Below are 564,030 nucleotides of genomic sequence, written 5' to 3' on the forward strand. Positions count from 1 at the left end.
GGTTCCAAACACCTTGTCCCCAACTGGAGACACACAGTAAATTTTATGTACCTCTGAGGACAGTTCTGGAAGGATGACATTATGTTCCAAGCCTTACTGGCTACAGTCAACAGTCGGGGAGATGCCAGAGCCTTCTCACCAAGGAAGCTAAGAGAATATTTTATCTATTTTATTTATTTATTTATTTTATTTTATTATTTTTTTTCCAAGGTAGGTTCTCATTCTACCCAGACTGACCTGGAGCTGACCTGCTGAGATTATTTTAAATACTGAATGGCAGTACTTGCTACAAAGCACAGAATAGTTATAAAAACTATTTAAGAAAAAATTAACAGGAGGGCTGGAGAGATGGCTTAGCGGTTAAGTGCTTGCCTGTGAAGCCTAAGGACCCTGGTTCGAGGCTCAATTCCCCAGGACCCGTGTTAGCCAGATGCACAAGGGGGCACACATGTCTGGAATTTGTTTACAGTGGCTGGAGGCCCTGGCGCGCCCATTCTCTCTCTCTGTGTCACTCTCAAATAAATACATAAAAATGAACAAAAAATATTTAAAAAAAATTAACAGAAGCAAAAAGTCTTGAATGTAGCAAACTAAAGACACACACACAAGCAGGGTGTGGTGGCACATGCCTTTAATCCCAGCACGCAGGAGGCAGAGGTAGGGGGCTGGATCACTGTGAGGCAAGCCTGAGACTGCACAGTGAATTCCAGGTCAGCCTGGACTAGAGTGAGTCCTTACCTTGAAAAGAAACACAAACAAATAAGCAGGCAAACAAAAACCACACACACACACACACACACACACACACACACACACACACACAACTATAACAAGGGTATTGAAGAAATAGATTTACTATGTTGAAGGGATAATAATATTAGAAAGTCAACTTTTTTTTTTTTTTTTTTTTTTTAGCTTTCTGATGCAGGCTTTCACTCTAGCTCAGGCTGACCTGGAATTCACTATGTAGTCTCAGGGTGACTCCAACTCACAGTGATCCTCCTACCCCTGCCTCCCGAGTGCTGGGATTAAAGGCATGCGACACTATGCCTGGTTTAGAAAGTCAACTTTTTCTTTTCTAGTGCTGAGTATCATACCCAGGGCCTCTTGTATGTTAGGCAAGCACTCTGTCACTGAGCTATATCCCTAGTTCAAGAAAGTCAATTTTTTATAGGAAAATAATTCAATAGGTGGTTATTTATCAAAGACAATACTGTGCTTCCTCTTGGGAGTCGAGAAATCTTTCACCTTTTTTTTTTTTAAATTTTATTTATTTATTTATTTGAGAGCAACAGGCAGAAAGACAGATAGAGGGAGAGAGAGAATGGGCACGCCAGGGCCTCCAGCCTCTGCAAACGAACTCCAGACGCGTGCGCCCCCTTGTGCATCTGGCTAACGTGGGTCCTGGGGAATCGAGCCTTGACCCGGGGTCCTTAGACTTCACAGGCAAGCGCTTAACCGCTAAGCCATCTTTTCAGCCCATCTTTCACCTTTTTTTTAAACCTTTGTATCACCATTTTTATTGATAATGTTTTGTTTATTTGACTAGTGTTTCATTATATAGATTTGGTTTTATTTATTTATTTATTTATTTGAGAGAGTCAGAGAGAGAGAGAGAGACAGAGAGAATGGGTGCACCAGGGTCTTCAGCCACTGCAAACGAACTCTAGTCGCATGTGCCACCTTGTGCATGTAGCTAACATGGGACCTGGGGAATTGAACCTGGGTCCTTTGGCTTTGTAGGCAAATGCTTTAACTGCTAACCCATCCTTCCAACTCTCTTTCACTTTTTTACTTTACAGTAGGCTCACAGAACAATCCTATAAATAACAATCTCCCTCCCTCACTTTTGCCATCTTCCCTCCCTCCCTCCCTCTCTTTCTTCTTTCCTTCTCCATACACTCATTTATTGATTATTTGAGAGACGGTCTTGTCATGTAGCCTAGGCTGGCTTCAAATATCCTCACTGTCCTCCTGCCCAAGCCTCACACCCAGCTCAGCATGCATTTATTGAGTGCTTACTGTGTTCCATGCTCTGTGAGGGAAGCAATAGTGAGCATGGCGAACATCATTCCTCTCCTGTGGTCTCCCTTCACTGTGGTCTGGCTGAAGCAAAAAGCCTCCATCAGATCATTACACAACAGGGGAGCTACTAACAGAAGGAACTAGAAAGCAGAGTCCCATAGTGCTATGGAAATGAGGGCCTTCTTTCTACTCTGAGGCTCAGAGAAAGCTTTCCTGGAAGAAGTGATGTTCCAGATGGTGTGAGCACCAAGTGCATGTGCTACTGGCTCAGGACCAGGTAGGATGAACCAGCTGCTCCAGGAGGCTCCTCTGGCAGTTCCAGGAGACATGAAAGCCAACCTAGGGTGGAGGGCGCTGAGTCCTTCCAGGAAAGGAAGGGCAACTAGTGAAGCCAGAGGTCAGCTAGAGTTAGGGGGCAGCAAAGCCTTGGGGCTGTGGTGGCTTTAATTCTAATGTCATAGCATGAGAACATACCTCTCTTTTTCCTTTTCTGTTTTTTTTTTTTTTTTCTTTTCAAGGTTGCCTCAGGGGAATGGATTGATAGGATTGGAAGCAGAGACCCATCAGTAGGCAGTAGTGCTGGCCAGAAGAGAGATGCTAGTGGCTACAGGGACAAGCCAAGTGGAGAAGAGAGCTGACTCATCTAGGGCCCACTGGAGAGGGTGTGGCCCCCCAGATGAAGAAGTTCCACAGAGGAAGAGCTCTGGCTGGCCACCACCCACCCAGGCTAATTTGACAATTAAATTGAATTGCATTCATTGGTGAAATGGACAGCGTCATTCCCTGCTAGAATAACAAGGAGGGTCTGGAATATATATGATAAGAATCAAACACTTTCTGGTTGCTTTTTCTGCATGATAAAGTTTCAAGCCTCAACATAACCCTATACAAAAGCTATTAGGAGCTCCATTTCACATAGAAGCAAACAGATTTAGAGAGATGGTGGGTCATCATTAGGTAACTGGCAGAGTTAGGGTTAAAATAGGTCCTTTTTTTCCCTTCCTCTTCTTCCTTCTACTGCTGGTTGGCCTTGAACTTGCTAAGTAGTGAAAATGATCTTGAACTTCTGATTCTCCTGCCTGTGCCTTCCAAGGTCTGGGATTCCAGGCATGTGCCGCCAGCTTCACAAATGCTAGGAAGACTCTACCAACTGAACTACATTTGTAGCCCTGGACTCAGTCTTTGTGTCTAGAAGACTCCTCTCACAGTTCCCAGAAGTTAACGGTAGTCAGCTCACAATCTTCTCACTCACAATTGTTCAAAGCATAAATACAGTTCAGACCATAAACACATACTGGCCCCTGACTCTCCCAACCCCAGCCAGGGCTCTTCTATCCTGGGCAAAACCTGCCCTGTGGGTCAGAGGCAACATCTCTGGGCAGGAACAAGCCCGAGGGACTGACTTCTGTCCCAGAAAAATGTGTCTTATGTTTTCATAAAATTGGCCCTGGGGAGAGGGGAGGAGATGACAACACTCCCAGTAAAGGGTAACCTGTGGGGAAAGGCCCGAGGCCGAAGCCAGCGCTGTCGTTCCAGGATCTGTAGTCAACACAGGCGACAGGAAAGGACTCCATAGGCCAGGGATGTGGACAGAGCCTGGCCCAGCAGAGCTTTGATAGTCATGCTTTAGTATTTTCATTAATCTCAAAGCAAAGAAATCCCTGGCGGATCTTGGATTTTTTGTTTTGTTTTGTTTTGCCTTTTTTGTTTGGTTGTTTGGTTTGGTTTTGTTTTTATGATGTAGGGTCTCACTGTAGCCCAGGCGGACCTGGAATTCTGGAATTCACTATGTAGCCTCAGTGTGGCCTAGAATTTATGGTGATCCTCCCAAGTGCTGGGATTAAAGGGGTGTGCCACCACAACAGGCTCATGTTTCTGTATTATTTTTTTGGGGGGTGTCTTTTGAGGAAGGGTTTCACTCTAGCTCGGGTTGACCTGGAATTCACTCTGTAGTCTCAGGGTGGCCTCGAACTTGTGGCGATTCTCCTACCTCTGCCTCCCCTGTGCTGGGATTAAAGGCGTGTGCCACCACAACCAGCCTGATGTTTCTGTATTTTTGATGTAGGGTCTATCTATGTAGCTTAGACTGCCCTTAAAATCATGATCCTCCTACCTCCACCTCCTGAGGGCTGGGATTACAGATGCATATCACCATAATGGGTATTCCCTGGAGGATCTTAAACAGAGCTGATGGGATGTTGTTTTCAAAGCAGGAAGAGTTTTTTTTATGGCTTTCCTTAGTTAGTGATGCCCTGGCAATGTTAGCTTCTAGACTGATGACCCAATGATGCTGGCAGACTCAGAAAGAACATGATAGAGATGCTGGTGCCTTTAGAAAGCAGTCAGCAATCCAATGAGCATTGGGCCTAGAGACTCCTAGAGACTAGGAGGATGTGGAGGAACTCTGAGCTGTCACTTGGATTTTCGTTTCAAATGAAAACAGCTGTTAATTATATGAAAACATGTGTTTATATGCATAGGCACTTACCCTTGTTTGAAACCCACTGTATTTGTTTCCTATTGCTGATGTGACAAATCACCACAGACTTACTGGTTTACAGCAGCACAAACTTATTATTACCCTCCAGTTATGGAGGTCAGAAGTTTGAAATGGGTCTCACTGGGCTAATGGTAAAGTGATAGCAGGCTGGTTGACTCCGAAGGCTGTAAAGATAGAATCTGTTTCTTTGCCTTTTCGAGTTTCTAGAACCTTCCTTTCTTGGTTCATGGTTCATTCTTCTATCTTCAAAGCTGGCAGTGGGCTGTCTTCAAATCTTTCTGACCTCTATTTCTGTCTTCACACATCTTTCTCTCACTGTGACTTTCTTGCCTCCCTCTTTAAGGGCCCTTGTATCTTGAGTCCACTCAGATAATCTGTGAAAATCTTCCTCCACTGAGATCTTTTTTTTTTTTTTTTTTGAGGTAGGGTCTCACTCTAGCCCAGGCTGACCTAGAATTCATTATGGAGTCTCAGGGTGGCCTCAAACTCATGGCTATCCTCCTATCTCTGCCTCCTGAGTACTGGGATTAAAGGCATGCGCCACCACGCCTGGTCCCACTGAGATCTTTAACTTTATGTCACCTGTAAAATCTCTTTCTTTGAATTTGAAAAGTAGCTTACTCACAGAGTCTAGGGATTAGGACATGGACATCTTGCGAAGGGGTGTTATTCAGATTGCCATTTACTTTAATTAATAGAGAAAGTCTGGTAGCTGGGAGAAGCATGGACTGATGTAGGCAGGCTGATGTTAGGGGGTCTTGCAGGGTCAGCAAGAAAGATGCTGTGGGCAGTCTAGGATGGAAGGGCAAGAGTGGACACAAGACATGTTTCAGGGGGAGTAGAGCTGAGCTTGGGGACTATCTGGGCCAGGTGAAGAGCCATGTGTAGACATGGAGTAGATGGTAGTGATCCACACAGGGCCCAAGGGGAGGAACAGGTTTGTGGCAAGGACAAAGAAGGTAGGTAGGGATGTGTTGTATCGAAGGCACTTTTGGGACATCCAGGAAAGTGTTCTGGAGACAGGAAGGTCCAGGATCTAGAAGGCTGTGACTCTTGGGACCCTCTCCTTCCTGTAGACACATAACATAGGCCCATATTCCACTTTTTTTTTTTTTTTTTTCGAGGTACAGTCTCACTCTAGCCCAGGCTGACCTGTAATTCACTATGGAGTCTCAGGGTGGCCTCAAACTCACAGCAATCCTCCTACCTCTGCTTCCCGGGTGCTGGGATTAAAGGCCACCATGCCCGGCTCCATATTCCACTTTTATTTCTGGGTCACTATCTCCATTTGACTCTAAGTTTTCCATTTTCAGATAAAAACTGAGAAGTCATCTTGCACTTCTTTTTAAGCAAGTGCTCATCCACTGAGCTAAGCCCTCAACCCCTCACTAAGTTTTTTAAAAAGCTATTTATATTATGTGTGTGCTTGTGTGTGTATTGGTGTGCCAGGATCTCTTGTTGCTTGCAGACAAACTCCAGACCAGATGCATGTCCACCTTACATCTGGTTTTACGTGGGTGCTAAAGAACTGAACTTGGGCAGGCAGGCTTGTAAACAAGCACCATTAAGCCACTGAGTCATCTCTCTCACCCTGTCCCCCATTAAGTTTTATCCATTCAATTATAGAGAGGTCGTTAAGTCACTTGCATAAGAGCCCACAACCAGCATGTGACAGAACAGGAAGAGGGATTTCGCTCTTATTGCACACATGTGACTTACACATCTTAGACATGGGGAGGCTTTCTCTCCCAACTTGCCTGAGCACATAGCCCAACAGTGGTTCACCATTTTAGGGCCTTGGAGATATAGATGGAGAGGATAATAACAAAATACAAAGTATCTTCCTATCTCTGAAGAAAGCCTGAATTCGGGAGGACCCATTCTTCTGAAGAAAGCCTGAATTCGTGGGAGGACCCATTCTTCTTTTCTTTTCTTTGCTTTTCTTTGCTTTGCTTTGCTTTGCCCCGCTCCCCTCCCCTCCCCTCCCCTCCGCTCCCCTCCCCTCCCCTCCCCTCCCCTCCCCTCCCCTCCTCTCCGCTCCCCTCCCCTCCCCTCCCCTCCGCTCCCCTCCCCTCCCCTCCCCTCCCCTCCGCTCCCCTCCCCTCCCCTCCCCTCCGCTCCCCTCCCCTCCCCTCCCCTCCCCTCCCCTCCCCTCCTCTCCCCTCCCCTCCCCTCCCCTCCCCTCCCCTCCCCTCCCCTCCCCTCCCCTCCCCTCCCCTCCCCTCCTCTCTTCTCTTCTCTTCTCTTCTCTTCTCTTCTCTTCTTTTCTTTTCTTTTGAGAAAGGATCTTGCTCTAGCCCAGGCTGACCTGGAATTAGTCTCAGGCTGGCTTCAAACTCACAGTGCTCCTCCTATCTCAGCCTCCTGAGTGCTGGGATTAAAGGTGTGCATCACCATAGAAGGCTTTTGTTGTGGTTGTTGTTTGTTTTGCGATAGGGTCTCACTCTAGCCCAAGCTGACCTTGGAATTCACTCTGTAGTCTCAGGGTGGCCTTAAACTCACTGCAACCCTCCTACCTCTGCCTCCTGAATGCTGGGATTAAAGGTGTGCACCACCATGCCCAGATTTTTTTTTTCTAATTCTTAAGTTCTTGTAGAAATTTGTAATTCCTTCATTTTTATTTTCTTTTATTTGAGAGAGAGAAAGAGGGAGGGAGAGAAACAAACTCCAGACGCATACACCACCTTGTATACCTGACTTACATGGGTGCTGGCGAATTGAACCTATATCCTTAGGCTTTGCAGGCACGTCCCACCACACCTGGCGAGGTAGAGTCTCACTTTAGCCCAGGCTGACCTGGAATTCACTATGTAGTCTCAGGATGGTTTCTAACTCACAATGATCCTCCTACCTCTGCCTCCTGAGTGCTAGGATCAAAGGTGTGTGCCATTACAGCCGTCTTCTTCTCCTCCTCCTCCTCCTTTTCCTCTTCCTTCTCCTCTTCTTCTGCTGGGCGTGGTGGCATATGCCTTTATGAGTAAAACAGAAAGGCAGATAGAGAGGAAGAATGGGCATGCCAGGGCTTTCAGCCACTGCAAATGATACATGTGCCACCTTGTGCATCTGGCTTATGTGGATCCTGGAGAACTGAACCTGGGTCCTTTCTTTTCTTTTAAACATTTTATTTATTTATTTGAGACAGAGAAAGGGAGGGAGGGAGGGAGGGAGGGAGGGAGGGAGAGAGAGAGAGAGAGAGAGAGAGAGAGAGAGAGAGAGAGAGAGAATGGGCGTGCCAGGGCTTCCAGCCACTGCAATTGAACTCCAGACGCTTGTGCCAACTTGTGCATCTGGCTTACATGGGACCTAGAGAATCAAACCTGGGTCCTTAGACTTCGCAGGCATACACCTTAACCACTAAGCCATCTCTCCAGCCTCTGGTTCCTTTCTTAATGTTCCTAAGGAGAAGGGGAGAGGGGGTTTCCTAGGAGTCCAACTTAACAAGGGGATCCTCCCTGCAAGGAAATGGAAGAGAGACTGACATCTATCCACTGGCAGCTCCAGAAGAGGCCCACAGAGTCTAAATTTAAACATCCTTGTGGACTTGAGTGATGGCGTGTGGCCTCAATAACAGAGAGGACTTCTGACTTCTGATGGGAGTGTTTGTTAAAAAACATTTTTATTGACAACTTTTATAATTATAGACAATAACACATGGTCATTTCTCCCTTCCTCCACTTTCGCCTTTGAAACTCCACTCTCCATCAGCCTCTCTTTTATTTTGATTTCATCATCTTTTCCTCCTATTATGATGGTCTTGTGTAAGTAGTGTCAGGCACTGTGAGGTCATGGATATCCAGGCCATTTTGTACCTGGAGGAGCATGTTGTAAGGAGTCCCACCCTTTCTTTGGCTCTTACATTCTTCCCATCACCTCTTCTGCAATGGACCCTGAGCCTTGGAAGCTGTGATAGAGATGTTTCAGTGCTTAGCACTCCTGTGTCATTTCTTCTCAGCACTATGGTGCCTTCTGAGTCATACCAAGGTCACCGCTATCAGAAAAGAGAAGGTTTTCTAACCAAAAGTTAGAGTAGCATTAATATATGGGTATAACCATTAATCAAAGTGCTTACTGGACAGTTTGATGAGCATAATATATACATTTAGCCAGACACCAGCTGACATTACACCCTTATGGCTCATGACTACCCCGTCATAGGTTTTCAGTATCAGGCATGTATTCCCTCCTATGGAGTGGGCCTCCATTCCAATTAGAGAGCAGTTGGTTTTCCCCATTACAGACATGCTACTATTGCACCTGTTGGTTCATTTGGTCTGGGTGGACAAATTTAAGTCTTGCAGTGTCCACTGTTGAGAATCTGCATTGGTGATTTCTTCCTCTCCCATGGAACTGCATGCAGCATAGCTTTTTCCAGCTTTCTGTCAGCTGGACTACACAGAAGAGCTTTTCAGCTCAGCTCCAGCAGGATTTCTCAGTGACCTTGCAGCCCAAGTATGTGAAGTTTTCAGCAACAGGGTCTTATCATGTATACCTGGTGCCTTGGCAATGGAATTTTTTTTTTTTCTATAGCAGGTCTGAAATTCTCTGGAGTGACATGGTATGGAGAGGCCCAATGAAGACCAAGATTGAATTTCAAGTCATCCCACTGATGGGTTGATGGGATTGAAGGATTTATGTTTGATTTAAGGGCAATGAATACATGAGATATTTTGTTATATCTATATTAAGCTTTTATACTTGCATGTTTTATATCATGAGGTGCTTGAATTTCCACTTGTGTAGTGTATTTGTCTAGATCTGTCCCTCCCTGAACCTGTATTCGTCCCCCAGGGCAGTAATCTCTGGGTGTCCCCTATGGCATGCCTAATACCTAGCACACACTTCTTTTTTCTTTTCAAATTTTTTAATTAACAACTTCCATGATTATAAACAATATCACATGGTAATACCCTCCCTCCCCCCACTTTCCCCTTTGAAGCTCCACTCTCCATCATATCTCCTCCCCCTCTCAATCAGCCTCTCTTTTATTTTGATGTCATCATCTTTTCCTCCTATTATGATGGTCTTGTGTAGGTAGTGTCAGGCACTGTGAGGTCATGGATATCCAGGCCAGTTTGTGTCTGGACAGAGCATGTTGTAAGGAGTACTACCCTTCCTTTGGCTCTTACATTCTTTCTGCCACCTCTTCCGCAATGGACCCTAAGCCTTGGAAGGTGTGATAGAGATATTGCAGTGCCAAACACTCCTGTAACTTCTTCCTAGTACCATGATGCCTTCTGAGTCATCCCAAGGTCACTGCCATCTGAAAAGAGAAGATTCTCTACCAAAAGTGAGAGTAGCATTAATATAAGGGTATGAACATTATGAGAAGTGCTTACTGGGCAGCTTGATGAGCATAGTATATACATTTTGCCAGACAGCAGCAGATATTACACCCCTAGGGCTCATGACTACCCCTGTTTTAAGTTTTCAGTATCAGGGATGCATTCTCTCCCATGGAGTGGGCCTCCAGTCCAATTAGAGGGCAGTTGGTTTCCACCATGACAGACATGCCACTATTGTACCTGTTGCTCATTTGGTCTGGTTGGGCAAGTTTAAGGTTTGCAGTGTCCACTGTTGAGTATCTGCATTGGTGATTTCTCTTTCTCCCATTGAACTGCATGCAGCATAGCTTTTTCCAGCTTTCTGTCAGCTGGACTACACAGAAGAGATTTTCAGCTCAGCTACAGCAGGATTTCTCAGTGAGTTTGCAGCCCAAGTATGTGGAGTTTTCAGCAATAGGGTCTTACCATCTATTCCTGGTGCCTCGGTAATGGAATTTTTTGTTGTTGTTGTTCAGATAGGGTTTCATTCTACCCCAATCTGACTTGGAACGCACTCTGTAGTCCCAGTCTGGTCTCTAACTCACAGGGATTTCCTTACCTCTACCTCTAGAGTGCTGGGATTAAAGGCTTGCGCCACCATGCCTGGCTCCTAGCATACACTCCTACTAGACTGCAGGCATCCTTAATCCCAGCACACAGGTGATTTAGGCAGGAGGATTACGAGTTCGAGGCGGCCAGCCTGAGCTAAATAGAGACAGACCCTGTTTCAAGATTCACAAACAAATGAACAAAGAAGTGCAAGTTGATCAGGGTCTTCCTGAGAATGGTGATTTCAGGGGAGAAACGTGAGGAACGCCTTTGGGGCAACTGAGGATTTCGGCAAGACAAGTTTTGTACTGGAAAGCGAGGAGTGGGTTTTATCCAAAAAAGGTCAAAACAAAACAAGACAAAGCAAAAACAAAAACAAAAACGTGGAGAATAGGCAAGCTGAGGCGTCCTTGGCAAACCCCGCCCAGAATCAGGGTACCAACGCGAAGTGACGCAGCGCGGTTTGGCCGCTGTGGGGCGCCGTAGCCCGCGCTGTTGCCAGGGGAACAGACCCAGCGCGGGACCAGGCCCTGCGTGCCTCGGCGGGGCCAGGCCGCACAGCCACCGCGCCAAGCTGGAGTGGGCAGTTTCGGTGGCTTCAACCTCGGTCCAGCATGGAGCCCTGCTCCTGGTCGCGTCGCCTCCCGGATCTGGGGACTGACTCTTCAGGGATGGTCTGAAGCGCGGCCGCCCTGAGGAGAGAGGACGGGGCCGGGCGGGGCCGAGCCGCTGGCTGACCTTGGCAGGGTGGATCTGGTACGGCCACCGCCACGCACAGGTGAGGAGCCGCGCTGGCATTTCTCATCCCCGAGCCTGCTGCCTGGCCCGACTCTGGTCTCGCCTTGGCCTGCCGGCTTCCAGGGATCCCGCGGAGCGCCGAGCTTCCTTCTTAACCTTAACCGGGCTCATAGATCTACCGTGAGCTCTGGCTGGGTGCCCGGCTGGGTGCCAGGCTCGGGGCTTCAGAACATACGCCTTTGGCCTTCAGAACCCGCAGAAAATTAAAGAAGGGTTGAAGAGCAGGCGCCAGACTCATGACTAAAGTAGTTTTAGGTTGGGTTAAGTGTTCTGTTGATGAAATGTGGAGGGGTTGGCCTTAAAAGACTTTTAAGCTGAGACTTCGAAGTTGGAAGAGTGAGCAGTGTGAGCGGGGGTGGGGGGAAGGATGTTTCTGAAAGAGGGAAAAATAAACGTAAAGGTCTGGAGGCAGGAGAATACTAGTATGGAACAGAAAAGGCAAGCGAGGCCCTAAAGCTGGAGGTGTGTGTGGGGGGTCGGGTCCCAACTTTATCCTAGCAGGTGGAAAGAACCCCTGAAGAGTTTGAGTTTCAACTTTCGAAACGCTTACCTCCCTCTAGCTGTTGTACAGAAGTCCATTGACTTCCTAGTTCTATCAGGCTAACCGCGCCTCCTAGGATTTGCCATGTATCTTTGAGTCTCTGTGCTCTCACCTGTGCAAGGAAGATGGTATTGGCATGTTGCTTATGAGAGGAAGCAAAGGGGTCCAGATCCGAGACTAACTACTAGAGAGATCTTTGAGAACAGTTTGAAGAAATAGGACCCAGCCTGGCATGGTGGCTCACGCCTTTCATCCCAGCACCGGGAGGCTGAGGTAAGAGAATAAACGTGAATTTGAAACCAACCTGGGCTGCAGAGTGAGACCTTGCCTCAAGAAATCAAAAAGAGGGCTGGAGAGATGGTTCAGCACTTAAGCCACTTGCCTCCAGGGCCTAACAACCAAGGTTCAGTTCCCTAGTACCCGCAAAAAGCTGGATGCATAAAGACGTGCATACATCTGGAGTTCCTTTGCAGTGGCTAGAGGCCCTGGTGTGCCCATTCTCTCCACCTTCCCCTTGTCTCTCTATTGCAAATAAATAAATTTATAAAAAATCAAAAAGAGCCAAGGGTGGTGCTGCATGCCTTTAATCCCAGCACTTGGGAGACAGAGGTAGGAGGATCACCATGAGTTTGAGGCCACCCTGAGGCTACATAGTGAAATCCAGTGAGCTAGAGTGAGACCTTACCTTGAAAGGACCCCCCCAAAAAAAATCAAAAGAAAGCATAGTATCTATCCTAGAATATTGAATTAAATGACTTCTGTGGAAGCTTTTAAGCAGTTCCTGGCTTGGTGTAAGTGCTGCCCTCATTTATGCCAAAGATGACTGTCATTATCATGGAAAACATTAGGGGAGCAATGGTAGAGGCTTGGTTTAGAGCAATGACAGCAGAGATGGTAAGAAGTGACTTCACTTTCTGTACTGAAGGAGAGCTGAGGTGAATGATGAGTGCTCACTGCTTTTGTGGAACTGGTGCTTTGCTGTGGGAGTCTGACCTGTAAACAGATAATCACCATGAGATGCAATAAAAGCAACAGTCTTGCTTAATTAACCAGGTTTTAATTTATTTATTTACAGAGAGAAACGGGCGGTGGGGAGGAGAAGGGAGAATGAATGAGAATGGGTGGGCATGCCAGGGCCTCTGGCCACTGCAAATGAACTCCAGATGTATGCACCACTTTGTGCATGTGGCTTTATGTGGGGACTGGGGATTCGAACCTGGGTCATCAGGCTTTGCAGGAAAGTGGCTTAACCTGAGCCATCTCTCCAACCCAATTAGCCAGGGTTTCTTTTTTTTCTTTTGTTTTGTTTTTCTTTGTTATGTAACAGCTCTATTCTTTTTAAAATGTTTTTATTTATGAGAGAGACAGAGAGAATGGGCACACCAAGGCCTCTTGCTGCTAAACACAAATTCCAGACATGTGCTACAGTTTGTGAGTCTGGCTTTATGTTGCTACTGGGGAATTGAACTTGTCTGGCAGGCTTTGCAACCAAGTGCCTTTAATTGCTGGCCATCTTCTCAGCCTCTCAACTTTGTTCTTTTTGGCATGCTAGGGCCTCCAGCCACTGCAAAGGAATTCCAGGTGCCTCTGATTTTATGTGGGTACTAGAGAATCAAAGCCAGGTCATTAGGCTTTGCAGGTAAGCTCCTTAACTACTGAGCCATCTCTCTAGTCCATTTTATTTATTTATTTACTATTTATTTATTTATTTATTTATTTTTTCAAGGTAGGGTCTCACTGTAGCCCAGGCTGACCTGAAATTCACTATGGAGTCTCAGGGTGGCCTCAAACTCAAGGTGATCCTCCTACCTCTGCCTCCTGAGTGCTGGGATTAAAGGCATGCGCCACCATACCCGGCTTCATTTTTTTTCTCAATTTTTATTAACATTTTCCATGATTATAAAAAGTATCCCATGGTAATACCCTCCCTCCCCCCATTTTTTTTTTATTATGGACATACTCAGTATGTAAACAGCCCATGTTGGTACCATCCCTAACCCCTCCAAAGGGACCCTCCTTGTTGGGGATGCCAGTCATCCCTATGAGGATTGTGGGTTGTGCATTGTGGGGGTATCCATCAGTTATGGGGAAGAGAGAATGTCTCTGCGTAATGTCCCAACTTGTGGCTCTAACAATCTTTCCGCTCCCTCTTCCGTGAATTTCCCTGGTTCATTTTAGGTTCGCTTCAGTGATGGGCTCCTAGGAGCCTCTGGATCTCTGGTTTTGTAGGAGTTGGGTGTCCTCTTGTCTATCTCCTTCACCCTGTGCTGATATCAGGCTCACAGAGAAAGCAGTGCTCTTGCTTATTTCCCTAATTCCTCTATGGTTTCAGCTGGGGCCCTGGTGAAGCGCGACGGGCTGCTCCTCTCCTCAGCTCCTGCTTTCATCTGTTATTTCCCCTCAAGGTGAAGCATGGTTAGGTGAATAGCATCTTGACCGGAAGTCTCTCCAGCCCATTAATTTTTTTTTTTTAATTTGAGAGAGAGAGGGAAAAAAAAGGCAAATATATATATAGAGAGAGGTGTGGGGGCATACCAGGGCCTCTAGCCACTGCAAACGAACTACAGATGCATGTACCTTGTGCATCTGGCTGGAAAATCAAACCCAGGTCTTTATGCTTTGCAGGTAAGCACCTTAACTGCTGAGCCATTTTTCAGCCCCTCTCCCAGCCATTTAAAAAATATTTTTATTTATTTATTTATTTATTTATTTAGAGAGAGAAAGAGACAGACAGAATGAGTGAGTATGGGTGAGCAAGGGCCTCCTGCCACTGCAAACATACTACAGATGCATAAGCCACTTTGCATCTAAGTTTACATGGGTACTTAGGAACCGAATCCTGGCCTGCAAGCAAGTACCTTTAATAGCTGAGCTGTCTCCCCAGCACAACTTTGTTCTCAGTGACTTTGTTTTTTTGTTTTTCGAGGTAGTCTCCCTCTAGTCCAGGCTGACCTGAAATTTACTATGGAGTCTCAGGGTGGCCTTGAACTCACGGTGATCCTCCCACTTCTGCCTCCCGAGTGCTGGGATTAAAGGCGTGCGCCACCACACCCGGCTTTCTTAATGACTTTCTTGATGGGTGTTCCCAAATCTGGTTTTCCTACAATCTCTACTTGATTTCAGTTGCCTTTCATTGGCCTTATTTCTGCTCTCTGTTTGTTGTCCCCTTTTGTAGTGGTTTCTGTAGGAGGAGAATGGTACAAATGTGTTTGTACACCATGTCAACTCAGGAATGATTTCAGGGTTTCAAGTTTTTTTTTGCTATAGCAACTTACTTCAGCATAGTGTTTATGAGTGAAAGTAAGAGCCCAGCCACATTCAAGACCAAAGACTGGAGAGGTCTTTGAAAACAGCTGAAGTTCCAGTTTATTTTCTAGGAATTTTATGATATGCATCCCTTGGTTAAGCTGTAGCCATTTCTCAATTTTTTTTTTTTAGACCACATATTTTTCTGGCACCTGTGGGAATTGTAACACACACAGTGCTTTCCCCTAAAAGTCTTTTTTTTTTTTTTTTTTTTGGTTTTTCAAGGTAGGGTCTCACTCTGGCTCAGGCTGACCTGGAATTCACTATGTAGTCTCAGGGTGGCCTCGAACTCACGGCGATCCTCCTACCTCTGCCTCCCGAGTGCTGGGATTAAAGGCGTGCGCCACCACGCCCGGCTACCCCTAAAAGTCTTTATAATTGACTCTGCACTGTGAAACAATGTCCACCATGTTGCCTCTTCTCTCCAACTCTTCTTTATGTGGCTATGAGACATGTTAGACCTCAGTGAAAATTATCTCAAAGGCAGAAAAATTGTTTAGAAATACTCATAGAAAATTTCTTAGAAGGAAATTGCAAATTCTCAGGAGGACAGAAAGATGTTTAGGAGCAAAACTTTCTTGTGAAGCACATGTTCCCTGTTGTTCTGGGGCTATGGGACACTAACTTGCCTTTGGTCAAAGACTAGAACAGGGTCCTGCTCAGCAACTCTGTTGTGTTGTCTGATGTCAGATTCCAGTGTTGGCAAGACTAGGAAATTCTGTGGCTCTTCTCACAGCTCTGTAGCTGAGTGGCTCAGAATTACTTTCAAGGGTGAAACACTTAACCAAAACCAAGCCCTCTTGTCAGATGGTTGTTGGGCAGGAATTCCTGGTTTGTCTGGCCTGGTACAGATCTCTGGATCACATGAGTTCATTTGGTCCACATGGCAGCCCAGTGAAGCCAGAAAGGCAAGAGGTGACGTCCTCAGGTATTTTTTATTTGATATAAGTATTTATGTGTATTGATGGAGAGCAAACTCAGGGCTTCACTTCCATTGAACTGCCCCTCCCTTGCCTTTTAAGTAAATGCTCATGATAAAACAAAATTAAACAATACCAAGGAATACATAATAAAAGCAAATCCCTTTCCCACCCCCAGCCCTTGGGGTAGTAGATCTTCTCAAAGACTGCTTTGTGTTTTTTAGAGGGAATCTATATGAAGATGGCTGGGAGTAGTCATTGCCAAATTGCCTTCTAACGTTTCTTCTTGTTTGTTTGTTTGTTTTTCTTATTTTTTATTCTTACTTTTAAATTTTTAAGGATTAAAAATATTTTATTTATTTATTTGCAAGCAGAGAGAGAGAGAGAAATAAAAGGCAGAGACAGACAGAATGGGTGTGCCAGGGCCTCTAGCCACTGCAAATGAACTCCAGATGCAGGTGCCACTTTGTGCATCTGGCTGTACATGGGTACTGAGGAATTTAACCTTGGTCATTAGGTTTTGCAGGCAGGTGCTTTAGCTACTAAACCATCTCTCCAGCTCTGTTTTTTTTTTTTTTTTTTTTCAAAGTAAGGTTTCATTCTAGCTCAGGCTGACCTGGAATTCACTATGTAGTCTCAGGGTGGCCTTGAACTCATGGCGATCCTCCTACCTCTGCCTCCCAAGTGTTGGGATTAAGGGCATGCACTACCAAGTCTGGCTTTTCTGTTTTTTAAAAAATATTTTATTATTTATTTGGCAGGGGGTGGGGAGGAAAGAGGCAGATAGAGAGAAAGAGAGAGTGGGTGTGCCAGGGCCTCCAGCCACTGCAGATGCAGAAGAACTCCAGATGCATGTGCCCCTTTGTGCATCTGGCTGTACATGGGTACTGAGGAATTTAACCTTGGTCATTAGGTTTTGAAGGCAGGTGGGTCCTGGGGAATTGAATTGGGATCCTTAGGCTTTGCAGGCAAATGCCTTGACCACTAAGCAATTTCCTCAGCTCCTCTGTTTTTTTTTTTTTTTAAGTAGGTAGTTCGGTCTGACCTGGAACTCACTGTGTAACTCAGGCTGGCCTTGAACTCACAGTGATCCTCCTACCTCAGCTACTACCCCCACCATTGTTGGGATTAAAGGCATGTGCAACTACTGACTCTGGCTAACTGTTTTGAAAATTTATTTGTATGTGCCCATGCACACACACATACATGTGTGTGTGTGTGTGTGTGTGTGTGTGTGTACTTATCAGAGTTTCCTGTCATTGCAAATGAATGAATACCTGTTTGGTTTTATGTGTGGCAGGGGAACCTGAGCCGCCAGGCTTTGCCAGCAATTACCCTTAACCACTGAGTTATCTCCCCAGCCCCCTAGCTAATTTCTTAAAACATAAGTAAGAAAAAGACTCAAAGATGTAGATCTATGAAATTTGTCCCCAGGTTCCTTGATCTAATGCAAGAGCCAGGAGGAGGCTCTGTTGCCACGCCTCTTTTCCTTGATTCCAGCCTGCCTTTCCCTATGGGGGCTTAGGTCCCTACATGTGTTCCAAGCTTCACTTCAGCCCTGCCACATTTTTTTCTCACCCTAGCACCCACCTTTCCACTTTCCTGGCCTCTTCCAGCATCCCTTTTTAGTAGTTGAGTTGATTCTGAAGTCCTCAGACATCTGGTAGGAATCCAGGGCTGCCTACAGACCCTCAGAGCTGAGACTGCACCTTGGTCTGGTTCTTTTGGCAATGCCATGTATGAATTTCAAAACAACAGGGTATTTTGTGTGTGTGTGCGCACACACACACAAATTTTCAAGATAGTGTTTTAGTATTTTGCTTTGTTTTTCAAGCAGACTTTAAACTCTTGGGCTCAAGTGCTCCTACTTCCTCCGTTTCTTGGCTACCTATTTTTTTTAATTGGAGCAGAGGTGGGTAGGAAATGGATCAGTCATGTAACTATTCGACTATTCATAACAACTTGAGGTATTAAGATTTCCTTCCTTTAGCTTAAGCCTAAAAATAAAATAGCCTAATTTTATTTTGAAAGTGCTATTTAAAGCTTTTAGTAAGTGAATGTTAAATGGGACAGATTATTGTTATGAATAGCCTTCACCTTGAAGGGACAGGGAAGGATAGCTACAGAAGTCAAGGAGCCCTTAAGGTAGCAGCTGCCATTGTCTGCAACACTCCATAGGGTTTCTTGCCCCTGTCTTCTCTCCATCCCTGCCAGCCTCTCTCTGGTTTTCTTCTGGCCAGTCACTCTACCCTGAGCCATATCTCAGCCCTGGTTTGTCCATTGAAGGCAGAATGTACAGGAAGAATGTTTTACCAAGGTCCACTGCCACTCATCCCACTAAAGGTGTAGGTAGGGTACTGGGTGGGTGGCAGGGGGAGGGGGTGCCTCCTGTGGTGTCACCTCCTCTTATGCTTTCCCATCTTGCTCAGACTTCCCTCTCCACATGCCTAGAAATCTCCACAGCTGTGTGTCATCTCCTGCTTAGAAATTCCTTTGATTCCCTGTGGCATCTCAGCTGGTCTCCTAGGCCTGTGTAATTTCAGCCCTTGCAGCTACTTAGGGCTCATCTCTCATGAACGATCTGTCTAAAAGGCTGGCATTTACAAGCCCTGCCCGCATGTCCATGTAACCACTGCCCTAATGCCACTTTGTGTCTTTCTGGGCTTCCAGAAAGGAAAACTGCCCAGGCAGACACCTGGTTTCATCCATGTTTACATCCTCACTAAACATGAGGACCTGGACCCCAGTAGGCATTTGCTTGGCCAAGGGCTGAGTACATCAGCTAGCTATGTTGTTAGGGAGCAAGCCACACGTCTTTCAATTTGATCTCCCAGAGGAGTTCTTAGAAGGGAGGGACAGCTTGAGAAGTCCCCAGGTCTGATGACAGACAGTGCTGGGAGTTGGACCCAATCTTGGATTTGCTCCAACCACCCATTCTCTTAATTAAAGTCTTTTTTTGTGTGTTGAAAGAATTTGTGGCCACCATCTCAATGAGATAAAACATTACCAGTTTTTAGAGTTGGCTGTCCCAGGCTTTTGTGGCAGGCAGTGTGCTGCCTCCTGGCTGGCTTGCGTCTATTCCTGAGTGTTGCCATTGCTTAGAGGGAGTTCAACCCTATATCTAGAGTCTTAAACAAGTGATACCTCTGTGGCCAATGATATCCAGATATAATCTAAGCTGCCCCCAGGGCTGTTTGCAGCAAGCCTCTGTCCTCAAATGTGATTCCTTCTGTCTTGGGAATCTGGGATGCTTTAATACTGGTGGTACCTGCAGCCACTGCCGAGCAGTGGAGACACATGAGCCACATACCTGTTCTCACTTTGGAAAGTCATTCAAGATACAGGGCTGTATAAGTGAAAAGCCAGGTTTGGGATCAAAATTTATCTGTTCTATTCAAAGTGCTTGTCCTAGCTGGGGATTTAACCCAGTGATAGGGTGTTTTGCTTAATGTGAGGCCCTGGGTTCAATCCCCACTATCACAGAGTACTTGCCCTGGTGATGGAGAGCACCATGTGCAGTCTGTGGAGATTTACCTTGGAGCTCATCTGTATTTTCAGTTTTTTTGTTTCTACAAACCAAGGACAAAAGTTTGTTAATCTGGGTAATTCCAAAGAAATCTTGTCAGGTTTTGATCCATTCCATTTATCATTTTTTTTGTTTTGTTTTGCTTTTCAAGGTAGGGTCTTGCTCTAGCCCAGGCTGACCTTGAATTCACTATGTAGTCTCAGGGTGGCCTTGAACTCATGGCAGTCCTCCTACCTCTGTCTCCCTAGTGCTGGGATTAAAGGCATGTGCCACCACTCCTGGCCACTTCCTCAGTTTTTTAAAAAAATATTTTTATTTATTTGCAAGCAGAGAGGAGGCAGGGAGGGACAGAGAGAATGGGCATGTACCACTTTGTGCATCTGGCTTCTCATGGGTACTGGGGAATTGAACCCAGGCCTTCAGATTTTGAAGCAAGGGCCTTAACCACTGAGGAATCTTTTCAGCCCCCACTTCATAATTTTTAAATATTTTATTTTTATTTATTTATTTATTTGAGAGAGAGAGATAATGCATGCATCAGGGCCTTCAGCCACTGCAAACGAACCCAGATGCATGTGCCACCTTGTGTATCTGGCTTACTTGGATGCTGGGGAATCGAACCTGGGTCCTTTGGCTTTGTAGGCAAGTATCTTATCTACCAAGCCATATCTCTAGCCTACTTCATCTTTTTTTTTATTAGTTATGCACATACTCAGAATGCAAACAGCACTTGTTGGTACCATCCTAACCCTCATCCCTGCCCCGCCCCCAAAGGGTCCCTCCTCATTGGGGATGCTGGTTATCCCCATGGGGATTGTGGGTTGTGCATTATGGGGGTAGCCATAAGTTATGGGGAATAGGCAATGTCTCTGTGTGTAATGTCCCAACTTGTGGCTCTAAAAATCTTTCCTCCTCCTCTTCCACAAAATTCCCTGAGCCATGTTGGGTTTGTTTTAGGTCTGCTTCAGTGATGAGCTCCTAGGAGTCTCTGGATCTCTGATTTGGTAGGAGTTGAGTGTCCTCAGTGTCTATCTCCTTCACCCTTGTGCTGATAGAAGGTTCACAGAGAAAGCAGCACTCTTGCGCTCATTTCCCCATTGCTCTATGGTTTCAGCTGGGGCCCTGGTGAAGTATGATGGGGCTGCTTCTCTCCTCAGGTCCTGCTCCCATCTGAAAAAGAGAAGCAGATTCTCCAACAGAGAGTGAGGTCAGCACAGGTTAAATGGGATTACCATTATTAGTTTAGAGAGAATTTAATGGGTATAGACCCTCTTGTAGCCCAAGATTGGTGGGAACCTGATATTGGAGAGCAAACTCATTATCTGGATATGGTTCTGACTTGTTTCCCAGTTCCAGGTATAGGTTCATTTCCACTAAGTGGATCTGTTAGCTAATCCAAGAGCAATTGGTTACCCACCATGACTTGTGTGAGCATCACGTCAGGTTGTTTGCTTCTGAGTAGCTTAGACCTCGAGTTGCTTGGACACATGTTGGCCACTTTTCCCTAGTAGCTCATGTAGCACCTTCTAGCACTAGACGATCTGTCTGGGGACTGACTTTCTTCTACTTTCCAGCCAGGTCTCTACATGTTCCATACCAATAGTATATGGTGTCTTTAGCAGTAAGGTCTCACCATTAACCTCTGGTGGATAATCAAGTGCTATGATAGAAGCCTGTTTTCTTTTGGAAAACTTTGTAGGTCTGTGATCAACAGATCATTTTGGGTGTTAACCACATCCTGGTACTGGGAGTTACAGGCCAGCACCAAGGGAGAAGAAAGAAAAAAGATAAAGAAAATATAAAAAAGAAAGGAAAAAAGAAAAGAAAAGAAACAGGGAAAAAATTAAGGTTAGACTTCATCTCACCCTCTCCAGGACCCTTTGATTTAGGTGTTCCCTCTAAGGTCCTGATGAGGGTTCAACCTTTTAGTCTTTCTTCCAAGATATAGGATTTTATGGTACCAGTTCCATCTGGGTTCAGTTTTGTGTCACTCCCCCACGCTTACCCTCCCCTCCCGCCCCACCCTCCCTGTTGTCAGGTCCTCGAGATGCCTACTAGGTATGTCAGCATCTCGGGCTGGTCCAGGTTAGGAGCCAAGATGAGTGAGAGCATGTGACGATTGTCTTTCTGTGATTGGGTGAGTTCAGTGAGTATGATCTGTTCCAAGTTTGATCATTTTTCTACAAATTTCATTGTGTCATTTTTTTTTCTAACTGCTGAGTAGAATTCCATCGTGTAGATATACTACATCTTGGTTATCCGTTCATCCAATGATGGACATTTGGGTTGATTCAAGTTCTTAGCTATTGTGAATTGAGCAGCTATAAACATGGTTGGGCAAGTATCTCTGAATTGAGGCATGGAGCTTTTAGGTCCTAAATGCCTAGTAAGGGAATAACAGGATTTTTTGGTAACTCTGTAGCCAACTGTTTCAGTCAGGTTCACATTGCTGGTAGAAATCACCCAACCAAAAGCAGCTTGTGGGCAAAAAAAGAGGTTTATTTTGGATTACAGGTTGGAAGGGGAAGCTCCTTGATGGCAGGGAAAATGACTGCATGAGGGTGGACATTACCCCCTGGCCAATGTAAGGTGGACCATAGCAACAGGAGAGTGTGCCAAGCACTGGCATGGGGAAACTGGCTATAACACTTATAAGCCTGCCCCCAACAATACACTGCCTCCAGGAGGCTTTAATTTCCAATTGCTATCAGCTGGGGAACCTAGCATCCAGAACACCTAAGTTTAAGGGGGACACCTGAATCAAACCACCATACCAACCTTTTTAGGAGTCTCCATATTACTTTCTTTTTTTTTTTTTTTTTTTTTTGAGGAGTGTTAAAAGTTTATTTTACCTTAATGATGGTAAAACAGAGCAAGATTATTCATCAACCATAAAATTCTGTAAGAATATAACATAAACACCAAAGGAAGCTAAGCCTTATAGAAAGACACAATTACGTGAGTGAATAACCTTTCCAGAGAAACTTATTCTTATGATATAGAAACCATAACCAAAAACATAGACTTTCATATATAATTTTAATTACAGTAGCTACAAGAAAAACTAATTACAAATTAAAAGAGAATAGACAGTATTTTTCAATTTTACCTGGTTCTTTCATCTGAGATTTTTGTATCAGAACATCTCTTATTTTCTCCACCCATAGGTAAAGAATGCTCTCACCAATATTCTGTATATATATTTCCTCAAGACTGTTGGATAATTCTGCATGTTCTTGCCCTTTCAGCCATGGAGCATTCAATTGATAAATTGGTGGAGCTGTACCTGGGTATTCACTCGGTAGCATCACCTGCAAGCATAGTGTCCACTTGGGGTCATCTATATTGTCGCTAATTCTAATGCAAAATATTTTGGCACAGTCATCAATGACACACCACTCCTCGCCATAAATGGCTGCCATTGCTTCAGTTTCCTCATTCTGCCTCTGGTCACTCCCTGCGTCCCCCTCGGCCATGGGTCACTGGGAGTGGCCACGCGGCCACGACTACCATTGTCCTCGGATAGAGGACGTATCAGATATTAAACTGATAAGAACAGATACTACACTTGATCTTAGCCAAAAGGCCGAGAAGCGATTCCATATTACTTTCCATAGTGGTTGTACCAGCTTACATTCCCACCAACAGTGAATGAGGGTTCTTATTTCTCCACATCCTCAACAACATTTTTTTTTTTTTTTTTGAGGTAGGGTCTCACTCTAGCCCAGGCTGACCTGGAATTCACTATGTAGTCTCAGGGTGGCCTCAAACTCACAGCGATCCTCCTACCTCTGCCTCCTGAGTGCTGGGATTAAAGGCCTGTGCCATCACGCCTGGCTATTTGATTTTTTAAAAATGTTTTCTATCCTTACTGGAGTGAGGTGGAATCTCCTAGTTGTTTTAATTTGCATTTCCCTGATGGCCACTTCATCTTTTTTTGTTTTTGTTTTTCCGAGGTAGGGCCTCACTCTATCCCAGGCTGACCTGGAATTCACTATGTAGCCTCAGGATGGCCTTGAACTCACAGAGATCCTCCTACCTCTGCCTTCTCAGTGCTGGGATTAAAGACGTGCGCCACTACGCTTGGCTTACTTCATCATTTAAGAATTTTTTTTTTTCAATTTTCCGAGATAGGGTTTCTTTCTAGCTCAGGCTGACCTGGAATTCACAATGTAGTCTCAGGGTGGCCTTGAACTCACAGCAATCCTCCTACTTCTGCCTCCCAAGTGCTGGGATTAAAGTCATGCGCTGCCTGGCCATTTTTTAAAATTTTTATTATTTATTTGAGAGAGAGAAAGAGCGCACCACAGACACTGCAAACAAACTCCAGATGCATGCGCCACCTTGTGCATCTGGCATAGGTGGGTCCTGGGGAATCAAGCCTCGAATTGGGGTCCTTAGGCTTCACAGGCAAGTGCTTAACCACTAAGCCATCTCTCTAGCCCTTACTTCATTTTTTTTTTTTTTTAAGAGTCTAGGCTGCTTTATTGTCACAGCTACTTGAGGGGGATGAAACGGGAAGAGTGGGTGGTGCTGGTGCCTGGCCAGCCATGCTTCACTGGCTTGTAGGTGGTGGAGAACTCGCCCAGGTAGTAGCTTGGGCTTCATCTTGGGCTTGATCTCCACCTGGTTGAAGGTCTTGTCGTACACGCCCACCATGCTGCCCACCATCTCAGGCAGGGTGATCATGTGGTGCAGGTGTGTCTTCAGCACTTCAGCTTCTCCGTGGGAGGTGTCTCCTTCTTGGCCTTGCATAGGCGTTTGAGCAGCGAGTGCGGCTTCCTCCACAGGCCACATTCCGCCGCCACTGCTGCCCGGCGCTGTACAGCTGCATCAGCTGCTCATAGGACATGTCGAGGAGCTGGTCCAGGTCGACCCCGTGGTAGGTGAGCTTGCGAAAGGTCCTCTTCTTCTGTTCCACTTCCACCATGTTGTTGGTTCTTTGGAAAAGAAAGTCCTTACCATGCCTGCACAGTTATCCCAGGGCTCCCACTTCATCATTTTTAATTAGAGGTGACAGTGTTGGAATAACAATCCAAGTGGTGGTGGTGGTGCACACCTTACTGCAAGCACTTGAGTAGCAGAGGCAGGAGGATCATTGCAAGTTCAAGACCAACCTACTCTACAAAACAAATTGATATACATGGAACTAAATGATCCAACACCTTCAACTAAATTAAGAGGAAAAATAGAGACAGAGAACCTGTATATTAAAATATTTGGTGCCTGGCGTGGTGGTGCACACCTTTACTGCAAGCACTTGGGAAGCAAAGGTAGGAGGATCGCTGTGAGTTCAAGGCTACCCTGAGACTACATAGTGAATTGGTCAGTTATAGGAAAATCCTACCTCAAAAAAACAAAACAAAAACAAACAAAAAATCAAAAATGTTTGAGCTTCTGGGACCATTGCAGAAGAGGTGATAGAAAGAATGTAGAAGAGCTGGGCGTGGTGGCGCACGCCTTTAATCCCAGCACTCGGGAGGCAGAGGTAGGAGGATTGCCATGAGTTCAAGGTCACCCTGAGATGACAGAGTTAATTCCAGGTCAGCCTGGGCTAGAGTGAGACTCTACCTCAAAAAACCAAAAAAAAAAAAAAAAAAAAAAAGAATGTGGAAGCCAAAGGAAGGGAGGAGTACTTACAATACTGTCTTCCAGATACAAAGTGGCCTAGATGACCTCACAGTGGCTGATTCTACCTACACAAGACCTGCATAATGGGAGGAAAAAATAATGACATCAAAATAGAAGAGAGATTAGTTGGAAAGAGGTAGGATTCAGTGGAGGGGGATTTGGGAGGGGGGAAAGGGAAAGTGGTAGGAGGGAATTATGATCATGGTATATTCATATTTATAGAAGTTGTCAATAAAAAAGTCTAAAAAATATTTGAGCTGGACATGGTGGCTCACAGCTATAATTCCCAATACTCAGGAAGCTGAGGCAGGAAGATTGCCACATGTTCAAGGCCATTGGGCTATATACAGTGAGTTCCAAGCCAGCAAAGACTACAGAATGAGACCTTGTCTCAATACACCAAAATAAACTGGACATGGTGGCACATACCTTTAGTCTCCACACTTGGGAGGGAGAGGTAGATTGCCATGAGTTCAAGGTCACCCTGAGACTAATAGTGAATTCTAGGTCAGCTTGAGCCAGAGTGAGACCCTACCTCAAAAAACAAAACAAGACAAAGACCAGATGCCAAAATAAAATAAAATACAATTTAGAATGAGTATGTTTGTTCCTTGGGGCCACTCATCAAAGGAAGCAAAGACCTGTGTTCACAGCCAGGCTGCAGTTAGTCTGTAATGCCTAGCTCTCCAAGCTCAACCAGAGAAGAAGGGTAAGTAGGTCTCCATGGATGAACAAAGCAGACTGCCTGCAAATGGAAAGCTACCATTGTAAATTGTAAAGCACCCAGGAAACATTTGCCTACAAAAGTCATTCTCAAGAATGGACTCTCCTGGGCTAGAGAGATGGCTCAGCAGTTAAAGGCACATGTTTGTAAACCCTGACAACCTGGGTTCAGTTCCTCAATACTCATGTAAAACCAGGTGCACAATGTGGGGCATGAATCTGGAGTTTGTGTCCAGAGTCCCTGGAACACTATTCCCCTCTCATTCTCTCTCTCTCCTTTGCAAATAAATAAAATAAATAAATAAAAATATCACACACACACACACACACACACACATATATGTGTGTGTGTGTGTATGTATGTGTGTGTGTGTGTGTGTATATATATATATATATATATATATATATATATATTTATTTATTTATATTTATATATATATTACACCCTCTACTGGAAGTGTTAAAAAACTTCATTGTTAAAGGTCTGGCACTGTTACACTCAGTGAAATTAAATGATATCTCTGAACTATCCACCGAACTTGTTTTTTTCCCTCAACTTTTATTAACATTTTCCATTATTATAAAAAGTATCCCATGGTAATACCCTCCCTCCCCCACCCCCACTTTCCCCTTTGAAATTTCATTCTCCATCATATCCCCTCCCCATCTCAGTCTCTCTTTTATTTTGATGTCATGGTCTTTTCCTCCTCTTATGATGGTCTTGTGTAGGTAGTGTCAGGCACTGTGAGGTCATAGATATCCAGGCCATTTTATGCCTGGAGGGAGTACATTGTAAGAAGTCCTACCCTTCCTTTGGCTCTTATATTCTTTCTGCTACCTCTTCCGCATTAGACCCTGAGCCTTGGAAGGTGTGATCGAGATGTTACTCAGTACTCCAGCCACTTCTTTGCAGCTCTATGATACTTTCTGAGTCATCCCAAAGTCACTGCTATCTGAAAAGAGAAGATTCTCAACCCAAAGTGAGAGTAGCATTAATACAAGGATATAAATATTAAGAGAAGTGCTTACTGGGCAGCTTGATAAGCATACTATATACGTTTTTCCAGACATCAGCAGATGTTACACCCCTAGGGCTCATGACTACCCCTGTTTTAAGTTTTCAGCATCAGGGATGTGTTCCCCCCATGGAGTGGGCCTCCAGTCCAATTGGAGGGCAGTTGGTTTCCACCATGACATACATGCCACTATTGCACCCATTGGCTCATTTGGCCTGGCTGGCCAATTATAAGGCTTGCAGTGTCCCTGTTGAGTATCTTCACTGGTGGTATCTCTTTCTCCCATTGAACTACATGTAGAATGGCTTCTTCCAGCTTTCTGTCAGCTGGTAACATGGTGGAGATTATCAGCTCAGTTCCAGCAGGATTTCTCAGTGGCCTTACAGCCCAAGTATGTGAGGTCTTCAGCAATAGGGTCTTACCATCTATTCCTGGTGGGAAACCAAGGGCATCGGCAATGGCCTATAATATTTTGGGGGCATCAGGGACCTCCCTGGCCAACAACTCACTGGAGGTATCCCATCCCTGGCATTGAAATTTTTTTATTTATTTATTTTTTTTATTTTTTTTGAAATTTTTTAACAACGATCTATGGCTCCTGAGTGTTCCATTGCCCGAAACCAGAGGATTCCATATGATTTATTTGCGTACTCTTAGATTTTGATTAGCCCTCCCTCCACCTTTCCTTTACTCAATCTCTTCCCCTGACTTCACTTTGGGTCCACTCAACTTTTGACTCACAAGCTCCCCTTCCAGCTTCCAGTGTAAGCAATTGCTTTTAGCTAGGTGTAGTGGCATGCACCTATAATCTTACCACTTGGGAGGCTAAGGTAGGAGGATCACCATGAATTTGAGGCCAGCTGGGACTACAGAGTGAGTTCCAGGTTAGCCTGGGTAAAAGTGAGACCTTGCCTCAAAAAGCTTCATCTGGGGGGCTGGAGAGATGGCTGAACGGTTAAGGCTCTTGCCTGCGAAGCCTAAGACCCAGGTTCAATTCTTAAGGACCTATATAAGCCAGATGCACAGAGTGGCACATGCATCTGAAGTTCGTTTGCAGTGGCTGGACGCCCTGGCATGCCTATTCTCTCATTCTCTCTATTTCTCTCTCTCTCAAATAAGTAAATAAATAAAAATTAATTATAAAAGCTTCAGCTGGGTGTGGTGGAGCACACCTTTAATCCTATCACTCAGGAGGATCACTGTGAGATTGAAGCCAGCCTGAGACTACATAGTCAATTTCAGGTCATCAGGGCTAGAGGGAGACCCTACCTTGAAAAACAAAAACAAAAACAACAACAAAAAAAAAAAAAAAAAAAAGAAAAAGAAGAAAGCTCAAGGCTTCAAAGCAGATGATCTGTGCTCCTAGAGTGCTTTGCAGAAGGCAAGTGAGGTTTATCTAGTTGGCCTTTTGGAAGATACTAGCTTGTGTGCTGTCTATGCCAAACACATAACAGTTGTGTCAAGTAATATCCAGCTAGTAGTCTGCATATGTGGAGAATACACTTCAGAATCCACTATGATGGAAAATGTTTAATTCTCAACATTTTTTTCTCAGCTAGACATGGTGTTACATAACTGTAATCCCAGCACTCATAAGACAAGAGGCAAGAGAGCTCACTAGCTAGCTAGTCTAGCTAAATTGGTGAGCTCCAGGTCAGCAAAACCTTGTCTCAAAAAGAGGTAGACAAGCCAGGAGGTGGTGCATGCCTCTAATCCCAGCAGAGGTAGGTGGATCATTGTGAGATCAAGGACACCCAGAGACTACAGAATGAATTCCAGGTTAGCCTGGGCTATAGCGAGATCCTACCTCAAAAAAAAAAAAAAAAAAAAGAAAGAAAGAAAGATAGGCCCAGCATGGTGGTGCACACCTTTAATGTCAGCACTTGGGAATCTGAGGAGGAGGATTGCTGTAAGTATTAAGGCCAGCCTGAGCTAAGAGTGAGTTCTTCCAGGTCAGCCTGGTCTAGAAATGGACTTTGCTTAAACAAATAAACAAAAAGGGCTATAGACATGGTTTAGCAGTTAGGGTGCTTGCCTGCAAAGGCAAAGGACCCAAGTTCAATTCCCCAGTACCCACGTAAGCCAGATGCACAAGGTGGCACATGTGTCTCGAGTTTGCAGTGGCTGGAGGCCCTGGCATGCCCATTCTCTCCTCTCTGTCTCAAATAAATAAAAATAAGAAAGTTATTTGTTATAATAAAAGTGAAACATATTAAAATATTTATTGCCAGGCAGGAAACAAAAATAAATAAAAATAGGGCTGGGCATGGTGGCGCACGCCTTTAATCCCAGCACTAGGGAGGCAGAGGGAGGAGGATTGCCATGAGTTCTAGGCCACCTGAGACTACATAGTGAATTCTAGGTCAGCCTGAGCTAGAGTAAAACCCTTCTTCAAAAAACCAAAAAATTAAAAAATTAAAAAAAAATAAATAAAAATTTAAAAAGAGGTTGTGTTGCTGAGGTTGTCCTCTGGGCTCCATTTGCATATGCACCATACATGTATACATAAGAATACTCATGTACATACACATAAATAATTTTTTTCTTTCTATTACTGGTAGTTTTTCCGTCAATTGCTATACCTCCTCTTTAATGGCAGTTGAATTAGATTTTTTTCCCCATGGGATAATGATTAATATGTGATTGTGAAAGGTAAAATAAAGGGACAGAAATCAGGTTTTGGCAGTTTTCTCTTTTCACTTGTGTGTGAACTTTTTTTTTTTTGAGGTAGGGTCTCATTCTAGCCCAGGCTGACCTGGAATTCACTGTATAGTTTCAGGATGGGCTCAAACTTATGGTGATCCTCTTACCTTTGCCTTCCTTCCAAGTGCTGGGAATAAAGATGTGCACCACCACACTCAGTTAAATGTGTAGCCTAGGCTGGCCTTGAACTTTTGATCTTCCTGCCTCTGCCTCTTTAGCAATTTCCTACAGGAGCACAACACCACAACCAGTTTGTGAGTTTTTAATATAAACGTAGGGATGTAAAGTAAAATATTTCAGTAAACATGTTTCAGCAGTTTATAATTATTATAAATAAGCCTATTATACGTTTTTTCTGGAAAATGGTAGCATTTAGATTAAATAAATGATTTGAGGGCAACTAGATGCTGTTCGCAGCATTTTGGGTGGGGACTGAATCGAGGATCGTAGGTTAGGCAAGTATTTTACCACTGAGCAATATTACCAGCCTATAGCTTTTTTTTTTTTTTTTCAATTTTTCAATTTTTTTATTTTTTATTTTTTAGGTAGAGTCTCACTCTAGCTCAGGTTGACCCGGAATTCATTATGTAGTCTCAGGGTGGCCACAAACTCATGGCAGTCCCCCTACCTCTGCCTCCCGAGTGCTGGGATTAAAGGTGTGAGCCACCATGCCTGGCTTGCCTGTAGCATTTTTACTTTGTATCTATCTATTCACTGTACTTTTCTGGGTTGTACCACTTGCAAGGGTTTTTTTTTTTTTTTTTTTTTTTTTTTTTGTAGTACTAGGGATTGAACTAGGGCCTTGTGCATACTTGGTAAGTGCTGTATCACTGAGCCTGCAAGTATATTTTTGTTGTTGCTTTGAGGTAGGTCTGGCTCTAGCCAGGCTGACCTGGAGTTCACTCTGTATTCTCAGGGTGGCTTTGAACTCCCATCAGTCCTCCTACACCCAGTTCAGTACATATTTTTAATGTTGCCTGTCTCTGTGCTATTCCTGTTAAAAAAAAAAGGGTGGGGGGGGCTGGAGAGATAGCTTAGCTATTAAGGTGCATGCCTGTGAAGCCTAAGGACCCAGATTTGATTCTCCAGGTCCCATGTCAGCCAGATGCACATGGTGGCACATGTATCTGGGGTTTGTTTGCAGTGGCTAGAAGCCCTGGTGTGCCCATTCTCACTCTCTCTCTCCCTCTCTTGGTAATAAGTAAATAAAAATAAAATCTTTAAAAAGAAAAAAAGTAGCTTCAACTGGCAACCCCATCACTTTGAATATATACCTCGTAGACTGTCAGAGTAGCTGTATCCTAGGGACAGGAGAAACACCTGAGAACTATTTGTAGGTAATTATATTAGCTACCATGTAGTGAGCACTTACTTACCTGTCAGGGATTGCCTCCATTGTCACTGTTCCATACACCATGCTAGGTGATATCCCTGCCTTTTCAGATAAGGAAACTCAGGTCTGTAAGTAAGTGTAAAAACAGAAACTCAGGCCTGTCACTAAGTGTAAAAACAAAAGCCAGACCTAGATCTGTCTCTTCCAAAGCCAGGAAGCCAGGGCTCTTCCTTCCTTGGGTGCTTTAAAAAAAACAAACAAACACACATTTATTATTTATTTGGAGTGTATGTGAGAGAAAGAGGCCGGTAGAAAGAGAATGGGTGCACCAGCACCTCCAGTTGCTGCAAATGAACTCCAGACACATGTGCCACCTTGTACATCTTGTCTATGTGGGTTGTGGGGATTTGAACAGAGGCCTTTTGGCTTTTCAGGCAAGTACCCTGATCACTAAGCCATCTTTCTAGCCCAAATTTTATTTGTTTATTAGAGAGAGAGAGCAGTAGATAGAAAGAATGGGTGTGCCAGGACCTCTAGCCACTGCAGATGAACTCCAGATGCATGCACTACCTTGTGCATCTAGCTTACCTGGGTAGTAGGGAACCTGGGTCCTTAGGCTTTGCAGGCAAGTGCCTTGATCGCTCAGTCATCTTTCCAGTCCCTTTGCTTTGGGTGTTTTTTGTTTTTTGTTTTTTTTTAAATTGAAGACAAGATTAAGTGATCAGAGGACTCCATCTGAGACCCTGGAGAAACTAAGGTCACTCCATAAACTGAAATGAGACTGTTCAGAGATGACTTCAAATACTGCCAAGCTTGGCCTTGCAGAAGGCTCTGAGTCTTGGGTGGGCTGAAGGGATTGTGCCTACAAGTAAGTGTCCAGCAGTCATGGTGACAGCTAATCAGCAGAGAAAGTGAGGATGAAAACTGCACATTGAGTTAGTTATATCATGGCCATGTGAAAAGGGGCCTGGAGAAGGAGGATTGAAGGCAGAGTAGAATAGGCCAGGTGGCTTTGAGGGACAGGATTCCACATCATTTACCTTATCAATATATATATTTTTTCTGGTGTTTTCTATTTCAGATGTTTTCAAGCAGACATTCACTCAGCATCTACTATGTACAAGGTATGGCTCCTGGTATTTGGGGAGGAGAATTGGGGACAGAGGTGAATGAATCATAGCAAGCTTGCTGCCCTTAAGGGAAACATGAGGATGGACATGGGAATGGCAAAATTTTCCAAATGGCAAAGTAGCAGTCTGAGTAAAGACTGAGTACAAGGGCTCCCGACTCTACTTGACACATACGCCACTTTGTGCATCTGGCTTTATTTGGGTACTGGGTAATCGAACCCAGTCTGTTAGGCTTTGCAAGAAAGCACCCTTAACCGCTGAGCCATCTTTCATGTTTTTTGTTTGTTTGTTTTTCAAGTTAGGGTCTCACTTTAGCCCAGGCTGACCTGGAATTCACTATGTATTCCCAGAGTGGCCTTGAACTCACAGTGATCCTCTTACTTCTGCCTCTCAGAGTGCTGGGATTAAAGGTGTGTGTGTCACCAAGCCCAGCTGGAGACCTTTTTTACTTAGTATGTTACTTACTTTTGTATACCTGACAATACTTGAGAGAGACAACTTAAAGAAGGAAAGATTTATTTTGGCTCATATTTCAGACAAGAAGAGGCATAATGGAATACGCAGTTCATGGTGGCAGAAGCTGTTCACATCACAGCAGAGCAGAAGTACAGTGCATGGCAGGAAGTGAGCAGAAATAACATCCCCAAAAGACCACCTCCAGTGACCCATCTCCCTTAGTTAGGTCTGACCTCTCAGACTCTCTAGAATCATCCAAACAGCACTGCCAGCTGGTGATCAGACATTCAAAACATGAGCTTTTGGGTGGGAGACATATTAGATTCAAACCATGATAATCAGATTGCTGGTCCCTGGGCAGCAGATCCTGAAAGGAGTGTTCTTAGCTTCTGGCCTTCCTATCAAGAGCTCAGCTCAGAGCTGTCCTGTCTCCTCAAGTACAGTACTGCCTATCTGGGCAGTGGTCCCACTTGGGCCCAGAATTTACTGGTGGGTAGAGTGCTTCCTCCTATAAGAAGCCATTCTTGGCCATCTGTTGAGCTAAAGGGAGTCAGGGTAGGGTATGGGGTTACTGCCATCTGGTAGTCTGGCTCTGGCCAAGGCCTAGCCTTTCCTGGAGCTCCTTCAAATGAAATGACACTAGCCCATCTTTCTGGGTAAATCTGCACCAGACCCAGATTTACTTAGAGAAATGTAGTCATTTCTTGTTCTAGAAGGATGTGGAGAGGAATTCTCCCCTCTCTTGTTTGCTAGCTTGTCCCTAGCAGAAGCCTTAGACAGCCTTTCTGAAGCACAGGGGAGAAGTTCCAGGTCTCTGGTCCTAAAGGGATTATGTGTCTGTGGAGCAGTGAGGCCAGATCCCCTTTCTGCACATCCCCCCCACTCCTTGTTTTCTTTAGCAAAGGATAAGGGGGCCCTCTCTGACACTTGGATTTGGACCTCAGGACGGAGGTGACTAATCCTAACAGAATCAGCATGTGTTCTCATCACTCTGGCCCCAGCCTGATATTGTTACCAGATGAGAACATGTCTTATTGAGTTTCACTCAATGGTTGTGGAGACTGAGCACTTTGAGTAACAGACAGCCACACCATGTCCTAAATAACCCTGAACCCTCCTCCCTTGTCCTAGCCAGGCTGGGACCAGAGCCTGCTCTGGGGTTTTAGGATAGCACTTCATTACCGCTCACCCCCACTGCACATCTCTATTGGGTTAGGATGCCAGGGCCAGGTTCCCCTGTAAAGTAGTCTAGAGGTGGCCTCATGTCCCAGCTGCCCCCTGCTGCTAAATCCTGTCTCTGCCTGGGCCCTGGGCCCCCACAGGGAAGCTCCTTGGGCTTATACTATTTATTCTTCTCCCTCTGGAGATGAACATCTGCAACAAGCCCTCCAACAAGACAGCCCCTGAGAAGAACGTGTGGACGGCGCCTGCGCAGGCCATTGGACCATCCCCGGAGCTCCAGGGCCAGCGGTCTCGCAGGAATGGGTGGAGCTGGCCCCCACACCCGCTCCAGATTGTGGCCTGGCTGCTGTATCTATTCTTCGCAGTGATTGGCTTTGGGGTTCTTGTTCCCCTCCTGCCTCATCACTGGGTACCTGCTGGCTATGCTGTATCCTTGGGAATGGGTGGGGCTGGTACATGGAAGAGTAGGTAATGGACAGATAGCAGACAGAGGTCTAAGCTGGGCTCAAGGCTTCAGAGTTCACAGGGTGGTGCAGAGCAAGGTGGGCCCAGCGGATCCTCCTTCAGTCTTGAAGCCCCCAGTTGATTCCTCCTTTGGTAGGGTGAATGGACAGCTTAAAGATCCTTAGAGCATTGAAAATCCCATAAAGAGAGAATCTTACCAGCTTGGGTAAAAACAAAAACTGACAGTCTAAAACTTCTTGTCTGATTATACCTGAGCTAAAGAAATGTCATGTTAGGGGCTTGGAAATAGTTCTGTTGGAAGAATACTGCCTAGCATGTGCAAGGCCCGGGGTTCGGTCCTTACTAAAAATGGCAAGGTAGGGACTAATTATTGTTTCTTGTGAAAGAATTTTTCAGGGTACAATTCTTTCATATAGTAGGTTTCTTAGTACATTTAGTATGTGTGTGTATGTGTGGCTTTTCAAGATATGGTCTCTCTGTAGCTCAGGCTGGCCTGGAATTCACTATGTAGTCTCAGGGTAGCCTTAAACCCACAGTGATCTTCCTGCCTCTGACTCGCAAGGGCTGGGATTAAAGACGTGCACCATCATGCATGGCTAAAATGTGGTTTTATTTATAGACAAATTATACTAAACTCAGAACAATTTACAAGCTCACTGATTTTGTAAATCAGAACCTTTTAGGGTGAGAGTGAATATGCCAAGAAGTGACATAGAAATGTCCTGCAAGGGCTGGAGAGATAGCTTAATGGTTAAGCGCTTGCCTGTGAAGCCTAAGGACCCCAGTTCGAGGCTCAATTCCCCAGGACCCACGTTAGCCAGATGCACAAGGGGCACATGCGTCTAGAGTTTGTTTGCAGAGGCTGGAAGCCCTGGGGCGCGCTCATTCTCAATCTTACTTTCTCTATCTGCCTCTTTCTTTCTCTGTCACTCTCAAATAAATAAATAAAAATGAACAAAAAAATTAAAAAAAAAAAAAAAGAAATGTCCTGTAAGCTACTGGGAACAGTAACAAACATGGACTTGCCTAAGCCTAGAGCTGTGACTACCCTAGCCCTGGCCACACCCACAAAAGAAGAGGACATGGCTACTAGTCTGGGCATGTAATGTCATAGGCTTTTGTGTGCCCCTGTCCAGAGAGTGCAATGAGAGTGTCCTGGCATGGGCTTCATGAGGATTTTTTTTTTCTCAGGGAAAGAAGACAAGAGCAAGCTGGAGAGCCCAGGGCATAGTGTCAGCAGCCAGCTGAGTTTGGCTTCACTCAGGCTTTTCTTCTGTGCATATCAGAGCAGCTTTTCCAGCTCCTGGGTCTTACCCGCCGCTGTCTGCCAGGAAAGGTTCTGTTTTTGTCCAAGGGGTGGGTGGGATGGGGCACACGAGGAAGGATGTGAGTATTAGGGGGTGTACGCTATTAATATAAGCATGATTTCTTAGGAGATCTTAGAGCCTTGGGCTGGTGAGTGACAAGGTGAGTAGAGCGGGACTTCAGAGAAGACGAAGCTACCAGCAGTGTCATTCAAGGACTTACTAGTTCACTAGGGCCTAGGGCCTGATCATCAGCTCTGTGAGTGGACAAAGACTTCGCCTGAGGTGACCAATGAGTCTCAGTGTGAATAAGTGGGACACTTCATGTGACATTCTTCTGTGGCCTGGAATGGTTCCATCCCCCACTTGGAGTTACCTGGAGTTCTGCCATGACTATACCAAGGACACCAGGTGAATGAGCACATGGTTTGGAGTAAGGAGGATCAGAGCAGTAACAGTAGACGAAAGTAGCACTTAATGAGCACTTTTCATTTGATCCTTGTAATGCTCCCCATTTAACCAGTAAAGAAACTGGGGCTCAGAGAGGATAAATAACTCCTTGAGGCCACACAGCAGGTATCAGTAAAGCCAGAAGGGCTGTTCAGGAAGCCTGATTGAAGAAGTGGAATGGTTTTAGGGTTTGGAGTTCCACACTTTTGTTGTCCATTCACTTTGGGCCAGGTGGAAGCTCCCAAAGCCACCTAATCTGGCAGGCTGACTAGGGCTGTATGGTTCTGTCAACATCTCTTTCCACCAAATTCTTCCTTCTGTAGGCTCTCTCAGGGCTCCTGAAGAATGAAGTAGGGTAATGGTGAGTACCAAATTCATACTAGAGGCCTTGGGGGCATGCAAAGATGAGGTCTGGGTACTCGGGCTAGGTATACCCCATGCTGTGAGGTAGGGGCTCAGACAGTAGACCGTGAATCAGGAGGTATTTTCATAGCAGTCTCACCACATGCCCAGCAATACACCTGCTCTTTACACTTTCTTTTCTCCCAGCCATTCTCTCTCTCTCTCTCTCTCTCTCTCTCTCCCTTTTTTTCTTCCAAGCTAGGGTCTTACTGTAGCTCAGGCTGACCTGGAATTCACTATGTAGTCTTAGGGTAGCCTCGAACTCATGCCTCTGCCTCCCAAGTGCTGGGATTAATGGTGTGCACAACCACACCTGGTGTGCTTTCTCTCTCTTCTTTTTTCTTTTTTTGGTTTTTCAAGGTAGGGTTTCATTCTAGCCCAGGCTCACTGGAACTCACTTGGTAGTCTCAGGCTGGCCTCAAACTCACAGTGATTTTCCTGCCTCTACCTCCCAAGCTCTCTCTCTTTCTCTTTTCTTAAAGAAATAACTGATTTTGGGTGGGAGATATGGTTCCATAGTTAAGGTGTTTGCCTACAAAGCCTAATAACCCAGGTTTGATTCCCTAGTACCCACGTAAAGCCAGATATCCGAAGTGGCACATACATCTGGAGTTCCTTTGCAGCAGCCGTGGTGCACCCATTCTGTCTATCTCTCTTCTAACTCTCTTAGCTTGCAAATAAAGAAATAAAAATATTAAAAAAGAAAAATGCTGATTTAATCCTTTTGTGTTGATAAATATATCAGAACTTTACATTATACCCCATAAATACAATTTTTTGTTTATATTTATTTATTTGAGAGTGACAGACAGAGAGAGAATGAGGAGAGACAGAGAATGAGAGAGAGAGAGAGAGAGAGAGAATTAGTGGGTGCACCAGGGCCTCCAGCCACTACAAACGAACTCCAGTTGTGTGCACCCCCTTGTGCATCTGGCTTACGTGGGTCCTGGGGAATCGAGCCTTGAACTGGGGTCCTAATGCTTCACAGGCAAGCATTTAACCGCTAAGCCATCTCTCCAGCCTGCCATAAATACAATTTTAATTTCTCAATATAAAACATATTTATTTAAAAAACCAAAATGCAACATAAAATAAAAAATCTGTGGTAAAATTATGGGTGCTTTTTGTATAAGCTATCTTTGTTTTCATATTTCTTTTTTTCTAATTTTTTTTTTGTTGTTTTTTTTTGAGGTGGGATTTCACTCTAGTTCAGGATGACCTGGAATTCACTAAGTAGTCTCAGAGTGAGCTCAAACTTACAGTAATCTTCTTACCCTTGTCTTCCTAGTGCTGTGATCAAAGGCATGTGCCACCTTGCCCAGCTCCATCTAATTCTTGTGGGTAACCAAGAGGCAATAGCCTGTAATGTTTTGAGGACATCAGGGGTCTCCTTGGCCAACAACTCACTGGAAGGTATCCCACTGCAGGCATTGAAGTTTTTCTAATAACAATCTATATGGTTTCTGGGCATATTATCCACCTTTACTAGTGGATACTTCTGCCCAAACTCTTTTTGAAATTTATCTTATTGGTTTTCAAGGTAGGGTTTTGCTCTAGCACAGGCTGACCTGGAACTCACAGTGATCCTCTTACCTCTGCCAACCAATTGCTGGGATTAAAGGTGTGTGCCACCACGCCCAGATATTTATTTATTTATTTATTTGAGAAAGAGAAAGAGTCAGAGAGAGAGAGGGGGAGAGAATGAGAATGGGTGCACCAGGGTCTCTAGCCACTGCAAACAAACTCCAGACACATGCTTCCCCTTGTGCGTCTGGCTTACTTGGGTCCTGGAGAATAGAACCTGGGTCCTTTGGCTTTGTAGGCAAATGCCTTAACGGCTAAGCCATTTCTCCAGCCCTCTGTCTCTGCTTTTTTTAGGTAAGGTCTCACTGTAGCCCATATTGGCCAGGAATTCACTATGTAGTCTTAGGCTGGCCTAAGACTCATGGAGATCCTCCTACCTCTGTCTCCTAAGTGCTAGGGTTAAAAGCATGTACCACCATATCCAGCCCCCCCCCCCTTTTATCTCTGAGGTAGGGTCTTGTTCTTTATCCCAGGCTGATCTGAAATTCACTATGTATTCTCAGGGTGGTCTCCAACTCACAGTGATCCACCTACCTCTGCTTCCTGGAATTAAAGGTGTGTGCTACCATGCCCAACTCTTTTTTTTTTTTTTTTGAGGCAAGCCCAACAGACTGGCCTCTTTCTTTTTTCCTCTTTCTTTCTTTTTTAATGAGAGTTATTTGAGAGAGAGAGAGAAAGAAAGAGAGAGAGAGAGAGAGAGAGAGAGAGAGAGAGGGGGAAGGAGGGAGAGAAAGAGGCAGAGAGACAGTTTGATGCATGGGCCACCTTGTGCATCTGGCTTATGTGGGTACTGGGGAATTGAACCTGGGTCCTTAAGGCTTCATGGGCAAGTGCCTTAACCACTAAGCCACTCACAGGTAGGACTACCATGAGTTCAAGACCAGCCTGAGACTACATAGTGAATTCTAGGTAAGCCTGGGCTAGAACTAGATCCTATCTAGAAAAACAAAAACAAATAAACAAAAAACAACAACAACAAAAGAATTTGGCAACATAGCCTTAATTCTTTTTTAAAAAAATTTTTATTAACAACTTCCGTGATTATAAAAAATATCCCATGGTAATACCCTCCCTCCCTCCACTTTCCCCTTTGAAACTCCATTCTCCATCATATCCCCTCCCCATCTCAATTAGTCTTTTATTTTGATGTCATGATCTTTTCCTCCTCTTATGATAGTCTTGTGTAGGTAGTGTCAGGCACTGTGAGGTCATGGATATCTAAGCCATTTTGTGTCTGGAGGGAGCACATTGTAAGGAGTCCTAGCCTTCCTTTGGCTCTTACATTATTTCCGCCACCTCTTCTGCAATAGACCCTGAGTCTTGGAAGTTGTGATAGAGATATTGTAGTACTGAGCACTCCAGTCACTTCTTTCCAGCATCATGATACCTTCTGAGTCGTCCCAAGGTCACTGCCATCTGAAAAGAGAAGATTCTCTACCAAAAGTGAGAGTAGCATTAATATAAGGGTCTAAGCATTAAGAGAAGTGCTTACTGGGCAGTTTGATAAGCATGGTATATACATTTATCCAGACAGCAGCAGACGTTACACCCCTAGGGCTCATGACTACCCCTGTTTTAAGTTTTCAGTATCAGGGATGTATTCCCTTTCTAGAATCTGAAACAGAAACTGACCTGTGTCAGGCCTGAAATGCTAAGGTCAGGACCCTATGGCTAATCCCTCTGTGGTAGCAGCAAGCACTACTACTGTGTGTGGACCCCATTACCAGATGGTTGTTCTCTTCTGTTTGGGACCTAAGGGTCTGTTGAGGAGATTTGATGGCTTTGGGGGAGGCTGGGGGTTGGAGGAAAGAGTGGCTCAGGCAGAATCTCTGTATAGAGGGAGTTGACATTGATATGAGAAGTTCTCTGGTTATAGAAAGCAGGTGGGGCTCCTAGTCTGTGGAGTGAGTCTTTAACTTTCTGGGCCAGTGCATGGGCTCCATCTTTGTTTGCCATCTTGTGGTGCATCTAACTGCAGTCTCCATCGATCCAGCAGATGCCAATGTGCGGGACAAGAGCTATTCCGGGCCCCTGCCTATTTTCAACCGCAGTCAACATGCTCACGTCATTGAAGACTTGCACTGTAACCTGTGCGACGTGGATGTGTGAGTGCATGAGAGTGACTGAGTGTGCAGTATGTATGGATCAATGGGTGTGCTTGGGGTTATATCCAGGATGGAGAGGGGCATACCTTGGAACTCTTGTGTTTTACATACTGAAGAGTCCCACCACTTGAGAGGCTAAGGCAGGAGGATTACTGTGAAGCCAACTAGGGCTATGTGATAAGATCTTGTCTCAAAAACAAAACAACAACAGAAGTCCTGATAGAGTGACCTGAGAAGGTGAGGAGGTAATTGGAAAAAGATGAGAAGTAGCATTTGCAACAGTAAGAACAGGAAGCATTTGGCAGTGCCACAAACATTTCTGAATGACTAATTTGGCAGTGATATTCCCAGCCCCTCACAATTACCCAGATAGTGGTAGTAGGGGAGCTAAGGCTTGAATATTCTGTGTTAAAACCTGTACAAGCTGGGCATGGTGGAGCATGGCTTTAATCCCAGTACTCCGGAGGCAGAGGCAGGATCACTGTGAGTTTGAGGCCAGCCTGAGACTACAGAGTGAATCCCAGGTCAGCCTGGTCTAGAGTGAGACCCTACCTCAAAGAACAAACAGACAAACAAAAACCATGTACAATACCCCAGTCAAGTTGGGTAGCAGCTTCTCACTTCACAGAAGATAAATAGCTCACTGCTCAGAAAGCTGAGAGGTATTCCAGCTACTGAGCAGCAGGGTTAGGGTCCTAACCCCAGCTGCCTGGGCCCTGAGCAGATTCTCTCCCTTAGTTGTCCTTGAGGAGGCCGAGGCCAAATGAGGACAGGAGTTGATGTGGAGTATCCACGCTCCATTGGCTGGAGCCAGCACCTCTCTAGGACCTCTCCCTACACTTTTGGAGTTTTCAGTCTCCCAACATCAGGTGGGGTGGAGGTGGGGACAGAGTGTTGATCAAGGCCAGCTCCACATTTGGAATCTGTTGACCCAGGCAGCCAAGATTGAAGGGGTTTGTCACCTTACAAAAATCAGAAGGTAGCTAGGTGTGGTGGCGCACGCCTTTAATCCCAGCACTTGGGAGGCAGAGGTAGAAGGATCACTGTGAGTTCAAGGCCACCCTGAGACTACAGAGTGAATCCCAGGTCAGCCTGGTCTAGAGTGAGACCCTACCTCAAAGAACAAACAGACAAACAAAAACCATGTACAATACCCCAGTCAAGTTGGGTAGCAGCTTCTCACTTCACAGAAGATAAATAGCTCACTGCTCAGAAAGCTGAGAGGTATTCCAGCTACTGAGCAGCAGGGTTAGGGTCCTAACCCCAGCTGCCTGGGCCCTGAGCAGATTCTCTCCCTTAGTTGTCCTTGAGGAGGCCGAGGCCAAATGAGGACAGGAGTTGATGTGGAGTATCCACGCTCCATTGGCTGGAGCCAGCACCTCTCTAGGACCTCTCCCTACACTTTTGGAGTTTTCAGTCTCCCAACATCAGGTGGGGTGGAGGTGGGGACAGAGTGTTGATCAAGGCCAGCTCCACATTTGGAATCTGTTGACCCAGGCAGCCAAGATTGAAGGGGTTTGTCACCTTACAAAAATCAGAAGGTAGCTAGGTGTGGTGGCGCACGCCTTTAATCCCAGCACTTGGGAGGCAGAGGTAGAAGGATCACTGTGAGTTCAAGGCCACCCTGAGACTACATAGTAATTTATAGGTCAGCCTGGGCTAGAGTGAGACCCTACCTCGAAAAACAAAACAAAACAAAATCAGAAGGCCTGCAGCATTGGCTTGCTGAAAACTTGGCACCAAGTCATGCTGTCAAAATTGTCAGCACGTTTCTGTGTAGCTATGCTGGCAGTTGCTTTCCATTGGTGGAGCACTTCCCTGATGCTACCCGGAGATGGGAAATCCTATTTATGCCATAAGGGGGCCTCATCCCACTTGCCAACCTATGAATTCGCCTAAATGGCAGCTCTCTCTTCCTCCTCTTTTCCCTCTCCTTCTGTCCCCTCTCTTCCCCTCCTCTGTCTTCTTTTCTTCCTCTTCCTCTTCCTTTTTAAAAAATATTGTTTTTATTTATTTGACAGAGAAAGAGAGAGGGAGAGAGAGAGTAGGGATGCCAGTGGTCTCCAACCACTACAAACAAACTCCAGATGCATGCACCCCTTGTGCAGCTGGATAACGTGGGTCCTGGGGAATTGAGCCCGAGTCCTTTGGCTTTGCATGCAAACACCTTAACTGCTAAGACATCCCTCCAGTCCTCTCCTCTTCCTTTTGTTTTTGAGGTAGGCTCTCGCTGTAGCCCAGGGCTGACCTGGAATTCACTATGTAGTCTCAGGCTGGCCTCAAACTCACATCAATCCTCCTACCTCAGCCTCCTGAATGCTGGGATTAAAGGTGTGTGCCACCGTGCCTGGTTCCCTCTTCCTCTTTTGGCTTCTTTCAGATTAGCCCACACAGAAAGGTTTTCTGGAAGTAAAATTCCTCTAGAATGGCAAGGAAACTGACCCCAAGCCAGAGCTGTTAGAACATTGCAGGTCCTACTTCAGCATCTATGCTTTCTGCCTTGGCCCCACTCCTATATCATGTGTATAAAGTGGGTGCAGGGATCCTTTCTTGAAATGGAGGCCTTCCTTCTGTTTTATGTGACCATTTCATAGTGTCACAGTCTCAGAGCAGGACCCCACAACGCATCTGCCATCCATCTCTTTCCCAGTACCGCATTTTGGATGTGGCACCTTCTCCAGGGGGGTCTCACCCAGAGTTTCCGCCAGAGGGCGCGCAAGCTCCTCATCTCTGTTCAGACAGAGGCGCCTGGTGGGTAATTGGGCACTAGGCTACACTGGTTGCCAGAGGGCACAATGGGCTAGCCTACTGTGAGGTGCCTTCTGCCCCTAGGAGTGCACGCTCCAAGCACTGCAGCGCCTGCAACAAGTGCGTGTGCGGTTTCGACCATCACTGCAAGTGGCTCAACAACTGTGTGGGAGAAAGGAACTATCGGTGAGAGTGGGCTGGGCGCCTGGGTCCTGGGGATGTGCATATCTGAGTGCATCGGTCCCCGGGTCATTTGTAAGGTGGTGCAGGTGGGGGTGGGGGTGCTTGGAACATCTAGCCTCTGGTGTGCACCTGCCCGGAGAGGGTGATGAGCCTGATTTGCAGCCTGAGGTGAATGAAGGTGGATTTGGAGTCTTCCACCTTGTTGGTCCAAAGAAAGATGGGGAGCCTGATAAGTGGTTACCTATCTTCAGGCTCTATGACTTTGACTTCTGAGGAGTTGGGGCTTTGGGGTCAGGAACCTGGCTCCCCATCCCAGTCATGGGCCCTTCTGAGCTCCTGTCCCTTACCAAGCTGGAGCTCCTGAGTGCTGACAGCTGCCCATGGCTGGGCCAGGCTCTTTCTACACAGTGTGGCATCTGCTTTACTGGGTGTCCTGCTCTTGGTGCTCGTGGCCACTTATGTCTTCGTGGAGTTCTTTGTCAACCCCATGCGACTTCGCACAAATCAACACTTTGAAGGTCAGTGTGGGTTCCAGGCACGTTTCCTGCCATTCCCTAGGCCTGTCTGGTTACCACCCTCTCCTCTGGTCCTGGCTGAGTACAGTCTGCTTTGCAGTCCTGAAGAATCACACAGATGTTTGGTTTGTGTTCTTGCCTGCTGCCCCTGTGGAGACCCAGGCTCCTGCCATCCTGGCCCTGGCTGCCCTCCTCATCCTTCTTGGCCTGCTTTCTACAGCCCTTCTTGGCCACCTGCTCTGCTTCCACATCTATCTCAGTAAGTGTCTCCTCCACACCTGTCTGTAGACTGCAGAGGAGTACCATGTCAGGCTGTAGAACTCCGAAATCATGCCCTTACAGTGTTGGCTGGCTGTTTGTGGTAGGCTCCAGCTCACCCCACTGCACAGTACAAGCGTGGATAGTTTTGAACCTGGTGGATAGTTTGAACTGGTGCTGGCTGCTCTGTGGCCCCCTTTCCACTGCTGACCCTTCCCTTCTTACCTTTACCAGTGTGGCACAAACTCACCACCTATGAGTACATTGTGCAACACCGCCCAGCTCAGGAAGCAAAGGAATCCCACAAGGAGCTCCAATCCTGTCCCCCTAAGATGCGGCCCATTCAGGTATAGAGGTGGCTTACTGGGCTGAGGGGATGGGGATGGGCCTGGGTATGTGGGCCTGCGTGTGTGTGGGGGGAGAGGGCTGTGCAGTAAGGACCAATGAGGAGACTTCTCAAGGGAAGCAAGCGTGGAACAGCAGCTGGAGTAGGAGTGCTGGGATGGCAGAGCCAGACGGAGGATTGTTTCTGCAACCCTGTGTACATGTCCATCCATTCTTCACGTGTGTGCTGGAGGGAGCCAGTGACCAGACCAGATAATTGAGTGGATGGTCAGTTTGGAGCCATCAGTTCTCTTCTTGTGACCTTGGAACCTTATATCCATTATCTTGTTTGAGTTTAGAATTCAGAGAGCAGATACAGTTACCAACTCATGTTGGTGATGAGTATACTGATGTATAGAAAGAATAAATACAGAAGAGATGGCTCAGCAATTAAAGGTGCTTGCTTGTACAGCCTGCTGGCCCAGGTTCAGTTCCCCAGTACCCAGGTAAAGCTTGATGTGCAAAGAGTTCTTTTTTAGTGTTAAAATGCCCTGGTGCACCCATACACACATTCTCCCCCCGTCTCTCTCTGTCTCTCTCTCTCTCTCACACACACACACAAATAAGAAAAAGTAAACAGAAGCCATGTCTGGGAGGAGTTAAGATCTACATACACATAGTACACACACACACACACACACACACACACACACACACACAGTAGGTACCTTGTAGCCTAGGCTTTGTCCTGGCCAGACCAGCTGCTGACCAGCCTATCCCCATTCCCACGGCCCCTGGCTTCCTGAGGTCAGCAGCTGGGGGTGGAGGTAGTCCAGTCCTCAGAGCCCCTAGGGACCAGGAAGGCAGGGGGCCCAGGCAGGCTTTGGTGGGAAGCTTGAGACCTGCATCCCAAATCCTCATGGCAACTGGACACAAACATAAGCTGGAGGGCGGGTTGGAAAAGGGACCCCGCCTCTCTTTTTCTCATCAGTAGGGCTGGACCCTGCCTGTGGGCCAGGCTGGGGGAGTACTGGCAGTTGGTAAAGCACTCCCTTTTGTACCACCATATACTACCTGGTAAACACATTGGTAGCCATCCTAGGGTATGGGCTCATTCAGGCAAGGCTTGCCTTGGGATGTCTAGACTCTGGGGTCTGTGTCCTTGCCCTACTTAGACTTTGGGACCTGAAATTTTAATTTCTCTTCTGTCCATCTACAAATGACTTGAGGGAGGCTTACCCAGTAGGAGCTGAGTGCTTGTCCCCTTTTATAGAGGTGATAGCTGAAGCTGAGAAGAGCCAAGGTACCACCCAGGAATGGGCAAGTGTTTGAAGGTCTCTGAGGGAGGATCTTGAGGGAAAGTTTTGAAAGGAGGAGGGAGGTGTGAGTGGAAACACCTGGTGACAATTTTGTATTTTTCCAGCTGGCTAGGGCCTGGCTCCTATCCCACCTTGAAACCCAGGGGCACAAGGGTAGGCTTTGTCCCCCTCTTTAAAATTTTTTTTTCAAAGTAGAGTCTTGCTCTAGCCCAGGCTGACCTGGAATTTACTAGTCTAGAGTGGCCTTGAACTCATGGTGATCCTCTAACCTTCCAAGTGCTGGGATTAAAGGCATGTGTCACCATACCTGGCCACCTCTTTTGGGCCATAGAAGGTGCTGAGTTCACACTGAAGAAGAAGAGTGATGTGGTTAAGGTTCTAGTCCCTAGGGCTGTACTCTGACCTCTAAACCCTGGGCTGCTCTGCCTAGGCAGGTATTCCCCAAAGGGTCAGTCTGGGCAGAGGTTGGTCAGGAGCTTGCTGGGGGCTTTAGTCTTTGCACCTGTACAGCCTGCTGGCAGCTGGCTGGGCCTTTCCCTGGTCCCCAGAACTAACAGGGCCCCATCAGGCAGCCTCCCTACCCCCACCAAGCAGGAATGCGGGAGGGGCCCCTCTCTCTAGCCGTTGCCCCCAAACATAGGCTTGTTTTAGAGACGGCTTGCTGTTACAGTGTCTTTTCTGCATTAGTCAGGACGCCTTGGTCACCATGGAAACAGCTGTCTAGTTAGGCGACAGCTGTCCTGGTGCTCCCCTCTGCTCCCTGGCCACACCCCTCAGCCTCTGCTGCACACCCTTCCCATCTCTGGCTAGCTTTTCCTTGGCTTCTGTGCTTTCACGTGTAGTCGCCAGCAGAGCTGGAATGCACCTCCTGCATGCTGTGGTACTAGCCAGGTTACTGATAGCCCTTTCACTTTGGAGGCTTCATCTGTTGCCTGTGGAGACTGGTGTGGAATGGAGGCTGCAGTTCTGTTCCATCATCTGCAGCCTCCCCTTTTGTGGTGTGGGAGGTAGTGACCCTGCACAGCGCATGCACCTTTCCCAGCAGCCAGGACTCCACCCTGCTACAGTGCTCTCCCCTACCCCTGCTGCCATGGGCTCACAACTTCATTTGTACAAGCTGGTCTCCTCATCAGGAAGAGAATCAGCTCAGACTCTGGAGCTCTGAGAGGGGCCAGGAGCTGGAGAGGGCTGCACTGAGCACTCTTCCCTACCAACTCCTTGGCTGAACAGCCCTTGCCCAGACTATTTGACACAGGGGTTTGCAGCCTTACTGTAGCAGAGTAGGTAGTTTGAATAGAGGAAGTAAGGCCTGGTGATGGGGTAAGATCCAGAAACGGGTGCATGAAGCCTCACTCTGAAGAAGGCAAATCAAGGAAGACAGCCCCTGGCCCTGGAGTGAGGCCTGCCAGCTTCCAATGAGGCCAGTGAGAGTCTGCTGTTCCTGACTAGGTGGGCTCAGGGCTCATGGGCCCTGGATCCACTCCTGGCCTTCAGCTTCCTGACACTCACCTTCCCAGGAGATGGAGTTCTACATGAGGACCTTCAGCCATGTGCGCCCAGAGCCCCCTGGCCAGGCTAGGCCAGTGGCAGTGAATGCCAAGTGAGTATCACCTAAGGTGTCTCCCACTAGCATGGCAGGGCAGTGGGAGGTAGGAGAAAGGTGGGCGGGCCAAGGTGAAGGAAAGGGTCTCCCCAGCCCAGCATGGTCTTAGATGAATCAGTGCCTCCCTCTCTGACCTCTGCCAGGAAGGGGACCTCTAGCAGGGAGAGACTTGGGGAACAGAACTCAGAGCTTGCTCTCCTGCTTTCTCCTCAGTCCTTCCCAGTTTCTTGCCACCCAGGGACAAGTGGAGACACCGCGGCCCTCTTCCCCAGATACACTGGCTCTGCCTCCCCCAATCCAACACCAGGTAGGAAAGTCTGGGTTTGGCCCCGTGTCCACATGGAGGGAGAGGGAAAAGAAGCTTTTATCTGGTTCAGGCCTCTGTTTTTTTTTTTTTTTTTCAAAGTGGAGTCTGGGAAGCAGCTCTTATTTCCTCTGTCCTTGTTGCAGGAAAAGAGGAAGCGGCGCATGTATAGGTTTCTAAGGTCTGGGATCTTGGACATGGAGTCCCGGCTGCCCAGGCTAAGTGGTGAGTTCCTGGGCCTGGGCCTACTTGGTGAGTTGCAGGGAGGGGCTGGCAGTAAAATTCGAGGAACACCTTACAGTTTTATGTTCTCATCCACTGACAGGGACCCAAGCCCCCAGCGACAGCTTGACCTCTTCATCATCAGATTCCACCAGCGCCAGTCCCATGTATACTGCGGGTCCTGCAGGCGCCTACCATTCACCGTCAGCCGAGTCCATGGACGAGATTCCAGTGGCGCAGACGCATCTGGGCAGTGCTGCCTTGGGCGCTCCGGCTGGCAGGGCCCGAGAATCTGGGCTGAGGCTACAGGCTCGTGTGCCCGCCGTTTTTGTGAGCCCCAGCAGCGGCGAGCCAGGGGCGCCTGGCGGCCAGGAAGGTGGCCTGCCTTAGTTGGGCCTAGAGGCAGGAGGGCCAGAGGAGGATTGATGGCCCGACTCTATGCAACACCCCACCCTCGCCCCACCAACTGCACTTTAGGGGGCATGCTCCGGCGGCCGGCGGGATCGGCCTTCCTTGCCCAAGACTCAGCAATATCCGCCCCACCGGTCCTGATGCTCCAATAAATTTTTTTATGCTTTTGCTGACTTAGTGTTTGCTTTCCTTTTTATTTTTGTTTTCTTGTAGTATCTCACTCTAGCCCAGGCTGACCTGGAACTCTAGTTCCATGCTAGCCTTGAACTCTCCTCCTACCTGTCTCCCAAGTGCTGGGATCAAAGGTGTGCATGTGCGCTTCAGGCTCTGTTTACTTTCTTTTTCTTAAATTGTTTTTTTGAAGTAAGGTCTCACTCTAGCCCAGACTGACCTGGAATTCACTCTGTAGTCTCAGGGTGGCCTTGAACTCATGGCGATCATCCTATCTCTGCCTCCCAAAGTGCTGGGATTAAAGGCGTGTCCTCTGTTTACTGTTTTAAAGGCAAGGACCATGAATTTTCCCCTGTCTGGGGATAGAGTAGGTAGGGTGGGTCCCTGGGTGACTAGTTACATGGAGATACTTTCTCAGTGCTCAATACTGGTGGCTATGGGTCTGATGGTTTGGAAAGGTCCTCCCGCAAGGATGACTTTTTTTCACTTTTTTTTCCCTCCCCACTTTTTAAAAAATTTGTTTTTTCGAGGTAAAGTCTTGCTCTAGCCCAGGCTGACATTGAATGTGTCAGGCTGGCCTTGAACTCACAGTGATCCTCCTATTCCTCCTAAGTGCTGGGACTAAAGGCTGTACCTTGAATCCACCACTGGCTTTTTTTTTTTTCTTTTGAGGTAGGGTCTCACTCTAGCCCAGGGTGACCTGGAATTCACTATGTAGTCTCAGGTTGGCCTCAAACTCACAAGACCCTTCTACCTCTGCCTCCCTAGTGCTGTGATTAAAGGGGTACACCACCATATCCAGCCCCTCTTTTTTTAAAAAAAATTATTTATTTGAGAGGGAGAGATAAGCAAGCTAGGGCCTTCAGCCACTGCACACAACTCCAGATGCATGTGCTACCTTGTGCTTCTGGCTTACATGGGTCCTGGGGAATTGAATGTGGGTCCTTCGGCTTTGCAGACAAGTACCTTAACTGCTAAGCCATCTATCCCCTGCCCCTTTAAGTCTTTTCTTCAGAGCCCTGTGTGATGGCACACTCCTTTGGTTCCAGTACTGGGGAGGCAGGGTAGGACAATTGCTGTGAGTTTGAGGCTAGCCTGGGATTACAGAGTGAGTTTCAAGTCAGCCTGGGCTAAAGTGATAATATACCTTGAAAACAACAGAAATATTCTGGGTTGGACAAATGGCTTAGTGGTTAAGGTACTTGCCTGCAAAGCCAAGGGACCCAGTTTCAATTCCCCAGTACCCACATAAAGCCAGATGCACAAGGGGACACATGTTGAGTTCACTTGCAGTAGATGGAAGCCCTGGTGTGCCCATTCTCTGCCCCTTTCTCAAAAAATTAATTTTTTTTTCATTGCGGGGGTCAAACCCAGGATTTTGTGCATGCTAGGAAAGTACTACACCACTGGGTTAAATATCCCTCCCTTTTCTCTTTGTAGCCAAGGCCGCCCTCAAAATTTCAATACTGAAATTACAGGCACGGGCTACCACGCCCTGCAAGGTGATTTTTCTTGAAGATAGGATTTGCAGTTGGAGACTGAAGGACTGGGCTGCAGAGGCCGCAGGTAGCTGGCCGCGTTGCATTGCCCAGAGGTGGAATGAAAAGGAGGTCGCTGATCATCCCGAGGTTCAGGAGCTATTTCCTGGCGCTGATCTGTCAGAGCACCGGGATCCTAGGGGTAGGCAAACCTGATTGCCTTTTCTCCCCCCAGTGTGAGAACATGTAGCTGGAGAATGTCACACACTGGGTGGGAGCTGTAGCCCCTGTCACTGAGGAAAGGGATCTTCTTGCCCGCTCCAGCTCCTAACTACCTCGGAATGACGCCTTAAGAAGCTGTATTTCTCCTGAGGGTTGAGGGCCAGCTTGAACTTGGGGTGGGGGGGGCATCCGAGACCATCCAGAGCTGCGAGTGTGGCTCTTGCCGCCCCAGGACCGCGGAGCTGTGGGGGAGGGGCGCGATGAGACGTCTCCCGAGCTGTGCGGGCCCGGAGCACTGACAGCCGAGAGGGCGGGGTCTGATGGGCGGAGCAAGCGTGACCTTGGTCACTCTCCCGCCGAGACAGCCTGGGGGTGGGACTCGTTGTCTCTATGGTGACCAAGAAACAGGGGATAATACCGTGGAGCCGCCCGGGCTGCAGTCCCGCCCGGGAGCCGGCAGGGAGCGGAACTGCGGAGCCGCCTGGTCTCCCGCATCTGTTGGTTCATTCCTGTGTCCTGTCCATCTGAACGCAGGCTGCAGGAGCAGCCACAAGATAGAAGCCGGTAGGAGATCTGGATGATCACCCTGATCAATATCTTGCACGAGTGGTGGTGGTGGGGGGGTTCCAACCCCAGATGGTACCGATCTGAGGACACCAGCTTAGCGGCCCTGCCCTGGCACCAAGCGTTCCAACCCTCCAGCCCCCACTTCCTTGCCCTAGTGATTGATGACTCCAGCTGTCCCAGCGGGAGCGGAGGGATTAGGCTCAGTGCAGGAGCCTGGCCACTTCACCCAACGTCTGCAGACCCCAGGGCTGCTGCCAGACTCTGCACCACCTGAACAGCCCGAGAATACCAAGAATCTGTTTTCCACAGACAGGAGGAAACATGAGACATAGGGGCCTTTGTCCTTTGGGACAAGCATCCTGTAGCACCCAAGCTCCCTTGGGTCCTTGAACCAAGTGCAGGGCTTTGGGTCCCTGGTAGGAGTCTGCATCTTGGAAGAAGGAAAGCGTACTGCCTAGGCTTCTACAACGGTCTCTGAATGTGGGATCCCTGGGCACTCACTGTCTCAGAGGCAAATTTACGCATGGGTGGGTGGGTTGGTCACCAGAAAGGGACCTTCTGTGTTAAGACCACTGATGGTGGAAGAGGAGGAAGGGGTGAAGGAGTCCAGGTCATGGCCATGGAGGCTCTTGTTTAAGGCAGGGCTAAAGATGGTGGCTGAGACTAAGGGTGTGGTCAGGAGGTTGCAGTGGGTGTGGTGGGGTTGAGGGAAGACTGCTCAATATCATGCATGGGAGTATGTCAATGTCAGCTATTGTGGATTGTATGGTGGGGGCTGAGTGTGTCAGGGGCTGTCAGCATGTGGATAAAGGGGAGTGCTGAGGGTGTGGTCAAGGAACCTTTGATCAGGGCTGTGGGTGAGGAGTAAGGTGAGTGAGGGTGGCTGAGGGGTCTTCAGGGTGCGTATGAGGGATGTAGAGTGGGGCTTACAGGTGCGGTCAGGGAGACCTCAGTACAGGACTTGTTTTGTTATGGGAGTTTCAGAATAGGGCTGTGGGTGTGGTCAGGGGACTGTGGTGCAGGGCTGAGGGTGTGTGGTCAAGGGATTGCAGCGCAGAGCTATGGGCAGCTGGGACACTTTAGTGCAGAACTGAGCATATATTAAGAGGTTCTTAGGGTAGGCTTGTTGGTGTGTTTGTGTGCAGGTGGAAGCTGAGAAGAGGGTCAGGCCCAGAGCTGGTCAGTGTGGATGAACAAGGTGGAAGCGCAGTGCTGTGGGTGTGGTCAGGGGTACAAGGCTGAGGGTGTGAGACTCAACCAGGGATGAGTACCTCTGAGCTGTGGGAATGTGGACTGGTGTGGCCATGCTCAGGGTGTGGAAGGGACCCTAAATGGAAGGCTGAGGCACAGGCAAAGGGTTGTGTGCTTTAGTGGAGGATGGTAGCACCAAGATCATGGCCTTCGGACATGGAGGACTTCCGAGGGCTAGTCACTCTACAACCCCACCCAGCCTGCATTAAATCTCCTGCTTCTCCTAAACTCCACCGGCTTGGAGCTATGGCTCCGATTGGTGGCAAGAAGCCAGGAAGCCATGGTTGTGCCCTAGGCACAGGGAGTGCTGGCATGCCCCACCCGTGGGCCCCTGCTCCCTAGCCCAACCCAGCCCAGCCCAACAGCACTGAGAGCTTCTCCCTGAGCCACCCTGACACCATCCTGCCCTTAGCAACACTCTCCAAGCAGCACCACCCTCCCTTAGCAACTGTCTCCAGGCTTCACAAACTGTGGCCAGGCCAGCCCCAAGTTCCTGCTCCCCTCATGTTTTTGTTTAATAGCAAATAGTAACAAGGCCCGGGCTGGGCCAGCTGCACCCCTGCCTAGGGCAAGCACTGCCCTTGCTCCTGCTCCCTTGTCAGGGCTGGGCTGGGCTGGGCTGGGCCTTGCTGGATCTTCTTGAACCTTACAAAGACACTGCCCTCACTAAATGCTTGGCCTGGCACTGATCCAGCTTGGCATGAAGCTTCTTGAGAAAGGGGCTGCTCTACCATCCTTACTTCCACCCAAGAAGGCCTGTGCCAAAGTTGTGGCCCCAGCTGCTGCCCTCACAGTCTTTCTGGACAGTGCCACTTTGTTCTCAGCGTGGTGTGGGCATCCATGATTTCATCTTTTGAGCTCTACTGAGAGCCAGTGCTTAAGTATAGGACTTTCCTGCCCATAGCATTTCCTGGGGGTTTGGGGGTTCAGGCAGACACCAGGCAATCCAGATCTGACTCTGAGGGTCTGTAATAAAAATGCTACTCACACCTCGTGGCTTTTGAAATGGAGGTAAGTTTATTATGGTATAGGGGAGGAGTAGGCAACTTGGTTGGGAGGTGACCAAAGAGGTCTCCACAGGGTGGCATGGCAGCAAGCACTGATGTAGCTGGGCTGGAAGAGAGCTTCCGCAAGTTCGCCATCCATGGTGACCCCAAGGCCAGTGGACAAGAGATGAACGGCAAGAACTGGGCCAAGCTGTGTAAGGACTGCAAGGTGGCTGACGGAAAGGCTGTGACGGGGACTGATGTTGACATTGTCTTCTCCAAAGTCAAGTAAGCCTTGGGCAGCCCTCTACTTCTTATGTTCCCAAAAGATGGGGAGGGGGTTGAGGGAGGGACCTGGAGTCAAGGAGGACATCCAGAAGGTCTCATGGTACCCATGGTAACTGGCAGGGCAAAGTCTGCCCGAGTCATCAACTATGAGGAGTTCAAGAAGGCCCTGGAAGAACTGGCAGCCAAGCGGTTCAAGGGGAAGAGCAAGGAAGAGGCCTTTGATGCCATCTGCCAACTGGTGGCAGGCAAAGAACCAGCCAACATTGGTGTCACTGTAAGTGCCCCACTGGTCTCCAGTTACTGAGGAGGGTGTGGGCAATCTCTGCTGGGGGTGGGTCAGGGCCAGGCTCCCTCTCAGATGTCCTTGGGGGAACTCTGTCCAAACAGAAAGCCAAAACAGGGGGTGCCGTGGACCGGCTGACTGACACCAGTAAGTACACTGGTTCCCACAAAGAGCGTTTTGATGAGAGCGGCAAGGGCAAGGGGATTGCTGGACGGCAGGACATCCTGGACGACAGTGGCTATGTGAGTGCCTACAAGAATGCGGGCACCTATGATGCCAAGGTGAAGAAGTGAAGCCTGAAAAGGGGCCTCCCTCCGCCCTCCAGTGTGGCTGCCCCTGCTGGAGGCACAAGCCTGGGCTTAAGGAGCATGTGGAGCAAGAAAGCTTGGTCCCCTCCCTGCTGGACCTGCCAGAGCTTCCTGCCCAGTCCCATGGGGCCAGCTCACCAGACCTCTGGCCCAGACTGCTCTGTGTCCCTCTTTCCCTTCCTCTTGCCTCCCTGACTTCTGTCTGGGGACAGTCTGTAGCCTCACCATCCCAGCCTGGTCCCGGGCATGGCTGACTCCTGCCTGCTTGCCTCATATTTAAGCTGCTGCTCTGGCCAAGTGCCTAATTCTTACCCAGACCTCAATAAAGACACCTTTTGTACCAATGTGGCCTGATTGGGTATATGGTGATGAGGCCAGTGCCCCATTCAGTATCATCATCTCCCTTCATATACATCCTGCTGGGCTCCTTCTTCCCAGGAAAAAAGACACAAGTCCCTTCCATTAGTGCAGAGCCAGATGGGCTGAGATGGTCATTAGGGAAATGGAAAGCTTTTTACTGGGCCTGCAGCTAAGGCCTCAGTATGCAGACTTGGTCCTCAACATTTGCATAGCAGAAGGAGGGGTCAGATAGCTGACTTTGGCCTGGACCAAGCCTTGGCAGAGGCCCCAGTGCCAGGCCTTAGCTCTATGGCTGCCAACAGGGGGCTACTAGGGCAAGTCATTTTGGGACCTAGCCCAGAATCAGAAAATTCAAGGCCAGGAACCTGGGAGAGTAAATAGTTGACTCCCTTATTCAACAGAGGAAACTGAGGCCCAGAAAGGGAAAAGCTTTCTATAGATGAGGTCTGACTATACCTCTCTAGGCTAGGCCCCTTGTAGCATAGCAAGCCTCAAGACTGATTCTTGAAAGTGGGGCCTGATGGTCAGTGACTGATAGTCTGGTGTCCCACAGTAAGGGGGCTCTTGTGGATTCCCTCCCATCTGTTCACCACCCTGCTAGGGAGGGCAGGGTCTCTTTGCTCCCTTCCAGATCATCTGCTCACCAAGACCCTTGGAGCTGTTCACAGGCTTTGCGGTCAACTCCTTCCTTCCTGCAGTGAGAAGGAATCTGGTGGGACCTTCGGGCTTGTCCAGGAGGAGGAGATCTTAAGGCGCCACAGAAGACTTCAAAGGCACATGTTCACCAATACCCTCCTTACTGACCCAGACAGAAGCCAAACAATGCAATTGTGTATCCCCTCATCTCATATGCTGTTCTGGGATGTTCTGCCAAGACTGAGGATGGGAGGTACAAAGGAATGGCATGGCTTGGATAGGGACAAAGAACAGTCAGTTGGGAAGCAGAGGGCACAGGTTGGCACCTGCCTCGACAGAGTCTTGTCTCCCAGTTGCCAGAGGCTGACTCCTCACTGGGCTTTGTGGGGAGAGTTCCAGCTTCTCCCACCAGCAGATAGTAGTGAAATGATCCCTCCTTCTGTTTGAATTGAGAACTTTACCCCAGTGAGTCTAACGGGAAACCTAAACCCTTCTGGCTTCCACTTACTAAAAGATCTTCATAGTGAATAATGAGTTTGCCTGGGTCCAAACTGAGCCTCACTCCCACCTACTGAAGTGCGGGAGGAGGGTACCAGCCAACATGGAGGGGAGCAGCCATCTGTCCCTTCCTGTGACTAGCTGTGTGGTTTGGAAGAACCCCGAGAAAGAGCTGGATGAACTTCCCCCTTTTCTCCTTGAAAATTCATATAGAACCAGAAAAACTCAAGGCTCACTCGGGGGCCAGGAAGTCCCTGAGAGAACAAATGGGCCTAGTGGAATCTGGTATGTGGCAGTCACTGGTAAACAATGTCTCTGCTGCACCAACATCATGCTCCTTCTCAGGGTCAAAAGTTTTGGGCACCCTCCCTAGAGAGGCTAGGCTGGCAAGGAGGGGGGGTTAAGATCTGACAATGTAGCAGTAGACAACCCTTCATAAGGGCAGGGAAAGCCCAGGCCACTCAGGGTGGCCCTGCCCCTCCCCCTGGTCAGAGACCTGAGTGCCATCTGCACACCAGACTTGCTTTCTTTGTGGGCGAGGACTCTCTACTCATGTGCATTTGCTCCAGTGGTCTTCTGCCCTCTGCGCTGGGGCCAGTTAGCCCCACATAGTGACAGCTCTGGCCTTTCCCACACAGGAAAAATGCAGAATCTAAGATAAGTTTCCAGCAGCCCAAAGAGCCAGCCACTTTCTGTTACCAAGGGAAATGGCATGGAAGCGGCTTAGTCTGTTAGGCTCTTCGCCCCTTTGAGGGACTCTGAGCAACACTGGGGCTACCACTACTGCATGTTCACATCGGAGGCAGAAAGGGGTGGGGAGGTAGAAAGAAATACGGCTTCCCCCCCTGAGGCTTGCTCCATAGGTTGGCCTGTGAACCCCTGGGTTGGGTTCCTGAAATGTGACTCAGGGCTGCAAGGCCATTGGCTGACACTCCCTTTCTTAAGGCTTGGACTCTGTAGTCTCTCAGTGGAACACGGACAGGCGCAGGAAAGTGGGTCCCTAGGAGAAAGCGGATCAAAGTCTATGGATATAAAGAACTTCCAAGTGCGGGCTCTACGTGTCCTATGACTTGGTGCACAGTGTCGGTTGGAGTCAGGGCATCAATGAGTACTTATGCCTGTGCCTCCCCGCTTCCTGACATGACCCTGTACGGGAAGAGGAGTGGAGCCAGCAGAAGGCTAATCGCCTTTTGCTCTCTTGGCTAAAGCAGAAACAGATTTAGAACTCATTGCATTGTTTTCTCACTGAGGCTAAAAATGTCTGAGCAGTCACCATCAAAGAATAAGGTCCTCGTGTGTAAAATGGACATCAAGCCCAGAAGCTCAGAAGCTGCACCTCGGATGGGCTTGGCTCTTCTGTTTCTCTGCTGTCCAGATCCTCTGTGGCACCCTTCTCTCAATAGAGGAAGTCTCTCAGAGACAAGCCTCTACTGTCCTTCCCCTTAATGGAAAATCTGTAAGGAGCCATGCTGCCAAGCTCTTGCTACCTTCTCATCCTCTCCGTTCCGGAAGGGCCCACGCCACTCCCCTTTGTTGCCTGTACATTAGTGCTTCTTTCTGTAGCTTCTCCTAAATTCTTACCTTTGGCCCTACACTTTGCTAGTAACCTCCTGTTTGTTCTCAGGTGTCATTTGAACGTCCTCTGTGGACATTTCCTGGCATCGCATTTCTCAGGACGAATCTCCCATTACACAGTCTCAGGCACCATGTTCCACCTCTGTCCTTGCCCGGAAGTCCCTCTGGGGTCACTACTCTCTGCAGTCCTGGCTAGGGGGCCCTGCATCGTTCTTCCTGCTGCATCTTAATCTTAATCTGCCAGCACCACCCACATACCAAACCCCTGGAGTCTCTCCCTGTGGCTGTCTTTCTCAAATTTCTTCTCTTTAAAGCTTTTGTTTAAACCTGAAGACATGCATACTCAAAGCTTTGAGGTTCATTACATGAGCTTGTGCTTTTCCCCCAAACTGTGGGTTACTACTGACAGACACTAGATGCTGGCATCTTTTCATTATGGCAGGAGGAAACCCAAAACGTGTTTGGTGAACTAACATAGAATCTCTGAAATTTCTTCTCAAACAAAATACATAGAATAGATGTTCTTTTGGAATTTAACACATTCTCAAATGGCACTATGGAAAAGTGTCCACTATTTTTTCCTTTTTGACATTTTCAGTCAAATGTCTCTGTGTGATTCAATGCCTAGGACTAAGTGCCAACAATTTCTGTAGGCAGAAGGAAAGAATGACCAAATGGGAGGAGATAAATACAGAAATAAAAAAGAGGGACAATACAAAATAATCAGAATAAGTTTTTTCTTAATCTTTGGGGTAAACACCACCACACTGTGGCGATGGCACCAAGCACCCTCTTCGGGGGAGAGAGGGAGGTGGTAGTGGAGGTGTTCAGTGCTAGCTCCACAAACTAGGCTCTGGGGCAGCTTCTGAGACATTCTGAACTAGATACTGACCCGTGTCATGTACTGCTGGTGAGGAGGAAGACAGCGTGCTTTTCCCAAAGGGTGACGATCTCCCCAAATGATGACTCTTCTCAGGAGGCAGAAGCGATTTCCCGGAATGACCTTTCTGCTCTTTATCCAGCTGCTGCAGCAGATACTCATTAGTTACCACCAGGGACCTGAGGCCCGGGGAGGAGGGGAGAGACAGTCGTGAGATCACAAAAGCAAAGGAGATGCCATCTAAAATGTCTGCTCAAGACAAGTACGTAATGAAGTAACATCTTTCTGGTTTTAAAATTTTTATTTATCTATTTGCAAGGAAAGAGAGAATATGAATATGAGTGGGCACACCAGGACCTCTAGCTGCTATAAATAAACTCCAGATGTGTGCACCATTTTGTGCATCTGGTTTACTTGGGATCTGGGGAATCAAACCTGGCTCCTCAGGCTCTGCAGGCAAGCATCCTAACTGCTAAGACATCTCTCCAGCCCTGAAGTAACATCTTCAATAGAACTGTTCAGTTTATGCGTGGGTTATTTTAGAAGCAGACCTACAGTTTCTTCTTTACAACTTATTTGACTGTGTTCCAGAGCGACTAGAGCAATAATATAGCCACGTTTTATAGAGTGGCAGCTCCAATCTTACCAAAGCACTTTCATAATGAAGTATGCAGAAGCACCAGGACCCTGGCTTCTGCTCAGGTCTCTCCCATATCACAGCTTCTTCTCAATCTATCCTGCCTCTGGCACCAACTCATAGTGCAAGCAACAACTGCATTCTTGGACTCTGTATTACCACTTAATGTTAAAGCCACCCATGCCCTGGCAAAAAAAAATGATTTATTCACAATGCTACTAACAATGGTACTACTAAGTTGTTTACTTTTATTTTTATCTTTATTTATTTATTATCTATTCATTTATCTATTATTATTTATCTACTTATTAACTTTTATTTTTTTATGGATAACTTCCATAATTGTAAACAATATTCCATGGTAATTCCCTCCCTCCCCCTACTTTCCCCTTTGAAACTCCACTCTCCATCATATCCCCTCCCCCTCTCAATCAGTCTGTCTTTTATTTTGATATTTTAGAGAGACAGAAAAAAGCAGGCAGGGAGAGGGAGAGAGAGATTAAGTGAGCATGGGTGTGCCAGAGCCTCCAGCCATTGCAAACAAACTCCAGACACATGGGCCGGTTTGTGCATCTGGCTTCACATGGGTACTGGAGAACTGAACCTGGGCCACCCGGCTTTGCAACAAGGACCTTTGACCTCCCAGCCATCTCCCAACCCACTTATTTGTTTTCATGTGTATGTACATGCAGCTCGTATGTGTGCATGTGGAGGCTGACTTGGCTGTCATTCCTCAAGAACATTGTCCACCTTTCTGAAACAGTGTCTTTCAGTGGCTTGGAGCTCACCAATTAGGCTAAACTGGCTAGCCAGCAAGCCTCAGGGAACCTGCTGTCTCCACCTCATCAGTGATGGGATTACAAGCATGTGGCTCCATGCCTGGCATTTTTACATGGGATGCAGGGATTAAACCCAGGTCCTCATGCTCATGAAGCATATACTTTAGCAATTGAATTATCTTCCCAGCCTTGGTTTACTCTCTCTCTAATAAATATATTTTCTTAATGTGTTAAAGCAAAATTTTGCTTACTATTATTATTTTGAGGTAGGGCCTCACTCTAGCCCAGGCTTACCTGGAATTCACTATGTAGTCTCAAGCTGGCCTCAAACTCATGGTATTCCTCCTACCTCTGCCGCCTGAGTGCTGGGATTAAAGGTGTGTACCATGACGCCTAGCTTGTTTGCATATTTAAAACATTTACATGGTTCCAAAATCAAATTATAAAAATCTCACTCCTTTCATGTCTCTTCTATCCTATCCTTCCCTCCCAAGTTGCCTTCTATGGTGGGCATTAGTGGTGTGTATTTGTATTCCTCCTTTATTATTTAAGAATAAGCAAAATGGGGCTGGAGAGATGGCTTAGCGGTTAAGCGCTTGCCTGTGAAGCCTAAGGACCCTGGTTCGAGGCTCGGTTCCCCAGGTCCCACGTTAGCCAGATGCACAAGGGGGCGCACGCGTCTGGAGTTCGTTTGCAGAGGCTGGAAGCCCTGGCGCGCCCATTCTCTCTCTCTCCCTCTCTGTGTCTGTCGCTCTCAAATAAAAAAAATAAAAAAAAAACACAAATAAAGAATAAGCAAAATGGCCAAGCGTCATGGCACACACCTTTAATCCAAGCACTCAGGAAGCAGAGGTTAGAGGATTGCTGTGAATTCAAGGCCAGCCTGAGACTACATAGTGAATTCCAGGTCAGCCTGGACTAAAGTGAAACCTTACCTCAAAAAACCTAAATAAATAAATGCAAACAGGATAAACCCAAACAGGGCAGGAGAAATGGCTTAGCATTTAAGGCACTTGTTTGCAAAGCCTAAGGATCCAGGTTTGATTCCTCAGGACCCACATAAGCCAGATGCACAAGGTGGTGCATATGTCTAGTGTTCATTTGCAGTGGCTAGACTAGGCCCTGGTGTGCCCATTCTCTCTATCTCCCTCACTCTAAATAAATAAAGAATATTTCTAAATAAATAAATAAAGAAAGAAAGAATATTTTTAAAAAGATAAGCCAAAACATTTTCCTAATAATGAAAAGAAAGATGAAACAAATGAATTTGGATGCACAGTGAGTGGTTTAATAAAACTGAATTGTTTCAAGTTAATTTAAGATAAGATATTTTACTATTCATCCCTTAAGAGAGAGATTCTAGTGTTTACAGAGTGTACTCCCTAGACCAACATCAACAGCACCTGGAAATTTATCAGAAATTCACAACCTACAAGGGTAAGCAACAAATCCCTCATATAATTCAGATGTAGACCCAGGCTGAGAAGCATGACTTAATGCTATTCTCCTTATTTTTGTAATGGTTGAAGTAGTTGTCATGAAAAATATTTTTGAGACAGGGTCCAAGGTAGCCTCATTGGAGGAAGCAGCTTGAATTTGCTATCTAGCTGAGGATGATCTTGGACTGCTGATCCCTTACCTCCATCTCCTAAGTCATGGAATTACAGGCATGTACCTCCACACCTGGCTGCAACGTTTTTTTTTTAATCATTATTTTATTTTAGAGAGAGAGAGAGAGAGAGAGAATGGGTGCGCCAGGGCCTTTCAGCCACTGTGAATGAACTCCAGATGCGTGTGCCCCCTTGTGCACATGTGCAACGTTGCACACTTGCATCACTGTGTGTCCAGCTACATGGGACCTGGAGATTCAAACATAGGTTCTTAAGCTTTAACCACTAAGCCATCTAAGCCATCTCTCCAGCCCAAATTTTTGTGTTTTTAAAAATTTTTTTGTTCATTTTTATTTATTTAGTTGAGAGTGACAGAGACAGAAAGAGGGAGAGAGAGAGAGAGAGAATGGGCACGCCAGGGCCTCCAGCCACTGCAAACAAACTCCAGATGTGTGTGCCCCCTTGTGCATGTGGCTAACGTGGGTCCTGGGGAATCAAGCCTCGAACTGGGGTCCTTAGGCTTCACAGGCAAGTGCTTAACCACCAAGCCATCTCTCCAGCCCCCAAATATTTGGTTTTTAAAGCTACCTAGAAGAAGTGGTCTGTGATGGATCTTTTCCATGTGAAGCTGAAAATCTGTGGTGAAGTTTGGGTTTGAATGTTTCTAGATGGGTGTGGTGGATTGGCCAGTCAAAATTTCAAAGACTTCCCTAGAATTGCCAATGGTCTGAGGCCTTGAGGTCTCCCTGAGTCTCCCAGCCTGCATCCTGAGGGTACTCTTCTGTGAAAAGGCTGATGCTATGAACTGCCTCTGAAGTTCACGTACTTTGAATTCTTTCCCTATCACTCTCTACTGAGTGCTCTTGGTGAGACGTCTGTGACCAATAGTAGGCAGACTTTTTTTTCTCGAAGAGCCAGATGACTGATTTGAAGGGTACATAATGACCAAAAGAACTGGCCAATCCCAGGTCCTATTACAGCTAGTGAAAAACTAATTACTGAGTTGTAACCTGCAAATCCCCCTCTCCCCAATGCTAGTAAAGAATGTTGTCCTTGGTGTTTAAAGTAAGTCATTTGATTCCTGAGTTAATTGGTCAAGTATAGGAGGATACACACAGATTGCACTAATTTACCCAGGGCTGTACATACTAGTTTCCAAGCAAAGCAGAGGAGATAAAGGTAAGCAAATATAGGCTTCCAGAAACTGCTACACAGACCTTATCCTACCTCTGACTTTCCTGGAGAAGGACAACTGTCTCCTCCAGCTTCTTCAGCTGAGCGAGCTCTTGGTTCAGACAAGCCACCTGCATGGTCAGCTGTTGGTTTTTACGTAGAAGATCATCTACAAAGGGTACAGGAATTAGGGGTGATTAGGATTCCAAGCTTCTTATCTTTTGATAGAGCCTAAATACTCAGGTGGACATATGAAGAATTGGGGGCTCCTAACATTTATCTCCCCATGCCATTACTCATTATTTCCCTTGGAAAAATAAGTTATATGACACAAATATGGGATTGGACAACAAATCTGAATTAGAATTAAGTCCTATCATAATAATGATGCATGTTAGTTCACCATTCTAAGTTTCACCAAAGCTAATAACCCTGACCCATAGCACTACTGTGAGGATGCCGTACTTGTGTAGCCAAGAAGTAATAGGTCTCCTGTACTCACCAATTTGGTTGAACAATGTGTGCCCTTCTGTCCCTGCATAGTTTGTCAAAACATCGAGAAGTATGTCAGGTGTGTGGTAATAACTCAAGGACAGCTTGCAAAAATGAATGTTGTGGCCAAGACAGTTATATCTACCTCTCTAAATATGCCAACACTGCTTGAAGTAATGCAGTAGGTACAATCACAGCAGCTCTGGTCCTAAAGGAGCAGGTCTTCTAGATGCTTCTTAAGCATTAATGCCTACCAATCCCCTTGGGATGTTATTAAAAGTAGATTCTCCTCAGTAGGCCTGAGGAGAGCCCAATATTCTTCTTGTCTAACAAGCTCCCAGTTGATGCTAATGTGGATCACATTTTGAGTAGCAAGATTCTGGAAGGTGGAAATATAGAGTTGCAATACGAGTACCAATCACCAGTAAGCCAAAGTACAGAAATGAGCCTTATGGCAAATTGAAAGGATTATATTTAAAATAGGTAAGTGGGAAATGACATTTTGATTTTTTGGCCTTGTGAGTACTAGATGACATTGAGGTTTTTTTGTTTTGTTTCATTTTGTTTTCCAAGGTAGGGTCTTACTCTAGTCCAGGCTGACCTGGAATTCACTATGTAGTCTCAGGCTGGCCTTGAACTTACAGTGATCCTCCTACCTTGGCTTCTTGAATGCTAGGATTAAAGGTGTGTACCACCATGTCCACCAACACTGAGTTTTGACAATGGAAATTCAGTGTTTGCAAGTCAAGTTCCTCAGATTAATCTGAATGCCATATTTGCTTAGGGAAGCTGAACTGGAGGTTTAACATTGCAGGAAGATTTTTAAAATTCTAGGGCTGGAGAAATGGTTTAGCCATTAAGGTGCTTGCCAACAAAGACAAAGGACCCAGGTTCGATTCCCCAGAACCCACCTAAGCCAGAGGCACAGGGTGGCACATATGTCTGGAGTTCATTTGCAATGGCTGGAGAGCCTGGCACTCCCTTTCTCTGACTCTCTCTCTCTTTCTCATAAATAAATAAAAATTAAAGTAGTTTGGTCCTAAGGTGCTATGTGGTCTCTCCAAGCTCTTGCATTGGTCTGTCAGTTACTTAAAAAAAACAAATTCTAGCTGGGCGTGGTGGTGCACGCCTTTAATCCCAGCACTCAGGAGGCACAGGTAGGAGAATTGCCATGAGTTCGAGGACACCCTGAGATTACATAGTAAATGTCAGGTCAGCCTGAGCTAGAGTGAAACCCTACCTCAAAAAAACCAAAACAAAAGCTGGGCATGGTGGCATATGCCTTTAATTCCAACACTCAGGAGACAGAGGTAGGAGGATTGCCATGAGTTTGAGGCTACCCTGAGATTACATAGTGAATTAAATTCCAGATCAGTCTGGTCTAGAGTGAGACCCTACCTCAAAAAAATTTTTTTTTTGCCCTAACCTATGCTAATGAAGAAGTAGTACAAATCCAATCTTTTTTTTTTGTTTTTCGAGGTAGGGTCACTCTAGCCCAGGCTGTCCTGGAATTCACTACGTAGTTTCAGGGTGGCCTCAAATTCATGGTGATCCTCCTACCTCTGCCTCCAGAGTGCCGGGATTAAAGGTGTGAGCTACCATGCCCAGCTACAGATCCAATCTTAAATGTGTTATTTTTCACTAATTACAATGGAAAAATTAAAAAGAAATTACTCAGTATTCACAAAGGTAGAATGAAAAGGCATTTAAGTATACTGTTGGTGTGATTATATATCAAAACTGCCTTTCTAAGGAAGCATTTGGCAATGCGCAACAAAAGCTTCAAAAATCCACAGACCTTTAGGGAGCTAACACTGTCCTAAAAGGAGAGGTTATGTCCATCAGAAAATATTCCAAATGTGTATGTTTATCTACTTTGATCCATGCTGCTCTAACTCTTGGCTGGAGAACCTGTTTTTTACAGATTGTGGAGAATACCAGGGCGAATCAAGACCCAACAGTATTCAAAGAACAGAAAGCTGACTGCTTAGCACAAGATGAGTCCTCTCTATCACATCCTTCAGGGTCCAGGAAACATTACCGAGCAAGTGGCAGATTAAATGTGAGTGCTGCTTTCACTTTGATCAAGAACCTCTTCCAGGGAGATGGAAGTAGACACTGAGGAGAATCAAAACTCATCAGAGCAGAAAAATCAGAGGCTGCTGAGAGCTCAACACTAAATGAGACTTATAACAGCCCTCTAAGGTTCAGGGAACACTGTGGGAAAGGGGGAGGAAAGAATGTAAGAGCCACAGGGTGAGAAAGGGAAGCTTTGTCCCCCCTCTCCTGACAGAAACTGACATTCATGACCACACAGCCATTACCAATAATAATGGTAGCCAGGGAGAAGGAGCCTAAGAGTAGAACCCAGTGGGAATGTGACCAACTTGCACTGTTAATATATTAAAGTTTTAGCTAAAAAATGAAAAAAAAAAACTATTTAAAAATATAAAAAGAAATCCCTACCTGGGCTGGGGAGAAAGTGGGTAAAGTGCTGCTATGTAAGTGTGAACACCTGAGTTCAGATCCTAGCACCCACATAGAACGCTAAGCATGGTGGCAGGCTGCTGTAATCCCAGTGGAGGCAGGAGGATCCTCTGAAATTGCTGTCTAGCTAAGTCAATGAGTTCTGGGGTCAGTGAGAGATCCTTTCTCAAAAAAAAAACAAGATGGAAGAATTCTGATGTCATATGAGGCCTCTGCATGTGCATGTACACAAGATTGCACATGCACACACACAAACATATATGCACATACTACATATGGAAAAAATCCATATCCTGTGACCTACTAATTATATTGCTAGGAACATCTCCTAGCAAAACAGTCTGAAGTATACACAAAGTTTTGTGTATAGATAATGATAGCAGCCTTATTTATAATAGTATAAATATTTGGACTGTCAGCTACATCACAAGGGAAGAAAGATGACTTAGAAAGCATTTTCATTTTAGAATCACTTCTACATGAAGTCTTTCTTTTAAATATTGGAAACTTTTTAGAATTACTTATATTCTTTATTATTTTATTTAGTTATTTTTTATTTAAAAATATTTTATTTAGTATTCATGACCTAAAAATATCTGATACTACCTACTTAAGACTTGCATATTAGGAGGGAAAAATGCTATCAAAACAGAAAAGAGAGGCTCCTCCCAATTTCCTGGTCCTGAATCTGTTCTTTTTCAGAATGTAGCGAGACTCAAGGAGATAAACTACTCCTCACACTTCAGCCAAGCCACAGCTGAATCCACAGAGGAATGGGGAGACATGAGTGCTGCTTCCATGCTGAACCCGATAATCAGTGCCAGGGTGTAGGAGACAGACCCTGAGGATACTCAACACCTACCAAAGCAGAGATCCAGAGGCTCCTAAGTGCTCATCACTTAAAACTTACCCAGCATGGCTCAGGGAATTTTGTGGAAAGAGCAGAAAGACTGTAAGAACCACAGGATGAGACAGCGTATTCAGAGGCATTCCCTACTCCCCAAAATAACTGACTACTGCTTCCACAACGCATAAACTACAACCCCATGGGGAATACCTGCAACCCCACTGAGGAGCTTCCCCAATGGAATGGGGGCAGGGACAATGGCAAAGAGGGTACCAACACATGATATATCCATACGAAACATCTTGTTAATAATAATAATGATAAACATTAAAAGATTTAAAAATTAAAAAAAAAAACCAGAAGACAGACTAGTAGGAAAGTAGAAGGGATTCAGAGGAGAGGGATTTGGAAGGAGGAAATGGAGGGTGGTGGGAAGGGATCATGATCATGGTATATTGTTTATATGTATGAAGGTTGTCAATAAAAAGTTAAAAAAGATCCGGGTGTGGTGGTGCACGCCTTTAATCCCAGCACTCGGGAGGCAGAGGTAGGAGGATCACTGTGAGAGTACCCTGAGACTATATAGTAAATTCCAGGTCAGCCTGGGCTAGAGTGAAACCCTACCTTGAAAAAACCATAAAAAAAAGTTTAAAAAGCCGCTGGGAGTGATGGCACATGCCTTTAATTCCAGCACTTGGGAGGCAGAGATGATCGCAGTGAGTTTGAGGCCACCCTGAGGGTACACAGTGAATTCCAGGTCAGCCTGGGCTCGCTCTCTAGAATGAGAACCTACTTTGAAAAACAAAAACAAAAGTTAAAATTATTTGCTTATCTATTTGCATGTGTGTGTATGTATATGTCAGAGTCTCTTGTCACTGTAATGAATACCAGACACATACACATACCACTTTTCACACCCAGGTATAAATGGGTGCTAGGAATTGAACCCAGGCTGACAGGCTTTGAAAGCAAGTACCTTTAACCACTGAACCATCTACCCAGCCCTTTATCATATATTTATATAACCATTATTATAAATGATGACAGCTCTCTAATCATATTAGAAGCAACCACACAGAGGATTAGGTATATGCGCTACAGTTGCAACATTGTAAAAAATGTCTGTTCTGGAATAGAGGACCCATATGTAAGTCCAGGTAGCTATGGCCACCTGATCTTCAACAAAAATGCCAAGAATACTCATTGGAGAAACGACAGCCTCTTCAACAAATGGTGCTGGGAAAACTGGATATGAATCTGTAGAAGGATGAAAATAGATCCTTCTCTCTCTCCATGCACAAGAATTAAGTCCAAATGGATCAAAGACCTTAATATCAGACCTAAAACTCTGAAACTGCTAAAGGAAAAAGTAGGGGAAACCCTTCAACATATTGGCATAGGCAAAGACTTTCTGAATACAACCCCAAGTGCTCAGGGAATGAAACTACTCATCAACCACTGGGACCTCATGAAACTACAAAGCTTTTGTACAGCAAAGGACACTGTGAACAAAGCAAAGTGGCAACCTACAGAATGGGAGAAAATCTTTGCCAGCTATACATTTGACAGAGGATGAATATCCAGGATATACAAAGAACTCAAAAACTAAATAATAAGAAATCAAACAACACTATTAAAAATGGGCTATGGCAGATGCACAAGGGGGTGCACATGTCTGGAGTTCGTTTGCAGTGGCTGGAAGCCCTGGCATGCCCATTTCTCTCTCTCTCTCTCTCTCTCTCTCTCTCTCTCTCTCTCTGCCTCTTTCTCTGTCTGTCACTTTCAAATAAATTAAAATAAAAATTTAAAATGGGCTATGGAACTAAATAGAGAGTTCTCAAAAGAAGAAATACAGATGGCATATAAACATCTAAAAAAGTATTCTACATCCTTAGCCATCAGAGGAAAGCAGATTAAAACTACTTTGAGATTCCACCTCACTCCTGTCAGATTGGCTACCATCAAGAAAACAAATGACCATAAATGCTGGTGAGGATATGGAAAAAGAGGAACCCTTCTACACTGTTGGTGGGGATACAATCTGGTATAGCCATTGTGGAAATCAGTGTGGAGGTCCCTTAGGCAGCTAAAAATAGATCTACCATATGACCCAGCTATAGCACTCCTAAGCATATATCCTAAGGACTTGTCTCACTACCTTAGAGATACTTGCTCAACCATGTTTATTGCTGCTCAATTCACAATAGCTAGAAAATGGAACCAGCCTAGATGTCCGTTAACTGATGAGTGGATAATGAAGATGTGGCACATTTATACAATGGAGTTCTACTCAGCAGTAAAAATGAAATTATGAAATTTTCAGGGAAACAGATGGATCTGGAAAGGATTATATATAGTGAGATAACCCAGGCCCAGAAAGCCAAATGCCACATGTTCTCTCTCATATGTGGATCCTAGCTACAAATGATTGGACTTCTATGTCAGTTGGAATAAAAATTGCAGAGCCAGGTGTGGTGGCACACACCTTTAATTCAAGCATTTGGGAGGCACAGGGAAGAGGATCACCATGAGTTTGAGGCCACCCTGAGACTACACAGTGAATTCCAGGTCAGCTTGGGCTAGATCAAGACCTTGCCTTGAAAAACAACAACAACAACAAAAAACCTCAAAAATTAAAAAAAACAAAAAAACACCTCGGTAGCAAATGCCAGTAAGCTAGAAAAGGGATAAAAGGAATAGAAAGGGAGGGAGGATGGGGCAGGGGAGTTAAGAGGATAGTATTGTATATATGTAAGTACAAGAACAAAAAGGCCTAAGTGAGGTCAGGGGAAGAGCATAAGTAAAGGAAATATGGGGAGAGAGCTAATCAAAATCTAAGCAGGTATGAATAAGTCATATGGAAACCTACTTTGTTTTGGACAATGGCACATCCAGAATCCATAGATTGTTACTAGAAAATTTTCAGTGCCAGGGATTGGATACCTTCCAGTGAGTTGTTGGCCATGGAGGTCCCTGATGACCCCTGTGGTAGTTTGAATAGATGGCCCCCAATATATTCAGTGTTTTATTACTTTCTAGTTTGGACCTGCACCACCTGGAGGCGGTGTCACTGGGTGGATCTTAAGGTGTGGTGGTGGGTTTCAGATTTCAGTCTAAAGATATACAAAGTATGCCTAGCAGGAGTTCCTGAAGTGTGCTGTGTGGCTTTTGGCTTTTGGCTTGTGCTTCTCTCTCTCTCTGTTTGGCTCTGTGAAGGGTGGCCAGCTTCTTCTGCCATTTATGGAACTTCCCCCGGATCTGTAAGCTTCAATAAATATCCCTTCCTCCATAACGGTGCCTGGTCTGGAAGTTCATCTCAGTGAACCTGAAGCTGTCTGCTACAGAACTTGGTACTAAGGAGTGGACAGAGATGAACCTGACCATGTGGATGGTGATCTTTTGGAACCTTTGTTTTGCAGGAATAGGCATGGACTTGGTGCTTGCAACTGAAGATGTCTTCTGGAGTGGTACGCCAAGTTTTTTGGACTATTCTGATGAGAGTCTGAGAATGCTAAGTGCAGACAGCATTGAACTTTGAGGTTTGGCTTATGAGCTTTCTAAGGGGAAGGAAAGACTGCAGAGGACTTTGTTGGAACTGGGCTACTGGCATAAGGGCTGGCTGCGTCCTGCTGCCCAGGCCCAGAGAGTTTGATCAAGGTTAAACTTGTAATGGACTGATGTGCTTGGCTAGAGATATTAGACTGAGAGATTTAAGATTTTAAGCTGGAAAACTTTAAGCAAGTTAAATTTACTGGCACAGAGACTGGCTTTAGATTACTAAAGCTGCTATTGTCAAACACATTAGCAATCTTAATGGAAGATGGTCCAATTGCTTTACCATGGAAAGGATGCCTGAGGAAAGACTATCATAGAAATGCAAACACTTTCAGAAAGAGTTGACTGGAGAAGGAACCTGCTTTTCAAGGTTATTGTATATTTTGTCTGTGAATCAAGAATATGGCTGTATCCTGCATACCTGGTATTGGTTTAAGAGCCTTTGGAAAATGTGAGGAGTGGTCATGAATTGTACATGGTTCCAGGAGCTGCTGCTGAGATGTAGCATGAGGCAGGGCATGATGCCCTGATAGGCTAGAAGAGCCTTTAGAAGATGGACCGTGGTTTGCATGAAGACCTGAGGATGTTTTGGATATACCAGTACTATGCAAGGGCTACCATAGAGTGCACTGATGCCCTGGGATGGAAGTGTTCCCTGGCTACTCTGCCCAGCTGGAGGGGCAGAATTGGAAAATCTGGAGACTGTCAGTCTTTGGTTGTATTGGACTTGAACTGCAGAAGTTTGATGTTTGTTTGATGGTGGTTGAGTTTGCATTGTTTTAGTCTTTCCTTGCTATGCCTTATACCAGTTGAAAATGTTTCCTTTGTGCCTTTATAAAGAAATGTTTAACTTATTTGGTTTTACAGGTCTTAATATCTTAAATTGGTCAAGACTGTGGGGACCTTTGAAATTGAACTGAGTACAATTTACAATGTGTGATGGTTATAAATCTGTTGGTGGCCAGGGGCCGAATGTGGTAGTTTGAATAGATGGCCCCCAAAATATTCAGTGTTTTATTACTTTCTAGTTTGGACCTTACCACCTGGAGGCGGTGTCACTGGGTGGATCTTAAGGTGTGGTGGTGGGTTTCAGATTTCAGTCTAAAGATATACAAAGTGTGCCTAGCAGGAGTTCCTGAAGTGTGCTGTGTGGCTTTTGGCTTTTGGCTTGTGCTTCTCTCTCTCTCTCTGCTTGGCCCTGTAAAGGCAAGCCAGCTTCTTCTGCCACTTATGGAACTTCCCCTGGATCTGTAAGCTTCAATAAATATCCCTTCCTCCATAATGGTGCCTGGTCTGGAAGTTCATCTCAGTGAACCTCAAGCTGTCTGCTACAATCCTAAAACAATACAGGCCATTGCCGAGGCTCTTGGTTTCCCACCAGGAATAGATGGTAAGTCCCTATTGCTGAAGACTCCACATGTACTGCAAGGTCACTGAGAAATAAATCCTGTTGAAGCTGAGCTGAAAACCTCCTCCGTATAGACAAGCTGATAGAAAGCTAGGGAAAGCTATGCTGCATATACTTCCATTGGAGAAACAAAAATCATCAGTGGAGATAAACAACAGTGGACACTGTAGGCCTTAAATTTAGCCAGCCAGGCCAAATGAGCCAATGGGTGCTATAGTGGCATGCCTGTTATGGGAGAAACCAATCAGTCTCTAATTGGACTACAGGCCTGCTACATGGAAGGGAATATATCCCTGATACTGAAAACTTATGATGGGGGAAGTCATAAAGTCCAGGGGTGTAATGTCTGCTGGTATCTGGCTAAATGTATATACTATGCTCACCAAACTGTCCAGTAAGCACTTCTCTTAATGTTCATACCCATGTATTAATGCTACTTTCACTTTTGGTTAGAAAAGCTTCCCTTTTCAGATGGTGGTGATCTTGGGGTGACTCAGAAGGCATCATAGTGCTGAGATGGAGTGACAGAGGAGTGCTCAAGACTGAAATATTTCAATAACACCTTCCAAGGCTCAGTGTCCATTGTGGAAGAGGTGGCGGAAAGAAGGTAAGAGCCACAAAAAGGGTAGGACTCCTTACAATGTGCTCTTCCAGACACAAAATGTCCTGGATATCCATGACCTTACAGTACCTGATACTACCTATATAAGACCATCGTAATAGTAGGAAAAGATGATGCCATCAAAATAAAAGAGACTGGTTGAGAGGGGGAAGATGGAGATTGGAGTTTCAAAGGGAAAAGTTGGGGGAGGGAATTATCATGGTTTATTGTATATAATTATGGAAGTTGTCAATAAAAGTAAGTAAATAGTGAAAAATGTCTGTTCTGTTAAATTATTAACATTGCAGGCTGGGGAGATAGCTCAATAGATAAAGCACTTGCCTTACAAGCTTGAGGACCCGACTTTTAGCTCCAGTGCTCATGTAAATGCAGGTGTGGTGGCATGCACCTATAATCTCAGTGTTGAGGAGGTGGAGACAGGTAGATTCCTGAATCTCACTGGCCAGCTAGTCTAGTCTAATTAGGAAGCTCCAGGCTTAAAAAGAGTTGGACAGCGTGCAGAAGATGATACCCAAGGTTGTGCATGTGCGTATACATGTACTGGTACACACATGTATGCCCATATACAAACAAACATGTATGTATGTGTGTGTGTACCATACACACAAAGAATAATAAAAATAACTTAATAACATTAGGATGTATAAACTAGGTCTGTGGGCTAGAGAGATGACTTAGCAGTTAAGGCACTTGTCTGTGAAGCCAAAGGACCCAGGTTCAATTTCCTAGGGCCCATGTAAGCCAGATGCACAAGGTGGTGCATGCATCCGGAGTTTGTTTGCAGTGGCTAGAAGCCTTGGCATGTCCATTCTCTCTCCCTCTCTCTCTCTCTGCCTCTTTCTCTTTCCCTCTCTCTCTCAAATAAAAATAAATTTTTAAAAAATAAATGAGCCTTTAATCCCAGCACTTGGGAGGCAGAGGTAGGAGGATGGCTGAGTTTGAGGTCATCCTGAGACTACATAGTGAATTTCAGAAGAGCCTGAGCTACTGTGAGACCCTACCTCAGAAAACAAAACAAAACAAATAAACAACAAAAAAGAGATTCTGCCTCAATAAATAAATAAAATAAATACACTAGGTCTGTGATTGCCTTGGGTGCAATTCATGAGGGAATGTTCTGGAGTAATAGAAATGTTCTGCATTTTCTTTCTTTCTTTCTTTCTTTTTTTCTTTCTTTCTTTCTTTCTTTTTCCTTCCTTCCTTCCTTCCTTCCTTCCTTCCTTCCTTCCTTCCTTCCTTCCTTTCTTTCTTTCGTTCTTCTTTTCTTTCCTTCTTTCTTTTTTTCAGTTTCTTGAGGTTGGGCATGCTCTAGTCCAGGCTGATCTGGATTCACTATGTAGTCTCAGGGTGGCCTCAAACAGTGATCTTCCTACCCCCTGTCTTCCAAGTGCTGGGATTAAAGGCGTATACCTGGCCTGCATTTTCTTTTCTTTTCTGTTGTATTTTTTAATTTTTTTGTTTATTTATTTACTTGAGAGTGACAGACATAAGAGACAAAGAGGCAGATAGAGAGAGAATGGGAGTGCCAGGGCCTCTAGCCACTGCAAATGAACTCCAGATGCGTGCGCCCCCTTGTGCATCTGGTTAACGTGGGTCCTGGGGAACCGAGCCTTGAACCAGGGTCCTTAGGCTTCACAGGCAAGCACTTAACTGCTAAGCCATCTCTCCAACCCTTCTGTTGTATATTTTTTTCCTATATAGGGGGAGACAGACAGAGAGAGAGGGAGGGAGAGAATTGGCATGCCAGGGTCTCCAGTTATTGCAGTCAAACTCCAGATGTGTGTACCATCTTGTGCTCATATGTGACCTTGCGTCACCTTGTGCATCTGGCTTCCATGGGATCTGGAGAGTCAAACATGGTTCACAGGCAAGTGCCTTAACTGCTAAGCCATCTCTCTAGTCCTCCTTTTCTTTTGTTTGAGGCAGGGTCTCATTCTAGACCAGGCTGGCCTCAAACTTACATCTTCCTACCTCAAGCCTCCTGAATGCTGGGATTAAAGGTGTGAGCCTGTATTTTCATCAGGATCAAACTTAAGATGAGGTCATTTTGTTGTATCTAAATTATATTTTAAAAATCAGGACATCATTTTAAATTTCAAGTTGAATATTTATGAGATGGAAACAAATTTGAAAAAAAAATGGAAATACTAGTGGTAGTCATTGGTGGGTCATGGAGCTACACTTTTTCAAAAGTCCTATGGGGAACATTTCTATGAATATAATCATGAAAATCAGTGTCATTTTATGAATAACATTCAAACACGTTTTATGCTGACAACATGTGGTAGCTCAGTCATGGGCATTACACCTCTCTGAAGCAAGGCTGGGGATGTAGCTCAGTGGTAGAGCATTTGCCCAGCATGCACAAGACCTTGAGTTGGATCCCAGCACCATAAAAATGAATGGATGAGTGAACAAATGAATAATTCCCGGAAGCAATATTATCATTTCCATTAATTCCCAAGGGAAAATAATGGTCAAAGCAAGCCAAAGGCAGCACAAGAACTTTGGCTGGTGAGGTGGATTGAACAGGTCACTTCTAGACAAACAGTTACCTGGGAAAGTCCCACACAAGGATTCCCTAACTTACTGTGTGGGTGGGGTGGGTGCCCAGTCACATTTGAGGTGGCAGCACTTCCCTGCATCTGCTGGATTTTTTCTGATAAAATGAGGTTTTCCTCCAGCACTCTGACCAGTTTTTGCTTCAAATTTTCCTGTAGATCAGAAAACAGTACACCCACAAGTTAAGAACCTGAAATACCAAGGAATGCTTCAGAGGACTAAAAGAATCTTCTCTAGCGATAACTGAATGGAAGTCAGTAACTGTGATTTTCACTAGAGTTGTAATTCATGGGTCCACAGAGCTCACTGCAGCAAACAAGTTTACCGTACGAGTCTTAGTCTTTCTTATGGGTTATCCATGACTTTGGCTGAGCAGCAGTGCTTCTGACAAGTAGCTAGCATTGTGAGTCAGCTATCTAAAAGTTACTAGGACTGAACATAATATCTGAAAATTCTGTGATGTTAGGAAAAGACAGAATCACTTGCGCATGAGTTCCTTCTTCCTCTACTAGAGCCAGCAACCAGATGCTTAAACATGGTCCCTGGGTCTATGCACTCGGCTCCATCAGAAGCAAGGAAAGACTAACGCAGAGACATTTGCCTTCCCTCCCTTGACCACATCATATCATCTTCAACAATATGATCCTAAACATTTCCACTCTAGGTTTTGACTGTTTTTTTTTTCCCCCCTTCCCCTTCCAAGTATTTCTTTAGGATTTGTGGATTTGGGCTAGGAAGCAGTCAGCCCTGACAAACCTCCACACTGTTCTTATCCTAACAAGTTTTGTTCTTGATTTGTCCAGCCTGACCTTTTCATATTTTGTGTGGGAAGTATCTAAGGTGCTCGTGTTGGTGATAGTCTTTAGAACCCAGAGCTACTGCAGTTCTGCCCTGCACTTGTCTAGTAAAGAAAGAGAAATGGGGGAGGGGAGACAGGGACATACCACGTCATTAGGGACAGGCTGCCCAGCCTCCTTCAGTTCATTCTCCCTCCGGTGGAAGGCTTTTGCCCGGTCTTCAGGTTGTGAGGGACACCACTGCTGAGGAGGAGCAGGGACGACCAAAGACAGAAGCAAATCTCTGGCAGGACCTGCCAAAAATTCAAGTTGGGTGCAATCTTGAAAACGAAAGCACAGAATTCCAAGTCAACAGCTAGTAGTTCCATAACTTACCTGCCTCCTTTTGACATGAATTCAGTAAATGGCTCTAAGAAGTGCTTTATGGAGAAAATTATACCCCATATCCTTTGTGGAAAATCAGCCACAACCGTCCCTGCATGAATTAGTCTCAAGTCACTGCTTAGTGGTTGCAGGGGAAATTTTCTACAAATTGGAAGCAGGAGGTCAAAATGGGAAGGAAAATAATTTGGACATGATTTCTTCTCCTGTATTTCTTCCCTTAGATGCCTGCCCATCCCCCCCCCCCGCCCCCAAGGTAGGGTCCTGGCAACCTTTAGGCTTTTTTTTTTTTTGAGGTAGTGTCTCACTCCAGCCCAAGCTGACCTGGAATTCACTATGGTAGTCTCAGAGTGGCCTTGAACTCATGGCAATCCACCTACTTCTGCTTTTTAAGTGCTGGGATTAAAGGTATGCACCACCATGCTTGGCCCTTTAAAATTTTTTAAGTTTATTTATTAGAGAGAGAGAGAGAATAGGCATGCTAGGGCTCTAGCCACTGCAAACAAACTCCAGATGCATGTGCCACCTTATGTATCTGGCTTATGTGGGCTCTAGGGAATTGAACCTGGGTCCTGAGGCTTTGCAGACAAGCACCATAACTGCTAAGCCATCTCTCCAGCCCCCTTTAAATTTTTGTAATTAAAAATTATGTTTTGAGCCAGGCATGGTGGCACATGCCTTTAATCCCAGAACTTGGTAGGCAGAGGTGAGAAGATCTCTGTGAATTTGAGGCCACCCTGAGACTACATAGTGAATTCCAGGTCAGCCTGGGCTAGAGTGAGACCCTACCTCGACAAACAAAAAACAAAGCAAACAAAATTACTTTTGGTGGGCTGGAGAGATGACTCAAGAGGTTAAGGCACTTGCCTGAAAAGCTTAGTGACCTGGGTTCAATTACCCAGTACCCATGTAAAGTCAGATGCACAAGGAGGCGCATGTATCTGGAGTTCGTTTGTAATGGCCAGAGGTCCTGGCATACCCATTCTCTTTTTTCTGCTTGTGAATAAATAAATAAAATTGAAAAATTGGTCTGGTGTGGTGACCACATGCCTTTAATCCCAGTACTTTTTTTTTTTTTTTTTTTTAAATCATAGCACTCTTAAGGCAGAGGTAGGAGGATCACTGTGAGCTTGAGGTCACCCTGAGACTACATAGTGAATTCCATCCAGGTCAGCCTGGGCTAGAGCAAGACCTTACCTTGAAAAACCACAGAAAAAAAATTAAAAATTATTTTGGGGGCTTGAGAGATGGCTCAGAAGTTAAGGTGCTTGCCTGCAAAACCCAACAACAGGAGTTTGATTTCCTAGTACCCATATATAGCCAGGTGCACAAGGTGGTACATGCATCTTGAGTTTGTTTGCAGTGGCTATAGGCCTTGGCACACCCATTCTCTCTGTTTATCTCTATGTGCTTCTTTCTGTGTCTGAAATAAACAAATAAAATATTTAAAGCCTTTCTTTCTTTTTTTGAGGTAGGGTCTCACTCTAGCCCAGGCTGACCTGGAATTCACTATGGAGTCTCAGGGTGGCCTTAAACATGTGGTGATCATCCTACCTCTGCCTCCTGAGTGCTGGGATTAAAGACATGCACCACCATAACCAGCTAAAACACACACACACACACACACACACACACACACACACACACGCACACATATATATATTTTTTTTTTGAGGTAGGGTCTCACTCCAGCCCAGGTGGACCTGGAATTCACTATGGAGTCTCAGGGTGGCCTTCGAACTCACGGTGATCCGCCTACCTCTGCCTCCCGAGTGCTGGGATTAAAGGCATGCACCACCACACCAGGCTCTAAAACATATTTTTAAAATATTTATTTATTTTATTTATTTATCAGAGAGAGAGAGAGTGAGCAAGTGAGCCAGGAACTCTAGCTACTGCAAATGAACTCTAGATGCATGTGCCACCATGTACATCTGGTTTATGTGGGACCTGGAGAATCAAACCTGGATCCTTATCATAGGCAAGCACCTTAACCACTAAGCCGTCTCTCTGGCCCTAACACATATTTTTTTTAAAAAAAAATGAAAAAAAAATAGCCAGGCATGGTGGCGCATACCTTTAATCCAGCACTTGGGAGGCAGAGATAGGAGGGTTGCTGTGAGTTCAAAGCCACCCTGAGACTCCATAGTGAATTCCAGGTCAGCCTGGGCTACAGTGAGACCCTACCTCATAAAACAAAAGAAAAAAGAAAAAAAAATATTTTTGACCAGGCATGGTGATGCACAACCTTAACCCTAGCACTCGGGAGACAGAGGTAGGAGGATCGCCGTGAGTTCGAGGCCATCCTGAGACTCCATAGTGAATTCCAGGTCCGCCTGGGCTGGAGTGAGACTCTACCTTGAAAAAACAAAACAAAAAAAGCTTTTTTTGCAGTGCTAGAATGAATCCAGGGTAGTGTGCAAGCTAGGCAGGCATTCTACCACTGAACTATACCCTCAGCCTTTAATATTAAAAGTTTTTTTTAATTAACTATGGAATACTTAATATGGAAGCCTTTAATGTTTTTTATTTTTATTTATTTGTGTGTGTGAGAGAGAATGAATGCACCAGGGCCCATTCTCCCAGCTGGGCAGAGAGGGAGACTTACCAGAACATGGAGGTTTAGAAGTGATGAATGGAGGAGCCCAGAGTGGGCTTAATTTTTTTTTTTTGAGACAAGGTATCATGTAGTCCCAGTTGGCCTCAAACTCATTATGCAGCCTAGGATGACCTTGAACTCTTGATCATCCTGCCTCTACCTCACAAGTGCTGGGATTACAGGTTAGTGCCGCCACAACCTGTTTGTGTGGTGCTAGGAATTAAATACAGTGTCTCATACAGCTAGGCAAGCATGTGGCTCTACCAACTGAGCCACATCCTCAGCCCCAAGTTTCTAGTTTTCACTTAAAGTTTTACTAACAAGTAAAAGTTTTTTGAATTCTTCCTCCATTAAACAACAAACAACATATGGAGCCAATATCTGTTAAACTGTTTCTCTTCATGTTTCTAAAATAGAATCTCTTAAATGAGTCCAGGTCATTTATTCATTTGAGTTTTTCAAATCATCATAAAATTTCAGAGTTGTTTCAGAACTCAGCTTACCCAACTTAATTTCTGTTGTATTTATTACTATCACCTCTAAAAGATCACAAAGTCTTTTGTAATTATTAGCATAATTACTCTACTATACATATCTGACCGTTATATGTGCTACCTAAGACTCCCACATGCACACACACATAGGAGGAACAAAACAATTGGAAAAATTGCTTATTAAAAAAAAAGGTGCCAGACGAGGTGGTACATGCCTTTAATCCCAGCACTTGGGAGGCAGAGGTAGGAGGATCGTCATGAGTTCGAGGCCACCCTGAGACTACAGAGTGAATTCCAGGTCAGCCTGGGCTAGAGTGAGACCCACTACCTTGAAAAATCAACAACAACAACAACAAAAATCAGGGGCTACAGAGATGGCTCAGCAGTGAAGGTGCTTGCCCATAAAGCCTAAAGACCTGAGTTCTATTCTCCAGTATCCACATAAGAGCCAGACACACCAATTTTGTTTGCAGCAGCTAGAGACCCTGACCACCCATTCTCTCTCTCTCTCTCTTTCTCTCTTATCTCTCTGTGCCAGGCATGGTGGCACATATCTTCAATCCCAGTATTTGGGAGGCCAAAGTAGGAGGATTGCTGTGAGCTTGAGGCTAGCCCAAGACTACAGTGATTTCCAGGTCTAGCCTGGGCTACACCGAGACACTACCTTGAAAAACAAAAACAAAAACAAAACAATAACAAAAAGATGTTTATATTTATAGAAGTTGTCAATAAAAAAGTTTAAATAGCCAGGTGTGGTGGTACATACCTTCAATTATAGCACTTGAGAGGCAGAGGTAGGAGGATCACCATGAGTTTGAGGCCACCCTGAGACTACATAGTGAATTCCAGGTCAGCCTGAGTTAGAGGGAGACATTACCTCAGAAAACCAAAATAAATAAATAAATAAATAATAATAAAATTAATTAAATGGGAAGAAGGATGTGAGCAAATTGAAGATTTGCTAACTATGATGTTTCTGGGAAAATTTGATAAATGCTACACCAGTTTTTTTTGCTGAAGAGACTAGGCGGTGATTAGCAGAGTACCAGGCAGAAGCAAGTCCTAGCCCTCCCCCAAGCATACAGAATGCAGGTACTCACCAAGAAACTTCTTGTTGAAGAGGAGGGAGCCAGAGCCATTCCAATGTTTATCCACAAGCTCCAGCAGCTGTCTGAGGACAGTGGCCACATGGGGGGTTCTGGCAGAGATCGGAGGACTGTGGTTTCCTGGCAAACCATGCAAACTGCCCAAGTCACTAGAGAGAGGCTCAAGAAAAAAAAAGCCCCAACCATTTGTGTCATTCTTACACAATAAGGGAAGTAAGAGTCCAGACATTTAAAGCACCTATCATTTTTTCTCAGGGCAGGGTCTCGTTCTAACCCAGGCTGTCCTGGTACTCACTTTGCAGTCCCAGGTTGGCCTTGAACTCACAGCAATACTCTTACCTCTGCCTCCTGAACTTTCCTTTTTCTGGAAAGCACTACTTTTTTTTTGAGTAAGTTAAGTTTCATCTTTCAATTTAGAGCCAACACATAAGCTATTCAAGGATAATTTCATGTTTTGGCTTTCTTTTTTAAAAAAATTTTTTTTTCGTTTTTTTGAGGTAGGGTCTCACTCTAGGTCAGGCTGACCTGGAATTCACTATGTAGCCCTTAAACTCATGGTGATCCTCCTACCTCTGCCTCCCAAGTGCTGGGATTAACAGTGTATGCCACCATGCCAGGCATCTTTCTTTTTTTGATGGTGCTGGAGATCACGCCCAGGACTTTGTACATGCTAGCCAAGTGCTCTATCACTGAGCTATAACCCCAATCTCTCAAGGACAATTTCAAAAGTACAAGTAGCTTCTATAAAAATTTCCTTTTAAAAATTATTTATTTATTTGAGAGAGAGAGAAAGAAAGAGGCAGATAGAGATGAGAGACAGAATGGGGACACCAGGCCTTCTAGCCACTGCAGATGAACTCCAGATGCATGCTCTCCCTTGTGCATCCGTCTTACGTGGGTCCTGGGTAATTGAACTAGGGTCCTTATGCATTATAGGTAAATGTCTTAACCACTAAGCCATCTCTCTGGCCCTCTATCATAATTTTTTATAAAGGTTTTCAGAATATATTAGCAATAAAAATGTGTCCTTTAATACCAACCTGTATGATTTAATGTGTTATGTAATATGAAAAAGTTAAACTGCAGAATTTAAAAAGTGCTATATATGACAAAATTGGGAGTAATTTAATAAGGAATTATAATTCATATGCTTCTATTTAATATGTTATAGACATAAATATCCTATAACATTTTAACCACTATAGGTTATATAATATTGTTGGATTAAGTACTAAAGATAGTTTTAAAAAATATTTATTTATTTATTTATCTCACTCTAGCCCAGGCTGACCTGGAATTCACTATGTAGTCTCAGGGTGGCCTTGAACTCATGGCGATCCACCTACTTCTGCCTCCCAAGTGCTGGGATTAAAGGTGTGCACCACCACGCCAGGCTTTATTTATTTTATTTTATTTTTGGTGTTTCGAGGTAGGGTCTCACTCTGGTCCAAGCTGACCTGGAATTAACTATGTAGTCTCAGGGTGGCCTCGAACTCACAGCGATCCTCCTACCTCTGTGTCCAAGTGCTGGGATTAAAGACGTGTGCCACCATGCCTGGTACTTTGTTTTTTGAATGAGAAGCAGATAAGAGACAGAGAGAGAGAGAGAGAGAATAGACATGCCAGGGCCTCTAGTCACTGCAAATGAACTCCAGATGCATGCACCACCTTGTGTATCTGGCTTACGTGGGTGCTGGGGAATTGAACCTGGGTCCTTAGGCTTTGCAGGCAAGTGTCTTAACTGTTAAGCCATCTATCCAGCCTCATAAAGATATTTTTTATTTAATAAGAATGATATCTACCTACTGGGTGTGGTGACACATGCCTTTAATCCCAGCACTTGGGAAGCAGAGGTAGGACTACATAGTGAATTCCAGGCCAGGTTGGGCTAAATGGAGACCTTACCTTGAAAAACCAAAAAAAAAAAAAAAACAACAAAAAACAAAAAACTACCTATTTACAGATAGAGCTGTATATTAAAATTCACAATTGTTTTTATTCATTTAACCTGATATTTATAATTTATGTAATTGTATATTTTATTGTACAAATTTATCTACTACATTTTTTTTTTTTTGCTTTTTGAGGTAGGGCTTAGCTCTAGCCCAGTCTAACCTGGAATTTACTATGTAGTCTCATCCTGGCCTTGAACTCACAGTGATCCTCCTACCTCTGCCTCCCAAATGCTGGGATTAAAAGCATGTGCAACCACACCCAGCTTTTATTACTCTCTTCTATTGACTCTTGTAGGTTAAAGAAAAATACAGGCTGGGTATATAGTTTAGTGGTAGAGTGCTTGCTTAGCATATGCAAGTCTCTGGGTTCCATTCCTGGCATCACACACACACACATACACACACACACACACAAGATCTGATATAAATTAGAAACAGCCAAATTATTTCTCAATTTTTGGCGCTTCTAATGAAAAAAAAAAAAAAAACCTAGGGATGATTAATTAGCTAATGAAACACAATACCCAAGATAGTGACACTTATGAGTTAAGTCACATGTGTGGTCTATGATTGATAGGGAAAGGCATTACAAATGGGATAAACATTTATTCAATAAATCTGTACTATTGATCATATGTTCTGAGAATACTGAACAAGGACTATGGACCTATGAATACAATAGAATCCTTTAGGAAGTTAACCTGATTGGGGGTGAAGCTGTAGAAAAATCAGTCTGATCACACCACAAGTCTAATTTACAAAAATTTGTCAAAGATGAATATTCACTGTCATTAGTCTTCTTTCTTTAAAATTTTTTTTGTTCATTTTTTATTTGTTTATTTGAGAGTGACAGACAGAGCGAGAAAGGCAGATAGATAGAGAGAGAGAGAGAGAGAATGGGCATGCCAGGGCCTCCAGCCACTGCAAACGAACTCCAGATGCATGTACCCCCTTGTGCATCTGGCTAATGTGGGTCCTGGGTAATCGAGCCTCGAACTGGGGTCCTTAGGCTTCACAGGCAAACGCTTAACCGCTACGCCATCTCTCCAGCCCACATTCATTTTCTTTTTGATTACAGACATGTGCCGCCACCAGTTTAACATTGGTCTTCTATGGATTGTAAATTTTAAATATTTTATTTATTTATTTGAGAGAGAGGCAGATAGAATGGGCATGGCAGGGCTTCTAGCCACTGCAAACAAATGCCAGACACATGTGCCATCTTATGCATCCGGCTTTATGTGGGTACCAGGGAATTGAACCTGGGTCCTTTGGCTTTGCAGGCAAGTGCCTTAACTGCTAAGCTATCTTTCTAGCCCTGTGGATTGTGATTTTGTATGTATGTCATGGAGCATCTTGGAAACATATATATGCCCTTTATCACTTAGATTTATCACAGTCTGGGGAGAGTTAGAATAATTTTTTGTTGTTATTTTATTTATTTTAGAGCGACAGAGAAAGAGACAGAGAGAGAGAGAGAGAGAGAGAGAATGGGCGCGTCAGGGCCTCCAGCCACTGCAAACAAACTCCAGACGCATGCCCTCCCTTGTGCATCTGGCTAACGTGGGTCCTGGGGAATCGAGCCTCAAACCGGGGTCCTTCCTTAGGCTTCACAGGCAAGCGCTTAACCTCTAAGCCATCTCTCCAGCCCGAGTTAGAATAATTTTTATAAGCTTTCAGATAATTCTGTTATTTTTCATGTGTCTTTTTCTAGCAAATTATACTTTATGGCTGATTTAATACAATACCTGCATTAATTTTTACCATTTGCCTATGCCTCAAAAGTCAGTTAGTCAAAATAATTTTTTTTTTTCGAAGTAAGGTTTCACTTTAATCCAGGCTGACCTGGAATTCACTATGTAGTCTCAGGCTGGCCTTGAACTCATGGTGATCCTCCTGCCTCTGCCTCCCAAGGTTAAAGGTGTGCACCACCACATCCAGTGAAAAAAATAAATTTTTTAGGGAGGTGGAGAGATGGTTCAATGGTTAAGGTGCTTGTCTGCAAAGCCAATGACTGGGTCTTGACTCCCCAGTACCCACACAGAGCCAGAGGCACATGCACCTGGAGTTTGAATGCAGTGGCTAGAGGCCCTGGTATGCCCTCTCTCTCTCTCTGCTTGCAAATAAATAAAAAATAAATAAAAAAATAAATAAAATATGGCTTAGTGATTAAGGCGCTTTCCTGTGAAACCTAAGGACCTACGTTCCACTCTTCAGATCCTACTTGCCCACTTTGTGCCAGACGCACAAAGGTGAGGCAAGCACAAGGTCGACCATGCTGACTAGGTGGTGGAAGTGTCTGGAGTTTGATTTCAGTGACTGAGGTCCTGGCACCAATTCTCTCTGTCTGTCTCTAAAAATAAAAAAAAAATTTGAGTCGGGCATGGTGGCGCACGCCTTTAATCCCAGCACTTGGGAGGCAGAGAGGTAGGAGGATCGCCGTGAGTTCAAGGCCACCCTGAGACTGCATAGTGAATTCTAGGTCAGCCTGGGCTACAGTGAGACCCTACCTCAAACAAACAAACAAACAAACAAAAATAAATAAATAAAAATTAAAAAAATTGCCTAGTTTAATTTTGTGCATTGTAGGATTATTGTGGTTCTTTTTAATTTTTTTTTTTTTTTTTTGGTTTTTCGAGGTAGGGTCTCACTCTGGTCCAGGCTGACCTGGAATTAACTCCGTAGTCTCAGGGTGGTCTTGAACTCACGGTGATCCTCCTACCTCTGCCTCCCAAGCTTTTTAATTTTTAATTTAAAAAAAATTTTTTGTTGTTTTTTCGAGGTAGGGTCTCATTCTTGCCCAGGCTGACCTGGAATTCACTATGTAGTCTCAGGGTGGCCTTGAACTCATGGTGATTCCTCTACCTCTACCTCCTGAGTGCTGGGATTAAAGGCATGTACCACTATGCCCAGCTCATTATTATTATTATTATTATTATTATTATTATTATTTGGTTTTTCAAGGTAGGATCTCACTCTAGCTCAGGCTGACCTGGAATTTACTATGTAGTCTCAGGGTGGTCTTGAAATCATGGTGATCCTCCTACCTCTGCCGCCCAAGTGCTGGGATGAAAGGTGTTCACCACCATGCTTTTAAAACATTTTTTTATTGACAACTTCCATAATTATAGACAATAAACCATGATAATTACTTTCTCCCCACTTCCCCTTCACAAGATTGTGGTTTTTATTTATTTTATTTTTTTTTTATTTGAGAGAGAGAGAGGGCAGGGGGGGCAGGGGAGAGAGAACTGGCACGCCAGGGCCTCAGCCACTGCAATTGAATGTCAAATGAATGTGCCACCTAGTGGGCATGTGTGACTTTGCACTTGCTTCACCTTTGTGCGTCTGGCTTATGTGGCATCTGGAGAGTAAAACATGGGTCCTCAGGCTTCACAGGCAAGCACCTTTACTGCTAAACCATCTCTCTAGCCCAAGATTGTGGTTTTAAAAACTATTTTATTTATTTACTTATTTGACAGAGAGAATAAATGAGCATGGTCACGACCATCCAGGGCTTCTTGTGCTGCAAACAAACTCCAGACAAGTGTGTCACTTTGTGTATCTGGCTTCATATGGGTCCTGGGCAATTGAACCTGGGCTGGCTTTGCAAGCCATCATCTTTAACCACTGAGCAATCTCTTCAGCCCTACTGTGGTTTTAAAAAAATACATTTTTGGGCTGGAGAGATGGCTTAGCGGTTAAGCGCTTGCCTGTGATGCCTAAGGACCCCGGTTCGAGGCTCGGTTCCCCAGGTCCCACGTTAGCCAGATGCACAAGGGGGCGCACGCGTCTGGAGTTCGTTTGCAGAGGCTGGAAGCCCTGGCGCGCCCATTCCCTCTCTCTCCCTCTATCTGTCTTTCTCTCTGTGTCTGTCGCTCTCAAATAAATAAATAAGAATAAAAATTAAAAAAAAATACCTTTTTGCAGCCAGGCATGGTGGCACACACCTTTAATCCCAGCACTTGGGAGGCAGGAGTAGGAGGATCACCATGAGTTTGAGGCCACCCTGAGACTCCATAGTGAATTCAGGTCAGCCTGGGCTACAGTGAGATCCTACCTTGAAAAACCAATAAATAAATAAATAAATAATAAATAGTATTTTGAATTTTAATGATATTTCTGGCACACAGATTCAGAAACTCAACAGTATACTTTTGTGTTTGTTTGCTTGTTTTTCGAGGTAGGGTCTCACTCTAGCCCAGGCTGACCTGAATTCACTATGGAGTCTCAGGGTGGCCTTGAACTCATGGTGATCCTTCTACCTCTGCCTCCCGAGTGCTGGGATTAAAGGCGTGTGCCACCACACCTGGCTCTACTTCTTTTAAATTTATACTCAAGGGCTTGAGGAATATAGCTCAGTGGCAGGGCACATGCTTATCCCCAACACCCCTCCCCATCAAAGCAAGTAAAACAGTCTCTTTCTAAGTTAATATTCAAGCAGCCCATTAAAAGCTTTCCATATATAAAGGAAAACAATACCTAACAGGGAAAAAAGAAATGGGAGTTTTTAAAAACTGTTTTTTATTTTTATTTAATTAGAGAGACAGTGAGAAAAACAGGCAGAGAGAGAATGGGCACAGCAGAGCCTTCTCAGCCATTGCAAGCAAACTTCAGACACATGTGCTACCATGTGCAGCTTGGCTTATGTGGGTATTGGGAACTGAGCCTGGGTCCTTGGATTTCACAAGCAAGCACCTTAACCACTAAGGCATGTCTCTAGCCCCAAGAAATGGGAGGTTTTTTTTTTTTCTTTTTTTCCCTCTTTTGTTTGTATTTTTTTAGTGGGAGGGGGAGAGAGAGAGAATTGGAGTGCCTTCAGCCACTGCAATCAAACTCCAGACACATGTGCCACTTTGTGCACATATGAGACCTTGTAAGCTTGTGTCACCTTATGCATCTGGCTTACATGGGATCTGGAGTGTCGAACATGGGTCCTTAGACTTCGCAGGCAAGTGCCTTAACTGCTAAGCAATCTCTCTAGCCCAGAAATGGAAGTTTTAAAGATAGTTCAAAAGGTACATTGAGGGGCTGGAGAGATAGCTTAGTGGTTAAGCGCTTACCTGTGAAGCCTAAGGACCCTGACTCGAGACTCGATCCCCCAGGGCCCACGTAAGCCAGATGCACAAGGTGGTGCATGAATCTGAAGTATGTTTGCAGTGGCTGAAGGGCCTGGCACACCCATTCTCTCTCTCCCTCCCTCTCTCTCTCTCTCTGCCTCTTTCTGTCACTCAAATAAATAAATAAAATATATTTTAAATTTTTCAAAAGGGTACATTGAGATTTTAACAATAAAACATGAAATAGTTTCTTTTTAATTCTATTCTATTCATTGTGTGTGTTGTGTGTGTGTGTGTGTGTGAGAGTGAGAGAGAGAGAGGGAGGGAGGGAGAGGTATGCCAGAACCTCTTGCAAGCAAGTACATTTTTTTTTTTTTTTCTGAGATAGGGTCTCACTCTAGCCCAGGCTTACCTGGAATTCACTATGGAGTCTCAGGGTGGCCTCAAACTCACAGCAATCCTCCTGCCTCTGCCTCCCGAATGTTGGGATTAAAGGCGTGTGCCACCACACCTAACGGAAGCAGTACCTTTAACCACTGAACTATCTTTCCAGTCCCCAAAACATGGACTAGAAATGAACATTTTGGGCTGGAGAGATGGCTCAGCAGTTCAAGATGCTTGCTTACAACGCTTGAGAGCCCAGGTTTGATTTCCCAGTACCCATGTAAATCTAGAAAAGATGGTGCATGTGTTTGGAGTTTGTTTGCAGTGACAGGAGGCCCTGGTGCACCAATCCTTTTCCTCCCTCACTTCTCTTGCAAATAAATAAATTTTTAAAAGCCAGGGATGGTGGTGCACGTCTTTAATCCCAACACTTAGTGGGAAGAGGTAGGAGGATCACTGTGAGTTTGAGGCCACCCTGAGACTATATAGTAAATTCCAAGTCAGCCTGGCCTGGAGACCCTACCTCAAAAAAAAAAAAAAAAAAAAAAAAAAAAACCCCAAATAAATAAATTCTTAGAACATTTTAGTAATATAGTTTCCCAAATAGCCTAACTATTGCTGTGGCTTTATCCCAACACATGGTTTAAGGTTTTGTTTTTTTTTTTTAATAATCATTTATGGCTGAGAATGTTAAAACAGATCAAGTGCTAAAGTATTACAAGACTGCCCCCTTTGGTGCATAAAAATCATAGCCATCTTCAAACTTCCTCCTTTTTAGTTTTTCTATTCTTTCTTAAAAAAATTTAAATTTATTTGCAAGTAAAGAGAGAGAGAGAAAGACATAGAGAGAAGATAGACAGAGAGAGAGATAGAGAGAGAATGGGCAGGCAAGGCCTCTAGCCACTGCAAACAATCTCCAGATGTATGTGCCTCTATGCATCTGGCTTTATGTGGGTATCGAACCTGGGTCATTAGGCTTTGCAGGCAAGTGCTTTATCCATCTCTCTAGCCTGTCTTTCTTTTTCTCTCTATCTCTCTCTCTTTCTTTCTTTCTTTCTTTCTTTCTTTCTTTCTTTCTTTCTTTCTCTCTCTCTCTCTCTTTCTTTCTTTCTTTCTTCCCTTCCTTCCTTCCTTCCTTCCTTCTTCCCTCCCTCCCTCCCTCTGTCTCTTTCTTCTTCCTTCCTTCCTTTTTTTTGTTTGTTTTTTTGAGGTAGGATCTCACTCTAGCCCAGGCTGACCTGGAATTCACTATATAGTCTCAGGGTGACGTAGAATTCACAGCAATCCTCCTAATCCCCAGTGCCAGGATTAAAGGTGTGTACTACCTTGCTCAGCATTCCTTCTTTCTTCCCTCTTCCTCCCTCACTACCTTTCTCTCTCTATTTCTTTCATACTTGGTATTAAACCTAGAGTCTCACCCTATTTTAACATTGTAACAAGCAACCTACCACTAAGCTATATCTCCAAAACTCTGAAAACTAAATAGGAAGTATTCAAAGAATCAAAATCAACCAACCTACAAATAAAAAGTTTCTGTGAACTCATACCAACTTACAAAGAGGTTTCCAACATCTAAGAACATAAGTAACTAGAAATAGTTGTTTTGACCAAATACCCTACATCCTTAGAGGGCAATAAATGGTTGATGCATGATTTATAAAATGACTGATGCATGATTTATATATGACAAAGGATCATGGGCCAGAAGACTTCTGGTTCATCCAACTAAAGAAAAGGCTTCATAATGGCAGTTAGATCTGGAGAAAAACAATTAACATTCAGACAAGCATGGGAATGGAAGCATTCTCTCTGAGGAACATATCCAAAACCAAGGGCAAAACTTAGTAAGAGCTAAATAATATTTATGTTGAATGATACTATCATACTATGATTTTTTATAGGTGGCCTGGTGGGGGCTGGAGAGATGGCTTATCAGTTAAGGCACTTGTCTGTGAAGCCTAAGGACTCATGTTCGACTATCCAGGTCCCACATAAGCCAGACACACAGTGACACAAGCGCACAAGGTTGCACGTGCACATGAGGGGGTGCATGTGTCTGGAGTTCAGTTGCAACGGCTGGAGACCCTGGTATGCCAATTCTCTCTGTCATTCTTTTTTTTTTTTTTAAATATTTTATTTATTTATTTAGGACACAGAGAGAGAGACAGATAGAGAGAAAGAGAGAATGGGAGAGCCAGGGCCTTTAGCCACTGCAAAAAAATTCCAGATGCATGGTCTCCTTGTGCATCTGGCTTACCTGGGTCCTATGGAATTGTACCAGTGTCCTTAGGCTTCTCAGGAAAATACCTTAACCATTAAGCCATTTCACCAGCCCCTTACTCTGTCATTCTTGCATTAAAAAAAAGGCAGTCTGGGGCTGGAGAGATGGCTTAGCAGTTAAGCGCTTGCCTGTGAAGCCTAAGGACCCTGGCTCAAAGCTCGATTCCCCAGAACCCACATAAGCCAGGTGCACAAGGGGGCGCATGCATCTGGAGCTTGTTTGCAGTGGCTGGAGGCCCTGGCGCGCCCATTCTCTCTCTCTCTCTCTCTCTCTCTCTCTGCCTTTCTTTCCATGTCTGTTGCTCTCAAATAAATAAATAAATAATGAACCAAAAAAAATTTTAAAGGCAGTCTGGTGGGTTTGCCTTAAAAAACAAAAACAAAAATAAAAATAATGTGGCCCAGGGTTGGAGAGATGGCTCAGCAGTTAAAGTACTTGCCTGAAATACCTAAGGACCTGGGTTTGATTCCCCAGCACCCACATAAATCCAGATGCACAAGGTGGCACATGCAACTGGAGTTTGTTTGTAGTGGGTAGAAGCCCTGACATGCCCATTCTCTTTCTTTCTGCCTCCTTTTTGCTGTTTCTCTCTCAAATAAGTAAAAATAAACTTTAAAAAATGGCCCAGCCAGGGATGGGATACCTTCCAGTGAGGGTCCCCTGATGCCCCCAAAACATTATAGGACATTGCCAAGACTCTTGGTTTTCCACCAGGAATAGATGGTAAGACCCTATTGCTGGAGACTCCACATATTTGGGCTGCAAGGCCACTGAAAAATCCTGCTGGAACGAAGCTGATAACCTCCTCCATGTATACCAGCTCACAGAAAGCTGGAAGAAGCCATTCTGCATGCAGTTCAATGGGAAAGAGAGAGAGAAATCATCCATGATGATACTCAACAGTGGACACTGTAAGCCTTATATTTGGTCAGCCAGGCCAAATGAGCCAACGGGTACAATACTGGCATGTCTGTCATGGTGGAAACCAACTACCTTCTAGTTGAACTGGAGGCCCACTCCATGGGAGGGAATGCATCCTTGATACTGAAAACCTAAAACAGGGATAGTCATGAGCCCTAGGGGTATAACATCTGCTGCTGTCTGGCTATATGTATATACTATGCTCATCAAACTGCCCAGTAAGCACTTCTCTTAATATTCATACCTATATATTAATGCTACTCTCACTTTTGGTAGAGAATCTTCTCTTTTCAGGTGGCAGTGACCTTGGGATGACTCAGAAGGCATCATGGTGCTAGAAAGAAGTGACGTTGTGGAAAAGGTGGCGGAAAGAATGTAAGAGCCAAAGGAAGGGTAGGATTCCTTACAACGTGCTCTTCCAGACACAAAATGGCCTGGATATCCATGACCTCACAGTGCCTGATACTACCTACACAAGACCATCATAATAGGAGGAAAAGATGATGCCATCAAAATAAAAGAGAGACCGATTGAGAGGGGTAGGGGATATGATGGAGAATGGAGTTTCAAAGGGGTAAGTGGGGGGAAGGAGGGTATTACCATGGGATATTTTTATACTCATGGAAATTGTTAATTAAAAAATAATAAATTAAAAAAAGGAAAAAAATGGCCCAGTGTGGTGGTGCATGTCTTTAATCCCAGTATTCTGGAGGCTGAGGTAGAAGGATTACTCTGAGTTTGAGGCCAGCCTGAGACTACATAGTGAATTCCAGGTTAGCCTGGGCTAGAGTGAGATCCTACCTCAGAAAACCAAAAATAAATAAAAAATAATAAGTAATAAAAAATAAATTATATTGTGGGAATGGTTTTTTGAGGTAGGGTTTTTCTCTACCCAAGCTGACCTGGAATTTACTATGTAGTCTCAGTGTGAACAATGATTGTTTCGAAATTTACTTTTATTTATTTGAGAGACAGAAAAAGGCAAATAGAAAGACAGAGAGAGAGAGAATAGGCACACCAGGGCCTCTAGCCACTGCAGATGAATTCCAGATGCATGAACCACTATGTGCATCTGGCTTATGTGGGTACTGGGGAATCAAACCTGGGTCCTTAGGCTTCTCAGGCAAGTGCCTTAACTGCTAAGCCATCTCTCAGCCCAACAAAGATTTTTTTTTTTCTCTCTCTCTCTCCATATATATATATGTGTGTGTGTGTGTGTGTGTGTGTGTGTGTGTGTGTGTGTGTGTGTGTATATATATATATATATATATCTTTATTTATTTATTTATTTGAGAGAGCAAGAGAGAAAAGAGAGAAAGAGGAAGAGAGAGAGAGAGAATGGGCATGCCACGGCCTCCAGCCACTGCAAAGTCCAGACGCATGTGCCACCTTGTGCACCTGGCTTATGTGGGTCCTGGAGAATCGAACCGAGGTCCTTTGGCTTTATAGGCAAGTGCCTTAACCTCTAAGCAATCTCTCCAGCCCACAACAATGATTTTTTTTTCGAGGTAGGGTTTTTCTCTAGCCCAGGCTGACCTGGAATTCACTATGTAGTCTCAGGGTGGCCTTGAACTCACAGCTCTCTTCCTACCTCTGCCTCCTGAGTGCTGGGATTAAAGGCATGTGCCACCTCACCCAGCTCCAACAATGATTTTTATAAAAGCTACTTCAAGTAAGTTAGCCACCTGTGCCTAAAGAATATATAAGCATAATAAGACTACAAACATCCATGTCACAGAGATCTTAAGAGTCTAAGGCTCTTGCAACTTCTCTATTCCTTCCTGTGTGCAAACTCTTACAAACTATTAGTTAAAGTACTTCCCCATCATATTTATGCTCTGGACAGTTCTCTTATGATAGAATTGAAAAAATGGTGGTGGGAAAATAATTTTCTCAAAGGCAGAAGTATCATAGGCTTTAGCTAGTAATTTTGACCACAGCCCTCTGAAAATCCCCCAGAAATCCTAATACTATTGATGATAGCCAACACCATCCCCATCAAGACCACATTCTGATCTTGAGCATTTACATACAGACACACGCACAGACACACACACACACTACTTGCCTTGTTGCTTGTCACATCATGGAAACTATGCTTTGGATTCTGGTTGGCAAGAATATTGTCCTTCCGCTTGAATCCTCTCCTTGATGGGCTTATTGACCTCTTCGTCAATATGTCTCTGTTTTCTGAAGTCCCTGGAGGCAATAGCAGTGTCCGAAAAGAGTTTCCCACAACAGAGTTGTTTGGAAAAGGACCATGTGTTGGTGCTGAATCACCGAAGCTACTGGATAACTGTTGCTCTACATTGACCAGCAGAGTAGAGTCACTGTTGAAATGGGTTGTAGCATACAGATCTGTGGAGCAAAGAGGCTGGGAGGTGAACCTGCCCTCCAACTCTTATGGCTCACATCCATCAATCGCTATCTAGGATGGTGTCCAAGGGCCATGCTAACTTCTAGCACACATTTTTAACTCTCTGGACCCTTTCTCCCTCCACCTAAGAAGACCTCAACTCTAGTTAAATGCTCCCAGCCTACACCTGAGCAGCAGAACATGGCTAGAGAACAACACACACCTATGCTGACCTCCCTTACTTGAACTCATAGGCAAGCTTATCTAGACCCTTAGTACTACTCAGCTCTCCTCATACATTACTCTGGTCAGTTTATTTCCTCAGAGGGTTATTTCACATATTTTCACTTCAAACTTCTAATTCCATCTTGTTCCTCCTTCCTCTTGGGTGCTGATCTATCTTTCACCAAGAAAACAGAGACAATGAAAACATCCATGCTATTCCCACATTAAATCTATCAACTGTCTTGTATTGGTAAGCATAGATCCTCTGCCTCCTTGTTAAATACCTGTTTGTTGTTGTTCTTTTTTTTCCCCAAGGTAAGGTCTCGCTCTAGCCCAGGCAGACTTGGAATTCTGTATGTATTCTCAGGGTGGTCTTGAACTCATGGTGATTCTCCTACCTCTGCCTCCCGAGTGCTGGGATTAAAGGTGTGCACCACCACAGCTGGCTTCTTTCTCACTCCTGATGGTGGTTTCTCTTTATCAACTCAACTTCAGATTCTCAGGGGGCTAAGGATCAGTTCTTAGAGCTCTTTCCTGTCTATATTCACCCCTAGGTGAGAGTCTTATCCACTGTCATAGTTTTAGTATGATCCATAGATTATTATCCACAGATTTATATTTTTAGCTATACTTTCTTTCCTGAACCTTAAACTGTTATGTCCAATTATCAAGTTAGTATCTAAACGGCACCTCAAACTTAATATAAAATCCAAAATTTTGATATTTATTTTAAAACTTGTCCCTCCCCCCATTCTTATCATCTTAGTAAATGTTAACTCAAAATATCCAGCCATCCAAACTTGAAACCTTGGAATAATTGGCCCTCTTTCTCTCACACTTTGTCCATCAGCAAATCATAGAGTGCTGTCTTCATGAGATATTTGTAGGTTTGAATCTTCAGAACATATTTCCACCACCTCTATTGCTACCTCTCTAGCACAATCCACCAACTCTTATCTGGGCTCTAATCTCTTGAATAGCAGTTCTTATTTCCACTCATGCCCTCCTGGATTCCATTCTCAACCAGTACCCAGAGTAATCCTTAAGTAAGCTCATGTTACTCCCCTAAAAACCCTCCAACTACTTCTGATGTCACCTAGAATGAAAGTTTGGTACCCCCTTAAGTTCATATATATATATATACACACACACACATACATACATACATATATATACACTTCACGTACCTTATTCTGCTGCAGCCACACTAGATTCTCTGTTTTACTTGAACTCCACAGGCAATGCTCTAGCCTCAGGGATCTGCACTGATAATGTCCTCTATATTGAAAGCTCTCCCTTGACCACCAAGTCACCCACATGGCTTATACTCTCACTTGCTTCAAGTCTCAATGTTTGTGGTGCCTCATCAGAATAATTTTCCCTGGCCATTCAATCTAAAATATTGCCTTGTTACTCCCTATGCACTCGTGATATTTTCCATCACAGCTCTTATAACCAACATTTTACATGAAAACTTATTATCTGTCTTAATTTGTTAGAATGAAAGTAAAGACTTTTTAAAAAATCATGATAAAATAGACATGGAATTTGAATTTTTTTGCTACTTTATTCTAGTGTTAGATCAGTATCTGGCAAATAACAGATGCTCAAAAAGCTTAGTAAATGAATTAACAAATCATTTAAGAACAATCTCTATCATGTACTGTGAAGCTAGATTCTTCTAACTCTGAATAGTACTGACTGTGGCCAGGGAAGACTAGATGCTGCTGGAAATATATCCTGGGATGCTAATTAACTAAAATAATATTTAGTTGTGCAGTTCACATTTCTATAAAATTTCTCTACTGTATCTGTTATGTTAAACTTATACCCTCCAGACTTCTGAAGTTCCATGGACCACTGGTGACCCTGGCATACAATTTAAGAAATACTAATGCAACTTACAAAATATTAACTTCAAAACTCCCAGTTATACTTTCCATCTGCATGCCCATGCAAAAGGCCTGTAAAACTGACAGGAGGCTATTACCTGAGCTAAGCTTCAAAAGCCTTCCTGTGCTGGAATCCGGGTTTGACAAAGAAGTCAGTGAGTCTCCACAGGAATGGTATGAGGTGGCCTTTGTGTCATTAGAAGGCTTTATGTTATATTCTCGGCAGCTCTTGCTTTTCTGAGGCTTTTTGACAAGATTTCCAGGCAGGCATAGACTTTGAGAATAATGGCTATCGTAATTTTCCAGACCGACATCAGAAGGTAACTGATAGGGAAGGATCTGATTAGAATCACCCACATCCAGGCGTTTACTCAATGAGACATCATGGGTAAGTGGATACAAATCAGACTTTGGTATCAAGTCCTTTTCTGGAGAACTTGAGGTTTTAATATCTGAAAAAGATACTCGGTATCCATCTCTAGTCATCTTCTCTGGGGATCGAACTGTGGACTGACGAGGCAAGTAGTGTCTGAATTCTAATCAACAAGGTGGGGAAAAACAAAATGAGAATCTACTTGAGATACTTATGCTCACTAACCCAGAAAAGTTTCTAAGGAAGAGGTGATTTCTAATTTTGATATATGGTAGCAAAATGACAAAAGGACTTCTATATGAAATACAAAAACAACAAAACATGTGGAACATTCAAATAAATAAGTAAAGAATTTGTAACATTCAGGGAACAAATTTTATATGAATAGAATCCTTTAAGAAATTTAGAAATTTCCTCCTAAAATTGTACTTTCAGAATTGTTTAGTTCCCCAGAGATTCTTTTGTCTCTACCTCTCAAAGGATCAGGTTAGAAGTGTGTATGGTCATGCCCAGCTTTTTATGTGGGTGGTGGGAGTGAACTCGGGTCTTCTCAGGCTCTCAGATCCTCATACTCTTTACTCACTGAGCCATTTTTTGAGCTCCCTTTAGCTAGTAAATTTGCTTGTTTTGTTTCTTGAGGCAGGGTCTCTCTATATAGATCAAACTGGTCTAGAACTTGAAATCCTATTTCCTCTACTTCCCAAGTGCTAGATCATAGGTGTGGGCTACTATGAGTTGGTATACCTTCACATGATAATTATGATTTTGCGTATTGAGTTTATTGACAATAGTTGGCCTATGATTTCATAAACTCCTTGCCTGCTGCCGCTCCCAAACTCCAACCAAAAGCTCTAGGCTCACTCATTGGAAACTGCTCTCTTAAGCTGATTAATTGGCAGGGAATGCAAAACTCTAAAAATGAAACTCCCTGGGCTAGGCATTAACCCAGTTATAAAGCATTTCTTTCAGACAGCTGTTATCATCCAAAAGCCTCATAGCTGGGCAAAGTACCACAGCAGACAAAAGAGAAGGTTCTGTGCTCTTCCGTCCTTTCAGAGTTTCATATGCTGGGAGGGCTTCCCTAGCAAACAAAGTACTCTGTACGGGGTTAGCCATATTAACTCTTTTAACATAGATGCTCCTAAGGCCCTATAAGGTCACCAATGTTTTACCAAGCATCAGCGTATATAATGTGATAAAGGCTATGGAACAATATCTTTGGGTAACAGAAATACATTAAGAACTTCTGATTTAAGTAATGAAAAATTAGATAATTTGACTCTTTTCCTTTTGAAGGTGTATAAAAATGGGATGATAAGTATTTTTAAAATCAACAAGGGGCTGGAGAGATGCTCAGTGATTAAGACATTTGTCTACAAAGCCTAAGGATTGGGGTTCAGTTCCCCAGTACCTATGTAAAGCCTGATGCACAAGGTGATGCATGGGTCTAGAGTTTGTTTGCAGTGGCTAGAGGCCCTGTCACACCCATTCTTTCTTTATCTGCCTCTTTCTTTCTCCCCCTCTCTCTCATATAAGAATAAAGAACATAAAATAAATATTTAAAAGCAACAGGGGCTGGGACAATGGCTCAGCAGTTATGCGTACTTCTTTGTAAGGCCTGTCAGCCCAGGTTCAGTTCCCAAGTACCCATGTAAACTGGATGTCAAAAGTGGTACAAGCATCTGGTGCTTGTTGGCAGTGGCAAGAGACCCTGGAGTAACCCCCCCCCACACACACATATACATGCAATAAATAAATTCTTTTTAAAAAGAAACAAAGAGTTAGGAAGATAGTGAGGAATTTCTAGATTGAAATCTAGGAAACAACATATTTATCATAGAAAACTACTTTTACCTTTTTAGCCTTAAAGGTGAAAGGAACAAAAATACAAGTACAGGTTCTACCCAAGGCAAAGGAGGTGACCATCCCTCTCTACAACACACACAGACATACATACATATTAAGAGTAAACTCTGGGCAGGACACAATGTTCAGAATAGGAGTAAGATGTAAGTAAGTCAGTTTTGATAGTCATTGATAGTCCAGGTTTGCAATCTGGGTGGTTTAGGGAACCTTAAACTGGAATTAAAGTGATCCCAGACTGATAATGTTCTAAGTACTTGGCAGAAGCAAATTAAAGTCTGTTCTGCAAAAGAAAAACTCACTTAAGACTAATAATTGTTACTTCAAACAATTATTCAAATATAATAGCTAGCAATGATCCTAGACAATCAAATAAAAATAATAATATGAATAAAAACCGGCAGGGAAAAAAACCAAACAAAACAGCCAGGCGTCGTGGCATGCACCTTTAATCCCAGCACTTGGGAGGCAGAGGTAGGAGGATTGATGTGAGTTCCAGGCCAGCCAGGGCTAGATTGAGACCATACCTCAAGAAAACAGCAGGGAGTGGTGATAAATGCCTTTAATCCTAGCACTTGGGAGGCTGAGGGAGAATTGCTATGAGTTAGAGGCCACCCTGAAACTACCTAGTGAATTCCAAGTCAGCCTGAGCTAAAGCAAGACCCTACCTTGAAAAACCAACCAACCAACCAAACAAACAAACAAAAAACACAAAACGGGGCTGGAGAGATGGCTCAGTGGTTAAAGGCACTTGCCTGCAAAATCTTCAGGCCTGGATTCAATTCCCCAGTACCCACATAAAGCCAAATGCACAAAGTGTCACATGCATCTGGAGTTCATTTTCAGTGAAAAGAGGCCCGGGTGCACCATTCTCTCTCTCTCTTAAATAAAAAGCCCAGGAAATATCAGATATCATGAATAATATATACCATATAGTTACAAAACTAAGTTTAGTTGACCAAACACAGACCCAGAGCTATAACATCATTAGCTCCCAAACCTCATCACATCCAGATTTCTCTGTTAATGTGGGAGGAAATATTCAGTGAGGAAAATATTTACCATCTTCTGGGTGGTTGTCACTTGGTATCTCTCTTCTTGTTGCTTCCTGCATCTAAAATAAGTTGAAAGTTTAGAAAGAAGGGCTGGGCAAGGTAACTCATCCCTTTAATTCTAGTACTTGGGAGGCTGAGGTAGGATTGTTGTTGATTTCAAGCCAGCCAGCCTAGGCTACAAAACGAGTTTCTGGTAAGCATGGGCTAGAGTGAGACCTTGCCTCAATAAAACAAAAAATCAAAAGTAATCTCAGAGGTATGTTTTGATGTTTTTTTTTTCGATGGTTTTTAAAAGTAAGTTAGAAATGCTGTCGAACTTTATAAATTGGAATAGCCTTTGTCTCTATTTCCTTAAATCAGTATTAAGGGTTTAAATTTGTATTCATTTATTTGAAAGAGAGGGGTGGGGGTAGAGGCGGGGGGCGGGGGGGAGAAGAATGGCATGCCAGGGCCTCTTACTTCTGCAAAAGAACTCCAGATGCATGTGCCACTTTGTGCATCTGGCTTTACACGAGTACTGGGGAATCAAACCCAGGACAGCAGGTTTTACAAGCAAGTGCTTTAAACTGCTAAGTCATCTCACCAGCCCTTTAAAAATTAATTACTTAATTGATTAATTAATTTATATTGAGTGTTGTTTTTTTTTTGTAGTCTCTATGTAGTCTCAGGGTGTCCTTGAATTTACAGTGATACTCCTATCTCTGCTTCCTGAGTGCTGGGATTGAAGGCATGCATCACCATGTCTAGCTGTCTTGTTTTTTGAGGTAGGGTCTCACTCTAGCCCAGGCTGACCTGGAATTCACTATATAGTTTCAGGGTGGCCTTGAACTCATGGTGATCCTTCTACTTCTGCTTCCCAAGTGCGGGAATTAAAAGTGTGCAACACCATGCCTGTCTAACATTTTTTAAATAAAATATTTTATTTATTTATTTGCAAGCAGAGTGATAGAGAGACATATAGACAGAAAGAAGATGGGTATGCTAAGGCCCCCAGCTACTACAAACGAACTCCAGATGCATGGGCCACTTGGTGGGTACTGGGGAATTGAACCTAGGTCATTAGACTTTATAGACAAGTGCCTTAACTGCTGAGTCATCTCCTCAGCCCCAAGAGATTTTTTTGTTTTGTTTTTGTTTTTAATATTTACTTGCAAGCAGGGAGATACAGAGAAGAGAGACAGACAGAGACAATGGGCATGTCAGGACCTCCAGCCACTGCAAATGAACTCCAGAAGCATGTACTGCTTTGTGCATATGGCTTATGTGGGTACCAGGGAATTAATTGATCCTGGTCCTTAGGCTTCTCAGGCAAGCACCTTAACCACTAAGCCATCTCTCTAGCCCTCAAGAGTTTTTTTTGTTTTTGTTTTTTGGTTGTTCAAGGTAGAGTCTCACTGTAGTTCAGGCTGACCTGGAATTCACTATGTAGTCTCAGGGTAGCCTCGAACTCACAGCGATCCTCTTACCTCTGCCTCCCAAGTACTGGGATTAAAGGGATGTGTCACCACGCCCGCCTAAAGAGGTTTTTTTTTCCCAAACATTATATTTATTTGTTTGAGAGACAGCATTGGGATGCTTGGTCCAAGTTCTCTTCTATACCTTTTTTAAAAAAATTTTTATTTATTTATTTGAGAGCGACAGACACAGAGAGAAAGACAGAAGGAGAGGGAGAGAATGGGCACGCCAGGGCTTCCAGCCTCTGCAAACGAACTCCAGATGCGTGCGCCCCCTTGTGCATCTGGCTAACGTGGGACCTGGGGAACCGAGCCTCGAACCAGGGTCCTTAGGCTTCACAGGCAAGCGCTTAACTGCTAAGCCATCTCTCCAGCCCTAAAGAGGTTTTTTTAAATGGGACTATAGAGATGACTTAGCACCTAAATGCACTTTCTTTCAAAGCCTGCCAGGCCCAGGTTCAACTCCCCAGTATCCACATAAAGCCAGATACACAAAGTGGCACATGCATTTGGAGTTCATTTGCAATAGCAAGAGGCGTTGGCACACCCATTCATTCTCTCTCTCTCTCCATGCAAATAAATAAAAATATTCTTCCTCTATCTATTTTCTAGTTTCATTGCTTACAAATTTATAAGTTCTGCTCTTTGTATCATATTTGCTCACATAATGATTACACAACTTCTGCCATTTTTCAACAACTATTTGTTTTTTAAAAAATATTTTATTGTTTATTTGAGAGAGAGAGACCAAGAGAGACAATGGGCACACCAGGGCATCTAGCTACTGTAAACGAACTCCAGACACATGCACCACCTTGTGCATTTGGCTTTCATGGGTCCTGGGAATCAAACCTGGGTCCTTTGGCTTTGCAGGCAAATGCCTCAATTGCTAAGCCATTTCTCCAGTCCAGTATTTGTTATTTTTAATTTTCTCCAATTATTGTGTCATCTTGACCTTCCCATTATCCATTACTTCCGTACTATCTTACCCTTTAATTTTCTTCTGTCTGTTACACAGAAGAGGCAGCTTTTGGGCAAGTCACCTTGAAATGTAAGAGTTCCTTATTAAAAGGTAGAGGTAGGAAATTTAAGGAATCAGGGTACAGGAAATAGAGGGATCGAGTAAAGAAAAAAATTTTCTTTTTTAAAATTTTTTTATTTTTTATTTTGTTTTTCAAGGTAGGGTCTCACGCTAGCCCAGGTTGACCTAGAATTCACTATGTAGTCTCATGGTTGCCTCAAACTCATAGCAAACTCCTACCTGTGCCTCCCAAGTGCTAAGATTAAAGGCATGTGCCACCACACCCCGCAAGAAAAGAAATTTTATAACCAGCTCCAAATTGTTAACAGTTGCATCCCTATTTGAGGACCTGGCATAAAATGTACTAAGCTTACATGTACAGTAAGTATGACATTCACTTATTAGTATTGGCTAGTCAATAGATCAGCAGGACAGTGCATATATTACCTGTGTCCCCAGTGGGAAAATGTCTGATTTCTGACCTGATGTACCATTGTCTTGGATTGCAGGGTCACTGGTTACGGAATCCTTTATTTCCCGGTTGGAAAAGGGAATAAAAAGTCCTTTGTTTGAGTCTGTGTTAAAAGAAAAGGAATACAATGAAGCTCTGACCAGATTTCAAAGGCTGAATGTCTTATAGAAAGACACTGGAGGTGAAGTCACAAGAATGAATGCTAGTTCACGGTGTCATTTGGAAACCATGTGAACCTTGGGCAAATTCCTTCACTTTTTTGAATTCTGTTTTATTTTTTTGTAAAACAGTAATTTAAAAAAATTATGCTCACTTCTGCAGCACATATACTAAAATTGGAACAATACAGAGAAGATCAGCATGGCCCCTGCTCAAGGGTGACACACAAATTTATGAAGTGCTTCATATATTAAAAAAACCCTTTAAGCTGTATATCTTTCAGGATTGAATTGAGGCTAAAATAAGATAATGGATATGAGATGACTTCATAAATTATGAAGGACTCTATAAAAATTTGGAGGAAGGCAAATGGTATTTTGTATACTTCCTAAGTGAACAAATAATGAACTCTGACATTAATTCAACAATCTCCTGCTATAAGAGATGCTGGGAATAGACTTCTGGCACTCCACAAATCTCCAGGGCTCTAATCAGAGTTGGCACTGCTTCACAGTTTCAAACCAGCCTATTTCTGCATTTATTTCCTCACTTGTAAAAAGAGAACAAGTAATCAGGACCAGTTTCAAAGAGGAGAATGCTAAATCCTTTGGCCCCGTATTTTCTGCACATGACTAGATAAATAACTTTAAGAGGGAAACCAAAGACTATATTCTAATGGTAGTCACCCCGGATACTGATATCAAAATGATTCTATTCAAAAGTAGGGTGTGGTGGCACGTGCCTTTAATTCTAGCACTTAGGAGGCAGAGGTAGGAGGATTGCTGTGAGTTCAAGGCCAGCCTGGGACTACATAGTGAATTCCAGGTCAACCTGGGTTACAGTGAGACCCTACCTCAAAAGAACCCACTTAGAACCAGGCATGATGGTGTACAACTGCTATCCTAGCACTGGAGAATCAGAGAAAAGAGGATGCCAAGTTCAGGGCTAGCTTGCTCTTTATTTTCTAGGTTAGCCTAGGTTTTCTGGAGGAACTTGGCTAAAAATAATTGCATTTATTTAGGAAAGTTCAAGCAAAATTATATAAGAAATTATAATAGTTTCAAAACCTTGGGCCTTCTTCAAACAATGAACTCTTTTGCTCATTTCTTTCCACCATCTCTGGCAACAGAAAATTACCAAGAGCTGTTTTGAGTGAAAATACCAGGTGAAAGGCAGCCTCCTGAGAGTCAGCCCATCAGTCCACTGGGGCCTTTAAGATGCTTTTTATTTATGAGTTGCAAGCAGGGCTTGAAATGTTGTGCATAAGATACTTTTTCAATATTGAACTTGACAAAATTGCTTTTCTCAAAATAACATAAGCTCTGGGTCTTTATGTTCTCTGGTACCTATCACAGGAGTACGATAAACAAAATGAAGTGAAGCAGACAACATTGGCTGCAACCTGGTCCTTGGAGAAAAGGCAAATGGTCAGTATCCTCTGGTTTAAGCTCAGGGTCCTCTCACCCTCATCCTGAATAAAACATTCTCCCTCCAGCACAGGTTTTTTTCTTTTCCTCTAACTACTTTCTATTCAAATAAATTTTCCACAGGTCAAGTGCTTTGCAAAGTGCAATCATGCCTTCTGGGCTTCCACTGTAGACCACCATTTTTTTTTTTTTTTTTTTTTGAGGTAGGGTCTCAACCTAGCTCAGGCTGACCTGGAATTCACTCTGTATTCTCAGGGTGGCCTTGAACTCACGGCGATCTTCTTACCTCTGCCTCTGGAGTGCTGGAATTAAAGGCATGCACCACTACACCTGGCTCTAGACCAACATTTCTTAAACAGCCCCAAAGAGTTCCCCACAAAAACACAAGTATACAAAAGCAGTATTTTCTTTCCATATTTACTTATTTGTGTGTATGTGCATGTATATAGGCATACCAGTCCTTCTTGCCATTACAAACAAACCCCAGGTGCCTGTGACTCTTTTTGTACCTGGCTTTACATGATGTTGGGGAGTTGAGCCTGAGTTGGTGTTGCAGTCAGGCTCACATTGCTGGTAGAAATCACCCAACCAAGAACAGTTTATGGGGAAAAAAAGGTTTATTTTGCCTTACAGGTTTGAGGTGAAGCTCCATGATGGCAGGGGAAAACAATGGCATGAGCAGAGGGTGGATATCACCTCCTGGCCAACATAAGGTGGACCATAGCAACAGGAGAGTGTGCCAAACACTAGCATGGAGAAACTGGCTATAACACCTATAAGCCCGCCCCCAACAATACACTCCCTCCAGGAAGCATTAATTCCCAAATCTCCATCAGCTGGGAATCTAGCATTCAGAACACATAAGTTTATGGGGGACACCTCAATCAAACCACCACATTCCACCCCTGGCCCCCATAAACTGATAACCATACATGAAGTAAAATACAATGCATTCAGTCCAACTTAAAAGTCCCTATAGTCTTTATCAATTCCAATGATGTTCATATAGTTCCATAGTCCAAGATCTTTTAACTGAGCCATAATACCAAAAAATAACCTCAAAAAACCCATAATGACACAGAATAAACATTCACACTGCAAAATATAGTATTGGGCATAACAAAGAAACATTTAGTCAATACAAGGCTTAAAACTATCAAGACAAACATCAAACTCTGTAACTCCAAATCCAACAACTCTAGTCAGTGACAAATCTCCAAGTCTGATAAAATGTCGAAAAGAGAGGGTCATTGGATTTGCAATGCAGTTTGTTTTGTGGGAGCAAGTGCCTTTAACTATTGATCTATCTCACTAGCCCACAGAAAATGTGCTTTTTTTTTTTTTTTTCCTTTTTTTCAGAGTAAGGTCTGGCTCTAGCTCAGGCTGGCCTGGAATTTACTCAGTAGCCTTAGGTTGGCCTCAAACTCATGGTGATCCTCTTACATCAGCTGGGCTACCAAATTTGTTAATTCAGAGGGGAATAAAGCTGAGTTTGAAGAGCAGGACACTCCTTTAGCATTCAGGCCCTCAATTTTCAAAGTCAGCATTCCTTCTGCTATCCCAATGCAAAACAGATGGTCCAATCTTAATGGTTGTAATGTCTTAAACAATTACAGATGAATGGACACTGTTTCTAGCCTGAAACTTTCATTTCTTTCTGTGTCATATTCATTCATTCATACCACTCCATTTCTCTGCAACACAACATTGACAAGTTCTCAGAATATGGGAGGAATTCAATAAGCCTCTTATACAAACTATCTTTAGCCCAGTCAAGACAAAGCTCTTTCTTCCCCTCATAAACCAAAGCCTCAGAGTACAGTTCTTACTTCTTCAAGGTCTTTCATCTGTAACCAGAATGGTCCACCAAACTCTGCCTTCAGCAATGCAAACTATCTTTTTAGGCCAAGGTTTCAAATCCTTCCACAGTCTTCCAGCCAGTTTCACGGGCTTAATTTTTTTTTGGTGCAGGGGTGTCAGTTTCAAGGTAGGGATTTGCTCTAGTCCAGGCTGACCTGGAATTAGTCTCAGGCTGGCCTTAAACTGAAATCCTCCTATCTTAGCCTTCCAAGTGCTAGGATTAAAGTCTTGTGTCCCCACACCTGGCCAAATCAGTTTCGAAAGGCCAAAGCCACAGTCAAGTTTCAACTCCCCACTTCTTGGTACCAATTTTCTGTTGCAGTTACCTTCTTGTTGCTGGGACAAAGCACCCAACCAGAAGCAGCTTATGGGAGGAAATGGTTTATTTTGGCATACAGTCTTGAGGTGAAGCTCCATGATGGCAGAGGAAAACATGGCATGAGCAGAGACTAGACATCACCTCTGTCAAAATACATGGGATACCTCAGCATGAGAACAAGTCAAACACTGTCAAGGGGAAGTTGGCTATGATACCCACAAGCCTGCCCCAACAATGCATCTCCTCCAATAAGGCTCCAGTTCCCAAATTTCCACCAGCTGGTGACCTAGCATTCAGAACACCTGAGTTTATGGAGACACCTAATTCAAACCACCACAGTATAGTAATTACATCTCAATGAAAATAAAACTTTCCTACTCCCCTCAAGAAGAATAAGTCTATGATTTTTTGTTTGTTTGTTTTTTGAGGTAGGGTTCCACTGTAGCTCCGGCTGGCCTGGAATTCACTCTGTAGTCTCAGGGTGGCCTTGAACTCACAGAAATTCTCCTACCTCTGCCTCCTGAATGCTGGGATTAAAGGCATGCACCACCACTCCAGGTGAGTCTATGAATTTTGATAATGGATTGAGATTTCAAATCCAGGAACAAGTTTCTGTCTTGAAAGATTGGGTGAGGAGGAATGCCAATGCCAAGGCTAGTTAGGCACCAGCAGAAAGAGTCTTGAAAATGAAGATAGTGAATTTGGCTTAGAAAATACTGCTTTCAGGACTAGAGAGATGGATCAGTTGTTAAAGGCACTTATTTACTTGCAAAGCTTGCCAGCTGTGTTGGTTTGATTCAGGTGTCCCCCATAAACTTAGATGTTCTGAATGCTAGGTTCCCAGCTGATGGAGATTTGGGAATTAATGCCTCCTGGAAGGAGTGTATTGTTGGGGGCGGTCTTATGGGTGTTATAGCCGGTTTCCCCATGCCAGTGTTTGACACATTCTCCTGTTGCTGTGGTCCACCTTATGTTGGCCAGGGGGTGATGTCCACCCTCTGCTCATGCCATCGTTTTCTCTTGCCATCATGAAGCTTCCCCTCAAACCTGTAAGGCAAAATAAACCTTTTTTTCCCCATAAACTGCTCTTGGTCAGGTGTTTTCTACCAGCAATGTGAACCTGGCAACCTAAGAGATGCCTTGCAGTGCTGTAAATACAGCTTGATGGACTATTCTGGTCAGAGTTAAAAGACCTGAATGCAGTAAGAACTATGAACTGTGATGTTTGGCTTATGAGGGTGAGAAAGAGCTTTGCTTGGACTGGGCTAGTTTGTGTGAGAAGCTTGCTCTTATGCCCATGTCCTGAGAAGTTGTGCAGGGTTGCTTTGCATAGAAATGAGCTGGTATGAACAGAGGGATATGGCACAGAAAGAAAAATCTTTGGGTGAACTGCTGCCCATTCAGCTGCAATTGAGAGATTACAACCTTTGAGATTAGGCCAGCTGGCCTGTAATGGGGCAACAAAAGAATGTAGATTATTTTGAAGGGGCCTAAATGCTCAAGGAGTCCCGTTCTTCAAAGTCTGCTTTATTCCCCCTTGGATTAACAAATTGGCACCCTACCTGGTATTGTGGAGTATAAGAAATGCTGGAAAGAGAGTCATTGAGTTTGCAACATGGTCTTGTGTTTTGGAAATGGCCATGGGCAATGTGAAATAGGTTTGCTGGATGCCTGCATGGAGACCCCATGGGGCCATGAGGATGAACTGTGGATTGCTGGGACCATGTTCAACCTTCTAAAGAGTATAATTCACTGGGCGTGGTGGTGCATGCCCCAGCACTAGGGAGGCAGAGGTAGGAGGGTCACCGTGAGCTTGAGGCCACCTGAGACTATATACTGAATTTCAGGTCAGCCTGGGCTAGAGTGAGACCCTCCCTCTAAAAAAAAATGTGAAAGAAGAGTATAATTCAATGATTATAGTGTACATAGAAAATTATGCAATTACCACCATGATCTCATTCCAGAACATTTAATCACCCCTCAAAAATTTCCATAGCTGTCTATCATTGCCTTCTGCCCTCCCTGCCATCCCTTCATAACCACCAATACACTTTCAGTCTCTATAGTTTGCCCTTTCTAGATCTTCCATATAAATGAAGTCATGAAAATATGACCTTCTGTGTATAGGTTCTTTCACTTAGCATAACATTTTATTTTTTTATTAATTAGTTTTGTATTCAGCAAATACAGTCAGTTTGGTACCTTTATTAGGCTCATCTGTGACCTACCCCCTCCCCTTGGCCCCTCCTTGTTGAGGTATATGGGTCATGCATTGTGGAGTTAGCCCACAGTTATGGGTAAGATAAATGTCTCTGTATATCATAGCATAACATTTTAAATTACAATTTTCATGCATGTATATAAAGTACTTTGATCATAATCCTCTCTCATTCCTTTCTCTTTTTCTCTCCCAAATCCCCCTTACACTGAACCTCTGCTTTCCAACTAGTTACTCTTCCAGTTATGTGGTTCACCCAGTGTATCATCCCTCTGAAACAACTTTGCTACCCATTTTCAAGGGAGTAAAAACTAACATGATTAGTAAAGAGAGTCTTTACAATTTGACCTTGGCTCTAGCCATAGGCTGAGTCAATTTCCTGATCTATCATGCCTATATTTGCTGATGTGTCAGACCTGGATTTACCACTGTTTTTCTCTGTACATTTACTGTTCTTTCCTCTCAAGTATGCCCACTAAGTGCCCAACTCAAGTATCTCCCCTCTACTGAAGCCTTTTCTCAGGTCAACAGTCAGTACTAACTGCTATTGATTCCTTCTCACTGCTCTGTCTATATTACAGGATTTTTGTTTTTATTTTTTAAAAAAATATTTATTTATTTGACAGAGAAAGAAAGAAAGAGAGACAGAGAAAATGGGTGTGCCAGGGCCTCCAGCCACTGCAAATGAATTCCAGATGCTTGTGTCCCCGTGTGCATGTGACTAACGTGGGTCCTGGCGAATTGAACCTGGGTTCTTTGGCTTTGCAGGCAAATGCCTTAACTGCTAAGCCATCACTCCAGCCCTTTGTTTTTGTTTTTCAAAGTAAAGTCTCAGTCTAGCTCAGGCTAACCTGGATTTCACTATGTAGACTCAAGGGTGGCCTCGAACTCATGGTAATCCTTCTACCTCTGCCTCTCAAGTGCTGGGATTAGAGGCATGAGCCACCACACCCGACATATATTACAGTTTTTTTTAAGTTATTTCATTTATTTATTTATTGAGAGAAAAAGAGAAGGAGGAAGAAAGAAAGAGAAAGTGCACACCAGGGCCTTCTGTCACTACAAATTGAGTCCAGATGCATGTGCCTCTGTGCATCTGCCTTTACATGGGTATGGGAAATCAAACCCATGTCATCATGCTTTGTAAACAAGCATTTTTAACTGCTGAGCCATCTCTCCAGTCCTTTCTTTGCTTTTTAGAAGCAAGATATTAGGCTGGGAAGATAGCTCAACAGTTATAGGCACTAGCTTGCAAAGCCTACCAGTCCAGGTTTGATTACCTAATAACCACATAAAGCTAAATGCACAAAGTGGTACAAGTGTCTGAAATTTGCTTGCAGTGGCAAGAGACCCTGGAGTGTTCTTTCTCTCTCTCTTTTAAATAAACAAACAAAAAAAAATTTTTTAAGCAAGGGCTTGCCAGTCATGGTGTCGCATGTCTTTAATCCCAGCACTTGGGAGGCAGAGGTAGAAGAATTGCTGTGAGTTCCAGGCCATCTTAAGACTACATATTGAATTCCAAGTTAGTCTGGGCTAGAGGAAACCCTACCTCAAAAAAAGAAAAAAAAAAAAAAAGAAAGAAAAAAGAAGGGTTGGAAGGATGGCTTAGCGGTTAGCCATTAGCAGTTAAGGCATTTGGCGTGCAAAGTCAAAGGACCCAGGTTCAATTCTCCAAGACCCACATTAGCCAAATGCACAAGGGGGTGCACGTGTCTGGAGTTTGTTTGCAGTGGCTGGAGGCCATGACTCGCTCATTCCTCTTTCTCTCCTTTCTCTGTCAAATAAATAAATAAATAAAAATTAGAACATTTTAATTTTTTTGTTTTTTATTTATTTATTTGAGAGCAACAGGCACAGAGAGAAAGGCAGATAGAGACAGAGAATGTGTGCACCAGGGCCTCCAGCCACTACAAATGAACTCCAGATGTGTGTGCCCCCTTGTGCATCTAGCTAACTTGGGTCCTGGGGAATCGAGCCTCAAACCGGGGTCCTTAGGCTTCACAGGCAAGCGCTTAACCGCTAAGCCATCTCTCCAGCCCAATAAAACATTTTTTAAAAAGCAAGGTATAGGCCAGGCATGGTGGCATATTTCTTTAATCCCGGCACTCAGGAGGCACAGGTAGGAGGACTGACTTGAATTCAAGGCCACCCTGAGACTACATAGTGAATTCCAGGTCAGCCTGGCCTAGAGTAAGACGCTACCTCAAAAAAAAAAAAAAAAAAAAAAAAAAAAAAAAGAAGAAGAAGAGGAAGAAAAAAAGAAAAGGATTGGCTAGAAGAATGAGCAGAGTCTCTTTCAATTTAGGGTCCATGTGTACTATATGCATATACAAGATTGCTGTAAATTCTTCAGCAAGAGTGAGCCATAATAAACTGTTTTTTTTTAACCCCTTATTTTTTTGAGGCAAGCCCAACAGACTGACCTTTTTTTTTTTTTTTTTTAATGTGAATGAGTGAGAGCAAGAGAGAGAGAACTGGCATGTCAGGGCCTCCAGCCACTATATTCAAATTCCAGGCTTGTGTGCCACCTTGTGTATATGTATGACCTTGTGTGCTTGCATTACCTTGTGTGGCTGGCTTATGTGGGACCTAGAGAGTAGAACATTGATTCTTAGGCTTTGCAGGTAAGCTCCTTAACTGCTAAGGTTAAGCGCTTGCCTGTGAAGCCAGGACCCCGGTTCAAGGCTCGATTCCCCAATACCCATGTAAACCAGATGCACAAGGTGGCGCATGTATCTAGAGTACGTTTGCAGTAGCTGGAGGTCTTGATGTGCCCATTTTCTCTCTCTCTCTTTCTCTGCCTTCTTGTCTCTCTGTCTGTCACTCTCAAATAAATAAAACAACAACAACAAATTTGTTTTAATTTATTTTTCAGAGAAAGAGAGAGAGAGAATGAGAATGGGTGTTCCAGGGCCTCTAACCACTGCAAATGAACTCCAGGTGCATGTGCCTCCATATGAATCTGGCTTACGTGGGTACTGGGGAGTTGAACCTGGGTCCTTAGGCTTCATAGGCAATGCCTTAACCATTAAGCCACCTCTCCAGCCCAAACTGTGGGTTTTTAGTAGGTTCATCAGGTTATAATAAATATATCTTCTTACTGCAGTCTGTTGATAGGAGGATGCCAAGAAGTATGTGAAAGGTTACATGGAAACTCTGTACTCTGCTCAATTTTGTTATGAATCTAAAAGCTACAGAAAATAAGGCCAGGCTAGAGAGATGGTTTAGCGGTTAAGGTGCTTGCCTGCAAAGCCAAAAGGCCCAGGTTTGATTCCCCAGGACCCACGTAAAGCCAGATACACAAGGTGGTGCTTGTGTCTGGAGTTTGTTTGCAGTGGCCAGAGGCGCTGGCATGCCAAATCTCTCTCTCTCAAATAAATAAATAAATAAATATATTTTTAAATAAGGTCTATTCCTTTTGTTGTTGTTGTTTGTTTTTTTAAGGTAGGGTCTTGCTCTAGCCCAGCTGACCTGGATTTCACTATGTAGTCTCAGGGTAACCTCAAACTCACTATGATCCTTCTACCTCTGCCTCCCAAGTGTTGGGATTAAAAGCATGTGCCACCACTCCGGCTCTATTAAAGTTTTTAAATTACACTTGAGAGAGAGAGAGAGACCGATCTGGCTTAAGAGGGTCTGGGGAATCAAACCCAGGTCCTTTTGTCTTTGCAGGCAAGCATCTTACTGGCTAAGCTATCTCTCCAGCCTGCCTATTCTTTTGAAAATAGCAGTTTATGAATGCAAAAGAGCTCTTTTGAATTTATATGCTTTCAGTATTTTTTACAATTGCTATCACATAAAAACACAAAGTTAAAGAGTATCAAACTCTGTGGCCCTCTAAAATGTGTCTTCTGGATTAGCTCAGCTTTGAGTTTAAGGAATAATGATGAATCACTCATTGCACACACACACACACAAACATACACACTGGTATGTAGTCCAAGCTGGCCTGTAACTTTCCATATAACCTAAGCTGACCTCCAGCCCAAGATCCTCCTCACCTCCTAAGTGGTGGGATTGAAATTGTATTTTTTCTTTTTAATGATACAGCAAGTTCTGTGGAGAATGTGTGCTTGTTCTGTGTTTTAGAAAATAAGCTATGTGACTATAAGAGATAGGAAAAATCTTTTTGCTGAAGAGCCAAATAGTTTCATTAAAACAAAAGGACTTTAAAGTGGATCATAAAGAAAAGGCAGGATTCAATGAAAACATTTCAAGTGGATGGCATTAGTTCACCAAGGAGGGTAAGAGGAAAGACTGTTTGCGGGACGATAGAGTGGACTGTTTTCATTGGAACACTGGACAATGTAATAGAGAAATAGGAACATAAAACGCTTTGGATTAGGCTAAAGAAGTAAGTTTGGCCAGTGTTTTGGAGAACCTTGTATGCAAGGTTAAAGAGTTTAGAATTAGGGGCTGGAGAGGTGGCTTAGCACTTAAGCACTTGCCTATGAAGCCTAAGGACCCCGGTTCAAGGCTTGTTTCCCAAGAACCCACGTTAGCCAGATGCAGAAGGGGGCACACGCATCTGGAGTTTGTTTGCAGTGGCTGATGGCCCTGGCGTGCCCATTCTCTATCTCTTTCTGTCTCTTTCTCTTTGTCTGTCGCTCTTAAAAAAATAAATAAAAATAAACAAAAAAATTAATAAAAAAAGAGTTTAGAATTAATGTAGCAATTGGGTGAAAGCCATGGAGTTTTGAGCTGGAGGTCATAATTAATGATCATAACCTTGTTTTAAGAGAATTAAACTGGCAGCAAAGTAGAAAATGAACAGAAGGAAGAAGAGACTGCAAGGACTCTGATGATATATAGCCTAGACATGGCATCGAAACTCTACTATTTACATAAACATGGGGCAATTTTTTTCATCTCTTTGGGTTTCAATCTCCTCACCTGTCAAACCAACTTTAGAGTTGTAAGGATTAGATGAAATCACAGACAGTACCTGGGCCAGAGTTTATATTCAGTAAATATTAAGCAAACCTATTAAATGAATCTATTAAGAAATGAAAAGTGGGGGTGGAGAGTGGCTTAGTGGTTAAGGAGCTTGCCTGCAAAGCCAAAGGACCCAGGTTCAATTCCCCAAGACCCACATAAGTCAGATACTTAAGGTGATGCATGCATCTGGAGTTCGTTTGCAGTGGCTGGAGGCCCTGTCATGCCCATTCTCTCTCTCTTATTTTCTCTGCTTCTCTCTCTCTCTCCTTCTCTTAAATAAATAAAGAAAGAAAACTTTTTTAAAATCAGTAGATGAGAATAATAAAGATTAGGGTAGAAATTAATGAAATAGAACCCCCCCAAAAAAAATCCAAAGAGTCAATGAAACAAATAGTTGGTTCTTTGAAAGGATAAACAAGATTGATAAACCCTTAGCAAATTTGACCAGTGGAAAGAGAGAAGAGACAAAAATTAGTAAAATTAGAGATGAAAAGGCACTATTACAACAGATACCAAAGAAATTCAGACAATTATAAGGACATACTTTAAGAATATATATGCAGGGCCGGGCATGGTGGTACATGCCTTTAATCCCAGCACTTGGAAGGCAATGGTAGGAGTATCACCATGAGTTTGAGGCCAGCCTGAGACTATGTAGTGAATTAGTGAATTCCAGGTCGGCCTGAGCTAGAAACCCTACTTGGGAAAAAAAAAAAATTGTGTGTGTGTGTGTGTGTGTGTGTGTGTGTGTGTGTATGCACACATTTGAAAATCTGAAAGAAAAGGATGATTTCCTTGATTCATATGACCTACCAAAATTAATTCAAGATGAGGTAAACCATTTAAATAGACCTATAACAAGTACAGAGATCCAAGCAGTTATAACTAAGAAAAGCCCAGGTCCAGATGGATTCACTGGTGAATTATACCAGACCTTCATGGAAGAATTGACACTACTCCTTCTCAAATTTTCCATAAAATAGAAAAGAAAGGAATTCTACTGAACTCCTTCTATGAAGCCAGCATCACCCTCATACCAAAACCAGACAAAGACAGAGCAAAAAAAGAAAATTACAGACCAATTTTCCTCATGAACACAGATGCAAAAATCCTGAACAAAATGGCAAATAGAATACAAGAATATATCAAAAATATTATTTACCCTGATCAAGTTGGCATTATCCCAGGGATGGTTCAAAACATGCAAATTAATAAATTAATACATATAAGTGGTCTGAAGGACAAAAATCACATTATCATCTCAAGAGACGCAGAAAAGGCATTCTACAAAATCCAACATCCTTTCATGGTGAAAGTATTACAGAAACTGGGAATAGAAGGAACATATCTCAACATAATAAAAGCTATTTACAACAAACCTACAGCCAACATAATACTAAGTGGAGAAAAACTTGAAGCCTTTACACTAAATTCAAGAACAAAACAAGGAACAAAACTGTCCCCACTTTTGTTTAATATAATGCTGGAAGTCTTAGCTATAGCAATAAGGCAAGAGACACTCATAAAAGGGATACAAATTGGAAAAGAAGAGATCAAACTATCACTATGCGCAGATGATATGATTCTATACATAAAAGACCCTAAAAACTCTACCAGAAAATTGTTAGAGCTGATAAACACTTTTAGCAACATAGCAGGATACAAAATAAATATACAGAAACCAGTAGCTTTTCTATATACTAACAACAAATATGTAGAGGATGAAATCAGGGAATCTTTCCCATTCACAACTGTCTCAAAAAAAAAAAAAAAAAAGTACCTTGGAATAAACTTAATCAAAGAAGTGAAGGATCTTTACAGCAAGAACTTTAAAACACACAAGTTAGAAATTGCAGAAGACACAGGAAATGGAAAGACATCCCATGTTCTTGGATTGGAAGAATCAATATTATGAAAATGTCAATCTTACCAAAAGCAATCTTCACATTTAATGCAATCCCCATTAAAATTCCAATGGCATTCTTCATAGGAATAGAAAAAACAATCCTAAAATTCATTTGGAAGCACAAAAACCCTCGGAATAGCCAAAACAACTTTGAGCAACAAAAATAAGGCTGGTGGTATCACCAGACCTGATTTTAAGCTATATTACAAAGCCATAGTAACAAAAACAGCATGGTATTGGCACGAAGACAGACATGTGGATTAATGGAACAGAATAGAGGACCCAGAAGTTAATCCAGGCAGCTGTAGCTATAGCCACCTGATTTTTTTTTTTTTTTTACAAAAATACCAAAAATATTCACCAGAGAAAAGACAGCCTCTTCAACAAGTGATGCTGGGAAAACTGAATATCTATATGTAAAAAGATGAAAATAGATCCTTGTCTTTCTCCATGCACAAGAATCAAATCCAAGCACATCAGGGACTTTAATATCAGACCTGAAACTCTGAAATTGCTAGAGGAAAAGGTAGGGGAAACCCTTCAACATATTGGCATAGGTAATGACTTTCTGAATATAACCCCAATTGCTCAGAAAATAAAACCACTAATCAACAACTGAGATTTCATGAAATTACAAAGCTTTTGTACAGCAAAGTACACTGTGAATAGAGAAAAGAGACAACTTACAGAATGGGAGAAAATATTTGCCAGCTCTACATGTGACAGAGAATTAATATCCAGAATATACAAAGAACTCAAAAAAAAAAAAAAACAGAATAAGAAATTAAACAACCCAATCAAAAAATGTGCTATGGAACTAAATAGAGAGGTCTTATCAGAAGAAATACAGAGGGCATATAAACATCTAGAAAAGTGTTCTATATCCTTAGTCATCAGGGAAATGCAAATTAAAACTACCTCAAGACTCCATCTCTCTCCTGTCAAAATGGCTACCATCAAGAAAACAAATGACGATAAATGTTGGTGATGGTGCAGAAAAAGGAGAACACTTCTACACTGTTGGTGGGTATGTAATCTGGTACAGCTGTTGTGGAAATCAGTGTGGAGGTTCTTGAGATAGCTAAAAATAGATTTGCCATATGATCCAGCTATATCACTCCTAGGCATATATCCTAATGACTCTTACTACCTTATAGATACTTGCACAACCATGTTTATTGCTGCTCTATTCACAATAGCTAGGAAATTGAATCAGCCTAGATGTCCATCCACAGATTAGTGGATAATAAAAATGTGGTACATCTACACAATGGAGTTCTATTTAGCTTTAAAGAAAAATGAAATTATGAAATTTTCAGGGAAATGGATGGATCTGGAAAGGATTATACTAAGCGAGGTAACCTAGGCCCAGAAAGCCAAATGTCACATGTTCTCTCTGATATGTGGATCCTAGCTACAAATGTATAAACTTGTATGTGATCTAGAACCAAAAATCAGTAGCAGAGACCCATAAGCTAGAAAAAGACTATAAGGGAGGGAAAAGAGGGAAGGTCTTAAGGGGATGATATTATATATATGGAAGGAAAAGAACAGATTACAGGGAAGGGAAAGGCCTAAGCGAGGTCAGGGGAAGAGATTGTATAAAAGAAGGGCGGGGGGAGGGAGGGTCAATCAAAATTCAAGATATTCTGAATAAGACATATGAAAATCTGCTTTCTTGAATAAGGCACACCCAGAAGCCATAGATTGTTACTAGAAAAATTTCAGTGCCAAGGATGGGATACCTTTCAGTGAGTTGTTGGCCAGGGAGGTCCCTATTGCCTCCAAAACATTATAGGCTATTGCTAAGGCCCTTGGCAGAGTCATTGAGAAATCCAGCTGGTGCTGAGCAGAAAACCTTTCTTCCTGTAACCCAGCCAACTGAAAGCTGGAAAAAACTGCACTGTATGCAGCCTTATGGGAGACAGAAGTCATTAGCAGTGAAAACAATGGACACTGGAAGCCTCAAGTTTGACCAGACAGGCCAAATGACTGAACAAGTGCAATAGTGGCATGTATGCTCTAGGGGAAACCAACTGCTCTCTCTAATTGGACTGAAGGAACACATATCTGGTACTGAAAACCTAATCAAAAGCGTATGGTAGGGGAGGTTATGAGCCTTAGGGGTACAAAGTCTGCTCTTCTCTGGATAAATGCATATATTACTTTCACCAAATTGCCCTAAAAGCACTACAGTTAATGTTCATACTCATATATTAATGCTACTCTCACTTCTGGTTAGAGAAGCTTCTCTTTTCAGATGGTGATGATCACTGGGATGACCCAAAAGGCAACATAGTGCTGAGAAGAAGGGACAGGGGAGTGTCTAGCACTGAAACAGCTCATAACTTCCAAGGCTCAGAGTCCATTGCAGAAGAGGTAGTGGAAAGAATGTAAGAGCCAAAGGAAGGGTACTACTCCTTACATACAACTGTCTGGACAGAAATTGGCCTCAATATCCAAGACCTCACACTGCCTAGCAATACTTACTCAAGACCCTCATAATAGGAGAAAAAGATGATGACATCAAATTAAAAGAGAGACTAATGGAGAGAGGGAGGGGTATGACAGAGAGCAGAGTTATGAAGGGGAAAGCAGGGGAGGGGAATACCATGGTTTGTTGTCAGTAAGTATTGAAGTTGTCAATAAAAAACCTAAATATATATATATATATATATATATATATATATATATATATATATATGAACAAAAACTGCTAAAAATAAAAGCAATTGAATAGATTAAAAAAATGAAAAACAGGGAAAGAAAGGTGGGCTTAATTATAAAACACATCAGGACATCAACATTCACATGCATCTTAGAAGGCAGCAACATCAAATTATGAATCTGAGAGAGTTGCAATGATACTGATGAAACCCAAGAAGTACATTGAGCTTGAGGGGCTGGAAAGCTATACAGAGGCGACTGCTGATGTATGATAGTAGTTGGTCAAGAGAAATGCAGGACTAGTACAAAGACTAATGCAGTTCGTCAAAGCTAGGCCAACTTGTGTGTGCTGTGTGTGCATACACCAGGCTCTGTGTGTGATATAGATCAGTTTTGTCTTCTCCTTCCTTTCTTGAGACAGGTCTCATCGTTTTGCTGCTGCCTGCACCTGCCCGTCTGGACTATGAGCTTCCTGATTCTACTGGCTATACCGCTGCCATAGGATCATTAGGATTACAGACCCATGTATCACTTATGTAGGTGCTGGGGAACCAAATGCCCACAAGCTTGCAAGCAAGCACCTTCAACTGCTGAGTCATCTCCCTAGCCCCTAACCCAGCATTTTTAACCTACAAGGAAATAGAAAATAAACAATAAATATATTTTCTTATAAATAAACACAGAAATGGATTATATCAACTAGGGCAAGGAGTATAGAAAGAACAGGAAGGATAAAGATATAGCTTAGGTATGCTTACTTTGAGGGTGTGGAAAGAGAGTCAAAGATCATATGCTTAGGAGACTAGGACAATAATATAACATAGTAGGAGTTTCTTGCCCATTTGAAATTCTTAGTGGAAAAGCACTGTTTTAAAACAACTGAGCAGGTGGGAGCTGTTCTTTAGAAAAGCTTTTTCCTAGCCTGTGGCAGAACCATTAACATGATATAACCATTTTAATCATATTAGATTGCCAATAGTGCTTACTAGCCATCCTCGAGCTAGTAAGCACTGTTGGTTTTTGGAGTTTAAAAAAAATTTTGTTTGTTTGTTTTGAGGTAGGGTTTCACTGTAGCCCAGGGTGACCTGGAATTAACTATGTAGTTTCAGGGTGGCCTTGAACTCACAGTGATCCTCCTACCTCTGCCTCCCCAGTGCTGGGATTAAAGGTGTACACCACCATGCCCAGTAAGCACTATTGGCATTCAGCACAAGCACAATTTTTAGTGTAAAACCAAGTTATCTAACCTTTCTTTTGTGTGTGTGTGTTGTTGTTGTTGTTTTTCAATGTAGGGTCTCACTCTAACCTAGGTTGACTTGGCATTCATTCTGTAGTCTCAGGGTGGCCTTGAACTCACAGCAGTCCTCCTAGCTCTGCCTTCCCGCCCAGCTCACTATTTAACATTTCAAAGTAGCAAAATTAAATTTTATACTAAAAAAAAAATTCAGAGGCTGGGTATGGTGGCACACACCTTTAATCCTAGCACTTGGGAGGCTAAGGTGGGAGGATTGCCCTGAGTTTGAGGCTCCCCTGAGACTATAGAGTGAATTCCAGGTCAACCTGAGCTACAGCGAGACACTGCCTTGAAAAATGAAAACAAACAAAAAGATTCAGACAACAGCTGGTGCTTCCAAGAACCTTTGTAAATGAGCTGCCTTTCTAGTAAATTAGTTTATTCTCAGCAGAGTTGTATACTTTAAGATATTTTAATTCCTGGAAGTAAATTCTTCCTAATGTTATAATATTGCATTAATTATGTCTAGTTCAGCTCAGACAAGAAGGGGCAGTAGAATTATACTTCAGCGAGTTTTTCTCTGCCTGGAAATGGATATATAAATGCTTATATCGGGCTGGAGAGATGGCTTAGCAGTTAAGTGCTTGCCTGTAAAGCCTAAGGACCCTGGTTCGAGGCTCAATTCCCCAGGATCCACGTTAGCCAGATGCACAAAGGGGCGCACGTGTCTGGAGTTCATTTGCAGTGGCTGGAGGCCCGGCGTGCCCATTCTCTCTCTCTCTATCTTCATCTTTTTCTCTCTGTCTGTCACTCTCAAATAAATAAATTAAATAAATGCAAACAAAATAAATTCTTATAACCAGAAAAACAATGACACTAGGCTATAAACCAAAGTATTAACTGGGATTCACTTTAGGGATAAGATTCTGAGTAGCTAAAATACGGTTCTTCCTTTCAGTATTTGGCAAAATTATCATTTAAAATTGCATCAATTATGGAGTATACTAATGCTTTTTAAAACAAAATAAAAGCAACCTAAGTAAATAAGCTATTAGTATGGGCACTGTGACATCAAATAAAGAAAAAGTAAAATTATACTTCACTATGGTTTATTTTATCAAGAAATGTAAAAATGATTTAATTAATGCCCACATTGGTAGGAAAATAAACATTATTTGTTATAAACTGAAAACTTTTAACATCTAAACTACAAAGCTGCTCTACTGAAGTCACTACCAAAATTTTAGGAAATCTGCTTTTTAGAGTTTGTTACAATTGAAAAGATATGTCAAAGGTACAGAAATCTTGAAGTATAAGAAAGTTCTCTTGGGATTGAAGTGATGGCTTAATGGTTAAGGCACTTGCCTGAGAAGACTAAGGACCCAGGTTCAATTCCCTAGTACCCATGTAAGACAGATGCACAAGGTGGTACATGTGTCTGGAGTTCATGTGCAGAATCTGGAGGCCCTGGTGTGCCCATTATCTCTTTCATAAATAAACAAATTTTTATTTTTAAAATAAAGATCTCTTAAGTAAAAGGTCTTCTGATTTAACTGGCAAGTGAGTGCAGGTCAATGTGCAAGGATGCATTGGTTGCAATTTTTCTGATGGGAAGCTTTCTCCTAGCCTGAAGCATGCTCATTAATATTGCATAACCATTTTAATCAGAATGGAATACCAACAGTGGTACTTTCAAAAACCTTTGGAAATGGGCTATCACTTTACTAAAGCAATTTATTTTTAGTTAAGATTCTATACTTTAAGACATTTTAATCCAGAGGGTGAATTGCATGTGTGTGCCAATGATATAATATGACAGACTATACAAGAAGGGGCAGTCAAATTATTCAGTGCAAACACAAGAGATTCTGCAGCTGGGACAGTCTTTGGCTGGGAAGCCCAAGAGGCTCAGGGTGTGAGCTACATGGATGCAGATGAATCATGAGGCTCTGACTACGGAAATCAATTACCTTAGCAATCAGTGCCCAGGGGCCTGTGGGGATGAGTAATATAATTTTAGGGCAAACAAATAGTGTAAGGTGATGTAAATAGAATTGAACTCTGAGTACAGCTTGTGCTTTGAAAAGTCTGCCTGTACAACACAGGGTCCTTCTGACACTGAGAACAGAGGGAAAAATACAAGCCAGTCAATCTTGGGGCTTGCTTCAAATGTATGTTTTCTTAAATACTTTGTCTTCATTCTGACCAAAATTGGCTGTGACAGCTGAAACAACTGATGTGGTTATTTTAGGATCACAGGGATAACACTGACCTGTTTCAGTTCTGGCGTCAACCTCAGCATTGACTTTTGATGCAGAGCCCTCATCTGTCACACAGGTTTTGATTGTCTTCTCCCTAGAGCTGTCACATAAATTTATTTAAAACTCAAAAGAAAGTTTCTGAGATCACTAGCCTGGTTCTACAGGGTTCGTTCCAGGTCAACCTGGGCTAGAGTGAGACGCTGCCTTCAAAAACAACAACAAAATGAGTACATTGATAAATATACATACTTGTATTTATACTATACAGATGTCTGTAAAGATGCATACCAGATATTACTAATAGTTAATGCTCAGTAGATGGATAAGTGATTTTAAATTTTAAAAAAATTTAATTTATTTATGAGAGAGAGAGAGAGAATGGGTGCACCAGGGTCTGTAGCCACTGCAAACAAACTCTAGACACATGCACTACCAGGTGCATCTGGTTTACGTGGGTACTGGAGAATTGATCCTTGTTCTTTAGGCTTCATAGACAAGCATCTTAACCACTAAGACATCTCTCCAGCCCCATAGAGTGATTTTTATTATTTTTTTTTATTTGGGAGAGAATGAATAGGGGCATGCCAAGGTTTGTTGCCACTTGCAAACAAACTGCAGATATATGCACCACTGTGTACATATGGCTTTACATGGGTACTGAGGAATTAAACCCAGGCATCCAGACTTCACAAGCAAGTAGCTTTAACTGCTGAACCATCTCTCCAGTCCTAGCGTGATTTTTGACATTTTTGTTTTTGTTTTTGTTTTTTCGAGAGAGGGTCCCACTTTAGCCCAGGCTGACCTGGAATTCGCTATGTAGTCTCAGGCTGGCCTCCACTGTGGTCCTCCTACTTCACCCTCCCAAGCGCTGGGATTAAAGACATGTGCCTTCATATCCAGCTGATTTGTACTTTTCTGTGTTATTTAAATTATAAGGAACTTCCATCTAATTTTCAAAACCACTAAGGTTAATTAATTTTTTTTTTTTTTTTTTTTTTTTTTTTTTTAGAGACAGAGTGTCACTTAAGCAAGGCTGGCCTGGAACTCATGGCAAGCTTCCTGCTTCAGGCTCCTGAGTGCTAGGAATAAAGGTATGGGCCAACACATCTAGCTAATAAGGCTAACTTTAAAAAATATTTTATTTATTTATGGGAGTGAGAGAAAGAGAGAGAGAATGGGTGCACCAGGATATCTAGCCATTGCAAACGAGCTTCATTTGCATGTAACACCTTGTGCATCTGGCTTTACATGGGTACTAGAGAATTGAACCTATGTCCTTTGGCTTTGTTGGCAAGCATCTTTAACCACTAAGCCATCTCTCCAGACCCAACATTAATTTTTAAAAGCATGGGTTTCAGGTAGAAGATATGATACCTTCCTTTGATAGGATTTTATAATAAGAAATAAATCTACCATCCAGATACTTGAGAACCTCAGGGTTTATTGTTTCTTTATAGAGAAGAGTTTTCCTTTTTTCTTTCTTTCTTTTTTTCTTTCTTTTTTTTTTTTTTTTTTGTTGTTGTTTTTGTTTTTCAAGGTAGGGTTTCACTAGCTCAGGCTGACCTGTAATTCACTATGTAGTCTCAGGGTGGCCTCTTGCTTCTGCTTCCCGAGTGCTGGGATTAAAGGTGTGTGCCACCATGACCTGCTCCTTCTATTGTTTTTTTTTTTTTAATTTTATAGATTTATTTGCAAGCAGAGAGAGAGAGAAAGAGAGAATGAGAATGGGTGTGCCAGGGCCTCCAGCCATTGCAAACAAACTCCAGATGCCTGCACCACTTTGTGCATCTGACTTTACATGGGAAATCAAACTCAGATCATTAGGCTTTGCAGGCAAGCACCTTAACCTCTAAGCCATCTCTCCAGCCCTTCTTCTGTTTGAAAAATTTGTAACAGTTATACTTATGGTAATGAAATTGTCCTTATTTAATGAGAGAAGACCATGCATTTAGTAATGATTCTACCCAGAAAGAATTGGTAAGCATTTAGGACGTAATTAACCTTAGGGTGTCCCTATTTGTAAACTGTGACAACAATGGAGAATTAACAATGATTACATCCACAGTAACCCCAAGCCCCAAGTATCAACAAAACAGGAGAGAACATACTGGGGGCCAGATTCTCATCCCATATGAAGCTGTTTGTCGAACAGTTTATTCCAGATTTGAATTGTCTTTAGTGTGGGAGAATCTGCTGGAAAGTAAGAAAAGTCAAGCACAAATTCATTTCTGTAGGACTAAACTTAAAAAATTCTGGAGAAAGCTGGGCGTGGTGGCACACACCTTTAATCCCAGCACTCTGGAAGCAGAGGTAGGAGGATTGCCGTGAGTTTGAAACCACCCTGTGACTACAAAGTGAAAACCAGGTCAGCCTGAGCTAGAAAAAAAAAATTCTAGAGAATTTTCTTACCTTTTTTCCACTTCTAAAAGAAAGTTGTCACTGTTGCCCAACTGACTGAAATGCAGCTTGGCAGCCTTCCTTTCACTGTCACGCACTGTTCGATCATCTGCAGGCAAAAATTGTGGTCTGAGCATGTTTCTTTCTTGGAGTTAATGGTAATAGGTCAGAAAACCATATTTACAGAGGAAAAAACTAAAAACCAGCCTCATCTTTGTGTATTAGATACAGGTCACAACATAAGTCTATTATGTTGTTACTAGAGCAAGCAGTAACTCAGGGAGACTGAAAGGATGTCATAGCAACAATTGTTACCTCAGTTAACTACCCCTTCAAGAAAGTAAAGCTTGGACTGCAAACAGTCTCAGGTTAGGGCTGAAAGTCACACCATTTTTCTGAGAGAATTCACTTAGTTTCCCAATAGGTTTTAAGGGCCACGTGAAATCTTATTTTATATCAATAAAAAATGTATAACCAACAATGAAATTATAAGGAAATACTGAATAGCTCATTCCAAGGGATTTTTGTTGTTGTTGTTCCCTATCAACTAATCCTCAAAGAATCACTATATCAGATTTCTGTAACTTATACAGTTTTTGTAAAGCTAGGGCACCTGGGAAAATAAGTCTCAACTTGGAAATTTTGTGTTGAGGAAGTGGTGGTGAAACCATCAGCAGAAGAAAACTAAAGCTGGAAGTCACTGATACAATCATAGATGGTCATTCAATAAACAATAAAAGTACTTGTCATACATCCTGCCTACACAAAGAGTTACGCAAATATTGACTGATAAACAAATGTCTCTTGCCAGTGCACACTCTGGGCCAACATCCACAAGGTTAAGGGACAGATGACTTCAAGTAAGATTCTGGGGCAGAAACAAAGGAGGAGTTGAGTCTTACCCAGTTTCTCCAGAGTTTGTAGCGTGTACACAGCAAAGAGCCTATAATCTGTATCTTTCCTCACAACAGGATTCAGTCTCAAATCTAGTTCTTTGAGGAAGGATAAAGGCTGCAGGCGGGATACCTCCACTAATGAAGGAATGTTGTTATAATATAAGTTCAGGTCTTGGAGTGAACATAAATATTGGATGCCCTGCAAGAAAAAGATCACATAAGGAAACTGCACATTGGTAGGAATCTCACAGATAAAGATGGGAGCATATCCATTAGTTTTTAGCCTTAGACATGTTACCTAAGTCATCCATGTGAAAGACAGAGTTGAAACTCTCATTCAGTAGCCTGAGAATGACAATGTTGCAAACCCATAGGTACTGGTTGTGCTAAGCATTAAATAATTCACATGTATCTCCTTTATGAAATCTGACATTCAAATATTTGTAATCAAATTTGTTGATTCCACAACCAAAAAGGTAGACAAAAGACCTGCTGCTAGAGAAAAGGATATGGTTTAAAACAAAGGTGTGTGTGTGTGTGTGTGTGTGTGTGTGTGTGTGTGTGTGTGTGTGTGTTCCTCATATCTCAATGCCTCACGTTCAGGTTCTATCTGAAGGCAACAAAACATAGGCTCTCCACGTCTTCCTGGATGGCTAGCGTAGCATCCTGTTGTCCTTGTTTCCCTCTTCAGAGTTATTGCCACCATTCAACCTCCTGACCCTCAATCAGGCAATGCTCTTTGGTAGAAAGATTCTACAGTGTTCAGTTCTCTTTCTGTGGATTTAGCAATCCCATCCCTCTATTTAACTGGCAACAGTATATAAGCACTGTAAAACAAGAGGAACAAACATAATTTTCCTGTTTTGCTGAAACCTGATATTGAAAAGAATATTTTGTATGTATTTATATTGTTGCTTTTGTCCAATTCTAAATTTGAGACATTACTTCAATAATCACATACTTTTTAGACTTAAAAAAAAAATTTTTTTTTTTTTGTTTTTTCGAGGTAAGGTTTGCTTTAGCCCAGGCTGACCTGGAATTCACTACGTAGTCTCAGGGTGGCCTCAAACTCACAGCAATCCTCCTAACTTGGTCTTCCAAGTGCTGGTATTAAAGGTGTGTGCCACCATGCCCAGATAAAAATATTTTTACTTGAGAGAAGAAAGAGAGAGAGAGAGAGAGAGATAAGATACAGAGAGAGAATGGGCACTCCAGGGCCTCCAGCCATTGCAAACAATTTCCAAATGCATGTGCCACCTCATACTGCTGGCTTATGTGGGTCCTAGGGAATCAAACCTGGGTCCTTAGGCTTTGCAGGCAAGCACCTTAACTACTAAGCCATCTCTCCAGCCCTCCCAGGTCACATACTTTATTAACTGAAATGCTTGCCATAAAAAGAAGTGTGTCACTAAGGACCATTTGAGAAAGTAATCATTATCATCCATTCTGTATTTATAATGTTTTATTTTCTTATTTAAAATTGTCATTTGTGGGGGGTGGGTAGATGGCTCAGCAGCTAAAGGCACTTGCTCGTAAAGCCTACGAGCCTGGGTTCAATTCTCTAGTGCTCACATAAGGCCAGGTGCACAAAGTAGTACATGGATCTGGAGTTTGTAGTGGCACGAAGCTCTGTGTCTTCATAAGTAAATAATCATTTTTGGACTGAGGAGACAGCTGAGTGATTAAAGGCACCTGGCTTGATTTTTCCATAACATGTAAAACCAGGTGCACAAAGTGTCACATGCATCTAGAGTTTGTTTGCAGTAGCAAGAGGCCTTTACCCTCCTATTCTCTGTCTCTTTCTTTGTATGTAAATAAAGACATTTGGGAAAAAAAAGAGTAAAATAAAATGATCATTTTCTCAGGCTTTGGTTGTAGCTCAGTTGGTAGAGTGAAAGCCTAATATACATAAAGCCCTGGGTTTAATCCTCAAGACTGTATAAAATGAGGCATAGTGACACAGACCTGTAATAGCAACCCTCACAAAGTAGAGGGAGGAAGATCAGAAGTTCAAGGTCATTCTCAGATACATAATGAGTTCAAGGCCAGCTTGGACTAAAATAAGATCCTGTCTCAAAAAATATAAATATGGGGCTGGAGAAATGGCCTAGCAGTTAAGGCACTTGCCTGCAAAGCCTAAGGACCCAGGTTCGATTCCCTAGTACCCATGTAAGCCAGATGAACATGGTGCTACATACATCTGGAGTTCATTTGCAGTGGCTTGAGGCCCTGGTGCACCCATTTTCTCTTCTCTCTATCTGCCTCTCCATAATAAATAAATAATAAATATAAATTAAATATTTTAAAATATTAATAGGCTGAAGAGATGCCTTAGTGGTTAAGGCACTTACCTGCAAAGCCTAAGGACACAGGTCCAATACCCTAATACCCATGTAAGCCACATGCACATGGTTGTGGTGCATGTATCTGGAGTTCATTTGCAGTAGCTGGGGGCCCTGAAGCGTCCATTCCCTCTCTATCTGCTTCTTTCTCTCTCTCTCTCTTAATAAGAAATAAAGTATAGATATATATATAAATAAATAAATAAGTGAAATGGGCATTTTCATGTTGCAGGAAATTTAGAAAATTTAAATATATGTATAACATTTCTGAGTAGGGCCCTATTTACATTTTGTTGCATTTATCTTTTTTTTCCCCCAATTCCATTAAAGGGTTAGTGTTTAGGAATAGTTATTAGTGCCTTTGATTCCACTCTCAGAGTGGAAGAGAATCAGGACAGTTTTTAATACATTTAGTAGTAGAGTTCAAGTATCTTTTAATGTCTCCCAGAGTAAAAATCTACAAAACAACTTCTATCCTCCTCTCATTTCTCTAGTTGGCATGAATTTATGTATTTTCCATTATACTAGAAATAATCACAAAATTCTTTCTGGAAAAACTGAGCAAAGCTTTTCAGATCTGCTACACATGCATAGACTCAAGTAAATCATGGAAGCAATAAAAACCCAGAAAACCATTTTACCAAGAGCTTCCTATATGCCAAGTACTGTGCCAGAAGTCTTCTGTGTGCTGTATTTGATTACATTTGTTAATTTAATTAATTTTTGTAATGGTAGTTCATTTGATTTAAGAAGTAGAAAGGAAGCCAGGCGTGGTGGCACACACCTTGGCAGAGGTAGGAGGACTGTCATGAGTTCAAGGTCACCCTGAGATGACATAATGAATTCCAGGTCAGCCTGAACTAGAGGGATACCCTACCTTGAAAAAAAAAAAAAAGTAGAGGGCTGGAGAGATGGCTCAACGGTTAAGGCACTTGCCTGCAAAGACAAAGGATCCAGGTTTGATTCCCCAGTACCCACATAAGCCAGATGCACAAGGTGGTGCATGCATCTGGAGTTTGTTTGCAGTGGCTAGAAGCCCTGGCATGCCCATGCTCTCTCTTTCTCTACCTGCCTCTTTTACTCTCTCTTCCTCTCTCTCAAATAATAAAATAAATAAAAATTTTTAAAAAGAAGATTAAACCTTTTCCCCCTCCCCCTTTATTTAAAAAAAGGGAGTAGAAGCCGGGTGTGGTGGCGCACACCTTTAATCCCAGCACTTGGGAGGCAGAGGTAGGAGGATCACCGTGAGTTCAAGGCCACCCTGAGACTTCATGTGAATTCCAGGTCAGCCTGGGCTACAGTGAGACCCTACCTCTAAAAAAAAAAAAAAAAGGAGTAGAAAGGAGTACAAAAACAAATTACAGGGGCTGAAGAGATGGCTTAGAGGGCAAAGCACCCATGTTCAACTCTCCAAATCTTACATAAGCCAGACACACAAAGATGGGCAAGTGCAAGGTCACACATGCACACTAGGTGGAGCAACGTTCTGAGTTCAATTGCAGTGGCTGAGGCCTTGGCACACCAATTCTCTCTTTCTCTCTCTCTAAACAAAATAAATAAATAATAATATAATAATAAAAGATTTAAAAAATACAGGGCTGGAGAAACATCTCTGTTGGTAAAATGCTTGCCTTTCAGGCATGAGGACCTGAGTTTGGCCCCCAGAACCCAGGTAAAAATACCAGGCATGGTGGTAAGCATTTGTTGTCCCAGCTCTGGGAAGGTGGAAACAGGAGGATCCCTGGGTCTCCCTGGCCAGCCAGTCTAGCCTAATCTGTGAGCTCCTGGACTAGAGACCCTATGAAGGGGGGAGGAGGGGAGAGAGGGGAAGGGAAGTGAAGGGAGGGAGAGAGAAAGTGAGGGAGGAGAAGAGGAAAAGGCGAAGGGGAAAAGGGAAAGGGAAGGAAAAGGAAAGAAAGAAGGAAGGAAAGAAGGGGAAGGAGGGAGAGAGGGAGGGAAAGGAAAGGAAGAACACTTGGAAGGCAGAGGTAGAAGGGTTACTGTGAGTTTGAGGTCAGCTTGAGACTACAAAGTGAGTTCCAGTTCAGCCTATATTAGAGTGAGACTCCACCTCAACAAAACAAAAATTCACATCAGGAGCTGGAAAGATGGCTTAGTGGTTAAGGCACTTGCCTGCAAAGCCTAAGGATTTATGTTCAACTCTCAAGGTCCCAATAAGCCAGATGCACAGTGATGCAGGTGCACAAGTTCACACATGTGCACAAGGGGTCCACACATCTGTAATTTGATTGCAGTGGCTGGATGCACTGGCACACCAATTCTCAACCCCCTCCTCTCTTGCTCTCTTGCATAAAAAAATAGGCCAGTCTGTTGGGCTTGTCTCAAAAAAATGTAAAACATAAAGTTAAAAGAACTTTATAGCAAGTAATAAAATATAGTTGGGAAGCACTTAAAAGGAAGAGCCTATATTCTCCAGGCTAACATTATCTATCTCTTATTTCTTTCCGTTAAACAATAAATCGAGGCCAGACATGGTGGCACACATCTTTAATCCCAGTACTTAGGAGGCAGAGGTAGTTCAAGGTCCCTCTGAAATACATGGTGAATTCCAGGTCAGCCTGGGCTAAAGTGAGACCCCCCCACCTCAGAAAAAACCCCAAAACTAAAATAAATAAACTGAGTTGACCTGGTAGGTCATAAAATATAGAACATACCTTTAAGCTAGTGATCAAATTTCTTGATAAATCTAAGGATCGGAGATTTTTGAAGTTTCTGAAGGCATCACCAATAGAATGGATTTTTCCAGCATAAGATCCCTGCAATGAAAGAGACTCCACCAGTTCTGAAAAGAGATTATTAGTAGATATATTATGATCTGATTGAATAAACAGTAGAATCAGCGAAAATAAACCTTCCTCCTACCCACCACCTGTGAAACGTCCTATATCCACTGCTTATATCAGATCTTCTTTCTAAAATATTTTATTTATTTATTTCAAAGCAGAGAAAGAGAATGGGCATGCCAGGGCCTATAGGCACTGCAAACAAACTCCAGATGCATGAGTCTTTTTGGGTATCTGGCTTTATGTGGACACTAGGGAATAGAACTTGGGTCTTTAGGCTCTGCAGGTGAGTCCTTCACAGCTAAGCTATCTCTCTGTCCCAAGATCTTCTTTTTATTTATTTTTTGTTTTTTGAGGCAGGGTCTCACTGTAGCTCAGGCTGACCTGGAAATCACTATGCAGTCTCAGATTGACCTTGAACCCACAATGATTCTCCTACCTCTGCCTCCCAAGTGCTGGGATTAAAGGCGTGCACCACATCCAGCCTTTTTATTTATTTATTTTAAATATTTTATTTATTTATTTGAGAGAGAAGCAGGTACAGACAGGGAGAGAGAGAATGGGCATACCAAGGCCTCTAGCCACTGCAAATGAACTCCAGACACATGCAACACCATGTGCATCTGGCTTTATGTGTATACTGGGGAATCAAACCTGGGTAGTTAGGCTTCACAGGCATGCACCTTAAATGCTAAGCCATCTCTCCAGCAGCCCGTTTCTATTTTTTTTTTTTGTACTTTATACCCACTTACACTCACATAAATACACATATATAAAAATTAGAGGCTAGGATCTGCATAAGAGAGAGAACATGTGGTGTTTGTTTTTCTGAGGCTAGGTTACCTCTTAATATTTTCTAGTTCTATCCAATTTCCTGAAAATTTCATCATTTATTTATTTATTTATGAGAGGGAGAGGCATGAATGCATAGGGCAGCAGACAACCTCTGACATCATCCTCTGTAATGTCATCCACCTCGTGTGAGACAGAAGTCTCTCATTGGCCTGGAGCTCACCAACACTAGCTGGTCAGCAAATCCTAGGGATTGATATTATAGGTTCACTCCACTGCATCAGACATTTTATATGAGTTGTGGGGACTGAACTCAGGTTTTCATGCTTGCAAGACAAAAGCACCTTATTGGCCATATTATCTCCCCGACCCCAAGGTTATCTATTTTCTTATTGTTTAATATATATTCTAGCTATTGATTCTCCATTAGATATATAGTTAGCAAAGATTTTCTCCCATTATGTGGGCTGTCTCTTCACTAGATGAATAGTTTCAGTAGCTATACAGAAACCTTCTCATTTCATGAGATCCCAGAAAGGTTTTACAATAGAAGAAAGTAAGCCAGATGAAACTGCTGAAGGGTTCTTCAATGGAAGAGTAGAATTAGACCACCTAAAAGAGCAATATACAAGATCTAAGACCATGAACTAGTCACTCTCCTAGTGCATCAGCCTCTTCATCTGTAAAATGGGAGTGATAAGAGCACTTAACTGATAAGTTGTTAATAAAGATGAATGTATCCATAAAACTTAGAACAGTGCCTGCAGGACTGGGAATGTACCTCAGTGCTTGCATATTTGCCAAGCAATGCAAAAAAAAAAAAGTGTATGGCACATGGTGAGTAATATGTATTAATTACTGTTATGCAGACATCAAAAAATGAGGTCAGGGCTGGAGAGATGGCTTAGCAGTTAAGGTGCTTGTCTGCAAAGCCTAGGGACTCAGGTTCAATTCCCCAGTACCCATGTTAGCCAGATGCACAAGGTGGCATATGCATCTGGAGTTTGTTTGCAGTGGCTGAAGGCCCTGGGGCACCCATTCTTTCTCTGCTTCTATCCTTCTCTCTCTCTCAAATAAATAAAAACAATTTTTTAAAAATGAGGTCAATTTTCAGATGTACATATGGAAAATCTCCAAGACATTAAGTGAGGGGGAAAAGCCAACCAGGGGCTGGAGAGATGGGTTAGCAGTGAAACGTGCTTGCTTGCAAAACCTGAAAGCCTGGAGTTAAATTCCCGAGTACCCACATAAAGCCACATGCACAAAGTGACACATGCATCTGGAGGTCTGGAGTTTGTTTGTAGTGACAAGAGGCTCTGGCGTGCCCATTCATTCTCTCTCTCAAATAATTTTTCTTTCAAGGTAGAGTCTCACTTTATCTTAGGCTAACTGGGAATATTTTAAAAGAAAAAAAGGCAACTAAACTTTTAACAATATTGAAAAATATGCATTTCAAAATTGCCAATAGAAACTATCTGGCAGGTGTGGTGGGTCAAACTAAGAAAAGCAACCAAAATTGGACAGGGATTCCGTAGGATCCAATTTGTAGGTATTAGAGATGCATTGAAATTAAAATTTTAAATGCTGGGTCCCGTAACTTTTAAAAGTCATAAACAGAAGATGTCATTCAAGATAAGAGTTATACCAGGGCTGGAGAGATGGCTTAGTGGTTAAGGCGCTTTCCTGTAAAACCTAAGGACTCATGTTCAACTCTCCAGGTCCCGCATAAGCCAGACACACAGTGATGCAAGCATGCAAGGTGGCACATGCACACCAGGAGGTGCACATGCATTTGGAATTCGATTGCAATGGATGGAGGCCCTGGCACACCAATACTCTCCCTCTCTCACTCTCACATTAAGAAAAATAAAAGGCAGTCTGTTGGGCTTGCCTCAAAAAAAGAGTTATACCAGAGAGAAATTAGAATAAGTAGAATAAAGACAAAATGGAACTGGGATGATAGGTGCAAAAGAATGAGAAAGTCCAGGTACAAGTGGGGAAGGAAAGGAGAGATGGCAGATGTCAGGAAGCATAAACTTCTGTTTTTCAGTTCTCTATGGATACAACAGAAGGGGGAGCTCTGAATCCTTGCGAACAGAAACTATTCTGTCCTACCTCTCCCACTTTAGGAGACACACACAAGATCACAGTGAACTTCATTGTGTGTGGTATGTGTGCACATGTGTGTGCATTCTCATTTACGTGTGTGAGCATGCACATGTGTGAGCATGAGTGTGGAGATCAGAGGACAACCTCAGGTGTCCTTCCTCAAGTACAACAACCACATCCACAAATTTTGAGACAAGGTCCCTCATTGGCCTGGAGTTCCCCAGTTAAGATAGACTAGCTGGCTAGTGAGCCCCAAAGACCCTCCTTTCTCCATCTCCCCAGTGCTGGGATTACAGGCACAGACCACCATGCTTGGCACTTTCACAAGGGTATTGGAGATTCAACTTAGGTCTTAGAGAGAGAGAGAATGGGCACTCCAGGGCCTTTAGCTGCTACAAACAAACCCCAGACAAATGTGCAACCTTATTCATCTGGCTTACATGAGTCCTGGGGACTCAAACCTGGGTCCTTTGGCTTTCCAAGCAAGCACCTTAACCACCAAGCCATCTTTCCAGCCCCATTTGGTAAACTTCAAAATGAGGATTACTATAAAAAGAGAAAAAGAAGTGCTGGAGAGATGGCTCAGCAGTTAAGGTGCTTACCTGAAAAGCCTAATGATGTGGAGTTGATCCCTAGTACCCACATAAAGCCTAATGCATAAAGTGGCACATGCAACTGGAGTTTGCGGCAAGATGCCCAGCACTCGGGAGGCAAAGGTAGGAGGATCACTGTGAGTTTGAGGCCAGCCTGGAACTACAGAGTGAATTCCAGGTCAGCCTGGGCTAGAGTAAAATGCTACCTCAAAAAGAGAGAAAGAGAGAGAAAGTACTCCAGAAGGATATAGTCATAAATCAAATGAAGATATCATCACACTGTAACAGTTCTTCGAATGTAGTCCCTAGGCACTAAAAGGTCCCTGAGACACGTACAGGGGTCCACAAGTCAAAACTATTCTTTTAAAAATTATTTCAGCCAGGCAAGATGGCACACAACTTTAATCGCAGCACTCGGGAGGCAGAGGTAGGAGCACTGCTGTGAGTTCAAGGCCAGCCTGAGACTACATAGTGAATTCCAGGTCAGCCTGAGCTAGAGTGAGACCCTATCTCAAAACAAACAAATATATATATGCACATATGTATATATAAGCTACAGCAAGCCCCTAACTTGAAAAACAAAACAAAAAAATTCATAATAATATGAAGAATTAATTGCCTTTGGTACTTACTGTGTTGACTTTGCATTTATGATTCAAAAAGAAAAATCTATTGGATCCTTGAGCTGAATCAAGACAGTGTCATGAAATTTCACCAGCAGTTATTGCATTCTTCATGGCTATAAATTTGCAGCTTTAAAAAATGTTTTATTTTTATTTATTTGAGAGAGAGATAAATAGGCAGGTAGAGAAAGAAAGACAGAGAATGGGCATGTCAGGGCCTTTAGCCACTGCAAACAAATTCCAGATGTGTGCATCTGGCTTTCGTGGGTCCTGGGGAATCGAACCTGTGTCCTTTGGCTTTGCAAGCAAGTGCTTTAACCACTAAGCCATCTCTCTAGCCCAATTTGCAGCTTTTTATTTTATTTATTTGCAAGCAGAATGAGACAGATAAAGACAGAATGGGTTGCCAGAGCCTGTAGCCACTGCATATGATCAGATACATGGGACACTTTTGCATCTGGCTTTACAAGGGTATTAGGGAATTGAACTCATGTCATTAGGTTTTGTAAGCAAGTGCCTTAACTGATGAACCATCTCGAGCCCCAAATTTACAGGTTTTTAAAAGCCATTGCTGGAATTAAAGGCGTGCACCACCACTCCCAGCTAAAATATCTTAAAAAAAAAAAAAAGCCAGGCATGGTGGTACACACCTTTAATCACAGTACTTAGAAGGCAGAGGTAGGAGGATCACTACGAGTCCAAGGTCACCCTAAGACTACACAGTGAATTCTAGATCAGCCTGGGCTAGAGTGAGACCCTACCTTTAAAAAAACTTGTAAATAAGATTGGTGGTGATATCTAAAAATATGGGTTTTAAGGCCTAGGGAGGTAGCCTAGTGGTTAAAGGCTCTTGCTTGCAAAGCCTGCTGGTCCAGGTTCAATTTCCAAGCCACCCACATAAGCATCTGGCATTCATTTGCAGTTGGTAAGAGACTCTGGCACACACAAATAAAAAACCTTAAAAATGTGATTTTTAGATGTTATGTAATGAATATCTGTCAATATTTAGAAAATCTACATAACTCGCCAGTGTGGTGGTATATGCCTTTAATCCTAGCACTTGGGAGACAGAGGTAAAAGGACTGCTGTGACTTCATGGCCACCCTTAGACTACATAGTGAATTCCAGGTCAGCCTGGGCTAAAATAAGAGCCTACCTCAAAAAAAAAGGAAAAAAAATCTACATAATTCAAGAACTCAAGCCAGATGTGGTGGCACACACCTTTAACCCCTGCACTTGGGAGGCAGAGGTAGGAGGATCGATGTGAGTTCAAGTCCACCCTGACATTACAGAGTGAATTCCAGGGCAGCCTGGGCTAGAGCAAGACACTACCTTGAAAAAATTAAAAAAAAAAAAAAAAGAAAGAAAGAAAGAAAAGAAAATCTACACAACTAATTAATCAGTATTTTTTTTTCTGTTTCTTTTGTTGTTGTTGTTGTTCATTTTTATTTATTTATTTGAGAGTGACAGAGAGAGGAAAATAGATTAGCCGGGCATGGTGGGGCATGCCTTTAATCCCAACACTCAGGAGGCAGAGGTAGGAGGATCGCTGTGAGTTCAAGGCCACCCTGAGACTACAGAGTGAATTCCAGGTCAGCCTGAGCCAGAGTGAGACCTTACCTCGAAAAACAAACAAACAAAAAGAAAAAAGAAAGAGAGAGAGAAAGAAGAGGCAGATAGAGAGAGAATGGGCGCACCAGGACTTCCAGTCACTGCAAATAACTCCAGACACGTGCACGCCCTTGTACATCTGGCTATCGTGGGTCCTGGGGAATCGAGCCTCAAACTGGGGTCCTTGTGCTTCACAGGCAAGCGCTTAACCACTAAGCCATTTCTCCAGCCCTTTTTCTGGTTTGTTTGCTTTTTGTTGTTGTTGTTTAAAGGTAGGGACTTATTTTAGCCCAGGCTGACCTGGAAGTCACTCTGTAGTCCCAGGCTGGCCTTGACCTTGAACTCATGGTGATTCTCTTATTCTCTTACCTCTGTTTCCCAAGTGCCTGACTGGCTTCCATCTTCTTTTGAGACAGGGTCTCTCTTCTTGGTTTTACCAATGGATAGGCCCAAGAGCTTGTGGAACCTCTTGGCTCTGCCTCCTATTGGCATAGGTGTGTTGGGATATCAGATGTGTGTCCCACCTTTTTTTTTTTTTTTTGAAACAAATCTCATGGATTTCAGGTTGGCCTTGAATTCACTATGTACCTAATGCTGGCCTTGAACTGCTGATCTTTCTGCCACTACTTCAAAAGTTCTGGGATTACAAGTATGTACTACCACACCCAGCTAGATATGGATGAACCTTAAGTATATAGTTCTATATGAAAGAACCAAGTCTGAAAAGATTATGTACTACAATTCTAGCCCTTTGACATTCAAAAAAAGGCAGCAATGAAAAGATCAGTGATGAGGCAGGCCCTGGTGATACATGCTTGTAATCCCAGCACTAGGGAGGTGATTGCAGGACAATCATGATTTTCAGGCCAGCCTGGGCTACATGGTGAGGCCCTGTTACAAAAAAAAAATCAATATCAGAAGTCATCAGGGGTCCCCCATGTAGTGGTACACATTTAATCCTAGCACTTGGGAGGCAGAGGTAGGATAATCACTATGAGTTCAAGACCATGCTGAGACTACTGAGTGAATTCCAGGTCAGACTGTGTTAGAGCAAGACTCTACCTTGGAAAAATAATAAATAACTAAATAAAAAGGAATGAATTATTGATACCTGTTAAAATATGGATAAACCTCCAAAATAGCTAAGTAAAAAAATCCAGATAGAAGAGGACACATATTATTGTTATTTATATGAAATACCTTGAGGCAAATTCATAAAGACAGCAAGATCAGTGGTTGCCAGAGGCTAAGGAAAGTGAGAAATCAAGAGTGACTACCTAATGAGTTTATGAAAATGTTCTGAAACCCTGGTGGTGATAATTGTACATCACTGTGATGGTACTAAGGGATCTTGAATCATATATATTAAAATGGTGAGTTTTATAATATGTGACTATCTTTTATTTATTTGCTTATTTATTTATTATTGACAACTTTCATAATTATAGACAATAAACCATATTATTAATGTTTTTGGTTTTTCAAGATAAGGTTTCATTCACTGTGTAGTCTCAGGGTGGCCTCAAACTCACAGCAATCCTCTTACCTCTCTGTCTTCCAAGTGCTGGGATTAAAGGTGTGTGCTGCCACACCCAGAATGAATATCTTTTTTAAAAATATTTATTTTATTTTTATTTATTTGAGAGCGAAAGAAGCAGAGAGAGACAAAGAGACAGATAGAGAATTTTCCATTCTGTTTTGTTTTGTTTTTGAAGCAGAGTCTGGCTCTAGCCCAGGCTGACCTGGAATTCACTATATAGACTCAGACTAACCAGGAACCCAAGTGGTAGGATTAAAGACGTGCACCACCACACCCAGCTTGGACAGAATTCTCCAAAAAATACATATGGAAAACATTTATTTTAAAATGTTCAACATCCTTAGTCATCAAGGGAATGCAAATTAAAACTACTTTGAAAGCCAGGCATGGTGGTGCATACCTTCAATACCAGCATTTGGGAGGCAGAGGTAGGAGGACTGCTGTGAGTTCAAGGCCACCCGGAAACTACGTGAATTCCAGGACAGCCTGGACTAGAGGGAAACCCTACTTTGAAAAAATACAACAACAAAACCACTTTTTTTTTTTTTTTTTCTGAGGTAGGGTCTCACTCTAGCTCAGGCTGACCTGGATTTACTATGTAATCTCAGGGTGGCCTCAAACTCATGGCAATCCTCCTACCTCTACCTCCCAAGTACTGGGATTAAAGGCGTGCACCACCACTCTTGGCTAACAAAACCACTTTGAGATTTCATCTCATCCAGTCAGAATGGCTATCAAGAAAGCAAATAACAACAAATGCTGGTGAAGATGTAGGGAAAAGAGAACTCTTATTTGTGGGTGGGGTGTTATTGGTATAGCCACTGTGGAAATCAGTGTGGAGGTTCCTTAAAAAACTGAAAATAGAACTACCCTTTGACTTAACTATACCACTTTCTAGGCTTATACCCAAAGAACTGTCTAGTTTACTACAGCTACAGGAATATTTGCACCTCTATGTTCAATTGCTGCTTGATACACAACAGGTAGGAAATAAAACCAGCAACTGATAAATGGATTAAAAAAATGTGATACAGGGCTGGAGAGATGGCTTAGCGGTTAAGCGCTTGCCTGTGAAGCCTAAGGACCCCGGTTCGAGGCTCGGTTCCCCAGGTCCCAAGTTAGCCAGATGCACAAGGGGGCGCACGCATCTGGAGTTCGATTGCAGTGGCTAGAAGCCCTGGCGTGCCCATTCTCTCTCTCTCCCTCTATCTGTCTTTCTCTCTGTCTGTTACTCTCAAATAAATAAATAAAAAATGAACAAAAAAAATGTGGTACATATACACAATGGAATTTTATTTGTCTGTAAAGAAAAAACAAATCACGAAATTTGCAGGAAAATGGGTGGAACTGGAAAAAAATTATATTGAGTGAGGTAACTAGGTCTGAAAATGGCAAACACAGGGGTTGGAGAGATGGCTTAGCAGTTAAGTGCTTGCCCTGTGAAGTCTAAGGACCCTGTTTGAGGCTCGATTCCCCAGTACCCACGTAAGCCAGATGTACAAGGTGGCGCATGCATTTGGAGCCTGTTTGCAGTGGCTGGAGGCCCTGGTGCACCCATTCTCTCTCTCTCTCTCTCTCTTTCTCTCTCTTACTCCCTCTTTCTGTCTGTCTGTCTGTCTGTCTCTCTCTCAAACAAATAAAAATAAAACAAACAAACAAAGGCAAACACAGGGCTAGGAAATGTCTCAGTTGTTAAAGGTACTTGCTTGTAATGTCTACTTGGCCAAGTTTGATCCTTCCTTGCACCCACATAAAATTGGACATAAAGTGGAGCATGTATCTGTGATCTCAATGGGCCTACGACAATAGGAGGTAAAGCCAAAAGACTCCAAAGCTCACAGGCCAGCTAGACTGGCATTTACTTGCAGCAGCAAGAGTCCCTGCCTCAAAAATGATGAAGAAGGGGTTGGAGAAATGGCTTAGCAGTTAAGGCACTTGCCAGAAAGTGAAAGGACTCAGGTTTGATTCCCCATACTCACATAAAGCCAGACGCACAAGGTGGTACAAACATCTGGAGTTTATTCACAGTAACTAAAGGCCTTTCTATCTGCCTTTTTCTCTGTCTCTCAAATAAATAAATAAATAATATTTTAAATTTAAAAATGATTAACACAGGGCTGGAGAGATGCCTTAGTGGTTAAATGCTTGCCTGTGAAGCCTAAGGACCCCAGTTCGAGGCTCGATTCCCAGGACCCACGTTAGTCAGATGCACAAGGGGGTACACACATCTGGCACTCATTTGCAGTGGCTGGAGGCCCTGGAGCGCCCATTCTCTCTTCTCTCTCTCTCTCTCTGCCTCTTTCTCTCTCTGTCACTCTCAAATAAATAAATGAAAATAAACAAAATTTTTTTTTTAAAAAATGATGAACACAGACACTTGGAGGTTATTCTCTCATCTACACAAGCATGCTATAGCTGTGTTCTCTCTCTCTCACACGCACACATGCACACAGTCACAAATATATATAATTTAAAAAAAGATGTTGCATGCTCTTTCTCATATATAGATCCTAGCTTTGAATCTCCATATCTATAAGTACAATTTGGACCATCTCCAGAGACAAGAAAGTTATAAAAGGGCTATGGGGACTGGAGAGGTGACTTAGCAGTCAAGGCACTTACTTGCAAAGCCAAAGGACCCAGGTTTGATTCCCTAGTACCCAAGTAAAGCCAGATGCACAAGATAGTGCATGCATCTGGAATTTGTTTGCAGTAGCAGGAGGTCCTGATGCACCCATTCTCCCTCTCTCTTCCCTCTCTCCACCTCTTTCTCTCTCAAATAAATAAAAAAATGTTTTAAGAAGGGCTAGGGGGCTGGAAAGATGGTTTAGCAGTTAAGGTGCTTGCCTGTGAAGCCTAAGGACCCATGTTCAACTCTCCAGATCCCATGTAAATAAGACACACTAAGGTGAGGCAAGTGCAAGATTGCACATGCCCACTAGGTGGCGCAAGTGTCTGGCGTTTGATTGCAGTGGATGAGGCCCTGGCATACAAATTCTCTCTCTAAAATAAAAATAATAAATAAACAAATAAAGGGGCTAAAGGTGAAAAGGAAGAGATCTTATGGGGAAAAGATAGTGGAACACAAGTGATAATGACAATGGGGGGAGGAGATACTGTACTTGGAAATGGTGAAGCAAGAATGAGGGAGAGGAGATGGGCAAGTAAAGGGAGTGGGGAGTTATGAAAAACGTAAGAAAACCTACTATTTATTCTTTTTGTTTGTTTTTTTTTATTGTTTACTAAATAGCAGGTTTTCTACCGGCAAGCCTTTAATCCCAGCACTTGGGAGGCATTGGTAGGAGAATCACTGAGTTCCAGGCCAGCCTGGACTAAAGTGAGACCCTACCTCGAAAAACAAAACGAAAATGTATATGCATAACGAACATAAGTACCCTACACAGATGAATAATACTTCTCCTAATAGCCATGGGCTATCAAACAATATAATCAGTGCCAGGCATTGTCAGGGAAGCCTCTGAGGCCCTCAAATACAAGCTATTGCCCTGGCTCTTGGCTGCACACTAGAACTAAAAGGTAAGATCCTATTCCTAAAGACACCAAACCCAACCACACCTAATGGGTGGAGCACATAGAAAAATCAAGTGGAGGCTGAGGTGGACCCTTCCTTCCAACAAGGATAGATTTCATATCACTGGGAAGGTGCTACAAAGGCTGCTGGCAGACAAAATTCACCAATAATGCCACCCACCAGTTACTTCTTCATTTTGCCATGCTGATCTACTAGACAGGAAATGTCTCCTGGGGCAAGTGACATGAAGACAAGGGAGTGACTGGATTTCCCAAGAGGGCACTGTCTTTACTGATTACCAAGATTTACACTGTGCTGTGGATGTAGCTCAGTGGTAGAGCACTGCCTAGCCTGCACAAGGCCCGAAGTTTGCTCCCCAGCACTACAACAAAACAACCTCTCTCATACACAAGAGAAATTAAAAGTATATCCATATCAAAAATCATGTATAAACCGGGTGTGGTGATGCTAACCTTTAATCCCAGCACTCAGGAGGTTAAGGTAGGAGGATCGCTGTGAGTTGAGGACAGCTTGGGACTACAGAGTGCCAGATCAGCCTGGGGTACAGTGAGACCTTACTTTGAATCCATCAATAAGTAAATCTGCCATATATTGTTCTAGCTAGAGAATGGGAGGGGTATATGACCCCCATCCAAATATCATTACATTTTAAGATTCAGGATCATTATGTTGCTTAGACTGGTCTCAGATTTGTGGACTAAATCCTCCCACATCAGCCTCCCCAGTAACTAGGACTACAGATATATCTCACTATGCCTTCTTAGTCCCTGTGGTGGTTTGATTCAGGTGTCCCCCATAAACTTAGGTGTTTTGAATGCTAGGTTCCCAGCTGATGGAGATTTGGGAATTAATGCCTCCTGGAGGGAGTGTATTGTTGGGGGCCAGCTTATGGGTATTAAAGCCAGTTTCCCCTTGCTGGTGTTTGGCACACCCTTCTGTTGCTGTGGTCCATCTTATGTTGGCCAGGGGGTGATGTCCACCCTCTGCTCATGCCATTGTTTTCCCCTGCCATCATGAAGCTTCCCCTCGAGCCTGTAAGCCAAAATAAATCTCTTTTTCCCAGAAGCTACTTTTGGTTGGGTGATTTCTACCAGCAATGTGAACCGGACTGCAACAGTAAAGTGGTACCGAGGAGTGGGATTGCTGCTAGACACCTGACTATGTGGCTTCAGCCTTTTGGAGCTGATTTTCAACAGGAATGTGGAAGGAGTTGAAACCTTGGCCCAAGAGATGCCTTGCAGTGCTGTAAGTACAGCTTGATGGACTATTCTGGTCTGAGCTGCAAGACCTGAAGGCAGTAAGAACTATGGACTGTGAGGTTTGGCTTATGAGGGTGAGAAAGAACTTTTCCTGGACTGGGCTAGCAGTTTGTGTGAGAAGCTTGCTCTTATGCCCATGCCCTGAGAAGTTGTGCAGGGTTGCTTTGCGTAGAAATGAACTGGTGTGAGTAGAGGGATATGGCACAGAAAGAAAACTCTTTGGGTGAACTGTTGCCCGTTCAGCTGCAACTGAGAGATTACAACCTTGAGACTGGGCTAGCTGACCTGCGCTGGGGCAATAAGAAGAATGTAGACTCTTTTGAAGGGGCCTGAGTGCTCAAGGAGTGTCCTGTTCTTCAAAGTCTGCTTTATTCCTCCCTGGATTAACAAATTGGCACCCTACCTGGTATCGTGGAGTAAAAGAAATGCTGGAAAGAGGGTCATTGAGTTTGCAACACAGTCTTGTGTTTTGGAAATGGCCATGGGCAGTGTGAAGCGGGCTTGCTGGTTGCCTGCATAGAGACCCCATGGGGCCATGAGGATGAACCGTGGCTTGCAGTGGAGACCCAGTGGAGATGCCGGGACCATGAGATGACTGCCGAGGAGCTGCCGGCCCCCGATGAAGTTTTCCAGGACTATGAGTAGCCTAGCTGGAGGGGCGGAATTGGAATGCCAGAGACTTGCTGCTGATGAGAATTATCGGACTTGGAGATTTGTCACTGGCTATAGTTGCTAGACTTGAAGCTAGAGTTTAATGTTTGTCCCAGTTCTTTAAATCTTGTATTGGTTGAATGTTTCTTTGCTATGTCCAATGCCATCTTTTGCAGTGTGAATATTTATTCTGTACCATTATGGGTTTTTTGAGGTTATTTTTTGGTATTATGGCTCAGTTAAAAGATCTTGGACCATGGGGATGTATGAACATCATTGTGATTGATAAAAACTATGGGGACTTTTAAAATCAGACTGAATGCACTGTATTTTACATCATGTACGGATATCAGTTTATGGGGGCCAGGGGCGGAATGTGGTGGTTTGATTCAGGTGTCCCCCATAAACTTAGGTGTTCTGAATGCTAGGTTCCCAGCTGATGGAGATTTGGGAATTAATGCCTCCTGGAGGGAGTGTATTGTTGGGGGCCGGCTTATGGGTATTAAAGCCAGTTTCCCCTTGCTGGTGTTTGGCACACCCTTATGTTGCTGTGGTCCATCTTATGTTGGCCAGGGGGTGATGTCCACCCTCTGCTCATGCCATCGTTATCCCCTGCCATCATGGAGCTTCCCCTTGAGCCTGTAAGCCAAAATAAATCTCTTTTTCCCAGAAGCTGCTCTTGGTTGGGTGATTTCTACCAGCAATGTGAACCGGACTGCAACAGTCCCCCTCTCCCATATCAAAGTGAATCAATTTTTTGTTTGTTTTTTGAGGTAGGGTCTCGCTCTAACCCAGGCTGACCTGGAATTCACTATGTGGTCTCAGGGTAGCCTCAAACTCACAGTGATTCTCCTACCTCTGCCTCTCGAGTGCTGGGATTAAAGGTGTGTGCCACCATGCCCAATGTGAATCAATTTTTTATTTTTATTTTATTTATTTGAGAAGAGGGAGAGAGAGAGAGGATGGACACACCAAGGCCTCCAGCCACTGCAAACGAACTCCAGATGCATGTGCTATCTTGTTATCTGGGTTACATGGGTCCCGGGTCCTTTGGCTTTGCAGGCAAGTACCTTAACTGCTAAGCCATCTCTCCAGCCTGAATCTTTTTTTAATTTTTTTTAAGCAAAGAAGGCACAAAAGTGTGTCAATCTAATGCAGTTTTCTTAGCTGCCTTGAAAAATGAGGGCAAGAAGGAGGGTGGGAAGTGAGTGTCAACGTAGTTTGGAAAAAAATATTTGGGACTAGGGATGGTGCTTGTTTTGTTGGGGGGATTGAATAACACTGCACAGAGCTGGGTGTGGTGCTACCTGCCTTGAAATCCCAGCACTCAGGAGATGGAGGCAAGAGCATCAGAAATTAAGGTTATCCTTGGTAGTGACTTGGACACCAACTTGGTCTACATTAGATCATATCTTAAAAAACACCAAATTATATATATGATATAGCTACATCAATTTATACACACATCAAACTATTGTCTTTGGCTATCTGGGAAGTTTACAGAAGAGATAAAACATTAGTACCATCTTTATTATCCACTTGACTTATCAGTATGCACAACTTTTAAGACTTTTTTTTTCTAGCTGCTGTTTTTTTTTAATTTTTATTAACATTTTCCATGAGAGACTTTTTAAATAAACTTACAAATAAAACAAAGTTTTTTCATGTCCTGTTACAAATTAAAAAGGGGGAGGAAGCAAGAAAGACAGCTATTTACATTTATAGCACAGGCTCTGTATTCAGTCTTTATTAATCAAGACTGAAAAAACCCATCTGTACCACTTTATCAGCTCTGTGTCTTTGGGTAAAAGTCTCACCTAATTTTACTGATCTGTAAAATAAATGCTGTGAAGAAAGCACTTAACACAAAGCCTGGTGGTAATGATATAGTGAATTAGAGAGGGAAATGGTTTAACAAGGAATGTTAATGACTTTTCCAATTTTCTTCCTCCTTAGACATTTAGAAAGCTCCAGAGTCAAAGGTGGAATTCAGCCTTCCACAGTGTTACCTTCATCCTAGGATAAAGGCAGGACTGGGGCACTGACCTAAAAAATTAAGAAATTAGTTGATATTTCAAACCAATCCTGTCTCAGCTCCTAAAAGGGAGCTAACACATCCAAATGGAACAAGGAAAGGTTTGGGTTCTGTTTGTTTGTTTGTTTGTTTGAGGTAGGGTCTTACTCTAGGCTAGGATGACCTGCAATTCAGTCAGTCTCAAGGTGGCCTCAAACTCAAAACGACCTTCCTACCTCTGTTTCCCAAGTGCTGGGATTAAAGGCATGCACCACCACGACCAGCTAGTTCAGGTTCTTTTAAATATATCTGTAAGGGGGGCGGGGGGAGATAATGGGCCATTCAGGTCTCCCTGCCACTTCAAAGGAACTCCCGATGCATGCATCACTTTGTGCACCTGGCTTTAGGTGGGTCCTTCAGGCTTTGCAAACAAGCACCTTTAACTCTGAGCCATCTCTCCAGCCCTCTTTTAAATTCTTGAGAATGGATGAAGATAGAGGTACCATTTCCCACTGCACCTCAACCAAGGAAAACTCTTCCTGGGTAGGAAGTTTAAAAGATGCCAAAATTAGTTGCCTTTGTGCATCCTCAACAGGCCCACCGGTACAAATGAATGCTCTTTTCAGCACTTCCTTCTCCCACTCATGGCCCTCTTAGAAGCTCCATTTCTTTCCATTAGTTGAGACTTCTCTCTTGTGTCCAGGGTACCAGCCTGATAATCTCGTTGCTCCGGTACTTCACACTGCTCTTCCTCAACTTCTTACCCCGTGCCTCCGACTATCCTGTTACTTCTACCTCAGTTTCCTCCTCCTCCGCCTGAGGAACCGCTTCCTCCTAGTTCCTCTGCGTCTACCTGGCACTCCCACGCCTCCACCACAGTTTCCTCTTGCCAGCCTCTGGCCTCACACCCTCCCGGCTGGGCCCTACCAGGCTGCTCCAGGGTCAGCGCCCCCAGACGTCGGATGCCCTCCTCGTCCAGCTCCCACTGCTCCGCCATTCGCCCGCCGCTCACCTGCCACTGCTCGAGAGCCCGCCCAGCGCGCTCCAGGCCCCGCCCCCGAGCCCCAGGCCCCGCCCCCAGCGGCCTCGCCCCACCGCGCGTGCGCCTTGGGCTCTCTGGTAGGCCGTTAGTAGCTGGGGCGCGCGCCTTCCCGCCTGCCTCTGAGGTTGGAAATATGGTATGACATAGGGCCCGTATAAACCACTAAGGCAATGAAATGTGGGGAGCTAGCGTGCAGGATCTGGGCGACAGAGTAAGGGATCTGACTTCTGGGGGTGGTTTGCAAGGGTTTGGGGGAAAATGTCTTGAGGCATGAAGTGATATACAGGGTGAGAATTAGAAGGCGCCCCTTGTGAGGTTGGAAGTGTGCCTCTTTGATGGACTGGGTAATTCTAGAGCAATATGGGGGTGAGCTGCGCAGGGGGACCCAGGTTTGACCGCTGGAGAGACATAGATTTCAGATGCATGTTGGAGAGGTCCTGATGGGCTCTGAGGAGTTGAGAGCCTGTCTTTGGAGCATTGAGGTTGTCGAGCTCTAGGACTTGATTTGGAAGAGACTCCTTTGACGATAGAGATTTGTATGGAAAGGAGATGCTCTTTGGATTGGGTGGGGATGGGTATTTCAAGGCTATTCTGTAGTCAACTGGCCAGAAGCCATTTGTCCTTGAAGACCTTATGGGTTCCCCAAACTTACCTGTGACTGAGGGAGGGCTCTACCCAGGCTGGGACAGTTTTGCATTAACTGGGCCCTAAGAAACGTTGGGGGTGGGGGGAAGAAAACACTAGAAAGAACAACTACATTCTGAGCACTTCTTGAGAGCCCTCCTAGGGACGGCACATGTGTGTATGAAGGAGGCAAACTCAAGCCAAGACTTGTGATATCCTGCCCTTCAGATAAGAGATCAATCTTCCAGCAGGTTTTCATTAGCATCCAAAATCAGCACCTCCTCAGAGTTCTAAACTTTTAAAGATAACAGAATGCAAAGTCAAATCCATATAGATTTGTGCCTTCTGGTCTAGGATGGGCCCTTAGTTACTCTCAGTTTGTCATGTCCAATTTTAGCTAGGTTTAGAAGGGACAGGATTCAAGCCAAGATTACCTCATTGGATTGGTGTGTACAGTTCAACTTCTGAGTCATGACCCCATTTTAGAACTTGTACTCTTTCTCTTTATGCCCCTAGAGTTCTTTTAGTCTCAAAGTGACACATACAATTCTTCACCTTTTATCTATGAATAATTAGATAAGGCTTACTATACAAGAAATGACCCCCTTCCTTCTTTATTCCAAGCATTTGTTTTCCTTTTCAGAATAAGAGAAGCAGGTTTTATTTATTTATTTATTTATTTTGTATTTTTTGGTTTTTTGAGGTAGGGTCTCGCTCTAAGAGCCCAGGCTGACTCAGAATTCACTATGTAGACTTGGGATGGCCACTATGTAGACTTGGGATGGATCACAGTGATCCTACCTCTGTCTTCTGAGTGCTGGGATTAAAAACGTGTGTCTCCAAGCCTAGTCACAAAAGCAGGTTTTTGTTAGAAAAGAGGCTTTTCCTCCCCTGAATTACCACCTCTTACTTATCAGTCTCGGCCCCTACCACTAACACATTTATGAAAATTTAAAATTAATTTTTAAGTTAGCTTAACTTAAAAAGTACTATGTTTTATTGTGACATTTTCACACATGTATATCATTATGCTTTGTTCTTATTTGCACCCTTCCATTGATTTCCCCATCCCTCTTGCTCATTCCCTTCCTCTCCACCAAATAGTCCCTACTTGAGCTTTCATGTCACATGTTCTGGTATCCTCTGTTATTCTCCCTTCCCTCGTAATCCCCTTTCTATGTTCATATCCTACATATATTTTATGTACATGTATGTACATAACTTTAAATCTGTATTTCACATATGAGAGAAAATCTGACATTTGTGTTTCTGAGTCTATCTTATTTTAACGTAATGATCTCCAGACCCATCATAATTTATTTATTTATTTATTTATTTATTTTTTTTTTTTTTTTTGAGGTAGGGTCTTACTCTAGCTCAGGCTGACCTGGAATTCATTATATAGTCTCAGGGTGGCCTCAAGCTCACGGCGATCCTTCTACCTCTGTCTCCCAAGTGCTGAGATTAAAGGTGTACGCCCAGCTTCTCATTCTTTTTTGCCAAATAAAATTCCACTGTGTGTTTTCCCATTTTCCTGATCCATTTACCTGTGATGGACTGCTAGGCTTGTTCTGTGTCTTGGTGATTGTGAATAGTGCAGTAATAAACATGGATATGAAAGTGTATCTCTTCAATATGCTGATTTAGATTTCTTTCAATATGTAATAGTTAGCCAGGCAGAGTGTCCGTACCTTTAATCCCAGTATTCAGGAGGCAGAGTGAGAATGATTGCCATGAGTGTGAGACCATCCTGAGACTAGTTAATTACAGGTCAGCCTGGGCTAGAGTGAAACCCTACCTTTAAAAACAAACAAAAAGAGCCGGGCATGGTGGCACACACCTTTAATCTCAGCACTTGGGAGGCAGAGGTAGGATTGCCGTGAGTTTGAGGCCACTCTGAGACTACATAGTGAATTCCAGGTTAGCCTGAGCTAGAGCAAGACCCTATCTCAAAAAACCAAAAAGAAAAAAAAAAAAAAAAGGAAAAGAAGTAAAGGAAAGATATGTAATAGTTAATCTTCAATGTCAACTTGACTAGTCTTGGATCTAGGGGACACACCTATGGTCACATCTGTGAGGGTGTTTCTAGAGAGGTTTAACTGAAGAAGGAAGACTCTCCCTGAATGTGGACATCACCATGGTCTGGAATCCCAGACTGAATAAAAAGAGAAAGAAGAGCCAGTATACCCCTGCTCTTTGTTTCTTGATCTTCTCAGATGTGAGGAGTCCCACATGCATACTCTGGCTACCATGATGCCATGTCTCCACCATAAACTGTGAGCCAAAATAAATCATTCTTCCCTTAAGTGCTGGAGCCTGCCAGCTGAAAGGGTTCGAGCCTGATGGGGAGTGAGGATTAAAGAAAGACAGGAGAAAGAATGAAAGCAAGAACTCCAGTCCAGGACTGAAGCAAGGACTGAAGCAAGGTTTATTTCACAGCATTCCTTTTTATTTTATTTTATTTAAAAATTTTTTTTCATATTTATTTATTTGAGAGTGACAGAGGCAGAGAGAGAGAGAGAGAGAGGGAGGGAGAAATGGGTGTGCCAGGGCTTCCAGCCACTGCAAATGAACTCCAGACGCGTGTGCCCCCTTGTGCATCTGGCTAAAGTGGGTCCTAGAGAATCGAGCCTCGAACCGGGGTCCTTAGGCTTCACAGGCAAGTGCTTAACCGCTAAGCCATCTCTCCAGCCCAGCATTCCTTTTTATATCTTCTTACAAACAGTTTTTCCATGGACAAAAGTTCCATGAGCCTCACACACTTTCTATCAAAAAAACCTTCTTGTTACAGAGTTTTTGCATTTCAAACACTTCTCAGTACAAAAGACTATTAAGGCCAGCCAAATGGCTTCCGACACTGAATATTCTCTGATTCACTAGGCTAAATCTTCATTCTTTGCTATGCAGAAGCTTAAAAAAAAAATTTTTTTTTTTTTTTTTGAGACAGGGTCTTGCTCTAGCCCAGGCAGACCTGGAATTCACTATTAGTCTCAGAATGGCCTTGAACTAACAGCGATCCTCCTACCTCTGCCTCCCAAGTGCTGGGGTTAAAGGTGTGTGCCACCATGCCCAGTTAGCTTTTCAAAATTTTATTTTTAGAGAGAGAGAATTGTCATGCCAGGGCCTTAGCCACTGCAGTCAACTCCAGATGTTCATGCCACCTAGTGGGCATGTGAGACCTTGCACTTGCCTCACCTTTGTGTGGCTGGCCAATGTGGGAGCTGGAGAGTAAGTAGAACATGGGTCCTTAGACTTTGCAGGCAAGCACCTTAACCACTAAGCCATCTCACCAGCCCCAAGCTCACATTTTAATTTCATGAAGTCTCATTTGACAATTCTTTTGTGTGTATATATGTGTGTGTGTGTGTTTATATGGGAGGGCATGCTTGCCATAGTGCACGTGTGGAGATCAGAGCACAACTTTGGGGTGTCAATCCTTGCCTTCCACCTTGTTTGAGACATAGTTTTTTCTTTTCTTTTTTTTTTATTTAAATATTTTATTTCTTTATTTATTTGAGAGAGAGAGAGAGAGAGAGGAAGGAAGAGGCAGAGAGAAAGAGAGAATAGGTGCACCAGGGCCTTCAGCCACTGCATACGAACTCCAGACACATGTGCCCCTTGTGCATCTGGCTTACATGGGTCCTAGGGAATTGAACCGGGGTCCCTAGGCTTCGCAGGCATATGCCTTAACCACTAAGCCATTTCCCCAGCCCGAGACATAGTTTTTTCTAGTTATTTGCTGCTTCATATTCCAGGCTAGCTGCCCTCAAGGTTCTGGGATTCTCCTGACTCCCCCACCTCCCATCTTGCCATAGATGAATTGGGATTATAGACATATGTGGCCCTGAACCCAGCTTCTATGTGAGTTCTAGGGGATTTGAATTCTAGTTGTTATGATTGTGCATGTATCCACTCTCCAGTCCCCCTCATCTGTCAATTCTTGGCATTATGTGTTTGGTATTGTAGTCTTTTACACATAAAGTCCTTGCCTATGCCTATATCTTGACATGTTTTACCTGTGCTTTCCTATAGAAGTTTCAGAGTTTCATTAAGGACTTTGATTTTTTTTTTTTTTTGAGGTAGGGTTTCAGGCTGACCTGGAATTCACTATCTACTCTCAGGGTGGCCTCAAACTTGTGGTGATCCTCCTACCTCTGCTTCTTGAGTGCTGGGATTAAAGATGTGCACCACTGATTTGTTTTTTAATTTGTGGTTATTTGTTTATATGTGTGTATGTATTTGTGAATGGGTGCATATGTGCCATGGTATGCATGTGGAAGTCAGAGGTCAACCTTGAGGTGGTCTTCCACCTTCTTTGAGATATTATCACTTGCTGCTGCAAATGAATGCCAGACTATTGGGGCTGAAAGGTTAGGATTCTCCTGGCTCGGCCTCCCATTATTGTAGGCTCATCAAGATGACAGAGGCATGTGCCCCTTTACCATTTGTGAGTGCTGGGGAAGATTGAACTTGGATTAGCAAGTTCTGCAGGCAAATGCCTTTAACTGCTAAGTTTATTTCCCCAGCTCCAAGGTTTTTGAACTAATTTGAATTTATTTTTGTGTAGGGTGAGAGACATGGATCTAGTTTTGTTATTTTACATGTGAAAATCCAGTTTCCCCAACATGATTTGTTAAAGAGGTTGTTGTTTTTCCAATGTATGTTTATGACACCATTGTCAGAAAGTAGGTGGCTATAGCTGAGTGTATTTATTTCTTGGTTCTCCTCTATTCTATTCTATTGATCTACATGTCTGTTTTATGTCAGTACCATTCTGTTTCTGTTGCAGAGCTTTTAGTATAATTTGAGATCAGATACAGTGATTCCTCCATCATTGGTCTTTCTTCTTGGGATCTTCTTTCTTTCCATCAGTTTCATGTAGCTCAGGCTAGCCTTGAACACACTGTGTAGCTAAGATGACCTTGAATTCTTGAAGGCTAATGATCTTTGTTGAAAAGGAATCCATAGCATTTTGCCTCTAGTCATGTCATATCTCTGCAGGTAGGGTTGCAAGAAAGCACAATGAGATGGAGAACATCTCATCATTTCTCCTTTTTTTTTTTTTTTTTTTTCTCAAGGTAGGGTCTTGCGCTAACCTAGGCTGACCTGGAATTCACTATGGAGTCTCAGGGTGGCCTCGACCTGTCAGCAATCCTCCTACCTCTGCCTCCCGAGTGCTGGAGTTAAAAGTGTGCACCACCATGTCCAGCTCCTAACTCTGTTTTTCGAAAAAGCAGCTTGGTTGAAATATAATTTATATATTGAATATTTACTATTTTAACATATACTGTTCAATGATTTTTTAAATTTTTTTGTTTATTTTTACTTATTTATTTGAGAGTGACACACAGAAAGAAAGAGGCAGATAGAGAGAGAGAGAGACAGACAGAGAAAGAGAGAGAGAGAATGGGCATGCCAGGGCCTCCAGCCACTGCAAATGAACTCCAGACACATGTGCTCCCTTGTGTATTTGGCTAATGTGGGTCCTGGGGAATCAAGCCTTGAACCGGGGCCCTTAGTCTTCACAGGCAAGTGCTTAACTGCTAAGCTGTCTCTCCAGCTCTCAATGATTTTTATTATATTGATAGCTGTGCAACATATCACATAATCAATTTGAGAACATCATTATCTTTCCACAAAAACCTCTACCTATTATTATTAGCCCTCTACCCTAAACAACCGTAATCTACTTCCTGCCTCTATAAATTTGCTTTTTCTTTACATTGCATGTAAGTAGAATCATATACTATGTCGTCTTTTATGTCTGGCTTTTAAGCAAGTCTTTCAAGGTCCATCCATGTTATGTGTCAATACTCAATTTCATTTTATTGATAAGTAACATTCCACTGTATGGATATACTAGATTTTGTTTATCCATGTACTCAAACCACACACACACACAGAGAGGGAGAGAAAAAAAAAAGTCTCAACAATGTTTTGAAGTTTTCAAAGCACAAGTGTTATACTTGTTAAATATGCCCATAAGTATTTTGTCTTTTTTGATGATACTGTAAATGAAATTTTCTTCATCATTATTTCTTTTAAATTTTATTTATTTGCAAGCAGAGAGAGAGAGAGAGAAAGAGAGAATAGGTGCACCAAGGCCTCTTGCTACTGCAAATAAAAAAGATGCATGTGCCACTTTGTACATCTGGCTTACATGGGCACTGGGGAATTGAGCCTGGGTCATCAGGCAAGAGCCTTTAACTGCTGAGTCATCTTTCCAGCCATCATTTTTTAAAATATTTATTTATTTTTGAGACAGGGTCTCACTATATAGACAAGGCTCATTATGAATTTAGTTTGTAGCCCATACTAGCCTTGAACTTGTGGTGATCCTCCTGCTTCACTCTCCCAAGTGTTGGAATTACAGGTGTGCACTGCCATACCTGCATTTTTTCACTATTAATGTATAAAATATAATTGATTTTTAAAAAACATTCATCTGGGCTGGAGGGGGGCTTAGCAGTTAAGATGCCTGCCTACAAAGTCTAAAGACCCAGCAACCACGTAAGCCAGAAACACAAAGTGTTGCATGTGTCTGGAGTTTGTTTGCAGTGGCTAGAGGCCCTGGTGCACTCATTTTCTCTGTCTGCCTTTCTCTTCCCCCAACTTAATAAATAAAGCAAAAAATATATATATATATCTACATTCTTCAACCTTGCTGGGCTCATATTAGTGTTTGTGTGTGTGTGTGTGTGTGTGTGTGTGTGTGTGTGTGTGTGTATTCCTTGGATGTTCTATATACAATCACATTGTCAGAAAACATGGTTTAATTCTTCCTTGCCAATCAGAATGCTTTAATTTTGTTTTTTAATTGTTAAATTATTATATTTATTGAGGGAAGTACAGAGCCAAAGAAAGGCACCCACATGGCTAAGAGATCCCACATAGAGGACCTGGTTTAAAAAAAATAAAAACACTGTGAAAAGAAAAGAGAGCAAAGAAAGTTCAAGGAGCTCCTACCATGTGGGGAGAGTAAGGGTTTAGGAGTCCTCCCAGCCAAGGGACAAACTCACTCACAGCTGGAAGTTCCCAAGTGGTCAGAAAGCCTGCCCTCCCCTTGCAAAAGTATTTATAACTTTATAGTAGTAGTCTGTCTTCTGGCTCAGGTAGACCAGAGGAACAGCTGGTTGCTTAGGGCTAGGGGCTGTCTCAGGAAAAGACTATCCCTGACACCAAGTTCTGGGGGTTGAACTTGATCACACACAGTGTTTAAATCCTATGAAAGACTTCCCTCCCAGGAGGTGTCCAGGTTTTTGTGGAGAAAACAGGTCTAGGGAACTAGCAAGAGACAAGAATTCAGATCAGCTTTGATTTCTAGCAAGTACAAACTTCCCTGCCTTTTTAACCTTCAGGGGTTCAATCACCCTAAATTTACCCCCTCATGAGAAGACACTCTAACTGCTGTTAGAGGACAGGGGCAATGATGTCAGATCTTGAACTTTAATTTCTTTCTGTTATATATCTCCCTTTAGGAGGAGACTGTCATGCCTCATGAATCAGCAGAGGATTTGTTTCATTTTAATGTTGGCGGCTGGCATTTCTCAGTTCCCAGAAGTAAGCTCGCTCAATTCCCGGAATCACTGCTTTGGAAAGAGGCTTCAGCCTTGACCTCTTCAGAAAACCAGAGACTGTTCATTGACAGAGATGGTTCCACATTTAGGCATGTGCACTATTACCTCTACACCTCCAAACTCTCCTTCTCCAGCTGTGCAGAACTGAACTTGCTTTATGAGCAAGCACTGGGCTTGCAGCTGATGCCTTTGCTACAGGTAAGATGTGCTTCTTTTCCAAGAAGGGTGTTCAGTAACAGAGGCCTTACATCATGAAATGCTGTGCTCTTTTATATACTGGTTGTGGGCTGATCATGTTTAAATGGGCAAGTGTAGTGAATGAACTAAAGTAATAAACACTATATGAGAATTGCATAGTGGTTTTGTTTGTTGTCTATTGTTGAGACAGGGTCTCACTGTGTAGCTCAGGCTGGCCTTGAATTTATAATTTTTGTGCCTTTTCCCTCAAGGGTTGAGATTTCAGGCATGTGCCAGCCACCATAAGTGGCTTTGAATTGTACATTCTTTTTTTTTTTTTTTTTTTTTTTTTTGGTCCTTTAGGCAGGACCTCACTCTAGCCCAGGTTGGACTTACTCTATCATACAGGCCAGCTGCAAGCTCATGACAATCCTCCTACCTCAGCTTCCTGAGTGCTGGGAGTATAGGTGTGAGCCACCACCCCTGGAAAATTGCACATTCTAGCTGGGCATTGCAGCCCATGCCACCCTGAGGCTGAGGTAAGAGTATTGCCATAAGTTTGAGGCCAGCCTGAAGCTACAAAGTAAGACTTGGGCAGCCTGAGCTACACTGAGGCTCTGTCTCAAAAAAAAAAAAATGAATGAGAGAGAAGGAAAGACAATTGCATATTATTTTATGTTTCTTTCTTTCTTTATTTGAGAGAGAGAGAGAAAGAGAGAATGAGCTTGCCATGACCTCCATGTGCTACAAATGAGTTCCAGATGCATGTGCCACCTTGTGCATCTGGGTCCTGGGAAATTGAACCTGGGTCCTGTGGCTTTGCAGGCAAATGCCTTAACCACTAAGCTACCTCTCCAGCCTTAAAATTGCATGTTCTTTTTTTTTTTTTAACTTGTTAGCCAGCCATGGTGGCACATGCCTTTAATCCCAACACTCAGGAGGCAGAGGTAGGAGGATCTCTGTGAGTTCAAAAACACCCTGAGACTACATAGTGAATTAGGTCAGCCTGAGCTAACATGAGATCCTACCTTCAAAAACAAAACAAAAAATTATTTTATTATTGACAGTTTCCATAATTACACACAATTAACCATGATAATTCACTCCCCCTGTCACTTTCCCCTTCATAGCTCCATTCTCCATCCCCGTCTCAATTAGTCTCTCTTTTATTTGTTTTTTTTATTATTTATTTATTTGGTTTTTCAAGGTAGGGTTTCACTCTAGTCCAGGCTGACCTGGAATTTACTTGCAGTCTCAAGGTAGCCTCAAACTCATGGCAATCCTCCTACCTCTACCTCCTGAGTGCTGGGATTAAAGACGAATTGCCACCACACCTGGCCAGGGGACCCTACCTCAAAAAACCAAAAAGAAAAAAAATTATTTTATTATTGGGCATGGTGGCACACAGCTTTACTCCCAGCATTTGGGAGGCAGAGGTAGGAGGATTACTATGAGTTCAAAGCCAGCCTGAGACGACATAGTGAGTTCCAGGTCAGCATGCACTAGAGTAAGACCCTACTTAGAAAAAAACAAACAAATTATATATAATTTTCTTTTTTTCTCCCTCAGGCATGGTGGCACATGCATTTAATCCCAGCACTCAAGAGGCTAAAATAGGAGGATTGCCATTGCTGTGAGTTTGAGGCTAGCCTGGGCTCATAGAGTGAGTTCCAGGTCAGCCTGAGCTAAAGTGAGACCCTACCTTGAAAAAGGAAAAACAAATATATATGTTTATATATAAATAAATATATATGTGTGTGTGTATGTGTATACATATATATACATATATGGATGTATATGTTCATTTTTTATTTATTTATTTGAGAGTGACAGACATAGAGAGAAAGACAGGTAGAGGGAGAGAGAGAGAATGGGCGCGCCAGGGCTTCCAGCCACTGCAAACGAACTCCAGATGCGTGCGCCATCTTATGCATCTGGCTAACGTGGGACCTGGGGAACCGAGCCTCGAACCGGGGTCCTTAGGCTTCACAGGCAAGCGCTTAACTGCTAAGCCATCTCTCCAGCCCTATGGATGTATATGTATACACACACACAGACACACACACATACACAAATATGCATATATCATAGACTATGTACCTGTTAGGTACTCGGTATTCACTTTGGCAAAGAAAAGGTTCTCCAAACTTCAGAATCTTTCCTTTGCCTTCACTACTGTTTTCCAAGAGGCTTTTTTTCCCCTGCTTTGTCACTGTGAAGACAGGTTCTCATATAGTCCAGGCTAGCCTTAAATTTGCTATGACCTTGGACCCCTCCTAACCCTCCTTTTTCTTTTTTTAAAATACATTTTATTTATTTGCTTATTTGAGAGAGAGAAAGATTAAGGTGGGGAGGGAGAAAATGGGTGCACCAGGGTCTCCAGCCACTGTGAATGAACTCCAGATGCATGCGCCCCCTTGTGCATCTGACTTACTTGGGTCCTGGAGAATCAAACCAGGATCCTTTGGCTTTGCAGGAAAATGCCTTAACCACTAAGCCATCTCTCCAGCCCCCCTTTTTCTTTTCTAAAAAATATTTTTATTTATTTATTTGCAAGCAAAGAGTGATAGAAGAAAGGCAGAGAGAATGGGGCACCAGAGCGTCCAGCTGCTGCAAATGAACTCCAGGTCATGCACTACTTTCTAAATCTGGCTTTATGTGGATACTGAGGAATCAAACCCAGGTCATTAGGCTTTGCAGGCAAGCACCTTAACTAGTAAGCCATCTCTCCAGAACCCTGATCCTCCTCTTTCTGCCTCCCAAGTGCTGGTATTACAAATATATGTTACCACAACTAGCTTCCTTTCTTATTTTAAGAGCTCTAAATATCTTTACTTATAAAACTTTAAAGTTCTGCCAAAAACATAACCTTAAGTTTTCTCCAACCACATCAATCATTTTGGTGGCTGAGCTTACGTAGTTTATTCAGCAGTTTTTGAACAGGTTTTTTTTTAAACCTGAAAATACTAAATATTATTACTGGGAAGGATCACTCACCATGTTTCATATTAATCCCATGTCTGCATAAGGTGCTTTTTACTCCATTTCCATGAGGGCTAACCCATCAAATTGCATGCAGTACAACTCTGTGCACCACCAATTATTCCTCCCCAACATCTTCTAGAAGGAAATTGAGATAGACTGTGTATCTGGATCAAGAGGGAAGATAAGAGATATATTCAGAAATCAAAAACCTTAATATACTCCAGTTCAAGTCATAGCACTCTTTTAAGATTTTTTTAAGCTACCCACTGGGTTAAATTTTTTTTCAACTGCCTCAGGAATGGTACACTAGAATTGTTTACAAGTATCTTCAAAACCACTTAAATGGATTGGCATATTCATTGCTAAGAAGTCTCTGAAAAGCACTGTTTTGTGGGGAAAGTGTAACTTTTCATTGCAGAAAATCAAAGAGATTGAAGCAAGATTTTTTGTAGCATAGTTTTAAAAAAAGAAAGCTTTTATACAAATAGTTTATTAAGCCCTTTGACCTCTTTACTGTCCTCACTTCCTAAAGTGAAACAAAATATATCTAGAAAGTAACTTCTAAGTGGGAGGCAACTCAGAGACCAATGAGTTGGTCTAATTCCAAAATTCCAAAATGTGTGAGCAGTAGAATTTGAAGAATTATGTGGATCTGCCTCCCTAAAACAGACTGTGGAACAAGTGCTTATGCTTCGGAAGTGATGTTTTTGAAGAAATAAACATTTGGGCTGGCCTAGCTAAAGTGGTACTTATTCACTGAAGCAGAGTGTAAATACAGCTGGGAACCAACAGCCGCCTCAAGTAAGCCTACAGCCCCACACATTTCCACTGCTTTTACCACTCCTGAAGCCTATCCAAATAGTCAAGGTTTTGCCTAAAGGAACAAACACTGCTTGGAGGAAACAGATTTTTTTCTTTCAAGGTAGGGTCTCACTCTAGTTCAGGTTGACCTGTAACTCACTCTGTAGTCCCAGGCTGGCCTCCAACCCACAGTGATCCTCCTATCTCTGCCTCCTAAAATGCTGGGATTGAAAGCCTGCACCACAACACCTTTATTAAATAGGCCCACATCATGCATTTAAACAGTACTTACTGAGAGCATTCTGGATTCCAGGCATTATTTCTATGAGTTTTAGAGAAAATAAGGATTAATACAATAAAAACATAATGTGAGCTATGTAAGCAACATATGCAATTTTTTAAAGAGATGGGGGTCTTACAAGTATTTGGAACTGCAGGTACATACCACAACACCTAGCTTCATGTATGTTATTTAAAACTTTCCACTTGTCTCTCTCTTTCTCTCTCTCTCAAATAATATATGTATGTGTTTTTTTTTTTTTTGTTTGTTTGTTTTTTGTTTTTTTGGTTTTGTGAGGTAGGGTCTTACTCTAGCCCAGGCTGATTAAAGGCATGTGCCACCATACCTGGCTGGTCCAGCCATTTTTTAAAAAAAATATTTTAATTTAAACTGGGTGAGGTGGTGATGCCTTTAATCCCAGCACTCGGGAGGCAGAGGTAGGAGGATCACTGTGAGTTTGAGGCTACCCTGAGACTACATAGTGAATTCCAGGTCAGCCAGGGCTAGAGTGAGACCCTACCTTGAAAGAAAAAAAAAAAAGGCTGGAGCCCACAGGGCCAATCCTGGAAGTCAAAGGCAGCAGCTGCCTCTGTAGAACCCAACACAGGGCTTAACAGGACAAATGCCTATGGTATAGAGAATGGGGGATCTCATCATACAACTGAATGCAACTCAAATTTTACATTTTAAAAAATTATTTATTTATTTATTTATTTGAGAGTGGCAGGCATACAGACAAAGCAGGAGAGAGAGAGAGAGAGAGAGAGAGAGAGAGAGAGAATGGGTGCTCCAGGGCCTCCAGCCACTGCAAACTCCAGATGCATGCACCACCTTGTGCATCTGGTTTACATGGGTACTGGGGAATTGAGCTTTGAATGGGGGTTCTTAGGCTTCACAGGCAAGCACGTAACCACTAAGCCATATCTCCAGCCCAAAATTTACATTTTATTTTTAAAATATTTTATTTATTTATTGTGAGCAGAGAGAGAAAGTGCGTGTGTGTGTTTGAGTATGCCAGGGCCTCTTTCTGCTACAAACAAACTCTAGACACATGTACCACTTTGTGTATTTGGCTTTATGTGGGTTCTGGAGAATCAAACTAGGGCTGAAAGGCTTTGAAAGAAAGTACCTTTAACTGCTGAGCCATCTCCCCAGGCCCAAATGTATACTTTAAATGGTTATATTTTAGCTAGTCCTGGTGGTTTGGGGGCTATAATCACAGCTATTTGGGAAGCTGAGCAAGAAGATCTCAAGTTCAAGGCCAGCCTGAGCTACAGAGTAAATTCAAGGGAAGCAAGACCTTATCTCCCAAGTGCTGGGATTAAAGGAATGTGCCACCAGGCCTGGCTATTTATACATTTTCCATTGCTGCTCTTGTATTTATTGCATTGACAGAGACTATATGACTAACAAAACCTAAAATATGTAGCATCTGGCCCCTTACAGAAAAAATGTGCTGACTCCTGGTCTAGACTCTATAGGGGCAAGTGAGGAAGCAGAAAGATCAGCTAGGAAGCTCTTGTAGCATCCAGATTAAAAATAATGGTGAGAGGGCTGGAGAGATGGCTTAGCGGTTAAGCGCTTGCCTGTGAAGCCTAAGGACCCCGGTTCAAGGCTAGACTCCCCAGGTCCCACGTTAGCCAGATGCACAGGGGGGCGCATGCATCTGGAGTTCGTTTGCAGAGGCTGGAAGCCCTGGCGCGCCCATTCTCTCTCTCTCCCTCTATCTGTCTTTCTCTCTGTGTCTGTCGCTCTCAAATAAATAAATAAATAAAAATTAAAAAAAATAATAATAATGGTGAGGGGCTGGAGAGATGCCTAGCAGTTGAGTCACTTGCCTATAAAGCCAAAGGACCCAGGTTTGATTCCCCAGGACCCACGTAAGCCAGATGCACAAGGTTTGCATGAGTATGGAGTTCATTTGCAGCTGCTAGAGACATTGGCACACCCATTCTCTCTCTCTCTCTCTCTTTCTCCCCTCTCTGCCTCTGCCTTTCTCTCATATAAATATATATATTTTAAAATAAATAATGGGGCTGGAGTAAATGGCTTAGCAGTTAAGTAGATTGCTTGCAAAGCTAAAGGACCCCAGTTCTATTCCCCAGGATCCACGTAAGCCAGATGCACAAGGGGTGCATGCATCTGAAGTTTACTTGCAGTGGCTGTATGCCCTGGTTCTCTCTCTCTCTCTCTGTCTCTCTCTCTGCATATTTATTTATTTATTTATTTGAGGGAGTGAAAGAGGCAGATAGAGATGGACTAAACATTTGTAATCCGCCTATTGCAAATGAATGCTAGAAACATCTGTTACCCCAGCCTTTTGGGGCAAAGAGACAAGAGAATCACTGGGATTCACAGAAAGAAAAACACAAAAAACAAGGCTGGAGAGATAGTTCAGCAGTTAAAGTGCTTGCTTGTAAAGTCTTGACAGCCTGGTTCCCCAGTATCCATGTAAAGCCAGATGCACAGAATAGCACATGTGTCTGGAGTTCATTAGCAGCTGAAGGAGGCCCTAGCTTGCTAAATATCTACTTTCTCTGTCTGACTCTTGGTTTCTCGAGTAAATAAATAAAAACAAGTTAAAAAACAAGCTGGGTGTGGTGGTGCACACCTTTAATCCCAGCACTTGGAAGGTTGAAGTAGGAAGATCACCGTGAGTTCAAGACTACCCTGAGACTACATAGTGAATTCCAGGTCAGCCTGGGCTAGAGTGAGACCCTACCAAACAGCAAGCTGTGTCATCAATTCAAGAGACACTAATTCAAGCAAGAATGGGCAGAAGAGCGATGGAGGGGGACATCTGATATTGCCCTCTAGCCATAGCAGGTGAGCCTACCAGGTGCCTCATATTACTTACAGCATAGCACACCCACACACAGCACCACATTTTACACACAGAGAAAAGAAAATGAGTATAAGGCATCTCTAAGAGTGGTTGCTGCTTTCAAACGCTTCTGTTAAATCTTCTTTTCTATCAAGCTTTGCCAGGAGGGTATATTTGTGAGCCATCTTTTGGCAATATACACATGTTCCCCCTGCACCCTGTTTTATGTTGCTTCTTATTGCCTTTTTATTTATTTTTATTTATTTATTTATTTATTTGAGAGCGACAGACACAGAGAGAAAGACAGAGAGGGAGAGAGAGAGAATGGGCGCGCCAGGGCTTCCAGCCTCTGCAAACGAACTCCAGACGCGTGCGCCCCCTTGTGCATCTGGCTAGCGTGGGACCTGGGGAACCGAGCCTCGAACCGGGGTCCTTAGGCTTCACAGGCAAGCGCTTAACCGCTAAGCCATCTCTCCAGCCCCTGCCTTTTTATTTTTCAAGGCAGATGTCTCACTTTAGCCCAGGCTGACCTGGGACTCACTATGTAGTGTCAGGGTGGCCTCCAGCTCACGGTGATCCTCCCACCACTGCATCCTGAGTGCTGGGATTAAAGGCGTGCGCCACCACACCTAGCTGATTGCATTTTTTTTTGTTTTCACTGCTATCTGGGCCAAAAGCAACACCAATCATACACATGTTAGTAATTAGCCATCTGAATTCAGGCCTGTATTTCGCTCAAGAAATCCTCCACTGGCTGGGCATGATGTGGCAGCCTGTCGAAAGAACAAGACTTCCCTCTTAAAACTCTCCATATGAAGAATAAAAGTGCCGGGCATGGGGGTGCACGTCTTTAATCCCAGCCCTCGGGAGGCAGAGGTAGGAGGATCGCCATGAGTTCAAGGCCACCCTGATACTACATAGTGAATTCCAGGTCAGCCTGAGCTAGAGTGAGACCCTACCTCGAAAAACAAACAAAAAAAAAAAAAGAATAAAAGTCATACTGATGAAAGCAGACTTGAAGTCAGCCCACAGAAGACCAGCCATGCGTTCTGGCAACTTCAGTTGGCAAAACCAAAGGCCCCCTGGACGCTTAGGCTCTCTGAGGCATTTTCCCTTCATTGATTTTTTTTTTTTTTCAATAGAAGTGCATTCTGGAATATGTGAGTATGGCAGAGAACAAAACAAGCTAAGTCCCTGAGGTCTTGGGGAGGTTATATACTACTTGAGAAAAGCTGGCAGAGCATAAATAAATAAGTAGATAAGGGAGTTGGGGATCATTTCTGTGGTTTCTTAAAGCATCCAAATGTCTTCCAGTGAGGAGAGGACTTAACATTTCTAGAAGTCAGAGCAAGGAGTGACTGGAAGAGTTCAGGAGACAGCTCTGGTGAAATTCCCTACCTAGTACAATGTAGACAACTTGGGTCAGCACAGAGCATGAGCTTGCTGGCTATGATTACAATATTTGTAGATTTATTTGTTTTATTTCTTCTCTTTTAAAAGATTTAAAAGATTTCTACATCCCTTTCTTGGTGAAGATGGTACTGCTCACCCTTTAATAGAAACAATTGGAAATGGAGATTTCATTTCTACAAAACAGCATACTTCTACTTAAGCTAGTTGGGCTATCATTACTGACACCACCACCCCCCAGAGGACACACCTCATGTCAAAATACTTCCAAATAGGGACTACTCAGCTAGCCTTAGATAAGTTGTCCTGAACAGGAATTTACTTCCTCACCATGGCTCCCTCCCATGTGGCCAAGAGTTCTTCAAAGACAGTCTGTTGTATTTTTTCTACTGACATGGAATGTGAGGTTTTGAACTATAGGTGAAGTAAATGGGCAAGTTCAAGTGCCTGTGAACACTAAACAATCAGCTTAGCATGGACTTGGATGCTGTGCCGAGACCTCCCTACTTTCACCCTCTTCTCTCCTGCAGGCTTCATGTTTTTTTCTGATCACCAGAATCAGAGCCAAGCTGAGCCCTTTTTTCCTGCCATCCTCTTTCCCTTGTCCTCCCTCATCCAGTATCTCTCCTCTTCAGTTGCCTCTCTGGCTTCCAGGTGTTCTGGCTTTGCCTAAAGTTCTGGAGACTCAGCATCTTCTTCAGTTTGTGAGTGTAGTCCAGCTCCCTTTGATTTTCTTTCCAGAGGAAAGTAAGCATCTTTAACAGCTGAACCATCTCTCCAGCCCCACTTACATACCATTTAAACAATATATTTATTTATTTATTTGAGAGAAAAGAAAGAGAGATAATGAACAAATGGGTGTGCCAGGGCTTCCAGCCATTGCAAACTAACTCTGGGGGCTTGTGCCTCTTTGTAGATCTGGCTTTAAGTGGGTACTGGGGAATCAAACTCTGGTCTTTGGCATTGCAGGCAAGTGTGTTAACTGCTGAGCCATCTCTCCAGCCACAGGGGTTTCTCTTAACCAGGAGACAAATCAAAACTTCTCCTTTAAGCTCTGCATTCTAGCTCATCTTCTTTACTCTTCCAGCCTCCATGTGCCTAAACAATGTCCCATCAAGGCATAGAGGCAGGTGTCTCAGTTTACATCTCTACCCACCTTGTCCTGCCCTCCTGAGCGCTTTACACACTTTCCTTCCTTTGTCCCACTTCTCATCACAAATACTACCACATTTCCATCCATTGTCTTGATTCAGTATGCTTGCCTCAGTTCAGACTGTTCTGAGCTCTCAGTCACCTTCCTAGCACCTCAACTGTGATTCCTCATTGCTCGATGACAAGTACTTGCTCATACAGAAACCTTTCTCTGCTCAATTTTCCTCCTCAGGAGAGCTGACAGCTTCACAGAGAAGCAAAAACTGTGTTCATTCCTAAGCCAAGAAGGACCAGAAAGCTGGGTTCCTTTTCTTACAATGTGAAAAGAGTCCCAGAGTTTCTGGAGATCCATAACCTTCATACCTGATGCTGGATTTTTCTTCAGAATATGAAAATGGTTGGCTCATATCTTTCTTTTCTACAAACTGAGACCTCCTCTAGTCCAAGCAAGGAGGTGGCTATTGCTGGGCATGGTGGTACATATCTTTGATCCAAGCAATTGGGAGGCAGAGGTAGGAGGATCACCATGAGTTCAAGTCCACCCTGAGACTACAGAGTGAATTCCAGGTCATCCTGGGCAAGAGTGAGACCCTACCTCACAAAGCAGCAGCAGGAGGCGGCTATCCATGACAAGTATTTCTCAGATGAATGACTAGCAGTTCCCTTCCAGAATTCTACACATGCATAATCTCTGCCATTGGTCAGTGTCCAGGGAAATACTCTCCATGACCCTGCCTTTGGTCAGTTCCATTCAAGCACTCTGGCCTCACAAAATGTGGAAGCTAGTCCCAAAGTACAAGGTGGCACATGCATCTGGAGTTTGTTTACAGCTACTGAAGGCCCTGGCATGCCATTCTCTCCCTCTCCCTCCCTCCCTCTCTCTCTCACTCTCTCTCTCTCCCCCCCTCCCCGCCAAATAAATAAAATAAAATACAAGATAAAATTGCTTTAAAAAATCAGTAGAGTGGGCCGGGTGTGGTGGCGCACACCTTTAATTCCAGCACTCAGGAGGCAGAGGTAGGAGGATCACCGTGAGTTCAAGGCCACCCTGAAACTACGTAGTGAATTCCAGGTCAGCCTGAGCTAGAGTGAGACCCTACCTTAGTGGGAAAAATAAAAAGGGAAAAGGGGCTGGAGAGATAGATGGCTTAGTAGTTAAGGTGCTTGCCAGCAAAGCCAAATGATCTCGGTTCAATTCCCCAGTACCCACATAAAGCTGGATGGACAAGTTGGCATATGGTCTGGAGTTCATTTACAGTGGCTATAGGCCCTGGAATGCCCATTCTTTCTCTCTATCTGCCTCTCTTTTTCTCTCATAAATAAGTAAATAAATAAATAAAATAAGGGCTGGAGAGATGGTTTAGTGGTTAAGGCACTTGCCTGCAAAGCCAAAGGACTCAAATTTGATATGCCAGGACCCACATAAGCCAAATGCACAAGGTAGTGCATGTGTCTGGAGTTCATGTGCAGCAGCTGAAGGCCCTGGTGTACCCATTCTCTCTCTCTCTCTCTCTTTCTGTCTCTCTCTCAAATAAATAAAATAAAATAATTCAAAAACTAAAATACCTTTGCAAAATAAGTCTCATACTTACTATCTTTCTGGGTATTTGTCTAGAGTTTGTGGGTAGTTAGCAGGTTCAGATTTTCAATCTTTATTTAACAGACTCTAGATAATCTGAAGGAGGGAAAGCACCACCTCCGCGTGCGGCCTGCAGACATTCCTGTTGCTGAGAGAGCATCTCTGAACTACTGGCGAACATGGAAGTGTATCAGCAAGCCCTCAGAATTTCCAATCAAAAGCCCAGCCTTCACAGGTATAATCTGAGATAGACTGATCCCCTGGAAGCACACACCAGCTTCCTTGCTCCTTACCCTAACAGCAGTGGCTTCTATCCAGTATGTACCCTCCACTCTGAGCTATTTCTGGATGGCTATTTTACCTCTCATTGTCTCTTCTGACCTAATACTTGAGACATGCCTTCTCCATGGCTGCTTGCTCACTAGAACTCAGCACCCCACCTCATGCCAGTCCTCTGCATACTGGCTTCACTTAGGCAAGGCGGCTAGGCTGTCATCTACTCTTTCCTAAAAACCAGGGACATTATCATTCTTTCAAGTTAACCTTCTAGCCACCATACCAGGAATGTCCTTGATTGATCTCTGGCTGGTGAGTGAGTGCCTTGAAGCAAAGGCTGGCCTACATGGGATACCAGAACAGACATTTATGGTTATTAATTTTTTAAAAAAATTTTTTGAGGCAGGGTCTCACTCTAGCCCAGACTAACATGAAACTCACTCTGTAGCCCCAGACTGGCCTTGAACTCATGATGATCCTCCTACTTCAGCCTGGTTTTTGAGCTTTTAGGAGAATCAAAAGCATCTATTTTGCCTGGCTTGGTGATGAATGCCTTTAATCCCAGCACTCGGGAGGTAGAAGTAGAAGGATTGCTGTTCAAGGCCAGCTTGAAACATAGTGAGTTCCAGGTTTCCCTGGGCTAGAGTAAGACTCTGCCTCAACGAAGCAAAACAAAACACAAAAGAAGCAACTATTTCATCTACAGGTCACAATATTTGCCTTGACTAATTAGAAAGGACATGGGTAGAGCTAGAGAAATGTCTTAGTGGTTAAGACTCTTGCCTGCAAAGCCTAAGGACCCAGGCTTGATTCCCCAGGACCCACAGTAGCCAGATGCACAAGGTGAGGCATGCGCTTGGAGTTTATTTGTAGCAACTGGAGGCCCTGGTGTACCCATTCTCTCCTCTCTCTCTCTCTCTGTCTCTCCCCTACCTCCTCCCCTCCCTCCCTTCCTCCCTCCCTCTTCTCTCTCTCAAATAAATAAATAAAAATAAAATATTATTTTTAAAAAAGAAAGGACATGGGTAAATGAATGTAGTGACTTTGGATACATAAATCAAAATGTCATAGTAGGGGCTGGAGAGATGGCTTAGCAGTTAAATGCTTGCCTGAGAAGCCTAAGGACCCTTGTTTGAGTCTTGATTCCCCAGGACCCCTGTTAGCCAGATACACAAGGGGGTGCATGCATCTGGAGTTCGTTTGCAGTGGCTGGAGGCCCTGGCACGCCCATTCTCTCTTTCTCTGCCTCTTTCTCTCTCTGTTTGTTGCTCTCAAATAAATAAATAAAAATAAAAAATATTTTTAAAACAATGTCATAGCACCCTTTAATATCCTTTACTTTCTGCAGAAAAACAAAGCAGATTTTACCTGGCTGGGTGACTCATATTTGTAATCCTAGCACTCTTGAGTTCAAAGCCAGCTTGAGTGAGACACTGCCTCAGGGAAAAAAAAAAAAATTCCATGCCCTGCTCCCTACTACATTCCTTCTGAACCATAAAAAGAGAAAGGAAGAAAAGAGAAAAGGAGACAGACAGACAAGACAGACAGGAGGTGTAAAATCAGAAATGGCTTTAACTCGTGTTGTTTCTCTTTGATTTTCATGTCCCTTGGGTGGTCTCTTCAGCTTCTTCTGGGGGTCCTGGGTCAAGTGAGAGCCCTGGCCTTGGGGAGGTGGTGACACCTTCTGTTCATTCTCCTGCAGGTCTACATGATAAAGCACCTTTGGGACTCATGGACACACCACTGTTAGACACAGAAGAGGAAGTTCACTACTGCTTTCTTCCACTAGACCTGGTAGCCAAGTATCCAAGCCTAGTGACTGAAGATAACTTGCTGTGGCTGGCTGAGACTGTGGCCCTGATTGAGTGTGAATGCAGCGAGTTCCGCTTCATTGGTGATTGCTCTGTTTAGGAGTGGCAGTGGCAGTTAATAGGTCCACTCACCCCACACCCACAGAGGCCCACTTTGTGCTGAGAGCCTGAAGTGCTTCTCTGAAGGTGGCTGAAGCATGGCAGTCTAGGAGGCAAGCAAAGCTCACAATTTAACTCCCACATGGCTTCAGCTATTTTACTCCCAATTTCTTTTGGGATGGCCTGCCTGTAAAAGTCCCCAAGGTGGTGTCAGGGGCTACAGGAGTCAGTATGAAGGGCAGAGAACTGAGCTGGGCCCCAGAATCCACTCTCTTCTTCTTTAAAAAAAAAATTATTGGGCTGGAGTTTGCTTAGTGGTTAAGGAGCATGTCTGTGAAGCCTAAGGATCCAGGTTTGATTCTCCAGGTCCTATGTAAACCAGATGCACATGGTGGGCACATGCATCTGGGGTCCATTTGCAGTGGCTAGAGGCCCTGGCACACCCATTCTTTATTTCTCTCTCTTTCCCCTCCCCCCATCTCTAATAAATAAATCTAAAAATTTATTTACTTGCAAACAGGGAGTTGGCGAAAGAAGCGGGGGCATGTCATGGCTTCTTGTCACTACAAATTAACTCCAAATGCATATGCCACTTTGTGCATCTGGCTTTACATGGGTACTGGGAACTGAACCCCGGGCGGCCAAGCTTTGCAAACATATGCCTTTAACCACCAAACCATCTCTGTATGTTTCCATCATTGTTCTAGTCTCAGCACCTCTCACCAATGCACCAAGGAAATAGGATTGTTTCAAAGAATGTTCTTAGCTGATCTCCCTTCCACTATACTCAGAGTACAAGAGGATGAGGTAGATCCCCCAAATCATGTAGCTTGGTCAGCTGAGCTAAGGAGCCATGAGATCTCCCACCCTGCCCCAAAGAGAGCTTTCCTCTTCTATGCCTCAGGCATGAACTCTGCTGGTAATGTGAATTGAATTGCAAAGCTGCTGCTTCTGTCTGAAAAAAATAGCAGTGAACACAAAGTGTCTAAATAGACAGGGAAATAAACACCAAGTTGAACTGAGGATCCAATATTTGGAACCCCACCATTCAGATGGAAAGTCCCCAGGGAAGTTGTCTGTGATGTGCTTCTCAATTGCCAACTTGATTCACACAAGTGTTAGCACTGGCTCCATCTCTGCCTCCACACTGCTACCTAAGCAGGGACAACTTTTAAATCCCACCTGCCAGCCCAGTCTCAGCCAGGCTCCTTCTCTCTGAGCAACAAGAAAACTCCCTCTTGTGGAATGCTCTTGGGTCAAGACGCTCAGGGTAAGTTTTAGGACTGCTGTGTCCGCCAAGAAGGCCTGGCATGGGAGCCTTACGCCAGATGACAAGAGACCATACTATGGACTCAGATAGAGAAAAGCAAAGTAATTTGGGGTCTTTCAGCTTGAAAGCTACAGCCTCAAAACTAAGCAGGTATGTTTAGCTATAAAACCTATAGCCTCAAAGCTGATCAGGCTTGTCTTGGATAAAGTGCAGCACCAAAAGCCTACTAGACCCTGGACCTACATGGTAAGGCAGAAATAGCTTTGTTGCTGGGTGTGGTGGTGAACACACTGGAGGCAGAGGTAGGAGGATCACTGTGAGTTCGAGGCTAGCCTGAGACTACATAGTGAATTCCAGGTCAGCCTGAGCTAGAGTGAGACCTTACCTCAAAAAAAGAAATAACTTTGTTAACTCATGTTGTTTTTCTATTTTTCAAGTGAATTTTCTCCGCTCCCACAAGATTTTACTACCAGATAATTTTTCTAACACAGATGTGTTAGAAGCAGAAGTTGAAATTCTAGAAATCCCTGAACTTACAGAAGCCATACGATTGTACCGGATGAATATAGGTATGTTACCTAGGAATGTTAGCCTGCCCTTGACATTCTTGAATAGTCTGGACTTCATCTGGAGAAGCTAGTAACAAATATCTCTACTTTCTCAGCCACTTTGGACTTTCTTTCTTTCTTTTTTTTTTTTTTTTTTTTGAGGTAGGGTTTCACTCTAGCTCAGGTGGACCTAGAGTTCACTATGTAGTCTCAGGGTGGCCTTGAACTCACAGTGATCCTTCTAACTCTGCCTCCCGAGTGCTGGGACTAAAAGCATGCATCACCACACCCATCTGTTTTTATTTTTCTACTTTGGGCTTTGAGTGGTGGTGAGAGAAGCAGATGTGACTGGCTTAGAATCTGAGAAGATTCTGACAATACTAAAACCATGCATGCCCTCTTTGTCTGGTCAGCACCTCCACCAAAGGTACCTTGGGAGATAGATAGGGCTAAAGGGAGTCCTTCTTACCCTGGAGCAGGAGGAGCCTAGCCTAGGTGGGAAACGAGAGTGGAATGCCCTGGGGAAGAGCTGGGTGTGAAGGCAAGCTTCCCAGGCAGGTGCAGTTTGCCCTGCTGTGGAAATCCTGGGTACCCACCTGTAGCTCCCACCTTTGTCTTCCAGGCACAGCTGGAGAGTATGGGAAATGCTTGGACATATTTCCCATCGTTGCTTTAGTTACCTCACACCCAAATTTCCTTGCTTTCCTCCTTTCCCTCTCTCAATTTTTTTTTTTTTTTTTTTTGCTTGTTTTTCAAGATAGGGTTTCACTCTAGTCCAGGCTGACCTAGAATTCACTCTGTAGTATCTGGCTGGCCTTGAACTCCCAGCAATTCTCCTACCTCCACCTCCTGACCACTAGGATTAAAGATGTGGGCCACCATGCTAGGCCCCTATCTCTTATTCATTGATGTCTTGCTTGTTCCAGATACTTCCTGACCCCTGTGCTCCCTGCTCTGCCTCATTCCAGCTGCTCTTTGTCTTATAGTTTTGATTTGCCTTTCATCATTTCATTCCCTGGCTCCTGAACATCAATGGAAACTATTGGAGCTAATGGAAACTAATGGAACTAGATCCCTCAGGAGCCCCTAACTGGCCTGAGCATGTGTATAAATTCAAATAATAGAGCTGTCAAATAAATCTTTTATAAAGCATCATAATCAGGGGAAATGTCTTTGATAGCCTTGGAGAGGAACAGGGCTGACCTCAAAACGCCAGCCATACCTAGCTCTGCAGTTACTGGTACTAAATACCTTGCCCAAAGCACAGAGTCAGGGCTCAGAACACAGTTCATCCACCTGTGGAACGATGGGGTAATTCTGAGGATTGGAGAAAAGCCATGAAAATCCCCAAGCACACAGCTGTAATACCAGCACTTGGAAGGCAGAGGCAATTTGAAGCCAGCCTGAAATACATAGTGAGACCCTGTCTCAAAAAGAAAGAAAGAAAGAAAGAGGGCTGGAGAGATGGCTTAGCTGTTAAGGCGCTTGCCTGCAAAGCCAAAGGACCCAAGTTCAATTCCCCAGGACCCACGTTAGCCAGATGTACAAGGTGGCAAATGCATCTGGAGTTCCTTTGCAGCAGCTAGAGGCCCTGGCTTGTCCATTCTCTTTCTTATCTGCCTTCTTCTCTCAAATAAGTAAATAAAAATAGAAAATATTTTTAGGAAAGAAAGAAATTTGAGGGGCTAGGTGCAACAACTCAGTTGGTAAAGTTCTTACCTTGTAAGCATGAGGATCCCTGAGTTCAAGACCCAGTACCTACATCAAATACTGGGTAAAGTGGTATCTAGGTAGAGAAAGGAAGATCCCTGGGGTTCACTTGCCAGTCTAATCTAATTGGAGAACTCTAGGTCAATGATAGATCCTGTCTCAAAGACACTGGATGGAGCCAGGCATGGTGGTATGCACCTTTAATCCCAGCACTCAGGAGGCTGAGGTAGGAGGATCCCTGTGAGTTCAAGGCCACCCTAAGATTACATAGTGAATTCCAGGTCAGCCTGAGCTAGAGTGAAACGCTACCTCCAAAAACCAAAAATAAAAAGTTGGATGGCACTCTACGTGGGAGGTTGTCTCTGGCTTCTACATACATGTATACATGCACCCTTCCACACATACCTACACACAAATGCACATGCATGCATATGCCACATAACATGTGCAAAAAATATTTTTACTCCCCTGGCAACTTGCCAACTGGCCCCAATGTTGCTATTATGGCAGGATCCTATAGGTTGTACCATATCTTGTGGATTATACCCTGTGCCCACTGCAGGAGAACAAGTCCCATGAGCCATTAACCCAAACACCCAGTGTTGGAACTAATGGAGATTCCTGTAGAGGTTGAGGCCAGATGGCTGCTATGCTGAGATTCCTGAAATTCATATTAGTGATAAAGCAAATGAACACACACAATATATCCACCTTACCTCCCAACAGTTTTGACCTTTAAATGTGACTGGGTCTATAAAAAGTTAATACTAATGCTAAGATGATCCTGATCTGGACTGTACAAGAAAACAACTTCCCATAGGGCAATGTAAGTCCTAACTGGGGCAGCAGACAGAATTGAGAACCAACCTCCAGTTCAGATATGACCAAAATGTGAGCCTAGGAATTGTTTTCTGTCTCGCATAGGTGGCTGTTCCCGGACTGCCTGTCCTCCAACAAGCCCTGGAAAAGGGGGACGTGCAGCAGGCCTGGAGTCTGTGAAGCCATTGTACATGATGGCACTGGGTCTGTTGGTCAAGTACCCAGACTCTGCATTGGGACAGCTCCGCATCCAGAGCACGCTGGATGGAAGCAGATTGTACATCACAGGGAATGGAGTTCTCTTTCAGCATGTCAAGTAAGTCTCTCTCAGGAACCCACCTGGTCCCAGGAAGTTGGGCTTTGCTCTTCTCTGTCAATGACCTACAGCCCTTCCCATGAGTCAAAGGGAAAAAGTGTCTACCTCCACCAGGTTTGGTGCTCTGAGAAGAGGACTGGGGCCAAGGTACAAGTTTAAATGCTTCAGGTTATTTCATGTTTCTGTTTTCTGCCATCCACTTCCTTATGCTAGGTCTGAGGTAACCAGGCTACAATCATACTCTCAGAGGGCTGGGTATCCTGAACAGACCTCTGTGCAAAAGTTTTCTCCAGTCTTGGGAGGCTCTCTAAAGCTCAGAGTGAATTCCTAAGAAGCAAGGCAGGGCAGGCTTCCCAGAGGACATGTTCCCTGACCCTTGCCTTGAGGGATGAGTTCAGAATGTCCCTATTAGTGTCATCACATAGATTACAGTCCTATTCTATAAAAGGTCAAACTAAGGTTCAGACCACTGAAGCATGTTGCAAAATCCAGCAGTACCTAAACTAAAGATATAGCAGATTTTCCTGAATCACTGTGAAAGGATCAGCTAATCTTGAACACTTAACCTAGTTCTGTTGTTTTGGGCTCTTTGGACCTATATTCTCATTTATCTCTCTTATACATGTCTACCTACAATGTCACAGAGCACAAATCTCATTCATGCCTTTGAAGGGAAGGTTGAAGTAAAGAGTTGGGGATGAGACCTCAATTTTTTTCTGGGGTACACAGAGTTGATAACCACCCACAACAGACTATCACGTCATGATTGAGAGGTCTCGGGCAGATATAAGGGGGTAGGAAGAAAGTAGTTAGGCCCTGGCCTGGATTCTGAACCTGAGGCAGGGCCTGGAGAATTGAAATGAATCAATTTAGCAGGCTTTGCCAAAATAGATTAAGCTCAACCTCAACAGGATGAGATCATGTCTAGGCTTACTCTCCCCTTCAAGATGCCACCAGGTAAAATCAAGGAAATCATGCTGATGGTGGAGATACAGGCTGGATTCCCTAGGGTGCAGTGCTAATGCGCTTTCCTCTGGGCAGGAACTGGCTGGGTACTTGCCGGCTACCCCTGACAGAGACCATTTCTGAGGTGTATGAGCTCTGTGCCTTCCTGGACAAGAGGGACATCACCTATGAGCCAATGAAAGTGGCTCTGAAGACTCATCTGGAGCCAAGGACTTTGCCATCTATAGATATACTCGGTAAATTAGGAAAGCTTAAAATGAGCTTCCTGGGGGCTGGAGAGATAGCTTAGTGTGCTGGCCTGCGAAGCTAAGGACCCAGGTTCAGTTCCCCAGATGCACAAGGTGGTGCGTGCATCTGGAGTTCATTGCAGTGGCTAGAGGCCCTGATGCAACCATTCTATATATATCTGCTTCTTTGTCTCTTTCTCTCTCTCTCAAGTAAAAAAAAGTATTTTTTTAAAAAGTTAGTATCAGAGGAGCATCTAATACCTAGAGGAAAGATGAGGATCAGGAACTGTAGGTAGAAGAGGACAGAATGTCACCAACATTTGTGAGTTCTTCCCAAAGAAAGACTTCATGTTAAAGTGCCTTCTTCTCACATCCAAGTCTATAATCTATCTCAGTAGTAAAGATAGGACTGTTACACAGTCTGCGGCTACACAGATCTCCAAGGGTAGGCCAGGAGCCAACCTAAGCTGTGTCATTTGTTTCTTACAGCTGGGCAGGGAGAAATGGCCAATGGGTCCATGCATGAAGTGGAGGCTCAGGAAGGATCTGACTCAAATTACACAATGGTCAAGCCTGGGTTTTCAATGACACCAGATCCAATGTGTTTTTACCAGTTAACAGATTCTTATTAATAAGGGTGTTTTTTTGTTTGTTTATTTGTTTTGTTTTTTGGTTTTCTGAGGTAGGGTCTCATTCTAGCTCAGGCTGACCTGGAATTCACTTTGTAGTCTCAGGGTGGCCTTGAACTCTCGGGGATCCTCCTTCCTCTGCCTCCCAAGTACTGAGATCAAAGGTGTGCACCACCACACCCAGCCCTTAAAAGGTTTTTTTTTTAGTTTAAGTTTAAGCTGTATTATTATCATTCAGCAACATTCAACATTTATTGAGCACCTAGCATATATTAGGACTGGGTGTAGACAGTGGAGGTATAGAAGTGAGCAATACAGACTTAGTCCCTGTCTTCTGGAGTTCATAGTCTAATTCTGTAACCCCTGCCTCTTGGTCACATAATCTAGTTGTGTACCTTTTATTCATCCCAAAGCTTATTATAAACTGGTCCCCAAATGCAGAACAAGAACCACATATAGTCACCTCTTCCAGAAAAAGCCTCATGGCTTCATTTTACCAATCCAGAGCCTATTTGTCTTTACAGATATGATGCCTTGAAAAACATATAGGGATTTGATGACCATCAAACCATAAGCATAAAGAGAGGAACTCCTAGTTCCAGCCTGAGTGGCTACACAAAAAACTACATACCCAGGACATAGACAGCCAGAAACCAGAGGCAGCGAGCAGTATATGTGAACAGCCTAGCTTGCTTGAGGGAGGTGATTGTCAAGTAGAGAAGGAGCAGGGCCTTGGGGTTGGAATTCCAAAGGGCTTTCCTCCTTACCTCAAAGTAAACAGCTGACTCTCAAAGCTGCCATTTCAAGCCCACTTAATCCCCCAGGAAGCTGTATGTGAGCAGCAGGGAATCCTGGTGTCAGGGATTTTTGCTTTTCAGAGTAGGCAACACAATATAAATTGATGAAGGTATGGATTCTTACATGCAAACATTTTTTTAAATTTATTTGCAAGGAGAGAGAGGTTGAGGGAGAGGGAGAATCATTAGGACCTCTTGCTACTGCAAATGAACTCCAGATGTATGCAACATTTTATGTATCTGGCTTTACGTGTGTACTAGGACTCAAACCCGGGCCCTAAGACTTTGCAAGCAAGCACCTTCACCACTGAGCCATCTCTCCAACCCCCTCCATGCAAACATTTTTTTTATTTTTAAATTTTTATTAACATTTTCCATGATTATAAAAAAAAATATCCCATGGTAATTCCCTCCCTCCCCCCTGACACTTTCCCCTTTGAAATTCCATTCTCCATCATATTACCTCCCCATCTCAATCATTGTACTTACATATATACAATATCAACCTTTTAAGTACCCTCCTCCCTTCCTTTCTCTTCCCTTTATGTCTCCTTTTTAACTTACTGGCCTCTGCTACTACGTATTTTCCTTCTCACGCAGAAGCCCAGTCATCTGTAGCTAGGATCCACATATGAGAGAGAACATGTGGCACTTGGCTTTCTGGGCCTGGGTTACCTCACTTAGTATAATCCTTTCCAGGTCCATCCATTTTTCTGAAATTTTCATAACTTCATTTTTCTTTACCGCTGAGTAGAACTCCATCTTATAAATGTGCCACATCTTTATTATCCATTCATCAGTTGAGGGACATCTAGGCTGGTTCCATTTCTCAGCTATTATAAATTGAGCAGCAATAAACATGGTTGAACACGTACTTCTAAGGAAATGAGATGAGTCCTTTGGATATATGCTTAGGAGTGCTATAGCTGGGTCATATGGTAGATCAATCTTTAGCTGTTTTAGGAACCTCCACACTGATTTCCACAATGGCTGGACCAGATTGCATTCCCACCAGCAGTGTAGAAGGGTTCCTCTTTTTCCACATCCCCGCCAACATTTATGATCATTTATTTTCATGATGGTGGCCAATCTGACAGGTGTGAAATGGAATCTCAATGTAGTTTTAATCTGCATTTCCCTGATGACTAGTGATGTAGAACATTTTTTTAGATGCTTATATGCCATTCGTATTTCTTCCTTTGAGAATGCTCTATTTAGCTCCATAGACCATTTTTTGATTGGCTTGTTCGATTCCTTATTATTTAACTTTTTGAGTTCTTTGTATATCCTAGATATTAATCCTCTATCAGATATATAGCTGGCGAAGATTTTTTCCCATTCTGTAGGTTGCCTTTTTGCTTTATTCACTGTGTCCTTTGCAGTGCAAAATCTTTGTAATTTCATGAGGTCCCAGTGATTAATCTGTGGTTTTATTGCCTGAGCAATTGGGGTTGTATTCAGAAAGTCTTTGCCAAGACCAATATGTTGAAGGGTTTCCCCTACTTTTTCCTCTAGCAGTTTCAGAGTTTCAGGTCTGATGTTAAGGTCTTTAATCCATTTGGACTTAATTCTTGTGCATGGCGAGAGAGAAGAATCTATTTTCATCCTTCTGCAGATATATATCCAGTTTTCCCAACACCATTTGCTGAAGAGGCTGTTTTTTCTCCAATGAGTATTTTGGGCATTTTTATAGAATATCAGGTGGCTATAGCTACTTGGGCTTACATCTGGGTCCTCTATTCTGTTCCACTGATCTACATGTCTGTTTTTGTGCCAGTACCACGCTGTTTTTGTTATTATGGCTCTGTAGTATAGGTTAAAATCAGGTATGGTGATACCACCAGCCTTTTTTTTTGTCATGCAAACATTTTTGATTGAAGTGTTCTATTAATTTTCCTTCTGGCCATATACTGTTTCTTCTCCTTAGATGAGGAGTGGACACCAGAGATCACTGTATATTCACCCCAACAAATCATCAAGGTCTATGTTGGAAGCCACTGGTATGCAACCACCCTACAGACCCTGATGAAGGTACTGCTAGCACCAGGTTTTCTCTTCCACTTTGGCTTCTCCACCTGAGCTTCTTTGGGACTTATTATCTGACCCTCACAGAACCTCTAGCACTTCTTAGAACAAGGTCCTTCCCTCAGTTCCCCTGACCAGAGTGCTCTTATCTATGAGTGGAACTGGAAAGGAAAGCTTGCTGGGGAGACCTCAGGAACATGGGTAGGGAGAAAACGAGTTCTGAGGGACCTAGACCAAAGAAGGAGGTAGAGTGGGGTTCCTAATATCTCAGGGTAGGCAGAGGTACTACCAAAAGTTGAAGCATAGCTATTGTGTTTCTTCTTGGTTGCTCTGCTCTTCACAGTGGTTCCCTGTGGCCATAGGAAAGGGAGATGGAAATCCCAAAACCTCTGCTCAAGGGTGGTCAGGAAAATGAATTGAAAGGTGACTGATCTGCCCCACACTAAAGACCTATCCCTTGGGACTGATTCTGGTGTTCAACCCCCTCCAGTACCCAGAACTACTGTCCAACCCGCAGAGAGTATACTGGATCACCTACGGACAGACCTTACTTATCCATGGTGATGGCCAAATGTTCCGACACATTCTCAACTTCCTGAGACTTGGAAAACTGTTTTTACCGTCTGAATTTAAGTAAGCAAAACAAAACAGAAAAAGAAAACCATATGATGAAACTACTGAGGGTAATAAAGAGAACCCAAGTTTTTACCCTTCTGGGAGGAGGTTCTATTATTTCCTACAGGGTATTATTGTTCAAGGAAGCTTCTCTGAGCTGCACCCTACCCCAAGCTGCACAGCCTGACATCTCTTTGTTGTTTGCAGAGAATGGCCTCTCTTTTGCCAAGAGGTTGAAGAATATCACATTCCAGCACTCTCAGAAGCCCTTGCACAATGTGAGGCATATAAGTAAGAAAACTTTATTCAGGGCCTATAGAGATGACTCAGTGGTTAAGGTGCTTGCCTGCAAAGCCTAACAACCCAAGTTTGATTCCCCAGTACCCACGTAAAGCCAGAAACACAAAGTGACACATGTGTCTAGAGTTTCTTTGCGGTGGCTAGAGACCCTGGCATGCCCAATCACTCTCGCTTTCTGCTGGGCGTGGTGGTGCACACCTTTAATCCCAGCACTCTGGAGGCAGAGGTAGGAAGATTCCAATGAGTTTGAGTTTAGCCTGAGACTCCATACAGAATTCCAGGTCAGCCTGGGCTAGAGTGAGACCCTACCTCAAAAACCACCCCCCCAAAAAAAATCAACTTAGGATTCCACACTGGGAGTTTGGATCTTGATATTCCTTAGACATACTAACTCCTTCCCACCTGCTAGTGGGACCTGTTCTCCTTGGGTTGAGGGGATAAAATAGACGCAGGATTGGCCAAGCCCTTTAAGCAGTGCCCTCTTCCCTACACTGTTTGTCACTAACCCCCAGCCAAAGGGCAGACCTAACCAGCTAGCTGGTAGGCACTCATGAAAGCTTTTACTCACTAACCAGTCCCTCTTGGTCTCTGTAGGTTATGGACTCAGGAGAAAGAATCTGAAAATGAGGAAGCTTTCCCCATTAGGCAACTGCACGTGGTGACAGAAGGGACAGGGTCAATGGTGGAGCTCAGTAGAGATACCAAGGAAGTAAGCCTCAGTCTTCTTGGTGTTGTCCTCAATACCACAGGGCTCAGGAGACAGGCCTATCTACGGAGGGGTTGGTGAGGTGAAAGAGCAGAGCCTGTAAGGGTTGCTAGTAGAGGAACTGCCTTGTGAACTTGGAAGGAGTCACAGGATTTGCTGGCCATTTGTGACCCACAATGCTGATAATATCTCTTGTTGGAATGTGAGAGTCCCCTGGGCTGGTACCACTCCTTCTCACACTGAGTAAAGCCTCAATGGGTGACCCGTGTCAGGAATAAGATTGTTCTGGGTAAGCAGGTGAAGTCTTGGAGGCCCAGCTTATTAGGTCTTGGGAAAGCTTTGACAACAAAGCACAATAGGCCCAGATCTACTGTGCCCCTTCATCCACAGACCACAGCCTGCATGCCTGTAGACTTCCAAGACTGCAGTGACAGGATTCCATGGAACAAGGCCAAGGGGAACCTGGCCAGGTCCAGCCAGATAGAAGAGGCTGAACAGTACACCCGGACCATACAAGTCTCCCTATGCCGAAATGCCAAGAGGGCAGGCAATCTCAGCACATACTCACACTGCTCTGGCTTGTGTGGCAACCCCAGACACTGGGGGGGCCACTCTGAGAGTCCACCTAAGAAGAAGTGTACCACAATCAACCTCACACAGAAATCTGAAACCAAAGACCCTCCTGTCACTCCCATGCAAAAACTTATCTCCTTAGTGAGGGAATGGGACATGGTCAACTGCAAACAGTGGGAATTCCAGCCACTGACAGCCCCTCGGAGCAGCTCCTTGGAAGAGGCTCCCCTGCATCTCCCCACAGGAAGTGAGGCTGCTTCCCAGCCCAGCACCTCAGCTACTTGGAAAACTCATGCCATAGTCTCAGAGAAGGATCCAGGGCCCCAGCCAGGGACTGAAGCTGCAGTGAAAGACAAGGGCCCAGAGCCAACCTTTAAGCCATATTTCCCCACAAAAAGAGCTGTTACCCTGAAGGACTGGTCCAAGCAGAGACCAAAGGAAAGAGGTGAGTTCTGACCAATTCTTGGCCTGAGATTTATAACAGAAGAAAAACTCCTTGGCTAAGGGCAAGTTAGTGACAAAGATGGACTAAGATCTCCCTCTCAATGATTCTAGCACTGTGCCAGGCAGTGGACAGAAATAACTGGCAAACTGACATGGCTTGAGAAGCCAAGAGATCACTTAATGTGAGGTGATGAGATCAGGAGAAACTAGGAAATAAGAACACACACCAAAACAAACAAACAAAAAAAGACCAGGAATTGGGGAGTCAAGGGCAGAGGGAAAGTCTAAAGTGTTTGTGGAAGCACAAGGTATTGTTCTATCTAGAAGTGAGGCCAAAGACATGAGTTATCAAGATATGTCTTGTGGGTCAAGTTTAGGATGTGGCTCTAGTGAGGTGGGCAGCCCCTAAAGGATTATTATTATTATTTTGAGGTAGGCTCTCACTCTAACCCAGGCTGACCTAGAACTCACTCCGTAGTCCCAGGCTCCCAGGCCCCTGCCAGCCCAAGGTGCAATTTCCAAGAAGCTATAGACTCCTGGGGTGGCTGAATGTATTGCTGTATCCTCAGAAGTCTCTTCTTTGTTTGAGCTCTGAGCCTAACAAGTCTGAGACCTCCCTCCTCTTGTTTTCTCAGAAAACCCTGCCCCTGAGCAGCCTCTGCCTAATGCCTATGGGATGGACAATCCAGGGGCCATCCTGAAAGTGACTCATCCCCCTGTGGTGGGTAGTGATGGCTCCTGCATGTTCTTTGAAGATAGCATCATCTACACTACCCACACGGATAATCTCAGGAATACACCACTCATAGCCAGTCCCCAACCCCGAGGTGAGGCTCTGGAGTCATGCCTGGCCCTGTACTTGCTTATGGAAATGCTCTCTGCCCAGGGTACTTCAGAGTGACCCTTGGGAGGCCTATACCTCCCCGACTCTTGTGGCTACCTCTAAGGCTTTAGTGGTAGCTATGGCCATATCCACTCTCTTTTTCACAGAGGTGACATTCCTGAGTTTCTCTTTATCTTGGGAAGAAATGTTTTATGCACAGAAATGTCACCGCTTCCTGACTGACATCATCCTAGATTCCATCAGACAAAAAGACCCTAAAGCTATCACAGCCAAGGTGGTCTCCTTGGCCAACAGGTTGTGGGTATGTGTGATGAATTCCATGCCCTGGGGCCCCCGTGCTCATTCTCTATCCCCCAGCCCTTGCACAAGTTGTACAAGACAAGAGGACATGAGAAAGAAATCAGGGACAGTGGGTGGCTGGAAAAGCAGACAGGAAGGCAGGCAGTTTCATCTGGATCAAGCTTTGGAGTGTCTGCCCTAAGGGAAACCTCTGCCACCTCTGCTCTACATGTCACTGAGGGATTGGGAGATAGCATGGCCTTGCCTTACTGTGTGTTTTCTTGGCAGATCCTGCACATCAGCCCCAAGCAGTTTGTGGTGGATTTACTGGCCATCACTGGTTTCAAGGATGACCGGCATACCCAGGAGCGACTCTATAGCTGGGTAGAGGTGAGGACCCCAACTATACCCCATGAGGAATAGCAACTCTGTCAATGCCTCACGTAGACAATGTCATGTTTCACAGGGCTCTTCAAAAAGCTAGGCAGGTACAATGTCATTGAACCCTGGTCCCAGGGAAGAAGACATGACAGCTTAAATTAACTGATACTGAGTAGTCAAAAAGCAACATTTGCTGGGCATGATGGCTCACACCTTTAATCCTAGCACTTGGGAGGCCATGCTATGAGTATGAGGCCAGCCTGTGATGACACAGCGAGTTTCAGATCAGCCTGGGCTACGGTGAGACGCTACCTCAAGGACAGAAAAAAAAAAAAAAAGAGCAATATTTAGGCAATTGGTTATTTATTTGAGAGAGAAAGAGAGGGGCAGATAGAGAAAATGGGTGTACAAGTGAACTCCAGATGCATGTACCACGTTGTTCACCTGGCTTACATGGGTATTGGCAAATCGAACCTGTATCCTTAAGCTTCACAGGCACTTCAAAGACTATGGCTTTATCACTAATAACTCTTCAGACAGCACATCATATTAACCCAAGCCTACATACATGGGAGTCAGTCCTTTCCAACTTTCCCTATAGGCCTAGCTGTGATATCACCTTTTTTCTATATTTAAGCTCCTTTAAAGGATTCTAGGGTACTTTTTTACATATTATGTAGATACATGTTCATATGCATGTGTGAAAGTGTGCATGTATATATGTGTGGAGAGGACCAAGGTTCACAGCTGGTGTCTCCCTCTATTGCTGGTCACCTTTTTTTGTTGTTATTGTTGAGGTAGGGTCTTGCTCTAGCCCAGGCTGACCTGAAATTCATTATGTAGTCTCAGGCTAGCCTTGAACTCACAGTGGTTCTCCTATCTCAGCCTCCCAAGTGCTGGGATTAAAGGTGTGTGCCACTATACCCAGCCACCTTATTTTTTAAGTTTTACTTATTTGGATGTGTATATATGCATGTATGCACACATACTAGGATCTCCTGCTGTTGCAAACAAACACCATATACATGTACCAGTTTTATGTCTGGCTTTACATGGATGCTAAGGAATCAAACCCAGGCTGGCAAGCTTTGCAAGCAAATACCTCAACCACTGAATCATCTCCCCAGCCCAGCTATTCACCTTTTTTTTTTTTTAGCGAGAGTGAGAGGAGAGAGAAAAATGGCGCGCCAGGGCCTCAGCCATTGCAATCGAACTCCAGACGCTTGCTTCACCTAGTGCACATGTGTGACCTTGTGCTTACCTCACCTTTGTGTGTCTAGCTTATGTGGGATCTGGAGAGAGACAGAACATGGTCCTTAGGCTTTGTAGGCAAATGCCTAACTGCTAAGCCATCTTTCCAGCCCTGTTCTTTATTTTTTATTTATTTATTTTAGGTAGGATCTCACCCTAGCTCAGGCTGACCTGGAATTCACTATGTAGTCTCAGGGTGGCCTCAAACTCATGGTGATCCTCCTACCTCTGCCTCCCAAGTGCTGGGATTAAAGGTGTGCACGACAACGCCTGGCCATCTTATTTTTTGAGACAAGCTCTTTCTCTGAACCTGGAGCTCACCTATTTGACTAGACTAGGTAGCCAACAAGCCGTAGAGATCTGACTGTCTCCACCTTCCCGCACTGAGATTACAGGCATGTTTTACCATGTCCAGATTTTACAAAGGAGGTGGGAGTCTGAATTCAGGTCCCATGATTGTGTGGCAAGCACTTTACCAATTGAGTTATCTTCCCAACCCTTAAATTTTTTTAAATTAGTGTGGGGCATGGTGGCACAGACCTTTAATCCCAGCTTGGGAGGCAGAGGTAGGAGGACTGCCATGAATTCAAAGCCACCCTGAGACTACAGAGTGAATTCCAGGTCAGCCTGGGCTACAGTGAGACCCTACCTCAAAAAACCAAAACAAAATTTTTAAAATTATTTTTGGCAATTATTTTGGTTTTTGTTTTTTTTTTTCAAGGTAGGGTCTTACTCTACGCCAGGCTGATCGAATATTCACTTGCAGTTTCAGACTGGCCTCAAATTCTGCAATCCTCCTACCTCTGCCCCCTGAGTGCTAAGATCACAGGCATGTGCCACAATACCTGCCTATTTTTGGCAATTTCATATGTATGTATGTATGTATGTATGTATGTATGTATGTATGTGAATGAATGATCATATTCATGCCTTATCTCCGTCCCACTCCTGCTAACCCCTTCTTCACAATTAGTTTTGCTCCCACTTTTAATTAGGGTTGCTTGCTCACTAAAGCAATTTTTTTTTTGAAAGATAAAAATGTTAGCCAGGGACTGGAGAAGTGGCTCAGTGGTTAAGGCACTTGCCTGCAAAGCCTAAGGACCCAGATTCGGTTCTCCAGGTCCCACATAAGCCAGATGCACATGGTGGTTCATGCGTCTGAAGTCCGTTTGTAGTGACTGGAGGCCCTGGTGTACCCATTCTTACTCTCTCCCTTTCTGTGTTTCAAATAAATGAAATAGCTAAATAAAATGTTTAAAACTGTATCTTTAAAAAAAATTGTTAGCCAGGCATGGTGGCACATGTCTTTAATCCCAGTGCTTGGGAGGGAAAGGTAGGAGGATCTCTGTAAGTTTGAGGCCAGCCTGAGACTAATTCTAGGTCAGCCTGGGCTAGAGAGACCCTACCTCGAAAAACCTCCCCCCCAAAAAAAAAAAATTTAAGGGGCTGGAGAGATTGCCTAGTGGTTAAGGTGCTTGCCTGCAAAGCCTAAGAACCCAGGTTCAATTCCCCAGTACCCATGTAAGCCAGATGCACAAAGTGGTGCATGTGTCTGGAATTTGTTTACAGAGGCTAGAGGCTCTGGTGCATCCATTCTCTCGCTCTTTCTGCCTCTTTATCTCTGTCAAATAAATTATTTTTAATGTTTAATATGGGCAAAGAAATGGGCAAGGTTTTGGGTTTTTTTCTTACTGTTGTTTTGTAGTACTGGGGATTGAACTCAGGGCCTCATGCAACCTAGGCAAGCACTCTACCACTGAGCTACACCCCCGGGCCACCACCAGCATTAAAGTTAGAGAAGGCCTTGCTAAGTTGCCTAGGCTGGCCTTGAACTCACTTTGTAGCTCTATCAGGCCTGATCAAAAAGGCTTTTTTTTCCTTAGGATAATTTCAGCATTTTAAACATAAAAATTTAGCTAATTTCTCATTAATCTAACAAGTACATTGTTATAATGCCATTCACTTTAAACACCTAAGTACCCATTAGGTATTAGGTCTCTGGCTTGTCAATTTTTTTTTAATTTTTTTTTTTTTTATTTGAGAGCAACAGACACAGAGAGAAAGACAGATAGAGGGAGAGAGAGAGAATGGGCGCGCCAGGGCTTCCAGCCTCTGCAAATGAACTCCAGATGCGTGCGCCCCCTTGCGCATCTGGCTAACGTGGGACCTGGGGAACCCAGCCTCGAACTGGGGTCCTTAGGCTTCACAGGCAAGCGCTTAACCGCTAAGCCATCTCTCCAGCCCTGGTTTGTCAATTAAAAAAATATATATTTATTTATTTTGAAGCAGAGACAGACAGACAATGGGTATGCCAGGGCAGAGTACCACTGCCTGAACCACTGAGCCATCTCCATAACCCTTGTCTATTTCCTTTTCATATACTTATTTATTTATTTATTTACTAATTTGAGAAAGAGGCAGATAGAGACAGTGAATGGGTGTGCCAGGGCTTCTACTATGCACCACCTTATGCATCTGACTTATAAAGTGGGTACTGAGGAATCGAACCTGGATCCTTAGGCAAGCACATTAACCACTAAGCCATCTCTCCAGCCACCTTGTCTTTTTTCTTTCTTTCTTTCTTTTTTTTTGGTTGTTGTTTTCAAGGTAGGGTTCCAGCTCAGGCTGACCTGAAATTCACTATGTAGTCTCAGGGTGGCCTTGAACTCACTGCAATCTTCCTACCTCTACTGTCTATTTTTTATAAAGGTCAAGTCAACATATGGCTAGAAGGTAGCAATGAATCACAAGAAACATGTCAAGAAATTGTCAGATCCTTTTGCTCAATTCTCTGAAAGCCAGAACCCTGTGAGATGCTTGAGGGCAGAGCTGAGCACTAGAGTGTCAAATGTCCCCTACAATGAGGTTTGCTCTATCCTTGTACCTCACCCAGATAAGGGAGCCCCACTCACATTGAGCTAGGATAGCAACTGGCTAAGAAATAAGACGTAAGGCAGGCTTTTTCTTGCAGCTCACATTGCCTTTCGCCAGAAAATACAGCCGCTGTGTGGATCTGCTCATCCAGAGGGGCCTATCTAGGTCTGTCTCTTACTCTGTCCTGGGCAAGTATTTGCAAGAGGGCTAGAGTGCCCAGAGACGTTGGTCCTGCAGACCACCACCTGCCCAAGGCTCATTTTAACTGTGGAAACCCGAAGAATGCATGTGCCCAGACAAGGGAAAAACAAGTATTTTTATTATAAACAAATTAAAGAATAAATCACAGGTCAAAGGCCTAGACTCATTCTAAGAGACAAAGTTTCAATGACTAATGATATAATCATAGGCAAATCTAATTGAAAGCTGTTCAAAAAGCAAGTCAAAATAACCCAACTGGCCCAAGAAACAAGCAGCTAGGCATGAAAAGCCAGGGTAGATAAGGATAAAAGTCAGTAGGGACAGGATGACCCCTATATTTGGGGAGCTCAGCATTAAAGCCGACACTGAAGAGAAGCTGCTGGGAACCCATCTGATTTTCTTGACTGCTAGGTGTGGCAGTCCACTCGCTGCCTGGAGCCCTACCCAACCTAGAATTCAGAAATATCCATCCTCTGCCCTGGCCTTTCCTAAGCATATAACTGGTGTGACTACTGGAAGGGGTTGAGATATGGAATCTGGAATCAGGGTGCTGATCTAGACTCTGCAGCTAGACACCCCCCTGTATAGTAAAGGCCCCAGGCTAGATAGCCACAGATATCACAAAGGGTAGTCAGCACGACTGCACATGTTGGGGGTGAGGGCTATGTAGCCCAGGTACCAGCCATGTGCAGATTACAGAAGATCCAGAGATGTGATATTCCTTGGGATGCTGGATCCACTGCTGACCTTCGAGCCTTGGCTCAGACCTGTGGTTCCAGGACAGGCATGAATACCTACTTCCCTGACCCTCCCATTTCCAAACTCCCCTAAAGGAAAGCCAAGAAAGGCAGCCATAACCACAAGGTAGGCTAGGGAGGGCTGGGTATAAGGCAAAAGATGGCACTCACACAGGAGAAGTCCTCAAGGCCCCTGCTCAGGGTCTGCCCTGACACACAGCTGCTGTTAGAGCCACTGGATCCACTGGCTGATGGACACTGGGATGAGACCTCTGAGTCCTCAGGAGCTAGGAAATGAGACTGGGTGATGTGTCAGCAGGGGAGGCCCAGGTCCAAGCCATGTCCTCCCTCTGGCTAAGCAAAAACATACTCAAAGAGGGTTGGCTGCCCAACTCCGCCTCAGCCTCCAGCGCTGCTTCCTCTGGGAAGTTGGGTGGACATAGGGGCCAGCGAAAACCCTGAAGAGCTGGATCTCTGTACAGGTGCAGGTTGAGAGACCCCAGAACAGAACAAGAGGCACGGTCTCCAGGAAGGGAGCTCAAGGAGCCCAAGTAAGGGTTGTCATAGTCAAGTGGGGCTACAGCAATGGAGGCCCGAGAACGAACTTCTGCATAAGAAAAAGGGTCAGGTTGCGACATGCCTGAACCCAGTCTGGTGATGTTGCCAGGAGAGCACAGACCAGGGATGAAAGAGGTTCATATTTCCCTCTCACTCCCACCTCTGTATCCTGCCCACTACCTCGGCTCCTTAGGACATAGTTGATGCTGCGGTCATTGATAGCTTCCTCACTGGGGGCAATGTCCCAGAAGGCCTTGTTCCCCACACCCATGGATGCCATCTCAGCCATGCGTACCTCTAAGTAGAGAACAGAGATAAGTGAGGCCCCCTGGCTTATAACTAGTTAAGTTTTTTCTATACACTCATATCCTGGTACTCAGAGAATATTGTGTCCAAGACAGTCAGTGATTGCCTGACTTTGAAATTCTTCCTCCTGCACTAGCTGCTGCTACTGGACCTTCTCACTCTTTTCAGGTCCCTAGACCCTCCCCAGACTCCTGGGGAGATATATACCCACTGGGGAAGGGAGTGTAGGGTTAACAGTCTATTCATAGACTCACCCTTGTTATGGACAGCCTGCCTCCAGAGCAGGCGGGAGATGTCAGCTATCCAGGCCTGCTTGGTGGCCAAGTTGGAGGCCTGTAGCACAAAAGTATCCCTGGCCTTGCGACGACGGAACCAGATCTCAAAGCGTAGTTTGCTGTCTCCACAGCACTCAGTGAGGCCAAGGTCTGCCACCTACACGACCAGGGGAAAGGGGTTTGGTGAGGCATGGGTAGGAGGTGGAGAGCAGAGGCCAGAGCCATGTGGACCTACCTTGAAGGAATGCTTGTAGGTAAATATATCAACACCCATGGGCCCATGGCGAGGCTTGCTAAAGAGCAGAAGTTCCTTAAAGAGAAAAACACGACGAAGGGACTTGTGGCGCCCAGCACGTACTGTGAACTCATCCTGTCGTATCAACTGCCCCTGTTCCTTGAGGTTAACCTGCAAAGTTAAGGCTCAGTAGGTGCCAAGCCCCTCCTGCCCTCTTCTTCCATATCCACAGTACTTCCCACCATGACCTAAGGTGACTCACATCACAGCCCTGGATGGCATCCATGGCTAGCAGGTCATTGCCATGTCTCAGCTGAAAGTGCACAAGGCTCTGGGCCGCCTGCAGGGCACTCAGCTCCTGTGCTGGGCCCTCACAGGCTCTTGACAGCTCCTGCAGCAATAGTGCATACTTGCTCATACGCTGGATGGGCTTTAGCAGGTAGGAGGCCAAGTCCAGGTGGTCTCCCAGTGCTTGTTGCTTGTCCTGCCAGGTAGGTGGGAGATAGGTGGTTTCAAAATGTGCCATTCATGCCACGTGGTGGTGTAAACTTTTAATCCCAGAACTCAGGAGGCAGAGGATTGGAGGATTGGTATGAGTTCAAGGCCACCCTGAGACTAAGAATTCTAGATCAGCCTGGGACTGAGTGAGACCCTACCTCAAAAAAAAAAAAAATTGCCATTCATGCCCCAGTGCCTCCTACAGTCACAGGGTCTCCTACCTTAAAAAAGGCATGTCCATAGCTAGTCATCAGGGCATCAGAGCGAGGTTTGTTCTTGCTGTAGAGTGCATACATCCCAAACTGCACCCTCTGAAAGGACACACAGCTCATCATCTCAGGTGTCAGAGGGCTAGCTCCCAAGATCACTCCCCAGCCAAGCCAGACCAGTTTCTTAGCTGGAGGACCCAAATGCCAATAGGCAGCTCCTGTTGGAGGCTTTCCCCTCACTCCTTCAGATCTCACTTTGAAGGACAGATGATCTAACAAAATTTGGTGCTGGACAGAGGCTGTTTGTCCAGGTCCTCTGGGGAGGAAGTCCCTTCCCCTCAGTCTCCACATTCAATCTGCCCCTCCCAGGGCTCTAGAAACATCCCTCTGGTGTTCACTATCCTCAGATATGCTCATCTTATCTCCCAGGCCTATTTCCTAGAGTAGAGTTCTCTCACTCTGCTGCTCCTCTGGCCTCAGCTCAAATGTCCTCTCTAAAATGGGAACTCTGTCCACTACTAACTCACAGACAACTGTTCTTATATGATCCGCATCCTGAAGTGTAATCTAGGGTGGTATTTTTCACTTGCACTTTTCCTCTGCTGAACTAAAACTACCCTGAGATGTGGGGACCTGTGGGTCTCACTTATAACTGATTCCAGCATAGGGCTTGGCACCAAGTATGGGGAGTATGGCCTGTGGGGCTTACATGGCGCAGGAAGGCATAGGCTACTCGGGGTGGGTGCTGGGTACAGGCCTCCAGCTCACGCAGGAAGAAATGGCAGTGGAAGTCCCTCAGTTTCTCCAGGTTGCCAAAGATGTGGACACGCTGACCGCGGAGGCCCTGGGGCACATCAGGGCGATCCAGCTCAGGGAAGTAATTCTCCATGGTATATTCAAGAGCCCTGACATACTCCTGCTCTGTGGCCACCATCTCTGCCAGCACCAACTGTAGCCTATGAGGTAGGTGGAGTCAGGACCCAAGATGTCCACTAATCTCCCTGCCCTGTATCCTGCTCCTACCTGTTTGGGCTCCTGAGGTCAGAGTTGCCTGGTGAAGGCTTAAGAGGAGATGACTTGGGCCGGGCACCTCTTCCAGCCTCTGGTTTATGAAAATCAGCAAGAGTGGCTGTATGGTTGCAGTGATGGGCAGGACCACCAAGATGTCCCAGATTCTGGTCAAAGCTGTAGGCCTTCCTCAGGGGAGGGGTGGGTGCAGCAGGGGCCCGACTGACACACAAGCTAGTTGTGCTGCTTGCTGGTGGTGGCTTCAATGCAGCCTCTAGCTTCTGTTCTAAGGCCAGCCAGGTGTCCTGGCACTGTGCCCAGGCCCAGCGACACTCCTGGCGGATGCTCTCTGAACCCAAGGCTGTGGCCAGAGCCCACATTTTCCGGAAGAGAGTCGGGGGCAACTCAGGGTGACTAGTCCAGTGCAACTGCAGCTGTTGCAGCACAACCTCTGGGCATTCCTGTTCCAGTTCTGTCAATACCCGCTGCCCCTCTTCAGCCCATGTAGAGGCCTGCAACACCAAGGTCATACAAGCATAAGAGAGGGACCCCAGTAAGCCTGCTATGCCCTCTGCTCCTCCCCCTGACCACCCTTCAGCCTGCCCCTACCTCCCCAGTGACTGGAGTTTTGGGGTTAGACTGAACTCAAGAGAACAGAATAGGTAAGGCAATTAGGAACTGCTCAGAACTGGGACAGCCACTACTTTGGCCCTGCTGACCACACCCTTAGCCACCTGCTTGAAGAACTGAAATAGCTTCTCAGCATCTGCCAGTCGCTGGCGCCGCTGGGCCAAAGCCCTGGAAAACTCTGTCAGTTGGGCACTCAGGGCCAGAAAGCGCTTCCCAGAGAGGCCCAGTTCAATAGCCTCACAGCTAGCAAGTGGCAGTAGAAACTTCTCGCCTTGTCTGACATGCTCCTGGAAAAACAGACTGCTATCAGCTGAGCAGGTCTGATGACCTAGCCCAAACACAGATCTTTTCTAATGACATACCAAGTCTCTCCTACAGATGCAAGGCCTTCACCCATCTCAGCCCCTATGTCCCCCTTTCTCAGGCCTTCCAACTCTGCATCTCAGTAGTATTCAGCCCTCTCTCCTAGGCTCTGATTCCTCCTTGTCCTTCTCAGTGGTTCCTCCTGCTTCCCTTCCCTTATCTGCACTACAAGTATTCTGTCCAGCAATCTTGAGGTCGGGTCTCTCTCTAGGCCAGGCTGACCCTGAATTCACTATGTAGTTTCAGGCTGGCCTTGAACTTATGGTGATCCTCCTACCTCTGCCTCCTAAGTGCTGGGATTCAAGGCATGTGCTACCACACTCAGCTTAGCAATCTTTTTTTTTTTAATTTTTTTATTTACTTATTTGAGAGAGAGAGTGACAGAGAAAGAAAATGGGTGCACCAGGGCCTCCAGACACAGCAAACGAACTCCAGACGCATGCACTACTTTGTGCATCTGGCTTACATGGAATCGAACCAGGGTTCTGTGGCTTTGCAGGCAAGTGTCTTAACTGCTAAGCCATCTCTCCAGCCCAGAAATCTTTTTTTAAAAGAAATTATTTATTTATTAAAGACAGAGAGAGGGAGAAGTAGGGAGAGAGACAGAATGGGTGCACCAGGGCCTCCAGCCATTGCAAACGAACTCTAGATGTGTGCGCCCCTTGTGCATCTGGCTAACATGGGCCCTGGGGAATCAAACCTAGGTCCTTTGGCTTTGCAGGCAAGTACCATAACTGCTAAGCCATCTCTTCAGCCCAGTAGTCTTTTTTTTTTTTTTTAAAAAAAGAACATTTATTTATGGTGCTTGCCTTTAATCCCAGCACTTGAGAGCCTGAGGTAGGAAGATTGCTATGAGTTTAAGGCCACCCTGAGACTACATAGTGAATTCCAGGTCAGTTTGGGCTGGAGCGAGACCCTACCTCAAAGAAATTTAAAAAAAGAATATTTATTTATTTGCAAGAAGAGAGAGAAAAACACAGAAAGAATAGGCTCATCCAGGCCTCTTGCCACTGCAAACAAACTCCAGACATATGAGTCAGTTTGTGCATCTGGCTATATGTGGGTACTGGGGTTTTAAACCCAGGCCATCAGGCTTTGCAAGCAAGAGCCTTTGACTGCTAAGCCATATTTCCAGACCCCCTCTCCAGCAATCTTGTGTGACCAAACCTCAAATATTATCCACACTTACACCAGCAAGTTACCCTCTCTATATAGGACTCCAAGCCAATACCAAGGAGCCTTCTTCATTCCTGGCCAGCCATCTCAAAAGCACACCTAAGACAGGACTCACAAGACCCTTTCCCAGAAGGTCCTTATCTCCTAACCTATCTCCTAGTCTTTCTCAAGTATAGCACCCATTCTTATCCTTAGAACTGTCTTGTCTCTCAACCTCTTATATGGATGTACCATCAAGTCCTATAGACTTTTCAAATTAATCTCCCTGCTATCATCCTAGCATTACATTTGACCAGTATAACTGCAGGTCATACATCTGTGTGTCCCACATCAACAGATTCAACCAACCTTGCACTAGAAATTTTTTTTTTTTTTGGTGGGGGGACTGCCTGTACTGAACAAGTACAGACTTTTCTATCATTATTCTCCAAAAGTATCCTAACAGTTATTTGCATAACATACCATATTGTGTATTATAATTAATCTATACATTATTTAAGGTTTAGGGCGGGAGGCAGAGGTAGGAGGATCGCTGTGAGTTCGAGGCCACCCTGAGACTCCATAGTGAATTCCAGGTCAGCCTGGGCTAGAGTGAGACCCTACCTCGAAAAACCAAAAAAAAAAAAAGGTTTAGGGAAGGGCTGGAGAGCTGGCTTACTAGTTATGCTTGCCTACAAAGCCAAAGGACTCAGGTTTGATTCTCCAGAAACCATATAAGCTAGATACATAAGGTACATGCAGCTGGAGCTCATTTGCAGTGGCTGGAGGCCCTGGCATGCCCATTCTCTCTATATGCTTCTCTCTCTCTCTCTCTTAAGTAAAATTAAAAATATATACATATTTAAAGTTTATGAGGGAAGCTGGGCGTGGTGGCACACACCTTTAATCCCAGCACTCAGGAGGCAGAGGTAGGAGGATTGCCATGAGTTCGAGGCCACCCTGAAACTACAGTGAATTCCAGGTCAGCCTGAGCTCAAGTGAAAGCCTACCTCGTAAAAAAGGCTTATGAAAGAATACACATAGGCTATATGCAAATATGTCATTTTATGTAAGGAACTTGAACATTTTTGGGTTTAGACATCCAAGGCAGGTCCTGGAACTAAACCCTCACAGATTCCTAGAGAGAAATATATTTCCCATCTGGGCTACTACCACTGCCTCTTCACTGGACTTACCTATCCTCTAATCAATCACTGTCTACCTAGAAACAAAAATCATCTTCCTAAATCTGACTATGAAACGTTCTTGCTTAACCTTTCCTGTTACAGATCCCAGAGATCTGGCCATTGACCAGTCTTCCTGATGCATCTCACTTTATCTCAACCCACTCTCCTGCTTCCCTGCATTTCAACTTCACTGACATCATACACTCTCCTGCCACAGAACCTCTGAACATGCTGTTTTCCAGTCTTTTTGCTTTGTTTTTCAAGGTAGGGTCTTGCTCTAGGTTAGGCTGACCTGAAATTCACTGTGTAGTCTCAGGCTGACCTCAAATTCATGGAGATCCTTCTACCTCTGCCTCCCAAGTGCTGGGATTAAAGGTGTATACCACCACACCAGCTCCCAGTCCTTTTTAAAAAATATATTTATTTGCAAACAGAGAGACAGAAAGAGAGAGAGAGAGAGAGAGAATGGGCGTGCCAGGCCATTACCCACTGCAAACAAACTCCAGATGCATGTGCCACTTGGTGCATTTGGCTTTATGTGGGTACTTGGGAATTGAACCCAGGTTGTTAGGCTTTGTAGGCAAGCACCTTAACCACTGACCAATTTCTCCAGTGCTGTTTCCCAGTCTTGAATGTTCCTCCATCTTAACTCTCTCTTCTGCCTGGCTGACTCCAAATTATCCTTCAGCTCTTAGCTCAAAAGACATTTTAAAAAAAAGCTTGCTTGGCATCCCTGCTGTGTCAGATCTTTCTTACATACTCAAGAGAAGCATCCTGCTTCTCTCCAGAGTGTCTCTCCATTCGAAAATACATGTGAATATGAATCTTTGAACACAACTGAAAACATTAAGTTCCAAGAGAACAAGGAATCATTTGCCTTCACTCAGTTCACATCCTAGTTCCTGGCAAAGTGCCCCAATTCCTGAAGAAGGGAGGGACAAGTGGTTAAACTTACCTGGGCAACCTGATCCAGCTCTTGAAAAGAACCTTGGGCTTGGAGCAGTGTGTCCAGTGAAGACTCTCCAGGCTCTTCCAGTGCTGGCCAGCCCACCTCCTGTAGCCACACTTCAATCTGGATGAACATAGGCAGGGGAAAGCAAAGACAGGTGCTGTGGTAAGAGTCACATCTGAGACCAGGGGCAAGGCGCACTCTAGATAAGGAGCTCCCACCTGGTGCAGCCCACTCTCCTGGGCATGCAGCGTTTGGAGCAGCTCTAGGGACTGCACTCGCTGGTTGCTCTGCAGGGTCAGCTGATGCAGCAGCTCATCCACTTGGCCATACAGCTCATCAGCCTTGTCCACTGCAAACCTGTAAGGGGCAGGCCGTCTTATCTTGTACCCTGCTGATCCCCTTGCTCCACTCCATGCTAGGGTTCATAAACCTAACGGGTACCAAGCTAGCTAGTTGAGTACTTGACACAATACTTGAGCTGGAGTAAGATCTGGGAGCTGGGCTTATATCTACCTGTAATCTGGGTTCAAGTTCACCTCTGGAACCTCTTGCTTCAGCCATGCCAGCTGCAGGCTTCCCTGGCATTGTAGCCATGCCAACTGAGGTGAATCTAATACATGCTGCATAAGGGTCCGTGCCTGCTGTAGCAGCTGACCAACTTCCTGTGATTAAAGGAAACAGATATCAGTAGGCATGGGAGAGCAAAAGGAAATTAGGTGAATATTCAGAAAGGTGTTGGGGGAGAATACTCACTCCAGAATCCATGGGCTGAGGCAAAGCCTTCATACCTTCAATGGTCCCTTGGAGCAGGGCACAAACCACCTGGCAGCTGCGCAGCAGGGCTTCCAGACGCTGTGAGCAGAGGTGAGCATGACCCACGTGCAGTGCTGGTCCCAGTTTTCTGGATTCCAGACCACTGTAGCCAGCTTTGAAGCTGACCTAGAAGAGGCTCCTCCCCCGGCCAGATTGCCTACATACCCTCCCAATCCCACGTGGTGCACTGACCATCCGGAAATCCAGCCAGGCCTGGTGGCAATAAGGCAAGCATCCTCCAAGTGAAGTGGGCAACCCCTCAGTGGGAATGTGAGTCATCAGGCTTTGAAGAGAGGGCAGCTGCTTGAGCTGAAGGAGAAGGTGGTGGTGTGACGCAGAACTAAATGGAGAAGGATCCCATTTCATTCTGGCCAACTAGACTCAATACCTGAAGCCCTAAAGGCATCTCCTCTGGCATCTTCCCAACTAGCAGCACCTGCTGCACGGATCCTGGGGCTGCTTCCTACAAGGAATCAGAAGTAGTCAGTCCTGCTCCCAACTCTACGTAAACAGAATGGAGGAAAGCTACAACTCTACTCACTTGGAGCTGGCTGAGCCCCCAGAAGAGAGAAGAGCTCGGGGAACAAATTCGGGCATCAACTAATACAGTGAGTCCCAAGGCTTGTACTTCGGGCCTAAAGGGGTGGGGCTTCGTTTCAGTATCTGATTTACAGGCGTGGACACCTTCTAGTTCAGGCTCAGTTCAGTTCCCCCCCCACCCGCCAACTGCATCCCCCAAACCTGGGGAGGCCTCGCAGGTAGAGCAAAAGGCTCAGAAGTTCAGGACTGCGGCACTTGGGGTGAAGCCAGGTTGGGCTGTGAGCGCACAGAAGCAGCACTGCTCGGCCTTCTCCATCCCGAGTGCCTGTGGGAAGGACACAATGAATACCTGCTCAGTCTGCCTGTCTTTTCCTCTACCAGCTCTAAAGTCTCCCAAATACCTGGCAAAGTAGCCATGCCGCTGGCCAGTAGCTCCCAGGTAAGGTCTTGAGCCAGGAGGCAGTCAGCAGGCTTGGGGGGGCTGGATACACTGCGGTCTTGGGAAGGAAATTAGCTTGGGTCTAAATTGGGCCACCTACCTGGAGATCCCTCTGGACCAGATCCTCAGCTTGAGCAGGATCCAAGGCCTTCCAAATCTTAACACCCACCTCCAGGTATCCCCATACTCTTCCAAGACTCCCCTACCCCAGTCTCACCTTCCTCCAGCAGTTTTGATAACATCTCTGATACAAGGCCTCCAAGGTCCACAGGATCGGCGTCCAACCTCTCAGAGCCAAAGCCATCTGGCAATACGCTGCCTGGACCCAGTTTCCCTACCAAACCTTCCCCTGGACTGTCACTCTCACCGTGTGCCAGGTTGGGGTGGGAGGATATAGGAGACAAGCGGTTGTCCACTCCAGAGAGGCTTGGTTTCTCTGACTGGACCTGGGAGCCTCCTAATGGCCTCCTCTTACTGTTCCCTGACGCATCGGCAACCTTCCGCTCTGAGGGTGATTGAAACTCCCCGAGCAAGGAACTGCACTGTACCCCTGTGCCTTGAGTTGCCTCTGCTGGTGGTCGTGGAAGACTGGGGTCCTTAACCTGTATCTGGGGAGTAGGTTTCTCCTCCTCCTCCCAGGCATCCCTGAAACTGCACACAGCAAACCTCCAGTCGGTGGCATGGCCCTGGGAGTCTGGGGCCATGTCCCCATCCTCAACGGAACCTTCCATCAACCCCTGATAATGGCGGGCTTGCTCTGGGCAAATGGGTGAAGGGGCTGGGTCTCCGGGTGCGACCTCAGCTCATCCAAGCGTTGGGCAGAACATGGCCGGGTACACTAATCCGCAGGGAGTGCCAGGACCCAGGACACGTTGCCTCTACCGCAGTGCGCGCCTGGAAAGGAGAAGAGCGTCTCGGAGGGTCTTTGCGTACAGCGTGCTCCCGCGAGCCTTTGCCTCGTGGGCCCCGGCTTCGGGCACGCCCTCACGCCCGCTCTACCTGCCCGCCTGCGCGGCTGCCTGACGCTCGGTCCGCTTCAGCCAGCCCAACCAGCCCCTGGCCTGGTCTCCGGGTCTAGCGCGCGCCTCCCCCGCCCGGCCCGGCCCTGGGCCCCTTCGACGCGCCTGCAGGAACCGGGAACCGCTAGGCCCCGGCGAACGCGCCGCGGCTTCGACGGCGAGTACAGCGTGGCCGCCCTGCGTCCCCGAGCGCCCCCTCCTGGCGGCGGGAAGGTGCTGCAAGGCCGCCGCGGGCACGGCGCCGCGCTGCCCTCTAGGGGCTGGAGGACGGAATCACAGCTCGGCCTTAGGTTCCTCGGGGCGCAGGGAGGATGGAGGCGCGACCCCGCAGCTGCCCTAACGCCTGGCAGCCCGGTGGCTCTCCACTCCCAGCGCCGCCGCCACCTTGGCACGCCCTCCCTGGTGAGTCTGCACCCGTCGTGACAGCGCCCAACGGCCGTTCCACAGTACCCACTGCCCGACCTCCCCAGAGTGCTGGGAGCCATGCCCCGCGACGGTGAGCGGGGGCTCTGGCACCCACCAGGGGAAGTCCTTGCGTAGGGGAGAGGACCATGCTTCGCCGTCCTTGCTGGGGTATGCGAATGTCTGCCTAGCTCCTCCAGCACAATGAGACCCACTTAGTCCTCACAGCCCCCAAGTCTGGCCCAAAGAAGACAGGTGTGGGTTCCGTGAGGCCCTAGAAAGAGATTCTCTAAGCCCAGATCAGTTGCTTGCCGAATACCTTCGTTTAGGGTCGGCGGGGCCTCTCCAGTGTAGCCCCCACTCTCTCTTCAGGTAACGCAGCACCATGTAGGTTGTATGGACTGAGTGTTATTTAGTGGTACAGCCCCTCCTTAACATGTGCAAAGGCTCTAGGTTCAATTGATACAAACAAACAAAAAAAACCCACCTTGTCACCTGTTTCAGGAAACAGGTGTGTGATCCCACGACTGAAATAGCACTGTTGCCTGAGCTGGAAGGTAGAGGGGGTAGTGAAGCCTCTGGGATTGGGGAGTTGACCCAGACTTGCCAGACTCTACCAGGCCCAGACCCTTCCTTCACCTCTAAGGAAGCTACTGTGAAGGTTAGGGTCCGGCAGACAGAGACTAGCTGGGGCCTGGCTCCATCACTCACCTGCTGGAGGAACTCCAAGGACTCTCTTTTCTTTGTACCTCGCCCCCCTCACCTGTTAAAAAACAAAAAGAAAGAAAGAAAGAAAATCATTTTTTTCTCCTGGGATCTTCAGAGGATCCTGAGTGGATGAAAGACACTTGGATAGCCAAGAGATCCCTCCCACCTCTCAGCTTTGAAGTTTGGGGACCCTTTGGAGCATGGAGGCTTGGCCAAACACTACAGAATTTGCAAAGAGACTGAGAAGGTCTGCTATGTGGGAAGAAAAATGCACCTAACCCCCACAGCGTGCCCATGCCCTTGGTTCCTCAGAGGAGTAGACAGTGGGCATACTACCTTCCCTGGCCCTAAGGCAGGCACTTCCTTCATGAACCTGGGCATCAGCTGCAGCCACAGCAGCCCCTGGCCCAGATTTCTAGGCAAACACTGAGGAGGAGTGCAGCTGGCCTTGGAGTTGTCCTGCTCCAGCCCCAGCCAGGCCTTTCTTCCCTCCCTCCTCTAGCTTCAGAGAGCACAGGCTCTAATCTTGGCTTCCTCTTCAGCTCTGTCCCAGGGCCACCCCTACTGAGTCACTGCTTTTTCCTCCCAATCTCCCTTGCTGCCCACCCCCACCCACCAGCCAGACCCCCACTCCTGGAGCCCTAAAAGGTGGATGGATCTCCCAGTGCAAGGCAAAGAAGGGACCTCAAACCAGGCCTAGGCTGACCCTGGCCCCCTAAGCACAGTCAAGGGTGGAGGGGACACAAACACACACATGCTGAGCAGGGCCAAGGCCTTGGTTTTCTCATTCCACATAGAATGTGCCTTGTAAGCAGACCGTATGTTGACCACTTCTGTACTTCCAGCACCATGCATCAGGCCTGGCACAGAATAAACGTTTAGAAGTATCCTCCTACCTCTGCCTCCTGAGTGCAGGGATTAAAGACGTTTGCTACCACACCCCACTTAGAAGTATCTGAGACTTGGTCCCACTGCCCCTGGCCTCCTGAGGCTCCCCATTTGTGAGTCACATGGAAATCATAGTCAACAGAGGCAGATTCAGAGGCTCGGCCTGAAACAAAAAGAAAGAGGCTGAGAGCTGCAAGGTACACTGATTTGGGATGGCAAGAATACAGACAGAAGCAGGGACAGACTCAGACCTGGTGGGGAGCATTGGGGGGCTGGGCCTGGAGCCAGCCTAGGGATGCTGACCACAGCAGGCTTTGTGGGCTGAGCTTGCAGGACTGAGCAGTGACTCATGGAGCCCATCTCTGTGGCTCTACTGGCAACTGAATGTATTCACTGCAGCCTTTTCCACTGAGATCATAAATGTGGACAGGCCTCCCTCCCCTGTCCTTTCCCAAGTCCTCCCTCAGCCTCCCATTCCTTGCCAACATGAATCAACCCAAAATAAAATGCGCCGTCTAAGCCTCAGTGGGCTTAGTGATAAGAGACCCAGAGACATTTCTCTTAAACACCCTTTTCAGGTCTGCCCTAAATATTAAAGAGAACCAAAGGCAGGCATGGTGGCACACTCGGGAGGCAGAGGTGGGAGGATCACTGTGAGGTTGAGGTCACCATGAGGCTACATACTGAATTCCAGGTCAGTCTGGGCTAGAGTGAGACCCTACCTTGAAACAACGACAACAAAAAATGTTGGGCATAGTGGCATGTTTTTAATCCCAGTACTTCCAAGGCTAGGAGGATCACTGTGAGTTTGAGGCCAGCCTGAGAACATAGTGAATTCCAGGTCAACCTGGGCTAGAGTGAGACCCTACCTTGAAAAATAAAACACATACACACGGGGTAATCAATATCCCAAATCTTCTAGAGTTCATTCGTCTTTAACCTAAATGAATGCCAGACTCCTTGGTATGGTATTCAAGGCCACCCAGAGACATCACAGCCTCTAAATGCAGGTCCTGCCTATCAGTGTCTCTTCTGCCTTGTCCATCTCTCTTGATCAAAATCTTTCCTTGTAATTCCAGCACTGGGGAGGCAGAGGCTGCAAGATCAGATTAGTGCAAGTTCAAGGTCAGCCTGGTCTATATAGAGAATTAGTTCCAGATCAGCCAGGACTTTGTAGCAAGACCCTGTCTTTGGAGAATGTCTTTAATCCCAGTACTTGGGAGGCGGAGGTAGGAGGATTACTGTGAATTTTGAGGCCAGCCTGAGACTACAGAGAATTCCAGGTCAGCCTGGGCTAAAGCAAGACCCTATCTTGAAAAGAACTTAAATAGATAGATAGATAAGATGACATAATTGGGACCAACTCCAAACTGTTCACTACTAATAAACTACCACCTCTTACCATTGCCAACTATAAATTACTTGAAGGCTAAGTCACTGTTCCTTCTCTTCATCTTTTCCCCATGCATAATACAGAAAACATAAGCACTAGGGCTGGGGAGATGGCTCAGCTGTTAAAAGCACTTGCTTGCAAAGCCTACTGGCCTAGGTTTGATTCCCCAGTACCATGTAAAACCTAGTGCACAAAGTTAGTTGGCCAAGTCTTCAGGTCTCTGAAGTATACCAAGGTCTGAGAGATGCAAAGTGGGCTAGTGATTGCCTGGGGCTGTGAATGACTGCTCACAAGTATAAGCTTCTTGGGTATGTGGAGTGGAGAATTATGAAAATGTTTTATTTTTATTGAGAACCTTAATAACATATTGCAAATTGGCCATATCCCCATCAAGTAATATATTCTTTTTAAACATCATTTAAATATTTTATTTATTTGAGAGAGAAAGAGGAAGAGAGAGAGAGAACGGGCACACACAGAGGTCTTTAGCCACTGCAAACGAACTCCAGATGCATGTGCCACCTTGTGCATCGAGCTTATGTAGGTATTGTAGAATCAAACCTGGGTCCTTAGGCTTCACAGGCAAGCTCCTTAATCACTAAGCCATCTCTTCAGCCCAGGTTATATACTCTTTTTTTTTTTTAATTTTTTTTTAAATTTATTTATTTGAGAGCGACAGACACAGATAGAAAGACAGAGAGAGGGAGAGAGAGAGAATGGGCGCTCCAGGGCTTCCAGCCTCTGCAAACGAACTCCAGACGCGTGCGCCCCCTTGTGCATCTGGCTAACGTGGGACCTGGGGAATTGAGCCTCGAACCGGGGTCCTTAGGCTTCACAGGCAAGCGCTTAACCGCTAAGCCATCTCTCCAGCCCATATACTCTTTTTTTAAATTTTTTTGTTTTATTATTATTTTACTTACTTATTTGACAGCAAGAGGGAGAGAGCAGAGAATGGGCACACCAGGGCCTCCAGCCACTGCAAATGAACTCCAGATGCACACGCCACCTTGTGCATCTGGCTTACACGGGTCCTGGGGAATTGAGCCTTGAACTGGGGTTCTTAGGCTTCAAAGGTAAATTCTTAACCACTAAGCCATCTCTCCAGCCCAAGGTTATATATTCTTACATCCTCTCTCTCACTCACATTCCATGAGAGCCCTCCTCAATGGGGTTATCAGTAACCACTGTGGGGGTATAAATGCACCAGTAGTCAGTGACAGTGCCTCAGAGTATACCTTCCTATCCTGTGGTTTTTACATTCTTTTTGCTACCTCTTCTGCAAAATTACCTGAGCCTTGGAAGACATTTGTCAGTTCCTTTAGTGTTGAGCCCTCAGCAGCCTCTAACTTTTTTTTTAATGAGTTTGATGCTGTCCTGTGTCCACTGCCATCTCCCTGGAGGAAGTTCTCAGGCCAGTAGTAAGTAAGAACAGTAGTCATGAAAATGTTCTATTCTTAATTTATGGTGTGAATATACTTTTCTAAAAAACAAAACAGGGGGCTGGAGAGATGGCTTAGCAATTAAGGCATTGGCCTGCAAAGCCAAAGGACCCAGGTTTGATTCCCCAGGACCCACGTAAGCCAGATGCACAAGGTGGCCCATGTGTCTAGAGTTCATGTTCAGTAGCTGGAGACCCTGGTGTACCCATTCTGTCTATCTACCTCTTCCCTCCCCCCAATAAATAAATAAAAGTAAAATATATTTTTAAAAAATAAACAAAACAGTGCTTGTTTCAGCAGCACATATACTAAAATTAGAACAATACAGAGAAGATTAGCATGGCAGTTCCTTCTTTCTCATTCTCTCAAATAAATAAAAATAAAACATTCATGGTTTGGGAAAAAAAAAAACACACACATTTTTTGAGCCAGACATGGTGGTGTGCACCTTTAATCCCAGCACCCAGGAGGCAGAGGTAGGAGGATTGCATGAATTCAAGGCCACCCTGAGACTACACAGTGAATTCCAGGTCAGCCTGGGCTAGAACAAAACCCTACCTAGGGGGAAAAAAAAAAACATTTTGTGGGGGAGCAATTTTGAGGTAGGATCTTGCTCTAGCGCAGGCTGACCTGGAATTCACTGTGTGGTCTCAGGGTGGCCTCAAACTCACGGTGAGCCTATTACTTCTGCCTCCCAAGTGTTGGGATTAAAGGCATGTGCCACTGTGCCCAGCAAAAAAAAAAAAAAAAAAAAAAAAAAAAAAATTGAATAAATGGATTTCATAGTATTTTATCTCAAAGATATTTTCTATAAAATGTCGTCCAAAGCTGGGTATGGTGGCACACACCTTTAATCCCAGCATCCGGAAGGCAAAGGTAGGAGGATTGCTATTGAGTTCCAGGTCAGTCTGGGCTACAGTAAGACCCTATCTTGGAAAAACAAAAATCCTTCAGATGCAGAGGGAATTGAATTTGGGGAATGTTATCTAGAGATTTCTGGATCCTACACTTCTCTGGTTTGTCTCATAAACTCAGGATAACCAACTCCTTTGAGACTGCCTTCCCACTCACCATGTACAGAAAGACCCTTTTGTTCATTTGTCTTTCTATAGTTCTGTGTGTAGATATTGTATCTTTAGGCAACGTAGACCCTGACTTCTGGGGCCACTCTCCCTGCTAACCTTTCCCATTTTATGGATTCCCACTTCTGAGATCTCTCCCCACCAAGCTCATACAGTAATCCTGTAGATTGCTACCCCATGTCCCCTGCTAGGGGAACAATTGTTGGAAGAGTGTGGGAAAGGTATGAGACAATCAGGACTAAGTCCTGCCTAAGATCCACCTGCCCACCCCCCAGCACACACTAATGCTCTATCCCAGAAATCCTGGGGCATATAGATACCTTCTTATACCCACCCCTAGGACTCCCAGACACATGTACAGAGGACATTTATCCATCTGAGATGTTTAATAGATCTTGAGCTCCAGGTACAAAACAGGCAGGGGCTAACCCCAGGAAAACTACCTTTCACTCATTCACACCACCCCCCAACACTAGATCCAGGTATCCCAGCCCCCACAGCAATGGATCAGTGGCCCTGGGACACTTGGTTGAGACCAGAGGCAGTAGACTGGCTAAGCAACAGCCCTGAACTGAAGCCTGGCCAGGGCCTAGGTCCTGGAAACAGAGGCACCATTATCCCAATATCTGGCAGCTGGAGAAAGGGGTGAAGACCAGATGTGGAACCAGTAGGTTCCCACTGCCTAAAAAAAGTGAGCATGGGTAGCTGACCCAACAGTTTAGCTAAGCCCAAGGTTGAGGCCTGCTTGATGTCTCACTCCAATCACTCTGAGGACCAGCACCTCACTGAGCTTCGCTGTCATGGCACTATCCCTGACCTGTTGGTGGGGAGGAAGTAGAGGATAGGGAAGACCAGCATCCACTGTGGAACAATGCCCTTGCTCTGGGGTCAGGAACAGCTGCCAACAGTGACTCCAGGGAAGATGCCCTGGGAAAGGGACATCAGCTTCGGAACTAACCCCAAGAACTCTGGACTGGATCCTGAGTTATTAGTGAAATGGAAGGTGGAAGGGGATAAGAGCAGGGAGAGGGTAAGAAGGGTCCCAGTGAGAACCAGCCCAGGAGACCCCACTGACCTAGCCCCAAGGAGGCCCAGTTTCCACTTCAGTCCAGGCCCCTCTGGCCCCATGCCAGGCTGAGTAGACTCTTCTGCCTGTTGCCTGAAGAGCACTCCCCACAGGGGCTCCACACCCTGCTCCTCCCCAAGGCCCTGGGCTACAGCCGGCTCCCTCTATTGAACTGGATGCACCAGTGGGAGTTGGCAGTGCCAGGACTAAGATGAGTGTGGTCCTTGTGGCCCATGAGGGGCTGCAGCTCCTGCTGCTGGGGGATGTCAGCACTGCTTTCACTGCGAGAGCGGCCAGCCTTGGCCAGACTTGGGGGAAAGGCAAAGCTAGAGCGAGGGTCAGAAGACAGGTCAGGAGGGACTTGGGGCTCTTCGATGCCCAGTGGGTGGGGAGGCAAGCGGGTGAGAGTAGGGGCCTGGGTACAAGGAGGGGATGCCAGGCTCTCCAAGGATGAGATGCTCTGGTTCCAGCCCGTTTGCATGTCCACGGGCACAATCTTGGTGGTTTCTGAAGACACGTACACGGCCAGGTCTCCCTGCCCACTCTTCCAGGGTAGTTCCTTCTCTGCACAGGTTGGGGAGGGGGGAATGATACGTGGGCTAGGGCACACCTCAAGGCTTCCTAGAGACAGAAAGATTACACATGAATAATTGTTTTGTTTCATATCCTCAAAGTATAAGCCTGTTCTCGCAAGTAAATACAATCCACAGTCACCATGCCACATGCACCCTGACCACTTGTCACAGTAAAGGCAGTGACATAAAGGGAGAGGAAGTCCCTGGGGCTCCAGACCAGAGGCTTTGCTGGTGGGTGCCTTTTCTGAGCATAGCCCAGGTAGTTCCTTGGAGCAGAGGCCATGAGAATGGGAGGAAAACAGCTTGCTTCAGAGGGGAGGGAGGGAGGTAGCAAGGAAGCCATTACCTGAGACCTTGCCCTCTTGGAGAACCTCACTAGTGGCTCGAGCCACAAAGATGATCCCTTCATCATCTTCCTTCTCAGTCTCTGAGCTATCGCTCTCCTCCTCCTCAGACTCCACGGTCAGTATCACAGCAGCTGGACAGGGACAAAAGTTGAGTTGGGGTAGCCAACTCAGCAGCTGCTTCTTGGTACCAAACAAGTCCAAGGCAGTTCTGGTCCTCCCACCAGACAGAGCCCATGATGGCAGAGGCACCTACTTTCTCCTTAGGCCTTTTCAAGCATTGGCCTAGTTGAGTAGGGGTTTAAGAGGAAGGGAAAGGAGATTTCAGAGCCTGAGGAGGCAACTAGAAGAAGCTAAATCTTCAGGGGAAGCCACAAGGGTCGCATCTTCCAGCTCCCTCATCTTGTCAGCTCCAGATCAACTGGAAGGCCCACTAGAAGGAACTGGGACATTAGGCCTCAGATTTCACCTATCCTTCAAGGCTCAGGCCAATATCCTCTTCTTGACCTTTCCAAATCCTCAGGGCCCATAGCCATAGTTAGCAATCTCATCACACACAACATAACTGGTTTGATCATTTCCAACACTCAAATTAATTGTGCCCATCTGGTTTCTGATGTGAAAGGCCCAGCTCATGGTGCTAAATGCACTCAGAAGAGGTAATCCAGGATCCTGGCTGATGGGCCCTGCCCTTCCCCTCCTCCACCCTACCTCTGCTGCTCCCTGCTTGCCTGTGTCCTGAAAGCCAAGGTCTCGAGGAGGTTTCCCATTTGTAGCCTCAGCGTTGGCCACACCATCCTTCTGAAGACCAAGAAAGCAAGCCTAAGTCTCTGGTCCTGAATCTGCCTACACCTACCCCTACCCCTATTGCTGGCCTAGTCAGCAGGAATCTGCCCCAATGGATCTACCATACCACTATTCCTTAGCCAACTAGCAGTCAGGAAGTGGGGAGCCTGGAGTAAGCCACACCCATTCAAGGCTCTAGACATATTGGCTGACTGATAGGCTTCTGGAGTTGCCCCTCCAGGGAGTCTGCCCTTCTGCCTCTTTTGACTCTGGTAGCAAGTGATCCCATTGTCAAGAGGCTGCTGTCTTTCTGAAGGCCACCCCTTACCCTTCTGGGCCCAGGAATATCAAATCAAACCCTTGAAGATGATTAAATGAGGGCTGTCTCTAGGCTAGATTCGAACACTTGGGGGCTGAAAATTGTTTTGACCATGGGCCTAAAGGAGGAATCCCAGAAATAGGATGCACCTTCTTGTGGCCAGCTTTACGGAGTCGTGGCTTGCTCTTGGTGAAGCAGATGTTGTGTTTGGTGGACTTGAAGGACTCGAGCCGTCGCTTCATGTTCTGCTGGAAGACCTCCTTGTCCTGTCGCTCCTGTGCATCCTCAGAGATGAAGTGACGGCCGCAGCTAGCTTTGTACTGACAATGACAGCCCCACCCTACCATGAGGCTGGGTACCATGGCCTCCACAGGAACCTCAGGCCACAGCCCCAACATGTTCACCATAGGTCCCACCAGCCTAGCTTTTCCAGAACTAGCCATGTATTAAAAATAAATAAATAAAACAGGGGCTGGAGAGATGGCTTAGAGGTTAAGCGCTTGCCTGTGAAGCCTAAGGACCCCGGTTCAAGGCTTGATTCTCCAGGACCCACGTTAGCCAGATGCACAAGGGGGTGCATGCGTCTGGAGTTCGTTTGCAGTGACTGGAAGCCCTGGCGTGCCCATTCTCTCTCTCTCTCTCTCTCTCTCTGTCACTCTCAAATAAATAAATAAAAATGAAAAAAAATTAAAAAAAATAAAAATAAATAAATAAAACAGAAACATAATGGGAACACGGCCAGAAACTGTATTCTCAGTTCACTGAGGAAAAACTTCCCTTTTTATGGAATTTATTCCCCAAATCTGGCTTTGCTTCTCCCCTAATCTCCTTTTCTTAGTCTATGAAGTGACAAGAGGCAGGGGATCCTATGATTTGTCCCCTGGAGCTACTACAAGACCACATGACCATATCCTTTTTTAGCACATCCATTTAATCTTAGTGACTCATGTACCCAGCCTGCCTGTGCGTTTCTAAGTACGTACACAGTATTCTCTTTCCAGCTGAACTTTCCATATATCCATCCATTTCTATAACTACTATGACACCCAAGTTGTACTCTGGATTTCATCACTATGTCCCCCGACACTCTGGATCTTCTTGGTCCCAACAAATGCTACTTAATTAATTCAAAGCCTTCCCTTTATCTACTCCTTCTAATTATTTCTCATAAGACCAAGCCTGCCACACACTAATGCAGCTTACTTATCTCTACCCTTATTAGCAGTTGCAGTTTAGCAACCTTTTTCTAGTAGTGGTATTTTTAAATATTTTATTTTTATTTATTAGAGAGAATATGCCAGGACTTCTAGCCATTGTAAATAAACTCCGGATGCATGTGCCACCTGGCTTACATGGATACTGGGGAATCAAACCTGGGTCCTTAGGCTTTCTAGGCAAGAACCTTAACTGCTAGGCCATCTCTCCAGCCTTATTTTATTTTTATTTATTTATTTGAGAGAGAAAGAAGCAGAGAGAGAATGGGTGCGCTAGGACCTCCAGCCACTGCAAATGAACTCCAGATGTGTGTGCCCCCTTGTGCACCTGGCTTTATGTGGGTACTAGGGAAAGTAACCTGGGTCTTTTGGCTTTGCAAGCAAATGCCTTAACTGCTAAGCTATCTATCCAGCCCCTTATTGTGGTATTTAATCCCCCAAAGTACTGCTCAGAGCAATCTAGCTCACCTTGTCTTATATCCTGTTTGGTCCCTTTCCTACTCCTCATATTTTCTACTTCCCTGAGTTTTCAAAAAGCTCTTCTGGCCAGGTGTGGTGGCACACTCCTTTAATCCCAGTACTTGGGAAGCAAAGATAGGAGGATCACTGTGAGTACAAGTCCAGCAAGGAACTAGGACTACATAGTAAATGTCAGGTCAACCTGGGCTAGAGACCCTACCTTAAAAAAAAAAAAAAGCTTTTCCGTTGATAATTATGGTTGCCATTTTATGGCAAAACTCTTAAAATTTGGTTGTGATACTTTCCCTCTTGACTAGTGCTTCCTTAATACCAGAAATGCAATTCAAGGTCCACAGTACTGCCCTCTTCTCCCTAATCACTGGTCCTATGGCCTTTGCTCAGGCAGCAGCATGGCCCCAAGACCCCCTTCCACCTCAGGCCAGAGAATCTGTCTGCCATGGTTCCTCTAGCCCTTTCCTCTGCTGGCACCACATCCCCTTCTTCCATGAGTATTCCTCAACATCATTGTTGGCTTTTCCTTCCAATGCTCTCCCCAATGAACTTATCCGTTCTCTTGGCCTCAGCCAACCCTATGACATGATCTGTGGTTTCAAAACACCAGACATCAGACCAGCTGCATTAATCATGTGAGGGTCTGACTAAAGACACAGATTCTCAGTTCCACTCCATACAGCAGGGTCAGAGTCGCTAAGAGATGAACCAGAAGAAGACTGATAAGGAAATTTCTGGTGTATACTCTAAATCTTTCCCTCCAGCCTCTCTCGCTATAATACTATCTTTCAAGTGTATACTATCTCTAACAATATTTCTGGGAGGAATTATAGATTGTGTCATAGTACAACTAGGTTGATTCAGAACTAGTTGAATAACCATACCCCAAAAAATGCTTCATCCATGTCAGTCTGGAGAAGTCTTTAGTAGCATGCCACAGGGCTCTGTCCTCAGCTCTATCCTGTTCAATGTTTTTATGTTGATTTAGATGGATACAAAGTTAACAGGCTTAGCAAATTTTCATGTGATATGAATCTGAGGAGACATTTGGTGGCAGACATGGAATCCAAACGATGGAATGATGGGCTAAATTAAATAAGATGACATTTAACAGAATAAGTAAAAGTTTAGTTCTTTTTAAATTGACTGCACACAAATTGACTGAACCGAACCCATTGACCAATCTTACGCACACATACACAACACAATCATGTACTCCCTGATGTAACACAATAAGAAGCACCTAGCATAGCAATTAAATGTCACTGAATCTGATCAGGTTTCTATATTTAATAACCAGAACACATAAGGAATAGAGAAACATGTTAAATAACACTAGAATACAATCAGCAAAGTCTAGAATAATGGGAAGTTCTCCAAGATAAAGTATCCAGTTTTTTCAATAAATAGCAAGGAGGAAAAAGAAAGAGAGGGGATTGTTATAGTTTTCTTGTGTGTATATGTGAATGTGAATACTCATGTGTGTGCATGCATGTGGAGGCCAGAGGACAGCCTTTGGTGTCATCTTCAGGTGCCATCCATCTTTTATTTATTTATTTACTTATTTGCAAGCAGAGAGAAATGAGAGAGAGAGAGAGAAAGAATGGGTGCCATTATGTGCTTCTGGCTTAGGTGGGTACTGGAGAATCAAACCTGGATCCTTACACTTCACAAGCAAGCGCCTTAACCACTGTGCAGTCGATCTCCAATCCACCATCCATCTTTTTTCTTTCAAAGGTAGGGTCTTGTGTTATCCCAGGCTAACCTGAAATTCACTCTGTAGACTTGGGGTGGCCTTAAATTCAGCGATCCTCCTACCTCTGCCTCCTGAGCGCTAAGATTAAAGGCGTGTGCCACCATCCCTGGCCCACCATCCATCTATTTTGAGAGAGGTCAGTCATTGGCCTGCAACTCACCAAATAGGCTAGATTGACTGGCCAGTGAACTCCTAAAGTCTTTCTATTTCTGCCTTTTCAGCCCTAAGACTATAAGTAAACCCAACGCCTGGCTTTTTCATGTGGGTTCTGGGGCTCAGATTTAGGTCTTGATGTTTGTATAGCAAGTACTTCACTGACTGAGCCATCTCTCTGGCCTGTATTGGGTTGTTTGTTTTCAAGGTAGGGGTCTCATTCTAGTCCAGGCTGACCTAAAACTCACTCTATGGCCCTAGGCAAGCTTTAACTCACAGCAATCCTCCTACCCCTACCTCCTGAGTACTGGAATTAAAGATGAAAGCCACCATGCCCAGCATTTTTTAATAAAAAGACATATATTTCTCAATTATTAATTATGAACTTCATTTGAATCCTGAGTTTAACAAATCAGCTAGAAAAAAATTGAACAGTGAATGGATGTTTGATATAACAAGGAGTTATTTTTGTGATAGATTTGACTTGATTCTGGCATGCTGGGGATCAAATCCAGAACATCATGCTGTATCATTGCCTAGTGTTAGTTTCTTTTTTTTTCAAGGTAAGGTCTCACTGTGGCCCAGGCTGACCTGGAATTCACTCTGTACTCTCAGGGTGGCCTTGAACTCACAGCGATCCTCCTACCTCTGCCTCCCAAGCGAGTGCTGGGATTAAAGGTGTGTGCCACCACACCCAGCTTAGTTTTTAAGAATTCTTGCCAGATGAGCATGGTAAATTCATACATGGTTAAGTTCATCTATGGTAATTTCAGCACTTGGGATGCTGAAGCAAGAGAACTAGGAGTATGAGACAAGCCTGAGCTATATAGTGAGACCCTGTCTCAAAAAATAAAATGGTTTTATTTTAATTAAAGTTTTTGGCTGGGTGTGGTGGTGTATGCCTTTAATCCCAGCACTCAGGAGGCAGAGGTAGGAGGATCAGTAGGAGTTTGAGCCTGAGACTACATGGTGAATTTCAGGTCGGCCTAGGCTAGAGCAAGACCCTACCTCAAAAAAATAAAAATAAAAATAAATAAATAAAAGCTGGGCATGGTGGCACACGCCTTTAACACCAGCACTCAGGAGGCAGAGGTAGGAGGATTGCCATGAGTTTGAGGCCACCTGAAACTACATAATGAATTCCAGGTCAGCCTGAGCTACAGTGAAACCATACCTCAAAAAAACAAAAATCAAAACAAAACAACAACAAAGTGTAGGCAGGGTGTGACAGGGGTATATAGACTATAAAAAAATTTAATCATGCATGGATAATTATTATAGATGGGTGATAGTTATTTTATTCTGTCTACTGAAGTTTTGCATAATAAAAAAGTTAAAAGGAACAAAAAAACCACAAGTTGGATGAGGTGGGGTTTGACAGCCATAACTGAGAATGAAATGGGGGATTGGCAGACTGTGAGGATAATATGGGACCCCAAATGGTGAGCTCAATCAGAGGTCCTGGGCTGTAGGAACAGTAAGTTCTAGAACCAGGTAGGCTCAAGAGCCCTCCTACCTTGTGTTAAACTAGACATTATAATTAGAGTAGCACTTTCTCAAACTTCTATGGCCAGAACATATATATCATACTGGGCTTGGGGTACGAGGGAGGGCCTATGGAGCTTGAAACCTCTGAAGCTTATTCTGCAGAACCTTAAATCAGGATAAGTTCATGCAAATTAAGCCAGTTCTATCTCAGTGTTCTAAGAACCTTGTCGGCTATACTGCCAGGAATAATAATAGCCAAATGTTCATTTCAAAGGGTTCCAGATAATGGCTTGCTGCCCCCTTGTGGGGTCGCCAGAGATTCCCTCCTGGATAGAAGGGTTTCTTCTTCCAGTCCCAAAGCTTCAGGATCTACACTGGACAACCATTAGCTAAAACAGAGGCTGGTCTTCCCCATGCTAGACCGGTCCCACCAGCTTCCTCAGTGCCCTTGCCTCTGTCTATGACTTGCTTCTCCAGTGCCCCTCAAAGTACCCTGTCCTCTATCTCCTCTCCCCTCAGGGCCAATCTTCAGGTCCTGTGTGTCCTTCTTCCTACCACCCAGCTTCTAACCCATCTTGATCTCCACCCCTCAACTCATGCTTCCAATCTGTTGTATATTCCACTACCAGAAAGGACCAGCCCTTCCTCCGAAACAAACACACACACACACACACAATGTAACCATGACCATCAACTGGGCATCTACAGCTCAACACAAGCTGGTACCAGCTGCTTCTTGAGCTTCTGATCACAGCCTCTACCAATCGTCCCCACCACCCTCCAAACTCATAACCTGCCTGCTCTCACCCTGCGGCGTGGCTTGTAGAGACCTCCACAGAGCAGATGATGCATCGCTGCATCCTCCCGGTCCCGGCCACTGCGCACTGTGTCAATCACCTGCAGATCCAGACACGCTCCACTGCCACTCTCCCTCCTGCAGGAGGCAGGGACATGTGTGCTGGGGAGGCCAAGAGAAGAGCAGAGGCAAAGGTGCTAACACAAATCTTCCCGAGAAGGGATTCGGGGAGTGGGCCCAGTGGAGAGGAGCTTGGTGAAGGGTAAGGGGCCTTATGGACTCACAGCAGGTTGGTGACAGAGGTCTCTGCCACAGAATTTCGGCTAGGCATAGAGGGCAGAGTGAGGCCTGCAGAGGACAAGATGTGGCCTCCCTGTAAGAGTCAAGATTGAGATCAGGAAGGTGAATAGTGGCCCAGACGTTCAGAGGACAATCAAGAGAATAACATTAGCAATTATTTTGATTATTTTGTTTTGCTTTTAGCCAGTGCTGAGAATTAAACCCAGGGCCTCACACATGCTAGGTATTACTGAGCTATACCCTCAGGCCTTATTTTGTTCTTTTGCTGTGCCAGGTACTGACACACTTACACTGAATTTGCAGAGTCCAACATAGGTACCTTTATTCCTGCTTTCTTATCACTAAGGAAACTGAGGCTCAGGCAATATAAGTGACTTACCCAAGGTCACAAGCTTGTAAGTACTAATAGTTGAACCGCATCTGCTGACTCCAGAGTCCAGCTGTTCCCACCTTTCTGTACTGCCTGCCAGACTGATTGTCAACACCAGGCCAGGCTGGTTCCTGCAGCTGTGACTTCACAAGACCAACGAGCCAGCTGGGAATTCCAATTCCCTGCTCGATGCTAACAAGCCTGCCTGCCTGACATCCATCTCTGCTGACCATCTGTTCACCTACCACTGGCCTTCCTGGTAACTGCCGGCCTACCTGGTCCACAAAGCTGATGGCATCGCGGATGTTCAGTCTGTAGTACACATCCCAGATCTGGTCCCGGATCCGGTAGGCTGACCGCCGCATCAGCAGCTGACTCAGGTACTTCTTGTCAAACTGTTCCCACCTACAGAGGATGCCAGGCCCAACCCTGAGTACCGACCCCAAAGTATGGCTGGCTAGCCCTTCCTCAATGGGACAGGGACACTGCCAGCACTGGCCTGGGCTTTCTTGGGATGGGTCTCAGCCAAGGAAAATCTCAAAGCTAGTCCCTGCTCTGGTGGCATTTATGGGTTTAGAAGACAGCCATAAGACAATTTTAATTAAAATTATTACTAATTACTGTAAAAATTACAACCATGACAAGAACTATGGAGGATAATTGTAGAATATAATGGGATTTGTCCTAGTCAGAGAGGCTAGACAAGTCCTCTCTAAGAAATCAATGACTGTGGTGCAATCTGAAGGACGAATCAGTTAGGTAAGTAACAGGGAGGTGAAGGAGTGTTCTAGTAGATAGAACTACACCCACTATTATCGCAATAGCCGGGTTTGGACAGTAAGATGGACCCTGAGGCTCTAAACTAGAGTTCATGTAATTAGCAAGAAACTCATCAAAGGCAGAACAGAGCATGAAAGGACTGGAATTTGGCTAGTGCCAGACCATGCAAGGCTGAGCAGACCACCCTTAGGAGCTTTGTCTTATCCTGAGAATGCAGGGATGCCACTGAAGGGCTTCAGGCAGAGGTCACCCAGCCTGAACCTGACTATGTCCCTTCTCTGAAGAGTGGCATATCCCCCATGCTGCCCTGGATGGTGGGGCAGCTGCTGCTGAAGGAGCCTCGGGGCAGCTCCCTCACCTGTCCCTCCAGTAGTGGTAGCCATGGTGCCCCACAACGTCCTCCACTGCAGCCAGAATGTGGTCAAAAGTCTAGAAGGGGGGTGGGTAGGGGGACTGGATCAGGACTCTGCCAAGATAGGAGAAGGGAGAAAGGGACAGGTGGAGGGATGGGGCTCTGGTACCCACGTGCTCATGTAGCTCCTGGTTCAGGGTGGGTTTGTGGTGCTCACTCCTCTTCACCTTCAGCCACTTGACCAGCGGCTTGATGGTCAAGCCCTATGGACAGGTATGAGGTGAGCCCTGCCCTATTCTGTTCCCTGCTACCTTTTTCTCCCTATAATTAAGCCTTAGCTCTGTCCACCCCCCAGACCCCTTTGTACTCAAAGCCTGGGAAGTCAAGTCCCTGCATCCCCCAATGAGAAGACAAGCCCTTGCCCCAGGAGGCTCTAAGACTCCCCCTTGGCCTGCCAAACCCTCTCTTTACCCAACCTCATTGGCACTCCCACCTGCACGATGACTGTGAAGAAGACCACCACAATAGTGGTGGCCACAAAGTAGTCCTTGGCAGGGACCTTGGTCCTGTCCAGTAGGATGACGAGAGCAAAGGCCACAGCCCCCCGCAGGCCCCCATAGGACATCACCACCTGGTCAATCTTGTCCAGAGGGACCAGCCGGAACTGATTCAGCACCCACGTCTGCAGGACTACGCCTACAGCAGGAGGGAGGCCAGCAGGAGCAAGGCGTTGGGAGTGGAGGACACTGGGAGTGGACGGCACCAAGGATCTGGACTAAGGCTTGGCAGGGGCTGGGACAGGTGAGCAATGAGGGAGGCTTAGGAATTGACAAGGATGTGAACTTGGACTGGGGAGTTGTGTGGGAAGAAGGGACAGGGAAGAGCACAAGGAAGCAGAGGGTGCCAGCAATACCGAGGGCTCGGAAGAACAGGATGAAGAAGAGGGTGCCCAGCACCAGCCCAGAGTCCCAGGCCCATTTAGAAGAATCCACAGCTGAGATGCCAAGCAGCATGAAGATGACAGTCTCAGCACAGCTGGCTAGGGTCTTCATCGTATACTTGACAGCTGTACGTGATTTATGGGAGATGTTGGCCTCCACATACTTCTTACAGCCCAGGCCACACATGGTCACCCTGAAAGGGAAAAGCAAGACAGTGTGAGTGAGGTGGGGTCTTGGGGAACTCAGCGTCTGGAATTTGAGTATGCTTCAGGATAGGGGTTTTTCCATCATAGGGTATGAGATTATCCAAGCCAAAGTCCAGGGAAGCATGATAATTGCTAGCAAGTGGAGGTCCTGGGATGAATCCAGATCACCAGGCTTCCCACTCAGTACCTTCTAGGAGAGAAACACGCTGTGACTAACAGGCTTTCTGAGCACCTCTTAGGATGCTATGGCCACCACAGCCAATGGTCCTTTCAGTGCAGCCCATATTTTGGGTAAAGGAAGAGTTAGCCCTTAGGTGTTGAGGGAAGTTCTGGGTGCCAAGACAATCAGTTCTCCTAAGTACTAAGTTTGAGGTGCCCACTACCACAGAAGTTCAGGGAGACCTCTGTATTTCTTAAGGTCTTGCTTCCAGATATATGCAGGTTGACCATCTACAAATCCCCTTCCCTGTGACTTGCCTCAGTGCCCCCAGTACTCACGCAAGAATGGCAGAGAGGGAGGCCATTTCAGCAGTGAGGTAGGCTGCATAAGCCAGGAGGAAGACCAGCAACGGCTCGATGATGCGGACCCGCTTGGTGAAGCGCGTGGTCAGGGCCAAGAGGAAGGCAAAGACTAAGCCCACGGCTGCCCCGCCCAGACTGACCACAAACAGGGAGGCTGGGGGAGGAGTGGGTTGTCAGCAGGACCCTGGCCCGGACCTTCCCCAAGCTGTCTAGTAGGGAGTACAGGAGAACACCCACCATACTCCCTGGAACTCAGAATCCTAGACCAGAATTCCAGGTTAAGCCCCTCCCAGACCCCATTTCTCCATAGAGGAGATGAAGAAATGAGGCAACTGGAACAGCCTCTTCTGTCCTGATCTCAGGTAAATGGGACTCAAAAACCCAGAACCCAGGAGAGGCAGACCTTCATTGTTAGCCAAGTTGGGGGAAATACTGACCGATTCCCTTCAGGTAGTCAGTGGCCTGCACGTTGGCAGAACCCATCTCCACAAAGGAGTTGCAGACTTTGTACAGCACCTGAGTAACAAGAGTACAGTCAGGGGAGGAAAGGGGAGGGGAGGAAAGGGGAGGAGAGGTGGGGAGGCTGTTGGAGTAGGGGAACACTTAGACCTTATTTCTTCCCCAAGGGGCTAAGATGAAAGGTCTGGGCCTAATCAGATGTCTGACTGACCACAGCATGGCTGTCTGGAGTCAGGGTTTGGCTGTCTCCTGAGCGCTCTTACCACAGTGACTGCATCATTGAGCAGGGACTCGCCAAAGACGATGATAAAGAGAGTCTCATTGACATGCACCTCCTCAAAGACAGCCAGCACAGCCACGGGGTCCACTGCTGAGATGAGGCTCCCAAACAGCAAGAAGTCCAGCAGGCCAGCTTGCACTCTAGGAGCTATCAAGGGAGAGACAAGATAGAGCAGTAATTGGTGAAGATGACTCTGCCTCCTACAGCACTCCCTGGGATAATGGCAGAAGTTACCCCCTCCTCCCAAGAAAATAACCATCCATAGGATAAACTCAGAAGTTTCTCTACAAGAAAGAAAGAAACAAAGGATTTCAGGAGACCTGAACTGCCTATGCCTAAGGCCTGGCTTTGACTTATCAGTTGTGTGATATGGGCTCTTGTCTGTCACAACTCTTTTAGCCATACCTCCTCATCTGCCTAAATCACAAGATGGTTGCAATACCCAATTCAGGTGGTACTAGTAATAAACACTGCAGCAACAGTCAGAGTAGTCACAAGCAGGTAGAAGTGGCTGCTGACTGGCCTTATTAAGTAAGATAATAAGAGAGCTGGGCTTGGTGGTGCACACCTTTAATCCTAGCACTCAGGAGGCAGAGGTAGGAGGATCACTGTGAGTTCAAGGCCACCCTGAGACCCCTTAGTGAATTCCAGGTCAGCCTGGGCTAGATAGTGAGACCCTACCTCAAAAACCAAGATAAATAAATAACAACAAAAAGTATAACAAGAGAGCTTTCTCCTATACCTGTGGTTCTCAGCCAAAGGGATGTGACATATACAATTCTCAACAGGAGAGGAACAGCTGAAAACAGTATGAAAAGTAGCACAGGTGGGGCTGGAGAGATGGCTTAGCAGTTAAGGCGCTTGCCTGCAAAGCCTAACAACTCATGTTCAAATCTCTGTGTCCCACGTATCCAGATGCACAGTGGCATAAGCATGCACTGCTGCACATGCACCACAAGAGGGCACAGTCATCTGGAGTCCATTCATAGCAGGCTGAAGGTTCTGGTGTGCCCATTCTCTCTCTCTCAAAAATAATTTTATTTTTAATTTTTAAATTTAATTTTATGGGGAAGAGGGACAAGAAGGTATTGAGAAGCAATTAAAGAATTAAATTGTGTTCTAGAATTAAAATTGTCAGTTAATAAAAATAAATTTTAAAAAAGGAAAGAATCACAAGTGGGATTTGAATATGTCAGATAATCTCTATGAGCCCATTTCCCTATGAACATATTTTAAATAATAATATCTGCTTCAAAAATTTTTCTTATTTGTTTGTTTTTTTTTCCAAGGTAGAGTCTCACTCTAACCGAGGCTGACCTGGAACTCACTCTGTAGTCACAAGCTGTTCTCAAACTCACAGTGATCCTCCTACCTCTGCCTCCCTGGGTGCTGGGGATTAAAGATGTGCACCACCATGCCTGGCTCAAAAGTTTTTAATTTAGCCAGTGCTTAATACATAGTAAGGACCAATACTACCTATTCTTAGAAGTACTACCACCACTACCACTAGGATCTGAGGCCCTCTCTTTCCTTTCTGCCCCACACAGTTCACTTCTTATTAGGAAAACCAGATTGGAATTCCCAGCTGGGAATTGTAAATCTCTCCCTTTACTATGAAAGAAGTTTGAATTACAACATCAGGATTGAATGGAATCCTTGGGTTAGGAAATGAAGGGATCAGGAGAGGGTCTAAAGGCAAAGAACCTCAGTAAAATGGAGACTAACCACTAGACCTGATACCAAATTATTTTAAGGGGCTCTACTTTCTCATCTGGGAAAATGAGAAAATGGGAAAGATTATACTCCAACAGGGCTGCTATGAAGAATCAATAGAAAAGAATGCCCAGTGCAGTGGCTTGCATTTTGTGGATGTAAAATATATATTTATTAAAAATATAGGGGTGCTGGGCATGGTGGTGCATGCCTTTAATCCCAGCATTCAGGCGGCTAAGGTAGGAGAATCATTGTGAGTTTGAGGCCAGTCTAAGACTACAGAATGGGATAGAGTAAGACCCTACCTCAAAAAAAAAAAATAATAATAATAATAAATACAGGGGCTAGAGAGATGGCTCAGTGGGTAAGAGCAGAGGAACTAAGTTTGATCCCCAGCACTCACATTAAAAGCCAGGCATGGCTGTTCACACCTGTAACCCCAGAGCTGAGGGAGGGGGCAATTGGAAGATCTCTGGGACTCTCTGGTTAGCTACCAAAAAATAAGTACCATGTTAAGTGAGAGACTCTGTCTCAAGAAAATAAGGTGGGAGATCAATGTAGAAGGTCATCTGATGTCTTTCTCTTACTTTTGTACACATGCATATGGGGTATATACATCTGCATCCACATACCTGCATAATACACAAAAATAAAAGTAAATAAATAAATAGGGCTGGAGAGATGGCTTGGCAGTTAAGGTGCTTGCCTGTGAAGCCTAAGGACACAGGTTTGATTCCCCACATCCCACAAAAGCCAGATGCACAAGGTGGCACATGTGTCTGGAGTTTGTTTGCAGCAGCTGAAGGCCCTGGAGCTCCCATTCTCTCTGTGGCTGCCTCTCTCTCAAATTAATAAAATATTAAAAAAAAACAAAAACAAAAAAACAGCCAGGCATAGTGGCATACTCCTTTAATCCCAGCACTTGGGAGGCAGAAGTAGAAGGATCACCATGAGCTCGAGGCCACTCTGAGACTACATAGAGAATTCCAGGTCAGCCTGAGCTAAAGTGAGACCCTACCTCGAAAAACAAAACACAAACAAACAAATAAACCAGAAACCTGGGCTGGAGAGATGGCTTAGTGATTAAGGCATTTGCCTGCAAAGCCAAAGGACCCAGGTTCAATTCTCCAAGACCCACGTAAACCAGTGGCATATGTGTCTGCAGTTCATTTACAGCAGCTGAAGGCCCTGTTGCACCCATTCTCTTTCTCTATTTCCCTCTCCCCCTCCCTCCCTCCCGCCCCCCTCTCTCTCATAAATAAAAAGCAAAAACCTGAGTGCAGCCAGAACAGTAAGCCCTTTTAGGAATGGTAAGCTGTGCCTCAGGGAAGCAGGGCTGACAAGTGGCAGTGTGGTAACAGAGGGCAGAAGGCAATAGAGTGTTAATACAGGCTCTCCAGTCTCAACAGCCCACACACAGCTGGGAGCCAGGCCTCTGTTCAGCTGTCATGCTGCACAAGCACAGACTCAACTGGCAGGGACTAAAATGAGTGCTGAAGCCCATATGGAGCCCTGTCTTGAACTCCAGGTGAAAAGAAGCTCCCAAACAGCACCCAGGGAGTGGCTGTCACCAGCGTCTGACCTTCAGAGCTGAAGGAGCGGGGAGTCAGGGAAGATCTGCCAACAGCCCGGGTCTTAGGATCACTTACCCACAAGTCCAGCCTGCTGCAGGCCCCAGAGGGCAACGCCTGTTGTGAAGGCATTCCAGAGCGTGCCCACCACAGCATAGGTGAGGATGGCACCCAGGTTGTCAAAGAATAGGCGGCTAGGCATGAAATAGCCTGAGTCCAACACGATAGGAGGCAGCAGGAAAAGGAAGAAGGTGCCTGGCTCCAGCTGGTACTCAGCTTTCTTGGCTACAGCCAAGACAATGCCCCCTAGCACCAGGCCTAGCAAAATCAGCAGGCAACTTTCAGGGACCAGAGATGTTACCTTCCGGGAGAGGTGAAACACTGCAATGCAAGAAAAGGGCAGCACGTATGAGCACATAGAAGATCCCTCCCACACGCTGGCCCATAACATCCTGTCTCAGGTTAGTTAGTGTCAGAATCCCTGACCCGGGAACCAAGGGAGGAAAAAAGAAACAGACCTCCTATAATCTCCAGCCTCAGGGGCTACAAACCCTCCACTGCAGCAAGGTCTTTGCTTTTTTTTATTTTTATTTTTTTCCTCCCTTTATGACAGTATTCCCTCCTCTCTATTCTCATCCTCAGGGACTGACCCCACCCCTCTCTGACCTCCTTTCACCATAGCTATTATTTGAACTTAAGCAAATGCTAACCAGTCTCCCTTTTTTTAATTTTTAATTTTATTTATATTTGAGAAAGAGAGAGAGAATGGGTCTGCCAGGGCCTTCGGCATGAAAATCAGAGTCTGAGAGATGCAGTTATCTATCCCAAGATCACGGAAGTATTAAATGGAAGACCTAGTCTTCAAACACAAACAGCCTCAATTTAGAGACCTGATATTTTTGTCAGCTAGGTTATGCATAGAGAAAGAGATTGGGGATGGAGAGACGGCTTAAAGGTTAAGGCACTTGCCTGCATGGCCTAAGCACCCATGTTTTATTCCCCAGTACCCATGTAAGCCAGATGCACAAAGTGGAGTATGGGTCTGGAGTTCATTTGCAGTGGCTGGAGGCCCTGGTATACCCATTCTCTCTTGCTTTCTCTCTTTCTCCTTCCCTCTCTCCCTCCCTCTCTCCCTTCCCCCCCCTCTCTGTCATAAATAAAGAAAATATTTATTTTAATTCTAAAAATATAAGATGAGCATGGTAGCTCACACTTTAATTCCAGCATGTGGAAGGCTCAGGCAGGAGAATCATGCCAGCCTGGAATACAGAGTGTATTCTAGGTCAGCCTGGGCTAGAGTGAGACCCTGCCTCAAATAATTTTTTTTTTAATTTATTTATTTGAGAGCGACAGACACAGAGAGAAAGACAGATAGAGGGAGAGAGAGAGAATGGGCGCGCCAGGGCTTCCAGCCTCTGCAAACGAACTCCAGACGCGTGCGCCCCCTTGTGCATCTGGCTAACGTGGGACCTGGGGAACCGAGCCTCGAACCGGGGTCCTTAGGCTTCACAGGCAAGCGCTTAACCGCTAAGCCATCTCTCCAGCCCTCAAATAATTTTTTTTAAGTCAGAATATAGCTCAGTGGTACAGAACATCCTATCAAGTCTGAGGCTCTAGAGTTCTACCAATCCCTGGTACTATCAAAACAAACAAACCCTTAGAGCCAGGTATGGTAGCACATACCTATAATCCCAGAATTTGAGAAGCTGAGAGAGGAATATTGCTGTGAGTTCAAGACTACCTTGGGCTACATAGTAAGATCCACCCAAAAGATAAAACATTTTGTACATTGCTTTAATAGTAAGCAATCAATACGTGTTACTGCTAGTATGCTATGATAAATATCAATATATTACATTATTATATATTATAGTTAGGGATCTCTAACTATAATTGTGTATGTGTGTATATAAATATCCTCCTAGAAGCATTGTAGCCCTCCTAACTTAATGTGCACTTCATTATATGGACTCAGTTTAAAAAGCTTTGCATGCTGGAGAGATGGCTTAGTGGTAAAGGCACTTGCCTGTGAGGCCTAAGCACCCAGGTTTGATTCCCCAGTACCCATGTAAAGCCAGATGCACAAAGTGACACATGCATCTGGAGTTCATTTGCAGTGACTAGAGGCCATGGTGTACCCATTCTTTCCCACCCTCCCTCTCTCTCCCTCTCTCTCTCTCAAAATATTTTTAAAAAATTTTTTTCCCTGGAGCTACAGAATGAGTTCCAGGTCAGCCTGGACTGGAGTGAGACCCTATCTCGAAAAACCAAAAAAAAAAAAAAAAAAAAAATTTTTTTTAAAGCATTGGGTTTAGTAGTCAGGTGTCCACACTTTCTTCTTGCCTTACCAGTTTCTAATTATGTGATCTCAGGTAAAATATTGAATTTACTTAAACTTCCATTTCTTTTCTGTAATATGGTGGAAATAGCCATCACAAAGGGAATAAAGAAAACAATATGAAGTGTGAAAATGTGTCTAGTATAATGTCAAGTGTAGGGTAGATTCTCAACAATTGATTATTTTATTTTGTTTATTTGAGAGAGAGAGAGACAGAGAATGGGCACGCCAGGGCCTCTAGCCACTGCAACTGAACTCTAGACACATGTGCCACCTTGAGTATCTGGTTTTATGTAGATACTGGGGAATCAAGCCTGGGTCCTTTGGTTTAGCCAGCAAGTCCCTTAACTGCTCTCCATCTCTCTAGCCCCTTAACAAATATTAATTAAATTTCACCTTGGGGTGGGGGGAAACATGTGTCTAGGAAAAGAGGAGAGAATAATGAAAGGGGGGCTTCTAACACTATTGCTATATTGTCCCTTAAAATAAATACAGTTCTTAGACAGGATATATGGCTTAGCAGTTAAGGCACTTGCCTATGAAGCCTAAAGACCCAGGTTTGATTCCTCAGGACCCACATAAGCCAGGTGCACAAGGTGGCACATGCATCTGGAGTTCATTTGCAGTGGCTGGAGGCCCTGGTATGCCCATTCTCTCTATCTGCCTCTGTCTCTCCAATAGATTATATATATGGTTCTCCCTTGGGCCCTTCATCTTTCTCCATACAATCTCTGAAGTGATGGTGGAGGAAACCTCCCCATTAGCCTGTGTGTGAGCTCCTATGCCAAAACAATGCGTTCTGGAAACTGCACCCAAAGGACCCAAGACTGTCCCTAGCATAGTGAAGTCTACATCAATATGTGTTGGATAAAAGGTAGGAACTTTCTGGTAATGAAACTGGGAAGTGTTCCTGAACATTTTGCCTATATTTTCCAACCTATCTGAGGATTTGGGGAGGGGAAGCTGGTGAGAAGGGAGAGGTCTTCTTACTCTATAGGAGGTGTCATCCAAACTAGAAAAAGCATTATGATGCATGAAAGAAACTATACCTGTTGCTATAAACCCTAACACAAAAATTCTTCCATAACCCACAGATTTTCCACAAACCCAATCTTTAGTCCAAACCGAAGGCCAGTATCATCTTGTTGCAGCTGGGCCTCCAGAGATCAGTCACAGCTTCCTCCACATTCAGCCTGGCCTTTGATGTCCCTCCTCTCTCCTTTCAGGGACCCTATTTCAGCCTTGTCTCCTCAGCATATATGCACCAGTCCCAGCCCTGCAATCCAAGACCTATCATAAAAGCCAGCTCTCTGGCAGAATCAGGCTCCCTGAAGGTATTTAGAGTTCCACTTTCCATTATTAATCCCTGGGCTGTCAAGGCAGACTGGAAAGATCTGTTCTTGCTCAACCCCCACCCCACCCCCAGCAGTGTCCCTGGCAGGGAAGGGGGCAAATTTTAGGCTGTGGCATTCATGAAGTCTGTATTGGTGAGACTGGAGTACAGGCTGTGCCAGCATAAATGGGGAGTGAGTAGCAACACTCAGCTATAATTAGTCACCCCCACAACAAAGCCTGCACAACGGAGAGAAAGGAGGAGGGTCTCTGTTGGGAGGAGGTGCCCACTGGCTGCTCAGAAGGGGGAGCGGGATGGAAAGGACAGGCAAGGAAAAGCAGCTGTATTGAGGTGAGGAGGTTAGTTTGAAAGCACAGCCTTCAGTGTTGTGGGGTCAGATGGAGATTGGACACAATATGAAAGCACCTAGGGTAAACAGCACACAGTAAAGCCCCAATAAGTGGAAGTTTCTTATACCCCGAAGAGGAAGGAATATGAACTTGAAGGGTTGGGGAAGCACATCTAGGCACCAGAAGGCCGAGGCATTTTTAAGTGTGGTACAGAGGTGAGCTATACAGGAAAAGTAGCCGCTTACTATCTCAAGAGAATGGACCCTTGGCCATGGCCTCCAGTGAAGGAAGGTTTCTTAGAATCTAAATACCTGGGTTCCCGGGAGAATACTATCTCCTGGATGTCCCCAAGCATCCTCACCATGGACAGATTTCTGAGAGACTAGGCACTGGTGGAGGAGCGACCTTAAGGAGATTTACTGAGGGAGGCTCACTGCAGGGAAAGGGGTGAGCAGAGAGAGCAAAGGAGCCCAAAGATGGAGCTGGGGGTGGGAGGCGGGCAGCTAACCCTTCAGGAAGGCAAACCCTCAGAGATCTCGCGGCAAGACGGAGGAAGGAGACCTACAAGAGGAGACACGGAATTGGATCTGTGGAATCCGAACCTAAGTCCCTTTACAGGACAAGAAGTGGGCCTATCTAGACATCCAGGGGTTGGGGGCGGGTCCGCAGCCGGCCGCCGGCCTGGCGCACGCACGCACGCACTCACCGATTTTGGCCAGGCTGGCCACTAAGATCCACAGGGCCACCAGGTAGGGCGCCTCCACCTCGTGCCACTGCCAGCGGAAGAGCTCCAGACCTGGAGGAGGCTCGTCCCGCGACACCAACTCCTGAGTGGGCTCTGCTGTGGTCCCCGCCCCGGCCATGGGCAGCCCTAGCAGGGGCAGTGCGGCGCGCAGCATCCTGCAGCCGGCCTCGCTGCCCTCCCGGAACCGCACGACCGCCGGCCCCGCGTCGCTGCCGCCGCCTACCGGGCGCCCTCGCGTCACAGGCACGTGGGGCTCGCTGCCCCCAATCCGGGCTCCGATACCCCCAGGCCAGGTCTGGACTCTGAGACCCTGCCCTGGACGCCCGGAGTCAAGATCCCCTTCTCCATCTCCTCTAGACCAGCCCGCGTCCTGAAACGCACTCCCACACACCACCCCTCGCCCAGATTGCGGGGAGGGAGCCACTACCCCCGCCCCAGGGCCGCGGGAAGAGCCGCCCAGCCCAGGTGCCCAGGCTGCGGGACCCGGCGCCACGACGTGAGAACGCCAGGGGGCACTACGCCGCCGCCTTCCGCACAGCCCTTTGGAAACCCGGGACCCCCTTCGGGTCCCCTCCCGGACCAGAGCTGCGCACGCGCACTAGGCACCCTCGGAAATCCTTGATGGACAACGCTGCCCACAATGTCCCCAGAAACCTAGGCCCGAGACTAAGTCTAGCTCATTTCGGCTGGAAAAGGTAGCTTGTACCTCTTCTTTTCCGCGCCGACTGGCACCACCTTTCTTTTCCCTCAAACTGGGGAGTTCCATTCACCTTTTCCCATGTAACTCCTTTAAAAGTAGGAGCGATCTACCTAATTTGGGACATTTGGCTCATCTGGCTCCTCCACTTCTCAGTCAAGCTGAGGGTACCCATCCCACTTCTTTCCCCACACTGACGGGAACATGTGCTACCTGCCTCCTCAAGCTGACTCATTCCATTCTGTTTCGAGAAAGGACACCCGTCCTCTTTTCCCCATAACTGAAAGGAACTGATTTTATCTTTCTTCAAAGCGGTGAAATCTACTTCACTTTTTATTTTTATAAATTATTTTGGTTTGTCGAAGTAGGGTCCCGCGCTAGCCCAAGCTGACCCGGGATTAAACTATTGTAGTCTGAGGCTGGCCTTGAACTCACGGCGATCCTCCTACCTCCACCTCCCGAGCGCTGAGGATTAAAGGCGTGCTCCACCACGCCCAGTTTATTTTCACTTCTTGTTCCAAACCGAGAGACCCTTTCTCACTGCTTCCCCCAAATTAAAAGAAATGCTTTCGCTTTTCTCTCAGACTGAGATTTTTGGGTCCATCTCGTCCCCAAAATTAAGGGTGATTTAGCTCAGGGAGATTATTTTAGGAGACTTCCGCCCACCCTTATCAACCCTCCCTCCACCCCCACTTCAAAGAGGCTCAGCCTTTCCTACCCTAAACCTAAAGAAAGACTCCCCGCCCGCCAACCCGCCCTCCGCGCTCTCCTAGGCGGAGCTCACGCTCTACTTTTCCCGCCCTCCTAAGCCAGGGAACTAACGGGATCGCCTCCTCGGCGGCGAGTGGCCGACTCAAGCCCCACCCCCGACAGCAGCCCACCCCCACCCCGCGCGCGCTGCGGGCCTGGCCTTGGCTCCACCCCCTTCCTCGGCCCCGCCCCCGCCTGGCTCCACCCCTCCAGCCGCGTCCGGTCCGGCCCGGCCCGGCCCAAACCTCGGAGTTAGTCTTAAATTGGAGCTGCGGCGGGACGGGGACCCGAAGGCGCGCCGGGTGCTAGCCGGTGGCCGGAGACATGGCGGGCGGGGAAGAGCGCGGGGACGGGGAGCCGGTATCCGTGGTGACCGTGAGGGTGCAGTACCTGGAAGACACCGACCCCTTCGCCTGTGCCAACTTCCCGGAGCCGCGCCGGGCCCCCACCTGCAGCCTGGACGGGGCGCTGCCCCTGAGTGCGCAGATACCTGCGCTGCACCGACTGCTGGGGGCGCCTCTGAAGGTGAGCGGCGTGCGGGCGGAGGTTGAGGTGGTGCGCTTGGGAAAGCCGGTGGGAGGGGATGCCTCTTCGCGAGAGGCTGGACGGGGTGCTTCCCTCGGGGAGCAGTCTCCCGCCGGGGTCTCCCCGGATTTTACGCTGCTCCGCCTAGCGGGGAAGAGGCTCTCGAATCGAGGGGACTCGATGGAAGGGAAATGGTAGTTTCTGCACTCTTCGTGGGGAATGAGGCCAGAATGAGGAGGTGCTCGGGGGTCCACTCGCTGCCTTCTGCGAGTGCTGCTGCCGCCCCCCCCCCCCCGGGGTAGTCTGACAGCGGCTGTAGCGGACCTGGAAGGCGGTGCTTGTGGAAGCAGCTTTCACCTGCTTTCAGGTAAGGGTGTGGGCGGGGCCGCAAGGAGGAGCAGTCTTGGAATGGGTCCCAGGACTTGGAGTGGATCCTGGAGGATGGGTTGGGCCCTGTGGGATAGGCTCGCCGCTGGTGGAGAGGGCTCCGTCCGAGAGTGCTGGCTGGGAAGAGATTCATCAGGTTGAGGGGAGTCCCCGACGAGGGCTGCGTGGCTGCCCCGAGGGGGAAAAGCCCTTTGAGTCACCGCCGGTGGCCCAGGCTTGGTAGGGAAGGGGGCGGGCACGGCTACTTTTAAAACCTGGGGCCTGCCCTAATTTGCCATTGCTTCTAGGCCAACTTTCTATAGTATTAAAGAGGCCTTATTCCAGATGGTCAGCTGGACCTCTCCTGCACTCGGTCTTGCCTCCTGCAGCCCCAGTATGCAGCCCTTTCCGGCAGGCTCTTTCCGGGCCCCGGACTCCTAGGCGCACTACCACCCTCTCGGGTTCCCTGGCAGCTCCTAGAAGTGAGGAAGAGGGAGGGAGTCGGTGGGGGTGCCTCAGCTGGACGCTGAGTTGCGCAAATATGCCCCCTGGGCCCAGGGTCTCCCTTGGAATGTGCCCCCGGGCTCCGGGGGCCCCCAGCCTGCATTCCTGGCGCTGGGGCCAGCTCCGCCTCTGAACGCGGGCGGGAGGGGTCGAGAAACTATTGGCCTGGGGAGTGGCAGATGTCCAGGCAGAGCCCCAGCTTGAAGACCACGGCTGGAAGGATGCAGCATGCCTGTCCACCTCCAGAGTTTTCAGACCCCTCTTGTCCTGTTCTGTGCAAAAGGGAGTTGGAAGTAGCACGTCCAGCCTGAGGTCACTTAGTCTGAGGACTAGAGAGCAAGGGGTGCTGAGCTGAAACCATTTAGCCTCTAAACTCCTGGAAGTCCTTGTCCAGAAATAATAAGGCTAGAGCGCTGGAGGGAAGGTAGCAGTCCATTCTTCCACTCTAGGTTATCCCTCTTCACCACTGGGAGCTCATAACCTTTTCCTCCTCGTTTAGAAAACCCTTTTCCTGCACGTCTTTAGCATGCACAAACTGGGCCCTGAGTTCATTCCCCTGCAGAGAGAGGAAAGGGGGTGGGGTGGGATTGTAAGTGCCTACCCACCAGATGCTGTATGGTGTTATCCCTGCCCAGCTGAGGACGCTCCTGAAGAATGAAGAATGTGTTAACTTTCCCCCACCCCAACTCAGTACTTCCTGGTATGGCCAGGTTCAGAATTTCCCACCCGGAGCACCTGAGAATTGACCCCCCCCACACACACACACACACATAGAGGCTTTGGGAAAGGCACAAAGTTACCACACTGCCTGGAGCCAAGACTCCCGGGAATTGACAGCTGTGCCAGGAATGGTCAGATGCACTATGATGTACTTGTCCCAAATATAAACTGTGACCACAGACCCAGAATAGAAGGCAAAAGGAAGAGGGACTGAGAATGGGGCAGGGACATCAGAGGGCTGGGGGCAGGGGCATAGGGCTTCTTGCAGGAAATGTCAACAACTGGTTCCTCCCCAAGTTCTATAAGTGTGTGCCCCACAGGCACAGACATGACTCAGGTCTGCCTTACTAGCATTCTAGCAGGGAGAGATGCCCGGGAAACCTGGCATCAGTGTTGCAGGCTACCCAACAGAAATAAGAGGGAAGGTTTCTCTACTGGCTGCTTCATTTGTGTATAATTATCCAGCAGATGATAGGTCACAATCAAGTAATCTCTGCTTTCCCACTCTGAGCAGTGGCCTCCAACATCTCTACCCTACATCCTTCCTGGGTGTGTATAGAGGCGGGCCCACTCTGCCTGGGGCTCCATCACTTGGGCCTAGGGTTTCCCAGTGGGACTCTCTTTTTAAACCATTCAGAGCTAGTGGGTCTGAGATAGCTTTGCTCATTTCCTCCAAGTCTAGGAGGAAGCTCCTGGCCACAGCCTCTGACTCATCTCCTGGCCTGGTTGGTTGGTGGGGGGAGCCTGTCAGTGCCCTGTGCCAGGCCTAGTGTCCCCAGAAGAACTCAGCAGTGTCTTTCTCCCATCTGTGCCAGACAGAGCCTCTGAAAAGGTTTCTGAGACCCAAAGGTCCTACCATGTCTAGTGAGTGTACCACTGACATCTCCCTGGGTTTGGGACAAAGGGACCTGGAATGCTTCTTGACCTTGCTGTAGAGGCTAGAATCCTCTCTTCCTGGCAGCAAAGATAGCCCTTAAATATCTTGTCATTATCATCAGCTTTGTGTCTGTAGCCAGCAGTGAGTGAAGATCTGAGTAGGATAAGAGTACCAGACTATGTCCTGACTCCACTCCAGCCTCTGCTTACTCTTCAGACCTTGTGGCAGGAGGGCTCAAGTTTGGACCTAATTTGTGTGTGTGTGTGTATAAAAATATATATATTTCTTTTTCTTTTTTTGCACAGTACTGGGAATCAAACTCAGGATTTCATGCAGGCTAGGCTACCACTAAGCTAGACTCTAACCACTCTGTTCTCCCCTAGGACTATTCTCTTTTGACAGGATAGTTTTACAGGCTCTCAACTCTTCTGCCTCAGCCTCTTGAATGCTTTTAGTTTAGGCCTATACCACTGCACCCATCCCCCTGATGATTAAGGGTTCTGTGAGGTACTCTGATGATAAACTGAACATTTTAGCCCCTGCTATGGAAGTCTGGAAGACTATAGAAGATTGAAGTGGAAACACAAGTTGTAACTTCTCAGTCTTCCCTACAGTCTGAATATTTCATCTGCTGGTCATCTGGGCTAGAGAAGCTAGGCTGCAGCCTGATGAGAGACCCTAGGACCTAGGTCCTGGTGTGTGCCCATTCATTTGTGTTCCCAGTTTGGGGTATTTACAAAGTACAGGAGCTGAGGAGTGATCTCTAGCCCTTGGCAATATTGTATATAGACCCTAGCCCTGAGTTTACTTCTTCAATGTTTCTGGAACATTGCCAAGGCCCACCCATCAAGATCCTGGTCATTTAGCCCTGGTTCCATTCAAGGCTGTGCTTTACTGGGGCAGCTAATTGATTTTTTGTTTTTGTTTTTGTTTTTCAAGGTAGGGTCTCACTCAAGCCCAGGCTGACCTGGAATTCACTGTGTAGTCTCAGGCTGGCTTTGAACTCATGGTGATCTTCCTAATTCTGCTTCCCAGGTGCTTGGGCTAAAGTAAAGGAGTGTGCCACTACACCCAGCTGCTGCTGCTTTTTTTTTTTTTTTTTTGAGACAGGGTCTGTAGCCTGGCTGGCCTAGACCTCCATGTTATAGACCAGCCTGACCTTAAATTTGTGACACCTTCCTCTGTCTATTGGAAGTTGGGATTATAGAAGTTCATCATCACCACACCCAGCTAATTTCCTGAATATTTTTTAGCTTTTTAAAATTTTTTTTACTTCTTTACAAGTAGAGAGAAGACAGAGACAGACAGAAAGAATGTGTGCATCAAGGCCTCCAGCTGCTACAAATGAACTCCAGATATATGCACCAATTTTTCCATCTGGCTTTATGTGGGTACTAGGGAATGTATGCACCACGTTTTCCATCTGCCTTTATGTGGGTACTAGGCAATTGAATCGAGGTGGTTAGGCTTTGCAGGCAAGCCCCTTAACTGCTGAGCCATCTCTCCAGCCCAAATTTCATGAATTTTTGAGACTTGATTTTCTTAACTATTAAAAAAAAATCAAATGAAATAAGTAGGATGGTGGCTCATTCCTGTATTCCAAGCATTCAGAAGGCTGAGGCAGAAAGACTGCCATGAGTTTGAGGCCAGCCTGTACTAAAGTATGAAATTCTGCTAAGAAGAAAAGAGGACTGAGGATGTGGCTCAGTGGGTAGATTGTCTACTTAGCAAGCATGAAGACCTGAGTTTGATCTCAAGCAAAACCCCAGCTTGGTGGAACATACCTGTGATTCCAGCAGGAGGATCAGAAATTCAGTCATCCTTATCTGCATAGTGAGTTTGGGGCCAGCTTGAGCTACATGAAACCTTGTCTCAAAACAAAACAAACAGAAAAAGAAAAGAAGCATCCTGAGCCAGGCAGGCATGGTGTCACAATTCTATAAATACACCAGCACGACAGGTGGAGGAAGAAAGGTCATAAGTCATCCTCCCCTACATGGCAAGTTTGAGGCTAGTGTAGACTACATGAGACCCTATCTCAAAAGGAGAAGAAGAAAGAAAAGAGGAAAAAGAAGAAAGGAAAGGAAAAGGAAAGGAGGAGAGGTGACTCAGCAGTTAAGGCACTTACTTGCCTGCAAAACCAAAGGACTCAGGTTCAATTCCCCAGTACCCACATAAAGCCAGATGCACAAGGTAGCACATGTGTCTGCTGTTTGTTTGCAGTGGGTTAGAGGCCCTGGTTTGCCCATTCTCTCTGTCTTTCTCTTTGTCAAATAAATAAATAAAATAAATTTTTTTTTAAAAAGCTGGGCATTGTGGAACATGCCTCTAGTCCCAGCATTCTGGAGGCAGAAGTAGGAGGATCACTGTGAGTTCAAAGTCACCCTGAGACTACATAGTGAATTCCATGTCAGCCTGGGCTAGACTAAGACCCTACCTCAGAAAACCAAAAAATAGGGGCTGGAGAGATGACTTATTGGTTAAGGCACTTGCCAGCAAAGCCAAAGGACCCAGGTTTGATTCCCCAGTACCCACATAAAGCCAGATGCACACAGGGGCACATGCATCTGGAGTTCATTTGCAGTGGTTAGAGGCCCTGGTGCACCCATTCTCTATGTCTCTCTATATGCCTCTCTCTAATTTAAAAAAAAAAAAAAAAAAAAAAAGGCCAACCTGAGACTACATAATGAATTCCATGTTTGCCTAGGCTAGAATGAGGCCCTACCTAAAAAAAGAAAAACGATAATAATAATAAGCTGGAGAGATGGTTTAGTGGCTGAGATGTTTGCCTGCAAAGCTAAAGGACCCAGGTTTGATTCCCCACTACTCATGTAAAACCAGATGCACAAGGTGGCACATGTGTCTAGAGTTCATTTGCAGTGGCTGGAAGCTCTGGTATGCCCATTCTCTCTCTCTTTGCTTCACTCTCTCTAATAAAATTAAAAAAAGAAGCAAGCTGGGCATGTTGGTACATGCCTTTTAATCCCAGCACTTGGGAGGCAGAGGTGAGAGGATCACTGTGAGCTTGAGGCCAGCCTGAGACTACATAGTAAATTCCAGGTCATCCTGGGCTAGAGTAAGAACCTACCTCAAAGAAACAAAAAACAATAACAACAAATGTAGGTGGGGGCCGAGGGGAAGAGGCAGTGTGTTATCTGGCACTGAGGAGGCATAACAAGGCATAATTCCCTCACAAAAAGCCATCTTTGTCATCTCATCCAGGAAGTCAGTGTAGCTGGACACACATGATAAGAGGAAAGGAGGATATTCAGAGCACAGGGCCCTGCATTTATAGGAAACAGAAAAAAGTGCTTTGGCATTTAAAATTCTACCCTTTCCATCTTCTTTTTATTTTATTTATTTATTTATTTATTTATTTATTTAAGACAGAGAGAGGGAGAGTGAGAATGGGCACACCAGGGCCTCTAGCCACTGCAAATGAACTCCAGATGCATGTGCCACCATTGTGCATCTGGCTTACATGGGACCTGGAGAACCAAACCTGAGTCCTTAGGCTTCATAGGCATGCGCCTTAACCACTAAGCCATCTCTCCAGGCATATCTCCATCTTCTTTATATCTGCCCTGGATATTCATTCTCACCTAATGTATATATTAGGGAGTAGACACCTTGGTCCTACATATGAAACCGTATGCATGTCTAGCATGGTGGTCCTTGCCACTAATCCTAGCTGAGCCAGGACAATCAGAAGTTAGATAGTGAGTTATATATATCAGCTATATAGTGAGTTTGAGGCTATCTTGGGCTATATGAGATCCTGTATTTAAAAAAAAAGGGGGGGCTGGAGAGATGGCTTAGTGGTTAAGGTGCTTGCCTGCAAAGCCAAAGGACCTAGGTTCAGTTCCCCAAGATCCACCTAAACCAGATGCACAAGGTGGCACATGTGTCTGGAATTTATTTACAGTGGCTGGAGGCCCTGCATGCCCATTCTCTCTCCCTCCCTCCCTCCCTCCCTCTCCCTCCCTCTCTCTCTCTTTGTCAAGTAAATAAAAATAATAATAAAAATTAATAATAAGGCCAGGCATGGTGGCACATGCCTTTAATTCCAGCACTTGGGAGGCAGAAGTAGGAGGACTGCCATGAGTTCAAGGCCACCCTGAGACTACATAGTGAATTACAGGACAGCCTGGGCTAGAGTGAGACCCTGCCTCGAAAAAAAACAACAAAAAATAAATAATAAATGAAGCCATACTTTAGGAGGCTAGGATGTAACTCAGTGGTAAAGTGCTGGTACAAAAAAAAAAAAAAAAAAAAAGCTCTGGGTTTGATTTCTAGTATGATTAAAAGAAGGGGGTCCTGGAGAGATGGCTTAGCCATTAAGTGCTTGCCTGTGAAGCCTAAGGACCCCGGTTTGAGCCTCAATTCCCCAGGACCCACGTTAGCCAGATGCACAGGGGGCGCACGCATCTAGAATTCGTTTGCAGTGGTTGGAGGCCCTGGCACGCCCATTTTCTCTCCCTCTCTGCCACTTTGTCTCTCTCTGTCTGTTGCTCTCAAATAAATATATAAATAAATAGGGCTGAGACACATAAGGTGATGCAAGCACAAGGTCATGCATGCACACGCGTGCGCGCGCGCACACACACACACACACACACACACATATACACACATGTTTGGAGTTTGACTGTAGTAGCCAGGGACCCTAGTGCACCAATTCTCTCTCTCTCTCTCTCTCTCTCTTTCTCTCTCCCTCTCTCTCTCTCTCTCATTAAAAAAAAAGTGAAAAATATTGGGCTGAAGAGGTGGCTTAGTGGTTAAGGCACATGTCTGTGAAGCCTAAGGACACAGGTTCAATTCTCCAGGTCCCATGTAAGCCAGATGCACATGGTGGTGCATGCAATCTGGAGTTCATTTGCAGAAAGAATTGGTATACCCAACTCTTTCTCTCTCTAATAAATAAAAATAAATCTTAAAAGCCGGGCGTGGTGGCGCACACCTTTAATCCCAGCACTCGGGAGGCAGAGGTAGGAGGATCGCCATGAGTTCAAGGCCACCCTGAGACTACAGAGTTAATTCCAGGTCAGCCTGGACCAGAGTGAGACCCTACCTCGAAAAACAAAAAAAAAAAAAAAAAAAAAAATCTTAAAAATAAATATTTTTTAAAAAGTAAAAAAAAATAAAAGTAATAGGGCTGGAAAGATGTCTCATTGGTTAAGGCACTTGCCTGCAAAGCCTAAGGACCCAGGTTTGATTCCCCAATACCCATGTAAAGCTAGATGCACAGGTGGCACATGTATCTGGAGTTTGTAGTGACTAGAGGCTCTGAGTGTGCCCATTCTCTCTCTCCCTCTCTCTTTGCAAATAAATAAATAAACAAAATATTTAAATAAAAATAATAAGAGAGCTGGGTGTAGTGGCGCACGCCTTTAATCCCGGCACTTGGGAGGCAGAGGTAGGAGGATCCTGTGAATTCGAGGCCACCTTGAGACTACATAGTGCATTCCAGGACAGCCTGGACTAGAGTGAAACCCTACCTCAAAAAAACAAAACAAAATAATCATAATCCCTCCTAAACCCACACTTATGTTAACAATTCTAAGTAGCCTCACTGAAGCACAACAAAAGACAAAAGTAGAAGAGAGGCTAGTTGGGAAGAGGAAAGGGCTCAATAGGAGTAGGAGGGGGATAAGAGAGGCATTGGTGGTTGAATATGATACATTATGGACATGTATTAAATTGTCAAAACTAAAATAATAGCAAACATATGTAACCAGTGAATTTGGGCTGCCTGAAAAGCCTGAGCCTGGAGAGTAGAGAAACATGGGCAAGAGGCCAAAGTGAGCAGAGCTTGGGAAGAATGGGGGAGGGACTACCCCAAGACCTATGCCACAGATGTGAGGAAGACAAGAGCCAGGATGGAGAATGTGGCCCTATACTGTGCTGACCCTAAGGGTTTGGGTTTGCTTAAGCTTGGCTCAGCCCCAGGGTGTTAGAAACAAGGCCCAGAGGTTTGGCTTTCAGAATGAGCCCAGGAAGGGACCAGGAGTGTGAGGGATAAGTACCATCCTGCTGGCAGGAAGTCTTAGCCTTTTGTTGTTGTTGCTGCTGTTTTTTTTTTTGTTGTTGTTGTTGTTTTTTCCGAGGTAGGGTCTCACTCAAGCCCAGGCTGACCTGGAATTCACTATGTAGTCTCAGGCTGTCCTCAAACTCATAGTGTCCTCCTACCTCTGCCTCCTGAGTGCTAGGATTAAAGGCATATGCCACCATGCCCCACAATCAATTTACCCTTTTTTGCTGTTGTCCCAACTGTAGCTTTCCACTTCCCACCTTACCCAGGACAGGCAGCTGGGACACAGAGGAAAGTTGACATGGAGGTTCTAAATGTTAGCCCTGGTCCTCCTCCCCAGAATGGAGCCCTAGTTAGACTGGGCAAGTGAAGTAGCTGTGGAGACCACTTCTACACCCATGGAGAAAAGCTAAACCTGCTCAGCTGAGGAGGTTGGGGTGGTGGGCTTTTAGCCTTCTAGATTGCTCTGTGCCCTAACCCTCACCTGCAGGGAAAGGGTAATTCTCTGCTCACTTGGGATAGATCAAGGGTGCATGCAGGAAGGGAAGACTGCATGGTAGGCCTAATCTCTGGATGTGCCACATTTGCCTTTTGTGCAGATACCTGGGTATGTGACTGGTGACTGGGTGTTTACAGTATTTACAGCAGTGTTCTCTTCCCTTTTCTTAGAACTCATGGAAATTGTGAATCCCACATATGTAAATGTTTTTTCTGAGTTAAATCTGAATGTCTCCCCTATTGGTGTCGTAAGTTAGGAAGAAACAGTATCTGAGTCGGGCTGTCTTCTGAATATAAAACCAGCCTAGTTTGTGAATGTTTGAATGAATGAGCTGTTCTGTCTATATGTAATTTAAGGAGAATCTAGGCAGGGGGGTGCCTCTGGGGAAGGTATGTATAGGATCCCCAAATCTTCTGCAAAATGTAGTACCTTGAAGGTGGGGACAGTAGGCTCCTGAATCATGGGAAGAGGAATCAGGAGGCATGTGAAGCTGTCCTTAGCCATGCTGGCCCTAGCAAGGTACGCCAGCCCTGGGATCTTGCAGCCTCTCTCAGATCTTTTTCTCAAGTAAGCCTTGGAGAAAATGACGGCTTCCTGGGAGGAGAGAGAAGCCAGACTCGCCCAAGGCGCCCAAAGAAGGGCAGTCAGCCAGGCAGGAAGTGGGACAGAGAACAGGCTGGAGTGTTTGTCCTGTGTCCCATGTCTCATGTCCCAGGCTAGGGGGAGGTCACCCGAGAGCCCCATAGGCTAACTACCAGGAAGGAGCCAGGTTGGGTTGTGAGGCAGGAGCAAGGGTGCTAAACAGAAACAGAAGGGCAGGGCTGATCAAACAACAGGACAAATGTTGGAGTGACTTGCCCAGTGACATAGAAACCAGGAGACCCTCTGTGTCCCCAGAGGTGTCCTCATTGTGGACCATAGCATCTGAAGAGCAACCACTCAATAGAGGGGACTTTGATTAGCCATGCATATCAGTACTGTGCTATGGGGGAAATATCTAGGAGGGAAAGACACAGTTACCCTCAGATTGTTGGGCGTCACCTCATTCAGGCCTTTCTGTAAGTACTCATCAAGGGGCCAAGTAGTATGGAAAAGGAGCCAGGCTTGGAGGAGGGAAATAGTGGGAAAGGCACGGTGGAGGGTCTGATTGGATCTGGGGACTATTGTATCTGTAGCCCCATGGGGGGGGGGGGGGACAAAGCCCCTGAGGCCTGGAGGGTCTGGGGAATGCTGGCAAACTACAGTATACACACACACACCTTCAGACTCTCCCAGTTGGGTTTGCACTACCTTAAGTAGTTCACACTCTGGGCTTTAATGCTTTGTGGCTGCAGCTTATCACCCACAAGTCTGTGAACTTCCTTGAAGGCAGCAGCTTCCGGCCATCTTCTCCCCTGGGCCTTCCTCATTTATGTTTATTAACTCAGCAGGTTTTTTCATAAGCATGTGCTGTGTGCAGAGGGCTATGCTAGGCTGTACAGATATAGTAGGGAACAAGACAGGAAGGGTGTCTGAATCCTGGGGACACAATTAATGAAGGAGCAGAGTGTCAGGGAATTGTAATGCTGTGAGGAAGGCCACAGGAAAAAACAAACATGGAGCAGAGCAGGTAGTGTGGCATTGGCTAGGCAATTCAGGAAAGCTTTGCAAAAGGGAGTTTGGCCAGGTGTGGTGGTGCACGCCTTTATTCTCAACATTTGGGAGGCAGAGGTAGGAGGATCACTGTGAGTTTGAGGCCACCCTGAGACCACATAGTGAATTCCAGGTCAGCCTGGGCTAGAGCAAGACACTACCAGGAGAAACCAAAATAAATAAATAAATAGTTTATTTTAGCTCACGGTCTGGAAGTCTGAGTCCAAAATCAGGTGGCCTTACCTCTTTGGGCCACTGGTGGGAGCAGCACATCATGGCAGCCGAGCATGGCAGTGCAAACCACTACTTGTTCCTCAAGAGCCAGGAAACAGAGAAAAACACACCGGTGCCTGGGGAGATTGCTCAGTGGTTAAAGGCACTTGCTTGCAAAGCCTGCTAGCCCGGAATTCAATTCCCCAATACCCACAAAAAGCCAGATGCACATATGTCTAGAGTTCCTTTGCAGCAACAAGAGGCTCTGGTTTGCCCATACAGCTCACGCTGTCTCTCTCTCTCTCTCTCTCTCTCTCTTGTTTTTGTCTTTCTAGGTAAGGTTTCACTCTAGCCCAGGCTGACCTGGAACTCACTAAGTAGTTTCAGGGTGGCCTCGAACTCACAGCAATCCTCCTACCACTGCCTCCTGAGTGCTGGGATTAAAGGCGTGCGCCACCACACTTGGCTTTTCTCTCTTTATTATTTATGCTCACATAAATAAATAAATAAAATATTTTAAAATAGGGCCAGGCATAGTGGTGCACGCCTTTAATCCCAGCAATTAGGAGGCGGAGCTGGGAGAATCACTGTGAGTTCAAGGCCAACCTGAGATTACATAGTGAATTCCAGGTCAACCTGAGCTAGAGTAAGAACCCACCTCCAAAAATGAAACAAAAAAAGTATTTAAAACTTTAAAAAAAGAAAGAAGCAGTACACTGGCTGGAGCTCCTAAATCCTCTCAAGGTCTCAAAAGGGCCTCCCCTAAGGTTCCACCTCCTCCCACTAGTGCCGCCTTAGAGACAAACTTTTACCTTTAATTTTTATTTATTTATTCATTCATTCATGTATTTGCAAGGTAAGAAAGAATGACTATTTGTGCAAGGACCTCTTGCTGATGCAAAGGAACTCCAGATGCATGCACCACTTTGTGCATCTGGTGTAGGTAGGTACTGGGGAATCAAACATAGACCAACAGGCTTTGCAAGGAGCTCCTTTAACTGCTGAGCCATTTTCCCAGCCTATTTTTGTTTTTGAAAGAGTCTCACCAGGCTGTATTGAATTCACTCTATAGTCAAGCAAGCCTTGACTTTGCAATCCTCCTGCCTCATTATCCAGAGTGCTTAGATTACAGGCATGCACCATCACACATGCCTCAGGACCAAGTCTTTAACACATGAACCTTGAGGAGACATTCAATATCCAAATTGTGCCAGGCTTAGTAGTGCAAACCTGTAATCCCAGGTATTCAGGAGGTTGAAACAAGGAAGGTTGCAAGTTCAAGGCCTGCCTGAGTTACCCAGTGAGTTCAAGGTCAGCTTTGGCAATTTAGTGAGACTTTCTCAGAAAAAAAAAGTTTTAAAAAAGGAAGAAAGATAGAGGGCTGGGGCTGCAGCTTAGTGGTAGAACACTTGGTTAGCATGAATGAGGCCCTAGATTTGTTCCCTAATACCACAGAAACAAACCAAAACAAACAAACAAACAAAACCCGAAAAATCCAAACTGTAGCTTCAGTGTCAATAGCTAACTGTTTCTTTGTCCCTAGCTTGAGGACTGTGCCCTGCAGGTGTCTCCCTCTGGATACTACCTGGACCCTGAGCTGTCCCTGGAAGAGCAACGGGAGATGCTGGAGAGCTTCTATGAGGAGATCAGGTCAGAGCACACAGGATGTGAGGGAGGCAAAGGAGCCCTTCCTTATTTCCTTCAGGGACCAGCATGGGTCTGGTCCTTGCCCCCATCAGAGATCAACTCAGATATCAGCAGCTGAAATACATAATCTAAACCTTGGGCTGTAGATTGCCTCCTGCTGCCCCAGGAAACTATGCCAGGGGAATCCCCAAAGTCTGGCCAGCATTACCTGCTTCCCAGGATAGAAGTATGGGGGCTTTCTCACATACCTGAGATACCAGTGTTTACACAATCTCCTATCTGGCAATCCTTGGGCCCTTGGAGTAGTAGCTCTTGGGAAGGAATGGGTGGGCCAGGGTTAGCATGTGGAGGTCCTTGGCTGTCTTTGTTGTGGGGGTGAGGCCCTAAGGAATCAGCTGGGAGCTGCTAACCGGGCTGTTTGATTCCAGCAAAGGACGGAAGCCCACACTGATCCTGAGGACACAGCTCTCTGTGAGAGTCAATGCCATCTTGGGTGAGTGTGAGGGCTTCAGTGTCCAGCAGCCCCCCTTTATCCCCACCAATAGCCTAGTTGGCCTAGTTTCAGGCCTGTACTGGACTATGGGTAGAATTGATTAGAGATTGGATGTACTCTTTCTTTGTTTCCTCTGACTTCTCCTTCCAGGAGAGGATGGATGCCACAACTTGACTTCAGTTGTGGTAGTGGGAGTTACCCAGAGTCAGGGAATGGAGAAGAAAGTTTCAGAATACTAGCATCTTCTTTGGTAGGAGGTATGATTATGTGGTATCGCCTAGCAAGTTTCACACCTACTCACCCCTTGCAGAAAAGTTGTATGGCTCCAGTGGTCCTGAGCTCCGACGCTCCCTGTTCTCACTGAAGCAGATCTTCCAGGTGAGACCCAAAGGTGGGCTGAGGGTAGGTATTTAGCCGAAGCCTCCCTAAACTCCCCTATGGTGCCTCCAGGAAGACAAGGACCTGGTGCCTGAATTTGTGCACTCAGAGGGGCTGAGTTGCCTGATCCGTGTGGGTGCTGCTGCTGATCACAACTACCAGAGCTACATCCTTCGAGGTCAGCCCCATCCCTCCCCTATGACCTCTGTCCCCATGGCCCCCCACTGACCTCTTTCCGTTCCTATGTCTCCAGCATTAGGCCAGCTGATGCTCTTTGTGGACGGGATGCTGGGGGTGGTAGCCCACAGTGAGACAGTGCAGTGGTTGTATACACTGTGTGCCAGCCTGGTAAGTGGCCTTTACCCAACCATTACCCTTTTCCCACTACTTTCTTCTGGGCCTCAGTTTCTTCTATAAAAGTGACTAAATTAGAATAAGTTGGAGGCCATTGTATAAAACCAGATGGTACTTCTAGGTCTTGGCCTGCAACTAGGATCTTTACCATGGTACTGCCTCTCTTGGTCCAGCCCCAGGAGCCCTTCCCCCTCTCTACAGAAGCAGGCTCAAGTCCTGCTCACATGTAATGACCCCCCCCCCCAACTCCCCACAGTCCCGTCTGGTTGTGAAGACAGCCCTCAAGCTGCTTTTGGTGTTTGTGGAATATTCTGAGAACAACGCACCGCTGTTCATCCGGGCAGTCAACTCTGTGGCCAGTACCACCGGTCAGAGCCCGTCTGTATCCCTCTGTTCTCTACCACTCAGAGCCCTGTCTCCTACCTGCCCCATGACTGCTCCCCTTTCTGTATGGCAGGCACTCTTCCCTGGGCCAATCTGGTGTCCATCCTGGAAGAGAAGAATGGAGCTGACCCAGAGCTGTTGGTGTACGCTGTCACCCTCATCAACAAGGTATGGACTTAAAAACAATTTTAAACAGGCTGGAGTGATGGCTTAGTAGTTAATGCCTTTGCCTACAAAGACTAAGGATCCAGGTTTGATTCCTGATTCCCCAGTACACACGTGAGCCATATGTATGAGGTGGCACATGCACCTGGAGTTCATTTGCAATGACTGGAAGCCCTGGAGTGCTCATTCTTCCTGTCTCTCTCTCTTTTCTCTTCTTCTCTCTTTCTCTCCCTCTCTGTCTCCTTGCAAATAAATAAATAAAATATTAAAAATCAAAAAAGCCAGGCGTGGTGGTACATGCCTTTAATCCCAGCACTCGGGAGGCAGAGGTAGGAGGATCGCTGTGAGTTCGAGGCCACCCTGAGACTACATAGTGAATTCCAGGTCAGCCTGAGCTAGAGTGAGACCCTACCTTGAAAAACAAAAACAAAAAAAATCCAAAAAAAAACCCCAACATTTCCTTCCCCAAAAAATAACTGACCGCTGCTCCCACAAAGCATAAGCCACAACCCTATAGGGAATACCTGCAACCCTACCAAGGAACGTCCCTAATGGAATGGGGGCAGAGGCTAGAAAAAAGGGTACCAACTCATGATGTATGTGTATGAAATATGTTGTTAATAATAATAAATATTAAAATACAGGCTGGGCGTGGTGGCGCATGCCTTTAATCCCAGCATTGCTTGGGAGGCAGAGGTAGGAGGATCGCTGTGAGTTTGAGGCCACCCTGAGACTACATAGTGAATTCCAGGTCAGCCTGAGCAAGAGTGAAACCCTACCTTGAAAAATAAAAAATAAAACAAAACAAAACAAAAAGCCAGGCATGGTGGAACATGCAGGAGGATCGCCATGAGTTCGAGGCCACCCTGAGACTATATAGTGAATTCCAGGTCAGCCTCGGCTGGAGTGGGACACCACTACCTCAAAAAATCAAACAAGTAGGGCTCGTGGGCTAGAGAGGTGACTTAACAGTTAAGGAGCTGGCCTACAAAGCCTAAGGACCCAGGTTGGATTCTCCAGTACCCATGTAAAGCCATATGCACAATGTGGTGCATGCATCTGGAGTTTATTTATCTAGAAGCCCTGGCATACCCATTCTCTCCCTCCTGCCCCTTCCATGCAAATTAATATACAAAATATTAAGAAGAATGTTTTAAAAATAAAAAAGCGGGGCAGAGGTAGGACGATCCCCATGAGTTCAAGACCACCCTGAGACTACATAGTGAATTCCAGGTCAGCCTGGGCTAGAGGGAGACCCTACCTCAAAAAAACAACTATTAAAACAAAAAAAGGTATGGATTGAGACCAGGTGTCAGTGTCGGGCCCCTGACCTGTTGTCCCCAACAGTCATCCTCAGCCTTGGCTTCCTATCCCCACCCTCCAGACTCTGGCAGCACTCCCAGACCAGGACTCCTTCTATGACGTGACAGATGCCCTGGAGCAGCAGGGCATGGAGGCACTGGTCCAGCGCCACCTGGGTACTGCTGGCACTGATGTGGACCTGCGAACCCAGCTTATGCTCTATGAGGTGGGCTGGGAGGGAGAAGCGCAGTTCCCCAGCACCCATCCTACTCACTGGGCTTCAGTTGCCCACTGAGAGCCTGGCCACCTCCTCTAGAGTGCCCTGCGGTTGGAGGATGGAGACACGGAAGAAGCTACAGCCGCAGGTGGCCGACGGGAGCGGAGGAAGCCATCCTCAGAGGAAGGAAAGAGGAGCCGCAGGTCATTGGAAGGTGGGGGCTGTCCTGTGCGTGCCCCAGAACCTGGGTAAGTACATACCTAGACAGATGTGGAGGACTGAATCTGCCAGCATGACCCCGTCAGCTCACAGGCCCACTTCTCCAGCCCTACAGGCCCCGCCTCCCTCACCAGCCCCACCTTGCTGACAAGTCCTGCCTCCAGCCACTCTGGCCTGGCCTCTGGAACCCGTACCTCAGTGAGCCTCTTTCCTGTCATCTCTGTGGCACCCTCAGCTGACAGCTCCTGTGAGAGAAGCATCTACAAGTAAGTACGGAGACAGAGACAGGAATCACTCCCCGTCCTGTCTCCAACTGTCCCTTCACTTCATGCCCCTTCATGGGCTCTCCGCCTCCTCTGCCCAAACGCGTGCTTTCTCTCTCTTTCTTTTCAGACTGCACCAAACTGCTCCTGTTTGGTAAGTGACTGCTGGAGGGTAAGGTTTGGCTCTGTCTAGACCTCCCTCTCCTCCTCTTATGGCTTCTCTTTATCTCCTTTCGGTGTTCCAGCTGCCTTTGCCTCTTGTCATCTGTCTCCCTCTTTTCTTTCTGTTTCTCTCTTTCTTCTCTGCTCTGTCTTTGTCACTGCTTCACTGTTTTCGGCTTCATGTTAGTCTTTTCCATTTCCAATTTCCCCATGTTCCGCCATTCCCACCCCTCCTTCCTGGTGTGGACAGAAAGGAACCCTGACATTGCTGCCTTACTCTGTATGGGTGCAACAAGTGGGCCTTGGGATAAAGCTGGCACCACAGTTACCATGTCTTACTCTTATTCCCCCTACCCAGCGCCCATGAGAGCCCACCTGTCCCCCAGTCCCCTACTGGGCAGGCCAGGCTGGAGTAAGTACAGAGGCCAGTCTGCCAGGCCTGCCATGTGCTCAGGCTTCAGCATTGCTTCCCCATGCAGCCCTAAGTGGAGGACTCTCAGGAACCTGTTCTTCCAGAATTTGCTTAGTAACCCAAAGACTGAGCATGGGAAAGCAGCTCATTGGGCTCATAGTGATCTCTCTGCTTCAGCAACTTATACCCGAGATGGGGATGTGCAGCATGGTGTTTAGGGTGCTGTGTGAGGTTGTGGATGGTGGAACTACTTAAGGGTGAAGAAAGGGCAGAGGCTGAGAGCCAACAAATGCTGGAAGGGCCAGAAAAGAGACACTACAGGTGATCATAGTGGTGTCAACTTATAATGCCAGCACTTGTGAAGTGGAGGCACAAGAGTCAGGAGCTCAGGATTATCCTTAGCCATATAGCAAGTTGGAAACCATCCTGGGCTACATGAGATCCTGTCAGAAGGGAGAGAGGGAAAGACAGAGAAAGAGAATTGCATTCACTTTTTCAACATAAACCAAGTGGACACAATTTGCCAGGTCCTTTTCTGGATATTGGCCATAATTCTCAGAAACTTTCAGACGTGCTAAGGAAAGGAAAGCCTGTTGTATCTGCTGGGACAGGCACACCCTTCCCCTGCTCTAAGGGCCTTGTCTAAGATCAAGAAAGTGAATATGAATAGCAGCAAGATTGCAAGTTAGATGTTTAGTAGAACTTTCCCCTGTGTTTTGACCTGAGAATGTTGGAGTGGTAGCAACTCCTCCCAGATACGGATTGAACAGGGGCTGGCCTTGTGGGGTGGGGAAAGGGATCTGCTCCGTGCATGGACTGTTCCCTGTGCCTGTGTGTGCCTGTACCTGGGGGCAGTGCCTAAAAGCTCAGCAAGGCATGTATACCACCCTGGGTTGGACGTGTATCAGACACTACCACTGACAAGTACCTCCCCTCAGAGCCCGGTTCCTGGAGAATGTGGTGGCAGCAGAAACAGAGAAGCAGGCGGCATTGGCCCAGGGCCGGGCAGAGGCACTGGCCGGGGCCACAATGGATGATACTGATGGGTTGGCAGGTGAGTAGACAGGCAGAATCCAGCCGTACTCTCTTGCCCCACAGAGGGAATGAGGCTGACAGCTGTTTTTGTTTTGCTAGGCACCAGGGAGCTCTGGGACTCCCCTGAGCCAACCTCTGCACCCAGAACACCCCAGAGCCCTGTCTCCCGAATCCTGCTACGGACTCAACGGAGCCTTGAGCCAGAGCCAAAGGAGCCACTGGCACCACCAAGTCCCAAGGCTGAGCCTACCCTGGATCTCCCTCCCCGTGTACCCAAGCTCTGTATTGGAGACCTGGACTTTTCAGATCTGGGAGAGGATGAAGACCAAGACATCCTAAGTGTGGAGTCCATGGAATCTGGAAAAGGAATTTCACTTTCACTGCTTCCACCACCTCTGCCCTCTGGAGGCCCTCCACCTCCACCCCCACCTCCTCCACTCGTTTTAGGTTCTTGTCCACCACCTCCACCCCCACCACCCCCACCTATCTTAGGCTCCTGCCCACCACCTCCACCCCTGGCTGCCCCTCTCCCCCCCACAGCACTTGATGGCCCAGCCCTCCCTGCCAAGAGGAAAACAGTAAAACTCTTCTGGCGCGAGCTAAAGCTGGCCGGGGGCCCTAGGCGCTCTGGAAAGCACTTTGGGCCTAGCCCCACCTTATGGGCCTCCCTGGAGCCTGTCTCAGTGGACACAGCCCGGCTGGAACATTTGTTTGAGTCTCGGGCCAAGGATGTGCTGCCCTCCAAGGTAAACCCACCTAAAGTGCAAGACTCAGGGTTCAGGGGCTGAGTCAGTGGAACTAATTCATCATCTTCCACATGGAGAAAATAGCTCGTCTGAAGTTCTCAAAAAGGAATGAGCAGAGGCCTCACAAATCTCAGCTCATCTCGATGCCTGACATATCCCACGCCTTCAGTTATGGGATCACTCAGTCATGAGGAAAACCTTGGGAGTGTCCTTAGATTGTTGCCCCAGTTAGTCCCTTCCCCAATTAAAAAACAAAAACAAAAACAAAAAAAACACTTTATTTATTTGCAGACAGACAGGTGAGAGATAGGTGCACCAGGGCCTCTAGCAAATGAACTCCAGGTGCATGTGCCACTTTTGGAGCTGGCTTTACATAGGTACTGGGGAATAGAACTTGGATCCTAAGTTAGGCTTTGCAGGCAATCGCCTTACATACTTGAACCATTTTTACAGCCCCTCTTCCCCAATCTTATACTGCCTTTCCCCTAACCTTGCAGAAAGCTGGCGAGGGCCGCCGGACAATGACCATGGTGTTGGACCCTAAGCGCAGCAATGCCATCAACATTGGCCTAACCACCTTGCCACCTGTACATGTTATTAAGTCTGCCCTGCTCAACTTTGATGAGTTTGCTGTCAGCAAGGATGGTATTGAGGTAGGAATACTCTGCAGGGTGTGGGAGGGTATTGATGGCATAGGGAACAGTCCATGCCCTCTCATTGGGTCAGTAGATTTTTCTAGTTCCTCTGTTGATGAGCATGAACTTGGCACATCTGCAGGGGATTTCCCAGACCTTGGGCCTCCCCAAGATAATCAAGGGATGGGTTAAGAGTCTGTCTGAGGTCTTAGGCCCAGTACTAAGTGGTCTAGGTGGGGTGATGGCTACATCTACAGAAGTTGCTGACCATGATGCCCACGGATGAGGAGCGGCAGAAGATTGAGGAAGCCCAGCTGGCCAATCCTGATATTCCCTTGGGCCCAGCTGAGAATTTTCTGATGACTCTTGCTTCCATTGGGGGCCTAGCTGCACGCCTCCAACTCTGGGCCTTCAAGCTGGACTATGACAGCATGGAGCGGGTATCTGGGTCATGGAGTGGGACAGGTGGTAGGGGAAGGTGAGGGATGATCATCTCGTCTGAGAGCCCCTGGTTCCCTACACTAGGAAATTGCAGAGCCATTGTTTGACCTGAAAGTGGGCATGGAACAGCTGGTGCACAATGCCACCTTCCGCTGCATCCTGGCTACCCTGTTGGCTGTGGGCAACTTCCTCAATGGCTCCCAGGTGAGCACATAGGAACTGTGTGGGAGTGAGGGGTTGTCAGAGCTCTGGAACCAAGCAGGACCAGACTCAAGACAGATTCCTTTCAGAGCAGTGGCTTTGAGCTGAGCTACCTGGAGAAGGTGTCAGAGGTGAAGGATACCGTGCGCCGGCAGTCACTGCTGTACCATCTCTGCTCCTTGGTGCTCCAGACCCGGCCTGATTCCTCCGACCTGTACTCAGAAATCCCTGCTCTGACTCGCTGTGCCAAGGTTAGCACCAGGCAGAGATTGCATGTAAGACTGGCAAGGCACAAGTAAGCTGTTTCTGAGGGCTGGCTTTTCCTCCTCTTCCCCTATTGGACTGCTTTGCCAGGGGCTCCAGGTGTGTGAACTGTGTCCTCTATCAGAACCAGTTTCCTCTCTTGGTCTGGCCACGCCCACTTATTCTTTGTTGTCTCTTTAACTGCCACTTCCTCCCAGAAACTGTCTCACTTCCCTTCTGGGTCATCAGATAGACGGGTCTGTCTTTTGCATTAGACTCTATGTTCTGGGTTGTTTTGTTTATAGTACAGGAGGAGAATGAACCCAGGATCTTAGGTATTCTAGGCATGTGCTCTACCACTTAGCTACACCCCAGCCCTCTTTACTTTGACAGAGTTTCACCAAGTAGCACAGACTGGCCATAAACTTGCAGTCCTCCTGCCTGGGTCTCCTGAGTTGCTGGAATTATAGGTATGAGCCACCATACCTAGCTTGGGAAGGAACTTGTAGATAAAAGGCAAATTCTCATCTGTGTCCCCAGGGTCTAGCCTGGCCAGCTTGACACAGACACAGCCTAAAACAGTGACTTCTCTTAATCATAGTATCGCCCCTTTCAGGTAAGCAAGTAGAGACAGTGACTTTTCTGTGGGACAGCATGTGTAAACTTCTTGGTATTTCAGGTGGACTTCGAGCAGTTGACTGAGAACTTGGGGCAGCTGGAGTGCCGGAGCCGGGCAGCTGAAGACAGTCTATGGAGCTTGGCCAAGCATGAGCTGCCACCAGCTCTACGTGCCCGCCTTACTCATTTCCTGGCCCAGTGTACTCGCCGTGTTGCCATGCTGAGGGTAGTGCACCGTCGGGTCTGCAACAGGTAGGGCCATGGGCCAGGGGGAGGCAGGAATGCCACCAAACACTCCTTAAGTACCAGAGACTCATCGTCCCTCCCATGCCCATATACCTAGGTTTCATGCCTTCCTGCTCTACCTGGGTTACACTGCCCAAGCAGCCCAGGAAGTGCGCATTATGCAGTTCTGCCACACACTGCGAGAGTTTGCACTCGAGTACCGGACCTGCCGGGAACGGGTACTACAGCAGCAGCAGAAGCGGGCTACGTACCGCGAGCGCAACAAGACCCGGGGCCGCCTGATCACTGAGGTGGATGCCCTTCCAAGTCTCTACCCCCACCCCCATGGTCCTCTTCCCCTGCACCTTGCTCACTCTTCTTCCCTCTCCAGACGGAGAAGTTCTCAGGTGTGGCTGGGGAAGCCCCCAGTAATCTTTCCATCCCAATGGCTGTGGGCAGTGGCCCAGGCCGGGGTGACGCCGACAGTCACGCTAGTATGAAGAGCCTGCTTAACAGCAGGACTGAGGACATGACACATGGCCGCCGTAGCAGAGGTAGGACTTGTAGTTGCTGGGAGAATGGGTTCTAGGGCAACCTTGGCGTGACTTCCCTATCTGGTCTCCTATAGGCATGGTTCAGAGCAGTTCCCCAGTTTCACACACAGCAGTGGAGCCCTCCACTGCACCTCCTGAGGAAACCCCAGGCTCCAACGTACCCAGTGACACCTCTGATGAGATCATGGATCTGTTGGTACAGTCGGTGACCAAGAGCAGTCCTCGAGCCTTAGCTGCTCGGGAAAGGAAGCGGTCCCGTGGCAACCGCAAGTCTTGTAAGTATCCCCCAATAAGCCTGGTGCCTGCACCTTAACCCCATGGATCTCCTCCAACTCTACTCTGTCCCTGCAGTGAGACGGACATTGAAGAGTGGACTTGGAGATGACCTAGTGCAGGCACTGGGATTGAGTAAAGCTCCTGGCCTAGAGGTGTGAAGGTGCTGCCGCCAAGAAAACTGTCTGGATCGCAGCATGTAATGCAAGAGACTACAGCAAAGAGGGCATAGAGTAGAAGTCTGGTCCCAGAAGCCTATGCCCAGGAACCAGTACCTTGAGCAGTATTAGGGTGTGTGGGTGTGTGTGTGTGCGTGTGCGTGTGTGTGGGTGTGTGTGTGTGCACGTGTGCGTGCACGCGCACTCCCTAGTCAGGGAGCAAAATAAACTTTCTTAGATAATCCAGAAGTCTTTTTCCTGTTTCACAGGACTAGCTCTTTGTTATTCATTACCACATATAGCCATTAACCACAGCCTAAACCATTTATTCGGTAATCCTAGACCTCAGGCATGCCCTCATTGCTCCAGGCATGGGGACCATGCAACCTAATAGAGCCAACCAGCACCCAATAGACTGTGGCCACAATATCCATGGCTATAACCGTTTCATCTGTCGCCGCTCCTGTCGCCGCTGCCGCTTCTCATTGTGTTCTGGTGCTGGAGTTCCACTATCTGCTGTGAACCAGGGACCCAGCACATTCACCCACAGGAGGTAAAGGGCCCGGCCTGGAGCCTAGGAAAGAAAAGATAACTTGAAGCCAGGTGCAAAGAACAAAGACCAGGGAGAATTAGACACCCTTCCTTAGGAGCATCCCAGCCCACGTACCAGAAGCCAGAAGGACCAGATGTAGAGGGAGAAGCAGCTGAGCACCTGCACAATGGCTGTCAGCAGGATCACATCCTTAAGGTGCCTGTGGATACAAGGGAGACTGACAAAGACAGAAGATGGGCCCGAGCGTAGGCTCTTCCACTCTCCCAAGTTGCAAGTAGTTGTAGTTCCTGGGTTCTCTGGGCCCCAGCCCTGGGGCCGCTCACCTGGGCTGGCGGTGGGGGACACTCACTCTGCCATGCCCTGTTCCATGTTGAGGTCCATGCCACCATCCATCAAGGACCCATCCTCAGAGAAGGCTGCCCGAGCCATCGAGCTCATAGAGTGGTAACTGGCCCCATATACAGCCAAACTAAAACCCAGGGCCACCTGTAGAGCAAGAATGAGGGTGTCAAAGACCAGCCACTGGCCCTATGTACTCACCTACTTTCCAGGATGGGGACACTTACCCAGGCCCAAAATGAGGCAGATGAGTAGAAGACAACCAAGGTTACAAGGCAGTAAATGGCCTGCAAGTAAACACAGGTTCAGGCTGAAGTTGAAAGCTACCCCCAAGCTATGGGCGTCCCTCAACTCTGACCAAGAATTGGGCCAGGCTATAGGAGGAGCCGAGTGGTAGTAGGGCCCTGCCTCCTGAGTCTAAGTAGAAAAAGAAGCCTTGAGCTGGGTGTGGTAGTGAATGCTTTTAATCTCAGCACTTGGGAGGCAAAAGAGGATTGCCAAGAGTTCGAGGCCATCCTGAGCTACATAACGAATTCCAGGTCACCCTGAGCTGGAGTGAAACACTACCTCAAAAAACAAAAACAAAAAATGAAAGTGTGGGGAGAGGCTGGAGAGATGACTTAGTGGTTAAGGCACTTGCCTGCAAAGCATTTCCTCTGTGACTGTGTAATTTTTTTCTTTCTTTCTTGTGCTATTGGGGTATCGAACTCAAGCAAGAACTCTACACGGAACATACTTCCTGCCCTTATTTCTTTCTGAAGACTTGACTTGGGACTCACTCTGTAATCTAGGCTAGCCTTGAACTTACAGCACTCCTCCTACCTCTGCCTACCAAGTTCTGGGATTAAAGGTGTGCACCACCATGCCCAGCTGAGTCTTACTTTCTTACCCAGGTTAGCCTTGAATTTATTCTCAGGTCTCAATCTCTCAAGTAGCTGGTAGCTGGATTTATAGTCATGAGCTACCTAGTCTCATTTCCTTTTTTTTTTTTTTTTTTTTTTCCCCAAGGTGGGGTCTCAACTCACCAGACCTGGAACTCACTCTGTAGTCCCAGGCTAGTTTTGAACTCACAGTGATTCACCTGTATCTCTGCCTCTCAAGTGCTGGGATTCACCATGCCTGACCCCTCCTCCCCCCCCACAACATTTTTTAAGATAGGGTCTTTCTGTGTATCTCAGGCTGACCTGGAATTCACTATATAGCCCAGGCTGGCTTCAAGTTTATTATTCTCTTGCAACAACCTCCCTGGTACTATGATTATAGGCATGTGCCACCATGCCTGGCTTCTCATTTTCTTTAAATGTTCTCTTACCAGCACTCCTCACCAAACAGGACTGAAGACTGTGAGATTATGAATGGGTATAGAAGACAGGAGGCAGGTACTTACATTTGCCCCCAGTATGATCCGCAGGTAGAACTTCAGAGTCTCTTTGTTCTCTTCAAATATCTGTTTCTTTCCTCTGGTGCCCACTTTACCCTTGGGCTGCAGAAAGATAATGAGATGTTGTCACTGCTCTTCTCAGCCTGTCTTCATCACTCCCTCCACCCAGCCCGGTTTTATCTGCGCCTCAGCAAGGTCCTTATGCTCAGATTTAATACCCCCTGGGATGTCTACTATTCCTCCAGTGCCTACAGCCATAACACCATTGAAAAAGACATGTTTTAGGGCTGGAGGGATGGCATAGCCGTTAAGGCACTAGCCTGCAAAGCTAAAGGACCCAGGTTCGATTCCGCAGGACCCATGTAAGCCAGGTGCACAAGGTGGTACATGTTTGAGTTTGTTTGCAGCAGCTGAAGGCCCTGGCATGCCCATTCTCTTATCTGCCTCTTTCTCTCCCTCTCTCCTCCCTCTCTCTTTTTTTTTTTTCTCTCTCTCTCTGCCTTTCTCAAAGATAAATAAAAATAAGATTTAAACCAATTTAATACTTGTTTTATTTGCACGAGTGTGTATGTGTGGGCATGTCAGGGTCTCTTGCCAGTGAAATGAATGCTAGATGTATGCCCCACTTCTTGTGTTTGGCTTTACTTGGGTACTGGAGATACCGATCTTGGCCTCTGTAAACAAGCGCGCCTTTAACCGCTAAGCCATTTCAGCCTCCAAGACACCATCTTTCCATCATCCCAAGCTATAGTCGCTTCCACCTGCTGGTCCTGGAACCATCAAATGCACGCTAGTATCTTCTGTAGGTTCCTCCGGTAAGGTACAGCTTTGGGGTGACGACCCCTGCAGGGGTTACTCGAGTGGAACTGAATGATCCCTCCTCCCCACCCCCGCCCAGCTTTGCTGGAGTATTTCCCATCTGGAACTTCCGCCCCACCCCCTTCCACACAGCTCAGGCTCCTGCGCAGTCATCCCCACTCCCCATCCTTCGACCCCGCATGCCCTAGCACAGTCCGGCCATTGGATGGCGCTCCCCTCCGGCCCACACTTTCCCGTTATGTCCTTTCAGTTTGCACACCCCCCAGCCCCGGGAGCACTTGGGCCGATACGAACCCCGTCCTACCCGCCCTCCTTACCGCCATGGTGCACGGCAAATACCCAGCCTGAGAAACAAGGGCGAGTGTCTGAAACCACACTCGCTACACACCACATCGGCAGCCCATGCACTTCCGGTAAGACTGCAATCGTCAGGATTGTGGACGGAAGTGGGGTCCATTTCCTTCCCTAGCCCCACCCTCAGAGGCAACTGGGACTACACTTCCCAGGAAGCTCTGCGCGGGGGCGGAGGCGGCAGGGATGCGATGGCGGAGTCGCTGCCCCTGGAGGTGAGAGGAAGCGGTCCTCAGGCCTGGCTTCGGACAGGCCCCGCCCTCGGGGTACCGAGCGTTGGGGAGGGGCTGTCTGATAGCTCGACCAGCACCTTCCGTCTGGCGGAAACATCCGCCCAGCGGATCTCAGGACCTGCAAACTCTGGGTAACGGCCCGCTTTGGGGCCACTCCATCCCCTTAGCTTGGGGGACCGTCCTCTCCTTCCCCATTGCTTCCAGAGGATGGCTGCTTTGTCACCTCAGCAAGGACAGACCCTCTACCCATCCTTTTCCCTTGAGATGGCCATTCCCTCCCCCTCAGTTCTGGAAGATGTCCGCTCCATCCCGTCGTCCCTGAAGGGTAACCAGTCTTATCCTCATTGGCCCCTTGAAGAGGTCTCTCAGTTTCCAATGCTCGCTCGCCCTGGCAGTGGGAAACGGACTGCTCCCTGCCCGTCAACTCTGGGGACAGTCGCAGAATTCCTTATCAAAGACAGGCCTGTTTTTCAGCTCCTAGGCCCCTCATATCTCATTTGCCCCAGGGGATGTTTGTTCCTTCATAGCCAGGCCTCTTGGGCTATGAGATACAGATTTTGCCAACAGTGGCTTTTTGGTATGACCTGTCCATCCGTTCTGGGGGTTGACAGCCCCCTTCCTCTGCCCAAGGAAGTCAGGCCACTCCTTCCCTAAGTCCTGGAATGCTCTCTGTCCTTAGCGGAAATAGGCCTGTTATCACTTTAATGAGTCCGTTGTAATGACATCCCTCTTCCCTTTGGCCCCAGAGTATATCCATCCATTCCTATAGATCCTGTGAATATAGTCACATCTGTAGTTGTCCCTTAAGGTGAGGTTCATGGGATGAGCACCCTTATCACTGTCTCCTCTAGTTCCTTTTTTAAAAATATTTTATTTTTCTTTCTTTATTTGAAAGAGAGAAATGGGGAGAAAGGAGAGAATGGGTGTGCTAGGGCCTCCAGCCACTGCAAATGAACTCCAGGTGCGTGTGCCTCCGTTATGCATCTGGCTTACTTGGGTCCTGGGGAATTGAACCTCTTTGGCTTCACAGGCAAGCACCTTAAACACTAAGCCATTTCTCCAGCCCTCTAGTTCCTTTTTTGTTTTACTTTTTTGAGGTAGGGTCTCACTCTAGTCCAGGCTGACCTGGATTTCACTGTGCAGTCTCAGGGTGGCCTCAAACTCACAGTGATCCTCCTACCTCTGCCACCCAAGTGCTAGGATCAAAGATGTGTGTCACCACACCTGGCTTAGTTCTCTGTTGAATGAATCATGAGGACAGGTTTATTTCCCTGTCCCTTTGCCCCTAGGGTTGTTGAAGACAACAACAACTCAGAAGTCTTCAACAACCCAGAAGAGAAGAGAGCAACTATCTTAGCCCAGAAACCTCCTGCTTTCTCCTAGGGATGTGGGCTTGGTTAGTCTAGACCCCATCAACACTCTTCCTCCCACCTCCTCTGTCTTGCCCAAGCAATATTTCCAGTCATTCTCCTCCCAATAATAATCTGCTTTATCTTCCACCCCTCCCCTGGTGACAGTAGAGGTAGAGGCCTCTGCATCTCTAATTTAATCAGTAAATATTGGCTGAGCATCCAGCACCCAAGAAGAGAAGTGATCACAGGGGGCTGGTGAAGGAGGAACATCCAGAAAAGAGGTTTGGGACAAGCCGGCCTAATCAGGCTTGGAATCCTGGCAGTGCTGACCCAGGAGTGGAGATTTTGTTCTGATAGTATTGGGGAACTGAATATTTTCATCAGGGGAGTGCTAAAACAGGAAAGTTTTTGAAAACTATTTTTATTTATTCATTTGCAAGCAGAGAGAGCATGGGCATACCAGGGACTCTTGCTGTTGCACAAGAGCAACATGCAACACTTTGTACATCTGTATTTACTTGGGTGCTGGGCAATCAAACCTGGGCTGGGGCTGGAGAGATTGCTTAGTGGTTAAGGCGCTTGCCTGCAAAGTCAAAGGACCTCAGTTCAATTCTCCAGGACCCACGTAAGCCAAATGCACAAGGTGGTGCATGCATCTGGAGTTCATATGCAGTGGCTGGAGGCCCTGGCATGCCCATTCTCTCTCTCTCTCTCTCTCTCTCTCCCTCTCCCTCTCTCTTTCAACCTCCCTTTCTCCCTCCCTCACTTTTTCCCCTCTCTCAAATAAATAAAAATAAAATATTTAAAAAAAAAAAACCTGGGCTGGCAGGCTTTGCAAGAAAGTGCCATTATCTGCTGGGCCATCTCCCCAGCACCAGGACTTTTTTTTTTTTTTAAATGATGTGTAGAATGAATTGGCAAGGAAGTTATAAAAGAAATCTAGGTCTGGGGCAATAAAAATTCAAGTTACTAAGGTGGTAAAGTTGCAAAGGTAAAAAGTTAATAACAGCAGTCTAGCAGTCACATATGGATCATCTAATCCCTATAAGACTATGAGTTTTTTTTGTTTTGTTTTGTTTTTAGGGTCTCATGCTAGCCCAGGCTTGATCTAGATTTTTTTAAGGTTTTTATTTATTTATTTATTTGAGAGAGAGAGAGAGGTCAAGAGGTAGATAGAATGGATGTACCAGGCCCTATAGCCATTGCAATCGAACTCCAGACGCATGTGCCACACGTGCATCTGGCTTATGTGGGTACTGGGCACTCAAACTTGGGTCCTTAGGCTTTGCAGACAAGTTTCTCAACTGCTAAGCCGTCTCTCTAGCCCCTGATCTAGATTTTTTTTTAGTTATTTTTGTTTTTTTTTTTTTTCGAGGTAGGTTTTCACTCCAGCCCAGGCTGACCTGGAATTCACTATGTAGTCTCAGGGTGGCCTCTGCCTCCAGAGTGCTGGGATTAAAGGCATGCACCACCATGCCCAGCTCCTGGTCTAGATTTTTAAAAATATTCCTACTTCGCCTGGTGTGGTGGCGCACACCTTTAATCCCAGCACTTGGGAGGCAGAGAGGTAGGAGGATCGCAGTGAGTTCAAGGCCACCCTGAGACTATATAGTGAATTATTCTAGGTCAGCCTGGGCCAGAGTGAGATCCTACCTTGAAAAACCAAAATTATGTATATACCTACTTCACACATATAGAGACTGAAGCTCAGAGAAGTCAAGTACATTGCATAACATCACACAGCTAGAAAGTAGTGAAGCTGGGATTTGCATGGGTTTTGGTTAGGCTTGGCCGAAGCCTCAGTTTCATACCACATTTGGAAGTAAAAGATAGAATAGTGCCAAACATGGTAGTGTACACCTTTAGTCCCAGCACTCAGGAGACTGAGGTAGCAGGAACACTGTGAATTCAAGGCCAGCCTAGGCTAGAATGGGACCCTGCCTCAAAGAAAAATAAAACAAGAATGAAATAACATGAATCTAAAGTGTCACCGGGCTCTTTTGGGAGTGTGTTGGCATTGAAGAAGTTGGAATAAGGACAGGAATGTGAATTTTGGTTGAGATTAATATGGTTGTGAACCATTTGAGTAAAGGACAAGTAGACAGTTGGATTAGCCTTTGGTTAATAGGACATGAGGCTATTGAATTGTTGATTAGTCTTATACTATTCAGTAGAAGATCAAAATATTGAGCCCTGGGAGCCACAAAAGAATCCACAAACAGGGCAGTTGGTATGGTGAAGGCCTATGGTGGAGGAGCAGTGTTCCTAGACTCAAGGAGAAAATATTCTAGAAGAAAAGCATAGTAGATACCAAATTGTTCATGGCCTCCCAAGTTACCCTCTTCCAAGTCCCCTTTAGAGCCTCCAACCTCACCACTCCCAGCCTCATTCAGCATAGATGGAGGGAATACTAGAGTCTCCTGGACTTGCTGAGTCATATCTTAATAGCTAGCTGAGAAGACAAGCTGGTAATGGGGAAAATTAGAAGAAAAATTGGGTCCCAAAGCCAGGCACCGTGGTTCACATCTATAATCCAATCACTTGGGAGGCTAGGTAAGAAGGTGGCTGTGAATTCAAAGCCAGCCTGGCTTTCATGGTGACTTCCAGGCCAATCTGGGCTACAGAAGAGGAGCATTTGACTGTGTTCTAGATTTATGCAAGATACTGTGCTTTATAACTTAATTCTCTTAGCAACCAATCTAAATCTCACTGCAATTGTCATTTCCTAGATTAGAAAAACAATAGGTGGCTTGAAGAGTAAGGATTTAGGCTAGGTTTGTCTGGCCCCAATGATCAGGCTTTTTCTATCAAACTGGGCATGAGTTTGGCTTTTTGTCTGTTTGTTTTTTCAAGGTCTCACTCTAACCCAGGCTGACCTGGAATTCACAATGTAGTCTCAGGGTGGCCTCAAACTCACAATGATCTGCCTACCTCTGCCTCCTGAGTACTGAGATTAAAGGTGTGCACCACCACCTCTGGCAAGTTTGGTTTTTACTAGTTTGTACAAGCCTGTACCAGAAGTGGCTGAAGAAAGGTTCATTCCCACTGGAGATGCCTAGAGGCTACAGAAGGCAGAGTAATAATCTATGTAGCTTTGGATCTGAGATGAACTAGAAGCCAGGGTTCTGGTGCCCTCAGACCCATAGGGAAGTCAGGTAGAGTAAGTTCCAAAACAGCCCAATTCTAACCACAAATACCTTGTCTTTTTCCCTCAGATGATCACATATATTCTGAGCTTCCTCCCTCTGTCAGATCAGAAAGAGGCCTCCCTCGTAAGCCGGGCTTGGTACTATGCAGCCCAGAATGCCCTTCGGGAGGTAAGAAACTCACCCTTGGCCCATTTCCAGTTGTCTCTCATTTCAGCTTGTTCTTGCCTCTACTTATATGTCACCCATCTATCCACTCATGTATACCATACGTTCATGCAGTCCAGTGAAGAAAGGCAGTAGCATGAATGATCAGCACCATGTACTCAGTGCTGTCACACTGAGTGAAAGGGTACAACAGGGATATGAAGAAGGACATCCAGAGATCATTAGCATCAGGGAAGGCTTGATAGAATGAGGGGGCTGGAGAGATGGCTCAGCAGTTAAGGTACTTGCCTGCAAAGCCTAAGAATCTAAGTTCAGTTCCCCAGTACCTGTGTAATGCCAGGTGTACAAGATGGCACATGCATCTGAAGTTCATTTGCAGTGGCTAGAGGCCCTAGAATGCCCACTTTCTCTCTCTTTCTATCTGCCTCTTTTTCTCTATCTCTCTCAAATAAGTAAATAAATAAGGATGAGGATAAAGGTTGGTCTTCTAGAACTTTGGCATCAAGGTGTGGAATAGTTCTGAAAACAGCCACAAAAATTCCATAAACCTGGAAGTGGGATTTATGTGGGAGAAGTGTTAGGAGATAAGACACTGAGGTGGGTTTAAAGGGGATTTTGATTGAGTACCCCAAATGTGTGACATGCTTAAGTCAGAGAGAGCCAGGAGTAGTGGCGCACTTAGGAGGCAGAGGTAGGAGGATTTCCATAAATTCAAGGGCACCCTGAGACTACATAGTGAATTCCAGGTCAGCCTGGGCTAGAGTGAGACCCTACCTCGAAAAACCAAAAGAGAAAGAGAGAGTTACTAGATGGGGGAGGAATATAGGGAGGAGAGAAGTCAGGAATAGTAGATAACACCTGAGGTGGTTGCAGACACTGGCTTCAGTGCACATGCAGGCTTGATCTTGCATAGAATGGAGAAGATGTCATGTTTTCCTGAGGAAGAAGAGGGTGGAAGAGAGAGAACATGAAGCTATTTGCAGAGGAAGTTCCTTAGTGGCATCTCCTTCCTCAGTAGCTACTTTTCTTGGTAAATTTGAAGGCCAGGTTGTCTGAGAGTAAGAAGAGATGTGGAGGCCAGGGCCTCAGCAGAGAGATTCGAAAGGCCAAAAATTACATGATATTTAGATGTTTCTGTCCATGTCAAATACAAGGTAAAAGTAAGGAAGGTAAGTTACATGGGAATTGGTAGTGAGAGAAGTGTTACATTCAAGTGTGCAAAACATTCTCAGAGGAGAAAAAGATTCAAAAGAGACTAGCAGGGCATGGTGGCACACACTCAGGAGACAGAGGAAGGAGGATTGCCTTGAGTTCAAGGCCATCCTGAGACACTATCTTGAAAAACTAAAACAATAACAAAAAGATTCAAAAGAGACTTCATGGAGATGTTGAGCTTGAGACTCAAAAGAAGAATAAATATTTGCCAAATAGACAATAATGAAAGTGAAAGGTGGGAGCCCCTAAATCAGAAAAAGCAGATGAGTAGAGATATGACAGCCTAAGATACCAGTCAGACATGGGCTGTAAAGGAAGGGAGAGTGGGCAGTGGAAGACATGTTCTAAAGAAGTAAGTCATAGAAGCTGGGCGTGGTGGCTTATGTCTTTAACCCCAGCACTCGGGAGGCAGAGATAGGAGGATCGCCATGAGTTCAAGGCAACCCTGAGACTACAGAGTGAAATTCAGGTCAGCCTGAGCTAGAGTGAGACCCTACCTCAAAAAAAAAAAAAAAAAAAAAGCCATGATCTCACGTAGAAGTGCTTAAATGCTAGCCGGCAAGCTTCTTCTCTGTCCTGTGCATGGGAAGACTTGTCAGGGAGTCTGGAGAGAACTGCTTGATTTTCCCTTTGCAAAACTCACCCTGGGGCCAGGCGTAGTGGGGCACGCCTTTGATCCCAGCACTTGAGAGGCTGGATCACCCTGAGTTAGAGGCCACCCTGAGAATACAGAGTGAATTCCAGGTCATCCCAGGCTCAAGCAAGATCCTACGTTGAAAAGAAAAGAGAGAGGAGAGGAAAGGAAAGGAAAAAGGGAGGAAGGGAGGAAAGAAAGAAAGGGTGTGGTGGCACATGTCTTTAATCTCAACACTCAAGTAGAGGTAGGAGGATTGCCATGAGTTCAAGGCCACCCTGAGAATACAGAGTGAATTCCAAGTCAGTGTGGGCTAGAGCAAGACTCTACCTCGAAAAAACCACAAAAATAAATAAATAAATAAATAAATACATAAAATATTTAAAATTTTTTTGTTTATTATTATTTATTTATTTGAAAGTGACACAGAGAGAAAGAGGCAGATAGAAACAGAGAGAGAATGGGTGCACCAGGGCTTCCAGACACTGCAAGCCAACTCCAGACACGTGCACCCCCTTGTGCACCTGGCTAACGTGGGTCCTGGGGAATCCAGCCTCGAACCAGGGTCCTTAGGCTAAGCCATCTCTCCAGCCCCATAAAATATTTTAATAAATCACCCTGGGAGCTGGAGAGATGGTTCAGCCCTTAAGGCACTTGCCTGTGAAGCCTAACACCTGGGTTGGATTCCCCAGTACCCATGTAAAACCAGATGCACAAAGTGGCACATGCATCTGGAGTTTGTTTGCAGCAGTGGCTAGAGGCCCTGGTGTAGCTATATTCATATTCATTCTCTCTCTCTCTCTCTCTCTCTCTCTATGTTTCTTTCTGTTGCAAATAAATAATACTTTTTAAAATATCACCCTGGAAGCTGGGTGTGGTGGCACCACCTTTAATCCCAGCACTCAGGAGGCAGAGGTAGGAGGATCGCCATGAGTTTGAGGCCACACTGAGACTGCATAGTGAATTTCAGGTCAGTCTGGGCTACAGTGAAACTATACCTCAAAAAACCAAAATAAATAATTACATAAATTTTAAAATTTAATTAATTAAAATAAAATCACCCTGGAAACTAGATTAAAGATGGTTTGGAGTCAGCAAAAGTAGAGCCCAGTACTTCAATGAGGAGGAAGCTGATGTTACCTATTCCTGACAGACATTAAGGGGGTGACAGGCAGAAACAAGGAAGTTGTAGCAGAGGGACATATTTCAAAAAGAAATGGAGCACTGGGCATGGTGGCACACGCCTTTAATCCCAGCACTCAGGAGGCAGAGGTAGGAGGATCTTCATGAGTTCAAGGCCACCCTGAGGCTACAGAGTGAATTTCAGGTCAGCCTGAGCTAGAGTGAGACCCTACCTTGAAAAACTAAAAATAAATAAATAAATAATAAAAAGAAATGGAGTAGAAGGAACTTTGGTCCTTGTAGATGTGAGAAATAAGAGTGGCTTAGTTGACAGTGGTGAGAGTTTAGTAGGAGTGAGGTTGGGAATCAATGATAAATTCAGGTTTGGGCATGTTGTATCAAGCTTGTCTAGAGAGAGGTCCATGAAGTAGTTGATCCCCTAGTATCTGGAACTGAAGAAATATTGTGAATCATAAGGAAAATAGTTGTCAGGTATGGTGGTGCACGCTGTAATCCCAGCACTTGGGAGGCAGAGGTAGGAGGATCTCTGTGAGTTCAAGTCTAGCTTGATGCTACATAGTGAATTTCAGGTCAGCCTAGAGCAAGGCCCTACCTCAAAAGACCAAAACAAACAGAAAGAAAGAAGGGAAGAAGGGGAGGAGGAAAGAGAAGAAAGAGCAATCCAGAAGGGCACAGTGAAAAGTAACATGAAGAGAAATGGCTGCTTCCCAGCCTAGCAGGTGGTAAGGCAGAGAGGACACTGTGTGAGAAATAAAGAGAAGCCTCTACATGCTAGTAACCTAGCTGGAGGTAAACTGTTGTGAGAAATGAGTGTTTCTGAGGGAAAGGGATAAATGGAGGAGGCAAAGCAGAAATAAGTGGTCAGTGACTGAAAGGGGAGAAATCAGAAAGGTGGGGAGGACTGTAACATGACTTTGAGGCCATCTTGGGCTACACAGTGAATCTGAGGCCAGCCTGTACTACATAGCACTCTGTTACAAAACCTGAACACTGTTATTTGTGTTCTCTGAGGAAGGTGGAAGCAGCAGGATTCCCAGAGGAAAAGGTAGTGTTAGCTCCGCAAGCTGGAGAATGGTCTGGCTAAACCAAAAGAGCAGGAAAGGAAGATGTATTTGTGCCAGGACCTAGCTGGCAGACCTGAATAAGGAAAGGGAAAGGAGATCTCACCCTGTGGCTTTCCCAAGAAGGGTAGGTGAGGAAAGGCTGCTGTAGTAGACTCATAGCCGGAGAAGATGGTGGCCTTGGCAAGAACTCTTTAAGTGGGGTGAGCAGGGAGGCAGGGCAAAAGCAGGATAGGAGGGTCCAGTGCTAAGAGGAAAGGCCCTGACCTTTCATCAGCATTCTGTATCCCTAGCACAGACCCCTCCCCCTTTCCCAGTAGGTACCTGGTCTTGTTATCTGTGGCTGGAAAAGGAGAGTGGGTCCAGCAGCGTGAGGGAGGAGAGCAGCAAGCTCTGGGGAGATGTTGCAGAGAGAAGTGTCATGGAGGCTGGCAAGGAAAGAGAGGGCAGAGGAGGCATCCAGACCCCTGGGTATAGGTAAGATGCAGGAAGAGCAAAGAAAGAAGAGAAGGCTAAAGTCTGAAATCTTGGAGGTTCCAGCTAATCATCATAACTCAGAGAGCAATCTACAGAGCCCTGGCAGGAACCACCTCCCAAAGTCCAGGAGTGGGAAAGTAGAGAGGAGGCAGTGAACCCAGCCTCTGGCACCATGGAGGACACTAGCCTACAAGGGGAAACTGGCATAAAGCTCACCAGGCCAGGGTTGGCTGCTGAACCATACCCTTCCCCTAACATCTCTTGGCTCTACCCAGGGCCCTGAGGAGCCCTGATTGTTCACCATTGGGTTGATCACTGTGGAACTAGACCAAAAGCCAGGTCAGATTCTGCCTTCATATTCAAGGTGTTTGACTCTTAGCTACTGAGACCAGTGCCCCTAGGTACCAGATCTGTATTTCCCATGGCCTTCTAGAAGGGAACAAGTGCCTTAGCTTTGAATTCCTCTACCAAGCAGATAGGGACATTTCTCTGTTAGATGGTTTTCAGTCTATACAGAACTTACAGGCTGCATAAAATATCACAAAGCCATGACCTCCCACAGCCAAGGGGTATATGACACTTTTAGAAGTTTTATCAAGCGTTGCTCATAAAATGCCAGCACAGGGAAAGGAGGAGACCACGGGTCTAGTTGGTCCATCTGTGGATAGGTGGCTGAAGCTCGAATAGGTACCCTTATAGTCCTTCCTCAAGCAGCTAGCTCCTAGGGCCTGGAAAGGACCAAAATCCAGAACCCAAGAGTCCTGCTTCAGTCTGCTCCCCAAAGATGTAAATGTTCCTAAAAGGCTGTCCCTGGACCTTTGTAGTTCCATCCAGCTGACCTCAGGACCAGAGTTGACCACTGGGTGATGGCTGGAGGCAACCCCTACATAATTAAAAAAAAAAAAAAAAAGCAATGGAGGTTAGAAATGGTCTCAGGAGCTGGGCACATGCCTTTAATCCCAGCACTGAGGAGGCAGAGGTAGGAGAATTGCTGTGAGTTCAAGGCCACCCTGAAACTACATAGTGAATTCCAGGTCAGCCTGGGCTAGAGGGAGACCCTACCTTGAAAAACATTTAAAAAAAAATTTAAGTTGAGATAGCCAGTCGTGGTAGTGCAGGCCTTTAATCCCAGCATTTGGGAAGCAGAGGGAGGAGGATTGCCATGAGTTCGAGGCTACTCTGAGACTACATAATCTTCCAGGTTGGCCTGAGCTACAGTGAGATCCTACCTCAAAAAAAAAAAAAAAAAAGAAAGAAAGAAAGAAAGAAAAAGTTGAGGTGGTCTCAACTCCCAGAAGCTGGGGGTTTTTAGGCCAGGCCCTGCATATTTTCTGATGGCTTTTTACTGCTGCTGTCAGCTCTTGGCTAGGACTTGAAGTGACTGTCCGTGCCTTTTATTGGCTGTTTGTCCGTCTTGTTCACAGGGAAATAGAGAGGATAGAATGTTCTTGGCTACTCAGGCTCCAAGGAAGAGAAAGAAGCTGAGTATGTGTGCATGCAGCTGCCAGAGCTGGGGCTCACAAGGCTCTTAGTGTCCTCAGCCACATAAGTGGTGGGGTGCTGCCTGGGCAACCAAGCTGCTTCCAGCTTCCATAGCCCTAGTTTATTCACTACCAAACCGACTCATATGTCACCACAGTGGCTAGAGGCCTGCTTTTCCTTTTCTTTCCATAACCTTCTCTTTGATCTTTCATTTTCCTCCCCAGACTGGCATATTAGCATCTTCCTGACACTCTTCTTAGTCCTGTGAGAGTAACCAAGACCACTGGGAGCCCCCCTGTCCCACTACATGGGGAACTGTGGTGAGGTGCTCCTTTCACAGGGTGAAAACGTCATTTGGGATTGGAAGGGGAACCTAGTCAACCTCTGATTCCTGTTAGAGAGACCAAGAGCTGCCCTCATCTCTTATATACCTCCTTCCCACTGTGACACCCTTGCTGGCTGTTTCTATTGGGGGAGAAACCAGTCTGGTTTCCACATACCTAAGGGATGGCTTCTCTGCTGGGTGGGAGTAGTGCTTCCTACATGTCAGTTCTGCCTTTCTTATTTGGTGATGTTTTATGGGGCACAGGTGAGGAGGGTGACTTGTTATTTTGCCTTTACTGACAACGTAGTATTATCTAGAGCATAGGCTGACTCTTCATCAGAACCACGTTAATGCTGAAACAGAAGTGTTCTTGGAGTATCACTTGCCTGCTACCTGGGGAAGATGAGGATAAGTGATTAAGTTTTCTTTTTTCCTTCTCTTTTCTTTGTTTACTGTACTGAAGATCTAACTCAGGAACTCAAGCCCTCTAGATAAACACTCTACCACTGGTTCACATCCCTAGTCCAGTCTAGGGTTTAGGATTTTTGAAGCCCAGCTGTCTTCTCTCTCTCTGCAAACTTATTCCACATAAATTGTCCTGATTTCTCCTTGGCCTCTTCTAGCACAAAATCAGGTAAGGTCCTATGAAAATATTTCCCTTAGCTGAGGGCTCCCAAACTCTTGTAATAGCCTGCATATTCTCACAACAGTGACTTGCCTCCTGAGTTACACCTACTCAACCACGTGCTTAACATTCTATCTCTCCTTGACACCTCTGGGACTTTTTCTGTCAGATTCTGTCCCTTCCAGAGATGCGCTATAGGTATCCTCTAGGCTCAAGTCCCAAGCAACTCCACATGTTAGTGTTCTCTCTCTTTCTCTGTGCCCCCCAACCCAACACACATTTCCATGTACGCAGACAGCCTTGGGTCTTGGAGCTTGCCCCAAATCTATGGCACCTGGGCCACAGAACGTTGTAAGTGATGCCTGTTTCAGTGCTCCCCCACATCCCGCCACACACACACTTCTGCTCCCCCTCAGGGATGTTTATAGCCTCTCTAGAAAGTCAGGAAGGCTGATTACTTAACGAGTGCCCAGGTCCAGGTAGGAGGCTGGGTCTGTGGCTCTTCTTCTGAGAGTCTGAAAGGCTGGGTTGTGTACTTTGTTCTCTCACATCATGGAGGCTTCACTGGGTGCCCTTTAGCTCACCCTCCTGTGCTCAGTTTGCCAACACACCCCATTCTGCCCCTGTTCCAGCCATGTTCTTCACTAGTCTTCCTGCCTGCCCCTAATCGTCATCTCCCACTGAACCTCAGCACTATTTGTTTTCCCAGATGCTACTTTCTACCCACACCCTCCTCAACCACACATAACATCACATACCAGGATGGGTCCTCATTGTGGAAGAACCCTTCCTGGCCTACCCTCAGCCTTTGAGAGAGCTAACTCCAGGCTTGCTGCTGCCCTTTAGACAAATGTGCGGTACAACATTCCCGTGTCTTCTGCTTCCCTCTCGGCCATCAAGAGCTTGGGCCTCAGGGCCATTTCCTGTGTCAGCCTGACCAACTTGGATGATTCACCAGCCTCACACCATGTGCTGCAGTCTGTTGCTTATCACTTAGGCCCACACCTGGAGAGCTTGTGCCTGGGTGGGGGCAGCCCCACAGAGGCATCCTTCATAACCCTGATCCTGGGCTGTCCAGCCCTCCGTACCCTTGACTTGAGTGGCTGCAACAGCCTCTTCACATCAGGCAATCTGCTGGCTCAGCCCGAGACAGTACAGTGTGTCCGAAAGGCATTAAGTGGCCTCCGTGACCTTAACCTGGCTGGCCTGCGGGACCTGACTGACCTCAGCTTTAACCATCTCAGCAGCTGTGTCCCCAGCTTAGAACGCCTCTCCTTGGCCTACTGCCACCTCACCTTTGAGATGGGACCAACCCGAGGTTCCGTCAGCTCCCAGATCTCTTCTCCTTCCCGGCTCTCCTTCCGCAACCTGCTGCAATTCGTGAAGGAAAGAGCCAGCAGGCTTCGTGCCCTGGACCTCAGTGGCACTGGTTTGCCACCTGAGGCACTACATGCTCTGGGCCAGGTGGCTGGGCTGCATTTGGAGGAGCTGAGCTTGCACAGCTGCAGGGACCTTTCCACAGAGGCTGTGGTCAGGCTGTGCCATCAGCAGCCAGGTCTTAACTCCCTGGACCTCAGTGGCTGCTCAGAACTGACTGATGGGGCACTGTTGGCTGTGAGCCGGGGCCTGCCACACCTGCGGCACCTGAGCCTGGGGAAGCTGCAACGACTGACTGACGCAGGGTGTATAGCCCTGGGAAGCCTGCAGGAATTACGGAGCCTGGACATGGCTGAGTGCTGCCTAGTGAGTGGGAAGGAACTAGCGCAGGCCCTGGGCTCAGGTTGTGGAGCTACACCCCCACTGACCTCCCTCAGGCTGGCCTACTGCTCTTCACTGAAGGTAAGCATGGTACCCCTCTCTTGCTTTCTGGGGAAGTGGGCCTATAGCCCCACGGAGGAATCACCCAGTGTTTATGTCCCTGGCATAGTAGTTAGAACTAAACCGGGGCCATGGTCTGAAAGAGGACAGGAGCTTAGACAATGCTAATGGCACACTTCTTTGGAGTCCCCACTGGCTTCGCCAATGAGATGGTCCAACACCTCACATGTATGTGTTCTGGAGAAAGGCAATATTAGAAGACAGTAGCAGGGAAGGTGCTATGAACAAGGTACTCAGGCAAGGTCTCAGGAGCTAATGTCACAGGAGCATCAGGTCACCTCTTAGCTACCGCCAGGCCCCTCATAGGGTTTAGCACTGTCCTGGTAGATGACATCCCTGAGAAAGTTAATTGGTCTTTTTTGGTGGGTTATTCTTTCAACCTATTGCTGTGATAAGGGAATTACCAATTTAAAGCCTGTCTCAGCCTTGCTTTGTGGCAAGTACCTCTTCCCCCACTTACTACTTCCCTTGACTACTAGTGCTTCTTAGCTGTTCTCCCAAGCCTTACTTTTTCTTTTTGTTTTGTTTTGTTTTGTTTTCAAGGCAGGGTCTCACTGTAGCCTAGATTGACCTGGAGTCCATTCTGTAGTCCCATGCTGGCTTCAAACCCACAGCAATCTTCCTACCTCTGTCTCCTGAGTGCTGGGATTAAAGGCATGTGCCACCACACCTGACTGCCTTACTTTTTTTTTTTTTTTTGAAGTAGGGTATCACTGTAGCCCAAGCTGACTGCCTTACATTTTTTGATGCAGTGTCTCATTCTATTCCAGGCTAACCTGGAACTCACTTTGTAGCTCAGGCTATCTTCAAATTCACAGCGATCCTCCTCCTACCTCAGTCTCCTGAGTGCTGGGATTAAAGGAGTGAACCACCATTCCTGGCTTTAGCCTTCCGTTCTTGTGTCTCTATGGCTCCCTCTCTGCTTTGCCCTCAGCTTCTGCTGACTCCACACCTAGCAGGTGTCAGCACGAACACTTCTGGTTCAGCTTCTAAAGGGAGTACTTCAGAGTGGTTCAGTAGAGTCAGATGTCCACCCTGGTCCAGTGGGCTGTGATCAGGGGGCTGCCTCAGCCTATCGCTTCAGCAGGGTCTGAGAGCATAGGCAAGGCAGATAGTTTGGAGACTTGTTTTGTTGTTTTGTTTTTTGTTGTTATGAAGTAGGGTCTCACTGTGGCCCAGGCTGACCTGAAATTAACTATGTAGTCTCAGGGCAGCCTCAAACTCACAATGATCCTCCTACCTCTGCCTTCTGAGTGCTGGGATTAAAGGCGTGTGCCACCATGCCCAATTTCTGTGGAGATTTATTTTTATTTTTATTTATTTGAGAGAGAGAGAAAATAGGTGGATTAGGGCTTCTAGCCATTGCAAGTGAACTCCAGATGCATGTGCTACTTTGTGCTTCTGACTTATGTGGGTCCTGAGGACTCGAACCTAGGTCCTTTGGTTTTGCAGACAAGTGCCTTAACCACTAAGCCATCTCTCCAGCCCTACTGTGGAGATTTCTATCTGCATCTGTCCTGCATCATCTATATTCTTGGATTTTGTCTTTCAGCAACTTCTTCCAGGTCTCCCACTCACCCTTAGCCCCCACCCTGTCCACTCAAACTTTCACCACTAGTACAGGGACTATATTACTCCCTCCCCCCCACCCCCGAGCCCTCTAGTAGCCCCTTGTTGCATAGAAACCCTTGGCAGAGCCTTGCTAGTGAACCCTGCCAAGCTTGGTGGCAACAGGTGCAAGCTGCTTCTCCATTTTTTTCCTCCCACCTTCCTCCAAGGATGCCTCAGTGATGTCCATGATCACAGCCCTAGGCCCAAGCCTCAAGGTGCTAGACTTGTCCTCCTGTGTGGCCCTCACCAACCAGACCATGCAGGCCATATGTACCCACCTCACCCACCTCTCAGTCCTGCGCCTGGCTTGGTGCAAGGAGCTCCAGGACTGGGGTCTTCTGGGGCTGGAGGAGCCAAGTGAGGAGTATGCACTAGGTTCTCAGGTATGGGATCTTTGAAGTTAGGGAGGGTGGGATGGCCTTGGGCTCAGCCTCCCTGCTGACCCTCCTGAGTCTCTCTTGGAGCATTTAAAGGAAAACTCAGGAAGAATCTGAGAAGTTGGGGTTTCTTCCCACAGCAACACCCAGAGCTGGAGCGTCAAGCCTCAGACCTTGAGGAGCCCTCTTCCAAGCCACAGGGCCCCTCCCTGCTCATGCTGCAGGCCCTGCAGGAATTGGACCTCACAGCCTGCAGCAAGCTGACTGATGCCAGTTTGGCCAAGGTGTGGATAGGGCTAAGAATGTTAGGGTTGGAGCCAGGGCATTAAGCCAACCCACTTTTTGCTTGGAATTCATTTCTTTCTTTCTTTTTTCTTCCTTCCTCTTTCTTCCTTCCTTTCTTCTTTAAACTGTTTACTTGGAAAAAGAGTGAGAGTGGGGAAGAGGGGGAGAAAGAGGGTGCACCAGAATGAGCTCCAGATATATGTGCCATTTTGTGCATCTGGCTTTACATGGGCACTAGGAAATCAACCCAGGATGTCAGGCTCTACTAGCAAGTATCCCTGGAGGTTTTTTTTTTTTTTTTTTTTTTTTTTTGAGGTAGGGTCTCACTCTAGCTCAGGCTGACCTGAAATTCACTATGTAGTCTCAGGGTGGCCTCAAACTCATGGCGATCCTCTTACCTGTCTCCTGAGTACTGGGATTAAAGGCATGTGCCACCATACCTGGCATCCCTGGAGTTCCTTTCTTGTTGGCTTTTGGTCACTCTTGACTAGAAACAGAGAAACTGGAAAGCCCAAGGCTCTGGGTTCCAGTGTCATTTTCTGTCCCTATTCTTGCAGGTACTCCAATTCCCTCAGCTAAGGTACTTGTCACTGAGCCTGTTGCCAGCATTTACAGACATGGGCTTGATAGCTGTGGCCAGGGGCTGCCCTAGCCTGGAACGCTTGGCGCTCAGTCACTGTGGTCACCTCAGTGATGAGGGGTGGGCCCAGGCAGCCAGGTCCTGGCCAAGGCTGCAGCACCTCAACCTGTCCAGCTGCAGTCAGCTCACAGAGCAGTGAGTATCTGATGGCACTGAGCAAGTGGAGCCACAGCAGGGGCTGAGCTGGGGTTCCATCCTGGGTCAGGTACTCATCCCATGACCTCTCTGCAGAACTCTGGATACCATTGGGCAAGCATGCAAACAGCTGCGAGTATTGGATGTGGCCATGTGTCCTGGTATTAACATGGCAGCTGTCCGGCATTTTCAAGCTCAGCTGCCTCAGGTGACCTGCGTCCAGTCTCGCTTCGTGGGAGGGGCTGACCTGGCCCTAACGCTCTGAGGCCAGATCAGTAACCAGCTCTGCAGCTCAACTTGGATCACCCAGCCCAGGTCTCTGGACCTGGAGTTTGCCCCAATACCTCTTGCCTCCCACTGCTACAGACCCTTCATTATACTCAGGATGGGATGAACCCAGGACAGCACAGGGGACTTCCTGCCCCAGTGTGTCCTACAACTGGGCAGCAGCCTCTTTCCAACTACATGTCACTACCACAGGCCCTGGTCCAGAGGGTGCAGCCTATGGGCCTGGTGCCAGGGAGGGGCACACTGTCTGTCTCCTGCTAGCCCACTTCTCAGATCTAAGAGCCTTTGTTCCTCCTGTTCCCTAAGGGTTCTCGTCCAGCCCTCACAAGCACTGAGCTTTTATACTCAAGCCACTAACCTCACTGTAAACCCAAACAGGATTAAAAATTCCATATCTCATCTCTTCCTGAAGTTCTCAGATTAAAAGGGTCCCTCTCTTCCCTATTTTAGTTAACCCAAAAACCCCCCACAGGCCTCAGAATAGCCCCATATTCTGGATGCCTGATTCCACCACATCCTGGCTTTTACCACATGAGAGGCCTGAAGGCCTTTCACAGCACAACCCTCCTGGGCATGCTCTGCTACAAAAGCACTGGTCCTAATGAGACCTGAAAGTAACGGGTAAGTGATGCCAGATTCAATGTGCTGTTTTGGTGTTGGGTGAGAAGTAGGGTAATATCTCTGGGTAGGAGGGACATTAGAGATTATGTAATCAACCCTCTAAACAATGCCAATGACTTCTAATAATATCCCTGAGATATGGTAGTTGGCCTTCTGTGCCCCCACCCCTTGTCCATCTGTTTGTTCATCAGTTCTAGAGGCTGCTAGCTTGTGCTTTCTGAGTATCTGAAGTCACTGTATTCTCTGAGTTCTCAGACCAGCTGGGGAGGCAAATAAGCCAGTAGGCAGGGACAGTCCAGTGTGCAGGATATGCATGAATAGAAAAACAAGCACCTAGGACCAGGAGCCTAAGGTAGCAATAATCTTGGAGGGTCAAAAAAAAAAGAATCAGAACTACAGAAATGGTTTAATGGTTAAGGTGCTTGCCTGCAAAGCCTAAGGACTCATATTCGACTCTCCAGGTCCTACATAAGCTAGACACACAAGGTGATGCAAGTGCACAAGATGGCATATGTATCTGGAGTTTGATTACAGTGGCTAGAGGTCCTGGCACGCCAGCTCTCTCTCTTGCAGGAAAAAAACCAAACAACAGTCTGTTGGGCTTGCCTCAAAAAAATAAAAAATAAAACTGGGTGTAGTGGCTCATACCTTTAATCCCAGCACTCGGGAGGCAGAGGTAGGAGGATCGCAATGAGTTTGAGGTCACCCTGAGACTCCTTAGTGAATTCCAGGTCAGCCTGGGATACAGTGAGACCCTACCTCAAAAAAAACAAAATAATAAATAAATAAATAAATTCAAAGCAGTGAAAAATGGGCTGAAGGAGGGCAGAAGAGACTATGGGGATGCATAGAGACCACAGCTGGTATGGGGGTAGGGTATGTGTAGGGCCTGATGAAATACAGGAAAAGTGTTACTAACTTGGACCATGCACCAAGAACCCTGCTGGCCATAGACACTCAGGTGAAAAGGCTAAAATACATGTTTGTGCAACCTATACAGGTTAACTGAATGCTTAATCATGGTAACCCTGACCTTTAGTTCCTGGACATTATATAGGATGTGTGGTGAGTGTGTAATTGCATCCAATTTGCAGTGTGGCAAATTGCAGCATGACAACTGGTGAGATGTTTGGAGGAATGGGACTAGAGGCTAGAAGTTGAGGCTGTTGTGGCATGGGCAAGTAACTGGAGACAGAGAAGGAAGAAATGACAGTATTGGAGATTTAATTATATCCAAGATCTCTGTCTCCCCCATTTCCACCTTGAATTCAATAGCAGACAGCTTTTAAGTGTGGTGGCAAAGCTGTTAGCCCAGGCATGGAGACTCTGGGTGCTTGAGGGTCAGAAGTGTACTTTAGGGGGGAAAAGTGCTCTACAAGTACATGCTCCAAATGAAATGCCATTTCATGAGTTTTCAAGGCAAAACATTGATGGTTAGCACTGTTAAATGCAGTATTTGAGGAGACATTGGAAAGAGAAATACTGAGGGGCATGGAGAGGGAAGTCAGAGTAGCAGCAGTTTTCAGCCTGTCCTATGGGTCCCCTGGGTTGCAGAGCTCTTCTCTGCTTCATGGACTTGTGTCTGTGACCACTGTCCCCAAGCCTGATCTCTAGCTGGGTCCAACATTCCTCACCATCTCAGCCATCACCTCATCTGTAGCCCCCATCTCACCTATGATGCTAAATTAGGTTTATTTGTTTTTATTATTTTAAAATATTTTTTATTTACTTGAGAGACAGAAAGGGGCAGATAGAGAAAAAATGGGCACACTGGGGCCTCCATCCATTGCAAACAAACTCCAGACACATGTACCACCTTGAGCATCTGACTTACGTGGGTCCTAGGGAATTGAACCTGGGTCCTTTGGCTTTGCAGGCAAACACTTAACCACCAATCCATCTCTCCAGCCCCTGAATTAAGCTTAAATTAGAATGTAGGGTTTCCTGCATGGATTCCCTTTTGTTCAGATCTGCACCTTTGGAGTTGGGATCTTTCTCTTCAGCAAAAAAACAGGTTTCATCTCTCTCCCTTGATGCTTTTCACCAGAGGTCTCCAGGTCCCAAAGGACAAAGGGCAGAGCCAAGCAGGATTGAGGACTAGGATCAGACTGTCAGGAGCCTTCTGGAAGCATGGCTTCCAGACTAGACCACTATTAATGGTGCTCACGTAGGCATCCACTTGGGGAATTGCCTTCTGCCTTGCTATTTCTCTGTCAGCTGGCTGGCACTCCAACCTCTTCCTTGGCTGGTACCACAGATGACAGACCATCTCTCTCTTTAGGTCAAGCACTGAAGACTCAGCTGGAGAAGGGGAACAGTCCTTACCTGTCCCCACCTCCTCAGAACACCAGGCTCAAAAAAATAGTTGCCCCCAAGTTTGTGGTTCTGCCCCATGCCCTATCTCATTCACTGTGTTTGAAGACAAAAGAGGGTGATTGTCCCCATCTGTTAAATGCTTAGCCCATAGGTTCAGACCTGATGTAACATATTCCCCCAAGAGTCAAGCTGGCTTTTATTTCTACTGTAGCCTCTACTGGTCAGGGTGCCTGTGCTTCTCTACCCTCCTTGGTGGCTGTTGTGGTGGCAAGAACTGGCTTCTAGCCAACTTAAGTTAAGGTTCAGTGATGCTGCAGTCATAACAGAAGTTGAAGTTGGTGGGGGGTGGGGGTACAGGAGGTGGCCGCTCAGGGATAGGCACATTCTCCAGCTCCAGCAAGCGCAGCTTGGTCTCCATAGTCAGCAGCTGCTCCAGATCCAGCCGGGTCTGCTCGCTGCTCATGGGACTGCCCAGCAGGGCATTCAGCCCATCTGTCCACAGGTGAAACTGGGGATGGATGGTTCCAACTCTGTGAGGGCCTGCCCGTTTGCTCCCCACCACCCATCTGCCCAACTCAGCCTGACTCAGACACTTACATCCCGTTTGGAGGGGGCAATGAAGTTGAGGTATGCCTCCTCCTCCCCATGGTCGTAGCTGATGGAGAAAGCCAATTCATAGAGATCCTAAAATCGAACAGGAACACTGAGTAGGGACAAGCAGAGAGGGATAGATGGGAAGGAGGCCCTTTCCCCCACTGCACTCACTTTGTTCTGCTTCCCGGAACCTTTCTCCCGGACGTGAGGGCAGTCCTTGCCCATCAGGAGTGCCCTGATGTCTGCCACAGGGACTGCAGAAAGAAGACTTGGCTGACCACTGTAGCCCCTGGGTGACCCAGGGTATGGGGCATGTGAGGAGAGCAAATAGAAAAGTCCCTGCCCCTGCCCCTTACTCTGCTCAGGCAGGCTTTCGGGGGTGGGCAAGCTAGCACCTTCCTCCACATCTCCATACTGCAGCACTTTGTGGTTGGGGGACAGGCAGCAGAACCACAACTTGTCTGTGCAGAGGAAGGGGAAATGGAGTGATGACAGGGGTGGTCACCCCAGCCCAGCCATCCTCTGCATGCCTCCCCGCACCCGCCTTGCCCCACTCAGAGACCCTGGCGCCTCCGGCTGCTGATCTTTCGGAAGAGCATCCCCTCACAGAGGCGGAGCAAGCGCTGCTGGCGGATCAGGCCCATGAGCTCCGGCTTTAGCTTCTCCCTCAGCTCCCTGGATTGGGAGTGGAAGGCATTTACCACGGTGACCCAGGGCATGGCCCACAGGGCACCAGGGAAAGTGAAAGTTTGGGCTTTTTTTTTTTTTGAGCCTACTAACTCACAGTATGGGAGGGGCCAGTGTGCCTTCTTGGTGCAGCCGTTCTGTCTGCCGTAGCCGCATGACTTCCCCATAGGTGAGGGCATTCACTTTGGTTCGGAAGAGCTCCAGGGATGTGGGCTTCAGGGCCAGTGTGCGGGCCAGTTGCTCCCGGACCACTTGCATGACCTAGGATCACCCCAAGCTGTTCCGGGCCTGAGCCTGGGGCCTCTTCCCAGAGTATTCTGCTCTGCTTTGCAGCTTCCACTTCACCTACCTTGTCAAAATCCTCCTGTGTGGCCCGCATCTCCTTCCAGGTCTTGTTCAGCAGCTGGATAGCCACACAGAAGAGCTCATGGAAGCTCTGGTCTTGGCCGAAGAACATGGGTGAGAAGTCCTGGGCTGTCTCGGAGCCTGGAGCGGGGGGGCAGGAGGGGCTCAGGGAGAAAGTATGTGTAGCCCCTGGCCCTCTCTGCCCTTCCGTCCCCTGTCCCCTGACACACTGAGTCCAGCTCCACTCACAAGGTTCCCCAACACGCAGCAGCTCACACAGCAGCACTGTCAGCTGGATGCTACTTCGCGCAAAGGGACATTCATGTTTGTCCTCTCGGCTGCTGTTCTCCAACACAAACTAGGGTGGGGACAGAGAATGGCAGCGGTCTCAGCTAAGCCCTAATGAAGCTAGGCTGCTGCCACCCTCCTACTGTGCCCCATCACTAACCCGGCTATATGCACTGGGGGCATGTCTGGAAAAGTAGAGCATGTTGTCCAGGGCCAGCAGACCAGGGGGCACACGCTCTAGGTCCTGCGCTGGGTTGCTGTTCTGGGCATTGGAAGCACAGGTAGTTCAGGAGGGGCTACAGCCATGGAGCAGCCACAGCCTGGGTGGAGGCGAGTAGGGACTAGAGGTGATCACTCACGGAGAAGCCCAGCTTGCGGAACTCTCGGGCACAGAGAGAACGGCGACGGTCAGCACTCAGCCCTGTGCCTGGGGACTCCCCCTCTGACTCAAAGGCAACCTGGCGCAAGGCCTGCAGCTGCTCCCGCTGCTCCTAGGATCATTGTTGGGGAGGAACATGGAAAGATTCAAGGCCAAGCTCCAAGACACCCCTCAATCTGTGCCTCCTCACAAGACATGCACCTGGCTATAGGGGTCAAGTGGTGTCCGCATACGTGGCTCCAGCAGCCCCAGCATAAGGGCCTGTAGTACATATAAGTGATGAGCCATCTCGTCGCCCAGTGGTGTAGCGCTGTGGATAATGTTCTGGAAGACATTCCGGCTATGAGTGTGACCCACTGAGGACTGGAGAAGGGCTCCAGCTCCCTGGCCTAGTCCACGTTACCTTGTAGATGAACTGGCGAAGATTTCTCTGCCATAGGTAGTCAAGCATGTGCTATGGTGGTGGATGGGGAAGAGACTTAGATGGTCAGCCCCAGGCTACAGCACAGTACCCACCAGCTGCTGCCCCTCACCCAGCCCAGAGCACTCACCTTACGTTCAGCAGGGCTGGCCCCCTGCAGCAAGGCTGTCAGCAGGGCCATGGCCTTGGTTTGCAGCTGCTGGTTCATCCTACGGCAAGAGGAGGCAGGCTCAGCTGCACATCTGGGGTCTGACTCTGCTCCCCAATTTGTACTCTACCCTAGAGGCTTACACCTGCAAGTGCACCAGCAGCCTATCCAGTGGCACCTCACTCTTGACCAGCTGGCCTAGGGCAGGACTGCTCAAGGTTACACTCTCCAACAGCCCAAGAGCCAAGGGTTGTACAGAGGCGTCCATCAGGTTCATGTTCACATAAGACACCACCTGTAACAGTGGCAGGGGGTTGTCACTATCACACCATCCCCAAGGACCAGATCCTGGCACTGCTAAACAGCCCTCACCCACTTCCCCTGGATAGGCCACCCACCTTTCTGACAAAGGGGATGCTGAGCGTCTCCCAGGACACCACACCATGTTCCATGAGCTCCAAAAAGGCCCTCAGACCGAGGGCCAGCACTTCCCCTAGGCTACAGAGGACGTCTGGGGCTGAGCAAAACCCAGTCAGAATCCTGAAGCCCCACCATATCCCCCAGCCTACCACAGCCCTACGCTCACTCGTCCCCATCCTCAATGATGGTGCCTAGTCTCTGAAGCCCATCACGGCTGATGATCTCCTGGGCAAAGGTCATGTCAGAGGCCAGCAGGACGAGTTGTTTCAGGGCTTCACGGCGGGCTTCACGGCTTGAACTCTGCAGCCCACCCAACAGCTGCTCAGCTTCCAAGTCCTGGTTGGGGGGCGGGGGAGCAGAGAAGATGAAAAGTTGATCAAGGGTTACCATGGCACTGGAAGTGTGAGGACCTGGGTGACCACTAGGTGGGGCACTACAAGGTTGGTACTGTCCCCCACCCCACCCCAGACCTGTGGCAGAGGCCACCAGGCAGAACAGGGACCCAGTAGAGGAGAGGGCAGGAGCGGGCAGGGTCAGAAGGGGTATTACTGCGGCAGTGCAGAGGCATAGGATGCTGCCATTCTTGATTTCCGTGCGATTCTGCAGGAACAGCAAAGGGGACCGAGGTCAAGGAGAGCTGAGGAAAATGGTCAGTTGAGTCATCAGTGAGGGATTATCTGGGGGGTCAAAAAAGGAAGCTCACATTCCGGTGGGGGCAAATGAGGACTCCCTTAGGGTCAGGTGGATTAGAGGGGTCCTATGGTGGAATGGAGGAGGAGGGAGGAGACTCACATTCTCGGTGATGTATCTCCTATGCCCATCAGCAAACTGCAGGGCATAGCGCTCCGAATGAGTCAGGCTCCACCTGCGGAGCAGCCAGCTCAGGGAAGCAGGTAGGGGGCGCCTCTCCCGTCTGCCCCTCCCTCATTTTGCCTGACCCCCAGCACTCACGCGTCGCACACCTCCTTCAGCACAGTGGCCAGGGGTTTTGCCTGCAAGTGGAGCTGTCAATCAAGGGGCCGGGGTGGTGGGGAGGAACTGAGGGGGAGGGACTTGGGGGAGGGGGGAGGTGTACTGGCCCAAGGGAAAGGGAAAGACCCATAGGAGAGCAGTGGGGTCAGGTCGATGGAGACTGGACAGGAACGGTGACCTGGTCTAGCTGGATGAGCTGAGGGATGGCGTCAGGCATCTGTACAGCAATCTTCACCACGTTCCGCGGAGGCGCCATGGTCCAGCCGGCACTTCCCACGGACCGTGCCACCTCCCGTAGAGGGTCCACCTGGTTTGGGTGTACCTCTCTTCCAAAGACCCAGCTATGGTGACCTGCGCTCGCAGCCCAGGTTCCTACTCCTGGCCAGGCGCTGTCCTTCCCAAAGGAGCCGAGTTCCGGGTTAGTCCCACCGGCAGGATAGGACACCGCCTGCTCTGGCCCGCCCCACCCCTACAAAGGCGCCCTGGCCCCGCCCCACCCCAAGGTGCGGCAGGTGGAGGCAGGGAAGGCCAGCACGCGGGCAGTTTACAGCTGCCACACCTCCCATTCCAGTAAAGTGACCCACCCCGTACTGCATCAACCCAGAAGACCCAGGGAGAGGCCCCAAAGAACCAGATCAGAGATAGCCTTAGGCATGGTCTTTATTCACTTGGATGCTGTACAAATATTACAATTTCCTTTTGCTGCAAAAAGTATAAAAATAATCTTTATATAGGAATCCATTCGTTACTGTAAATCTTTCTAAATCTCTGCAAATGGCTCTAAATGAGGGGGAATAAATGAAATGAAGGGGGAGGGCTATGGGGCATCAGGAGGTTGGGCCTATCTTCCAGGACCAACCCACACAGATTCCTAGTTAGAGGCCTCAGTTCCTTCTTATTAGCACCCCCCACCACCATGGGCAGGATCTCCAGGGCTCAGGGCCCAGCAGTAGAGGAGCACAGAGAGGTCCAGTTGCCATAGGGTAAGCTGGGTGAGGAAGGAAGCTAGAGTGGTAGCTGGCAAGCGCCCAGCTCTACCCCACTCCTTCCTCCTTAGGGAAAGAGTGGCTGGCAGGAGCAGGGCAGTTGGCTGGACAAGTTGCCCTATGGGGGATGGCAGGTCTGTGCCACTCAGTGGCAGCTAAGCCTGGCTGGAGAAGGCTCCCAAAGAGGACCGGCAAACACTTTGGCTCCATGTGGAGCCTTAGCCCTTCCCGCTGCTCTGCTAGCACACTTCAAGTGCCAGTGGGAGGAGACAGGGTGGCACAGCCAGGAGTCTGATGTTCTCAAGCTGTGAGGGGTGCAGTGGGGGAGGTCACTAGTTAGCTCCCAGCCCAGACAGTCTGGGGTCCCAGCCACATAGGGCATGTTCCTGTCAGAGGTTGAGAACAGGCACATCAAAGAGATCGCAGACACCTTCACTCTCATCCAGGTTGTAGATGTAATCGTGGTCTCCGGGGGGTGGAGAAAGTCGGAGTAGGGGGGCAAACACTGCAGAGAGCACTAGGCTGAGGCCCTTGACCAAGAACCCCAACATCCACCCAACCCCCTTGCCCACAGCCAACCCCATCTTCCTGGGCCACCCACCTTCTGAGGACATCAACTCCTCCAGCAACTCTGAGCTCATACACTCTGGGAATGGACAGAAATTCACTTAGATTCTAGCTCCCACCTTTTTACCCAACAAAGCCCATGAATGCCCATCAGGAGTGGGGAACCCAGGACAACCACAGGTCCTTAGAAGAGCACTCAATGAGAGGAACACAGCCTACCTCGTGTGGGGTCAAAGATTTCTGACAGCTCCTTTGGGAGTTCCAGAACTGAAAAAGAAAGCCATGCTGAAGGGGCAGGCTGAGTTAGGTCCCTCTACAGTTTCCACCATCCTTTGATCCAATACCACCCAGCCCTGGCACCACACAGCTGAGGAAATGTAGGCCCTGCTCCAGATGTAGCTTGCTGTGTCTACTGGACTCCTCTGCTGACCTAAATTCCTCAGTGCTGAGCTCAGGTTACCAAAGGCCCACTGCAGGTGACAGGAACAGACTTTCTAACTCAGAGGCACAGGAGAACTCTCATCCCTTTTCGGGCTGGTGTTTCATCCACTCCCACCTTTGCTGAGCACCATGGTTTGGACCATGCTCAGAGACCATTCTGGGCCAGGCCACCTGGCAGGAATGGAGGAAGACATTGACAAGTGATAGTTTTACAGTGATGACCCTACCACACCTTGGGTTGAGAGGACACACATGAGAAGCAAAAGACAGTAAAGAGTCAGGCATGGTGGCACATGCCTTTAATCCCAGCACTCTTGAGAAGCAGAGGTAGAAGGATCACCATGAGTTTGAGGCCACCCTGAGACTACATAGTGAATTTCAGGTCAACCTGGGCCACAGTGAGACCCTACCTTGAAAAACAAAACAAGATAAAGGTGCCCAAAGACCAGAGTTTGATTCCCCAGTACCCACGTAAAGCCAGATGCACAAAGTGGCACATGTGTTTAGAGTTTATTTGCAGTGACGGGAGGCCCCGGCACACCCATACTCACTCTCTGTCTCTATCTCAAATAAATAAGGACTGGAGAGATGACCCAGCAGTTAAGGCACTTGCCTACAAAGCCTAATGACCTGGGTTTGATTCCCCAGTACCCATGTAAAGCCAGATGCTCAAAGTGGTGCATGCATCTGGAGTTTGTTTATAGTGGCTATGGGCCCTGGTGTGCCCAATCCTCCCCCCCAACCCACCTGCAAATAAACAGTAAATTAAGGGCTGGAGAGATTGCTCAGTGGCAAAGCCACATGCAAAGCCTAACTACCCAGGTTCAATTCCCCAGTACCCACATAAGCCAGATGCACAAAGCAGCACATGCATCTGGAATTTGTTTGCAGCAACTGGAGGCTCTGGCACACCCATTCTCTCCCTTCCTCCCTCCCTCTGTCTCTGCTTGCAAATAAATTTGAGAGAGAGGCAGATAGAGAATGGGCTTGTCAGGGCCTCCAGCCTCTGCAAATGAACTCCAGATGTGGGCTGGAGGGATGGCTTAGCAGTTAAGACATTTGCCTGCAAAGCCAAAGGACTGAGGTTCAATTCCCCAGGACCCACGTCAGACAGATGCACAATGAGCACACACACTTGGAATTCATTTGCAGTGGCTGGAGGCCCTGGCACACCCATTCTCCCCACCCCTTCTCTGTCAAATAAATAAATAAAAATATGTTTTAAAAAATGAACTCCAGACATATACGCCACCTTGTGCATCTGGCTTATGTGGTTCCTGGGGAATCAAACCTGTATTCTTTGGCTTTGCAGGCAAATGCCTTAACTACTAAACCATTTCTCCAACCCTAAAATATTCTAAAAATAAAATAAAACCGGAGCAGACCATAAGGGATGTCATATACAGGACTTCAGAACTCAGATGCATTATGTCAGGTGTGGTGGCAAATGCCTTTAATTCAGGAGGCAGAGGTAAGAGGATCACCCAGAGTTTGAGGCCACCCTGAGACTATATAGTGAATTCCAGGTCAGCCTGGGCTAGAGTGAGACCTTATCTCAAAAAAACAAAATAAAATAAAAAGATCTAGACTAAGTGAAGGCTGGGGACCCATCACCCAATTCCCTGTGATCAGTCCCCTTCCCCAGGTGTGGAATGGAAAGCACCAATGTTTAAGGAAGTATCAAGGAGAGGATGGAGAAGCCAGTGAAGTAGAAGAGCCAAGAGCTGACATGATTAAAGACAAGGAAAGAGCATCAGCAGGGAACAAGGAACCACAGCCAAGCCCCCCTGGAAGCCTGCTGGGCTTGGCACTGCATCAAGAGAAGCAGAGCTGCAGCACTGGGGGAGGTGATTAGAAGACCAACACACGAGTGCAGCAGAAATTACTTTTTCAAGGGATCCAGAAACAAGGAAGGCAAGATAGGTGCACGGAGGAGCAAAATGTTGATTAGTGAGGCTCACTGGTGCCCCAAGGGATTGAGCAAGAGCCACGAAGCCCTAAGGGACAAGAGGCACCAGCACTAATCATGGAGACCAGGTATCCTACCCTGGCTGAGAGAGCAGGAGTTAGCAAGGGAGTCAGGTTCCAGCTCCAATTATGTGTCCAGTGTAGGATGGGGCTGAGGCTGGACTTTTCCTGCTGTGCCTCCAGCAGATACTCACCGCCCGTGGGGTCAGCCTTGATAGGCTCAAAGGAGGTAGAAGGATTGGGTCCAGATGAACTGCTGCTGCTGCTACTGCTGCTGCTGCTACTGCTGTTGCTGCTGTCTAACAGGGCAGAAGACTGTAGCGGCCGGGTGTCCAGTGCTGTCAGGCTCAGCGGGAGTGAGCTGAGCTCACCACTGTCCTTGCTTTCGGTTCCAGGGCCACTACTCACTGCAAATACATCCCCTAACCCAATCACACAGGGACAGGAAGTGGGTCCTAGAACTTAACTGGGTTAGATCCCATGAGCAGGATGGCCACTGTATTCATACCCAGACCCAGAAGGAACTAGGCAATGCCAGTCGCCCAAAAAAGGCAACCTGGAAACAAGTCACTGAAGGCAGAGCACAAGGCTGCAAGAGGAAAATTCATGGACAACATGGGTCCAAGAGGGACTGCTCGGGCACACAAGCCACTAGCACTACTAATGTCCTTCACACAGCCCAAGACTTCCTTATTCAAAAGAATATTCACTACAACACCAAGTGAGGCTAGGTTAAAAGGTCAACCCTGACAGCTTCAGATTCCAGTTTGGAGCATAGTACTCACTAACGTAGGTATTTCCTTGTGGACCCAGAAGACAACCTATCACAGCTTCCCACAGTGCCTTACCTGCAATCTCAGCTGCTGGGCTGGCCACCCCTAGGACTTCAGTGTTGCCAGGAATGGGGGTAGGGGTGGTTAGCTGAGGACTGCTTGGACGGGAGGCTTCTTGGGGCTGGGCTAATGTGAGCTTGGGCAGGGGTGGAGGGGTAGAAACAGCAGGTGGACTCTGGAGCAGATCCTCAGGGGGCGGGACAGGCACAGCCACAGGTGGCGAACTCCAAGCCTCCTTGTTCACCAGCAGCACCTCAATGGGGCCACTCACACTCTTCAGGTGAATCTGGTATTTCTTCTGCCCATTGAGACCCTGGAAGTGAATGGGAGCAAACGGAATACAGGTAGAACTTCAAGCAGATACAGCTCCTAGGGCCAGTGTCCTCTCCCACCCAGGCTGGCCATCCTCCTAGATAACCCCAAACCCCAGGCCTCCCCCCACCTGCCCCACCCAGAACTTATCAGGCTCCACAGCCAGCACCCGCCCTCAGTCGATACCGCCTTTATGGGCTGAGCACCCACCTCTGGGATGGGCACCTCTAGGCTGGTGCCCGATGGGGCCCGGATGGCCAGGAGGGTGTCTCCTAGAATGACAAGGAGAATGGGTCAGGGCCCATGAGCTCAATCTGGGCTAGGAATGGAGATGCCTGCTTCCTGGAGCAAAGCAAGACACAGACTCTAAGAGAATAGATAATAAGTCTCCCCCATCCCCACAGCAACCAAGAAATCTGGGTTCAAAGACATTTGTGAAGATGAACTTCACTGAAGATTGTTGGAGGGTACCTCACTTCTCAAATGATGATGCTGATACCAAAAAGCAGCTGTTTTGACCAAGGGCTAGCTTAGGGGATACGAGAGAAAATAGGAACAGCTGTGGTACCTGCAATGCAACTGAACTCAATACAGATTGGAAGGAGGTAGTGCAAACCCCCCCCCCCGGCATAGAAACATGTGAGTTTGTGCACACAATCATAATTATTTTCTTGGGTGCTTCTGCCATGCCTAAAAAGCTAACCCACAGAACAATGCTGATGGGGACAAAACCAGGAATCCACCCCAGAACACAGCATCTTCTTCAGTCTAGTTGGTCACCAAAGAGTCCTTAAAATTGAGGCCTTATCCCTGCCTAGTTTTTCTTTAAGCAGTCCCCTATAACCTTCCTAAGAGATAGAACTAACTCTGGGAATTGAGCCTGATGAGTTTAGCCCAATCCCAACTGTCTCCCCCTACCCAGGCTCTGCTCACCAGCAAAGCATCTGCAGATGTCCTCATGAGTCACATAGGCCAAGGTGTGAAGATTAAGGAGAACAGCTGATGTTTGTCCTACCGTACCAGATGGCAGACTCCAGAGAACACCCACAATTTTAGCAGAGGTCTGATACACAAGCCCTTACAGAAAGTTTTTGGATCTGGGGTCCAAGTTGGAAGGGATCACAAGCTAGGACTGGAAAAAGAGGGGCTTTGAAAAGGGAACCGACTGCAAGTTGCAGGACAATTCTCCCAAGAGGGGCAGGGCCCAGGGCTCCATAGAGCAAACCCAGCCGGATCATCAGGCCCCTTGCCGCCCCCCCCCCCCAAGGAGGGACCACCAGGAGGATATCAGCTGTTCTGCACGTCCTCTGTGACATTCCGGATGCTCTGCTGCACCCACACCTTGTGCTGATCAAGTTCTTGTTCCCGCTGCTGTAGCTCCTCGATCTCTGCCTTGAGCTCAATCAGCTTGTCAGCAATCTCCCGGGTATTGCAGCCTGGGCCCACACCCCTGAGCCAGGGCAAAGATGATGAGAGGAGGAATTGTCAGGAACTCCGACCCAGGCCTCTCTCCTGCACCCATAATCCCACAGACCCTGACACTTCTGGGTAGGAGACCCTACTGCCCTTCAAGTCATTCATTCCCACTCACTTCCACTGGATGCTGTTCTTGGATTTTTTCTCGATCAGACCAATACCTTCCAACACGTTGGTAATGTCGTAAATCCGCCGTTTCTGGCGCACAGCTAAGGTGTCAGCTGCCTGGCAGAAAGAACAGAGTGGAGAATGCTCGTCCCCAGTCTTATGCATAAAACCCTATTATCTGGAGACTTGATCTGGGGTGGTCTGGGAAGGGGGTCCCAGCCCTGGAGTTCCTTCCAGGCACTCCAGCAGTGGGGTGGGAAGAGACCTGGCCCAGTCGTGATCTGATGTTCGGTTGCTCTTTTCCCCCAGGCCAGCCACGAAGGGCCACGAGGGCCAGCACCTGCAGCGCCGAGCCTGACACATAGCTGACGCTCAATGGCCTCGGCCGAATGAATGAAAGAGGCCCGGGCCTCTCTTCTGTGAGAAAGCACACGGTTGGCGGCCAGCCTTCCAAGCACTCAATGGGGCCGCCCTGGCGGTTCCCGCTACCAGCCCCGGCCTGGTCCTCATCCTCCCTGTCGTCCCCCCAACCCGGGCCGCACCAGCTTGAGGTCAAGCACACCGTCCTTGGCCTCCTGCAGGAGCGACACGAACTTGGTAGTGAGAAGTCCTAGGCTCTTCTCGTGCCGACTTGGGGTTCCCGGGGGCGGCGGCGCCTGTGGCCCGGCCTCCGCCATCGCGCCCGCCCGCCCGCCGCCTCCCCTCAGCCAGGCCAGGCCAGGCCGGCTCCACCGCCACTTCCGCTTCCGCTCCTGGCTGCCGGGCCGCCGGAGCCGTCGCAAGTCCTTCCGCTTCCGCTCCGCGTCCTCTCAGGGAGCCTGACTCAATTCCTATCCGCAGACACGGACGTAAAACTTGGGGGAACATGAGAAAATGTACAATTGCCAAAGAAAACGAAAACAAATACTGGATTGCTGAAAGACCCAAATTGTACAAGGATTGGAGATCATTGAACATGAGCAGTGCTGACAGTAGAAAAGAGAGAACCACTGGAATCTTCCTTGCAACTTGCCCCTCAGACGCTAACGGCACTAGCCACCATCTAGGGAAGGGAGACCAAGACCTCCTGATAAAAGCCCAGCCTGCTGCCCTAAACCTCCTAAAGGCTGACCACTGTCTCAGGGTCATTCGCGTTACTTCTGTCCCTTATTTCTTGCCAAACCAGCAAGTACTAACTACACCTCGCTTGCTCACTTTCCATCACTACTATCCTTCCCTAATCTCAGCATCAGCTTTCTCTGCCTTTCGCAGTACAGTTCATAGAGGCCAGGGGTCTCTTTTACAACCACTTTTCAGCCAAACCAAAGGTGACCTATGTGTGAATATAAAACCTGAGAGCAGTTTCTGGAATACGGGGGAAGGATTATGTGTTTGTCAGTGTCTTTTCTTTGTGTGTGTGTGTGTGGGGGGGGGGGTTCGAGGTAGGGTCTCACTCTAGGCCAGGCTGACCTGGAATTCACTATGCAACTTCAGGGTGGCCTCGAACACATGGTGATCCTCCTACCTCTGCCTCCCTAGTGCTGGGATTAAAGGCGTGCACCACCACGCCCGGTGTCAGTGTCATTTAAAAAAATATATTTTTATGTATTTATTTGGAAGCAGAGAGAGATAGAAGAGAGACAGAGAGAATGGGTGCTCCAGGGACTCCAGCCACTGCAAACAAACTCCTGGTGCATGGACCACTATGCATCTGGCTTTACGTGGGCACTGAAGATCAAACATGGGTCATTAGGCTTTGTAAGGCAAGCACCTTAACTGCTGAGCCATCTCTCCAGCCCCCACCCCTTCCCCTTTTTCTGAGGTAGGGTCTTGTTTTAGCCCAGGCTGACCTAGAATTCACTATGTAGTCTCAGGATGGCCTCAATCCTCCTACCTCTGCCTCCAAGTGCTGGGATTAAAGGTGTGTGCCACCATGCCCCGCATCTATTTTTTTTAATTTTGAGGCAGGGTCCCACTCTAGCCCAGGCTAACCTGGAACTCACTCTATAGCTCAGGCTAATCTCAAATTCACAGCAATCCTCCTAGCTCTCCTTTCTGAGTGGTGGGACTATGGCCATTCACCACCACATCAGGATTTAGTGTCATTTTATTTTTAACATTGCTATTTTATTATTATTATCACTTATTTTAGGTCAGGTCCTTTAGGAAATAGTTTTTGTTTGTTTTTTGTTTTTGAGATAGTGCCTTACTCTAGGCCAGGCTGACCTGGAATTCACTATGTAGTGTCAGGCTGGCCTCCAGCTCACAATGATCCTCCTACCTCAGCCTCCCAACTTCTGGGATTAAAGGCAGGTGCCGCCACTCTGGGCAGAAATGGTTTTTTGAGACATGAATTTGCTTACAGCAAGTCTACTAAGAATCCACATTTCTAGGGAATAAGACAAGCAGAATTGAAATCATTATAATAGGAGCCTCAGCCTATGCCATTACCTCTAAAATTGGGATATCCTTTCTGAAGTGTTCATATTCAGCAAGGTTACCAGGGCTTTGTAACCCAATAGTGATCCAGCTGTAAGACCTCAGTAGCCTACACTCCTGGTAGCTGGGGAAGGAGGGTCCCTGTCCTGCAGAGTGGATTTGGGTTTGCTACATTATTATCACCCTATAGTCCTCCATGGCTCCCTGTCATGGTCAGGACCAATACTCCCTGCCATTACCAACCACATCTCCTTTTCACAGCAGGTCATATCTCTTCTACAGAGTAACACACTTTCTTTTGGAGAGGCCCATCAACAGATTTCATATATTGCCAGGCATGGTGGCACAAGCCTTTAATTCCAGCACTCAGGAGGCTGAGATAGGAGGACTGCTGTGAGTTCAAGGCCACCCTGAGAGTATATAGTGAATTCCAGGTCAGCCTGGGCTAGAGCGAGATCCTACTTTGAAAAACAAACAAACAAGCAAAAACAACAACAAAATTTCTGACCTTGTGTTGTTTGTACCCATATCAGCACACTTCACCCTTCATACCAGCTTCAGGCTAAGTGGGCTTCATGCCTAAGAGGTCCTAAGTGGGGCTAGTCATGACTTGATGAACACAGGCAGTACACGCCTGCCCCCACCACTCCGGAAGTGGCGCCCAGCCCTCCCCACCTCAATACAAATGCTTTTTCCTGTTGGGAATAAAATGCCAGAGACTCAACTTCCTTCCTTTCTCCCTTGGAAAGGGACAGACCTTGGGAAGAAGGGGCTTCTCGACTGTGAAGTAGGAGAGAGGCTTCCTTGGGGAGAGGAATTTGGTTGCTGCTGCCAAAGCAGATGGATTCACCCAGGTCCAGTGAGCAGTGAGGGTGTGTCCAGCTCTGCTAGAGGGAGAGGGCCATTCGGAAGGCCAAGGCTGTTTGCATAGGAGGGAGAACTACGCTCGAGGTCAGGTCTGGTAAGTTTGTACCAAACTGTCCTGGACAGTTCAGAATAGAAACGAGGTCTTGCAGATAGTGAGACTTGTTTCCACGCTGCTCACTTGGCATCTGTAGGGGCACAACGCAGAGCCCTAGAAGACTGAGGACCTCCCTGGGGCCTTTCCTCCACCATACCTGCCTCCCTCTTCCTGAGGGAGCTGGGCAAGAACTTCCCTCCTCTTTCTCAGAGGTCCAAGACACAGGCAACAGCCCAGAGGAACCTCCACTCTGCCTGCTCAACCACCTGTCCTTGCCCTGACTCCCACCCCATCTCCAGATCTTCCAGGCCTGCCATGGACTCAGCAGCCAAGGACGAAATGCACCCCACACTTCTCCCAGGTTTGACCCTTGCTGGGCTGGGCCAGGGGAGGAACGATGGCAAGAAAGATGGGAATGGCCGGGCATGGTGACACATGCCTTTAATCCCAGCACTTGGGAGGCAGAGGTAGAAAGATCATTGTGAGTTTGAGAACAGCCTAGCTTGGGCTAGAGGGAGACCCTACCTTAAAAAAAGTGGAGGACTGGAGAGATGGCTTAGTTGTTAAGGGGCTTGTCTGTGAAGCCTAAGGACCCAGGTTCATTTCTCCAGGTCCCACATAAGACAGATGCATAAGTTGACGTATGTATCTGGAGTCCATTTGCAGTGACTAGAGGCCCTGAAGCTCTCTCTCTCTCTCTTAAATAAATAAATTAATTAATTAATAATTTTAAAAGGATGGGAATGGTGGCGTTGGGTCTTCCCTGCCAGGTCTGGCTGGAGGTCTATAGGTTAGTGAAGAACAAACTGTCTTGGGGATGGGCTGACTCACTAGAAGGGGGGCAGGTTCACCAGCCACAGGCCTTTCCTGACTGACACAGCTGTCTAGGCTCTTCCTGCCCAGGACCTGAGTGGCCAGAGCAGGAGAAGGCTGAGCAGCTGGCTCGGGGTGCAGCACTGAAGTGGGCTTCAGGCATCTTCTACCGGCCAGAACAGCTGGCCAGGCTGGGCCAGTACCGTAGCCGGGAAGTGCAGCGTACCTGCTCCCTGGAGGCGCGCATCAAGGTAAGCGTGGGACAGCAGAGCAGCACTGTTGGGGATGGGCTGTAGGCCTTCCCAGGCCTGACTGGCTACCTTTCTCCATAGTCAGTGGTGCAGTCATACCTTGAAGGTGTGCAGACTGGTGTATGGCAACTGGCCCGGGCCCTTGAGGCTGTGCAGGGAACCCGTGAGGCTCTGAGTCAGGCCCATGATTTGCTTCAGGAATTGGCTCAGGCCTCACAGACCCTCGAGCCCCTGCGGGAACAAGTTGTCCAGCACAAGCAACTGCAGGCTCTGTCTCGGTTGCTGCCCAAGCTACAGGAAGGTGAGTGTAGAGGGACCCTAGGCCTCAGCTTCTAATGGTCAGTCTAAAAACACCCATACTAATCAAGGGTCTGGGACTCTAGGTAGGGGATTTCAAAGAGAGATGATGCACCAGGGACATCCCAGAGAATAAAATGCCCATGCTAGGCTGGAAAGATTGCTTAGTGGTTAAGGCACTTGCCTGCCAAGCCTAAGGACCCAGGTTCAATTCCCCAGGACCCACATAACCAGATGCACAAAATGGCACATGTGTCTGGAGTTCGTTTGCAGTGGCTAGAGATGCTGGTGAATGATCTCTCTCTCTAATAAATAAATAAATAAAATAAAAACACCCATACTAATCAAGGTCTAGGGCCTACCTAGGGTGTTACAAAGAGAGATACCAGGGACATCTCAGAGAATAATGCAAGCTTCAAAGTGCATATGAAACAGGCTGCAAAGTCAACTCATCTTGTAGTTCTCAGGCACAAACAAACAGGGCATGGGGTGGCACACATTTTTAGTCCCAGCACTAGAGAGGTAGAAATTGGAGGATTGCTATAAGTTCGAGGCTGCCCTGAAACCACATAGTGAATTGCAGGTCAGCCTGAGCTAGAGCAAGACCCTACCCTGAAAAACAACAAACAAACAAAAACCAAAAACAACCGAGCTGAGACATTCTCATCATGTGGCTTTGGCTACTGTGGTGTTAATATATTGAAGGTGCTAGGGATGTGGCTCAGTGGCAGAACACATGCTTAGTAGGTACAGGGCCTTGAGTTCAATACCCAGAACCAAATGTGTGTGTGTGTGCACATGCATACACACACACACACACACACACACACACACACACACGCACACGCATGATGCAAATATCCCCTAACAATAGCCACTAGCATGCCCTTCCCTATTCCTCCTGTTTTCTCTCTAGCACCCTTGATTTTCTGATGTTCCATTGACCCAAGGGTTGACTTCCCCTAAGTCTTGGCCTGGATCCTTCTGTATTGGTTAATGCCCTACTGTACTGAATATTTTATGCATCATTCCAGTCTGAGGATGACCTCAGTATCTCTTGCTGTGCTTACAGCACAGTTGGGATGTCTGACTCAAGGATGTCTCCTTTTCTCCTTTAGTGCCAGCTGCAGTAGCCCACACACAGACCCTGATTGATGCCCAACAGCTCTTGGAGGCATATGTGAGCCTGCGGGAGCTGGAACAGCTACAAGAGGAGACATGGAAACCCCTGGGAGGGAAGGAGTTGCCAGTCTTCCAGGGGCTAGGCCTTCTGGCTGAGGCATTGGGTCAGGCTGTGGAGGCAGCTGCAGGGGCCGCAGGGCAGCTGGCACGTGAGGATCCAGCCCTACTGGTGGCTGCTGTTCGTGTGGCAGAGGTGGAGTCCAAGCGTACTACTGGCCTAGGGCAGGCACCTCGAGACTGGCGACAGCGATGCATACGGGCACTGCAGGCAGGCCTGGAGCAGGTCCACTTCGCACCAGCTGTGCTGCCTGAGCCAGGAGCCCTGGCAGGGTGGCTGGAGGCTCTGCAGGTAGCCTTGCCTGCTGAGTTGGCCACAGCTGAGGCACTGGTAGCACCATGCTGCCCACCACACTACAATGTGGTCCAGCTATGGGCCCACACCCTGCACAGTGGCTTGCGCCGCAGTGTGCAGCAACTCCTCGCTAGGCCTAAGCTGGAAGCTGCTGATGCCTTCGCTTTGCTGCACTGGGCGCTGCATGTGTACATGGGGTTAGTGTCCTTGAGGATGTGGGGGGGGGGAGGAATTAGAGGCCAGGGTCTCAGTATGACACCCTTCCATCAACCTCTAGGCAAGAAATGATGGGGAACCTGGAACTGGGGCCTGAGGCTGATGTGTCCCAACTAGAGCCCCTCTTGACCTTGGAGAACATTGAGCAGTTGGAGGCAACATTTGTGGCCCAAGTTCAGGTGAATAGTTAGGGCACACAACAGAGGTATGCCTCTGGCTTTAGAATGGAATGCCTACCTGTCTCTGGCAGGGTCAGTGCCCTGCTATATCCTACTGTTCTCATCCTTTATCCCAAGGCAACTGTGTCCCAGTGGCTGCAAAAGGCACTGGATGGGGAAGTAGCTGAGTGGAGCCGGGAGCAGGCACCTAACACAGACCCATCTGGCTTCTACCACTCACCAATGCCAGCTATCGTACTGCAGGTGGGTTGGAAATATCTAGGGAAACAGACACCTCCCATAGGGAAGAGGAAGGGGGGAGGGCTAGGGACTTTCTGATGGCTGTTCGTCCTTGTCTGTAGATCCTTGCTGAGAACATTCGTGTGACCAGCCTGGTCAATGAGTCACTGCAGCAGCGGGTGCATGGCATGGCTCTGTCAGAACTGGGAGTATTTCTGAGGAGGTCTGTCAAGAAAGAACCCATTCACAATCCCTAGCCTTGTTCCTGGGCACCCCAAAGGGTTTCTGGATGAATAGGACATGCCCCGGGGGTGGGGGAAGGTTCCTTCAAACAAGGACTTAGAAGTGGGGCAAGAGTGGTGGGACTGGGGTTATGAGGGTGCCAGGGAAGCAGCAAGTCCAGGAACTACTTCTTCTCACCGCAGCTTCAGCGATGCTCTAATCCGATTCTCCCGAAACCATCTCAAGGGAGAAACACTGGCTCCTCACTATGTGCCCTACCTATTGGCTGCCTTAAACCACCAATCAGCACTGAGGTACCAAATAATCCTAAGGAAGATAACTTTCACTAACCCCCTTTTTTCTAAATATATTTTATATTTTATTTATTTATTTGAGAGAGAGAGGGAATGGGCATGCCAGGTGCTCCAGCCACTGCAAATGCCAGATGCTTGTGCCCCTTGTTCATCTAGCTTATGTGGGTCCTGGGGAGTCAAACTTGGGTCCTTTAGGATTGGAGGCAAATGCCTTAACCTCTAAACCATCTCTCCAGCTCCCCCTTTTGAGTTCCTACAGTATATGAAACCCACTCCTATAAGACCCACAAAGCTGGGGTTCCAATCTTTTTTTTTTCTTTTGAGGTAAGGCCAAAAGACTGGCCTTTTTTATGGGCGGGGTGGGGGGAGAGAGAGAGAGAGATAAATGGCACACTGGAGCCTCCAGCCACTGTAATCGAACTCTACACGTGTTCCACCTTGTGCGCATGTGTGACCTTGCACATGCGTCACCTTGTATGTCTGGCTTACGTGGGATCTGGGAAGTTGAACATGGGTCCTTAGGCTTCACAGACAAGTGCCTTAACCACTAAGCCATCTCTCCAGCCCCAACCTTATTTTTTTCTTTTGAGGTAGGGTCTTACTCTAGCCCAGGCTGACTTGGAATTCTCTATGTAGTCTCAGGTTGGACTACAACTAGTGGCAATCTTCCTGCCTCAGCCTCTTCAGTGCTGGGATTAAAGGCAGCACCACTATGCCCAGCAGAAAGAGAGGGAGAGAATGAGAACAACAAGGCCTCTAGCCACTGCAAATGAACTCCAGATACATGCACCATTTTGTGTGTCTGGCTTTACATGGGTAGTGGGGGAATTGAACTCGGGTTGTTGGGCTTTACTTGCAAGCACCTTAACCACTGAACCATCTCTCCTGCCCTCCAATCCTATTTCTGCTAATTACCAGTTGGATGATCTTGGCCAAGTTGCCTGAATATTACTTTTCTCATTAGTATAGAAATAGAAGAGTATGACAATCACTTGTGATGATGGATGTGAAGTCTCTACCACCATGCCTGACACACAAGTGCCAAGTATTCAGCCTTTCAGTAAATATTTATTGAGGTTCTACACTGTCAGATATCTGAGATTACAGCTGTGAACAAAACAAGAAAAATTCCTTTTGTTTTCGAGACAAGGTTTCACTCTGTAGCCGACTGCGAACACAGCATTCATCATTTAATAGGCTGGCCTACAACTACTGACAATCCTCCTGCCTCAGCCTCCTGAGTGCTAGAATTACAGGTGTGAACCATCAGGGCCAAATATCTTCTTGGGTGCAAGCTAATGATTTTCACTCCCTTTTAAACTGAGATTAGCCCTCTTCTCAAAAGGATGAGGAAACAGAAATAGAAAGAGTGACTTGCTCAAGGTTACATTAGAGGCGAATTAGAGACAAATGCCACTGGAGTAAGCATTGCTCTTCCTTGCCTTCTTGGGTACTTGAGACTTTTTTAGAAGTGCACAGCCACCCTCCCGCCACACACTTGTACCACAAGGTGGCGCTAGAGTCGCTGACACTCCCCCCCCCCCCCCAAGGGCCATGTGGGCCTTGGCCTTGGTCCTGAACTAATTTTGGTCCGTCCAGCTCCTCAGTATCTGTTCTGCAGCCCGACGGTGTAGCTTCAGGGGCCTTGGCTCCGGTAGAAGCCGCGCTGGACGAATTACAGAGGAGGATCTGTCGTCTGGTGTTGGAAGCCCTGCAGATGGAGCTCCAAGTGAGTTTTCCATTCCGTCGAGATGGGGGTTGGGAAGTGAAAATACGGTCCATATACTGCAGCTGCTGGATTTGGATCATTTAATTTCTCCAGTCCCCTCTCTTTCCCACAGCCCCTGTTCGCAGCTCTGCCCTCGCGCCGGTGGCTGTCGAGCTCCGAGTTGCTGGGTGGAGTGTGTGAGCAGACGTCACGCTTCTGCCGGGACTTCTGGCGCGTGAGGAAGCCCGCGGCTCAGGTGGAGAGGGTAGACGACGGCCGGGGAGGGGACAGTGCAGACGGGAAAGGCGCTCTGGACTCACACCATTACCTTCCTTGCAGCTGCTTCTGGCCGAGACGGAGCGCACCGTGGTGGTGCAGTACCTGCGCTCGCTGATGCTCGGCCGCCTGGTGTGCCGCGGTGCCGACGAGCGGACCCAGGCGGCCGTGCGCCTAGGGCACGATGCCGCCCAACTGAAGGACCTTTTCCTTGGTTTGGTGAGGGTTCACTGGGCGGGCAGACACGGGGTGTGTGTGTGTGTGGGGGGGGTAGTCTTGGCAGTTGTGTGGGAGCCAAAGGGTCCCGATTGAAAAACCCTTACCCCAACGTGCCCAGGGCCTGGAGGAGAGCGCTCACTGCGCGCCCGTGCTGCTGGCGCTGGGGGGACTGCTCAACCTCCACGACCCCACGCTGCTCAGCCTCGAAGTGGCAGGCCTGCGGCAACAATTTCCGGACGTGAGGTGCGGGGCGGGGGAAGGGAGGAGGAGGAGCTCAAGAGGAGGAGAAACGCAGGCCTGATGGCCGTGGGTGGGGTTCCCGCAGCGAGGATCATGTGTCCGCCCTCCTGGACCTGCGCGGGGACGTGTCCCGAGAGCAGCGCCAGGCCGCTCTCAACTCGCTGCAGGCCGGCCCACCGCCCTCGCCGTCCACGGGTCGCCGCGCGCTCTTCAGCCTGGTACCGGCGCCGGCGCCTGCGCTCTCCTCCTGCCTCGCCTCGGGACCCTGCTCCTGATGCCCGTCTGCCCGCGTAATAAAGACGCGTCCTCCGTAGGCCTGAATGTCTGTGTGTTGCTATAGGGTGGGGGGTGGTCCATGCACGGTGACCCGCCTAAGGCATCCTGGACTTCGGGCAGCATCCCGCCAGCCCAGACATCTGCCCTCTACGTGAGCTGCGTCCTGCAGAACGTAGGCTCCCGCGGGACGCTCAGATCACGCCCCCGAGCCTCCACGTGGGTCCGACGAGGAGGGGCTACTCCGCCGCCTTGACAGCGTCGGGCGAAATCGCTCCAGCGGCGGAGAGACTGGCGGGGAGGGGCGGTCTAGGACGCCACCCCGCCCGGGGGAGCGGCGAGGCGGCGGGCACCGCCCTCTCGGCCCTGCACGGCTCCGCCCACAATGGGCTTAGAAGGCAGCCGCCGAGGCTGACGTGGTCGGCGCGTCTCCTCGCGAGCGTGCGCGCGTCCGAGGGCGTGCGTCACTGGCGCCGGCTCCCACGGGCTGGCCGCCGGGTGACCGGCTTTGAGGAGCGGGAACCGTGGACAGCAAGAGAGGAGCGAACAGGTGGGGCCGCGGCACGCAGACCGAACCCCTCTCCCACTCCAAAGACCAAGGCTAGGTGCGGGGTGCGACCTCTCCGGATTTATCCGAGAACCCTCCACTCCATTGTCTTCTAGCCCCGCCCTCCACCGGGCACGCCCTATCCCACGCCCCTTGTGGCCTCAGGGCACGCCCCTTCCAGATCTCTCAGTATCCATTGGCTCTTCTTCCACATTAATTTCTTGGGTGTCGGGGAGTGATTCTTGTTGGCACGGGCCACATCTTCTCATTTGTCATCAGACCCTGCCTTCAGCAGTAGGGGTGCCTCCACCTCCTTGCCTTCATTCAGACTGTGTCCAGTGATGAGTGGGAAATAGCTGGTGAATCAGACCCGTACCTGGCCTCAGGGAGGGAGTTCAGGGCATGGTGGGTGAGTTTGGACCTAGGCTCCAACAGCCTAGGGCAGTAAAGAAGCCATCAAGACACTGGGACCCTTTAGATGCCTTCCCAGAAAAGGTAAGGCCTAAACCGAGCCTGGAAAGATGGTTAAGAATTTGCTGTAGGGAGACATTGGCCAATGCATTCTTGGCAGAAGGACCCAAAATGTGAAACAGGTCTATTCTGGAAATTGCAAGGAGGTAGGTGAAATGAAAGGAGGAGAAATAGAAGAATTGGCTTGCATAGAGATCTGGAGTACAGTTAGAAGAAGTCCAGGGAAGTGTACAGTTAGTTGAGGGGAAAGAAGCCTGAAATCGTTTTCAAGCAGCTGGTGATTAGGCAAGGTGGAAGAGGGCTCAGGGGAGGAAGATCAAGTCTAGATGCTACATGGGGAGTGACAGGAAGGATTGATTCTAGTTCCTAGAAGCAAGACTCCGATTCATTCATTGAGCAGGTGGCCTGGGTTAGGCACTGGGAACACAATAGTGAGCCTGGAAAGGAGAAAACATAATTAACCATCAACTATACTATACAAAGTTAGCTGCAGTGCATGTTGGATGGTGATAACTGCTACAGGAAAACAAACAAACAAACAAAAAAAAAACAAACCACAGTTCCAGGAGAGAAGGGGAGGAGATTTACTGTTTTATAGAAGTGTGTCAGGATGGATTTATTTTCTTACTTTCTTGCTTGCTTTCTGTTGTGTCTTATATTTTCTTTATCTTTTTAAGTTCTTATTTATTTTTTAATTGTCTTTTCAAGGTTGTGTCTCTTTCTAGCTCAGGCTGACCTGGAATTAGTTATGTACTTTCAGGCTGGCCTTGAAGTCACAGCAGTCCACCTACCTCTGCCTTCCAAGTGCTGGGATTAAAGGTGTGTGCCACCATGCCTGGCTTCTCTCTCTTTAAGATATATGTATATATTTTTTTGAGATAGGGTTTCACTCTAGCCCAGGCTGACTTGAAATTCACTATGTAATCTTAGGGTGGTGTCAAACTCTCAGCAATCCGCCTCCTCTGCTTCCCAAGAGCTGGGACTAAAGGCATGTGCTATCACATCGGCTAAAAACAATATTTTTATTTACTTACTTGCAAGCAGAGAAAGAGCGGGAATGGGTGTGCCAGGGCCTCTTGCCACTGCAAAGAAACTCCAGATGCATGTGCCACTTTATGTATCTGGCTTTATATGGGTACTGGGTAATCCAACCTAGGTCAGCAAGTTTTGCAAGCAAGTGCCTTAAACTGCTGAGCCATCTCTTTTGTCCCAATTCTCTTCTCTCTCCCTCTTTTTTTTTTTTTTTTTAAAAAAAACTATTTCATTTCATTTATTGGACAGAGAAAGAGGGAGAGAGAGAGAGGGAGAGAATGGGCATGCCAGGGCCTCCAGCCACTGCAAATGAAACTCCAGATGCATGTGCCCCCCTTGTGCATCTAGCTAACGTGGGTCCTGGGGAATTGAACCTGGATCCTTTGGCTTTGCAGGCAAATTCCTTAACCGCTAAGACATTCCTCCAGCCCTAAAAAACTTATTTATTTATTTATTTGAGAGTGACAGACACAGAGAGAAAGACAGACAGAGGGAGAGAGAGAGAATGGGCGAGCCAGGGCTTCCAGCCTCTGCAAACGAACTCCAGACGCGTGCGCCCCCTTGTGCATCTGGCTAACGTGGGACCTGGGGAACCGAGCCTCGAATCGGGGTCCTTAGGCTTCACAGGCAAGCGCTTAACCGCTAAGCCATCTCTCCAGCCCTAAAAAACTTTTTTAGACTAAGTCTATGTAGCCCAGGCTATCCTGAATTCATTGTCCTTTTTCTTTCTTTTCTTTTTTTTTGGCGTTTTGAAGTAGAGTCTCATTCTAGCCCAGGCTGTAGTACCAGGCTGGCTCGGAACTCACAGCAATCCTCCTACTATTGCCTCCAGAGTGCTAGAATTAAAGGCATGCATCACCACATGTTTGTTTTTTGTTTTTTGAGGTAGGGTCTCACTCTAGCCCAGGCTGCCCTGGGATGCACCATGTAGTCTCAGGATGGCCTCGAACTCATGGTGATCCTCTTACTTCTGCCTCCCAAGTGCTGGGATTAAAGGTGTATGCCACCATGCCCAGCTAATTTTTTATTTTTAAGATATTTTTTGTTTATTTATATAAGAGAGAAGCAGGAGAGAGTGGGTGTGCCAAGGCCTCCTGCCACTGCAAACGAGCTCCAAACACATGCCTCACCATGTGCATCTGGCTTATGTGGGTTCTGGGAAGTTGAACCTAGGTTCTTAGGCTTTGCAGGCTAGCACCTTAACTTCTAAGCCATTTCTCCAGACTTGTGTTTTTTTTTTTTAAATATTTGTTTATTTACTTGAGAGAGAGGAAGGGAGAGAATGGGTGCACCAAGGCCTTCAGCCACTGCAAACAAACTCCAGACATATGTGCCACCTGTGTATCTGGCTTATGTGAGTACTGGGGAATCAAACCTGGGTCCTTTGTCCTTGCAGACAAGTGCCTTAACCAATAAGCCATCTATCCAGCCCATGTTTTGTTTTTTAAGAGGAAGAAATAGTAGCATGTGTTTGTACTGATAGAAAGAATACAGTAGAAAGGATGGGGCTGATGATATGGAGAGAAGAGAAATGCTGGAAGTGAGTCCCTGAGCAGGCAAGGGATCTCAGAGGCTGGAACCTCCAGTCAGTCTCTGGAGAGAGGCTGGATTGCACTGAGCCCTGCCTGGCAGAGTCCACGGGTGAATGCTCTGACATTGGCATTGGATGACTCCGGAAGATGCCTCAGTTAGGGGACACAGGATGAGGGACTAGTTTAGATTTGCTACAGGTTCCCTCTGTTTTCCGAAATCCGGTTCCAATTTGAATTTGAACAGATGGCCCACAGGAGAGAGAGGGTATTTTAGGTGGAGGCTAGCATAAACAAGGTGCTTTGAAGCATTCAAACTGATGCCAAATGGGCAGGAGGGTGAGGGTAGAGCTAGGTGCCAGGGGATGAGAGGATACCATCTGTACTCTGCATCCCCCATCCTGAACTATGGTCTAATTCAGGCAACTGCAGCTGCACTCGGCCAACTCCCAGACTGGGGTGAGTGCTGGACATAGAAATTAGAACCATGAGTAGGGCTCAGTCCGTGTTCTTCAGAGAGCTCGTCGGCTGAGGAAATCCAGTAAGCACTATTTAGGTAGGTCTATAAAACTTCTTGCTTTGCCTCAGTGTAGGCTGCTGCAGTAAGCCTGCTGGAAGAAATGGGCACTGGGGTCGGGACAGCTTCTCAGATTCCTGGCAGCAAACCCTGGGTAATGTGGCACATTACCCAGGGCTTGCTCCTCCTCAGACCACACCCACTCATGCTGGTCTCCACGTTCTGTGTCCCCAGAGGTCTACAGTGTGGGGAATTGGAGTGACTCAGCTGGATGTGATCCTCAGGACAGAATGGTGTTGGACTCAGGGGCTCAGGTGTATGAGCGGGCACCCCCAAGCCCACCTGCCAGTCCCCCACCCCAGCGTCATAGGCTGAAGTCCTCAGAAAGAAATGGGCTATCCTTGCACTCCTGGTCTCAGTCCTTGGCTATGCCCTTGGCTCTGGCAGTCCCCTCGGCTCTACAGCCTCAGCCTGTGTGGCAGACCTTCTCAAAGCTGCACTTGGGCCCGCACACCCACATGCGTCGCAGTGAGAGCACCCACACTGTAAATAGTGCTGGCCGGCGGGGGCATGGCACCCAGAATCCCGCCCTACTGGGACGAGGACGAGACCCAAGTGGGGGCACCCTGCGTCCTGCAGCCTCCTTGCCTCACATTGCTAAGACCCGAAGGGATACAGGCAATGGTACCAACAAGAGTCCCTGCATGTTGGTGGCCCTGCGGCCAATCAACATGGACCATGAACGGGAGAAGTTCTTCCAGTCTCGTTATACCTACAATCCACAGTTTGAGTACCAGGAACCCATGCCCACGACTGTGCTGGAAAAGTACCAGGAGGCCTCTGGACAGTTCATTCATCAGGTCAGTCCAGCCTGCCCATCTCACCCTGGCCCTGACCACCCAAGGGGCCTAGCCTGACTAGTCACTGTGGCCCTGTGTACAGGCAGTTGGCATCATTGAGGCTGTTCTGGAGAAGTTTGGCACCTATGAACACTTTGAGGCCACTACTGGGGGCCAGCTGCTGACCAAGTGCCAGATTTGGTCCATTGTGCGCAGATACATGCAGAAGGAGGGCTGCGTTGGGGAGGTAAGCTTTTCCTGTCTGCAAGACCTCTCTTTTTCATGCCCCAAATCAGTCTGCCTTGTGGGAAGTCCCAAGCCCAGCTCCACATCTGGCCAGTTGTAACTCTGGATGTAGACCCTCCACCCCACCACTCCAGGGAGGTGGGAACTGGCTCTAACCAGAGGTGGTGAAGGGTGGGTATCCTGGCCAGTGTTCAGCTGGGCTTGCAATGTGGCATTAGAGGCCCTGTCTGCCCAGTGCCCCCCCCCCCACAGCTGATAGCCATGGCTCATAGCGCTGCCACCTGCAGGTTGTGGTGCAGCTGAGTGAGGACCTGCTGTCCCAGGCAGTGATGATGGTGGAGAACAGCCGACCCACACTGGCCATCAACTTGACTGGAGCCCGTCAGTATTGGCTGGAGGGCATGCTGCGGCATGAGATAGGTCAGGCTGTGGGTAGGGGTGGATGGTGCATGAGTGGGTAGGGATGAGAAGGGGCTGAGAGCTGGGTGGGGCATTGTGGGGTCCCAGTAACTCCCTCCTTTGTTTCTCCCCACTTCCGTTTGGAGGAGGACAGACCCTTTCATTCCTGAGCAGTTACTTCCTCCCTCTCGGTCACAGAGGTAGGCCAGAACACGCCTGCCCACTCTCTGGGCTCACCCTCATGCTTGGTTGTGTGGGGTATCTCTCCAATTCTTCTCTCATTTCCCTTGACAGTGAGGGCCAGGCTGCTGAGGCCTAGATAGGCCAGAGAGAGAACCCTGAGGGTCCCACCAGAACAGCTAACACACAGGCCCTCCAGGGTGGGTAGAGGGCCCGATCCTAGGAGTAGAATTGCTGGAGGACACACAGAGCTCAGTTTGGGAGGGGACAGGCCAGGCTGGCGAGGAAGACACAGGACAGTAATCACTGTCCTTTCTGTCTGTCCTTACTAATCAGAAATCCTGTCGCTTAGGGCAAGAAGTGGTTTTGCTTGGGGCATTTGTGTTACTGTCAAGATGGTGGATGGGGTCACTGGGGGTGTTGGGGTGGGGTGTCATGTGGTCAGTCTTAGGAAGACTAGGGTGCAATATGTGTTGGGGTGGAGGAAACAGGGAGACAGGCAGAGAGGGAGGCCCGCCCTGGACCAAGTGTCTGTTTTGGGTGAGTATGCGTTTGTCTAGGGATTGGGAAAAGTTGTGTGAGATGAATTTGGGGGATGAGGATCTAAGTCTTGCTAGAGGTCCATGGGGTGGGTTTTCTAGACATTCTGGCCAGTGCCACCACCCTTTGTCCTCACAGGTACACATTACTTGCGGGGTGTGAACAATTCGCGACAGCCTTGGCACAATGCTGAGGGACGGCTGCAGTATGGTCTGAAGCCAGCCAACCCCACTGAGGAGGGCCTGGCCAGCCTGCACAGCGTGCTGTTCCGCAAGCAGCCTTTCCTGTGGCGCGCAGCCCTGCTCTACTACACCATCCACCGGGCTGCGCGCATGTCCTTCCGCCAGCTCTTCCAGGACCTGGCCCACTATGTGCAGGACGCTGATGTGCGCTGGGAGTACTGTGTGCGTGCCAAGCGAGGACAGAAGGATACCTCTCAGCCAGGTGAGAGTAGCAGGAGAATGCCTCAGCGGGGGACAGGGCAAGGGGTGGCTTTGAGGTGAGGCCTCATGGCTCCTGTTCTCACAGGCTGTTTCAGCAAGGATCAGGTGTATCTGGATGGCATCTTGCGCATTCTGCGGCATCGCCGGACTATTGATTTCCCAATGCTGACCTCGCTGGGCAAGGTGAGGGGCTGTGGTCTTGCAGAGACCCCAGCTAGCACTACCCCTCTCCTTGGGCCCCTGAGTCATGCTTGAGGAAGACCTGGGTGTCGGGTGGGAGGAACTTGAGTAGAAGTAAGCAGACGAGGAAATGACAGGCTGGCAGTCCAGAGCTGGTGCTTCCCAGGCTGCAGGTGTATGTATAGATACATTCTAGGTGAGCATTCCAGGCCAAAGGAGCCATCAAGAAGTACTGAGGGAGCCAGGTGTGGTGGTGCACGCCTTTAATCCCAGCACTAGGGAGGCAGAGGTAGGAAGATCACTGTGAGTTCGAGGCCACACTGAGACTACATATGAATTCCAGGTCAGCCTGAGCTAGAGTGAGACCCTACCTCAAAAAAAAAAAAAAAAAAGAAAGAAAGAAGTACTGACGGAGCCAGGTGTGGCAGCGCACACCTTTAATCCCAGCACTAGGGAGGCAGAGGTAGGAGTGAGTTTGAGGCCACACTGAGACTACATATGAGTTCCAGGTCAGCCTGGGTCATAATGAGACCCTACCCCTCAGAACCTCCCCCCCAAAATAAAGTCCTGAGGAAGGAGGGAGGGAAATGGCCCAGGACCAAACACCTGGTGTTAGAGATCTGTACCACACAGGAAAGGAAAGTAGATGTCATCAAAAGGAGACTGCAGAAGCTTTGAACAAAGGTGTGGCACAGATGTCTGCTTCCAGAAAGCTCTCTCTAGATGTAATGTGGGTGGTACCTTGAGAAAAGGCTTAAGAAGGGGAGACAGGGGCAAGAAGAGGGAGCCTTCCCATCACTCTTACAGAATTGATGGTGGACTGCCCTAACAAAACAGTGCCCTTGGTTGTAGAGGAAGGGGCAGACTTCAGAGAGTGAACCCCTTTATCTCAGTTTTATCTCAGTGGACTTTCTAGGTGGGACATTGAGAGCTCAGATCCCTTCCCTGGGACCAGACCAGGTGACTGTGAGAAGGTGGGGCTAGTATCAGATGCCATTCAGATGCTTTGTGGTTGGTGTAGGGACATTTCTTAGATACCCAAGGATCAGTTGGAGACCCGGGTTTGGTGGTAAGGGGATAGATAGGCTGGGCTGGAGAGGAGTAGCCTTGTAGGGCTGAGATAAAGGAAAGTGTTGAGAGAAAGCGTTTGGAGGTACCTAACATAGGTGTAGATCAGGAGTGGGAGGAGCCATCCCTGGAGCAAATGGCCATGAGCCATCAGCAGAGCTGAGATTAGTTGCTTGAGAGTCAGGGAAGTCTGTCAAGTCCTGGGGCTTAGCTTCTTCCTTGTAGGTCTCCTATGAAGATGTGGACCATCTGCGGCCCCATGGAGTGCTAGATAATACTCGCGTGCCTCACTTCATGCAGGACTTGGGACGCTACAGGCAGCAGCTGGAACACATCATGGCCACCAACCGGCTGGATGAAGCAGAGCTAGGTCGCCTGCTGCCCAACTGAGTTTGATTAAGCACTGCAGGCAGAAGCCCTGGATATAGGCCTCACATTAGCTCCCAGAACATGAAGCTATTTTATGCTTCTGCAGCCTAGGTGTTTCTTGGGGACGTTGGGAGGCCAGGAGCATCCTGTGAGGATGAGAGGCAATAGGTTTTTGTCTCTTGCTAGCCTGTGAACTAATGGCAGCACGTCAGGCAAACTCCAGGACAGAGAAGGCCTAGGGATAGGAAGGGAGCTGTGTGTGACTGGGGGTATGGGGTGGTTTGGGAATAGAAACTTGCATGAGATGGCTCTGGGTGTCTGGTACTCCAGTCTCTCCTTTCCCCTCCTGGCCAATTGGTGCTCTTTTAGCATTCATGTAGTCTACCTCTCACTGGGTCCAGTGGGGGTTGGGAGCCCCTCTGAGGTGACAGCCTGAGCATGGGGTCCTGGCTTTCACCCAGGCTCGCAGACCCAGCTGGGCTGGGTCTTGCTGTTCCAGTATTGTGTCTCTCTCACTGGTCATGGATTTTCCTCCATATATATGCGCTTCTACTTCATGGGGCTGAAAGGCAGCAGCTCCTGAAGGTTCAGTGGAAGGGAGGGACAGGACACTTTTGGAAGATACCATTTGTTCTTAGCTTGCCTTTCATTGTCCACATAGAGGTGCCCACCCTGGGCTTCAGTCTGTATAAGCCAGCTTAAGAGCTTCTGACTCTACCCAAGCCCCCTCCACTGATCTTGGTTGCTCCTGTCTGACACACTCTCACAGCTGGTCCCTGGCAGGGGTTGGTATAGACTGAGAGCAACCACGATGAAGCCTGCGGAGCAGCTGGTCCCTGGGTGTGCTGTCCTAAGTCTTCAGCTCCTCTTGGACAGGAATCCAGAGCTGGCTCATTGCTCACTTCAGATTCAGCTGTGAGAAACTGACCCAGTCCCATTCCTACCCTGGCCTTTAGTCTTCCCATCTGTGAAGCTTGGAAACAGGTGGAAAGTTCTTGTTCATTTAGTTAATAAATATGTATAGAGCCCCTTGTGTGTACCAGTAACTGGCTAGACCCCCTCACTGAGCTCCACTTCAGAGGGAGGCCAATTAAAACTGCAATTACAACTGTGTGTGTGGCCTCTGTTTCCTCAAGCCCCTTCCCAGGTCCCTTCTTAAGACTGCAAGCTGTTAGCCCCCTCTAATTCGACAGAAATCCCCCTTCCCTTAGTACTTCAGGCTTCCATAGAGTTGGGACTGTTGCCTACACAGGTCCCCAAATGACAGATGAAACATGAAGGGAGATAGAGGAATAGAAGTGCTTCTAGTCTTTGCTCAGTGGCCTAGGGGAAGGGCTGGTGGAAGAGGACCCAGGGTGTGAAATGACATTAGAAGGAACTGAGAAAGACCTGGGAAGCAAGAGATAATGGTTAGAAGCCAGTGGTTCAGGAAGAGTAGAACAGAGACATTTAAAGCACAAGAGACTAGAGGGATGCTATGTGGGGTAAGCAAGGCTAAGGGAAGAGAAATGTCCTGTGGGGAAGAGAGCAGTGGAGTAGGGTCAGAGACCTGGGTAGGAGATTTCCAGGAATACAAATGGGCTATTAAAGGAGGAATGGGGCTTTGAGTTGGGGTCTGGGATGGTGCACAAGGCTGCCCAGATCAGTGGGACTCACACATGCACCCACCCTCAGTTCCTGGGCAATTAGCCAGAATTAATAGTGAGCTAGGCCCAGGCCAACCCTCTATAGAGTTTATTCACTTCCAGCAGGCCAGCTGGAAATGGTATCAGATCGAGCTTTGGTAGAGTCCCAGGTCTTATCCAGTTTGGGCTTGGGCAGGCAAGGACAGGTCAGCACTCTTGGGCTTCAGGAACCTGGAGACAAAAGGGAAGATGATCAGTGGAGTGGGACTCAGCCTCCACTTCTCAGGCCACGTCCTCTGACTAGCAGGTTAGGCCTCACACCTTCATCCTCCTCAGCTTCCTGGAAGTCGGGCTCCGGCTCTGGTTCTGGATCAGGCTCTGGTTCTGCCTCCGGTTCCGGTTCTGGATCAGGCTCCAGTTCTGGCTCTATTTCCGGATCCATTTGGGGTTCTGGTTCTGCCTCTTCAGAGGCCTCAGCTTCCAGCTCTAGCTCCTCTGGGGTTCTGGACTGTACTGCCTCAGAGCCTTCAGAACCCCCGGCCTCATCTTGACAAGAAACTCTGGGCAGCCCGGGACATGTGAGACCCGAACTGGGTGCTTCAGGCGTCCAGTGGCCTGGACACGAAGGGTCATAGGTGCGGTCCCGGTAGCCTGGGGAGGAAACAGGGTACTTCAGGCTCCACTTACCTCTTTTGTAGTTACCTCCAGCTTCTAGGGGAGATGAAGGTCCCGCCCTATTTTTACAATTTACTATTTGCATAACTCCCTGCCCATGCCCCCCTCCCACCCAGGCCCCTCCCCCGCAGAGCTCACCAGGTCCCACGTGCTGCCAGTCCCAGGCGGGGTCCGGCGCGCGCGCAGTCTGCTGGGCACAGCGCAGCAGCTCCTGGCAGGCGGCCTCGCCCTTGCTCTGCACCAGCAGCAGCAGCCGGCGTACCCTGCGCTCCGCATCGGGCAGAGCATCCAGCGCCTCGTACTCGGGCCCGGTGAGCACGCCCCGTGCCACCAGCGCGTCCAACAGTAGCCCGGAGTCGGCCTGCAACGACTCCACCAGGCGTTTCCGCTGGCGGTCAATGGTCTCCGAGGGTCTCTCCTGCGCGTTGCCCATGGGCACAGCTGCACCCGAGAAATGAGAAATAGCTAGGGCTGGCGCTCTCCCACCCCCTGTCGTTCCTTTCAAGACCCCAGCAACCGCCAGTAGCTGTGATCTAGGTTCACATTGACCTCAGCGTGCAGATGGCTCCTTAGCACAGGACCTGGAGGCCAAAATATGGAGCTCAGGTCTCTCCCACGACTGCTTCAGTAGTGTCTACTCAGGCTCCTCCTCCTGTCTCTAAACGTCAGCAGACGGTTCTTCCCAGCCAGGACCTCCCTCCTGAGCCCCAGCAGTTTGCCTTCAAATACCGGCGACCAGTTCAAACTCAGTATATTTTATCCCATCTAACAACTCTCTTTCTCAAACCTGCTTCATTACCTTCACAGGCAAAAGAACCTGGGGTTGATCCTGAGATGGCCCCTTGCAGTCACGTTTTTCCTAGTCACTGAATATTTCTCACCTTAAAATTTTTTAAATTTATTTTACATTAAGTACAGAGAAAGAGGCAGAGAGAGAGAGCGAGAGAAATTATGGGTGCGCTAGGGCCTCTAGCCACTGCAAACGAACTCCAGACACATACCCCACCTTGTGTATCTGGCTTACATGGGTTCTGAGAAATAGAACTTGGGTCCTTAGGCTTCACAGGCAAGCTCCTTAACCTCTAAGCCGTCTCTCTAGACCTCACCTTTTTGTTTTCTTTCCCCAAGTAGGGTCTCAATCTAGCCCAGGCAAATCTGGCACTCACTCTGTAGTTTCAGGCTGGCCTCGAATTTACAGTGATCCTCCTGCTCTTCCTCTTCAGTGCTGGGATTAAAGGTGTGGGCCATCACACCTGGCCTCTATCATCTTTTTACCTCCTTCCTAAATCCTGCAGGACCCTGGATCAAGGCTCCCTGCCTCCCTAATCTTTCATCCAGTCCCATCTACACCAGAGCCCAAGGTGCTGAGGAGCACATGCTCTTCTTACCTGAGTCACTCTGAGGTCCAACATTCACCGGTGCATCCTCACTATAACACCACCTTGCAAGCCCAACATGGTCTTGTGGTCCTTCTTGATTTCCTAGTACTTAAACAGGGACCCTGAATCCTCCTGAGTTCTAGTTCACCAGAAACCCCCCTGTCTTCCTGCCAGCCTGACAATGATTCACATTTATCTTTTGCTTGATCTTGACATGTCCAAGATCCAGTTCAGGAAAGCTATCAAGGAATGCTTGCTCAATTTTACTGTTTCCCCTCCATGAATCATCCATTTTGAGAGCCTCTCTACCAGACAGTAGACACTAGGTATAAATTGCTCTGTCCATTACTAAGAACTACTGATCCATACAGCATGGCTTCTGGTAGAAATAAGCAAAAATGGGAGAACCAGGTGGTGCACACCTTTAATCCCAGAAGTTGGAGTAGAGGGCAGATTGCTGTGAGTTTGAAGCAGTCTGAGACCACATAGTGAATTCCAGGTCAGTCTAGGCTAGAGTGAGACTCTACCTTGAAAAACAAAAACGAAAGAAGCAAAAATGGGGCTGGAGAAATGATGGCTTAGCAGTTAAGGCACTTGCTTGTGAAGCCTAAGGACTCAGGTTCAATCCCCCAGTTCCCATGTAAGCCAGATACACAAGATCATGTGTCTGGAGTTCCTTTGCAGTGGCTGGAAGCCCTGGTGTGCCCACGCACCCCACCAAATAAGTAAAACATTTTAATTAAAAAAGCAGCCAGGTGTGGTGGTACATGCCTTTGATTCCAGCAGAGGTAAGAGGATCAATTGCTGTGAGTTCAATGCCAGCCTGAGATTACATAGTGAATTCCAGGTTAGCCTGGAGTAGAGGGGACACTACCTCAAAAAAAATTTTTTTAAATAGGGCTAGAGAGGTGGCTTAGCAGTTAAGCACTTGCCTGTGAAGCCTAAGGATCCCAGTTCAAGGCTTGATTCCCCAGGACCCACGTTAGCTAGATGCACAAGGGGGCGCATACGTCTGGAGTTCGTTTGCAGTGGCTGGAGGCCCTGGCGTGCCCATTCTTTCTCTCTATCTGCCTCTTTCTCTCTGTGTCTGTCACTTTCAAATAAATAAAAATAAACAAAAAATGTTTTTTTTTTAAAAAGTGGGCTGGAGAGGTTAAGGCACATGCCTGTGAAGCCTAAGGACCCAGGTTCAATTCTCCAGGTTCCATGTAAGCCAGATGCACATGGTGGTACATGTGTCTGGAGTTCATTTGCAGTGGCTAGAGGCCCTGGCATGCCCATTCTCTCTCTCTCTCCTTCTCTGTCTCTAATAAATAAATAAACAATAAATCTTTTAAAAATGTCAGGACATTTCTCTTCCCTTAGCCTTGCTTACCCCACATAGCATCCCTCTAGTCTCTTGTGCTTTAAATGTCTCTGTTCTACTCTTCCTGAACCACTGGCTTCTAACCATTATCTCTTGCTTCCCAGGTCTTTCTCAGTTCCTTCTAATGTCATTTCACACCCTGGGTCCTCTTCCACCAGCCCTTCCCCTAGGCCACTGAGCAAAGACTAGAAGCACTTCTATTCCTCTATCTCCCTTCATGTTTCATCTGTGACATACTGTGCAGTGAGTTTCCATCAACTCCTGCCCTTTAACCCCACCATCACCTCACCATCAGAAACAGTGCCTCTGAATAGAATTTATTGTGCATATTTTTTACAGATGAGAAGATAGGCTCAGAGATGCGGTGGAATTAGAATCTGATCTGTTTCAGCTTGAACTATATAATGAGGTCTAAAAAAATAGAATCCTAGGTCCAGCCACCTATCTTCTGTTCCCATTGCCCATCAGAGAAAATCCAAGCTATCTACTCGGGCTATTTCAGCCCCTGACCCTCCACCCTTTCTGTCCATCACTCAGTCTTAGAACCCCCTTCGGCCCCAGCCTTTCCTGATACAGTTCCATAGGCTTGGAATAGCCTTCTCTTCCCTCCACTCTATGGTCCCAGACTGCAAGACTCAAATGTCTCCCCAACTCCGTCTCAAGTCCTGAGTATTGAAGGTGGTTCCTTCTGTGGGCCCTAGTCATCATTACTGTGTAGTCACGACTGCTGTGTGCACAGAATAATCTTTTCACCGAGGTTTCCAAAGTCTGTCACCCACCATCACCCATGGTAGGGGAGCACTTATTCTGGCCAAACACAGAAAGGGAGGATGTAGTGTTTTTCTCCCCCGTCTACCCCCTAGGGCTTCACTCTAGCCTAGGCTGACCCGGAACTCATAGTGATCCTCCTACGTCTGCCTCCCGTGTGCTGGGATTAAACGCGTGCACCACCACACCTGACCCCTAACTTGTTTTCGTGCTAGTTGGTTTATGTTAGCTCACGCCCTGCCCTTTTATCCTGTCTGGGGTGTAGAGACCCAAAGGACCCTCCCTTTGAGGCTATCACAGCTCCCAGGTGAACACCAAAGTTAATGCCCAGCCAGTTTATCAAGGACAAGCTTAGATGCTTCCCAGAGCTCCAGACGGGGATGCGTGGTACGGAGTCTGGTCCAAGGTCTCCAGCATGCTGGGCAGGCTTTGTTGCTGGGAAGCTAAGGTGGGTAGGCTCTGCGGGAGCCTTTGCGCGTGCGCGACCGCAAGGCTCTCTTGTTCGCCCCTCCACCCAGTCCCCGAGCTTCAGTCTTGCGGAAGGGCGGGACTCACAGACCTGCTCGCAGCTGCTGGGGATGAGGCGCGATTCTGTCTAATCTGTTTCCCTTCCCTTCCCCGCTGGTGGAGTAGGTAGAGCTCGCAGTCCAGAGCGTTTCGGGTGGCCCCACTCCTGGGGCAGGACATGACAGTGCAGAAAGGGCCGGGCGGGGTGGGGACGGATGCAGCAGCTGCCGCGGGGGCGGGGCGGCCAGGGCTGCTGGGAATGGGGGGAGGGAGGGGGTGCTTCCCTGGCATTGGGACGCGACCGCAGAAGCCCAGCACCTCGGACACGCCGTCCGCTATTTCGCCCTTTCCTCCTGGGGAACATCGGGACTCGAGTCGGGGGGCTAGTTAGGCACGCGGTCCCACATGTCTGCCTCCCACTCTGGGTCTGTCCAGTGCCAGTTGCTTTTCATTTGTCCTCTCTCGAGTCCTCCCCTCTAGTATGGATGAAGTTTTGAGAAGGGGACCAGCTTGCCCAGGATCACAACATGCACGTATTGCGGAGCTGGATGTAGCCTAGAAACCCCTGCTTCCTGGAGGTGGTAGTGGCCCTCGGCAGCCCTGAATCCGGATGGAAGGAGAGCTAGGCGTTGGCTCCTAAGCACCGCCACTCTCATGAGCTGTTCCAAGAAAGCTCTAATATCTGAACTATGGACGCAAAGTTGCCCCCGCCCCTGACTTTTGTGATCCCTGGTCGACAGAGAAAAGAGACCAGAAACAGAGAAAAAAGTTGCAGTTTATGTGCAGAACTCGCTGGGGTAGTGGAGAGAGGCTGCCGAATACTGGAGGCGTTGCTTACTCCTCCAGGGATGCCAGGAACCCTAAAGGTGTGCCACTGCGAGCTGGTCCCTTTTCAGAGATGTGAGGTCTCAGGGGGATGAGGGACTGGTATTTGGGTCCAGGTAGAGGGCCCGGCTCTCAGAGGTGTTGTAAATGGCTAAAGCCCCAGGCACAGCAAGGGCTGCCCCTCCCAAATCCGTCTGGACATCCAGCAGGAGGGGGGTCCCCAGCGTGTGGTCTTTCCCTAGAATGAGTGGGCTGTGTTCAGGCTAGCTGCTCCCCTCTTTTCTTCAAAAGGAGAGCCCAAGCCTAATTTATGACTTCTTCAGGATGAAATTTTATATATGTGTATGTATGTGTGCATGTGTGTGTGTATATAAATATATATATATATTTTTTTTTTTTTTTCCCGAGGTACGGGCTCACTCTAGCTCAGGCTGACCTGGAATTCACTATGTAGTCTCAGGGTGGCCTCTAACTCACAGCAATCCTCCTACCTCTGCCTCCCAAGTGCTGGGATTAAAGGCGTGCGCCACCACACCTGGCTTTATTATTTATATTTTATTATATTTTTAGACAGAATCTGGCTGTGTAGTCCAGAATGGCTTTGAACTCATGATCCTGCTGCCTCAGCCTCCCAAATGCTGAGCTAGCAGGCAAGCATCACCAACCAAACCTGTTTTAAAACATTATTATTATTTTTTTCCAGGTATGGTCTCACTCTAGCCCAGGCTGACCTGGAATGCACTATGTAATCTCAGGGTGGCCTTGAACTCATGGCAATACTATTTTTGCCTCCTGAGTGCTGGGATTAAAGGCATAAACCACCACAACTGGGCTAAAACATTCTTTAAAAAAATGTTTGTGTGCATGGGGTGGTCTGAGTGTGTGAGGAGGCCAGAGGTCATCCTCAAGTGTTGCCTTCACTTACACAATCCCTGTCTTTTTGAGACAGGGTATCTTGCTGGGTATGGTGGCTCATGCCAAGTATTAGGGAGGCCAAGGTAGGAGAATCACTGTGAGTTTGAGGCCAGCCTGAGACTACATAGTGAATTCCAGGTCAACATTGGCTAGAGGGAGACCGTACCTTGAAAAACCAAAAAATACTGGTATGGTGGCACACACCTTTAATCCCAGCACTCAGGAGTCAGAGGTAGGCGGATCACCATGAGTTCAAGGCCACTCTGAGACTACATAGTGAATTCCAGGTCAGCCTGGACTACCGTGAGACCCTACCTCAAAAAAAAAAAAAAAAAAAAAAAGCTAAGCTAACTGGCCAGTAAACTGAGTGATGTTGATCTTCCCAGTCTCCACTTCCTCAGTGCTGGGACACACCGGGTATACTCCACCACCCCAGCATTTATGTGGGTACTAGGAATTGAACTCGGGTCTTCATGTTTGCAAGGCAAGAGCATACCAATGTGACTATTGCTCTAGACATAAACATCAGTCAACTTCCCCCTCCTTCTCACCCAATATGGTGGTATGAGTGGCTCCAGAGGTAGGGCAGCCCAACCCACTTTTTTTTTTCCCCTGAAGAACCCATGCTACCCAGCCCACCCTTTTTATCATGGTAGGTCAGCCCATTCATGATCCAGGTTCTGAGTCCCTGCTACTATTACCTGCACCAGGAGAATGCAACTCCTTGACAGCCAGCCCAGTCTCACCCCTCTCAGGAACCAAGGGCTGCATCTGTATGGAAGAACCCCAGGAGGTAGCTGAAGAGGGAGCCCAGTAGCTTAGAAGATCTGGGATGTCACTCAGACAATCCTCCGGCCATGGGCCAAAGGGCATGGCCCTTCCTACTCCCATCTTACCAGGGAGAGCTCCATGTCCAAGTCCATTAGGGTCCATTCTCGCCCTTGGAGGTTGGGGCCCAGCACCTGGGGAGATACCAGGTTAATGGCACCTTCCCAGGCTTCACAAACTGCTAGATCCCAACATGTCTTATGTTGTTGTCCTGGCCAAAGGACAACTCACATCAAGGGGTGCTGCAGGTTCCACAGTTTCAGGAGGCCGGAATAGCATTGGAGGCAGCAGACTCTCTGGGCTCCGATTCCCTCGCTCCAGGCCCAGAGGTCCCCTGTGCACAAAGAACTGCTGTTGGCCTGGAATACCTACCTCCTTTTTGGGTTCCTAAGAACTTAGATCATCAAGGGTTAAGTCCTCCAACATCTAGGAAATGCTAGGAGACACTTTCACTCAACCACCCCCAATAAAGAGGCTTGTTTGCTTCCTCTCCCTCTTTCTCTTTCTTGCTCCCTTTGGGGAAGAGGGTGAGACAAGGTCTTGCTATGCAGCCCTTGATGACCTAAAATACACTGAAATCTTCTATCTCAGCCACCAGAGTACTCAAAGGACATCTTTTTAAAAATACTATTTATTTATTTGAGAGAGAAAAAGAAGAAGGGAGGGGGGAGGGAGGGAGAGAAAATGAATGTGAGAAGCTATGACAGGGCCTTTAATGATTGCAAACAAAGTCCAGACACTTGCATCGCCATATATATCTGGCTTTTCGTGGGTACTGGGGAATTGCACCTGGGTCCTTAGGCTTAGCAAGCAAGCACCTTAACTGCTAAGCCATCTCTTCAGCCCCTATTTATTTGTATTTTGTTTCCAAACTGGAGGTTGAACATAGGGCCTTGAGTATGCTGGGTAGGCAGGTACTCTACCACTTTTTTCATTTTATTTTTGAGACAGTGTCTTACCAAGGCAGGCCTTGCATTTATGGTTTTCCTGTTTTGGCTTCCCAAGTAGTTGGTAATGCAAGCCTGTACCATAAGCTTAACTACCAGTGATTCATTTATTAATTTATTTACTTTTTGGTATTTTGAGTTAGGGTCTCATGCTAGCCCAGGCTGACCTGGAATTCACTGTGTAGCCTCAGACTGGTCTGAGATCCATAACAATCCTACTACCTCTCTACCTCCTAATGCTGGGATTAAAGGCGTATGCCACCATGGATGGCAACAGCGATTCTTAAACTACTGTGTACATTATAATTACTCTGGTGAGTTCATTTAAACTATAGATGCCTGAGTGTTACCCAAGAGGTGCTGATTGACCTAACTTGGAGTTTCCATTTTCCAAAAGATTTGGATGCTCCTTGGAGTACATGCTGAGAAATCAAGTTAGGGTCATAGAGTCAAATGCCCAGTGGCCCACCTTAGCCACTAAAGGACAGACATGACAGTAAGTTTTATGGACCAGCATATATGAGTCTATCTGTAATAGTGGCCCACAGTGTTCACCATAAAAAATGGGCTCTGCTCACCTGTCAGGCACCTCCCTTGGCTCCCTTGATTCAGGCTGGTGGGCACTCCTGGGCCCCTCGGGGCTGAAGCTCCCTTTCCCTTCCAGGATGGCTTGCACTACAGCCACAGGCAGCGGTGGGGGGGCTGTCACGCAGAAGTCACACTCGTTTGGGGCCAGGGCCAGCCCGGCCTCGCCATCCCCCCCTGGACTGGCCGGCTCTTCTTTGAGCAGTGCCAGGCCCTTCTCCCTGCACCAGAGAAAAGCTTCAACCAGACCCTGGCACTGACCTCTCCCCCACCCCCAGAGAGCTCTGGGCTACCAGGCCTTTCCCTATAGGGTCCCCAGAAGACAGTCTTGGTCCCACTTACCTTCTGCCACCACTGGAGGGAGAAAGCCTGGGCCCTTCAGGGGACGGAGAGTCTTCTGGGATGTCAGAGATGATGGGGCCCCTGGCCCTGTGAGGGCTAAGGCCCAAAGTAGTCTCTGGCAGGGGCTGTAAGTAGAAGGCTTGGCCCAGCCCTTGACCTCTAGCTATAGGAAGATCCTAACCAGCATCCACCAGGACCAGGTCTAAGGGGCAGGGTTGAGGAGGAAGGCTTAGTCCCTACTGGGTGGCCTGGATCTGGCTTTTGGGAAGAGTAGCTCTCATTTTTTTCTGGGACAATGGAGAAAAGAAACAGGCTCCTCATAATCCCAGCTTTGCCACAGGGAGAAGGGGAGGGAAAAAAAAAGAACCTACCGACTGGATAAAGTAGGGGTCCTGCAGGAAGGCACCAGGTAGGGAGCAGGCATTGAATTTAGTAGATGTTGGGCAGGAGCTCCCCTCATCCAGCATCAGGGACCTGTACAGAGTGACCAGGGTGGGTGGGGGTGAGCTGGTTCAGCTCCCATGCCCCTCAGCCTGCACCTCCCTCTCTCCCTCCCTCCCTCCCTCAGGCCCCAGTAGCTAAGTCAGCAGAGCTGAGGCCTGTTGCCAGGGTACCAGTCACATGCTGGAGTGGAAGGGGCTCCCCCAGAGATGGGGGCCCTTTGAGGGTAGAGAGGGGAGGGAGGGAGAGAACATGGTTTGAGCCCCAAGCCCTCTGCTATTGAGGTGTTTGGGGGAGGAAGGGGAATTCCTACTTTTGGAGTTGGAATTTGTGAGTAAAGTCTTGGAGCAGAGGTGTCTGCAAGTTGGGGTAATGGATGCTGGAGTTGTGGGTAGAAAGGGAAAGTTCCAGATGGAGGAAGGAATGAAGATTTCTGGTGAAAGAGTTTCTGGAGAAGAAGGGTTCCCTGGCTGAAAAGAAGGAGCCATGGAAGTGGGGATGTGGGTGTGAGCATCACAGGCTTTCTCACTCACAGCTTCCTCTTTATTCCTGCGTTGCTGGGCCCGGCCTGAAGTGGCCCAAAGAGGCATTGGATTAGCTGAAAAGAAAGTTAAAAGTTATTTCATACTTTGGATTAGTCCCTCCCCAGAAAGGCAGTTCTAAGTCGGTTTGAGGAAAGGGGTTAGCTTGGATACTGGAGGACTGGGTGGAGATTAGGGCGTCCAGGAGAGGGTGAGGTAAGTGAGGGTGGGAAGAGGTACACCTTGCCGATGACCCGGTGCTGCTGCCCGTGGCTCTGCCTCAGTGCCACCACCTCTCGCCACAAAATCTCGTTCTGCCTGAGGGAAAGAGCAGGAGGACGCTGAGGCATAGGAGAGTTTGCCTAGTCACTCCCCCCTCCGGCCCCCACCTCCCCAAACTATGCACACACAGAATGGCGGGGCCAGGCCTCAGACCACGAGGATGGACACCCATCCTGTAGAGACTAAAGTTTCCCAGCTGGCCCTGTTTACCTGGATGGAGGTTCCAAACCCCAAGAGAGGAAAAGATTGCTCTTGCCCTTGGTGGCCAATATCCCCTCACCCAGAGTCCCACCCCTCCTTCCCGGTTCCCTCACTGTCTGAGCTCCCGCAGTCTCGCCTCGGTGCTCTCTTGCACTCCCCGCAAAGTCTGCACTTCTCCCAGCAGTCGACCCAAGTCTTCAGAACGCCAGCGACCATCATCGCCACGCAGCGCTGGCACCTGCAGGTGAGAAGCACCATTGGGACAGGGGCACACAGAACATTACTGGTAGTGCCGACACCCAACTAGTGTTTCCTCATCCCTGTAGTTTAACCCCACCTTGCGGCGCACTCGCTCCAGTAGCTGCTCGCGGCCACGCACAAAGCTTGGATGCTGGAACTCGACGTGGTCACGCTCTGGCCTGAGCAGGCCACCCTGCTCAATGCTCACTACTTTCCGAAAACCATCTAGGGAGTGAAGTGTGGGGGTGTGAGTTGCTCCATCCTCTGCACCGTGTCACCCACACCCGCTACCCGCCTGGCTCAAGGACTCACACATGTTGAGTTGGCGTACAAAGCTCGCCATGTTGCTGTGCTTGAAATACTGGGGCAGCACTTCCTTGGCGAAGCGGCTCTGATCGCTTACGAGAAAGCTGGTCCCACTCTACCAAGAACGACGCCCGCCCACCGAGCGGGTGGAGACCAGACTCGGTGAGTGGTGCCCACTCACGGCTAGGCCCGCGCTCCGGAGCGCGGGCACACTCACTCACACTGGGGTCCAGGTTTGCAGCTTATTAGAAGATGGGACCAGGCCAGGCCAGAACTATAGGAGGCCTGGCCTGAGGCGAACGCAGTGAGTCCCTACCTCTAGCCCAACCCACACTCGGATCTCAGAAAGGAGTAGCCGAAGCCAACCCAGGTTCTACTTTGGACCGGCCCCAGACCCGCTAAGTGACCCTGAGCCAGAGCCAGAGCCAAACCTTCCCTTGCCTTCCTGGGCCTGTTTTCCGATCTGTGGATGGGGTGAGAACAAAAATTACCTATGTCCTTGGGGCTCTAGGACTCTTCCTTTGCCCCAGAGGAAGAAACCTCATCCACATCTCACAACCCCCTCCAAGGTGAACCCGCAGCCCAGTCCCAGGCGGGGGCTGGGTGGGCATGGATTCAATGACGCGGAGGGACCCCGGGGACCACTGTGGGAATTGGGGGGGGCCCAGCCCTCACCGGGCTCCAGCGGATCAGGTGGTCCGTGCCGGGGTCGCCCACCAGCGCCCATAGCTTGCCGAGGAAGGCGGGTACGGGGCTGGGGCCAGGCTCTGTGGGCAGCGCAGCTGGCGCTTCCTGCATGGCGCAGTCTCGGCCCCGCGCAGCGATCCAGCCAGGCTGCTGCGGGCTTGTCAAAGCCGCGAAAGTGCTGCGTTTGCCGCCCGCCCCGCCCTACTCCGCCCCTGGGCGCCGGGTCAGGCGGGGGCCACGTGCGAACCCGCAGGGCGGGGCTCGGACAGCCGCCCTGGCACCAGCAGACGGAAAGAGCTGGCCGAATCCGTTATGCGGGTGGTGGGGGGGAGGGGGAGTCGTGGTGATGGAGAGCGAAAGGGAACCCAGGTTCGAGTCTCATCCTTTTCAGTTTTAGCCCTTCTATGTTGTTTGGGAGAAATGGCCCGTGTGTGGTGGGATAGTGTGGGCTGACAAAGTCCTGGAAGACAGGTGACTGGACATCGTGAAGCCCGAGCAATGTTTGGCAGATAGGAAGGGTGGTGAGTGAAGCTGGCTCTCTCCAGCAGAAATAACGCTGGGGAGTGGGTGTGGAATGCCCCTTCCTTGACTTCCCGCAGTCACATCAGTACAAAGGTTCCCTTCTTCATCTTTCTACTTCTGCTCCGGCCTCAGCGCTGCCCCCGTCCTCCCCTCCAAACCAACCCAACTCCAGAACAAGATGCTGGGTTACCACAGACTTTATTTAATGCACACTAACCTCTGACACTTGGCCCGTTTTTATGCTCCCCTCCCCAGTCTGGGCCTCGGAGGACCGCAGAGGGGTGGGGGACCCCAGTACGGGCCGAGACACAATTGGCGCTTGCAGAGGTTGAGAGAACTTAGTGGACTCCCGGCGTTCTGATTGGTTCAGATGTCACCCCACTGCCCTTAATCCCCAAGAAGCGCAGGAGGCAACAGAATCTCAAAAGTAGGATACGGGTAGCAGCTGGGGCGCGCCTGAGCAACTCGCTTCCGAGTCTTAGAGGCCTCGGGCCTGCACAGTCCTGGAGCCGTGGGTTTGGGCAATCACCGCAAGAGCGTGGGCCGCCAGGGATGCGGCTCGCGCTTTAGTTTGAGCGTGTAGCTGCGCAAGCGCGGACAGCGCTCGCGGAAGGCGTCCAGTACCGAGGCTCTCACCACGCAGAAGCAGTGGATTTCGCGTAAGCCCGCGCAGCACGCCGCCAGCTCCTCCAGCGCAGCGTCCAGCTCCCGGGAGCGCGAGGCGCGCACCTCGAGCGTGCGCAGGGTTGCCGCATAGTGGCGCGCAGCGATGCGCACCGGCCCTACGGTGTCACCCGAGAGGTTGAGACGCAGCACAGCCACCGGCACCGCTGGCTGCAGGATACGAGTCACGTTGTCTTCAGAAAGGGCAGGCTCCAGCTCCAGCTCCACCGCCAACTCTGGGTGCCGGCACCTCAAGGCCGCCCAAGCTTCATCCGGCGGCGGGGACGCACGAGCATCTTCAGGGCACGCGCACCGCAAGGCCAGGAGTTCAAAAGGCGCGCGATCTGGAGCGGCCAACGCCTCGAGGACGGCGCGTGACACACTGGACAGGTGCAGTCCAAGGGCGCGAAGGTGCGGGCAAGCCTTCAGAAGCTCGAGTACGGAGCCGGGCTGCACGCCGTTCACGAGCGTATGGTTATCCAGGAAAAGACTCCGGAGCTCGGGACAGCCGTGTGCAGCTTGCAGCACCAGCGCGTCGTCCAGCGTGAAAGGCAAGCGCCGGAGGTCTAGGTGACTCAGCTTGCTCGCGGTCCTGCAAACGGCACTCACTGCGCCCAGGATGTCGCGGCCCGCATCGAAGAGAGGTTTCTCTCCACGGCATTCCAAACGCAGGCCTCGAAGCCCTGGAGCTCGGCCAGCCATCATGGTCAGCAGCTCAATGGCAGCCTGCCTGCTCCGTTTACAGGACGGTTCACATTCAAGCCGTAGGTTGTGAACGTGGTCCAGGCAGGTGGACAGATGTGGTGGTAGCATGCTTTCCAGTTCACAATCACAACTTAAGTTAGATGGATACAGAAAGGTATTGGTGATGTCACCAGGAAAAAAAAAAAAAAAACAACCTTTATGTCCCCTCAAAACGCTTGGGTTCTCTCTCTACCTGCTCTTAGTATTTCTTTTCCTTAATGCAAACACCTCTGTGAAAATTATGCCTCAGTCCCAAGGCAGTCTCTAATGGAAGAGATTCCCAACCAAATCCTTTAGAAGACTTAAGTAGCTTCTGCCTCAGGTTGAAACCCTGGAATGGAGGGCCAATGGTATTTCAAAAACAAGACTTTCTCAGTAGTCTCTAAGGAGGTGGTGCCAGGCCTCCGGACTGCTGGATTTAAATTCTGACTTTAAAAAAAATCGTTTTTGCCGGGAGTGGTGGCGCACGCCTTTAATCCCAGCACTCAGGTGGCAGAGGTAGGAGGATCGCCATGAGTTTGAGACCACCCTGTGACTACATAGTGAATTCCAGGTTAGCCTGGGCTAGGGTGAGACCCTACCTCGAAAAAAAAAACCGTTTTTAGGAGCTGGAGAGATGGCTTAGCGGCTAAACACATGCCTGTGAAGCTTAAGGACCCCGGTTCGAGGCTTGACTACTCAGGACCCACATTAGCCAGATGCACAAGTCTGGAGTTCGTTTGCAGTGGCTGGAGGCCCTGGCTCACCCATTCTCTCTATATATCTGCCTCTTTCTCTCTCTGTCTGTCACTCTCAAACAAAAAAATTAATCTTTTTATTTTATTTGCTTTTCAAGGTAGGGTCTCACTCTAGCTTACTTGGAATTCACTATGTAGTCTCAGGGTGGCCCCGAACCCATGGCAATCCTCCTACTTCTGCCCCTGAGTGCTGGGATTAAAGGCATGTGCCACTACACCCTAACTTTTTATTTATTTTTTTATGAATTCATGAGAAAGAGAACAGGCACGATGCCAGGGCCTCTAGCAACTACAAACTCTCCAGATGCATGGGTCCCTTGTGCATCTTGCTTACGTGGGAACTGGGGAATCGAACCTGGGTCCTTAGGCTTCACAGGCAAGTGCCTTGACTGCAAAGCCATCTCTCCAGCCCCAAATTTTGCCTTAGCTGAGTGACCTGCCCCAAGTGATTTAAGCCTCACTTTACTGTCTGTACAATGGAAACACTACTATTTATCTGCCTACATGAAGTTTTGTGAGGATTGAATGAGTTAATATATGTAAGACATAAACACTGATCTGAGGCTGGGGATTTGGCTTAGTAGAGCTCTTGCCTCGCCTGTGTGGGGTGCTACAGTAGGTGGATAATAAGTGTTACTAATTTTTTCAACTATGAAAAAATTATGGTCGGCAGAAGGCAGAGAAGTCAGCTCACCTGATGCTTGTGTTGTGCCACACGACACTGCTGGTGGCAGCAGTTGCCCAGGCCTTGCAGACCCCAGCTGCAGCGGCGCGGTCCCTGAGAGGCAGGAGGCTGAAGACGAGCGCCAACACTTCCTCTGGCAGGTTTTCTCCTAGTTCCACCATGGTGTGCCTTGGGTGGTCCAGAGCCTCTGCAATAGTTACTACCTGGAGAGAAACAGTGACTCCCTGGGCTCAGGAAGGCCAAAGTATTGAGGAAATATTGAAACCTGGTATAGGAATGCTTGTGGACCAGGAGCAAAAATACCTGTTCAAAGCTGGGCATGGTGGTGCACTTGGGAGGCAGAGGTATCACTGTGAGTTCAAGGTCACCCTGAGACTATATAGTGAATTCCAGGTAAGCCTGGGCTAGAGTGAGACCCTCCCCTGAAAAACAACAACAACAAAATCTGTTCAAATGGTTGAGCTCAGTGGTAAAACATTTTCATGAGTACTTGCATATTTCACAAAATAGTCTTGCTGGGTATCTCAGGTCTTGAACTCGAGATCCTTTTGCCTCAGTTTTCTGAGTGCTCCTCTTCCAGTTTTTTGATGTATATGTATGTGGGCACATGTGTGAAGGTGCATGTGCATGTATGTGTGCCCATATGTGGAGGGCAGAGTCTCTCTCTCAAAAAAAAAAAAAAACCCCACAAAAAACCCTGTTATTTGAGACACAGTGGAAGAGGCAGAAAGAGAGAATGGGTGCACCAGGGCCTTGTGCATCTGGCTTACGTGGGTCCTAGGGAATTGAACTGAGGTCCTTAGGTTTCAAAGGAAGGCAAATGCCTTAAGGGCTAAGCCATTTCCCCAGCCTGGAATGTGCCATTTCGTGTGTCTGGCTTTACATGGTTATTGGGGAATCTAACCCTGGGCCATCAGGCTTGCAGCTTTAACTGCTGGGCCATCTCTCCAGGTCTCCACGTTATTTTTTATTTTTATTTGAGAGAGAGAGGGAGAGAGAGAGAGAGAGAGAGAGAGAGAGGAGAGGAAGGGAGGGAAGGAGGGAGGGAAGAGGACACTGAGAGGCACACCAAGGCTTTGTGTTACTGCAAACGAACTTCAGGTGCATGTGTCTTTGTGTGCATCTGACTTTACGTGGTATTGGGGAATGGAACCCAGGCTATTAAGCTTTGCAAACAAGCACCTTTAACCGCTGAGCCATCATCGCTCCAGCCCTCCATGTTCTTTTATGAGACAGGGTCTCTCACTGAATCTAGAGCTGAGCTATCAGGTTAGACTAGCTAGCCAGCAAGCCTGGGGATCCTCTTTCATACATTTCCCCAGCTGGGATTTCTGCCCCTTTCCTGCCAGTTACTAGAGTGATTAATAACATTAATAAGGAGGGAGCTTTCATGAAGCCAATCAGAAAAGGGGTGGAGGCGTGGCTTAGGTGGAACCGTCCAGAGAGGGGCGTCTCCCTCACTGCCTTTCCTCCAGGCTGATGTCCCTGGCGCTTCCCGGGACTGACTAGAAGACCAAAAAAAAAAAAAAAAACAAAACTCTTGGGTTTGGGGACTAACTGCCTGAGGGGTTGCAGCTTGTTAGAACCCTGGCCAGCAGCCCTGGCTAACTCCCGGGCAATTTAGGTTGGGCTGGAACTCCGCAATTGCTTCTTCCTCGTTTTTATTTTTACGAGGTAGGGTCCCACTGTAGCCAAGGCTAACATGGAATGCACTATGTATCAGGGTGGCCTGGAACTCATAGTGATCCTCCTACCTCTGCTTCGCAAATGCTGGGATTAAAGGCGTGGGCCTGACTGAGTTCCGCAGCTTCTAAAGGACATAGGGGTTGTTGGAAAATGTGCGTCCTCTTCGAAGTTACCCGTTTTGTTTCCAAGGTGCCTGAAATTTTTATACGCAGCGCGTCGTTTGCCAGTTTATTTTCCCAAGTCTTCTAGTCTTGAAGTCTTTCCTTGAATTTACGCCATGTGTACTCTGGGGTTTCGGATACCTCCGGCCAAACTTGCACCATGTTTTCAGTGCTAAGTAGTAGGGAAGATTAGATCATCAAACCCTAGGGACTCCAGAATATTCTGATCCCCAAGGATCTATTGATGCCCAGGGACCGACTGAAGTCTGGCAGCTTTCACTTGGGGTCCCTTCGGCCTCAAAAGATCCGCAAGCCCCGAAAGTCATGACTGTACGGCTCTGTCCGTCTAGCCGAGGACTCCGCAATCGTCTTACCTGATCAGCGGATTGACTAGGTGGACTTTGCCCAGAGGCAGGGGACTGGCCACGGAGGATCGCGGCCCGGGAAGCAGCCGCCGGGAGCAGGGACCGCAGGGCCCGCGGGCGGACCCACCGCTCGGGCCGGGGCACCGCCCCAGCGCCTCTGCGCACACCCGGAAGCGGCGCGCCGAGCCCAGCCTGGCGGGCTTGGGGACCGGGCCGGGCGGCAGCAGCCAGGTCAGTCCGGGCGGCGGGTGGGCTCCTCGCTGCATGTTTGGCTTCCGAGCGTGGGCGGCGCGCGGTTCGCACCCACGTCGGTCGGGGCCCACTGGTGATGGCGGGCACTACGGGGCCGATTCGATGGGAGGTAGGAGGGGGTACGGAAATTGACCCTCGCGGGTTTCTTGCCCCTAACCTAAGGAGTTTTTGAGCAGCAGCAGGAATTATGGGCGAGAGGGTGTCTGAGCCGGGCAGGGTCTGGACAGTTCCGTGAGCTGAGATTCCCAGTTCTCCACTTCCCAACTTCAAGCCGGGTTGGTGGGAGGCTGGGAAGCTCCCCGAGAGAGCTCCGGAATGGCGCAGCCATACAAGGGGGCGTGCCCTGCTGTGTCCCCCGAATCGCGGTTTCTCAGTCCTTGGGCCAGGCCTGTAGGCCATCTCCGTTCACCTAGGCAGAGTGGCTGGCTGCCTGTGGACCGCTGGGTGATATGAGACACTAGGCCTCTGGTAGTAAGGGACAGTTGTTTATAGGTTGGTGCCTAAGTGTCCGCATATTGTCCGCTCACTAGACGCTCCCAGGCTTAGCTCCCCTGGGAGAAGCGGACTCCAGGGTGGGTGAGACTCAGGTTTTCCGTGGACTCCTGGGATGGATTCTCTTTTGGGATAATGGGAGACAAACCTCTTCCCCCTTATCTACCTGAGCTCGCCTGTCCCCCTAGCCCAGCAGACCTCTCCTTTTGCCCAGTACTGGTGAGTGGGATGGGAGCATCTTCCCACCTTCAGGTTTCCAGCACTCTTGCTTGGCAGGCCTGATGGGTAGACTCAGGTGCAGTCCTGAACTTGCTTCCACCTTGCTTCCACCCTAGCCATCCAAGCAGCAATTCCAAGTCAGAGGGAGAAAGAAATGCCTATTTTCTTAGACCGTTTTGCCTCCTTTGCTGGATCCCTCCCGTCTTGTTTCTACTTGTCATCTAAGAGGTTCATCCTGTTTTTTGTTGTTTGTTTTTTGGTTTTTCAAGGTAGGGTTTCGATTTATCCCAGGCTGACCTGGAATTCATTATGTAGTGTCAGAGTGGCCTTTGAACCCATGGCAATTCTCTTATCTCTGCCTCCCAAGCCCTGGGACTAAAGGCATGTGCCACCATGCGGGGCTTTGCTCCCCCACCCCCAGGTAGGGTTTCACTCTAGCTCAGGCTGACCTGGAACTCACTATGTAATCTCAGGGTGACCTTGAACTCATGGTGATCCTCCTACCTCTGCCTTCTGAGTGCTGGGATTAAAGGCATGTGCCACCACACCCAGCTGTTGCTTAGCTTTTTAAAAAATTAATTAATTATTATTATTTATTTATTTGAGAGAGAGAAAGTGAGTGAGAATGGGTATGCCATGGCCACTAGCCACTGCAAACAAACTCCAGATGCATGTGTCACCATGTGCATCTGGCTTATGTGGGACCTGGAGAATTGAGCCTGGGTTTTTAAGCTTTGCAGGCATGTGCCTTAACCACTAACCTATCTCTCTAGCCCATGTTGCTTAGCTTTTTAAGAAAGAAATTTAGGGCTGGGGTGTGGCTCAGTGGTAGAGCACTTACCTAGTTCATGTAAGGCCAAGATTCAGTCCACAGGAAAACAAAGGAAGGAAAGAGGTCTCTTTCAATCTTCTTTCTTTAGATTGGGGTCTTGCTGTATAACCCAGGTTGGCTTTGAATTCCTGCTCTTCCCCTCAGCCTTCTGAGTACTTAAGATGGTAGAGTGCCACCATGCCCAGCTCTATTATTATTATTTATTAGTATTGGGCTGAAGAGATGTCTCAGCAGTTAAGGCCCTTGCCTGCGAAGCCTAACGGCTGGGGTTTAATTCCGCAGTGCCCATATAAAGCGAGATGCACAAAGTGGCTCATGCATCTGGAGTCCTTTTGCGGTGGATAGAGGCCCTGCTGCATCCATTCTCTCCTTTCAAAGAAATAAATTAAAATTTTATTATTATTATTATCATCATCATCATTGTTTGGTATCTGGGATGAAACTCAAGGCCTTGCACACTCTAGGCAAGCCACTGAGCTATATGCCCAGCCCTGACTTAATCCCCTTTCTTTATATATATATTTATTATTTTTATCTATTTATTTATTTGACAGAGAGAGGGAGATAGAGAGAAGGAGAGAGAGAGAGAATGGGCTTGCCAGGGCTTTCAGCCACTACAAACGAACTCCAGATGAGTGTGTCCTCTTGTGCATCTGGCTAACATGGGTACTGGGGAATCAAACTAGGGTCCTTTGGCTTTGCAGGCAAATGCCTTAACCACTAAGCCATCCCTCCAGCCCTCCTTTCTTTCTTTCTTCCTTCCTTTTTTTTTTTTTTTTTTGTTTCTTGCAAGGTAGGGTCACATTCTAGCCAAAGCTGACTTGGAACCCACTCTGTAGTCTCAGGCTGGCCTCAAACTCTTGGCAATCCTCCTACCTCTGCCTCCCAAGTGCTGGGATTAAAGGTTTATGCCACCACGCCCCCTACCTTATTTTTTAATACAAAATAAATGTGTCTAGGATGTAAGGCTGATCTAGCTGCGGCATCTGTCACCCCATTGATCACCAGGGTTGATTCAGCTGATCTGGCTGGCTCACCACCCTATGTGCATCCCTCCTGAAGCTGCACACTTGGTCCAAGAGGACGACCTTTCCCGAATAGAGGAGGATTTCAGTCAAGGGTATGCAAGTAGCTGTGCTCTTCTGCTAGAACCTCTAGCTCTCAAAATAAATGTGTCTATTTTATATAATGTAGAAAATGCTGCTAAATACAAAAAAAAAAAAAGAATTATTTCCCAGTCTGGCCAGACATAAACACGGTGTGCTGTTCTGGTGGTTTTCAGAGTGTTGTTCTGGGTAAAGACATACTACTAATATATTTCCTGTGAGAAGATCAACAGGGAAGGTGCTCCAAAATTGTGTCTCCTATGCTTAAATTCAACGAGGGCCATCACCAGTTATCATTTCTCTTGCCAGGGTCTGAGTGATGCTGGGTAATCTTGCCCAGGTACTGTCTCAGCCTTGATACTCCATTAGGGAATGGGGGCAGAGCTGAGATGCAGCTTCTGCTCTGTTCTCAGGAGCCTTATCCTGCTAAAACTATGCCAGGGTATGGCCCTGGTTTCTCTTGGCACACCCTATTCCAGGCTTCCTGCCCCTCACTAGGAGTAAATGGACTACCCACCTGTCCTGAGCAGTGGATCAGTGTTCCTCTTAGTTCATCATTTATTTATAAATAAAGAAGGCCAGAGAATAAAGAATATGACTGATGGAGGCAGGAAGTGTTGTCTTGACCCATGTTTCCAGGAAATGAGTGTGTGGGGGTAGTTGCCTCAGGTGAGGTAAGGAGGAAAAGGTAGGACATTTCCTTCATTTGCCCCCTCTTGAGGCAGTATCTGGGAGGTCACTGAGCTAAGGTTAAATGCAGTGGCTTCCTAACTGGGAATTTAGCACCCCTGATCTAAGAGCATTTTTTAAAAAATTTATTTATTTGAGAGCAAAAGAGGCAGATAGAAGGAGGGAGGGAGAGAGAGAATGGGTGCACCAGGGCCTTTAGCCACTGCAAACAAACTTCAGATGCATATGTCATCATGTGCATCTGTTTTATGTGGGTACTGGGGAATCGAACTTGGGTCCTTTGGCTTTGCAGACAAGTGCCTTAACTGCTAAGCCCTCTCTCCATCCCTAGCAGCAGACTTTTGACAGGAGATGGACAGAGGTGATAACAGTACTGAGGAGCTCTAGCTCGGTTTTGACAAGAAAGGAGTTCAAAATGGAACAATTTGGGCTGGAGACATGGCTTAGCGGTTAAGGTGCTGGCCTGTGAAGTCTAAGGATTCAAGTTCGATTCTCCAGTACCCATATAAGCCAGATGCATAAGGTGGCACATGCATCTGGAGTTTGTTTGCAGTGGCTGAAGAGCCCTGGTGTGCCCATTCTTCTTCTCTATCTGTCTCTTTTCTCCCTCTCTCCCAAATAAATCACCATAACAATATTTAAAAATGGGGCTGGAGAGATGATTCAGTGGTTAAGGTGCTTGCCTAATGACCGGAGCTTGATTCCCCAGTACCCATGTAAAGCAAGATGCACAAAGTGGCTCATGCATCTTGAGTCCCTTTGCAGCAGCAGCTGGAGGCCCTGGTGTGCCCATTCTGTCTGTCTCTCTTCTACCTCTCTCTGATTGCACATAAATAAACAAAAATATGTAAAAACAAAAGGGAACAATTTTAGGTGAAGATCTTGAGTATCTGCCCAACCCCAAAGTCCTTGTAACAAAATGGAATGACATAGATCCCATAACTGAACACTTCAGAGTGGTTTCAGGGGCATAGTGTGGTTAAGAGTGTATGTTCCCATCTCTTTTTTATAAACTTTTATTTTTTTAGTGACAATGTAGTATTTGTGGTGTGTGTTTAGGCATGTGCACACACATGTAGAAGAAGATTTTTTTATGTAGGCATGAGGGATCAAACTCAGCTCTTAGCCAGGCATGGTGGCACATACCTTTAATCCCAGCACTGGGGAGGCAGAGGTAGGAGGATCGCCATGAGTTCGAGGCCTCCCTGAGAATACATAGTGAATTCCAGGTCAGCCTGGGCCAGAGTGAGACCCCACCTCGAAAATCAAAAACAAACTCAGGTCCTAATGCTTGCACAGCACACTCTTACCCACTGAGTCGTTTCCCCCATCTCCTATGTCCCATCTCTTGTTTCCTTATATGTAGGTTTTGTTTTCAGATATGCTATTCATAAGTAGTGGCATAGTAGACCTCAATGAAGGGAAATTAGTACCTGTTTCTTATTGGTCCAGCCAGAGTTACAGGGTTCTGTTGGTTCAACTTGAGCCCTGTACCAGGTCTGAACTGGTCTTTGCAGAATGGGGAATTGAATATGCAGTTTGGCCAAGCTTATTTCTCATTCCCAAACTTGGATCTAAAGAATGAAAATAAGTGCCAGGTGTGGTGGCACATGCATTTAACCCCACCATTTAGGAGGCAGAGATAGGAGGATCACCATGAGTTTGAGGCCATCCTGAGACTACATAGTGAATTGCAGGTCAGCCTGGAGTAGAGGGAAACCCTGCCTCAAAATAAAATAATAATAGTAATAATAATGGAAAATAAGTGAAGAAGCCAGGTGTAGCAGGAACACAGGTGGTTCTTGGGACCTACAGGGATTCCAGGGACTCAACATTAAGCTGAAGGCAATGCAGTACATGGGCTCCATCCAGAAGGAAAGTGTCTCCTGTCAGCTTTGGTAAGAGAGAAAACACACTGGCCTGAGGAGAAGGCAGTCTACTACTGCTGGCTTCACCTCCGCTCTCCCGGTCCTTGTGACCCTGGACTTTTTCTGTGGAGGGACATCTTCGCTTCAAATGCAGGCTGCCTGGGACTCTGCGTAGAGCCCGAAGCACTGACGGTGAGATGGTAGACTTCCTGCCCTTAGTGTGCCAGCTGGCTGGAGCTGCTGTGAAGGTCCAGCTGAGCCACACAGGACTGGACAGTTGTCTCCAAGTCTAGGGATGATGTGGGTGCCTCTCTGTACTTCTAGGAGGCAAGATGGCAGCTGGGCCACATGAGCACGAAGAGTGGGTAGGCAGTGCTTACCTATTTTTGGAGTCTTTACTGGATAAGGTGATCCTATCTGAAGCCTACACAAACCCCCAGAAGAAGGTGGAAGTATACAAGGCTCTGAAGACTGCACTGGCAGGTATGTGGCTGGGCAGGTATGGGAGAGGGCTTTTTTTTGGGGGGGGGGGCTGGGGCTAAGGTCGTATCCCTTTGATTTTCTAAGGTTTTGGCTCACCGCCTCACAAGGAAAAGGATTTTGGGATGTGGGGAGGTGGTTGAGAAAGGAGAGACGACCTCTAGCTGCACAGGGCCTGCCTTTTCTGTTTGTATATGCTTGAGTTAGACATGGGTGCTCATCCCAAGCTAGATCAGCCTGTTTCTACACTAACGTCCACCTGCTCCACACTCCTGACTAACCAGCTCACTCCTTTCTACTAATTGTGCATTTTTTTCTCCTCTTTTCCTGTCCCCCTGCAGCACTCCTTGCCCAAGACCCCTCCCCAGTACCTACCCTTCCAGATTCCCCTTCTCCTCAAAGAGCAGAGACCGCTGGAGGCTGTAGCCAGTCTCCTTCTCTGGCTGGAGGAGATCTAATAGGAGGAGATTGAAGACCTGAGACCTGCCCCTCCTCCCTCCTAGGAAGCCAAAGGCACAGCCCCTTTTCTATGTTGTAAAGCCTCACTGTGGGATTCATAGGTGGGGTTAGGTAGCGCCCATTCTGTCTTGGGACGCACTTTGTGGTAGCTTCTGGCCTTCGTACTGGGTGGTTGTTTGCACTCCAATTTTGTCTCCCAGCTGGGAGTTCTGGTTAACCCTGCACCCCAGGTTAGGGGATAGGACTGAAGTCTAACTGGGGCTTCACACCTCCTCTGGCCGCTTGGAGAACATCCCCGCTTGGGGACTGCCGGTCGCCTGACTGCTCGCCTCCTCAGAGAGCGTGGAGAACCCGAACGTGCTGCAGATACTGAAGATCCACTGCAGCGACCCGCAGTTGATTGTGCAATTGCGTTTCTGCGGGCGCCCGCCCTGCGGCCGCTTTCTCCGCCTGTACCGCGAGGGGGCGCTGCGCGCCGCGCTGCAGAGGCTCCTGGCAGCGGCGCTGGCACAGCGCTCAATGCCGCTGCAGCTGGAACTGCGCGCGGGCACCGAGCTGCTGGACGCTTGGCTGACAGACGAGGAGCGGTGTTTGAATTGCATCTTAGCTCAGAAGGTGCTTCCGGCCAGGGTTAATTAAGATGGGGTGGGCAGGATTCCCGGCTGACAGCCCCACTGACGGTTCATCCCCTTTCTCCACCCAGCCCGACCGGCTCCGGGATGAGGAACTTGAGGAGCTAGAGGATGCGCTTTGCAATCTGACATGCAGTTTGCCCAGCCAGGGTGGCGGCTCAGAGGTCACCTCAGGTCTCTTGCAGTCTCTGGTTCCCTCTCCGACGGAGAAGCCGCCACCCTCATCTAACCAGACTTTTCTGTTCCATGGTCATACTGTAGGTGAGGCGCGCGTGCAGACGCGGGGTAGACCACCAGGAGACTAGTTTGGGGAGAAGTGAGGGCAGGGCCCCGGGGTTTGGGGGCAGTCACGGGGGGCGGGGGTCATGACTGGGGATTTGGCGTCCATCTTCCTCTCCTCCCCACTTCCTCCGCAGTGAACCGGCCGCTGAGTCTGCAAGACCAGCAAACGTTTGCACGCTCCGTGGGCCTCAAGTGGCGCAGGGTGGGGCGCTCTCTGCAGCGTGACTGCCGGGCTCTGCGGGATCCCGTGCTCGACTCGCTGGCTTACGAATACGAGCGCGACGGGCTATACGAGCAGGCCTTCCAGCTGCTGCGGCGCTTCGTGCAGGCCGAGGGCCGCCGCGCCACGCTGCAGCGCCTGGTGGAGGCGCTCGAGGAGAACGAGCTCACTAGTCTAGCCGAGGATCTGCTGGGCCTGGCCGAACCCGATGGCAGTCTATCCTAGTCCAGCACGCAGTACCGCGGAAAAGGTAGTAAACCAGGAGTTCAGCCTGAGTTTGGAGTCCCTGGATGGCTGTACGGGCCTGTTGCTGCTGCTGACTCCCTTCTATCCACTCCCTGTTTGCCGAGATGCTGGAGCTGCTGGGGCAGAGTTGGCTGCCTTCCCTAGGAGCTAGACTAGCACCCACCGACCAAGCCTCTGGGAATCTGCCCCAGAATCTTTGATGGAGGCAGTATGCATGTTCTCACCCTCTCTCGCTGAGGAAGAGGGGCTTTTGGCCTGCCATCGACTGTCATTAGCAACGATCATCAAACACCTGGACCTTCTGAGTATTATGCATCACTCTAGGTCCTGCAAATACTGTCGTGAGCAAGATGCAGGAGCCCTGCATGCCCCTAGTTCACACTTACTGTGAGATCTGAGCACTCTGCAATGGTAATAAAGTGTAGGCTTGTCTTAAACAGGAGGTTGTAGAAGTTCAGAGGAGGGCTAGGCTCCTGGAACGGATGAGTATGGGCAGGGTGGAGTGGGGCATGGAGCAAGGGACAATGTTCTGGACACAGCAGGCTCAGGTGGGGAAGTCAAGAGGGAAGGGAGTTAGAAGAGCACCAAGTTCAGGGTGACTGGATGGGAACAAGGATTGATTGCTGAATGATCTGTTGGTGAGGAATAACAAGGGGTCTGGTGAACCACTTAACAGAGTTTGTGTCTTATTTTCAGTGATAATGTTTTAGTTATGGATTAAAAGTGTCTAATACAATGAACGTGAATTAGAAAAATTAAGATTCTGGCTGGGCATGGTGGTACACACCTTTAATCCCTTCAGTTGGGAGGCTGAGGTAGGACGATCACTGTAAACTTGAGGCCATCCTGAGACTACAGGGTGAATTCTGGGGTCAGCCTGGGCTAGGGCGAGATCCTATCTCAAAAAAAAACAAAACCTCAAAATCTTCATAGTGGGAGATAGAATTTTCAGTACACACAATATGATCATGAAGACTAACAAATCTTCATTGTAAAAGCATACTTTTCCTGTAAAAAGGACCCATTACTTTCTGTAGGCACAGCTACAAAACAAAGATGTGATCACTCCATTGTATGACAATCTGCTCTTAGCATCCCTTCCATCATCTTTAGCATTTTTTCCTCTTCTTCAAAGACCACCGTCTTCCTCCCCACCCCTTTGTTTTTGTTTTTCCAGATAGTGTCTCTAGCCCAGGCTGACCTGGAACTCACTTCGTAGTCCCAGGCTGGCTTCAAACTCACAGTGATCCTTCTATCTCTGCCTCCCAAGTGCTGGGATTAAAGGCATGTGCCACCACACCCAGCCTTCCTCTCTCATCACTAGCTCTCTCCCCCCATCCCACTCCTCAATTGGTCAACATCCCAGCTTCAAGCTCCCCAGTGCTGGGCATACAAGTGTGCACTACCATGCATGGGCTGAATTTCTTCTAAGTATAAAATGATCAGTTCCTCTTTTCCCTCTCCTAGATCTGAGCTTGCTTCACTTTCATCCTCCTTTTCCTCTTTAAGTGAACCAGCTTCATCTTCATTTTCATTCTCCTCTTTTCTTTTTTCTTTTTTTTTTTTTGAGGTAGGTTCTCACTCTGGCCCAGGCTGACTTGCAATTCACTATGTAGTCTTAGGGTGGCCTCGAACTCATGGCAATCCTCCTACCTCTGCCTCCTGGGTGCTGGGATTAAAGGCATGCACCACCACGCCCAACTCTCATTCTTTAAAAGTGTCAATAGGCCTTCAATTCTCAATCTTCAAGAACTGTCACCTTGAATGGGGTGTGGTGGTGCACACCTTTAATCCCAGGAGGCAGAGGTAGGAGGATTGCCATGAGTTCGAGGCCACCCTTAGACTGTCTTGTGAATTCCAGGTCAGCCTGGACTAGAGAGAAAACCTACACTGAGCCCCTTCCCCCCTTGCAAAAATAAAAAGATTTAGAAATGAATGAAAAGAAATGTAAATACAAATGCCCATTGCCACCAAGCAGGTATTTGGGAGAAAGTAAAGCAAATAAGAGTTTGAGGAGTTTAGATTGTAACTCAGCTGTCTCCACCCCCTAGTGCACTTTCACGTGTAAGTGCATGTGTTCACACACACATGTAATTCCTTCTCCTTCAGTGGCTGCTGCTCAGAGGTTCCTGAGTTTGGATTTTATAACAAGGTCAGTGTGAAACCTTGGAAGGGTAGGGAGTCAAGAAGACTGGGAGGCTAGAGGAGAGACACCAACAGAAGCCAGCATTTAGGCTGCAGAGATGGAAGAGAGGACGGATACCAACTGCTGTTCACCAGAAAGAAGCACACAACAGGCCCGTGACCATGAATGAGGAATGGGGTGAGAGATGACCTGCAGTTTGTGTTGGCTGTTGGGATGGAGGCCTGTGAGAGTCCCTACTTTCTCTATTGGTGTGATGTTTCTGCAGGACTTCCAGGAGTGACCTTGAAAGCAAAGAACAGTAAAGATTCATGAATGGAGCTGGGCATGGTGGCACAGGCCTGTGTAATCTCAACACTTGGGAGGCGGAGACATGAGGATTGCCAGTTCAAGGCCAGCCTAGGCTATATAGCAAAACTTTGTCTCAAAATAAAACACTACAAGATTAATGAAAAGGTGGGAGTGGGTGAGATGGCTCAGGAGGAGGTCCTGAAGGGTGACACCTACTAGAAAAGAGCAGCACAAAGAGCAAGGGATTTGGAAGCCAAGAGGCAGCTACTGCTATAATGAAGGTTGCAATGGGTCAAATCTGAGGAGTGGCCTTTAGGAAGTTCTGGGTAGGACAGCCCATAGATATTCCTCAGCAGGAAGTGGGAAGTCAGGTGATAGGAAGGCCAGAATAGAGGGTTCCTGATGGTTCTCTGAGCAGGAAGGAGTAAAGCTCCCAGGGGAGGGCTTTTTTTTTTTTTTTTAAAGTTTTTATTTATTTATTTGAGAGCGACAGACACAGAGAGAAAGACAGATAGAGGGGGAGAGAGAGAATGGGCGCGCCAGGGCTACCAGCCTCTGCAAACGAACTCCAGATGCGTGCGCCCCCTTGTGCATCTGGCTAACGTGGGACCTGGGGAACCGAGCCTCGAACCGGGGTCCTTAGGCTTCACAGGCAAGCGCTTAACCGCTAAGCCATCTCTCCAGCCCATAAGTAGTTTTTTTTTTTTTTTAAATTGAGGGCTTTCTTTGAGGGAGAGGGAAACACAGGAAGTAGTGATTCAGAAGTAGATGTGTATGTACCCTCGAGGGAGACGAGTGCTGGGTTACACCACTGCTCCAGCTGTTTGACAAACTCTGAGGCAGACAGTGTACACTAGAGTTCACCACATCAGCAGGGACTTGGAGACCTGGAGTTCTGGGGGCGGGGGTCGTGGGCTGGCAGCAGAGGTAGACAAGGACTGGATCCTATAAGCAGAGTGCCTCTCTGCCCAGCTGGTCTCAGCCTTTGCTCCCTGATGTCCTCAAGGAGCCAGCCCAATCTAGTGGCATTAGCATGGTCATTTCTTCCTGCAGGACGCTATGCTGGGGACCGGGAGACTTAAAACTGGATAGGAGCAGGACTGGCAGGACTGAGTGCTTGCCTGGGAAGTTAGTACAGACAGGGTTTCACTGTCCCATGTCCTGTATCCCAGAATGAAGGGGCAAGGTAGCAGAGGGAGAGTCTCAAATACTAGAAGACCTGGGGTGGGGTGGGGAGTAAGTACATTCTGTGATCCTGGGTCCATAATTCAGATTCATTAGAGCACTGTCCCCAACTGGACATAAACAGTGACAGCTGCTGGCAGGGTTGTACGAATTGGACTAGCTGTGTCCTTAGTGTGTCTGCCAGGTGGCAGGCATCACAGCTAGGGGCAAGGAAGCAGTTGTGTGTCACCGAGGCAGTTTACGGCTCTTATATGGTGATCAGAGCTGCTAGGGAGAGGATCTCTGAAGGATGGTCCAGGCTAGTGGTCAGATCCACAATTAAGGCTTTCAGCAGCCCAGAGATTTGGGACGCGCCGGGTGGCCAGCGGTACTGGGGACTCCCTGACAGCCTAGGCCCCGCCTCACTGTCTAGAGGTGGGGTGAGGGTACATACTTTTCAAGCTTTAGAAGCTTGGAATTTGGTTGGATGACAGCGAGAGCCGCCTGTGAGGAACCCTGTGAGGACCAGTCCCCACTCCGAGATGGCGCTCCCTGCGCCTGGGCGGAGCTGGGCTCCAGATGTCTGGGCTCACACAGCTGGAGGATCACGTGGCAGGGCCCGGGCCCCCTTCCTGCCAACGCTGCATTTGGCTCAGGCTCGGCCCATGGCCGCCCTTGGGACCCTGCGGTGAGCCCCCCGAGGCACGGGCTTTCCGGGGCCCGCGCCCCTCTCGAGGGACTGAACGTGAGTGCTGGGATCCCCAAGGCCCCGGGGTCTGAGGCGGAGAGGGGAAAGGCACAAGATATTCACTTCAGCGGACCAAGGGGGGCGGGCATGGGTCAGGGCTGAAAGTCGCGTCTGCCAGCCCGGCCTCGGGGCGCCGTCCTGGGCCGGAGCCGGGGCACCGTGAGTTGCCGACAAGGGGGAACTTCTTGTCCCTTCAGGATGCTCGTTGGGGTGGTGTATCAGGGCCCTGGAGCAGAGGTCGAGCGCAGATGATCCGGTAGAGGCCCCCAGGGCGTGGCCGCCAGCTCCCTCCTCCTCCTGCTGGCTGCCAGCCACCGCCTCGCCTCGGGATCCCTTGGTAGCGACCCTCTGAGAAGGTGGGCGGGCGGGCACCGGCCCGGGGACATGCGGGGAAGGCTGCGACTGCGCCGGGAGGCGGTGCTCACGCTGCTCCTCGGAGCCGCCCTCAGCCTCCTACTCTACACGCAGCGCGACGGGGCGGCCCCGACCACCAGGGCGCCTGCGGCGCGGGGGCTGCCAGCGCTGAGGCCCGCCCTAGGTCCCCGAGACCCCCAGGTACTCGACGCCGGCGCCGCCCCGCCCGCCTACGAGGGGGACACACCGGCGCCGCCCACGCCCACGGGCCCGTTCGACTTCGGCCGGTACTTGCGTGCCAAGGACCAGCGGCGCTTCCCGCTGCTCATCAACCAGCCGCACAAGTGCCGCGGCGGCGGCGACGGCGCGCCTGGCCGCGGACCCGACCTGCTCATCGCGGTCAAGTCGGTGGCGGGCGACTTCGAAAGGCGCCAAGCGGTACGCCAGACGTGGGGTGCTGAGGGCCGCGTGCAGGGGGCGCTCGTGCGCAGAGTGTTCTTGCTGGGTGTGCCCAGGGGCTCGGGCACCGGAGCTTCGGCCGTGGAGGGCGGGACCCAGGCGCACTGGCGTGCGCTGCTGGCGGCCGAGAGCCGTGCCTACTCAGACATCCTGCTGTGGGCTTTCGAGGACACCTTCTTCAACCTAACGCTGAAGGAGATCCACTTTCTGTCCTGGGCCTCAGCCTTTTGTCCAGACGTGCGCTTCGTTTTTAAGGGTGATGCGGATGTGTTCGTGCATGTAAGGAACCTGCTTCAGTTCCTGGAATCGAGGGACCCCGCGCAAGACCTGCTCGCAGGGGACGTGATTGTGCAGGCCAGGCCAATCCGCAGGAGGACCAGCAAGTACTATATACCCGAGGCTGTGTACGGCCTTCCGGTTTACCCGGCCTACGCTGGAGGTGGTGGCTTCGTTCTTTCTGGAGCCACACTGCGCCGTCTGGCTGATGCCTGCTCACAGGTTGAACTCTTTCCTATAGATGATGTCTTTCTAGGTATGTGCCTACAGCGGCTGCGGCTCACACCCGAGCCTCATCCGGCCTTCCGTACCTTTGGCATCTCCCAGCCTTCAGCTGCACCACATCTTCGCACTTTTGATCCGTGCTTCTACAGAGAACTGGTGGTAGTGCACGGGCTGTCAGCTGCTGACATCTGGCTTATGTGGCGCCTGCTGCACGGCCCTCCAAGTCCAGCCTGTGCACACCCACAGCCTGCGGTTGCAGGGCCCTTCCAATGGAACTCTTAAGCTACCCATCACAGCTAGCTTTTCATCCATTCTCCATGCCAGGACAGGAGGAGCTTAAGGAGTCTCTCATACAGAAGATTATGGTTTATGTGGCTGTTCCGAAGATCACAGTTGTAACCATGACTGACTGAGATAGCAGAGCCAAGGCGGTAAACCATGTTGTCCAGCATGCCCAAATGAAGCCCGCATTTTAATTTTAGTCCACTTAGCAAGTAACACTCATCACTGGAGGCTTCATATGGAATTCTACAATGAGGGAGAGACCAAAGGACAGGTCCCACCAGTCTTCATGGACCTGCCAAACACTTTCCCACAGATATTTTGTTTCCTTCCTTTTCCAGAGTGGATTCCCAGCCCTGTCTACATCTTTAGATCTTCCCCTTCCCCTCTGAGATCTGCTTTGCTGGCATCAACCCTTCGAGAACCCAGAGCTGGTACCAGAGATGGAGCATTTCTAAGACTGCTCCACTATAAAATTTTCCATATCCCATATTCAACCAACCACCCCTCCAAAACAAACAAAACACCCCCCAACACATGCAGCACACTTTTTTAGTACAAACATCCCAGCAGCAGCACATAGTTTGCTGTTGCTGAGGGCAACAGGTGCTTTATTGGAAAGGAGATGTGGGCAGGGGATGAGGAAGTTTCCTCTAATTCAAGAGGATGGGAACAGTCCTGGCTACCCCTGACAGTGGGATGTGCAGGGTCTCTGGCCAGACCAAGATCCAAATGGGAAGACACTAGTCAGTCACAAAGTCATGGGAGTGCCACAAAGGCCTGGCTGCAGTCTCAGGAACCATACTGGCACCTGGGGCAGGTCCCCTGCACATTCATCATGAACTATACAAGATGAGGCTGTACATGAGTTAATTACAAAAGAGTCATATTTACAAAAGTCTGTACACACATTTGAAAAACTCACAAAATTGTCATCTATGTATCACAAGTTGCTAGACCAAAATATTAAAAATGAGATAAAATTATACATTTCTCTTCTCAATTCTTTTCAAAAGGATTAATATTTTTTAAAGCACATATATGCTACTTTCCATTAGCAAGACCCATGAAGAAACCAAGCAGCCCAGCCTTCCTTGAGCTTCTGGAGGTCTTAAGCCAAATGGCTAGGCCAGAAGACAGTGCTCAGCGTCGGGACAGGGAGCTGGCCCACAGTGCAGAACAGAATGCTAAAACACAACAGGAGGAGGAAGATGTCTTTGGCTAACACTTTGGCATTAAATAAAAGAGGCAAACAAGATGAAAACATGCAGCCCTGCCAGTCAGGTTAGACCATGCAGGGACACAGGTGACCTTGAAAGTTGCCACCAAGAAAGCTGGGAGCCAGGCCTGAGCACATTTCTGCTAAAAAACAAAACAAAACAAAACAAGCCTGTATTTCAACCACTTGAGTGTGTCTCCTGGACTTGGCAGGAAGCCATGTGCACAAAAGAACAGGAAAGGCGAGAGGGGCCACACTGGCCATAGCCAGCTCATCAAGTAACTAAAGTGGATGTAGTGCAAATGTTGCAACCAAGTACTATGGACACACTACCTGCTTATCTTTAGGGCGATGTGGCAATGTGGAGCCAAAGGCAGGACTTTGCCTTTAATCTGGTGCCTGCATTCTCAATCACGGAAAGAGCCCCAGTTCTCCCATGTGTGTGGGACAGGGATTGGTATGGCCTGCCTTGTCACTTGTTAGTTGAGGCCCTGGGTCCAGACATCAAAGCTCACATTTGTGCTTCACTTTTCAGTCTATGTTCTCTGCTGGCTGCAGCAGGCTAAGGACGGACAGAATATCTGGGCCCCTTGTCCTATGGCAGAGCATTCAGCCCAAATCCCACCTCCGAACATCCTACAGCCTTTCAACACTGGCACAGGGTGGCACAGAGACCCACTGAGCTGGATGTGATGCACAGTTCCACAGGCAGAGGGGCATGGGTGATGTCCTTAGGGGAGCTCTGCTGTTCTCAGGTAGGCACCAGGCCTTGGGGGACCATACAGGGTCACTGAGGCAATATGGTTGTTCTGCATAACCTGGTGTGAAGAGGATAGGATAGTGAGTCAAGACAGATGTAGGCAGATCATGAACTCAGGGTTGGGGTGGGCTAAAGATTATACATGACAAACCTGCAAACATGCCTGGACTTCCTGACCTGAACTAATTCATGCTACTGGGGTGTCCCTTTGCCCACAGATCTGCCCTTCATCATAGGATACATAGCCTTTATCACACCCGTGTATCCCATCTTTCTGGAAGTACTAGGAGTCTGTGAAGGTGTGACATCCAGACAGAAAATAGTGCTACTTAATCTCCTAAATTAGTGGAGCCTCCAGAGCCACTTACCCACAAATATGCCCCATTTTCCATGAGGTTCTTCCTCCATGCTACAGATAAAAATAGGTGATCCCTGTTACCTCTCATCTTTTTGAATATAGATTGCTCAAGGCTCTGTGATACCAGATTTCCCTAATATTATTTCTCAATTTTCAGACAGGGTTATTAAAGATTTCATCTGACCAGCACAGCAGTTAAGTTTCTTTCTACTATAGGCACCTAGCTTATTTTTAGATGTTCCAGGACTTACCTCAAAGATCATTCGCTGAAGACCAAAGCAGAATGTGGAGCCAAATGGGTTGGTATTGTTTGGGGAGGAGGACCTGAGGCCAGAGAAGCCAGAATTAAAGGAACAAATGACAAGCTAGTAGAGCATTCAGTCCCTTCTGGGAAATGGCCAATGGTCTCTCAAGGCGATAAGAATATGTCCGTCTCAGTGGGTGTGTTGGCGCACACCTTTAATCCCAGCACTCGAGAGGCAGAAGTAGGAGGATTGACATAAGTTCAAGGCCACCCTGAGACTACATAGTGAATTCCAGGTCAGCCTGGGCTAGAGCAAGAGCCTACCTCTAACCCCCTATGCCGCCCCCCCCCAAAAAAAAAGAGTACCTCTGTCTTCCATATAAGCCCTCAAGATCAAAAGGGTAGAGATAGCCTCACTGAACTCAATCCTCTACAATCCAACAGGCCACAGAAAGTCACTGAAGAACTGAATGGGGGTGGTGAGGAGTCAAGAGGGCCCCTCAGGCAGCCAGGAATGGGGATATGGGCTATAGAAGGTAGTGGGTTTGATGGGAAAGAATAGCTGAGAAGTAAGACAGCTCTGGTTCTGAATAGGGTGAGAGCGTTTCCACACCTAGAGCTAGGGCAGGAGAGGGGAGCTATATTAGGGGGTAAGCTCTTACAGGTAAACATCTATCTTAATTGGCCCAATCCTATATTCATGATTGGGCAGGAGGTTTTAGCAACACCACAATTTCTGTAATTTCTTTTCCTTCTCTTCCCTCCCCTCTCTTTTCCCTTCCCTTCCCTTTCCCTCTCTTTCTTTTGTGTGGTGAATTAAGCCCAGGGCTTGGCACATGCTATACAAATACTCTACCACTGAACCCAGAAATTTATGTGATTTGCTTAACATCCACTGGCAGGCTTCCTGGAACTTCCGGAGTTTCAAAAAGCAGGATGGGATGGTCAAAAACAGTAACTCTGACTCACCTGTGCAGGACAACAGGTTTCTCCACAGGGTGGCCCAGGAGCTCCAGAATGTTATCCCACTGCAAAAGGGATAGAGGCAGCATGGGTAAAGAGGGACCAAAACATCTGTGACTAAGGCTGGCCCAGTGGACGTGGCCTCAGGCTGCTATCAGATATAAGAGCTCACCTTGCTGTAGGTTGTGCATGTTTCAGTCTGGCCACCTGCATTTTCTGAAAAAAGAACGAGGTAGCTAGTTCAACTCACTGTGGTCCCAGTTACAAGCAGTTATATGCAGAATTCAGACCTAGCCACTCTTTGTGCTGGGGTTAGAGTACACAGGGAACATAGATGGGGGTTTGGAATTCCTGGGTGGAAGAGAACAGAAGGGGCAAAGGAGGGCTGGAGAGATGGCTTAGCGGCTAAGCACTTGCCTGTGAAGCCTAAGGACCCCGGTTTGAGGCTTGACTCTCCAGGCCCCACGTTAGGCAGATGCACAAGGGGGCGTACACATCTGGAATTTGTTTGCAGTGGCTGGAGGCCCTGGCGTGCCCATTCTCTCTCCCTCTCTCTATCTGCCTCTTTCTCTGTCTGTTGCTCTCAAATATTTTAAAAAAAAAGGGGGCAAAGGAAGGTCAGTCTAGGTGTGAACTATATCAACTGGCAGTGGGCACCAAGGATGTATTACGAGTGTGGTTGATCAACTACAGGAAGCTTTCTCTCCTAGTAGCCAGCAATCCTGTAGTCACTGAAGGCCTAGAAGAGTTCCAGAATACTCTGAACCAAGAACAATGTGGCTCTTAGAACAAAGAGCTCATTGTAGACAAGCTGAAGCTATGCGGAGAAGCAGGCCTCACCAATCTAACCATTAACTGCTACTATTGTCTCTGCTTATTTCCCCTTTTCAGAATGTGAAAGTCACTCAATATCTACTTTACTCTGAGGGTACTTCCCTACTTACCTTTCTTTATGGCTAGAGGGATCTTGAACTCACAGCGGTGGTAACTAGAAAGAAGACAAATGAGAGTAAAGGCTAGGTTTCCTAGGAGGCTTGGCTATTCCCACACTCCAGAACCCAACTCACCCCACCCAAAGTCCTGGTTCTGTGTCCCTGGTAACACACAGAAGAGACCCAATTCAGGCATTAAAGTCAAACAGAAACGGGCATGGCTCTCAGGTGTAAACAGCCCATTAATTTGAATAATATATCAAGATTTCTATCTGGGCATGGTGGCTCACACGTGTAATCCCAGCACTTGGGAGGCTGAGGGAGAAGGAATGACAGAAGCCAGCCTGAGCTACACAGTGCACGTGTACTGGGACAGTGAGGGATACATATACAGCAAGACCTTAACATAAAATAAGTTTCTGATTGTATCTGACTATTTGTGATAACTCCAGTAAGGCTGTGAGTATAGCTCAAAGTAGGATGCTTGTCCAGCCCATGCAAGGCCTACCTCAATCCTCACCATCACAATCAAGAAATAGAAAAAAAAATTCAGATAAAGGGCTGGGAATATTACTTAGTAGTTAAGTGCTTGCCAGCAAAGTCAAAGGACCCTGGTTTGATTCCTCAGAACCCACATAAGCGAGATGCACAAGGTGATATATGCATCTGGAGTTTGTCTGCAGTGGCTGGAGGCTCTAGTGTGCCCATCCTTTCTCTCAAATAAATAAAAATGATTAAAGATGTGTACCACCATGCTTAGCCACAGTTCCTTTCCTATCTCCCTTGTTTCTCTGTCCTTCGCTTACCAAAGAGAGGTAGGTCAACATACTCACATGTTAAAATTATAATGCCCAGGGTAATTGGTATGTAGGACAAACTTCTTCACTTTGTGTGTATTTGCATCAAAGAGAATATCCTGAAATAGAAAACAAGGTGCTCAAGTATGAAAAGTTACTGAGGCAAGACAGGTGCATTTCCAAAGACATTCCAACTAGGAGATTTCCACTCTATCATGGAGATGCTCACAGCTTTTTCTCAAACAGCCAAAGGGACAGTTAAAGCCAAGCAGTGAACATTTTCAGTTGGGGTAGGGAAAATGGGAGGGCTGGCAGACACAGGGACTATAGCTACCACTACTTAGCAATTCAAACATCTTTCCTTCAAATGGCATCTAATAATCTAACTGAAGCCAGGCATGGTGGCGTATGCCTTTAATCCCAGCACTCAGGAGGTAGAGGTAGGATTGCCGTGAGTTCGAGGCCACCCTGAGACTACATAGTGAATTCCAGGCTAGAGGTTAGCCTGAGCTAGAGTGAAACCCTACCTTGAAAAACAAAAAGAACTAACTGCAGATTTAGCTTAAAGGCTATCAAAAAGATTCAGGGGTCACCTGACTCTAAGGCTCAAGACACCTGCCTATCTGAATGCTACAACAAACCAAACCTCCCAGCTTCTATGTACATTGACAATCAGTAGAACTTTGGTTCTGCCTAACATCTCACTAGAACTCAGACCTGGGTCCAGTAACAATCAATGAACATTTTCTCCTATAATTGTCACTTTTCACAGGTTCTGCCATCTACAAAAGTCAGGTTCCTCAGAGGTACCTCTAACTCTATCCCCTTACTAGGAGTAACCAAGTCCTACTAAAGCTTTCCATTCTTGCCATTTTCCTTGCTAACTATCATCATTGGCCCTTGAACTCAGGAGTTCTGCTGCAGCACCATTCCATCTGCTACCTTAGCCTCAATAGTTTATGTCCTCACAGAGGCCCCCCAAAGGACCTGTGTAGGTAGACTCAGACTCTTTCCCTCTCTGTGTGTCCAGGAGATGAGAATCGGAGCATCCTGGGGCCAATCAGCTAGCTAGACAAGCTAAATCAGCAAGTTCTGGGTTCAAGGAGGAGACTGCATTAATAAATAAGGTGGGCCTGATGTGGTGGCTTATGCCTTTAATCTCAGAACTTGGGAGGCTGAGGTAGGAGGATTGCTGTGAGTTTGAGGCCAGCCTGAGAATCCATAGTGAATTCCAGGCCAGCCTGGGCTAAACTGAAACTCTACCTCAAAAAGCCAAAAGATAAAATAAACAAATAAGGTGGAGAGTGACTGAGAAAGATATGCAACCCATAGGTATGTGAATACACATACATGTATACATACCACACAAACATGTGAAAGTTAGAGAAAGGTGATAAGCCATGGTTCAGGTCAACCTGCCCTAGCATGTTTCTTTCTGGCACACTGTTTATATAACCACTTCTCATACATGTATCCTGCCTAACAGCTGGAAAATCAGCTCCAATGTTGGCCACTAGCCCCCATCCAGTCCCTTAGGTCCAGAGTATATGTCTACAGCAGTGCATCTGGTGCAGTTATCTAAAAATGTAAAAGTATACTACCAATGTCTGTGTCTTTCTGGTCTCGTTTTATGACTCCAAAGGTGGTATTATGTACTACAAAAAGTAGTTCTGTAATAGTTAAACTTTACTAATTTTTATAGCCTCCATCTATGAAGCAAGTTTCTCTCTAGAAAAGAAGGAAAGACCTACCAGAAAAAATAACGCTTTTCTGTATTTGTGGTGGCAGGAATATCTATATAGGGACCAGAACTCATGAAAAACAACAACTGGAACCACCTAGGGCAAAGTTCCTTGATACCAAGACATGGTTATGGCTGCCTGAGTAAATATAGATACTTGAGGGTGACCTGCCCACACCAGCAGAAATTAAATACATTAATTTTTTTTCTTTTTTTTTTTTGTGACAAAGAGGCACAGAGACAGACAGAATGGGCTCACCAGGGCCTCTAGCCACTGCAAACAAACTCCAGATGCAAGAGCCATCTTGTGCATCTGGCTTACGTGGGTACTGGGGATCGACTTTGAACCAGGGTCCTTAGGCTTCACAAGCAAGTGCTTAACCACAAAGCCATCACAACTTACCACTCCAAGAGTGAAGTAGTTATAAAAGTAGTCATTGCACTTAGATGGAACTTGTTTATGAGGGGAAGGAGAATGGATTTTCATCTGTTGGGGAAAAACAAGCAAACAAACAATTGAAACCCAAAACCTTAAAATAGTTCCTGGCTAAAAATTAGGCTGTTGGATGAGGAAGAATATGGGGAATCTGCTGGTTGAGCCCAGGATGAAGGAAGACCAGACACTGACAAAGGCAGGGTCATAAAACCAAAAAGGGTCAGAACAAAGCTGTTACTTCACCAACTCTTAAGCAGAAAAGGCTTTATGGGAAAACAGCAAAGTTCATAGTTATCCAATATTAAACTTCTGTTGATTACAAAGAGATTGCCCTTTCACACTGTAAACACAGTTTTCTCACCTTGTCTTCTGATTTATAGAAGACCTTATGTGGAGAGCCAAGCATGCTAAGAACATCTTGGCAGGAATCACCAAAATATACTGAACGCTCAAATACCCGCATCTTGGCATCTGCCAGTAGGCCAGGTCCACAACCTGCACAGAACAGGGGAGACTGTCAGGTTTTGATCAGGTCAAGAAGGAGTCTTTTTAAAACCAAAGCTGTGGAACTCCAAAGGAGCTATGGGCTATTTGCAGTTATCAGGTCTAGCCAAAGGGCTCAAGACTGCATTCAACCAGGTCAACAGGGCTTAAGAAAGACTCTGAGAGAGCCAGATATGGTGGCACACCTTTAATCCCAGCATTTGTGTGGCAGAGGTAGGATTTTGCTGTGAGTTCAGGAGGCCAAAGTGTGTTCTAGGGCAGCCTGGGCTACAGTGAGACCCTACTTTGAAGAAAGAAAGAAAAAGACTGAGAGATCACGATCTACTTGAAAATTAGCCACTCTAAAGAGAATGGGACTCTGGAGGGTAAATTTACTAAGTCTTTCTTGTACCATGTATCAAGTCTTTCTCCCTCCCTCCTCTCTATGGAAGACAAAAATCTCTATGTAGCCATGGGATGATCACTTCTGATCCTTGTCTCTGCTTCAGTAGTGCTGCTCGAATTAGAGGCATGAGGCACCATCTTGGGCTGTCCAAGTATTTCTTTCTTTCTATTCCTTTTTCTTTTTTCAAGGTAGGATCTCACTCTGGCCCAGGCTGACCTGGAATTCACTATGTAGTCTCAGGGTGGCCTTGAACTCAGGGTAGGTAATTCACCCTTCTCTGCCTCTTGAATGCTGGGATTAAAGGTATGTGCCACTATACCCATCTCTAAGTATTTTTTAAATTAAAATATATTTTTAAAATTTATTTATTTGACAGAGAGAAAGAGGGAGGGAGGGAGAGAGAGAATAGGCATGCCAGGGCCTCTAGCCACTGCAAATAAACTCCAGATGCATGCGCCACCTTGTGCATCTGGCTAACGTGGGTCCTGGGGAATCAAACCTGGGTCTTTTGGCTTGCAGGTAAATGCCTTAATCGCTAAGCCATCCCTCCAAGTATTTCTTTATTGCCTATTATCTATAGACTAGGACACTGTGCTGGTGGCTAAGGAAGTATCATCCAGTTCATGCCCATTATCCCTACCACTGTAGTTTATGGTGTAGGGAAGATCACAATCTGATCATCAAGGCTGTTTAAGATGAGCAGCACCACAGGTATTATGGACATGAGTATGTAAAAAGTCACAAGGACTTGTGTTAGAGGCCTTTTGTTTGTAATGCTGAGGATAAAACCCATGTTCTACTGCACACCACACAAATTCTCTATCACGGAGCTACAACCCTTGGTCTTTTGTAAGTGCCTAAAACTGTTGAGCCATCCTCCCTGCCAAGTCCTTTTTTTTTTTTTTTTAAAGAGTTAAGACATGGAGAGAGAACTGGCAAGTCAGGGCCTCAGCTACCTCAAGTGAACTCTAGACACTTGCGCCACCTAGTGGGCATGTGCGACCTTGTACTTGGCCTCACCTTTGTGCGTCAGTCTTATGTGGCATCTGGAGAGTAGAACATAGGTCTTCAGGCTTTGCAGGCAAGCACCTTAAGTGTTAAGCCATCTCTCCAACCCCCCCCTTTTTTTTTCTGATACAGAAGCTTACTATGTAGCTGACTGACTTTGAACTTGAGATTTTTTTGTTGTTCTGCTTGTCGAGGTAGGGTTTTGCTCTAGCTCAGGCTGACCTGGAATTCACTATGTAGTCTCAGGGTGGCCTCTAACTCACAGCAATCCTCCTACCTCTGCCTCCCGAGGGCTGGGATTAAAGGCAAGTGCCACCACGCCTGGCAACTTTAGATCTTTTTGCCTCATCCTCCCTAGTGCTGAGATTATAGGAACATGGCACTACACTTGGCTTATTATTGTTGTTGGTAGTGGTGTCCTGAGGTTTGAAACTAGGGTTTTACACATGCTAGGCAAGCACTGAGTTACAATCCAACCTTCAAGAAGTGCTTCTTGCTGGCCACGGTGGCATGTGCCCTTAACCCCAGCACTCATGAGGCCAAGATAAGATTGCTATAAGTCCAAGAACAGCCTGGGCTACAGTAAGACCCTACCTTGAAGAAACAAACAAACCAACCAAAAAAAAACCCCCCACACCTTCAAGATCATTCTGCAGAGGGCCAGTGAAGTACACACTAACACCTTCCCTAATCCTATACAAACACTTGACAAAGCCTTTCAACCCAGGTAGGTCATATGATCATCATCATTTTGGTACCATGACAGCCAGTTATCACCTTATTCTGCCTGAGGCTTTACAGATGCCCAAGTATAAGAGTAAATTTGCTATATGTGGACAACTTCAGAGAATCAAAAATCTGAAGTAACTACTAAATTCTCCAATTAACTATTCTCAGTAGATACACTCTTACTTCTGCCTCCAGGCATATTCTTTTTGAAATAGGGTCTTACTATGTACTATAACCTGGCTTCAATAGTTATGACCTACTACAGCAGCCCCACAGGCACTGAGATTACAGGTGAGTGTACCCAACACCTAGCAGTAACCACATTCTGGGTGGCAAAGAAAGGCTGTTTAAATTAACGAAATCCTGGGAAAGGTTTTTATTTATTTATTTTAGAGAGAGAAACAGAATTGGCACACCAGTGCCTCGGCCACTACAATCAAAATCCAGACACTTGCGCCACGCTTGTACATCTAGCTTAAGTGGGATCTGGAGAGTCGAACATGGGTCCTTAGGCTTTACAGGCAAGCACCTTAACTGCTAAGCCATCTCTTCAGCCCAAGCACTTTTTTTATTAACTTTTATCCATAAATACTGCAGCTTAGGCAAACTTAGATGATCTATAAAACACATCAAACAGTCTATTAATGTGGGTCCAAAGTCTCCAGCTGTCTAATTTAATTCATTAAAAAAATATTTTGGGCTGGAGAGATGGCTTAGCAGTTAAGGCCTAGGAAGCCTAAGGACCCAGGTTCGATTCTCTATGTCCCACATATACCAGATGCACATGGTGGCAATAAATATTTAATTATTTTTATTTGTATGTGGGTGAGTGTGTATGTGCATGCATAAGTACATTAGAGTCTTTTGCCACTGTAACCAATACTAGGTGCTTGCATCCAGCTTTTAAAAATTTTTTCTCCCTGAGACATCTTTCTCAAGGCCAAACTGGTCTAGATTTCACTATATAGTCTTAGGGTGGCCTCGAACTCAGTGATTCTCCTACCTCTGCCTCCCAAGTGCTGTGATTAAGGGCGTGAGCCACCACACCAGGCCTTGCATCCAGCTTTATGTTGGTAGTTGGGGAAGTGAACCCCTGCTGGAAGGATTTGCAAGTAACCACCTTTCATCACTGAGCCATTTCCCCAATCCCAATCTATTTCTTTGAGTACCAGATTCCTGTGACTGTCTGGACAGGGATATAGGAAGGGACTTTTCACAGGCGTGTCTTCTTTCATTCACTGCTTGAAGACCACCAAGGTAAAATTACCCTTAGTTTTAGACTACTTCAGTTTGTGATTTCCTGGAGTTTCTTTTGTGTGTATGTGCTCAGTAGTTTAAGATGCTTGCTTGCAAACCCTGCTGGCCTGGCTTCAATTCCCCACTGCCCAAATAAAGTCATATGCACAAACTGGCACATGTGTTTGGAGTTTATTTGCAGCAGCAAGAGACCCTAGTATGCCCATTCTCTCTCGTATAAATAACACATACATAATCCCTCCCTCCCCCTGGTGCACCCACTCTCTTGCTCTCTCTCTCAAATAAATACATTTCTCTTTGGTTTTTCAAGCTAGGGTCTTGCTCTAGCCCACGCTGACTTGGAATTCAGTATGTAATTCCAGAGTGGCCTTCAGTTCATGGTCATCCTCCTACCTCTGCTTCCTGAGTGCTGGGATTAAAGGTGTGCATTACCACACCTGGCCTTAAATAAATTATTTTTAAAAAAATCATAGCATATTCTCTAAGGAAATACACAAGGAAACCCTTGTGCTTGCCAAAGGAAATTGTCAATGAAAACTGGACTAGAGCCAGGCGTGGTGGCATACCCCTTTATTTAATCCCAGCACTCGGGAAGCAGAGGTAGGAGGTTCACCATGTTTTCAACGTCACCCTGAGACTACATAGTGAATTCCAGGTCAGTATGTGCTAGAGTGAGACCCCACCCTGAAAAAACAAAAGAAGACTGGACTGGGACTAGATAAAAACTGTTAATTTAACCGAAAGTGTCGTTCCTTCACTGACAGTTTAAGCAGTGAGAGATGTTAAAATTAAAAGTGTGCTATAAGGGTATAGCCAGAATTGGCTGAGACTTCCTCTCTTAACAGGTTCCTCCTGCTGTCACTTGTGATCATTAATGTTCCAGATCCTTGGCCTTGCTATTTCAAGCAGTGATCCATCCTCCTGAGAAGACAAACAGTAAATCACCTGACCTTGTTGCCTACCTCATATCAATTATCTTAAAAACAACAGCTTAAGTGCAATACTCTTGTAGGTAGTTGTTCTGCCTTGGCTAGAAAACCACATTTTGGACTGAAGAGATGGCTTAGTGGTGCCTACATAAACCAGATGCACAAAGAGGCGCATGCACCTGCAGTCTGTTTACAACAGCAGAAGGCTTTGACACACCCATTCTCTATCTGCCTCTTTCTCTCTCTCTCAGATAAATAAAGGGCTGGAGAAATGGCTTAGCAGTTAAGGCACTTGCTGGTGAAGCCTAGGGGCCATGGTTCAATTCCCTAGTACCCATGTAAGCCAGATTCACAAGATAGCACATTCATCTAGAGTTTGTAGTGGCTGGAGGCCATAGCACAGCCATTCTGATACTGCATCTGTTAGTGTGTTGATCTTGGGGTTCCTAGTCTCTAGGGCTCTGTGAAACAAATTTCTGTCATTTATAAACCACAGTTTATGTTAATACAGCCTAAAATGTTATGTTTCAGCATATAAGGTTTTAGAATGTTTTTTTCTTTTTATCAGTGATAGGGATTAAATCCAAGGCTTGCATATGCTCCACAAGAACTCTACATCTGATCTACATTCCGATTCCTTGTTTTTTGGAGACTGGGTCTTACTATGTAGTTTAGTCTGGATTCAAACTCATGATCTTCTTACCACCATCTCCTGAGTCCTGGAATTACAGGCATGCACCATTGGCAGATTACAAAATTTTTCTCCATGAATATAATGGGGAATCTACCAATCACAAAGCAAGTAACTGACCTGCAGCAAGTAGGCGAAGTCGCAACCCTGAGGGTCCCGTTCCATCTCGAAGAACATCTACATTCTCAGCATATACATTTCCTAGGAAACAGCTCAGAGGCATCACTGGAGCCCTGAAACAGACATAGAATAAACAACACGGTGTCCTTTCTCCCAGGGAGCTCATGGCCTTAGTACAAAGCTCATGCTCTTATACTTACTTGGTATCCTGCAGGCTATTTCCACTATAGATGTACATGCGTTTTACAGTTGCTCCATGGGGTATCTGAAGAGAAGCTAGACCGTGGGCAAAATTGGGCTGCAAACAAGACAAGAATTTTACTAGGGGCACAATGCTGGTCATTTGACGCAGGCTCTGGTTCTTCCTGGTAATTGTGGTTGTTAAGAACTGGTCAAAGCTGGGCATGGTGGTGCATCCCTTTAATCTTAGCACTCGGGAAGCAGAGGTAGGAGGATTGCCATGAGTTCAAGGCCACCCTGAGACTACCTAGTGAATTCCAGGTCAGCCTGAGCTAGAGTGAAACCCTGCTTCGAAACCAATCCTCCCCTACCCCAAATACAAGAACTGGTCATGTCAAAGCACATGGTCAATCATGGCTCTACGTCAATTAACTCACCCTAGACAAGCAAATGTATCTTTGATTTTTATTTTGTTTCTGGAGACAGAATCTGTAAAGCCTAGGCTAGCAAACTAGAGATCCTCCTGTCTCAGCTTCTTGTATGCTTAGATTATAAAGTATGAACCATTATGTTCAGCTTGCAAACTCATCTTTGAAGCAAGAGTAACTGAAAATCCAGAGAATAAACTCTCTAATCTCTTGGCCACTGAGAAAACTAGTGTTTAGGAACTTTAAAGTTAGGACATAACAGGATTTATCTTTTAAAAGTGAGCCAAAATGCCCTATACAAAGATAAGTACCCTTGTCCTGGGAATGCTGGCTTGTTCTTCCTGTCAATTCTATCCTCTTGGCCCTTAAAGAGTAAAAGCTCAAAGACAAGGTTACCTATCCAGTTCCCCATCCCACATGGGCACTGGGCAACAAATATTAGGGAACAGGAAGGGCTAACCTCATACTTGGGAGCCTCGGTCCAGGAGTCTAACTGAAAAGAGAAAGACAGTCCTCTGAAGTTGAGGTGGAAGAGCTGCTCAGCAGAGTTGTACACTGTGGGGCAAGGGAGAAGAAAATGACATGGTTGACTGGTATCTGAAGTTTCTATCATAAACCAGCTTGGCAGGGAATAATGAATGACTCCTTTGGCAAGGAGTAATGACTCCAAGAAGGCAATAGCTTCCTTATGTCTTGTTTCTGACCTACTAGCTTGAAAACAGGGGAGGAGATTGTTTTCACACCCAAGTACCAATCACATAATCCTGAAGTTGTAAGAGATGGCACCACCTTCCAAGTTTATTGCTACAGGTTGCTTCTAAGAGCCAGGGGAATCAGATGAACTTGGCTTACCTCCAGGATGTGTTGCGCCAAAAGACTGGTCAATTTGCTCAATGGTAGGAGCTATGGCCTGAGAATTAAAATGCACTCCACTGGGGAAAACAAACAAACAAACACTTTTTTTTAATAGTAGGCTTTGTGAGATGGGTAAGTGAAAACTATTATTTACCTGTTCTTTCTTTTTTTTGTGTGTGATAGGGTTTTGCTATATAGCCCTGGCTGACCTTGAATATGTAGTACTCCTCTTGCCTTGGCCCTCCAGGTGCTAGGATTACTAATGGTTATCCTCATACCTCAACCTCCTGTGAGTAAAGGCATGTGTCACCACATCTGACTAAGAACACTTGGGAGGCAGACATAGGAGGATGACCATGAGTTTGAGGCCACCCTGAGACTACATAGCAAATTCCAGGTCAGCCTGGGCTAGAGTGAGACCCTACCTTGGCATGCGCGGGGGGGAGGGGAATTCTTAATTTTTATGTTTTTATTTGCATGCAGACAGAAATAGAAAGGGGCAGACAGACAGGAAGAGAATAGGCATGCCAGGGCCTCCAGAAGCTGCAATTGAACTCCAGACACATGCACCTCCTCCTTGTGCATTTGGCTAACCTGGGTACTGGGGAATTGAACCCAGGTGATTAGGCTTTATAGTCAAGCAGCTTAACTGCTGAGCCATCTCTCCAGTTCCCAAGAGTTAATATTATTTTTTGTTGTTATTTGTATGTTTTCCCAGGTGGTGTCTTGCTATAGCCCAGGATGACCTGGAATTTACTAGGTAGTCTCAGGCTGTCCTCAAACTCATTGATCCTCCTACTTTAGCCTGGGATTACAGGCATGATGTTTTAAAGGTGTGCACCACCATGCCTAACTCCCAAGAGTTATTTTAAAAACACATTTACTATATCAAAATAAAAGATTTAAAATTAAAGGACTTGTAAATAGGAAAATTAATTAGGTGAGAAGACTAATTCTTAAGAAGCTGACACACAGAGTTGATTCTCTTGGGCTTCCCAAGGCAGAAGAGGCATACTTTGAGGTATGAAGACCCTACTGAGAAAGAAAAAGACAATTGGAACTAGTGCTATTATTATACATTTATTTGTCCACTTTTCCATCAGCAAATGCTGCCTGAGTACGCACAAGGAATTGGCTCCTTGTTATGTTCCCAATAAAGAGAAGCCTATTAAGGGAGGTTTATTGAAAGGTATATTCCAAATGCTAGCATAGCATCATACCTCAGTGGACTCAAGCATCTTTGGATTGTACAGAACATACTCATTTCATTCTAAAATAGTTTCTTTGGTTTTAGAGATAAAACTATCTGGTTTGTTCTGTTACTACGAAAACCTGAAAATGCACCACACCCCTTTAATCCCAGCACTTGGGAGGCAGAGGTAGGAAGATTGCTGTGAAGTCAAGGCAACCCTGAGACTATGTAGTGAATTCCAGGTTAGCTTGGGCTACAGCAAAACCCTACCTCGAAAAAAATACAACAACAAACCAAACCAACAAAAAACCTTGGCTTACATACTGAGTGTGAGGCCAGCCTAGCAGGCTACATGTGACCCTGTCTCAACTCAACAAGAAACAAAAACTAAATAATACATCTTTTCCTTCCCCTTTATTGGTATGTGTACAGAGGTCAGAGGACAATGTTCAGGCTGGTCTTTGACTTCTTCCAACATGTTTAAGGCAGGGTCTCTTACTCAATGTCTTGTTTGCCAGGGTAGCTGATACACAAGCTTCCAAGAGAATTCTCCAGTCTCTGTCTTCCTTCTCACCAGAGGTCAGATTACAGAAGCCCACTGTAGCTTTTGGCTATTATGTGGTAATCTCAAGATACTCACACTTGCACATCAAGTGCTATATATACTGATCCATCTTGCTAGGCCCTTCTAGCATGTTCTAAACAAGGTTTATTTGCCCAGGAAACTGAGCAGGCTGGGAGGCTGCCACTAGAAATCATGCACCAGTCATTAAAAAAAAAAGCCTGTTTGAACCAAGTATAGCATATACCAATAAGGGAAAAAAAAAAAAAAAAACAACTTACCAATATTTTAACTTAACTTTAGTCAAGTCATATACTTCAATCACCTAAAAAAAAATTAAATGTTTAAAAGTTGTTAATGTTCAGGTTGATAGAAAAACATATTAAAAATACATTTATAACCTAGGTGTGGTGGACCATACTTGTAATTCCCGCACTCAAGAGGTTGAGGCAGGATCAGGAGTTCAAGGCCAGCCTGAGCTTACGTACTGAGTGAGGCCAGCCTAGTAGGCTACATCTGTCTCAACAAAACGAGAAACAACAAAAAACAAGCTAAACATTTATAGGGGGCGAGGACCTTACGTATTTAGCAGTGTGCAAGAGGTTCTCAGCTTTACCCTCCCCCCAAAATCTCCTGAAACATTATATAATCTTTTGTTCTCCATTTTAAAATTGGGAAGAAGAAAAAGCCAGGTGTGATGCTGCACATCCGTAGTCTTAGCTACTTGAGCTTATAAATTTCAGACTAGCCTGTCCAACAGAGTGAGACTCCACCTCAAAGTTTTAAAGAACAAAATTGAGGAGGAAGCCACACACAAACTATAACTTTCTTTCTTCTTCCTTTTCTCGTCTTCTCTTTTCAGACAGAGTCTCATTATGTAGCTGTCCCAGAGCTTACTATGTACACCAGACTGGCTTTAAACTTGTAGTGATCCTTCTGCTTCTTCCTACTAAGTACTGGGATTACAGGTGTGTCCCATCACACCTAGCCATAACCCTTCTTCTAATGGACTGCTCAAAAAAATGTCCATGGATGCTATGAGTCAAAGTCCTTACATCTAATCCAGTGCTGGGTCATTCATACTGGGGCACATACCACCCCACAGGACAATGCCACCTTCCAGAGAAACAAATCCATGCAACTTGTTGAGGCTATGTGTTGGATACTGAGCCCTCTTCCTTCCATTCCATACTTTGATGCATTATAAAAAAAAAAAAAACAAAAACCAGATTAAGACACTTCCAAAATAGCTTATTTTGAAATTTATTTTATTCACAAAAAAAAAAAAAGATGAAGGAAGAGGTCTATTTGATTACAAAACAAGCCACAATACATTAGCACAGGACAAGTGTGAGAGTATTTGGTTCTATCTCTAATCAAGGGGACCTGGTTGGACCTGAAAAACCTCAAGGCCCTTATAAAGCTTGCTTTTAATAGGTTCATCTCAGATGAAATGCCAAGAACTCTAAGCAGAGGCAAATGCTCAAGCCATTAAATGTGCCAAGTAATAAGTCTATAAAGTCTTCTATGTTATGGTGTTAATGCTTGGCCATTGGCAGCATGTCTGGCTGGGGCCAGGAGTACCATCTCCCATTTCCAGCTGGGAGGCCTAGCCTTCACAGTTGAGGCACAAGAACAGCTGGCTCAATGTCTGTCTCTCCTGCCAATCTGAGGCCAACTGTGGAAGAGGTTGTGGGGGACAGCTGGCACTGACATAGAAACAAAGGCATTCACATTCAAAATTAGCTCCACCCTTTTAAAATATTTTTATTTATTTTATTAGAGAGAGAAAGAGACAGAGCATGGGCACACTGAGACCTTCAGCTGCTGCAAATTAACTCCAGATAGATGTGCCCATCTTGTGCAACTGGCTTACATGGGTCCTAGGGAACTGAACTTGGGTCCTTTGGCTTCATAGGCAAACACCTTAACCACTAAGCCATCTTCCCAGCCCCTTTTTTTGTTTGTTATTTTGAGGTAGGATCTCACTCTAGCCCAGGCTGACCTGGAATTCACTATGTAGTCTCAAGGTGACCTTGAACTCACAGCAATCCTCCTACCTCTGCCTCCTAAGTGCTGAGATTAAAGGACTGTGTCATCATGCCTGGCTTTAGTACACTTTTAGCTACAGATTCCCTCAAACTTTGTTGGGAGAACACAACACTAAGCTAAGTCAAACCTCTACACTATTACACAGGCTATTTTGATCCTATCTGCTAGAAAGAATCAATTCCTTTGGCAGGCCCTTTAAGCATTTGAATAAACCCTTTCCTCCAAACTTGTATGAGCTATTCACTGGTTTCAGTCATTAAGGCTCTTGAAATGTGACACAGTTTGCAAAGGAAAGGTATTTAATGCATGTTAGACATATTTGCCTAATATGGTATTAAGGGCAACATGAAGCTCAGAAGCCTTAAAACTGGTGATGGTACGGGCCATGCAAAGGAAGACAGGGAACAGCTGTGAATCAGAAGATAGCCAGAGTCCCTTTCAGAATATCCGGGTATAGCAGGATACAATGCCAAAATAGTTGCCATTTCACTGAGGTCAGAATCTCATGACCCAGACTCTCCACTTTCAGCCAGAACCTCTGCTGGCAGAAGACATAGGCATTATATCCCCACAACAGCTAACCCTATGGTTGGTCAAATTCCCCAGAGGGATAATTTCCTCCAAAGGGCCTCTATTCACATTACTTTTTCTCTCCTCAGCAGTTCAACTTGTGATTAGATGATGAGAATTGGAGGTCCTCTGAAAAGGCTATTCCATAACCTAAGCATGAAAAAGGCACTGGAATGCCACATTCAATACCTCATGACTCTGAGGCATGAGTCTAGTGCCACATGACTAACTGGTGAGGTTCAGGCATTTGAAAATAGAGTGTATTAAAAACATCCTGCACTGAAACAGGTGCTAGGAAATTGTGCACCAATGCTAATTAAGACACCCTAACACTACACACCAGCAAGCCATTTATATTTCCACAATGGGATTAAACAGTAACATCACTGCTGGTGGTATTAACACCAAGCCTCAGCATTACAAAAATTTTCATTTTCAGTGTTCCAAGTCACACTAACAAGAATGAAGGGCTGGAGAGATGGCTAGTGGTTAAGGCACTTGTCTGCAATGCCTAATGATCAGGGTTCGATTGCCCAGTACCCACATAAAGCCAGACGCACAAAATGGTACAAGCATCTGGAGTTCATTTTTGGTGGTTAGAGGACGTGGTGTGCCCATTTGTATTTTCCCTCTCTCTAGTTCTCGCTCTTGATTGCAAATAAATAAATAAAAATACTTAAAAGACCCATGTAAATCCAGATGTACAAGGTGGCACAGGCATCTGGAGTGAGTTTGTAGCAGCTGGAGGCCCTGGCACGCCTATTCTTTTTCTATCTGCCCCTCTCGCACACAAATAAATTAAAATGTTTAATAAAAAAAGAATGAAGTAAAAAGGATTCATAAACCTGACTGAAGTCATTTGTTCCTATTCTATAGCCCACTATGTTAAGCACCTAGCCCTTCTGTTATTTTCCTAGTCAATATAAAAGACCTTTTTCAAAGCTGGCACGGTGGTGCATGCCTTTAATCCCAGCACTTGAAGGCAGAGGTAAGAGGCTTGCCATGAGCTCGAGGCCAACCTGAGATTACATAGTGAATTACAGGTCAGCCTGGGCTAGAGTGAGACCCTACCTCAAAAGACCAAAAAGGACAAGCCGAGCGTGGTGGAGCACACCTTTAATTCCAGCACTGGGGAGGCAGAGGTAGGAGGATCACCATGAGTTCGAGGCCACCCTGAGAGACTACATAGTTAATTTCAGGTCAGCCTGGACCAGAGTGAGACTCTACCTTGAAAAACAAAACAAAACAAAAAACCCAAAAAGGCCTTTTTCAGAGTCCAGAGAGCTAACCATTATACCATGGAACCCTTTCTAAAAGACTTCTATATAGCATGTTTATAGAGTCATTAACACTTCCTCTTTCCCCATAGCATGATCCCCAAATCTACAACACTATTCATCAACAAGCCAAAGACAATAATCCTTCCCAGGTCTTTTTAATCATCCCAACCCAGTCCCAATTAGTCTCTTTTAGGGGAATAGATTCAGCTTTAGTCCTTGATATTGTGGTGGTCAAAGAAGTCAACACCCACTTATGAGTTTCCAACCAATCTCACAATAGCACATATTAATCAGCTCCAGAAAGACTGAGTCAGCTAGATATTTAGCTATACTTATCATTTATGGTTACCTTAAGTCTCTGATTGAAAGCATCAAACAGTAGTTTGATCCCGTCCTGAGTCAGGTTAAGGATGAGGTCATGGCTTAAAGGAGACTACAAAACAAAAAATAAAATATACTCTGAACAACTGGCTTATTCACCAGCACCTACTAAAAGCCTTACAATATATAAATGCAATGCACAGGGGATATGTAAGAGCAGGCAGCCCCTCTCCCTCAGAAGTTGTATGGAAGCTAAAAAAAAACTGTTGTAGGCCGGGTATGGTGGAACATGCCTGTAATCCTAGCACTTGGGAGGCAGGGGTAGGAGGATCACTGTGAGTCTGAGGCCAGCCTGAGACTCCGTGGTGAATTCTAGGTCAGCTTGGTCTAGAGTGAGACCCTACCTATCATGGTTTGATTCAAGAGTCCCCCATAAACTTAGGTGTTCTGAATGCTAGGTTCCCAGCTGATGGAGATTTGGGAATTAACGCTTCCTGGAAGTAGTGTATATTTGGGAGTGGGTTTATGAGTGTTATAGCCAGTGTCCCCTTGTCAGTGTTTGGCACACTCTCCTGTTGCTATTGTCCACCTTATGTTGGCGAGAGGGTGATGTCCAAGCCATTGTTTCCCCCTGCCATCATGGAGTTTCTCCTCAAGTCTGTAAGCCAAAATAAACCCTTTTTTTCCCCACAAGCTGCTCTTGTTCAGGTGATCTCTGCCAGCAATGTGAACCTGACTGCAATACTACCTCAAAAAACTGCAACTCCCATATCCTAATATTGTCTGGAAAGAGCCTCTTTGCTCCAGACTTGTGCAAATACCTGGGAGGAACAGACAAATGTGTGTGTGTGTGTGTGTGTGTGTGTATACATACATACATACATACATACATACATACATACATACATACATATATATATACACATATTCTTTTGAGGCTCTACGAATCATATCTGCCTAACCAGTTTATTGCATCAAACCAACAGAGCACTCAGTCGAGGAATACTTGTCATGCGAAAAGACCTGGAACCCAAACTTAGCAAGATGCAGTACATGGGCTGGAGAGATGGCTTAGCGGTTCGGTTAAGCGCTTGCCTGTGAAGCCTAAGGACCCCGGTTCGAGGCTCGGTTCCCCAGGTCCCACGTTAGCCAGATGCACAAGGGGGCGCACGTGTCTGGAGTTCGTTTGCAGGGGCTAGAAGCCTTGGCGCGCCCATTCTCTCCCTCTCCCTCTGTCTTTCTCTCTGTGTCTGTCACTCTCAAATAAATAAATAAAAAATGAACAAAAAAATATTAAAAAAAAAAAGATGCAGTACATGTGTGTCTACTAAACCTATGTCTAAACCCATGCCGGAACACATTTTATTCTCTGAATGTTTTAAGCCAAACTTTTATGATTTGATTTGAATAAGATGGGACCCTTGCTTCTTTCTTCCTTCCCCCACTCCATATAACAAGTGTTTCTTTCTGAAAAACCCAAGTTTAAGATCTAAGGAGTCACGTATCTACATTTGCCCCTTCTCAGTTCTGTGGAGAAGAGAGTAGGAATACACGACTGTGAACAGAGCCTCACTGACCTTAGATGACTCCTAAAACTTTTATGTGCTCTAGTTTCTACCCAGAAGTACCTTTATCCCTTTCCTTCAAAATTGTTCTGAGGACAGAGATGGTAGGTCAGAAAGCACTAAGAACAGATTTGGCACATTCCTGTGTCTGCCTCATCTGCTGGCAATCACTTCAAGCACTCAATGTCTGAACATTCTTAAAGAATTGACCCATACTATATACACGTAGAAAAGAAAAACACCACCATCCCAAACCCAACCCTTTTCTTTGTTTTTCGAGGTGGGGTCTCACTGTAGCCCAGGCTGACCTGTAATTCATTATGGAGTCTCAGGGTGGCCTCGAACTCAAGACGATCTTCCTACCTCTGCCTCCTGAGTGCTGGGATTAAAGGCATGCGCCACCACGCCCGGCCCCAACCCTTCTTAAAAGTGGCACATGGTTCTTCAAAAGGTTTATCAAAAATTTTAATAATTTCTTTTAAAAAGATCACTTCTTTTCCTCTTTTTTTTTTTTTTTCCTTCTCCAAGGTAGAGCCTCACTTTTAGCTCAGGCTGACCCAGAACTCACTGTAATTGCAGTCTGGTGTGGCCAACTCACAGCAATCCTCCTACCTCTGTATCCTGAGTGCTGGGATTAAAGGTGTGTACTGCCATACCTGTCCTTATTTTCTTAATGGGTTTAAGATTATCATTATTTAAAAAAAATATTTATTTATTTACATTTTTTGAGGCAGGGTCTTGCTCTAGCCCAGGCTGACCTGGAATTCACTATGTAGTCTCAGGGTGACCTCAACTCACAGCAATCCTCCTACCTCTGCCTCCCCAGTGCTGGGATTAAAGGTGTGTGTCATCATGCCTATCTATTATCATTCTTAATTTGGTATGTCTAAGTGCAGGCCTGTGCATGCCACAAAGCACAATGGTGGAGTTCAGAGGACAGCTTTCAGGTTACTCTCTGCCTCCCTTGTCTCCAAAGATGGACTGGGATTACAGAGGTCTGCCAGAGTTTCTGGCCTTTTCATGATGTCTACGTATCCTAACCCAGGTAATCAGAATTGCAAGACAAGTGCTTTATACACTGATCCATCTTCCCACCTCTTAATACAGGTCCTTAAAGTAGACAAAGTGAGTAACAGTGTATTAGAAGGCCAAGTGTCACCATTAGTGGACTCCAAGGGGCCTTCTGGGATTAGCTCTATTTCCCTCTACTTAACTGATCTTACACAAGGTAGCAGACCCAGGTGGGACTATCATATCTGTTCTGCCTTCTTTCTGTTTTTTCAAGGTAGAGTCTCATTCTACCCCAGGCTGAACTGGAATTCACTATGTAGTCTCAGGGTGGTCTCGAACTCATGGTGACACTCCTACCTCTGCCTCCCCGAGTGCTGGGATTAAAGGTGTGTGCCACCACACCTGGCTGTTCTACCTTCTAAGAAAGATGAAACCTACTTCATATGAATGTTTAATTTCCATGATAGACAAGAAGCTATTTCTGGGCTTGGGATGTAGCTTGGTGGTAGAGAAGAGGTAGAAGAGAGGTGAAGGGGAAAAAAGTACATCAGAGCTACAAAAACATCTTTTAGTCCTTTATCAAAAATCAGACTAGTTGAGTTGGGTGTGGTGGCACATGTCTTTAATCTCAGCACTGGGGAGACAGAGGTAGGATCACTGTGAGTTCAAGGGGCCCCTGAGGAATACATAATGAATTCCATGTCAGCATGGGCTACAGTGAAACCCTACCTCGAAACCCACCCCCCCAAAAAATTAAGACTAGTTATTAATTTTGCCACAATCTGCATAACTAAGAAATGGGAAGAGTACAGATCTAGGTTCAACCCATGTTTTCGACTGGGCATAGCGGCCTCTACATCTCAGCACTACATCTATAATCTCAGCATTTGGAAGGTGGAGACAGGAGGAAGAGTTTAAGGCCCGCCTGGGCTTTATAGAATCCTGTGTCAAGATACCAAACATGATTTTAACTGGTTACAGATACTTAGAAGACATTGGGGAAAGTGAGCTTTATGTTAATAGTCCTGCAAACATTGAAATGATAGATGAATGATTCAAGAATCAAGTATCATTTAAAAAAATTGGTCAGAGGCTAGAGAGATGGCTTAGCAGTTAAGGCACATACCTGCAAAGCCTAAGGACCCTGGTTCGATTCTCCAGGTCCCATGTAAGCCAGATGTACATGGTGGCATGTGTGTCTGGAGTTTGTCTGCAGTGGTTAGAGGCCCTGGAGCACCCATTCTCATACACTCTCCCTCCCCCCCCCCCCGCCTCTAATAAATAAATAAATAAATAAGCCTTTAAAAAATTGGCTAGAAAGCTTAAAGCCTATTTTCTTTTCTTTTTCCTTAATATTATATTTATTTGTGAGGAGAGAGAAAATATGAATATGGGCATGCCAAGGTCTCTTGCTGCTGCAAATGAACTCCAGATGCATGCACTTTGTAGTACTGAGGAATCAAACCCAAGTCATTAGGCTTTGCAAGCAAGCACCTTAACTGCTGAGCCATCTCTCCAGCCCCATAGCTAGTTTTTATTGCTCTTCTAAAGCTGGCAGCATCAGATTATCATGATCAAAAGTTTCAGAATCAGAGGCTGATGAGATGTTTCAGAGATTAAAGGCTCTTACTTACAAACCCTAATGGCCTGAGTTTAATTCTCCAATAACCCTGTAAAGCCAGATGCACAAAGTGGCACATGTCTCTGGAGTTCATTTGTAGTAGCAAGAGGCACACCCACTTTTTTTCTCTTTCTGCTTGCCAAAAAAAAAAAAAAAGTTTCAGAATCATGGATATGTGATTGCTAACTGACTTAAGATTCTCCCACTGTTATACAGCACTCTCTACCAGTTAGCCTTTTCCACAGCATCTCTCTGAAAATAAACTTACTGACCAGGAATTTTATTTCAGTAAACAAGTCAGTCATCACTCACCTGCTCACTGTAGAGAACCTGGACATTTTTGATAATGCGGCAATGCTTCTGAAGAATGGCTACTGCCTGAGCCAGAGGCATTCCTGAAATAAAGCAAGGAAACCTGTGTGGTTACTTGGGCTACCTATTTACTAACACAAACCACAGTGGTAAGCACTGATCTCTGAAGCCTGCAGACAGGATAGTCAGTAGTCTATAGGTGTAAATAAATAAAAGTCCAATAAACAGCTAGGCATGGTGGTGCATGCCTTTAATCCCAGCACTTGGGAGGCAGAGGTAGGAGGATCACCATTAGTTTGAGGCCACTCTAAGACTACAGAGTGAATTCTAGGTCAGCCTGACCTAGAGTGAGACCCTATCTTGAAAAACAAAAACAAGTCCAATAAACAAAGAGTTAGTATAAAGATAAGCAGCAAGCACTATGGGAATTGTTAAAGACTATCCAAGGGAGAAAATAAACACTGAAAAGACTTTCTGGAAATAGGAATGGCCACACAGATCTCACGTAAAGGGTTCAGAGAACACAAAGTCAGCATGGACCAAAGAAAGGGTAAGCTTTCGCTGAATGACTTGGAGACTAAGGTTCTAGTCCTCACTATATGGATATACCTACGACCTAGGGAAAGTCCCTTTTCTTCCTTTCTGGCATCTATCTCAGCATCTGAAATGAGAGCTTGTTAAAACATATAACTTATAAGGATCAACTAAAAAAAAGTTTAAAGTCAAGCCTGGTGGCTTATGCCTATACTCCCAGCACTCAAGAGGTTGGGGTAGAAGGATCACCACAAGTTTGAGACCAGCCTGGGCTACATAGTGAGTTCCAGGTCAGTCTGAGCTAGAGTAAGATCCTACCTCAAAACAAAACCAACCAACCAAGCAACAAAACACCAAGGAGCCAGGTGTGGTGGTACAAGCCTTTAATTCCAGCACTCAGGAGGTAGAAGTAGGAGGATCACTGTGAGTTCAAGACCAGCCTGGGCTAGAGTAAGACCCTACCTCAAAAACAAAACAAAACAAAAAAACAAACAAGGGCTGAAGAGATGACTCAGCACTTAAGAGAGTATCCTTTGCAAGCATGAGGGCCAGAAGAGGCCTGAGGCCACTGACCAATTCCCCAGCATCCATGTGAACAGCCTGGCATGGTCATCCATGTCTGTAATCCCAGTCCTGTGGGCAGCAGAGACTGAAGAATCACTGGAGCTAGCAAAAACAGCAAGGTCTAGAATCAGTGAAACAGAGACTCCATCAGGAGGATAATAAATGGGAGGATATAGTTCTGCATGCATGCTAGGTGCCCCATCTGCACACGTTTGTGTATACCCCATACACATCACACATACTACATATGCAAAAAAAAACCTTAAAAATATCTCTTAAAACCCTTAGCTTTTTTAAAAAATTTATTTATTTGATAGCGACAGAGAGAAAGAGAGGGGGGGGGGAATATATGAGCACGCCAGGGCTTCCAGCCACTGCAGAGGAACTCCAGACACGTGTGCCCCCTTGTGCATCTGGCTAACGTGGGTCCTGGGGAATCGAGCCTCGAACCAGGGTCCTTAGGCTTCACAGGCAAGCACTTAACCGCTAAGCCATCTCTCCAGCCCCAAACCCTTAGTTTTGCTGGCTATGGTAATACACACCTTTAATCCCAGCACTTAGGAGGCAGAGGTAGGAGGATTGTTCTAAGTTTGAGATCCTAAGACTACAAAATGAATTCCAGGTCTAGAGTGAGACCCTACCTCCAACACCCAAAAAACAAACAAAACTCCCTTAGTTTTGAACTTTTGGATGTATGCTTCCAGCTTAAGTAACCAAAATCCCAATGACACCACAAATATTCTAGGGGCTTATAGAGATTACCAAAAGTTTGTTTTCAGAGTCAACTGTATTTTAAACAGGAAGAAACATGAAGACAAGTCTTGACAATCTATGAAACAAAAACCCACTTTCAGTAATACAAGGACAGTGTGTGTTATTTACCATTGTGGAGCCCTAGCTCCCTGCTCAGAACTAATCGACTACCTAGTGGCTGCAGAATATTTGTTCACTGGGACCAAAGGACTGTGAAAAGAGAAATGGAACAAGCAGGGCTATCTTATGAGCACATTACCACATACATGGTGGATCACATTCAATATGAGCACACCTCCAGATTGAGAAGATGGCATGCTCAGAAAAGAGATTCCAAATGAAGAATTAGAAAAGAAAGCAAAACCAGTTAGTCAGAAAAGAGAATGTCCTATGTCTTCTGTGATCAATTGTTGACACATGTCAGTTTCTTCAGTGAAGGCTCTTTTGTACTTAATCATATCAATGTGCTGGTGTCAACATCTCTGAATCCTGAATCATCCAGAAAGAAACCCTTCAGGGGAGACAAAGCAACCACACTTCTAAAAGGAACCAACTCTATAAATGGCAAAGGAAATGTGCAAATCTTGCCTGGTTATCACCCTCCAATAACTTCCCACTACAGATGGATATATCTGAATTATCATCTGAAGCCCTAAACTTCTGAATGCTGTCCAACTCCATCTTTTTTTTTTCAATTCCCGCCCCCCCCCCCCCAATTACTAACACCTACCTCAAGCCTTTGCAAAATAGGCTTTTGCTATTGCTATTCTTCCTACAGCTGATCCCTTCTCACAGTTTAGGTTTTGGCTCACACCTTACTTCCCAAACTGCCTTACTTAATGAAAACACCCAGCTCCTTTGGTAATCCATTTCCCCTGTATTTCCCCTAATGAATAGGGCTCTATCTTGTTCACCTATGTACTTCCAGCACTCAAAACTGGCATAATTATAGGTGATTAGTCATACATGTTTGGGAAACAAAACAATTAGGTAGAAAACACAGGTCTTATTCTATGGGTCTGGGTAACCACCTTTCCTTAAGAACCATTGTCAAATCTCCACAACAGTATTCTCTTCTGTTTCCTACCTTTCCCAGGTGTCTACCGGGTAGACAGGGCAGGCTTGATAAAAGACAGGATAGGTTTCTGCTGTCCCTCATTCAAACAACTATCTAGTTTCTAACCAAAATCTCAATCCATTTTCTGTGCACAAGTAAAGGCAAACAAAAGTCAGTAAAGGGCTGGAGACATGGCTTAGCAGTCTAAGCCTAAGAACCTAGGTTTCATTCCCCAGTATCCACATGAGCCAGATGCACAATGTGGTGCATGTGTCTGAAATTTGTTTACAGTGGCTGGAGACCTTGGCATGAACCCCCACCCCCGCAAGTAATTTTTTTTTTTAAAGTCAATCAAGTAAAAGTGACTTTTTCAGCTTTTCGGTATTTTGGGCACCAATAGTCCCATCAACTACTGAGTGTCAAGCCTGAAACCTCTAATTTTTTTCCTGCCTTTTTTCTTAATTACTTTTAAAGTTTTTATTAGGTAGGGTCTCACTCTAGTCCAGGCTGACCTGGAATTCATTATGTAGTCTCAGGTGGCCTCCAACTCACAGTGATCCTACTACTTCTACCTCCCAACTGCTGTGACTAAAGGTGTGTGCCACCACACCTGGCTCCCTGTCTCTTTGAATTCAGTCTCCAAGTGTTGTTCCTGTAAGCCCATCTTACCATTAGCTTAAGTTCTTCAGGGGATAAGACCAATTCTTATTCAGTTCCCAGTATTTATGAACAAAGCACATGGAGGCACATGCTGTCTTCATACACACACACACACACACACACACACACACACACACACACACACACTCTCTGGGTATGGTGGAGCAGACTTTAATCCCAGCACTCTAGGCAGAGGTAGGAGGATCACTGTGAGTTCAAGGCCAAACTGACAATACATAGTAAATTCCAGGTCAGCCTGAGTTAGAATGAGACCCTGCCTTGAAAAACTAAAAAGGTAGAGACAAAATAAACCTTAAAAAGATATATTTTAGCTGTGTGTGGTAGAGTACACCTTTAATCCTAACACTTGGGAGGCAGAGGTACAAGAATTGCCATGAGTTTGAGGCCACCCCCGGACCAACCACATAGTAAATTCCAGATCAGCCCAGGATAGAGTAAAACCCTACCTTGAAAAAAAGGGGTAGGGGATATATATATATATGGAAGAGAGAATGAGTGGGCATACTAGGTAGGGCCTCTAGCCACTGCAAACAAACTCCAGACACATGGGCCACCTGTACATCTGGCTTTAAGTGGGTATTGGGGAATTGAACCTGGGTCCTTTTCTTTACCAGCAAGGACCTCAACCACTAAGTCATCTCTCTAGCCCTACGTGACCTTTTAAATATGTATTTAGGTATTACAGAAACAACTTTTAAAAACAAATTCAAGCTAACATGGTAGCTCACACCCATAATCCTAGCACTTTGGAGACAGAAGCAGGAAGACTGCAGAGCTCTAGGCTAGCCTGACCTACATACCAAGATCCTATCTTAAAAAACAAAAACAAAAACAGGTAGGTGTGGTGGTGCACACCTTTAATCCCAGCACTTGGCAGGCAGAGGTAGGATAGCTGTGAGTTCAAGGTCCAGAGCTAGAGTGAGACCCTACCTGGAAAAACAAAAGCAGAGTGGTGGTGCACACCTTTAATCGAAGCACACAGGAGGCAGAGGTAGGGCAGACAACTGTAAGTTCAAGGCCACCTTGAGCTAGAATGAGACCCTATCTGGAAAAACAAAAACAAGAGTGGTCCAGCACTAGGAGGCAGAGGTAGGAGGATAGCTATGAGTTCAAGGTCACCCTGGGACTACATAGTGAATTCCAGGTCAGCCTGGAAAAAAAAAAAACCACAAAAGGGCTAGAGAGAAACAATGGTTAAAAAGATTTTTGCTTGAAATCATGATGGCCTGGGTTTGATTCCCTAGTACCCAAGTAAAACCAGATACACAAGGTGGCCCATAAGTCTGGAGTTCATTTGCAATGAGTGGCAGGAGGGCCTGGTGTGTCCATTCTCAATCTCTTTTGGTCTGCCTCTTTCTCTTTGTCTCTTGTTCTTAAATAAATAAATAAAGATATAAAACAAATTCAGGCACATGTCTCTGCATCAATATAGTCTCCAAGTCTCACAGAAAACATTATTTCAAATTTGCACTGTCCTTATTCCACTACTGTCAAAGCATTTGTAGCATGCACACAGATTCTGCTTGGCCAAGGTGTTTGGTTTCTGTGTGGCTGGCAGTTTCCTAATCTTCCAACATTATACAAAGGCCAGGAAAGCAGCCAAGAAGCTGGACGAAGCTCTCCATTGTAATGCTGGGCAATGATTACAAGGACTAGATATATCTGCATATGCACAAACCCCAAGAAGAAACCTTGGGACATAGTTAAGTAGATTTCCAAAAGAGGAAAACAGCGGGAAGCAAAAAATTACTGTTCAGCTATGTGTTTACCATCTCTCCCTACCTTGCTGGGCCTATTTCTTACCTGGCAGATGAAGACAATACCGACTGCTTTACAGTGTTGTGGAGGCAAGAGGTAAGCACTGTCTGTTTCTCTACCCTACAAATATAATTTTAAAGTTCAGATTCATTTCCCATACTTATCCGTATAGAATAGCCCCAACTGCAGTTTGGATGTGTTAGGATTAGGAGAAAAGATTGAGGAAAGAGGAACTGTAACTCACCTTTAAAAATGAAGAGTTTAGTCAAGCATGGTGGCATACTACTGTAATCCCACCACATGGGAGGTGGAAGCAGGAACATCAGGAGTTCAAGGCTAGTCTTTGCTACATATTGAGTTCACAGACAGTCTGGCCTAAATGAGACCAGGCATGGTGGCACACACCTTTAATCCCAGCACTCAGGAGGTAGAGGTAGGAGGATTGCTGTGAGTTTAAGGCTACCTACCCTGAGACTACATAGTTAATTCTAGGTCAGCCTGGACCAGACAGAGACCCTATCTTAAAAAAAAAAAAAAAAGAAAGAAAGAAAAACAAAACATAGCTGGGTGTGGTGATGCATGCCTTTAATTGCAGCACTCAGGAGAGGTAGGAGGATTGCCATGAGTTTGAGGCCACCCTGAGACAACATAGTGAATTCCAGGTCAGCCTGGGCTAGAGTGAGACCCTACCTCAAAAAATGAAAAAGCAAGCAAACAAACAATACAGGGGCTGGGAGATGTCTCAGTGGATAAAGAGCCTGGTGCACCAGCTTGAGTACCCAAGTTCAGAACCCAGAACACAGGTAAAAATTACTGGATGCTATAGCTCCTAGTGAGCTTAGGGCAAGAAGAGAGGCAGACAGGAGCATCAGCTGTCTAGGGCCAGCTAACTTAGTGACGGCAGCTCAGTGAGTGACTAGCAGAAGAGATAGGAGGCAAGAACTGACACTCAGAGTTGTTCTCTGACCTCCACATGTGTGCCTGCATTCACACACATGAACACATCACCCATCCCAAAGACAGCACTTGCTACTACATAAGCATGAAGCTCAATTGGTAGCATGCACATAAAAAGCTGGGCATAGGGCTGGAGAGATGGCTTAGCAGTTAAGCACTTGCCCATGAAGCCTAAGGACACTAGTTCAAGGCTCGATTCCCCAGGACCCATATTAGCCAGATGCACAAGGGGGCACATGTGCCTGGAGTTCGTTTGCAGTGGCTAGAAGCCCTGGTGGACCCACTTTCCTCTCTTTCTCTCTGTCACTCTCAAATAAATAAGGACTCCAAACACCATCCTCTGGCCCCCACATATGTATGCAAAGGGTAGATGCATCTGCGCGCGCGCACACACACTCATACAGACCACATAGACCACAACAAAACAAGAGCAAAACAGGGCTGGGAATGTAGCTCTGTTAGTAGAGGGCTTGCTGAATGTGCATGAAGCTCTGGGTTCAATCTCAGCATGGCATAAACCCAGCATGGTGACTCATGCCCGTAATCCTTCCCTGTGCTTGGGAGGTGGAGGCAGAAGGATCAGTAGTTCAAGGGCATCCCTGGCTACGTAGAGAATTTTAGGCCAGCTAGAGCTAGAGATTGTTGCAAAAATACACATGCAAACACACAAAATAAAGATGTAGCCCAGCATGATGGCACATGCCCTTAATCCCAGTACTCGGGAGGCAGAGGTAAGAGGATCGTTGTAAGTTTGAGGACACCCTGAGACTACATGGTGAATTTCAGGTCAGCCTATGCGACAGTGAGACCCTACCTCAAAAAAAAAAAAAAGGGCTGGAGAGATGGCTTAGTGGTTAAGCACTTGCCCGTGAAGCCTGAGGACACCGATTTGAGGCTCAATTCCCCAGGATCCACATTAGCCAGATGCACAAGGGGGCACACACATCTGGAGTCCGTTCGCGGTGGCTGGAGACCCTGGCGTGCCCATTCTCTCTCTCTTTCTATCTGCCTCTTTCTCTCTCTCTGTCACTTTCAAATAAATAAATAAAAATTAAAAAAATTAAAAATAAATAAAATAAAGATGTAGATTTTATGATTCACAAAGAATCATGAAGGCTTGGGTGTCTTCTATGAGCTTTCCCCAAAAGTGCAATTCTGAATCCAATGCATAGGTATGTTCCTCTATTTTTGGTTGCTGCTAAGAAAATTTGAAAGAACTACCCAAACTCTTGATTCCTGGAAACTTGATTGGACTTGTTGTTTGATAGTCAAAAACAGTTGTCAAAAGAAGCCTTGCTTTTCCACTTATTAGTTTTCTAGAAATTCTGACTTCAACTGATATCCTACTCACTATTTTTAACCAAGGGACTTGTACGACAAAGAGATACACAATCTTGTTACACCATCAAACAATTTATAGCTATCTGCCATATTTTAGCCAGACCTGGGAGGCAGGATTGTTGAGATATTACTTAGAAGCCAAACAGCATTAACAAATCACTAACCTTTCAACCAAGAGGTTGGTTGGAGCATTTTCCTAGCAGGTAAAATGTAGAAGCAATGGTCTTAAGTTCTGAGAACTGATTCCTACAACCTGCATGTAGCTAGCACTGAGTACCAGCAGGGACATGCCAGACTTCTCCAATATGCTATCTCTATAGGCATGAGTCTTGCATACTCAAAGATGAGCAATAATCCAATGGAGCAGCTGACTCCATCCGGTAGCCACAGCACAGTGAAAAAAGTTCAAGCCCACACAAACAAGCAGCAGCAACACCTGCTTCCCAGTAAACACACTGGAGTTACTGAATGCAAACATCTTTGTACACACACAAGGGCAAAATGACAAAAAAAAAAAAAAAAAAAAAGATCAAACTTAATTTTCCACAAACTACAATTCCTATTTCACTCAACTTTTGACTCTTGACATCTGAGGGCTGATGACTACATAAACCACAAAGGATTTCAAGAGAGGAAAACTACTCCCTTGACCAGGTCCTTATCTTCTGACTATGGGGTTTCAACTTAGGGTCCCTTCTGAACAAGAAAAGCAACCCTTAACCGGCCCCCCTCAAAAACAAACAAACAAACAACAACAACAAAAAACAAAGTAAAGAAAGCCAGGCGTGGTGGCGAACACCTTTAATCTCAGCACTGGGGAGACAGGTAGGAGGATCACAGTGGGTTCAAGACCAGCCTATGAGTGAGAGCGAATTTCAGGTCAACCTGGGCTTCAGCTAGACCCTACCTCAAAAAAAAAGTAAGCCGGGCGGTGGCGCACGCCTTTAATCCCAGTACTCTGGAAGCAAAGGTAGGAGGATCTCTATGAGTTCGAGACCACCCTGAGACTACATAATGAATTTCAGGTCAGCCTGAGCTACAGCAAGACCCTATCCCCCCAAACCAAAAATAAGTAAATAAAATAATAGTAATATCACCGGAAGACATGTGAAAGACCAAACTAGTGATCAGGAATATTAACCACTTCTTCACTATTATTTACCTACAAAATGATCCTCTGGGCCCAGAGCCCTTCTTACTAGAGACAAAAAACTTTCAAAAGAGAGTAGGCTATTAAGGGCTTGCTAGCTACTCATAATTTTTTTTTGTCCCCAGGAGGGATCCTGCTGAGGCCACAGGAGAGGGCGTCGTGGGCCACACCAGGCGACCGACCGGCCGACGGAGCACAGATCTAATGTCCGGGGTCAGAAGAAGACCAGAGGGAACCAAAACGCGAGGAGCTGAGGGCGCCTCGCTGGAGACAGCGAGCAGAAGCGGAAGGGCCCGGCAATGGGGTCGGGACGGAGAATCTCACTCACCCAGCGTGAATTCCCATTGCTCGTTCCCCAGAGAGCGTTCAGGAACCACCTCCAGGTCCAGCATTGGTTCGGCTCGCCGGGCCGGGCCGCCTCCCTGCGGCAGGCAGCGCACAGCGGACCCGACCTGACAAAACAACGCAGTGGCTGACTCTCCGGCCCCGCCGGCCCTGCTCTCCATCCGGCCCCGGGCCTCACACTACAACTTACCTCTCTTCACCTCACCGGCAGGCAGCCGCGGCACCGGAGGGAGGCAGCAGCCGCAGCGGGGGCAACTGCAGCAAAAGCGGCGTGCCCGGCCGTAAAGCGTGCCGTGGGCGGGGCGAAGGCGGAGTTCAAATTTCAGGGGGGAGGGGGCGAGTTTGAGTCGGAGCTGCGCCTGCGCAATCTCCGCTGCCTGGCGGCAATTCTCTACTCCCAATGCATCGTTTTGTTTTGAGGCCCTCCTTCCGCACAGCACGCGTCCCCGACCCTACGGGTACTCCAGAGAAACACGCCACGCGATCCACACGTCATACACTTGTCTACACACAGGTCCCAGGAGCGTGCGCTGGTTTCAGCGGAGAAGGACGCGGAGCCTCGGAGTCCGGCGGCCTGTGGACAGGCCTATCCCAGCAGCGGCCGGACTCAGGCCGGCTGCATTTGCCTTTCGGTGGGCAGCACTGTACTTAGTCCCAGCGACCTAGCGGTCACTTAGTAGGGCTCTACTTGAAAGCCTGGTAGTTCGAGTTCATGGGGGAACGGCACGGAAATGGGGATGCGTGAGAGATGGCTGGTTAGGGGAGGCGGACTGAGCAGAAGGGTCTAGGCCAGGTGTCTATCCCAGTAACATCCACAGGGGCTCAGGCGCGGGTCGGGAGAGAGGGCGGTGGCTGCGCTGCTCTCACTGCTGCCACCTGTATGCTCTCGACCCAACCCTTTGTGGTCTGTGCTAGTAAGTAGCTTCTTGAACATGTTTAGCCTGAGCTTTCCACTTGCATGCCCTGGGGCACCCAGAACCGAAAGGTAAGCTGATGAGTCTTCTGATGCCAAGAGTAAGTAGCCTCAGTGTCTCACAACCACTCTAACGTGAAATTATCCCCCCAATTTTACAGACATACATGAAGTCTAGAGAGGTTAAAAGACCTTGCCCAAGGTTCCTCGGCCATAGGCATATATAACCCCTTAAGTTTAAGCAGGGAAGTAACAGGCTAAATTCTCAAACTAGCTTGAAAGGAGTATAACTTGTAGACTCATCGAAATTTGAAGTCACTTCTACTGTCATTAAATTGAAAAAAAAAAAATGGAGGATGTCCCTTGTAGCATGGTTGTATGCAAAACCAAAACTGGGTAATTGGGATGTCCAGTTGGCAAGTGGTTAAATAAACCCTGACGTGTGTAATAAGATATGTTTAGAAGCTGGGCGTGGGGGCATTTTTTGTAATCTTTGCGTTTGGGAGGTGGTGGCAGGAAGATAAGTTCAAGGACATCCTGGGGCTATCTATTGTGTTAGAGGGCAACCTGGGCTGAGATACCCTGTCTTACAAAACACACACTCAACAAACCAAAGAAAAACAAAAAAATCCCAGTGTCTAAACTGTAACCCAACCAGGTTGGGAATAGTTGTTTAAAAAGAGCACTTTAGCCAGGCGTGGTGGCCCACGCCTTTAGTCCCAGCACTTGGGAGGCAGAGGCAGGAGGATCGCCTGAGTTCGAGGCCACCCTGAGACTACATAGTGAATTCCAGGTCAGCTTGGGCTAGAGTGAAACCCTACCTCAAAAAACCAAAACCAAACAAACAAAAAACACCCTAAATAAATAAAAAGCACTTTAGAGACTTGGAGAGATGACTCAGCAGTTAAGGCACTTGCCTATAAAGCCTAACGACCTGCAGGTTCAATTCCCTGGTATCTACATAAAGCTAGAGGCACAAAGTGGTGGGTATGTCTGGATTTTGCAGTGGTTAGGTCTAGGATGCTCATCCTCTCTGCTTGCAAAAAATAAAATAAAATTAGGGCTGGAGGGATGGCTTAGCAGTTAAGACATTTGCCTACAAAACCAAAGGACCCAGGTTTCATTCCCCAGGACCCACATTAGCCAGATGCACAGGGCGGCACATGTGTCTAGAGTTTGTTTGCAATGGCTGGAGGCCCTGGCGTGCCCATTCTCTCTCCGTCAAATAACTAAATAGAAATAATTTAAAATTAACAACAACAAAAAACGCTGGGCATAGTTGTTCACGCCTTTAATCCCAGTACTCAGGAGGCAGAGATAGAAGGATCTCTGTGAATTCAAGTGAGTATACCAGGTCAGCCTGGACTATAGTGAGAACCTACCCTGGGCGGGGGGAGCACTTAGGGAGGCTCGGGAGATGGCTCAATAGTTAAAGGGGCTTGCTTGTAAAGCCTGTTGCCAGGGGTTGTCTCAGGGTTCACTTCCCCAGTATCCATGTAAAGCCAGATGTACGAAGTGGTGTGCACATCTGGAGTTTGTTTGCTATGGCAGGAGGCCCTGGCATGCCCATTCTCTCGGCTTGCAAATTAAAAAAAAAAAATCTTTTTTAAAAAAGCACTTGGAGGGTTTGGTTTATGGAGGGATTGCAGGGTTGAAGGGAGTGAACTGTGATGGGATAGGCCAAGTGGGCTATTAGCAGAGGCTAGAGAAAAAAGTAAGTTTGGATAAACCAAAAAACAAAACAAAAACAGGGTTGTGGAAACTCCCAAGAAACACCTTGGTGTAGTAGGGAGGTAAGATTCTTTTTTTGTTTTTTAAATTTTTATTAACATCTTCCATGATTATAAAAAAATATCCCATGGTAATTCCCTCCCTACCCACCCCCACACTTTCCCCTGGGAGGTAAGATTCTGATTGTGAACAACATCAGACAGAATTTTTTTAAATCTTTGCTTATTTAAGTATAATGCATCCAGGTTTTTGTCATAGGTAAGAGTGACAGTTTTACATGATCCCACAATACACTAACAAGAAATGCTTGGGAGACAGGCAGAAAGACTGTTATTAGAGGGCATACAGCCTGAGCTCCACGGTCAAAACAAACAAAAGTATCTAAGAGAGGTAGCCCAACTCAGGAGAATGTCTTCAATGATCACCCCCCCCCCCAAACCAAGGGATGTTTGGAAATACTGAAATGACAAATGTAGTATATTCAGGAAAACAATCATAACAGTAGTCCAAACCAGACATACAGGGACATCCTGAGGTCACAGCATACATAGTAGCTAACTAGGTTCATAGACTGGACACTTAAATCCCAATTCTGCCACTGAAAAGCTTTGTGTGTTGGACAAGTTACTTCACTTCTCCATGTCTGTTTTCTTTAACTGTAAAATTATACTCATTTCAGAGATTTGTTAGCTGGTCACATTTTTATAATTGTCTGGCCTAATTAAATACTTTGCAGCTACCCCCCCCCCAGGTAGGGTTTCACTCTAACCCAGGCTGACCTGGAATTCACTATGTAGTCTCAGAGTGGCCTTGAACTCATGGTGATCCTCCTACCTATGGGATTAAATGTGTGCCACCACACCTGACTTAATTTTTTTTTTTTAATCAAGAGTTGCAATGGAATCCACTGGCAGGATTTAGATTGGAAGTGGAAAATGAAGAAGACACAATTTCCCAGCACAAGTTGACAGAAAAGTAGCTTGGGGAGCTGTCACTGGATGCTGGAAGGATGTTAATCCGGTTAATTTATATTAAATTTATGTGGCAACTTGGAAGGTAAAAACAGGCCTGAAAGACAAAGTGTCTTCTCCCAAAGAAGTTCAAAAGGTCACCCCAATAAAATGTCATAGTTAGACTAGCACATCACTTATTTTCTTTTGTGGTGCTGAGGAACTAGCCCAGTATGGTTTGGACATCCCTTTAGGCAAGCACTCTAACAGGAATTCTATCCCCAGCCCAAAGTATTTAATAATTGAGTGGCATGTGGTAGCTATTAGAGCTATTCACAACCTTCTGTGCAAAAAGTAAAGCTGCAATTCCCTGAACAGCTGAGGTTGGGTGTGGCAGTAACTAGTTTGGTAAATGAAAGAAAGACACCTGTCAAATTCAGGTGTTTTCAAACCTGTATCCTTTTTTCTAACACTGTCTTTCCCCTGGTTCTGTCATAATGCCTGGGAATGTTCTAGTTCTGTGAGCCAGTAACTTTTTACATTTTAAAATATTTTTATTTATTTATTTGAGAGTGACAGAGAGAAAGAGGCAGATAGAGAGAGAGAGAATGGGAGCGCCAGGGCCTCCTGCTGCTGCAAACGAACTCCAGATGTGCGCGTCCCCTTGTGCATCTGGCTAACGGGGTATATAGTACCCACATAACAAAATTGTGCATATTTCTAAAACTAGCCTGAACAATGACATATAATTTCTAATATTTTTTCCTTTCCCTAAGGCTGCTTTTTCATAGTCTTACTTCAAGATTGGTAAATCAATCTGACGGGGTGGCATTGGAGGTAGGGGGAGATTCCACATAGTTTCACTCTGTAGCTCAGGCTGTCCTAGAGCTAATTATTTAATTTTTGTTTTTTTAAAAATATTTTGTTTATTTTATTTATTTATTTGAGAGCTACAGAGAAAGAGGCAGAGAGAGAGATAGAGAGGGAGAATGGGCGCGCCTGGGCTTTCCGCCACTGCAAAGCAACTCCGGATGCGTGCGCCCCCTTGTGCCTCTGGCTAACATGGGTCCTGGGGAAGGGAGCCTCGAACTGTGGTCCTTAGGCTTCACAGGCAAGTGCTTAACCGCCAAGCCATCTCTCCAGCACCATAGAACTAATTATATAGCCCAGATTGGTTTGGAATCCAGTGATCTTCCTGCTTCACCTCCTAAATATTGGGGTTACAAGTGAGCGCTATCATGCCATTTTTAAAGATAGTCCTCTCTCTCTCTGCCTCTTTCCCTTTCTCAAATAAACAAATAAAAATATTTTTTAAAAAGGACTGGAGGGATGGCTTAGTGGTTAAGGCCTGCCAAATGGTTCGATTCCCCAGGACCCACGTAAGCTAGATACACAAGGTGGCGCATGCATCTGGAGTTAGTTTACAGTGGCTGGAAGCCATGGCATGCCCATTTGCACTCTCTCTCTGCCTCTTTTTCTCTCTCAAATAAATTAAGAAAAAATGTGTGTGTGTGTGTGTGTGTGTGTGTATTTTAAAAGGATAGTACTGCCTGGCTTGAACTTGTTATATAGCCAAGAATGACATGAAACTTGATTTTCTGCCTCTACTTCTCAAGTGATGGGATTATAGGCGTGCACAACTATGCTTGGTTTCAATCAGATTTTTTTTTTTTTTTGAAAATCACAATATACACTGGCAAGTCACACTATATTATGTAATTACTGGCCTTCTTTGGAATTAGCAGAAATGACCACTTATGTATGTATTAAGTGAGAAGTAAAATTGGGGAACTGCAGACAAGAGATGGTTCAGCGGTTCAGGCGCTTGCTAGCAAAGGCTAACCATCCGAGTTACAGTTCCCAGTACCCACACAGAGCCAGATGCACAAAGTGGCTTATGCGTCTGAAATTCATTTGCAGTGATTAGAGCCTTGGAATGCCCAAACTCTCGCTGTTTCTGTTTTCCTGAATGGGTCTGAGTCTCTCTGCTTGCAAATAAATACATTAATAAGAAAAAAAGGGGGGGCTGGAGATATGGCTTAGCGGTTAAGCGCTTGCCTGTGAAGCCTAAGGACCCTGGTTTGAGGCTCGATTCCCCATGACCCACGTTAGCCAGATGCACAAGGGGGCACACGCGTCTGGAGTTTGTTTGTAGTGGCTGGAGGCCCTGGCGTGCCACCCATTATCTTTCCCTGCCTCTTTCTGTCTGTCGCTCTCAATTAAAGAAATAAAAATAAACAAAAAAGTCTTTAAGAAAAAAAAAGTAAAATTGTGTAGCAGGAGGGGGAAGGTAGGAATATGTTCAACATTCCATACATACCTGTAGAAAGTTTTACAAATGACCATTAGATGTCACTGTTGATGCTTTTAATAGCACAAAAATAATCAAAGAACACTTCAGAAACAATAAAGCCAATTTTCATGTTATAACCAGTACTAGGATAGAAATTATCAGATTATATCAATAAAGAGTCAAGACCCTGTTTTCACTACACATAATTTTATTGTGAAAGTGAATTAAGCATACAAAAAACACAGTATGGCTAATGGTAGCAAAAACAATCTGGTGGCTTAAGGCAAAAGGCAAGTTTTAATGGAGATGAATTTTAAAAAGATGATGCAATGATGTACTTTTAAATATAGATCATGAAAAAATATCAAACTGCACCAATAACTTAAAAACATTTTTTTTCCAAAGCTTGGACTACTGAAGAAAAAGAACCTATGAATCTTAACGCCAGCATTAAGACAAACAGAAGCAGAGCAGTGCTAAATGACAGAAAAGATTCAATATTTACAGGATGGCAAGAAGAATATTTAATAGCATATGATCTTATTTACTGGCGTGATGAAAGCCATTGGCTAGAAGTAACTGAGGAAAATGTACCATCATGCTGCTTAAAAAGAAAAGAAGTGCAGAAGTCAAAATCAGAGAGCTCCACGACAGCCCCACACACCACTGTGAGATTTGTATGAGGTGTCCGCAGAGGAGGCAGGGCACTGAGAGTAAACGTGAGCTGTACACCACCAGACACTAACCAAATTCACTCACAGTACTCAGTTACACAAGATCAGCATGGTCTTTTACATCGCATTGTTTAGAACAATTCAAACATACTTCTTACCATGCATGACTTCAAATATATAACAAATACTTTTATTCTGAGATACAAGGGCATCTATTTATGAATTATAAAACCTATATACAATTAAAGTCACACCTCCATCAATCAAGTATCTTTATATGTTTTTTAAATTCGATGACCTTATTCAGATTTCATTTTCTGAATTGACTATGTCAGTTTTTCAAATTCTTTAAAATAATGCCATTTTATTATGATAAAATACGTTTTTGCAAAAATTCAGAAATGTAGTAACATCCAATGAATATGACCATGAGAAGTATCTGTAAGCATGTTTCCAGTTTTGTATTTAAAAAAGGCTGTGATTTGACACTTGAGCCTATTTAAAAATATTCTTACACTAAATCATCTCAAAAGGTGCTATTAATAGTCCTTTTGCAAAATATGTGAATGTTTTATCCTAGAATGGAAGAAAATGTATCCTCTGCACAGATTAACATTTTCTAAGACTAATCTTTCTTTGCTCCATATTGTTTCTACAAAAGCATGCAATATAAAATACACATAAAAGCAGCTATCTTAAGCATGATTTTAATACAATTTACCTTTGTAGCTGACTCATCACTGTCTCCAGTTTAGTATGTTGTTACATACATGAAGAAATTACAGTATCCCTTTTCTGACTGACTTAAAAAAAAAATCCCTGAATAAAACAGAAGCCATCCTGTGACTTCTCTAGGCATTTCAGTAGAATATTATTATCCATGGAGAATACTTTCACCCAAATTCATAATTACAGAACATAAAACAGATCTGGGGCAAATCAGAGTTAATACCAATTTACAAGTTTTATGTTGAAAAAGGAAAGACGGTATTGATTATTAGCATTTAAAAGGATACTGTGACTTTAACAACTGTAAACTTCGTGTTGGGCTGTGGCAGACAGCTCTATGCTACTAGGTTTTTAGCTTGTAAGTAGCGCAAACACATCAACATTTTAAAAATGCTGCAGAATATAAAAACACAAAAAGTGGAGAAAATAAAACCAAGAATGCTTATTTTTTAAAAAGCTGTATAACCAACACATCTGAAAATACATTTTTAAAGCAATTGATTAAAGAAAATCCTCTGATATAAATTTTAATTTTAACTTGCTTTAAAATGACATGATTTTTAAATTAAAATGGAGGGAAAGAGTTTTACAACTCAACTAAAATAATGCCAACAAGGTAAGCTTGCATAGAAAAAAATTTCAAATTATTACTGGCTACATGTTTTAACAATTAGAAATGCAAGTATTATAGTCATAGTGCAAAACCATGGCAGTTTGTGATGTCTTTTACTGCCTTGGGTTGGAAAATAGACGGTAGTACCTCCAGTTATCACAGTTTCTGGTCTTACAATGAATTGTTTCTGTTAACTAGAAGCAGTATGTATGTAAAGATGGTCAGCACATCTGCTGTGCTACTGTTAGCGAAGTTTGAGATCATCACCACCACCTAAATTGGAACCAGGACTAGGGTCTTGTTGTCTTCTTGCCTGCAATGATAAAATTGTAATTTGGGGTTAGAAAATGGTTTGAAAATCAAAATGCCAAACATATAACACAGAAGACACAATAGCATATAAAAAATTTATGGCTAAAAACTTTTCTACCCATATCTTTATATCACAGACAAAGAACAGTTACAATTATGTGTAACATATTTTGTAAAAATCAGGGACTCAGCAGTTAAGATGCTTCGTGGCACATGCATCTGGAGTTTGCTTGCAGTGCTTAAGGCTTGCTTTCTTTCTTTTTCTTCCTCTCTTTCTCTCAAATAAATAAATAAAAATAATTTTATATTTAGAAGGATATTATACACATACTATGTATAAAACAAAAAATATGGTTTTGTTTTTATTTATTTCATATATTTTAAAAAAGAAATATATTTTTATTTTTTGTTTTTTTGAGGTAGGGCTTCACTCTAGCCCAGGTTGACCTGTGTAGTCTCAGGGTTGCCTCCAACTCATGGTAATCCTCCTACTTCTGTCTCCAGAGTGCTGGGATTAAAGGTGTGCGCCCCATACCAACTAATCACTTTAGAAGCAAACTTTGTACATTTTACTAACAGCTCACATTTATTGAGCAACAGCTAAAAGCTAGGCAAAGCTTTTTGTTTGTTTGTTTTGTTTTAGTTTTCAAGGAAGGGTCTTACTCTAGCTCAGGCTGACCTGGAATTCACTATGTAATCTCACGTGGCCTTGAACTCACAATGATCCTCCCTCTGCCTCCTGAGTGCTGGGATTAAAGGCATGCACCATCATGTCTGGCTATAGGTTTAAGTACTCTTTATGAATGAACTCATATAATGCCTCCTACAACCTAAGTTACAGGTACTGTCATTTTCCCCCATAAAGTTAAGAAAATGGAGTCCCAGAGAAACATATGTATGGTCTACTAAGTATACAACTAAAAAAAAAAAAAAAAAAAAATCTAATAATGAATTCTAACTCTGCCAAATGATCTTGAAATCACCTCAAATGATAAAATCCAGAACTAGTGTGCATAAAAGATTGTCTGGCAAGTAAAAATAAAAATTGAGCCAGGCATGATGGTACATGCCTTTAATTCCAGCACTCAGAAGGCAGAGGCAGGAGGATCGTCATTAGTTAAGAGACCAGCCTGAGACTACGTGTGATTTCAGGGCAGCATGGGCTACAGTGAGACCCTACCTCGGGGGGGGGGGGGGGGGGGGGCAGATACTTATAATACCTATATTTGTAACAGTATTTAACAATTAAAAGACTTAACAATTATAAACACAGAGCACTTTAAGACTTACTGCAGAATAAGCACACTATTTAATTACGGCAAGTTACTTAGTAGAAAACATCTATCGACTAAAGTATTGTATATTACACACTGCTAATGAATTTTTTAAAAATATAATAGTACCCTTTGGTCTACATGCAACATTTTCTCTCAGCCCCTTTCACAAATTCCAGTATGTATATTAAGCTTTCTGCAGCACCTCCGAATGTTGGCTAAGCACTATCATCTTTTGTCTACAGAATCTGGTTCCAATATAGGTTTTAGGTTTTCCTTTGTTACGTAATGGCAACTCCATTTTACTAGTTACTTAGGCTAAAAGCCTCGGTCAACCTTAATGTATCTCCCACCTCCAGCCAAGCATGGTGGCTCATGCTTATAATCACAGCCCCTTAGGATACTGAGGTGGGAGGATTGCCCTGAGTTCAAGGTCAGCCTGAGCTAGAGTGAGTTCCAAGTCAGTTTGGGCTACAGTGAGACCCTCCCATGATTCAGATGGTTATACCTTTAAATATTATCTTTAATGTGACCATTTGTTTACCTTACCAGTCTCTCTCTAGTTCAGGCCACCATCACACTTTTACCAACTATTTATTTATTTTGAGAGAGAAAGAGGGAGAGAGAAACAGTGGGAGACAATGGGCATGCCAAGGCCTCTAGCCACTGCAAATGAACTCCAGATGCATGTGCCACCTTGTGCATCTGGCTTATGTAGGTATCAGGGAATTGAACCTGGGTCCTTAGGCTTCATAGGCAAGCATCTTAAGTACTTAGCCATCACTTCAGCCCCCAATTTTTTAAATATATTTTTTATTGACAACTTCTGTACTTATATTTTATTTATTTATTTATTTGAGAGGGAGAAAAGGAAAGAGAGGGAGGAGAATGAGAGAGAGAACAGGCATGCCAGTGCCTCCAGCCACTGCAAATGAACTCCAGATGCAAACGCCTCCTTGTGCATCTGGCTTACGTGGGTCCTAGAGAATTGAACCTGGGTCCTTTGGCTTTGCAGGCAAGCACCTTAACCACTAAGCCATCTCTCCAGCCCACCTTTTTTTTTTTTTTAACCAACTGTTTACATGCTAGCAGTTGACACTAACTGCAGTTACCTGTACAATATAGTTAGATAAATGGAATGGCATACTAATAGCACCAACTGATTTTCCATTGCTTATGTCATTTCAAGAAACCAACTTCAAAAATCACATTCTGAATTAATTGATGAAAGGGAAAGAGGGAGGGAAGGAGGAAGGGCATGCCAGGGCCTCCTGCCAATGCAAACTCCAGATGCATGAGTCACTTTATACAGCACTAGGGAATCAAACTGAGGCTATCAGGCTTTACAAGTAAGTGTCTTTAACCACTAAGTCATCTCTTCAGCCCCATATTCTAATTCTATTTTTTTAAAGTTGTTTTTTTTTTAAAATATTTTATTTTTTTATTTTATTTATTTGGGAGAGAGAAAACAGAGAATGGAAACACCAAGTTCTCCAGACGCTGCAAATGAACTCCAGACACATGTGCCACATTGTGTATCTATCTGGCTTGCATGGGTCCTGGGGAATCCAAACTAGGTCCTTAATGGCTAAGCCATCTCCCCAGCCCCCACATTCTAATTCTTTTTTTAAACTTTACTTTTTAATTTTTTCAAGGTAGGGTTTCACTGTAGTCTAGGCTCACCTGGCATTCACTCTGTATTCTCGTGAACTCATGGGAATCCTACCTCTGCCTCCTGACTGTTGGGATTAAAGGCGTGCGCCACCACTCCTGGCTCAAACTTTACTTTTATTTATTTATTATAGAGAAAGGCAAAGAGAGAATGGGCACACCAGGACCTCCAGACACTGCAAAAGAACTCCAGACACATGTGCCCCCTTGTGCATTTGGCTTATGTAGGTCCTGGGGAATAGAACTGAGGTCCTTTGGATTTGCAGGCAAACACCTTAATCGCTAAGCCATCTCTCCAGCCCCCACATTCTAACTCTTAACAACTAAATTAGGCTGAGCATGGTAGTATATGACTGCAATCCTAGCACTTGGGAGGTTACAATGGGAGTATTTTAAGTTTGAGACCTGCTGGACAGAGATCTTATTTCAAAAATCCAAAAAGGGGCTGGGGACATAGCTCATCAGGTAGAGGTGCTTGCTACCAAAAAGCCTGTCACCCAGGATCTGATTCCCCAGAGCCCATGTAAAGCCAAATGAACAAAGTAGCACCCACGTCTAAAATTTGTTTGCAGTGGCAAGAGGCCCTGATGTGCACGTTTCTTGTCTCTTTCTTTCCTCTGCTTGAAAATGACTAAAATATTTAAGGAAGCTGTGGTGGTTTGAAGTGTCCCCCATAAACTTAGGTGTTCTGAATGCTAGGTTCCTAGCTGATGGAGATTTGGGAATTAATGCCTCCTGGAGGCAGTGTATTGTTGGGGGCGGGCTTATGTGTGTTATAGACAAGTTTCCCCTTGCCAGTGTTTGGCACACTCTCCTGTTGCTATTGTCCACCTTATGTTGGACAGGGGGTGATGTCCACCCTCTGCTCATGTCATCGTTTCCCCCTGCCATCATGGGGTTTCTCCTGGAGTCTGTAAGCCAAAATAAACCCTTTTTTCCCAAAGCTGCTCTTGGTTGGGTGATTTCTACCAGCAATGTGAACCTGATTGCAACAGAAGCAAACCTGGACCAACACCTTAAACACTGGACCATCCCTTTAGCACCCAAGTTTGTTTGATTAGTTTCTTTTTTTTTGGTGTTGGGGATCAAACACTCTATGGCTAAGCTACACTCAGCCCTAAGGACAGTTTAGTTAATGGCTCCAGCTATGCCATAAATTAAAAATGTTTGTTATTTGCACAAAAATAACAGCTGCCTTATCTACTTTCAAACAAATAAAATCCAACACTAATTCCTTTAATTTTTCCCAGAAATGCGTGTGCGCACACGCGCTTAGCAGATTTTAACTCCTGCTTTTTCAAGGTAGGGTCTTGCTCCAGCTTAGGCTGGCCTGGAACTCAGTGATCCTACATCTGCCTCCCGAGTACTGGGATTAAAGGTATGCCCTACCACGTCCAACTTAAACTAATGTTTGTTTGCAGTTTAATTTTTTTTAATTTAATTATTTGGGGGAGAGAATAGGCATGCTAGGGCCTCTAGTCACTGTGAATGAACTCCAGACACATGTATCACACCTTGTGTGGCTTATGTGGGCACTTGAGAAATAAACCTGGATTCTTAGGCTTTGCAGGCAAGCGCATTAACCGCTAAGCTGTATCTCCAGCCCATTGTTTGCAGTTTTCAGTGACAAAATATTAGTATATTCTGTTTTTCCTTTTTGGTTTTTCGAGGTAGGGTCTCACTCTAGCCCAGGCTGACCTGGAATTCACTATGGAGTCTTAGGGTGGCCTCAAACTCAGCAATCCTCCTACCTCTTTCTCCCAGTGCTGGGATTAAAGGTGTGCGCCATCACTCCTGGAAGTACATTCTTTATAGTTACTTTTCAATGCTATATAGTCCTAGACTAAAAGAGCTATGCATGTATGTACATCAGGAAAACAATTTAGGTTCCATCCACAATCAATGCTAAGTGTGGTTTAGAGAGCAATCTATTCTGCAGAATCAGAGATTGTGATGTTAGCATCTGGTTTCAGTCAATGAAGGTTAGGAAGGGACTGAGCAATGAAGAAACACTGAGAAAAATCAATTCTAATTATATATTTATAAATCACTACTAACCTACCAATAGCATTTTGTTAAAAGGTTAGCCTTTGTCTTCGAGAAGAGTAATTTTCAAATTACATTAATAAAGGCATGATGATTTGATTCCAAATAGGCGATGGTCACCAGCAGTGGAATTTTTTGTACTGGTAATAACTGTGTAGAAGTAACTGTGGGTTTACTTGTCAAGAATACTTTATTTTTGATAAAACCATGGTGAGCAGGAGTAAAGTTGTTTTGCGATTTATTTGTACTTTTAGTTTCGATTTACCTTGCAGAGGAGGAAATATGGAAAACCTTAGGTAAGGCACTATGAAGGGAAGTGAAAAGCAGAAACATGCTTCTAATCCCAGCACTTGGAGGCAGAAGTAGGAGGATGGCTGTGAGTTCAAGGCCAGTCTGGGACTATTCAGTGAGTTCCAGGTTAGCCTGGGCTAGAGTGAGGAAAAAGGGAAGGAAGGAAAAAAAAAAATCCCAGAAGTGGGTAAGTCTAATGAGTATAAATGGGAACCGAAAAGAGAAGAATGATAGATGGCAATGACCTTGGGATAACTCAGAAGACACCATAGTGCTGAGAAGTGACAAAGGAGTGCTCAATACCGAAGCATTTTTTTATTCCTTCGAAGGCTCAGGGTCCATTGCGGAAGAAGTGGTGGAAAGAATGTAAAAGCCAAAGGAAGGATAGGGCTCCTTACAATGCACTCTTCCAGACACAAAATGGCCTGGATATCCATAACCTCACAGTGCCTAATAATACTTATATAAGACCATCATAATAAAAGCAAAAGATGGCATCAAAATAAGAGACTGGTTGAGAGGCAGAAAGGGTATGATGGGGAGTGGAGTTGCAAAGGGAAAGTATGGGGGGGGGGATTACCATGGTTGATTGTCTATAATTATGGAAGTTGTTAATAAAAATTTTTTACTTTTTTTTTTTCTTTTTTGATTTTCGAGGTAGGGTCTTACTCCAGACCAAGCTGACCTGGAATTCACTGTGGAGTCTCAGGGTTGCCTCGAACTCACGGCAATCCTCCTACCTCTGCCTCCCGAGTGCTGGGATTAAAGGCGTGCGCCACCACGCCCGGCAATAAAAATTTTTTAAAAGCAAAAAAAAAAAAAGAGAGAGAGAGAAGAAAGAGAGTTGGGAGTCAGGGAGGTAACAATGCGACAAAGGAAGACTATAAGGCTGTTGTATGAAGGAGACAAATAAACTGACTTAGTTTCAGTGAAATAGCTTCTAAAGACAGGAATTCTACAAATGAATGAGGTGCTGAGAAGCTGTGCTTTGCAATTTTTTTAAAATATTTTTTGTTTATTTAATTTATTTATTTGAGAGCAAGAGAGAGAGAGAAAGAGGGACAGAGAGAGAAAAACAAAACAAAAAAACAAAACGGGTACAACAGGGCCTCCAGCCACTGCAAACCCACTCCAGAAATGTTCGCCCACTTGTACTTCTGGCTAACGTGGGTCCTGGGGAATCGAGCCTCTAACCAGGGTCCTTAGGCTTCACAGGCAAGTGCTTAACCGCTAAGCCATCTCTACAGCCCAGTTTGGCAGCTTCTTATGTAAGCTGGATGTTTTAAACAAATTTACTCTTTGAGTGATAAGCTAGACTTGATGGCAAATAAGTCCTTTGATTTCTATCACTCTAAAAGCATCAAATCCATAGTTTAATCTAGACTTTTTTTTGTTTGTTTGTTTGTTTGTTTGTTTTGTCAAGGTAGGGTCTCACTCTAGCTTAGGCTGACCTGGAATTCACCATGTAGTCTCAGGGTGGCCTCTATCTCATGGTGATCCTCCTACCTCTGCCTTCTTAATGCTGGGATTAAAGATGTGTGCCACCATGCCCAGCTTTTTGTTGTTGTTATTTTTTTGAGGTAGGGTCTCACTCTAGCCCAGGCTGACCTGGAATTCACTATGTAGTCTCAGGGTGGCCTTAAATTCACAGTGATCCTCCTACCACAGCCTCCCAAGTGTTGGGACTAAAGGTGTACTCTAATCTAGACTCACAGGGGCTGTGTAGAAATAGCCACGAGCAGGGTTTAGCCAAATAAACTAAACTTTTTGTTTGATTGCAATCCTTTTGTTATCATGATCAAAACAGTAAGGGGCTCTGTCTGAAGAGATGGCTTAATGGTTAAGGCAGTTGCCTGCAAAGCCAAAGGACCCAGGTTTGATTCCCCAGGACACATGTAAGCCAGATGCACAAGGTGGCACATGCTTCCGGAGTTTGTTTGCAGTGGCTGAAGGCTCTGGCATGCCCATTCTCTATCTGCCTTTCTCTTTCAAATATATAAAACAATAATGGTGAACTCTTCATGGGAAAATGCTTTACTCATTAAAAATAACTTATTTGGGGCAAGGGAGATATTTCAGTCAGCACAGTGCTTGCCTTGCAAGCATGAGGACCTGAGCCAGGTATATTCCTGTGATTCACTGACCAAACCACTTTAGCCTAATGGGTAACCTCCTGGGCAATAAAACAGCCTGCTTCAAGAATATGGGTGGCACATAGTTGTTCTCTGGCCTCCATACAAGCACAGCACATATGCCCTCTCTCACACACACATAAAACAAAAACAAAAAATAGCTGTAATTCATTGAGCACATACTGTGTGCAGATACTGTGTTATTCACAGTCACTTTGTTTGATACTTGGTCAAAAGTCAGAACACAGAATTACAGACTGGCAAAGTACTTTGAGAGATCTGGTTTAATTCTTGTGATGCAGATGATAAACCTATAACCAAGAATAAGTAATGCCTAGACACTCACAGAGCTGGAAGCAGAGCCAGGACACAAACACATAGCTCTAAGAAAAGATGGGCATTAAATTACAATGGGTATGATTCATGTCAGTCTCTTTAGATACTGTTAATCTTTCTGTATCACTAAGACTGGAAAAGACACAAAGCTGAAATTTTAAGTCCTGACTTAATGTCCTTTCCAAAGTTACTAAAAAGGTAAAATCAGGGACTGGAGAGATGGCTTGGCAGTTAAGCACGCCTGTGAAACCTAAGGACACAGGGTCAAGGTCGATTCCCCAGTACCCACATAAGCCAAGTACAAGGGGGCGCATGCATCTGGAGTTTGTTTGCAGTGGCTGGAGGCCCTGTTGTGCCCTTTCTCTCTCTCTCTGTCTTCTTCTCTGTTGCTCTCAAATAAATAAATAAAGTAGCCGGGCGTGGTGGCGCACGCCTTTAATCCCAGCACTCGGGAGGCAGAGGTAGGAGGATCACCGTGAGACTACAGAGTTAATTCCAGGTCAGCCTGGACCAGAGTGAGACCCTACCTCGAAAAACCAAAAATAAATAAATAAATAAATAAAGTAAACAAAAAAAATTTTTTAAAGGTACAATCAGGGTAAGCAGACACTTGTAAAAACACACTTTAAAATTTGGTCCATCCTTACAACGTGCTCCCTCCAGACATAAAATGGCCTGGATATCCATGACCTCATAGTGCCTGACACTACCTACACAAGACCATCATAAGAGGAGGAAAAGACCATGACATCAAAATAAAAGAGACTGATTGAGATGGGGAGGGGATATGATGGAGAATGGAATTTCAAAGGGGAAAGTGAGGGGGGGTATTACCATGGGATACATTTTATAATCATGGAAAATGTTAATAAAAATTGAGAAAGATAAATAAATAAATTGAATACTATCAGAGAGGCTAAAGTTAGCCTTCCTGATATTTATTTTTTCTTCCTGATATTTAAATAAATAAATAAATAATAAAGTTTGGTCCAGCCAGGTGTGCTGGTGCATGCTTTTAATCTCAGCACTCAGGAGGCAGAGCTAGGAAGACTGCTTTGGGTTCAAGGCTACCCTGAGACTACATAGTGAATTCTGGGGTCAGCCTGGGCTAAACTGAGACCCTAACTCCAAAAACCAGTAATAATAATAATAATAATAAAATTTGGTCCACAGGTATGTAAAAACAATATATAGTTCTTAGGCTAGGGAGATGGCTCTGTGGATAAAAGCCCTTGCCATACAAGCCTAACTAAGTGCCTGACTTCAGAACTCCAGGCCCCAGGAACCCTAAAGCTGTGGGGGGCTTACCAAATAGCAACATGGAAGGGAGAGACCACATAATTTCCTAGAAGCACCCAAATCAACTAGCCTGGGAGACGTGGCAGTGAACAATGAATGAATAAGAGACCCTGCCTCAAATGAGGTGGAAGGACTGACTCAACATATGTGCTGTGGCACAAGTGTACCTATACATGAACACGCACATACATACCTCTCACACATATGCATACACTGAGACAAAAAAGGAGGTCTTAGGCAATTTCAGGGAAACTTTAATCATACAACTAACTTTTCAAAATAGAAAAAGTAAGCCAGGTGAGGTGGTAAAAGCTTTTAAATCCAGGTCTCAGGAGGCAGAAGTAGGAGGATCACAGTGAGTTCAAGGTAAGCCTGGGGTAGAGTGAGACCTTACCTCGAAAAAAAACAAGACAAAAGAATACAAGTAGTAATGGAGTTTGATGTAGTGCCACATGTTTATAATCCCAGTACTCCAACACTAGCTGGGAAGGGAGAAAGGGGGAAAAGGAAGGAGAGAAGGGACAAAGAGGGAGACAGGATAAATCTGTACTTCTGGGCTAAGGCCAAGTAAGCTTCTTATTGTTCCTCAATCTCAATCCCTTCTTTCCTTTTTTTTGAAGCAACCCCAACAGACTACCTTTTTTTTTTTTTTTTTAAATGAGAGAGACAAAGACAGGAGAGAGAATTGGCATGCCATGGCCTTCAGCCACTGCAATCTAAGTCAGGTACATGCACCATCTCTTAACTGCTAAGCCACCTCTCATCTCAGTTTGTCTATATAAACATTTAAAATAATGTTCCAAATGTTAAAAAATATGTTTTCTAATTAAAAAAAAATTTAAGGCCAGGAATGGTAGCACGTACCTTTAATCCCACCACTCAGGAGGTAGAGGTAGGAGGACTGTTGTGAGTTCAAGGCCACCCTGGAGACTATACAGTGAATTCCAGGTCAGCCTGGGCTATAGCAAGATCCTACCTTGAGAAATAAATTGTTTTTTAAGTTTACTTGAGGGAGAGAGAGAAAATAGGCATAGCAGGGCTTCTAATCACTGCAAATGACCTCCGGATGCATGTGCCACCTTGTGCATCTGGCTTACATGGTTCCTGGAGAATCAAATCTGGGTCCTTAGATTTTGCGGGTAAGATCCTTAACTGCTAAGCCATTTCTCCAGTTCCCCCAAAAGACATTCTCAAATACAGGGATTTATTTATTTATTTACAAATTCAAACAAGCTTAAAACAAAATTAATTATTAAGTGTATAGTTCCTATAAGAGAGCAAACCAAACTCTTCCTAAGTTTGGGAGCAGTCCAACCAAGTACTATAGTTCTCCCTCAGTAATCCTCTTTCTATTATTCCTATTATTTCCAGTTCATTTCTATGTATTGCACTTTTTCTTACACAAGAGTAAGTATTGGTAGAATTAAATGCACTGAAAAATCTGAAGTCTTTGGGAATTTAAAATAAACAGAGGCTGAGATTTTCTTTTGGACCACACAGAATCAAAAGCTTCAAAAACATGCCTAACACTAGTGTGAAAACCACATAAAGCTTTTGGCCTGTTCTTATTTCCAAGTAGTTTTTACACAAAATTCTCCTGATTTGTTGTTATTAAATTGCTTAAAATAAAATATGTACCAATTATTTACCCATTCATTCTCCAACATTATAAAAAAAAGAAGGGCTGGAGAGATGGTTTAGCGGTTAAGGCATCTGCCTGCAAAGCCAAAGGATCAGTTTGATTCTTCAGGACCCATGTATGTCAGATGCACAAGAGAACACATGCATCTGGAGTTCGTTTACAGTGGCTGGAGGCCCTGGCATGCCTATTCTTCCTCTCTCTCTGTGCCCTTTTCTCAAATAAATAAATAAATAAATACTTAAAAAAAAAACCCACCTCTCTGGGCTGGAGAGATGGCATAGTGGTTAAGGCATTTGCTTATAAAGTCTATGGACTTAGGTTCAATTCCCTGGGACCAATGTAAGCCAGATGCACAAGTTGGCTAATGCATCTGGAGTCATTGTGCAATGGCTGGAGGCCATGGTGCACACTTTCTCTCCCTCTCAAATAAATATATAAAATATTTAAAAAAAAAAAAAACCTCTTTGTTAACATGTAGATCGAGAAAATCTCTTTTGGCACCATGTCCCCTGGCTAACAGTGCTCTATTAATTTAGATCACAAGAAAAATAAACTGAAGACAGTTTCTAGAAAGTGTGAACTGCTATCAGACCACAGAGTATCACTTCAGTTCATCTATGACCAGGCAATTCCTCATACTCATTGCTCCACCAGGTGACTGCTATGTCTGAGGAACCCCAGAGGGAGAACAGAATAATCCCTACCCCTACTTTCACTACAACAGTGCCCGTTTCTCTAGTTTATAAAAACTAGTTTATAAAACTTCAAATGAAAGAAAGATTTCAGGGTTTTCTTTTTTTATTTTTTTCTGTTTTCTTTATTTTTGGCTTTTTGAGGTATGGTTTCACTCTAGTCCAGGCTGACCTGGAATTCACCTTGTAATCTCAGAGTGGCCTCAAACCATGGCGATCCTACTACCTCTGCCTCCTGAGTGCTGGGATTAAAGGCATGCACCACCACGCCTGACCTTCATTTCAAATTCCCCTCAACCCCCAAGGCAGGGTCTCACTCTAGCTCAGGCTGACCTGGAATTCACTCTGTAGTCTCAGGGTATCCTCAAACTCATGGTGATCCTCCTACCTCTCTGCCTCCCAAGTGCTGGGATTAAAGGTGTGCGCCACCATGCCCAGCTTAAGATGTCCCACCAGGAATAGATGGTAAGACCCTATTGCTGAAGATTCCACATACTTGGGCTGCAAGACCACTGAGAAATCCTGCTGGAATTGAGCTGATAACCTCCTCCACGTAGTCCAGCTGACAGAAAGCTGAAAGAAGCCATTCTACATGCAGTTCAATGGGAGAGGGAAATCACCAGTGTAGATACTCATCAGTGGACACACAAGCCTTATATTTTGCCAGCCAGGCCAAATGAGCCAGCAGGTGCAATAGTGGCATGTCTGTCATGGTGGAAACCAACTGCCCTCTAATTGGGCTGGAGGCCCACTCCATGGGATGGAATACATCCCTGATACTGAAAACTTAAAACAGGGGTAGTCATGAGCCCTAGGGGTGTAACGTCTCTTGCTGTCCAGCTAAATGTATATATTATGTTTATCAAACTGTCCAGTAAGCACTTTTCTTAATGTTTACACCCTTATATTAATGCTACTCTCACTTTTGGTAGAGAATCTTCTCTTTTCAGATGGCAGTGACCTTGGGATGACTCAGAAGGCATCATGGTGCTGGAAAGAAGTGACAAGAGTGCTCAGCACTGCAATATCTCTATCACACCTTCCAAGGCTCTGGGTCTATTGCGGAAGAGGTAGTGGAAAGAATGTAAGAGCCAAAGGAACGGTAGGACTCCTTACAAAGTGCCCCCTCCCCAGACACAAAATGGCCTGGATATCCACGACCTCACAGTGCCTGACATTACCTACACAAGACCATCATAATAGAAGGAAAAGATCATGCCATCAAAATAAAAGAGACTGATTGAGAGGGGGAGGGGATTTGATGGAGAATGGAGTTTCAAAGGGGAAAGTGGGGGGAGGAAGGGCATTACCATAGGATATTTTTTATAATCATGGAAATTGTTAATAAAAAAAATTCAGTTTTGCCGACCGTCGTGGCGCCCACCTTTAATCCCAGCACTCGGGAGACAGAGGTAGGAGGATTGCTATGAGTTCGTGGCCACCCTGAGACTCCACAGTGAATTCCAGGTCAGCCTGGGCTAGAGTGAGACCCTACCTTGAAAAACCAAAAAATAAATAAATAAATATCAGTTGTTAAAAAGCCTGTATGCCAAATTGGTGTCATAGCACATAAGGTAAGGTTAGTCAAGCATTTGGGCAGCTGAAGCAGGTATGTTAGTTGAGGTTAAGAGTATGAGACCATGTTGGCAACATAGTGAGACCCCAATACCTCAGCAAAACATAAAAAAACATATGGCAAATGCCAGAAAATACAAATATCAAATTATAGAACCTCTTTTCATTGTTCTGTTAATACTAAAAGCAAATTTTCTTTCCCTAGCTGGGTGTGGTAGTGCATGCCTTCAATTTCAGCACTCAGGAGGTAGAGGTATGATTGTTGCGAGTTTGACGCCAGCCTGAGACTACATAGTAAATTCAAGGTCAGCCTGGGCTAGAGCAAGACCCTACCTTGAAAAAAACAAAACAAAAAAAATCCAAAACTATTTCTTTACCTAAATAGGGAATAGATGGACATGATACAAAATTCATAAAGTATGAAGGATACATAGATAAAAAAGTCTTCTATTTTGTCTACCAGATAGCTGATTTCCACTGTAGTTTCCAGTGTGTTTCTCATGTAGCCTACTTAGAGAGCACATTGAAAAAAATATATATATTCCTGCCAGATGTGGTGGCACATGCCTTTAATCCTAGCACCTGAGATGGAAGCAGGAGAATCACAGTGAGTTTGAGGCCACCCTGACACTACATAGTGAATTCCAGGTTGGCCTGGGCTGCAGCAAAACCTTACCTTGAAAAACAAAACTATATACACATACAAATATACATACATACATTTCCTCTCAAAATATGGGTTAGGGATGTAGCTCAGTAGGTAGAGTGCCATACAAAAGCCCTGGGTTTGATCCCCGGCACCACAAAAACTGGGTGTTGGTGGTACATGCCTGTAATCCTAGTGCTTGGGAAGTAGAGACGAGGATCACTTTAAAGTCATCCTCAGCTATATAGTGAGTTTGAAGCTAGCCAAGGACACATGAGGCCTTACCTCAAAGCCAAACAAAAGGATAGAGGAAAAGATATCATGAACATTATTCTGTATCTTTTGTGTCTTGTTTTATTATACATCAGTTATTTGACAGTATTTGGTTAAGGTTACTAAAAATATTTTTAAGGTTTATTTTTCATTTGCCAAATTAATAAGAATCTGTCATTACCTATGAAAGGTAAAGAAATATATTAGTGAGAAAGACTTCTTCTAAAAATCAAAAAACGAAAATGCTATATCCCACCACAAATGATGAATAGAAAACTTTCAAAGTTTTATAGATAGCAAAATAAAGCACATATAGGAATTTTATAACTGATTTCAAGTTAAAAAGATACTGATGAAAATTCAAATACCTTGAGCTACCAACCACTTGATGTTCTGGCTTCCCACTGCTGGAACTTTCCATGTATATTAAATGCTCATGAGCTACACCATTACAGTTTTAGTATGGCAGGGTTACTCAGAAGTTATCCAAACAGTGGTGGACATCCCTCAGTGATGCCAAAATCTCAGGCTTCCAAAGACCATTTACAGGGTTACTGCCACCCATGAGTTACCACTGTTCTTGGCCCTCATCTCCAGCCAGGCATCAGGACCACCCACTAGAATCAATATTATTCTTTTCTGCCTCAGCCTTTTCTATTCCAGGCAAAATGGTTTCTAACTACTCCTGGAAGACTGTATTTTTTTTTTTTAGCCTAATCATCTTTATGGGTGGTGTGGAAATTAATTTCCCAGTGCTAGTCTGGTACTTGACATGTCAAGGTTAGAAAACTATGTTTTAAGTTCTTGCTTTTTCTTCTATTAACAAACTGTTCCCCTCCCACCCTCCGAGGTTGGGCTTCACTCTAGCCCAGGCTGACCTGGAATTCACTATGCAGTCTCTCAGGGTGGCCTCAAACTCATGACAATCCTCCTACCTCTGCCTTCCAAGTGCTTGGATTAAAGGTGTGTACCATCACACCCGGCAACAAACTGTTTTGAATGAGAATTTTTCCTTTTTTCTGGGCATCTTATTTTCATCAACTATTATTAAAAGCAAATTAGATGGCCTTTAAATCTCTTAAGCTATTTGAATTATAAGAAAGAAAACATCACTGTCCTCCATTGTTCTTTTAAGAAAAAGGTAAAATTTCAAGAAAGTTATCAGAGAGTGTTTATGCCTAAGAAAAATAAAGGAAGGGACGTGATCAAATATTTACACCCAAATGCCAAAAGACATACAAATCCCAAACCCCTCTTCATCAATAGCCAGTGTGTGCTCTGGAGACAAATTCTAGCCCACTTTTCTTGAATGATGGCTCTCTACAAAGCTAATGTTTCAAATTAATGCTGTAAGAGACTTCAGAATCTTAAATCATTGATGAAAATTTAACTCTCTTCTTTATGTTCTAGGTCATAATGTGAGGAAAGTGCCCCAATACATTTTAGAGAACTAGAAGGATGCTCTTGTTTAGACAGATAATTCAATTAACCACAGTGTGGTAGGGCTTTTTAAGCAATAGAGAAGTACTTTAGAGCCATTATTTACTGTAGGCATACACATGCCAAACACCGTACTAAATACTTTATAAGCATTTTCCCATTTATTTCTCACAACAACTTCTATGGGAAAACTGGGGCATAAGAGGGATTGGCAAGTGATGGAGAAAATGTCTTGCTATGTACAGGCCAGGTTGCCCACCTGCTTCACCCCACCTATCCCCCCCAAACCCCACTCCCTGCCAAATCCTGGGATTATAAGCACATGTATGCCAAACGTGTGTGTGTGTGTGTGTGTGTGTGTGTGTATGTGTATGTGAAGAATTGAACTTGGGCCCTTTGGCTTTGCAGGTAACTGTCTTATCCACTAAGCCATTTCTCTAGCCCTCTATCCCCTGCCCCCCCTCCGCCCCCCAAGGTAAGGTCTTACTGTAGCCCAGGCTGACCTGGAACTCATTCTGTACTCCCAGGCTGGCCTTGAACTCCTTGAACTCCTACCTCTACCTCCCAAGTGCTGGGATTGATGGCATGAGCCACCATGTCCAGCTACTTTCTATGTCTTCTTGTGTGAAATGTTCATGCTAAGTTTATATAAGCTTGAAGCATGATAGGTTTTCTTTTTTTTTGGTTTTTCAAAGTAAGGTTTCACTCTAGCCCAGGCTGACCTGGAATTCACTATGGAGTCTCAGGGTGGCCTTGAACTCACAGTGATCCTCCTACCTCTGCCTCCCAAGTGCTGGGATTAAAGGCATGAGCTACCATGCCCGGCCATGATAGGTTTTAACATATGACTATATTCTTTTTAAACACATTTTCTTGACATGAGTTTTAATTTTGTTAGAGAATACTTTTTTGAGAATTTGTATTTCTTGGGCAGGGGGGGCATGTAGAGTACTTGTTTAGCTTGAAATTTGATCCTTTTAGCACTGGGAAAAATAGAGAAAATTTGTATTCCTCAATAATGTACATAGCCATTAAAAATGGGTATGGCAGAGCCTCTAGCCACTGCAAATGAACTCCAGATACATGTGCCACCTTGCGCATCTGGCTTATGTGGGTGCTAGGGAATTGAACCTAGGTTGTTAGGCTTTGCAGGCAAGTGCCTTAACCACTAAGCCATCTTTCTAGTGCATGGGACTACTTTTGAGAAAAGTGAAAATGTCATAATTAGATATGTATACACAAGCAAGCTGTGGTATCAGTTTTAGTTTTTATTTTAGAAAGTAGTTATAAGTTATTAGCTTTAGAGTAGTTTGTTTATTTTTATTTATTTGTTTGAGAGTGACAAAAAGAGAGAGAGAGAGAGAGAGAGAGAGAGGGAGGGAGGGAGGGAGGGAGGGAAGGAATGGGCACATCAGGGCCTCCAGACACACTGCAAACAAGCTCCAGACGCATGTGCCCCCTTGTGCATCTGGCTTATACGGGTATTGGGGAATTGAGCCTCGAACCAGGATCCTTAAGTTTCACAGGCAAGTGGGCCCTAGAGTAGTTTAATTTTTTAAAAAATTGTTTATTTGCAAAGAGAGTGAGCAAGTGACAGAATATGAATATGGTCACGCCAGGGCCTCCTGCCACTGCAAACGAAAATGAACTCCAGACACATGTGCCAGTTGGTGCATCTGGCTTTACATGGGTACTGGGGAATCAAACCTAGGCCATCAGGCTTTGCAAGCAATGTCTTTAATCGCTGAGCCATCTGCCAATCCCCTATAGCGTCTATTAACTAAATATTTCTCTTTTTTTTTGTTTTGTTTATTCTTATTTGAGAGCAACAGACAGAGAGAGAAAGAGGCAGAGAAAGGGAGAGAGAGAATGGACACACCAGGGCCTCCAGCCACTGCAAACAAACTCCAGATGCATGCGCCACCTTGTGCATCTGACTAACATGGGCCCTGGGGAATTGAGCCTCGAACCAGGGTCCTTAGGCTTCACAAGCAAGCACTTAACTGCTAAGCCATCTCTCCAGCCCAAGCTAAGTATTTCTTTTGTGTAGATGTCTGCATCTATATTTTACCTTATAATAAAAAATTAAAAAAGAAAAATCTCTTAAACCCCATTCTTTATTTTGAAATTATCAAATATAGTTTTGAATATTTTGAAAGTATTAAATATTTCTCTAGTAAAGAGGAAATGACTGAGGAGTACAATGTTTCAAAATTTTAGGCCAGGCTGGGCATGTGGCAAACACCTTTCTTTAATCCCAGCACTCGGGAGGCAGAGGCAGGAAGATCACTATGAGTTTGAGGGTGCCTAAGACTACATAGTGAATTCCAGGTCAGTCTGAGCTAGAGTGGGACCTTACCTTGAAAAAACAAAACAAAAAAAATTATAGGTTGGGATTGTGACCCAGTGTTAAGCAGAGCACTTGCCTAGCATTCCCAAGGCCCAGAGTAGATCTTTAGTTGTGAAAAAAAAAACAAACAAACAAACAAACAGGGATGGAGGGATGGCTTAGTGGTTAAGGCATTTGCCTGCAAAGCCAAAGGACTCAGGTTTGATCCCTCAGGACCCATGTTAGCCAGATGCACAAGAGAGTGCATGTGCCTGGAGTTTGTTTGCAGTGGCTGGAGGCCCTGGCATGCCCATTCTCTCTCTCCTTCTTTCTCTGTCAAAAATAATAATAAAATTGCTGTAACTTCAAAGTCAAGGTAAATATTCATAAAAATATAAAGCAGTATTAGCTTCAAAGGATTTTAATATTAATACATTCAATATTTTATTAATGTTCTATATTAACATGAGGCTAATCTTTATAAATAATCTAAAAGTTAATTAGAAAAATTGGGGGCTGGGAAATGGCTCAGCTGTTAAAAGACATTTGCTTGTTACAGGAAATGATATTTATTTGTTTCTTCGAGGTAAGGTCTCACTCTATCCCAGGCTGACCTGAAACTCATCATGGCATTCCTCCTACCTCTGCCTCCTGAGTGCTGGAATAAAAGGTATATGCAACCACATCAGGCTTTATTTTGAGGCAGGGTCTTACTGTAGTGTACACTGACCTGGCACAACCCTGTAGCCCATGCTGACCTACAATTCAAAGCAATTCTCCTTAGCTACCAGGTCCATCTTGTTTTTTTTTTTTTTTAATTTATTTTTTTAATTTTTTTGTCATTGTTTTTTGAGGTAGGGTCTCACTCTGGCACAGGCTGACCTGAAATTAATTTTGTAGTCTCAGGGTGGCCTCGAACTCAAGACAATCCTCCTACCTCTGCCTCCCAAGTGCTGGGATTAAGGGAATGCACCACCATGCTCGGCAGTTTTTCAGTTTTTTGATGTAGTGTCTCACTGTAGCCCAGGCTGACCTAGAACTTACTCCATAGTCCCAAGCTGGCTCATGGTGAAACTCATAGCAAGGAAGGAAGGAAGGAAAGAAGGAAGGAAAGAAGGGGGGGGGGAGAGGGAGAGAAATGAAACAAACTGATCATACTAATACTTGCCTCCTGAGTGCTGAGATTAAAGGCATGCACTACCATACCCAGCTCCAGTAGATGACTTTTTAATGATGACCAATAAATAGGAATTTATGTATAACCTTAAATTAGAATTACTTTCCTTATAACAATTGCATTTAATAAATACAAAATATGAATATACAAATTTGTTAACAAAAGACAAAATTAAACTATTAAAAACATTATGCACATACATCACAAACATCCTGAGAGTTTGGGGAAAGTACTAACCAGTTACTGCCAGCAGCTGTGAAACTCTCACCTCCATTTCCTCCCGGTGAGACCTGTCTCTATCTTCAAATTCACGTGTCCTTCTCCGAGCCTCTTCGAAGGCCTGTTGTGCTAATGCATCTTCCTGCTGCCAGAATACATAAAATATCACTTTTAATTTATAATAAAAATTTTAATTTGGGAATGTTTTTCCTGAGGTAGAGTCTTGCTCTAGCACAGGCTGACATGAAATTCACTATGTAGTCTCAGGGTAGTCTCAACCTCACAGCAACCCTCCTACCTCAACCTCACAAGTACTGGGATTAAAAGTGCACAGCACTAATTTAGGAATTTTTAAAAAAATTTGTTTTATTATTTATTTATTTGAGAGTGATAGACAGAGAAAGAGGGAGAGAGAGAGAGAGAATGGGCACGCCAGGGCTTCCAGCCAGTGCAAATGAACTCCAGACGCGTGCGACCCCTTGTGCATCTGGCTAACGTGGGTCCTGGGGAATCGAATCTCGAACCAGGGTCCTTAGGCTTCACAGGCAAGCGCTTAACCACTAAGCCATCTCTCCAGCCCCAACTTGGGAATTTTTTTGAATGAGACAAATTGTTGAATAATTCTCAAGACAAACAAACAAAAAACACAACTAATTTCAGAGGCACTTTTTTTTGGAGGGGGGGGGGGTGCAGGATAGAATCTCTCTCAGTAGTCTAGAACTTACAATTCTCCAGCTTCAGTCTTTCCTGCACTAAGATTACAGGCACGTGCCATATTTCTACTAGGAATTCTACTACCTCTTAACTCTTTCCTTGCCTATATCTGTAGAGTACTACTATCCAACTGCCCTCATACTTTTGGAATCTTTTTTTTTAAAAAAAAACTTTATTTTTTTGGTTTATTTTTTACTTATTTACTTGAGAGTGACAGAGAGAGAGAGGGAGAGAGGGAGAGAATGGGCGCGCCAGGACCTCCAGCCACTGCAAACGAACTCCAGACACATGCGCCCCCTTGTGTATCTGGCTAACGTGGGTCCTGGGGAATCAAGCCTCGAACCAGTGTTCTTAGGCTTCACAGGCAAGTGCTTAACCACCAAGCCATCTCTCCAGCCCACTTTTGGAATCTTTAGTCTCCACCTAATATCTAATTTGGAACACCAAAGATTCTTATCTAGGTTATTACAAGTCTCCTAAGCAATCTCTTTTTTGTTTCCAGTTACTCTACTGCACTGCCACCCGCACATATCATCTAAAACACAATGTAAACTAAATGTCCCCCACTCATAAGGCTTCCTCATTGTATACAACATAGGATGTTCAACCTTTTCTGGTCACATACTTCTGAATGTGTGCTAAGAATTTTGATGGTATGCTTGAAGACACTAAGAGATCAGAACAATACCAAAAAAGGTCATTATTCACTTTCTTCGAATCAGAACTGTAAGAAGTGGTTATGTAGCTCAGTTTTGCCAATGAGATTACAAGCACAAGTCACCTAGTAGGGCTTCCGAGGTAAAGTCATTTACGAGACATCTCACCATCCTTTGTTTCTGGGATCTGATACAATGCCCAGAAGCTCAGCAGCAATCTTGAAAAATATATGAGAAAAGTCACATGCTAGGCATGGTACAACAGGAAGATGGAAAGACCCAGGACTTCTGACAGCATTTTAAGTGCTATATGAGGCCTATGTATTGCTAGATATCTTGCTATTATTAATCACTTGTCACTGCTATCAGGGTTAATAGCTGTAATTTTCAGAGTCTGTAACAGAATTGAACAATAATCCAATTCCCATTCTTGGGGTGGGGGATGTAGCTAAATAGAGAGCAGCTATCTAGCATGTGCAAGGCCCTGCCATCTAATCATCAGCTACCAAGGATGAAAGGACACATTGTTATTATACACCTACTAGGTATTTCATTTCTCTAAGGCTGAGTAAAGTCACATATAATATGGGCATAATGATACTTTAAAACAACACTGTTGTAAAAATTAAAGAAGAACATGAAGTGCTTATCACAAGTACTGGGAAAACAGCTCAACAGTTCAAGGCACTTGCTTGCAAAACCTGTCAATCTCTGAGTGCAATCCTCCCTAGCACCCATGTAAAGGTAGACACAAAGTGAACCATGTGTCTATGATTCCAACAAGCCTACTATAATGAGAGGCAGAGCCAGGAGAATCTTAAGCTTGTAGCCAGCCAGATATCCAGTTTCAATGATTTTAGTCTTCACTAACCACTTGTCTTCAAAGAAGGCAGAAGAGACAAATTATGGTTGTCCTCTGACCTCCACAGCACACTGGCATACATGTGTGTGCACATGCACACATACAGAAAAATATTTTTTTTTTAAATTCTAATTTAGTTATTTATTTGAGAGAGGGAGAGGGAAGAAGGAAGAAGCAGAGAAACAGACAGAATGGGTGTGCCAGAGCCTCCAGCCACTGCAAAGGAACTCCAGACGCATGAGCCCACTTGTGCATCTGGTTTACGTGGGTCCTGGAGAATCGAACCTGGATCCTTAGGTTTTTCAGGCAAACACCTTAGCCGCTAAGCCATTTCCCCAGCCCAGAAAAACAATTTTTAAAGTGATAAACATTCTGCCAGACAGCATTCAACAAGCACTATTATTCTATAAGCAACTATGGATATATAAGTCATATATTTAACTTCATTACTCAACCTTACCATACTTTCAAAATATACTATATAAGCCAGAGTACCTACACAAAAAACAAAAAAAAAAAACTACCCTGCGCTAACAATAAAGTACCCCTTTTGTTCTGTGCATTTACTTACTTTTTAAACTTATTTCACAGGTATTTACTGAGCCTTTATTATGGTCAGGTCACTGTGCTTGGTATTATAAATACAATACGAGGGAATGCTGTTTTTCCTCACATAGCTGATGGTCCAGTGGGATAGGTAGAAAATAAACATCATTAACAAGTCAACATACAGCTATTAACCACGATTACGTGTAACAGAAGAAAGTATGAAGATAAGCAGAGCACATTACATAAGACTATGCTTCCCTATGACAGTTATAACTAAATGTATTTTAGCAATGGTCATAGATTTTTTTTTCCCCACTAAAACAATAAAAAGTATTACTAATTGTTGCAGAAAAAGAAACCACAGGAGATTTGTTAGTCCTCTAGTTCCAACTTCTGTTTTGGTCTGTTGTAGTGATGAGTGAAATGTGAGCTCAGCAATCAGAATTCATACAAATGGTCAAATGGGCAATTCCCGTGTCATCTTAATCTTTTCCTGTTGCAATGTGTACATCTCCCATTCATGGGCAGCACTTGCTAATCAAATTACCCAATCACTTGTGAATAAAACAAATGTCTAAATATCCAGCCTCACATGATGGCTGGAAGGAATTGTCAATTATTTTAGTCCTCATTAGCTACCTGTCATATTAGCCTGTTCCTCCAGGAACTACACCCAAACCTACCCATAGAAGCCAGATGAAACTAATATGAAACATAGTTGGAGCTGGGCATGGTGGAACATGCTTTTAATCCCAGCACTTTGTAGGCAGAGGCAGGAGGATCAATGTGAGTCTGAGGCCAGACTGGAACTACAGAGTGAGATCCAGGTCAGCCTGAGCTGGAGTGAGACTCAACCTTGAAAAAAACAAACAAAACATAGTTGGAACTGAGTATGTCATGCTGGAGGCTGTGGCAGGAAGAACACCCAAGCCTAGGAATTTACAGGTCACCTGTACAACACAGGAAGACTTCATTCCAAAAAATAAGTAAGTAAATAAAGATGGCTTAGGAGTTAAGGCATTTGCCTAAAATGCCAAAGGAGCCAGGCGTGGTGGCACATGCCTCTGAGCCGGGTGTGGTGGCACAGGCACTTGGGAGGCAGAGGTAGGAGGATCGCCGTAAGTTCGAGGCCACCCTGAGACTATATAGTTAATTCCAGGTCAGCCTGGACCAGAGTGAGACCCTACCTTGAAAAACAAAACAATAAATAAGTAAATAAATAAAATGCCAAAGGACCCAGGTTCAATTCCCCAGGACCCACATAAGCCAGATACACAAGGTGGCACACGCATCTGGAGTTCATTTGCAGTGGCTGCAGGACCTGGAGCACTCATTCTCTCTATCTTCTATTTTTTCCTCTCTCATAAATAAATTGAATTAAATAAGTAAGTAAAATAAGTTCATATTTAATGAAAAAATAAGGATCAAATTAATTTCTGAGAAAAATGATTATGAATGTATATTTTGCATAAAACATTAACATTTACTAGTCTGTGGGAGTCAGAATATCACTTCTCACATGAAAGCCAAAAGAAATAATAAATCTGAAGTATCAATATCTACTTCAAAGGTACCATTGAACTCGTGCAGCTACAAATGGTATATTTAAACCTATCACTTTATAGAATATAACTTTTTATTTTGTTTTCGGAGGTAGGATCTCTCTCTAGCCCAGGCTGACCTGGAATTTACTACATTGTCCCAGGGTGGCTTTGAACTTACAGTAATCCTCCTATCTCTGCCTCCCAAGTGTGTGTGCCACCACACCCGGCTCAGAATATAACTTTTTATTGAAATAAAGTTAACTTTCAAATTATTTCCATCTATAATCTTGTGCACACACGAAACAGAAAATCTTGTATGTTAGCTTCATTGTACCTCAAGGGCACCTCATATCAATCAATATCATCAGGCACTTCATACAGAACAATCTCTTAATTCCAATAATGGAATTTTTCTAACCCAATCATGGAATTAAGTAAAACATTTAAAAAGTCACTACACTGAAGATGAAACATTTTTGTGTCTGCCAAACTAAAGTCATTTAAAAAGTAGTAAAATTATTAGCATTCATGTTGGTAATACAAATAATCGACAAGATTAATATTGTCTTAATGGGCATGATAGCCTATACCTGAAATCCCCTGAGATAGCAGCAGGAGGATCAGGGGTTCAAGGCCATCCTTAGCTACACAATGAGCTCAAGGCAAGCCTGGACTATGTGAGAGAACTTGAAAGGAAAGGACAAAAACAGGAAAGAGAAGAGGGAAAGAGAAATGAAAGAAAAAAAAGAAAGTATCAAAATACAATACATAAAAATTTCTACAGTCATAATCACAAGTATCTTCATTTATGTATGAACTTTATGACAAAGCACCTATCCAGAACATATGAGAACTACACCTTAGCCGGGTGTGGTGGCACACGCCTTTAATCCCAGTTCCAGGCCACCCTGAGACTACATAGTAAATTTCAGGTCAGTGTGAGTAGAGTAAAGACCCTACCTTGTAAAAACAAAACAAAACAAAACAAAAGAACTACATCTTGCAGAGCACATTGGTGCATGCCTTTAATCTCAGCATTTAGGAGGCTGAGGTAGGAGGATTGCTGTGAGTTTGAGGCCAGCATGAGACTGCATAGTGAATTCCTGGTCAGCTTGGGCTAAGTGCAAGACTTTATCTTGAGAGAAAAAAAAAAAAAAAAGGCTGTATTTCAATGAGACAATTTAGTTGAGAGGGCTGGAGAGATGGTTTAGCGGTTAAGGCACTTACCTGCAAAGCCTAAGGACCTAGGTTCTATTCTCATGGTCCCATGTAAGCCAGATGCGCAAGGTGGCACATGTGTCTGGAGTTCGTTTGCAGTGGTTAGAGGCCCTGGCTTGACATCCCCCCCCAACCACCGTCTCAAATTTAAAAAAAAATTTTTTTTTTGAGAAAGAAAATTTTAATTATTTGAAAAACACTGCATGCCAAGGCCTCCTGCCACTGAATACATGACTGCAAAGAAACTCCAGACACATGAGGCACGTTGTGCATCTGGCTTTATGTGGGTACTGGGGAACTGAACCTGGGACGTCAGGCTTTGCAAGCAAGTGACTTGAACCACAGAGCCATTTCTTCAGCCTAAGAAAATCTTTTCATGGAGAGAAAATAAATCAATAGGAAAGTAGGTAAGAGATTCATTCAATGGGGCTGGGGAGAACTCTCTGTAAAGTGCTCATCTCATGCAAGCATGAGAACTGGCGTTCAACTCCCAGTAGCCATGTAGAAATGCTGGGGCATGGTGGCACATGCCTATAACCCAAGCCCTGGGTGAAGCAGATAGAAGAATCTCTGGGGTTCCCTGGCCAGCCAATATAGCATAACTGGTGAGTTCTAAGGCCAATGAGATATCATCTCGCAAAAAAGGTGGATGATATTCCCCAGAATACCTGAGGCTGTCCTCTGGCCTCCACATGCATTCATAAGACACCACCAACACACATGACATGTATTTAAAGAGAAAGAAGAAAAGGAAGGAAGGAAGGCCGAGAGTAGTGCACACACCTTTAATCCCAGTACTCAGGAGGCAGAGGTAGGAGGATTACTAAAAGTTCTTCAAGGCCACCCTGAGGCTACAGAGTGAATTCCAGGTCTGCCTGGGCTAGAGTGAGACCCTACCTCAAAAAAAAAAAAAAAAAAAAGGAAGGAAGGACAAATGAAGGAGATTCTTATAGCCAGCATTATTAAGTTTCACAAGTAAGGCTATTGAATGAAAAGGTTAATTTTATTAAGTTATCAAGAGAAATGAGTATTAAAATCACAGTAACATACTACCACACACCCACTGAAATGGTAAAAATGAAAGATAAAATTAAACATTGGCAAGGAGAGGGAACATTAACTGGCATGTTGGTTATATGAAACTGGCACAATAGAGGCTAGAAGGATGGCTTAGCAGTAAAGGCACTTGCCTCTGAAGCCTAAGGACCCAGGTTCAATTCCCCAGTACCAAAGAAAGCCAGATACACAAGGTGGCACATGCGTCTGGAATTTGTTTGCAGTGGCATGCCCATGCCTCTTTCTCTCTCTCAAATAAATAAATACAAATTTTTAAAAAATAAAAACAAAAAACAATACAATTAAAAAAAAATTAAATGCTTGGTCCTACACAAAGAAATATAATGAGAATGAAAAACTCTTAAGTAGCCAAGCGTGGTGCTGCATGCCTTTAATCCCAGCACTTGGGAGGCGTGGCAGGAGGATCACCATGAGTTCGAGGCTACCCTGAGACTGGAATGAATTCCAGGTCAACATGTACTAAAGCAAAACCCTACCTTGGAAAACCAAAGGGAAAAAAAAAAAAAGTAATATAACAACATGGATGAATTTCACAAATACATTAAGAGTACAAAAAGTACATACATGTATAACAACAAAGTGAGCAAAACTAACATATGCTGTTAGAAAAGATCACTGCAGTGTACCTTGCAGGGAGAGGTGCTAATTACTGAAATGGGTAAGGAGATTGCACTGCAGTGTTACTTTTGTCTTTTTTTGGATAATATACAGATAAACAACTGACTGTGTAAGGATCACCAATTATATCCAAGACCAGTGCTGAGGATCAAACTCAAGGCCTTGAGTATGCTAAACACTCAATCAACTGAGCTATTTCTCCAATTTATACATGCTAATTTTTCAAATACTTTGTAGATTTAGGGGTGGAAGGTCATAATCTCATGTAGCCCAGGGTGGTCCTTAACTGGATATACAGCTAATGTATATGGCCTTGAACTCCGGATCCTCTTGACTCTACCTTCCAAATGCTAGGATTACAGGGGGGTCTGTGCCTGGTCTATGTAGTGCTGGGGATCAAACCAAGGGCTTTGTGCATGCAAGGCAAGCACTCTATCAACTGAACTACTTCCTCAGCCTCCTACCTTTTTAAAGTACATATTTGTTTATTTGCAAGTGGGGTGGGGGGAGACACAGAGAGAATGGGTGCTAGGGAATCAAAATTGGGTCGATATGTTTTGTAGGCAAGCGCCTTAACTGCTGAGCCATCTCTTCAGTCCCGGCATTTTTTTGAGACAAGATTTTACCATGTAGCCTGGATGACCTTGAATTTTCTATGCAGACCAGGCTGAAATTGGAGATGATATTCCTGTCTTTGTCTTCTAAGAGTTGGGATTTGCAAGCATATGTGACCATGTCTGGCTAAATATAGCTAATAGACTTTTTGATTTTGTAAATATATGCATTTTCTGCAAATAAAAACAACCCTATGTCTTACTCTAATTCTCATGTCTGTATTCTTTGGGAAACAATCCCTTGATGGAGTCTATTTAAGACAGAAAATATCCACATGAAGTCAGATGAAGTGTGTTTGCAGTGGCAAGAGGTCTATGCACCTATTTTCATTTTCTCTCTCTCTCAAGCACATAAAACTTTTTGAAGGTTTTTAAAAGCCACTTGTTTGCAAAGCCTTATGGCTTGGGTTCAAATCCCCAGTCCACATAAAGCCAGATGCACAAAGTGATGCATGCATCTGGAGTTTTGTTTGCAAAGGCAAGAGGACCTGGAGCACCTATATTCTCTCTCTTTCTCTCAAATTAAAAAAAAAAAAAAAAGGTTTTAGGGGCTGGAGAAATGGCTCAGTGGTTAAGGTGCTTGCCTGCAAAACCTAATGACCTGGGTTCGATTCCCCAGTACCCACTTAAAACCGATGCATCCACTGGAGCTTGTTTGTAGCAGCGGGAGGCTCTGGTGTGCCCATTCTCTATCTGTTTCTCTTCTCTATTTCTCTCTGCTTGCAAGTAAATAAATAAAAATATTTTTTTTAAAAAGGCTGTTCAATGGTAGAGTACCTGCTTTTTCTGTTTTAAGCACTGGGTTCAACCCTATGTACTGAAGACAACAAAACACACACACAAAACAAATTTATAAGTCTTTACCTACCTCTCTTCTTTCTTTCCTTCTTCCAAGTTGCTCCCTTCCTTTCCCCTCAACCTCCCCACCCCACGGGCCCAGTAGCCCATGTGGGCTTCAAACTCTGTATATAGGCCGAGTGTGGTAGCACATGCTTTTAATCTCATGCACTTGGGAGGCAGAGGTAGGAGGATCACTGAAGAGTTCTAGGCCACCCTGAAACTACATAGGTGAAATCCAGGTCAGCCTGAGCTAGTGAGACCCTACTTTGAAAACCAAAATAAACAAATAAGTAAATAAGAGGTAGATGTATCGCAGTGAGTTTGAGGCGACCCTGAGATTACATAGTGAATTCCAGGTCAGCCTGGGCTAGAGTGAAACCCTACCTTGAAAAACAAACAAATCAAAATAATAATAATAATAATAATAAATAAAAATAAAAGTTAAAAACCTCTATATGTAGCTAAGGCTGGCTTTGAACTCCTGGGGCCTCTGCCTCTCCATTCCAAGTATTGGGATTATAGGTATGAGCTACCACTCATTTCTCAAAATATACTTTCTCCCCCTATCTCTTATTACATTTATTCTAGTATATGTGGCAATATCCCACAGGTCTCTTAAGACTATTCATTTCACTTTTTGTTCTTCATACTGAATTATCTATATTAGTCTATTTTCAACTTCATTATATTTTTTCTCTTGCTAGCTCATACCTGCTGTCAAGCCTGTGAATATTCCATACCACTTATATTTTATTTTACTTTTATGGTACTTGGATTGAACCCAAGACCTTAAACTTGGTAGGCAAAGCACTCTACCACCAGGCTAAATCCCTAACTGTAAAGAATGCCTTTTTTGTTTCTTTTGAGGTAGGGTCTCACTGTAGCCCAGGCTGACCTGCAATTCAGTATGTAGTCTCAGGTAGCCTTGAACTCAAAACAATCCTCTACCTCTACCTCCCGAGTGCTGGGATTAAAGGCATAAGCCATCATGCATGGCTGAATGCTTTTTTATTAATGCTTAGTTATTTATTTGCAAGCAGAGAGAGATAGTACAGAGACAAACACACACACAGAGAATGGGAGCATCAGGGCTACCAGCCACTGCAAACGGACTGTAGATGCATGTACCGCTTTGTACCTTTGGCTTTACATGGGCACTGGGGAATTGAACTTGGGCCATTAGGCTTTGTAGGCAAGCCCTTTAACTGCTGAGCCATCTCTCCAGCACATACCAGTTATTTTCAATCCCAGAAACTAACTAACTCTCTCTTTTTCTTTTCCAGACAGAGAAATGTACCATTTTTAATGACTAGATAAAAGCAGTTTTCCAGGTCTGGAGATATGTCTTAGTGATTAAGGCACTTGCATGCAAAGCCTAAGGACCCAGGCTCAATTCCCCAGCACTCATGTAAGCCAGATGAACAAGGTGTCACATGCACCTAGAGTTAGTTTGCAGTGGCTAGAGACCACCCATTCTCCCTATCTGTGTCTTTCAAATAAATAAATTAATTAAAATATTTAAAAAAAACAACAGTTCTCCAAAGGCAAGATTAGGGCCTAAGAAAGGGTCCACATTCAGCAAAGCTTAAAGCCACCATACCTGGGCTCGCTCCTCATCAAACTCCAGGCAGCCCATACCATCCAGTCTGTGGAGATCAATCCAGCCTTTCCAGATAACACAGACTCCGTTCAGAATCATGGGAGCCTTCAAATACACCTAAGGCACAGAAAAGAAGGATGAAAACCTATGACAAGCAAATTAAACATATGAAAAATAAAGAATTGAAAGCTTACTTGCTGGGGCTGGAGAGATGGCTTAGTGGTTAAGCACTTGCCTGTGAAGCCTTAGGACCCTGGTTTAAGGCTCGATTCCCCAGGACCCATGTAAGCCAGATGCACAAGGTAGCACATGCATCTGGAGTTCATCTACAGTGGCTGGAGGCCCAGGTGCGCCCATTCTCTCTCTACCTATCTGCCTCTTTATCTATCACTCTTAAATAAACAACAACAAAAATTTTTAAAAGCTTACTTGCCAACCCTGTAGTTTTTCTTTTTGAAAGACATAATTATAAAATTAAGAATAGGAAAACAAATATATAAACCATAGCCTTTGGCTACTGTGGTAGTTTGAATGCACGTCTCCCATAGTCTCAGGCCTTTTACTGAGCTTGTAATTTGGGTCTCCAGCTAACTCGCTAGATAAGGTGTCACTGGAGGCAGATCCTTTGATCCAGCCCAAAAGTATGTTTGGGAGCAAATTGGATTCCATCCCAAAAGGATGCAGAGAAATCTGAGCTGAGGTGTCAACTGGGGGCTGTTTGGTTGTTTCTCTCTGCATGGAAGCAGCTTCTTCTACCACTGATAGAACTGCTCCCCCTGAATCTGTAAGCTTGAAATAAATCCATTCCTCCACTACTAAACTGTGCCTGATTTTGGATGTTCATCCCAGCCACATGAAGCTGACTACCACAGCTAAATTGGACTTATGTGGATTACTAGTGGTTTTTTTTTTTCTTTCTGCTGTGCTAGGGACCATCCCAGGGCTAGGCACATGAGAAGCAAGCTCTATACTATAGAGATATATTTTCTGCCCTCAGAATTTCATTTTTAATCACAATTCTTCCAAACTATTATTATTTTATTATTATTATTATTATTACTGAGGGAGGGTCTTATTCTAGCCAAGAGTGACCTGTGAAACCCACTCTATAACTCCAGGCTGGTTTGGAACTCACATCAACCTTTCTACCTCAGCCTCCCAAGTACTAGGATTAAAGTTGTGTACCACCCTGCCTAGCTTTATTGTGCTTTTCTTTTCTTTTTTGAGGTAGGGCCTCACTCCAGCTCAAACTGCCCTGGAACTCACTTTGTAGTTCCAGGCTGGCCTGGACCTCATAACAATCTTCCACCATGCCCAGCTGGGTGTTTTTTTTTTTTTTTTTTTGTATTTTGTTTTTGAGGTAGGGTCTTACTCTAGCCCAGGATGACCTAGGAATCATTCTATAATCCCAAAATGGCCTAGAACTCAAGGTGATCCTCTTACCTCAGCCTCCCAAGTGCCACCACACCCACTCCTGATTATTTATTTTAAAAATATTTTAGGGCTGGAAGAATGGCTCAGCGGTTAAGGCGTTTGCCTGCAAAGCCAAAGGACCCAGGTTTAATTCCCCAGGACCCACATTAGCCAGATGCACAAGGGGGCAAACACATCTGGAGCTCGTTTGCAGTGGCTAGAGGCCCTGGAGCACCCATTCTCTCTTCTCTCTCCCCCCTTTTCTCTTTCAAATAAATAAATAAAAATAAAATATTTTTATTGGGCTGGGGAGATGTCTTAGTGGGGAAGGAGTTTGCCTGTGAAGCCCAAGGACTCGGTTCAATTCCCCAGGATCCATGTTAGCCAGATTTACAAGGGGATGCACACATCTAGAGTTTGTTTGCAGTGGCTAGAGGCCCTGGAGCGCCAATTCTCTCTGCCTCTTCCTCTGTCTCTCTCTCAAGTAAATAAATAATATTAAAAAATATATTTTATTTATTTATTTGGGGGGCAAATAGAGGAGAAAGAGAATGTGCGTGTCAGGGTCTCTAGCCACTGCAGATGAATTCCAGACGCATCACCTTGTGTATCTGGCTTACGTGGGTACTGGGGAATTGGACCTGGGTCCTTAGGCATTGCAAACAAGCAAGCACCTTAACCACTAAGCCATCTCTCTAGCCTCAGATTTTTTAAAGTTTTATTCTGTTAATAATTAAGTTAGTAATTCTTCTTTATGTGGCTCTCATCTTGTAAGTCCTCCAGTTATGGTGCTCATCTGAATACAACTCTGCCTACTACTCATACATGTGCCTTCTCACAAGGACCCAACTCTGCTGTCTACATCATTGTAGAAAGACCTGGATTACCCAGATACACGTTAGAGATTTTAAAAAATATTTTATTCTTATTTATTTGTTTGAGAGAGAAGGAAACATAGAGGTAGGCAGATAAGAGAATGGATGGGTGCATCTGAGCCTCAATCCGCTGCAAATGAACTCCAGACTCATGTGTCACCTTGTGCATCTGGCTTAAGTGGATCCTGGGGAACAGACCCTAGGTCCCTTGGCTTTACAGGCAAGTGACTTAAACCACTAAACCATTTCTCCAGACCATAAGTTGATGATGACTATTATTATTGTTTTTTGAGGTAGGGTTTCACTCTAGCTCAGGCTGACCTGGAATTCAAACTCACTATGTAGTCTCAGGGTGCATAAGATTATTTTTAAAATAAAAATTTACAGGATTTATAAAAGGACTGGAGACATAGCTTAAGAGGTAGGATGTTTTCCTAAAACACACACACACACACACACACACACACACACACACACACACAGGGAGAGAGGGGGGGGAATCTGGCTTTTAAAATGGGTATCTTAGTTATTTCAGCTAAAGCTAGGACAAAGATATTCAATGTTCCACTATTTGATTACTGGGTAGAAGGATATAAACAGAGAAAAGTACCAGAATCTTATCCTCTGAAAATAATATGTACTATTTCCTCAATATGGATTTCTGCATCCACCCAGGGTCAGACTATTCATACCTCATAACTTCCTAATAAGATACCTTCTCCATCCCTTTCTTCTTCATTTATTTTTAATCTAAGTTAGCCAGAATTGACTTCAATTTCTCTCCTTCCTTTTGAGTGTGGTCCTGGAGATTGAACCTGGGTGTCATACGTTAGGTAGTTCTACATCTGAGCTATATTCAAAGCCCAGCTGCTATAGTTTTCTTAGTTTTTTGGTTTGTTGTTTTTGGAGGTAGGTTCTCATTCTAGATCAGGCTGACCTGGAATACACTCTGTAGCCCTAGGGTGTCCTAGAACTCACAATGATCCTCCTACTTCTGCCTCCCAAGTGCTAAGATTAAATGTGTGTGCTACCATACCCAACTAGAAAATACTTTTAAATGAGAATATCAGCAGAGTTACAACATACCCAACACCTGAATCTTTTCACATATAAACATCTCAAATGACATTTTGGATACTGAAAAATCCTAAGTTGCTGGGAAAACCATAGTTTGTGCACTGCAGTTTAAAAAGATATCAGGAAGTGGGGTATGGTGGCACATGCCTTTAATCCCAGCACTTGGAAGACAGAAGCAGGAGTATTGCCATGAGTTTGTGACCACCCTGGGACTGCACAGTGAATTCCAGGTCAGCCTGTCTAGAGTGATACCCCACCTTGGGGGGAAAAAATGTTATCAGGCTGAAGAGATGGCTCAGCAGTTAAGGTGCTTGCCTGCAAAGCTTTAGGACTCAGGTTTGATTCCACATGATACCACATGCACAAGGTGGCACACATGTCGAGAGTTCGTTTGCAGTGGCCACTGTCATCGAACTCCAAATACTTGCCCACCTAATGGGCATGTGCAACTTTGCACCTGCCTCATCTTTTGTGCAATTAGCTCACATATAATCTGGAGAGAGATAGAACATGGGTCCTTAGGCTTTATAGGCAAGCGCCTTAACTGCTAAGCTATCTTTCCAACCCTGTAAGTTACTTTTTTTTTTTAATATATTTTTTTTAATTTATTTGAGAGCAACAGACACAGAGAGAAAGACAGATAGAGGGAGAGAGAGAGTGGGTGCGCCAAGGCTTCCAACCTCTGCAAACGAACTCCAGATGAGTGCACCCCCTTGTGCATCTGGCTAATGTGGGACCTGGGGAACCGAGCCTCGAACCGGGGTCCTTAGGCTTCACAGGCAAGCGCTTAACCGCTAAGCCATCTCTCCAGCCCTGTAAGCTACTTTTTAAAAACATTTTAGAGAGAATCTGGCTTTTAAATTGGGTATCTTAGTTCTTTCAGCTAAAGCTAGGACAAAGATATTCAATGTTCCACTATTTGATTACTGGGTAGAAGGATATAAACAGAGAAAAGTACCAGAATCTTATCCTCCGAAAATAATATGTACAAGTATGAGTAGTAGGCAGAGTTGGATTCAGATGAGTACCATAACAGGCTGATGAGATGGCTCAGCAGTTAAAGGCGCTTGCTTGCAAAGCTTAGCAGGCTGGGCTCAATTTCCCAGTATCCACATAAAGTCAGATACACAAAGTGGCACATACATCTGGAGTTCATTTGTAGAGGCTGGAGGCTTTGGTGTGACCATTTTCTCTGTCTCTTTTCTCTCTCTCTGTGCTTGCAAATAAATAAATAAGATACTCTTTTTCTAATGTATATTTTATTTATTTTATAAAGAGAAAGAGGCAGAGAGAGAGAATGGGTGCGCCAGGGCCTCTAGCCAATGCAAACAAACTCTAGATACGTGCGCCCCCTTGTGCATCTTACGTGGGTTCTGGAGAATCAAACCGGGATCCTTTGGCTTTACAGCCCAACACCTTAACCATTAAGCCATTTCTCCAGCTCAAATAAGGTACTCTTTAAAAGCTAGAAGTGTGGTGCATATATCTGGAGTTTGTTTGCAATGGCTAGAGGACCTGGCATGCCAACTCTCTCTCTCTCTCAAATAAATAAATGCATTTTTTTAAAGTCCCCCCCCCCCAGGTAGGGTCTCACTCTGGTCCAGGCTGACCTGGATTTAACCATGTAGTCTCAGGGTGGCCTTGAACTCATGAGGCGATTCTTCTACCTCTGCCTCCGAGTGCTGGGATTAAAGGCGTGTGCCACCACACCCGGCCAGAAGCATTTCTTTTTTAAACTTAACTTAGCAGTCTCCTCAACAAAGAGTCCTGGATTCTTGTCTTCAGAGATATTTAATAAGAACTGACTGCTAATAATGAAAAAAATGAAAAATGAAAGAAAAATTACTCCTTAGATCATGTAAAATAAAACCTACAGGATTTATACCTTCCTACTACATCTCTGTATTTTTTTTCATGCTAAATACAACCTTCCCCCCCCCCCCCCAGGTAGGGTCTCACTCTGGTCCAGGCTGACCTTGAACTCAAGGTGATCCTCCTACCTCTGCCTCCCGAGTGCTGGGATTAAAGGCGTGCGCCACCACGCCCGGCTCTAAATACAACCATTTTTGATAAAGGTTTCAATGAACCGTGCAACCAATTTTTTGTTTTATAAAAGAAAAAGCTCCAAAAACACGAAGTTCCATTTCTTCTCCTACTTGGATCAAAGGAAATACTTAACAGTTAAAGCTGAAACCGTTTAACCACATATTTCCTTCAGTTCTGATAAGTGCATATTCCTTTCCACATCATAAATTTATTGTTTGGTTTTTTTGTTGTTGTTTTGGTTTTTCGAGGTACGGTCTCTAGCCCAGGCTGACCTGGAATTGAATATGTAGTCTCAGGCTGGCCTTGAACTCACAATGATCTCTGCTTCCCGGGTGCTGGGATTAAAAGCATGAGTCACTTTGCCCAGCTTGGCATATTCTTTTGGTGGTTTGTGTTTTTAGACCATCCCTTAAGGCCCAGGCTGGCTTCAAGCTTGTATGTAGACAATACTGATCTTGAACTGATTCACCTGCCTCCACCTTCCAAGGGCTGCGATCACTGACATGTGCCACCAAGTATAGCTGTAAATTTAAAACTCCATCAATAAGCATTTAGTTAAATAAGTGACTATGTTGACCTCATGCTCAACACTTCATAAAACCTAAAAACCAGCATCTCTTTCTGACCTCAAGAAACTTGACTTACTAGATCTCCAATGAAGATCTCCCACTCTTAGTGTAGTATTTCACTTATCAATGAACATAACTTCCATTCTCAGTGTAACATTTCACCCATCAAAGGTTCTTATATTAAATGCTTAAACTAACCATAGATAGTATTTTCATGTAATAACAAAGAAAGGTTAACTTCATGCTTCTTTTAAAAAAAGTCTTTTTTTTTCTTTTCTTTTAAAAAATATTTTATTTATTTATTTGGGAGACAGAGTGATGCAGATAGACAGAATGGGCAGCATGACCTCCAGCCACTGCAAATGAACTTCAGATTCATTTGCCACCATGTGCACCTGGTTTACATGGATACGGGGGAATTGAAACTGGGTCCTTAGACTTTACAAGCAAGCACCTTAACAGCTAAGCCATCTCTCTAGACCCTTGTGTGTGTGTGGGGGGGGGTGGGGGGTGGGTATGTATTAGAGAGAAAGAGGCAGAGAGAGAGAGAATGGGCACACCAGGGCCTCCAGACACTGCAAATCAACTCCAGATGCATGTGTCCCCTTGTGCATCTGGTTTATGTGGGTCCTGGAGAGTCAAACCGGGATCCTTTGGCTTTGCAGGCAAACAATCGCTAAGCCATCTCGCCAGCACCCCCCAACAGGTCGTTTAAAATTTTTATTTTATTTACTTATTTATTTGAGAGAGGCAGGGAGAGAAATAGGGAGGGAGAGAGAGAGAAAGAGACGGGGGGGGGAGGGAATGAGGGAGAGAATGGGCATGCTACAGCCCTCAGCCACTGCAAACAAACTCTGGATGCATGCACCCCCTTGTGCATTTGGCTTACGTGGGTCCTGGGGAACCAGATCTGTGTCCTTTGGCTTTGCAGGCAAGCACCTTAACCACTAAGTCATCTTTCCAGCCCTCATGCTACTTTTAACAAGATTTTTATATTCTTTTAATTTTTTATTTATTTATGGTGGCGCACACCTTTAATCCCAGCACTTGGGAGGCAGATGTAGGAGGATCGCCATGAGTTCAAGGCCACCCTGAGACTACAGAGTTAATTCCAGGTCAGCCTGGACCAGAGTGAGACCCTACCTCGAAAAACCAAATAAATAAATAATTTTTTATTTATTTATTACAGACAGAGAGCGGGAGAGGAAGAGAGAAATAGAGAATGGACACGCCAGGTTCTCTAGCCACTGCAAACGAACTCCAGATACATTTTCCACCATGTGCATCTGGCTTATGTGGGACCTGGGGAATAGAACCTGGGTCCTTAGGATTCGCAGGCATATGCCTTATCTACTAAGCCATCTCTCAAGCCCAGGTTTTTAAATCATAAATGGTTTAGATCTTTAAAAATTAAAGATTCCAGCCGGGCATAGTTGTGCATGCCTTTAATCCCAGCACTCGGGAGGCAGAGGTAGGAGGATCATAGTGAGTTTAAGGCCACCCTGAGCCAACAGAGTGAATTCTAGGTCAGCCTGAATTATAGTGAGATTCTATCTTGCAAAAACACCCCCCCCCAAAAAAAAACACAACAAGAATTAAAGATTCCAGCGGGGCATGTCGCACATGCCTTTTAATCTCGGCACTTGGGAGGTAGAGATCAGAGGACCACCATGAGTTCGAGAACACCCAAGACTACATAGTGAATTCAGGGTCAGCCTGGGCTAGAGCAAGACCCTACCCTGAAAAACAAAACAAAACAAACAAAAGAATTGAAGATTCCAAATTTTTTAAAAGCAAATTTGTTACTTTATAAATCTTTCATGACAAAGAAGGCCACTGAGCTGTTTGGGGAAATTTCTAAATGGCTTTAGAAAAGGCCTCATGCATAATGAAGACAAATGTCTGGAATCCTAATTAAAAAATAACTTAGATGATCCTGAAGTAAGTACAGTTTTATGTGTAAATCATCAGAGTTTTGTACTTTTATACATTCATGAACACCAAACCTCAAAGCCTGAAGAAAATGCTGTCTCTTAACAGTTTGGTATTTTGTAATGTTAATTTAATAATGTCATTTAAACACAAAGACATTTTTTCACTGAAATGATGCCTTATTTAAAACTCTGAAAAGAAAACTTGGACTATGACCCAGAAATTAAACCAAGAAATTATAGAAAAATAAAGTATTTTATACACAATGGATTCTATGCAGCCAGGCAAACAGACTGGGGAAATGGGTCAGTAGTTAAGGGTGTTTGCTTGCAAAGCCTGCCAACCCAGGTTCAATTCCCAGCATCTATCTAAAGCTAGATGCAAAGTGGATGTTGTAATACCAACACACCTACAACAATGTGAGGCAGAGCAAGAATACTAAGAAGCTCATAGGCCAGCTAACACAACCATTTGCAGTCTGGCAGCTCAACTGCAGTAGCAAGAGACCCTGCCTCAAAGGTACAACACAGACACCTCAAAGTTGTCCTTTGACTTTCACACATAGCACATGTGCTCATACATACATATGTACACACACAAATAAATAAAATACCTTTTTAAAAGAATAAACAGATGCAGCTAATAATGCAAAAGCAACAAAACAGTTTATCTTTCCAAAGACTAAATAAATACCACAGAATGAGACTTCGAAGAAGGTGATACCCTCATAATTTCTCTTTTTTAAAATATTCATTTAAGGAGAGGGAGAAAGAGAATAGGTATGCCAGGACTTCTAGCCACTGCAAACAGTTTCCAGATGCATGTACCACTATGTACATCTGGTTTACATGGGTCCTGGGGACTCAAACCTGGGTCCTTAGGCTTTGCAGGCAAGCACTGTAACTGTTGAGTCATCTCTCCAGCCCTTGCCTTTGTAAAAAACTGTCATTATTTAATTTATGAACTGCTTAAAATTCAAGATTCTTTTGGAAATCAAACTGCTTGATTTTTTAAAATTTATTTTTATTAAGCTCATCCCCTGTATCTATGCTTTTCAACTAACAAAGTGCAAAGTTCTCTGGTAGAGAAGTTTAAAAAAATGCAAATGCAGGGCTGGATAGATGGCTTAGTGGATAAGTGCTTGCCTGTGAAACCCAAGGACCCTGGTTCAAAAAAAAGAAGTTTGCAATAATTTTTATCTGGTAAGTGATACCTCTTAAGAGCTCCACATGAAAACATTTTTTTTAGAGGTAGGGTCTCACTCTAGCTCAGGCTGATCTGGAATTCACTATGTAGTCTCAGGGTGGCCTCAAACTCATGGCGATCCTCCTACCTCTGCCTCCCAAGTGCTGGGATTAAAGGTGTATATCACCTTTAATAGAATAGACAATTATATGTGGGTGTCCAGTAATCTGACAAGAGATCTGAGCTGATATAATAGATATCATGGCCACCAATAATACTGTGATATTTAAATCTAGAGGTGAGGAAGACAGATTTTCCAAGGAATAAGAAGAAAATGGGGACTGATGAATTTCCTGGTGGAAGCTCAACTTTTACATGTTGTATAGAAGAATCCTCTATAGTAAACTGAACAACCAATGAAATAAAAGAAAAACATTAAATAATGGGCAAAGTTTCTCCTTTGATAACTGCATTATATATTTAAGTATATGATGGGTTCACTTAAGATTTTAGCACTACTTTTATTTAAAGCAGAAGGGTTTGGTTTGCTTTTCTATTTCTACCCCCACCTCCTTGCTATTTTTATTTTTTAAGTAATTTTTCTTTGTTTATTGACAGAGAGAGAGAATGAATACGGGCATGCCAAAGCCTCTAGCCACTGCAACTGAACTATAGATGCAAGTGTGTCTGGCTTTATGTGGATACTGGGGAATCAAACCTGGGCTCTTAGGCTTTGCAGGCAGGCATCTTAACTGCTAAGCCATCTCTCCAGCCCATCTTTGGTATTTCTGAGATAGGGTTTGACTATGTAGCCCTGGCTGACCTAGAACTTGCTATTCACTCAGACTAGTAGCCCAGGCCAGCCTCAAACTCACAGCAATCTTCTCACCTCCACCTCTGGAGTACTGGGACTTTAAATCTGTGCTTGTGTCTTGTGATACCAGGACAAAAAATCTTAATCTGAACTTCTGAAAACTCTTAAAGAGGTTTGAATTTATGTTTCACTAAGACCAGAAATTTCATAAAATTCTGTGTAAACATTACCTTTAAGTCCATGTGCATTTTTTAAAAAATATTTTCTTTTTGTTTATTTGGCAGGGAAAGAGAGAGAATGGGTGTGCCAGGGCCTCCAGCCACTGCAAACAAACTTTAGACGCGTGTACCCTCTTGTGTATCTGGCTAATTATGGGTCCTAGGGAATTGAACCTGGGTCCTTTGGCCTTGTAGGCAAACACCTTAATCGCCAATCCAACCCTCCAGCCCCCCCCCATGTGCATTTTTAAATATAGATGTTTATATATTTTTATTTATTTATGTATTTGCAAAGAAAGAAACAGAGAGATAATGGGCATGACAGGGGCTTTGTATATCTGGCTTTACATGGGTACTGGGGAACTGAACCTGGGGCGCTTGGCAGGCTTTGTAAGCAGGCGATTTTGTTGTTGTTGTTGAGGTAGAGTCTTGCTCTGACTCACACTGAACTGGAATTCACTACAGATCTCAGATTGGCCTTGAACCCATGGTTATACTCCCACCTCTGCCTCCCAAGTGCTAAGACTAAAAGTGTGTGCCTACCTTTTTAAAAAATTTATTTATTTTATATGAGAGAGAAAGAGAAAAATGGAGTGCCAGGGCCTCCAGCCACTGCAATCAAATTGTAGATATCTGTACCACCTGTGCACATGCATGACCTTGTATGCATGTTTCACCTTGTGCACATGGCTTATGTGGGTTCTGAGGAGTTGAACCTGGGTCCTTAGGCTCCACAGGCAAATGCCTTAACCGCTAAGTCATCTCTATAGCCCATAAGCAAGCACCTTTAATGGCTGAGTTATCTCCCCAGTCTCCATGTGTTGCATTTTTTTAATTTATTTTTTATGTGTTGCATTTTTAAAGGAATATTATTGCTTTAATTAGATTCTCAAAGGGGTTTGCAAAGGAAAACGGACTCAACTAGGATGGTAAAAACTCTGCTTATCTTCCCTTACAGAGACCAAGGTGGTTCAAGCACACAGCTTGAAATGACAAACTGTCTTCATTTTGTTTTTCTTCATTTAGAACTCACTTTTGTATATGTGTGGTTCTGGAGATCAAATTTAACACTCTACCATTGAGCTGCATCCTTAGTCCCAAATACTTCTTTTTAAAAATGTTTTTTATTTATTTATTTGGGGCAGGAGGGCCAATAGAAAATGAGTACACCACAGCCTCTAGACACGGCAAATGAACACCAGATGCATGCACCACCTTGTACAGCTGACTTATGTGGGTACTGGGGAATCGAACTTGGGTCTTTGGGCTTTGCAGGCAAGTACTTTAAACCACTAAGCCATCTCTCCAGCCCCCAAACTTTTTATAATAGCTAAAAAAATTAGTGAACCCTTATTTTGAAATTTAAGAAAAGGGGTATGAGAAATTTCAGTTAATTTCTCATTTATTAACCTGTACAAATGCTTCCTTCTTGGAGGTTGTAAAAGCTACTTACTCTAAGAATAACTAAATTTGGACTAGGAAGTGGCATCTTTATCCCAACTGTCTTTTTCTCTCCACTCTTAAGAGTAGACAGACTCTTTCTAGGTCCTACATTACTAAAAGACCCCCTGCACATCAGTACTGAGTCACAAAATCATTATATGCACAGAAACCAACCTCAGAAAGAAACAAAGACCTCATCCTCAAATAAGAAAAGAAATACAAAATAAAACACAAATAAATCCCTTTCATTCAAATGGAAAGGGCATTTCATTTCTCTGTAATAACCTGATAAAATGTACATGTCTGTGATGCATCTATAAAATGGGGTACTGGGAAAACATTAAGAAGGAATGATCATTACCTCTTAGGTTCAGAATAAACATTTAAATATTAGTAGAAGAGGATAAAGTAGGTAAAATTCATGACTGGGCATGGTGGGTACTCAGGAGGCCAAGCATAACTGCGCATTCAAGGCAATCCTGAGAGACTACACAATGAATACCAGCCTGGACTAGAGCAAGACCCTACCTCGAAAAACAATAGAAAAAAAAAATCATTTTTTTCTTTATTTATTTGCAACAGGGAGAGGGGAAGGAAAGAGAAGAGATAGAGACACAGAGAAAATGTGAATAAGAATATAGATGCGCCAAGGTCTCTTGCCACTGCAAACAAATTCCAGGTGCAAGGGCCACATTGCACATCTGGCTTTACATGGTTACTCAGGAATTGAACCCTGGCTTCCAGGCTTTGAAAGCAAACACCTTTAACTGCTGAGCTATTTTCACAGCCTTCACATATTTTTTTTTTTCTCTTAGTTACTTTGCATTATTTCCAAATTTTGTTGGTTTTGAGAGTCTTGCTATAAGCCCAGTTGCCCTTGAACTTACCATCTTCCTTTCTCTACCTCTTGAGTGCAGGGATTATGTGTGTGCTACCATGCCTGGCCTTCAAACTACTTTTCACTTAGCATCAGAATCCTTACATTTAAATCAGAACTAAAAATACCTCCTTTACTAGACAAGTAAACTTTCTTAAAATGTATGAAACATAAAACACCACAGAAACAGTGCATACAAATACATTTTCATCAGTGTTTTACGTGGCTTTTTTTTTCCCCCTGAAGAACCTACTTTTTCCCCCCAGACAATGAACAGTTGTTCCTACCCACAAACCAATGAATCATCAGACAACTGGTAATGCTAGCATGGCTGGAGACACCCAGGAAAACAAGATATTCCTCTGAAGAAGTACATAACCTGCTGTTAGCTGTAATAATTTCTGTAGACTACTGAACAGATTCCTTTAGAAAATACTTGCTTCTGGGTTGGAGAGATGGGGGCTGAGCTACATAGGGAAATCCTGTCTCAAAAAGTTAATCGGGGCCGAGATTGCTTAGAGGCTGAGGCGCTTGCCTATGAAGCCTAAGGACTCCTGTTTGACTCTCCAGGTCCCATGTAAGCCAGACACAGTGACACAAACGCACAATGTTGCACATATGCACAAAGGGGCGCATGCATCTGCAATATGATTGCAGTGGCTCAAGGCCCTGGTGTGTTGATCCTCTATCATATAAAAAAGTAATCAAACTCAGATTTTTCAAGAATACATGAGGGGTTGGGTAGATTGCTCAGCACAAGCATGAGTGCCTGATTTACCCTGAGTTTGATTTCCTAGCACCCATGTAAACAGCTGGGAGTGGCCACTCACACCCATAACCCCATTCCTGTTGGTGGGAATGGAGACCTGAGAATCATTAGGGATTACTGGTAACCTAGTCTGAAAATGGCAGCACTGGGTTCAGTGAGACTCTCAAGGAAGTACCGAGATGAGTGAATGACAGGAATGGACACCTAAAATTCTCTGGTTTTCACACAACAGTGCACAGGATGCAGGAACCCACACACATATGTGAATATACACACACTACATACTAGACATGCAAAAAAAAAAATACATGACAATTGGACATAGTGGCTCACCTTTAATCCCAACACTTGGGAAGTACAGGCAAGAGGATCAGGAGTTCAAGGTCACCCTACAAAGTTCAATACTAACCTGGGCTACATGAAACCCTGTTTCCAAAAACAAGGGGGGGGGGGAGACTGAAGAGACTGCTTAGCAGTTAAAGGTATTTGCTTACAAAGCCTGATGCCCTTGATTCAGATCCCCAGTACCATGTAAAGCCAGATACACAAAGTGGCACATGTATCATGTTTGTAGTAATAGGCAGTCCTGGTGTGCTCATTCATATTATGCAGGTAACTCCGTAACTCCCTCCCTGCTCCCCTGAGGTAGGGTCTCATTCTAACCCAAACTGACTTGGAATTCACTACATAGTCTCAGGGTGGCCTTGAACTCACAGTAATCCTCCTACCTTGGCCTCCTGAGTGCTGAGATTAAAGGCATGCCCCACCACATCTAGCCTTCATTCATATTCTCTCTTTCTCTCTCAAGTAAGTAATTTTTAAAAGAGCTATGTGTGGTGGATCACTTCGAGTTAAAAAAAAATAGCCTGGGGGGACTGGAGAGATGGCTCAGTGGTTAAGGAGAGTGTCTATAAAGTCTAAGGACCCAGATTCGATTCTCCAGATCTCACATAAGCCAGATACACATGGTGACACATGTATCTCGAATTTGTATGCGGTGGCTAGAGGCCCTGGCATGGCCATTGTCCCCCTCTCTCTCTCTCTTAATAAATAAATAAAAATCTTAAAAAAAAAAAAAAAGAAAAAAGACAGCCTGGGTTACAAAGCAAGTTTCAGGTCAGCAAGGGCTAGAGTGAGACCCTACGTCGGGGGAAGGGGGGACACAAGGAGAGATGGCTTAATGGTTAAGGCACTTGCCTGCAAAGCCAAAGAACCCAGGTTCAATTCCTCAGGACCCACATAAGCCAGATGCACAAGGGGGCACATGCATCTGGATTCGTTTTCAGGGGCTGGAGGCCCTTGTGTGCCCATTCTCTCTCTCCACCTGCCTATTTCTCTCTCAAATAAATAAATAGAATAAATTTTTTAAAAAACTTTAAAATTGCTGAGGCAGGAGAGATATTGGCTTAGCAATTAAGGTACTTGCCTACAAAGCCTAACAACCCAGGTTCCATTCCCCAGTACCCATATAAAGGCAGATGCACAAAGTGGTGTGTGCTTGGAGTTCATTTGCAGTGTGGCTGGAGGCCCTGGCACACCTATTCTGTCTACTCTCACCTCACTATCTCTCTTTACTTGCAAATAAATAGATAAATAAATAAAGCATTTTTGGGGCTAGAGAGATAGCTTAACAGTTAAGACACTTGCTTGCCTGTGAAGCCTAAGGACCCATGTTTAACTCTCTAGATCCCATGTAAGCCAGATGCACAAGGTGACACAAGCGTTAAGGTTATGCACACGCATCTGGAGTTCAAATACAGTGGCTAGAGGCCCTGGCATGCCAGTTCTCTCTTAAATGAAAGTTTACAAAATTTGGAACATTTTGTTTTCTTTTAATTAGCATTCTAAGTTTTCTTGAACTCACTAAATTTAAAAGATTATTATTGTAAGCCAGGCATGGTGGCACACACCTTTAATCCCAGAACTGAGGAGGCAGAGGTAGGAGGATCACTGTGAGTTCAAGGCTACTCTGAGATTTCATAGTGAATTGCAGGTCAGTCTGGGCTAGAGACACTACTTAGAAAAGAAGAAGAAAAATGAAAAGAGAAAAGAAGGGAAGGGGAAGGGGGAAGGGGGAAGGGAAGGAAAAGGAAAGGAGCAGAAAACAGAACATTTTTGTAGCTGGCCTTCAATGATCCCATCCTCTTGGAATTCACACCCAAGTATAATTCCCCTTGCTGTTGAATGTGGGCTAGACTTAGTGACTAGCTTCTAATGAATAGAAGTAACACAAATGACTCCAGAAGTAGTCATTAAAAGCATGGTGACTACATTCTTTTTCTGTTTGGAGAGAACATGTGCCTAGGAAAAGAAGCCATGTGAGCTTGGAGGTGGTACTTTGCTCTAGTCAATTCTTCAGAGACTATTCAGCCCCCACCAACAGTGTGACTGACTGCAACATGGCAGCCCCTGAGCCAGAACTACACAACCATACCACTTCCATATTCCTGAAAAGGGTCAGAAGATAACTTAAAAAAAATTATTTGCAAGCAGAGAGAGATAAAGACACACACAGAGAGAGAGAGAGAGAGAGAGAGAGAGAGAGAGAGAGAGAGAGAGAGAGAGAGGGAGAAAATAAATAAATGGGCATGCAAGGCCTCCAGCCACCCCACCAAACCAACTCTTCAGACATATGTGCCACTGTGCATCCGGCTTAATGTGGATACTGGGGATTTGAACCCAGGTTGTTTGGCTTTGTAGGCAAGTACCTTCACTGCTAAGCCATCTCTCCAGCACTGAATGTTTTTTATTAAAAAAAATATTTAAATATTTTATTTATTTGAAAGAGAGAATGTCAGGGTCTTTGGCCACTGCAAACAAACTCCACATGTATGCATCACTTTTTGCATCTGGCTTTATGTGGGTACTAGGGAAATCAAACTTGGACTAGCAGGCTTCTCAAGCAAGAACCTTCAACTGCTAAGCCATCTTCCCAGCCCTGAAAACCACTTTTATTTATTTGCACATTTGTGTGTGTGTGTATATATCTGTATGGGCACACCAGGATCTCCTGCCACTACAAATATATAACTAGATGGACCTTTTTTTTTTTTTTTGCATCTGGCTTTACAGGAGTCTGGGGACTTGAACCTGGGTCTGGCAGGTTTTCAAGCAAATGTCATTAACCAATGAGCCATCTCTCTAGCCCACCAGGGAACTTTTTGGAGTGACTCAAACATTACCTCAGCCATGATGGCATTTACATGTGTGTATATATTTGTCAAATTAGATGTATTTTGTTATACTTAAATTATACTACAATGAAGTTGATCTTTTGGGGACTAGGAAGACTGCTCAGTGGTTAAAGGTGTTGCTTGCAAAGCCTGAGGGCCTAGGTTCAATTCTTCAGCCACCCACATCAGCCAAACTCAAAAAGTAGCACAAGGGCTGGAGAGATGGCTTAGCAGTTAAGTGCTTGCCTATGAAGCCTGAGGATCCCTGTTCAAGGCTCGATTCTCCAGGACCCACGTTAGCCAGATGCACAAGGGGGCGCACGCATCTGGAGTTTGGTTTGCAGTGTCTGGAGGACCTGGTGCGCCCACTCTCTCTCTATATCTGCCTCTTTCTCTCTCTCTGTTGCTCTCAAGTAAGTAAAAATAAACAAAAAAAAAGTTTAAAAAAGAAAAAAAGTAGCACAAGTCTCCAGCATTTGTTTGTAGAGGAAAGAGGTCCTGGTGCAACAAATAAACAAATAAATGATCAACTTTAATGTTTTAAGCGTGTATGCATTAGTGTACCTATGTACCAGAGTCATTTGTTATTGGAAATGAATGCCTTCCCAGCTTTAAATGGATGGATGGGGAATTAAAGTTGGGTTGGTAGGCTTTGTAAGCAAGTGCCTTTAACCACTGAGCCATTCCTCCAAGGTGCTCTTTTTTTTGAGACAGGTTCCTGCTCTAGCTGACCTAGAACTTTATAGCTACAAGCTGGCCTTGAATTCAAGAGGATTCTCCTACCTCAGTTTGCACCAGCACACCTTCCAAATTGATTGTCTTTTGAGGGGGGAGGGGCTTGAGGTACAGTCTTTGCTCTAGCCCAGGCTGATCTGGAATTCACTATGCAGTCTCAGGCTGACTTCAAAATCACAGCAATCCTCCTACCTCAACCTCTTGAGTGCTGGGATTAAAGGTGTGTGCCTCCATACCTGGCCAAGTTGATCTTTTTTTAAAGGCCACTGACCTCTTGAGATAAATCAATGTAGGGTTCCTTTAAAAAAAAAAAAAAAAAAAAAAAAGCAGGGTTTAGTGGCGCACTCCTTTAATCCTAGTACTTGGGAGGCAGAGGTAGGAGGATCATGAGATTGAGGCCACTCTGAGACTATATAGTGAATTCCAGGACAGCCTGAACTAGAGTGAGACCCTACCTCAAAAAACAAAACACACACAAACAACAACAACAACAACAAAAAACAGTGTCTTAGGTACAAGAGTTACGGTGGGTAGGAAGTAAACAGAAACTACAATAGCTACCACCAACTAACTACTCATATGCCCTAAACTGAGAGAACTTGCTCCCTATTCCTTCCTATCTTTCCTGTCTCAAGTATGACAATTTTCAGTTGCTCTAGTCCAGAAAGTGGGATCATTCTTAACTCCTCTTTCCCAACCACAACATCCAATCCATAAACAAGTCCAGTTGGCTTTGTTGCAGAACACATCCATCTCTCATGACCTCACCTGCCACCATCATACTATATTACTAACACTACTCCAACAGCCAAACTAGCTGCTCCACTTCATTCCTGCCCCCTACTCTATTATCAACCCAGAAGCCAGAGTGATCCTGTCAAAACCTAACATAAACCGTATCATTTGTTTGGTCAAAACCCAAAGCCAGGATGATAGTGGTGTGTTTCCAAAAAGAAGCCATGGGTGTAAATACCCCCAGCAGCACAGGCAAGCAGCATTTTGAAGTGAAAAAGTGGAACCAGTTGACCTTTGGGCCTTGAATATTGTGGTTGATAACTGTGCCATCTGCAGGAACCACATTATGGATCTTTGTATACAATGTCAAGCTAACAGACATCTGCTACTTCTGAAGAGTGCACCATTGCATGGAGAGTCTGTTACCATGCTTTGCACTTCCACTGCATATCTTGCTGGCTCAAAACGCGGTTGGTGTGCCCATTGGGCAACAGAGAGTGGGAATTCCAAAAGTACAGGCACCAAAAAAAGAATCCCTCCATCAATCCTAACTGTTTTGTTACTCATTTAGTGACTTGAATTCCTGATGATCATAATTAGACAGAACTGTGGCTTTTCAGTTTGCTGTTCTGGCAGTCATACTGTACTTTGTGTTAAATAAAGTCCAGTAGGATTTGAGAACAGAAAAAAAAAAAAAAAGAAAGAAAGAAAAAAAAAGAAAACCTACACTATGTTTCACTCAGAATAAGAGATAAGAGTCCATGTTATAGTCAGGCATGGTGACACACACCTTTAATCCTAGCACTCGAGAGACAGAAATAGGATCACTGTGAGTTTGAGGCTAGCCTGGGACTACAGTGAGTTCCAGGTCAGCCTGAACTGGTGTGAGACTACCTGGGGGGGGGGGGAGGCAGGGGAAGAGTCCATGACATTACAATGATCTACCATGTTCACATAAACCAACTCCTTGTTATTTCCCTGATATCTTCTACTTTCCCCCCTTTTCTCAGTCTACTCTAGCCATATTAGTCCGCTTTCTGTTCAATATACAGTGCATGCTTTCATTCTGAGGCCTTTACAATGCTATTTTCTCTTTGTGGAACATACTTTTTTTCCAAATACCTGCTTAGCTCATCATTCCCTAAGATCCCTAAGTCTCGGCTCTAATGTGAACTTCTTTGCCCAGATTTAATATTGCAAATATTGCTGAGCACAGTGGTGCACACCTTTAATCCTAACACTTGGGAGGCAGAGGTAGAAGGATCATTGTGAGTTCGAAGCCAGCCTGAGATTACACAGTAAATTCCTGGTCAGCCTGGGCTAGAGAGAGATCCTACCTTTAAAAAAAAAGAAAGAAAAAGAAAGTAGGGAAGGGGCTGCAGCTATGGTCCAGCAGTTAAGGTACTTGCCTGCATAGTCAAAAGACCCAGGTTCGGGGCTGGAGAGATGGCTTTGCGGTTAAGCGCACTTGTCTGTGAAGCCCAAGGACCCCGGTTCGAGGCTTGACTCCCCAGGACCCACGTTAGCCAGATGCACAAGGGGGTGCACGTGTCTGGAGTTCGTTTGTAGTGGCTGGAGGCCCTGGCGTGCCCATTCTCTCTGCTTCTCTCTATCTGCGTCTTTCTGTCCCTCTCTGTCTCTCTCAAATAAATAAATAAATAAACAAAAATAACAACAACAACAAAAAAGACCCAGGTTCGACTCCCCCCAGTACCCACATAAGCCAGATGCACAAGGTGGCACATGCATTTAGAGTCTGTTTGTAGTGTCTAAGAAGCCCTGGTACCCCATTCTCTATCTGCCTCTACCTCTCTCTCAAATAAAGTTTTTTTTGTTTTGTTTTTAAAGTGGGGTGGGGGGCTGGAGAGATGGCTTACCCCCCCCCCAGGTAGTCTCACACCAGTTTGGCGTTTGCATGCAAAGCCAAAGGATCCTGGTTCGATTCTCCAGGACCCATGTAAGCCAGATGCACAAGGGGACACATGCATCTGGAGTCTGTTTGCAATGGCTGGAGGCCCTGGCATGCTCATTCTCTCCCTCTCTCTTTCTCTCTCTTTGCCTCTGCCTCTTTCTCTCTATTAAATAAATAAAATATAAAAAAAAATAAATAAAGTGGGGCAGGCTAGAGAAATGTCTTAGTAGTTAAGTCACTTCCCTGTGAAGCCTAAGAACCCAGGTTCAATTCCCCAGTACCCATGTAAGCCAAATGCACAAGATGGTTCATATGTCTGGAGTTCATTTGCGATGGCTAGAGGCCCTGGTATGCCCATTCTCTCTCTATCTTCCTCTCTCTCTCAACACTCTCTCAAATAAATAAGTTCTTAAAAATAATGGGCTGGAGAGATGGCTTAGCGGTTAAGACACTTGCCTGCAAAGCCAAAGGACCCAGGTTTGACTCCCCAGGACTCACGTTAGCCAGATGCACAAGGGGGCACACACATATGGAGTTCATTTGCAGTGGCTGGAGGCCCTGGTGTGCTCATTCTCTCTCTCTCTACCTGCCTATTTCTGTATCTCTCTCTCTCTCAAATAAATAAATTGAAAATAAAATATTAAAAAAAGTTTAAAATAACTGTAAATATTCCTGCTTACAGATAAGTAAAAATAAATATATTGCTTAAAAAGTAAGTGGGTTGAAATGGGGTAGCACTCCTGTAATCATAGCACTTGGGAGAGATAAGCAGATCAGGAATTTAAGGTCATCCTCTGCTACATAGTCAGTCTAAGGCCAGCCGGACCTACGTTAAACTGTCTCCCAAAAAGAAAAAAAAGGGGTCTGGAGCGAAGGCTCAGTTGGTAAAGTACTTGCCACACAAGCATTAGGAATTCAGTTGGATCCCCAGCACCCATGTAAATGCCAGGTATGGTAGTGTGCACCTGTAATCACAGCATTTGGGGAAGTGGAGACAAGCAGATTCCCTAGGGCAAACTGGCTAGCTAGACGAGGTCAACTAGTGACCTCTGTATTCAGGAAAAAAATGACTCAATAAATAATGTGCTGGTAGTGGTGGCACATCCCTTTAGTCATAGCACTTGGGAGGCTGAAGTAGAAAAAATGCTGTGAGTTAGAGGTCTGAAGTTAATACTGGGTATCTTCTATCATTCTCCACCTTATGTACTGAGGTAGGTTTCTCACTTGAACCTAGAGCTTGCCAATTCTGCTAGTCTACTAGCCAGTTTCCCCTAGGGATCCTGTTACCACCTCCTGAGTCCTGAGTGCTAGATTTACAGGTGGACTGTCATGGCCACCTGACATTTATATAGGTGCTGAGGATCTGAACCCCAATCTTCATGCAAGTGCATTTACTGAGCCATCTTTCCAGGCCAGTTTTCTTTTTTAAACAGAGTCCTATGTTACCCAGACTGAGCCTCATAGCACTCCTAGGCTCAGTTATTTTCTTTGTTTCAGCCTCCCAAACTCTGGGACTACAGCATGTACTATGCTATGCCTCGCTCTAAGGAAATGTTTTGAGCAAGGAAAAAAGAATTTAATCACATATACATGCATGAAACAGAAAAAAACAATAATCTTAGTGACTTCACAAGCTCTTCCTTATATGTAATCACTAACACTGTAAAATATGCAACATTTGCTTTTACTTTTCCAATTAGACAAATTAATACAAAAGAAGCCAATTATATGCTTATTACCATTCTTTAAATCCTGTTGTCTTTTCCCTCTTCCAACCCAAATATTAGTTGTCTAATTACAAAAGACCAAACCTAATTTTATAAAATTAAAGAAAATGAAGTATTTAAATTACTATTTACATGATTTTGCTTCTGGCCTGGAACTCACTACGTAGTCCAGGGGCTGGTCTTGAATTTAAGAGGCATAAGCCACCACGCCCTATGCCTGGCTAGATGTATATTTTGCAAAACATAATAAGTATTATTATTATGCTATTCATGATGACACTTGGAAAAGTAATCCAGCAAGTTGCTAGAAATAGGTATGATAACACCTTACAAGTCAGTCATGGTTGCACACACATACCTGTACTCCCAGCAAGTGGATTAGGAATTCTAAGTCTCTATAAATAACAACAAATGTACTACAAAAGAAACTGGATAAAGACTGAGTATAAAACGGAATCCCCAATTTTTTTCTTCTTTGAATGTTTTTTCATGAAGTCAACTCCTTGACTTCTTGATTAAGGATCAACCAATCCAAGATAGTACTTATTAAAATTTTATCAAATAATATATTTTAATAGCTCTTTCAGCTTTAACATTTCCACCTATATTTTCTATAATTTTCACCTCAACTTCTAACACAAATACTGTAAAGTATCTATTTGAATTCTCAGCTTTTCCTCAAAATGAACAAAATTATTTCCAAGTTAGTTTTCACATTATTTTTCTGAAAATCAAATTAGTTATATTAACAAAATTTTAAAAATACCCATAATCTGTTCCTAATACTATTAATTTTTAAGTTTATAAAGCTTTTCCCCATTTTTATACCACTGTAGTTTCATATTTCAATAACTACAAAAAAATTCTCACCAACACTTTTAAAGGACTGAAACTTTAATAAATGCAGGAAAGCACATTACTTTCCTTATGAACTATAACTACCTGTGATGAATACTATATACATTAAGTTAGTATGAAGTGATATAAAGTCATTGAAATTATTCTTATAATATGAAATAAAAATAAATCTGATGATACACTCCTTATTAAAATGTATGTATCATCAGCCAGTATCTAGTAAGATAATACACAGTATTTTAAATAGCAAAGAAATGTTTCCTACCTTGCCTGCTTCTCTTTCTAAGTCGACATATTCCCGACTAGGTGTTTGTCGCTGTTCTCCCTGCCAGCTGGCCGGAAAAAACTGGAGAGACAGATTGGTTCCTGTAGCCACAAAAGCCTTTTAGAAAAATCAATACAAACAGGATCAGGAGCAGGACATTACATAAATTATGCAAGCAGTCGTTTATTTTTACATCAGTTTATGTCTTAAGCCAGGCAGCATAGAGAATATTAAAAAAAAAAAACTTGCACTCATCATTTTTCTTAAGTATCAAGTTACAAACATCTGATTCCATTTTGAGGACATTTGCCATTGGCTGCTTAAATATAAAATCAGACATGGAATCAATACCTTCTTTCAGGTCATTTTTTTGCTGACGTTAGGACCTAGAATTGCTCATGTCTAACCAGAAACCACTATCCTTGCATATAAAACTTGTATTTTTAAATGTGAAAATCACTGATGATCTAAATACTTTGAATTTTAATACATACCATAATTTAAAGTTGCATAAGTGAGGCATTTTAATTTTTCTTCATTTTCCCTCTCAAGGAAACATTGAATGGTATGCATTGTGCATAAAAAGGCAGTATGTAAGTATAATTTTAAACATGGGTTTTATTTAAAGCCTATGATAAAAAAATCTGTTAGGGGGATTATCTCTCCTATGATAAACTATACATTAACATATGATGTGACAGTATTTCTAAAAATTACATCAATGCTGGGTGTGGTGGCACATGCCTTTAATCCCAGCACTCGGGAGACAGAGGTAGGAAGATCACCGTGAGTTCGAAGCCCCCCTGAGACTACATAGTGAATTCCAGGTCAGACTGGGCTAGAGAGAGACCCTACCTCTAAAAAAAATTTACACCAAAAAATATGTTTTTAAAAATTCTACCTTAGGGGCTGGAGAGATGGCTTAGCGGTTAAGCGCTTGCCTGTGAAGCCTAAGGACCCCGGTTCGAGGCTCGGTTCCCCAGGTCCCACGTTAGCCAGATGCACAAGGGGGCGCACGCATCTGGAGTTCGTTTGCAGAGGCTGGAAGACCTGGCGCACCCATTCTCTCTCTCTCCCTCTATCTGTCTTTCTCTCTGTGTCTGTCGCTCTTAAATAAATAAATAAATAAATAAAAATTAAAAAAAAATTCTACCTTAGGTGAACTGAATCAAGCCATTACAGAGAATATTGCATATTCATCTAATATTTATGAAAGCGTTAGATGGAACAGCTCAAACAATCTAAAGTCATTTCAATAAAGTGCCATTCTGTGTAGCCCCTGAGCAATTTCATTTTTTATTTTCCCTAAAAAAATTTTTTAGATTTATTTTTATTTATTAGAGATGAGAGAATGGGTGCACCAGGGCCTCTAGCCACTGCAAACAAACTCCAGATGCATGCACCATAACATGCATCTGGCTTATGTGGGACCTGGAGAATCGAACCTGGGTTCTTAGGCTTTGCAGGCAAGTGCCTTAACCACTAAGCCATCTCTTCAGCCCTTCCTAAAAAATGTTTTTTTAATATTCTTATTTATTTTACAAGCAGAGAGAGATAGGGAGAAGGGAGAGAGAATGGATTCCTGAAAATACACTCTAGATGCATGTGCCACTTTGTGTATCTGGCTTTGTACATGAGTATTGGGGAATCTAATTGGGTGGTTACTTTTTTGTTGTTTGTTTGTTTTTCTTTTTGGTTTTCCGAGGTAGGGTCTCACTCTAGCTCAGGCTGACATGGAATTCACTACGTAGTCTCAGGGAGGTTGGATGGTTAGGTTTTGCAGGCAAGCTCCTTATCTGCTGAGCTATCTCTCCAGCCAACCCCCTCAAAAAAATTGTTTTAAACAAGCCGGGCATGGTGGTGCACGCCTTTAATCCCAGCACTTGGGAGGCAGAGGTAGGAGGATCACTGTGAGTTCGAGGCCACCCTGAGACTACGTAGTGAATTCCAGGTCAGCCTGAGCTACAGTGAGACCCTATCTCAGAAAACCAAAAAGAAAACATTTTTTAAAACACAGAAATAACATTACTACTCCTCTTTTCATGGAAATTTAAAATGAAACAAGTAAAAAAAGCACATTTAAAAAAACTACATTTTTATCATCTAAATATAAATTCTTTGCTAGAATCAAACAAATATTTATTTGGTTTAATTTACTAATTAAATCCTAAAGCATTTGTTTATAGTCATCATCTGAAAGCAAGGAGTTCACATGTTGGACTTGTTCAAAGTCACAATATTTATTCATTAGCTCTGCAGATGATTAACAACAGTTTACTCATCCCCCATCTCCCCCTCTGGAGAAAGAGGTCTTACTATGCAGCCCAAACTGACCTTCTCTTTCCTCAGCCTCCCAAGTGCTGGGATTGCAAACATATGCTACTGTATCCTGGCTTATTGAGGTAAAAATTATCCTTCCTATTTGTTTTTTTAAATCTAAATATTTTTATTTTATTTATTACTTATTAGAGAGAGAGAGAATGGGTGTGCCAGGGCTTCCAGCCACCACAAACAAACTCTAGATGCATGCACTACTATGTGCATCTGGCTTATGTGGGTTCTGGGGAATCAAACTTGGGTCCTTAGGTCTTTGGAGAGACTAGGGGGAGAATGAAAGAGGCAGACAGAAAACGGGTGTGCCAGGGCCTCTAGCCACTTTGTGCTCTACATGGATACTGGGGAATCAAACCCGGGTCCCTAGGCTTTGCAGGCAAGTCCTTAACTTCTGAACCACCTCTCCAGTCCTTTTGAAAATTTTATTTATTTATTTATTTATTTATTGGCAAGCAGACACACAGAACAATACAGAGATAGAGAGATAGGGAGGGAAGGAAGGAGAGAAGGAGGGCTAGAGGGAGGGAGGGAGAAGCTCCAGGGCCTCTAACTACTGCAAATGAGTTCCAACACATGTGCCATTTTGTATCTATCTGGCTTTATGTGGGTACTCAAGATTTGAACCTGGGCTGTCAGGCTTTAAAAGGAAGTGCCTTTAACCACTGAGTAATCTCTGCAGTCCTATACTTCCTATTTCTATTACTAGTACTGTAGGTACATTTGCCAATCTAACTTCTTTGATGGCATTTCTCTAATCAACCAGCATACCTTATTCTTATGGAAAATGAAAAGGACATCTGGACTGATATAGCTCAATGGTAGAGTGTCTGGCAGCATATACAGGCTCCCTAGGTTTAATTCCTAGCAACACACATACAAAAGGTGACAAATTTTCACTCAGTAGCAGAGGCAAGTAAGTTAAAAAGGAGATATAAAAGGGAAGAGAAAGGAAGGGAGGAGGGTACTTAATAGGTTGGTATTGTATATATGGAACACTCAGGAGCCATAGATTGTTGTTAGAAAATTTTCAGTGCCAGGGATGGGATACCTCCAGTGAGTTGTTGGCCAGGGAGGTCCCTGATGCTCCCAAAACATTATAGGCCATTGCCGAGGCCCTTGGTTTCCCACCAGGAATAGATGGTAAGACCCTATTGCTGAAGACTCCACATACTTGGGCTGCAAGGCCACTGAGTCATTGTGCTGGAACTGAGCTGATAACCTCCTCCATGTAGACCAGCTGACAGAAAGCTGGAAGAAGCCATTCTACATGTATATTTCAATGGGAGAAAGAGATACCACCAGTGAAGATACTCAACAGTGGACACTACAAGCCTTATAATTGGCCAGCCAGCCCAAATGAGCCAACGGGTGCAATAGTGGCATGTCTGTCATGGTGGAAACCAATTACCCTCCAATTGGACTGGAGGTCTGCTCCATGGGGGGAAACATGTCCCTGATACTGAAAACTTAAAACAGGGGTAGTCATGAGCCCTAGGGGTGTAACATCTGCTGATGTCTGGAAAAATGTATATACTATGCTTACCAAACTGCCCAGTAAACACTTCTCTTGATATTTATACCCTTATATTAACGCTACTCTCACTTTGGGTAGAGAATCTTCTTTTTTCAGATGGCAGTGACCTTGGGATGACTGAGAAGGTATCATAGTGCTGGAAAGAAGTGACTGGAGTACTGACTAACATCTCAATCACACCTTCCAAGGCCCAGGGTCTAATGCAGAAGAGGTGGCGGAAAGAATGTAAGAGCCAAAGGAAGGGTAGGAATCCTTACAACGTGCTCCCTCCAGACATAAAATGGCCTGGATATCCATGACCTCATAGTGCCTGACACTACCTACAGAAGACCATCATAAGAGGAGGGAAAGATCGCAACATCAAAATAAAAGAGAGACTTATTGAGAGGGGGAGGGGATATGATGGAGAATGGAATTTCAAAGGGGTAAGTGGGGGGGAGGGTATTACCATGGGATACTTTTTATAATCATGGAAAATGTTAATAAAAATTGAGAAAATAAAAAAATAAAAATAAAAAAGGTGATGAATTTTGAACTGGATATGGTGGCACAATCTGTAATCCCAGTACTTGGGAAGTAAAGGCAGGAAAATCGTAAATTCAAGGCCATCCATCCTTGGCTCTACAGTGAGTTCAAAGGCAGCTTGGACTACATGAGATCGGGTCCATTATCCAACAGAAAAAGAAAAGCAGGCTAGAAGGAAAATTATCTACTCTGTATGTCATGAGGCATACCTCAGTTTCCTCATTTACTGAAGTACTTAGAAAAAGGGCCAAGTAAATGCTATATAAATGCTCCCCATGTAAGAGAAATATCTTTTATCTGTTTATTCTGATTAGCCCAGACTGGCCTCAAAATCAAGGCAAACCTGCTGCCTCAGCTCCCAGCTTAGTTGTCTTTTGAGATTAGGTCTAGTTGGGTGTGGTGACACATGCCTTTAATTCTAGCACTCAGGAGACTAAGGTTAGGAAGACTGTGGTGAGTCCAAGGCCAGTCTAGGTTACAAAGTAAGTCCAGGTCAGCTTGTGCTAGAGTGAGATTCCGCCTCAAAAAAACAAAAACAAAGAAAAAAAAACGTTAAAGGAGAGATCTTGCAATTTTATCTGGGCTAGCTTCAATCTCTTGGGCTCAAGTGATATTTGTCCCTTAGTCTTTCTAGTAATTGAGATTGCAAGCAAATACCAATACACACAGCTTAAGAGAAATTACTTTGAGATCAGTAAGAGCTAACTCTCAGCCTCAGATAAGAAAATTCTCAGAGGAGAATTGCAAGTAAGATTCAGCCAATGAATAAATACCCTATGCTAAAATCCCTGAGACATGTTTCTTCAGTAGTGTGTTCTTCTACCTAATAGCAAATCCTTCCATCTCCAGTGTCCCAAATCAACTGCTAAGACACTGCAGATTATTACCTTACCTGTTGTTTGAATGCCAACATCAGAAGCAAGTTCCTACAGGCAGGTGTGGGTAATGTTACAGGCCTGTAATCCTAGAATTTGGAGGCTGAAGCAGGAAAATCAAGAATTCCAAATCCATCCTTAGCTATGCAACCAGCATTAAGAGGCTAGCCTGGGCTACCTGAGACTGCGTCTTAAAACCACCACCAAAAAAATAAAATGACAAGCAGTTCCACTTTATGTCCATTACCTCTTGCTTACAAAGCCTGCCAGCTCTGGATTTGATTCACCAGCACCCACATAAAGACAAATGCAAAAAGTGACAAATGTGTCTGGTGTTACTTGCATAAGTGAAAAACCCTGGCACTGCACCCTCCTAAAACAAGCAAATAAAAAACTATTCCTCAGCCAGGCATGGTAGCACATGCCTTTAATCCCAGCACCTGGGAGGCGGAGGTAGGAGGATCACCATGAGTTCAAGGCCACCCTGAGACTACATAGTCAATTATAGGTCAGTCTGGGCCAGAGTAAGACCCTACCTTGAGAAACAAAAAAAAAAAAAAAAAAAGAAAGGAAAGAAGGAAGGAAGGGAGGGAGGGAGGAAGGGAGGGAAAGAAAAGAAAAGAAAGAAAGGAAAGGGGAAGAAAGGAAGGAAGGAAGGAAGGAAGGAAGGAAGGAAGGAAGGAAGGAAGGAAGGAAGGAAGGAAGAAAGAAAGAAAGAAAGAAAGAAAGAAAGAAAGAAAGAAAGAAAGAAGGAAGGAAGAAATTCCCTGGGCTGTTGAGATAGATGGCTTAGTGGATAAGGCATTTGCCTGCAAAACCTAAGGATACAGGTTCAATTCCCCAGTACCCACATAAGCCAGATACACAGGGTGGTGCATGCATCTGAATTTTTGCGTGCAGCAGCTGGAGGCCCTGGCACTCACTCAAAAAAAAAAAAAAAAAAAAATTCCTCTCTGAGGGACAAAACATGAAATTATTCTAGAGTAACATAATCTAAACTTACTTGACTTCAGAAATTTGTTTTTGTTGAACTGGGCTTCAAGAGTGCTAGGTAAGTACTACAACCCTATCTTTTAATAGAATGCCTATACATACATAAAAGTTAGGAAAATTGTTTGAAATCATTGAAACAGCATATCTTATGAGAACACAACATACTGTTTTGTTTTTTTTTTTTTGGTTTAGCAGTTAAGGCGCTTGCCTGCAAAGCCTAAGGACCCAAGTTTGATTCCCCAGTATTCACATAAGCCAGTTGCACATAGTGGTGCATGCACGTGGAATTCATTTGCAGTGGCTAGAGACCATGGAATGCCCATTCTCTCTCTCTCTCTCTTGCTAGTAAATAAATATTTAAAAATAAAACTAACAGGGCTGGAGAGATGGCTTAGCAGTTAATGTGTTAGCCTGCAAAGCCAAAGGACCTAGGTTCGATTCCCCAGGACCCATGTTAGCCAGATGCACAAGATGGCACATGTGTCTGGAGTTCGTTTGCGATGGCTGGAGGCCCTGTCACACCCATTCTCTCTCTCTCTCTCTCTCTCTCTCTCTCTGTCTGCCTCTTCCCCCCCCCTCTCAAATAAATAAGACTAAAAATTAAATAAATAAAAATAAAATAAAACTAATAAAAATAGCTGGGCACGGTGGCGCATGCCTTTAATTCCAGCACTGGGGAGGCAGAGGTAGGAGGATCACTGTGAGTTCGAGGCCACCCTGAGACTCCATAGTGAATTCTGGGTCAGCCTGGGCTAGAGTGAGACCCTACCTCGAAAAAACAACAACAAAAACTAACAAAAATAAACACTTCTCATGGTAGAATCATGATAGCTGGCACAAGTATTTATAGTATTTTTTTAAGCAAGCCCAACAAATTGGCCTTTTTTTAAAATACAAGAGAGCAAGAAAGACAGAGAATTGGCACTCCAGGGCCTCCAGCCACTGCAATCAAACTCCAGATGCATGTGCTACCTTGTGTGCATATGTGACCTTATGCACTTGCATCACCTTGTATGTCTGGTTATGTGGGACCTAGAGAGTTAAACACGGCTCCTTAGGCTTCACAGACAAGCACATTAACCGATAAACCATCTCTCAAGCCCTATAGTATTTTTGTAGTATTTTTTGTTTTATTCTTAGTATTGTAGATATTTCCAACACATTAACTATAAAAATTTCATAAAATGAGTAAATCAGACTTTAACTGAATAGATTATAGCTGTCATCTATAACAACTATTATTTCATGTGATTATTTTAGTAATCTCACTGAAAAATTATGATCAAAATTTAAAATGGGGCTAAGGGAACTGGGCTAAGAAGGGTTGGGAATAGTTTTAAGAATTATGTATATTCTGGGACTGGACAGAGGGCTCAGAGGTTAAGGCACCTGCCTGCAAAGCTTAAGAACCCAGATTCATTTCTCCAGTAACCATGTAAACCAGATGACCAAAGTGGCACATGTGTCTGGAGTTCATTTGCAGCTGCTGGAGGCCATGGAGCACCCATTCTCTCTTTCTCTTCTCTCTACTTGAAAATAAATAAAATAAAAATATTTGGGCTGGAGAGATGGCTTAGCAGTTAAGTGCTTGCCTGTGAAGCCTAAGGACCCCAGTTCGAGGCTCGATTCCCCAGGACCCATGTTAGTCAGATGCTCAAGGGGGCGCATGCATCTGGAGTTCGTTTGCAGTGGCTGGAGGCCCTGGCACACCCATTCTCTCTCTCTCTATCTGCCTCTTTCTCTCTCTGTCTGTCGCTCTCAACTAAATAAATATTAAAAAATTTTAAATAAATAAAAATATTTTAAAAAGAATTATAGCCAGATATGGTGGCGTACACCTTTAATTCTAGCACTCAGGAGGCAAAGATAGGAGGATCACTGTGAGTTCGAGGCCACCGTGAGACTACATAGTTAATTCCAGGTCAGCCTCGGCTAGAGTGAGACCCTATCTTGAAAAACCAAAATTAATAATAATAATAATAAAATATGAAAAATAAAAAGAATTGTGTATATTCTTACTGTGTAATATATAGTGTGGCTTTCAAATGAGGCAAAATAATGCCTTTTTCACAGCTAAACCAGTAGAAATAAGTTTGCTCATAAATCGTAAGATAAATTTCAGGCATTAAATTACAAAACCTTTAAATTCAAAATGATCAAATACCCTTGCAAAAAGAATTGTAGCATATATTCAGAATGAATATGGTCTACACTTCTAGAAGCTAAGGATCCCACAACTTTTATTTTCTTTCTGGTACTGGGGACTGAACCCAGGGATTCACACACGCTAGCTGAACTATAGATAGCCCCAGCCCATAGGATCCTGTAATTTTTAATATTTATTTATTTGAGAGCGACAGACACAGAGAGAAAGACAGATAGAGGGAGAGAGAGAGAATGGGCATGCCAGGGCTACCAGCCACTGCAAACGAACTCCAGACGTGTGCACCCCCTTATGCATCTGGCTAACGTGGGACCTGGGGAACCGAGCCTCGAACCAGGGTCCTTAGGCTTCACAGGCAAGCGCTTAACCACTAAGCCATCTCTCCAGCCCAGGATCCTGTAATTTTTAAACGTGTGAGGCAAGAAAATCAGTTCAAGGCCATCTTTGCCTACATAATCATTTTGAAGCTAGCCTGGGCTACATGAGACCTTATTTCAAGAACAAAACAAAATACCCATAAAATAAATGTGGGTAACATAATCCCAACTATGCAAGAAGCAAGATCACAAGTTCAAAGCAATTTAGTGAGACCATTCTAAATTAAAGGGAGACAGAGGGGTGGGGGAGGGGGGGAAGCAAGCACACCAGACATAATGGCACCTTTAGTTCCAACACTTGGGAGTACAGTGAGTTCAAGGCCAGCCCAGGGCTACAAAGTGAGCACCAGGTCCCTGCCTTAAAAACTAAAAAAGGAAGGTTAGCTGGGTGTGGTGGTGCACACCTTTAATCCCAGCACTCAGGAGGCAGAGGTAGGACAGCCATAAGTTCAAGGCCACTCTGAGACACTACATGGTGCATTCCAGGTCAACCTGAGCCAAAGTGATACCTTACCTAAAAAAAAAAAAAAAAAAGGGCTGGAGAGATGGCTTAGCGGTTAAGCGCTTGCCTGTGAAGCCTAAGGACCCCAATTCAAGGCTCGATTCCCCAGGACCCACGTTAGCCTGATGCACAAGGGGGCGCACGCGTCTGGAGTTCATTTGCAGTTGCTGGAGGCCCTGCTGCACCCATTCTCTCTCTTTCTACCTCTTTCTCTCTCTCTCTGTCACTCTCAAATAAATAAATAAAAATAACAAAAAAAAAAAAGAAGGCTAAAAAAGAGCTGAAAACATAGTTCAGTTACAGAACACTTGCTTAGCATGAACAAAGGCCCTAGGTTTAAGCCTCAGTATGGAGTGGGCATGAAGTAGGTAGTAAATGAAAAGGTATTAAAAGGTGAAATCTAGGGCTGAGAGAGATGGCTCAGTGGTTAAAGGAGCTTGATGGCAAAGTCTGATGGCCCAGGTTCAATTCCCCAGTACCCACATAAAGCCAGAGTCACAAAGTGTCTGGAGTTCATCTGCAGTGGCAGGATGTCCTGGCACACGTATACTCTCTCTTTCTGTCCTTTTCTCTAATCACTAAATAAATAAATAAATAAATAAATATTTTTAATATTGAAAAAAGATGGAAGCTAGAAAGAAGAGTGAAATTCCTTCACAAATACAGTAAACTTACTCAGCAAAAGAAGGCATGTAACTGGGCAAGGTGACTCACCCTTGTTATTTCAACACAGGAGGCTGAGCCAGAATTGCTTTGAGTTAGAGGTCAGCCTGGATTACAGAGAACTTGTCTCTAAACTAACAGAGCTGGAAAGATGGCTTAGCTGTTAAGGCGCTTGCCTGTGAAGCCTAAGGACCTAGGTTCGACTCCCCAGAACCTACATAAGCCAGATGCACATGATGGCACATGTGTCTGGAGTTCATTTGCAGTGGCTAGAGGCCCTGGCACACCCATTCTCTCCCTAATTAAAAAAAAAAAAAGTTGGGTGTAGTGGCACACGCCACTTTGGAGGCAGAGGTAGGAGGACTGTCATGAGTTCAAGGCCACCCTGAGACTATGTAATAAATTCCAGGTCAGCCCGGGTTAGAGTGAGACCCTATTTTGGAAAAACAAAAATAAATAAATAAAAATAAAAACAAGAAAAAAAAACCTAAAAGAAATAAACAAGATACGTAAGAAGATGGGAAGATGGATTCCAAGGCCAACAGGTTGCCTGTCTTACAAAAAAGAGGACTAGCGAGATTGGTCGGCAGTTAAAAGGAACTTGCTTGCCAAACATGCAGGTATGCAGGGCTGGGTTCAACGCGCCCAGTATCCACATAACGCCAAATGCCCAAAATGACACATGCCTCTGGAGTTTGTTTGCAGTGGCAAGAGGTCCTGGCATGGCCATACATTCTCATTTCACTCTAGTCTAGGCTGACCTGGAATTCACTCTGTATTCTTAGAGTGGCCTCGAACTCAAGGCCTTTGCCTCCCGTGTGCTGGGATTAGAGAAGTGCAACACCATGCCCAGCATCTCATTTTTTTCTTTCCCCTCACAAATAGTTAAGTTTTTTTAAAAAGATACCTACTATCTTAAATGCAAATCTTATAAAAGTCAATCAGTCTTCCCTCACCTCTAAAATCTTGTCTAAAATTAAATTAAGTTTTACTAAAATTTGTAGGGGCCTAGTGATGTAGCTCAGTTGGTAGAATGACTACCTAACATGTTCCATCCTCAACACTATTTGGGTGTGGTGCACACCCGTAATTCCAGTACTCAGGAGATAGAGATGAAAGGAACTTGTTACAGGCTACCCTGGGCTACCTGAGACCTGTCTCAAAAATAAAACAAAAATAAAAATAATATAAAATAAAATGTGTAGGGTCAGTTATTTTGAAGGAAAAAGCCTAGAAAGCATCATTCTGAAAAGACACAACAAATAAAGCAGCCTATAACAGTATTATATAACAGCAACATAAAAATAAAGTTATTCTGGGCTGGAAGGATAGCTTAACAGTTAAGGCACTTGCCTGAGAAGCCTAAGGGCTCAGGTTTGATTCCCTAGTACCCATGTAAGCCAGATGCACAAAGTGGCACATGGGTCTGGAGTTTATTTGCAATGGCTGGAGGCCCTGGTGCACCCATTCTGTCTGAATTTCTTCTCTCTCTCTCTCTCTCTCTCTCTCTCTCTCTCTCTCCTTACAAAAAAAAAAAAAAAAAAAAGGTTTGGGACTGTAGAGATGGCTTAACAGTTAAGGCCCTTGCCAGCAAAGCCAAAGGACCTTGGTTCAATTTCCCAGGACCCACATAAGCTACAAACACAAGGTGGACTTCGTTTGCAGTGGCTGGATGCCCTGGCTCGCTCACGTGCGCGCGCGCGCTCTCTCTTTCTCTCTCTCTCCTTTCCTCCCTCTTTCTCTCTCTCAAATAAACAAATGTTACTCTGATGTTCAGTAGTTTTAATTATTTTGTATAATATTTTAATTATTTACTTGAAAGAGACACAGAAAAAGAGGCAGAGAGAGAGAGAAAGAATGATCGCGCCAGGGCCTCTAGCCACGACAACAAACTCCAGACCCATGCATCACCTTGTGCATCTGACTTTACATTGGTACTAGAGAATCAAACCAGGGTCCTTAGGCTTTGCAAGATAGCACCTTAACTGTTGAGCCAACTCTCCAGCCCAATAATTTGAATTATTTGCCCAATTTATAGTTACATGCATCAAAGTCTTATGAAAAACAAACAAAACCCCTTACTGGCTATGCTTCACTATGTCTCACACACACAAAATCTGTTTTAAATGACAGTTATTGTATCTCATCTTTTACACTTAACATCAATTACCTCCAGAAATCCTTTGGTCAGGTCTATTATGCACAAAAGGAACTTAGGCAAAGGATACCACCATCCCTAGCTCAAATGATGAGTCTTTTCTTTGAACACTCAGGCTGACCTGGAATTCACTATGGAGTCTCAGGGTGGCCTTGAACTCCTGGCGAACTTCCTACCTCTCTCCCCACCTCTGCCTTCCGGTGCTAGGATTAAAGTGCACCACCACTCCTGGCTCTTTTTATAATGTATGATAATATAGGCTGGGAAGATGGCTTAGCAGTTAAAGGTACTTGCTTGCAAAACCTGCCAGCCTGGGTTCAATTTCCCCAGTACCCACATGTGTGGTGCACGGATCTGGTGTTCATCTACAGCAGCAAGAGGCCCTAGAGTATCTACATATATTCTCTCTCTTCCTCAAATAAATATAAGTATTTTATGACATATAAATGATCAAATATTTTATAGCTCCTATAAATTTAATTAATGTCATCTATCTATAATTACAAAATGCCTTACTAAAAAGGTTGTTTTTTGTTTTTTTGTTTTTGTTTCTGTTTTGGTTTTTCGAGGTAGAGTCTCACTCTAGCTCGGGATGACCTGGAATTTGCTCTGTAATCTCAGAGTGGCCTTGAACTCACAGCGATTCTCCTACCTCTGCCTCCCAAGTGCTGGGATTAAAGGCATTTACCATCACACCAGGCCCCTAAAAAGGTTCTTTAGGGGCTGGAGAGATGGCTCAGCAGTTAAGGCACTTGCCTGCAAAGCCTAACAAGCCAGGTCCAATTCTCCAGTACCCATATAAAGCCAGATGTAGCACATGCATCTAGAATTCGTTTGCAGTAGTTGAAGGCCCTGGAGCACTCATTCACACTCACTTGCACTCTCTCACTCTCTCTTCTCTTTATGCTTGTAAATGAATAAAAATATTTTTTAAAGGTTCTTTAATATTTAAAATAATCTTAAAAAATAAATCTGAAGCTGGGCATGGTGGTGCATGCCTTTTAATCCCAGCATTCGGGAAGCAGAGGTAGGAGGACCACCATGAGTTCGAGGCCATCCTGAGACTACATAGTTAATTCCAGGTCAGCCTGGACCAAAGTGAGAATCTGCCTCGAAAAAAAAAAAATCTGATTTCAGAGATGAGAAGTTAGTCCACATTATGTGAATGACACCTCAATAAAAATAGCTGACTACAAGGCTGGGTGTGGTGGCACACGCCTTGAATCCCAACACTCAAGAGGCAGAGGTAGGAGGACCGTGAGTTCGGGGCCACCCTGAGACTACATAGTGAATTCCAGGTTAGCCCGGGCTAGAGTGAGACCCTACCTCGAAAAACAAAAAAAATAAATAAATAAATAAAATAAGTGACTACAAAGTGGGAGAATGAATAAACTTTCCAATATGTCTTCTAACATTAGCCAGTGTTCAAACCGCACCTTCTCTTCAGGTCTCTGCTAACTAGGTAGGATTCCATTACACAGTGCTTCAACATCTTAAAAACAACTATCATCCTCTTTCCTACAGTTTCTTCCTTTCTATGATTCCTCTCAGCACCATCTGAGAGGAACTAGGATACTTGAATCTTTTCAACCTTAAGGCTTGATAGAGCCCTTAAGGCTTCAAATATAGAACAAGGGCCTCCAGATTAACGGGGGGTTTGCAAGATCTTACAGTTTTTTAATTTTTTTTTGTTTATTTTTTTTATTTATTTGAAAGTGACAGATAGAGAAAGAGGCAGAGAGAGAGAGAATGGGCGCGCCAGGGCCTCCAGCCACTGCAAACGAACTCCAGACACGTGCGCCCCCTTGTGCATCTGGCTAACGTGGGACCTGGGGAATCGAGCCTCGAACCGGGGTCCTTAGGCTTCATAGGCGAGCACTTAACTGCTAAGCCATCTCTCCAGCCCAAGATCTTGCAGTTTTTTAATGACTACAGCTAAGAGGAGCGTGTTTAGGTTAGAAAAGAGAAGATAATGGATTCTTTCATATTCTTCTGAAACATCACATTCTAAGAAAATGATATATGGCCTTCGGGACTTTCTTCCCCCTCCTCCCTCTTCCATTAGAACAGTAGATAAGTGGAGTAAAGATTGGTTCTCAGCTATATTGGGAGTGAGATAGCTCCACACACAGATTTTACCAACCTAATTCCTAAGAAACCAACTATCACCGACCTCGCACGAAGTATTCTTTTTCTTACAAATACTCCAGTCCCTGATGGGTGTCACAGTTTTACACAACGACTCTGCTCCGTTTGGGCTCCGCTCGTATCGAACAGCCCGGCGAGCCGCATCTGAGCAAACCCGAGCCCACCTCGCCGGGACCACAGGGGAAGCGTGTCGGTGCGCGGGTGCGCGCGCGAGCCCCCGGCCCGCTCGTGTCCGGGTTTCGGGCTTTTGAATCCCCAATAGGAAGTAAGAAGGCAGCGTCCGCTCAGTTCCGGGAGCCGCAGCGTCCGCGACGCCGTCCGGAACCCGCCCCGGACCGCGCGGGGCCCCAGCGCAACAAGTGACCCGCGCGCGCGCGCGTGCCTCGGTGCCCGCGGCCGCCCTGCGCGCCCCGGCCCCGGCCCCGGCCCACTTACGATCTCCGAGCGGCCGTCCCGGCAGGCATTCTGGAAGCGCGTCTGGCGCTCCTCGTGGGGCCGGTCTCTGAAGCCCGTGTACTTAATCTGCAAGGCAGAGAACGGCCCAAAATCAGTAGTGAAATCCGCGGCGGCGCCCGCCCGCCCGCCCGCCCGCCGCCCCGATAAGGGCAAGCAGAGTCTGTGGGCAGACGGCTGCCGGGGCGAGATTGCCCCTCGGCGGGAGCGCCGCCGGCCCGGGCTTCCCGGGAACCCAGCCGCCGAAACTTTTCTCCTGCGGGGGCCCCACTCGGGGCGCTCCGAGGAGGCCTCCGCGCCACCCACCTCACCTCACACTCGCGGCTCAGCTTCCTGAAGAACTCCTCGTTCTCGAACTTGCTTCTCTGGTCGGGCACGACGCGCGGCATCTTCCCGCCCTGAGGCCGCGCCGGCCGGCCGGGCTCCGGGGATTAAACGCTGGGCACCCGCTGGCCGGCTCGACGCGGACCGACTGCCTGCCTATCCGCGGCGTCCAGACTCCCGCTTCTCTTTGTTTCAGGCGCCCGCCCGCGTGGGCTCCCGCTCCGGGGAATCGGAGGTGCCACCGCCTGCTCGAGCCCAGCCCACGCCGCCGCCGTCGCCTCAGCCGTTGCCTACCGCCCGCGCAGACCCAGCTCTCGCCTCCCCCGGCCGCCGCCGCCGCCGCCGCCGCCACTTCCTCTCACCGCCCACCTCGCCCGACCGCCCCGCCCCCGCCGGCCCCACCCCTTCTCCTCCTCCTCCTCCTCCCCCTACTCGCGCGCCCGCCCGCCTCAAACTCCAGCAAACAAGACGCACCATTCACAACTCCGCGACTGGCGCCGCGCATGCGCCACCTAACCTCTGGCTGGGCTGGTGGGATGTAGGGAAGCCCTGCTCCTTCCGCTGCACAATCTCCTTCCCCTTGCTTCTCTGCCACCCGCTCACTGTAAACCTATCAAGTGGGGATCATCAGCTTCTCCTCTTAGCAGCCAGACGCAGTCCCCCCCAACTGGCCTTTTCTTCACCCCCTTTCTGGGCCATTTGGAACTCTGGGTCCCCTCCCTCCATTAACCCCAAATGGCCATATGAGCGCGGCGAAACCTAAATCCGTGGGGGAGTTTACATACTCTTCCCCGACTGGGAGAGAGGTATGTTGTGCCCATGGAAAACTAAAGGTGGGAGCAGTCGAAAGAATCCAGCCGAATCACAGTGAAAAGGTGGAAACTGTCGAAGTCAGGTGGGCCTTAGGATTCTGCACAGCTCCCCTGCCTGAAGACTGTGCCCTTAGGCAAGTACTAGACTGCTAAGTGTTAGATTCCTGATTTCCAAAATCACCCTACTGACTTCATAGCGGTAATATGAGAGCTTTTCTGTAGATCTAGCACATAATGGGCGCTTGGTGAATTCAAATTTCTAAAGGAAAACAAGCTAAATTATATATAACCTGTTCCTGTCCATATATTTACCCAAATATGCAATCAAATCTAAAAAACAAGATCTGCAAGTTCTAGGGAAATCATTTCCCTTTGGAAAGACTGACACTGGATTTACCGCAAAGCTGGGCTCAAAGTGGATCTTCAGTATGTAAATCCTGATCTTTCAAATTCCAGTTTATGGATAGCTGCTTGCAGATCTTCACTGTGTAGCCTGACCATGTTCCCTTTTTCTCCCTTTTGTCTCTTCTTTGGATGCCGGTGGAATCCTGAGTATGTTTGCCCTGACACTCTGGGGCTTTTTCTCAATAAATCATCTTTGCTTTGCATAGACATACACACACATGCACACACACACACACCTTCCAGTTTGTCAAAAATTCAGTCCAAAAACAGCAAATAAGTACCAGCTCTGATTGGCAGTAGCTGGCTAGATTGCAAAGCATTGGGAGGATACACCTAAACTCACAGGGATCAGTGCCAAGGTCAATTGGCAATGCCTGGTTTTGGCAGACTTTCACATTTGGCCTAGCTCAATCTCATTTTTACAGACTGGGAACTAAACTAGGATAACCAACTTGTCCTGGTTTGCCAGAGACTTGTCTTGGTTTTAGCAATACCCTTAACCCCGGCCCATGAGCCATTCAGCCCCTAGGAAACCAAGATGCTTGGTCACCTTAACTGAAGTCTTCAGAGTAGTTAATTGCCCAAGGTCAAGTTTTTGTGTGGTTCTTTTTGTGTGTTTGTTTGTTTAGGTTTATTTTTTGGTGTGTGTGTGTTGCTTCTTTCAAACCCAGGACCTCACCCGTGCTACACAAGTGTTCTACCACTGAGCTATATACCCAGCTCTCAAGGTCAAGGCTTTTCAGCTAAGTCAAACTTGTAGGACCAGTCTAGTAAGACAACATGCACCTAGAGTACTAGCTACTTGGAGAGACTAAGGCAGGATGAGTGCTTGAGCCCTAGGAGGTTGAGATGAGCCTGGACAACACCGCCCAACCCTGTCTCAAACACAAAGGAGGAGGCACCAGCAACCCGTCAATGGTCTTAAAGGCACACTCCACTCCTTCTGAATAGCAGACATAGAGTAAGCTCCTTCTTAGGACACGTTTGCCCTCCCCACCTCCAAACCTGTGGGAATAGATACTACATACTCTGTAAATAGAAAGGGTGCAGTTGTAGGTGCCAACAACTGCTATGGTGGACCCTCAGTAATCTCAGAATCTTCCCTTAAGGTCTCTTCCAATTGCAAGTGGCAGAAGCCCAGTTCCAACAAGTTTAAAGAAGTCTTTGATTTCAAGTAAACAAATCGGAGAGCAGTACAGATGAATATCATCTAGATAGTACTCCCTGCTCTTTTTCATTTCTTCTCACTGCTTAATTCTCAAAGACTCTCTTGGATGGCATTCATTTCTTGGCAAGGGATGGGAACAACCATTCCTGCAATTTCTTTTGAAAGACTCTTTTTTTTTTTTTTTTTTAAACACTTTGCCCATTCTGAGTCAGAGTAGGATCCACTTTTAAAATTACTATGTCCTGACAGATGTGTTGGTCAATCTACATCATATATCCACCCATCAAAGTTTGAAGGCCTGTGGTTGGCAACCTCAGGGACTCTGATAGTTGATGGAGAAAAGCAATTTTCCTCAAAAAAGTGAGTGAGTGAATTAGAGTCCCACTGAATAGTCTATATTAGCTACATCTGACAAAGGGTTCCATTGATTCATTTATCTATCTATTTTTAAAATGTTTTAAATCTTGAGATAGGGTCTCTTATATCCCAGGCTAGCTTCAAACTATGTAGGTAAAGATGATCTTGAATTTCTGATCTTCCTCCCTTCATCTTCTAAGTGTTGAGATGATAGGCATGTGCCACTATGCCCAGTATATGTGGTGCTGGCGATTGAACCTAGGGTTTCATGTGTGCTAGGCAAGCACTCCACCAATTGAGCTACATTCCTAGCCCCAAAGTATCCCATTTTCAGGGGCTGGAGAGATGGCTCAGCAGTTAAGGCCCTTGCCTGCAAAGTCAAACAACCCAGATTTGATTCCCCAGTACCCACGTGAAGCCAGAGGCACAGTGGCGCTGAGGCCCTGGTATGCCCATTCTCAGTCTCATCTCTACTTCTCACTATCTCTATATTTTTTAAAAAGTATCCCATTTGTATGACTTTATAAATGCTATGGTCGAGTTGGTGAAAAAGTTTCCACAGTTAAAACTACTGACAAAACCAGCTTTAAATGTTTATAATATTGGGGTCAAGCTTGGTAGTGCACACCTTTAATCCCAGCACTCAGGAGGCAAAGGTAGGAGGATTGGTATGAGTTTGAGGCTAGCTTGGAACTATGTAGTGAATTCCAGGTTAGCTTGGGCTAGAGCAAGACCCTACCTCAAAAAAAACAAAAAGTAGATAAATTTTTTTAATTAATTAATTTATTTATTTGACAGAGAAAGAGAGAATGGTCATGCCAGGGCTTCCAACCAATGCAAATGAACTCCAGATGCATGCAGTCCCTTGTGCATCTGGCTTATGTGGGTCCTGGGGAATCAAACCTGGGTCCTTTGTCTTTACAGGCAAGTGCCTTAACTGCTAAGCCATCCCTCCAGCCCTAAATAAATAACTTTTAAAAAAATCTATAACAGCAGTTGGAGAATAAGTAAGGCCGAACTAAGTTATTCACAAGAGTACAATCAGGATCCTTCACGCATTTGCTGTTTCTCTCTCAAGTCAAGTGAAGACAGTCTTTATGCATAGTACAACATTGCCATTGTTTAACTGAGAAGAGATCACTTGATTCTCCACAAGAACTGTCTGATGAGCAGTAGGGGTTCACTGTCGGACTTTTGCTACTAGCTCTCAAAGGTAGAAAAGAAAAAAATAGAGTGAAGTGTATCACCAAGGGTATCACATGTGATGTGAGTCAGCACCACATTTTGTGTAGATGGACACTTGTATGAAACTTTCTGTTTCAACCACAATTGGTTCAGCGGGACTCACAGACCTGCAGCTCATCTTGGGCTTTTGACTCTAGTAATAATTGTTTCTTCCCCAGGAAATGTGGACTAAATAAACGTTGAAATTAGGAGTAGTGCCTCAAGCCTGTAAATTCCAGTACTTGGGAGGCAAGAGTATTGCAAGTTTGAGGTCAGCTTGGACTACATAGTGAGACTCTTGTCTCACAAAAAAAAAAAAAAAAATGTTCCAGGCGTGGTGGCGCACGCCTTTAATCCCAGCACTCAGGAGGCAGAGGTAGGAGGATCACTGTGAGTTTGAGGCTCCATAGTGAATTCCAGGTCAGCCTGGGCTAGAGTGAGACCCTACCTCGAAAAACAAAAAAACAAAAAAAGAAAAATCTCTATAGTGACCTAAATGGTCAGACAGAGGCTATGAGCTTAGCAAGGAAAAGGTCAAGGATGAGGTGGACCTGGATGGGTGGGAATGTCGTGCAAACCATGGTCAAATGAATGGGGTTGAGGAACATATTCTAAGGACAATGGATAATAAAAACCTGCCACACAGACTCGGAGTCACAGCAGCCTTTAGGAACCTTAGGCCACAGGGTAACCCACACTCAGCTTTGGCATCCAAGTAGCTGGGATGACTGGGTAATGAGCTTCAGGCTGCAGGAACTCTCCTCCACTGACCTCTGTATGCTCTTTTTGCTCTCGTTTTAAGTTTTTTTCCCCCCACTATTTTTTTTTTTAATTTTTTTGTTCATTATTTATTTATTTATTAGAGAGCGACAGACACAGAGAGAAAGACAGATAGAGGGAGAGAGAGAATGGGCGCGCCAGGGCTTCCAGCCTCTGCAAACGAACTCCAGACATGTGCGCCCCCTTGTGCATTTGGCTAACGTGGGACCTGGGGAACCGAGCCTTGAACCAGGGTCCTTAGGCTTCACAGGCAAGCGCTTAACCGCTAAGCCATCTCTCCAGCCCAACCCCCCACTATTTTTTAAAATGAGACTAAAAGGATGTGCGCATATATATATAAACATATATATATATATATATATATATATATATATATATATATATATATATATATGAAATCTTTTGCCCAAATCAGGCACCTCAGGTCTGTGTTCCTAATAGCATTGGCAGCTGTCTGGTTGGGTATGGATTAACCCATAATCTACCCCATGAAGGATTTTGCTAAGACCCATCTCTAAGAAGGTATACAGATGGTAGCATGTAGGTATTAGGCAGTATTTGCTGTTTAAAATACCATCCCCAGGGCTGGAGAGATGGCTTAGCGGTTAAGGCATTTGTCTGCAAAGCTAAAGGATCCTGGTTCGATTCTCCAGGACCCACATAACCCAGATACACAAGGGGGGCGCATGCATCTGGAATTTGTTTGCAGTGGCTGGATGCCCGGGCAGGCCCATTTTCTCTCTCTCTCTCTCATCCTCTTTCTCTCAAATAAATAAATAAAATATATTTTAAAATACCATCCCATGGTGGTGCATGCCTTTAATCCCAGCACTTGGGAGACAGAGGTAGGAGTATCGCCAAGAGTTCGAGGCCACCCTGAGGCTACAGTGAATTCCAGGTCAGCCTGAGCTAGAGTGAGACCCTACATCGGAAAACAAAAAAACAACAACAGAAAAAACCATCCTCATTGCTTTCCTGAAACCTGAGTGAACCCCCTGAAGCTTTGCTTCCTGTAACCCTCCTTTTTTTTTTTTTAAGCAAGCCCAACAGACTCCCTTTTTTATGCTATAGAAAGAAAAGGAGACACACAGAGAGAGAGAATTGGAGCTCCAGGGTCTCTAGCCACTGCAATCAAACTCCAGACATGTGTACCCCTTTGTGTTCATGTGCAACCTTGTGTGCTTGCATCACTGTGCGTCTGGCTTATGTGGGACCTGCAGAGTCGAACATGAGTCCTTAGTCTTTGCAGGCAAGTGCCTTAACCACTAAGCCATCTCTCCAGCCCAAACCTTCCTTTCTTAAGCATTTAAATAGCCCAGGGGCTCCTTTAAGTATCTCCCTACCTTTCTGGGTTGGTAGTCCCTTCCTGGAACCTCCAATCCAATTTCAAGTAGATGGATAGGGAACACACAATAGTGCTGAGCAGGGTAGAAATCACCCTGTCTCAATTAATTCACACAATCCAAATCAGGTCTTCCCAGCCTCATCAGGAAGATAAGAAAATTGGAGACTCTGAAAATGCATATATGGTAAATAGAATGGTGATAAGACCCTGACTCATTAGATGGCAAAATGAGTAAGCACTGAGCATATGATTTTCATTCACTTCCCACCTCATCCCAGTGTTTGGCATTATTGATCCTATCCTCTTCTACAGATAAGGAAACTGGGGCTCAGAGGGGTAAAGTTGTCTGAAGAGATGGCTTAGCAGTTAAGGCACTTGCCTGCAAAGCCTAGGAACTCATGTTTGAATCTCCAGGTCCCACATAAGCCACACACACAGTGATGCAATTGCGCAAGGTCACATTTGCACACAAGGGGACACACGCATCTGAAACTTGTTTGCAGGAGCCTGAAGGCCCTGGCACACTTATTCTCTCCCTCTCTCTCTCTCTCTCTCTGTTTCTCAGTCTCTTTGATAAATAATAATAGTAAAAAGGTTTTTAAAGAAAAGGGGCCAAGGGGGCTGGAGAGATGGCTTAGCGGTTAAGCGCTTGCCTGTGAAGCCTAAGGACCCCGGTTCAAGGCTCGATTCCCCAGGACCCACGTTAGCCAGATGCACAAGGGGGCGCACACATCTGGAATTCGTCTGCAGTGGCTGGAAGCCCTGGCACACCCATTCTCTCTCTCTGCCTCGTTCTCTGTCTGTCGCTCTCAAATAAATAAATAAAAATAAACCAAAAAAATAAAAAAAAAAAAGAAAAGGGGCCAAGTCACCCCAAAACTAGGGTTTTTTCTTTCTTTCTTTTTTTTCCTCAAGTATCTCAGGATAGCCTCAAATCCACTATGAAGCTGAGAATGACATCAAATTCCCATCCCCCCCCACCTCCATCTCCCAAGTACTGGGGTTACAAGCATGAACCAATTTTTCTTTCCTTTTTATTCGTTTTCTGAGGTAAGGCCTCATTCTAGCTCAGGCTGACCTAGAATTCACTATGTAGTCTCAGGGTGGCCTCAAACTCACAGTGGTCCTCCTACCTCTGCCTCTCACTTTTTTTTTTTTTTTGAGACAGCATAACTATGTTGATAAGCTGGCCCTAAACTCTAAATCTTCCTGCCTCTGCCCCACAGGTGCTGAGATTATAGGCATGCACCACCACACCGAGAATGATTATGGTCTTAACAATTCTTTTCTGCTGGTGAAGATACCAAAAGTCCTGTCTATGTCCCTTGCTGAGTTACAAATCATAGAGAGCTGTGACTAGGTACTGCGGAGATGGCTCAGCAATTAACGGTGCTTGCTTGCAAAGCCTGTCAGCCCCAGTTCAGTTCTCTAGCCACTCACATAAAGCCAGAATCTGACATTCATTTACCACAGCAAGAGAACCTGACACACCCAGAAGTACATTCACACACTTCACACATGCGTGCAGATACACACAAACAAATATTTTGGGGGGGGTGCTTTTTGAGGTAGGGTCTTGTTCTAGCCCAGGCTGACCTGGAATTCACTATGTAGTCTCAGGCTGACCTCAAACTCACAGTGATCAGCAATAAATAATTTTTTTTAATATTTATTTATTTATTTATTTGAGAGCGACAGACACAGAGAGAAAGACAGAGGGAGAGAGAGAGAATGGGCGTGCCAGGGCTTCCAGCCTCTGCAAACGAACTCCAGACGCCTGCGCCCCCTTGTGCATCTGGCTAACGTGGGACCTGGGGAACCAAGCCTCGAACCGGGGTCCTTAGGCTTCACAGGCAAGCGCTTAACCGCTAAGCCATCTCTCCAGCCCATAAATAATTTTTTTAAAGAAAGAAGAGAGCTGTGGAAGCCAAGCATGGTGGCACATGCCTTTAATTCCAGCACTTAGGAGGCAGAGGTAGGAGGATTGCCATGAATTCAAGGCCAGCCTGCGACTACAAAGTGAATTCCAGGTCAGCCTAGGCTAGAGTGAGACCCTACCTCAAAAAAAAAAAAAAAAAGGTGGGGAGAGCTAGAGAGATGGCTCAGCAGTTAAGGTGCTTGCCTAAGAAGCCCAAGGACCCAGGTTTGATACCCCAGTGCCCACATAAGCTATATGCACAAAGGTGGCACATGTGTCTGGAGTTTATTCACAGTGGCTGGAGGCCCTGGTATACCCATTCTCTCTCTCTTTCTCTCATTCATAAATAAATAAAATATTTTGAAAATAAAATTTAAAAAAGAAAAGAAAAAAGGAAATCTGTGGCTGAGGTCCCTCCTGCTGGAGCATGCACCATGCCCCAGAATGCTCAATAGGTCAAATAACGAGGTCCTATTGTAGGTATTGTGGTAAGATGCATATCTTGCCTTTGAGTGTTACTCATTTCTGCCGAATGTTTGTTCCTTTTTGGCTTGGAAGGTCAAGAACCTAGATGTCCTGCCTCCCCAGATCCAGCAGAAAGAGTGGCTTTTTCCAGATCTGGTATCTTCAGCCACCCATATCATCTGGTTTTCCAGGTCTCTGAGCCTCTAGTCATTTTCCTCCCCTAAGGAAACAGTTTCCCTTCAGTTACTGAGGAAATACTGTACCATCTTGAAGCTGAAATGGGATCTGGAGCCACAAATGAGACTTGAGTGGGGTAGAGAGAAGAGAAATTGGTGGCTGGCACCAAGCCTAAAGCCCTGGCTCCACTCAGCTTCTAGTTTTTAGGAGACAGGCCTATATCCAAGACACAGCCGTTCCCAGGGTTCTGCAGACTTTTTTTTCTTTTTTCTTTTTGACATATAACTCACATACCATAAAACTCACCCCTAAACCCTGAAGAATTTCTCCTTCCTCCCAAGGGGTTCTCCCCCTTCCTAGCTCTCCTGTCACCCTCCCCCACCACCTCAGCAGTGCTACAGGGAAAGGAAAGCAGAGGAGCAAATTTACCCAGAATAGCATTTCTTCAGTGTTGAGATCAATAAACCCTTTTGCTTAAAAGGAACCAGATGATTTCATCCTTGTAATTACAAGTTTGACGTTTGCAAATCTTGCCCAGGCTCCAAATGAGCCTCTTTGTCATAGAGGGTGGAAAGGTTTGTCTGAGTGCCTGGGGATGAGGAGGGAGCCTAGTGTGGTGGGAAAGAGGGCCTGGCTGGGGTCAAGAGGCCTGACAGATCTTACAGGGCTACTTTGGCTGCCCCCGCCCCCAGCTTCTGGCAAGTGATGGGAAACAGACTAGACAGGAGGCTAGGGAATAGCAGCCATGAACTTGAACCATACCACTCTCCTGTTTAAGACCCCTCCCCCTACCATTTGTGAAGTCTACCATTTGCCCCTGGCAGAAAGACAAAGGCCCTGAGCCTAGCATTCCTGACCCCAGACAATCATTTCTTTCCTTTCCAATCCTATCTCTCATTTCTCCCCCACCCCCCATGGCACCCTGCAATCCAGCCATACTGGCCTGCTCGTGTTTCCCACATGCTTCTGGCATGACTTCCTCCCCTTTCTCTGCTGGGAAAACTCATACTTCTTTAACTATAAATTTAAAGGCCTCTCTCTGATTGTCTTCCACAGAATGATCCCCCTCCCCTCTTTTTTTGCAGTGCTGGGGACTAAATACAGGGCCTTGCACATGATAGGCAAACTGCCTCACTGAGCTAAATTTCCAGCCTGTGGTGATCTGATTCAGCTGTCCCCCATAAACTTAGGTGTTCTGAATGCTAGGTTCCCAGCTAATGGAGATTTGGGAATTAATGCCTCCTGGAAGGAGTGTATTGTTGGGGGCAGGTTTATGGGTATTATAGCCAGTTTCCCCATGCCAGTGTTTGGCACATTCTCCTGTTCCTGTTGTCCACCTTACGTGGGCCAGGGGGTGATGTCCGCCCTCTGCTCATGCCATTGTTTTCTCTGCCATCATGGAGCCTCCCCATCTAGCCTCTGCTCTTGGTTGGGTGACTTCTACCAGCAATGTGAACCTGTCTGCAACAGTAAAGTGGTACCGAGGACTGGGATTGCTGCTAGACACCTGACTGTGTGGCGTTGGCCTTTTGGAGCTGATTTTCAAGAGGAATGTGGAGGGACTTGAAACCTTGGCCTAAGAGATGTTTTGCAGTGCTATAAGAACAGCTTTATGGACTATTCTGGTCAGAGGTGAAAGGCCTGAATGCAGTAAGAACTATGGACTGTGAGGTTTGGCTTATGAGGGTGAGAAAGAGCTTTTCATGGACTGGGCTAGAAACAGTTTGAGAGGTTTGCTGTTATGTCTGTGTCCTGATAAGTTGTGCAGGGTTGCTGTGCATAGAAATGAACTGGTGTGAGAAGAGGGATATGGCACAGAAAAAATGAAATTTTTGGGCCTAAATTGCTGCCCATTCACCTGCAAATTGTTTGAGAGACTACAACCTTTCAGATTGGGCTAGCTGACCTGCACTGGGGCAACATCAAGAATGTAGACTCTTTTGGAGGGGCCTGAGTGTTCAAGAAGCGTCCTGTTCTTCAATGTCTGCTTTATCCCCCCCCCCCCAGATTAACAATTTGACACCCTACCTGGTATTGTGGAGTATAAGAAATGCTGGAAAGAGGGTCATTGAGTTTGCAATGCAGTCTTGTGTTTTGGAAATGGCCATGGGTAGTGTGAAGCAGGTTTGCTGGATGCCTGCATTGAGACCCAATGGGACCATGAGGATGAACCACTGATTGCAGTGGAGTCCCAGTGTAAATGCCGGGACTACGAGATGTCTACTAAGGAAAGCTGCCGGCCCCAGTGAAGTTTTCCAGGACTGTGAGTAGCCTAGCTTGAAGGGTGGAAGTAGAACTCCAGAGACTTGTTGCTGGTTAGAATTACTGGACTTCAAGATTTGTCACTTGCTGGAGTTATTGGACTTGAAGCTACAGAGTTTGATGTTTGCCCTGGTTGTTTTAAATCTTGTATTGGTATTTCTTTGCTATGCCCAATGCCATCTTTTGCAGTGTGAATGTTTATTCTGTGCCATTATGGGTTTTTTTTTTTGGGGGGGGTTATTATGGCTCAGTTAAAAGATCTTGGACTATGGGGATGTTTGAACATCGTTGGGATTGATAAAACTATGCGGATGAGCCAGGTGTGGTGGCACATGCCTTTTATCCCAGCACTTGGGAGGCAGAGGTAGGAGGATCACCGTGAGTTCAAGGCCACCCTGTCACTACATAGTGAATTCCAGGTCAGCCTGGACTAGAGGGAGACCCTACCTCAAAAAAACAAACAAACAATAAAATATGGGGACATTTAAAGTTGGACTGAATGCATTGTATTTTACATCACGTATGGATGTGCACTTTTGGGGGTAGAAGACCTAGGAAATATGGGAAAAGAATACAGAGATCCTCTACCTTAAAACAATCATTACCACCAGGCATAGTGGTATCGGCATGCAGTGCCAGCTACTCTGAAGACAGGCTGGAAGAGTGCTTGAGTCTGAGCCCAGGGGTTCCAAGGCCAGGCTGGACAACATGATAAGACACCATCACAAAAACAAATTGGAGGGCTGGAGGGATGGCTTAGCGGTTAAGGTGCTTGCCTGCAAAGCCAAAGAACCCAGTTTGATTTCCCAGGACCCATGTAAGCCAGATACACAAGGTGGTGCATGCATCTGGAGGTAGTTTCTAGCGGCTAGAGGCACTGGCATGCCCACAGATATATTCAGGGCCATAAATTCTTTTTTTCTTGAGGTAAGGTCTCACTCTAGCCCAGGCTGACCTGGAATTCACTGTGTAGTGTCAGGTTGGCCTCGAACTCACTGTAATCTTCCTACCTCTGCCTCCTGAGTGCTGGGATTAAAGGCGTGCGCCACCATGCCCAGCATGATTTTTTTAAAATTGTGTGTATGCATACATGTGCCATCATGTGTGTGCATATGTGTGCCACATGTGTGTGGAGGTCAGAAGTCAGTACTCTTCTTCCATCTTTTTTTTTTCCTCAAGGTAGGGCAATCTAGTGCAGGCTGACCTGAAATTCACTATGTAGTCTCTCAGGGTGGCCTTGAACTCACAACATTCCTCCTACCTCTGCCTTCCAAGTGCTGGGATTAAAGGCATGTGCCACCATGCCTTTAATCTTGTTGACTAGCCGGCTCACAAGCTTTTGGATTTTCCTGGCTCCATCTCCCATTGCCATTGGGATTACAGATTTATGTCCCACTTTCTGTCCAGCACTCGTACACTGGGGCAGCAGGCTTGCAAGCAAGTTCCTTTAACCACTGAGCCATCTCCCCAAACCTGGATAGTGTTTTTGTTGTTGTTTGTTTTTGTATCACTTTCCAGAAGTAGAATCACTAGGTTCTACGGCATGGCATTTTTAAGTTTCCAAATACACATTCCATTGTCAAATTCCTCTTTGGCACTACCTCTTCTCTTTTCCTCCTCCTCCTCTCTCTTTTTTTTTTTTCTTTTTTTGTTTTTGTTTTTCAAGGTAGGGTCTTGCTCTAGTCCAGGCTGACCTGGAATTCACTATGTAGTCTCAGGGTGGCCTCGAACTCATGGCAGTTCTCCTACCTCTGTGTCCCAAGTGCTGGGATTAAATGTGTGCGCCACCACGCCTGCCTTCCTCTTCTTTTTCTTCTTAAGAAGGGGTTTCATTATTGTAGCCCTTGCTGGCCTTCATGACCCTCCTGCCACAGCATCCCAGGTGCTGGGATTATAGATGTACATCACCATGCACTGATTCTTCTCTCTTCCTGGATCTTAAAAATCTGTTCCCTCCTTTTCCTATTTCTCTTCTTGGTGTCTCAGATGCAGAAAATGCCAACCAAGAATAAACCAAGACCTGCAAATATAGATCAATGGATCAATAAAGGAGGTTGAATAATTTAACATTCACTTCTGGCTCATTATTGACTCTGGGATCCAAATGCATCCTTTTCTACCTTCTCTCCTTTTATGTGGCTGCTGATGACGCCTTGACACTTGGCTTTGTTTTTAAATTCTTTCCTACCTAAGTTTCCCCAAGCTCTACCATCCAGACAAGCACAGTTTTCATCATGCTGTAATATTGCTTTGTAGATAGGCAGAAAAAATTACCAGGCATGGCCACCTCAGTAACTTGACTCCCTTCTAGGAACGTTTAGAAGGAAGAAATGATAAAACAGATAGCAGTTGCCTACCTCAAAAGGACACTTCTGAGTGAATAGCCAAAAGTTCAGTTCTGGTTCATTCTTCTCTGGCTAGCTTCCACTGCCTAGATGGCCTCTCTCCCCTTTATTAGCCGGACAACTTCATACTGTTCCATCTGGACTAGACAGAGACCCTGCCTCAGGAAAAAAAAAAAAAAAAAAAGGAAGAGGAGGAGGAAGAAGGTAGAAGGTAGAAGAAGAGGACTGACCTCTGACCTCTCTACCTTACACTAACTTCATCTTGTACCTTTATGCCCCAGGGGATTTCCCAGCATATCTTGTAGGTAAGGAAGTAAGCATTGGTGACTTAAATGGACACAGATGTGTTACTCAAGTCCCTTTTGTCAATGACTTATCACACCAACAGCTGGGAATACTTTCAAACCCCTTCAGGGATTCCTTGAACTCCAGAAAGCAACTTTCAGGACACTTCCTTTCAGAAGCAGTTTACATCCAATAACTGATCAAGGTCAGCACTCCATACGCAGTTAACTAAGGCGTGTTGTTGGGGCAACAGTATAGCTTGCCTTCTCTTTCTACTTAATCTTGTTTCCTTCCTCTCCCATCAACAAGGGCACTTCTTTTTTAAAAAATAAAATTTTAATATTTTATTTCTTAAACTGGGTGTGGTGGCACAAGCCTTTAATCTCAGCACTTGGGAGGCAGAGATAGGAGGATCACCACGAGTTCAAGGCCACCCTGAGACTACATAGCAAATTCCAGGTCAGCCTGGTTTAGAGTGAGACCCTACCTCAAAAAACCAACCAAAAAGCCGGGCGTGGTGGCGCACGCCTTTAATCCCAGCACTCGGGAGGCAGAGGTAGGAGGATCACCGAGAGTTCGAGGCCACCCTGAGACTCCATGGCGAATTCCAGGTCAGCCTGAGCCAGAGTGAGACCCTACCTTGAAAAACCAAAAAAAAACAAAAACAAAAAAAAAAAAAAAACAAAAAACAAAAACCAACCAAACAAACAAACAAAAATAATTCTTTGAGAGAAAGAGAGAGAATAAGAATGGGCATGCCAAGGCCTCTATCTACTGCAAACCGACTCCAGACGTATATGCCACCTTGTGCATCTGTCTTTATGTGGATACTGGGGAATGGAACTTGGGTCCTTTGGCTTTGTAGGCAAGTGCCTTAACCACCAAACCATTTCTCCACCCCCCTTTTTTATTTCATTTATTATTTATTTGCAAGGAGAAGAGGAGGGGTGGGAAAGGGAAAGAAAAGGAAGGGAGAAGAGAAGAGAGGAGAGGAGAGGGGAGGAGGAGAAGATGGGTGTACCAGGGCCTCTTGCTTCTATAAATGAACTCCAGATGCATGCACCACTCTGTACTTTATCTAGGGTCATCTTCCATATCCTACCTAAGTCTGGCCTGAGCTAGATTTTTTCCAAGAAGTTGCTGTGGGAAGCAATCTTATAGATGTACTTTAGTATCTTGTTAAGGGGCTAGGAATGTAGTTCAGTAGTAAAGCATTTGCCTAACATGCCAAAGATCCTGGATTTGATCCCTAGTACTGGAAGAAAATAAAAAAGATCTTGTTAGATTTTATTTTTAACAGCCTTTTAAACATTGTTTTGCAATCTGGGCATTGTGGTATATGCATGTAATTCTAGCACTCAGGAGATGGAGGCAGAAGGATCAGGAGTTCAAGGCAAGGCCAGCCTACAAAGTGAGTTTGGACCCAACCTTGGATATATGGGACCCTGCCATTTTTTCCGGGGGGTGGGGGTTTCTAGGTAGGGTCTCACTGTAGCTCTGGCTGACTTGGAATTCATTATGTAGTCTCAGGGTGGTCTTGAACTCATGATGGTCCTTCTACCTCTGCCTCCCACGTGTTGGGATTAAAGTCATTAGCTTACAAACTGGGCGTGGTAGCGCATGCCTTTGATCCCAGCACTCAGGAGGCAGAGGTAGGAGGATTGCCTTGAGTTCGAGGCCACCCTGAGACTCCATAATGAATTCCAGATCAGCCTGGGCTACAGTGAGACCCTACCTCGAAAAACCAAAAAAGAAAAAAAAAAAAAAAAGGCATTCATCACCATGCCTGGCAGACCCTGTCTTTAAAAAAATTTTTTATTATTTTATATACTTATGAAAGATATAGAAAGTGAGAAAGAGGCAGATAGAGAAAATGGGCACACCATGGTTTCTAGCCACTGCAAACAAACTCCAGACACATGTGCCATCTTGCACATCTGGCTTGCATGGATCTTGGGGAATTGAACCTAGAGACCCTGTCCTAAACACAAAAACTAACAAACAAAAATCCCAAAGCTACCAAAACCCAAACACACACAAAAAAAAAACCCTCACAAATAAATAAATATTTAATTTATTTTTTTTTTGTTTATTTTATTTATTTGCGAGTGACAGAGAGAGAGAGAGAGAGAATATGGGCTCGCCAGGGCCTCTAGCCACTGCAAATGAACTCCAGATGCGTGCACCCCCCCTTGTGCATCTGGTTTATGTAGGACCTGGGGAATTGAGCCTTGAGCTGGGGTCCTTAGGCTTCACAGGCAAGCACTTAACTGCTAAACCATCTCTCCAGCCCCTTTAATTTAATTTTTTTTAAATTTTTTATTTATTTATTTGAGAGCGACAGACACAGAGAAAAAGACAGATAGAGGGAGAGAGAGAGAATGGGCGCGCCAGGGCTTCCAGCTCTGCAAACGGAACTCCAGATGCGTGTGCCCCCTTGTGCATCTGGCTAACGTGGGACCTGGGGAACCGAGCCTTGAACCAGGGTCCTTAGGCTTCACAGACAAGTGCTTAACCACTAAGCCATCTCTCCAGCCCCTTTAATTTAAATTTTAAAATTATTTTGAGTTGGGTGTGGTGGTGCATGCCTTTAATTCCAGCACTTGGGAGGTGGTAGGAGGATTACTGTGAGTTTGAGGCCAGTCTGAGACTGCATAGTGAATTTCAGGCCAACCTGGGCTACAGCGAGACCCTACCTCGAAAAAACAAGACAAAACAAAACAAAACAAAAACAAACAAAAAAATTATTTTGAAGAGATAGCCATTTGGGGATAACAATGTATCATATGAGCTGAGAGTCTACATTTGTGAAATATAGGCACTATATTTGCTTTAAAACCATGCAATTTCAAAATACCCTCTCACCCAACTCCCAAATTCCTTCAAGGTAGAGACAGAAATACTGCCTTGTTTTGCAGCTCATGAAATCAAGAGTCAGAACAGGTAATTGAATCATTCAAAGGACATAACAGCCAGGTAGACTCAGAGAGACAGCAAGAGAGTGAAAGACTCCCAGAGGTGAAGAAATTCAGCCCCTTCATTCTTTACTAAAGCAACCTGACATCAGAAAGTTTTCGTGACTTGGCTAAGATGTCGGAGCTAGCTAGTCCCTTGGTGTTCTTATTTATAAATATTTTATTTATATTTATTTATTTATTTGATAGAAAAAGAGGGAGAGAGAGCGAGAGAATGAGCATGCCAGGGCCTGCAGCCACTGCAAACAAACTCCAGACGTGTGCGTTCCTTTGTGCATCTGGCTAACATGGGTCCTGGGGAATGGAACCTGGGTCCTTTGGCCTTGCAGGCAAGTACCTTAACCACTAAGCCATTCCTCCAGCCTGGTGTTCTTTATAAATTGAGGACACAAGCATACAGTTCTATCCATCAGGGATATTTTGGTTGCAAATGACAGATACCCAACTAAAACTGGTTTATAGTGGTGGGGATATAGCTCAGTGGTAGACTGCTTGCCTAGCATACATGAAACCATAGATTCAACCTCTAGCACTAGAAAACAAAACAACAAAACTGGCTTATACAAAAAGGGACTGGTAATAATATACATTATCTCATTTAATTGAAAATTCAAGTTGTCACTGCCTTTATGGATGAATGCAGTTGTTCAAGCACCAACACCAAAACTCTGTCTCTTTCTCTCAGTCTCAGTTCTGTTTTAGCTTCATTCACCACTGACTCACTCTCATGTGGTGGCCATTTTACCAATGAATTGAGGACTGCCCTTTCCAGATATTCCCACAAAAATCTTGGGATTGACATCAATAGGCTACATTTGGGTTACTTGCTCATCCTTCAACTGTGGGTTCTGTGAATTGCTGTGGACTGGGTGATGTCATAGGATAAGGAAAGTATTGGGCAGGCACAAACATCAGAAAGTACCTTGATTAGCACAGTCATGAGCATTCCAGTAATGGTGGCTATGATACTCTTAAAGGTCCCTTCTGATTCTGAAAATAACTGAGCATGCAAAAGTATTAGCCAAGACCCCATAAAATGAGCTGTGAGGATCTTGGAAAAGGAACCTCTCAGAACAACATTGAGGAGTTAATGTTCTTCATAGCACAGGAAACTGCGTATGGCCCTCTTCCTTCTCTAGCTGGGTCAGGGACAGTGGCAATATCAGAACTGGGGTATGGCTCTGGAAGGGACTCTCTGAAACTCTAGAGACTGCTATGCTCCATCCATCACCCACCCCTTCAAAGGATCTCCCTGCTTCATTCAGCGTTAAATCACGTGGCTGACCAGAGGTCTAGTCCAACTCTGGAAGCTGAAGGCAGCTATGGATAGGTTGGAGCAGAAGAATGCAGCTGCAGACATTGGCCAATGTGGAGGCTTTGGGCTAGGTGGTTACCAAGGTATTGCCAACCAGAGCTTCCTCTGGTGGATATGTGTGGTGAGAGTGTGCATGTGTATGAGAAGCCCAGCTGAGGCAGGGCATGAGGCTCAGCTTACATTCCTGACCATCTGACTGTGAACCACTGGAGAAGGGTGCTGCAATAGCATTTCTGTGTGCCATATCCAGAGGCTGTGGAGGAGAGGACTAAAACCCAGATTCATGAGTTTTCCATCCGGCTGTTTCCTGGCTTCTCACTTAGACACCCTCCCCCATTACCAACGGTTGTATGGGTGCAGGAACCTCCTCATTCTTTTCCTGATATGCTCAGGATTGGGGCATATTGGTCGCCTAGAAGCCAGACAAGGTCAGGATTTCTCCTGGCAGGAAGGATCAGAGAAGCCAACTGAAATGATCAAGATCACAGACTAGAGAAAACAGTCTCAAACTCAGGACCTTTGCCAACCAGTAACCCTTCTTGGCATGATTTTTTTTTTTTGAGGTAGGGTTTCACTCTAGCTCACGCTAACATGAAATTCACTATGTAGTCTCAGGGTAGTCTCGAACTCTTGGCAGTCCTCCTACCTCTGCCTCCTGAGTACTGGAACTAAAGACGTGCACCACCATGCCTGGCTATGGATCCAAATCCATGGACCTCACCAAGTGCTAGTAGGCCCAGCAGCAGACAGAATTTTGGAGTCTTAGCTCTGGCATCTCTGGAAGTCTTAGAGGCTATACCAGCCCTTCCTCTAGGCCCGCAGAGTTGCTCCCTACACCTGAGCCATGAATCAGCTACAAACACCTATGCCATGTTGATAGATTATTCCTCCCACTAGTGCTAATTTCCTGAAAGCCCATTTGCTTCCCGTTCAGTCTCTCCTTCAGAAAGGTTTTGCTCCTTAACAGGAATAAGATCTATAGGGTTCACTCAGTAGCTTCTTGGTAAAGTCACCAATGTGTGCCCACCATTTTCTAGGGCTGGAAGGAGTAAACACAGTTCTGGAATGTAGCTGGACGTGTCTGAGATGCCAGGGACCTGCCCCATCACAGGAACTGTTTTCAATACACATGAGGAGAAACAGGTCCAGAGAGGCAACAGGCCTCCCTGAGGATGCTCCGAGAAAGGCCTAGACAGGGACACAGAGCAACTAAATTCTCCCTAGGTGAGGCCTGGGGAACCCTGCCATATGGAACCACCTGGACTCAAGCTTCAGAGTTCTTTTAGGGATCAGGTGGACTCTCCTCTCCTACCTGTTGGCTCTCTAGACGAATCCATCCAAACCCAAACCCCCATGACCATGGAGCTAATAATGGTGGGAGGTTAGAGTCCTATCTTGGCTAGCTTTCCATGCGGTGGAGGTGAAGTAGTGTCCCCTGAACTTGGCCCTGTCTGTCTCCACTCTGGGCTGGATTCCCTATTGAGAATTTTCCTGTGTCCAGTGGGTAGGTGCTAAGGTCACCAATTCAATAGAGAAGGTCATGTGAGTTTCTAGGCTAGGATGGTTGGAAGACCTCTGGGCCACAAGGGGCCATCCTGTGTGGGGGGCTGAAGGTGGTCAGCTCTGACCACCTCTAGAGCTAGACAAGGAGTCTTTAGCATTGCCCCTCTTTTCTGTCCATCTGCCTGTCTGGCTGTTTGTTCATCAGCTTCTGTTTCTCCATGATTCCCCCCCCCCTTTCTTTCTTTCAGAGCGACAGAAAGAGAAAGAGGCAGAGAGAGAGAAAGAATGGGTGCACCAGGGCCTCCAGCCACTGCAAACGAACTCCAGATGCATGTGCCACCTTGTGCATCTGGCTTACATGGGTACTAGGGAATCACTCCTCGAACTGGGTGGGGTCCTTATAGGCTTCACAGACTAGCTCTTAACCACTAAGCCATCTCTCCAGCCCCTCCTTGACTTTCTTGACAATTCCATTGTCCCCTTTGTCTTACTCTGTCCCTTTCTCCATTCTTTCATGAATTTGCACCTCGTTGTATGCCAAAATGGTGTCATTGTCACTGTGTCCATCCACTGCTCAGTCTCTACCCCCAATTTTTCACAAGCACTCTCTCCTTTCCAGACAGTTAATGGCATTGGTATGTGGAAAGGGGGCTCTTAACTTCTTCAGAAAAATAACCCTCTCTCTCCCAGTGCATGTCTGTCCCACAGGGTCTTAAACACAAAGCAGGCACCTAACCCTTCCCCCACCGAGGCCAGAGCTAAGACGAGTACGGGCATAGCAAAGGCCTTGGCATCCAGGCCTGTCCAGGGCCTCAGCACCTGTAGCCCTACTCCTCACAGGACCTACGACACTGACGGGGAAAGAAACATCGCGGAGTAGGGTTTCTCTGGCCAAACCCTGCCTGGCTCTTCCCACGGAACCCTCCCCCAATACCTCTAGAAAGTTCTGCTCGCCCTACATTGCATGCTCTGGGGATAAGTCCACCTTTTCCTCCAATCTAGAGCCTCAGTGTGTCCAGCTTCAGCTGAAGAGGTGATGTTTGGGGAAGAGGAAACCTTGGCGTAGTGGCCGGGGGCCCTCACTGCTTCTTCCAGCTCCTCATTTTCCCCTTATGCCTTCCTGAGCCTCAGAGATTTTTATCAGGTAGGGGTCCCAGTCAACCCCTGGAACCTCTGTCCACGGACACGGACACGCAGGCTGAAGACAAGGACTAATCTTCCTTAGGTCTTGCAAAGTGTGTGCAGGGCACGGACCCAGGGGAGGAAATCCATGCATCTACTTGTCTGTGATGAGGGCTGGTGGCCCTGGACTGCGTGTTCAGCCTCCTGTCCACCTCCCCACAGGGAAGGCGCAGGGCCAGCACTAGCTGTGGTTTTCCAAAGCCTGGCCCTGCCATGGTCACCAGCTGGGAACTGCTCTGGGCGCGGCCAGTCCAGGCTCGGAGACAAGATGAAGAACAGTCCAGACACTGTCTGAGCATCCCAGTGGCAGTCCCGAGACTGGGCCTGTCTGGCCCCAACATGCCTGCTGCGGCGGGGCGACGTGGGACCCGCGGGCGGCCGAGGCACAGGCGGTGGGGTGGCTCAGGAGTCCCACCACCAGCGGCGGCCGGTTCCAGGTCCCGGCGCCCAGGAGTCCGCCCGGGCCCTGGCCTGGAGCCAGCGGCGGGATCCATCACCAGGCTTGGCGCGGGGCCGGACGGCGCGTCCCTCGGGGCTCGCAGGCAGCCGGCGCAGTCGGCCAGGCGGGGAGGGCTGCGGCGGGCGGGAGCTCGGGGCTCCGCGGCTTCGGCGCTGCGGTCAGCAGGAACCCGTGAAGAGGCCGCGTCTCCCGCACTAATTGGCCCTTCCCCAGCCTGCCTGGCCGGTAATTGTTGCTTCGGGGGGTGGAGGTGTCGGAGGAGAAGAGGGGGCGCCGCATCCGGATGGAGCTGGGAGCCAGGCTCTGCCCCCACGGGGGGGGGGCGTAGGGCGACAGGAGCGCGCGCCGAGCACGCGGGGGCTGGGCACCTGTGCGCCTTCATCACCCCCGCGGGTCGGGCTGGCACGAGGAGGGGAAGGGGCGGGAGGGGGAGGAGGGAGGGGGAGAAGACACGGAAGTCTCCCATCACTTCTAAGACCCTGGGTAGCCGTCTGGGTGGGACATGAGTGGGAACTACAAGACGCAGTGGAGTCAGGGCAGTAGGGACCCAGATGGACAGCCAGGGGAAAGAGCGGGCAGAGAGGGCACCTTCCTGGGGAGATGGGGAGAGTATGGAGCAGGCAATCCCATATGCAGGTTGTCTACTGTTGTTCTTTCGTGTTGGAAACCTAGGGAAAGCCCCAGGGTTTCCCAGAGTCCTTTGTGATTCTGTCTGCCATAACTGTACTGTACTCTGAGCCCTTGTATTTGCTCAGCTCAACTTCCTCTAATTTGGGGGAAGGCTGCCCTTAGACCATGGTGACAGAGTCTGGGGAAAGAGGGTAAAGGAAAATCAAGCTGGGCATGGTGACTCATGCCTGTAATCCCAGCACTCTGGAGGCTGAGGCAAGAGGGTTGTGATGAATTTGGGGCCAGTCTGGGATACAGAGTAAGTTTCAGATGCTAGGGTGTCTCAAAAACATGAACAGGAGAGGAGAAAGCTGGGGAGATGGCTCAGTGGGTAAAAGTGCTGTGAAAGTGTGCCAATCTGACTCCAGATCTCCAGAACTCACGCAAAGCCAGCGCAGTAACCAGTATCTGCAATTCCAGCTCTCCTATATCCAGGTGGGAGGTAGGGACAGGAGAATCCCTGGAAGCTTATGGGTCAGCCAGCCTTGTGTACTCAGCGGTAAGCAACCAGAGACGTAGTCTCAAGCAAGGTGGAAATGAAGATCAACACCAAAAGGTGGTCCACTGACTTCCACATGCATGCTGTGGCATGTGTGGACTCACCCTCACACACACATATACATCTCTCGCACACACATACACAAGATTTTAAAAGAACAGAGAAGAGGGAGAATGATAAATGCTAGCAGTGTAAAACAAGGTTCTTTTTTTATGAGGTAGGGTCTCACTCTAGTCCAGGTTGACCTGGAATTCACTATGTGGTCTCAGGGTGGCCTTGAACTCATGGTGATTCTCCTACCTCTGCCTCCCAAGTGCTGGAATTGAAGGCATACACCACCACACCCCACTAAGGTTCTTTTTCTTTTAGGGGGATTGAACCTAGGGCTTTGCACACTCTAGGCAAGTACTGTACCATTGAGCTATATCTTCAGCCCTAGAGCAGATTCATAGAACGTGTGATGGCTTGAGTTGAACCCCCAGGACAAGGGAGGGGAGACAGAAAGAGACCAGAAGGGAGGGATAGAAGGTGAAAGAATTCTGAAGACAAACAAAGGTGTTAGTTACATAACAATGTGACTATTGCCTTTAAGAGTACACTTAAGGGCTGGAGAGATTATTTAGTGGTTAAGGCACTAGCTTGCAAAGCCTAAGGACCCAGGTTCAATTCCCCAGCAAACCATGTAAGCCAGATGCACAAGGTAGCACATGTGTCTGAATTTCATTTGCAGTGGCTAGAGAGTACACTTAAAATGGTTAAAATGGAAATTTTTTGTTTGTTTGTTTGTTTTTTTGAGGTAGGGTCTCACTCTAGCTCAGGCCGACCTGGAATTCACTATGTAGTCTCAGGGTGGCCTTGAACTCATGGCAATCCTTCCACCCCTGCCTCCTGAATGCTAGGGTTAAAGGCATGAGCCACCATGCCCGGCTAAAAATCATAGCAGGGAGGTTTTTTTTTTTTTGTTTGTTTGTTTTGTTTTTTGAGGTAGGGTCTCTAAAATGGAAATTTTTGTTTTATATTTTACCATCAAAAATCCCCAAACAAGCTGGAAATGGTAGGTAACACATGCCTTTAATCTCAGTGCTCGGGAGGCAGAGGATTGTTGTGACTTCAAGGCCAGCCTGGGACTATAGAGTGAGTGCCAGGTCAGCCTGAGCTGAGTAAGACCCTATCTTAAAAAAAAAAAAAAAAAAATCCCTTCCCAAAGAAGTAAAACGACAGCAACAGCAACAAAACAGACACTATGGGACAAGTTGGGATGTGCCCGGGCCAGGATGCAAGCCTAAGACCAAAATGGATGAACAGTGAGCATGGGGTATGACATCCTGCTGTCCTGCTGTCCTGAGGGTGAGGGAGCACACTAGAAACAATAAAGAAACAAGCCAAGTGGTTGTTTCTTAAAATTTATTGGGAACTTTATGAACATATTGCAAATTGGTCATATTCCCATTGGGTTATCCTTTTTATTTTTGATACTGTCTCATGTAGTCCAGGTTGATCTCGAACTTGCTATCTAGCTGAAGATGATCTTCAACTCCTGATCCACCTTCCTCTACCTCCTAAGTGCAGGGATTATAGACATATTCTACCACTTTTGGCTCAAGCTGGATATTTAGCAGCCCAGGCAATGCTGGTGCAGCTCCCTGCACACAGCCCGGGAAGGAGCAATGCTCCATTCTCCAAGGGCTAAATTGAGAAACTATGTAGTTCACGCATTTTGCAGGTGGATACACTGTGAATCAAGTCAACATATCATTACTGAGGACCATCCCTTGGTCCAGGCTTTGGAGGACCCCTGGGAGAGATGCATGTGGGTGGAGAAAAAGATCCAAAGCTGTCACGCCATGCTTCTCTTGCCCAGGGGCCTCAAGGCCAGCAGCAGGATGAGCAGGGTGGATGATAAATGATAACAGAGTCCAATGACAGGCAGTGGCATTCTGCATGGACCTCCCATGAGAAGGGGATGCAAATGCATCCGGAAGGGTAGGACAACTTGGAAAAAAGAGAGAAGGGATCGGACCTGGCAGCCGAGGCTAGTATACCAATGAAAGGCCCTGTACTGACCTCATTTAAACAGCGATACGTGGAGATATCATGAGACGTTAGGCTGGACAGGGTGAAATTTGGGCCTCAAACAATGACTAGGGCTCTAGCTGTGGCCTGAAGGTGCTAGGGAACTCCTGTACATTCTAGATTGACTGGACAGGACTCTGTCCTTAGATGTGTCCAGCAGCAGTCTCCTCAAGACTATGTGATGGGACAAGCCCTTTAGCTTCCTCCTGCTTGACCAATCTCAGCATCGCAGCATCACTTTTGTTTCTAAAGTGTCGAAGGCTGCCGCAGCCTTTGCCAGAAAGCCATCTTCTTCTCCTTGAGCTTCACACCCACTTTTGTGGTAAAATCCAGCTGCAGGTATTTTTCATCCTTGTCATAGCGTGGCCAGTAAAGCAGCTTCCCATCATTGGGGTCCCTGCCCCAGAGGAGAAAGAAGAAAATATTTTTACTCTGCTTCTTCTACCTCACTTACTATCCATTTTGGAGTTGGGGGGGGATATCTAAGAAGGCCTTTTGGAGATGATATTTCAACAGATCTTAATAAAAGAGGAGAGGAAATGAGCCAATGGGTGCAATAGTGGCATGTCTGTCATGGTGGAAACCAATTGCCCTCCAGTTGGACTGGAGGCCCGCTCCATGGGATGGAATACATCCCTGATACTGAAAACTTAAAACAGGGGTAGTCATGAGCCCTAGGGGTGTAACATCTGCTGATGTCTGGAAAAATGTATATACTATGCTTACCAAACTGCCCAGTAAGTACTTCTCTTAATATTTATACCCTTATATTAATGCTACTCTCACTTTGGGTAGAGATTCTTCTCTTTCAGATGGCAGTGACCTTGGGATGACTCAGAAGGTATCATAATGCTGGAAAGAAGTTACTGGAGTACTGACTAACATCTTGATCACACCTTCCAAGGCTCAGGGTCTAATGCAGGAGAGGTGGTGGAAAGAATGTAAGAGCCAAAGGAAGGGTAGGACTCCTTACAACGTGCTCCCTCCAAACATAAAATGGCCTGGATATCCATGACCTCATAGTGCCTGACACTACCTACACAAGACCATCATAAGAGGAGGAAAAGATTATGACATCAAAATAAAAGATAGACTGATTGAGATGGGGAGGGGATATGATGGAGAATGGAGTTTCAAAGGGGTAAGTGGGGGGGGGGGAGAGTATTACCATGGGATACTTTTTATAATCATGGAAAATGTTAATAAAAATTGAGAAAAAAAAATAATAACAAGTTTTTAAGATAGGGATTAATGGGAAAGAAAGGTGTTAATGGGAAGGGGAGAAGGATAAGAGGAAAACTGCAAATAAGGTCAATATTTATTATGTACATGTGTGAAAATGTCAAAATCTGAAAAAAAATTAAGCAAGAAAAATGAAAATAAAGAATAAAGCAACGACTAAAAAAAAAAAAAGAGGAGAGGGCTGGAAAGATGGCTTGTGGTTAAAGCACTTGCCTGCGAAGCTTAAGGACCCAGGTCCAATTCCCCAGTACCCATGTAAATCAGATGCACAAGGTGGTGCATGTGTCTGGAGTTTCTTTGCAGTGGCTAGAGGACCCGGCATGCCCATTCTCTCTCTCTCTTTCTCAAATATAAATAAATAAAATATAAAAAAAGAGTAAGAGAGCTAAGTGTGGTGCTATACAGGTATAATCAGGACTCAGGTGGTAGACTCAGGAGGAGGTAGAGACAATTGGATCATGAGTTTGAGAATAGCCTAGGCTACACAGGAGAGTGGGGGGAGGAAGGGAGGGAGGGACAAAAGCAATGGGCTTCCAGGCAGATGGAACAGTACACAGAGAAGATTTAGGTCTGGAAGACTCTGGAGAAAGCACATATACAAAGTTAGGTAAAAGCAGGGTGTGTGTAAAGAAGATGGGTGTGCAAAAGGAATAATAATTGACACAAGAAAGATGCCTTTTGTGCTAGGCTAAGGGGCTGGAGTGTTATTCTGAGGGCATGAAGGAACTATAAAAGGTTTTTAACAGGTGAATGACTTGGTCAGACATTTAAGAAATTTAAAAAAATATTAACTATTTAAGAAAGGGAAAACAGGGATAGGAAAATATGCATGGGGCAATCAAAGCTCAATGTATGTGTCACCTCTACCTTAAGCCTCTTTTGCCACCCAGGCAGGGCCAGATAGCTTCCAGATGTTCTACAAGGCCTAGTGCATACCGCCCCCCCCCAACAGCTCTCATTGTGCCTGATTGGAATTTATGTTCTTATGGTGGGGTCCAGTAGGATGGGTCACATGCCTATGACATCCTTGAACTTTAGCTTCCAGCACTGGCGACCAGCACTGGGTCACAGCAGTGGGTCACTGTTGAATGCTTGAGTGAATGAAGAGTGTGGGTCCACGGGACAGAGGGCACGCGTTCCAGAGACAGGAATGCCTAGGAAGCCAGGTGTGGTGCCACACACCTTTAATCCCAGCACTCAGGAGGCAGAGGTAGGAGGATCTCCATGAATTCGAGGCCACCCTGAGACTCCATAGTGAATTTCAGGTCAGCCTGGGCTAGAGCGAGACCCTACCTCGAAAGACAAAAACAGAGACATCTAGGATCTCGTGACAGACTGGGAATAGGGTGAGAAGGCCAAGTGCTCAGGGAAGTTCTCCTAGAATATCCAAAGCCTTGAGTTCCAGCATGGCCCAGATATGTTAGGAGGCTAGACTCACCCTGTACGGGCAAAGTTGGCCCAGTATTTCATGACCTGGAGGCTGAATGCTTTTTCTTCACCCGTGGATGAGCCTGGGGGCAGAAAAGGATGTGGCATTTAAGAAAGGGCTGGGGGGCTGGAGAGATGGCTTAGCGGTTAAGCACTTGCCTGTGAAGCCTAAGGACACCGGTTCGAGGCTCAATTCCCCAGGTCCCACGTTAGCCAGATGCACAAGTGGGCGCACGCATCTGGAGTTCGTTTGCAGAGGCTGGAAGCCCTGGCGCACCCATTCTCTCTCTCTCCCTCTATCTGTCTTTCTCTCTGTGTCTGTCGCTCTTAAATAAATAAATAAATAAATAAATAAATAAATAAATAAATAAATAAATAAATAAATAAATAAATAAAGTAGGTAAGTAAATAAATAAATAAAGGGCTGGGTTGCCAACCTCCGACTCTGTATCTGGAAGTGTACGCCATAGGAAAGAAGGGACTCCTTAGCCCCCTGCAGCCAACATCTCTGGGTCTCCACGCACAGGTGGGGACACCTAGTGGGGGTGTCAGGTAGGGCATTAGCACCTTTGGAGAAAGGGCTTCCGAAGATGAAGGAAAGCTCATCCCCATGGTCTGCTCCATCAATGCGAGGTTTGACAATTATGTTCAGGGGAGCATGGCGCTCAAACTCATATAGGTAGACAGGAAAGCCAGCATCTAAAAATGGGGAAATGGAGGATGACTGCAAGAAAAGCCCTAGTCTGAGCTTCCCATCTGCCCCACGAACCCCACCCACGAGCATCAAGCAAGGGAAAGGGCTTCAGCTTTAGAACAGGGAACAGATCTTAAGTACTTGCGTGACCCACATCCAGTCACTCAAACTATGTAGAGTAGGGACTCTAAAACCTAATTGGTAGGATTATGGCAAGGATCATGGAAGCCTTCCTTCTTCTAAGCTTTCTGGTTTTTGTTTGTTTGCTTTGTTGTTGTTGTTTGTTTGTTTGTTTTGAGGTAGGGTCTCACTCTAACCAGGCTGAACTTGAATTCACTCTGTAGTGTCAGGCTGGCCTTGAACTCATAGCGATCCTCCTACCTCTGCCTCCCAAGTGCTGGGCTTAAAGGTGTGCGCCCCCATGCCAGGCTCTGTTTTTGACTTGACATTTAAGGGCTTTTAGTGTCTGTCCTCTCTAGCCTCACCATTGATCTCTTACTCTTTTGGTCCCAAGCCCCAGTCCACTTAGGCAGAACTTTCAAGTTGCACTATCCTCTTAGCCAGGAAGCCTTCCCTGCCACCCCAATTTTTTCCTCTGGGCTAGCTGAAGTCCTGCCCTTGTCCCTAAGGAACAGCCCTTTCTTTGGTACAGCTGATGGCTTGCTGCCTCTTCTGTGGTATCTTGGAGTCCTACACCAGCCCAAAAGTATAGAAAGGGGTGTGGGAGCAGCTGGTGACTCCAGTGGGAGAAGAGCATAGGGGACTTCCGTACCCCGGTGGTAGCGGGCAGTTTGCAGCGTGGAGTACACGAAGGTGGCATCTCCAACTAGGTCTAGCAAATGGCTTCTGAGCGTCTTCCAGTCGTGCTTATCGGCGTCACTTACATACTCCTTCACCACCAGTGGTATCTGCTCCTTAGTGATATTCTGGGCAGGGAGGCCAGACCTACCCTGAGGCCTACTGTGCCCGCTAGGCCAGGGGTGGGCACACTGTGGACTTTCACTCAGCCTCAGCCCTCCCATTTCTGCCCAGAAGTCTCAATCATGGCTGATCCTTACCCCTGTTTTGGCTGCATGAAAGCTGCCTCCTCTGACCCTGAGAATGCCTAGGGGACCCTGCCCATCTGATCCCATGCCAAACCCCTTGAGGGCTCTCCAAGAAAGACTCCATCCTTGGCTCAGAGCCCTTTGCAAAGAGCAGCTACTAGGTTAAAAAGAAGAAAGGGAGCAGGGGTCCAGTCTTATTCACACTGGATACTCCTACCAGCTGGGCCCCTCACCAGCAGGGTGCTGGCACTCCAGAGCAGCTTGGCGAGGAATTTGCTGTTCTTTACATGCGTGGTTACCCGGAACTTCATGATCTGCTCACAAGACAAGGACCAAGGGGTAGATCAGGCCTGAGGTCTTGCCTAACTATCCAGAGACTTCTCAGAGCACATAGCCAAGGCAGGGCTTACAACACTGGCCTGTTTTCCCTGCCTGTCACTGTCACCTTGCCCAGAGCTCAAGCAGGGCCTATCTTGAGCTGGGCCATTAGCCGTGACTCAGGAGCAAAGAAGATCCCTAGAGATTAAATTTATCTGGAGGCTTAGGGATGGATGTTATAGCACATCTAAACTATGATGTGGGGCTCCCCCAAACTCCAAGGGGCCATACTTCTTCCCAGTCCTGTCCATCATTCCCAGCTAGCTCTCCAGACACAGAACACAGGCAATTCCCAGGTACTTATGCACCCCCATAAGGATCAATGGGATCTGGCCTGGTGCCCAACACTAACCACGAGGTGTCCTCTGCTAACCCACTGTGAGAGCCCTCTCTTCTACTCACATAAGGCAAGTTCCAGTTGAATTCCATGCTGTTGACACCTAGAAGGTAGGGCACAGGTGAAACCTGCCTCCGGGCCATGAGCACAGCAGGGTCGTCTGGTAACACCAAGCCATCCACCACTGGGCTCGGGAACCATATAATCTGCAAGGTCAGGAACATTTCCAGCCATTCATCCCATATACCCTCCTAGGATCCTTGTGACTTGGGTGTACAACTCAGCAGGCCCTCCTCCAGGGATTGCTCTGGCCTGGGCCCTTTGGGGAAAAACTAAGACTTGCTATGGTGGCTTCTGGAAGGTGAGTGTGGGAGGGCATCATGTTACTCGGATTTAGGATTCTTGCTCCAGATATCCACATAGCTCAATCCCTTAAACCTGAAAATCTTTGCAAAATGTCTCTTCAATGAGACCAGCGTTATCCATTCTATTGAAAATTCTACTCCTCTTGTGGAGCTAGGTTCTGGCACATGCCTTTAATCCCAATATTTGGGTGGTGGAGGTAGGAGGATAGCCATGAGTTCAAAGCCACCCTGAATTCCAGGTCAGCCTGGGCTAGAGTGAAACCCTACCTCAAACAAACAAACAAACAAGATGTTATTCTTCCTACCATGCCTGACCACCCCCTCCAGGTATGTGAATGATTTATCATTCATTCATTCATTCATTCATTCATTCATCTATCCATCTATCCATCCATTTGTCTCGGCCTGAACATGTATCCTGAGGACCTGACACACAGTTTAGTATTAAATAAATTGCAGATTGGCTTACTCACATCTTGAGGATCTTTATGGGAGTTCACTTGGAAGAAACTCTGTGGGGGTGAGGTGAAGACTAGAGTTAAAGAAGTCTCTCCAACATCCTTTAGAGACAGGTTCCCTGGGGAAGTAGCTGTAGATGGCTATAGCCTGCAGGCAGGGAGGTCAAGCAGCTGGAGTGTTCTACCTACCATTTTCTTGGACACAAGCATCACCTGGGCTTCTGATAGAGCCCTCAGACAATCCACCATGATCCTTGTGTTGTTATGGTTGCAGCCGGCCTGGCGAGCAATCTTCTGTAGTGAGAAGGGATACTCAGGGATGATCCCATCCTTCCCCTCTTTTTAAAATTTTTATTTGAGAAAGAAGCAGAGAGAGAGAGAGAGAAGAAGAAGGAGGAGGAGGAAGAGGAGAAGGAGGAGTGCACCAGGGCCTCCAGATGCTGCAAACAAATTCCAGACAAATGTGCCATCTTGTGCATCTGGCTTATGTGGGTCTCGGGGAATCATACCTGGATCCTTTGGCTTTGCAGGCAAGCATCTTAACATTGAGCCTTTTCTCTATCCCCCATTCTTCCCTCTCTTGCTGAACCTTGTGGGGAGCAGAGATACTCACCCTGGCCACCTTCAGTGGGTCACGAGTGATGAAGTTTTTTAACATCGCAGTGCCACTCTGGGAAATGGCCCGATGGAAGAGACCCGCAGCTAGGGGTGACATCAGCTGTATGTGGGAGGGAGCAGGGCACCCATGAGATGCACAAGTAGGGTCAACCACTTGGGTTGTTTTGGATACCTGCCCGGCTGTTACTGAGGAGCTTGAGAAGTGAGCAGCTTGGAAGGGATCCTGGGCTGCAATCCTAGATCTCAAGCTAGTGCCCTCCTGTCTTTGGTGTGTGTAGTGGGCCCTGGGAGTATTAGAGGTGATCTGAGGTTATAGGAAGTGAGCTGCTGGATGGAGGGAGAATGGGCCTTTTTTTTTTTTTCTGCAGGATACAAATGAGGGTAGGGGAGAGACCTAGAGAGACCATGATTCCTACAGTCCCAACTACCTGTGCTCTTTGCAAACACTTTGGTTTCCATCTTTCCTTTTCCCATGAGCTCCTCTGGATGCTGTCTCTCCCCCCACGGATCTCCAAGCCTGTGTTCCTGCTTCTTTCTAGTTCAGTCCCACATAGCAGACTGAGCTAGCTCTCTAAATGCACACCTGAGCCTATTACTTTTCTACCTCAAAAGTATCTGTTCCTGGGCTGCAGAGATTGCTTAGTGATTAAAGGTGCTTGCTGGTAAAGCTGAAAGACCCAGGTTCCATTCTCTAGTATCCACATAAGCCAGATGGGCAAGGTGGTGCACATGTTTGGAGTTCATTCACAGTGGCTGGAGACCCTGGTGTGCCCATTCTCTCTCTCTCCCTCCCTCTCTCCCTCTTTGCAAGTAAATAAATAGCTGGGCATAGTGGCACATGACTTTAATCCCAGCACTAGGGAGGCTGAGGTAGGAGGCTCCTGTGAGTTCAAGGCCAGCCTGAAACTAATTCTAGGTCAGCCTGGGCAAGACTGTACCTTGAAAAACAAAACAAAAAACAAACAAAATAAAAATTAAACAAAAATTTGCCTGGTGTGGTGGTGCACACCTTTAATGCCAGCACTTGGGAGGCTGAGGTAGGAGGATTGCCCAGAGATTGAGGCCACCCTGAGACTACAGAGTGAATTCCAGATTATCCTGGACTAGAGCAATGCCCTACTTCAAGAAACCAGAAAAAAAAAATTGTTCTTGATTTCAGGAGGATGACCATAAGCTGTAAATTTCTGGTCTATACAAATTTTAGGGCAACCCAGTGAGAGCCTGTCTTGGAAAACAAACAGCTGGGTGTGGTGGCACATGCTTTTATTCCCAGCACTCAGGAGGCAGAGGTAGGAGGATCACTGTGAGTTCAGTGCCAGCCTACATAGTGAATTCCAGGTCAGCCAGAGCTAGAGAGAGGCCTTACCTCACAAACCAACACAAAAATCTCAACAATCTCCAAACCAAAAATAAATGAAATCCAACAACAGAAACACCTATCCTTGCTTTGTAGTCCATTTTAGATAATGTCGCTTCATTCTGGAGGCCTCGGATTCTTCATCTGTAGCATAAGGACAAGAATGCTTTCCTGTTTGGATTTGTTGAGATAGGGGCTCATGTGGCTCATGTGGTCTAGGCTGGCCTCAAACTTAATTATGTCCTAAGGCTAACTTTGAACATGGCCTTCCTATCCTTCTCCCCACAAGTGCTAGGATAATAGGCTTGTGTCATCAAGCCTGATTCTTTTTGGATTGTTGAGGGAATTAATGCAATTAAGTGCCTAGGGGAATGTCTGGCACACACAAAGCGCTCAGTGAACAGCATTTTTATCATTACTATGGCCCTCCAGGTCATGCATAGTGTTGTCCCTGCTCACGTCTCTCTCTATATTCATATTCATTCTTCCTCTCTTCCCCACCCTCCATGTGTCTTAACGGGGTACCCTTAAAAAATATATTTTTTTTTCGAGGTAGGGTCTCACTCTGGCCCAGGCTGACCTGGAATTCACTATGTAGTCTCAGGGTGGCCTTGAACTCATGGCGACCCTCCTGCCTCTGCCTGCTGAGTACTGGGATTAAAGGAGTGTGCCACCACGCCCAGCTTAATTGTTTTTATAAAATATTTTATTTTTATTTATTTATTTGACAGAGAAAGAAGAGAGAGAATGGGCACTCCAGGGCTTCCAGCCATTGCAAATGAACTTGATGCACACGCCCCATTGTGCATTTGGCTTACGTGGGTCCTGGGGAATTGAACTAGGGTTCTTTGGCTTTGCAGGCAAATGCCTTAACCACTGAGCTATCCCTCCAGCCCCCACAGGGTATCTTTATATGCACACTGCAGGCATATCCCAGGTCAACAGTCCCCTAAGAGTCAGGATCAAAAGGAAGTCTCCAACCCAAGCCCCTGCCTTCTGAAATTAAATCATGTGCTGTGCCCCGAGGACAGATGGCGGGGTCTTTTCATGGAGATAAGGCTCTAAAGAAAAGTGGGGAAGGAAGAGATGGCAGGCACACACCAGGAGTTCACTGAGCATCCCATTTCTCCCCTGTCCTCCCCGGGGCTTGGATCTGTCATCATTGCTGTTCTTCGCTTTGAGGGGTTTGTACCCTTAGCAGAAATGCAGAAGAGGTGCCCTTGGCAAGGGTGAGCACAGGTCTGCCTCTGAGAGCCTGCTGACCTGGCACTCACCAGTCCTGAGATGCACATGGATCCAGCAGACTGGCCAAACAATGTCACTCTGTCGGAGTCTCCACCAAAGGCCTCAATGTTCTCCTGCACCCAGCGCAGAGCCTCTATCTGGTCCAGCATCCCCCAGTTCCCTCGGGCTTGACTGTCACCAGTGCTAGGCACACAGGACACACCGTCAGGGTTCCAAATGTCGATGACCAGGATTGGGAGAGCTCCAACTTAGGCTGTCTTTCAAGAACCAGTCCTGCGACCCCTCCCACTTCATTAGACTTAGGCTCAGCCCTGGGCTTTCCACTGGGTGTCAGGCCCTAGTGGGTGCCACCCACTTTTCGCAGACCCCCCCCACCCCGCCCCGTTAGAGGCCATGAGTCCTCTCTCACCCATTCCCACCTCCTAATGTGAGATGAAGGTCCTGCCCTTGCTGCCAGGCACTGCCCACCTGAAGAAGCCCAGGATGCCCAGCCTGTACTGCAGAAACACCAGCACCACGTTCTCCCGCGCTGCCAACTCTGAGCCCTCGTAGGTGGAAGCGGAGCCCACCAGGAAGGCGCCTCCGTGGAACCAGACCATCACCTGGGGAAGGAAGGCCGCTGCAACCCCTGTGGGGCGGTGGGGGCGCAGAGCGGGAGGCTGGAGCGTGGAAAGCAAAGCGCTCACCGGCAGCAGTGGGTCCCCTCGCGCGTGCACCGGCGCATACACGTTCAGGTAGAGGCAGTCCTCACTGAAGCTCAGCCACTGGTACTGTTTCCGCGTGTTTAGGTACATGGAGGCTACCTGCCCCCAGGACTCCTGAAGACACCTGTGGGCACGAGGGGGATTTAGATGGGCAGTGGGGCGAATCATTTAATCATTTCAACTCAAGGTCTGTAGGGAGGTGATAGGAACCCAAGGCCAAATTCTGGCTCTGAGCCCACCACTTGGGAGGCAGAGGTAGGAGGATCACCGTGAGTTCAAGGCCATCCTGAGAATACAGAGTGAGTTCCAGATCAGCCTGGGCTACAGAGACCCTACCTTGAAATACAAAAAAAAAAAAAAATCTGGCTGTGTGTGTGTGTGTGTGTGTGTGTGCGCGCGCGCACTTGTATCCACACCCCCCCCCCCCCCCCCCCCCCCGCCCAGGCTTCCACGGGCCGTGGGGTCCAGGATTGGGAGGCAGGTAGGCCTCTCTAGGACCATCCCTCCCTCTTGTATCCTGTCCTAGGCCCCTTCAGTCGGCCTGGGTAAAGAGTCCCTGCTGCCCTTGGAGACTACTGATGTGATTAAGAGAGAAACTTGACGCCCTGGGTACCACTCTGCCTTTCACGCCCACCCTCACCTCCCTCTCTTTGTCTCCCAAGCAGCTCTAGAACAGGTTTCCTCCCCTTCATGCCCAGGACTGCTATGCTGGCAAGGCCATGAAAGCCTAGTCTGGGCACAGCTCCAGCCTTTTCACACATAGCCCTTCAAGCACTCATCCTCCACACTCTGGCCAGAGGGATTGTTAAAAAAAACACAGACCCTCCAGGGGGAGGGAGGGGATTACCATGGATTATTGTCTACAACTATGGAAGCTGTCAATGAAAAAAAATAAATGAAATAATAAATAAAAAAAGAACAGACCCTGGGCTGAAGAGATGGCTCAGCAGTTAAGGTGCTTGCATGCAGAGCCAAAGAGCCTGAGTTCCATTCCCCAGTGCCCCACGTAAAAGCCAGACGCACGAAGTGGTACATGAATCTGGAATTTGTTTGTAGTGGCAGGAGGCCCTGGAGTGCCCATACTTTCCCTGTGTCTGCCTCTTTCTCTCTCAAATAATAAATAAAATAAAATAAAATAAACAGACCCACTATGTCACTCCTTTATTTAAAACCTTCCCTGGGGGCCTTCTGCTTATAATCCTAGCACAAAGGAGGCTGAGGCAGGATTGCCATGTGTACAAGGCCACGCTTGGCTACATAATGAGTTCCAGATCAGCCTGGGCTAAAATGTGAGACATCTCCCCAACAAAACCCTCGTCCCTGGCTCCCCATTGCCCTCAGAGATAAAGTCCCCATGTCCCCAGTCTGACTCAGACCCTCTCCATTCAGTCATCTGGCATGTATGGTCCCTTGCCTTCCACCTCCAAGCTCCTATGGCTCTGTGCCCTCTGCCAAATGCCTTCTGCCTTGGCCAGCACTGTTTAAGGCCTGCTCAACTACTTCCCCTTCTGCTGGGTGCTGCCCCATCTGTGCCTCCCAAAGCTCTGTCCACTCCTGACTGTAGTGCTGGCTGGAGTTAGTTCAATTGGATGTTCTTTCTCCCAAGGTGACGAGCCACTCACTGAAAGTAGGAACAATGGTTGACTCATCTGAGTCCTGGCACTCAGGTCAGTGCCCTGCTCTATGTGGCCTTCTATTTTTTGGTTTTCCAAGATAGGGTTCCACTCTAGACCAGGCTGACCTGGAATCCACTATGTAGTTTCAGGGTGGTCTCGAACTCATGGCAATCTTCCTACCATTGCCTCGAGTGCTGGAATTAAAAGTGTGTGCCACCAAGCCCGGTTTCTATGTGGACTTTTTGAATATTTGTGGTTTGGGTTGTCTTTTCATCCTGTTGGCTTAGCTCCTAGAATGACTACTTTTAATAATTTATTTTTAAAAATATTTTTATTTTTATTTATTTATTTGAGAGGGGGGAAGAGGCAGACTGAGAGAGAGAGACAGAGAGAAAGAATGGGTGTTCCAGGGCTTCCAGCCACTGCAAACGAACTCCAGATGAACATGCCACCTAGTGCATCTGGCTTATGGGGGTACTGAGGAATCGAACTGAGGTCCTTTGACTTTGCAGGCAAGCGCCTTAACCACTAAGAAATCCCTCCAGCCCAATAATTTATTTTTTATATTTTGTATTTATTTATTTGAGAGAGAGAAGCAGAGAGAGAGAGAGAGAGAGAGAGAGAGGGAGAGGAGAGAGAGAGAGGGAGAATGGTTGCACCAGGGCCTCCAGCCACTGCAAACGGACTCCAGATGCATGTACCACCTTGTGCATCTGGCTTACATGGGTTCTGGGGAGTTTAACCTGGATCCTTAGCCTTTGTAGGCAAACTTCTAAGCCTTCTGTCCAGCCCTAGAATAATTATTTTTCTAAGGTTGAGGCTAGGCTTATTTGATTGTGTGCAGCAACTCCTGTCTGTCTGTCCCTCCTTTCATTTCTCTTGTTCCAGCCTGTTCCCCAGAACACCATCTCTTCCTTTTCATCTCTCTTTGCCATTGCACTTCAACTGGCTTCAACCAGACACCTATTCTTTCCCACCAATTTGCTTTTCTTCCTCCCTTCCTTCCTTCCTTCCTTCCTTCCTTCCTTCCTTCCTTCCTTCCTTCCTTTCTTCCTTCCTTTCTTCCTTCCTTCCTCCTTCTCCTTCTTTTCAAGGTAGGATCTCACTTTGGTCCAGGCTGACCTGGAATTCCCTATGTAGTCTCAGGGTGGCCTTCAACTCACAGCGATCCTCCTATCTCTGCCTCCCGAGTGCTGGCATTAAAAGCGTGAGCCACCACTTAGTTCACTTCCTCCCAGGACAAACTCTTCAACCAGCTATCCTTCCTTCTACCCCATATGGCTTCTCCAAGTTCCTCATGGTTCATGATAACATTATATATGTACATATATATCTTTTGGCTGGCCTTGAACTTCTGATTCTCTTGCATCAGCCTTCGGAATGCTGGGATTACAAGTGTGTGCTATAGTGACAGGCTCTCTTTTTTTGATATAGGGTTTTGCTGTGTGGCCCAGGCTGGCCTTGAACTCCTTATTCTCCTGTGTTAGCCTGTCAAGTACTAGGACTATCAGTGAATGCCACGATGGTTGGCTGCCAAATGAACTGTCATTTTGCCCAAACCTGCTCTTGCCTAGTCTTCACCATTTTGGGAGATGACACCTGTATTCTCTTGGTTGCTGTAGACAAAGAGCATTCATTACATAAGGTTCTTCTTCTCATGTGGTTCATATACAATTCTCCAGAAAATCCCATCAACTTTCTCTTTGAAATAAATCTGGAATCTGACAGCTTCCTCCATCTACCCTGTGGATGCTACCATTTCTGCATAGCCTCCTCTCCCCCTTAATCATTGCTCCATAGGCTGTTCTGAATGATCCACAAATTCTTTTTTTTTTTTTTTTTGAGGCAAGCCCAACAGACTGGCACATTTTTTTTTTTATGCAAGAGAGAGAGAGAGAGAACTAGAGCAAGAGAGAGAACTAGTACACCAGGGCCTCCAGCCACCGTAATCGAACTCCAGATGTGTGAGCCACTTTGTGTGCATGGGCCACCTTGCATCACTTTGTGCTCATGTGTGACCTGGGCAGTCAAACATGAGTCCTTAGGCTTTGCAGACAAGCATCTTAACCACTAAGCAATCTCGCTAGCCTGTGATCCACAAATTCTTATATTGGACCCTCTGAGCACCATGCAACCCTTGTTCTGACAGCTTATAGCTAGTGTTCCATCAACTGACACCACACCTCTAAAGCTTGATTGTCAATTTTTTTCTTGGTTTTTCAAGGTAGGGTTTTGCTCTAGCCCAGGCTGTCCTGGAATTCACTATGAGTCTCAGGGTGGCCTTGGACTCACGGCAATCCTCCTATCTCTGCCTCCTGAGTGCTAGGATTAAAGGCGTGCACCACCATGTCCGGCGATTGTCAAATTTTTAACAATGGTCATCCCATGTTCTGATGTTCCAATACAATAAACACACACACACACACACACACACACACACACACACACACACAGAGAGAGAGAGAGAGAGAGAGAGAGAGCTGCTATTATTCTGCAGATTGGATCTGAACCTTACACACGGTTGGCATATGTCTACCTCGCCACAACTCCCATTGTTGCCTCCCCCCCACCGCCCTGTTTATAATGTCCTAAGAGTGGAGTGCTCCTTAACAGCAACACATCCAGGTGGGAATTGTAGGCTTTTGTTTTTGTTTTTTGAACTATAGCAGCACACACCCAGGTTCTTATAATAGACATTTTCCTAACCCTTGTGCTTTACCCAGCTGGTCCTAAGCATTGTTCATGATTGCCACAGAATGTTCTGAACAGTGGATTACTCAGTGATCTGAATAAACAGTAAACACGCTTACTGTGGGTACACCGCCAAGCCCGGTGCTTCAAAGGGCAGCCATTGTTCTTTCCAGTCTTGCTATGTTCGGGCCTTAGGTTGCAGCAAGACTCTGGAACTTTAAAAGTGAAACCGAGCCTGTGTATTTCCCGTCTTGGAGCGCCCTCTTCAGGGACGGGATGATAGCGCGCAGAGCTCATTCAGGAGCCAGGGTGTGCTTGAGCTCCTTAGACATATTTTGGGAAACTCAGCTCCCCAGAAGGTCCTGGGGTGCAGTCTGTGATCACATTTCCCTAACCTGGAGCTCTCCCATGTGACACCAAAACCAGTACTATCAGTGCCCTAAATACCATTTCAGACGAATCTCTTCATTATATAGGTTTGGAAACTGAGGCTCAGAATGGGCCCCAGGTCTGCCTGTGGTCACACAGTGTGTTCGTAGGGAGTTGTTCAAGGCACCATCCAGAGGCAGACACTGGTCCACCATCGTCAGGTCCACCCACCTTTCAGCCCACAGTCCTCTGGCTCTTACCCAGGGGGGTAGTTTGTAGCGCGTCTAATTCCTCTCCAGGGTTCCGGGGGTTCTGGAGGAGCAAATCTGTGGGCACCTACAGGAGGTCTGGAGAAGGGGACTCCTAGGAAGACATTGATGGCCATCTTGCCCACATGCACCTGCTTTCCTTGAAGGATCCCATATTTGGTGACCACAAGAGGCTCCTTGATATGGGAAACACCTGGGAAGAGAAGGGGGACGGTTTGCCCTTACTCATCATTGTCAGTGACAGATGAGGCAGTTCCATCTTCCCAGAGAAGTATCTTCTCCCCTTCCTCCCTTTATCTCTCTTTATTTATTTGAGAGAGACAGATAGAGAAAGAGAGAATGGATGCGCCAGGGCCTCCAGCCCCTGCAAATGAACTCTAGACACATGCACCACCTTGTGCATCTGGCTAACGTGGGTACTCAGGAATCGAACCTGGATCCTTTGGCTTTGCCGGCAAGCACCTTAACTGCTAAGCCATCTCTGCAGCCCCCCTTCTCTTTTTTTTTTTTAAAAAAAGGTCTTTGCATTCTTTCTTTTCTTTTCTTTCTTTGTTTATTTGAGAGAGAGGGAGAGAAAGAGACAGCGAGAATGGGCATGCCAGGGTCTTTAGCCACTGCAAACGAACTGCAGATGCATGCATAACCTTGTGCATCTGGCTCATGTGGGTCCTGGGGAATCGAACCTGGATCCTTTGACTTTGCAGGCAAACATCTTAACTGCTAAGCCATTCCTCCAGCCTACCTCTCTTTTCTCAGGGTCTCCCCATATAATCCAGGTTGCCCTTGAATCCGCCATACTTTTACCTTGGCCTCCCAATTACTAGAATTACAGGAGTGTGTCACCACACCTGGGAAGCTGCTTTTTATTTTTTAGTTAAAAATATTTTATTTGTATTTATTTATTTGAGAGAGAGAAAAAGCTAAAGTGAGCAAGAGAGAGAGAGAGAGAGAGAGCAAGTGAGCGAGCAGGCTCACCAGGGCCTCTAGCTACTGCAGACTAACTCCAAACATACATGCCACTATGTGCATCTGGCTTATGTGGGTACTGGTGAATAGAAAGTGGGTCCTTATGCTTCACAGGCTAAGCCATCTCTCCAGCCCTGGAAGCTGCTTTTTATAACAAGTCTGCCAACCTAAGTTTGGATCCCCAGCACCCATGTAAAGCAAGATGCTAAGTGGTGCACAGGTTAACACACCCACAGCAATGGGAGGAAGAGTCAGGAGAATCCCAAAGTCCTAGTACTAGCTAGTCAGCCTTCCTGCAGGCATACAACAAGGCAGACCTGCTCCAATCAAGGTGGAGAGGACCAATACCCAGAGGTTGTCCTCAGACTTCCACACATATGTCATGGCACATGTATGCCCATGCGTGTATGTGCGCGCACACACACACACACACACACACACACAGACATAATTTTAAAAATCTTAAAGTTTTTCATAACAATTGTGTTTCTGTTACAACTGTTTTCCTTTATTTATTTAAGATTTATTATTTATGATTTTAAAACTCTGATGGTAGGTGCATAAAGATTTATGTCTGTTACATGAACCATTTCTTTTTGTATCATTTAATGTCAATAAAAGGAGCACTTATTCTGATTTCTGTTTGAAATAGATATGTCTACATCTCTTTTCTTGCTGCTAAGATTTACCTAAGTTCATTTCTGGGAAGGAATAATGTATATATGCAATTTTATTCACATGCATATAGCAATACTAATTTTCAAATTTGTTCATAAACATATATGAGGAATATGTAGACATAGAGTCATATACGTGACCACAACCAACCACCTGAAACAAAAAATAATATTCCACCTTACTGGTAGCCATGAAGTGCTAATAAAAGATCCTGTAATATCAGTTGACATCTGAAGAATTAAAAAGTGGTGGGAAGCTGGGTGTGGTGGCACACGCCCTTAATCCCAGCACTCAGGAGACAGAGTTAGGAGGATCATCGTGAGTTTGAGGCTACCCTGAGACTACATAATGAATTCCAGATCAGCCTGGGATACAGCTAAACACTACCTCGAAAAAATAAAACAAAACAAAAAAATGTTGTGGGAACCAATTCTGGTGAAAAATTGGTTGAGTTTAAATTGTCATAACACCTTGGGAAAACAATTTGGCAAAATGTATAAAGAATCATAAAATGTTTACATGCTTTGGTTCAGTAATTCCACTTCTGGGACCCCTGCCCCCGCATGAAAACAAAGACATGTCTGAACTGTAGTGGATACTGGATACATCATTTATATATGGGAATTAAGCAAAGTGACTATAAGTGTAAACTCAAGCTATCTACTTCCTTCAATATGAATTCAAGTTGAAGAAGAGGGCAGAGTATAAAATTGTATATATGCTAACATCACAGCAATGCATGTATAAATAGAAGAAGATAAAATGTAATGCTAAAAATACCCATTTATTTATTTGAGTGAGAGACAGAGAGAGAGAGAGAGAGAATGGGCACGTCAGGGCCTTCAGCCACTGCAAATGAACTCCAGATCCATGCGCCACCTTGTGCATCTGGCCTTACGTGGGTACTGGGGAATCGAACCTGGGCTCTTTGGCTTTGAAGGCAAGCTCCTTAACTGCTAAGTCATCTTACCAGCCCTGATCTCAAAATTTAAAAACACAAAAACAAGCATGCCTTTAAACCCAGCTCTTGGGAGGCAGAGGTAGGAGGATCACAGTGAGTTCAAGGTCAGCCTGGGATTACAGAGTGAGTTCCACATCAGCCTGGGCTAGAGCAAGATCCTTGAAAAACCAATAAAATAAAATAAAATAATAAATAAATAAATAAGGGGAGAGCAACTGAAGAGGACACCTAATGTGGACCTGTGGCACCTGCACATGCATGCCCATATATGTCACATGCAATGGTGCACACCTATGAAAATGCATACACACACACCACATGCACATGCACCATGCAGAATATATGTAGTTGAACAGTTAATGCATGTGCATTTTTCTGTGAGTATATATCTCAATATTCTTTTGTTAGTGAGTTATGTTGTTTTTACAGCTCAAAGTACAATATTAATTTTAAAAAGGAAGACATTGTGGGGAAAGATTCAGGGGATAAAGAAGCCCATGTAGAGGAGAGGGAGACGGAAGTGGGACTCCTTCTTAAAAGGAAGAAAGCTAAGAAAAAAGGGACAGGGACATGCCATGTTCTTAAGGTTCCCTCACTGTTCTTGGGAAGCAAGAGATAAGCTCTCCACTTACAGAGCAGCTCTGGGGCTGAGAGAGGAAAATTTACTTGTTCCAACTCCCAGCTGGTGAATGAGTGGTCTCAAATGCTGTCCTTGTGTCCAGACCTTGCCTATGTGTCCCACTTTTCCAGAAGAGGTCGGGCCAGGAGGACTGGCACCCTTAGAAAGGGGTGAGGGTTCTTACCCAGGGCTGTCTTCACCACCAGACACAGGGCGAGAATCAAGCCCAGCATCCGCTTCATGCTCTAGCCAGCTTCTGCCACAGGCCACAGTGGTGTCAACACGCAAGGAGTCAGAGTGTGGCGGCGGCTGCAGTAGTGAACAAGCATGAGGAGCTCTTTTATCTTCTCAGTTCCCATCACCAAGGCCCGGGGCTGGAGGAATGATGACCAGATTCCCACCAGCCCACAGCCTCGTCTTTGCCTTGGGGTGACAGGTCATGCTAGATGGTCTTGGCTCTTCAGCCAAACTGGTCTGCCTGCAATTCTTGCCCAGTTTGCTCTTGCAAGAGCTTAAAGTTTGGCCAGTGTGAATCAAGCTTTGAGGAGAGAGTAGGTGCTAAGATTGGAGAACACTGGAGTCATTGGGTCTGTCAACCCCTAGGTTTCCTCTCCGTGGATTTAAGGGCCTTGGGTGTCCCTGCCCCTTCCTTCTTTGTCCAGACTCCCGCACCTGCCTCTTTATCCATATTTTCTCAGCCAGGATCATCACAGAATGTCAGGCTTTGGGGCAGTGACAGGAAGTCAACGGGATCATTACTGTTGGTTTTACATTCTAGCTGGGGGTGGTGGGGGAACCTGTGGGCAACCATGAGCAGGGTCTGGAGGGTCACCTGGTGATGCCAGGGTGGGGAGTGGGGGTGGTAAGGCAGGTTTCCTGGGAAAGGTCTGAACTTCTGCCCCTGAGTGGGAAGAAACAGCTCCTCCCTTGGAGCTGCTACCTGTAGACCCAAGACAAGATCAAAGGCCCACCTCCCAAAGCTTTGGGGTGGTGTGACTCCAGCAAAATCCCCATCCCCATGTGAAGCAGAAGCACCCCATACAGTGTGGGCCAGGCGCCCCACAATGCAGTTTAAGACCCTTCCCATCCTATTTCCCCACAAGACTTTAAAACCTTCTTTTCCTCTTACTAGGCAGTTCAGAGCTCCCTCCCTACTTTCTTTTCTCTGAACCTGGCCACCCTTTGGTTGGTGTTAATAAACTTTGGGCCTAAAAAGAAACTGTATCAGCGGTTTTCTAAATTCCGGACCTAACAGGGAGCAGTGCCATTCACCGTATGGGTTTGTGAGAATGAATAATTTCCCATGGGTTTGAGGAGAAGATGGGTGAGGATTCACAGTGAAGCCACTTCTCTAGAGGAAATCTCCCCAGCACAAGCCTCTGATGCCTCTTGCAAACTAAATGGACCAATAGGCTCAGAAATTATGCCCATGGTTCTCAGACCATTTTCCAGAAAATTCTCAGGTGCTGATGTAGTGTGGACACTTCACGTCTACTGTAACTTGGGGTCTTGGATGGCATGTCATTTGTCTTCTCCGTTTTACAACTTCTCTGTTGGCTAAGGAGGAGGTGTCTTCATCTGATGGCAAATATGCAAACGACACAACATGGAGCAAGAGCCTTAAAATTTCCTGTCTCCTTTGACCGAGAAATTTGCTCTGAGAGACAGTCCAAAACACACAAAAACTTGTTGACAGAATAGTTTCCCAAAGCCTTGTTTACAACAGCCTCACTCCCACACTACGGGCAAAGACAAGGAAAGAAGGGATGTCACAGCCACAGAGCACGGGATCCGGAGTTGCTGATGTCAGGCTCCTTAAGCTTCTACCGTGGTATCCAGCTTAATGTGGAGGTTTTGAGCCAGGCTGTCTGGACTTAAATTCTAGTTTTGTGCTTTTTCTTTCTCTCTCTTTTTCTCCCTCCCTCCCACTCTAGCTCTCTAGGAAATTTTAAAAAAATTTAAAAGAAAAAAATTAAAATAATTTCTATTATTTATTTGCAAGGAGAGAGAGAGAGAGAGAGAGAGAGAGAGAGAGAGAGAGGGAGGGAGAGAGAAAGGGGGAGAATTGGTGGTCCAGGGCCTCTTGCCACTGCAAATGATGCATCTGCCTTCACATGGGTACTGGGGAATGGAATCTGGGCCATCAGCCTTTGTAAGAAGCACCTTTAACTGCTGAGCCATCTCTCCAGCTGTTCTCCTTTTCTGCTTTTCAAGGTAGGCTGACCTGGAACTCACTATGTAGTCTCAGAGTGGCCTCGAACTCACAATAATCTACCTCTGCCTCCTGAGTGCTAGAATCAAAGGTGTGTGCCACCATGCCCAGGTCCTTTTTTCTTTTTTGAGACAGGATTTCATTTAGTCCAGGCTATCCTCAAACTCTTTTTTTTTTTTTTTTTTTTTTGAGGTAGGGTCTCACTCTAGCCTAGGCTGACCTAGAATTCACTATGTAGTCTCAGGGTGGCCTCGAACTCATGGCAATCCTCCTACTTCTGCCTCCTGAGTGCTGGAATTAAAGGTGTGCATCACCATGCCCATCTCTCTCTCTATTTTTTAAAAAATATATTTTATTTATTTATTTGAGTGGGATGAAGAGGGAGGGAGAGAGAGAGAGAGAGAGAGAGAATGGGCACTTCAGATGCGTGCATCTGCCTTACATGGGTCATGGAGAACTGAACTGTGATCCTTGGGCTTTGCAGACAAGCACCTTAACTGCTAAGCCATCTCTCCAACCCTCAAACTCTTGCTGGGGTTATGAGTACATGCTACTAAGTAAAGTACTTTAAATGCTGTAAACCTCATTGCTTTAGCTGTTGTCAATAGTACAATTTTCCCTTGGTGTCATTAGGGGACAAATTTCAAAACACCCCTTGTAGAATACCAAAATCCCAAGATGCTGGATGAAGTCTCTTATATAATATAGGATAGTCTTTGTAGTAATTTTGTATAACCTACATGCATCCTCCAACACGCTTTCTAAAAAAAAATCTTGATTTTAGCAATGCTGGAGATTGAACATATAGCCTTACTTATGCTAGGCATGTGTTCTACCACTGAACTGTACCCCTGGCCCCCTGTTTTTTTATCTTGAGACAGGTCTCACTAAGTTTCTCCATCTGACCTTGAATTTACTATGTGGTCTAGACAGGCCTTGAACTTGCTATCCATCTGCCTTAATCTTCTACCTATTTGCTGAGCTGAAAGACTGGTGCCATCACACTCAGCTTCCAATGAAAAACATAGCTCTCACCTCAAAGAGAACAAGAAATGGTTTATTCTAGATCCAAATATGAGTGTGACCATGGCCTGCGGACACAGACTCAGGATACCCAAAATACCATGTTCCAATGAGGTAATGGTTTAATGAAGGTTGTTTTTTTTTTTTTTTTTTTTTTTTTTTTTTTTTTTTGGCAACAGAATCAGGATGGCCTCAAACTTGTTATGTACCTGAGGACATCCTTGTATTTCTGATATCTCCTGCCTCCAATTCCTGTGTGCTGAGATTATAGGCATGCACCTCCACAACTGGTTTTATGCAAGTGCTGGGGATTGAGAGCAGGATCTTGTGCATGCTAGGTAGGCACTCTATGCACTAAGCCACATTCCCAGTCCTTAATGAATTTTTTTGTTTGTTTTTTTGAGGTGGGGTCTCACTCTAGCTGACCTGGAATTCACTATGTAATCTCAGGGTGGCCTTGAACTAACAGCAATCCTCCTACCTCTGCCTCCCAGGTGCTGGGATTAATGGTGTGTGCCACCACGCCTGGCTTCTTCATGAAATTTTTATAGTCACAAAGCAAAGAAAATCATAAATCATGCTACTTAAAAAATACAACAGATAGAAACAGCAAATAGTCGGATTAACAGCACAGTGGGAAATCTCCGCTATAAGCCTCAGATCTCATCTGATGACATTAGGCTTTGGGTTGGTGGAAGCTAAGGGATTTGTTTGTATATTTCAAAAAGATTTACCTAGTAGTCACAAGGATACTAGATTGCATGCAGAGGTGAGCAATAAATGACTATTTAGGGGACTAGAGATAGCCTAAGATGGGCTGGAGAGATTGCTCAGTGGTTAAGGTGCTTGCCTACAAAGCCTAACAATCTGAATTTAATTACCCAGAACCCACATAAAGCTAATGCACAAAGTGGCACATGCATCCGGAGTTTGTTTGCAGTGGCTACAGACCATCGCATACCCATTCTTTCTGTCTCTCTTCTCTCTACCTCTCTTTGCTTGCAACTAAATAAATAAACATATAAGAAAAAGATAGTCTAAGGTAATTTGCCTCCAATCTTTCTATAAATCCCAGTTTTTTTTTTTTTTTTTTTTTTGTTTTTTTTTGAGGTAGGGTTTCACACTAGCTTAGGCTGACCTGGATTCACTATGTAGTCTCAGGGTGGCTTTGAACTCACAGTGATCTTCCTACCTCTACCTCCTGAATGCTGGAATTAAAGGCGTGCGTCACCATGCCCGGCTCCCAGAAGTTTTTATTTTTTTAAAAAAATTATTTATTTGAGAGAGAGAGAAGGACAGAGAGTGTCAGGGCCTCCAGCCCCTTGCAAATGAACTCCAGACGCATGCACCACCTTGTTCTTCTGGTTTATGTGGATACTGGGGGATTGAACCTAGGCCCCCTACTAAGCCATTTCTCCAGCCTCACAAATCTCAGAAGTTCTAATCAACCAGTCAGCTTTGCAGGATGTGTAATACAAATGTGCTTTTTTCTTCTGTGAACTTCAGTTCAAAGACCTAATACAGTGTAAATAGGTAATAGACTGTAATGATGACAAGAAAAAAAAAAACACTTTTTTGTTTTTGTTTTTCTTTTTAAGATTTTATTTATTTTTATTTATTTATTAGAGACAGAGAGAGCGGGAGAGAAAGTGAGAGTGAGCATACCAGGGCCTCTAGCCACTGTAAATGAACTCCAGACACATGTACCACTATGTGCATGGCTTACATGGGACCTGGAGAATTGAACTGGGGTCCTTAGGCTTTGCAGGCATGCATCTTAACTGCTAAGCCATCTCTCCAGCCCCTTGTTTTGTTTTTTATAATATACTGAATTTGCAGTTCATTGGATCTGTGAATTCAGAACTAGCAAATAAGGCAGGCCAACTGGTACATAGGGACAGGCTGAGGTGGTCCAATAAGGTAGAATGAAGGGTGTTCAACCTTTTGGCTTTTCTGGGCTACATTGAACAAAGACTTGTCATGGGCACACATTAAAGAGAATTTGAAATCACATATTATATAGGACCATTTAGCCATAGAAAGTACATGTCAAGGGCTGGAGGGATGGCTTAGGGATTAAGGTGTTTGCCTGTGAAGCCTAAGGGCCCATGTTTGACTCTCCAGATCTCACATTAGCCAGACATACAAAGGTGAGGTAAGTGCAAGGTTGCACATACCCACTAGGTGATGCAAGTGTCTGGAGTTCAATATCAATGGCTAAGGCCCTGGCACACCAATTTTCTTTGTCCTCTTTTTTTTTTTTTTCTTTCTCTCTCACTCTCACTGCCCTAAAATTAAAAAAAATAGTAATAAAGGTATTTTTAAAAAATGAAAGTACATGTCAAAATACTTCAAAGAAAGATGGACCTGGTGGCTTAGACCTAAAATCCCAGAGGCTAAGGCAAAAGAATTGCAATTTCAAGACCAACCCGGGCAACTTAGAGAGATTTTATCTCAAAATAAAAATGTAGTAGAGGATTGGGAGTTGAGGGTAGTGGCACATGCCTGTAATTTTAGCATTCATGAAGGTTGAGGCAGAAGGATTGCAAGTTCAAGGCCTACTCAGGCAATTAAGCAAGACCCTGCCTTAAAATAAAAGCAAAACAAGGGCTGTAGAGATGGCTTCATGGTTAAGGCAATTGCCTGAGAAGCCTAAGGACCCAGGTTCCATTCCCCAGTACCCACATAAGCCAGATGCACAAGGTGGTGCATGTGTCTGGAGTTTGTTTGTAGTGGCTAGAGGCCCTGGTACACCAATTCTCTCACCCTCTTTGCCTCTTCCTCTCTCTCAAAAATATAAATAAACAAAAAGAAAAAATGCCAGGTGTAGTGGTGCACACCCTTAATCCCAGCACTCAGGAGGCTGAGGTAGAGGATCCCTGTGGGTTTGAGGTCACCCTGAGACTACAGAATGAATTCCAGTTCAGCCTGAGCTAGAGCTAGACCCTTCCTTGAAAAACAAAAAAAATAAAATAAAATAGCATAAAAAGGGTTGGGATATGGTTCAGTACCAAGTGTGACACTCTAGATTCAATCTCCAGAGAGAGGGAGAGACACACAGGGAAGGAAAAGAATAAGCGAGAGGGAGAAGAAAGAGAGAATGGTCTGATTTCTGCTGACCACTTCTTCATTCTGATGCCCGTCCCGCTACTGTGGGCTGTGCTATTACCCCAGAAATCAGGCTGGAGCAGATTTTGTTTTGTTTTGTTTTTTGAGGTAGGGTCTCACTCTAGCCCAGGCTGACCCGGAATTCACTATGGAGTCTCAGGGTGGCCTCGAACTCATGGTGATCCTCCTATCTCTGCCTCCCAAGTGCTGGGATTAAAGGTATGTGCCACCACACCCTGCTTGAAGCAGAAATTTATTGCTTCTGCTGCCTAGGCTCTGGACAAAATTTGCTTAGCCACATGGACCAAGCACCCTACAGTATGTCATTCAAAGCGTAGGCCAGCAAGCTGTGGAGTGGATAGGGGCAGAGAAGGGTGGAGAAGGCAGACAATATGGTGAGTTCACCTGTAAGACCCGGAAGTCAGCCAACCGTAGACTCCCTCACCCACCTGTGCAGGTCCTTGGGCAGTTCTGTGTGGGCCTCAAGGACCCAACCTGCCAACAGCTGGCTCTACTCTTGTCTTCCCCCAGGGAAGTAACAACCTTTTACCTGGCCCATATAGAAAACAGTTGTCAGGCCAAGAACCTCAACAGCGTGTCTCGGATGCAATGGCCTCATCCAATGGACAGATACTGGGAGATATTGAATAGGTCCCCGGGTTAGCAGCTGGCTGGAGTGTAGCATGTCTCAGGGAAAGAGCCAGCGCTTATAAAATCAGGGGGTTATTTTCCTGAGTCTCTTGATTGTTTGCTTGTTATTGTTTTAGAAGGTAATTTTTTCTTTCTAACAATTAATTTTTGGGGGACGGAGAGATGGTTCAGTGGTCAAGGCACTTGCCTGCAAAGCCTAACGACCTGGGTTTGATTCCCCAGTACCCATGTAAAGCCAGATCTATAGCCTAGGATGTCCTGAATTCACTTTGTAGGTCAGTCTGACCACGAGCTCATGGTGATCTGCCTGTCTCACCCTCCTGAGCTGGGATTACAGGCATGTACCACCATGCCTGGTTTGATCGATCTATCTATCTATCTATCTATCTATCTATCTATCTATCTATCTTTCTTTCTTTCTTTCTTTAAAAAAACTCAATTATTTATTATTATTATTTGTTTTGGGGGGATAGGGTTTCACCCTAGCCCAGGCTGACCTGGAATTCACTGTGTAGTCTCAGGTTGGCCTTGAGCTCTTGGTGATCCTCCTACCTCTGCTTTCCAAGTACTGGGATTAAAGGCATGAGCTACCACACCTGGCTATAAAAAACTTTATTGACAGCTTCCATAATTATAGACAATAAACCATGATAATTCCCTCCCCTTCCCCACTCTCTCTCCAACAAATCTATTCTCCATCATATCTGCTCCCCCTCTCAATCAGTCTCTCTTTTATTTTGATGTCATCATCTTTTCCTCCTATTATGAGGGCCTTGTGTAGGTAGTGTCAGGCACTGTGAGGTCATGGATATCCAGGCCGTTTCGTGTCCGGAAGACAACATTGTAATCAGTCCTACCCTTTCTTTGGCTCTTAAATTCTTTCTGCCATCTCCTCTGTAATGTACCCTGAGCCTTGGAAGGTGCGCTAGAAATGTCTCAGTGCTGAAAACTCCACTGTCATTTCTTATCAGCACTATGGTGACTTTTGAGTCATTCTACTGGTCACTGCCATCTGAAAAGAGAAACTTCTCTTGGAGCTAAGCTAAAAACTTCTTACCTGTGGACCAGCTGACAGAAAGTTGGAAAAAGCTTCACTGCATGCAACCCTATAGGAGAGAGAAGTCATCAGTGGTGATAAATAACAGTGGACACTGCAAGCCTTAAGATTGGCCAGCCACATCAAATGTGCCAAGTGGTGCAATAGTGGCATTCAGTTATAGGGGAAACCAACTGCTCTCTAATTGGACTGGTGGCCTGCCCCACTGAAAGGACTGCATGTTTGGTTCTGAAAACCTAGTCAAAAGCCTATGGCAGGGGAGGTCATGAGTCCTAGGGGTGTAATGCCTGCTGTTGTCTGGCTAAATGCATATATTATGCTCACTAAACTGCCCTGTAGGCACTTTTGCTAATATTCATACCCATATATTAATGCTACTCTCACTTTTGGTTAAAGAAGCTTCTCTTTTCAGATAGTGGTAATAAGTGGGATGATTCAAAATGCACCACAGTGCTGAGAAGAAGTGATAGAGGAGTGTTCATCACTGAGACATCGCTACCACACCTTCCAAGGCTCAGGGTCCATTGCGGAAGAGGTGGCAGAAAGAATGTGGGAGCCAGGTTGGAGAGATGACTTAGTGGTTAAGGTGGTTGCCTGCAAAGCCAAAGGACCCAGGTTCAATTCCTCAGTACCCATGTAAGCCAGATGCACAAGGTGGCATATGTGTCTGGAGTTTGCAGTGGCTGAAGACCTTTGTACACCCATTCACTCTCTTTTTCTCTCTCAAATAAATTTAAAATAATACTTCAAAAATAATGTAAAAGCCAAAGGAAGGGTAGAGTGGCTTACAATGTTGTCTTCCAGTCACAAAATGGACTGGATATCCATGACCTCGCAGTGCCTGACACTACCTACACAAGACCCTCATAATAGGAGGAAAAGATGAATGATATCAAGCCAGGCATTGTGACCCATGCCTTTAATCCTAGCACTCGGGAGGCCGAGGTAGGAGGATTGCCATGAGTTCAAGGCAACCCTGAGACTACATAGTGAATTCCAGGTCAGCCTGAGCTAGAGTGAAACCCTACCTCTAAAAACAAACAAACAAACAAACAAACAAACAAACAAACAAAAGATGATGACATCAACATAAAAGAGAGACCGATTGAGAGAGGGAGGGGATATGATGGAGGGTGAATTTGTGAGGGGAAAAGTGAGGAAAGGGAGGGAATTATCATGGTTTATTATCTATAATTATGGAAGCTGCCAATAAAAACGTTTAAAAATATTAAAAAGAAAAGAGAAGCTTCTCTAACCAAAAGTGAGAGTAGCATTAATGTAAGGATATAAACATTAACAAAAGTGTTTACAGGGCAGTTTGGTTAGGGTTCATGACCTCCCTGCCATAGGCTTTTGATTAGGATTTTTGTGCTAGGCATGTATTCCCTCAAGAGGAGTGGACCTCCAGTCCAATTAGAGAGTGGTTGGTTTCCTCTATAACAGTGCAGCAGTTGGCACATTTGGCCTGGCTGGCCAATCTTAATGCTTGCAATGTCCACTGCTGTTTATTACCATTAATGACTTCTCTCTCCCATAGGGCTGCATGCAACATAGCTTTTACCAGCTTTCTGTCAGCTGATCCACAGGAGGAGGTTTTCAGCTCAGTTTTGTCTTGATTTATCAGTGACCTGTAGCCCAAGCATGTGATGTCTTCAGCAATAGGGTCTTCCCCCATCCCCCGCGAGGTAAGGTCTCACTCTAGCCCAGACTGACCTGGGATGCACTATGTAGTCTCAGGGTATCTTTGAACTCATGGCATTCCTCCTACCTCTGCCTCCTGAGGGCTGGGATTAAAGGCGTGTGCCACCACACCTGGCTAAGCAATAGGATCTTAACATCTAGTCCTGGTGGGAAACCAAGAGCCTTGGCAATGGCCCGTAATGTTTTGGAGACCCCCCTTGCCGACAATTCACTGGAATATATGCCATTCCTGACACTGAAATTTTTCTAGTAAAAATCTATGGCTTCTGGGTATGCTATAATCCAAAGAAGTAAGTTTCCATATGGCTTATTCATAACACTTAAATTTTGATTAACCCTCCTCTCACAGTTCCTTTACTCTCTTCCTTCCCCTGATCTCACTTAGGCCATTGTACCCCCAGAGATCTATCCATCTACTTACATATATACAATACTATCCTCTTAAGTCTACCCCTCTTCTCCCTCCCTTATAAACCCTTTCTAGCTGGCTGGCCTCTGCTCCTGACTTTAAAAAAATTTTTTTTTTATTTGAGAGAGAGAAAGAGAGAGAGGAAGAGGCAGATAGAGAGAATGGGCATGCCAGGGCCTCTAGCCACTGCAAACGAACTCCAGATGCATATGCTCCCTTGTGTATCTGGATCACATGGGTCCTAAGGAATCAAACCGGGGTCCCTGGGCTTCACAGGCAAACGCCTTAACCATTAAGCCATTTCCTCAGCCTTCTGTGCCTATTTTACTCCAAATCACACACAAGTCTCATCATTGGTAGCCATGATCCACATATAAGAGGAACATGTGGCATTTGGCTTTCTGGGCCTGTGTTACCTTTCCAGATCCATCAATTTCCCTGCAAATTTCATCTGTCTTTACTGCTGAATAGAACTTCATTGTATAAATGCACCACATCTTCATTATCCATTCCTTAATTGAGGGACATCTAGGCTGGTTCCATTTTCTAGCTATTGTGAATAGAGCGGCAATAAACATGGATAAGCAAGTATCTCTAAGGTAGTGAGATGAGCCCTTAGAATATATGCCTAGGAGTGTTATAGCTGGGTCATGTGGTAAGTATATTTTTAGCTGTCTCAGAATCCATCACACCAATTTCCACAATGGCTGTACCAGTTTATATTCCCACCAACAGTGTAAAAAGGTTCCTCTTTTTCTACATCCTCACCAGCATTTAATGTCATTGTTTTCTTTCTTCCTTTTTTAAATCTTATTTTCTTTTTTTTATCAATTTTTAAAAACATTTTCCATGCTTATAAAAAATATCCCATGGTAATACCCTCCCTCCCCCCCTTTTCCCTTTGAAATTCCATTCTCTATCATATCCCCTCCCCCTCTCAATAAGTCTCTCTTTTATTTTGATGTCGTGATCTTTTCCTCTTCTTATGATGGTCTTGTGTAGGTAGTGTCAGGCACTGTGAGGTCATGGATACGCAGGCCATTTTGTGTCTGGAGGGAGCACATTGTAAGGAGTCCTACCCTTCCTTTGGCTCTTACATTCTTTCCGCCACCTCTTCCGCACTAGACCCTGAGCCTTGGAAGGTGTGATCGAGATGTTATTCAATACTCTAGTCACTTTTTTCCAGCACCATGATACCTTCTGAGTCGTCCCAAGGTCACTGCCATCTGAAAAGAGAAGATTCTCTACCCAAAGTGAGAGTAGCATTAATATAAGGGTATGAATATTAAGAGAAGTGCTTACTAGGCAATGTGATAAGCATAGTATATACACTTATCCAGACATCAGCAGGTGTTACACCCCTAGGGCTCATGACAACCCCTGTTTTTAGTTTTCGGTATCAGGGATGTATTCCCTCCCTTGGAGCAGGCCTCCAGTCCAATTGGAGGGCAGTTGGTTTCCACCATGACAGATGTGCCACTATTGCACCTGTTGGCTCCTTTGGCCCGGCTGGCCAATTATAAGGCTTGCAGTGTCCACTGTTGAGTATCTGCACTGGTGGTATCTCTTTCTCCCATTGAACTGCATGTAGAATGGCTTCTTCCAGCTTTCTATCAGCTGGTCTACATGGAGAAAGTTATCAGCTCAGTTCCAGCAAGATTTCTCAGTGGCCTTGTAGCCCAAGTATGTGGAGCCTTCAGCAATAGGGTCTTACCATCGATTCCTGGTGGGAAACCAAGGACCTTGGCAATGGCTTATAATGTTTTGGGGGCATCAGGGACCCCCTGGCCAACAACTCACTGGAAGGTATCCCATCCCTGGCACTGAAAATTTTCTGGCAATGATCTATGGCTCTTGAGTGTTCCATTGTCCAAAATCAGAGCATATGATTCCATATGATTTCATTTGTTTTCTTGATGATAGCCATTCTGACAGGAGTGAGATGGAATTGCAACAGGGTTTTAATTTGCATCTTCCTGATAGCTAAGGATAGAACATGCTTTGAGATGTTTATAGACCTGTATTTCTTCTTTTGAGAACTCTATTTAGTTCCATAACCCATTTTTGGATTGGGTTGTTTGATTTCTTATCATTTAGTTTTTTGAATTCTTTGTATATCCTGGATATTAATCCTCTGTCAGATGTGTATCTGGCAAAGATTTTTTCCCCCATTCTATAGGTTGCCTCTTTGCTCTTTTCACAATGTCTTTTGCTGTACAAAAGCTTTGTTATTTCTTTTTTTTGGTCTATTTTTATTTATTTATTTGAGAGTGAGAGCAAGAGCAAGAGCAAGAGCAAGAATGGATGCGCCAGAGCCTTCAGCCACTGCAAATGAACTTCAGATGCATGTGCCACTTTGTGCATCTGGTTTACGTGGGTCCTGGGGAATTGAGCCTCGGACTGGGGTCCTTAGGCTTCACAGGCAAGTGCTTAACTGCTAAGCCATCTCTCCAGCCCAAGCTTTGTAATTTCATGAAGTCCCAGTAGTTGATTAGTGGTTTTACTTCATGAGCAACTGGGTTTATGCCTATGCCAATATGTTGAAGCATTTCTCCTATATTTTCTTCTAGCAGTTCATAGTTTCAGGTCTGATGTTAAGGTCTTTGATTTATCTGGACTTGATTCTTATGCATGGAGAGAGAGATAACAATCTATTTTCATCCTTCTACATATAGATATCCAGTGTTTCTAGTAGTATTTGTTAAAGGGGCTGTCTTTTCTCCAGTGAATATTTTTGGCATTCTTATCAAAAATCAGATGACTGTAGCTGCCTGGGTTTATATCTGGGTCCTCTATTCTGTTCCACTGATCTATGTGTCTTTTTTTGGGGGGGGCCAGTACCATGCTGTTTCTGTTAATTAATTAATTAATTAATTAATTTTTATTTTTTGAGGTAGGGTCTCACTGTAGCCCAGGCTGACCTGGAATTCACTATGAAGTCTCAGGGTGTCCTCAAACTCACGGAGATCCTTCTATCTCTGCCTCCCGAGTGCTGGGATTAAAGGCGTGCACCACCACGGCTGGCACTGTTTCTGTTTCTATGGCTCTTTAATATATCTTAAAATCAGGTATGGTAAAAATTTAAGCTAGGTGTGGTGGCACACACCTTTAATCTCACCACTTGGGAGGCAGAGATAGGAGGATCGCCGTGAGTTCAAGGCTACCCTGAAACCACATAGTGAATTCCAGGTCAACCTGGGCTAGAGCGAGACCCTACCTTGGAAAAAAAAAAAAAAAAAGCTGGAGAGGTGCCTTCATGGTTAAGGTACTTGCCTGTAAAGCCAAGTAACCCAGGTTCAATTCCCTAGGAACCACATAATCCAGATGCCCAAAGTGGCGCATATATCTGGAGTTTCTTTGCAGCTGCTAGAAGCCTTGTGTACCTATTCTTTCTTCCTTTCTCTCTCTCTCAGTCTCTTTCTCTCTCCATTTGCCTCTGTCTCTCTTTCATAAATAAATAAATATAAAAAGGCAGGTGTGGCGGCCCATGCCTTTAAGCCCAGCACACTGGAGACTGAGGTAGGAGGATCACCAGGAGTTCCAGGCTACCCTGAGACTACAAAGTAAATTCCAGGTCAACCTGGGCAAGTGAGAGACTCTACCTCGAAAATCCAAAAAAGTAAAAAAGAAATAATAATAATAATAATAATAATCAGATAGGTGATATTGCCGGCCTTATTTTTGTTGCTCAGAATTGTATTGGCTATTTGATTTTTTTTGTGCTTCCACATGAATTTTAGGATTGTTTCTCTTTTATTTTTTAATTAATTAATTAATTAATTAATTTTTTGTTTTTTCAAGGTAGGGTCTCACTCTGGTCCAGGCTGACCTGGAATTAACTATGTAGTCTTAGGGTGGCCTTGAACTTACTGGCGATCCTCCTTCCTCTGCCTCCCTAGTGCTGGGATTAAAGGCATGTGCCACTACACCTGGCTTGTTTTTCTTTTTTAAAAAATATTTTATTTGTTTATTGGAGAGAGAAAGAGAGACAGAAAGAGAAGAGCAGATAGATAGTGAGAATAGGCATGCAGGGACCTCCAGCCAATGGAAACAAATGCCAGACACATGTCCCACCCCTTGCATCTGGCTAACGTAGGTACTAGAAAATCGAACCTGGGTCCTTAGGTTTTGCAGGCAAGTGCCTTAACCACTAAGCAATCTCTCTAGCCCCTAGAATTGTTTTTCTTTTTCCTTGTATTTCAGTGATGAATACCGTTGGAATTTTTTTTTTTTTTTTTTTTTTTTCGAGGTAGGGTCTCACTCTGGTCCAGGCTGACCTGGAATTAACTCTGTCATCTCAGGGTGGCCTTGAACTCATGGCAATCCTCCTACCTCTGCCTCCCAAGTGCTGGGATTAAAGGCGTGCGCCACCACGCCCGGCCCCGTTGGAATTTTTATGGGGATTGAATTACATGTATAAATTGTTTTTGGTAAGATTAACAGTTTTACAATATTGATTCTTTCAGTCTAACAAAATGGGATGTGTTTCCATTTTGTAGTGTCTTCTGCAATTTTTCTCTTGAGTCTTTAAAGTTTTCATTATAGAGATTCTTCACTTCCTTGGTTAGGTTTATTCCAAGGTACTTTATTTATTTATTGAGGCAATTGTGAATGGGAGTATTTCCCTGATTTCATCATCAGCGTGTTTGTTGTTAATATATAGGAAGGCTACTGATTTCTGGGTGTTAATTTTGTAATCTGCTACATTGCTAAAAGTGTTTATCAGCTCTAACAAAGTTTGCTGGTAGAGTCATTAGGGTCCCTTATGTATAGAATCACATCATGAGCAAATAATGATAATTTTATCTCTTATTTTCCAATTTGTATCCCTTTTATTTGTGTCTCTTGTCTTCTTTAATTTTTTTAAAAAAATTATTTTTATTTATTTGAGAGTGACAGACAGAGAGAGAAAGAGGCAGATAGAGGGAGACACAAAATGGGCACACCAGGGCCTCCAGCCACTGCAAATGAACTCCAGATGCATATGTCTCCTTGTGCATCTGGCTGATGTGGGTCCTGGGGAATTAAGCCTCGAACCGGGGTCCATAGGCTTCATAGGCAAGCGATTAACCACCAAGCCATCTCTCCAGCCCTGTGTCTCTTGTCTTATTGCTATAGCTAAGACTTCCAGTACTATATTAAATAAAAGTGGGGACAGTGGACAACGTTGTCTTATTCCTAATGTTAGTGGAAATGCTTCAAGGTTTTCTCCATTTAGTATAATGTTGGTTATATGTTTGTCATAAATAGCCTTTATTTTTAATTTAGTAAATGTTTTTATTTGAGTCAGGCATGGTGGTGCATACCTTTAATCCAGCACTCTGGAGGCAGAGGTAGGAAGATAGCTATGAGTTTGAGGCCACCTGAGACTACATATTTATTTATTTATTTTGTTTTGTTTTTGTTGAGACTACATATTTAATTCCAGGTCAGCCTGGGCTAGAGTGAGACCCTACCTCGAAAAACCAAAAAAAAAAAAAAAAGATTTTATTTTTATTTATTAAAGACAGAGAGAGAGAGAGAAAGAGAGGGAGAATGGGCATGCCAGGGTCTCTAGCCACTGCAAATGAACTCCAGATGCATGTGCCACCACATGTATCTGGCTTACATGGGACCTCGATAATCGAACCTGGGTCCTGAGGCTTCACAGGCACATGCCTTAACTACTAAGCCATCTCTCCAGCCCCTAATCATGTAATTTTTGTTCTTTAGTTCATTTATATAGTGCATGGCATTTATTGATTTGCCTATGTTGAACTATCCCCTGCATCTCTAGAATAAAACCTACCTGGTTGGGGTAAATTATGTTTTTTTTTTTTTTTTCAAAATGAGACATGTGTTATATGTTAAATTGTATTATAGCATGTCTATTTTTTTAAATTTTTTTTGTTTATTTTTATTTATTCATTTGAGAGTGACAGACAGAGAAAGAGGCAGAGAGAGAGAGAGAGAGAATGGGCACGCCAGGGCCTCCAGCCACTGCAGACGAATTCCAGACGCATGCGCCCCCTTGTGCATCTGGCTAACGTGAGTCCTGGAGAATCGAGCCTCGAACCCGGGTCCTTAGGCTTCACAGGCAAGCGCTTAACCGCTAAGCCATCTCTCCAGCCCTAAATTATGTTTTTGATATATTCTTATATTCTGTTTGCCAACATTTTGTTGAGAAGTTTTACATCTATGTTCACGAGGGAGATTGGTCTGTAATTTTCTTTTTTGTTCTGTTTTTGTCTGGTTTTGGTATCAGGGTGAAGCTGGCTTCGTAGAAGGAGTTTGGTAGTATACCTACCTTTTCTATTTTATGGAAAAGTTTGAGAAGCATTGGTGTTAGATCTTCCATGAAGGTCTGGAAAATTTCACCAGTGAATCCATCTGGATCTGGACTTTTCTTAGTTGAGAGACTTTTTAAATAACTGCTTGGATCTCCATGCTTGTTATAGGTCTGTTTAAATGGTTTATCTCATCTTGATTTAATTTTGATAGGTCATATACATCTATAAAATCATCTATTTCTTTCAGATTTTCAAACTTAGAGGAGTATATATTCTTAAGGTATGTCCTTATGATTTTCTGAATTTCTTTGGTATCTGTTGTAATGGTACCTCTTTCATCTCTAATTTTATTAATTTGTGTCTTTTCTCTCCTTCTTTTGGTTATATTTGCTAAGAGTTTATTAATCTTGTTTACCTTTCAAAGAACAAACTCTTTTTTTCAAGGTAGGGTCCCACTCTAGCCCAGGGTGGCCTTGAACTCATGGTGATCCTCCTACCTCTGCCTCCTGAGAGCTGGGATTAAAGGCATGCGTCACCACGACTGGCTTTCTATGAATTTTTTGATTTTCTTCTTTATTTCTTCAATGACTCATTCATCATTCAGTAGTACTGTTTGATTTCCATGATTTTGTGTCTGCTCTCTTTCTATTTTTTAATCATTTTTTATTCTTTAATCTTCAACATTTTCTGCCATGGCATCAGAATGCATGATAGAAATGGCTCATCTTGAGCTGGAGAGATGGCTTAGCGGTTAAGCGCTTGCCTGTGAAGCCTAAGGACCCCGGTTCGAGGCTTGGTTCCCCAGGTCCCACATTAGCCATATGCACAAAGGGGTGCAAGCGTCTGGAATTCGTTTGCAGAGGCTGGAAGCCCTGGCGTGCCCATTCTCTCTCTCTCCCTCTATCTGTCTTTCTCTCTGTGCCTGTCTCTCTCAAATAAATAAATAAATAATAAAAAAATATTTAAAAGAAATGGCTCATCTTCACATGAAACACTTGGATTCATTTTCATTCACAAGTTTTTCCAAAAACATCTACAATTTCATAATCCCGCCTACTTCCAACCATTATCACAAATATGACCACTAAAACAGTAGTTACCAGCAGTAGATGGCTGGAACGCTTTCTGCGGATTAGTAGTGTCTTTGGAAACTACAACCCAAGAGTATCATGATTATAAATCTCATCGTATATGGCAAGCCCAAAGGTGACACACATGCCTCCAAATAAATTCCCTGCGTATCATGGAGAACTGTATCCCCCAGGCACTAAAAGAAATACACTTTCTTCTCCCATATTCCTTGCTTATTTCCTAGTATCTTCCCCGCAGGGAGCAGATGGCCTCTGCTGACCTGATGATCTTACTGCCACTGCTAACAGTGGACAGAGATGCTGTGATTGGTGCTCTGACGACTGTGTACAGAGCACACTGAAAACGTCACGCGGCTTGCAGTTGATCTCTTCTTTTGAAGAGAGCTACTTTGAGGTGTTTTCTTTTATTCCTCCTTTTTTAAATTAAAACTACAACAGTTGTAAACAAAAAAAAAAGAGATATACACAAACATACCTATACACATTGAGATCAACAGAGTATTGTTTTCAAATTTTTATTAACAACTTCCATGATTATAAAAGACATCCCATGGTACTACCCTCCCTTCCCCCACTTTCCCCTTTGAAACTCCATTCTCCCTCATATCCCCTCCCCATCTCAATCAGTCTCTCTTTTATTTTGATGTCATGTTCTTTTCCTCCTCGTAGGGTGGTCTTGTATAGGTAGTGTCAGGCACTGTGAGGTCATGGATATCCAGGCCATTTTGTGTCTGGAGGAGCATGGTAAGGAGTCCTACCCTTCCTTTGGCTCTTTCATTCTTTCTGCCACCTCGTCCACATTAGACGCTGAGCCTTGGAAGGTGTGATAGAGATATTGCAGTACTGAGCACTCCTGTCACTTCTTTCCAGCACTGTGATGCCTTCTGAGTTGTCCCAAGGTCACTGCCATCTGAAAAGAGAAGATTTTCTGCCAAAGGGAGAGTAGCATTAATATAAAGGTATGAACATTAAGAGAAGTACTTACTGGGAAGTTTGATAAGCATAATATATACATTTATCCTACACTGAGTTTTTTTTGATGTGGTACCTTTTTTCTTACCTAGAGGTCTCCACTTGTCCTTTTACACACACCGACACCTGATCATACAGCATGTGAACATGAGTGTTGTAAGTGTCCTTGGGAATTCACTGTAGTTTTCATATTTCCAAATCATGATGACATACCTGGTATATATTACTCCTGAGAAGATACTAGAAGAGAATGACAGTTCTGATGCACTTTGAAATGGCACAATCACATAAATGCTTGCATAATTAAGACTTCTGAACTCATTAAAGTTTCTAAACATGAACCAACAAAAGTATGAAAACAATGCAAATTAAAAAATAAAACAAGTTTTTATATTGAAAGTATAAACATATAGGAAATGTATACTTGTCAGTAGTTATTTTAAAGTAGGAAACATGTACTTAAGAAAAACATAGTTGTCTGGCAAAACTTGAGAAACGAAACAACAAATCACCACCAACTGTCCAATGCATTGCCCCAAATAGAAGCCAGCCAGATTAGATGTGCAAGGCTCAGGAAAAAATGACCACAGATAGCAAATCTGGTAAGTATGCAATTTATTTTAAAAAAAGTACTGTGACTACTATTTACACTTCTGTAAAAAAATCATTTTTGATTTTTTTGAATATTTTATCCCTCAGTATAATTAATTTGTATAAAAAATCTTTACCAAACCCATGAATTTCAAGCACCAATTCAACAATTTAAGCTTACTGTGTTTATATTTCTGTTGAGGGAACAACTTTTTGATGAAGGCTAAGCTACAATTAGCTAGGCAATCATTACAGTTCAGTTTTAAAGGCATGTGGTTTTAATCTTCCATTCACTTGAATGTCAAACATTAGACAATGTTTAGGCCAGTAAAGGACTCCTTGGAGAATCACTATTTCTCAGTAGCATGGTTTATAATGTATATAGTTTTGCATCTTGGATTAAGTTAATGCTTGGATTTTCTAGTTAGCTGGGTAGTCTTAGCTGTATCAATTGGTCTGATGTTATATATCTTCAGGGTAGGAGCTTAAGGTGTTAGGTGTGTCTCTTAAGACTCTCAGAGTATCTACAAGGGTGTTCCTAGGGGTTGGGTTTGCCTGCTATGAGAGTATTCAAGTAGGCTGAGTGGAACAAAATACAGATAGATAATAAAATATAACCAAACAATGTACACATTCAAAGAAAAACAGCACTGAGTATTTATGCAAGAGTAGGAATTGTAACAACCAGATCCTCTGTCAACAAAAAGGTTAAGATTTCTGGTCTGTTGAGTGTTCCAAGTCAGCTTGTGACCAAGTGAGACCCTTCCCTGGTGCAATCCCAGTTACCTTTTTGGATGATTTTGGTCTCAGTTAAGTAGCATCGTTTAATATACATTAAAAGCTCTCCAACAAACCAATGCTCAGTTCTAAGGTAAAATAGTTTGTACACAGGAAATTAAGGATTATTCCTTGTTATAATTTAGAAAAAGGCAGCACCTATATAGTAGACTGCTATGTGGTGTAGGCTGGCCATATATATATATATTGCTGTTGATTTTTAGTTTAATCCCACTGTGGTCAGATAGAGTGCTAGGAATTATTTCAATTTTCCTGTATTTGTTAAGATTTGCTTTGTGTCCTAGTATATGGTCTATTTTAGAGAATGTTCCATGTGCTGCTGAAAAGAATGTGTATTCTGCAGCATTTGGATCGAATGTTCTGTAAATATCTGTTATGTCCATTTGTTCTATGATGTCATTTAATCCAGATGCTTCTCAGTTTATATTTTGCCAGGATGCGATGTCAACGATGAGAGTGGGGTATTGAAGTTACCAACTACAATTGTGCTTGGTTTTATATGTGACCTTAAAATCTAGTACTGTTTGTTTGATGAAACTGGAAGCACCTATGTTAAGTGTGTATATGTTTAGAATTGTAATGTCCTCCTGTTGGATTGTTCTTTTAATCAATGTAAAGTGACCTTCTTTATCTTTCCTCACTAATGTTGGTTTGAATTTTATCTTGTCAGATATTAGGGTAGCAACACTACTTGTTTCCTAGGTTCGTTTGCTTGAAATACCATTTTCTAACCTTTCACCCTAAGACACTGTCTTTTATGGAGAGATGAGTTTCTTGGAAGCAACAAATAAAAAGACCCTGCCCTTTATTATTTATTTAGTTAGTTTTTGAGTTTTTAAATTTTTTTTTTGAGGTACAGGCTCACTCTAGCCCAGGTTGACCCAGACTTCACTATGTAGTCTCAGGGTGACCTCGAACTCATGGTGATTCACCTACCTCTGAGTGCTGGGATTAAAGGTGTGTGCCACCACGCCCAGCCCCTCTTTTTTATTTTTATGACAGAGAGAAAGTTGGCACACCAGGCCCTCTATCCACTGTAATTGAACTCCAAATGTGTGTACCACCTTGTGCTCATGAGTGGCCTTGTGCACGTGTGTCACTTTGTGTGTCTGGCTTACATGGGTTCTGGGGAGTTGAACCTGGGTGCTTAGGCTTGGCAAACAAGTGCCTTAACCTCACTGTACTTGCTTCCTGTTTTTCACTTACTCTCTTATGTTAACTATTATTTGAATGTGGTTTATTTTTTTTTTTCCTGTTTCTTCATGTGTGTGTGCTTCTCTTCAGCATGAAGGATCCTTTCAAGTATTTTCTGTAGAGCTGGCTTAGTGGACATATATTCTTTTAGCCTGTTTTTATAGTGGAAAGTCCTTATTTCTCTATCAATTCGGATTGATAGCTTTGCTGGATAAAGTAATCTTGATTGACAGTTGTTACCTTTCAGAACTTAGAATATATTATCCTGAGCCCTCCTGGCTTCTAAAGTTTGTGTTGAGTAATCTGCTGTTATCCTGATGGAATTCCCTTTATAGGAGACTTGATACTTCTCTCTTACTGCTTCCAATATATTTTCTTTGGCTTGTGTGTTCAGTAGTTTAATTATAACATGGCAAGGAGAGGTTCTTTCCCAGTATTGTCTGTTTGGTTTCCTGTACCTGTATTGGCATCTCTTTCCTTATTTGGGGGAAATGTCCTTCTGTGATTTTGTTGAAAATACCTAATATGCCTTTGGAGTGAGATTCTTCTCCTATTATACCCTGAATTCTTGAACTCATCTTTTTTAAAAAAATATTTCTATTCTTATTGATTTGAGAGAGGGGGAGGGAGGGAGAATGAGCATGCCAGGGCATTCAGACATATGCACCACCTTTTGTATCTGGCTTATGTGGGTCCTGGGGAATTGAGCCTGAATCCTTTGGCTTTGCAGGAAAGTGCCTTAACTGCTAAGCCATCTTTCCAGCCCAACCCTGAATTACTATGTTTGATCTCTTTATAGTGTCCTGAATGTATTGAAATTACATTTCTTATTTGTCTTTCTCTTTGTTGGACTGTTTTAGATCTATCACCTTGTCTTCTACTTTGGATATTCTGTCTCCTTTCTTTCTTTCTTTCTTTCTTTCTTTCTTTCTTTCTTTCTTTCTTTCTTTTTTCTTTCTCTCTCTCTCTTTCTTTCTTTCATTTCTTGAGGTAGGATTTCACTGTAGCCCAGGCTGATTTGGAATTCACTATGTAGGTAGTCTCAGGGTGGCCTTGAACTCACAACAGCTCTCTTACCCCTGCTCCTGAGTGCTGGGATTAAAGGTGTGTGCCATCACACCCAGCTTCTTTTTAAAAAAAAATATTTTATTTATTTATTTGAGTGTGAGGGTGGAGGGTGGGGATGAGCATGCCAGGGCCTCCAGCCACTGTCAACATACTCCAGACTCATGTGCCACCTTGTGCATCTGGCTTATGTGGGCACTAGGGAATTGAACCTGGGTCCTTAGGGTTTGCAGGCAAGCACCTTAATTGCTAAGCCATTTCTCCAGACCTTCTGTCCTCTCTTTGATATATTCTATTGGTGACACTTTCTACATAGTTTTTAAAATTGACTCACTGTGTTTTTCATTTTTAGCATTTCTTTTTAAAAAATATCTTATTTTTATTTATTTATTTATTTGAGACAGAGATAGAGAGAGGGAAAGAGATAAAGAGGCACATAAGAGAGAATGGGCACATCAGGGCCTCCAGCCATTCCAAATGAACTCCATATGCACACACCACCTTGTGCATCTGGTTTATGTGGGTCCTGGGGAGTTGAACCTGGGTTATTTGGCTTTATAAACAAGTGACTTAACCACTAAGCTGTCTTTCCAGCCCCTCATTTCTAGAATTTCTGATTAGTATTTCTTTAGTATTTCTATTTCCTTACTCATGCCTCATATTAATCTTCTTATTTCATTAAGTTGGTTTCCCATGTTCTCTTGGGATTATTTTCGGAGTTTGTTTTCTTCTTTCATTCTTTTGAACATAGTTATAATCATTCTCTTGAATTATTTCATCTAAATCAGTCTCACTGGGGGTAATTTCTGATGGATTTATAATTTTTGGCAGAATTATATTGTCTTGATTTTTTTTTTGTTTCTTACAGGGTAGAGATTTTTGCATCTTGAGTCAATTTGAAGCTTGGCCTTTCTAATTATCTGTTGAATCCTTAGACCTGTAAATCAGAAGTTATATATCTTCAGGGTAGGAGCCTAAGGTGCCAGGTGTGGCTCTTATATTACTTGCAGAGTAACAGCTGAAATGACCCTAGGTGTTGGATTTGCCTGCTATGCAGATATTCTAGTAGGCTGGGTGGATTAAAATAAAAGGTGAATTCTACGATCCATTTGAGCAAGATTCACCTTTAATCAAAACCATCAGAGTAGTTATGCAAGAGTGGGGATTAAAATAAACAGATAATCTGACAATGCTAAAGTCCCTAAGAGTGTGTGCTGAGTCACTCTTAATCCTGTTTACTGGGAGGCTGAAATTCCTGGTCTGTAATGGGTTCCAGGTCAGCCTGAGCTTGAGTGAGAGCTTGTCCCCAAGAAAAACAGAAGAAAAGATTAAAAAAAATCAGAAAATATCAAAAAGCAACAAAAGTTAGCTGGACATGGTGGCGCATGCCTTTAATCTAAGCACTTGGGAAGCAGAGGTAGGAGGATCGCCATGAATTCGAGGCCACCCTGAGACTCCATAGTGAATTCCAGGTCAGCCTGGACTACAGTGAGACTCTATTACAAAAAAAAAAAAAAGAAGGAAAGAAAAAGCAACAAAAGTCAACCCCAAAACACAGCTTATTTAAGAATGCAAAGTTGACCAGAAGTGCAGCAATCAAATCTAACACATCACCTGTCTTGACATGGAAGGTGCAATTACGCTTCCAGTGCAGGCCTATCTGCCAGGCTTCGGGGCAGGTGTTGACTCAGTGTAAGTAGGTCCTGTTACCTTCTGACATGGCTTCCAGTCTCACCTAGGCCGAGTGCCCGCCTGGCTCCCTTTTTGTTGTGCTGTGGGTTCAGCTAGGCCAGCTGGGTGGATCTGCTGTTCTGCTCTGCTGTGCTGGACGTTGTTTGGCTGAGATGCCTTTGTGTCCTGAGTTCTCCAGTGGTTCTCTGTGCCGGTGGTTGGGAGAGGCTCTGGGCAGTGCCTGAAGTTGTTCTGGAGCTGCTCAGCTGGTCCCTGCTGTCTTCTCCTTCAGGTTTCTTGACTTGGCAAGGCTGGTGTGAGCAGAGAATCCCTGTACCACAGTGGTGCTCCTGCCGGGGGAGGCAGGGCCCGGTGGCCGTAACTCTTCCAGCAAACCACCAGAGCTGTGGCTGGAGCTGATTTGGGCTGGTTATGTGGTTGTTAGAAGCTCTGGGTTTCTCATGTTTCTCTGATGGAGTTAATAATTCTTTACACGCCTTCACTTTTCAGTAGAAGAGTGTATCTTGATGTCCCCTCAACACCCCCCCCCCCGGGCTGCTTTGGCATGGCTACTATGCCGCCATCTTAATTGGAAGTACCCTCTCCTCTTTTTTTTTTTTTTCTAGGTAGGGTGTCATTCTAGTTCAGGCTGACCTGGACTTCACCATGTACTCTCAGGGTGGCCTTGAACTCATGGTGATCCTCCTACTTCTGCCTCCTGAGTGCTGGGATTAGGGTCCTGTACCACCATGGCTTAATTATTTATTAGAGAGAGAGAGAGAGAGAGAGAAACTGAGAGAGGGAGCAAGAGACAGAGAGAATGGGCACACCAGGGCCATTGCAAATGAACTCCAGACACATGCACCACCTTGTGCATCTGGCTTTTCATGTGTACTGGGGAATCAAAGCCAGGTCCTTAGGCTTTGCAGGCACGTGCCTGAACTGCTGAGCCATCTTTCTAGCCCCTGACCTTTTTAATTAATTTATTTATTTTTAGTATTTTTTAAAGATAGGGTTTCACTCTAGCCCAGGCTGACCTAGAACTTTCTCTGTCATTCCAGGCTGGTCTTGAACTCATAGTGATCCTCCTACCTCTACCTCCTGAATGCTGGGACTAAAGGTGTGTGGCACCACACCCAGCCTATTTATTTAATTTTTTTGAGACATGATCTTATTATGTAGCCCAGGCTGGTGTTAAACTCGTGATCTTCTGCCTCTGCCTCCGCCTTCTGAGCTCTGGGATTATAAACATGTGCTACCAAATCTGGTTGAGAGTTTTCTTGAGAATATTCCTAAATCTTTTAGCCAAACAAAGGGAAAACAAGCAATGATGTGGAGAGAGCCTTGCCCACGGAGTTTGATTCTGTGCTCACTTAGTCACTTATTGTTCATGTGTCCATGTTTCTGAGCCACAATGGTCCCACCTATGAACTAGAGCAGCATTGCTAATTCTGAAGGTTGCCCCGAAGATTCCACAGCAAATAAACTTCAGACACATGTGCCACCTTGGGCATCTGGCTTTAAAAAATGGTACTGGGGAATCAAACCTGGGTCCTTTGGCTTTACTGGCAAGCACCTTAACCACTAAGCCATCTCTCCAGCACCTGTTTCTCAGTTCTTAATCACTCTGAAAGGAGGACCACCCTTAGGAGACCTGGGAGGGGATAGAGATGAGAAAAGTTGGACTCCTGATAGCCATTATATTGTTCCATGGGAACCTGAGCAAGGTCCTCAAGATCAGGCGTGAGGTCAGCCCAGGTGGCTAGGGAGTGGCAAGATCACCTGTAAGGAAGATTGTGGGCAAGAATGCCTTGGGTTGTGACAGGCCTGGGATTCGTGGAAGGGAAACCTGTGGGCCAGGGCAGGAAGATGGGAGAAGGACTGCTACTGTTCCCAGGATGTAGAATTGATGTCCCTTGCTAAGCGTTTTTTTCCGTCCTTGCAGTGACCTTCCCTAGGCTTAGATAAACTGGGCTGCAAACTGGTGTGGAGGTAGGAGATACCAGCTTGTGTGAGACTCCCCAGGGAGGACCAGGAACTCCAACGTGGCACTCATTCTGCCATTCAGAACATCACAGGGCTCCATACCCAGCTTTTTCGAACAATGATGGGCCCCAAACTTCTTTCTAGGTGGAAGAGGCCTGTGTAAAAATTATTATGACACCCTTAACATTCCTCACTTCTCCCTTCTCTGAATGGTCATGAGAGGCACCTGGATTTGGTGTCCACACCCAGACCAGGGAGCTTCCCTGCTCCCCTGGTTTTTAGAGGTAGGGTCTCCCTGTAGCTCAGGCTGACCTGGAATTCACTATGTAGTCTTAGGGTGACTTCTAACTCACAGTAATCCTCCTACCTCTGCCTCCTGACTGCTGGGATTAAAGGCATATGTCACCACACCTGGCTTCCAGGGAACTTTTGTTGTGTGCTGATCAGTACTCTAGGTACCTTATGGACAGTCATCTGTCAAATACCTGTGGACACATATGAGGGGCGTGACTCATAACTCCCATGTAATATTTTATTTATTTATTTAAGAGAGGGAGAGAGACACGGGGGGGGGGGGAGACTGAGAGAGAGAGAGAAAGAAAGAGAGAATAGGTATTCCAGGGTCTCCAGCCACTGCAAATGAACTCCAGACACGTGCCACCTTGTGCATCTGACTTATGTGGGTAATGGGGAATCAACGTGGGTCCTTGGGCTTGGAACGCAAGTGCCCTAATCACTAAGCCATCTCTCCAACCCTTTACCCATTTATATATTGGGGGGGGGGAAGGCAATAAAAAGATAAGGAACTTGCCCAGGTAGTTGAACACTTGCTGAAAAAACAAACAAACACCGAGAAAGGACAAAACAAAAATTGCTTAAATATGCACATACTTTAAATGGTGGAGTAGCACTGGAAACCTGTTAGTGAGTGAGCAAGTGAGTGTGTGTGAGAGAGAGAACGAGAGAGAGACTGATTTTCTGGATGTGTGACTTTTTGCCTTGGGTTTATACAGTTGTGTGCATTTCTGGGAGCACTTGCTCGGTGCTTGTCTGGATGGCTGGGTCCCATGAGAAGTCTTGTCCTGTAGCGCCCTCTGGTGTCCAGACAGCCTTTCCTGCTGTCTTGATCAGAGAGGCTTCCTGGATCCACAGGTCTATTCAACTGCTTTGAAGGGTGTGTCTGGATCTGCTTCCTTTAGTTCTGCATAGCTGCTGAGTCCTTGCTGCACGGCCACTGGTCTCACCAGCCATTCTCCTCTTCCCTGTGTGGAGAAAAGGGTGCTGCTTGGCAGGGCATGTGGCTTGTTCTCAAGCCCATAGTCCAAAGCTTCATGACAGCCTGGCCTCACTGACCTGTTCCGCCACCCAGAACAATGTTTCCTCAGCTTTGTCAACCTCCAGGCCTTGCCTTTTCTTGACTGCTCAGCTCTCTAGTTTATCATCTGACCTGCACATCTGAGTAAACTCTACTTGTCCTCTAGGTCTTGGCTTAGATGTCCCTCCTTCCCCGTTTCCAGGTCTGGGCTGGTGGATGTCTTTTCCCTCGGCTCTTTGTGTCCCCAGAAACACACACTGAGGCCTGTGAACTTGTCAGGCTCTCTATCAGGTACACACTTCCCGGATAGAGGAAGAGACCAAGAAAGCTTCAGTGTTATGGGTGGACCTTAAACTTGTCCTAAGGGGTTCGGGAAGTCACAGGGGACTTTTGAGCAGGGAAGTGAGATGGCTTCATGTCTCTCTTGCGCAACGTGATACTTCTCAGAACACATTATTCCTAGTGACAAATGTTTTCACAGAACAATAAGCAAGAAGAATCTGGGTCTGGCTGAGGAAGGGTATGTGTCTGGGACTGCAGCTCGTAGGATTGGGAGAGTGGATCAAAATCAAGTTAAAAAAATTTAAAAATATTTATTTCTTTAAGTGGGTGGAGGAAAGGAGAGAGAGAGAGAGAGAGGGAGAGAGAGAGAGAGAATGGGTTTATCATGGCCTTTAGCCACTGCAAATAAACTCCAGACACCTGTGCCACCTTGTACATCTGGCTTACATGGTTCCTGGGGAATCGAACCTGGGTGGTTAAGCTTCTTAACTGCTATGCCATCTCTCCAGACCTCAAGTTTTATTTTTAAAATATTTAATTAATTACTCGATTAATTAATTTCTTTTTTGAGGTAGGGTCTCACTCTAGCCCAGGCTGACCTGGAATTTTCTCTGTATTCTCAGGGTGGCCTTGAACTCATGGCAATCCTCCTACCTCTGCCTCTTGAGTGCTGAGATCAAAGGTGTGCACTACCATGCCAGGCTATTAATTTATTTATTAGAGAGCGAGAGAGAAAGAGGATGAAAGCTGGGCATGGCGGTGCATGCCTTTAATCCCAGTACTCAGGAGGCAGAGGTAGGGCTAAGGTAAGACCATACTTTGAAAGAAAACAGAAACAAAAGAGAAAGAGAGTGAGAGAGAGAGAGAGAGGGAGAAAATGGGTGCAGCAGGGTGTCTAGCTACTACAAACAAACTCTCCAGATGCATGCATCATCTTTTGCATCTGGGGATCTGGGGTACTGGGGAATTGAATCCAAGTCCTTAGGCTTTGCAGAAAAGTCCCTTTACCATTAAGCCATCACTTCAGCCCCAATTTAATTTATTTAATTTTTTCGAGGTAGGGTTTCACTTTAGCTCTGGCTGACCTGGAATTCACTATGTAGTCTCAGGGTGGCCTTGAATTTATGGTGATCTTCCTACCTCTGCCTCCCGAGTGCTGGGATTAAAGGCGTGCACATCTGACCCTAGTTAGTTATTTATTTTGAGGTAGGGTCCTACTCTAGCCCAGGCTGACCTGGAATTCACTATGTACTCACAGCAGTTCTCCTACCTCTACCTTCTAAGTGATGAGACTAAAGGCATGTGCCACCCCACCCGGCTCCAAATTTTATTTTTTACTTTTTAATTTTTTTGGTTTTTTGAGGTAGGGACTTGCTCTAATCCAGGCTGACCTCAAATCCACTTGGTAGTCTCAGGGTGGCCTTGAACTCATGGTGATCCTCCTACCTTTGCCTCCCATGTGCTGGGATTAAAGGCGTGTGCCACCATGCCTGGCTCAAGTTTTATTTTTTGAATGTGTGTGTGTACTGGAGATTGGACAAAACCTCATGTGTGCCAAATGCATGCTCTAATACTGAGCTATATATACATGCTGGCCCCCAAATCTGGATGTTTTAAGGGAATGAGACACTGATTCTCAAAAAAGAAACATTTATTCCCACTCGGAAAATTGGCTGCATTTCACCCTTCCTTTGTGGCCTGAGTAGGTGCTCTGGGGGCTATGCTATGTTTCTTCAAGGATGGCCTCTCCCTACTTGGAAGAGAGGCGCCCAGACAGTGTGTTTGTGTGTGTGTGTTTTCGAGGTAGGGTCTCACTCTAGCTCAGGCTGACCTGGAATCCTCAGGGTGGCCTCAAACTCATGGCGAGCCTCCTACCTCTGCCTCTCGAGTGCTGGGATTAAAGGTATACACCACCACGCCTGGATTCCAGTACTATTTTAAAAAATATTTTTATTTATTTTCAAGGAGAGAGAGAGGTAAAGAGAGAAACTATTGCTGACTAGGAGCTTGTACTCCAAGTCCTGAAGGTGAAGGCTGTGCCTAGAGACTATGGCCCTGCCAGATTTTGCTTTGCCTTGTGAAGAAGCAAACACCAGGCATCAGAGAGAAGGGACTGAGCTCTAGTCTGAGGCCTCTAGCCTAAGGTTTATTCTAGGCTTGACCATTCTCTGTGCCATAGGCTTCTGATATAGGATTCTGCCTTTGGAAGTCACCCTCCTGGCCAGAATGGACAACATCTATGGAGGGTGGGGAATGGTTTTGGTGCCTGAAGGGCCAGGGTTCAAATCCAGGAACCATCATTCTTTTTTGTAATTTATTTATTTGTGAGAGAAAGAGACAGATAGAGTGAATGGGTGCGCCAGGGCTTCTAGCCGCTGCAAACAAACTCCAGACACATGCACCACCTTGTGCATCTGATTTATGTGGGTGCTGGGGAATTGAACCTCCTTAGGCTTTGCAGGCATTAACCACTAAGTGCATTAACCACTAAGCTATCTCTCCAGCCCCAGGAGCCATCATTCTTAAATTCTGCCACTCATCACCAAGTATTTCCTGTCTTCTGGTTTTCCTCGAGCATGCTGTGAATGACAGAGTGGGGTCAGGCTGACCCTCACTTTAAGAAAACCCTTATGGCTGGGTGAGGTGGCGCACGCCTTTAATCCCAGCACTAGGGAGGCAGAGGGAGGAGGATCGCCATGAGTTTGAGGCCACCCTGAGACTACCTAGTGAGTTCCAAGTCAGCCTGAGAGAGTGAAACCCTTCCTTGCAAAACCAAAATAAATAAAATAAATGAAAATAAAAAATAAATCTCTTATGGGGATATGAATAAGTCACATGGAAACCTCATTTTTAGACAATGGCACATCCAGAAGCCATAGATTGTTACTAGAAAATTTTCAATGCCAAGGATGGGATACCTTCCAGTGAGTTGTTGGCCAGGGAAGTCCCTGATATCCCCAAAATATTACAGGTCATTGCCTAGGCTCTTGATTTCCCACCAGGAATAGATGGTAAGACCTTATTGCTGAAGACTCCACATGCTTGGGCTGCAAGGTTACTGAGAAATCCTGCTGGAACTGAGCTAAAAACCCTCCTCCCTGTTGAGCAGCTGACAGAAAGCTGGAAAAAGCTATGTTATATACAGCTCCATGGAGAGAGAAAAGTCAACAGTAGAGATAAACAACAGTGGACACTGCAAGCCTTAAGTGTGGCCAGTCAGGTCAAATGAGCCAACAGGTATAATAGTGGCATGTCTGTTGTGGGGGAAACCAAGCACCCACTAATTAGATTAGAGTTCTGGTCCACGGGAGGGAGGGATCACATGCCTGATACAGAAACCTTATGACAGGGGAAGTCATGAGCCCTACGGGTGTAATGCCTGCTGATGTCTGGCTAAATGCATACATTCACATATTTTTATTTATTTAACTTAGGCCCTTATAGTATATAAATAAAAAAAAAAACAAAAAAAAACTGAGTGCCTTGGAACTTACATATCCTCTCCAAATAAAGAACTCTAAAAGCACATGAGAGATACTTTATTCATAACACACATATAGAACCACACACATCACTTTAATCACCATTAGGAACCATGATCCAATAACATATTTAATAGATAAGATTTCTTTAATCACTATACAAAACACACACATACACCCAGAAAATAATAACCAAGTGTGATTAAGACATGTGCCGGGCTGGAGAGATGGCTTAGCAGTTAAGCGCTTGCCTGTGAAGCCTAAGGACCCCGGTTCAAGGCTCGGTTCCCCAGGTTCCACGTTAGCCAGATGCACAAGGGGGCGCACGCGTCTGGAGTTCGTTTGCAGAGGCTGGAAGCCCTGGCGCGCCCATTCTCTCTCTCCCTCTATCTGTCTTTCTCTCTGTGTCTGTTGCTCTCAAATAAATAAATAAAAAATTAAAAAAAAAAAAGACATGTGCCCTCAGTGTGAGCAATTAGTTGGGGTGGTTTGTCCTGGCACTTTGAGGTAGCATATTATGTAAAGTAACAGAAGTCACCAGCGGCTCTAGCCTTCCTCCCGGACACAGACACACCGGCATTGGCCTCAGCCCTTCATAGAGGACAATGAATTTGTACTCATGGCAAGTGTCAGCCTTAATACCCTTGGTCATTTCTCCTCCTAGTTTTGTGCTTTATGGGGTTACAGAAACAAATGGTGTTGCAACGTGTCTTTCCTTTTGGTGTAGTACCAGCCCAGGCTGTAGGGGTAATCTTCTTTGCCACATCAGGCCTCACCACAGGCGTGTCACCCCAGTGGCAGGGGAACTGGGCATCACATATGGTGCCCTACCTGCGTATCTGCACAACTTTCAGGCTACATAATAAGGCTAATATCTCACCCATAAATGCATATATTAAGCTCATAAATCTGCCCAGTAAGCACTTTTCTTAATGTTTATATCCATATATTAATGCCATTCTCACTTTTGGTTAGAGAAGCTTCTCTTTTCAGATTGTGGTGACCTCTGGGATGACTCAAGAGTCATCAATGTGCTGAGAAGAAGTGACAGAGGAGTGCTCCACACTGAAACATCTCTATCACACCTTCCAAGGCTCAGGGTCCATTGCAGAAGAGATGGTGGGAAGAATGTAAGAGCCAAAGGCAGGGTAGGACTTTTTATAATGCACTCTTCCAGACACATAATGGCCTGGATATCCTTGACCACACAGTGCCTGACACTGCTTACACAAGACCAGCATAATAGGAGGAAAAGATGATGACATCACAATAAAAGAGACTGATTGAATGGGGGAGGGGATATGATGGAGAGTGGAGTTGTGAAGGGAAATGGAGGGGGAAAGGAATTATCATGGTTTATTGTCTATAATTATGGAAGTTATAAATAATATAAAAAATAAAGAAAGAAACCTCTCATGGGAGAGACAGACAGAGAATCAATGTGAGTTCAAGGCCACCCTAAGATTACATAGTGAATTCCAGGATAGCCTGGGCTAGAGCGAGACCCTACCTCAAAAAAAAAATTCCATAGAAACCTTCCTCTTGGATATAAAGTTTTTTAAAGTTTATTTTAATTTATTTAGTTGAGAAAGAGAGAGAGAAAGAGAGAAAGAGTTGGGGGAGTGAGGGTGGAGAATGGACATGCTAGGGCCTTCAGCCTCTGCAAACGAACTCCAGATGTATGTGCTACCTTGTGCATCTGGCTTACACAGGTCCTGGGGAATTGCACCTGGGTCCTCTGGCTTTGCAGGCAAGCACCTTAAACTGCTAAGCCATCTCTCCAGCCCTTGGATAGCATTTTATGAACCATTACCTTCAATAATGGGGAGTGGGGATCCGAACATAAGAGACCCATAGAAGGTGGAGAAAGCTTAATTAGTAGCCTTCGGTTGATAAATCCCAGGACCAAAACTAGATTGCCCCTTACAGTGAGGTCAGAGAGACCATGAGGTTCCCAAAATAATGTAGGCCACTCTCCAAACTCTTGATTATCTGCCAGATCTACAAGGTAAGACCCTATTGCTGAAGACACCACAGCCTGTGATCACAGGATATCGAGTGACGCTGGAACTGAGAGGTAAATCAGTTCCCTCCTGGCTAGCATTTACAGTACTGGGAAGTGCTATGAGAGCTGCTAGAGAATAATGGTTGCTAATAGAGTGAACAAAGAGGAGATCCTTCCAGATATGAGATCAACTAGCTGGGCATGAAGTACACACTTGTGCAATAGTGGCACACAGCTGATGCAAGTAACCAATTGCTCACTGATTGGATATGAGGCGTGTTCAGTGGGGAAGAATTCATATCTAGTTCTGGAAACCAATAGATTCCAGAGAGAACCTCCACTGCTCTTTAGCTAAGAAGAGTGGATATACACATCAACCTGTCTTTCTAATAATGGTACTTATCCCTTTAATCCAAACTGCTCTCACTTTTGGTTGGAGAATTTGCTGTATCTTATGGATGGTGGAGAACACAGGGGGGAACCAAGATACATCAAGACTAGAGAGGCTTGAGCAGTTTCTGGCTTAAAGTTTGCAAGTCTGCACCATTAACTGCTGAGCATTTCCCCATTTTATTTATTTATTTTTTGGTTTTTTGAGGTAGGGTCTCACTCTAGCCCAGGCTGACCTGAAACTCACTCTGTAGTTCCAGACTGGCCTCAAACTCACAGTGAGACTCCTACCTCTGCCTCCTGAGGGCTGGGATTAAGGGTATGTGCAACCATGCCTGGCTGATTTATTTTTATTTATTTGAGAGAGAGAAAGGGGGAGAGAGAGAGAGAGAGGATACAGACAGATAGAGAGAGAGAGAGAGATCAAGAGAAGGCGAGAGAATGAGCACACCAGGGTCTCTAGCCACTGCAAATGAACTCCAGATGCATACACCACCTTGTGCATCTGGTTTATTGGAGAATTGAACTTGGGTCCTTAGGCTTTTCAGGCAAATGCCCTAATTGCTAAGCCATCTCTCCAGCTCTCATTCTTTTAGATGATGCTTCACCATGTAGCCCAGGCTAGCTTCAAAAAAATTCACAGTCCTTCTGTCTCAGCCTCTTGAATGTTGGGTTTGCAATCTTGTGCCACCATGATTACTAATATAATAATCTTGCAAAATAATAAAGGTAGATAACTTATACTTCCTACTTACAAAACTAGAAAAGAAGTTTGTTTTTTTTTTTTTTTAACAACTTGTATTGCTGGGAATGGGGAGGTGACTCAGTGTTTGTAGATGCTTGCTTACAAAGCCTGCCAGCCTAGGTTCAATTCCCCAGTACCCACATAAAGCCAGATACACAGGGTGGCTTATGTAGCTGGAGTTTGTTTGCAGCAAGCAGCAAGAGGCCCTGGTGTACCTATTCTCTCTCTCTCTCCTTGCAAATAAGTAAGTAAAAATGTTTTTAAAAAAACTTGTATTGCTTGAATAGTGTACTGAGCTGTTAGCTATAATGGCCCAAATTAATAACTGGTCAAATGACAAAGTAAGGAAATGTGATGGGATTCATCCTTTGTGGGAGGCAGACATTGAAAATGAGTGATGGGCTAGAGGATGGCTCAGTGGCAGAGGGCTAGGCTAGCCTGCCGGAGGCCTTGGATTTGATGCTCAGCACCACAGGAGGGGAAAAGAAAAGCAATCTTCTCTGAAGATGAGTAGACAAGTGAAAATGAAATAATAAAATTAGATGTTTGGGGATATAGAATGGTGTGATTTAGAAGGTGCTTGGCCCATGAATTCCCCAGTGGCTGAATGCCATCTGAAACCTGAGTCTTCAGCAGTCTGTCTCTCTCAGGCACAGAGTCAATTCCCCAGTACCCATGTAAAGTTAGATGAATAAAGTGGTGCATGCATCTGGAGTTCGTTTGCAGTGGCAAGAAGCCCTGGTACACCAATTCTCTCTCACCCTCTATCTTTCTCTGTGCTTGTAAATAAATTTACATACATATATATATACACATATAGATATATATTATTGACAACTTCCATACTTATAGACAACAAACCATGGTATTTCCCTCCCCTCCCCCCTTTCCCCTTCATAACTCTGCTCTCTGTCATACCCCCTCCCTCTCTCCATTATATATATTGGTTTTTAAAGATAGGGTCTTGCTCTAGCCCAGGCTGACCTGGAATTCATTATGCAGTCTCAGAGTGGCCTAGAACTCATGACCTCTGCCTCTGGCCTCCTAACTCTGCCTCCCAAGTGCTGGGATTAAAGGCATACACCTCCATGCCTGGCTTAAAAAAATTATTGTTTTTTTTTGTTGGGTATGTTAGCACATGTCTTTAATTCCAGCACTTGGGAGGCAGAGGTAGGAGGATTGCCGCAAGTTCAAGGCCACCCTGAGACTACATGGTGAATTCCAGGTCAGTTTGAGCTAGAATAAAACCTCAAAAAACAAAAAAGTGGTGCTGGTGGGGGGGCTGGAGAGATGGCTTAGTGGTTAAGGCACTTTCCTGAAAAGCTAAAGGACCTTGGTTCAATTCCCCAGTACCCACACAAGCCAGAGGTACAAGGTGGTACATGCATCCGGAGTTCATTTGCAGTGGCTGGAAGCCCTGGAGCACCCATTCGCTCTCTCTCTCTCTCTCAGTGCCTCTTTCCCTCTCTCAAATAAATAAATAAAAATAAAATATTGGCTGGGCATGGTGGTGCACACCTTTAATCCTAGCACTCGGGAGGCAGAGGTAGGATGATCGCCATGAGTTTGAGGCCACCCTGAGACTACATAGTGAATTCCAGGTCAGCCTGGGCTGGAGTGAGACCCTACCTCAAAAAAAAAAATAAATAAATAAATGAAATAAAATATTTAAAAATTGTTTTTAAAGACTATGCTGTGGGTTAGCATTGCCCAAAAGACCACTTTGTGCAAAAGCTGGATCCTCAAAAAAGAAACATTTGCTTTGTGAAAACAGTTAGGTGAGCAAGATTTCAACCTTTCTGACCCTTAGCTTTCTCACTAAACAAACAGGGAGGACAGAAGTGCTCAGGATCTGGGGCTGAGGTGACGATGTGGCTGGAAGGACTAGGACATTCACCTTGAGGAGGAGCCAGTCAAATTTGTGATTGTTGATGCCCCATGAAGGTAAGGCACAGTGGGGAATTGCCTCTCCATCAGGAGCTGCTCTGGGCTTTGGTGGAAGAAGGAGGTGTGGAGGAAGTTGTTTTCTGGGGGAGGAAGCAAGGCAGGAGGCTCTCTGTCAGGAAAGAAATGGACCCGAGGGTCCTCCAGCTGTTTGCCTGAGAGGCTGACCACTGAAGGAAAAGTGAGGAGATAAGATCACCAGAACTGGGAGTCCTGGGGGCATCAGAAGTTCTGTTTCCTGGAAGACCTTTTCCCCAGAGGACAGAACGCCTCCTAGTCACAGAAGGCTGCCCCAAACTTCACTCCAGGCTGGTGACCGCCTCTCTGCTCTTGCAGGAGCTAGACAGACCCTACTGGGTCATCATTGCCTATTACTGTCCCCAAAGAGGTGGCAGACCCACAGCTTGCTAAAGACCAGCAACTCTACTTCCTTCTGCCGTAGGTGCTGTGCCAGCTCAGCTTTGGAGTGGTAGCTGCAGGCGGAGGAGTCCAGGACGCTCTAAAACAGATGGAAGAGTATTGCTCCCTCTCAGCCACCTACCAATACGTTCCAGCCTACTGCTGCCTGGGATGTCACTGGGGACTACCCAAGCCTGGCCAGAGACCTGCCATCATCCCTCAGAGGCTGATCTCCAAGTCAGAGACCTACCATTCCCCTCGACACCCTGAATGGCCCTCGTGTCCCTTTTCCCTCTCCAAGAACTGTGTCCTTTTCTAAGTCAGTAATGGTTTGGGCATAGGGTGGGGGGAGGTGTTCTGGAATGGGCATATTTGGCAGGTCATGGAGGGGATACTGAGGCTGCAGGGGGTTGATAGGAAATGAGGCTGGAGGAACAGGAGAGAAGTGAAGTTTGTGCCAAGAAAATTTCTCCCCGTCTACGGTGAAATGATGGGTGGGCGGGCTGCTGCTGCTTTTATGTAGACAGGAGGTAATTTCTCCTCTGAGCTCCCCAAATCATCCTGTGCCCAATGGTTACAAAGTCCAGCTCACTCTTTTGCCACATCTGAGGCCTGGGGCCAGGTGAGGGGGTGAAGGAAGACTCCCACTGCTTTCTCTCAGCACGTAGCTCCTCTCTGCCCCATCGCTCTCTCTCTTGCCTGCATTCTGCTTTGATCATCTCCAGGCCTCTTGACCTCCAGGACTGATCCCTTCAAACCACCTTCCACTCCAAGTGGCACATACTTCTTGTCCTGCCTCTTCTTAGCTTCTTGATCCTGCCCAGATCCCCAGGCATGGCTGGTCAGGTCCCTGAACCACTTTCCACTTCTCCAGTACCTTCCCTTCCTGCTCTGTTTCCTACCAGATCATTTCCTGCTTCCATGACCCATCACTGTGTCTCATACCTGCAGCTTTGAATGGAACAATTCCAAGTGGAGAAATGCTTGGTGGTTTCCCCTGATTATTCCTTGGAAGGCCCTTGATGGGAACCTTGGATGGGATCCAGTGGCAGAGTGGAGAATTGTTAGGCAGAAGGATGGCTGGGATTAGAGAAAAAGAGAAGAGGACCTCCCCAAGATTTCTTACCCCAAAGGAAAGGGTCTAGAAATGGTGTGCTTAGGGCATGCCTCCTTTAGGAAGCAATACCTACCTCTTGGACGGCACTAGTCATTTAAATCAAGCACAGGATTGGGTATGGAGGTACACATGGTGTAAGAGAGTGAAGAAAAGGCAGACCTGAACTCTGGGCCATGGGTTACTCTCTGTTGGTAAGCCTTTGGATAGGATGACTCCACTCTGAGATATGGCTCTGTAGAAGAGCCCTGCAGACAGGACCTGAGAGCAACCCAGAAGACAGATGGCTGTCAGAAGACAGCAGAAGACCTTGGAGGTCTGAGGCCACAGAAGTCCTTTCCAGACTTAGTCTGCTACTTTCCCGTGTCCCTGTCCATTGAGGCAGTAGGAAGCCAGACTATCCCGGTCCTTGAAACAGTTGACTTCTAGTCTCTTGGCCAATGACAGGAGAGCTATCCTTCAGGATTTTCTAGATGCCAGCAAAGCATCACTCTTATTGTCCTGAGCAGAAAACTGCCTTTTGCATGTATGGTGCGTGTGTGTACATGCACGTCTCATGTACATATGTGTGGAGGCCAAAGGGGAACATTGGGAGTCCTTCTCTATTGCTCATCTGCATGTTTCCTTGAGATGAGTCTCTTACTGATTCCAGAACTTGCTGTTTTGTGAGCTCCAAATCTTCCTCTCTTTGTTTCCCACAGGACTAGGTTATAGATGTGATGGCCATGCCCAGCTGTTTACATGGGTGATAAAAAAAACATAATTCAGGTGGCCTAAGGCCCCTCATGCTTACGCAGGAAGCACTCAACTGCTGAACAATCTCTCCAGCATGTACTTAGTTTTATTTTTTATTATTTTTATTTTTTGGGCCAATCTCGTTATATATCCCAGTCTGCTCTCAGATGCATGATCTTCCTCCATCTTTTAAAGAATGTTGGGATTACAGGAATGTATCACTCTGCTTGTCTGAACAGATGAGTTTTCTTGTTGTTGTTGTTTTTTACAAAAGTTTATTGTAATGTACACCAGACCCCCAAAAAAACACTTTATTGTAGTTACAGGTGACAAAAGATATTATGACAGGAAATCCAGATGTTTAAATAGGAATGGATAAGGGGCACCATCTTCTCAGGACTACCAAACAGTTTACTTTTTGCCAAATTTCTTTTCTTTTTTTTTTTTTTTTTTTTTTGGTTTTTCGAGGCAGGGTCTCACTCTGGTCCAGGCTGACTTGGAATTAACTCTGTTATATCAGGGTGGCCTCAAACTCATGGCAATCCTCCTACCTCTGCCTCCCGAGTGCTGGGATTAAAGGCGTGTGCCACCACGCCCGGCTTTGCCAAATTTCTTAATTCCACCTATGGCCAGGGGTCCCTTCCCTGCGGCCTTCACTTTCAGCTCCTCAAGTTTCTTCTGTTCCTCCTTATGTTTCTGCTTGAAAGCCTTATCCTCGTCACCCATCTCCTTGGTCTGCTTCTTGGGCTCTTTCAGGGCCTTCTTCTTGCCACCTTCGCGGCCTGACATGGCGCCAGCCGCCCCTTCCCCAGTCCGCTTGAACAGATGATTTAAAGAGACCCTTATCTCAAATGTAGCAGCTGCCTTCTTATTGCTGGGACCTGACCAGAAGCAGCTTATGGGAAGAAAAGGTTTATTTCAGCCTACAGCTTCCAGGGAAAGTTTCATCATGGCAGCGGGTGCATGGCAAAGCAGACAGCTGTGTGTCACATCTCACAGGAGCTTAGAGGAATGAGTTTCCTGACTCTGGCAAGGGAGTTGGACCAGTAAATCTCAAGGCTTACCTCCAGTAACATCCCTCCTCCAACAAGGCTCCACCACCCAACAGCTCCACTTGTTGAGGAGTGAGCACAAGGGATAATCATAAACACTTGAGGCTATTAGGAACGTTTTACATTCAGATCATTCCATCCCTGGCCCCCATGGACTTACAGTGTGAGTCTCATAATGTAAATGCAGTCTGTCAACATTTTTTTTTCTTCCAGGTAGGGTCTCACTCTACCCTGGACCAACCTGGAACTCACTCTGTAGTCCCAGGCTGGCCTTGAACTCACAGTGATCATCTTACCTCTCTGTCACAAATGCTGGGATTAAAGGCATGTGCCACCACACCTGGCACCTTCCACTTTTAGTCCCAGTGCTTGGGAGGCAGAAGTAGGAGGGTTCCTGCAAGTTCTAGGCCACCCTGAGAGTAATACAGGTCAGCCTGGGTGAGAGACCCTACCATGAAAAACCAAAAAAAAAAAAAAAAAAAAATTTATTTGAGAGAGAGAGAGAAAGAGAGAGGGAGAGAGAATGGGCACCCCAGAGCCTCCGATCACTGCAGACAAACTCCAGACACATGTGCCACCTTGTGCATCTGGCTTTACATAGGTACTGGAGAATCAAACCTAGATCTTTAGGCTTTGGAGGTAAGTGCCTTAACTGCTGAGCCATCTCTCCAGTCTAAGTTATATACTTCTGGTCTGTTTTTTTGTTTTTTGGTTTTTCGAGGTAGGGTCTCACTCTAGCTCAGGCTGACCTAGAATTCACTATGCAGTCTCAGGGTGGCCTTGAACTCATGGTTATGTAGGAAAAAACCCCCGCAGGGGGCCCCCACACTCTGCCTGGATAAGGCGACACCCCAAATCACTCACGAGAAGCGGTCTTGATGCAAACTGCAAGAGGATTTTATTCCAAGCGCGCTGGGGCCCACAGTCGTACACCGCACAGGGGTAGAGGACTGCAGAGCCCCGAATGCAGGAACGGGACAGTTTTTATAGGGTTTCTAACAAAGCCTGTGCATTAGACCAATCATTTTCTAATATTAGGAGCCCCGCAGGGTGTTAGCCAGTCAGTTTGTGCCACCCCATAGTTTCTAAGCTAATTAGTTTATGACCTTGGTGGTCAGCATTTGCGCAGGTCCTTGGGTGGGAGTAGCAGAGTGTGGTATCAGTCTCCTATGACCTTGGAGGTCAGCCTTTGTGCAATTCCTTGGGTGGGGGTAGCAGAGTATGGTATCAGCCTCCTGTGACCTTGGTGGTCTGAGGCCGGCTGCTACAGCTTATGGTGCGAGCTACTAAGGCTAACAGTGTGGGCTATTAAGGCTTATAGTGTAAGGCTTATAGAGCAGGCTATTTACAGAAACCAAATAAGTGGTTCACTTCATTACTCATTTCCCATCCTCGAGGGCTATCTCATGCCCTTTTACCTAGTTTTATATTAGGAGCAGGCTCTGATATAATGAGAAGAGGGATTCTTTACTTGCTTCCAACAGAGAGTAAAGCCTGGAGTTTGAGGTATGCAGGGAGCCCGCTTAAGCTCCCCTTGGAGCGTGATAGCATTTCTGAGCTTCTGAATTCTTGGGTCTTTCAGTTATCCTCCTACCTATGCCTCCTGAGTACTGGGATTAAAGGCGTGCACCACCACACCCGGCTTACATACTTCTTTTTTTGCAGTCATTTTAAATATATTTTATTTATTTAAGAGAGAGAGAAAGAGGTAGATAGAGACACTTCTGGTTAAGATGGCAGCATAGGAACCACGCCAAAGCAGCCTAGGGGAGAAAAAGCCAAAGAAAACCCAGAAAAATACACACTTTTACTAAAAAGTGAGGTGTATAAGAAATTAAAATGGCAGCAAAGAAGTAGGAGAGATCCAGAGCATCCAGAGCCCACACAGGCAGGCCAAAGCAGCTCCAGCAGCAGCAGCCCCGGCTCTGGCAGTGGAAGCAGCAGCTCTGGCTCTGGCAGCAACAGCATCAGCTCTGGCACTGGCAACAGCAGCTTCAGCAGCGGTGGGCCCAGCAGCGGTAGCTTCTGCAGCAGCAGCAGCAGTTCCAGCACTGGGGGTGCCGATATGCAGGGCCACAGTTGCCAGGCTCACTTTGCCCCGGAGGAAAAGCCAGTGCCCAGCTCCAGAAACCAGAACAGCAGTCCAGCAACCTGCCAGTCTATTTGACTGAGACCAAGGTCATCCAAAAATGTAACTGGGATTGCACCAGGGAAGGGTCTCACTTGGTCACAAGCTGACTTGGAACACTCAACAGACCAGAAATCTTAGCCTCTTTGTTGATAGAGGATCTGGTTGTTATAATACCTACTCTTGCATAAATACTCCATGCTGTTTCTGATTGAATGTGTACAGTGTTTAGTTAAATTTTAGAATCTACCTGTATTTTGTTCCACTCAGCCTACTTGAATACTCCCATAGCAGGCAAACTCAACCCCTAGGAACACCTTTGTAGATACTCTGAGAGTGTTAAGAGCCATACCTAACATCTTAATCTCCTACCCTGAAGATATATAACATCAGATCAATTGATACAGCTAAGAATACCCAGCTAACTAGAAAATCCAAGCATTAACTTAATCCAAGATGAAAAAATATATGCATTATAACACAAGAAACACCAAAAATCAAGACAATATAAATCCACCAAAACATATTAATGCATCAGAAATGACTTCCAGTGAGAATGAGTTAGAGGAAATGCCTGAGAAAGATTTCAAAAGAATGATTGTAAATATGTTCAATGAAGTCAGAGAACAAAGAAAAGGAATCAAAGAGGAAATCAAAGGAATCAAAAGGGAAATCAAAAGAATCAAAGAAGACACAGGACACCAATTTAACAAAATAAAGAAGTTAATACAAGACATAAATAAGGAAATAGAAATAATAAAGAAAAAACAGTCAGAATTACTAGCAATGAAGAACACAGTTAATGGAATAAAAACGCTGTAGAAAATCTCACCAGTAGAATGGATGAAGGAGAGGACAGAATATCTAAGCTAGAAGACCAGGTGGCAGATCTAATACAGTCCAACAAAGAGAAGGACAAACTAATAGAAAATATGAATGGGAATTTCAAGATATTCAGGATACTATGAAAAGATCAAACATAAGAATTCAGGGCATAGTAGAAGGAGAAGAATTTCACTCCAAAGGCATAGTAGGTGTCCTCAACAAAATTATAAAAGAAAACTTCCCCCAAATTGGGAAAGAGGTGCCAATGCAGATACAGGAAGCCTTTAGAACACCAGCCAGACAAAACCTGGAAAGAACCTCTCCTCACCATATTATAATCAAACTACCAAACACACAATCCAAAGAAAAAATATTGAAAGCAGTTAGAGAGAAAACTCAAGTCACTTACAAAGGCAAGCCAGACAGGATTACAGAAGATTACTCAACACAAATTTTAAAAGCCAGAAGGGCTTGGAGTGATGTATTCCAAATTCTGAAAGATAACAACTATCAACCAAGGTTACTTCATCCGGCAAAGCTATCCATTCAAATAAGGACATTCCATGAAAAAACAAGGCTAAAGGAGTATTTAAAGACAAAACCAGCTCTACAGAAAATACTTGAAAGAATCCCCCATGCCGAAGAGAAGGAAAAGCACACATACAAGGAACCCGGACAAAACAAGCAATACTCAAATACTAGTTAACACAAGAGAGCAAAGGTAGAACCAGAACCACACAAAAAAATGGCAAACATAAATACACACCTTTCAATAATATCACTTAGTATCAATGGCCTCAATGCCCCAACTGAAAGACATAGGTTTGCAGACTGGGTTAAAAAGCAGGATCCTACAATTTGTTGTCTCCAAGAAACACATCTTTCTACAAAGGATGGACATTTTCTTAGGGTGAAAGGTTGAAAACGGTTTTTCAAGCAAATGGGCCTAGAATACAAGCAGAGGTTGATATCCTAATATCTGACAAGGTAGATTTCAGTCCAACGTTAGTCAAGAAAGATAAGGAAGGTCACTTTATATTGATTAAAGGCACACTCCAACAGGAGGACATTACAATCCTAAACATATATACACCTAACATGGGGGCTCCCAAATTCATCAAACAAACAGTATTAGAACTAAGGTCACAGATAACACCAAACATAGTGGTAGTGGGTGACTTCAACACCCCACTCTCATTAATTGACAGGTCATCCTCGGAAAAAAATAAACAGAGAGGCATCTGGACTAAATGAGGTCATAGAAGGAATGGACCTAACAGATATCTACAGGACATTTTATCCAAATGCTGCAGAATATATATTCTTTTCAGCAGCACATGGAACATTCTCTAAAATAGACCATATATTAGGACACAAAAGCAAATCTTAATAAATTCAGGAAAATTGAAATAATTCCTTGAATTCTATCTGACCACAATGGAATCAAACTACAAATCAATAGCAAGAAAGGCTATAGAGCATCCACAAAATCATGGAAACTAAATAATACACTACTAAATGATGAATGGGTCAATGAAGAAATCAAGAAGGAAATAAAAAAATTTATAGAGTCAAGCGATAATGAGAACACAACATACCAAAATCTCTGGGACACAAGGAAGGCAGTTCTAAGAGGTAAATTTATAGCTTTAAGTGCCTATATTATCACAAGTAAACGACCTCATGGTTCATCTTAAAGCCTTGGAAAAAGAAGAACAAGGCAAACCAAAAATCATTAGATGGGAAGAAATAATAAAGATTAGGGCAGAAATTAATGAAATAGAAACAAAAAGAACAATTCAAAGAATTAATGAAACAAAGAGTTGGTTCTTTGAAAGGATAAACAAGATTGATAAACCCTTAGCAAATCTGACCAAAAGAAAGAGAGAAGAGACACAAATTAATAAAATCAGAGATGAACAAGGCAACATCACAACAGATTCCAGAGAAATTCAAAAAATCATAGGGACATACTACAAAAGCATATACTCCACAAAGTATGAAAATCTGAAAGAAATGGATGATTTCCTTGATCTATAGGACCTACCTAATTTAAATCAAAATGAGATTAATCACTTAAATAAACCTATAACAAACATGGAGATCCGAACAGTTATCAATAATCTCCCAACTAAAAAAAGCCCAGGCCCGGATGGATTCACTGCTCAATTTTACCAGACTTTTAAGGAAGAGCTAACACCATTGCTTCTTAAGCTTTTCCAGGAAATAGAAAAAGAAGGAATTCTACCAAACTCCTTCTATGAGGCCAGCATCACCCTGATACCAAAACCAGGCAAAGATAGAAGAAAAAAAGAAAATTACAGACCAATCTCCCTCATGAACATAGATGCAAAAATTCTCAACAAAATATTGGCAAACAGAATACAAGAGTATATCAAAAAGATCATTCACCCTGACCAAGTAGGCTTTATCCCAGAGATGCAGGGATGGTTCAACATACGCAAATCTATAAATGTAATACATTACATAAACGGGTTGAAGGACAAAAATCACATGATCATCTCATTAGATGCAGAGAAAGCATTTGACAAAATCCAACATCCCTTTGTGATAAAAGTCCTACAGAGACTGGGAATAGAAGGAACATATCTCGATATAATAAAGGCTATTTATGACAAGCCTACAGCCAACATATTACTAAATGGGGAAAAACTGGAAGCTTTTCCACTAAAATCAGGAACAAGACAAGGGTGTCCACTGTCCCCACTTTTATTTAATATAGTTTTGGAAGTCTTAGCCATAGCAATAAGGCAAGAGACACACATAAAAGGGATACAAATTGGAAAGGAAGAAATCAAGTTATCATTATTTGCAGATGACATGATTCTATACATAAAGGACCCTAGAGACTCTACTAGCAAGCTGTTAGAGCTGATCAAAACCTACAGCAATGTAGCAAGATACAAAATAAATACACAGAAATCAGTAGCCTTCATATATGCTAACAACAAACACACAGAGGATGAAATCAGAGAATCACTCCCATTCAAAATTGCATCAAAAAAAATAAAATACCTTGGAATAAACCTAACCAAGGAAGTAAAGAATCTATACAATGAGAACTTTAAAACACTCAAGCGAGAAATTGCAGAAGACACTAGAAAGTGGAGAAACATCCCTTGTTCCTGGATTGGAAGAATCAATATTGTGAAAATGGCAATCTTACCTAAAGCAATCTACACATTTAATGCAATCCCTATCAAAATTCCAAAGGCTTTCTTCATGGAAATAGAAAAAACAATCCAAAAATTCATTTGGAATCACAAAAACCCTCGAATATCTAAAATAATACTGAGCAACAAAAAAGAGGCTGGTGGTATCACCATACCTGATTTTAACCTATACTACAGAGCCATAGTAACAAAAACAGCATGGTACTGGCACAAAAACAGACATGTAGATCAGTGGAACAGAATAGAGGACCCAGATGTAAGCCCAAGTAGCTATAGCCACCTGATATTCGATAAAAATGCCAAAAATACTCATTGGAGAAGAGACAGCCTCTTCAGCAAATGGTGTTTTGAAAACTGGATAAATATCTGCAGAAGGATGAAAATAGATTCTTCTCTCTCGCCATGCACAAGAATTAAGTCCAAATGGATTAAAGACCTTAACATCAGACCAGAAACTCTAAAACTGCTAGAGGAAAAAGTAGGGGAAACCCTTCAACATATTGGTCTTGGCAAAGACTTTCTGAATACAACCCCAATTGCTCAGGCAATAAAACCACAGATTAAAAACTGGGACCTAATGAAATTACAAAGATTTTGCACCGCAAAGGACACAGTGAAAAAAGCAAAGAGGCAACCTACAGAATGGGAAAAATCTTCGCCAGCTATATATCTGATAGAGGATTAATATCTAGGATATACAAAGAACTCAAAAAGTTAAATAATAAGGAATCAAACAAGCCAATCAAAAAATGGGCTATGGAGCTAAATAGAGAGTTCTCAAATGAAGAAATACGAATGGCATATAAGCATCTAAAAAAATGTTCTACGTCACTACTCATCAGGGAAATGCAGATTAAAACTACATTGAGATTCCATCTCACTCCTGTCAGATTGGCCACCATCATGAAAACAAATGATCATAAATGTTGGCGGGGATGTGGAAAAAAAGGAACCCTTCTGCACTGCTGGTGGGAATGCAATCTGGTCCAGCCATTGTGGAAAACAGTGTGGAGGTTCCTAAAACAGCTAGAGATTGACTTACCATATGACCCAGCTATAGCGCTCCTAGGCATATATCCAAAGGACTCATCTCATTTCCTTAGAAGTACATGCTCAACCATGTTTATTGCTGCTCAATTTATAATAGCTGGGAAATGGAACCAGCCTAGATGTCCCTCAACAGATGAGTGGATAATGAAGATGTGGTACATTTATACAATGGAGTTCTACTCAGCGGTAAAGAAAAATGAAGTTATGAAATTTGCAGAAAAATGGATGGACCTGGAAAGTATTAGACTAAGTCAGGTAACCCAGGCCCAGAAAGCCAAGTGCCACATGTTCTCTCTCATATGTGGATCCTAGCTACAGATGACTGGGCTTCTGCGTGAGAATGAAAATACTTAGTAGCAGAGGCCAGTAAGTTGAAAAGGAGACATAAAGGGTGGAGAAAGGAAGGGAGGAGGATACTTAATAGGTTGATATTGTATATATGTAATTACAATGATTGTAATGGGGAGGTAATATGATGGAGAATGGAATTTCAAACGGGAAAGTGTGGGGGTGGGGAGGGAGGGAATTACCATGGGATATATTTTATAATCATGAAAAATGTTAATAAAAATTAAAAAAAAAAAGAAACAAACAAACAAAAAAAACCAATCCAAAGAATTAATGAAATAAGTTGGTTCTTTGAAAGGATAAACAAGATTGATAAACCCTTAGTAAATCTGACCAAAAGAAAGAGAGAAGAGACACAAATTAATAAAATTAGAGATGAAAAAGGTAACATCACAACAGAGCCAAAGAAACTCAAAAAATCATAGAGACATACTATAAAAGCATATACTCCACAAAGTATGAAAATCTGAAAGAAATGGATGATTTCCTTGATTTATATGACCTACCCAAATTAAATCAAGATGAGATTAATCACTTAAATAGACCTATAACAAGCATGGAGATCAGAACACTTATCAAAAATCTCCCAACTAAAAAAAGCCCAGGCCCAGATAGATTCACTGCTGAATTTTACCAGATCTTCAAGGAAGAGCTAAGACCATTGCTTCTTAAGCTTTTCCATGAAATAGAAAAAGAAGGAATTCTACCAAACTCCTTCTATGAAACCAGCATCACCCTAATACCAAAACCAGACAAAGATGAACAAAAAAAGAAAATTACAGACCCATCTCCCTCATGAACATAGATGCAAAAATTCTCAACAAAATATTGGCAAGCAGAATACAAGAATATATCAGAAAGATCATTCACCCTGACCAAGTAGGCTTTATCCCAGAGATGCAGGGATGGTTCAATATATGCAAATTTATAAATGTAATACATTATATAAATGGATTGAAGGACAAAAATCACATGATCATCTCATTAGACGCAGAGAAAGCATTTGACAAAATCCAACATTCCTTCATGATAAAAGTCCTACAGAGACCGGGAATAGAAGGAACATATATCAATATAATGAAGGCTATTTATCACAAGCCTACAGTCAACAGATTACTAAATGGGGAAAAACTGAAAGCTTTCCCACTAAAATCAGGAACAAGACAAGGGTGTCCACTGTCCCCACTTTAAAAAAATTTTTTGTTTATTTTTATTTATTTATTTTAGAGTGACACAGAGAAAAAGACAGAGTAAAGAGAGATGAAGAATGGGTGCACCAGGGCTTCCAGCCACTGCAAACGAATTCCAGATGTGTGCGCCCACTTGTGTATCTGGATAATGTGGTTCCTGGGGAATCGAGCCTCGAACCAAGGACCTTAGGCTTCACAGGCAAGTGCTTAACCGCTAAGCCATCTCTCCAGCTCTGCCCCCACTTTTATTTAATATAGTTCTGGAAGTCTTAGCCATAGCAATAAGGCAAGAGACACACATAAAAGGGATACAAGTTGGAAAGGAAGAGATCAAGTTATCATTATTTGTAGATGACATGATTCTATATATAAAAGAACCTAAAGACTCTACTAGCAAACTGTTAGAGCTGATCAAAACCTACAGCCATGTAGCAGGACACAAAATAAATACACAGAAATCAATAGCCTTCATATATGCTAACAACAGACACATAGAGGATGAAGTCAGAGAATCACTCCCATTCACAATTGCATCAAAAAAAAAAAAAAAGTACCTTGGAATAAACCTAACCAAGGAAGTAAAGAACCTTTACAATGAGAACTTTAAAACACTCAAGCGAGAAATTGCAGAAGACACTAGGAAGTGGAAAAACATCCCTTGTTCCTGGATTGGAAGAATCAATATTGTGAAAATGGCAATCTTACCAAAAGCAATCTACACATTTAATGCAATCCCCATCAAAATTCCAAAGGCATTCTTCATAGAAATAGAAAAAACAATCCAAAAATTCATTTGGAATCACAAAAAAAACCCTCGAATATCTAAAATAATACTGAGCAACAAAAATAAGCCTGGTGGTATCATCATACCTGATTTTTACCTATACTACAGAGCCATAGTAAAAAAACAGCATGGTACTGACACAAAAGCAGACATGTAGATCAATGGAACAGAATAGAGGACCCAGATGTAAATCCAGGTAGCTATAGCCACCTGATATTCAATAAAAATGCCAAAAATACTCACTGGAGAAAAGACAGCCGCTTCATCAAATGGTGTTGGGAAAACTGGATATGTATCTGTAGAAGGATGAAAATAGATCCTTCTCTCTCTCCATGCTCAAGAATTAAGTCCAAATGGATTAAAGACCTTAACATCAGACCAGAAACTCTAAAACTGCTAGAGGAAAAAGTAGGGGAAACCCTTCAACATATTGGTCTTGGCAAAGACTTTCTGAATACAACCCCAATTGCTCAGGCAATAAAACCACAGATTAATCACTGGGACCTCATGAAATTACAAAGATTTTGCACTGCAAAGGACACAGTGAATAAAGCAAAGCGGCAACCTACAGAATGGCAAAAAATCTTCACCAGCTATATATCTGATAGAGGATTAATATCTAGGATATACAAAGAACTCAAAAAGTTAAATAATAAGGAATCAAACAAGCCAATCAAAAAATGGGCTATGGAGCTAAATAGAGAGTTCTCAAAGGAAGAAATACGAATGGCATATAAGCATCTAAAAAAATGTTCTACGTCACTAGTCATCAGAGAAATGGATATTAAAACTACATTGAGATTCCATCTCGCTCCTGTCAGATTGGCTACCATCATGAAAACAAATGATCATAAATGTTGGCAGGGAGGTGGAAAAAGAGAAACCCTTCTACACTGTTGGTGGGAATGTAGTCTGGTCCAGCCATTGTGGAAATCAGTGTGGAGGTTCCTAAAACAGCTAAAGATGATCTACCATATGACCCAGCTATAGCACTCCTAGGCATATTTCCTAAGGACTTTTCTCATTTCCTTAGAAGTATATGCTCAACCATGTTTATTGCTGCTCAATTTATAATAGCTGGGAAATGGAACCAGCCTAGATGTCCCTCAATTGATGAGTGGATAATGAAGATATGGCACATTTATACAATGGAGTTCTACTCAGTGGTAAAAAAAAAAAATGAAGTTACGAAATTTTCAGAAAAATGGATGGATCTGGAAAGGATTATACTAAGTGAGGTAACCCAGGCCCAGAAAGCCAAGCGCCACATGTTCTCCCTCATATGTGGATCCTAGCTACAGATGATTTGGCTTCTGCGTGAGAAGGAAAAATCTCAGTAGCAGAGGCCAGTAAATGAAAAAGTAGATATAAAGGGAAGAAAAAGGAAGGGAGGAGGGTACATAATAGCTTGGTATTGTATATATGTAAGTAGAATGATTGAGATGGGGAGGGGATATGATGGAGAATGGAATTTCAAAGGGGAAAGTTGGGGGTGTGGAGGGAGGGTATTACCATGGGATATTTTTTATAATCATGGAAAATGTTAATAAAAACTGAGAAAAAAAGAGGTAAATAGAAAGAGGGAGAATGTGCACATGAGGGCCTCTAGCCACTGCAAATGAACTCCAGGTGCATGTGCCACTTTGTACATCTTGTATTACTTGGGTACTGGGGAATTGGACTCCAGTCCTTGGGCTTTGCAGACAAGCACCTTAACCACTGAACCACTGAACTGAGGTAGGTTCTCACTCTAGCCCAGGGTGACCTGAAATTCACTATGTAGTCTCAGAGCGGCCTTGAACTCATGGCAATCCTCCTACCTCTGCCTCCCGAGTGCTGGGATTAAAGGTGTGTGCCACTATGCTGGGCTTAAGTTACCTACTTCTAACATAGAATGGCACAAAGTAAATATTCCCATTCCAAAGAGAGGAATGGGGCCTAGCAAGGAAAGACTGGGCAAAAATGAAAACCATCAGGGCAAGCATCAAATCCTGAAGCTCCATGTCTGACACCTGGGACTCATGATGAAATTATCTATGCTTCAAAAAGCTTGGACAAGTTTGCCCCTTCAGTTGTGCTTCTTGATTCTGTTGTATGGCAAAATCCCTTTGCATTTTTAGTCAGGTGTGGCTCTTCTGAAATGCGCTGGAGCCTGGGTGCTTTTGAAGGTCCTCCTCCCTGCGGCTGAGATCTAGATCAAAGTCACTTAGTCACTTAGAAAATGTTTTTTTGAGGCAAGCCTAACAGACTGTCCTTTTTTTTTTTTTCCAGGTAGGCTCTTACTCTGGCCCAGGCTGACCTGGAATTCACTATGTAGTCTCAGGGTGGCCTTGAATTCATGGTGATCCTCCTACCTCTGCCTTCTGAGTGCTGGGATTAAAGGTGTGCACCACCACATCTGGCTTGGCTTTTTAAAATTTAAATATTTTATTTTTATTTATTTATTTGAAGGAGAAAGAGGGAGGGAGAGAGAGAATGGGTGGTCCAGGGCCTGTAGGCACTGCAAATGAACTCCAGATGGGTGTGCCCCCTTGTGCATCTGGATAACGTGGCTTCTGGGGAATCGAACCCGAGTCCTTTTGCTTTGCAGGCAAATGCCTTAACTGCTCAGTCATCCCTCCAGTCCCCCTTTTTTTCTCAATTTTTATTATCATTTTCCATGATTATAAAAAATATCCCATGGTAATACCCTCCCTCCCCCCACCACTTTTCCCTTTGAAATTCCATTCTCCATCATATCTCCTCCCCATCTCAATCAGTCTCTCTTTTATTTTGATGTCATGGTCTTTTCCTCCTATTATGATGGTCTTGTGTAGGTAGTGTCAGGCACTATGAAGTCATGGATATCCAGGCCATTTTGTGTCTGGAGGAGCATGTTGTAAGGAGTCCTACCCTTCCTTTGGCTCTTACATTCTTTCCACCACCTCTTCCACCATAGACCCTGAGCCTTGGAAGGTGTGATCAAGATGTTAGTCAGTACTCCAGTCACTTCTTTCCAGCACTATAATACCTTCTGAGTCATACCAAGGTCACTGCCATCTGAAAAGAGAAGATTCTCTACCCAAAGTGAGAGTAGCATTAATATAAGGGTATAAATATTAAGAGAAGTGCTTACTGGGCAGTTTGATATGCATAGTATATACATTTTTCCAGACATCAGCAGATGTTATACCCCCAGGACTCATGACTACCCTTGTTTTAAGTTTTCAGTATCAGGGATGTATTCCCCCCCACCCATGGAGTGGGCCTCCAGTCCAATCCCCCCCCCTTTTTTTTTAATGTGAGAGAGAGGGTGCCCACACCAGGGCCTGAAGCCTCCTTAGGTCCAGGAGAACTTACACGGCTGAGTGGGAGGTCTCCTGCCTCAAGTCACGCCATGGCTTGGGGGCTGAGGGAACACCAGCCACAGCAGTTGAACAGGTGGCTTGGCAAAGGAAAGTGTGGACCCCACTTTGGTGCCCTGTATGTGGATAAGGCTACCCTGCATCTGTCCTATGGCTATCTGAGTTTTGGCCTGGGGATGGAGAGATGTCATCAGGGTTGGCTCTGCCCAGGTGGCTGACACACTCTGGGCATTGCTACCTCCTTGCACCTACAAGTCAGCCTTGTCAAAGGAGCCAGATCTGCAATCACTGGCTTCATACATTTTTTCCCTTTCACATGGCCTCCTGCCTCCATGCTTGGTTTTTTGATCATGTGGAAAAAAAATCAGAATTCTCCTATCAACTAAAACAAAGAGTACATTGGTACATGTGAATGGCTGAAGGTGGGGGTTGTGTTTTAGGGAAAGGAAATTGAGGTAGTAAATTCTGTGAATATTCTAAAAATGAATGAGTGTGCTCCACTGTGTAAAACCCAAGAGGGTTTGAAGGAGCCAGTTCTGGGTGGCACAAAAGAGGAGGCAATCCATTACCTGTACCCTCTTATGGCTTGTCAGTTACAGTTGGTACATCACACTATTGAGTTCGGTATGCCTGGATTCAATCATCTTGCAGATTGAAAGTACAGAAAAATATATTGTGTTTGTATTGACTTACAGATTTTTTTCTTGTTGTTAGTCCTTAACCAACATAGTATGATAACTACTTACATAATATTCATGTTGTATCTGGCCTTATAATTTATCTATAGAAAAATTGACATATTTACACATATGTTGTATTAAAAACAATAATACTTTTTAAAATATGAGAAACTTTAAAAATATTTAAAAACTTTTAATCATTTGAAGGACAGAGAGAAAGAAGCAGATAGATAGAGAGAGAATGGGCATGCCAGGGCCTCTAGCCACTGCAAATAAACTCTAGATGCACATGCAACTTGTGCATCTGGCTTACATGGGTACTGGGGAACTGAACCTGGGTCCTTAGGCTTCCCAGGCATTCACCTTAACTGCTAAGCCATCTCTGCAGCCCAAAATATGAACAATTTTATGTAAGATATGAGAATCTCAATATGTGCTGAGGGATCCTAGAGCCAACCTCTGTGGAACTAAGAAACAGCTGTACTCTCTCTGAATATTGGTGAAAGCCAAAATCTTCTTTTGTTTATATTTGAATAAGGCAAAACAGATTTAGTGGGAAAACAGTGGAAAATCCCTAAAATGTCAGTACTATCATACTAAGATTTTTGACTAGCATCCAAAGAAAGGAAAGGAAGCAAAAAAGGAAAAAGTTATGCTTTTTGATTTAGAACTCAGAAAAGCAAGCAGGCTCTGCAATGAGAGTTTGAGCAATTGCCTTACTTTTGGTTTTTGAAACAGGGTTTCATTTGACCAGGCTGGCTTCCAAATGCTATGTAGCAAAGCCTTGAAACACCTGATTCTCCTGCCTATCCACCCCAAGTGCTTGGATATGCCACCAGGCCTGGCCCAAAGGGAGCCACAGGCCATGTAGGTAGCTCAGTTACTAAAGACACTTGCTTGCAAAGTCTGCTGGCTCAGGTTCAATTTGCCAGTAACCATGTAAAGTCAGATGCACAAAGTAATGCATGCATCCAGAGTTTGTTTGCAGCAGCAAGAGGTCCTGGTATGCCTATTCATTTATTCATTCATTCATTCTCTCTCTCTTTCCTGGAAAATAAATATTTTTTTGTTTGTTTTTGTTTTTCGATTTTTGAGGTAGGGTCTCACTCTAGCCCAGGCTGACCTGAAATTCATTATGTAGTCTCAGGGTGGCCTCAAACTCATGGTGTTCCTCCTACTTCTGCCTCCCGAGTGCTGGGATTAAAGGCATGCACCACCAAGCCCGACTATATATATATATATATATATATATATATATATATATACGTAATAACAAAGGAAGCCATAAGGCATAGGGAGATCTTCCTGTATCAAGGCCATTGTCTCTTACAAGAGATCAGCAATGGCAGGAAAGAAAGGAGGTAAGCAGTGGTGGCCAATGGAGATGAAGTGAGTATGGCCTATTGCTGGGTGGGCTAGAGTGTGATAAGGCAGTGGTAGATAGTCAGGTCTTGCACTAGGAGCTCTTGGGGTGATGATAAAGGGCCCTGGACACACGCAGGCATAGTGTCTGCCTGGCCTGAGCTTCTGATATGGGCTTGAGACTTCTTGGTAGACACACAGCACACCACTGTTTCTTAGTGGCTGAGCCATACCTTTGTTGTAGGTAGGGTGCATGGGGCGAAGGGAATCCAGTGGTCACTCATATTGGCTTTGATATGGTTTAGGGAGCTTTGTCTGCATTCCTCAGACCTAGTAATATTGTATGAGTCTCCTTCAGAAAGCATCAGAGTGTTTCTCTGGGCAAAAGAGAGTCACAGAGAGAAATTGTGGTATGAAGACATTCTTGTGATAATTGTGGCCAGTGGCTGCTCCAGCCACAAACACAGAGGAAAGGATTTCAAGTTCCACCTCATCTGACCTATCCCTCGTTTGCTGACCTATCCAGCCTGCCCTGTCATCTTCTTCTGCTGTTTATTCAGTGTCAGGTCTCCTTCCTCATCCACCCCTGGCCATATCTGCTGTTCTAGATATCTATTGGACAAAGCTAGTGGATACAGGGTTCCTGTGCTGTCACCTCCCCCAGTATCAGCCTCCCTGGTGCCTCTTTCTTGTAGTAACAGTCTCTATCTCTCCACAATTTGGTCTCTGTCTCACCATGGACTTGGAGGAAGAGAAGCAGAAAACCACAAGCCACAGTGCTGAGCCATCCATGCATTCTGTTCAGCCATATGATCACAGGCTGTTTCTGTTTTTCTGCGGGGCCCTGCTATGTCACACTGGCTGGTAGTTGATTATCTGGGCCTTGCCCAGGTAGGAATTTGGACCTGCAGGGTGTAGGTGGGGCACCAGTTGTGGCTGGGAAAGATGAGTACTATAGATGACAGGCACTTCTGGGCAGAGGTCATGAGAAGCCAGTAGGCAAGGCATAGCCCCTTCCCTTCTTTTCCTGCCTCCTCTAACTTTCTTCAAAGCGCTGTGTGGTTTTTGCAGCTTTTTGGAGATACTGGGAAGGATCCCCTTATGAGACAGACACAGGGGACCCACTTCTTACAGGGGCACTGCAGGTCTAAGCACCAGTACAATCTAGTACAACTGCTGTTAGTGTTAATGATAAATTCTTTTTAAAAAAATATTTTATTTTTATTTATTTGACAGAGAAAGAGGGAGAGAGAGGGAGGGAGAGGAAGAGAATGGGCATGCCACTGCAGACGAACTCCAGAAGCGTGCGCCCCCTTGTGTATCTGGCTAACATGGGTTCTGGGGAATTGAACCTGGGTCCTTTGGCTTTGCAACCAAGTGCTTTAACAACTAAGCAATTCCTCCAGCCCAGTTATAAATTCTTTAAATTTATACTGAAAGCCCTTTTTCTGATGTTCATTCTTACTTAAGACATTGAGGATGGGGCAATTTGATTCAGTAAGTAGCAGCTGGTAGATTTTCCCTTGCTGCCCTGGCTACCTTGAGCAAAAGGATTTCCAGCCTAACAACCAGACAGAATACCCCTACGGCAGTACCAGCCACTTGAACGCTCCACGAATACCTTCAGGCAGCTATGCAAGAACTATAGCTGTGTGCCCTGGCTCCTGAAGGCACAGTGGAAGCCAGGGATGTTTGAAACACTTTACACCAGATGTTTTGCTATCACAACCTTTGAGACACTTTAGATGACCCTATAGCCATTTTCACCTTGTCCAGAGGGAGAGCACTTTCCCAGGTGTTCCAGTAGAAGGTCTGCTGTGATCCATGCTAAGAAACAAGGCTGTGATTGGTCCCAACCACAAAAACACAAGCTTCAAAGACTGAATGGTTGCAAGACGCAAAGATGACTAATCCAAATAAATGGCCATTATTATTTCAAACATCCCTTGTCAGACTACATAAGCAGGCTGCTTAAGTTCATTCAGTGAGTTGGCTGGAAGAGCATCTCCTGTGTTGCCTGTCTGGTGTGGCATTCAGCCCAGTAAGAGGATTCTCTCAAGTGACCTTTTCTTGCCTATTTGGTTAAGCTGGTAGCAGGAGAGAAGCAGTAGAGACCACACAGAGAGACATAAAAATAATGATAGCAGGCCAGGTGTGGTGGCGCACGCCTTTAATCCCAGCACTCGGGAGGCAGAGGTAGGAGGATCACTGTGAGTTCGAGGCCACCATGAAACTACATAGTGAATTCCAGGTCAGCCTGGACTAGAGGGAGACCCTACCTCGAAAAACCAAAATAATGATGATGATAATAATGGCAGAATAGCAGTGATAGCCGAGCAACCAGCAGGCCAAGCTGTGAAAACAGTCACACAGCTAAAGAAGTAGAGCCTGAACTGGTGGCAGTGGGATCCTGGTTCCTTGCTTCTGAGGGCATCCACATCTGAGCATCTCATCTCCTAACTACAATTCCAGGAAGAGGCTAAGAGGTGGAAGGGGTCAAGCAGTCAAGAAGCATATGACCAGTTCAGAAGTAGCCAGGGCAGGAAGAGAAGGGGAACTAACGGAGAGAAGGGTGGGGGTGAGGAGCAAAAGAAGGAAGGAAGAGAGAACAGGAGAAGGGAGAGGAGGAGGAGATCTGGGACAACAGAAGACTCAAAGGCCGTGAGAGGCCAGAGAAGAGAACATGCAGGCCTTGGTTCCCAGAAGAGTCCCAACAATGCTGTCAAATGTTAGGGTTCTTGGGCTGAGAGCTGGAACACTGACTGCAGCCGCGGGCTAAGGGTCCTGACACCCAACCCTACGCCAAGGCTGTATCGCTCGAGGGTGCCACTTGCCACTGGCTCCCCCACCCCCATCTGCTGTGCACACTGCAGCTCATTACTGAGGGAAACAGAAGCGGCTAGAGATGAGCACGGGAAGAGCTTCCCTTTCCCGACTCGTGCTTTCTGAATAGACCAGAGTAACTCTCGGTTAGCTCACTGATAAAGCTTAGACTTCGAGTCGCTTCAATTTGTCACCTTCCTCGTAGTGGTAGTCCTGATAACTGCTGAGGGCCAGGAGAAAGGAGGGGATTAGACTTGGAGAAGCCAGGCGGGCTTCTGTCAGAGCACTCTTAGGCTCATACAGTTGTAGGATGGGGTTGACCTTTGAGGGAGAGGAGGGAACCACTTGAGCAAAAAGTGTCTTTTTCTGTACCCCTCTTCTAAGTGGCCATGCTTTTCTAAGTGGTTGTGCCCTGCATCAGTAGAACTCCTTCAGGTTCCTAGGCTTCAACAGTCACTTATCTCTCATAGCCGCCACATGGCTCATTTGACATTATTGTTAAGTGATAAACTCACACTTGTCGTATGACTCAGCAATGCCACTCTCAGATCTTAACTCAGAAAAGTTAAAGCATATTATCACAGAAAGTCATGTCTGAAAATGTTCATAGGAGCTTTGTTAAAAATAACCAAGATAGGGGCTGGAGAGTTGGCTTAGCAGTTAAGGCGCTTGCCTGCAAAGCCAAAGGACCTCGGTTCAATTCCCCAGTACCCACATAAGCCAGATGCATAAGGTGGTGCATGCATCTGGAGTTTGTTTGCAGTGGCTGGAAGCCCTGGCACACCCATTCTCTCTCTCACTCTGCCTCTTTCTCTCTCTCAAATAAATATATAAAAATAAAATATTTAAAAAATAACCAAAATATACCAGGTACAGTGGTTCATGCCTTTAATCCCAGCACTCAGGAGACAGAAATAAGGATCGCTGTGAGTTTGAAGCCAGCCTGAGACTACAGGTGAATTCCTGGTCAGCCTGGGCTAAAGTGAGACCCTACCTAGAAATCCACATCCCTCCAAAAAACTCCCAAACAAGATATGACCTTGGTGGCACATGTGTGTAATCTCAGCACTTGGGAGATAGAGGCAGGAGGATGGGAGAGTTTGAGACCAGCCTGGGCTGCACAGTGAAACGCTATCTGTCAGACAAGGACAGATGAAAAATGGAAGTCACTCAGATGTGCATCTACTGGTGAGTGGATAAAGTGTGGAACATCCATGGGATACTACTCTGCAGTAAAAGGAAATAATTACTGCTTGAGTCTTAAAAACTTTATGTGAGGGCTGGGGAAATGGCTTAGCAGTTAAGGTGTTTGGCTGTGAAGCTTAAGGACCACAGTTTGATTCCCCAGGTCCCACGTAAACCAGGTGCACAAGGGGAGGTGCATGAGTCTGGAGTTCATTTGCAGTGGCTGGAGGCCCTGGCATGTCCATTCTCTCTCTCTCTCAAATAAATAAATATACATTTATTAAAAAAAACCTTTATGTGAAATGACAGAGGAAGCCACAGCATACTCCATTTATGTCGGAGTCAAAACAAAGCACACCATGGCAATAGAAAAAAAAAAAAGAGGGCTGGAGAGATGGCTTAGTGGTTAAGTGCTTGCCTGTGAAGCCCAAGGACCTCAGTTCGAGGCTTGATTCCCCAGGACCCACGCTAGCCAGATGCACAAGGGGCACACCCATCTGGAGTTTGTTTGCAGTGGCTGGAGGCCCCGGCATGCCCATCCTCTCTCTCTCTCTCTCTCTGTTTGCCTCTTTCTCTGTCTGTCACTCTCAAATAAATAAATAAACAAAAAATTTTAAAAATGAGACAGTTGGGCTGGAGAGATGGCTTAGCAGTTAAGCACTTGCCTGTGAAGCCTAAGGATCCTGGTTTGAGGCTCGGTTCCCCAGGTCCCACATTAGCCAGATGCACAAGGGGGCGCATGCATCTGGAGTCTCGTTTGCAGAGGCTGGAAGCCCTGGCGCGCCCATTCTCTCTCTCTCCCTCTATCTGTCTTTCTCTCTGTGTCTGTCGCTCTCAAATAAATAAAAATAAAAAAAATTAAAAAAAAAAAACGAAACAGTTGCTTTGAAGCAAGGTCCAGAGCAATGACTGACTACAAAGGGGTAGAAGGGAAGTTTTTGAGGTGACATTCTAAAGCCTGATGTGGTGGCATTTGAGTGCCTTAAGAATTTACTCAGAGTTATTAAATTGTATACCTAAAAGAAATTTGTGTAATTGCATTTAGCACTGGGCTAAGAGTATAGCTCAGTGGCAGAGCATGCACAAGACCTGAGCATTATGAAAAAGAATCTCTACTCAAACTGCTAAAAAAATAATAATAAGATAACTGTTAAAAGTCTAAGACACACCCAGATCTCCAGTGTGAATCTGCAGGACTGAAAACCAGAAGTGTGCCCACAGGAGGAACTCAATAAATGCTTTATGCATACAATAGAAACTACCTGCATCATCAGGTAAAATCTTCCCTGCCCCAAGTTCAAGTTAGCAGGTAGTTGTTATCCCTGTCCGCCCCTGATGGCCTGAGTGCACAATGTGGAAATTTTCAAATTTTCATTTTTTTTTTTTTTACCTTCAAATTCATGACGCTGCTATTGGGATTAAATGCAGTTGACTGTAAAAGAGGGACATTCCCACTGGGAAAATGATGCTTTAGGTTGGTCAGAAGTAGGGCGTTTGGGAGTCCTAAGGTCTATGCTATGAAGAATACAGTCTCTTTAAAAAATATTTTATTTAATTTATGAGAGAGAGAATGGGCACTCCAGGGCTTCCAGCCACTGCAAACGAACTGACACACACACCACTTTCTGCATCTGGCTTTACGTGGGTATTGGGGAATTGAACTTGGCCATCAAGCTTTGCAAGCAAGCACTATTAACTACCGAATTACCTGTCCAGCCCAAGAATACAGTCTCTTAATGACAGAGAGAATATGTTTTGAGGGACGGGGGCAGATTAAGCAAAATTACACACCTTTGTAAAATGAGATAAAATACAAGAGAGGGGTCCTTGGGTGGAGGAGGAAGAGAGAAATGTTTAGGTACAACAGTGAGATGATGGGAAAATGAATTACATGAATGTTCTGGTGAGTAGTCAGGGTGTCGAGAGGTTGCAGGGAAAACTATGAAAGGTAGGAGTATACCTCCCCTGCATGATCAGGGCCCCCAGGAGCTAGGGCATGGGAATCTCTGTTTCTAGACATGTCTGGATTTTCTGACCCCCAAATTCACATCCAGGGATGATCTCATGGATAACCTTTTCGAAGAAGTGCAAGGATCATGTCAGTATGGTCCTCACAGTGTCTACAAACCAAATAGCATTAGTGTGACATCAGAAGACATGCCACTGAGGAACCTGCCTGTATCCTATTCATACCACTCCATCTGCAGAAGGGCCAGGACCCTGTGTGCACGCTTGCTTCTCACAATAATGGGGGTCAATCACTACTTTGGACAGAAGTAATGGAGAGGGCATGCTTAATTATTTTTTTTTTTCCAAGTTAGAGTCTTGCTCTAGCCCATGCCGCCTTAGAATTCACTATGTAGTCTCAGGGTGACCTCAAACTCACAATGATCTTCCTACCTCTGCTTTCCAAGTACTGGGATTAAAGGCATGCGCCACCATGTCTGGCTAATTGTTTGTAAGTATTTTTTTTATTGGATATGTATGTGTATGATGTATGTGTGTTCAGGTGCGTGAGTGTGGATGAACATAAGCCATGACGTGTCTGGAAGTCAGAGGACAACTTTTGGGTGTTGGTTTTCACTTTCCTGTTTGAAGCTGGGTCTCTCATTGTTCATACTACATTTGCCAGGGTAGCTGGTCTGTGAGTTCGCAAGAAATTCTCCTGTGCCCACCTCCAATCTTGACATAGGGATTCTGGGATATCTTCCATATCCGCCATATCTTCCAGCTTTTCATATGGTTATCTGTGGATCTAAACGCAGGTCCTCATGCTTGTGTGGCAAGCACTTGATCCACTGAGCCACCTCCCTAATCCTTGTTTGCTTATTTACTTAATTCGTTTTGAAACAAGGTTCAGGCTGGCTTGGAATTGTGATCCTTCTGCCTGAAACTTCTCAGTGCGGTGATTACAGGAGCATGCCACCACACCTGGAGAGTGGGTTGTTTTGTTAATGATGGGTAACATTTAATCTACAGGGACAATAGCTACGGCCTGGGACCTTTTCGTTTTTAGTAATTAGTGGCCTCAGATCTGGGAGCTAGCTATAAGTGCTATGCTCTGTAAATTTGTCATCCCCTAGCTTCTGCCCAGATTCCTATGTGCAAACCCAGATGGTGTTAAGAGGGGAATATTTGTGGTACTATATCATAAGGGCAAAACCCTCAAGAATGAGACTGGTGCCTGTTCTGAGTTGGGTAAGATATGTCCCCCAAAGCTTCATGGGCTAGAAGCCTGGTCCCCAGGTGGTAGAACTAGGAGGTGAGGCCTGCTGGGAGGTCACTGCTCTTGGCAATTCCCATGGGCCCCTGGGGCAGGTTGTTGAAAAGAAGGCCATCTTGAATGTTGATCTCTTTGGGACTTGGCCATTTCCCTGTCTGCTTCTCTGCCATGTAGTCAGGCAAGTGAGTGTGCCATGTTAGTGGTTTAACAGATGGCTGCTCCCAATCTTGGACTTTCTATATCCAAAACTGAGCTGGTGGAGTTAGGGAAATGGCTGAGCAGGTAAGAATGCTTGCTGCCCAAGCAAGAGGTCCTGAGAGGGCCACCCAACTTACAGTACTCATTACAGCCACCTGAACAAATCAAGACACTAGACATCTAGCATTCAGTTTTTCTACTGACTCCTGTTTATTTGAATATGAGGACATGGAGGACTTGCTGAGAGGCACAGTGACCCGGGTTTGGGAAATTTTCTCCAAGGGCAACCACTATGGTTAGAGGGCCTGAGAAGTCGGGGGAGAGGAGAAAGGGTGGACAAAGGTGAGGTGATGGAGGAAGGAAGGAGCCCATGCCCTATGGGGTGTTCAGGAAGGTGGTGTCCATTGGGGCTCACTCGTCAACACCAGTTTTTTTTTGCATGTGTATAGTGTGCATGCATGTATGTCTATTGTTCATGTGTGTATGAGCCTCACACATGAGGAGGGGAATAGTGCTTATGCACGTGGTAGCCAGAGATTGATGTCTGGAATTATCAACTGTTCCCTAACTTACTTATTTTTATCTGTTCATTTATTTGAGAGGGAGAGGGATAGAGAGAGAGAGAGAGAGTGAGAGAGAGAGAGAATATGGGTGCAACCAGGGCCTTCAACCACTGTAAACAAATTCCAGATGCATGTGCCACCTTGTACATCTGGATTATGTGGGTCCTGGGGAATTGAGCATGGATCCTTTGGCTTTGCAGGCAAACATCTTAATTGCTAAGCCATCTCTCTAGTTTTCCTACCTTAGTTTTGCGCCAGAGTTTCTTACAGAACCTGCAGCTCATGGATGTGGTTAGACTAGCCAGTAAGCCCTATCCATTCCTTGTATTTACCTCTGCAACACTGGGATCCAGGCATATGCCACCCACCAGGTATTTTATATGGGGTCTGGGGATCAAATTCATGTCCTAGTACTTGGGAGGCAGAGGTAGAAGGATCACCATGAGTTCAAGGCCACCCCGAGACTACATAGTGAATTCCAGGTCAGCCTAGGATAGAGAGAGACCCTACATGGAAAAACTAAAAAAAAAAAAAAAAAAAAAAAAAAAAAAATTAATAAAAATCATTTCCGCATTCCTGCATAGCAAGCAATTTTTCACTGACCTCCCCAGACTCTTGCCTGGGGGATCCACTGTGTGTATAACAAAGGTGGATTCCTAGCAAGCTTCACAATGAACATCATGCCTCGGAATTTTTCATAAAAGTTATCTGAACAAAAGGATGGATAGGGAAAGAATGGATATGTGAATGTTGGACTAAACTTTATGTCTAAGTACATGTTAGGACCTCAGGCTGATGTAGCCTACTCTTAGGACAACCCTGTACCCAACGTGGGGTACTACAGCTCTGCATGCTTGCCCTTAGCTTCCTTTAGCTCCTGGATCTTCTGGGGTAGAGTCTTGGTCCAGAACTGTAGCCTGCGGGCCTTCAGCGCATGGCCCACAGCAGGCTGGATGTTCAGCTGCAGGTACTGCTCGTCCTCATCAAATATGGGCCAGTGAGGCAGGCCCTCGCTGTTGGGGTTCCTGTGGACACACCCTCCCAGCAGGGCAGGGCAAGGATCAGTAAGGCCAAGTAGTCAGAAGGCTATGGGGACTGAGGGACAGATGTCCTGACACAAGAAAGCAAGATATTCCCACTAGTAATAGACTCCATGTGTGACAAGGTCACCTGGCCTATGTTGTCTCTCCCTTTCAGAGGCAGGCTCTAAAGAACAGTACCACAGCATTGTGCCCACTCTCCAGGTCACTGGAAGATGACCAGTGACTGGTGCTCACAGGGTCTGAATGGGTTCTGTCATTGAGGATAAGGCTATCACATGATAAAGAGCCCACACATGCTGAGGGGCCCACTGATGGAGCCTTGGATGGATAATCTCCCCTCAGGTGTTGAGGGTGGGGTGTCGTCTCACCCATGCCGTGCAAAGTTGGCCCAGTACTTCATCATCCTCCTGCTCAGCAGCTCCTCCTCCTCAGTGAAGTCAACTGCAGAGAGGAACAGGACAAGGGTCAGGGTCCTGGCCACCGCACGCAGCTGCCTGCTCATGTTCCGCTCTCACCGTCCCAGCTCTAGCCTGACCCTGGGTCCCGGCCTGCTCTCCTTCCCACTCACCACCCAGGATCCAGGTTCCTCTCTTTTCCCCAGTCTGCCTTTATGTGACCCAGTCTCTAGATGAATGTATCCTGGACTCATTGCTGACTCTGACGGCGTTCCTTTTCAGTTACGGCGGAAAGTCATCTAGGGAATCATTGTCCATGGCTCACTCTCTCTATCGTTCCCATACCTGATACCATGATGGCCCGTGTGGGGACAAGTGGGGACACCTCAGGTTGGAGTGGGAAAGGGCTTGGATTCCAACCCTAGTGTAGCCATTTGAGCTGTTCAGATGGTGCTCATCTGACCCTATCTTCTCTCTGAGCCTCTGTTTCCTAGGCTGGACAGTGAGAGTATTCACTCCTCAGCAACCCAATTCATAGAGAATGAGGAAGACTCACTGTTGTTGCCCCAGAAGGATAATCCAAAGACAAAGGGAACCTCATCACCATGGTCAGCCTTCACATGGGGTGGCTTGGTGTCTTTGAAGATGTTGGGGCGATGCTGGAACTCATAGAAGTAGACAGGGGCATGGGAACCTGGGGGCATGAATAGGTACTGACATCATGGTCCCTACCTGGAGCTGTCCTGCCTGACCCATGTTTATAAGATAGCTGGCTGTAATCTAGAAGGTAGTCCTAGGCTGGAGCAGAGGCTGTGAGAAAGGCTCTTGTTTAAGGACCTTGGCCTTCTTAGATGAGCAGTTGTGCCACTATCCTCAATTTCCTCACCTGTAAAACGAGGGATATGTCTCTTGAATAGACTAGTCATAAGGATTTCTTTTTTTTTTGGGGGGGGGTTTGAGGTAGGGTCTCACTCTGGTCCAGGCTGACCTGGAATTAACTCTGTAGTCTCAGGGTGGCCTTGAACTCGGCGATCCTCCTACCTCTGCCTCCCGAGTGCTGGGATTAAAGGCGTGTGCCACCACGCCCGGCTTAGGATTTCTTTATATGACCACCAAGTGGCTGGTTCCAGAGACCCAATAAAGCACTGGGGTCTCATGCGTATAATCGTAGCACTTGGGAAGCAGATTGCTACAAGTTTCAGGCTACAGAGTAAGATCTTGACCCTCCCCACTTGCCCCTCCATAAAGATTATGGGAGGGTCCTGGGCACTAAAGAGCTTACCTGGGACCAACAGCTCTCAGCTGCCGCACAGGCATCAGTTAGTTATACTCACGTTGAAAATTTGCTACTTGGAGTGAAGGGATCACAAAGATACTGTCTCCCATCATCTCCAGGAACTGGGCTTGGAGGAGCTGGGGATCCTTGGTGTCTCCAATGTACTCCTCCATTAACATGTCAACAAACTCTGGAGGCAACATCTAGTATAGGGGGATCAGGAAGAGGCAGGTAAGATAGGCTTGGGACAAGGAGGCTTAGAGAGCTGTGGCCTTATGAGATGTGTTATGGGGAGAAAGATCCAATTTCAGGGTGTACCCCACTCATACACACAGGTACACAACATCCTGTTTTCATAGATGTCTCAGCCTGGGCATATATATAAAAGTTACCTTTTCACTGGAGACCACCACCAGGAATCTTACCAATTGTGCTGATATGCTCTGCAGAACAGCCTTCAAGGTCTCTCTGTCCATTTCCTTCTTGGCGTCAGTGATATTAGTGGTCTGGGTGGCAGGAGGAGAGTCTTGAGGGTGGATGAACTTGGAGTTAGAAAGCCCTACCATCCTCCCTGGGCATGGCAAGCACGTGGGGCATAGAGGAAGAACTCACTGTGGGAATAAGCCAACCAAACTCATCATTGTTGACACCAATGATGCTGGGGACAGGCTGAAAATCATCAAAGGCCAGTAGCTCCTGTGGGTGCCTGGGTAGGAAGACTCCATCTACCACACCAGCTATGACGTTGAAGTTCTGAGGGGACATTCAAGAGCAAGGAACAATGTCACATCCTAGAGAATTTCTGATGTCATCTGGGTGCCTTACATCCATTCCTGGCTCATCCCTAAATCCCATTCTAAAGGCTCCCACGTTTGGTTCTATATTTCTAGACACCAGTTCAGACCCAGTACTGCCAAACAGCAAGACATGGAGATGACGTATCTCGTCCTGAAAAGTTGAAGGGCATGCGGGCCTTCTGCTCCACATGTTATTGCCATTCTTTCTCCACACTCATGACTATTGAGCCTTACCTTGGTAATAGCTAGCATTTCCTCTTCACTCTTGCCCCGCAGGCATCCTACCATGGCCTCTGAGTCGAGCTGCTCACATCCAGATAGGTTGGCAACCATCTGTAGAGGGACCAAGTAGGGGATGACTCTTCATTTGAGGCAGAAAGAAGGGTTTTCTCAATGTCCCAGCTGAGTGTGGGTGTCCAGCAAATCTCATGGGGAATGCTGCATGGATTGCAGCAAGTATGAACTTGTTGCCTCTTCCCTAGTTCTGAGAGGTGACAGCCATAGATGCCATCCCACCTATTCACATGGTTCTAAACATAATGGGGGCTCCTGGGTTCAGCTTTATTGGCCAGAGAAAACACTCAAGTTTGCGTGGGGCCAACAGATATGGATTCTAATTCTGGAGCTTCTCTGCAATTCCAGAAAAGGAGCAAGTACCCAGGGTACCTCCCTGGCCCTTGTGCCCACAGAGCTGATGGAGAACCAGAGGCTCCAAGGGTGAGGCTGAGGCAGAGGGTCTGGGCTTAGTGGCTGAGGACACTCACTCTGTAGACCCCCTCATGGGAGCTGGAGATGAGGCCAGGCAGCACAGCCACCCCACTCTGCATGATGGCTCCGTGGAAGAGTCCTCGGGACATGGGGGACACAACATGTGAAGACACACTTATGCCACCTGCTGACTCGCCAAAAATGGTGACACGGTCAGGGTTGCCTCCGAAGTGGGCAATGTTCTGCTGGACCCAGCGCAGGGCGGCCACTTGGTCCAGGTATCCCCAGTTGCCGCTGGCATGGTGGTCTCCAGTGCTGAGAAGTGGCAGAGACAGGGGTCACAGGACCATCCTGGTTTTGCTCAGCTCCCAAGGCCCAGCCTTGGCCCAGGCTCACCTGAAGAAGCCCGGGACACCCAGACGGTACTGGATCATGACCACCACCACGTCCTCAGTGGCTGCCAGCCTGGATCCATCAGTCATGGAAGCCATGCCTACAACCAGTGCACCGCCGTGGATCCACACCATCACCTGGGGAAATCCAGACAGATGCCAGGGGCTCCCAACCAATTTACACAATGCCTTTGCTGTCTCCAGCCTGTTTGCTACTTTGGCTCTGTCAAGCTGCTCACAGATGAGGCCTCACAACTGTTATGCACTGTGTCTGGGTGAAGATCCAAGTTCAATCAGAAAGACAAGGTCTCTAAATGTATAGTCAGTTCTATGCATCATAGCCTGGCTCAGTGATTCCCAGAAACCCTCTGAGGTGGAAAGAAAAGGAGTGTGGCCTTGGTAGTCCCACACAAATATTAATCAAGTGTCCTCCATTCCTATTGGCTCAAGGGATCATTGATGGTTGGGGTCATTGATGACCTCCTACTGCAGTCCTTGGTAGCTGAGTTGGTTTCCTGGGCACAAATTTGTTAAGTAAGTCCTTGGTATATCCGAGGGCCATAGCCTCTGACCTCTAGGAGAAACGGGCATGGTGTCCATATGCTCATTGGTCAGCTGCTTACCCTAGGTGTAAACACTTTATTTTACCTCGTAGTGGGAGTTTCTTGTGAGAATTCACACTACAGTTAGGCCCATGACAGTCTTGTTCCTTCTAATCTTCCTGCAGAAGGAATGCCCTACCACCAGCTGACCGTGGCTTGACACTCACAGGCAGGTTGGAGCCCTCCTGGGTGTGGGCAGGTGAGTAGATGTTGAGGTACAGGCAGTCCTCAGACATGGGGGTTGAAGGCAGGGTCAGAGTGAACAGCGTCGTAATCACATTCAACTGATCAGCATTCTGCAGACACCTGGCAGCAAAGGCAGTGACTTAAGGGCCTGTGCAATGGTCAGAACTAGATTTGCTGCTAGCTACCTGCATGCCCCTCTCTCCCTGATGCCTTGCTCACACTCAACCCTCCTCTAAATTCCCTTCCAACCAAGATAAAGGCTATGGGTTCCAGGGCAGCTTGGAGAGTCCAGACTTCCAAGAAGGCTCCATGGTTGGATGAGGCCTTTGATCCTATTCCTTCTAAAAATGGGAAAATCTGACTTAGTATTCTCTATGGGATTCCTTTGCTGTGCATGGTAGCATCATTCATTACTTCTCCCTGTACCAGTTCAGGCCTGGATCAAGGGAGCTGTCTCCACATAGGTGCTGCATTGATGAATGGTGTTTATTTTTCCCATAGGGCAATGGGATCTGCACCCCCATCCCAAATCCAGACTCTTGAGGATTCTCATCAGTTCTATCACGTTCAAGTGGAAGTACATACACTTATGTCACCTGTCCCTGTTGGTTGGCTCAGTGACATGCAACCCAAGGACCTCACTGTTGCCTTCCTCAAGGACCTGAAGTATCTACTGCTAGGTCAGGGGCTCGTACAGGTTCTTGGAGTCAAGCCAAACTTCTCTCAGCTATAACTCCCTTGGTAGCAAGAATGTTAGCGAGAGGCCTAATCAGAGCACAGGTGCATCTGCTCACATCTGCAGATCTAGAGCTAGCACCCTGTGGATGTCGAGCCTTGAGTTACAAACCTGGCAGTTCTTCCAGCCTGTAAGGAGCAGCCTAGGCATCAGAAAATGCACCTGGAAATGCCCTCTGCCTCCCCCCCCCCCCCACATATTGTGTAGAGAGGAAACTAACTGTGTGCTTGAAGTGGAAAGACTGTGTCACTGTCCCAGAGCTCAGAGCACCCACCCACCCCAGGGCCAGAAGTCCCCTGGACTTACATGGCTGGGTAGGAGGTCCCATCCCTCACACCATTCCATGATTCAGGTGGTTCAGGAGGTGCAAACCGCAGAGGTCCAACAGGTGGCTTAGCAAAGGGAATTCCAAGGAAGGCAAGGACTTCACTGTCAGTGTCCTTCACCTGGATGAGGCTGCCCCGCACCTGCCCTGTGTGTGTGGTTCTGATGGGGCTCCTTGAGGCACGGCCTGCATGTGGAGAGATCATGACAGGTAGGTCTGCCTAATTTGCTGTTGCCACACTGTGGGTATGTTGCTGCCTCCCTCCTCACCCTCAGCTCAGCCTTATCAAGGGATCCTGGTCTTGTCATTTTCAAAGCCCAGGCTCAGGTGAATAGAGAGTAAGCAAAGCAATTCTTAAGATTGCTAAGAAGACACGAGAGTATGCTCTGCTTTCCAGGGCTTTCGTATGTATGTATGTATGTATGTATGTATTGGCACGTGTGTGTGTGGTGTGGGTGTATGTGTGTGTACATGCATGTAGAGGCCAAAGGATAATCTTGGATGCTACTTCTCAGGTACGAAGTTATCCACCAACTTTTTTTTTTAGAGAGAGAGAGAATTGGCACACCAGGGCCTCAGACACTGAAACGGAACTCTGGATGCCTGTGCCACCTAGTAACATGTGCAACCTTGTGCCTGCCTTACCTTCGTGTATCTGGCTTACATAGGATCTGGAGAGAGATCAAACATGGGTCCTTAAGCTGCACAGGCAAGCACCTTAACCGCTAAGCCATTTCTCCAGCCCATCCACCTGTTTTTGGAGGGGTGGGGTGGACAGGTGTTCTCATTGACCTAAAGCTTACAATTAGGTAGATTGGCTGGCTAGTAAGCCCAAACCCAGGTATCCTCCGTCTCCCCAGTACTGGTACTCCAGGTGTGTGCCACCACATCTGGCATTTTTACATGGTTACTGGGGATCAAACTCAGGTCTTTATGCTTATAAGGTGTTGCAGTCTGGTTCACATTGCTGGTAGAAATCACCCAACCAAGAGCAGCTTCTGGAAAAAAGAGGTTTATTTGGCTTACAGGCTCGAGGGGAAGCTCCACAATGGCAGGGGAAAACGATGGCATGAGCAGAGGGTGGACATCACCCCCTGGCCAACAGAAGATGGACCAAAGCAACAGGAGGGTGTGCCAAACACTGGCATGGGGAAACTGGCTATAAAGCCCATAAGCCCGCCCCCAACAATACACTCCCTCCAGGAGGCATTAATTCCCAAATATCCATCAGCTGGGGACCTAGCATTCAGAACACCTAAGTTTATGGGGGACACCTGAATCAAACCACCACATTCCGCCCCTGGCCCCCATAAACTGATATCCATACATGATGTAAAATACAATGCTTTCAGTCTGACTTTTAAAGTCCCCATAGTTTTTATCAATCTCAATGATGTTCATACATCCCCATAGTTCGAGATCTTTTAACTGAGCCATAATACCAAAATATAACCTCAAAAAACCCATAATGACACAGAATAAATATTCACACTGCAAAAGATGGCATTGGGCATAGCAAAGAGACATTCAACCAATACAAGATTTAAAACAACCAGGGCAAACATCAAACTCTATAGCTTCAAGTCCAGCAACTCAAACCAGTGACAAATCTTCAAGTCCGATAATTCTAACCAGCAACAAGTCTCTGGCATTCCAATTCCGCCCCTCCAGCTAGGCTACTCATAGTCCTGGGAAACTTCACCGGTGCCGGCAGCTCCTCAGCAGCCATCTCATGGTCCCGGCATCTCCACTGGGTCTCCACTGCAAGCCACGGTTCATCTTTATGGCCCCATGCGGTCTCTATGCAGACAACCAGCAAACCTGCTTCACACTGCCCATGGCCATTTCCAAAACACAAGACCGTGTTGCAAACTCAATGACCCTCTTTCCAGCATTTCTTATACTCCACAATACCAGGCAGGGTGCCAATTTGTTAATCCAGGGGGTATTAAAGCAGACTTTGAAGAACAGGACACTCCTTGAGCACTCAGACCCCTTCAAAAGAGTTGACATTCTTCTTGTTGCCCCAGCGCAGGTCAGCTAGCCCAGTCTCAAAGGTTGTAATCTCTCAGTTGCAGCTGAATGGACAGCAGTTCACCCAAAGATTTTTCTTTCTGTGCCATATCCCTCTGCACACACCAGTTCATTTCTACGCAAAGCAACCCTGCACAGTTTCTCAGGACATGGGCATAAGAGCAAGCTTCTCACACAAACTGCTAGCCCAGTCCAAGCAAAGCTCTTTCTCGCCCTCATAAGCCAAACCTCACAGCCCGTAGTTCTTACTGCCTTCCGGTCTTTCAGCTCTGACCAGGATAGACCATTAAGCTGTACTTACAGCACTACAAGGCATCTCTTAGGCCAAGGTTTCAAATCTCCCACATTCCTCTTGAAAATCAGCTCTAAAAGGCCAAAGCCACATAGTCAGGTGTTTAGCAGCAATCCCACTCCTCGGTACCACTTTACTGTTGCAGTCTGGTTCGCATTGCTGGTAGAAATCACCCAACCAAGAGCAGCTTCTGGGAAAAAGAGGTTTATTTGGCTTACAGGCTCGAGGGGAAGCTCCACAATGGCAGGGGAAAACGATGGCATGAGCAGAGGGTGGACATCACCCCTTGGCCAACAGAAGATGGACCAAAGCAACAGGAGGGTGTGCCAAACACTGGCATGGGGAAACTGGCTATAAAGCCCATAAGCCCGCCCCCAACAATACACTCCCTCCAGGAGGCATTAATTCCCAAATATCCATCAGCTGGGAACCTAGCATTCAGAACACCTAAGTTTATGGGGGACACCTGAATCAAACCACCACATTCCGCCCCTGGCCCCCATAAACTGATATCCATACATGATGTAAAATACAATGCTTTCAGTCTGACTTTTAAAGTCCCCATAGTTTTTATCAATCTCAATGATGTTCATACATCCCCATAGTTCGAGATCTTTTAACTGAGCCATAATACCAAAATATAACCTCAAAAAACCCATAATGACACAGAATAAATATTCACACTGCAAAAGATGGCATTGGGCATAGCAAAGAGACATTCAACCAATACAAGATTTAAAACAACCAGGGCAAACATCAAACTCTATAGCTTCAAGTCCAGCAACTCAAACCAGTGACAAATCTTCAAGTCCGATAATTCTAACCAGCAACAAGTCTCTGGCATTCCAATTCCGCCCCTCCAGCTAGGCTACTCATAGTCCTGGGAAACTTCACCGGTGCCGGCAGCTCCTCAGCAGCCATCTCATGGTCCCGGCATCTCCACTGGGTCTCCACTGCAAGCCACGGTTCATCTTTATGGCCCCATGCGGTCTCTATGCAGACAACCAGCAAACCTGCTTCACACTGCCCATGGCCATTTCCAAAACACAAGACCGTGTTGCAAACTCAATGACCCTCTTTCCAGCATTTCTTATACTCCACAATACCAGGCAGGGTGCCAATTTGTTAATCCAGGGGGTATTAAAGCAGACTTTGAAGAACAGGACACTCCTTGAGCACTCAGACCCCTTCAAAAGAGTTGACATTCTTCTTGTTGCCCCAGCGCAGGTCAGCTAGCCCAGTCTCAAAGGTTGTAATCTCTCAGTTGCAGCTGAATGGACAGCAGTTCACCCAAAGATTTTTCTTTCTGTGCCATATCCCTCTGCACACACCAGTTCATTTCTACGCAAAGCAACCCTGCACAGTTTCTCAGGACATGGGCATAAGAGCAAGCTTCTCACACAAACTGCTAGCCCAGTCCAAGCAAAGCTCTTTCTCGCCCTCATAAGCCAAACCTCACAGCCCGTAGTTCTTACTGCCTTCCGGTCTTTCAGCTCTGACCAGGATAGACCATTAAGCTGTACTTACAGCACTACAAGGCATCTCTTAGGCCAAGGTTTCAAATCTCCCACATTCCTCTTGAAAATCAGCTCTAAAAGGCCAAAGCCACATAGTCAGGTGTTTAGCAGCAATCCCACTCCTCGGTACCACTTTACTGTTGCAGTCTGGTTCGCATTGCTGGTAGAAATCACCCAACCAAGAGCAGCTTCTGGGAAAAAGAGGTTTATTTGGCTTACAGGCTCGAGGGGAAGCTCCACAATGGCAGGGGAAAACGATGGCATGAGCAGAGGGTGGACATCACCCCTTGGCCAACAGAAGATGGACCAAAGCAACAGGAGGGTGTGCCAAACACTGGCATGGGGAAACTGGCTATAAAGCCCATAAGCCCGCCCCCAACAATACACTCCCTCCAGGAGGCATTAATTCCCAAATATCCATCAGCTGGGAACCTAGCATTCAGAACACCTAAGTTTATGGGGGACACCTGAATCAAACCACCACATAAGGCAAACACTTTATCCACTGGACTATCTCCCCAGGCCTACCTTCCAGGTTTTTTGTTTGTAAACAGAAAAAGAGGGAGAGAAAGAGAGGGGGAGGGAGAGAGGGAGAGAATGGGCATGCCAAGGCCTTGAGCCACTGCAAATGAATTCCAGACACATGTGCGACCTTGTGCATCTGGCTTACGTGGGTCCTGGGGAATAGAACCTGGGTCCCGTGGCTTTGAAGACAAGCACCTTAACTGCTAAGACATATCTCCAGTCCTCTCCAGTTTTTCTTAAAAAAAATTTTTATTTATTTATTTTTAAAATATTTTTTTATTTATTTACTTATTTGAAAGAAAAACAGAGTGGATGTGCAAGGGCTTCTAGTCACTGCAAACAAACTCCAGATGATCTGGCTTACATGGGTACTGGGAAATCAAACCTGGATTCTTAGGCTTCACAGGCAAGTACCTTAACCACTAAGCAATCTCTCCAGTCCTATTTTATTTATTTGTGTGTGGGGTGTGTGTGAAAGGGGGAGAGAAAGAGAGAGAGAGAGAGGATGAGTGTACCAGGGCCTCTAGCCACTGCAAATGAACTGCAGTTGTTTGAGCCATCTTGTGCATCTGGCTTTACATGAGTACTGAGAAATTACCCTGGGGTCCTCAGTCTTTGCAGGCAAGCACATTAATAGACTGAGCCATCTCTTCACCCCCCCTCCCCCGCCTTTTATGAGGTAAGGTCTCATTCTAGCCCAGGCTGACCTGGCACTCATTCTGTAGTCCCAGGCTGGTCTCGAACTCATGGTGATCCTCCTACCTCTGCCTCCCAAGTGCTGGAATTAAAGGCATGTACCACCAAGCCTGACTCTATAGTCTTTTAAACATATACATGTGTAGATTATGTGAAAATAGCAGGCTATTTTAAGTAACAGATTTGATATCTAGAGATCTGGGTATATGCTGTGGGGTTCTGAAGCCAATCCCCATGGATATTAATGGACAGCTATGTTCTTTCTGAATGTGGGTACAAGTCAAAATCCTATTTAAAAAGTGAACCATCAGTGAGTGAGGCTGTGGGAAGTCTTCCTGTCTGATGACTTCTAAGAGCTTAACAATAGAAAGAAAGGGAGTAGACAGGCAGAGGTGGTTACTCATGGGTCAGGTGAGTGTGGCTTCCTGCTGGGCCGTTTAAGTTAAGACCATAGTAGACAATCAGGTTCCATAGTAGGAACCCTTGTGGTGAGAGAATGGAAGGCCAGGGAACACCCAGACCTGGTGCCTGCCTGGCCTGGGCTACTGGTATGGGCCTAGCAGGCACAGAGCATGTCATTTTTGCCCTAATGGTCAAGCCACCTCTTTGCCACAGCTCAGGTACATGGGGTGAAAGGGAACCCAGTGACCCCTCACAACTTTGAGCTTTCAGAGAACTGCACCCCCAGAGTTAGTAATCCTGCACGAATCTCCTTTGGAAAGTACCAAGGTGGTTCTCTGGCCAAGGCAGAGTCAGTCTCAGACGGAAGTCATGGTGTGACGTGTACTGTCACTTCCTCTGGCCAGTGGCGGTCCCCACCACAAACACAAGAGGAAAAGATTCCCAGTCTCACTCCACTTGACCGATGCCAGCACTCCTGACCTGCCCAGCTTGCCCTTCTCCCAGTCCTTTTACTCAGATGGCTAGTCAGTGTTGAGTGTCAATCCTCAACTATTCCAGGGACCCACTGGGGGTGCTACAGATGCATTAGGCAGGAGCAGGGTTCCCTGTTGTCAACTCTACCAGCATCCACCTCCCTGGTGCCTTCCCTCCCCTCACTCTTAGGCTCTGTCCCTGCAAAACTTGGCAGGCAGGTCTTACCTGAGTCCTTGTTGCTCCCTGTAGCACTGTCGCCACAAACCTCGGAGAGGAGAAGCAGGAGCCCACAGGTCATTGCACTCAGCTGCTCGTGATGCAGGCCCAGCCTCATGGTAGACTCCCGGGCCTGTGTCTGCAGTGCTGGCGCTCTCTCTGCCTTTCACCAACTAGCAGCTGCTCTTCAGGGCTTTACCTAAGTAGGAGTTTCAACTGGGTAGGGCCTAGGTGGGGCTCAGGGTGTCACTGGGCAAGGTGAGTACTGAACAAGTGTACAAACGTGCCACTGGTAGGGCAGAGGTCGCCTGCAGAGATCTCCGGGAGCCTGTGGCCAGCAGGGGTGGAGGGTGGCCGCCTCTTTCCTTGTTCCCTTTAGTCTCCTTCCAACATAGTGCAAGGCTTCGGTAGTCCCTTGGACATTTTAGGAATGCTCTGCTTAGACCTAGGACTGCGGCGTTCCTCCAGGAGTGGAAAGCTGTACTTGGAGAATCTACGATGGCTTATCTGAAACGGAGCAGGCTCAGGATCCCACGGATGGAGGACAAGGCCAACTTTGGCTGGAGTAGGGAATCTCCTGAGCAAAAGCAGTGCCCTTTACTGTGTCCCTCTTCTAGGGACTGTGCCCTTCATCCTGAGAGCTCCACCTTGTCTTAGGGACTCAAAGTTCTTGGTCCTTTTAATAGTTCCTCATATCTTTTAAAAATAATTCATTTATTTATTTATTTGAAAGATGAGAAAGAGGCAGATATATCACATTTTTGTTATGACTTTCTTATCCAGAGTGCTTACTTTCCTTGAACGTAGATTTCGTGTTTCAAAAGGTTTAGGTCTGTCTGGCAAGATGGCTTATCTGCTAAAGATGCTTGCTTGAAAAGTATGCCCTTCCCCAAAACACAGAAGAGTGCATGTGTTTGGAGTTTGTTTGCAGTGGCAAGAGGCTCTGGCATGCCCATTCTCCTGCTTGCTCTCTCAAATACAAATTTTTTTTTTTTTAAAGTTGAGGTTTTTTTTTTTTTAAATTATTTATTTATTTATTTATTTGAGAGCAACAGACACAGAAAGACAGATAGAGGGAGAGAGAGAGAATGGGCGCGCCAGGGCTTCCAGCCTCTGCAAACGAACTCCAGACGTGTGCGCCCCCTTGTGCATCTGGCTAACGTGGGACAGCCTGGCAGCTCAGACCCCAACTCAACAGCTTTTGCCCTGCCTCAGAGTGGTCCTGAGTGGTCTTTGGTCGTTCACGAACCTTACACCTGGTGCCCTGGCTTGGATAGGCTCCGGTTGCCCTCTTGGGCGGCCAGACCTCCTTCCCCCACCAGACCACTGCGCTGCCACTGACCCTCTGCCAGGCCAGGCTCTCCCTCTTCCTCTTCCCTCCGGAGGTGTCCTCCAGCAACGGGCTTGCTCTCACAGGTTCCCTCCCCGCCCTCGGGGAGCACCGCCGTGCAGCGTCTCGGGCGGCCCTCGCCCGTTTCTGGGCTCCGCGGGCCTCAAGCCCTGGGGAACCCGTCAGCCCCCCGGGCCCGAGGGCCGCCTTTCGGCCCGTTCGCTGGCCTAGGGGCGCTCCCCCTCCGCCTTCCAGACTCTCGCTCCTCCCTCGGTCTTTCGGCCCTGTCGGTCCTCCTCTCAGCTGAATTCCCTCGGCCGCAGCGTCGGGCCGGCCGGGATTGCCCGGGAGAAGGAAGCTCCTCGCCCGGGCTCCGCGCGGCCACCGCGCATGCGCGCTCCCCCCCTCCTCCTCCTGAGAGCTCCTTCTCCAAAACTAATAATTACTCCTTTAAGACCACATCTTACTTTTCTCCTTCTCTCCCCTCCTATACCCTCTCCTTCTCCCTCTCATCTGAGATGGAAAATAAAACTTCCAAAACTGTCCCTCTCACCACCTCTCCCCCCTACCCCCTCCCCCGTCCCAGTCTACTACAAAACTTAAAAAACTAAGCCTCCAAGATGATATCAAACCAAGCCATTTGATTTTTTTTTTTTTTCCGAGGGAGGGTCTCACTCTAGGCCAGGCTGACCTGGAATTCACTACGGAGTCTCAGGATGGCCTTTTACTCACTGTGATCCTCCTACCTCTGCCTCCAGGGTGCTAGGATTAAAGGCTTGTGCCACCACACCCTGCTTTATTTCATCTTTTATTAGAACAAGGCCTAGCCTCAATATAAATTAGGCAATAGATCCATATCTTTTGATTTCCAAATTCTTACTGATTTAAACAAACTCACTACAGCACTGGCAATTGGTTTGGGATTCCCAATATTCAAAGATTTTCACTCTACACACCTGTCCTCTCTGCTCTGCTTGCCCTACTCACCAGATCCTTCTAACCAAGGTGAGACTGACCCCATTTAGATAAAACATCAAAAAGTAACAACAGGATGGTGACAGATCCCATGCCAAAGCCAGACATTTAGGAACTGGTGTGTTTGCTCAATGTTTAGAGATATTTGCTAATGACTGTTTCTATTTCACTGTAATGTAAATTATATTAATTGTGATATACTATTCAAATTGATGGTAAGCTGGATTCTGATAAATGGTTGGCCCCCCATAACTCAAACCCCAAACACATTTAAAACCATGTGTCATCCATACCTTGTCTTTAGGCAAATTGGCCTATTGCCTCTGGACAGGAAAGGAAAAATGACAAGCAACATATAATTTGATTCTCTCTCAATTTCTCTCTTGTGTAAGATCACTATGAACAGATAATCTTAATTTGTTTTATCATAAATATACTTCATGTATTTGTCATTTGATTCTGTCTCCATTTGTCTTGTATAAATTCACGATAAACAGATAATCTTAATTTGTTGTATCATAAATGTAGTTCAGATTTGTCATTTGTTTCTCTGTCAAATTTCAAGTGTGTTATATTATCTCCAGAGCAAGTTATCAAGTTTTACCTACATTTATGAATCCATGCTTTTAAAATGTGTTTCATAGCATAAACGGTTTCAAATCAACAGGTTATGAAGTCTAAAATTTGATTCACTGATATTTTTTGCTTATGGTGATAGTTATAAAAATTGCCTTCAAATTTTGAATTAAGTTAATAATACTTCTATGTTATAGTTTTAACTATAAAAATGGAGTCTTAATAATATTAATATTTATTAGTTACTGATTTTTCTTTTATAAAACTGATTTTATTAGTCATGTTTATAACTCAAGTTTTATAAACGATACAATCTAACTTCATTCATGTAACTTTTGTTCTTAAGGAGATAAGAAAATCTCCCCATATTCTGATAATTATATAAACTTGTGCTTTCTCAACTTTTGAGGAGCTCCATTCATAATTCTTGGGCCAAAATGAGTTGTAATGCTAAAATTTGTTATTTGCAAACAATATAACTTAAACAAATTATCAAATATCTGATCAAAACTTCATTCCCTAGTCATGGTAACAAGAATAATGAGACATAAAATTAGTTTATGTTAATCAAGGTAACCCTAAACAAGGTGCATTGTTGGGCCCTGAAAGGCCCAGGCATGAGGCATAATGGAACTTCCTGAGTCTAGCTGAAGTTTGGCGACCTGTCTCTGGCCAGCTAGGACTCAGCAAGACACCTAATGGCTTCTGGCCTGCCACTTCCTTGTGGCAATTGTAATTACCATTTCAATAGTTACAGTTTACTATTGGCCCTTACCTCTGCCCCCATCCTAAAATCCCCACCTTCATCCCCAACATGATATAGGCAACTGCTCAGAGTAATAAAGCGAGTTGTTTCTGCAAGTTCCTGCATTGAAAAGATTCCCGACTCAGTGGTTTTTCTCTGGTGGCCAGGAGAGGTTTCTGAGTTGTCCGACATTCATCATCCCCTCAACCCCTAGGTAGGAACCAGCAGGCCCGGTCCTTCCCTCAGCACTACCTACCTGACCGGGAAGGAGCCTGGCAATAGATGAGTCCGTGGAGCCCTGCAGAGACACATATACTTGTATATGACACACACATGTGCCTACCACACCATGCCATATTTCACATATACACATGCAAAAGAAAAAAGAATTAGCTTATGTATAGTCACAGACAAGGGGCTGGTAAGTATGAAGGGATGAAGCTGGGGGTTACACTGGAAGGCAAGGGAGATTTATTTGGCGAACCCTGCAAAAGGTAATACTACTGAAGTGGATGGACTCTTGAAGGGGTAGTTATGGTATACCTTCATAGAGACGGCTTAAATGGTCCTGCAAGAATGCTAACAGCAGTGTGGACAGTAATGGCCGAATTAAGGAAGTCTTGGATGGAAATGAAAACTATCCCATGGGAAAGTGGAATAAAAACCACCTCTGTCACAGTATTGCGAAGAAGTTGAATGCAATATCTCCATGGCCTAAAGCTCATGGAAGGCCACATTTAAGAGTGATGTCTACCAACGTGCCTAGTACATACAAAATAAAATCTTTAATACTAAAATAAACAGCTATCATTTTGCATTCCATACTGAAATGTATCCAGACAAGTAGTTGTTAGCTACTAAAATCCAGATATCACAGTAAGCCTGGTCAAATTAATGTTTAACTTATAAGACTTATATGAAATGCAATGTTAACCAATCCTTGACCCTGGGTGGGGATGACTATTGGAGGTAAGAAAAGTTCAGACTACATATAATTTGTATACTAATGAAAGAATCTTCAGAGAACAAGAATATTAAGTGAAATGAAGTAATTCTGCTGATGTAATAAGAACTATGTAAGATTAACAAATAACTTGTTATGAAGGTCATGTTTCTAACAATGCAACTAAACTCTATTTCTAGAAGGACCAAGTGAGAAAAATTGGCCTGAAAAGTTTGGTAACAAAACAAACTAAACACCATAAAAAAAATTATGTTGCACTCGGGAGGCAGAGATAGGAGGATCACCTTGAGTTTGAGGCCACCCTGAGACTACATAAATTCCAGGTCAGCCTGGGCTAGAGTGAGCCCCTACCTCAAAAAGTCAAACAAACAAAGCAAATTATGTGAGGTGATATATATGTTAGAGTTGATCTTTCCAGAGTACATGTATCAAAACATCACACTGTGCTTCATAAATACATATAACTGTCAATTCAAAATAAAATATATTAAAAAGAAATATGCGTTTCTGGACACCAGGCAAATGAATGTGAGTTGGAATCATTTCTTTCGCAGATTGGACACTGAGTGTAACTACTTTGCATTGCTTTGTACTGTCTAACCCGATGTCTTAAGCTGTAATTCAGTTCATTTTGTTTGGTGTTTGCTCCTCTTAGTTCACTGATGAGTGTAGAACACAATATTATTTGAAATAAGTAATGAGAGTTGGTAATGTTCGGTGCTTCTTAGTCTACAAAACTCTGACATCCAAGTCCAATCCTGTGTCTCATTCCTTTCATTTACCTACATTCGATCATGTTATTCTATTCCCATTAGAACAAGTAGTTATTGGGTAAACGGGATTTGCATTTTCTCAGGCTTTGGCACAAAGTATCTTAAAGATTACAGAACACCCTAGCGTTGGAAATAAATAATGTAATTTGCTTGTTTCCATGTATCTCCACAGTGTCAGCAACGATTGTGGAGAGTGTCACAAATCTGAACCTCAACTTTCCTTACTATACAACAGGATGTGTTAAAGTGCAATTTCATTTCATTTTGGTTTCAATTTGCTCAGTTAGTTAACACAATGTTTGCAGTACAGCAGCTTCTGCTTCACAGGTAAAGTAAGGTTCTTTGTTTTGATATGTCCTAACAGTGTAAGGCACGAGAAATCAAAGTTTTGCTAGCAGAGTTTGAATGAACCACATACCACTATCGTTTTGTATATCCACTTTGTTCATAACTTTGAATTTATTTCAGAGAGAGTTGTTATTGTATACATTAAACTTTCCATGCATCTAAAAAAAAAGAGTGATGTCTAAGAATATCTTGGACAAAATGACTTTTGTTTGTTTTTGAGATAGGGTCTCATTCTGGCCCTGGCTGACCTGGAATTAACTTTGTAGTCTCAGGGTGGCCTCGAACTCATGGTGACCCTCCTACCTCTGTCTCCCGAGTGCTGGGATTAAAGGAGTGATCCACCATGCCCAGCTCAAAAAGACATTTTTAAACAAAATATAGAAGTAGCTGTGTGAGTATTTTGAGCCATATTCTGTGAAATTTCCAGTGACACATGGCAAAAAGAAGGATTCAAAAATTTGAAAAATTCACATCATACTCATGCAAAAATCAAAAAAGAGAATTGGATAAGAATATGAGGGGGTAAAAAAACATACTATGAATAAAAGGAAGCAGGCTCAGAACAGTGTGTCAGAACAATGGGAAAACATTATAGAAACTGTCCAGAGTCCACTTATTCCTTCTTCCACCTCCTACCATAAGAATAGAGGCCTTGGAGGGTAGGCAGAAGGGATTTGGAAAATGGGCCTGGAGTATTCTTCATAGGCTCACTGCCCAGGTGTACTTTATTCCTTGTTTGTGGTGTAATGATCTATATCTGCTCCAGCCGTGGTTGTGCCTCCCCAGGGGTGACCCCTGACACTGCTTCAAAGGGCATCAGAAGATGTGTGATGACTACCTGGTGCTGGTTTCACAGGCACACAGAACTAAGGGCTTTGGGATCATACCAACTCTGAGATTTCACAGGCAAGTCTGGGAGACGCTGCTCCTGGGAAGGAGCCAGTGACTACATATTCCACTAGAATGCCTTGTGAGAGAGGAATCACTGGTTTTGAGATCTCAGAATTATTGGGCCACCAGCAGTGGTCAACACAAGTCTGAGAAAGCCACAGGCAACAACATGCAACCTGAGAGAGCAGCCATGTGGCTGGATCCAGCAATGCCACAGGGAAACATAGCCTTGGGGAGTACACATGCTGAAATGACTTAAAAATTTTTATTTTTAGGAAGGGTCTCATTCTAGTCCAGGCTGACCTGGAATTTACTATGTAGTCTCAGGCTGACCTCAAACTCACAGTGACCCATCTACCTTGGCCCCTGGAGTGCTGGGATTAAAGGTGTGTACCACCATGTCCAGGTGGACTTGACTTTCGAGTTCCAGCTCCCTTGCTTGGTTTCTGTGACCCTTTTCTACTCACCTATTCATGCTTTTGACAATAGGAATGTTTACTTTGCCTGTTTCAACCTTAATTCTTGAAACTATCTAACTTGGTTTTTACAGCTGGAAGGGAATTGCCCCACATTTCATA

The 564,030-nt window shown here is 45.5% G+C and overlaps 23 protein-coding genes, 1 non-coding gene and 4 pseudogenes across 58 annotated transcripts; 12 read left to right on the forward strand and 16 right to left on the reverse strand.

Moving 5' to 3' along the window:
• Positions 1-10,904: 10,904 nt before the first annotated feature.
• Positions 10,905-48,030, forward strand: Zdhhc1 (zinc finger DHHC-type containing 1). 3 transcript variants are annotated; one of them, XM_045157680.1, is made up of 12 exons: positions 10,905-11,173; positions 31,974-32,016; positions 33,845-34,087; positions 39,795-39,970; positions 42,803-42,904; positions 43,295-43,419; positions 43,517-43,675; positions 43,909-44,021; positions 46,835-46,917; positions 47,134-47,227; positions 47,371-47,449; positions 47,550-48,030. In XM_045157680.1, the coding sequence occupies exons 2-12, from the start codon at positions 32,008-32,010 to the stop codon at positions 47,834-47,836; spliced, it is 1,470 nt and encodes a 489-aa protein (XP_045013615.1). In that variant the 5' UTR covers positions 10,905-11,173; positions 31,974-32,007; the 3' UTR covers positions 47,837-48,030. The 3 variants fall into 3 exon arrangements, with proteins under 3 accessions (XP_045013615.1, XP_045013610.1, XP_045013608.1); XM_045157675.1 differs by lacking the exon at positions 10,905-11,173 and adding an exon at positions 13,315-13,373; XM_045157673.1 differs by lacking the exon at positions 10,905-11,173 and adding an exon at positions 25,201-25,253.
• Positions 22,970-23,084, reverse strand: LOC123458027 (annotated as a pseudogene).
• On the reverse strand, positions 23,983-24,416 carry LOC101608805 (annotated as a pseudogene).
• Positions 48,031-50,136: 2,106 nt separating the features above from the next.
• Tppp3 (tubulin polymerization promoting protein family member 3) lies at positions 50,137-53,755 on the forward strand. The gene is made up of 4 exons (XM_004661698.3): positions 50,137-50,292; positions 52,627-52,820; positions 52,941-53,094; positions 53,208-53,755. The coding sequence occupies exons 2-4, from the start codon at positions 52,633-52,635 to the stop codon at positions 53,394-53,396; spliced, it is 531 nt and encodes a 176-aa protein (XP_004661755.1). The 5' UTR covers positions 50,137-50,292; positions 52,627-52,632; the 3' UTR covers positions 53,397-53,755.
• A 3,537-nt stretch (positions 53,756-57,292) lies between these two features.
• Lrrc36 (leucine rich repeat containing 36) lies at positions 57,293-143,391 on the reverse strand. Of its 3 annotated transcripts, none has more exons than XM_045140053.1 (14): positions 143,322-143,391; positions 127,521-127,648; positions 122,510-122,702; positions 121,620-121,716; positions 119,222-119,310; positions 100,197-100,324; positions 97,282-97,333; positions 94,082-94,519; positions 91,579-91,868; positions 78,904-79,069; positions 74,477-74,622; positions 73,561-73,684; positions 61,614-61,728; positions 57,293-57,539 (listed from the first exon to the last, which is right to left on the reverse strand). In XM_045140053.1, the coding sequence occupies exons 1-14, from the start codon at positions 143,389-143,391 to the stop codon at positions 57,314-57,316; spliced, it is 2,262 nt and encodes a 753-aa protein (XP_044995988.1). In that variant the 3' UTR covers positions 57,293-57,313. The 3 variants fall into 3 exon arrangements, with proteins under 3 accessions (XP_044995988.1, XP_044995980.1, XP_044995996.1); XM_045140045.1 differs by having other exon boundaries at positions 91,570-91,868; XM_045140061.1 differs by having other exon boundaries at positions 91,570-91,868; positions 94,082-94,525.
• On the forward strand, positions 100,527-100,633 carry LOC123458188. Its single transcript, XR_006635486.1, has one exon. It is a non-coding gene; the product is annotated as a U6 spliceosomal RNA (small nuclear RNA).
• A 405-nt stretch (positions 143,392-143,796) lies between the features above and the next one.
• Positions 143,797-182,816, forward strand: Kctd19 (potassium channel tetramerization domain containing 19). The gene is made up of 16 exons (XM_004661699.3): positions 143,797-143,802; positions 151,539-151,835; positions 162,930-163,080; positions 164,824-165,015; positions 166,739-166,870; positions 169,484-169,694; positions 170,736-170,896; positions 174,241-174,344; positions 174,829-174,971; positions 175,161-175,244; positions 175,848-175,962; positions 176,350-176,977; positions 177,612-177,803; positions 177,967-178,121; positions 178,388-178,489; positions 182,703-182,816. Exons 1-16 carry the CDS (start codon positions 143,797-143,799, stop codon positions 182,814-182,816), a joined length of 2,787 nt encoding a protein of 928 aa, XP_004661756.2.
• A 152-nt stretch (positions 182,817-182,968) lies between these two features.
• Plekhg4 (pleckstrin homology and RhoGEF domain containing G4) lies at positions 182,969-194,662 on the reverse strand. The gene is made up of 22 exons (XM_004661567.2): positions 194,620-194,662; positions 192,929-193,605; positions 192,674-192,769; positions 192,474-192,597; positions 192,274-192,367; positions 192,121-192,195; positions 191,925-192,041; positions 191,673-191,771; positions 191,433-191,581; positions 191,138-191,276; positions 190,923-191,039; positions 187,367-187,549; positions 186,648-187,144; positions 186,334-186,580; positions 185,637-185,726; positions 185,180-185,401; positions 184,918-185,088; positions 184,662-184,839; positions 184,282-184,398; positions 183,914-184,150; positions 183,715-183,830; positions 182,969-183,573 (listed from the first exon to the last, which is right to left on the reverse strand). The coding sequence occupies exons 2-22, from the start codon at positions 193,440-193,442 to the stop codon at positions 183,568-183,570; spliced, it is 3,588 nt and encodes a 1,195-aa protein (XP_004661624.2). The 5' UTR covers positions 193,443-193,605; positions 194,620-194,662; the 3' UTR covers positions 182,969-183,567.
• Positions 194,663-198,844: 4,182 nt separating this feature from the next.
• Positions 198,845-198,904, forward strand: LOC123458362 (annotated as a pseudogene).
• Positions 198,905-200,015: 1,111 nt separating this feature from the next.
• Slc9a5 (solute carrier family 9 member A5) lies at positions 200,016-221,024 on the reverse strand. Of its 5 annotated transcripts, XM_045139842.1 has the most exons (17): positions 220,832-220,921; positions 216,466-216,485; positions 216,183-216,314; positions 212,804-212,967; positions 212,519-212,597; positions 212,058-212,235; positions 211,326-211,546; positions 210,906-211,108; positions 210,586-210,675; positions 210,419-210,489; positions 209,556-209,685; positions 208,895-208,983; positions 208,622-208,748; positions 202,882-203,052; positions 202,359-202,428; positions 201,630-201,761; positions 200,016-201,329 (listed from the first exon to the last, which is right to left on the reverse strand). In XM_045139842.1, exons 3-17 carry the CDS (start codon positions 216,304-216,306, stop codon positions 200,857-200,859), a joined length of 2,322 nt encoding a protein of 773 aa, XP_044995777.1. In that variant the 5' UTR covers positions 216,307-216,314; positions 216,466-216,485; positions 220,832-220,921; the 3' UTR covers positions 200,016-200,856. The 5 variants fall into 5 exon arrangements, with proteins under 5 accessions (XP_044995777.1, XP_004661757.2, XP_044995770.1 ...); XM_004661700.2 differs by having other exon boundaries at positions 216,183-216,485; positions 220,832-221,024; XM_045139835.1 differs by lacking the exon at positions 220,832-220,921 and adding an exon at positions 220,546-220,639 and having other exon boundaries at positions 216,183-216,485.
• A 1,590-nt stretch (positions 221,025-222,614) lies between these two features.
• Fhod1 (formin homology 2 domain containing 1) lies at positions 222,615-245,055 on the forward strand. The gene is made up of 22 exons (XM_045156621.1): positions 222,615-222,842; positions 235,228-235,334; positions 235,760-235,824; positions 236,135-236,202; positions 236,275-236,380; positions 236,456-236,550; positions 236,813-236,924; positions 237,014-237,108; positions 238,490-238,633; positions 238,724-238,872; positions 238,951-239,109; positions 240,619-240,734; positions 240,815-241,461; positions 241,959-242,114; positions 242,354-242,536; positions 242,622-242,741; positions 242,828-242,989; positions 243,661-243,851; positions 243,943-244,135; positions 244,216-244,378; positions 244,453-244,653; positions 244,730-245,055. Exons 1-22 carry the CDS (start codon positions 222,642-222,644, stop codon positions 244,810-244,812), a joined length of 3,516 nt encoding a protein of 1,171 aa, XP_045012556.1. The 5' UTR covers positions 222,615-222,641; the 3' UTR covers positions 244,813-245,055.
• Positions 245,056-245,119: 64 nt separating this feature from the next.
• Tmem208 (transmembrane protein 208) lies at positions 245,120-248,348 on the reverse strand. Of its 2 annotated transcripts, XM_004661702.2 has the most exons (6): positions 248,219-248,348; positions 247,089-247,184; positions 245,929-245,988; positions 245,712-245,848; positions 245,477-245,561; positions 245,120-245,383 (listed from the first exon to the last, which is right to left on the reverse strand). In XM_004661702.2, exons 1-6 carry the CDS (start codon positions 248,222-248,224, stop codon positions 245,246-245,248), a joined length of 522 nt encoding a protein of 173 aa, XP_004661759.1. In that variant the 5' UTR covers positions 248,225-248,348; the 3' UTR covers positions 245,120-245,245. The 2 variants fall into 2 exon arrangements, with proteins under 2 accessions (XP_004661759.1, XP_045012574.1); XM_045156639.1 differs by lacking the exon at positions 245,120-245,383 and having other exon boundaries at positions 245,686-245,848.
• Positions 248,349-248,412: 64 nt separating this feature from the next.
• On the forward strand, positions 248,413-265,726 carry Lrrc29 (leucine rich repeat containing 29). 5 transcript variants are annotated; one of them, XM_045150251.1, is made up of 7 exons: positions 248,413-248,467; positions 253,053-253,154; positions 260,960-261,952; positions 263,770-263,985; positions 264,120-264,263; positions 264,822-265,039; positions 265,136-265,726. In XM_045150251.1, exons 1-7 carry the CDS (start codon positions 248,444-248,446, stop codon positions 265,302-265,304), a joined length of 1,866 nt encoding a protein of 621 aa, XP_045006186.1. In that variant the 5' UTR covers positions 248,413-248,443; the 3' UTR covers positions 265,305-265,726. The 5 variants fall into 5 exon arrangements, with proteins under 5 accessions (XP_045006186.1, XP_045006205.1, XP_045006198.1 ...); XM_045150258.1 differs by lacking the exon at positions 248,413-248,467 and adding an exon at positions 248,539-248,616; XM_045150270.1 differs by lacking the exon at positions 264,822-265,039.
• A 2,018-nt stretch (positions 265,727-267,744) lies between these two features.
• Positions 267,745-272,921, reverse strand: Elmo3 (engulfment and cell motility 3). Of its 2 annotated transcripts, XM_004661704.2 has the most exons (20): positions 272,697-272,921; positions 272,498-272,538; positions 272,339-272,411; positions 272,096-272,146; positions 271,713-271,882; positions 271,525-271,624; positions 271,270-271,421; positions 271,109-271,187; positions 270,961-271,011; positions 270,759-270,881; positions 270,538-270,669; positions 270,339-270,440; positions 270,140-270,248; positions 269,895-270,031; positions 269,643-269,806; positions 269,421-269,533; positions 269,215-269,319; positions 269,030-269,112; positions 268,862-268,948; positions 267,745-268,772 (listed from the first exon to the last, which is right to left on the reverse strand). In XM_004661704.2, exons 1-20 carry the CDS (start codon positions 272,772-272,774, stop codon positions 268,560-268,562), a joined length of 2,163 nt encoding a protein of 720 aa, XP_004661761.1. In that variant the 5' UTR covers positions 272,775-272,921; the 3' UTR covers positions 267,745-268,559. The 2 variants fall into 2 exon arrangements, with proteins under 2 accessions (XP_004661761.1, XP_045006173.1); XM_045150238.1 differs by having other exon boundaries at positions 271,713-272,146.
• Positions 272,922-273,160: 239 nt separating this feature from the next.
• On the reverse strand, positions 273,161-279,886 carry E2f4 (E2F transcription factor 4). The gene is made up of 10 exons (XM_004661707.2): positions 279,752-279,886; positions 279,217-279,326; positions 278,914-279,075; positions 278,559-278,602; positions 277,836-277,897; positions 277,329-277,626; positions 276,675-276,887; positions 274,291-274,338; positions 274,106-274,150; positions 273,161-274,009 (listed from the first exon to the last, which is right to left on the reverse strand). The coding sequence occupies exons 1-10, from the start codon at positions 279,884-279,886 to the stop codon at positions 273,894-273,896; spliced, it is 1,233 nt and encodes a 410-aa protein (XP_004661764.2). The 3' UTR covers positions 273,161-273,893.
• Positions 279,887-282,381: 2,495 nt separating this feature from the next.
• On the forward strand, positions 282,382-289,380 carry Exoc3l1 (exocyst complex component 3 like 1). Of its 3 annotated transcripts, none has more exons than XM_045142121.1 (14): positions 282,382-282,588; positions 282,799-282,949; positions 283,477-283,652; positions 283,734-283,953; positions 285,068-285,680; positions 285,761-285,878; positions 285,996-286,121; positions 286,220-286,320; positions 286,523-286,633; positions 288,233-288,362; positions 288,475-288,597; positions 288,681-288,836; positions 288,955-289,079; positions 289,162-289,380. In XM_045142121.1, exons 2-14 carry the CDS (start codon positions 282,904-282,906, stop codon positions 289,349-289,351), a joined length of 2,235 nt encoding a protein of 744 aa, XP_044998056.1. In that variant the 5' UTR covers positions 282,382-282,588; positions 282,799-282,903; the 3' UTR covers positions 289,352-289,380. The 3 variants fall into 3 exon arrangements, with proteins under 3 accessions (XP_044998056.1, XP_004661765.2, XP_044998057.1); XM_004661708.2 differs by having other exon boundaries at positions 282,888-282,949; XM_045142122.1 differs by lacking the exons at positions 282,382-282,588; positions 282,799-282,949; positions 283,734-283,953; positions 285,068-285,680 and having other exon boundaries at positions 283,584-283,652.
• Positions 289,381-289,771: 391 nt separating this feature from the next.
• Positions 289,772-298,817, forward strand: Kiaa0895l (KIAA0895 like). 5 transcript variants are annotated; one of them, XM_045153742.1, is made up of 9 exons: positions 289,836-289,899; positions 290,176-290,391; positions 293,351-293,484; positions 293,680-294,305; positions 294,388-294,531; positions 294,818-294,950; positions 295,788-296,093; positions 296,178-296,275; positions 297,566-298,817. In XM_045153742.1, exons 4-9 carry the CDS (start codon positions 293,736-293,738, stop codon positions 297,728-297,730), a joined length of 1,416 nt encoding a protein of 471 aa, XP_045009677.1. In that variant the 5' UTR covers positions 289,836-289,899; positions 290,176-290,391; positions 293,351-293,484; positions 293,680-293,735; the 3' UTR covers positions 297,731-298,817. The 5 variants fall into 5 exon arrangements, with proteins under 5 accessions (XP_004661766.2, XP_045009678.1, XP_045009677.1 ...); XM_045153743.1 differs by lacking the exon at positions 290,176-290,391 and having other exon boundaries at positions 289,818-289,899; XM_045153744.1 differs by lacking the exon at positions 289,836-289,899 and having other exon boundaries at positions 297,641-298,817.
• Positions 298,818-299,420: 603 nt separating this feature from the next.
• On the reverse strand, positions 299,421-304,225 carry Nol3 (nucleolar protein 3). Its single transcript, XM_004661569.2, has 4 exons — positions 304,082-304,225; positions 300,148-300,450; positions 299,656-299,985; positions 299,421-299,565 (listed from the first exon to the last, which is right to left on the reverse strand). Exons 2-4 carry the CDS (start codon positions 300,440-300,442, stop codon positions 299,558-299,560), a joined length of 633 nt encoding a protein of 210 aa, XP_004661626.1. The 5' UTR covers positions 300,443-300,450; positions 304,082-304,225; the 3' UTR covers positions 299,421-299,557.
• Positions 304,226-304,788: 563 nt separating this feature from the next.
• Hsf4 (heat shock transcription factor 4) lies at positions 304,789-311,260 on the reverse strand. Of its 3 annotated transcripts, none has more exons than XM_004661710.2 (13): positions 311,138-311,260; positions 310,469-310,577; positions 310,254-310,381; positions 310,030-310,154; positions 309,676-309,751; positions 309,446-309,510; positions 308,843-308,945; positions 308,472-308,596; positions 308,123-308,350; positions 306,829-306,931; positions 306,666-306,731; positions 306,471-306,540; positions 304,789-305,092 (listed from the first exon to the last, which is right to left on the reverse strand). In XM_004661710.2, exons 1-13 carry the CDS (start codon positions 311,258-311,260, stop codon positions 304,938-304,940), a joined length of 1,476 nt encoding a protein of 491 aa, XP_004661767.2. In that variant the 3' UTR covers positions 304,789-304,937. The 3 variants fall into 3 exon arrangements, with proteins under 3 accessions (XP_004661767.2, XP_004661768.2, XP_004661769.2); XM_004661711.2 differs by having other exon boundaries at positions 308,123-308,246; positions 308,472-308,610; XM_004661712.2 differs by lacking the exon at positions 310,469-310,577 and having other exon boundaries at positions 311,138-311,189.
• A 593-nt stretch (positions 311,261-311,853) lies between these two features.
• Positions 311,854-316,835, reverse strand: Fbxl8 (F-box and leucine rich repeat protein 8). Of its 5 annotated transcripts, XM_045130710.1 has the most exons (4): positions 316,722-316,835; positions 316,360-316,519; positions 314,510-314,703; positions 311,854-313,169 (listed from the first exon to the last, which is right to left on the reverse strand). In XM_045130710.1, the coding sequence occupies exons 3-4, from the start codon at positions 314,659-314,661 to the stop codon at positions 312,197-312,199; spliced, it is 1,125 nt and encodes a 374-aa protein (XP_044986645.1). In that variant the 5' UTR covers positions 314,662-314,703; positions 316,360-316,519; positions 316,722-316,835; the 3' UTR covers positions 311,854-312,196. The 5 variants fall into 5 exon arrangements, with proteins under 5 accessions (XP_044986645.1, XP_044986659.1, XP_044986654.1 ...); XM_045130724.1 differs by lacking the exon at positions 316,360-316,519 and having other exon boundaries at positions 316,722-316,821; XM_045130719.1 differs by lacking the exon at positions 316,722-316,835 and having other exon boundaries at positions 316,360-316,619.
• Positions 316,836-316,889: 54 nt separating this feature from the next.
• Positions 316,890-325,163, forward strand: Tradd (TNFRSF1A associated via death domain). Of its 4 annotated transcripts, none has more exons than XM_004661715.2 (5): positions 316,890-316,943; positions 322,496-322,654; positions 323,448-323,725; positions 323,814-324,003; positions 324,159-325,163. In XM_004661715.2, exons 2-5 carry the CDS (start codon positions 322,504-322,506, stop codon positions 324,467-324,469), a joined length of 930 nt encoding a protein of 309 aa, XP_004661772.2. In that variant the 5' UTR covers positions 316,890-316,943; positions 322,496-322,503; the 3' UTR covers positions 324,470-325,163. The 4 variants fall into 4 exon arrangements, with proteins under 4 accessions (XP_004661772.2, XP_045013961.1, XP_045013974.1 ...); XM_045158026.1 differs by lacking the exon at positions 316,890-316,943 and adding an exon at positions 316,970-317,073; XM_045158039.1 differs by lacking the exon at positions 316,890-316,943 and adding an exon at positions 319,596-319,627.
• A 3,150-nt stretch (positions 325,164-328,313) lies between these two features.
• On the forward strand, positions 328,314-331,418 carry B3gnt9 (UDP-GlcNAc:betaGal beta-1,3-N-acetylglucosaminyltransferase 9). Of its 2 annotated transcripts, none has more exons than XM_004661716.2 (2): positions 328,314-328,833; positions 329,305-331,418. In XM_004661716.2, exons 1-2 carry the CDS (start codon positions 328,576-328,578, stop codon positions 330,430-330,432), a joined length of 1,386 nt encoding a protein of 461 aa, XP_004661773.2. In that variant the 5' UTR covers positions 328,314-328,575; the 3' UTR covers positions 330,433-331,418. The 2 variants fall into 2 exon arrangements, with proteins under 2 accessions (XP_004661773.2, XP_045006628.1); XM_045150693.1 differs by having other exon boundaries at positions 328,723-328,833; positions 329,034-331,418.
• Phaf1 (phagosome assembly factor 1) lies at positions 331,013-364,843 on the reverse strand. Of its 2 annotated transcripts, XM_004661717.3 has the most exons (17): positions 364,785-364,843; positions 364,578-364,701; positions 355,455-355,537; positions 350,974-351,057; positions 347,004-347,047; positions 344,966-345,045; positions 344,574-344,668; positions 343,706-343,803; positions 343,506-343,618; positions 338,244-338,377; positions 337,850-337,933; positions 335,742-335,824; positions 334,921-334,964; positions 334,149-334,192; positions 333,983-334,041; positions 333,021-333,093; positions 331,013-332,469 (listed from the first exon to the last, which is right to left on the reverse strand). In XM_004661717.3, exons 2-17 carry the CDS (start codon positions 364,639-364,641, stop codon positions 332,383-332,385), a joined length of 1,269 nt encoding a protein of 422 aa, XP_004661774.2. In that variant the 5' UTR covers positions 364,642-364,701; positions 364,785-364,843; the 3' UTR covers positions 331,013-332,382. The 2 variants fall into 2 exon arrangements, with proteins under 2 accessions (XP_004661774.2, XP_045006642.1); XM_045150707.1 differs by lacking the exon at positions 350,974-351,057.
• A 5,828-nt stretch (positions 364,844-370,671) lies between these two features.
• On the reverse strand, positions 370,672-440,097 carry Cbfb (core-binding factor subunit beta). 3 transcript variants are annotated; one of them, XM_045138716.1, is made up of 6 exons: positions 439,804-440,093; positions 439,475-439,561; positions 424,767-424,883; positions 402,144-402,260; positions 391,901-391,996; positions 370,672-372,810 (listed from the first exon to the last, which is right to left on the reverse strand). In XM_045138716.1, the coding sequence occupies exons 1-6, from the start codon at positions 439,879-439,881 to the stop codon at positions 372,742-372,744; spliced, it is 564 nt and encodes a 187-aa protein (XP_044994651.1). In that variant the 5' UTR covers positions 439,882-440,093; the 3' UTR covers positions 370,672-372,741. The 3 variants fall into 3 exon arrangements, with proteins under 3 accessions (XP_044994651.1, XP_044994659.1, XP_044994664.1); XM_045138724.1 differs by having other exon boundaries at positions 391,870-391,996; positions 439,804-440,092; XM_045138729.1 differs by lacking the exon at positions 424,767-424,883 and having other exon boundaries at positions 439,804-440,097.
• LOC105944247 lies at positions 420,229-420,583 on the forward strand (annotated as a pseudogene).
• A 24,184-nt stretch (positions 440,098-464,281) lies between the features above and the next one.
• On the reverse strand, positions 464,282-482,333 carry Ces4a (carboxylesterase 4A). The gene is made up of 14 exons (XM_004663433.3): positions 482,261-482,333; positions 478,844-479,045; positions 473,890-474,031; positions 473,672-473,805; positions 473,233-473,386; positions 470,597-470,701; positions 470,173-470,277; positions 469,999-470,037; positions 469,226-469,366; positions 468,679-468,759; positions 468,172-468,325; positions 467,273-467,404; positions 466,716-466,788; positions 464,282-464,432 (listed from the first exon to the last, which is right to left on the reverse strand). The coding sequence occupies exons 1-14, from the start codon at positions 482,316-482,318 to the stop codon at positions 464,282-464,284; spliced, it is 1,671 nt and encodes a 556-aa protein (XP_004663490.2). The 5' UTR covers positions 482,319-482,333.
• Positions 482,334-518,398: 36,065 nt separating this feature from the next.
• Positions 518,399-521,097, reverse strand: LOC123458587 (translation machinery-associated protein 7-like). The gene is made up of 2 exons (XM_045142855.1): positions 520,886-521,097; positions 518,399-518,536 (listed from the first exon to the last, which is right to left on the reverse strand). Exons 1-2 carry the CDS (start codon positions 521,072-521,074, stop codon positions 518,399-518,401), a joined length of 327 nt encoding a protein of 108 aa, XP_044998790.1. The 5' UTR covers positions 521,075-521,097.
• A 23,707-nt stretch (positions 521,098-544,804) lies between these two features.
• Positions 544,805-558,371, reverse strand: LOC101608437 (cocaine esterase-like). 2 transcript variants are annotated; one of them, XM_045140802.1, is made up of 13 exons: positions 558,193-558,371; positions 556,860-557,049; positions 550,676-550,880; positions 549,615-549,753; positions 548,850-548,983; positions 548,510-548,768; positions 547,980-548,078; positions 547,561-547,701; positions 547,374-547,454; positions 547,007-547,151; positions 546,229-546,366; positions 545,646-545,718; positions 544,805-545,259 (listed from the first exon to the last, which is right to left on the reverse strand). In XM_045140802.1, the coding sequence occupies exons 2-13, from the start codon at positions 556,966-556,968 to the stop codon at positions 545,073-545,075; spliced, it is 1,710 nt and encodes a 569-aa protein (XP_044996737.1). In that variant the 5' UTR covers positions 556,969-557,049; positions 558,193-558,371; the 3' UTR covers positions 544,805-545,072. The 2 variants fall into 2 exon arrangements, with proteins under 2 accessions (XP_044996737.1, XP_044996730.1); XM_045140795.1 differs by lacking the exon at positions 558,193-558,371 and having other exon boundaries at positions 556,860-557,797.
• Between the last annotated feature and the right edge of the window lie 5,659 nt (positions 558,372-564,030).

Source organism: Jaculus jaculus, chromosome 1 (genome assembly GCF_020740685.1).
Source record: "Jaculus jaculus isolate mJacJac1 chromosome 1, mJacJac1.mat.Y.cur, whole genome shotgun sequence".
In the NCBI taxonomy this organism is placed as follows: domain Eukaryota; kingdom Metazoa; phylum Chordata; class Mammalia; order Rodentia; family Dipodidae; genus Jaculus; species Jaculus jaculus.

What these genes read in the sequence shown, in the direction of transcription:
- Zdhhc1 (XM_045157673.1), top strand. Translation starts at nt 25,201, where the DNA reads ATGGGAGGAAAAAATAATGACATCAAAATAGAAGAGAGATTAGTTGGA. An exon ending in CACAAATCAACACTTTGAAG is followed by an intron (nt 43,420 to 43,516) that starts GTCAGTGTGGGT and finishes TCTGCTTTGCAG; the next exon opens with TCCTGAAGAATCACACAGAT. An exon ending in CTCCCCCAATCCAACACCAG is followed by an intron (nt 47,228 to 47,370) that starts GTAGGAAAGTCT and finishes TCCTTGTTGCAG; the next exon opens with GAAAAGAGGAAGCGGCGCAT.
- Tppp3 (XM_004661698.3), top strand. Translation starts at nt 52,633, where the DNA reads ATGGCAGCAAGCACTGATGTAGCTGGGCTGGAAGAGAGCTTCCGCAAG. An exon ending in ATTGTCTTCTCCAAAGTCAA is followed by an intron (nt 52,821 to 52,940) that starts GTAAGCCTTGGG and finishes GGTAACTGGCAG; the next exon opens with GGCAAAGTCTGCCCGAGTCA. An exon ending in CAGCCAACATTGGTGTCACT is followed by an intron (nt 53,095 to 53,207) that starts GTAAGTGCCCCA and finishes CTGTCCAAACAG; the next exon opens with AAAGCCAAAACAGGGGGTGC.
- Lrrc36 (XM_045140061.1), bottom strand. Translation starts at nt 143,391, where the DNA reads ATGGCGGAGCAGTGGGAGCTGGACGAGGAGGGCATCCGACGTCTGGGG. An exon ending in CAAGCAACAAGGCAAGTAGT is followed by an intron (nt 79,070 to 91,569) that starts GTGTGTGTGTGT and finishes TTTTTTCTTGAG; the next exon opens with CCTCTCTCTAGTGACTTGGG. An exon ending in CTTCAACAAGAAGTTTCTTG is followed by an intron (nt 74,623 to 78,903) that starts GTGAGTACCTGC and finishes AATTTTTGGCAG; the next exon opens with GTCCTGCCAGAGATTTGCTT.
- Kctd19 (XM_004661699.3), top strand. An exon ending in ATTGTACCGGATGAATATAG is followed by an intron (nt 166,871 to 169,483) that starts GTATGTTACCTA and finishes TGTCTCGCATAG; the next exon opens with GTGGCTGTTCCCGGACTGCC. An exon ending in GACTCTATAGCTGGGTAGAG is followed by an intron (nt 178,490 to 182,702) that starts GTGAGGACCCCA and finishes TTTTTCTTGCAG; the next exon opens with CTCACATTGCCTTTCGCCAG.
- Plekhg4 (XM_004661567.2), bottom strand. Translation starts at nt 193,442, where the DNA reads ATGGAAGGTTCCGTTGAGGATGGGGACATGGCCCCAGACTCCCAGGGC. An exon ending in TACCTGCGAGGCCTCCCCAG is followed by an intron (nt 192,368 to 192,473) that starts GTTTGGGGGATG and finishes CCACCCCTTTAG; the next exon opens with GCCCGAAGTACAAGCCTTGG. An exon ending in GGGCAGCCAACCCTCTTTGA is followed by an intron (nt 183,831 to 183,913) that starts GTATGTTTTTGC and finishes CTCATTTCCTAG; the next exon opens with CTCCTGAGGACTCAGAGGTC.
- Slc9a5 (XM_004661700.2), bottom strand. Translation starts at nt 221,024, where the DNA reads ATGCTGCGCGCCGCACTGCCCCTGCTAGGGCTGCCCATGGCCGGGGCG. An exon ending in ACCAGGAGCTACATGAGCAC is followed by an intron (nt 210,490 to 210,585) that starts GTGGGTACCAGA and finishes CCCCCCTTCTAG; the next exon opens with ACTTTTGACCACATTCTGGC. An exon ending in CCTTGGCTTTCAGGACACAG is followed by an intron (nt 201,762 to 202,358) that starts GCAAGCAGGGAG and finishes GTCCCTGTCCAG; the next exon opens with CTGCTGTGATACTGACCGTG.
- Fhod1 (XM_045156621.1), top strand. Translation starts at nt 222,642, where the DNA reads ATGGCGGGCGGGGAAGAGCGCGGGGACGGGGAGCCGGTATCCGTGGTG. An exon ending in AGCTTCTATGAGGAGATCAG is followed by an intron (nt 235,335 to 235,759) that starts GTCAGAGCACAC and finishes GTTTGATTCCAG; the next exon opens with CAAAGGACGGAAGCCCACAC. An exon ending in ACTATGACAGCATGGAGCGG is followed by an intron (nt 242,537 to 242,621) that starts GTATCTGGGTCA and finishes TCCCTACACTAG; the next exon opens with GAAATTGCAGAGCCATTGTT.
- Tmem208 (XM_004661702.2), bottom strand. An exon ending in CTGCCTCATTTTGGGCCTGG is followed by an intron (nt 245,849 to 245,928) that starts GTAAGTGTCCCC and finishes CTTGCTCTACAG; the next exon opens with GTGGCCCTGGGTTTTAGTTT. An exon ending in TCTGGTCCTTCTGGCTTCTG is followed by an intron (nt 245,384 to 245,476) that starts GTACGTGGGCTG and finishes TTTCTTTCCTAG; the next exon opens with GCTCCAGGCCGGGCCCTTTA.
- Lrrc29 (XM_045150251.1), top strand. Translation starts at nt 248,444, where the DNA reads ATGGCGGAGTCGCTGCCCCTGGAG. An exon ending in AGTATGCACTAGGTTCTCAG is followed by an intron (nt 263,986 to 264,119) that starts GTATGGGATCTT and finishes TTCTTCCCACAG; the next exon opens with CAACACCCAGAGCTGGAGCG. An exon ending in CTGATGCCAGTTTGGCCAAG is followed by an intron (nt 264,264 to 264,821) that starts GTGTGGATAGGG and finishes CTATTCTTGCAG; the next exon opens with GTACTCCAATTCCCTCAGCT.
- Elmo3 (XM_045150238.1), bottom strand. Translation starts at nt 272,774, where the DNA reads ATGGCGCCTCCGCGGAACGTGGTGAAGATTGCTGTACAGATGCCTGAC. An exon ending in GCATCCCCTTTGTCAGAAAG is followed by an intron (nt 271,422 to 271,524) that starts GTGGGTGGCCTA and finishes CCACTGTTACAG; the next exon opens with GTGGTGTCTTATGTGAACAT. An exon ending in TTCGCCAGTTCATCTACAAG is followed by an intron (nt 270,882 to 270,960) that starts GTAACGTGGACT and finishes AATGTCTTCCAG; the next exon opens with AACATTATCCACAGCGCTAC.
- E2f4 (XM_004661707.2), bottom strand. Translation starts at nt 279,886, where the DNA reads ATGGCGGAGGCCGGGCCACAGGCGCCGCCGCCCCCGGGAACCCCAAGT. An exon ending in CATCTGCAGATGCTTTGCTG is followed by an intron (nt 277,898 to 278,558) that starts GTGAGCAGAGCC and finishes TTGTCATTCTAG; the next exon opens with GAGACACCCTCCTGGCCATC. An exon ending in CAAGGCTGACCCCACGGGCG is followed by an intron (nt 274,339 to 276,674) that starts GTGAGTATCTGC and finishes TTTCTTTTTCAG; the next exon opens with TTCTGGAACTCCCAAAGGAG.
- Exoc3l1 (XM_045142121.1), top strand. Translation starts at nt 282,904, where the DNA reads ATGGACTCAGCAGCCAAGGACGAAATGCACCCCACACTTCTCCCAG. An exon ending in TGCCAGCTATCGTACTGCAG is followed by an intron (nt 286,122 to 286,219) that starts GTGGGTTGGAAA and finishes CCTTGTCTGTAG; the next exon opens with ATCCTTGCTGAGAACATTCG. An exon ending in CCCTGCAGATGGAGCTCCAA is followed by an intron (nt 288,363 to 288,474) that starts GTGAGTTTTCCA and finishes TCTTTCCCACAG; the next exon opens with CCCCTGTTCGCAGCTCTGCC.
- Kiaa0895l (XM_004661709.2), top strand. Translation starts at nt 293,736, where the DNA reads ATGGTGTTGGACTCAGGGGCTCAGGTGTATGAGCGGGCACCCCCAAGC. An exon ending in CATGCTGCGGCATGAGATAG is followed by an intron (nt 294,951 to 295,787) that starts GTCAGGCTGTGG and finishes TTGTCCTCACAG; the next exon opens with GTACACATTACTTGCGGGGT. An exon ending in GAAGGATACCTCTCAGCCAG is followed by an intron (nt 296,094 to 296,177) that starts GTGAGAGTAGCA and finishes CTGTTCTCACAG; the next exon opens with GCTGTTTCAGCAAGGATCAG.
- Nol3 (XM_004661569.2), bottom strand. Translation starts at nt 300,442, where the DNA reads ATGGGCAACGCGCAGGAGAGACCCTCGGAGACCATTGACCGCCAGCGG. An exon ending in CTGGCAGCACGTGGGACCTG is followed by an intron (nt 299,986 to 300,147) that starts GTGAGCTCTGCG and finishes TTTCCTCCCCAG; the next exon opens with GCTACCGGGACCGCACCTAT.
- Hsf4 (XM_004661710.2), bottom strand. Translation starts at nt 311,260, where the DNA reads ATGCAGGAAGCGCCAGCTGCGCTGCCCACAGAGCCTGGCCCCAGCCCC. An exon ending in TGGAGCGAGTGCGCCGCAAG is followed by an intron (nt 310,155 to 310,253) that starts GTGGGGTTAAAC and finishes TCTCACCTGCAG; the next exon opens with GTGCCAGCGCTGCGTGGCGA. An exon ending in GCAGGAATAAAGAGGAAGCT is followed by an intron (nt 308,946 to 309,445) that starts GTGAGTGAGAAA and finishes CACTCTGTACAG; the next exon opens with GTCCCTGATGCTGGATGAGG.
- Fbxl8 (XM_045130707.1), bottom strand. An exon ending in TGGCACAACACAAGCATCAG is followed by an intron (nt 313,170 to 314,509) that starts GTGAGCTGACTT and finishes ATCTAACTTAAG; the next exon opens with TTGTGATTGTGAACTGGAAA.
- Tradd (XM_045158026.1), top strand. Translation starts at nt 316,977, where the DNA reads ATGTTTGGCTTCCGAGCGTGGGCGGCGCGCGGTTCGCACCCACGTCGG. An exon ending in CGGGGCCGATTCGATGGGAG is followed by an intron (nt 317,074 to 322,495) that starts GTAGGAGGGGGT and finishes CTGTACTTCTAG; the next exon opens with GAGGCAAGATGGCAGCTGGG. An exon ending in ATTGCATCTTAGCTCAGAAG is followed by an intron (nt 323,726 to 323,813) that starts GTGCTTCCGGCC and finishes TTCTCCACCCAG; the next exon opens with CCCGACCGGCTCCGGGATGA.
- B3gnt9 (XM_004661716.2), top strand. Translation starts at nt 328,576, where the DNA reads ATGACAGCGAGAGCCGCCTGTGAGGAACCCTGTGAGGACCAGTCCCCA. An exon ending in CCCCTCTCGAGGGACTGAAC is followed by an intron (nt 328,834 to 329,304) that starts GTGAGTGCTGGG and finishes CTCTACACGCAG; the next exon opens with CGCGACGGGGCGGCCCCGAC.
- Phaf1 (XM_004661717.3), bottom strand. Translation starts at nt 364,641, where the DNA reads ATGCTGGACCTGGAGGTGGTTCCTGAACGCTCTCTGGGGAACGAGCAA. An exon ending in AAAGTTAAGTTAAAATATTG is followed by an intron (nt 345,046 to 347,003) that starts GTAAGTTGTTTT and finishes TGTTTTCCCCAG; the next exon opens with TGGAGTGCATTTTAATTCTC. An exon ending in ACTTCGCCTACTTGCTGCAG is followed by an intron (nt 338,378 to 343,505) that starts GTCAGTTACTTG and finishes TGTTCTGTGCAG; the next exon opens with GTTGTGGACCTGGCCTACTG.
- Cbfb (XM_045138716.1), bottom strand. Translation starts at nt 439,881, where the DNA reads ATGCCGCGCGTCGTGCCCGACCAGAGAAGCAAGTTCGAGAACGAGGAG. An exon ending in AGCTGAGCCGCGAGTGTGAG is followed by an intron (nt 439,562 to 439,803) that starts GTGAGGTGGGTG and finishes TCTGCCTTGCAG; the next exon opens with ATTAAGTACACGGGCTTCAG. An exon ending in TTGATGAGGAGCGAGCCCAG is followed by an intron (nt 391,997 to 402,143) that starts GTATGGTGGCTT and finishes GTATTCTGGCAG; the next exon opens with CAGGAAGATGCATTAGCACA.
- Ces4a (XM_004663433.3), bottom strand. Translation starts at nt 482,318, where the DNA reads ATGAAGCGGATGCTGGGCTTGATTCTCGCCCTGTGTCTGGTGGTGAAG. An exon ending in GGTGGTGAAGACAGCCCTGG is followed by an intron (nt 479,046 to 482,260) that starts GTAAGAACCCTC and finishes TTCTCTTCCCAG; the next exon opens with GTGTTTCCCATATCAAGGAG. An exon ending in GCTACAAACTACCCCCCTGG is followed by an intron (nt 474,032 to 478,843) that starts GTAAGAGCCAGA and finishes TCGTGCCCACAG; the next exon opens with GTGTCTTCAGGAGTCCTGGG.
- LOC123458587 (XM_045142855.1), bottom strand. Translation starts at nt 521,074, where the DNA reads ATGTCAGGCCGCGAAGGTGGCAAGAAGAAGGCCCTGAAAGAGCCCAAG. An exon ending in GAATTAAGAAATTTGGCAAA is followed by an intron (nt 518,537 to 520,885) that starts GCCGGGCGTGGT and finishes CATCTGTTTTAG; the next exon opens with AGCGTCCTGGACTCCTCCGC.
- LOC101608437 (XM_045140802.1), bottom strand. Translation starts at nt 556,968, where the DNA reads ATGAGGCTGGGCCTGCATCACGAGCAGCTGAGTGCAATGACCTGTGGG. An exon ending in GGTGTCCCGGGCTTCTTCAG is followed by an intron (nt 548,769 to 548,849) that starts GTGAGCCTGGGC and finishes GCCACTTCTCAG; the next exon opens with CACTGGAGACCACCATGCCA. An exon ending in TTGGTTGGCTTATTCCCACA is followed by an intron (nt 547,455 to 547,560) that starts GTGAGTTCTTCC and finishes CCTGCCACCCAG; the next exon opens with ACCACTAATATCACTGACGC.